We start from the raw sequence: 504,648 nt of genomic DNA on the forward strand, positions 1-504,648 counted from the left end.
ATCACTGCCAGTGCAATGCCCAACACCTTACACATAAAACTCCAAGGTCTCTTATGACCTGGCCACATTCCCCTCCTCAGGCTGTAGCAAATTCTTCAATGTAATCACAAATAGGAGGTCTCAGTTGTTCTCAATATTGCAAGGGTGTCCATGAGCACCTGTGGCATAGGGACGTTTCTGGGCTAGGGGTCAAATTAGAACTGCAGCTGCCATCTTACACCACAGCCACAGCAATGCCAGATCAGAGCCGCTTCTGCGAACTACACTGCAGCTTGTGGCAATGCCAGATCAGATCATTAACCCACTGAGCCAGGCGAAGGATGGAACCCACATCCTCACGGATACTAGTCAGGTTCTTAACCCACTGAGCCACAATGGGGACTCCTGCTTAGACATTTCTCTTCCATCTCATCTCCAATCCTTCATGGCTTAGGTCAAACACTACTTTTGGCAAACAAGAAATTATCTATGCTCCTCCGAGTTTTATTTCTACTTCCTCTGTGCCATTTACCATCTTCGACCTTGTGTTTCAGGACAAATCCATGTGGGTGGTTGACAACCACTTTAAGCTCTGTGTGACCAAAGCTGACATCATCTTCTCTCATATTCCAAACTTTTCAGAAACCTGGGAGTCACCCTAGAGTCCTCCTTCCTCATCCTCCTCCCTTAGTTTGAATCAGGGGCCAAATTTTGTTCTCCCCAAGTATCTCACATTCACTCCCACTCAATCCTCTTGTCCTCATTATCTCTCACAAACTTTAGCATTTAGTCTCTAACTCTTTTCTTTTCCTCTAATCTTACTCCCTCAAATCCATCCTCTGTACCACCACACAAGCCAACTCCTAGAGATTCAAGTCTCCACGTAACGCCTCTGTTCAAATCCATCTAGAGTTCTCCACTGCCTACAGAGTACAGTCCAAGATCCATAGCATAGGATCATGTATTATCTAGTTTTGTGTCCTATCACTTTCCACCTTCATTTTGCAATCCAGTAACATCAAACTGATTCCAGTTCCCCCAACACAATCTGTTACTTGATACTTCTCTGCCTTTGTTCTGCCAGGATTCATCTTCCCCTTGGTTCTCCCTCCTCCATGGCTTCTGTGTTGCATTACCCTTGGGAGCAGGTATCATTCATACTGTGCCAACAGTAGCCCCTGACATCATCAGCTCCAATTCTGTACCTGACAAACTCATACCTGTGATTCTGGTTCAGTTTGAAATTCATCTCTCCAAGGAAGCTTCCCTGGAATTCTTCAGCAGGCTGTGCACAGGGCTTTCATTACAACACATTGCCATCATTTTAAAACCATCTGGTTATGTGTCTGCCTCTCTCATTACTAGACTTGAAGGCGAAGACCATGACTCACTTATATTTGTAGCTCCACTTCTAGCCCAGTGTTTAATACATTCAATACATGCTAGTTAAACTGAAATGTTATGTTCATGCCATCTCATTGTCAGGACGGTAATTTGCTACAGAGGAGAAACTCTGGTTTACAGTTCATACCCTAACATTCTCCATAGTCATTGTATACAAGGCTGACTAAATATCAGAATCTCCTGGAGAGTTTTTTTAAATACAGTTTCTGAGAATTGAGCATATTACAAAGGTGGCATTTCATTTCATTGGGGGGGAAAGATAGCAAGTATTTCTCCAATAGTGCTAATTTTTACAACACTTATGGGATATAACATGATTAATAGTTTAACAATACGACTATGATAGGGAGATAACGCTGAGTAAGTAGAGAAAATGTGTACAAAGCATGGGACACAGAGACACTTTGCTGGGAAGGCTGGCTTCTCTGTTGGCATGTCCAATATTTATTTACCTGGGCATAAATCTTATGTTTACCTCTGGGGTTTGTGAGGTGTGATACAAGAAAAATTACCAGGTCAAGGCCTAATATTAAAGAGGAGAATAAGGATCTGGAGTGAGTGGAATGTAAAGAAAATGAAGAAGTTTGTGCTGTAGATTTTAATATAATTTATTATTTTTTGTATTTAATAAATACATTTCTATTCAAAATCCCGTTATTATTGAAATCCCTGCAGCAAAAATAACTTGGTTATTGCCAATCTAAAACTCTCTAACCCCTTATTTCCTTTTTCTACTGAAATGATTGTTTTGACAACATATTTGCATAGTGAGAAGTATCTCAGGAATGATACTATTGAGTTATAGTGGGATATATTATATTAAAAAATAGTATTGGGAAAACTGGCTGAACAAATGCAGCTTACAGATGAGAGAAGAAAAAAATCATTAAACAACATCAACATGACAAAACCTGAACTCATCTTTTTTCTCAAATCTGGCCTTTTTCTCACTTCTCTAAGAGAAGCACAGTGGCTCACACCTTTCTAAGACAGGCATACAGTGCCATGTTTGACTCTCATGCCCTCTCCTCAATATCCAATGCATTACCTAGTGTCTTATCAGTTCTACCTCTGAAGCATCTTGTGAATCTGTTCACTTTTCTCCAGTGAACTTCCAACATCCCAGGTTAGACCTCTATTATTTCATACCTGGATTTCTGCTATAGCCTCCTAAGGAGTATCCTTCCCTACTTCCTTGTGCTTTTCCAATCCATTCTTACAAATCATAGCCAGAGCAGCCACTCTAAAAATAAACCCAATCAGTTCATTCCCCTGTTTATAACCCTTCAATGGCTCCCCCTTTATAGCAGAATAAAGAGCACACTTCTTAATGTAGCTAAAAGAATGCTGCATTTTCTGGCCCCTTCTCTAGGCTAATATCTTGCCACTTTCTCCCTCAAGTATTCTAATCCAGACATAATGAGTTTATTTCACTCCTCTCTCATTTCCTAGTTTCTGCATATATGTTACATTTGCATTACCACTTTTTCTATCCCTTGGCCATTTCCTACCTATCAAGCAGCTTACCCAATATCCTTCCCCATCAGTTTGTGCTGGATTCTGAGCTCTCTATTCCCTATGTCATCCTGTACTATGCCCATCCTAGGTGCTACCCTAACAAATTATATCTATCAATTTAATTGTCTCTTTTTCCATCGGACTGTAAACCCACTAAAGGTAGAGATTTTGCCTATCATATTCACTCCCAAACCTCTGGGCTTAACACAATGTCATGTACCTGGTAGGCATTCAGTAATTAATTGGTCAAATGGATGGATGGAAGGATAAATGCATTAATGAACAGACTGTATGATAAGTGTTATACATTTATCATAAAATTATCATAGGGTATTAAGACAACCTTCAGGTTCTCTGATTCACTAGAAGGACAGAAACAGAGAAGATTTCATACTCACATTATGATTTATTATAGAAAAATACAGATTAAAATCAACAAGGGAAAAAGGTACATAGAGCAGAGTCCAGGAGATTCTAAATGCAAGCGTCCAAATGTCCTCTCCCAGAGGAGTCTCATGGACAGCACTTAACTCTCCCAGCAATGATGTGTAACAACAACATACAAAGGGTTGCCAACCAAGGAAACCCACCTGAGCCCTGGTTCCAGAGTTTTTATTGGGGATGGGGGGAGCACACTGGCATGATGCACCTGCATGACTGACCTTAGTTACTCAGTCTCCCACTCTCCACCTAAAGGTCAAACTGATATAGGATGACCCAAAGCCCAGTAATGAAAAAACAGGCACTCACCACAAATCACACTGTTAGCATAAACTACTGTTTTCCCCAGCTATTCAAAGGTGGAGCATACCCATGAAAACTTTCATAAGCCAAAATAGTGTAAAATGAAGAAGGAATTACCTTAGGACACATCTTGCTAATAGATGTACAATATAAACCAAGATAAAGCCAGTTCAAAGCTATGGCAGCTGGATGCCAGGATGCCAAAATGCCAAGTGTAGTTCCCTGGGGAAGGAGCTTTGCAGTGCTACTCCTGCTGCTAAGGATGCTGCTGCCTCTGCAACTGCTCACTGCAAACAAATGCTGACCATTATTTCCTCTTTTTGCCTTTTTTCATAAAAGCAAAATTCCTGTTTGGATCGCTTTCAGTTCACAAAAACAGGTACTAATAATACAGTCTTTTGTGAAAGCAATGTGGTGTAACGTGAACTTTAAAAAATCCTGGGATACCTGCATCCGGTGTGACACAAAGTCTCGGTTACACAAAGACACTCTTATCAGAAAGGATATTTCAAGGGCTCAGAAGTTACCTCTCAGGAGGTCATCAAGGGCCACTCCTAAAGACCTTTAGAATGTACAGGGTTTGGGCAACCCAGGCCTGCTGAGTTAATATCCCTCTTCTGATAGAAACTAAGTAGACTAAAGTGAGCCAAGGAAGATATCTCAACAGATATGACACCTGAGCTGCCTCCTGAAAAAACAAGCATCAGCCAAAAGAACTAACAGATGTGAAAACACTCTAAGCAAAGGTAGAAGTAAAAGCACCAACGTGTAAGTGAGCATGGCTCTATAGGGGACTGAAAGTAGCTCCCATGGCTGAATCCTCTCTATTCACAGATCCTCAAGCTTCCATGAAGTTCCTATTGCTACCCCCCACACACCTGTATTTATTTTCTCCCTAGGATATCTTTTCACAAACTGGAAAAATGGTTTTTATATCATCCTGTACTCTTCCTAGTCTACTTTATGTGTTATGCAGAACTTTTTGCCCAAAGGCACACAAATAATTTATTTCAAAGTATTGTCTGCATCTATTTTCCTTTTTTTTAATGATTTTTATTTTTTCCATTATAGCTGATTTACAGTGTTCTGTCAATTTTCTACCATATGGCAAAGTGACCCAGTCACACATCATTCTTTTTCTCACATTATGCTCCATCATGTGCCATCATAAGTGACTAGATATAGTTCCTGGTGCTATATAGCAGGATCTCATTGCCTATCCATCCCAAAGGCAATAGTTTGCATTTATTTCAAATTCAAAAACTAAGTGTCTATTACTTTCTCTCTTATAACCTTTCCCAGGGACAGTTGACAGTACCATACTCAAGTTACTTCCTGAGTGGGGGGAAAATGGTAGGATAGCAAAAAATACTAGAAAAGAGGAATGAGTATCTCAAAATATAATCTCCTCATATTTGTATGTCTCCTTGCAAATTTCTCAAGAGGGGACAATCTTCCGTATCATTTGAATTCTCTGTAGCTCACAGCACATAAATTTATATAAGCCAAGTCTACACGGCCAGGTTCCACTGTTCTCTAAAATTAAGTAAAATAATAAATGTGAAAACAGTATAATGCTATACCCAACAGAACCAATAATAAATTATTGTCAAAACTGAACCCTAATACTTTAAGTACCTTTTCCAAATTTACCTCTTCATCAAAAGTGATAATAATTGGAATGTATAGAGAAATCAAGGCTTGAATAAAATATACCTTCTTAACAGTCAAGGCAAACAAACTTTATGAAAGATAAAACCAAAATTTTCCTTAAGAAAATATTGAGGGAATGAGAGGAGTTAAACTTTGATGGGGAGAGCAAAACAAACCAGCCATGAACAATTAAACTAAACTATGTATCTAAGGCCAAAACCCAATTAAAGGAGGCCTAATGAGAACTAGTCAGGAGCCTGAAAGAAATCTTATTTGCCCTCTTCACCCTAGCATTGCCTTGTTCAGAATCCATGAGAGTCTGTATTCAAGAAACAAAAATTGTGCAGGCATTTGCTACAGAAATATCTCTTTTCTCACGCAATGGTATTGATTCCATACATATTTAATGAAAGTAAGAATGATGCACACTGTAAGAAAAACAATATATGGATTGGCTTTTTGTTGTTGTTTTATGGCCCCACCCATGATATATGGAAGTTCCTGGGCCAGGGATTGAATCCAAGCCGCAGGTGCACCACAGCTACACCAATGCATGATCCTTTAACCCACTGCACTGGGCCGGGGATCGAACCCACACTTCCACAGCAACTGAAGCCTCTGCAGTCAGACTCTTAACCCATTACACCACAGTGGGAACTCCTAGGGAGAATACAAACATTTCAAGGAATAGTGTATTACCTGTTACATTATCTCTTTAAAAGAAAACAAGCTATGAGAAGCTAAAGGCTTGTGATTTTAACCATGGTTAACAATGATAACATAAACCTACTTTGAATACAATAGTCCATTTATTAGCAACAGCTCATGCCTGTCTGCAGATCCACCTGCTTCATATCCAAAACACAGTAAGTATATATATTTTTTTTTTTGGCTTTTTTTTTTTGCTATTTCTTGGGCTGCCCCTGCGGCATATGGAGGTTCCCAGGCTAGGGGTCAAATCGGAGCCATAGCCACCGGCCTACCCCAGAGCCACAGCAACTCAGGATCCGAGCAGCGTCTGCAACCTACACCACAGCTCAAGGCAACGCTGGATCTTCAACCCACTGAGCAAGGGCAGGGACCGAACCCGCAACCTCATGGTTCCTAGTCGGATTCGTTAACCACTGCGCCACGACGGGAACTCCAGTAAGTATATTTTAATACAAAACCTTAAGTATCTCCAAGACATCCCAAATTTGTATCAACATTATCATCTTACCTAATAAGCCAAAACTCAAACGTATCGATTGCTTCTCTTCTGATCAGACTTTTGTGTGAACTCTCGAAGAGAGAAGGAGGGAATTGGGTGAGGGATGGCTTTACATTGTTCCTGACCAAACAAACATTAAAGCCAGCCTATTCCAAAACTGGATCAAAGACAAAATTATTCTGTTCAGAAAACACAGAAAAAAATTTAAAGAGCAAGAGAAAATGTTAACATGGTCTAAAATTTCCACTAGCATAATCAACAACAAAAACACAAAAAAATGTCCTTCAAATTTTAATCCACATTAATTACAAATGACAAACACAGTTAATATAAGCCATAATGGTTGTAATTAATTTGACTGAGCATGCAAGAGTGTTAGCAAGGTCAGGCTTTTGTGCTCAATTACTGTTCCTTCATGCTAACTTTATAGGAACTGTTTTGTGAAAAGGAACAATGATCCCATTATCCAAAGAACAACTAACATAAAAATTTAAATTGCAATCCAATGGGGGTTACATTTAGTTAGAACCCTAAAGACACACAAACATATGCAAAAATTTATTTGTTAGTTGATTTTATTCATCACAATTCTGTAAAACTTTTTCCTAGCCGGTTGGTGACAATGAATGCTTCAGGGGTATGGTCTGTACTGGAAAATTCATCCAGTAGCAAAAAGACAATGACTAATGGTGGCAGAAGTAACAACCATAATGGTGATTGGAGATATCAGGATACAGAGGAATACTCATGGGTTTAGGGTCTAGATACAGAATCTAGCTGTTTTATTAAGGTATGGAAAGATTAGGAGTGATCCCCTTACTGGGGCAGGCCTCTTTCATCACCTCTTCTTTTATTTAAGGGATAGAAGGAAATTTCAACACATCAAGAGAAAGAAAGGCTGAAGGAATTTTTACTATCCCTTTTACTCCTCCCCAAAAGTAGCAGTAAATATTATCCCTCAGTTACCTACCTCGCTCCTACCCTCTGCCTTGAGGAGGGAGTTCTCAGTCATCTAACTGATCCAAAGCCCCAGCTCAGTTCACTTGGTTCCTGCGGAGGACACTGAAAAGCTATCTGCTACCTGTACCAGAAAGGTTCCATGACGAGCCCAAAGGAAGGAAATGTTCTAACCTGCTATTGAGTCCTTCACAGCAGCAAATGTGGGCCAATGGTGATATCCAGTCACAGCTTTGCTAAGTCCATGACAATGAGGAACAGGTGTTTCTTAAACTTTCCCGCTACACTCCTAGGTTAAGTATTTAAGGCCAGTGAATTATACTGACAAAAGATAAACAAAAGAAAAGGTATACAAATTTTACTGGTGTTATCTTTATATGCACAAGGGCTTCATAAAAAACAAGTGAAAACCCAAAGACTCAGGGGCTAGATTTTAATAAAAGGCAATAAATTAAAAAAAAAAAAGCAAGTAGACAGAGGAAAGGGGGGTTGGGGCTTCTAGTAATGATAAATTGAAGGACACTAATGGAAGATGAGAGTTATTTTAGTAAGATTTGATTATGCAGATTCATCTCAGTGCCAGCCCTCCATCTCCAGTGATAAGGGTCATCCTCATCCTGATACAGAAGAAGAGAGGAAGAGGGGAAACTTATGCCACCTTCACAAAGAAAAATTTATGCCCTAGTTTTAGGGCAAACGACTTTTTCATTCTTTCTTTTTTTTTTTTTTTGATGCTTTTTGGGGCTGCACCCAGGGCATATGGAAGTTCCCAGGCTAGAGGTCAAATGGGAACTGTAGCTGCCAGCCTACAACACAGCCACAGCAATGCCAGATCCCTAACCCACTGAGCCACATCTGTGACCTACACCATAGCTCACAGCAACGCCAGATCCTTAACCCACTGAGCGAGGCTGGGGATGGAATCCACATCCTCATAAATACTAATCAGGTTCATTACCACTGAGCCACAATGGGAGCTCTGCTTTTTTTAAATTTTATCAGAGTATAATTGACTCACAATGTTGTGTTAATTTCACGTGTATAGCAAAGTGAATCGGTTACACATATACATATGAGAACTTTTCTTATATTTATTCGTTCTCAATTTCCTTCAGCTCAAAAGAATCCTTATGATAAAGTGGCTTATTTTGCAGCAGCATATTCTAGACCACTTCATTACATATATACACATCCATATAACTTGGGAGACTAAAACAAATTCACTCCAAAAAAAAAAAAAAGCCTATTGAATCATTTACCTGGAAATAGCCTCAATCTATTAACTGATAAAGAGAAATAAATTGTGTATACATACAATGAAATATTATTCAGCCATTAAAAAGAATGACATACTGATATATTCACTCTATATGAGTGAACCTTGAAAACAACCATCTTTAATTCTGACTACTCTAATTCAATATTCAATCCACTGACACCACCATTTCTCACTGTTTATCAGTGTTTTCTTGACTTCATATTTGGAGCTTCTTGTCCAGCCTAGATTTCATAGTCCCAACCTTATAACCATTCCTCCACAAATATCCCCACCTCTTATGCCCCTCTCTCCCTCTGTAATTCATGCATAGTGTCTTAGTCTTGTTATGCTACCATAACAAAATATCATAGACTGACTGACTTAAACAGCAGATGTATATTTTCTCACTGATCTGTAGTCCCAGATCAAGATCCAGCATTATTGGTTCCTCATGAGAGCTCTCTTCCTGGCTTGTAGATGGCCATGCTCTCGCTGTGTGTTTCACATGGCAGAGAGAAAGAGTTCTGGTGTTTCCTCTCATAAGGACACTAATCCTATCAGGGTCCTGCTCTTATGAACTTATTTAACCGTAATTACTTCCTTATTCCAAACACTGGGTTTAGGGCTTCAACATGAGGAAACACACCTCAGTCGCAGCACAGAGAAAACCTTATCTCTAGATAAATCCTACCACTCACTTTCTCCATTCTTGCACCAAGCAGATAAACTTTACCAGAAAAAAAAAAAATCACCAAAATGAATAGGCTGGTTTCCCTTGAAATCCATCTTCACAAACCTCAAAGAGCATATATAGTCATGCACCAAGGTCTGGCAACTGTATGTTTCCTGGGTAGACTGATTTTTCTATGCCCCCAAAATTACATCCTTCCTAAATTTCATATAGCTTATTTCCACCCCATCCCACCTCCCCCCCAACTCTCTGCTACTGGCATTTCCTCAAACTTCATTAAAGATACTGAAGTAAAACACATTTCTTTGATCCTCCCCTAGGCAAGCCTTCAAACTCACCTGCATTTGCACTTATCCCCACTTTGCTTTCCATTTCAGTGAAGGAAACTTTCCTCCCACTATGTGTAAAATGGGATGTTGAATGGAGACCTTTCCTACTGTACCAGGACTTGGGAAGTCTCCAAAAGTGACAATAATGAGCAACGATTACACCCAACATTCTATGAGATAGCAGAAGTTCTCAAGTTCCCGTTGAGCCTCAGTGGGTTAGAAACCTAATGTTGTCTTTACGAGGATGCAAGTTTGATCCCTGGCCCCTCCCAGTGGGTTAAGGATCTGGCATTGCCACAAGCTGCAGCATAGGTCACAAATGCAGCTTGGATCCAGTGTTGCCATGTCTATGGCATAAGCCTCAGCTGCAGCTCTGATTCAACCCCTAGCCTGGGAATTTCCATGTGCCACAGCTGTGGCAGTGAAAAGAAAAAGAAGAGAATCTGACTGTAGTGGCTCAGGTCACCGCAGAGGTTCAGGTTTTTGTTAAAAAGAAATGAAAAAAAAAAAGAGAGAGACAAAACCACGTCATAATTATCAACTCCCATCAACCATTCCAGCCAAAACAGAGGACCTAGCAATCTGGAACTCAAAGAGAATCATGTAGGTAAAGAGTTACCAGCCTAGTTAGGCATGATGTGGCATTTTTCCTACCCTCTCTGTAAAGGAAGACAGACAGAGCCTTCCCTGCCCATTCTACCCTCAGCCAATGGGAGCTCAAGATAAAGAAAACTACTGAAAGAGAATGAGAAAAACATAAATATTTCCTTCCCCAGCTAAACATTTATTAAGCTATAGAATAGTCCTGTGATGCCATGAGATAGGAGCAAATAGTAAGAGTTCTCAGGAAGGTGTGACATGTCTCCTAGAGCTGAAGGACTGGATAAAGAATTTGAATCCTTTTTTTTTTTTTTTGATATTTAGTTGCTGATAAATTTTAACCCTCATTGTCCCTCTTCCCTTGGTGCCTTACAGCTGGGCACACTGACAAGAAAGCTTGAACACTTCCTCCTTTGGCACAAGTAGAAAATTCAAACTGCACAAGCTTCTGACCACCTACACATAGGGACCCACACCCCAGCCAGACCTCATAACAACAATGAAAACTCCAAGCTGGTATCATAGACTGACTGACTTAAACAGCAGATGTATATTTTCTCACGGATCTGTAGTCCCAGATCAAGATCCAGCATTACTGGTTCATGAGAGCTCTCTTCCTGGCTTGTTGATGGCCGTGCTCTCGCTGTGTTCTCACATGGCAGAGAGAAAGAGTTCTGGTGTTTCCTCTCATAAGGACACTAATTTCCTTGCTCACTCAAGCCACTTTCAGATCAGCTTGTAGAGCCTCCCCTGCTCCCTCCACAAAGCCTCATTACATAAGTAATATACATTTTCATATTACTTGTTATGTGGGTGGGGATGGGAGTGGGGGCTTCATATCAGTTTTGGCATCCAAACCAAATTTTGGGTGAGAGTCCATCCTGCCATAGACCAAAGCGGCCATATAGGGATATTTAAAAATGTAGACTCTAGGGTGTAGAGAAAAGGGAACCATTCTACACTGTTTGTGGCAATGTAAATTAGTGCAACCACTATGGAGGACAGAATGGAGGTTTCTTTAAAAATTAACTACAGAACTACCATATGACCCAGCAATTCCACTCTTAGGCATCCATCCAGATAAAACTCTAATTGGAAAACTTGTATGCCCTCTAACGTTCATTGCAGCACTATTTACAATAGCTAAGACATGGAAGCAACCCAAATCTCCACTGACAGAGGAATGGATAAAGAAGATGTGATACATATATACAATGGAATATTATTCAACCATAAAAACAAATGAAACAATGTCATTTGTAGCAACACAGATGGTCCTAGAGATTATCATACTGAGTAAGGTAAGTCAGACAGAAAAAGACAAATATCATATATCACTTATATGTGGATTCTAATAAAAAGTGATACAAAAGAACTTATTTGAAAAACAGCAACAAACAGATTTCAAAACCAGTCTTATGGTTACCATAGGTGAAAACTTTGAGGGTAAAACTGAGCAGGCTCCTGGGCACAAAAGCCTTTCTGTGTCCCCCATTTCTTGTTTTTAGGAAGTGAGCTTCATTCAGCCTCCATGGCCTTCCCTGAGTTCTAAGGGGCAGGTTTTGACAGTTGATCATCAGGAAAGGGAAGGGATGCAAAGCCAAGGGAGGAACAGTCAAGCCACAATAGTATAACCTTGGGGCAGTATCCTAGTTCCCCCCTCAAGAGATACACATAATGATATAGGCATCTTATACACCTAAAAGAAATGTTATATTCCTTATGCTTCTTTTAGAAATTATACTTTATTTTTCTCTTTTTAGGGCTGCACTCACAGAAAGTGGAAGTTCCCAGGCTAGGGGTCAAATCAGAGCTGCAGCTGCCAGCCTAAGCTACAGCCACTGCACCACCAGATCCAAGCTTCATCTGTGACCAACACCACAGCTGGTGGCAATGCCAGAGCCTTAACCCAATGAACAAGGCCAGGGATAGAACCCTCATCCTTGTGGATACTAGTCGGGTTCGTTACTACTGAGTCACAATGGGAACTCCCTAGAAATGAATACTTTGAAAAGGAACAGCTTGGAGCCCTTCCTTGTGCTCCTCCCTCACCTGACTGCATCCTAAACACAATCACCTGTAAACTAAAGATTAGGAACCCTAAGCACAACTGCCTGTGGGTTAAAGATTATTAGCACATGATGTTCTTCAGGAACTTTCCTAGTTTGTTCTAATCTCAGATCAATATGCCCTTTTTGCAGGTACTATTATTTTAGGCAATAACCCAGAAGACCACCACCAGAATCATGTTGAGATCTCCTGATGCCAGCCTCAAACACTATGATTCTGCAAAAGGAAGAATGCATATCTGTCCCAACCCTGATTCTTATCTGAAACCCTGTTTTTCTCCTTTTAGACTATAAAACTCCCTGCAATTCTTTCCCACATTTTATAAGGCCTCCTTTGCATGGCAAAGCAATAAAAGCTGTTTTTTTCTCCTTCACGCAAAACCCTGTCTCCCCATTCCTATTTGTCACCAGTGGACAGAGGCTGAGTTTTGGCAACCTGGAAATTCACAACTCTTTCAGAACCTATTCCCACAATAACATATACACACTACTGTATAAAATAGATAATTAACAAGAACATACTGCATAGCACAGGAAAATCTACTCAATAGTTTGTAATAACCTATATGGAAAAAAGAATGGATATGTGTATATGTATGACTGAGTCACTTTGCTGTACACCTGAAACCAATACAACATTGTTAGTCAACTATACTCCAATAAAATTTAAAAAAAAAAAAAGCAAATCCTGAAGCAAATCACAAAGGGAAAAAAAGGAAGAATATACACGCTAGTGCTTGCTTCCCACATAAGAGAATTTGGAGGCCAGAGGCTGACTAGAGCCACCTGCAGTGGCAGAGCAAGAAAAGCGGTCAGTGTAACTTACTACAATGTTACCCGTTTGGGGGGCAAGGATGTGCGAGTCTGTGGGCCAAGAGAACTCAAGGAAGCTATTTCAATGGTACTTTACTCAAGAGGGCTAAGAACCAGGACAAAAGGATCTCAGCAATAAGAAGCTGTGTAATAGAACACCAGGAGCAGAAGCTGGGAAACTCATAAAGTGTCACCACATTATCTATCCACAGAAGGAAACTGTGCATTTTGTTGGTACCAGCAGAGGTCACCAGACAACCCAAACATACACCCACATCATAGCCAGCTATGGAATTTCACAGTGATAGTGGACATGAAAAGAAGACAGTATCAAATAAGAACTCCATTGACTCCAGCAATTAAATTCTTTTATCTCTCTTCTGCTCCCTCCTCCTGTATCCCAATCCTGGAAGAGCCAAAAAAATTATGGAGGCAGGATGAAGCTAAAAAACAAAATAATTAAAGAACAAATTCTACCTTTTCTTCACTTCTCTGGACTAGTGGAGAGGAAAGGTCTTGAATTACATGTAAGACCTCTGGCTTCTGCTTAAGATGCAGAAATCTGAAAAGAAAATCCCACCCTCATTAACAATAATAGCAACAATGGTAACAACAAAGCCAGACAACCTGGAAATTCACAACTCTTTCAGAACCTATTAGAGAGCTAAAGTGATAGAATAACCAGCTAACCTGAAATCTAAGGAAAGAGCCTCCAAAGAGAGATGGGACGTGAGCTTTTGCTTACCTGTCACAATCACCAATAGATGTTGACCAGAAAAATAAACTAAAATTCTTTTTTTCTTTTTACAGCTGTACCTGAAGCATCTGGAATTTCCTGGGCTAGGGGTTGAATTGGCACTGTAGCTGCTGGCCTACATCACAGCCACTGCAATGCCAGATCCGAGCCACATCTGCAACCTATAACATAGTTTGCAACAATACCAGATCCTTAAGCCACTGAGCAAGGCCAGGGATCAAACCTGTATTCTCATGGACACTGTTGTGTTCTTAACCCACTGAGCCACAACAGAAACTCCCTCAACTAAAATTTTTAACCAATTACTAAAGGCCAGGTGTGGGCTACCAAGAGAATATAGGACCCTTGGAGGCTGCAGACACGAGAGGAATTCATAACCACTCACAGGCCCTTCTCTATGTCCCTCACTGGGCACTTACAAAAAGGCCTAGGATAAGAGCAAGAGTCCTGAGAAAGTGTCCTTCATGGTGCAGGCCTAGGGAAGGAAGACGGCAGCCACTGCGGGAAAGGCAGAAGCCCCACTGGATCTGTCCCCCATACCTCCCCATAGGAATGAAAGCTTTATCCACTCTGTGAAGGTAAATGCGCTCACCCAAAGGCACTGTGGAAACCCACTGCAGGTAAAAGAAGAAACAGAACCGAACACTTTACCCCTGAGGAAGAGGCAGAATACATGCTGGGCCCAGAATTACAGCAGGAAGAAGGGCATGAGCACAGAGAATGCAACCCCCACCCAAGATCCAGGGACATAATACCTTCCTAAGACTAAGGGTTAGTCAGCACAGCATAGCCCCATCTTCCACCTCCAGGATAACACACTTCTAGTGACAAGTAATAGTTCTACCGTTGAAAGCAAAAGAGTGGAGATAGCCCCTCTCTGAGGAGTGGGGTAAAGGGAACCAGGAAACAGAGGGCATCCTTGGATGAGTTCTGAAGAGACTTTAATGAAGGGATCATTTGCAGGGGAAGGCTGGTTCTGGAACTAACAATAAAGAATGCTGAGGCACTGAGAGATAGACAACAGTAGAAAACTATTAAAGCTTGAAGCAGTGAGGAGAGGAGATAGTGTAACTGGAGTGATAGCTAGAGCCAAGCAAGCAAGGCCACTGGAAGGAATTATGACTATTTTAAATCCCTCTCTCCTCTAGCTCTCTGATCTGCTGCAGGTGTCTCCCATAAGCTGATCCAACCAGTCAGAGGGCCAGGGAGTTGGGTACAGAACAGAGCTGAGAAGGGTAGAAAATGGATGCAGCAGGTGCACATGGATAATACCTAGCGTGATACAGCCTAGCTTTCCTCCTGCCATAAGGTAGTCTCCATCTCCAGGGCCTTGGCAGCCTCTCCTCCTCAGGGTACAGACTGAGGCTTTCTTCTCTTTTCTTTCTAACCTCTCTCTAGGTGGTATCATGCATTTCCATGGCTTGTGACATCATTGGTGTGCTGATTAATCTTAAATTTATATTACTCCAGTCCTCTCCTTGAATCAGATCCAACTATCTTGACAGCAACGGCGCTCCAGTGTCTCAGACACTGCATTTCTCACCCATCTAAGCCTATTAATAGTCTTAATTTCCCCCTCCCCAGTATCCAAGTCATCAAATCCTATCAATTCCAACACTAAAATATATTCCCTATCCATCCATCTTTTCTCCCTGTCACCCTTACCACTGTATTACTCCTTATCTTGATACTACTTTCTCCTCCTCCAAGCCACTCTGGACTCAGTAAACAGAGGGATCATCTTAAAATATAGGCTAGATCATACTACTGCCCTATTTAAACTTTCCAATGACTACCTTTTCCTTCCTCATCTCTGCCCACTCCTGCTTACCACTATCTAGGCACAATGGATTTTTCATATGTCCTCACAGAAGCCAAACTCTTTCCTAACTCAGGGATAACACTCCCCCTGCAAGTGGCTGCTCCCACCTGGCCCCAGGTTTCAGAAGCTGTCTCCTCATCCTTCAGACTGACTTAAAGTCTCCTCCTCAGGAAGTCTTTCCCTGGCCATCTTAGTTTATGTAAGTTCTTTCTCCATCCCACTGTTTTCTATTTTCACATCTACTTTATTCCTTTCTTAGCATTAATCACACTCTAATTTTTATTTGCTTTGTTGTGTTTTGTCATTCTCTCATACTAGACTTCAAATTCTATAAAGCAGTGGCTATTACACCCTGTAACCATTTCAACTCCCTTATATCCCCTGAGCTTACTATATTGCCTGGCATAAAGCAGGTATTTGATAAATATTTCACAACACATTATTACACTTTCCATGTGGCAGAGACTATGCTTAGTTCCATAAAAATAAGATTGCAATTAAATCCACATAACAGCCCTAAGAGGTAGATGTTATATTCATTCTCACTTTACAAATGAAGAAACTGAGGTATAGAAAGAGTAAGTGACTTACCAAGAGTCACCTGTTTAAGAAGTGACAGTGGTAAGATTCAAATCTAGACAATCTGATGCCAGAGTCATCAATTTTAACCACTATGCAATATATATTCCCACATTCATTTCCATGGGTGAAATAATGACCATATTAATTAATCAATAAAGTGGAAGGACAGATGTAGATTGTACCCATAAATCAAGCTGGGGATGTCAGAGAGGATAGTGTTGAAGCTGAGACAAGAGACTAAGTTTGCGAGATGGACACATGAGAGGGAATGTGTGAAGTACAGAGAATCACACGAGGAAAGTCATGGAGAAAAAAGAGAGGGTGGTAATGTTACAGAGGAACAAGTTTCAGTTTACTTGGAATATAAAATGAGGAGAGGAAGGGAGTGCCCTTTGTGGCGCAGCAGAAACAAAACCAACTAGTATCTATAAGGATGAAGGTTGGATCCCTGGCCTTGCTCAGTGGGTTAAGCGGCGTTGCCTTGAGCTGTGATTTAAGTTGAAGATGGCAATCAGATTCTCAGTTGCTGTGGCTGTGGTATAGGCCAGAAGCTGCAGCTGCAGCTCCAGTTAGACGGCTAGCCTGGGAACTTCCATATGTCCCTGGTGTGGCCCTAAAAAGCAAAATAAATAAATAAATGAAATGAAATAAAATAAAGTGAGGAGAGGGAGATAAGGAAGTAGGGTAGTAAGTCAAAACTGATGAGGCTAAATACGAAAGGTTCATAGTCCACACAAAGCAGTTGAGATTTTATCGTGTTGATTAAAGATTTAGGAAGCCATCGGTAAAGTTTAATCAGGATGGAGACACATTTAGGTTTGTGATTTAGAAAGATTTCTCTGGCACTGATGTTGGGCAGACTTTCTTAAAGTTGAGTACTAAATTTTGATGGATCCCTTCAGTGTTCGAAGATACTTTTTATTATGTTGCTTACATATGCACAAATATATAGCAAGACATAATCCCCTTATTCTTGTAGCTTAGTCATAAAACTAAAATAAATACATTTATAGCCCCAAATAAACTACAAACCAAATTAAATTTTAATTGATAATCATTTAATGCAGTGGTAGGTTTGATTTTTGGTGGTTTTTTTTGGTTTTGTTTTTGTTTTTTTGGCCGTGTCTGCAGTAAGCAGAAGATCCGAGGGCTAGGGATCAAACCCACACTGGCAACACAAGGTTAAGTCAAAAGCAAAGGAAAAGGCAAAAACTAATACTAAATACCTATAAACAGTTATCAATAATCCCTTCTATCAGCATGGAAATTCCAAATCAGTGATAATAGCTCTTTGAGAGCAAGGTGTAAGAGAGCTGTTTTGCCACTAAATAATTTGTTTGGAATTAACATTTTTTGTTCTTAAAAACCTGTTTAAGTGTTCATTGAGTTTCGTTGTTTGGATTTCTTTGTTTGGATTTCTTTGAGGGGAGGCATTATGACCTTAAAAGAGAAATATGACCCTCATAATAGAAAAATGATCACTGGGTTCATTCCAGGTACCATATAAAGATTTTCCAACAAACTGGATTAGGAGGAATGGAAGAAATTTATCCACCCCCTAAAAATTTATCAAATTCAAATTCCAAAACTTTTTTTCATTTCCCAAAATATTTAAAAAAAAAAGTAGCGGGCATTTTGCATTTAAGGGTTGATTTGTAAAGAAAGAGTTGCTAAATATTAACAATGGAAATGAGGATGAATCCAAAAATGACCATAAAGATATATAAAATGATGATATAGGTCAACAAGAAGTGAAATTAACTTAATAGAAATAAGTTAACGCAAATCTTGGTAGTAACACACTTGTTTGAAATTTATAAAATAAAAGCCGGGGTGGCCCACTACACAAATTCTAATTCTCAGCTAGCAGAAGCCGAAATCATAGTAATGTGTTTTCTGAGTACTTCTATTACCACTATAGTTATGTATTAAACACTTACATTATTCTAGGACTCTCTTTGAAACTGTGATAGCAAAGCAAACAAAACCCAAACACTTTTCTAATTGCTGTTCATTGTCTGTTACGAAGTTAAATCACAATCGCATTCAGATAGGTTTGACCCTTACTAGGCTTCGTAGAAAGGGGCCAGGTATCCACTTCCTCGGCGTTCCCCGCCCCCGGCACCACGGAAACGAAACTGCATCAGACTCCGCCCCACCTTCTGCAGAGTAAGCCAATCAGGGCGCAGCCCGGGCTGAGCGCGTGCAGGGTGTCATGGCGGCCTGCAGGGGCTGCTGCTCATGCCTCCGGCTTCGGCCGCTGGGCGGAGGTCCCTTCCGTCTGCCAGGGAGGGATCGGACACTCACCCAGCTGCAGGTGCGAGCACTATGGAGTGGCGGGAGGTCCCGAACCGTGGCCGTGGACTTAGGCAGCAGGTAAGGAATGTGTGCGTTCTCTCTCCTTTCACAAGGCGCACTGTCAGGCCAGTTCGAGTACATTCATCTCCTGGAGTACGAATCCGGCGACCCAGGTCTTTTTCCCCTCTTTACTCCAGACCTGAATTCCAAATTTCCCTTTCCGGGTTTGGAGTCTTTATCTTGGGATCCTCCTCCTTCTCTCGCTCTCAGCTTCGTGCCCTTTGCTTCTTGCTCCTCCTTCCTGCCCTGTTCCGTGCTTCCTTTCTTCGGGTGAGTCTGTCCACTTGATTATCCTTCTCTGTACTTTCGGGGACTTTTGGGCTATGAAATGAGAAGATAATGCGTTGACAATGGATGTTTACGTCATCCATCCAGTTTACTGCCTAAAAACCATGGCGAGCATGACCCTGGTAGGAAGGGAACGCCAGTTATATGATGCTCTCTGTTTAAGTCTGTGGTAAAGGTACTACAACTTCCACTTTATAGTTAAAACAGGCTCAGGGGAGTTCCCGTCGTGGCTCAGTGGTTAACGAATCCGACTAGCAACCATGAGGTTGCGGGTTCAATCCCTGGCCTCACTCAGTGGGTTGAGGATCCGGCGTTGCTGTGAGCTGTGGTGTAGGCTGCAGACGCGGCTCGGATCCCCAGTTGCTGTGGCTCTGGCGTAGGCCGGCGGCTACAGCTCCGATTGGACCCCTAGCCTGGGAACCTCCATATGCCGCGAAATGGCCCAAGAAATGGCAAAAAAAGACAAAAAAACAAAAAACAGAGGTTCGGAGAAGGTAACTTTCTCAGAGTCAGACAAACTAGTACTATGAGACTAGGTGGATTTTGAAATTGTGTTTCAAACTCATACTTTCTCTAGGGGGTATTTGCCACAATTCATGTCTAAAATCACTTTTAAAAAATTCCTACTGGATTCATTCTTAGAATAAATGAAACTGCTAATGCTTATTTTATATATCTACATTTTCACATATACTTTCTAAAAAAAAGTACATGCTCTGGAGTTCTACTTCCTATGGCAGGTGGCTCCTCTTTTCCTTTTGCTCTTCCTAAACTACCTCCTCCCACTCTTCTGCCCACCTGTAGGATCTCCCTACTCATCTTATCCTTTTTATTATTTATTTTTTCAGAAGTAATTTTTGATTAGGTACTCATTCACTCATGATTCAACATTAAAAAGCTCAGAAATCTCTTTACCATACAGTTTCAGAGCTACCCAGTTCCAATCCCCAGAAGCCACTGATGTATGTGTTAGCAATCTTTTATGTACTTGGCAGTATTTTGTACATTAAAATATTGACAAGTAAATTCATAAGAAGTAAAATCAACCATGAAATATAAAACTAATAACAGGTTTGGACCAAAAACAAAAAGTGCGTTAATAGGAAAAAATTATATAGGTCAGTTAATACCAACTGAGATCATGAGACATATTGGAAAGTAACTTCCTGGATCTTTGCATACTATAAGTTGCACATATCTGGTGGGGGAAAAAAAAGTTTAAATTAGGGTAATCATGAAGATAGGACCAAAGGACTATCTGGTGGGTGGCCTAGGACCCCTAAAGAAGACCCCGGTAGACTCAACAGAGGGAAAAAAGAGGGTAGAAAAACTTGGTATTTGAATACAAATCAAAGCACGTGTTTGAGAACATTTGGGGTACTGCAGAGCTGGATTGTTTGCTCATTTGTTTCTCTCTGAGTGATTCACTCAGCCCTCAGAATTTGCAGGGGATTGGTTCCAGACGCCACCATGAATACCAAAATCCAAGGATGTTCAAGTCCCACAGTCAGGCCCTATCCACAGTTCTGCATCAGAGGGTTCAACCACATAAAGAGCTATATTTACAGTTTTATAAATGGAAAAAAATCCTTTTATTATAAGTGGACCCTTCTAGTTCAAGCTTTTGATAGTGCTTTCCTAGCTCCACTTCTCTCCCTTGTGTTGCTAGAATGGGGGAGGAGGGGCTTGGGGTAAATCTACTCCTTGGCTCATCCTTGTGAGTACCCATCCTCTCTTTGATATACTCGTTCATCATTTGGCAGATATTTGAATTGTTTCCATTTGGGAGTTATAATAATACCACCATGAAGGTTCATGTGTAAATTTTTACATGGACATATGTTTTCATTTCTCATAGGCTTATATAGGAGTAGAATTGCTGAGTCATACGGTCTTCTGTGTTTAACCTCTTGAGGAATTGCCGTTTCCCAGTTGTGCCATTTTACATTTCCATCAGCCATTGTGTGAGGGTTCCAGTTTCTCCATATCCTCATCAACATACAACCATCCTAGTAGATGTGAATAATATCTCATTATGGGTTTTTTTTATATTTTTATTTTTATTATTTTTTATTTTTGTTGTTGTTGTTGCTATTTCTTGGGCCGCTCCCGCGGCATATGGAGGTTCCCAGGCTAGGGGTCCAATCGGAGCTGTAGCCACCGGCCTACGCCAGAGCCACAGCAACGGGGGATCCGAGCCGCGTCTGCAACCTACACCACAGCTCACGGCAACGCGGGATCGTTAACCCACTGAGCGAGGACAGGGACCGAACCGGCAACCTCATGGTTCCTAGTCGGATTCGTTAACCACTGCGCCACGACGGGAACTCCTCATTATGGTTTTGATTCACATTTCCCTAGTGTGTAATGATGTTGAGCATATTTTCATGTATTTATTGGCCTTTTGTTGTCTTCCTTGAAGAGATCTATTCAAATCTTTTGCCAGTTTTTAAAATTGGGTTTCTTTTTGAGCTGTAAGAATTCTTTACACATTCAGGATACAGGTCCCTTCTCAGGTTTATGACTTCCAAATACTTTCACCTATTCTGTAGATTTTCTTTCACTTTCTTGATGAAATCCTTTGAAGCATGAAAGTTCTTAATTTTGACAGTCAAATTAATCTATTTTTTTGTTACTTGTGCTTTTGATGTCATTATAAGATGTTGTCCAACCCAGGTTTATGAAGATTTACTTATGTTTTTTTCTTAGAATTTTATAGTTCTAGCTCCTACATTTAAGTCAAGAATCCATTTTGCAGTAATTTATACTTATAATATAAGGGAAGGATCCAACTTTATTAACTTCTTTGCATATGGATATCCAATTGTCCCAGCATTGTTGTTGAAAAGACTCTTTCCCCCATTGACTTGTCTTGGCACCATTACAAAACACGAAGTTATCTGTAGGCAATTTTGGAATTTATATTTTGTCCTGAAAGTAATGAGGGAAATTTTAAAGAATATAAGAAGAGAAATGATCCAGTTTGGGCGTTAAAAGGCTACTTTAGTCCACAAGGCAATGGACAAGACACTAAACTAAGCTGGTAAATGGGAATTAACATTTAGGAAGATAGCTTCTGCACTCAGAAATACTTTGTCTGTCATTCAGATCACTCCTGTACAATTCCCCTTGTATCTTCAATAATGATAGTGAACTCTGTTCTTTCTTGGGTTGTTTTTTGCTGGGTTGGGGCCATTGAGGTTTGGTAAACTTTAGTTCTTCTATTTGAATCTTTGATTTGCTTTATAATAAGCTGGGAATTATACACAAATAACTTAAGTCCTTTCATACTGAATTTTTATTTTAAACAGAAAATTAGAAATATCATCTGGAAAACTGGCCAGATTTGCAGATGGCTCTGCTGTAGTACAGGTAAAAAGTCCAAGTTATTAAATTCTTATTTTAAAAATGGTTATGGAGACCAGTACTGAATGACTTTACAACATCATGTAACTTAGCATTGTGGTATTGGAAATTAAATTCAGACCATTTCTAGTGTGAGAACCATTCCAGACAACCAGGGAGTCAGAGGGCTAGCTATATTAAGTGACCTTTAAGATTTCTTTCAAACTCAGTTCTGCTTTTTTTTTTTTTTTCTGTTGATAAATTCTGTAATGCTTTTTTGAAGAAAGTAATTTTACTGGCTTCTTCAATAATAATAATTGGGAATTTTCTGTTTGTTTATATCCTAAATTTCCCAATAAGAAAATATGATTGGATGTGACTAAGCTAACAAGTCTTTTCCCCTTTAGTTCTGTTGCTTTTGAAGCTTAGTGACTATTCTAATACAGATCATGACCACGCACAAGAGATTAACACCACTTGTGAATAATTATTTTCATTGTCATTATGTCATGGAATAACTTCTCTTTTCTTGGATTTAACTGAGGGAGGATTTATTCATTCACTACTTATACGTTACTATCTGATTTTAAAGGAATTTACCAGTGTTGTTGTTTGTGTTTAACTAAGTCAGGTGACACTGCAGTGATGGTTACAGCAGTCAGTAAAACAAAACCTTCACCTTCCCAGTTCATGCCTTTGGTGGTAAGTTTTTGCTAACTTTTCTGATTTTTTTTTATATTTCAAAAATATAGAATTTGTAATATCATTTTTGTTTAATGTCTGGTGAGTGTGAAGTATAAATTCTGCACAATAAAGGATTTTCCTTAATTGTTCGATACTAAATCATTAAAAACATTTAGGAAAAAAAAAAAAACTGATTGCTTCATAACCAATTCTCATGTTAGTGGTAAGCATATTTTAGAAGGTCCAGGTTGTGACAAGAACAGTGGAAGTGCATGAGTACTCTAATGTTGAATAAGCAACAAATTCATTACTTTAATAGGTTTCCCTTCATTATGAGTCTGCAAGTATGTTTGGTGAAGATAAAGCATTCATTAGGATTTTATGGTTTCTTTCTATTATGAAAATAGGAATGCAGTTACATCTCAGAAAGTTGGTACAAAAAAGATAGTGTTTAACTTGACCAGGATAAGCTACTGTGGGAAGTAGTGAGGCTACACAGTCATTTCACTGATAAGTGGAAGGCTTTTTTAAAAATCAATTTGCTGTAACATTTCTATCAGCTGTCCTTTCCCTAAGAGATACAGAACACTAAAAGTAAACAAAATGTTCTCCACTCTTAGTCTGGAATATGTTGTTGGCAACTTCAGAAGGATTGTATCTATATAGTAATTCTTGGGAAATAGTTTGTTACTACAGAAAGCATTCAAATGAACTTCATATTTTTTGTTGCTACTTCAGGTTGACTATAGACAAAAGGCTGCTGCAGCAGGTAGAATTCCCACAAACTATCTTAGAAGAGAGATTGGTTCTTCTGATAAAGAAATTCTTACAAGTCGAGTAATAGGTAAGATATTAAGATAGAGGCATTAACCCTGTCCAATAGGCCTATGTTAGCATCTCTGTTCTTCTGTGTTCTACAGTATCTCTTAAGTTTTCTTTCATTATGTAACACCACCTGAGTTTCTTACTTTCTGTATCCTTTCACTCAAATGTGGGCTTCCTAAGAGAAAAAAAAAATTTTTTTTATTTAATACTGAATTCCTTATACCTGGTACAAAAAAAGGCAATCAATAAATATTTGTTGACTAAATGAAGAGTCTCTATAAACATATAAATTCTGTAGCCCACACCTCTACTCTGTTGAACCCATCCTGAGTACTTTTCATTTTTGTTTTACCGTAGTAATTCCTGAAAGCATTATATTCATCAACTACTAAATATATCTATAATCTTTCAAATCTTTGACATCCTTAAATATTGTAGGATCATTTGTAGTTTATAGTTCTTCTTCCAAAATTTCTACTTTGTGTATGTTTATATGCATTCATCAGACACAGAATATCAAGGAAAGGTTTTCTTTTGGTCTGCTGATGGTCTTAAGTCTCTTTCTGCTTATAAAAATAACAAATGGAGTTCTCATTGTGGCTCAGTGGGTTAAGAACCTGACATAGTGTCTGTGAGAACGTGGGTTCAATCCCTAGCCTCACTCAGTGGATTAAGGGTCCAGCATTGCCGAGACTGCAGCATAGTTCGCAGATGTAGCTCAGATCTGGTGTTGCTGTGGGTGTGACGTAGGCCAGCTGCTATACCTCCGATTCGACCCCTAGCCCAGGAACTTACATATGCGACAGGTGGGCTGTTAAAAAAAATAATAATAATTTAATTTTAAAAAGTGATGAATTCTGATGCCTATGGGATGAGAATTAAAAGCTGCTTCCCAATTTTACACTTGGGTGCTCCCGCCCTGCTAGCTTTTTGTCATTAGGACATGGTATATATTAACATTTATCTGTGTCCCTCTCAGTAAATCAGTCCAAGGGTTCGTTGTTGTTGTTTTGTTATATTGAAAGGCTAAGGATATTATTTTTTAATTTAGTGTTTAATAGGGAAAAAGTTTTGAACTTTTTAAGCAACCTCTGTCTGTACTATTTAATGTCTTACTTTATTTGGCAGATCGTTCAATTAGACCTCTCTTTCCAGCTGGCTACTTTTATGATACACAGGTAGGTTCTATTTTAGTTTGTTTCCAGACCAATCAAAAATGACTGAATGAATCTCTGTTTAAAACTTCCTAGACTAAACATTATAAAAAAAAATACAAAATAAAATTTTTGGTGGTGCTGCTGCATTTTACATTAAATTTTTTAAATATAATCATTTTTAGGAGTTCTCCTGTGGCATAGAGGGTTAAGGATCTGGCATTTGACTATAGCAGCTTGGTTACTACTGTGACACAGGTTCAATCCCTGGCGTGGGAACTTCACATGGCATGGACACAGCCAAAAGAAACAAAAAAAACCCAATAATTTTTAAAAGGCTAACATTTATTTGGTATAAATTTGAGCTGATACTTGAATTATGAATAGGAATTAGCCATTGGAGTAAGATGAAATGAGAAGCATGAAAGCCCTGAGGAATGAAAGAAATGGGTTAATTTGAAAAAAGGTAAGAGTGATTGAGTTTGGGGGGGATAGTTTAGGCTGGACCTTGAGGGTCATATAACTAGTAACAGACTAGGACAGTCAACACAACTAATCTTTATTACCTATTTTTATTATTGGGTCCTCTAAACCAGTTACCTATTTTTATTACTGGGTCTTTCAGAATAATAACCCATATACTTTTTTTGTTTTGCTTTTTAGGGCCGCACTTGCAACATATGGAAGTTCCCGGGTAAGGGGTCGAATCAGAGCTGCAGCTGTGACCTGTACCACAGTTCATGGCAACACCAGATGCTTTACCCACTGAACAGGGTCAGGGATGGAACCCATATCCTCATGGATACTAGTTGGATTCACTACACCTCTGAGCCACAAAGGGAACTCCAGTAACTTTAATTAACTTTTATTTATTTGAGAAAAAGAAATATGCTTTGCAAATATCCCTTTGCAAGAAAGTCACTGCTTCAAGAAGTTATTTTCCTAAGTGCATGACATAGGCATATTATTACAGAGTAATTTATTTGTGTGTGTTTAACAAACAGAAGACAATAATATTTTTATGTAACATTTATTAACATTGCTAATGTTTACTGAATGTTTTCAACATACCCAGTATAACAAACGCTTTATATATAATATTTCCTATAGTTTTCCTAAGAACTTTTTAGGAAGATGCTATTATTTTTTCTTTTAAAGATGGGGAAATTTTTGAGGCTTGATTTAAGTAATTTATCTATGATCAGTCATGTTGTTAAATGATAACCAGATTTAAGAGATTTGACTACAAAGCCCCTGTTTTTAACCCTTTAGTGCTCCTGCATTTTAGGCCAAGATGCTAATTGAAAAGATAATTCTTCCGAATCAAGTAGATTTTTTTTAAAGTACTTTGAATTTTTTCCCTTATACCAGATCCTTTGTAATCTGTTAGCAGTAGATGGTGTTAATGAACCTGATGTCCTAGCAATTAATGGTGGTAAGTATAAAAAAGAAAAATTATTACTATTAATTTTTTAAAGCAATGAAATATTTTTATTTCAGCTGTAATTTTTTTCTTTTTTTTAAGCTTCTGTAGCCCTCTCATTATCAGATATACCTTGGAATGGACCTATTGGTAAGTTAGAATTTGAAAATAAGAAACATATTTTTTCGGAAAATACAAGTGAGCATGCTATAGCAAGAGCATAGTTATTGGTTGGCTCTGATTTATTATTTCTTAGGGGGTTGAATTCATTGACATTCCAAGAATCCTTTTAGCTCTTTGAGACAGTTTTATCTTTACCTTGGGTTTTGTTTCTTATAACAGTATGTTATGATGTTAGAGATTATTTTGTGTTCCTAGATACTTTGACTTATTGGTTGCCCCTTCTGATTGAGAACTTTGTTTTTTTGGACTGGAAAATTGTCAGAGTACATACTCTTTCAAGATAATACAATCATGTTTGTAACTTATACCTCTTACAAGTTGTAGTCATGCAATATACGGATGACTCATCAAGTAAATAACTATTTAGTATCCTAAATGCCCAGATACTGAACTAGGCACTGAAGGAACTAAAGCAGACTAGGCATCAGCAGTACAAAGATGAATAAGACAGTTCTTGGTTTCGCCATAAGTGAATCAGACAAATAATTATTTATAAACAGTATTATGAAAGTGTAGGCAGGTTTAGTCTTGTGATATAAAGTTGTCAAAGAGCTTCTCAGAGTTACCAATATTTAAGCTGAACCTAAGCAGGATCATATAGTAAGCACTTGCCTTAGAGGAAGTATGGTCTAGACCAGGAGAAGAGCATGAGCATTATCACAGAGATGTAGAATAAATGGTATATTTGAGCAAATGAGTGGTCAAGTGAGGCCAGAAGGTAGGGTGAGATAGTATGATTTGTGGACTTTAAATACTTTGATAGAAATATGAATTTTATTATGGTCACAATTGAAGGTAGAAATTGAACTCATCACTGGAATGTCATGAAAACTGAGTTTGTATTAAACACTTGACAATATTTTAATATATTTTAGGGGCAGTACGAATAGGAATGATTGATGGAGAATGTGTTGTTAACCCAACACGAAAAGAAATGTCTTCCAGTACTTTAAATTTAGTGGTTACTGGAGCACCTAAAAGTCAGATTGGTAAGTAGTTTAACTGGTAGATTTGTTCTGGATTTTACTTAGAAGTTCTGGCTTCTTAAAAATACATTTAAAGTCTTTTTTGTGTGTGTGTGTTTTGTTTTGTTTTGTTTTGTTTTTGCTTTTTAGGGCCACACCCACAGCATATGGAGGTTCCCAGGCTAGGTTCCCTAGCTAGGGCCTACACCACAGCCACAGCAATGCCAGATCTGAGCCACGTCTGCAACATACACCTCAGCTCACAGCAACCCCAGATCTGTAACCCACTGAGCAAGGCCAGGGATCGAACCTGCAACCTCATGGTTCCCAGTCGGATTCATTTCTGCTGCAACACGATGGGAACTCCAGTATGTGTGTTTTTTAATTAACCATAAAGATTTTTGTTTTGTTTTATTGCTGTCCTATTTTGGTAATGCTCTTGCTTCATCTTAAATAATACCTAAAATTACAGATAAGCTAGTCTAAAACATGCAGTTCTGACTCTTAGAGTAAATTAATTGTTTTATTAGTTTAACTATGTTAACTTAGCTAATGTAATCATTCTAAGCCTGTTCATGGTCCTCTGAGAAAGAGGTATATTTCCAATAGGTGACAGAAAACTAGTAATAAAAGTAGAAGAAATGCAATGACCATGCACTTCATTCCTTGTAACTAAAATGACATAATTACATGAGTGAAAAATCAAGGCCTAGTTCTGTTGAAGAATGGGCTTTAACACTCAGAATGACCTGGGTTTGAAACCCAGCATCTGCTACAGTTAGCCATGTGACCTTCGACAGATTAATTAAAATCTCGTAACAATCTATTCTATTTGACATTGGATGTCTGAAAGTTTTTGACATGGGAATCTTCTGATGTGGGAACATTTTGATGAAACATAAATTATTAAACTTTTAGTGCTTTTTTTGTACAATTAATGTGTGAAACATCTCATTTCCAGCTTCTTTTAGAGTGTTAGTTAGCAATGAGTTAGAATTAGGTACTATATGATAGACAAAACACTTGAAACAGGAGTTGTGTATTATCTACATATTAGTTAGGGACTGTGTTGTTAAACTAAAATAACAAGGCTTAAACAAGATGGGAACTTAGTTTTCTCTTAAGAAAAAATTTCAGAGGTAGTGAGTCTGGGACATTTATAGCAGCTCCATAATGTCTTAAGAAATCTATATTCTTTCTAGCTTTCTATTCTGCTATCTTCAGGGTGTGGCCTACATCTTCATGCTTATGAACTGGCTACCAGAGCTCTGGCCAACTTATTTGACTTACAGGCAGGAGGAAGAAAAAAGAGGGAAAGTAAAAAGATGTGTGCCCACTGACTAAATCACCTCCCTTTTAAGCTTTCTCAGAAGTCTCCAAATAGCAGTTTCCACTCACGTCTTACTAGGCAGAATTGATACATCTGCATCCTTGACTACAAGGGAGGCAAGGAAATGGTTTTTGGATTCTACCTCTAGAAGGTGGGGGACAACTGCAATATAGAAAGAGTATTTCAAAGATTTGGAGAGATTCTGAATAACAGATGACCCCGACATCACGTTTGAGCATCTCAGAAAGGGCCTTGTTTGAAGTTCACTTCATCTACAACTGAATTTTTTTTTTTTTTTTTTTTGGCTAAAAGTTGCAGTGTTCATTTACTTTCATTTAGTAAATTGATTTGGCTACCTTATAGGGCCATTATAAAGATTAGAGTCAAGGTTTGTAAAGTGCCCTACATAATACCTAGTAAGCATACAGTTAATACTTGCTATTACCATTAAGACACAAAATAAACTTGCTTCTAAATGATCACATAGCCTCTATCCCTCTTAGAGTTTGAACCCCTCTAATTTTAAATAGATATTGGAGGAATGAGCTACGGATATTTGCTGTATCTGTGGCATGCCATAAAAGCCCGACAACAAGCCTTCTAGCTGGCTGTTCTCACTTGTTTTCTAGATGGAAAAATGAGACTAGAACTGCTTAAACCATCACAGGGTAGTTTTGAGTAATTATAAGGAGGCTGAAAATGATTCAGAACCAACCCATAAGGAGACTGGTTTCAGAAATCACCAGCATTCATTTTATGACTTTTGCATTACTGTTTTCATGCAGATGTTCAGCCAGCTGTCTGTGCTTTTGTCAAGGTACACCAAATATACATTTGACCCCATGTTTGTGTGTAAAAGTTAATATTGGATCCAAGTCAAATACCATCCTTATGGAACTTCTGGGGTACAACAATATGAAAAAGTGGTTGTTACCACTTCATTATTAAAATATTTAGTAACCTGAAAGTATGATGTTATAGGGCAAGAGTAATTTCTATCCATTGTCAGCTGCTAGATTACTTCAGCAGCCATTCTGCACAATGCCATTTAGATGCTTGTTTTCACCTGGTACAGTCAACATCACTGATCTGTGGAATTAGGATACAATTCAGGAAAAAGTATACCAGTTACAATTTTTACCAAAAAAAATTATCTAGAATTCATAGTTTTAGCTGATCACAAAAATCCTTTATGTTCAACTATCAAAAATCCTTAAGTTCAGAGCAATCATTTTGACAAAGCTTTTTTTTTAATGATTTTTATTTTTTCCATTATAGTTGGTTTACAGTGTTGTCAGTTTCTACTATACAGCAAAGTGACCCAGTCTCTCTCTCTCTCTCACACACACACACACACACACACACACACATACACACACATACACATATGCATTCTTTTTCTCACATTATCTTCCATCATGTTCCTTTAGAAGTAACTAGATATAGTTCCCTGTGGTATACAGCAAGAATCTCATTGCCTATCCACTACAGATGCAATACTTTGCATCTATTAACCCCAGACTCCATGACAAAGCTTTTTTGTTTAAAATATTAGCCTCAGAGTTCCTGTCATGGCTCAGTGGGTTAAGAACCCTACTAGTATCTATAAGGATGTGTGTTTGATCCCTGGCCTCACCCGGTGAAGGATCCGGCATTGCTGTGAGCTGTGGTGTAGATTGCAGACATGGCTCTCCTGCACTGCTGTGGCTGTGGCATAGGCCAGCAGCTGCAGCTCTAATTTGACCCCTTGCCTGGGAACTTCCATATGCCACACATGCAGCCCTTAAAATAAATAAATAAAATGTTAGCCTCTGTGTCAGTGCTGTCCAGTAGAATTCTACAATGAAAATGTTTTATATCTGAACATGTGACTACTAAATACTTGAAATGTGTCTAGTGACTAAAGAACTGAATTTTTAATTTTACATAATTTTAAATTATTTAAATGCAGATAGCCATGTGGAGCTAGTTATCTTATAGACTCAAAGCAGTAAGGAATTTTCTTCTAAAGCACTTTTAAAAATAAATTGCTTTGAAGTTTAATTGGTGAAAACAAAGTTTGAGTCTTGACCAAACTTTATATTGTTTTTACCATATTCTTTTCATATTCTCTTTTAAATCAATTTATTGGGGCTTAATTTACATACATTAAATCTCTAATTTAATTCTGTGAAAGCGGATGTCATGGGAATACAGATAAGAAAAAGGATATAACCATATCAATATCATGGTATCAGAGAAAGCTTCTTCATGCCTCAGGTGAAGAATTGAAACCTTACTTATTATATTTAATATTTCTCCACATTTAGAACTACATTAGGGAAGTGTTAAAGTTTTTGCTTTTTCTTAAGCCATCAATTCAGAAAATTCCAGAGAAAGAAAGTGTATTGCGTTTACCCATATTTCTGCTTAACATGTTCTTAACATGGTTTGCTTAACATGGTTTCTTCCTTTATTCTTTTCTGTTTGGAGAACTTCCTTTAACCATTCTTTTAGGGTGATACACTTTCTTAGTTCTTCTTCATCTAAGTCTTTGATTTCTCCTTCATTCCTAAATATTTTCACTGGGTATAGAATTATCGGTTGAAAGTCTTTTCTTTCAGCATCTGAAAAAATATTATGCCTCTTGCTTCTGGCCTCCATGGTTTCTGATGATAAACCTGCTGTTGTTTGAATTGCTTTTACTATTTGGGTAAGGTGTCAGTTTTCTCTGGCTGGTTTTAGGATTTTTTTCTTTGTCTAAGTTTTCCGAAGTTTCATTATGATATATTTTTCTTTGGGTTATCCTATATAGGATTCACTCGGCTTCTTGAATATGTAGGTTTATGTCTCTGCCAAATTTGGGAAGTTTCCACTTATAATTTTTTCCCAGTACTTTTCAGCCCTGCCCTCTTTTTCCTCTCTTTCCAAGACACCAGTGACATAAATGTTAGATCTTTTGTTATAATTTCACAGGAATGCTTCAGATGACTGATAGAATTCCAACATATAAAGCATATAAGTAGATTTTTTTTTTCATTCTAAATTATGCCTGGAAGCCTTACAAGTGACTTTTTTGACAATGATAAATCTTAGTGACAAACATGATGTGGTTAAACATGTTATATATGATGGTAACTATTGATTTTTACATGATCCGTGACTTTGGACAAGTTGAAAAATGTCAGAAATGGCACACAAGTTGGTAGGAATTATTCAGCTTTATGGAAACTAAAGTTAAAGCTGAATAGTAGATTTTAGCTGTATACCATGTTAGAAGTCTTACTTTGCAGCTTCTCCACTTTACACAGGAGTTTTGCTGTTAAAAAACCGTGAAAACAACCTTTCTATGGTAGTAGCTAGGGTCCTTTAGTACTTAAAACAGTATCACTACAAAGATTTCCCCACCTGTGCAAGAATTAAACAATGTGACAATGACCAAATTAAGTGGGAGGTCACATCAAATAATTGTTAAACAAAAAAACATTTATTGGAAACCTGTTGTGCTGATATTTTAAAATTTCATTTTAAGTACATTTTAAAAATGCAACTGTACACATTAAAAGATGGAGTTTTATGGTATTTGAATTATATCTTATAAAGCTGTTATGAAAAGTAAGTATGCATAGGGAGTTCCCGTTGTGGCTCAGTAGAAACGAGTCTGACTAGCATCCATAAGGACGCAGGTACTATCCCTGGCCCTGCTCAGTGGGTTAAGGATCCAGCATGGCCATGAGCTGTGGTGTAGGTTGCAGACCCGGCTCCGATCTAGCATTGCTTTGGTTGTGGTGTAGGCCATCGGCTACAGCTCTGATTTGACCCCTAGCCTGGGAACCTTCTTATACAGTGGGTACAGCCCTAAAAAGACAAAAAAAAAAAAAAGTTTAAGTATGCATAATTTATTTTCTTTTCCATTTCATTTTTTATGAGAAATATCTTACTAAATTTACAAAGAATACAACTTCACTAAAATTAAATTAAAAAGGGGGGAGGGATGGACTAGGGGTTTGGGAATGTCAAAGGCACACTTTTGTATGTGGAATGGATCATCAGCCGGGACCTGCTATATAGTACAGGGAAAGCTACTCAGTGTTCTGGGATAACCTATATGGGAATGGATATGTGTATATGTGGCTGAATAGACACATGTGGCTGAATCACTTTGCTATACAGCAGAAATTAATACAATATTGTAAATAAACTATGCTTCAATAAAATTAAGTTTTTTTAAAAATTAAAAAGAGTATTAACCTAACTTCAGATATCAAGGTTTCTTTTTTATTTACTCCTGTTTATATTTTGGAATTAATTTTGATTCTGAGGAAAGAAATCAAAAAGGTGAGTTAATAAACAAAATTGATGTGTAGTATTTTTGTCATGTCTTGGTATTTGAAAATGCTACATTGGTAAAAGGTTCAAGTGGCAGTTTTTTCTTTTTTTTTTTTTCTTTTAGTCATGTTGGAAGCCTCTGCAGAGAATATTTTACAACAGGACTTCTGCCATGCTATCAAAGTGGGAGTGAAATATACACAACAAATAATTCAGGGCATCCAGCAGTTGGTAAAAGAAATTGGTGTTAGCAAGAGGACACCTCAGAAGTTATTTGTTCCTTCACCAGAGATTGTGAAACATGCTCATAAGTAAGAATATTTGTATAAAACAAAATGTGAAATTGTCACCATATTTTTCCCTCAGGAACAACTTCTCATGGAAGCACTGTTTAAGAGTCATTGTTGTAAATATCAGTCAAATGCTTTTAAAAGGATAAACCCATATCCCTCTTTAAAGGGCTTGAGTTTGAATCTCAAAGGAAAGGGGGAGTGAGTTTATTGGTCAAGACTCAGATAATCCTCATATCTCTCAGTGTCAAGGAAAAAGAGTATAAAGCATATTTGAATATCTAAAAGGTTCTTTAAAACATAACCACCACCATATGCCCAATCCTTATAATAGTGACAGTACATAAGCTATTCAGTAAATTATGAATGAATGGCCAGAAAATTATTTCATTTTATTTGAAATAAATTGAAAAAGTTAATATTTACTTCAGTGTGAGTCTCACAGCCATCACTCAGAGATTAAAGAGTAATATACACTATCCCCAACAAAAGGATTGCCTGCAATAAAAGCAAAAATGCATAGAACAGAAGAAAGCCACAGGTCAAAAAAGACAGTGGAGAGAGATATCTAAGGTGAAATTACTTGAAAGGACACATGTGAGAGACTCCCTTAAGAGGTGAGGGGAAAGAAATTTCTATATATTATAAATAGTAAACAGATTGGCAGTGTTACAGAATAAATACATATTTTAGATTTTTATGATGTTTAGTTTATTATTGAATATTTCCATTTTGTTTGTGCTAGAGACTGTCTAGTGTTTCTATATATTATTGCTGACATTTATTTTGTGCTTCAAATAGACTCGCCATGGAAAAACTCTACACAGTTTTTACAGATCATGAACATGATAAAGTAGGTATACCTGAATTTTGCCTTATATAATTATTCTGGGAATTCTTTTTAGTCATAGCTTATATAATTTTGTTTATGAATATCAGTCCTATTTTTATGAAAAATTTCTAAACAGAAAGCTAAATAAAAGTCTGGCTGTTTGTGTCTCCATTCTTTTGTTGATTAATACGAGTTTTAGGGAAGTATGTAAATACATTTGAATGAATTAAACAGTTAATATTTCCTACAAATCAATAACCACTTCTGGTTTTTTTAAATATAGATATAGCTGTATAGATATATTTTTTTAGCCTCTCCAGCAGCATGTAGAAGTTCCCAGACCAGGGACTGAACTCATGTCACAGCAGCAACCCAAGCCACTGCAGTGACAACACTGGATCCTTAACTCACTACACCACAGAACTCCATAAAGAATATTATCATTAGAGAAATCTGATCACTATTACAATGTATTAATTGTATAATAATTTAAAAATAGAAATGTTAAATTTTTCCATGTATATATAACTGAACCTCAACTTTCTTTTAGATTTCCAGGGATGAAGCTGTTAACAAGATTAGATTAGATACAGAGGAACAACTAAAAGGTAAATTTTTTTTTTTTTTTTTGGTTTAAAAAAGTATTTAAAGGAAATAATGCATTTTAAAATTTCAGTTATGAGACCTTGAAGAAATCAGTTATTCTCATTACTCCTTAGTTTTATCTTAAGTAAATTTGTGATAATGATACATCCCAAGGTTACTGTTAAACTACTCTGAACACTGCACCTGAAATAGAGGAGGGGGCCAATCAGTTTCGAATGTGAGATATTCCTGATCTTTTCTGGATCAAACTCTAGTACCCCAACATGGGTATCCTTGTATCCTGTCATATGAAAACCTAAAAGATATTCTTTAAAACTTTTGAGTTCTTATTTTGTGAAACTGCAATAACAATTGTATATGGTTTATGAGGATTAGATGAAGAAATCATTTATATCTGTGTTTGGCACATAGCAAGCATACAGTAAATGTTAACTGATACCATTGTTAATATATAGAATTGTAAAATATAGGTTTTAGAGAACCTAGCTCTCTAAAAATTATTAAACAAAGGATTTTATTGTTTAATATCAGTCACACAAACTGAATATGAATGAAGCATGACATAATCGTTCTTGTTAATTTTTCTGCTAATAGATAAATATCTTCTCACCTGAGTATCTTCATTTTAAGACAGAAATTATGCTTCTAGCATTGGGATTAAGGCCATTACCTATAATTGCCACTGAAAAAGTTTGGTCTTTTCTCACTGTATTTCATCCTATTAAGAATGAGAAGTTGTATAATACCTATTGGCTTATTTAAAAAGAAAAATGATTTTGTGTTTCTATCATTTCATAGTAGAATACCTTCTGACTGACTGGGTTCATAGGATAATATTTAAAATTTTTTTGTTATTATTTTCCTCTCCAAGTACAACCCAGTTAAAGCATAAAAGTTCATATTAAAATGTAATATTTAAAATTTTTTTCATGGAATTCCCACTGTGGCACAACGGGATCAGTGGTGTCTTGGAAGCCCTAGGTCGCAGGTTCAATCCCTGACCCAGCACAGTGAGTTAACAATCCGGGGTTGCCACAGCTTAGGTCGTAACTGTGGCTCAGATCTGATCCCTGCCCCATGGAGAACTCCTCCATATGCTGCAGGGTGGCCAAAAATGGGGGGAAAAAAAAAACTATTCTTGCCTGACAAAGACATAATATAACTCTCTTTCTGTGGCCATTTCTTATGTTCTGGTTACTTTAAAGTTATACTTAATAAACCAAATGCTTAAGAGAGCAGTGCTTAAAACTTGGCATGTCAATTGGTAAAGTAGCTTAACATTGAAAAGCATAAGCTTAGGCAGGCAGATCTGTGTATTCAGTCACAGCCATCAGTTACTACATGTGTCATTTCAGGCAGTTTGTTCTACCTCTTTAGACCCATTTTATCTTCTGAAGAATGGAGACAATAGAATTTACCTCATAAATTGCTATAGAGATGAAAGACATTTTAAAAATACATGTAGGAGTTCCCATCGTGGCTCAGTGGTTAACAAATCTGACTAGGAACCATGAGGTTTTGGGTTCAATCCCTGGCCTTGCTCAGTGGGTTAAGGATTCGGCTGTGGTGTAGGCCGGCGGCTATAGCTCCAATTAGACCCCTAGCCTGGGAACCTACATGTGCCATGGGAGTGGCCCTAGCAAAGACAAAAATAAATAAATAAATAAATAATAAAAAATACATGTAAAGTACCTGGGTTATGAATGAACTTGATAAATGCTAACTAAAAACCAGTCAGTAGAGGTATGTAATATATAAAGAAAATTATTCCTCTATTTGTGGACTGAGATAAAAGTTCCTGAGGCAAAACAATGAAGGAGACTACTGTTAAAAATATCAGTTAAACCTTCTCATAATATGGTTGGCTGGTTTTGTTAGGTAACATAATACAATAGAGAGCTGATTTCAAAGCACTGTTGTTCTGGTAGAAAGCAAACTAAGTTCTCAATAACAATGTATTTGAGGTATAATACTTGTGTCTCTCCATCTTTAAAACATTTACTTTATCCACTTTGAGGACTAAATGTTGAATCCACTCCCTTGGCTTACTTCCATAGGTAATTTATTTGATACTGTGAACATAGAGAAATCTTACCTTCCAAAAAGAAAATCTTTGTTTTGGTTTGTCTGTCTTCTATAGAAAAATATCCAGAGGTTGATTCATACGAAATAATAGAATCCTTCAATGTTGCTGCAAAGGAGGTTTTTAGAAGTATTATTTTGAATGAATACAAAAGGTAAACATATCCTTTTTTGTTGGAAGTGAAGCCTGTGCTCTCTACAAGTTGCCTTGAAAGTGGCAACTTGCTCAAATCAAGTTTTTCTTCACGTAACAGGAAAGAATCATATAGTATTTATTTTATAAATGAGTAACTGTTGAAGAGTGTGTGAATTGTGTAGATGTGTTTTTCTCTATGTGGGTCTCATGTATAGAATATTGGCTTCAGAGCCATGACTGCCTGTCAGAATTACCTGCAGAATTTTGGGGGGGGGGGGGGGGTTGTTTTGTTTTGGTTGTTTTGTTTTTTCTTTTTCTTCTCTTTTTGCTTTTTAGGGGCTTCACCTTCAGCATATGGAAGTTCCCAGGCTGGGGTTCTAATCAGAGCTACAGCTGCTGGCCTACGCCACAGACACAGCAACTCGGGATCCAAGCCGAGTCTGCAACCTGTGGTATATGGAAGTTCCTAGGCTAGGGGTCATATTGGAGCTGCAGCCACCAGCCTACACCACAGCCACAGCAATGCAGTATCCAAGCCACATCTGTGACCTGCACTACAGCTTGCAGCAATGCCAGATCCTTAAGTCACTCACTGAGCAAGGCCAGGGATTAAATCTGCATCCTCAGGGATACTGGTCAGGTTCTTATCCTGCCGAGCCACAATGGAAACTCCCCCTGCAAAGCTTTTTAACAGTAACAGTGTATGGGTCACAACCCCTGAGATTGATTCAATGGGATTTACCATGGGGCCCAGGTTTTTATGTTATTTTTTGAAGTTCTGTAGGTGGTTATGGTATGCAGTTTGAGTTGAGATAGGGATCAAGAGAAAATATGTGATTTTTCTGACTTTCAGCGCTGATTTACATACTTATTTCCTTTATTACTGTAGGTGTGATGGTCGTGATTTGACTTCACTTAGGAATATAAAATGTGAGGTAGATATGTTTAAAATTCTTCATGGATCATCATTATTTCAAAGAGGACAAACACAGGTAATATATGTAAAAAGCTACAATTATTTGCCAATACAAGATTGCTTAATTGGTTCTAATAGAAGTACATTATTACCTGGATGCTATAGCTTTTATCATATGGAATATATTATCTATTCAGAGTTATATTTTTTAAAAATGTTTAATGATCAAGATAATGAACATATCGGTTGCCCATATGAGTTCCCTCACACCTCTCTCTAGTCTCTTCTTCCTGCTCCCTTTCCTTTCCTCAGGCAACTACTGATCTGCTTTGGTCACTGTAAGTTAGTTTGCATTTTCTAGAATTATTTGGTATTTTTACTATATTTTTCTTTTAATCTTGATACACAAAATTAGGTCACTCATACTCCTCAGCTTATGACATATTGTCATTGTCTATTTGAAGCCCTCGTGTGCTTTCTCCATTTAGCCTGAACCTCCATGCTATTTTCCTTTACATAGGCACCTGTTCTCTTATTTTTAACAGATATGTGTATGCACTGTTTGGCATATGGATTTATGCTTTAGTTCTTTTAATCACTAATTTTCCCCGGCTAATGGATACAAAGTGGTATGTCATTGTTTTTTGTGTTTTCTGATAAGGATAAACATCTTTATATGATAGTGCAGTCAACATGATAACTGTATAAACCATATGCTGGGGGGCTGCATACCTCCAGGATGCTCTTTTCACATACTGTCCCTAGAGTTGAGAAAAATGGTAGCCCTAGTTTATAGGTTTGCTCTTTTGTGAATTATCTGCTCATCTCCTTTGCTGAGTTTTTTTCTTTTTTGAAATATAGTTTACTGTCTTTTTCTTGCCATTTTTCAGTGGGTTCTTATGTGTTTTAAATATTAATCCTGGAGTTCCCTTTGTTGCTCAGCAGAAACGAATCTTACTAGTATCCATGAGGACGCAGGTTCAATCCCTGGCCTCACTCAGTGGGTTAAGGATCCAGCATTGTCGTAAGCTGTGGTATACATCACAGACGCAGCTCGGTTGTGGCTGTGGCCATGGCCAGCAGCTGTGGCTCCAATTCAGCCCCTAGCCTGAGGACCTCCAAATGCTGTGGGTATGACCCTAAAAGACAAAAAAAAAATTTAATCCTTTTCAGTAGCCATAACATGTATGTTACCATCACCTTCTTTGCCAGATACCTTTTTACTCTGCTTGTTGTAGCTTACTTCAATTCAATTAGAAACCTCTACAATAAAAATAAATAACAATAAGGCAAATCACACAAATTGTTGTTTCCCAGGGCACGTAAAAGTTATGTTTTATACTATACTGTAGTCTGTTAAGTATGTGATATTCTGTGTCTAAAAAAACAAGGTACATACCTTAATTTAAAAATACTTGAGTTTCCGGCATGGCACATCGGAAACGAATCCGACTAGGAACCATGAGGTTGCGGGTTTGATCCCTGGCCTCACTCAGTGGGTTAAGGATCTGGCATTGCCATGAGCTCTGGTGTAGGTCATAGACATGGCTTGGATCTGGCGTTGCTGTGGCTGTGGTGTAGGCCGGCAGCTACAGCTCCGATTTGACCCCTAGCCTGGGAACCTCCATGTGTCATGGGTGTGGCCCTAAAAAGACAAAAATAAATAAATAAATAATAAAAAAATAAAAATACTTGATTGCCAAAAAATGCTAACCATCATCTGAGCTTCAGCAAGTCATAATCTTTTTGCTGGTGGAGGTTTTGAAAATTGTGATAATTACAGTGTAACACAAGGACACAAAGTGAGCAAATGCTATTGAAACATGGTGCTGATAGACCTGCTTGAAGGGTTGCCACAAACCCTCAATCTGTTTAAGGCAAAAAAGCAGTATCTGCAAATAATTAAAGAATTCAACACAATAAAGTACAGTGCAATAAAACAAAGTATACCTGTATATGTTTATGGTGAACCTGAAATCTTTAGTTTTGATGTCTAATTTAGGGATATCCTTTCTTACCCCAAAGTCACAAAACTATGTACCTACTTTTTCTATTAACTTTCTGTTTTTAGCTATTAAATTTAGACTATTAATCTACCTTGGAACTTTTTTTTTGTCTTTTTGCCTTTTCTAGGGCCGCTCCTGAGGCATATGGAGGTTCCCGGGCTAGGGGTCCAATCAGAGCTGTAGCCGCTGGCCTACACCACAGCCACAGCAACATGGGATCCGAGCTGCATCTGCGACCTCTTAACCCACTGAGCAAGGCCAGGGATCGAACCCACAACCTCATGGTTCCAAGTCAGATTTGTTAACCACTGCGCCACGACGGGAACTCCGGAGCTTATACATGATATGAAGTGGAAACCTCCAGAATGAGCCAGTTTTGCAACACTATTTACTAAAAATTCATTTTTCCCCCATTGATTTGTAATGTTACCTTATATGCAAAGTTTGAATTATAATCTCTTCCATTGTTCTCTGAGTTACCTGTCCAGTGTCAAACTGTATTATAGTTTGGGGATATATTTTAATATTTGAGAGGCATATCCTCTCTTTTTATTCTTCTTTCTTCCCCCCTAAAATTGTCTTAGTGGTCCTGGTACATTTGTTTCTTCAATTAATTTTTAGTATTATATCAAGCTCTGAAAAATATCTTTCTAGGATTTAGGTTGGTATTGTACTGAATTTATGGAGAGAGTGGAAAATATTTTCATAATTTCAATCACAGTCTTTACAAAAAATATACTCTATTTCACCTTTGATTTGGGTTTTCTTTTATGCCTTTTAATAAAAGTTTTAAAAATAACCCTAATACAATATTTGCATGCTAACTTTTGTTAGCCATTCTGACAGTCTCTGCCTTTTAACTGGAGTGTTTAGTCCATTAATATTCAATTTAATTATTGATTGAATTTAGTCATTTTTTCATTTGTTTTTGTTTAGCTCCTCTATTTTTTTTCTATTTTTTCTACCTTTTTTTGGATTATGTTTTAATCTCCATTTTAATTTTGTCTGTCCGCTTTTTAGCTATATATTTGTGTTGTTTACTGGTCACTGTAGAGAACACAATGTACATCCTTAATATTTCCACTTCACACAGTCTCCATCTATTTAGGCCCATTTTCCCCTTTCCATCCTTTATGCTGTAGTTGTCTTATGAGTTACATCTACATGTGTGATAATTCCATAAGGCAATTTTTTGACTTTTAAACAATTATATTTAAAAAAGAGGAAAAAAGTAGTCTTTTTATATTGACTCACATATTTACCATTTCTGCTATTTTTTATTTCTTCCTGAAGATATAATTTTCCACTTAAGTATTAGTACTATTTCCCTTCACTCTGAAAAGAGTTCCTTTGGTATTGTCCAGTAGATCTTCTGATAACAAATACTTATTTTTCATTTATCTGAAAATATTTTTATTTTTGCCTTTATCTTTTTCAAAAGCATCTTTTTGCCAGGATGTACATTCTGGATTGATGCTTTTTTCTTTTAGCACTTAAAGCAATGATCTACCCTTTTTTTTTTTTTTCTGATGACAAGGCTCTGCTCATTCAAATCATTGTTCCCTATATGTTATTTATGTTTTCATCTGGGTGCTTTCAAGATTTTGTCTTTGGTTTTCAGCAGTATGACAATGAAAAGTGTGGTTTTCTTTTATTTATCCTACTAAGAGTTTCTTGAGCTTTAAACCTGTAAATTTATATCTTTCATCAAACTTGAGAAATTTTAGTTGTGATTTCTTCAAATACTTTTCTGTCTCATTCTCTCATCTTTCATTCTGTGATTGCAAGTACATATGTTTAGACCTTTTGATATTGCCCCACAGGTCATGATGTTAGAACAGCAGGGATGAAGGAGGCAGGGGCTAGAGCAATGAGATAGCAAGCAGAGTTTACTGACCACAGTGAGCAAGCAAGACTCAGGCTCCCTCCCACAGGGGAGTTCTTGTTTTTCTATAGACTGGGGTCATTTTGTTGAGCCATGTAGTCTGCAGCCTTGGGGCTATCTTTATTCTAGAGAACTCAATCTGTTACATGGGCCTGTTTGATAAGGAGTCTGCACAAGTCTGGATTCAGCTGGGTTATGCTGATTTTTTTGTCTTTTTAGGCCTTGTTTCATTTTCCACCTAAGACATGGAGGCTGTGTTCTTTTTCTTCCCCCTCTTTGTTCTTTAGATTGGACAATTTCTACTAATCCATTTTCATTTTCGCTGAACTCTTGCCATCTCCTTTATATTATTTTTCAGTTCTAGAACTTCTGCTGGTTCTTTTTTATGTCCTGGAATACAATTACAGTAGCTTTTAGAAATCCCTGTCTGTTAATTCAGCAGGTGAATCAGCTCAGGGTCAGTCTTCATTGTCTTGTCTCCTGAGAATGGGCCTCATTTCCAGTTTTTTTGTAGATCATATTCTGGATGTTGTGAATGATACATTGTAGAGTCTGGATTATTTTATGTCCCTACATTCTTCTTAGATTGACTTCTTTTTTTTAAGCAGGCAGTTTTATGGACTGAATCCTTTATTGAGGATTCTTTTATGATCAAGTTTTAAAATACTCTTCCTGTCCTCTTCCCCCACAGTGCTTTACATATGTAGTTTATATATTAGACTACTAGGTTGAGATTTGCACATACTATTTATAATGTGTATTAATTTCTAATATATACAGAATGAATAAATGTTTACTGTACTTTGGCAAGCTTTGAATAGAACGTACTTACCTCCTTTCTTTAAAAGCTAAGAGGGTTTTTCAAATATTTTTAGTTTTCGTCTTTGTTCTTGGCACTTTAAGGCCTGAGAAATTTTTTCCTTCTTTTTTAGGTGCTTTGTACTGTTACATTTGATTCATTAGAATCCAGTATTAAGTCAGACCGGATTATAACAGCTATAGAGTAAGTTATGTTTTTTGGCTATGACATTACATTATATAATTCATGTGGTTGTTTTTTTTTTTTTTGCTTTTTAGAGCCGCACCCGTGGCACATGGAGTTCCCAGGCTAGGAGTTGAATCAGAGATATAGTCACCAGCCTACACCACAGCCACAGCAACGCAGGATCCAAGCTGTGTCTGTGACCTACACCACAACTCATGGCAATGCCGGATCCTTAACCCCCGAGTGGAGGGATCAAACTGGCATCCTCATGGATCCTAGTCGGGTTGGTTAACTGCTGTGCCATGATGAGAACCCCTTATTCATTATTCTTAAAACCTCTCTATATATACTTCATTTTTCTGTTTACATAATATTGATTTCAAGGGTTTTTTTGTGCTATATTATCCCTTAACTCATTTGTTAAAACAAGTTTGGGTAAAGCATTTAATTCTTTAATACAAGTACATTTAGTTTATTCTTTGATTCTAAAACCACTCTGCTGGACAGATTTTCAGGGTAGTCTTGAAATATTGAATATTGTTTATATTTATTTATAAACAGTAAATAATAAGCAAGAGTCCCAGTTCCTAAAAAGAATCTGAAGTTGTTAAATGAAATAAACCTTATCCCAAGCTGCATTTGAATTTGTATTTTTAAAAAAACAAAAACTTGGTTCTCCCCCTCTCTTCCAAAAAAGTCAGTAGTAAAATCATATTCATTCAAAAAATAAATAAATAAATAAATAAAAATAAAATCATGTTCATTTAGTACCCATGATAATTTCTACATCGGAATTCTGGGACTCACAGCCTTTGATCTTCCTCAGTGCCTAACAGGATTGTTTCCCTTTCCTTCATTAAGTGTCTTGGAAGACCATAGGACTCTGCCTCCCTCTTCCTGCTGCCCAGTTGATGAGGATAATCCCCAAGATCTTTAGGATAGCATCCCTTTTTTTTTTTTCATGTTCCTAATGAAAATAACAATGCAGCTATATGTATAAAACATGATGTTCATTGTAATCCTAATTCCTTATGGCAGGGGAGCTCTTAAACTTTGCATTTTAAATTCCCAACTAGGCCAAAACTTGGTTGCCCTACCCTTCTTCATTTTTAACTCCTTTCTTCTAGGAGGTAACACAGCTTCATAAGAATGTACACTGGGCTTGGCCAAGTCCATGTTCTAATCCTAGGTCTCTAACCTCTCTAAGTAAGGGGATGCACATCACTCAATCTTGCTGGCCTTTGGTTTCCTTACATTATAAAGTTCAGGTACTGGGCAATGACCCCATTTCTCCTCTGTGATTCCTTTAGTCTTCTGAAGGGGTCTGAATTTTAGATTTCTTTCCCTAAGACTGCAATTTATGCTTGTGCAGATTCAGCCTAGTCTAGAACTTTCTATAAGTCCTCTGTACAGAGAGGTGCCTTTTGTAATCCCACCCAAAGAGGACACTGTCTGTGCCAGGACCCTGAATATGCCTATATTTTTTCCTCAGTTAAAGATAAATCTGGTTTCCTGTTTCCAGGAAATGCGTTTCTTCTCATCTATATTCTCCTGATGGTTCTAGATTCAGTCATTTAACACTTCTCTTTTCAAACCCTGAAAAAAATTTTCCCCGTAAGATTTCCCGATTGCTCTCAGCCATATCATTTCAGTTACTGATCTTCGTTTCACATGTTTGGGAGAAAGATTGTAACTCTGCTATTTAATATGTTTGTAACATTTAGGATTCACTTCCTAGTTATTAATGCTTAAAAATATGTCTGTTGTCTTAGTATTCAAATCTGGATATTTAAGTGCTTTATTTGAAGCAAAATTGTTTTCTTAAATCTGTGTAGAATTCATTTAGAGACCCCAGTGAAAACTGACATTCATCCTTAAATTTCTTTTGATATTCAATTTCTGACCATCTCTCCTTGATAACCCAGTTGTTTTTAAAATTCCCTTAATCTTCTTTATTATATTTTTTGTTGTTGTCCCTTAAACTTTTTTAGTTGTTTAATAATAAATCTTTATCTGTATGATACCTTTTTAATATTATGCTTTTCGTTTGTAGTGGGATAAAGGATAAAAACTTCATGCTGCACTATGAGGTAAGGTGAATTTTATTACAAAAAAATTTCCAGGATACAGCAAAGAATTTTACATTGGATATCTGTATATGGGCCAAAAATAGTTAATTAATTAATATTTAGTTAAACAGGAATTCAAGAATTTTTATGGAAAATTTCCCAATTTTTTAAATGACCACAACTAATTTGCATTCTTTTAGGACAACATATCAGTCAAATAAAATAGTTTGCCACCTCTGGCTAAAGTAAAACCCTTACTGGAAAAGACCTGTTTTCTCAAGTACATTTCTTTTTAAATATGTTTATTTCTTGTATTGCAAACATATATTTTGTTATTGTTAACAATTTAAACAGTATAGAAATTTGTGGTACAAATCCCCATAAGTGGGAGTTCCCGTCGTGGCGCAGTGGAAACGAATCTGACTAGGAACCATGAGGTTGTGGGTTTGATCCCTGGCCTCGCTCAGTGGGTTGGAGATCCAGCGTTGCTGTGAGCTGTGGTGTAGGTTGCAGCCTCGGCTCGGATCCTGCATTGCTGTGGCTCTAGCATACGCTGGCAGCTGTAACTCTGATTGGACCCCTAGCCTGGGAACCTCCATATGCCGCGGGTATGGCCCTAAAAAGACAAAAAATTTAAAAAATTTAAAAATTAAAAAAAATAAATGCCCATAGGCATCCATTTCCCACCCCAGGTCCCATCACACTAGAAAAGCTGCTTTTAGCAATTTGGTGTATGTTTTAGATGTCCAGGCATTTTCTATGTTTATACGAATGTACTTTAAAAAAAAAGAAAGAAAGAAATAGGATTCTAGGAGTTCTGTGGAAACTCAGTGGAAACAAACCACCTAGTGTCCATGAGGATGCAGGTTCAATCCCCAGCCTCATTCAATAGATTAAGGATCCAGTGTTGCCAAGAGCTGTGTTTAGGTTGCAAAATGAGGCTTGGATCCCACATTGCCGTGGCTGTGGCACTGGCTGGCAGTTGCGCCTCCTATTCAACCCCTAGCCTGGAAACTTCCATGTGCCACATGTGTGGCCCTAACAAGCAAAAAAAAAAAAAAAAGAAAATAAGATTCTACTGTTTTGTGACTTAAATATTATATATGGAATATCTTACCATGTCAGTTTTATATGTATGTGGTTATTTTTTGGTTTTTTTTTTTTTTTTAAGTTTCCTCCTTATGCAACTAATGAAATCGGCAAAGTCACAGGTGTAAATAGAAGAGAACTTGGGCACGGTAAGTACAAATCTGTTTACTTACATGGTATTCTTACAGAGACTTAGCACTTTTTTTTTTTTTTTTTTGCTTACTGTTTTCTCTTTTTGATTTAGGGGCTCTTGCTGAGAAAGCTTTGTATCCTGTTATCCCTAAAGATTTTCCTTTCACCATAAGAGTCACATCTGAAGTACTAGAGTCAAATGGTATGGTTTTGAAATATATTTTTCCTATATATCTTTCAAAAAGAACAGATTTGCTATTATAGTCTTAGCTTTTCATAAGTAACAGTACATCAAATTTTTTACTACAGTAACCAAACCCACTGGAAAAGTATGTGTAATCATGTAGTTGTTTGAATCTCTATTCTTAGCTAATTTTGAAAACAAAATGATATAAAGCAAATATTTCTCTGTATGTATCTTTTACAATAGATCCAGTTTGAGTTTTATGTTTCATTTTCTTTACAAACAAACCAAAGAGCAAGGCCAGCTTGGAGAGAGGAAGGGGAAAAACGTAGTCATTCATTAAGCAAGAGACACCTGTCATGTATCACAGATATAAGCAGATATCACAGAGAGGCTCGGCTAAAAAAGTCAAATTTAAATTAAAAATCAGGGAGTTCCCGTCGTGGCTGAGTGGTTAACGAATCCAACTAGGAGCCATGAGGTTGCGTGTTCGATCCCTGGCCTTGCTCAGTGGGTTAAGGATCCAGCATTGCCGTGAGCTGTGGTATAGGTTGCAGACTCAGATCCCACGTTGCTGTGGCTCTGGTGTAGGCCGGCGGCTACAGCTCTGATTGGACCCCCTAGCCTGGGAACCTCCATGTGCTGCGGGAGCGGCTCTAGAAAAGGCAAAAAGACAAAAAAAAAATTTAAATTAATTAATTAAAAATCAGTCCACAGTCAAGCAAGGTGGTATAATCATTAAGGGCAGAAAGGGCATAGGACTCTTAGACATGTAGCAGACATAGACCTAATGGTCATAGATATTTTTTAAAAAAACACCAAAGCTTAGAATTTAAACTAGAGACTTTCTGTTCTCTACTTAGTATGACTAGGCTATAGCTTATGACCCTGCATCTTTAACTATCTTCCAATTAAGCAACAAAAGAGGCATGCTGTTTTTTTCTGGTAGGCTTCTTAGAATAAGAATCTCTAGCACTGCTGTTCAATAGAGCGTTCTGTGGTGATGGAAAAATCTCTTTGTTCTATCCAGCTGAGAGACTGAATTTATTTCAAATAAATTTAGTGGCCACATGGTGCTAATGGCTATCATATTGGACTGTGCAGCTCTGTAGTTTGTGGTTTAGGAGAGCCTGCCTTAAGTGCTTTTAAAAAGAAAGAGGGAAAGAACATTGAATATTTATCTTCTAAATATTTATATTCTATTTTATAATATATTTATATTCTATACCAAACCAACACTAACAGTTTTTCTGCATTTAAAAAAAATCAGTTTTGGGAGTTCCCATCATAGCTCAGCAGAAGTGAATCTGAGTAGCATCCATGAGGACACAGGTTTGATCCCTGGCCTCGCTCAGTGGGTTAAGGATCCGGCATTGCCGTGAGCTGTGGTGTAGTTTGCAGACATGGCTCGGATCTCAAGTTGCTGTGGCTGTGGTATAGACCAACAGCTGTAGCTCCAATTCAACCCCTAGCCTGGGAACCTCCATATGCCACGGGTGCAGCCCTGAAAAAAAAAAAAAAATCAGTATTAAAGCAACTATTTTTCTTTCTTTTTATAGGGTCATCTTCTATGGCATCTGCATGTGGTGGAAGTTTAGCATTAATGGATGCAGGTAAAAATTATGTCTCAAAACTACCAACGGTTATTTATATATACTGATTAGCATAAAATATGGGATTTCTTTAAAAGTGGATTTCAGTAAAACTTGGAGAAGTCAGATTACAGATTATCAAACCAAGCAAGAAGGGAGATGGTTACAAATCACAGCTTCAAAGCTTCAACTATACAGATATCTGCTGAATTCTTATTCTTGGCTAAAAGCAGTAAATGAAATTATTTATTTGGTGATCCAGTGAGCTTTTTCTGAGAGCTCTGCAATTGATTTCATTTACTAAGGATGTTAGGATTAGCAAGCAGAAGTATTAGGATCCATAAAGGAAAATAATTATGCAGTTTTCTAGTTGATGTGTGCAAGCCATGAGAACAATGCCGCTTGTAAAAGAGTACACAGAACTTCAGGAAGGAAGACTGCAAGTGTGGTTCAGTACAGTCTCTGGATCTGAAATCCCAAAAAGGAAAAGAGACAGCATGTTAAGAAACTGAAAATAGTATCTGTCAGTCACCAATGATACTATTCAAGAAGAAAGAAGAGGAACCTAAAGATACTCAAGAAGCCACACAAGGAGTTTCTTATAAGTTCACACATTTACAGTATAGGAAAACAGAAAGATAGAAAGGATAACATAACCAAGGATGAAGTAAAAGAATGATATAAATGTATCATAACAACATCTCAAAAGATTTTTTTGTTTGTTTGTTTGTTGGCTTTTTAGGGCCACATCCCCGAGGCATATGGAGGTTCCCAGGCTCAGGGTCCCTGCTGCCGGCCTACACCACAGCCACAGCAACACCAGATCTGAGCAGCGTCTGCAACCTACACCACAGCTCGTGGGAACGCCAGATCCTTAACCCATTAAGCGAGGCCAGGGATCCAACCCGCAACCTTATGGTTCCTAGTCGGGTTCATTTCTGGTGCACCCCGACGGGAACTCCTCAAAAGATTAAAATTTAAGCCGAAGCAAAAAAAGCTAAAGACATTTAAGGGCAGTATTCTGGTTATGTTCAGTAGAAGGAAAACATAATTTGATATTTAAGGTAATTGGTAAAATACTATTTCTATTTTCACCTTCATGCAGTCATTCAACAAATCTTTACTGTTTACCACCTCTGTGCAGAGCTCTGGTCTAAGAACAAAACAAATTCCCTGTCCTCATGGAGACTGCATTCATCACAATTCCAATCTCAGATCAGAAAACAGAATAAATCCTGGAAAAGGTGAACTGCAAGATAAGAGATCTTAAAAGAGTCCTTAACTGCTTTAAAAGAATTCTGATTTCTAGGGCTACTCGAAAAGGCATCCTAGTAATGATAAGAACTTCTGGATGATATAACTGAACCAGGTGAACCAATTAGGCAGTACTGGAGAAATCATGAAGATTAGTGTTACCAAAACTACAAAGAGTTCTTCAAAATATAAATGTATTTTCTGTAAAGTATAACCCAGTGTACCTGAGAGTGACCCTTGGCAAGACTCTTAAATAGTAAAAGAATAGTGTGTAAGTACTTTAGAAAGGAAGAGGGCTATGCAGAGAAGAAACCAAAAGGGACTTACTTAAAATAAGTCATGCTATAGTAAACTCATTTTCTGTTTTCTAAAATGTTACTAGGTTTGGAATAGGGAAGGAGGGTGCTGTTTGTGCAGCGTATCTAAAGTTCAGCTTGGCAGTTTATGACCTTAGCAGTAAATGATGCAGAAATTGAGAATGGGTGATAAGTGGTTCATAACTGATTGACAGTCTAATCAAGGAATTCCCATTGTGGCTCAGCAGAAACAAATCCAAGTGGAAACCATGAGGTTGCAGGTTCAATCCCTGGCCTCACTTAGTGGGTTAAGGATCTGGCGTTGCCATGAGCTGTGGTATAAGTCACAAACGCAGCTCAGATCCTGTGTTGCTGTGACTTTGGTATAGGCTGGCAGCTCTAGCTCCAGTTTGACCCCTACCCTGGGGACCTCCATATACTGTAGGTGCGGCCCTAAAAAGCAAACTATTAAAAAATAAAATCAAATTAAAAAAAATAAGCTACCATCTTTACCATTCAGATGGGCAAAGGTTAAAAGATTTGACAGAAATTAACAAAAATGGAGACTTGCAGGCACTCTCATATATATACTGCTGGTTAAAATATAAAATGCTAACTCTTTGGAAGGCAGTTTGACACTATAACAAATGTAAATCACATATCATTTGATTCAGAAACCCCACTTATAAGCACAAATACTGCGAGTACTCTGCAGCCATTCAAAAGAATAAGATCAAGAAAATTGAAGATCACACTCATTTATATTTTCTGGGTATAATTTTCTGATAGGATACCCAAAAAACCTAATAGTAGCTGTCATAGGGAGATGGACTTAGGAGCTTAGGCTGGAAGGATTTACTAAATACATGGTTGCTTTTCAAAAAAAGAAAAAAGGAGAAAGGCGCCAAAAACAAAAGGCAAAGAAATGGTTTATTGCAAGTTAGGTCTACTTTTATCAGAGAGGTTTTTGCTGAGAACAATGACTACCTCTTAGAATTATGTTAAGGGACTTTTGTTGTATGTTTAAGAAGAATTGAGGTAGATAATTTATTAAGACCTTTCATCCAGCTTAATTTTGGTGACTGTCAATTTAGAACACCAACCACTTACATTAAAAATAAATGTCAACAGAATGATAAATAATGTGTGCCAGGTTGATGTACATATTTCACGCAATTTTTTTTTTCTTCATTATAGGAGTTCCAATTTCATCTGCTGTTGCAGGTGTGGCAATAGGATTGGTCACCAAAAACAATCCTGACAAGGGTGAAATAGAAGATTATCGTTTGTTGACAGATATTCTGGCAAGTAGATACACATTTTCAAATATTTTATGATGAACATTATACATACTTTGTAAGCACAGGGTGCTTAGAAGAATGCTAGTGCTCAAGAAATAGAAGTCCTTGTACTTCCTTCCTCTGCATATTTGCCTTGGATTTTATAGGATGTGAGGTAAAAATAAATATTACAGTTTAAGTATCCATAATGGCTCACTTCAGGATGATCATAAATTAATCCTTATGCATTTATGGGTGGGGGGACATGACCTAAAAATAAAGTGATTTTCTGATGAAATCGTCAAAAATTGAGAGCAGTAGTTAATTACAATATATTTTTGTGTGTGTATAACCCTAGAGAACATAGTTTATTTCTAAAGCTACTTTTTTAATATTCCTGCACATCCTATTATGGTGCTGCATCAGGTTAAGGATCTGGTGTTGTCACTGCAGCGGCTGGGGTCACTGCTGTGGCATGGGTTTAATTCCTGGCCTGGGAACTTCCATATATTGCAGTACAGTCAAAAACAAACAAACAAACTCCTCTACAGTGACTTTTTTTTTTAACTGTATCATAATTTCTTAAATTCCTTAAGGGGATTGAAGATTACCATGGTGACATGGATTTCAAAATAGCCGGCACTGCTAAGGGAATAACTGCATTACAGGTATTTTAAAACCTTCTTGTTTCATTTTTTTTTAAATATTTAAATAATGTCATAAATCAATATTTATATATTTTTTTGTCTTTTCCATATTAGGCTGATATTAAACTACCTGGAATACCAATAAAAATTGTAATGGAGGCCATTCAGCAAGCCTCAGGTAAGCCAAGCCAGTTTTCCTGATTCTCCTTTCATCACTGTGTATGTTAACAGAAACTATAATTCCCATTAGGCTGATTATTAAAAACATGCTTACTATAAAATACTGCTTTCAAAAATGAAATTTAATGTAACAACGTAGATCAATCAGTACTAAGTTATTAGGTACATGTGGGAGACCAATGAAAATTTAATTTTTACAAATTAAGTGACTCCCTAAGATAGGACATGGAGTAGTAGTAGAACTGTTAAGGTAATTGGGATGTGGAGGGCTTTGATTAGTAAGCTAAAGAGTTTAGATTTTGCTCCAAAAAACTGCCTGATCACATTTATTTTATACAGTTAGTTTTATTATTTCTTTATTTCTTCTAGTGGCAAAGAAGGAGATATTACAGATTATGAACAAAACAATTCCAAAACCTCGAGCATCTAGAAAAGAAAATGGACCTGTTGTAGGTAATACGTTAAAATTACTGAATAAGGCCATACACAAAACAAAACAAAAATTTAAATGCTTATATAGTGAAAATACTTTAAATTGGGGGGGGATATTCATAGATAATATAACTCTTTTAGTCACACAGCAACTTTTTCAGTTTCTGCTGAAATATTTTTACATGTGTCCAGGCCAAGTCTTAAGTGACCAGTACATGTTTTAGATACATATAGAGAGAGAGAGCAAGAGAGAGTTTGAATTATTTTTATTTTTGTCTGTACATTTCAGAAACTGTTCAGGTTCCATTATCAAAACGAGCAAAATTTGTTGGACCAGGTGGCTATCATTTAAAAAAACTTCAGGCTGAAACAGGTAACGGTTGTATGAAGTTTGGGGGTTTTTTGTTTGTTTGTTTTAGGTGAGTAGGTAATTTTTAATTATTATTTTGTTAATAGTTATTTCCCCAATACAATTTTTTTCTACTGTACAGTATGGTGACCCAGTTACACATACACATACACATTCTATTTTCTCACATTATCATGGATTTTTTAATGCCAGGCCATGTAAGTTTGCCACTTCATCTCAATATATTGTGTTTCTCAAAAAAAATGTTTGAGGAGTTCCCGTCATGGCGCAGTGGTTAACGAATCCGACTGGGAACCATGAGGTTTCGGGTTCAGTCCCTGCCCTTGCTCAGTGGGTTAACGATCCGGCGTTGCCGTGAGCAGATGCGGCTCGGATCCCGTGTTGCTGTGGCTCTGGCATTCGACCCCTAGCCTGGGAACCTCCATATGCCAAGGTAGCGGCCCAAGAAATAGCTAAAAAGACCAAAAAAAAAAAAAGTTTGAGAAATAAGAGACAAACCAAGAGAAAAGGATGTAACATTGACATATCTTTACTGTAAGTTTTCTGTTTATGCCTCTTAATAAATTAACAAATAATCATCTTTAACTATATTCAAGAAGAATGACTTAGAATTCATAATTTTTTTTTTTTTTTTGCTTTTTAGGGCTGCACTTGTGGCACATGGAAGTTCCCAGGCTAGGGTCAAATAGGAGCTGCAGCTGCTGGCCACAGCTACAGCCACACAGGATCAGAGCCACGTCTGCGACCTACATCACAGCTCACAGCAACACCAGATCCTTAAGCCACTGAGCAAGGCCAGCAATCTAACCTACATCCTCATGGATACTAGTTGGGTTTGTTACTGCAGAGCCATGATAGAAACTTCAAATTTATCAGTTTTTCAACATTTTAAACTCAAACATTCAGGAAACTATTCACAGTTTTTCACTTTAGAGAAGTTTATCTTTAGTTTTATTATGACGTGCTATTTTTTCACTCTTATTTAGACTTTTTTTTAAAAAAGATACCTGTAGAAATAGTATGCTTTAATTGGGTTTTTTTTTTTTTTTTGGAAGCAATCTTCAGGTTACCTAGTACTTACCAGCTTTGAGGTTATTGAAGGAGTGAAGAGCAGAGTCACCTTAGCTAGTCCTCAAGATTGAGAAACTGACATGATTTTGTCCCTCATCCATCTGTTCACCACTCTACAGTAAGAAGGAAAAAGAAGAAAAAGTGAGGAAAGGGTTCTAGTATAGTTTCTTTTCATAATTAAGAGCTCAAAACCAGAACCTCCAAAATTAGAACTTAGATGGTTTCTCCCACTAGATTGTGGGCTCCAAGAAAGTAGGGACATTGGCTCACTGTTGTATTCTTCATGGGCCTAGCACAGTGTTGGATACATAGCAGGTGTGCAATGTGTATTTGTTGGTGAATGAATCCCTTCATTCCTAAAGCACTGATTAAATGTAGCACAACCCGGAGCTCCCGTCGTGGCACAGTGGTTAATGAATCCAACTAGGAACCATGAGGTTGCGGGTTCAATCCCTGGCCTTGCTCAGTGGGTTAAGGATCCGGCGTTGCCATGAGCTGTGGTGTAGGTCTCAGATGTGGCTCAGATCCTGCATTGCTGTGGCTATAGTGTAGGCCGGCAGCTACAACTCCAATTAGACCCCTAGCCTGGGAGCCTCCATACGACGCACAAGTGGCCCTAGAAAAGGCAAAAAGACAAAAAAAAAAAAAAAAGAAGAAGAAGAATAAATGTAGCACAACCCTAGCTGCCTACTTCCAGGTCACTACCCTGCTTTCATGTCTGCTTTTTAAGACTAGTCTTCACTGGAATGAGCAGTTTAATATATAAATTTATTTTTTTAAAAGGAGTAACTATTAGTCAGGTGGATGAAGAAACGTTTTCCATATTTGCACCAACACCCAGTGCTATGCATGAAGCAAAAGACTTCATTACTGAAATCTGCAAAGATGATGTAAGTATAGATCTTATGATAGTTAATTTTTTCTACTTTTTGTTGGTGTTTTCTTTATATGACTCTTACAGCTTATTTTGCACTTATAGCAGGAGCAGCAATTAGAATTTGGAGCAGTGTACACCGCTACAATAACTGAAATCAGGTAATATAAACTAAAATGCTGTGCTGGTTTTTGTAAGATTTATATTACAAGCTCATGTCAACTTCACATTTGCATTGTTTACGTTGAAATTATAAGGTTTAGATTATATGTCAATTACTATAAATATGATCGTTTTTAAGATATAATTTATTTTCTATACCAATTTGTAGATTTTCAATAGCATAGTTCTGTGATTATATTAATATATTCTGGGTTCTCTTTAATTTCCTACTATTTTATTTTTATTTTTTTATTTTTAATCTTTTTCGGGCCGCTCCCGTGGTACATGGAGGTTCCCAGGCTAAGGGTTGAATCGGAGGTGTAGCTGCTGGCCTACGCCACAGCAATGCCAGATCTGAGCCTGTCTGCGACCTACTCCATTGTTCAGGGCAACACCAGATCCTCAATCCACTGAGTAAGGCCAGGGATCGAACCCGCAACCTCATGGCTCCTAAACAGATTTGCTTTCGCTGTGCCACAATGGGAACTCCTGATTTCCCACCATTTTAATCTCCCAGTAAACAAGTCCAAAATTACTTGTAATATTTCCTTTTTTTTGTGGTTTCTGGTTTATTTTAAAGGTAGTACTATTTAATGTAATACCATTTTTAAAATGCCCATTTTGGAGTTCCCATCGTGGCTCAGCAGAAATGAATCCAACTAGTATCCTCATGGATAAATAAATTAATTAAAATAAAATGCCCATTTCAACCTTGTCATTTTTTTACCAGCTTTAAAAAAATAAAATTATCAGATGTGCATGAACGTTCAGGGCTATCTGAAATGAATAAAAGACAATGGGATAATTTAATATCACAGGTGAAAACTAAGAAATGGGATGGCTTATTTTATTTGATTAGAGAAAGAAGGAAATGTTATATCATTTCAAAATTTTTTTGAAAATATTATGAAGAGAAATATATTCAAAAAGCTTTTCACTGCATATGTTTCCAGATATATATGTGTATATATATAAACTGAGTCATTTTGCTGTACAGCAGAAACTGGCACAGGGTTGTAATCAACTATACTTTTAAAAAAGTAAACACAAGGTTTATTTTCTATTGAAAAGATAAGTATGCCTCTTAGATAATCATACTTTTCATAATTATAAAAACATGTACTGGAGGAATTTTTTTTTTTTTGGCTGCGCCAGTGGCACACAGAAGTTCCACGGGTTAAACTCATGCCACAGCAGCAACCTGAGCCATAGCAGTGACAGCACCAGATCCTTAACCCACTGAACCATCAGGGAACTCCTTGGAGGGAGAGTTTTATGTGTTTTTTCACTTTGTTCTCCTATGAAAACAATCAATTTAATTATCAGCAAATAAGAGAGTTACTTATCATTCTAACCAGACTTATTTCCTTTTCATAGAGACACTGGAGTAATGGTTAAACTTTATCCAAATATGACTGCAGTACTACTTCATAACACACAACTTGATCAACGAAAGGTAAAAACAAGAAAGGAAGATGCAGACTTGATTACTTTTATTTTTTAATTTTTTTTAAGGCCACACCTGCGCCACAGCCACAGCAACACAGGATCAGAGTCACATCTCTAACCTACACCACAGCTCATGTCAATGCAGGAACCTTAACCCACTGAGCAGGCAGGGATTGAACCTGCATCCTCATGGAGACTGGTCAGGTTCCTTTCCACTGAGCCACAATGGGAACTCCAGATTTGATTTTTTTTTTTTTGTCTTTTTGCTATTTCTTAGGCTGCTCCCACAGCATATGGAGGTTCCCAGGCTAGGGGTCCAGTCGGAGCTATAGCCACCGGCCTACGCCAGAGCCACAGCAACACAGGATCCGAGCCACCTCTGCAACCTACACCACAGCTCACGGCAACGCCTGATCGTTAACCCACTGAGCAAGGGCAGGGACCAAACCCTCAACCTCGTGGTTCCTAGTCAGATTTGTTAACCGACAAAGATACTGCTGACAGAGGTTTCACATTGTTTACCAGATACTTGTTTCTCCTTCCATGATGGAAAAGAAATATTCTTAAGTATTTTGAAGTACCATCTAGAGTTAACACATACCAGTTACTAAAAATACCTGGCTATATAGTACTATTTTTCCAATTTTTCTGACCAATCATAATTCTTAGAATTTTTTTAATCTCTGTTGTAGTTAATACATTTGGAAGACTAAGAATATGAAGCCATTCAAGAATACCATGGTAGCAGAGAAGTAATAGGAATGTCTGTTTATCCATATGTTAAAATATAAAGCTGTACAGGATAGAATAATGTATTATTGGCCAAGAAACAGACACCAAAAAATAAAGCCCAGAAATAAACCTAGCTATAAACATGAGAATGTAATACCTATGAAAATCTGTATTTTTAGTCAGTGAAGAAACAAAGATAATTCAGTAAATCCTATTGGTACAACTGGTCATCATAAAGCAGGATCTTTCTGGGAGTTCCTGTTGTGGCTCAGTGGAAAGTAACCCGACTAGTAACCATGAGGATGCCAGTTGATCCCTGGCCTTGCTCAGTGAGTTAGAGATTTGGAATTGCCATGAGCTGCATAGACTCTGCTCAGATTCCCCCATTGCTGTGGCTGTGGTGTAGGCCAGCAGCTGTAGCTCCAACTCAACCCCTAGCCTGGGAACTTCCATACGCCACAGGTACAGCCCTAAAAAAATAAAGTAAGATAAAGCAGGAAGTTTCCTCTTTTTATACTGAAATTCCATTTGAATCAAGGTTCTAAATGTAAAAAAGAAGAAAAATATTTTAAGGTGATGAAGGAAGAAGAAATTCTAAACATGGGGAGGGGTAGGGGTTGAGGGAGGACATTAGAAGAAAATACGGATATTTAATAAGCTTGGGACTGGGGAAATCTTTCTCAGCATGATATCAAAAGCAAAAATGTAAATACAGAGATGCCTGACCCCATAAAATTTAAAAAATTAGGACAAAATTACAATAAGCTTGAAAGTAGCAACTTAGGGGGAAAAAATAAGCATTTATGACAGAGGCTTCATATACAAAGGGCTTGTACAGATCAGTAAAAAAGAAGACTATCAATAGGAAAATGATCAAAGAACATCAACAAATTGTTGTGTGTGTGTGTGAGTCTTTAAGCCAACCAATAGATATTCGGAATCAACAGCAATTTTCAAAAACGCAAATAAAGCCAAGTTACCATTTTTCCACTTTTCAGATAGTTGAAAATTCCCAATGTAAATAAGAGTGTAAAGACAAAACAGACATTGTCATACACTGTTGATAGGAATGTAAATTGGGGCAAACTTTTTGGAGAGGGTTTGGTAAGCGTATGAGTACCTTTGGACCTACAAGTTCTACCATGTGTAGGACTTCATTCTGAGAGGATAACATTCATGAATGTATAATCGTTGCAACACTGCAGTTCATTTTTCCTCAACTTTTTGGTTTGAAAATTTTTAAATCTACAGAAGAGTTGAAAAATAATACACTGAACCAACCATATAACTTTCACCTAGATTCGCTGATTATTAATATTTGCAACACTGGAACTTAAATAACCATGTTTAGAGGATTGTCTAAACAAGTAATACAGTTTGAATACTCAACTGTAGTGCTTCATTTACTGATATGAAATGATTTCAACATATTATTGAGTTAAAAAGTCAGCGTATTATAAAACAACATGCTCAGCAGTAAGGTCCATTTTTACAAATGCAATACATACACTATAGAGACATTTGAAGGGATACTCACTGGTGTATTAGCATTAGTTATTTACAAGCAAATTGGATGATTTTTTACTATCATCTGAATAATTATTTTAAATCTTTATTAACAGATTTTATAATCAGAAAAAAACAATCAAGCTGTTTCCACTTGGGAAAAAAATGTGTACTACCATACCATGGATATTAGGTAATAATGCCTAACAACTAATGTATTAACATGTTCTCTTTCAGATTAAACATCCCACTGCTTTAGGATTAGAAGTTGGCCAAGAAATTCAGGTACTTGTAATCAACCTTTTAGCCTTAAAGTTGTAAACTGCACTTGAAGTTTCAACTATTTAAAAAAATAAGCTGAAAGAATCAAATCAACATCTGTGATTTATATTATTTATATGCTGGGTTTTTTTTTAAGAGTTGCTTAAAACAGACTTGTTAGGAATTTAGATATAATTCTTCCCCTCAAGGAGATGGCTATGCTGAGTCAGTGATTTGGAGACAGGACAAGAGAAACTTGATATGGTGACTGCTGAAGGCCTTTGAATGTCTTATTTGAGGGGCTGAGATTTTAATTACTTCTGTAATGCTTGAGGCTAAAAGTCTTTTTCTGTTTTTCTGTCTTTTTCTTTTACCCCCACCCTACCCCTGCATATCAAATATCCCAGGCCAGGGATCAAATCCTAGCCACAGCTGCAAACTATACCACCTTGGATCCTTAACCCACTGCCCCACAGCAGGAACCCTCAGGCTAAAGTTTTTGATGAAAGCCACACTGTTCAGTTCTATAGCACACTGACTAACCTTTTTAATAGTCCTTTATGAATGGATGCAAGAAGTGGTTACCAGTCTGGGTTTTGTTTTGGTTTCTTTTTGGGGGTTTTTTGGTTTGGGGTTGTTTTTTTTTTTTTTATTGCACCACATTCTGTTCCAGTTATGCCTAAAGACCATGACTGAATAACCAAGACTTCTAGTTTATTTCCGATCTGTAATCCCACTGTTCAAATAACCTCTAGGGAAAGATGAGAACTAAGTCATAATCTCTCTATACAAGGTTGTTTAAAAACTACTATATTTTCCCCTGACTTTCAAGGTTTAAGATCAAGCCAGTAACCTCCAATATGACAAATAGTTCTTTGAGCATTAGTCTGAGTGACCTAAGCATAAACCTATATAGTTTGTAGCACAGTTAGGCTCAGGAAGCCCTTACCTAGATTCATTCTCCCTGGCTTTCATTGTTCTTCCAGTATAGGGACCAGGCCTGGAAAGAAGGTGGCACAAATGAGTCTAACAGAAGATTATAACTGGGCGACTAAATGTTCCTCTTTTTCTTTTATATTCACTACTTAACCAAATTATATTTATTTTTATTTATCTCCAGTTAGCACTGAGCTATGCTTTCAGTGAACAAGTAAAAACATCAATCTTTGCCTTATTTGGACCATGTCGATTAAAAAATTTGGGTATCAGCCAATGTGCTTTAACTTTAAAAGTATATTTGTTTCTTTAACACAGGTGAAATATTTTGGACGTGATCCAGCTGATGGAAGGATGCGGCTTTCTCGTAAAGTGCTCCAGTCTCCAGCTACAACGATTGTCAAAACTTTAAGTGACAGAAACAGTATTGTAATGGGAGAATCTATTTCACAGTCATCATCTAATTCTTCTCAGTGACTTTTTTTATTTAAGAATTCTAGAATGATATTCTATGGAGCAAAATTTCAGTAGTATCTTCTAATGTATAGATTTATATATAATATAAATATATTCTAATGATTTGTATTACAGTGCTCACTTTACATGTTCCATTTTTTTTACCATTTCCAGTTACCTATATTATTTACATCATAAATCAATAAATATTTATTATTAAAAGTAAACCATTTATACATCTTAGAAAAGATTACCCTTTAATTCTTGTAATTTTGAAATATCTGAAAACTTCAGAAATAATAGATCACATTTGCTGCTATAATGATTTCTCCCTACCATCTTATTTTTCTTCTTTATATACAGTATTGACAGTTTAGTCATCTTATGGCCCACCTCTTTGCACAACAGCTTTACTTATCCACACCTGTTTCACAAACTGGAACTTACCATATTCAAAACCATTCCCTATTTCTTTAGTACAGTTACCAATTACAGTAAGGAGTTGAAGAAGCTAATTTGATGTTTTTATTTTTTTTGTCTTTTTAGTGCTTCACCCACAGCATATGGAAATTCCCAGGCTAGGGGTCTAATTAGAGCTGCAGCTGCCAGCCTACACCACAGCAACGTGGGATCAGAGCTGCATCTACGACCTACACCACAGCTTGTGGTAACACTGGGTCCTTAACCCACTGAGTGAGGCCAGGGATCCCACCCACGTTCTCATGGATACTAGTTAGGTTGGTTACCACTGAGCCACAGTGGGAACTTCCTAATTAGATGTTTTTAATAATAACCTTTAACCTTTCAAATTGGTCACAAACCCAAAAATACAGTGGAGATTTATAATTAATATTATAAATATCTGATGAGAATGAGGTAATCATTTTTCAAATTTAGAAAATTAGAAAAATAATTTACTAATACAGCACTAAGTCATTTAGTATGTATGTTGCTAATGTATGGATGTTCTTGGTAGAAGGGATGGAGGAATCGTGATTTTCAATTAATAAATAAATGTGTGAAAAAGCCATGTATAGAAACTATTGATGAAATTATTAGTAATAGCTATAAGATGATGTTCACTCCCTTTAAGATATCATGTTATAATTCCATAAAGTAAATGGTTCATGGAAGTCATAATTTAGAATATTTAGTCCTTTTATATCTAATAAAATATTTGCAAATTCATGACTTAAGGCTAACTAGTTATAAAACATTAAAAATTTAGCTGGCCATTAAAGACTTAAATATAAGACAAGACACCATCAAATTCCTGGAAGAGAACATAGGCAAAACATTCTCTGACATCAACTTTACAAATGTGTTCTCAGATCAGTCTCCCAAAGCAACAAAAATAAGAGCAAAAATAAACCAATGGGACCTAATCAAACTGACAAGTTTTGCACAGCAAAGGAAACCAAAAACAAAACAAAAAGACACAGAATGGGAGAAAATCGTTTCAAATGATGCAACTGACAAGGGCTTAATCTCTAGAATATACAAGCAACTTATACAACTCAACAGCAAAAAAGCCAGCAACCCAATTGAAAAATGGGCAAAAGACCTGAATAGACATTTTTCCAAGGAAGATGTACAGACGGCCAACAAGCACATGAAAACACGCTCAACATCCCTGATTATTAGAGAAATGCAAATCAAAACTACCACAAGATACCACCTCACACCAGTCAGGATGGCCATCATTAATAAGTCCACAAATGACAAATGCTAGAGGGAGTGTGGAGAAAAGGGAACCCTCCTGCACTGTTGGTGGGAATGTAAGCTGGTACAACCACTATGGAGATCAGTATGGAGGTACCTTAGAAATCTATACATAGAACTACCATATGACCCAGCAATCCCATTCTTGGGCATATATCCGGACAAAACTACTTAAAAAAGATACATGTACCCTCATGTTCATTGCAGCTCTGTTCTCAATAGACAAGACATGGAAACAACCCAAATGTTCAACAACAGACGACTGGATTAGAAAGAAGTGGTATATATACACAATGAAATACTACTCAGCCATAAAAAAGAATGAAATCATGCCATTTGCTACAACATGGATGGAACTAGAGAGTCTCACAGTGAAGTAAATCAGAAAGAGAAAGACAAATACTATATGATATCACTTAAATCTGGAATCTAATATACGGCACAAATGAACCTTTCCACAGAAAAGAAAATCATGGACTTGGAGAATAGTCTTGTGGTTGCCGAGGGGGAGGGGGAGGGAGTGGGGTGCTTGGGGAGCTTGGGCTTAATAGATACAAACTATTGCCTTTGGAATGGATTAGCAATGAGATCCTGCTGTGTAGCACTATGTCTAGTCACTAATAGAGCATGATAATGTTCAAAAATAGAATGTGGGAGTTCCCATTGTGGCGCAGTGGTTAACGAATCCGACTAGGAACCATGAGGTTGCGGGTTCAGTCCCTGCCCTTGCTCAGTCGGTTAACGATCCAGTGTTGCCGTGAGCTGTGGTGTAGGTTGCAGAGGCGGCTCGGATCCCGCGTTGCTGTGGCTCTGGCGTAGGCCGGTGGCTACAGCTCCGATTCAACCCCTAGCCTGGGAACCTCCATATGCCGCGGGAGCGGCCCAAGAAATAGCAACAACATCAACAACAAAGAAGACAAAAGACAAAAAAAAAATAAAAAAAATAAAAATAAAAATAGAATATGTACATGTATGTGTAACTGGGTCACCATGCTATGGAGCAGAAAAAAAAAAACTATATTGGGGAAATAACTATTAAAAAATTAATAACAAATATTCTTAGTTTAAAAAAAAAATTTAGATGGCCAAAGATTTTTTTAAATGTGTGTATATAAGTCAGTAAACATTGTTATACACCTGTAGTGTATAAAACAGCATGACAGGCAATGTTACACTTTCTGAAATACTGAGTACCAATTGTAAATGAAAGATTAAACTATGTGCTTTGTACATTTCATTGTTCTCTTTAATTATAGTGACAAAAAAGTTATTCTCACTTTGTCTTCTGTTTAAGACATAATCCTTAATGATAAAATACTTTTTTTTTTTTTTGGCTTTTTTTAGGGCTACACCCACAGCATATGGAGGTTCTCAGGCTAGAGGTCGAATTGGAGCTGTAGCTGCTGGCCTACGCCACAGCAACATGAGATTCGAGCTGCATCTGCAACCTACACCACAGCTCAAGGCAACGATGGATCCTTAACCCACTGGGCAAGGCCAGGAACCAAACCTGCGCCCTCAAGGATGCTAGTCAGATTCGTTTCTGCTGAGCCACAACAGTAACTCCTTTAATGGTAGAATTTCAAAATTGTAGTTTGTTTTTCTTAAGTATTATATTTTCTTTTTCAGAAAGACTCCCAACTGCTAATAACTGCTAATAACACAGGGAAATAAAGTTAGTTCTTAAATTCTAGAGACCAGTAGTGCCAGAGAGTAACAAGACAGGTCACTAGCCATGAACCACCAAAATAACCCAATTTCCACTTAAACCAAGAGCCTAGAGTTCATATCTGAACTGTTCTTATTTTTGTCTTCATACAAATCTTGTTTTCCCTACTTTCCAATAAAAGGTTTCTATAAAGTAATTATATGCTAAGATCTCTATAATAATTTAAGTCAAGTATCCATCTTTGGTAGTTAGTGCAAAATAGTTACTTAAAACACTTTTTCCTTGATAATCTTTGTTAGTTGATGCTATCACTTACAGTTTTTAATACAATCATTTTTTTTCTTCTCTTATAGATCATCCTGAACTTCTGAATCTAAGTTAGTAGTATGAATATCAGTAGCTTTCTTATTTTGGCCAAGCATAGCATTCATTTATTCAACACAATATATTCTGGGCACTAAAATGTGTACAGGAGATGCATAGTCAACAAAGCAAAGCCTCAATGCTCACATTCTAGTGGATGGAAACAATAAATAAGTATACAACATGTGGTAGGTTCTTTAAAGATAAGCAACAGGGAAAGGAGATAGAATGATTAAAAAAAAAAAAAAAAAGACTCTTTTAGATAAAATGATCCAGAATGGCATCTCTGAAAAGGTAACATTTGAGCAGAGACCTGAATGAAGTGGAGGAAGATGTGCAGCTATTTGGGAAAGAGAACTCCAGATAAAGGGACTAACAGCTTCATTGATATTGTGTTTAGAATATATAGCAGACTTTCCATTCTATAAACCAATTTCATATAGTCTTTTACTCCTTAATCTTGTTCCTATTCTTCACTAGAATTGGAAAGCAAATAGTATGAATGAAATTTTATAGTGCAAAGTGATTATTTTCAGAGCATCTAACCAGGCAAGATTAAATTAAATATGCTTGTTTACTTGTAAGGAGAAGAAAGACACAGAGATCTAGTAAAAGTTTAAAAGGCTTTTACAAAATTCCAGGCTCATGAGAGATCAGGGTGGTATAGGCAGCGAAAATGGAAAAGAGAGTATGTCTTAGAATAAAGGAACAGAAACCAATCTAAGTTAAAGCTAAAGCAAAGGAGGAATTCTACCACAGGGCCATGAATTTATTTCACAGAAACCAAGTCATACTCCCTGTGGTGGAGTGAAACCAAGACTGTCAAGTTATTAGGAACTAAGAAAGTTCCCCCTGTCTGGAGTCTCATGGCCTCTCATTTGTGCTGCGTGGCACAAAATAGCTTTATTCATGGATGCACAGGTCAAAAGATGGCTACCCCATAGGAAGTTACTTGTCTCTGAGTTCAAGTTCTCCTGCAGGAGAAAATGACAGACTCAGCTTGAGAAAGGTGTCAAATCTGATTAGGATTGCCAGATAAAATAACAGAATGCCAAGTGAAATTGGAATTTCGGGTAAACAAATGTTCAGTGTAAATATGGCCCATGCAATATTTAGGATATACTTAACATTTTAAACAATTATTTCTTATTTATTTAAAATTCAGTTTTAACTGGGGGTCCTGTATTTGTGTTTGCTAAATCTGGTAATGCTAAACCTACTACAAACAACTGGTCAGAATTCTCAAGGGCCCACTCCTAGAAAAGGAGAATGTTCAGGAAAAGTGGGCTGAGCTGATACCACAATACTGCAGAACAAATATAAAAAGAAAATGGATAGACTTAACTCAGGTAGAATGGGATTGGGTAGGGGGTAAAGGAAGCAGAGTTGAGGATTTCAGCCTGAGGGTTGTGAAGATAGTAGGTCTGTGACAAAAATAATAAACCTGGAGAGGCGAAACAGTTTTGAAGAGAAAGGTGTCTGACTTAGAATCTGAATGACTTCATTATGGAGAGGTGATGTTTGAGCTGGGCTTATAAAGGACCATTATAAAAGAGAAAAAGAGAAAGGCTACCTATGGGAGAAGAACAGTTTTATCAGTGGATGAAGAAGACAGTAAATAAAGGTCAGACTGTAGAAGGGCTTAGAATATCAGACTTAGGACTCTGAACTTTATTCTGCATGTGTTGGGAAAGTTTCATGAAAACCAAAACTGCAGAGTTGGCTATAGTTTTGATATTGTGGCTATAAATTTTAATGTAATTGCCAAGGACTCAAATTAGAAGAGATAATTACAAAAAAGAAAGCATAAAAATATGTAGACCATTATCATTTATGAAAACATAATTTTTTTTTTCTTTTTAGGGCCTCCCTGTGGCACTTGGCAGTTCCTAGGCTAGTGGTCAAATCAGAGCTGCAGCTGCCGGCCACAGCTACACCAGATCTGAGCTACATCTACGACATATGCTGCAGCTTGGAGCAACACCAAATCCTTAACCCACTAAGCAAGGCCAGGGATCGAACCTGCATCCTCATGGATACTAGCTGGGTTTCTAACTCACTGAGCCACAATGGGAATTCCCAGATAAGTTATCTTAATAAAATATTGGCAATAGTTATGAAAACCAAGTAGTTCTGTAGGAATGCAAGGATAGGTAGGCATCTAATATCAGTAATGAATTATAGAGAAAAACCCTGTGATAACTAGATGCAAAAGAGGCAATTTATAGAATTCAATGTACATTTCCTAAAGAATTTAGACTATTAAAATGTCCTTAACTTGGTAAGGACAAGTTATTATATACTAGAAATTAAGAACATGTAAAAGCAACACTGAAGATACTGACATTAAAGTCAGGAACAAAACAAGAATAACGACTCATTCTCATTAGTGTTCTGAGGTCCTAATAACCATGATAGGCTTAAAAGAAGGAGGAGAAGAACAAAAACATTTGCAGATGACCATTTAAAAAAAAAAACGACTTTAAACTGTTATAAAATAGACTCTAGCAGGAGAGGTAGACAAATGCGAAATAAATATGACACTTACAAGATGGGATTAAGATGGTGGAATAGAAGGAATGGAGCTTAACTTCTCTCCTAAAAACAACAAAATTCACTACTAAAGACTGAGCAATCTTCACCCAAATGGACCGGAAACCTTAAAAAAGATATCCTACTCCAGAAGAAAAAGAGGAGGCCACATCAAGAGATAGATGGGGCGATTTCGAGATATAAACAACCCCATACCTCCCCGGCGGGAAGCCCCACCGACTGGAAACTAACTGGTTCACAGAGACTCACCTACAGGAGTGAGAGTTCTGAGCCCCACATCAAACTCTCACGTGTGGGCATCTGGCACCGGGAGAAAGAGCCCCTGGAGCATCTGGCATTGAAGGCCAGTGGGGCTTGTGCGCAGGAGCTCCACAGGACTGGGGGAAATGGAGACACCATTCTTAAAAGGCGCACACAGACTTTCACATGCACTGGGTCCCAGAGCAAAGCAAAATCTCCATAGGAATCTGGGTCAAACCTGACTACAGTTCTTGGAGGACATCCTGGGACAACAGGGGTGAATGTGGCTTGTTATGAGGGACGGACATTGAAAGCAAAGCTCTTGGGAATATTCAGCAGCATGCCTTTCTCTGGAAGTGACCATTTTGGGAAAATCTGGTCAGTCAGTGCTGAGAAGCCCCAGTGCAAACAACAATCCAGGTGGGATCACAGCCCCGCCCCTCAGTAAACAGGCTATCTAAAGACCCCTCAGGCACACAGCTGCCTCTAATCCCATCCAGAGACTAAGCCCCACCCACCAGAGGGATTAGAATCAGCTTCACCTACCAGTGGGCAGGCATCAGTCCCTCGCATCAGGAAGCCTACAGCAAGCCCCCATACCCACTTCAGCCACAAGGGGGGCAGACACCAGAAGTAAGAGAGCCCACAACTCTATGTTCATTGCAGCACTATTTGCAATAGCCAAGACATGGAAACAACCTAAATGTCCATTGACAGAGGAGTGGATCAAGAAGATGTGGTACAAAAAATAAATAAATAAATAAATAAATAAATAAATAAATAAATAAATAAATAAATAAATAAAAAATAAAAAATAAAAAAGGGAGTTCCCGTCGTGGCGCAGTGGTTAACGAATCCGACTAGGAACCATGAGGTTACGGGTTCAGTCCCTGCCCTTGCTCAGTGGGTTAAGGATCTGGCGTTGCTGTGAGCTGTGGTGTAGGTCGCAAACGCGGCTCAGATCCGCGTTGCTGTGGCTTTGGCGTAGGCTGGCGGCTACAGCTCCAATTAGACCCCTAGCCTGGGAACCTCCCATATGCCGCAAGAGTGGCCCAAGAAAAGACAAAAAGACCAAAAAAAAAAAAAAAAGATGTGGTACATATACACAATGGAATATTACTCAGCCATTAAAATGAATGAAATTCCAGCATTTTTTGCAACATGGATGGACCTAGAAATTATCATGCTAAGTAAAGTCAGCCATACAATGAGACACCAACATCAAATGCTTTCACTGACATGTGGAATCTGAAAAAAGGACAGACTGAACTTTTTTGCAGAACAGATGCTGACTCACAGACACTGAAAAACTTATGGTCTCTGGAGACAGTTTGGGGGGTAGGGGGATGAGCTTGGGTTATGAGATGGAAATCCTGTGAATGATCATTATACAACTACAGATGTGATAAATTCATTTGAGTAATTTTAAAAAAATAATAATAAAATAATTAGACTAATAAGCGAGCAGTGGCCACATAGGCTTACCAAAATAAATAGCAGTCAAATGCTGCTGTGGTATGAGCTCATGTCCACTTCTCTCACTTTTTCCAGGCTTTAAAAAGCTGTGCCAACAGTGAGTTTGCCCCATCTCCTGGGGTCCTGACCAAGATTAAATCTTCTGTCCCAAAGTCAATGAAATCTTATTATCCAGTGCTAACTTCCAGCCCTCTTGATCAAGTACCCTCAAAATCCAATCCCAAGTGTATTCCTCTGTTCCTAGTACATGCTAGCTTATTATTTCAGTTCTCTTGGTGTGTTACACCAGGAGAACTCTTTCCTCCCTTATCAGATCCAGCAGTCTCCAGGCATAGTACGACTAGACTTAACCCTAGTTACTGCGGCCTATCAGCTAGGAGAAGCATGTGAGCAACTCTGGAAGAGTTGCCCTCTTTCTGCAAGGGAGACAAAATTTTACCTCTTTCTAGGAGTTATAAACTACTTATGCAAGCCTTGAGGATCCAGGGGTACCTACAGAGACAAATCCTCAGACAGCCATCAGGTTTCAAAGTTTCAGACTTTCCCAACCAGGGCCCTGGTTGCATTGCAGACCTCCCTAGGCTGAGCACTCAGATATCTTTAGAGCTCTTTAAGTGTCAAATCCCTTGTTTTTCCACTGCAAGAAATAAGGGCCTCCTGAAGCCCAAAGAGGACTCCTGGCTCCCAAACTTAGTTTTTAACTATGTGTTAAGTGCCCTCAACTAATTATCCCTGTGCAAGGCAGTGGTACAACTTAATTGGCCAGCTCTGCTCTGCTTGTTTGATATCTTTCAAATCCTGAATCAGTGAACAGGCAACAGCATTCCTCCCTTCTAGGATATTTTCCTAGGTCATTACTGGTGAAAACAGTAGTCAAATGGCCACCTTCATTCCAGGGACTGAGTAAACAATTCCCCAAACTACATCTTACTGCCTGATTTCTGGCACTACTCCCTGTATCACCTATGTCAGTTCTGGTGCCCAGAGAAGCAGATGCCAAAAAGAGATCAGACATACAAAACAGTGACTCGGGAAAATGTCTGTGAAGGATAATACAGGTGAGCCCAGCAACTGGGAAAGCCTGCAGACAGTACTGCAAGTCCGCTTTCTGTGAAAGGAAAAAGGGAAGGAAATGGTAGTAAGAGCTTCAGAGTAGTATAATTCCAAGAAAGTCTCATTCTGGCTAAGTTCCCCAAGCCAAAAGTGCCCATTAGAGGAGTTCTACTTTGGACAGGAAAGGACAAGTTTGTACTCATCCTGTGTTCAGCCACCGGACAGGAGCAGTTGGAGCCATCTGTAGCTTTAGCACAAACATAATGATGAAGCCAAAGGGGTGGCAGCTGTCTATCAGTCAACTATTTCCCAGAGTAGGTTCTCCTTAAGGAGATCTGAGTGGTGCATTTATATGGCCACCACACCAATAAAAAATCAAAACAAACTATAAAACTATAGCAATTAACTGTCATACTAGAGTTTATCAAATAAAACTTGGGAAAAGAGAGGTGGATTAAGACTCCAATCTAGATATACAAGTATGTGTGTGTCTGTAAATATAATAAAGAATATGACTTAAATAGCATTTCATTTATTTGTTCTAATAATAATCTTCATCATCTGTTAAATGATGTTGACAGGTGGTTCTCCATTTGAAGGGGAAATTTTTAAATTGATATCCTACTGCATATACTCAAAAAATTTCAAGTGGATTTGAGAAAAAAAGTTAAAAAGCCGTAAAAACATGATACAATACCTTGGTTAAGGTTAAACATGGGAAATTAACCACATACATAATTTCTAAATTCTGTCCTGCTGAGGAATGGCCAAGGAGCGACTACATTTAAGAAGTGCAGACGTACACAGGGCTTGGACAGAAGGCTGGGGTATCCTATGTGTGCATGTTAAGGGCTATCAAAGTGCAGGACAGAGGTGAGGTGTGAAAAAAGAAGGCAGGCTAAGGACTTCAGGAGCCAAAGGGAGACTCTGGAACTCTGAGGAGTTCAACAATTCTAGATTTGGAAGTTCCTGTTATGCTTCAGCGGTAACAAACCCAACTAGTATCCATGAGATCCCTGGCCCCGCTCAGTGGGTTAAGGATCCAGTGTTGCCATAAATTGCAGTATAGGTCGCAGATGAGGCTCGGATCTGGCGTTGCTGTAGCTGTGGTGTAGGCCAGCAGCTGCGGCTCCAATTCGACCCCTAGCCCCTGGGAACTTACATATGCCGCGGTTGCGGCCCAAAAAAGGAAAAAAAAAAGGAATTCTAGATTTGAATATGGCTTCCAGGCTATTATGAAAATATATTTCTTCAAGTATACTGAAGGTAGGAAAAAGGTAATAGCTTGATTGAAAACTTAAATTTTTAGGAGTTCCCATCATGGTGCAGCAGAAACAAATCCAACTAGGAACCATGAAGTTGCAGGTTGGACCCCTGGCCTCACTCAGTGGGTTGAGGATCCAGCTTTGCCGTGAGCTGTGGTGCAGGTCACAGACACAGTTCAGGATCTGGCACTGCTGTGGCTGTGGCACAGGCCAGCAGCTGTAGCTCCAATTAGACCCCTAGCCTGGGAACCTCCATATGCCATGGGTGCAGCCCTAAAAATACAAAATAAATAAATAAATAAGTAAATCTTAAATCTTTAGAAGTACAGTATATGGTTTTCCATTTGCAGGCTTGTCCCGGACCTTAGAAATGTTAGAGATGGGCCTGTTACAGTAGAAGAAAGAGGGAATCCCTGTGACCTAGTGGAAGAAAAAACAAGAGCATATGCCCGAGGATCCAGCAAGGGCCAGAGATGAGTCCTAAGGGTTAAACTGTTCCTTCCTTTCAGATATTTAGAGAAAAGAGATATTAAAGGCATGGAGGATGGGAGGGATGCTTTGAAACACTGTTCAGAAAGATCATGTTACTCATTTCAGAACTCTTTAGTGTATGTGTAACTCATTCAAAGTAAAATTCAAGGAGCTTTAAAACAGCCTCTCTCCCACTCCCAACCTTATTTCCCACTATTTTCCCTCTTTCTCGCTCCACTACAATCACAATGGTTTCCCTGCTATCCCTCTCACCCATGCAGCATGCTACAGCCTCAAAGCTTTCATATGTGTCATTCCTGCTTCCTGGCTCTCTCTTCCCTGAGGGAAATCCATGGCTGCATGCCACCCCTCCAAGACCTTCCTCAATAAACACCATTACCTCTCTCAAACCCACTCTCTAACCTTTTGCTACTCTTAGTTTTTGGTCATAATATTTATCAGTCCCTGGCATCTGTTTATTATCTTCCTGCTCTAGAATGTAAGCTCCATGAGAATAGGAACTTCTTCAATTTATTCACTGTCTAGCACATAGTACATGTTCATCAAATACTTGCTAAATGATTCAATACAAGAAATGACTTATTTCAGTTTTTTCCAGTATTAGATCTTATTTGTAGGATATTAAATTCTTAACATGTATAGTCAAAGTGGCTGCTGTATAGTTCTCATTCCTTTAACTTAATACATGACACATACAAGATTTTTTAGGCCAGTAACACATTATGACTTTGTTCACCTAGCCCCCTCAGCTTTGAATACCCTTCAAGCCAAACTCACACTCAGGGAATCCTCTAACATCAGACCCAAAATTTATCTGTGAAGCCTTCTCTGACCCAAGACAGAAATGTTATTTCCTCTGGACTCCAAACACATTTAGTCCACATCGATCAGAGCAATTAACGGGCTCTATTGCTACGTGTATTAATTCAAGTATATTTTCTAGGTCCTCTTTATTTTTTTTTTTTTTTTTTTTTGTCTTTTTGCCATCTCTAGGGTCGCTTCTGCAGCATATGGGAGGTTCCCAGGCTAGGGGTCTAATCGGAGCTGTAGCCACCTGCCTACGCCAGAGCCACAGCAACGCCGGGATCCGAGCCGCGTCTGCAACCTACACCACAGCTCAGGGCAACGCTGGCAACGCCAGATCCTTAACCCACTGAGCAAGGCCAGGGATTGAACCCGCAACCTCACGGTTCCTAGTCGGATTCGTTAACCACTGACCCACGACGGGAACTCCTCTTAGGTCCTCTTTAGACTAAAAAAAAAAAAAAAAATCCCATACGAATCCTATGTATCCAGATTTTGAAATGAGAATTTATTTTTTATCAGGCATCTGCTCTAAGACATTCTCACGTTTCAGTGCAATGCGGAAGGGTGTACACACAAGATCTAGTCAAAACATAAGCACGCTTCGACAAACCATGGATTAGGATGACTACAACTCCCAAGATGCGCTGCAGGAAAACGTGCATTTCGCCTGATTTTCCCCTTTCAGACTAAAGAGCTGTAAAGAGCTAGCGGCAAGAACTGTCCTTAAAAAAACGAATAAAAGGAGTCTATCAAGAAAACAAGGATTGAAATAAATGACTGCCCAGTTCACCTGTATCCACCGTGCAATGTTTGAAAATTAATCTGTTGTTTGACAACTAATGTAAACGCCAAAAGAATTTCTTCCTCAGTGCAGAAGTCTTCCCGAGAGAGAATGCAAGAAATGCCAGGAAGAGAAACTCAAAAATATCAAAAACAATGCTTAGATAAGTTAGGCAGGTAGTTCCCGCCAGTTCCCTAAACTTATCTGAAGACTCATTTTCCGAGATTACAAATTAGGGAAGAACACCATATTTTCACGAAGCGGAAAGTATGCTTTCCAATGGCCAGCCACCAAAAGCATAACGGCAAAACGCCTGGGCAGGAAATAAGAAACTGTCACACCTTTGTACGATGTTACAATCTTCTGGACAAACACGAACAATTCCTGAGGAAATGCTTAACTATAACAGACTCCACTACGAATTGCAGTGGGTTTGGGGTCGCATTAGACGTTTTAAATTCCTAAAGTCTTCACAGACAAGAGGTTTTAACTGTTTTTCTCCTACAGGCTGACAGGGTGAGCTTCCATTAAGGAGTGCGAGCACATTTCCTTCCCTTTGGCTCAGAGTAAGTCCTGTCCAAGGATGCGTACCTCCCAGGTTTGCTCTGTTTTTTCCACAGAGCTTGGCTCTTCCACACGCCTGTCACAGACAGCAACCGCCGGAAGCCGGATCCACAACTCGGTTCTGGCGGTCTGCACAGAGAAGAGTCTCGCGGTACCAGCCGTGACTGGAGGCTCGCGAGAACCGCCCTCCCAGCCGAGATCGCGCCAGTAGGCGGGGTCGAGAGAGGAGAAAGTCGCACTTAGGACCCTCCCACCTCAGCCCAGTACCCTGCATCGCGAGAAAACCGAGTACTGCCAGTCCGGGGAGCGCATGCAGAAACCGAGGCAATGCATGTTGGACTTGTCGGCCGCCGTAGCCCCTGCTAGGACAGCCCGTGCGAGCTTGCTGGAGGAGGAAGAGAAAGGCAGAGAGAATCGGGTTACAAGATGGCGGATCTGTAGCAGTTACCGCGGCGGCGGCGGCGGCGGCGGCGGTGGCTGCGGCGGGAGAGCTAGAGAGCTCTGGGGGTCAAAGGGCGGGGAGGGTGGGTGTGAGCGGGGGTGAAGTGAGAGGTAACCGGGACTCCAGGCGGAAAGGTCTCAGTGGCTCGTGTTGTCCTTTCCCGCGGCTGAACCTTGGGAGCCATGGTGAACTCAGGCCTCTCCGGAGCCGCCGCCGCCGCCGCTGCCGCCACCGCCGCTACCGTTTCTCAAGAGTGAGAGAGGCGGACTAGGTGAACGAGGAGGCGGCGGCTGGAGTAGTGGGGACAGCAGCCACCATGTCGGATACGAGGCGGCGAGTGAAGGTCTATACCCTGAACGAAGACCGGCAATGGGACGACCGAGGCACCGGGCACGTCTCCTCCACTTATGTGGAGGAGCTCAAGGGGATGTCGCTGCTGGTTCGGGCAGAGTCCGACGGTAAGGTTATTGGAACCGTAGGATAGGGGACAATGCCTCCGGTTTGGGCACAGCCCTGGCGTTTAGGCCCTGGGCCGGGTACTGTTACTACAACCACTTAGGACAGCGCATTGGTTTTGTGCGTGCACTTCAGTGCGTTGAAGGAAACAACTTTGTCTGGATTTACCCTCGGTCAGACGCCGATTCTCTGTTCCCCCGCCTACCATCCTTGTTAAACATTTGACCGGTTCTTCTCCAATCTCGCCTCTTGAGCAGGGGAAAGTGTGAGAGAGAAGGGAGGAAGAGATGGAAGACTAGGTAGTGAATCTCCTTCGGGGGAGCTGACCGTCCCCGACTCCCGTTATTTTTTTATCCATTATATGCCTGGTACAAAAGGCTTAGTGAAACTTTACTTTCTGCGTGTTTTTTTTTTTTTTTTAAACTCGTTTTACTAACGAGCTTCAGATGCCACAGTCGACAGGTGCTGGGGAAAAACAAGAGGCACCTTTTCCTGGGGTTATTGCAGGCTGTTGACAAGATACACGCACAAGCACATACATCTTCAGTCTGGGATCCCTCCAGGCTACCTTTGTAGAGAGTGCTGTGAAAAAGTGGATACTTTACACCCTAAAAAGTTAGGACACCAGGCAGATTGTAAACTTGTATTCGTTGATTTATTGTACGAGTCATCTGTAAAATATTCTTAAATTATAAAATGTTGAGCCCTAATTAAAACACCTTTCTCATTGTAATCTGAACGCCTATATTTGAACAACTGATATGTACAGATAAAAGAAAAATAGCAATCTTTGGTTTATTCTTGGCATATTTTGTACTCTCGCACTTTCCTTTTTATTTTAAATAGTCATGGACATTTGTTTTTACATAAGGTGTTCTTCCTTTTGTTCTTAAGGAGAAAAAGAAATGCAGTTTTGTAATTTGTGTACTAAGTACTTAGATCCCTGTTGTGGTCCTTTGTAATTTGTTTAATTTGTTAAACTGGAAATGCAATAAAATAACTTTGTTAAAAAGAATTTGGCTTCAGGTGGTCATTTAGACCTTGAAATTTTTATTTCAATAAAACTCTAATAAGTAATCTAGTCTCCGTATATTCTTCTTCTGAACATTGGTGGTGTTAGATGAATTTTTTTCCTTTAAGGGTATATGGGAATGGGGTGATATATTCAAAATTAAATATGAAGCCCAGATCTTGAGAGAAAAATGTAAAATGGAATACATTTAATTACTTAAGGTGTCTTGCTGGGAGGGAGAAAAAGGTTTTTTAGTATTCTCATGATTTATTCAGGGTTTTATAAATTAAACCTTATAAATACTGTCTTTTTAACTTTCAGGATCACTACTCTTGGAATCAAAGATAAACCCAAACACTGCATATCAGAAACAACAGGCAAGTAGTTGTTTATCTTTAATTTGAAAGACTTCATCCTTGATCAAGGAAATATTAATCTGAGAAAGATGGGAAAGCTTTCCTGACCAGAAAAAAACATGTCTGGTAAACTAAATTATAGGCACATGTTATTTCCCTTGCAGATGAAAAAGTTTCACTGAAAAATGAAAGCTTTTGTTCTGGCAGTAATTTACTATCTTTTAATTGAGCCAAATTCAATTTAGATTATATTAGAATACAGTGTATTTGTTAGTCTTATTTAACTGCAGTTAGGCAGGTATCTTCTATACTCTGTACACTAAGCCTTTTATTCTCAGTCACATTTAAAGGAAATGACATAAAAGAAAATTCAAAGGGTACTCTTTAAAGCAAGGAAAACCTGTTTGTAGTGTGAAATTACATCCTTTGACTTATGCAAAGGTAAAGCTTTTGAAATAGAAACCTTTAAATCCTGTTCTTTAATTGTTGTATATTTTTAATATAATGGATACTTTATGAAAGTGTACATTGCCTATTATGTAATGTATTCTGTTAATATTTATTGTCTTATTTAGGAAAAGAAAACTTGTTTTAATGTGCCTTATCTAATCTGGAAATGGCAGCAGTGATTCAACCGTTCCTTTATTCTGTGAATGTTTTCACTTTTATTATGAAAGATTTCAAAATTAAAGAGTGCAGAGACTGATATAATGAGTGTGTAACACCACCAAATTTAACAGTGTTAACATTATACCATATTTGCTTCAGATCTATTTGTAGTGTTGAATATTGTGGCTAGAGTTAAAAACTCCCTTTGTACATTCTATCCATTCTCCATCCTCCCTATAGGTAACCACTATTCTGAAGTTGATGTATATTATTTCTGTACGTGCTTTTATACCTTTTCTGCATATGTATGTATCCATAAATAATATGTAGTCTTTTATGTGTTTTTAAACTTTATGCAATGATCTCATATTCTTATATGTACTCTGCAACTTTCATTTTTCACTCAACATTATTTTGAAGATTTGTTTGTGTTAACAATGTAGATCTAGTTGGGTTTTTTTAAAAACACTGTATGATATATGATGTATACCTATTGTCAGACATTGGGATTATTGCCAGTTTTTTGGTGTGTGTGCAGTGTGTAAAGTGAATATGCAGAGATTTTTGAAGGAAAAAGGTAAATTATTTAACAATTATATTTACAATCGTCAATGCTTAGTATTTTCAGAGTTAATGAAAATTTGAATGCCCAGAAGCAAATACTTCACAGTTGGAGAAATGAAATTATGTCTATTACAAAGTAAATTATTAGTAAAAGCCTTACTGTTAAACAGTTGTTTTATGTATACAGTACATTCTTTATTAGTCCTTTAAATTATTTTTAAAATTGTGAATATTCAGTTAGTAGTTTTTTCCTCTGCTTAGAAAATGTGTCTTTTTTGTTGGAGGATCAGATTAAACATTTGTTCTGTATTGAACACTTGAAGATGTTTCCTATACCATAGATTTTAAGGTAGACATTTAAGTAAATTTAATTTCGAAGTCAGCCAGGCAGATGGTTACTCTGTCTTTGTACTGACTTTTACCAGATTGCCACATTTGTTTTGTTTTTGTTTGCTGCTTTGTGGGGAAAGAAATACTAATATTTTGTAATCTTTTTTTTTTCTTCTACACGCATGAATATAAAAACCTCAGGAACTGTGTTTTTAAGTGTGAGTCCCTACAAATCAGTTATGTTATGGATTCTTCGCCGATCGTATACAAGATACTTTAGCTGTTGTTATAATTGAAAAATATCACATTATGGTGGAGGTTTGTGTATATAGTGGTCCCCCAGTGTTAGTCCAGAATTACACAGTGGTTCTGTGACTATTTTTAGAAACTTTGGGACATAATTTTATGTATAATATTACTCTGCTAGAAGATGTAAGTACTGGAGGAAGAAAATATTTAAAAAAATTTTTTATGCCATTAAGAAAATGTTTTTTGTAATCATTTAAATAATATAACTTAATATAAACATTTAAATAATCTAAACATTAGGTCTTTTTATTTTTTCATATAATGATTTTTATTATTTCCCATTATAGCTGGTTTACAGTGTTCTGTCAATTTTCTACTGTACCACTTTTTTATTATTTTTCTCCTAATCAAAGTACTTTTACTAAATAACAAAGTAAAAGAACTCTCAAAGGGGTCATTTATTTTCTTTATTTTTGTTTAAATTGAGTGCACTTTTCTTATAGAAATCGAAGAGCTAAATGGGAGTTATGTTAAACTTAGTTTCTTTGTAAAGATAATGGGGTTTTTTTATTTTCACCAAAATCTTGCTAAGTGCACCTTTTTACCAGGTTACACAAATTGGGATTTCCAAACATATTGATATTTTTCTGTCTTCATTAGAATTATTTTTTTTAATATCGTCATTTAAGTATTCAGTAAATTAGTCTAGAGAATTATTTCCAAAATTTATATGAAGTATATTGATCAATATTGAATTTTAATTAAAAAAAACTTTAGGAGTTCCCGTCATGGCGAAGCGGAAACGTATTCAACTAGAAAGCCTTCAGTCCCTGGCATTGCTCAGTGGGTTAAGGATCCTGCATTGCTGTGAGCTGTGGTGTAGGTCGCAGAGGCGGCTTGGATCTGGCTTGGATCTGGCGTTGCAGTGGCTGTGGCTTAGGCCAGCGGCTACAGCTCCAATTAGACCCCTAGCCTGGGAACCTCCATATGCCGCAGGGGTGGCCCTAAAACCAAAAAAAAAAAAAAAAACTTCAGTGAGTTAATGATACATTTATAATTTATAGGATATTTTGCTACATTAACATACATTGAATAAATTCGTAGAGGAATATTTTAACATTCTTTTTTCAACATTACAATTCTAAAATGAGCTAAATAAGTACTGAATTGTTAACTCAAAAAGCCCCTTTTTGTTTTGTTTTCCGAAAGCAAAGTGCGGAGTTGTGGGCTAAATATAAGTTAGCCTGGTAGCTTACTGGGTTAAGGACTTGGCATTGTCACTACTGTGGCTCTGATCACTGCTGTGGTGCAGGTTTGATCCCTTGCCTGGAAACTTTTGCATGCCCTAGTCATGGCCAAAAAAAAAATAAGTTAGAATAAGTTGAGTTGAATGTCAAATAACTCAATATCAATAGGTAATCTTCGGTTCACTTCACTTTCTTACTTGCTGGGGACAATATTGAAATAGTTAATGGGAAGAAGATATACCTAACTTGAAAGAGCAAGTAAACTTGTGAAATGTTTATTTGAATAAACATGTTGGAAAGAGAAGACAATGATGATGCAGTGGAAATAGAATACATGTGTCTAAATTTTAAGTTACTTAGAGTCAATCCCACTTGATCTTGTCTAAATCAAAAACAGAATTATAGGGTGTATACCTTTTATATTTAATAAAATTGTGAGTTAATAGGTTTTGGGAAGTATGTATAAGGAAGGTCTCATCCTGGGTTTTATTGAGAGAAAAGATATAACAGGTGAAATAGAATAATAATAAATTAGCTGATAAAGTTCTTCAACCCAGTCCTCATAGAGAGCCAAGGAAAGCATTTCATAGATAAGGCATTAGGCATAAAATGGTTAAGTTTCTTAAACAGAGATTATACAGCAGTTATATACCAACACAAAATACTATGGAAAAACAATTTTATTCCACAGACTTGGCCAGTAGAAAATTAGAGAAAGGAGAGATTTATTTGAGCCAGAATAATTGAGGAAAAATTTCACTCTCCTTGGTGGTGCCTGCTGAAGGAACTGTGATAAGGAAGGAAACAGTATATCTGATGCAGAAGGTATTAAGCCTATTTGCAGCAGAGGTTTCTTATTCGAGAGATTGGTTTGTTAAATAAAGGGGAGCCATTATAGATTCTTGAGTAGGAGCCTAACATGAAAGGAATATTGTGTTTAGGGAGCAGGTGTGGCAATGTCATGAATAATGAACCGGGGATAGGGAGGGAAACAGCTTTAGGTAGCAAGACCATTTGCAATAATTGAGATACTAGAAAATGAGAGTCTGGGGGTTCCCTTCATGGCTTAGCAGCTAAGGAACCCAACTAGAATCCATGAGGATGCAGATTCGATCCCTGACCTTGCTCAGTGGGTTAAGGATCTAGCGTTGCCATGAGCTGTGGTGTAGGTCGCAGACATGGGTCAGATTCTGCATTGCTGTGGCTGTGGTGTAGGCCAGGGGCTGAAGCTCCAGTTTGACCCCTAGCCTGGGAACCTCTGTATGCCATAGGTGTGCCCCTAAAAAGCCAAAAAGAAAAGAAAATGAAAGTCTGTTCCACTGTAGTAAATGAGATTGGAAAGAAGGAGCAGAAAAAACTCCAATATATTTTCAAGAAAGTCCTGGAAGATTTGGTAAAGGATTAAATAGGAAAGAAAGAATAGAAGGTCACTACTAGTGTTTTTGGGTCTTGAGACCAAGAAAATGATGGTTCCCTCCAGAAACTGGGAAGCTGAGAAGAAAGCAGGTTTACATTTATCATTAGTTCAGAGACTTGCTGTTTTGCTTTGTTTTTTAGTTTGTATAAGGACGCCTGCGGCATACGGAGGTTCCCAGGCTAGGAGTCTAATCAGAGCTGTGCGCCTACTCCAGAGCCACAGCAGCACCAGATCCGAGCCGCATCTGCAAGCCACACCAGAGCTCACGGCAACGCCGGATCCTTAACCCACTGAGCAAGGCCAGGGATCGAACCCGCAACCTCATGGTTCCTAGTTGGATTCATTTCTCCTGTGCCACAGGGGGAACTCCACTTGTTTGTTTTTAAGTTCCTTATTTTGAATAAGTAATACATTCATATTGTCAAAAATCACTCTCCCACCCTGAACTCTGTCCATATAGTTTCCCAACAATGTTTCCAGTTTCTTGAATGTCTTTCTAGAGATTTTATATATATGTAAACAAATATGCATGCAGTTTTATATATGCATATATAATACTCCTTTTATTGGCATGATTGGTAGCGAACTATGTTGTGCCTTTTTTTCACTTAGCCTTTGAGAAAAAGTAAATGTAAAGGTCTTAAAATTGAACACCTGGAACTAGAGATAGAATGAGAATTTGGTCCAGAAATTCTTATTTGAGAATCATTACATGCTCTTTAACTGCAAGAGGGGATCTCCTTAGAGTATATAGAGAAAAGAACAGAGCTTAAGACTAAGTCTTGATTGTTCATATTTATTCATTCATCCAGTAATTCTTGGTTGAGTGTTACTTATGGTTTGGTTACTATCATTAGTTTGGATTTTTAAAGTGCAGTTGAAAGTTTTGTTTTGTTTTGTTTTTTGTCTTTTTGTGGGTTTTTAGGACCACTCCCGCTGCATATGGAGGTTCCCAGGCTAGGGGTCTAATCGGAGCTATAGTCGCCAACCTACGCCAGAGCCATAGCAATGCGGGATCCGAGTCGCATCTTCGACTTACATCACAGCTCACAGCAATGCCAGATCCTTATCCCACTGAGCAAGGCCAGGGATCAAACCTGCAACCTCATGGGTCCTAGTCAGATTCGTTAACCACTGCACCATGACAGGAACTCCGAGAGTTTTTGAATTGTTTTCAGCAGGGGAGTGATAAAGTCTAAAACAGTAACATCAATCTGTAGAATTAAAAAGAAGCTATAACTGCGAGATTGGTTGAGAAATTGTAGCGTGGTCTAAGCTAGAGATAATATTGAATCGGTTAGGGTGATGGCAATGGAGATGGAAAGAGGACAGGTAGGTAGATTCGAGGTATATATTTGAGGTATATAAGATAGAATTGACAGGGCATGCTGCTGTTAGGTGCTTGGTAATCAGGAAGAGGGAAGATCCATTAAGGAGGAAGAAAAAGCAGTTGGGAAGAGTAGAGCGTCAGGAAAATGTGTTATCTTCAAACCAATAATTTGAACAAAATTTTGGTAAGGAGAGAAGGGCCAGTCAGCAAATGTTTTATATTCTGCCAAGAGAAAGATTGAAGATAGTGTTTTGTTTGAAGAATGTCTACTGAGATGAAAGTAGAAATGAAAATGATCTTAATCTTACTGTATCTCCTAGTTGGTGAAATAATCCAATAAAATTGAGGATGTTGGGTTTTGCCTGAGAGCCACTGTGGTGAATGGACTAAGGAATATGTGAGAGGGAAAGAGATATATACAATTTTGTTTATTTCCCTTTGGGTGGGGGCACTCTTGTAGCCTATGGAAGTTCCCAGGCTAGGGATCAAACCCACACCACAGGATCTACCCAAGCTACTGCAGTGACAAAGCTAGATCCTTTACCCACTGTGCCACAGCAAAATACCAAGATGTATACAGTTTTGAATGCTGTGTTAAAATAACAGCATGAACACTTCCCTCGTGGCACAGTGGGTTGGGAATCTGGCATTGTCACTGCTGTGGCCCTGGTTACACCTGTGGCATGGGTTCAGGCCCTGGCCCAGGAACTTCTGTGTGCTACAAACGTGGCCAAAAAAAATAAAATAACAGCATGAATTTGTAATGAGTAGAGTCCAGTTTGCACTTTGAACTGTAGAGACAGTGTGTATAAGTAGGGGGCATGGATGATTAGGTTGGGAAAATAGGGCATATTAATTTGTAGAAATATGTTTTGGGGTGATGGGCTGGAATGGAACCAAGCAGGAATCTTTGGGAATCAGTTGAAGAGGGTTCTTTCTTTTTTAGGTTCCCTTTTATTATCATGCCACAGGGGAGGCACTTGGGAAGCAAGTGGTTAAGAACTTTGCCATCCTTTAGAAATCATTCACAGTTCTTATCGGGCATAATAACAAGAACATGGATTTATTTTAGTTTATTTTATTTTGCTCTTTAGGGCTGCGCCTGCGGTATATGGAGGTTCCTGGGCTAGGGGTTAGATTGGAGCTACAGCTGCCTGACCACACCATAGCCACAGCAACACCAGGTAGATCCAAGCTGCTTCTGTGACCTACACCACAGCTCACGGCAGCAGTAGATCATTAACCCACATCCTCATGGATACTGGTTGGATTTGTTTCTGCTGAGCTACAAGGGAAACTCCCAGAAGATGGGTTTAGAGTTCGGTAGACACTCCTAAGTTTTTTAATTCCATTATTTCTAGCTATATAATTTTTGAGCAAATTTTCTCTGAACTTCATTTTATAAATGGAGATACTACCTACCTCCTAATAGTTGTAAATTAATGTATAAAAAGTGCTTTATAGCGCATGAGCAAAATAAGATAACTATGCAGAGTAATCTTACAACAGTCCTTCTGTAGGTAACAATGAGGAAGGAAAATTAGGCTAAATACTTTGATGAAAGTCACCAAAATAGTACACAGTGAAACTGGATGAGGCTCTGAGGTCTGAAGTCCTAATTCTAGTTCAGGGTTATTCCCATTGTACTCAAATATATCACAGATTTGGGAAAGATAAGATACTACTACTGTTGGTAATTAATGGCATCATGTCTATCTTGGACTATATGTTATGCTATACTATATTTTAAAAATCTATCAGAGTTTAGGTCAACCCCTATTAGGGACTACTAAAGAGTTACATGCTGCATTATTTGTCTGGTTAATCTCACTCACTTTTAGACTTTTAAATTGATTTTGAACCTGTAAGTTGAATTCTGTAAATGAAGTATTTCTAAATTTTTTTGTCTTTTTTTTTTTCTTTTAATGGCCGCACTTGCAGCATATAGAGGTTCCCAGGCTAGGGGTTGAGTGGGAGTTGCAGACACACCACAGCCGCAGCAACTCCAGATCAAGCATCACCTGCAACCTAGACCATAGCTCACGGCAACACCATATCCTTAACCCACTGAGTGAGGCCAGGGATCATACCCGCATCCTCATGGATACTAGTCAGATTTCGTTTCCACTGAGCCACAACGGGAACTCCTCTAATTTTTTTCTTTTAAAATAAGTATTCCTTTTGAAAAATTTCTGCTCTTTCTATAGTTTGTCAGCGGTATTAGAGGCAAAGATAGATTTAGTCTGGCAAGCAGTAGGATTGCAAATATTTCATGATGGGATTTTATTCATGTTAATGAGGTGGGTCATTACCAAAGAGGGAGACTAAAACAGATAATCCATTGGTTGGTGAGACCTTTTAAAAGGAGTCAGATTCCTTTGTAAATATGTAAAAACTGGAGACACTTTCCCTAAAAGAGATGTTATGAACCAAGTTTTAAATAAAAATAAAGGTGTCTATACACCCTGGATTAAGAACCTCTGATTAAAACAGTATTAGCCTCAAGAATGTTTTCAATATATTAGATTGAAAATAACCACTTTTCATAATAAAACTACATTGAGAAAGTCTGATTCAGTAAAGGCTGAATTGTCAGGCTTGTCCAGCTCATGTCTTACTCCCATCCTGGGCTTGGACATAATCTTTTTTTTTTTTCTCTTCTAAGGCCCATAACAAATATAATCACCTGGGAATTTTTACTCTGACCCTTAGAATAAGGAGTTCTTATGGTTTTTGGTTTTGGTTTTGTTTTCCTCTCTGAGATAGTTAGATGTGAGGGATTTGTCATCCATTTGGGATAGATACCTAGGGAGGAAGCTGCCTACTCAGATGGTGCTTCTCTATCCTCTGTTAACCAGCTAGAGATACATTTACATCATGTTTGCAAATGTGACTTATCCAAAGAATTACCTGAGATCCTTGTTAGAAATAAAGATTCTTGGGCTTTACTGCAGACCTATACCCAGGGGAGAAGCATGAAAATCTGTATTTTTAACCATCTTCCAAGGTCAGTCCTCTGCATTGAAAAAGGATTCTGAATATAAATCTGTTTAATTTCTGAGATTTTTAACTAGCTTACAGATAAAAGTTTACCATTAAGAATGGGAAGGAGACTGAGATCTCCTCTGGCCCAGCGGGTTACGGATTGGCGTTGTCACTGCAGCAACCCGGATTGTTACTGTGGCACAGATTCAGTCCCTGGCCCAGAATTTCCACATGGCTGCAGGTGCAGCCCCTCTCCCCCTCCCAAAAAAAAAGAAAGGGGAAGAAAGAACAAAAGAAAATGATGATGAACAGGGGGGCTCAGTTGGTCAGTTATCTTAATTCAGACTTGTTGCTTAGCCTCGGCTATTCTCTCATAAGATAGGTTGGTATCAAAATGGAAAGGGCCTTCGATGAGTGGATAAATGGATTTGGATTTCATTCATTCTATTGTAATCTCCAGAGTGGAATGCACAATATGATCATTGAGATTTGAGAAGAAACTTGTTTATTTTATCAAAAGTTGCATTTTGCTAATATTTAATAAAGTGTAATCAAGAGTCAATAACCATGGCATTCTGAGAGGAGAGTAACATTTCCATGAGAAGTGTTCTTCACCTTTTGTGAACTTAAACTAAGCTGTAATCCTAACAAAATGAGCAAGTGCCTTAAAAAGGGTTGAAAACAATAATATAAGTGCAAGTGAACTAGATAATGGTCAAACTGACATTTACACTCCTAGTGGAATCTGTCCACTGAGTGACAGGGCAGATACAGAGATAAAATAGATGTTACAAAAAGTTGCCGCTACCTCAAAATTCCGAAAGAATGACATTAAATATGGATTTGTTTGTCCTTTCGTTTTGGGGTGTTGCGCCCTCACGATATATTGGGTCTTAAAATTCTAATTGTGATAAGGAGTCATTAACAGTTTAAACATTTTAAAATTATTTAATCTTTATATAAGCCTTTTTGTAGTCTGTTTTAGTGTATGCTTTATAAAGTATGGCATACAGTTTTTAAAAGTTGAGAGATCACCATTGGTGAACCTTTTTGAGGATGGCTCTAAGGATATAACTTAGGAACTTAGGAAAGAATCCGGAACATGAGTGGGCGCTCTAATGCTTTAACCAGAATAGATCTGTTTTTATCTTTTTTTAAAAAAACATGGAGATTCTTAGTAAAATATTGTTCATAAAAAAAGAGTTCTACTGGGTTTTTTGTTTGTTTATTTTGTTTTTTTGTCGTTTTAGGGCCACACCCACGGCACATGGAGAGTCCCAAGCTAGGGGTCGAATTGAAGCTGCAGCTGCCGGCCTACACCACAGCCACAGCAATGCCGGATCCTTAAGCCACTGAGCAAGGCCAGAGATCAAACCCACGTCCTCATGAGTAGTAGTCGGTGTATTAACCACTGAGCCATGACGGGAACTCCAAGAGTTATACTGTTTTTTTTAAAAACAGTTTTCAAAACTTCTTCTGTAGATGATTGGGGCCACTGAAGGTTTTTAAAGGAAAGATTGACCTGAAAAAATTTTAGAGCAGCTGGTAGCAGACATCCCTTCCAAGAAGCATGGCAGCCAGAAGCTAGAACACAGATTTTCCATTTTCCTCTTACCTGATTACATAGCAAATAAGTATTAATCAGAGGCCTAGATTAATTAAAGGTTATTTTTCACTTACTAGCTAAGAGCTACCAAAGTATTGAGATTTAATTTTTGAAAACTTTGTCTTTATTTATCTGGTGCTCACTTCAGTTTTATTTTATTTTATTTTATTTATTTGCTTTTTTTAGGGCCAAACCCATGGCATACGGAGATTCCCAGGCTAGGGGTTGAATTGGAGCTGTAGCTACTAACCTACACCATTGCCACAGCAACGCAAGATCTGAGCTCCATCTGCAACCTACACCACAGCTCACAGCAACACCAGATCCTTAACCCACTGAGCAAGGTATGGAACCTGCATCCTCATGGATGCTAGTCAGATTCGTTAACCACTGAGCCATGATGGGAACTTCTGGTTTTATTTTTTTTTAACGAGGGCATTGACACCTTTTCATCAAAGAAAATCACTTACCTGAACCTAAGGTTCTTAATTTTTCTATAGTCTAAGTTACTAAACTGTATTTTCATTTCACCATTGTTTTGTATTCCTTAATATCCTGAAAGCTTTTCTAGATTTAAAAAAGGGGGGGCAAAGATAGGGTTAAACCTTAAGATATTTCCAGCTATCAGTTAGGCTACTGGTAACGAATTGATAATCAGCTTAAAGGGAAAAATAAACTGATAGGTGGTAGGTACTTAGTGAATAGAATAGCTGACTTTCTGAAAAAAATAGAAAGTGGATGATTAGAATGTCTTATGTGACATTTTGGCCAAGAATGCTAGACTTTGCATTAAACACTGTCACTCTTGGGAACATGAGCTAGAGCTGCTAACATGTTTTAATATTTTTTTGTTTTAGAAAACTTCTCACTGTCGTTTTCAGTGAGAAGTATATTACTACATTACGGAGGATTACAAAATATAGTTATGTAATATTGTCTGAGTATACATTAATTGCACTTATCTGAGAGCATTGCTATGCTATTTCCTGTATTCTTGATTTTTATTTATACTTTTGTTGTTATTTCTTTTCTAGCATGATGATACAGAAATTTTTGTTTTTAAACAGGATACATTAATTGTTTGGTCAGAAGCTGAAAACTATGATCTGGCACTAAGTTTTCAGGAAAAGGCTGGCTGTGATGAGATCTGGGAAAAAATTTGTCAGGTAAGGTAATTTTAATAATATTTAATAATATTTAACTTACATTTGCATGCATCCTTGATTTTTTTTTTTTAACCTAAAAGGTGTATTAGAATGTGGAAAGATAATGTCTTTGTGTGAAAATTTGATAAACTAAACTGGAAATGTGTTCTATGTTTTAAGTTTTGTTTTACCACTTTAGATTTTGATAGCATATATTCATAATTAATACCCTACAAAATGTCAAGGTCTTTTTTTTTTTTTTTGGTCTTTTTGCCATTTCTTGGGCCGCTCTTGCAGTATATGGAGGTTCCCAGGCTAGGGGTCGAATTGGAGCTGTAGCCACCAGCCTACGCCAGAGCCACAGCAACATGGGATCCGAGCCGTGTCTGTGACCTACACCACAGCTCACGGCAACACCGGCTCCTTAACCCACTGAGCAAGGCCAGGGACCGAACCTGCAACCTCATGGTTCCTAGTCGGATTTGTTAACCACTGAGCCATGAATGTCAAGATCTTTTAACAAAAAAAAATAATTCTGAAATTTTTAATCTTTAATTTTTGCTCACTTACTTAATGTTTATGGATAACAATGTGCCAGACATTAATTATCAAAAGTGCCAATAACTTCAACTCAGAAGGAGTATAGAGGGATATAGAATAAGTTGTAATGCCAGGGTAACGAATTTTCTTTTTTAATTGAAGTATATATAGTTGATTTACCTTCAGGTGTACAATGGAATTTCTTTCTTCCTCCTCCCCCACCCCCCCGTTTTTTAGGGTTGCACCTGAGGCATATGGACGTCCCAGGCTAGGGGTTGAATTGGAGTTAGAGCTGCTGGTCTACGCCACAGCAACACGGGATCCAAGCTTCGTTTGAGACCTACACACTGAGCGAGGCCACGAATCAGACTCATGTCCTCATGGATACTGGTCAGGTTCCTTACCACTGAGCCATGATGGGAACTCCCCACATAACATTTAGTAGTTATGTCTCCTTGGGCAAGTATTTCTTTTTTTTTTTTTTTTTAATGCTTTTTTTAGGGCCACACTTGGAGCATGTGGAGTTTCCTGGGCTAGGCGTCTAATCAGAGCTACAGCTGCCGGCCACAGCCACAGCCACTCAGGATTTGAGCTGCATCTGCGACCTACACCACAGCTTATGGCAATGCCGGAACCTTGACCCACTGAGAGAGGCCAGGGATCGAACCCACAACCTCATGGTTCCTAGTCGGATTTGTTTCTGCTGTGCCACTACGGGAACTCCTCCTTGGGCAAATCTGAGCTATGACAATTAGTAATTGAAGTTTTAAATTAATCATAAAATTCATTTTTAATTACCATTTTCTATAAATGGATATCACTGGGTTTCAATAATTGCTAATATAATCTTCTGTTGTAGTGTTTTTTGACTATTGGCATTTTTACTTACATCAGCTTTTCCTGTAGGGATTCTTATCACTGAAGGTTCTTGAGTTAGTTTTATGTATCTGACCACAGTCATTTTTTCCCCTTGGTCTTCCCAGTAAGAGTACCACACAGTGTAATAAAAAGTGCCCACAAAAAGTGTAATATGAACGTTACCATTTCATAGAAAGCTTATTTGGCTCTAGATCACTCAACTTTTTTTTTTTTTTTTTTTTTTGCTGTTTAGGGCCTCACCCACGGCCTATGGAGGTTTCCAGGCTAGGAGTCCAATCAGAGCTATAGCTGCCAGCCTAAACCACAGCCACAGCAACGCAGGATCCGAGCCATGTCTGTGACCTACACTATAGTTCACAGCAACGCCAGATCCTTAACCCTTTGAATGAAGCCAGGGGTTGAACCTGTAACCTCATGGTTCTTAGTTGGATTCGTTTCTGTTGCAACACAACGGGAACTCTTCTGAACTTTTCTTATATGGGTGTAGATGATTTCTTTCCTATCCCATATCTTAACTATTGTAGGCATCATACATTGCTGGAGCATTATTAGTATACATGGTAGTATACATACATACTGATGAGCAGTTAAGAACATTAGTAAATATGATTGTTCTTTAATTTGTACCATATTCATAAAAATATAATCAAAATTGTATTATTAATATTTCACCTCTGTATTTTTAAACCTATGGATGGCAATGGCAAGAAGGTGTTCATTTTTTACCTTTATCTCATGTACTCTCCAAGGATTGAGATTGAATTTTATGTTTGCAAAGTCTTCTATAAAATGAGGTGTAAGATCTAAAAAAAAAAAAAATTCCTCTATTGCAGACTTACACATATGTAATCCATAAATTTTTGCCATTCTGTTCTTGATCCAATAAACTTGAATCGTACATTCATCCATGAATTAGGGAGGGGAGGCAATGGTCCGTGAAAATCATGAAAACATACTGAAGGATACAGTAATTTTCAAAATGAAAGAGAAAAAGATTTTTTATGATAACATTTATAAGGCTGTTCAGAACATTAATAGCAGTATATGAAGACTCATCTTTTTTTTATGATAAATTACTGAAACGTGATATATCATTTGTCCTCTCCTTTCAATACCAACATGGCAGCTAGCACAAATTGTGTATGTACTCAGTATCTATTTGAAGAATGAATGAATAAAATAAGACAAACATCTTATTTATTTTTTTTGTCTTTTTTTTTTTTGTTATTGTTGTTGTTGCTATTTCTTGGGCCGCTCCCGCGGCATATGGAGGTTCCCAGGCTACGGGTTGAATCGGAGCTGTAGCCACCGGCCTATGCCAGAGCCACAGCAACTCGGGATCCGAGCCGCGTCTGCAACCTACACCACAGCTCACGGCAACGCCGGATCGTCAACCCACTGAGCAAGGGCAGGGACCGAACCCGCAACCTCATGGTTCCTAGTCGGATTCGTTAACCACTGCGCCACGACGGGAACTCCACAAACATATTATTTAAAGCTAAAGTGTTGAGTTCCCCTCATGGCACAGTGGAAATGAATCCGACCGGGAACCATGAGGACCCAGGTTCAATCCCTGGCCTTGCTCGGTGGCTTAAGGATCTGGTGTGCTGTGTAGGTGGAAGACATGGCTCGGATCTGGCTGTAGGCCAGCAGCTGTGGCTCCGATTAGACCCCCTAGCCTGGGAACCACAATATGCCACAGGTGCAGCCCTAAAAAGCAAAATAAAAAAAAAAGAAAGAAAAAAAGAAAACACAAGTCTACTTCTTCCTCATGCCAGTCATTTTTCATCAGCATTATATGCTGAGGAGGCTTTAATTCAGTCTCCTGATACATTTGGTCATCAATATCAGTATTTTCATGTGCATAAGGAAGTTGACTCAGTAGTGGCAATATCATACCATGTTGTGGTATATTAGTAGATATAACCTGAAAAGGGTCAATAGGTATTGACATATTACCAAATCCCACTCAGTCATTAACAGTCGATCCAGTTCATCATATTGCATGACAGAATGTCTCCCAGGGTGGTGTCAAGTTGGTTTACAGACTTGCATTCAAACTTGTGTCCCAAGAGCAGTAGTAGACTTGAAGACTTTCACCCTTGGAGGCATCTGATATAATTGAGCTGGGAGAATGTTATCTCTTACTCAGAGCTTTTCTTAAGGTAGCAGTGTTAAAAAAGGATTTCCCTCATTACAGTACCTATTTATTTATTCCTTTGTCTTATGTTACCATTTCTCCTTCCTGTTTGTCATTGATTTTTACCCATACTTTTCCACCTTTGGAAGGGATATTAGGTTTTGGCCACTCTGCAGGTTGTCTAGCAAGGATAATTTTTTACTACACAACTCAACACAGTACTTTTAAGATCTACTATGCATGTTGCTGAGTATACAGTTAGTTTATTGGCCCTAACTACAGTATGGTGTTCCACAGAACCATACATGACTTTTTTTTTTTTGGTCTTTTTGTCTTTTAGGGCCATACCCGTGGCATATGGAGGTTCCCAGGCTAGGGGTCCATTCGGCCTACGTCAGAGCCACAACAAAGTGGAATCTGAGCCATGTCTGCCGCCTCCACCACAGCTCATGGCAACACCAGATCCTTAACCCACGAGCGAGACCAGGGATCGAACCTGCATCCTAATGGATGCTAGTCAGTTTTGTTAACCACTGAGCCACAACGGGAACTCCCGTACATGACATTTTACTTTTCAATTCTGGGAGGTCATTGCTGACCTTTGAAAGAACAATCTCAATAAAACAAAAATTACTCAGTCATTTCTTAACCCTTTATTTGAGAAAATAGAACTCCTTTCTGAAAGAAATGACAGCTCAAAGAGCAAAACATATCTTAAGGGAAACGATAAATGATAGAAAGGTAAAGAATCACTGGGGAGAAAGAAATTATAGAGTTAAGATAATTTGCACTATTATTGAGTATTTATTTATTTATTTTATTCTTGGCTGCACCTGAGGTATATGGAAGTTCCCAGGCCAAGGATCAAGTCCAGGCTGTACCTGCAACCTTTGCCACAGCTGCAGCAACACTGCATCCTTAACCCACTGCACACAGTGGTAGTTCTCATATTGAGCTTTTAGAAAGCAAATTACATAAGGAAGTTTTAACATCAGAATATCGTAGGGACGTTTTGTTTGAAACAGATGAAGGAAATGGGTGAAAATAAGTTTGTGAGATGGAAAAGAAGAATGTTGGAAGGAGTTGAGTACTGCTGGCCTCTTTTTTTCAAAGGGGGGAAGAAAGGTCTCTTGTGAGATTTTAAGGGGAAAATAACAGTGTTTGACACTTGAAAAGGGAAAAAAATAACCAAAGCAATAGCTGTCTGGAACTAGGATAGCAGTGTGGGAAAGAGAAATTTTCATTGAAAATCTTACTAGTGGTGTGGACCTAACTACCATGAACCTTTGCAGCATAAAGTTGAGTGACTTTAAGAATGTTAAGGGCAGATTATGTTGTAATAACAAAATCTTAAAATTTCAGTGACTTTTCGCAATAGAAGTTTCCTTTTTTCCCTTATCTTTTAACCAGTCTTGGAGAGGAAGGGGCAGTGCTCAGCAGAGCCACTCAGGGACCCATATTGATAGCGAATACTTAAAGATTATTGCAAAGTGAGAAAGAAAGGTGGTAAACAAGAGCACTAGTTTTTTAAAAGCTCTTCCCAGAAGTTAAACGTGGCATCTTTGTTCACATTTTATTGGCGAGAACAAGTCACACAGCCACATGTAACTTCATGGAAGCAGTGAACTCATGGGAAAAAGGGAAACAACCAGAAATACCTAGTAGAGAGCACTACCAACATCCAGATAGACACTGGATTTATGTGGGATTGACACATCACATTAGTTAGGGTTATATTGAGGAGAGAATCCAGGAAGCTTGTAAGAGTTAATACTAGATAACAAAGAAAGAAACATGCTATAACCTAGTGAATGGTTCTGCAGTTGTACTTTTATTCTCAAACATGTGCAAACTAATCATTTGAAGTATAAGTTAAATCCTCTTGTTTCCTCTTATTCCTTCTTTATAACCTCTGATTCTTCCTCTTCTTTCCCCTCATACTTTATGTCTCTTTTTTCTGGTTACTGTCAGAATCTTCTGGCTTTAACTGTAACCCTAGTACCAAATCTCTGTCTTCTGTCCTATTCTTGTTCTGGAGTAGTAGGCACATAGATTTAGTTGCCAGCCAAATATTCAAACCCCTCAAACTTAATAAATCTGAACTCTTAATAACATTCATCTCCCACATTGCCAATTTTTATTAAGCCATAATCTTTCGAGTTCCTGTCGTGGCGCAATGGAATCGAATCTGACTAGGAACCATGGGGTTGCCGGTTTGATCCCTGTCCTTGCTGAGTGGGTTGGGGATCTGGCATTGCTGTGGGCTGTTGTGTAGGTCACAGACACGGCTTTTGTGTTGCTGTGGCTGTGGAATAGGCCGGCAGCTATAGCTGCCATTGGACCCATAGCCTGGGAACCTCCATATACCACAGGTGTGGCCCTTAAAAAAAAAAAAGAAGAAGCCATAATCTTCCTATAGACAATTTTAAAAATATAGGGTCAAAAAAAAAAAAACACCACCACACACCAAAACTGCAAGGTCATTGTGATTCCTTCTTTTGTAGCTATCCCTCATCTGTCCGAACATCACTATCCAAACCGAGTTGTTCATGTAGACATTGGAATAACACCCTAATTTATCTATATTCTCGAATTTATCTCATGCAACTGATGCCAGGTTAATTTTCTCAGGAACAGTGCTACACATTCACTTCCCTGAACAGTAATCCTGATGTTAGCTTGACTTTCCGTGATCTGGCTTCAGTCTGCATTTACTTTTTTTTTTTTTTTGTCTTTTTGCTATTTCTTTGGGCCACTCCTGCGGCATATGGAGGTTCCCAGGCTAGGAGTCCAATCGGAGCTGTAGCCACCGGCCTACGCCAGAGCCACAGCAATGCGGGATCCGAGCCTCGTCTGCAACCTACACCACAGCTCACGGCAACGCCGGACCCTTAACCCACTGAGCAAGGGCAGGGATCGAACCCGCAACCTCATGGTTCCTAGTCGGATTCGTTAACCACTGCGCCACGACGGGAACTCCTGCATTTACATTTTTGCTGTTTCCCATATGCACATCACATATTTCTGTCTTTCTGGCTCTGTGCTGTACCTCTTTGAGTACATTTATCTCCTGTCTGAATCTTAGATATCTTTGAAGCCCCACTTAAGATCTCAAATGCCTCTGCTTTTATGATTCCTTCCTTATAGTCTCTGCTCACCCTCACCCCAGAAGCCGAAAACAATTTTCCTTTCTCTGAGTTTCCAAGGCATTTTATCTGAACTGCTGTTATGATCTTGTCATTTATGTTTTCTCTTTATGTGTTGTCTCCCCTAAGCCCAGCTACTTGGTTGAGAACTCAGAAGTACTCTAATCCTTCTGGGGGAAAAAAAAGTATCTTGTATACATCAGTATTCTTGTCTATTTTTTTCTCTTAAGTTCTCAGATCTTTTTTCATGTGTTTCTTTGGTGGATATAGAAACTTGGGGGATTTTTTCTACTCAGGATATTTGGCATGTTGTAAGAGGGAAAAGAAAGGATAATTTTACTCTTGCATTAGGAATTAGAAAAATTTATGAAAAGTAAGGTTCTAAACATTTTTTTAATGTGAGAGTAATTCATTTTAGAAAATTTGTTATAAATTAGCCATGCTTTTCTTGAGCTATCAACCCGAATCATAAAACAGTTCTTTATTCATTATGTTGTGATTTTTATGTAGATAATAGAACTTGGAGGATTTATCATGGATGTTAAATGAATACCAGTTTTTTAAATAGACTTTGTTTATAAACCTGTTCATTGGTTTTAGGCTCATAGCAAAAGAAAATATTTTTACAAAAGTGAATTTCAGAAGTATTATGAGGACATCTTATTTCCCTACTCTTGAATATACAAGGAGTTGGATTTTAATTTGGTTTGAACTCAATAGTGTCCTTGTTAAGCCAGTGTGATGGTGATTTAAGTCATAGGTAGCGATTTTGGAGATCAACAGAAGAGTTACTTTCTGCAAAATTCACTCTGCTGGTTAGAGTGAATTTTTAAAGTAATTGCACATGGTTATTACATATTTTAATATCAAACCAACATAGCAATAGCTGAAATATTCAGATTGTTAGAGATCAGAGTTAACCTCAAGTTTTACTTTGGGAGATTTAGAGGTGAAACCATCGCAGTCATTAACTTAAGACTCAAATAATTGGCTGTAAACTATTTGTATTTTCCCCCTCTAGACTTCACTTTTTTTTTACTTGTATTCAGTGGTCAGTGATTTGATTTCCAAAATTTTGAATTCTTTTGTATTTTAAGGTAACCAGCTGTACTTGGATATTTTTAGGTTCAAGGTAAGGATCCATCAGTGGAAGTCACACAGGACCTCATTGATGAATCAGAAGAAGAACGATTTGAAGAAATGCCTGAAACCAGTCATATGATTGACTTACCCACATGTGAACTCAATAAACTTGAAGAGATTGCTGACTTAGTTACCTCAGTTCTCTCCTCACCTATCCGTAGGGAAAAGCTGGCTCTGGCCTTGGAAAATGAAGGCTATATTAAAAAACTACTGCAGCTCTTCCAAGCTTGTGAGAACCTAGAAAACACTGAAGGCTTACACCATTTGTATGAAATTATTAGAGGAATCTTATTCCTAAATAAGGCAACTCTGTTTGAGGTAATGTTTTCTGATGAGTGTATCATGGATGTCGTGGGATGCCTTGAATATGACCCTGCTTTGGCTCAGCCAAAAAGACACAGAGAATTCTTGACCAAAACTGCAAAGTTTAAGGAAGTTATACCAATAACAGACTCTGAACTAAGGCAAAAAATACATCAGACTTACAGGGTACAGTACATTCAGGACATCATTTTGCCTACGCCATCAGTTTTTGAAGAGAATTTTCTTTCTACTCTTACGTCTTTTATTTTTTTCAACAAAGTTGAGATAGTCAGCATGTTGCAGGTAAGTAAACTAGAGATGTTCTTCATAATTCTGTTTTCAGATATTTAGTTCCCTTAACAGTTAAAGCTGGTGTTCATGATGTTTTTCCACATACCCATCTCTCTGACTAGTATACATATCTGTTGCTTCTTAAATAAGTATTAACCTGCTGTTGCATAAGTTACATAGGGCAAGTGGAAATATTATCTAACTGGACCAAAGTAAAGTAGTACAAAGGTATAACAACATAAGGCATAACACCTAGCCTAGTTAGGTTAATTGAGAAATTATATGAAAGCACTTAGTGTAGTCACTGGCTCCTAGGATATACTCTAATACATATTGAGATTATCTTAAGCATGATAGGGGCATCAGATTTTAGTTAACCTGAATTTTCTACGTAATTGCAGATCAAAATCCCTTGTATTCAGAAATGAGAAATATAGTTTAAAATGTTGTGTAGGAGTTCCCATCATGGCTCAGCAGTTAGTGAACTCAATCCATGAGGATGCCAGCTCGATCCCTGGACTCACTCATTGGGTTAAGGACCTGGAGTTGCCGTGAGCTGTGGTGTAGGATCAGATCCTGCATTGCTGTGGCTCTGTGTAGGCCAGCGGGTACAGTTCCTATTGGACCCCTAGCCTAGGAACCTCAATATGCCGTGGGTGTGGCCCTTAAAGACAAAAAAGACCAAAAAGATTTTAAAAATAAAGAAATAAAATGTTTTATAAATTGGAGTTCCCATTGTGGTTTAATGGAAACAAATTGACTAGTAACCATGAGGTTGTGGGTTTGATCCCTGGCCTTGCTCAGTGGGTTAAGGATCCGGCATTGCCGTGAGCAGTGGTATATGTCGCAGACACGGCTCGGATCCTACATTGCTACGGCTGTGGTGTAGGCCGGCAGCTATAGCTCCTATTCGGCCCCTCGCCTGGGAACCTCCATATGCCACGGGTGCGGGCCTAAAAAGCAAAAAGAAAACAAATGTTTTGTAAATTCCAAAAAGCCAGTAATTTGAGGTTATCTCCACACAAATAGCTTCAGATTAAGATCCTTTTCAGAACAAGAGGTTTTAACTTTTCCCTGCACTAGAAATGTACACTAGAAATGAGACAGGTATCTCAAATATTGACGTTTTAACATTTTCCATAAATTTTCACTATTCCATTTTGGTAAGAGTTAAGTTAAAAAATAAACTCAGGAAGTTCCCACTGTGGTTCAGTGGGTTAAGAACCAGACTAGTATCCATTCATGAGGATGTAGATTCGATACCTGGTCTTGCTCAGTGGGTTAAGGATCCGGCATTGCCACGACCTGTGGTGTAGGTTGCAGACGAGGCTCAAGTCTGGCACTGCAGTGGTTGTGGCATAGCCCAGCAGTTGCAGCTCTTGATTCAACCCCTAGCCCAGATCCTTCCATATCCTGCAGCTATTGCCCTAAAAAGAAAGAAAAAAAGTTTTAAAAATAAAAAAAAACCCAGTAAAATCAGTGGTTAATTACTTTTTTGGATTTTGCAAGATTGCGGCACTGAAAGATAAATTTCTAACCTTTCATCCCAATTGTAATTGTAATTAGTATATAAAACCTTCTAGTACCATTAAGAAAACAACTTTGCAGTAATATGGTTTTGTTTTAGAGGGTTTTGGGGACTCAAAGTGTAGGATTTAAATACATACTAAATTTTATGTCACTGAATTTGGCCCATTCTAATTTGTGTGTGTATTTTGCTTTGGTTTGTTTCATAATTTTCAACTACTTAGGAAGCTGTCCCATAGTTTATTTTATGTTGTGAAAGTGACAAAAACCTTGTTATGCTGGAAAGACCAGGATTCTAAACCCATCTCTGTCACCAGCTAGCTTCAGATAAATCCATTCTTTGGGCCTCAGTCTCATGAAATTTAAAATTGGTCTAGGCAGTCTCTAGGTAATTTCCTAAAGCCCGATCTGATTCTAAATTTCTGTGTATACATGATTCTAAAAATAGTGCATGAGTCTTGGGTTTTGGATTTTGATTTTGTTTGTGTGCTAGTACTTACATTTATTACAAAGAAAAAAGTTTGCTTTCAGACTTTTTAGGATCAGCTTTTCCCCATAAGGTTTTGTTATTCATAATAGCACTCGCACACAATATGATTTATTTAAAGCTCTTAAAATGGAAAAAAAAAAAAACTAAAGTGATCTAAATAAACTGGTTTAATTACTTGAAGAACTAGGGGTCTAGGGGAAATTTTCCAGCTATACTTAATGATAGGCTTTAGGTTTTCAATCAGTTGCTCCCTTAGTACATACATTGGAACAAAATACATGTAGAATATTATCAGAAATGTTAGAAATCAGGGAAAATATACTGAGAATCACAAGGCATTCTCTTAGCAGACTGTAATACTTGAAATTGCCTCTGTAATAGTTTATGCAGTTCTAGCTGTCAGTACACAAATAATCAGTCACATGAGGAGAATTTAAATGGTAAGTTTTATTTATCAAAGAGAATTATTTTCCTAGGAAAGTATTCTGAAAAAGTTAAAAATCTTTAGACAAAAGAGGAAGATTTAATCTGGGCGTGATGCAGAAAGATAAAAATTTTTAAAGGTTTGAGTAGAGTTAAATGTGTACTTAACAAAATCTAAAATACTGAGATAAAAAGTATTTGGAAAAAGTGATTTGAGGGATAAGTAAAGGGTTTATGCAATTGAACTCTTTTAGAAGATGGATGGTTCAGGTCCAAAAGGAATCAAGGAAATAACAAACACTGTTCATTTTTTTTTGTTTTTTGCTTTTGTTTTTATTTTTTTAGGGCCACACCCATCACATATGGAAGTTCCCAGGCTAGGGGTTGAATTGAAACTGCAGCTGCCAGCCTGTGCCACAGCAGCATGGGGTCTAAGCCACATCTGTGACCTACACCACAGCTCAGAGCAATGCCAGATACTTAACCACTGAGTGGGACCAGGGATTGAGGCATGTCCTCATGGATACTGGTTGGGTTCTTCACTGCTGAGCCACAGTGGGAACTCCAGGAACACTATTCTGAGTCAAATAGTGAAAGAGGTTATCTATCAGTGATGTGTCTTTGAACAGTACCTAAGGATGTTAAACAGAGTATATCATATTCTGTGATCATACATAGTGCTTTTCGTTTTTACTTTTTCATATATGCTCAACCTTGTTTCAGAAAGGCTCTTAAGGAATTGGTAACACTTCATGGATGATTCACAGTAAAAAAGGGGGCAGGTATTTGAGCTATATCTTTTATATGACATGGTTTGATTTTATTACCAACCATGCGTGTATCACTATTACAGATATTTTTAGGACGTGCTACTTTAAATTATCAAATTATTTTTCATAAAATTGAATTTTGAAGATTACTGAAACTTAAGAGCATAACTTTCTTTTAGCACGTTTTGATGGAAGTCTTCTCTAGAGTGATTTTCAATGTCAGGCACCCATAATGATAGAAAATTGGAAAATATAGATGAGGAAAAGAAATCACTCATAACCTATCACCAAAAGATAATCAAAATTAACTTTTGTAATCTTATCACTACCAGATAAGTCTTCTTTAATGCCTTCCCTCATTTTTCTAATCTGCTGCTAACAAATAATGAGATCTTCAAACATGTTTGAATTATGTTTAAATTAAACATAAATAAATAGACCTAAAATAAATAGTTCCCTGAAAAAGAGTTTTCAGGCATGACCTCTAGAACATGTTTTGTTTTGTTTTGTTTTGTTTGGCCATGCCCATGGCATGTGAAAATTCCCGGGCCAGGGAACCAACCTGCACCATAGCAATGACAGTGCCGAATCCTTAACCACTAGGCCACCAGAGAGCTCCTATTTTTTGTTTTTCAGAGAGTTCTTTATAGTTGAGGTTTCTGGTTAAATGAGGTATTAATATATATATATAAAACTAATATTGAATGGTGTAGTCAAGTTTTAAAAATTATAACATGAACATACCTGGAATTTTTGGTTTCATATTGAAATTGCTCTTAGGTTTTCAGCTACTTTTATTGTAATTTGTGAAATCATATAAATGAGCATAACTTTGTACTTTTGTTAATATTTATAGTAATTATTTCTTCTCATGTAGGAAGATGAGAAGTTTTTGTCTGAAGTTTTTGCACAATTAACAGATGAGGCCACAGATGATGATAAACGACGTGAACTGGTAGGTTATTTATTATTAAAATTCAGACCCTTAAAGAGCACTTACTCTTTCAACATATGCAGCTTTTAATGTTGAACTTTTGAATATAAGAGAAAAAATTTGTTTTTTTGGCCATGGCATGCGGAAGTTCCCAGGCCAGGATTCAAACCCAAGCCACAGCAGTGATAACACTGGATCCTTAACTGCTAGACCACTGGGAACTCCTGAAAAAAAATTTATGGTTAGTAAGAAGGGTACATACAGATGCCCCTTGGGCAACACAGGTTTGAAATGTGTGGGTCCACTTATACACATATTTTTTTCAGTAGTAATACTGCAGTACTACACAATCCTAGGTCAGATGAGGAACTGCTGATACAAAGGGCCTACTATAATGTTACCCATGGGTTTTTGACTTGGAGAGTGGTACCCCAAACCCTGCATTTTTCAAGGGTAAACTATATTTAAATTATATTATAAAACAGTCATTCTCAAAGTTCCTGAAACTTACTGTTTTTGTGTCTTAGAAATTTTTAGAGATGTTTTTATGTGATTCTCTCGTCTCCAGTGACGAAATTTGTGCCTTATAAATCACAAAATCAGATATGTGGTTTATGTTAGGAGAGAACCACAAACTCATGTATTTTTATTATGGTTGTAGATGTATTATTGAGATGTTTTTCTTTGTAAACAAGAGATAAGGAGAATCCTTCTTGAATAAATGAATGGTAAATACTTTGGTTCTTGGAAATGTTTTTCTTCTTTCAGCTGTGTTAATAATCACTTTTTTAAGGTATAAACCATGCTTTGGGGTAAGAGAATAGTGATTACTATTTACCAGAAGTTTGTAATTTTTTGAAATATTATAATCAGATACTTGGGTTTTAAGAAGTAATGAAGGTTTGCTGACTCAAAATCCACCCAGTCATCTTTGATATAATTATTTATTAATAGTCTACTCAGTCCTCATTTATAAAATTAGTCCTTTATTCAAGGATATCACTAAAGTTCTTTACAATAATTAAAAATTGAATTGTGCTTTATGAGGGCTCCCTGGGAACCTAGCCACTGTTTACTCTAGCATGGTTTCTGTGTTCTTTAGGTTTTGAGGAGCCAGGATAGCTTGAAAAGTCAAAGGTCCTTGACAAGGGTTAATTCCACACTGTGGTAGATCACATTACAATTTGCCCCAAGGTTACTTTAAGTTCCCCAGCTAGGGGTCTAATCATAGCTGCAACTGCCCTCCTATGCCACAAGCACAACAATGCCAGATCTGAGCCAGGAGCCACAACCCCACACCACAGCTCACAGCAATGCCTGATCCTTAACCCACCGAGTGAGGCCAGGGATCAGACCTGCATCCTCATGGATACCAGTTGGTTCGTTATCGCTGAGCCACAACGGGATCTCCAAGGTTACTTTTAATGTGTGTCAACTTCTCACTATGCTTTCTAACATTGCAGGTTAATTTTTTCAAGGAATTTTGTGCATTTTCTCAGACATTACAACCTCAAAACAGGGATGCATTTTTCAAAACTTTGGCAAAGCTGGGAATTCTTCCTGCTCTTGAAATTGTAATGGTAATTATATAGCTTCTTTTAGTGTTTTTGAAATTGTCCATTTCTAATAGATTTATATTATGGATGGGAAATTATTTATCATAGTAATGCATATTGAATTTTGTAATTTAGGTTATGATTCACTTCACAGTGAATCAAAAAATCTCTTCAGATTTGATTAACTTAAATTTATAATATTAATATGTGATTTATATAATATGGCTTCAAGTGAATAAAAATCCCACGTTTTTACAAGATGATTATCTCTTCTGTAACAAAATTAAGTATATTTCATAAAAACTAATAAAGTACTTCCCTTTTATTTCACAAAAACTAATAAAGTGGTGTGAGGGTGGTCTGGACCATGGGGGGCTTGTGTTGCAATATGGGATTAAAGGAGTGAGTCTTATACTTTGTTTATATGAGTTTTATCCATTGGCATTTATTGTATGAAAAATTAAAACTGGGGAAGTTTTAAAGTATTAACTCACTTAAAAATGATAACCTGTTATATGTTACTATAACTTCTATGAAAAATTAATTTTTCCAAAACAAAAAAAAATTTAGCGAGAAGAATGGCATGGTTTCACATTTTTTGCCACTCCCTTTAATGTCTGGCTTAATGGAAGATAGCTAGATTCTCATAGTGGCTTCTGCATTTAATCTGTTATGATACAACATCTTGTAACCTCTGGAAAACCCCACTATACTTGAGATAGACTAACCATGGAAAGGGCCAGTAGTGCCCTAATCTCATGCACTTTTGAAAAGGGTTAGGACCCCCTTTTTCAGGGTATTGGGCCCCTCCCTAGGATTCCCTGAATGACACTTTGAGAACTGCTAAGTTAGGAAATGTTTTCGGAGTCAATTGGAAATTTTTAACTTATGAATCATGTATCCTTTATGTACTAAATGGGAAAAGGCACCTCATAAAACTAAGTTATGGAAAAGAGTTGAAAATACCCAGATTGTTTTCTAATATGTCTTCTATTAGGAGGGTCATAAAAGAGAGAGTCAGTTACTAAGTAGTAACTGGCAAATCCAAGGCCAAAGACAGATACTGAAGAGTTTTGAAGCCTTGACTAAGAGACATCATTTACAGTTCTGCATATATTTAAATCAAGAATCCTCCCCCACTTCATCCCCAAAATATCTGTAAAGTAGTGTTTTGTAATCCTGTGCCACTTCTTATATTTGAATTCTCTGAATATTTACCTTTGTGGTAATAAAAAACTGACAATCATTGAGCTGCCTAAAGTTTTTAATATTTGTAAAGGATAAGGATGGGAAAGGTTATGTATTTTTATTCCGGTACAATGTCTTAATCCAACAATTTGGCATAGATTTGGGAGGAAAAGGGAATGAAAGCATAACATTTGTTAAGTCTCCAAGTAACCTACTTTTCCTTTTCCTTTTAACAGGGCATGGATGATTTGCAAGTCAGATCAGCTGCTACAGATATATTTTCTTATCTAGTAGAGTTTAGTCCATCCATGGTCCGAGAATTTGTAATGCAAGAAGCCCAGCAGAGTGATGATGTAAGTAATAATATTTTGGTTCTAATGTGAATTACTTATAGAGTAGTGTTTGCAGACTATTGAGAGAAAAGGCCTGTGTGACAATTGATTTGTTCATTGTTAAAAAAAGACATTCAGGCAGTTCCCGTCATGGCTCAGTGGTTAACAAATCTGACTAGGAACCACAAGGTTGCAGGTTTGATCCCTAGCCTTGCTCAACAGGTTAAGGATCCGGAGTTGCCATGAGCTGTGGTGTAGGTTGCAGACGCGGCTCGGATCCCTCATTGCTGTGGCTCTGGCGTAGGCTGGTGGCTACAGCTCTAATTCCACCCCTAGCCTGGGAACCTCCATATGCCAAGGGAGCAGCCCAAGAAATGGCAAAAAGACAAAAATAAAAATAAAAAAATAAAGACATCCAAACTGCATAATACGAATCAAATTCTTAGATGTTTTTTGTTTGTTTATTTTTCTTCCATGCCTAATGCATGTCAGAGTTCCCAAACCAGGCATCAAACCTGTACTATACCAGCAGCCTAAGCTGCAGCAATGACTATTCCAGATCCTTAACCTGCTGTACCACAAGGGAACTCTAGACATTGTTTGTTTTGTTTTTTTTTTAAGTTGAAAGTACTAATAAAATGTAATTTTAAGTGCTTAGGTTGGGCACCTCTCTAGTATAATTAAGAAATTTCTTCCACTTATTCAGACATGTCTTTTTTTTAGTGAGGATGAACATATATTAATGAGACCAATTGTTATATTTTCCCACTACAAAAATATTTAAACTTTGCCCTTAAACTATTAAGGACAAAATGAACATATAGTTGTAATTGAAGTATTCTTTCTTGTATTAAATATATTTTAGTGCTAAGTAGAAAATAAGTAAAATACAGTTATGTGCCTTTTTTTTTTTTTTGTCTTTTTGCCTTTTCTAGAGCCGCTTCTGCGGCACATGGAGGTTCCCAGACTAGGGGTCTAATAGGAGCCGTAGCCACTGGCCTACACCACAGCCACAGCAGTGCTGGATCCGAGCTGTGTCTGCAACCTACACCACAGCTCACAGCAACGGTAGATTCTTAACCTGCTGAGCAAGGCCAGGGATCGAACCCACAACCGCATGGTTCCTCGTCAGATTCGTTAACCACTGTGCCATGACGGGAACTCCCAATTATGTCCCTTCTTAAAGAAGGTTTAGCTTCCCAGTGTTAATTTGATTCATGTATGTTTGAGTTACTGTTTTTTGAATTAAACTGTAGTAGTTCTGTATGTTTTATGTTTAATTTATTAATGTCTACTTAGATTTTTATATTCTATCTTTGTTAGGTATTTCCAGTGTTTTTTATTTTATTTTTAAAGAAATTTTATTTCAGTAGTTCCCTAGTGGCACAATGGAATAAGGATCGGGCATTGTCACTACTGTGGTTCTGGTTACTGCTGTGGCATGGATTCAGTTCCTGGCCAAAAAATAATAATAATGAAGCAGTTTTATTTTAGAATCAGTTTGGGCTAATGCTGTGGCTTAGGCAGTAGGAAAGAAATAAAAGAAATATTTTGTGTTAAGTATATTTGTGTTCAAAAAACCCAAATGGTGCTAGATTTGTCCTTAAATATATGCCTAGCTTATTAATCAGTTTATAATCTCACTGTTGAGATTCTTAGTGCTGTGCTTTGCAAAAGATAACTGAAATTAACACTTCTTTTGCTTCATTCTCAGTCATGTATGGGATTAAGAGCATTCATAAAGTCTCTCAGACCATGAGAATAATAATTTACTTAGAATTCTTAACTTTTAAAGCTTTTATTTAGATTTTTGTTACAAATATTTCCTTGTTTACATTTGATTGATACATGAGACATAAAGAAGCAGCTGATGATTTTTTTTTAATGGCCACACCCTCAGCATATGAAAGTTCCCTGGGTAGGGATTGAATCCGGCCACAACTGAGGTTACACCAGATCTTTTAACCCACTGCACCAGGCTGAGATCGAACCCTACATAGCAACCTAGGCCACCACCACAGTTGTATTCTTTAACCCTCTGCTCAATAGCAGGAACTCCACAGTTTCCAGTTTTTAACAATGAAAAGTCCCTTTTTAATTCTTCTTTTTCTCTTGTTTAAAGTCCCTTTTTAATTTCTCTTTATACTCTTCAAGTTCTTTCATTTCCCTGAATTTTCTGAGGTCTGACAATTTTCCAATTTAAAATTTTTGTTGTCTTAAAATAATTAACCTTTTTAAAAATTTAAGGATTCTTCATACTCAATTCTGCTATATTGAGTTGCTGTTATTTGAAAAGAAAGAAGTTACCTGTATATTCAATGGGCAGTTAATATTTTTGATACTCTTAAAATAAATGCACACTGTTCAAACTTATCTTTTCTAATATTATGAAGCAGATTTGATTTTAGGAACATGGATTACAATATTAAAATATGTGTTGAGGAGTTCCCATCGTGGCTCAGTGGAAATGAATCTGACTAGCATGTATGAGGGCGCAGGTTCAACCCCTGCAGGGTCTTGCTCAGTGGGTTAGGATCTGGAGTTGCCCTGAGCTGCGGTGTAGGTCACAGATGCGGCTCAGATGTCGTTGCTGTGGCTATGGTACAGGCCAGTGGCTACAGCTTTGGTTAGACTCTTAGGCTGGGAACCTCCAGGTGCCACGGGTGAGGCCATTAAAAAAAAAAAAATGTGTTGAGAAACAAGGAAATATTAACACTTTTTTTGTTATTGTAGTCATTATTTCTACCCAACCTAGAAGGATAGCAATAATTTCAGTCTTTTTGCTGTGCTACAGATTGCACATATTTTTATGCCGCTGTCCTTTGAAACATTCAGTAAAACTATAGGAATCTGACTGGATAAGTAATACAACTATTACTGAACTGTTTATTTTGGAAGGTATTTTCAGTGTATTTCTCACTTAGAAATAAATTCATTTTTTTTTTTTAGATATATTAGCCTTGAGGTTATTTTACTTTTAAAGCACTTGTGTTTTTTAAAGAGTTATACGAAATTATTTGTAGAATTATATACAGAATTTGCTTCAGAATAATTCTGGGCAGTGAAATTTACCATAATAAGAGGTTAAAAAAATATGTAAGCTCATCTCTCCGGGTTGATCATTCAGTATCAATATTTTGTATTGAACATATCACATTTTATTTCTTAAAGTTGTGTCAATTTTTAACTTTTTATTTTGAAGTAATTTTAAATTTACATAAAAATTACAGTAATATTATAAAGAACTTCCATGTACATTTCACCCAGATATTAACATTTTAAGTCTCATTTGCTTTATCATTGTCTTTCTTTGCTTGTATTTGTATATACACATTTACATGCATGGATGTATAATTAATTTTTTCTGAATCGTTGAAAAATAAGGTACAGAAATGATGACACAATGCTCCTTTAGCCTTTTGTTTCAGTATCTATCTACTAAAAACTCTACATTACCACAGTATAATTATCAAAATCAGGAAATGAAATTAACGTTTTTATAATACTGTTTTCTAACTACAGTCCTAATTCAGATTTTATCATTTGTCTGAGTAATCTCCTTATTACTCAAGACAAAAATGAAAAGTTTCTGGAGTTCCCGTCGTGGCTCAGTGGTTAACGAATCCAACTAGGAACCATGAGGTTGCAGGTTCAATCCCTGGCCTTGCTCAGTGGGTTAAGGATCCGGCGTTGCCATGAGCTGTGGTGTAATTTGCAGACATGGCTCGGATCCCGCACTGCTGTGGCTCTGGTGTAGGCCAGTGGCTACAGGTCCGATTCCACCCCTAGCCTGGGAACCTCCATATGCCACGGGAGCACCCAAGAAATGGCAAAAAGACAAAAAAAAAAAAAGTTTCTGGTCCAATATCTAGAAATTTGGATTTGTCTGATGTTTCCTCATGATTTGATTTAGGTTATTTCTTTGTGTCAGGAATGGCACAAAGTAACATTTTCTTCAGTGCATCATACCAGGAAATTCCCTCACGGCTTTTAAAAATGAGCTTAAGTTTTCTTTGTCCAGGCTGCTTTACCATTTCACAGAATAGAGTTGGAGCATTAAGTTCTTCCATAGGATTTGAAGAACTATTGTTGCTTTCTTCTAACATGTCAGAATGGATTTGAAAGAAGTATTGGCTTTATGATGCTCATAACTTTCATTCAAGTAGCTGCAAGAGCAAATTTTATGTACATGAGCTTTCTTTATAATTCTTATTTACATTTATATATTTTTTAAAAACTTGTGATGTTTCCACAACATCCATCAGTAATTTTTATCCTACTACCTCAGAATATTCTTCCTGCTCTTACCATTTTCTTTCTCCTCTGACTTACTATATGTATGGAATCTATGGTACACAGATTCTGATATTTTCTTGAGCTTACCAGAAAGTGTCTGTGCAGATTTTTCATGTAACTTCCTCATGATTGCCCCTTGGCTAACAGTGACTGTCTGATACCATAGAATAGAAAGTATACCATAGAAGTTAAAATTTTTAAGAAATATATCTTGGAGTTCCCATCGTGGCGCAGTGGTTAACGAATCCGACTGGGTACTATAAGGTTGCAGGTTTGATCCCGCGCTGCTGTGGCTCTGGCGTAGGCCAGTGGCTACAGCTCCCATTCGACCCCTAGCCTGGGAACCTCCATATGCCGCAGAAGTGGCCCTAGAAAAGGCAAAAATACAAAAAAAAAAAACCTATTTACAGTGTAAGCAACCAGAGGGGTTGATGACCCCTGACTTAGACCTCAGAGTATTGCTTGTATATGATAGTGGCACTTAGAAACTTGTTTGAAGGAAGGTTGTAATTGCAGAGCTACCAGTGTGGTGTAAAAAGTAAAACAAAGAGACCATGGGAGTAAGCAGGCATTAATGAGAAGGGAGTCCCTCTTAAGACTGTATATATATAGGAGAGTGTGAATTTTATCTAGAATAGATTTTGGTGACCAGCACTGGAATAATTTCACTAGGGTTAATCTATAATGAATTGTTTTCAGATCAAGTCATAGTTTGACATCCAAAGAAGGAATTTTCCTGTAGTTTGTCTTCATCTGCATTATTTTGCTATAATGGCATGAGCATGAGTTTTCTAGCCTAATTAATGCCATGACTAGAGAAGCAGGTTAAGGAAAAGTGAATTTTTTTTAATACTAGTAAAGAACTAGCAGCCCATTAGAAATGCTGACTTGAGTTTTGAGACTGGTCTGACTTTAAGTTATCTGTTCCATTGGAGAAATGGGCATGGAAAAGTTAATAAGGTCACTTAGAATGTTAGTTATTAGCTGTACTACAATTAGAGATTAAATCTTTTAATTTAGCTATTCATTCTCTTCACCAGCATAGCTAAGACAGTGAAGCATATTCTTTTTTACAGACAGCTTATAATGCTGGTAATATTTTTAGTTCATTGATGAATGTTAAATAATATGTTATATTGCTTATGAACTACTTGTTTATTGTCTCTGAAAGCACATTATTGCTATTGAGTGAATTTAGTCACGCATTGTAGTAGACTAGTTTTAACTGTTTACTGAGGTGAGTACCTGAAATTAGACTGTCTCGATATTATTCCTTGCTGCTCTGTGCAACATAATCTCTAGACAAGTAGTTAATTACAGTGTTTTTTTTTTTTTTAATGGGCCTCGCCTGCAGCATATGGAAGTTCCCAGGCTAGGGTTGAATCAGAGCTGAAGCTGCTGGCCTACACCACAGCCACAGCAACGCCAGATCTGAGCTACAGCTTGCATCCATGCTGGATCCTTAACCCACTGAGCAAGGCCATGGGTTGATACCACATCCTCATGGACACTATGTTGGGTTTGTAACCCACTGAGCCACAATGAGAACTCCTAATTCTAGAATTTTAAAAGTTGATTTTTATTTAGTTTGCAGAATGCAGTCATTATTAATAATAATAATATCTAACATGTGTCATAGAGCTCATCTCATTTGTTTCTCAGTTTCCTTCATTGGCTGATGTGTTTCATATATTTTGTTTTATATAGTTTTATTTTCATATATATTTCATATATTTTGTCTGGGTTTTTGTTGTTTTTCTTTGAGTTAAAAGAGTAAATTTACGAGTTGCCGCTGTAGTGCAACTGGAGCTTCAGCACCCCTGCAGTGCCAGGACACAGATTCAATCCCTAGCCAAGCACAGTGGATTAAATGATCTGGTGTTGTCGCAGCTGCAGAGCAGATCACTCCTGCAGCCCAGATCTGATCCCTGTCCCAGGAACTCCATATGCTATGGAATGAACAAAAAGAAAAGAAAGGAGTAAATCAAGTTCCTGTCATTCATTTTGGCCAAAAGCAGAAGTCAGATTTGCTATTTATTTTCAGAGCATATTTGATTACAAAAGACTGGCCTTTCATTGTCACTGCTGTGGCTCAGGTTGCTGCTGTGGCATAGGTTTGGTGCCTGGCCCGGGAACTTTTGTATGCTTCAGACACAGCCAAAAAAACTCATAAATAAATACTGCGACTCTTTTAAAAAATTAAATGAATGTTTAGTCCCCCACCACCACCCCAAAAAAAAGGACTGGCCTTTATTCAGAATTGAACAGTTTGTGGATTTGTGTCTCTTTTGTGTTACATACTTTAATAACTACTCAGGTTTCATTAAAATGAGACTTTAGAACATTAAAAGATAAACCCATCTAAAACAAGGATTTAGAAACCAACTTGTTTTAAGACTTTCATATCATTGAGTGTAGTAATTGGTATTATTGATTGTGAGGTATTCCATTTTTTACCCCCTTTTCCCTCCCTCTTTTTTTTCTCTTTGTCTAAGTCTCTCTATCCCGTTTTTTCCTTTTCCTTTCCTTCAGCAGAGAAGCTGTAATAAAAGTGTGCTGTTGAAGAGTGCTGTTCAGTTTCTGTGATGATGGAAATGTTTCTTTAGACATACAGTAAGGTAGCCACTAGCTACCTATGGCTATGGAGCACTTAAAATGTAGATGATGTGACTGAGGAATTACTGATTTTAATTTAAACAATCTCATTTGGCAAGTAGATAACGTATTGGACATTATAGGGTTAGAATAGTCACTACCTGTACAACCAGTCTAAGAAGTGATTCTTTAATATTGTAGACATTCTAAGCAAAAGAATGCCTTGATTAGGTCTCTGTTTTAGAAAGATAGTTCTAACGGCTAGAGATAGCTGTAGGAAGAAAGCCTGACCTATGGGAAAAATGAAAAGCATAAGTTTTTGTTTGTTTGTTTTTTGGTTTTTTCTAGGGCCGCACCCACGGCATATGGAGGTTCCCAGGCTAGGAGTCTAATCAGAGCTGTAGCTGCCAGCCTACACCACAGCTCATAACAACGCTGGATCCTTAACCCACTGAGCAAGGCCAGGGGTCAAACCCCAACCTCATGGTTTCTAGTAGAATGAGCCACGATGGGTACTCCGAAAAGCATAAGAAATTAATGTAACACTTAGGAATGAGTTTGGCTTAATATAGCAGCAAAACTGGGAGAGAGGTCAGCAAGATGGCAGATGGGAAGTTTCAGCCCTTATCCCCCCAAAGAAACACCAATTAAACAACCATAACAGATGAGAATACCTCTATGAGACTTCTAGATTCTAGATGGAAAGTTAGAGAACCTTCTGCATGCCTCAGGCACAGCCAAAGTAAAAACAAAAAAAGTTCATCTTTTTTTTTGGGTTCCCGTGTGATGTTGCTTTTGTTCTTTCAGCTGGTATGTTTGTCTTATATCCAAACCAGGTCTCATGGAAACACATTTTCTTTCAGGATATCCTTCTCATTAATGTAGTAATTGAACAAATGATCTGTGATACCGATCCTGAGCTAGGAGGTGCTGTTCAGTTAATGGGACTTCTTCGTACTCTGATAGATCCAGAGAATATGCTGGCTACAACTAATGTAAGAAATTACTCTATGATTAAAAATCTCTTGCTCTAGTCAATTTTAGATGATTTTATATGTAATAAGTTATGTATAAATATATAAATTATATGTAAATACTAAAATTTTGGAAATATGTACAATTTTGAGAAACAAATGCTTATGCATTTGTACACCTGTCATTCAAGTAGCAATGATATTCTTCCAGCAGTTATTTTTGCAGCAAAATATAAAATTGTTATCTATTAAAATGTTGGTAAAGTGTTAGTATATCTATTTATGGCCTTTAGCCTCTGCATATTAACTTCTTATAACATAATGATGTGAATATAATTAACACTACTGAACTGTAAACATAAAAATATTTATGATAGTAAATTTTAGGTTATGTGTTTATCACAATAAAAAAGAGAAAATTAGTAATACCAAATGATTGTAACTGCATAGTGAAAGAAGTCTTTAAAAAAAGGACTTAAGGAAGTATTCCAAGATATTAATAATGGTTAACTCAAAATGCTGGGATATTTCTCCTTTATAAAATTCCTTCAAATTTAGAGAATATATATTATTTTTAAATCATTATAAATTTATAAGACCAGCTATATAAAAAACAGTGGCCAAAAAAATCGAAAAGTATTATTTTCCAAATTTCCAGGTAACAATTTTATTTTATTTTATTTGTCTTTTTAGGGCCATACCCGTGGCATATGGAGTTTCCCAGGTTCAGAGCTATAGCTGCCGGCCTACACCACAGCTCATGGTAACGCCGGATCCTTAACCTGCTGAGCAAGGCCAGGGATCGAACCCTCAACCTCATGGTTCCTCGTTGGATTCATTTCCACTGCACCATGACGGGAACTCCACAAATTTTTACATTTTAAAAAGTAAATCTACAGTCTATACCGTCTATAGTGGCTTGATAAATCAGCTTGGTGTTTTTTCAAATTTTGATCTTTATGAAATCTGGGGATTCAAATTTTAAGTGGTTAAGTTGTCCTCACATTGACTGTTTCTTCATTGCATTTCAAGTCACATGTGTATTTTTTATTAATTTTTTTAAATTTTTCCTGAAAAAAATTAATAATACTATCTGGTCTTTTCATTTTTATGTAATATGTAATATGAAATAGATTTGAGTTTTCAGTTCTGGAAAAATAACATTAAGGTGAATCAAGGGGTTTTGATTGTTTCACAGTATCTTAAAGTATCAACTGTTTGTATATGACTGCACTGCTAATTCTTAAAGTTTTTTTTAAATTATAAAGGTAATAAAGTATTTCTTAAATTTCTCTCTGTTTCAGAAAACTGAAAAAAGTGAATTTCTAAATTTCTTCTACAACCATTGTATGCATGTCCTCACAGCACCACTTTTGACCAATACTTCAGAAGACAGATGTGAAAAGGGTAGGGTCCCTTATTTACTTGCTTATGATTTCTGCTTTAAAGGAGCAGGATAAGTATTATAACTAACAGGCTCTTGGTGCTTTTTATGACAGGAAAATTACTATTAAAAAATTTTAACTGCAGTGTAAAATCATGATTTCCCTTATTTTGGAGTATCTGAGTTACAGAATGATACAGAAAATGTGGCAAAAAGTATTACACTTTGAAGAAAAGAGATGTAAACACTTAGCAAAAAAATATTATTCCCAGCGTTGTTAGTGTTAGAGTATATTGTCTACATTAGAAAATCCAAGGGAACCATCATTTTGGAGACTTATTTGGCAATACAGTAAAAGCTCTCTAATTTTACAGCGTAAGGATAGAAGTCAATGGGTTAATCAGAAAAATTGGTTACAGCAGAGAATAATTTTTCAAAAATAAACTCTTGGAGTTCCCTTTTGCACAGCATGTTAAGGATGTGACATCAGTGCAGTGACTCATGTTGCTGCTCTGGCACAGGTTTGATCCCTGGCCCGAAAACTTCCACATGCATCAAGCATAGCCAAAATAATAATAATAATAATAATAATAACAACAACAACCTCTTCTTAAACATTTACTTTAAATTTTGACTTATTTAGGCAAGGCTTTTTTTTGTATTTTTTTTTTATTGTATTTCTGTATTACATTCTTGCATTAACTGTACCCATGATTTATCAGCTGCAATTTCTGGTTTCAGTTTATTAAAGTGGAGTATTTTTGGAACAATTTTGAGTATAGAATTCTATTCTGGCTTTAAGTACTTTCCCTTAAATACCTAAGTATTTATAGTTTTACATATCTTATCTAATTTACTTTTTTTTTGGCTGCACTCAGTGGCATGTGGAAGTTACCCAGCCAGGGAATCAAACCCATACCACATTTACAACCCGCACCCACAGTTGCGGCAGTGCTGGATCCTTAACCCACTGTGCCGCAAGGGAATTTCCTGGTATCTTTTTTTTTTTTTAATTGAATTCTGCTATATTCAACTTAGCCCTAGATACTATACTTCTATGACATTTCATCCATCTACAATATTTAAATTACGTAGTCATACTACCAAACATAACTAGTATTAAACAAAAGACTGACTCTTTGATAAACATACAATTCAGTTGGTGAAATGAGAAATGTGTGGGGACGTAGTCTCAGAAAATTTGGTTAATCTGATATGTCAGTTAAGAAAATGTTTATTAAACTAATAAAATTGTAGAATGGGCACACCCTATGTAATAATATCAATTCCATTTCTGGGGTTATATCCTAGGAAACATTTGTGCATATGCATGAGAAGTACAAGAATTTGTTGCATTGTAAGAAATGAAGATTATGTGGTATATTTGTATAATAGAATAGTATTTAGCGATTAAAATAATTGCATTTTGTTCTGCCAGCTCATTAGTTCTCAAAAATACAAAGTTGAATAGATAACAAAAAGCATGTCCCAGAACATTTTCTTGCAGAATGGTTTCATTTACATAAATTAAAACAAATGTGTTTTTAACTTTCATTTTAAAATATTTCCAGCATACAGAAATATTTAGATAATAACACCACAGATATGTACTTCCTGTTGGCTTTATAAAAATTGTCATTTTTTTCAGTTTTTTAAAAGAAAATAAATTACAGATACTATTGGAGTTTCTTATGCATTCTCATTCCACTCCATCCCCATCCTTCAAGAAATGCTGAATTTCGAGTTTATCATGCTTATGTATGACATGTATAATGTAATATTTTTCATGGTTTCAAAGTTGATATGAATTGGCTTACATTGTACACATTATTCTGCATTTTTTTCTTTTTACCCAGTGCTTTTTTTTTAGATCTATCCGTATTGATTCCTAGAGCTGTTACTTATTTTTAACTCTTACATGGTATTCTCTTATATGAGTATGCTGTAATTAGAAGCATCCTGCTTTTAATGTTTCTCAGTTTTGCTGTTACACGCAATGTTTTGATACACATTCTTATGTTTCCCTACATAAATGTGCTCTAAAATAGGGCCTAGGAGTCGAAACTTACTTAGAATGCTCTATTCACTTTTTCAAAAATTCAAAGCATAACTAATTGTTAAAAATCTTTGTTATTCTGGAGTTTAAGAAATTCCTATATGCAAAGATATATCTTAACTGTTGGAGGATGACTAAGAGAAGGCAAAGGAAGATATATTGGTCTTATCTCTGGTTTTAATCTCATTTTTTAATATGATACTGTTTGGTTTTTTTGGTTTTGTTTTGTTTTTTCTTTTTAGGGCCACATTCACAGCATATGGGGGTTCCCAGGCTAGGGGTCAAATTCAAGCTACAGCTGCTGGCCTACACCACAGCCACAGCAACACAGGATCTGAGCCACGTCTGTGACCTACACCACAGCTCACATCAACGCCAGATACTTAACCCACTGAGTGAGGCCAGGGATTGAATCTGCAACCTCGTGGTTACTAATCAGATTCATTTCTATTGCACCACAATGGGAACTCCGATACTATTAATTACAATACTATTGCTTTTAATAATTCTTCATCTGTACTCAATTCTCTAATAAAAGAATGCAGATAGAGGTATAATATTTGACTGGAGCTACTAATTCTTAATGGTTATTATGCAGGTAAGGTGAGGTTTTGATCAAAGATGTGCTTTGTATGTTGTAAAGTGCTAGGGAAATGTAAGCTGTTATTACTGAAGTCGCTGATTTTAATTTTTTTTATTAGATAATGTAGTTGGATCTAACAAAAACAGCACGGTTTGTCCTGGTAAGTACAAATTCTTACTTCATGAAACTAATGGGAATTATAACTTTCTTCCTATTCAGAATATAATGCACTTATACAAGGCTAGGAAAGGCATATTTTATCCAGAAATAGATTTTTTTAAAAAAGAAAAATTCCACTTTCTCCAATATAAAAGATGGAAAACCCAGTTGAAATTTTTTGGTTTATATTTCTGTAAATTCAGAGCCTGTTTTTTGACTTTTAGAAGATGTTTGAAATGTGGCGATTAGTTCATTCTTATTTTTTGATATTTTTTGATATTTTTTTGCTGTACCTGTGGCATATGGACATTCCTGGGCCAGAGACCAAACCCAAGCTACAGCTGTGACCCATGGGGCAGTGCCAGATCCTTAACACACTTGCATTGGGTTGGGGAGCAAATCCTAGCCACTGCAGAGACAATGCTGGATCCTTAATACATTGCACCACAGCAGAAACTCCCATTCTTTTTTTTTTGTCTTTTTGCCTTTTCTAGGGCCACTCCCGCGGCATATGGAGGTTCCCAGGCTAGAGGTCCAATCGGAGCTGTAGCCACTGGCCTACGCCAGAGCCACAGCAGCGCGGGATCCGAGCCACATCTGCGACCTACACCACAGCTCACGGCAACGCCAGATCCTTAACCCACTGAGCAAGGCCAGGGATTGAACCCGCAACCTCATGGTTCCTAGTTGGATTCGTTAACCACTGCGCCACAAAGGGAACTCCCCATTCTTATTTTTAAATCTAGTAAGCTATGGCAAATCAGTTAGGAATTAGCCTTCATAGTAGTCTTATGCTTAGGTATTGTTCATGAATCTGAGTGTAAACACTTGCTTCTACATGGAACATGCATATTAGGTATATTAGTATGAAAAATATGTTGTGTGTACATAGCATCCTGTCTTCCCTACCACGCTCATCAAAAATCTAGCTAGGAAAGCCAGGTTCAAATAAGCAAACAGTTAAGAGATTGGGTTAATAAAGATATAATGAGTAATTTCATGTCGTAATATAGGAAAGTGAAAACAAGACTTTTAATTAACACTACAGATCACTATTACAAAGTCTTTCGTAAATAAAATTCGGGAATTAAGAGAATTTGTTTTTAATGGTGAGGAATTAGTTTATTGGCTGTGGTGATGCCTGTTATACAAATTGATCTGAAGCAAGTAAAACTCTTTACTTACCTTTAAAGCAGAAAAGATCTTTAAAATATCAGAATTTTTATATTTTGTATACCTGATGGTCATTATGTTATTTAAAAGAATTCTGACTTGGAGTTCCCGTTGTAGCTCAGCAGTCTAAGAACCCGACTAGTATCCAAGAGGATACAGGTTCTATCCCTGTCCTCCCTCAGTGGGTGAAGGATCCAGCATTGCCATGAGCTGTAGTATAGGTCACAGACATTGCTCAGATCCCATGTTGCTGTGGTGTAGGCCAGCAGCTGCAGCTTTGATTCAACCCTTAGCCTGGGAACTTCCATACGCCGCAAATACAGCCCTGAAAAAATAAAAATAAAAAGAATGCTGATTTATAACTTACATGATATTCCACAAAATTTTTGTGTCTGGTTTTCTTGAAAAATAAAATACCTGGACTAGATGATGTCCATTATTTTTTTCTATTCTGTTAGGCTCTGATTCCATAATTTCTTCACAGCTTGATATTTTCTTACTCAAGATATTTATAATAGATGTGTGTAATTACCCACATAAGCTCTTGACATACACTAAATTTTTTTTTTGGTCTTTTTGTCCTTTTTGGGGCCGCACCCACAGCATATGGAGATTCCCAGGCTAGGGTTCCAGTCGGAGCTGTAGCTGCGTGCCTGTTTCACAGCCACAGCAACGTCGGATCTGAGCTGCATCTGCAACCTACACCACAGCTCACAGCAACGCCAGATCCTTAACCCACTGAGCGAGGCAGGGATCGAACCCACAACCTCTTGGTTCCTAGGCAGATTTGCTAACCACTGAGCCACGACAGGAACTCTCGACATATATTAAATTTTGATGTTCAAGAAGCACTTTTAAATCATTCCATGAATGTATAAACCAAAGCCTCTTGAGGAAGAACAAAGCTGATATATTTCAGTAAGCATTTCATGGAGATGATGATTTGATGTAAGGAAGATTATTGTTTAAAAATCTTGATATAATTTTCAGTTGATTTTCAAACAGCCAAAAACATCCTTGCTTTAAAGATATTTTTATTTTTATTTATTTATTTATTGTCTTTCTGTCTTTTCTAGGATTGCACCTGCGGCATGTGGAGGTTCCCAGACTAGGGGTCTAATCGGAGCTGTTGCCGCCGGCCTACTCCAGATCCGAGCAATGTCTGCGACCTATACCACAGCTCACGGCAACACCAGATCCTTAACCCACTGAGCGAGGCCAGGGATCAAACCTGCAACCTCATGGTTCCTAGTCGGATTCGTTAACCACTGAGCCACAATGGGAACTCCAAAGATATTTTTAAAGAAGGCATTTTAATTTTTCTTGGGAAATTTGTCGTACCCCACTTTAAGCAAAAAGTTTAAGGTATTTCCTCTTTCCTATAGAGTGGATTCTTTTATAGACCCATTAATATTAATAATGACAGCACATGTTCAGAAAACATTACCAAGAATATCTCAATGCAATGAGGGTTTTATTACCATGTTTATAGATTTTTATTGAGTCTTTTTTCCTCTTAACATTATTAAATATTTTATATAGGAGCCTTAGAACATATCTATTTATGGAGTTCCCATCATGGCTCTGTGGTTAATGAACCCGACTAGTATCCATAAGGACACAGGTTTGATCCCTGGCCTTGCTCAGTGCGTTAAGGATCCAGTGTTGTGAGCTGTGATATAGGTTGCAGATGTGACACAGATCCCATGTGGCTGTGACTGTGGCATGGGCTGGCACCTGCAGCTGCAATTTGACCCCTAGCCTGGGAACCTCTATATGCCGCTGGTGTGGCCTTCAAAAAGACAAAAAAAAAAAAAGGAAAGACAATGTCTATTTGGTGGGTAAAACTGCTAATACTTCTAGAGAGTCTACCTAATGAAAAAATTAAAATTTGTAGCTTCTTGATACAAAAATAGAGAGGAAATACAATTTTACTTTTGCTCTGAAAGATAGGATATATGCTTCATTCTCATTGTTTAGATGTATTGCGATGTTTATTTTCATATGATGACTTTCTTTGTAGATAATTATCAAACAGCACAGCTGCTTGCCTTAATTTTAGAGCTACTCACATTTTGTGTGGAACATCACACATATCACATAAAAAACTATATTATGAACAAAGACTTGCTAAGAAGAGTCTTGGTCTTGATGAATTCAAAGCACACCTTCTTGGCCTTGTGTAAGTAACAATTTAAATGTACACTCTTGTAAAATGTTTTGTGGAACAACATTTTTAGTAGAAAGAGAAACCTAAGTTACCCATGTAAGTATTTTTTTATAGCAGTGCATATACTGTTAAAGAGGTGATTGTGAGAAGTACTAATATTTTGTTTTATTTAAAGGACAAGTGGTCATAGTGTTTTACCACTCACATATTGTTAACATTTAGATTCAGTTAGCGTAACTGTTTTGATATAATACCATGTGCAGTGACATCTCTAATAGAACCACTCCTGCTGTCTTTTATAACTGCTTCATCAAATTGCCATTTATATTTTTGAGATATGGGTCTTGAAATGTATATGTGTTAACTCAGGTTATTTATTTGAACTTATGGGTAGCCTTTCAGTAGACCACTTGGACCACTGAAAATCAAACTTAAATGCTGATATTTGCTCACGTGTTGATTTTTTGCAGACTATAAACTTATTCTTCATAATTTCACCTGCTGATTAGAGATAAACCTTCTCTTTCCAAATTAAAAAAAAAAAAAAAGCTTTGTGGGGGTTTTTCTGAGCATAAAAATCATAATTACAAATTTAAACATTTAATGTATAGAAAAAAAATTAATCTCCCTACTACTTCCTATATTTTTAAGGCCTTAAGGTAGCTGTTCTTAACTGCCTGCATATTTCTTTTCATTTTTCCATACCTATACAGATTTACATATGTGTAGATAGAAACAGGATCAGAACACACAAATCTCAGCCCCTGAATAGTACTTGAAGTTGTTGGATACAATGTGAAGTAACATTTTTAATATTTTTCTTAAACATAGCTGAACAACATTTTTTAAGTTAATTTTTATTTTATATTTGAATATAGTTGTCCCCACCCTCTTAATGACAAACCCCATTCTGATTTTGAGCTGCATTCACTGCATTGTCTGTGCATCCACCAGCACTACTCTAAGGAGTACCAGCATTTGCATTGTATGGTTTTGGGGTATTTTTTAATCTCTGTCTTGGAACTGTCAGCCTACCAATTATTGGGAGTTTTGTTAGCTCTCTACATAAGTGTACAAGTTTTGAGTGGTCTTTCTTTAATTCTGTTTTTCTCAAAGCCTAGTACAGTTTTGCTTTTACTTTAGAAGAACATAAACATTGCTTTATGTAAAAATACCTGTGTAATAATTAATATTGGTGGGATTATCAACTAATTCCTTATGATATTTTTAATTAGGTGCTCTTCGTTTTATGAGGCGGATAATTGGCCTTAAAGATGAATTTTATAATCGTTACATCACCAAGGGAAATCTTTTTGAGCCAGTTATAAATGCTCTTCTGGATAATGGAACTCGGTACAATCTCTTGAATTCAGCTGTTATTGAGTTATTTGAATTTATAAGAGTGGTAAGTTTATATTAAAAGATTCTTAGTAAATTAAAATAATTATATGTTTAGTGATATTAATATTTTATTTTTATTTTTTGACTTTTTAGGGCTGCACCCATGGCATATGGAAGTTGCCAGGTTAGGTGTCAAATCAGAGCTATTACTGCTAGCCTACAGCAACACCAGATCCAAGCCACGTCTGCAGCACACACCACAGCTCACAGCAATGCCGGATTCTTAACCCACTGAGTGAGGCCAGGGATTGAACCCATGTCCTGTGGATACTAATTGGATTTGTTACTGCTGAGCCATGAAGGGAATATGTTAATTGTGAAATTCAGCATAATATTTTAAACCATATTTATTTTACTCTATATTCTTTTCAGTTTCATTTGTTTTGGCCAAAAGTTTTAGGGTATTTAGCATATGTGACCATGGCAGTCAAGCATGCCATTCATGTGATCACTGTGTCCTGTTGTAAGGGTAATCTGACTAGGAACCATGAGGTTGCTGGCCTACGCCACAGCCACAGCTCCAATTGGATTCCTAGCCTGGGAACCTCCATATGCCATGCGTGTGGCCCTTAAAAAAGACAAAAAAAAATGAATAGAGGAGTTCACCTTGTGGCTCAGCAGAAATGAACCCAGCTAGTATCTATGAGGATAGATAGATTGACTAGTATCTATGAGGATAGATAGATCGATAGATAGATAGATAGATACTTCGACTCCTGGCCTGGGAACCTCCATATGCAACGTGTGTGGCCCTGAAAAGACAAAAAAAAAAAAAATTGAGTAGAAAGGTTGAACAATAATTCCCTTGGTAGACGTTGATACAAGATGCATAAGAGGGTAGGATGTTATCATGGAATTTGAAGTTAAAGAGACCAGGAAGTTAGGTAGACTATTCCAGCTGCCTTATTTCATACATGAAGGGTTTGAAACACCCAGAGTGGTTTTGGCTGACGTATTCAAGGGCATTCATTTGGTTGGGAGCACAGTTAGGCCTGAATGATAAGGTACAGCTCAGTCTCAGACAACAGAAGATTTATCATAAAAAGATCTGGAGAGAGCTCTATATGAGTAACAGGGATAAGACAAATAACTGAAGAACCAGTACAGTAAATTTACCCTCTCCCACATGCTGAAATGATTCCACTGGGGGACATGGCCACATGGTTAAAAAAGAACTTGAGGAGTCCCCGTCGTGGCGCAGTGGTTAACGAATCCGACTAGGAACCATGAGGTTGCGGGTTCGGTCCCTGCCCTTGCTCAGTGGGTTAACGATCCGGCGTTGCCGTGAGCTGTGGTGTAGGTTGCAGACGCGGCTCGGATCCCACGTTGCTGTGGCTCTGGCGTAGGCCGGTGACTACGGCTCCGATTCAACCCCTAGCCTGGGAACCTCCATGTGCCGTGGGAGCGGCCCAAGAAATAGCAACAACAACAACAACAACAAAAAAGACAAAAAGACAAAAAAAAAAGAACTTGAAAAAAAAAGGTCAAAACTAGAAATTCATTGTCTAGTTTTCTTTCTTAGAAATCAGATTTGTACTGATGAATGACGCTATTCTCTTGCAAAGGTTATTTGGCTGACTGGGTTGTTTTTTGGTTTTTTTTGTTTTTTTTTAGAGTAGTCACTTGCTAAGAGTATGGTTTGCAAAAAGGATGACGAGGATAGAAGTACTAGCCTTAGCCTTAGAAAAAAAAAGCAACACAGTTAACAAGTTCACCAAGTGTTTGAACCCACGTTCACAGTGTATTATTCTATAAGTTAAAGATGAACTTATATTTTTTTTCCCTTTAAAAATCTTGGTGAGATGCTGATAAAATGAATTTTAGGGTTCACAGCCCCATCCTTAATCTTTGATTGAATTTGTTTTTCTGAAAATAACTTTGAGTGATTGATAAATGTACATTGAATCCAAAAACTCAGTTTATCTGTTTGTGTTTCAGTTTACAACACACAACCATCTTACCTAGGTTTCTAATTTTTCTCCTTTGCGTATTTTTTGATTGAGGTGTGCTGAGGAACTAGTTTAAAGACGTGTAAGTCGTCACTGCGGCCAGATTATGGTCTTTCTCTTAAAGAAGTGATGTGTATATTTCTTACTAATATTAAATCCTAAAAATCAGAGCTTAATTATTTTTAATAATGAGCTAGCTTTGTACCCATGCATCTGCAGTGATCACTTAAAATGGTTCATTTAGAATAATTTAGAAGTTATTACTTTTGGTTTATTTCACAAAAATGATACCACTAGAGAACTGTAAAAATATATGAAAGAAGTTCAAATTATTTTATCTCATACGTATGTGTCTACAGTGTGCTACAGTTGGAGGAATCTGTTTTTTAGGCAAGGCATATCCCGTTTTGATAGTGGAACGAAGTCATTTAGTAATACCTTTCAGTGTTCACTGAGAATATGATTTCAACATATCCTTCCTAAATAGCCATGCAGTCTTCATCACGCCATCCATTCTTTCTTATAGCCTCAATTTTCTCATTCTGTAAAATGGGGAGAATAAAACCTATCTCATAGAGTTGTTATGAGGATCAAGTAAAAATGTTTTAAAGTAGGTTTTTGTTTTTGGGGTTTTTTTTTTTTTTTTGTCTTTTAGGGCTGCATATGGAGGTTCCCAGGCTAGGAATCCAGTTGGAACTGTAGCCTCAGGCATACTCCAGAGCCACAGCAATCCAGGATCCAAGCTGCATCTGCGACTTACACCACATCTCATGACAGTGCTAGATCCTTAACCCACTGAGCAAGTCCAGAGATCAAACCCACGTCCTCATGGATGCTAGTCAGGTTCACTAACTGCTGAGCCACTATGGGAACTCCTAAAGTGCTTTTTTTCAATTAATTATTTTTTTGGCCTTTTTAGGGCCACATCCATGGCATATGGAGGTTCCCCGGCTAGGGGTCAAATTGGAGCTGTAGCCGCTGGCCTCCACTGTAGTCACAGCAATGCCAGATCCGAGCTGCATCTGCGACCTTACACCACAGCTCACAGCAACACTAGATCCTTAACCCACTTAGGGAGGCCAGGGATCAAACCTGTGTCCTCATGGATACTAGTCAGATTTGTTTCTGCTAAACCACGATGGGAACTCCTTAGAGTGCTGTTTAAATTGTAAAGTGCTATTATGTAAATGCAAAAAATAGGTGACATAAACTAAATCCATTTACTTTTCAAATATTCTTTATAGTCCCAAAAGGGCTTCAGTCAAATGCTTCTCCTTTTTTCCAAGTTTACTGTGTGGTCCTGGCTCATTGTATACAGAAACTAGGGTATTTATTTTTGGAAGGTGATTCTGAAAAACCTTTTTTGCAAAAGGTTTGAAACTATTAAAGTTTTTTTTTTAAGTTTTTCTTCTAAGAAGCATTGTATTACATGTGAAATATAAATTTTGTGCTTATACAGGAAGATATCAAGTCTCTTACTGCACATATAGTTGAAAACTTTTATAAAGCACTTGAATCGATTGAATATGTTCAGACATTCAAAGGATTGAAGACTAAATATGAGCAAGAAAAAGACAGACAAAATCAGAAACTGAACAGGTAATGTTTAAGTATATTTATAGCCTATAAAATTGTGTCCAAAATCATGTGTAATTTGATCTTACCTATGAAATTTACCCAGGACATTTCTTTGCATCATTAGTTAGAACAGGGTTGTGTAGGAGGGTAGGATATTCTCCCTGCCCTGAATTTTTATGTGAAAAATTACTGCTCCATATCATTACTCAAGATAAATTTTTGAATTAATGTACAAACATCCTTGGACTATTCTCTGGTTACATCTTATATCACAAGTGAGCTGATTATGATATGTTACACTCAGTTAAAATTACTTCAGCCCCTCTTGGTTATACATATTTTTTCTCAAATTTAATCTGGTCAGGAATTTTAAATCATACTCAATATTTGTAATATATTTCTTACAGTGTACCATCTATATTGCGTAGTAACAGATTTCGCAGAGATGCAAAGACCTTGGAAGAGGATGAAGAAATGTGGTTTAATGAAGATGAAGAGGAGGAAGGAAAACCAGTTGTGGCATCAGTGGAAAAATCTAAACCTGAAGATGATTTTCCAGATAGTTACGAAAAATTCATGGAGACTAAAAAAGGTATTAAAATTTTGAATTTTTGATTAGTACATTCTCTTATTTAGTACAGAAATTATGCATTTGTTTATGAAGTTGTGATTATAGTTTATAAAGCATGAAAGACATGAATTTTATGCTAAATTAAACCTATTAAATTGTATACTTTTTTCAAATAGTTTTTTCAAAACATTTTATGTTCAAAATGTTTTTCTTAAGACTTGACATTTTGTGATTTTCTTCATTCGCTATTTCCAAATTGCATTGTCTTTTTATACTTTGCCTTCTGTGAACAGTCTTGGCTTTATTTCTGTACCAAAATCTTCAATACTAATAGAGATCATATTGATTCATAGAAACTCCAGAGCACAGCTTAGGAAAACTAAGCTTCAAAGAAGTACTTTGCTGTTTGAAATGTTTAAATTGTTTCATAAAGATAAAATAATCCTGAGAAAAGTAAAAGTAAAATTTCCTGCATGTCAAATATATGTAACTTGTTTGTAAAACTGGGGTCTTACTAGTGTTTTTCACAAACTTTTTTTTTTCTTCAAGAGAATTAATTACTTTAATTCTGTGGCAAGAGAAATTAGTGTTACTGGAGTACTATCCTGCATATATTTTGATATATAGAGGCATTTCCCAGACTTTATATAAGTTTGTGATTTTTAGTGTGAGATTTTTCTAAAGGCATTTCTCATTACTTATTGTTTCTTTAATTTTGTAGTACATTTTCTATGAAACTGTTCTTCCCAACGTCACTCATTTTCCATTCATTACTGTCTTAAGTCCTTTTTACTTGAGCATGGGGGGAGCAGTTGTCCTAAGGAATAGTTACCTTTTGGTCACCAGATTCTTCTGCCTTTACTCATTACAGGCACTGCCCTAGTCTGACTACTGTTAATAAAGGCAGTGAGGCCATGCTTGAAGTATCGCATCCAGTTAAGAATCATAGACAAAAATAGTAGCAGCCGTATTATAATAGATTGAATGCAGAAGCAGATATGAAAATCTATGAGAATCATATTCTTTTAAACCAGACATTAAAGAGATTTGCAAAAGATATAAAAACAGTGCCACTTTTATTCTGTTTTTTACATTTTGGAAAATTTTTTATCATTAAAAATGTTACTTATGTTAATATTTAATCATTTTAAAATTAAAAAATTCTTTAAAAAAAAAAGATTTAAGTAGCAGCCAGATGTTAAAGGAGAGTAGACACCTATGTCATAAAGGAAACAGATAAAAGGACCTGGAATATTCAGAAAAAAAATAACTGATAAACATGATCATAGTTATTCATTTAGGTATTTGAAATATTGATTTGTGGAAGAGATTATTAGGTTTTCACGGTGAGTATGGAAGTCAGTGAGTGGAACCTACTGGGGGGACAATAAAAGGAAGAGTCAGACAGCTGGTAAGTCTTTGGAAGGGTCTTCCAGTATAGAGTTCTAGCATGGGATGACTGATCTGTTATATGATTCTTACAGTTGTTTCTAATCCTGGTATTTCTAAAACTCTAGCTAATAAAGACCCGTGCACAACATACTCTACCCTTCTAGCTCTTAGAAAAAAGCAGAGGCAGTATTTTATAAGTTTTTTAAGAAACTGTTCTTTTCAGATGCTTTGACTTAGAAATATTTATAGATAAAGATTCAAATTTTTTACATTTGCCTTAGCAAAAGAAAGTGAAGACAAGGAAAACCTTCCCAAAAGGACATCTTCTGGTGGCTTCAAATTTACTTTCTCCCACTCCACCAGTGCTGCTAATGGAACAAACAGTACAAACAGTAAATCTGTAGTGGCTCAGTCACCACCAGCAAGTTCTAATGGATCCTCTTCCAAAACAACAAACTTAGCTACGACAGTAACAGCCACCAAGGTATGTGAAACTGCTCTACTACACACAAACAAACTTTGCTTTTTCTGTCTGTAAAAATATTAATGTTTTCCAAAGAAAATTTGGATAATAAAAATAACTTTCAAAGAAGAAAAGAGTTGTACACCTTGTCAGCAGAGAACACGATTGCTAATATTTGATTGATTTTTCTTAAGATATGTAGGTTTATCTGACATAAAATTGTTATCTATAAGCACATTTTGTATCCTGCTTTTATTTGCTTTTATTTGTCATATTTTTCTATGTTGTTAAAACGTTGTTGATTGTAAAATTTCATTTTATTTAGCTGTATCATAGTATTTGTAAGCATCCTCTCCCCACACCAGTATTTTGGAGCACATAAGTTGATTCTTACAGCTCAGTGACTGCTAATGTTGTTGCATTTAAAATTATATTCTTGGACAGATGAGTAGAAGAATGTTTTCACACATATTGTGAAATTCCTCTCTAGAAAAACTATACCAGTTAATATTACCATAAGCATTGTATGAATATCCTTGGCTCAGTGCAGCTTTGGCAGTGTTATAATTATTTTTATCTTTACCAGTTAGGAAGAGGAGAGAGTATATATCATTCCTATTGTGTCATATATTAGTAGTAAGGTTGAATATTAACCTTTTGAAATTGCTTTTCTGTAAATTGTTCATAGCCTTTATAAAAATTGGTGTATGTTTTTTTAATATGAGTGAGTCTTGGGTTAGGAATATTAACCTTTTTTTCATTCAAATAGCAAGTTTATTTCCCATTGGTTACTTTTTTATGTAAACAAGTTTAAATGTTATGTAAAACTTTTTCTTTCATTTACATTATTATTTTATGTAATATATCCTTTTCCTCAAAAAAGGAGTATCTTAAAATAAAAAGGCATAAATGTAGAACAACTTAGTATAAAGGTGGAAGGACAAGAAAAGGGAAATGCTGTAATAAGAAACCTAACTGAAGTGATGCTTCTTGTTTTGAACATAACATACAAGTCTAGTTTATTTTTTAGTAAATATAAAATACAAGATGGGCTCTTGACTAAAGATCACAGAAGTAGCATTTTCAGAGGGATTCTACTGTATGTGAAATAGTTTATGTTATTGAGCTAGAAATTTTTAAATTTTCACTTTTTGATAGAGTAATATTTTGATACTATATTAAGGATATTCGTGGAGTTGATATTGTTTGGGTTCAAATCTTGGCTCTGCCTCTTTCTAGCTGTGTGACCTTGAGTAAATTAATCTCTCTGAGCCTTAGTTTTCTTATTTTATTTTTTGTCTTTTTAGGAACGCACCCACTGCATTTGGAGGTTCCCAGGCTAGGGGTCAAATTGGAGCTATAGCCACTGGCTTATGCCACAGCCACATCAGATCCTTAACCCAATGAGTGAGGACAGGAATCAAACCTATGTCCTCATATATGCTAGTCAGATTCATTTCCGCTAAGCCATGACAAGAACGCAGTTTTGTCATTTTAAAACAGGGATGAAATAGCACCTACCTTGTAAGTTTCTTGTGAACATTAAATTACTTAATGAAGGTAAAAAGCTAGGGACACTGGCACATTCCCAGTATATATTAGCTTTTCTTTTTTAAAAATCAAAGTAATATGTAACTTTTAAAAGGCAGATATTATTAAAAGTGTCAGAAAAAAATCAGTCCTCTTTTCCATAGAGAAAGCTTGGAACTCTTCTAGCTGTTGATTTCTAAATAATATGCTCATATTGCCATATTTGTTTACCATTCCTTATCATGTCCTCACCGTTGTTACTCTGTATCACAATTTTTGGTTAAAACAATATTCGATAATTTTATAGCTATAATCACAATATAAATGTTCTTCATTAATTTTTTTCCTGCTTCTTTTTTCTCTACTGTATTTTTCTTGGTAATTTTTCTCTTTTTCTAGAGTAAATAATTGCCAGCATTTTTTCCTTTGTTGCAACAATTATTTGCCTCTTGCTAATTCTTTGAGTACCTCTCAGGTTAGTTTCCACATAGTCTGCTCCCTGGATACATCTTTCTTGAGTCTCCTATCTTGTCCCAGCCTAGATTGGTTGCTCTCTAGACTTGCTGCACAGCTATTAAGGCCGCCCCTGCCATCACCCTACTTCCTTTTGCCACTCTTCTTATAAGGGACTGATATCCAGAATATATAAAGAACTCTTACACCACAGCATGACAACTTGGTTTCTGAATGGGTGTTTGAGGAATTTCCTTTGTGGCTCAACAGGTTAAGAACCTGACTAGTATCCGTGAAGATGTGGGTTCAATCTCAGGCTCAGTCGATTAAAGGATCCCACATTGCCGCGATCTGTGGTGTAGGTCGCAGATGTGGCTCGGATCCTGTATTGCTGTGGCCAGCATCTGCAGCTCTGGTTCAACCCTAGCCTAGGAACTTCCATATGCTGCATGTGCGGCCCTAAAAAGGGGGAGAAAAAAAAATACACACATACAAATACATAAATGCATAAATAAAATGGGTGTTTGAATAGATTTTTCTCCAAAGAAGATATACAAATGGGCTGTGTAAGCACTGGACACAATGGCCTGCATCATTTTAGAAAAACGCAAGTCAGGAGTTCCCATCGTGGCGCAGTGGTTAACGAATCCGACTAGGAATCATGAGGTTGCGAGTTCGGTCCCTGCCCTTGCTCAGTGGGTTAACGATCTGGCGTTGCCGTGAGCTGTGGTGTAGGTTGCAGAGGCGGCTCGGATCCTGTGTTGCTGTGGCTCTGGCGTAGGCCGGTGGCTACAGCTCCGATTCGACCCCTAGCCTGGGAACCTCCATATGCCGCAGGAGCGGCCCAAGAAATAGCAAAAAGACAAAAAAAAAAAAAAAGAAAAACGCAAGTCAGAACCACAATGAGATTCTACTTTACACCCACTAGGACAGCTATAATAAAATGCATGGACAGGAGTTCCCGTTGTGGCGCAGTGGTTAACGAATCCGACTAGGAACCATGAGGTTGCGGGTTCGGTCCCTGCCCTTGCTCAGTGGGTTAAGGATCCAGCATTGCCGTGAGCTGTGGTGTAGGTTGCAGATGCAGCTCAGATCCCGCATTGCTGTGGCTCTGGGGTGGGCTGGCAGCTACAGCTCCAATTCGACCCCTAGCCTGGGAACCTCCGTATGCCGCAGGAGCAGCCCAAGACATGGCAAAAAGCTAAAAAAAAATAAAAATAAAAATAATAAAACGCATGGTCAATAAAAAAATGTTGGTGAGAAATTGCAACCCTCATACATTACTGATGGGAATGTAAAATGGTGCGGCAGCATTGGAATACTATCTGGCATTTCCTCCGAAGAGTTAAATTCTACTCCTATGTATATACCCAAGAGAACTGAAAATATGTCTCCACTAAAACTTATACATGAATATTAATAGCATTATTCATAATAGTCAAAAAGTGGGAACAACATAGATGTCCATCACCTAATGAGCAGATAAACAAAATATATCCATTAACATTGAATATTATTTGGTCATAACAAGGGAAAGAAATGAAGTACTGATACATGCTACAGCATAGATGAACCCTGAAAACATTATGGTAACTGAAATAAGCCAAACGCAAAAGGCCACATATTGTGTAAGAATTGTCCAGAATAAGTAAATGTACAGAAGCAAAATAGATTTGTGGTTGCCAAGAGCTGGGAGGAGAGAAGAATGGGAAATGACTTCATGGGTATGGTTTTTTCAGAGGCAGGGGTTATTGATGAAAATATTCTGGAATTGGTGGAGATGATCACACAACTTTGGGAATATACCAAAACCACTGAATAGTAACAAGGATGAACTTTGTGGTTTGTGAATTATGTCTCAATTTTTAAAATAAGGCAGTTAAAAAATAATGAGCAACGCCTATTGGCATTGACTTCGTGTAAAGGACTAAAGCACATGCCCTTCTTTTTTAACGAAGTATTAGCAGTTTGGGTTTTGCTTTTTTTTTTTGGTGTTTTGTTTTGTTTTGTTTTGTTTTACCCCCGGTGGAGCACCTAGCTTTTACAGGCCTGGTCTACTACGCCTGCTGAATATAAGCTTACCTGTTGGTGTTCTGAGAGCTTGGGTAGGAAAGAGACCTTAGAGTGGAGGTGGAAGTGTCTCTGCTCATTATGCAGAATTTATTCTTCCCTTTTCAACCCTGCCCTTTACTGTGCCTGAAATCTTGAAGTAGCGAGCCTTTCTGGTTCTTTTTCTTTATGGCTAGCAGTGGTGGAGGAGCAGGAATCTCCTGGTGGGGTGGACATGGGGTAGGAGGATGAATTGTAGAATTGAGGACTCAGTTGTCTTGTTTCATTGACTTGCCTGTTAATTTCCCTGCTTTCCCCAGAATGTTTGTGCCCTTACTTCCTAGTCCTTTATGGGGATAAGAAATAGCAGTTTGATTTTCAATTCCATTTCCCTTCACTAATACTTCATTCCTGACTTTATTGTCTGATAGAAATGAGTGGTTTTGCCTCTGATTTTTTTTCCAAAAATGGCTTTAAGTTTTAATCTGTTTTCTCCTTTCCTGAAAGTTTTGTTTTATTGACATATTATCAGAAACAAAAAAGAGAATATAATCCCTGGGAAAGCAATCTGAATGTCCAAAAATGAATTTAACTCTGTGGTGGTATATCTGTGCCATGAATACTCAAGTTTAAAACAGTGAAATAAAACTCTGTATACTTACATTGAAAGCTGATTTTGTTTAAAAATAATACATTTAGGAGTTTCCATCATGGCTTAGAGGTAATAAACCCAACTAGTATCCATGAGGACGAGGGTTTGATCCCTGGCCTGTCTCAGTGGGTTAAGGATACGGCGTTGCTGTGAGCTCTGGTGTAGGTTGCAGAAGAGGCTGGGATCCTGCGTTGCTGTGGCTTTGATATAGGCAGGCATCTTCAGTTTTGATTCAACCCTAGCATGGGAATTTTCATATGCCGCAGGTACGGTCTTAAAAAGCAAAAAAAAAGAAAAAATTATTTTAACTGTTAATCATTTAGAACTGAAATGTTAGTACATTATGATAGATAATCCTGAGAAAAATTTAAAGTTTTCTCAATAATTTGCTGTTATCTGTGTGAATATCAGACAGGTGCCTTTTTATACTATGTCTTCCTCTCATCCAAAGTGTTTGGCTTAAAAAACAAACAACAATTAATAATTATACTAGTAATAGCAGCTAATAGAAGTTACTGAGTAGTAACTACATACCAAGCACTGTCCCACATACTTTACATGTTTTCATTTTAGCCATACTGCCTCTTGCTTGTCAGACTTAAAGATTTGTGTGTTATTAAGCTGAGAAAGAAGCAGAAAGATTCTCACCTAAGTAAAAGAGTTGTTTTTGGTTCACAGGCTTTCTGATAACTCTTTCTAGCTGCTCAGAGCCTTTTTTTATGTAATACAATCTTTCATTTATATTCTGGAAACTGTATGCCAGATGCCAGGTTTCTTTAGGTCTGAAGAAATAGGATTTATTTCAGTTATATTTTCTTATCTTCCAGAGGTCTTAAGGGTTTGAACTAGATGCAGTGTTTATAGTAGCTCTCTTAACCTGTAGGTTATGTGTATAAATTTCATGGGATTGGTTCAGTCCCATGAAATGCAAACCTGAGCTTGTGTAATTTTCTGCATAAAGTGTCCAGAGCTTTAATCAAATTTTGAAAGGGGTCCATTACTCATAAAAGGCCAAACACCTGAAATACCTCATCCTTTTCTTTTGGTTATAAAGAGCTAGCCCTAAATATTTTAGTCATTAGGTTTTAGTAACTATTTCATGTGTTTATTAACAGCTGTTTTAAACTATTCAAAAGCAGAACAAAAATAATGATGTGTATTTAGTGATGAAATACATACATGATGAACAGAGACTCAAAGGAGACCTCTTGTCATTGATTGGCTGGCTATCCTCTCTAGTTTAAGGTTAAAGAAATGACCAAGTGCATCTCCAAAGTTTTCCAGCTCCAAATGCCATGATTCTTTGTAAATCCTTCTGTTTGCAGACAGAAATGAAATTTTGGACTATGAAATTTTGCTGAATTGTGAGGTTTCATTAAAAATCCAAAAGCCAAATAAAAAATTTGAGGAGTAACTAAGAATGCCATCACTTGTACTAAATATTCATAATTCCAAGCAGTTTATCAAATTCAAATACATGTTTCAGATGTATGTGGTTTAGAAAAATGATTTCTATTATCTTTAAAAGTGACTGCATTTATACAAATAAGCTTTTTTTCTTTTAAGTTACATGTGTTTTTAAAAAATCTTGTTTTATTCTTCAATAGGGAAGTTTGGTTGGTTTAGTGGATTATCCAGATGATGAAGAGGAAGATGAAGAAGAAGAAACATCTCCCAGGAAAAGACCTCGTCTTGGCTCATAAAATATTTGCTAGGGACCCTCAACATGTGGTCTTACCAAATGCTGCAACTGTTCGATGAGCTAAAAATCTGAATCAGAAAGCTCTCTCACTTGAACTTATAAATATACAAGGTGTAGCAAAAGACACTCAGTATATCAGCTAGGAGAGTTTAGTTCTGTAAAAAAAATAAAAATAAAAACAAACAAAAAAAAAAACCCACAAACAGTTTTCCCAGGAACTTGATCGCTTGCTAGTAATTAAGGGGTTTGTCTTTCAGGCTGTCAAAAAAAAAAAGTTAGTAACCAGAACCTGGGAAGTAGCTTCTCAGCAGGGAATCTCTCAGGTTTTGGGACGGTTTGGGGGAGGGACAAAGTTGATAAAATAATATTAATGCACGGTTGCTCCAGTGGGGTTTCTGATCTAGAAACAATTATAAAACTTCAGTTGCAAACCCAATAACATTACTTGTATAATGGTGCTGGCCATGTTGTTCTTTTAATCAGTTGCCTCTTTTTAAGAAATTTTTATGGAAAACAAATTCAAATATCATAAAAAATGAAGTTAAGCTGTTGGGACCATTTCTTTGAAGATTTAACAGGAAATTCAGCCTTATTGGTAGTTGGAGGAAAATACACCCACTAATAAAGACAGCACATGTTGAGTTTCTACACCAGGAAATTTCATGTGTATTTGATGAAAACAAGGTGGATTCAGAATGGACAGTTTTGTTAGTACAACCTTAAAATCAGCACTTTTAGAGGTAACAGATGCCAAGAATCAGTATAGTGGTATTCCAAAATGATTTTCTCTAGAAATGGGAGTGGATTGAACAGAATGTTTTCAACAGCCTACCAGTACAATCTTTTGTGGAAGATAACTTTGAAGTCACTTTCTGCTTTGTTAGTAAAGTTATCTCCCTCTCCAGAGCTCCAGTCAAGTTTTAAAGTATAATTTATAAAGACTAACATACAAAGAATAGTGCTGAATTAAGTGGCATTTAATTACCTACATGCCATTTTGGTCCAAGAAATTACTTCAGTGTCAGAGTCGTATGCAGCACATCAAGCTTTTCCATAGACAGGGGTGTAATATGAAAGCTGCTTTTTTTTTTTTTTTTTTTTTTTAAAGAATAAAAGCACATTCCATGTACGTAAATGAATTTAAAATAATAAACTGAGGCAAACAGTTAAGTTTTATTTTTAGGACAGCAAGTTAACTGTAAATATTTTAATGTTAGTTTGCTCATCTATGATCTGAGATCATACTGAAGTGAGAAAAAAATCCCCCAAAGTACAATTTAATGCATTGAGAAAAAAAAAAACTAAAAATAGTAATTCCAGCTACAGTCTTCAGATCACCTTTGTAATGTGTTATGGGTCCATTTTTCCTGGAATAGCTTAAACTGAAGCAGTTTCCCCTGTTTTGGAGGTTTTGTAGTTAATTTTAATTTTGGCTTTTGTTTGGAAAAGATGGGCTGTCTGTGTAGATATGAAGTATAGTTTTTCCATAAAACAGATGTTTATTTTGTATTAAAAATACCACTGTACTTGTTTTACACCATTTGTATACATGTGGTGATATTAATGCTCAACTGTAAAATTCAGGAATTAAAATGTGACCCTGTAATTCTGTGGTTGTTGGTTTTTTTGGTTTGTTGTAAATACAAGTTAACTCCATTTTGAGATACGTCCATTTTACATTATCTTTTAAAAGCTATTAATTTTATTACATAAGATATTTATTATACGCCACTGTGTCATACACCAATCTGAATGAAAGAATTCTAAACAAACAATGGTCAACTGCACATTTAATATCACCGACACTACTAGCACCAAAGCATCACAGCATGGGGCTGTTATCACCTCTTTGATTAAAGACACATCTATAATGAAAAAGACAGTCCACCTCATAAAGGCAAGTGACTCGGGATAATTTAAACCAAGATCAGCAAAGTTACCATATGAATATGTTTTCTTTGAAGCCAATTTTATCAAGCCCCTTCACTCTTAGTTCTTACTAAATTTCCTCTTGGAATCTAAGAAGTCCAGTCCTGAAGCATTTCCCTACTTACTCTTGACTCTTCCTGATTAAATAACTTTAAGTACCAGTAGGAAGTATTATCTTTCTTTATAGCTTTAGTTTCTTTAATTTTCATTTCTGAAGAAATGCCACAAGTCTTAAACGTTTAAATCATCATCAAAAAAATCTTTTCTTATAGCAGAGATATGTTTTGTTGAATTACAGGATAATGCGTTTCATGGTACATATGCTCACCCACATATGAGAACACGACTTAAAATATCCCTTGAGAAAATAACTATTAAGATTACCCATGTTAGCTGCTGTCTTAAACGACTACCCTCAGGCATATCAAGCAAATGAAGATTTTTATATCTTTTTCTTCACTCAGTGAAGCAAGCCAGAGCCCATGTTTGTATGCCTGAGGTTCTCTTAAAATTTTATCTGTAAACATGTATCTGATATACTATTTTTAATAAAAAGCTATATGAAACAAATTTCTGTGTTTTAATCACTAATTTTTCATTTTGTCCATCTGAGTGATGAAAATGTGACATGATGAAGGTTGGAAACTAAAGTAATTTAGAAGTAAAATAAACCTCAGGAGTGGATAACTAGAAAAGTGTTTAAAGGATGACACAACACAGGAAGTTTCTGAAAGGAAGTTTTCTCTCCTATTTCCAATTATCTTTTAGCAAATGAACTACAGAACACCATCCAGGATTGCTTCACATACAAAAGACCCGTGGCAAAATTCTCAACAGGCTTAGTCAATTGTTCCTTTTTCTGTTTTAACAGTAGCTTTTCTAAAAAGAAAATATATCCCCGTGTATTTTTGAAGTTCTATTTGCTCCTGCCTAAAACGTAGGATGCTAAAGTCTATTTTAATACTGCTCAAGATTACCACTCTTCATTAGATTGATTATCCTATGCCTGGTCACCCACAACTACTCTTAACTCACTGAAGAGTCTCCACACAGCACCCATGCATGTTTTTTAAATGAATATTTTGATCATGCAACTTCCCTGCTTTAAGACTTCTCTGGTGACCTCCCACCGTCATAAAATTTTTTAAACTCTCACATTCCCTACAGGTCTTGCAAGTCCCATCTATCTCCGGTTCCATGTATTAATAACCCTTTCCCCTCATTCTGTTGAGACCCCAGACATACTTAGAGCTGTAGCACCCTGTTTATTGTATTGCACTTTTTCATTTCAACACTTTGTTCTCCACCAGCAGGAACTCTTACCTACTTGACTACTGTGTCCTTAGAACAATGCTTAGCACAACAATGAGGGAATGAATGCACTATCAATTAGCTTTCTATACCTTCTTGCAGAGAACATCATTCAAAAATTTTTACTGGAGTTCCCATTGTGGCGCAGTGGAAACGAATATGACTAGGAACCATGAGGTTGCGGGTTTGATCCCTGGCCTCGCTCAGAGGCTTAACAATCGGGCATTGCCATGAGCTGTGGTGTAGGTCACAGACGTGGCTCGGATCTGGCCTTGCTGTGGCTGTGGCATAGGCTGGCAGCAACAGCTCCGACTAGACCCCTAGCCTGGGAACCTCCACATGCTGTGGATGCAGCCCTAAAAAGACAAAAGACAAAAATTTTTACTGATCAGCATAAATAACTGCCTTTCCCATCGCCCATTACCTCAAGTGTTTAATAAAGTAATAGTTTATATTTGTATTTACAAGCACAAGGATTTGAAACAGGCTCAGTTTAAGGATTAAATAATTTATTTTTAAGAAATTTTGACCTGCTTTCCTAAAGTGTTCTTAAGATTACTTATTAATAACTTCTTCTTTAAGTTTCTCTGCAAGCAATCTCCTCTTTAGTAATGTTTGCTTCTCCTCTGCTGTCATTTCTGGTTTCTCTGTCATTTCCTTAAAAAAAAATAAAAGAAAAAAGTTGGCTACAGTATATAAGATCGGTGGATTTGTCTAATATTCCTATTCCTGTTAAACTACCTTGAATAAATATTAGAGCATTAAATAATATTTTTCTTTAAAATAGGGAACATGCGCTGAGTTCCCTAAGTCTCTTCTTTGTAAAATTCACGGGGAAACCTGGATGGAGATGTTGGCTAGGGTACCGATGTTGCTCTATGATAAAATATTTCAAAAGACTCAGGTAAAATATTTCTGATCCTTAAGTGCTCAGAGCACGGTGAGTAAAGAATCATGAAACGGCTATCATTTCTACCTCACAAAATCCTCATTTCACAACCATCTCACTGCCTAGAAAAGACTTGGCAGGTGCTACACTAACAGGGAGGTTTATATGGATGGATCTACCAGAACAACACTCATGAATGATCAAAGGCTTTCTCATATTCTAACTGTGAGAATCCCACCTGTAGATGTGCAAATGTTGACAAACTAGAGCTGACCATACCTCTAACTCGCCAACAGGTGTTCCTTTCTCCTCCAAATTTTGTATCTGCTTAGTCCTCATATCCTTTCTCATGGACATCAATTTATCTCTCTTCTGCTTTAGATAATGTTCTCGTTGCCGGAGCTCTTCTGTTCCAAGTGTTGATAAATTCTGAGTCAAATAAGAGAAGGAACTATTTTAAATTCAAGCCTGCATAAGTGGCACAGATACTGATTCAGAAGTTTGCATTCAAGACCATAACAAGAGCCAAGTGTGTATAGCTGTTTACATTCTTTGTTCCTAGAACTTTGTCACAGTTCTTGAAAAGTAATGTTTTTTACTTACTGCTATTGGTCCTTCAATGCTTGCACGTTCGAAGCCAGGAATCTTCAGGCCTTTTTTCGGGAGGGTAGAAGTTTCGGGCAACATTTCCAGCTTTGTTGTCAAAGGTTGTACTGACTGATTAGCAAAATGCACTTTAACTTCTGGTAGTAATTACATAAAAACCAATTAGAAGAATATTATAAGAAATATTAAGTTATTACTTTAGGTTCAAAATCAGCTACTGTTAATAATGCTTGGGTTTCTTCTCACATTCATTCACCCAATATACACTGATTCAATGCCTACATTGTGCCAGACACTGTGTGAGAATAATAAACATGGTCTCTTATCCTCAAGAAGCTTTAACTACACTTTTGTGAATAATGACATTTCAACAAATACCAAGCTCCTGCTGTTAGGTACAATAGCTAGAAAAAGATAAAACTCTTGTCTAAAGAATAGAACTACACTATAATGTAATACAGGGTTGCCATATAAGCCAAATAAACAGTACACTAAAATCCCTTACTAATAGTGTAATTGGCTTTCAAACTTTTGCCTGCTGGAAAAAATTGTTAAGTAACCCTATATTTTCAGAGCAATTAAGTGTAAAGCTACCATTTTTTGTATTGGAGGAATAAGTGCCAATAATATCAATATTTCTATACTACATATTGAAGATAACTATAAACCTACCAATATCTCAACAAAATTTAAATATTTTAAAGTAGAACTTGGAAGCAGATATATAACATGAGCACTTAATACTTTCCAGTTATTTGGTAACTGTGCCAAGAGATAGGATTAACACGCTAATTGCTTTTCTGAGCTATTTTTTATTATAACAACAGGTGGAGTTCTTTTTAAGATAAAACATTTTCACTAAGTACATGGATTATGAAAGACAGCAAGTTGAGACAAGCAAAGACTCACATAAAAATAATCCCAAGAACTAAAAGCATGACAAGAGAATATGATATACTCTTGTCTCTAGATGATTAAAAATCTTGCCAGTACAGGGAGTTCCCATTGTGGGTAAGAATCTGACCAGTCTCAGATCCACCTATCAGAGTATTGACAATAAAAAGAAAAATAAACAAATGGGATCTAATTAAACTACAAAGTTTCTGCATAGCAAAGGAAACCCTAAACAACACAAAAAGACAACCCACAGAATGGGAGAAAATCTTTGCAAGTGAATCGACTGACAAGGGATTAAGCTCCAAAATTTAAACACCTTCTGCAGCTCCATACCAAAAAAACAAACAACCCCATCAAAAAATGGGCAGAAGATCTAAACAGACAATTCTCCAAAGAAGACATACAGATGGCCAAGAAACACATGAAAAGATGTTCAACGTCAGTCAATATTAGAGAGATGCAAATCAAAACCACTCTGAGGTACCACCTTACACCAGTCAGAATGGCCATCATCCAAAAGTCTACAAACAATAAGTGCTGGAGAGGGTGTGGAGAAAAAGGAACACTAGTACACTGTTGGTGGGATTGTAAATTGGTGCAACCACTGTGGAAAACAGTATGGAGATGCCTCAGAAAACTAAACATAGAACTACCATTTGATCCAGCAATCCCACTCCTGGGCATCTATCCAGAGAAAACCACGACTCGCAAAGACACATGTACTCCAATGTTCATTGCAGCACTATTTACAATAGCCAAGACATGGAAACAACCTAAATGTCCATCGACAGAGGAGTGGATCAAGAAGATGTGGTACATATACACAATGGAATATTACTCAGCCATTAAAAAGAACGAAATACCAGCATTTTTTGCAACATGGATGGACCTAGAAACTATCATGCTAAGTGAAGTCAGCCATACAATGAGACACCAACATCAAATGCTTTCACTGACATGTGGAATCTGAAAAAAGGACAGACGGAACTTCTTTGCAGAACAGATGCTGACTCACAGACATTGAAAAACCTATGGTCTCCAGAGGAGACAGTTTGGGGGGTGGGGGGTGGGGGGATGTACCTGGGCTGTGGGATGGAAATTCTGTGAAATCAGATTGTTATGATCATTATGCAACTACAGATGTGATAAATTCATTTGAGTAATTTAAAAAAAAAAAGGGTAAAAAAAATAAAAAGGATCTGACCAGTATCCATGACGATGCAGGATCAATCTCTTGCCTCGCTCAGTGGGTTAAGGATCTGGCATTGCTGCAAGCTAAGGCACAGGTCACAGATATGGCTCAGATCTGGTGTGGCTGTGCCGATTTGACCCTTAGCCTGAGAACTTCTATATGCTGCAGGTATGGCCCTAAAAAAAAAAAAAAAAATCTTGCCAGTGCATTAAAACCCGAATCAATGCATGAGCAAGAACATTGCCCCAGGACCACCACTTTAGCATGGGGTGAGTAGACTGCAGTGTCAAGGACATGAGAAGAAGAAAAGCTTGTTGAACAGTAACAGAAATTCCACGGAAGAGATGAGGCTGCCACTAACACTCCAATCAGCCTAGACAGGGAGCTACAGAATTAGGTTAAACAGAAATGAAGAGGAGCTTCAACGAGTTGGTCAAAATATACTGATAGAGTTAACATGCCATTCTTCCTGATGGTGATTTTAAACAGAGGTGGGCTTAGCCCCAAAATATGGAAACACAGAGCTAGCAAAAAGATAGTTCAATCTGAGGAGGGGGAAACCCAGGCATATGAATTCGTGCACCTGGTCTGGAAGTTCCTGCCTTCAGTTTGTTGATCATGGACATCTTTTACAGTCCAATTCAGACCTAGAGAGTAAAGTACTTGAGGCCAAAATACTGAGCTTCTCTGATTTCTAAGAATGGCAAATCAGAAAGCCCTGTAGCTTAAAGAGCAATCATCTCATCACTGGCAACTCTGAGTTAGCATGAGAACAGGTGCTATCCACTTCTAGCAGGAACCAGGGAAAGATGTGAGCAAACAGATAAGCAGGAAGTCAAACACCTTTATAATTCCTCCCACATTAGGCCTTTATCATGGGCTTCCATCACTTCATATGAAGTGATTTCCTGGAATATCAGATATACTCATTGATTAAAAATAGAATAATTATTAAAAATTTAAATCATTACTTTTAAAATGATCTTGCCATTGTTTCTGTGCCACTAATGTGGTTTGATATTGTCTTCTATAGCTTCACTTAATATGGTTTGATATTGTCTTCTATAGCTTCACTTAATAGCTAAGGAACCAGATTAAGCAAATACATTCAAATTATATCAAAGATCTGAACAGTATACATACTTGAGTCCATAAAAAAAGAAAGTTAAATTTGGGCCAGCAAATTTAAAAAGAGCTCAGACAAATCTAAAGCAGCTGCTTTCACAGATATAATTCAAATGAGGATATTCTACTCATAACCAGCAGAATATGAAAAAATAAATGATTAGATTTGCTAAGAAGAAAAAAAGCAAATAATTTCATAAACCTACTTCCATTTCATATCCCTCACTGTTTTATCAACAAAGAATAGAGTTCCTTAAAATAGTGGGTAAACATCAAACCCTCTATGTCAATTATAAAACATCTTCTAAACTAAAGTGTAGACGAATACAAGCTTTGGAGTCAGAAGACCAAGGTAAGTCACTGTTTCACTGTTACTTAAGAGCTCAATGATTTTGGGCACATCACTCAACTTGCTTGAATTTCTTGTTTTAAAAAAATAATGAAAGATAAGGATCATAATATCTACCTCACAGTTATTTTTTTAATTGAGAAAAAGACATGTATCTAAAAAACATAGAAATCCATGATAAAAAGGAAATAAATTTATGATCATGATTAAAGTTCTGTTTCAAAATTACTTGTTTTCAGATAAAGGAAATCAAAGTATGTATACTGAAAATGATTTGCAGCATACTGAACAAGGTCATCCACTAACACTTCCCACGAGGAATCTCAACAATATTGGTTTCAATGACAGTTTCCAACTAAACTTCCAGATATAATTGGCTACCTCTTACTTTCTAATTGTGTTTTAATTCACTAGAAAAACAAATTAATATTATCTTTCAACATTCAGCTTCTAACTCATAAACACCATGTAATTGTGGTGAAAGGAGAGACCATCAAATGTTATGTGACCGTATCTTGGATGCTGCAGCTGAGACATAAAGGCTGGTGGCTCCCTCAAGGAATTTTACTCGGTGGTCTGGGTTCTAAGCTTCACTTAGAAACTTGGGGACTGCACCCTCTCTGTCAGTTGGGTATCTCCTACAGGCAACCTCTTTAGCTAAATTCACAAAGAACTTTAAATGCCAATGGCCATTCAACACTCCTTCACAGGGTTTTGAGGGTTAAATGTGTATGAGAAAGTAACCTCACCTGAGGGTGGGTGTGCAAAGTGTTCACCATCCCCTTGGGAATTATTCATTTTTACAGTTTCATTGGCATGCATCGAGGGCTCTTCTGTTTTAGCCTCTGATAACTTCAGGAATAAATAATACAATTTAAAAAACATTTAAGATTAATTTTGAATAATTCACTACTTAAGGGATTAAAACACACTCATTTTTTAAAAGTTACTGTATAATAATAAACCAGAAATTCAATTTTTCCAAAGTCATTTCCAGCATTTGTTTTCTGCTTTTTGAGGTAGGTAAAAATATAACAGTTTACATCCCCCAAACCCCCAATATGCCATGCCCTCCATCCCATTCTATCCCCATTCCCCTTTCCTGGGAACCCCAAGTCTGCTCTTCTTGGCCATGATCTGTTTCTGTTTTTTCTTTGCTTATTTTTAGATAGGATCATCTGTTCCATATTTTAGTATTCCACAAATAAGTGATATCAGATGGTATTTGTCTTTCTTTCTGGCTTACTTCATTTAGTATGAGAGTCTCTAGTTCCATCCATGTTGCTGCAAATGGCATTAGTTTGTCTTTTTTGTGGATGAGTAATATTTCATTGTATATATGTACCACATCTTCTTAATCCATTCATCAATGGACATTTAGGTTGTTTCCATGTCTTGGCTATTGAGAATAGTGATGCTATGAACATAGGGGTGTACATGTATCTTTTCCAATGAAAGTTTTATCTGGATATATGCCCAGCAATGGAATTGCTGGATCATATGGAAGCTCTATATTTAGTTTCCTGAGGTACCCCCATACTGTTTTCCATAGTGGTTGTACCAATTCATATTCCCACCAACAGTGGAGAAGAGTTCTTTCTTCTCCACACCCTCTCCAGCATTTATTTGTTGACTTGTTAATGACAGCCATTCTGACTGGTATGAGGTGGTACCTCGTTGTAGTTTTGACTTGCATTTCTCTAAGAATTAGTGATATTGAGCATTTTTCATATGCCTGTTAGCCATCCGTATGTCTTCTTAGGAGAAATGTCTATTTAGGTCTGCTGCCTATTTTTCAACTGGGTTGTTGAGTTGCATGAGTTGTTTGTACATTTTGGAGATTAGGTCCTTGTCTGTTGCATTGTTGGCAAAGATTTTCTCCCATTCTGTGGGTTGTCTTTTTATTTTTTTAATGGTTCCCTTTGCTGTGCAAAAGCTTTTGAGTTTGATTATTTGTGTCTTTATTGTCATTATTCTAGGAGGTGGATCAAACAAGATGTTGCTGTTATTTACCTATGTTTTCCTCTAGTTTTATAGTGTATGGCCACTTTTTAGTGCCACGTCTGCAGTATATGGAAGTTCCCAGGCTAAAGGTCAAATTGGAGCTGCAGCTGCTGGCCTATGCCACAACTACACAGCAATGCCAGATCCACCCAAGCCACATCTGCAAGCTACACCACAGCTCACAGCAACGTCGGATCCTTAACCCACTGAGCAGGGCCAGGGATCAAACCCCCATCCTCATGGATACCAGTCAGGTTCATAACCACTGAGCCACAATGGGAACTCCAACTTTCAAGTCTTATTCTTTAAGAAATACATCTATAAGGCTATAGCTGCCATAGACAGTGATTCCTCTAATGGATCTGAGCAAAGTCTATTGAAAACCTTCTGCAAAGGAATCATGATTCTAGACGCCATTAAGAACATTCACTAAGTTCCCACTGTGGTTCAGTGGGTAAGAATCTGACTGCAGTGGCTTGGGCAGCTGCAGACATGCAGGTTCGATACCCAGCCTGGTGAAATGGGCTAAAGGACCCAGCACTGTTGCAGCTGCAGCAAGGTCACAGCTGTGGCTCAGATTCAATCCTTGGCCCAGGAACTTCCATATGCTGTGAGTGAAGCCATTTAAAAAAAAAAAGGAACATGTATCATTCATGGGAAGAGGTCAAAATATCAACATTATCAACTTTAAAAGAAACTGATTACAACCCTCACGGATAATGACTTTGAGGTGTTCAAGACTTCAGTGGAGGAAGTAATTGTAGGTGTGGAGGAAGTAACTGTAGGTGTGGAGGAAATAGTAAGAAAACCAGAATTAGAAGTAGAGCCTGAAACTGTGCCTGAACTGCTGCAATCTCACGATAAGACTTTGACAGATTAGGAGTTGCTTCTTATGATGAGCAAAGAAAGTAGTTTCTTGAGATGGAATATACTCCTGGAGAAGATACTCTGAAGATGGTTGAAATGACAACAAAGGATTTAGAATATTACAAAAATTTAGTTGATAAAGGAGCAGCCAGGTTTGAGAAGATTGACTCCAATTTTTTTTTTTTTTTTTTGCTGTGTTCGTGGCATCTGGAAGTTCGTAGGTCAGGAATCAAACTAACACAAGCACTGCAGTGACAATGCCAGATCCTTAATCCACTGTGCCACAGGAGAACTCCTGGCTCCAATTTTGAAGGAAATCCTGCCCTGGGTAAAGTCTCATCAAACAGCACTGCCAGTGAGACTGTTCATGAAAGAAAGAGTCAAATGTCATTGTTGTCTTATTTTAAGAAGCTGCTACAGTCATCCCCGTCTTTAGCAACAACGACCTTGATCAGTCAGCAGGCATCAGCATCAAGGCAAGGTCCTCCATCAGTAAAAAAGATCAAAATTCGCTGAAGGATCAAATAATGGTTAGCATTTTTTAGTAATAAATTAATTTTTAATGAAAGAATGTACTTTTTTTGACAAAATGCTATCACACAATTAACAGGCTACAGTATAGTGTAAACACAACTTTTATATGCACTAGGAAACAAAAATATTTTTGTGAATTACTTTATTGCCATATTCACTTTATGGCAATCAAGAACCAAACTCACAACTCTGAGGTATACCTCTATTTCCATTTCTAAAATGGGATACTATCTTTAAACCAAAGAAATCATTTAAATCTTGGAAAGAACTAAGTGATAATTCATTTTTCCTTAAAAACAGAGGAAAATCCAAGTACACATAACTTTTTAGGTAATTCATGGATACCTAAATCCTAAGTCTATATGCTGAGTGATGGGTATATGAAGACTGAAATTATTATCAACTCTACTTTTGTATGTTTGAAAATTTCCATTAAAAAATGTCTAGAAAAACCATACACCCCTATTCTTGTACAGCTATAAATGTAATAAAATTAAGTAATAAAAACATTAAATTTTAAACAAAACCATTTACCCCTATAACATATTGTTATTCATGAAGCCTGATACAGTCTACTTATAAGTCAGAAGATTAATACTACTGTCCCCTGATAGCAGTTTTGAACTGGTTTCTGTTCTATACCCTTATATTAAAAAAAATAATATCTATGAATTTCACCTCTATTTACTAAAAGAAGATTTACTCGAAGATACATAAATTCCCTCTAAATCCTAAAAGATCTCTCTTCTGCTCTTCATTGGGTACCTTGGAGTAAAATAGGATTTTTCAAATATAGTGAATGATACAAGCATGTATATTGAAGGAAAAAAAGGAAAATGATTTTCTGGTGATTGAAAATTAGTTTTTATTAGGTTTCCTTCTTCCTTCAGGGAGATTTGGGAAAACATGGAAAGAGAGGCAGCTAGAAAAGGGGGGAAGCAAAAATAAGTATTAGCTAGCTTCCCTCACCTCAGCCAGATACCTGTTTAAATTTATCCTTAGGAAAGATTAGGCACTTTGTGTAAATAGTTCTTAATGAAAGAACAGTGTGCCAGGAAATGTAAAACAGAATGTTCTGCCTCAAGCTGGCAATGTTAAAATCTACAGGGAACCCTCAGTAGTAAATGCAACTGGAAAGGAATCAAGGATAGTGGGGAAGTAAAACGTTTTTCATAATCTTCTTTTATTCATAACATTAAGTGTAATTTCTATAAGGAATTCCCCAAAACAAGAATGGTATTACAGTTTTTTTGGAGTGAATAATCTCATTCTTTATTGGGAATTTAAAAGATAGGTCGCTGGATGAATTGTAAAGTGAATAAAGTTATAAAGTTAAATTTAAAGGCTCAGAATCACCAAGAAAATATGAATACTCTCTTCCCCCAAGCTTAAACTTTAACAGTAAAACCCAGGTGTAAACTTCAGGGATAACAGCAATTAAATTCTTCTATTACATTAATATGTTTTGTAGGTACCTGATTTTTTCTCTTCCTTTCTTCCTCCTGGTCATATTCCTCCTTTGATTTTCTGAAATATACAAAAATAAAGCAGAAAAGTAAATTTCTCTTTTGGTCAAAGAACAAATATTCAACAAGCAATGTGCTCACCTAAGATTATAATATGTGCAACGAATTTTGGAAACAAAGATGGAAATAATTCAGGCTTTGTTAAAGCAGCTTGCAGTCAACTGAGAAAGACATACATAGGCATAAACAGCATAATACAGTTTAGTTAGTCACATAGAATACAGGAAATAGGTTTCCTCTAGAAATGTGGATGACCTCTAGACAAACGAAGACCAAGAGGTTTCAAATCCTGAACCCAAATCTGAATGGTAAATCCCATTAATAAGGACTTTGATATCTCTCTTTAGACAGATCAGTTATAATCCTTCTGATGAGATCTATTTCTTCCCTCATTCTAGTTTTTCCATGGTGTCTGGCATCTCCTGATGCCATTACACCAAAGCCCTATCAACTTTTGTAAACTGCTCATGGAAACAGCCAAGTCAGCTGTCACACATGCTCATAATTAAGCGCCACTGCTTATACAGTAGCACACCCCTCTCAAAAGCCTGCAAAAAATAAAATCTAAAAGGACAAAGCAAAAAAACAAACAAACAAAAAAAAAAAGTACAAGGCTGATCAGTCTTCAAACCACCAATCAACCAAGAGAAGCAACCAGTACGTGTCAAAATGCTAGAAGTCCTCTAAATCTATTACCAAATATCCTTAAATCTTCAAACCTGTAAACTCAAAGTACTCTGTGTGATCTCAGGCTCCCATGCGCCTCTACTGAGGAAAGAAAGATCTGGCAGGAAAAGGGCTAGGTTCAACTGCAGACCTGCTTCCCTCCCCACAACCATTCAAATCCCCTGAAATTAAGCACTAAATCCTAAAGCTCCTTCCATAGTCCCTCACTAGGCCCATTCTCCTATCCACCATCCTGCCTGTCCTTCCTCCTTTTGTGGAACTGGAGACAAGCTGGGTAGGTGGGAGGACTACAGAAAGCTAGAAGATGGTCATAAATGTGAAGACAGCTGCAGAGGTAGGGCTCCCAAAGGCCCAGGCCCCATTCTGACACAAGACACAGTAGCTGCAGGTGTCCAGTATCCTTTGGCTTAAACCTATGCATTCCCATAGATTTAAATATTAGATGCTGCAATTATCCCTCCCTTCTAAAACTCCCATGTGGGTCAGGGGACAACAGGCCCAAAGGACCAAGGAACAATCCCCTTTAGTGGGCTGCACATTCCGTGTTAGGCATTTGGCTAAGAATCATGTAACTGAGGCAAGAAAGGGACCAGCAAGGAGTTGGCTGTTTGGTCTGGGGAGTCCCACTGTCCAAATTTCTGCTGTGAGACACCAGGCATGAGCCTCCACTAATACTGGGATCTAGAAGCCACAGACTCTCCTGTTCAGCTCAGGACACCACACTTCTTTTCAGCCATCAGGCTGGGTGTACTGCATCTTGTTCCCATTGATGGCTAGTCTCCTATTCTCATGGTGGGGGTGGAGAAAGACCCTCCCATTTGGGCTGATCTAGTATGAGTCATCTGAAAATCATTTTTTCTGTCCATTAAAAAATGTAATACATACATAGTTACAAACAAAATGATAAATCATTTTCATGGTGTTTAGGACAGAATTTAGATATTTTACTGGTTCACAGTATTTTGGGGGTAAAAAGCACATCTATAGAGCATTATATAATATTACTAATGATATATTCAAAAAATAATTTAAAAGGCATACCTAAGAACTTCCCTCAGGATTTTCATCTCTTCCTGTTCAAGGTCACTGACCACATCAGAACCATCTGTTAAGCAGTCAGGTAATACACCTGTTCAAAACCAAAGACCACACAAAAGAATATCAACTCAACTGAAAACATTTATTTCTCACTACTCTACTTCATCAAGAACTACAAATTAGGAGTTCCCATCCTGGCTCAGTGGAAACAAATCTGACTTGCATCCACGAGGACATAGGTTTGATCCCTGGCCTTGCTCAGTGGGTTAAGGATCTGGTGTTGCTGTGGCTGTGGGGTAGGCTGGCAGCTGCAGCTCTGATTCAATCCCTAGCCTGGGAACTTCCATATGCCATACCTGTGGCCCTTAAAAAAATAAATAACAACAATACTATATGACAATAGATATTAATTAATATAAGCTATTATCTTCTTCTTTTTTTTTTTTTTTTGTCTTTTTGAGGTCTGTATCCACGGCATATGGAGGTTCCCAGGCTAGGGGTCAAATAGGAGCTGTAGTTGCCGGCCTATGCCAGAGCCACAGCAACGCGGGATCCGAGCTGCATCTGTGACCTACACCACAGCTCATGGCAAGGCTGGATCCTTAACCCACTGAACAAGGCCAGGAATCGAACCTGCAACTTCATAGTTACTAGTCGGATTCATTAACCACTGAGCCATGACAGGAACTCCCTAAGCTATTATCTTCTATAATCAGATACTATAAAGGACATACCACTGAAATCATTAAGCTCCTAATAATGAAACTATTATTCATTAGTATTATTATTCTCATCACTATCATTCTTATTCTCAAAATTATCCCTTAGATGGGAAAAGAGTTTATGAAACAAAATATAAAATACTTTAACTGAAACAGTATGTTAATAATCATCCATACTACAACAAATGCTTGATACATGCAAAAAAATATGGTGCTAAGCACTTAGGGGACTACAAAGATAAATAATCTCTGTCCTCAGAGCTTCTATTCAGATATTGATTGGGCTAATAACTATAAACCAGGGCAGTACCAACTTTGGCCCAAGGCAAATAGTAGTTCACGACAAGTAATTTTACATATTGGTTTAATTTACTTTATTACCCATAACTTCCTGATAAGCAGGCAGACTAGTAATAAGTGTTCTGTTTTTATCTATAATTATTATATTCCCAAAACATTAACAGCATGTCCCTTAATTTTTACCTTCCATTTCTTTATCCAAATATGACTATGGGATTTCGGATCTGCCCTAAATTAAAGTGGCTTTATTATTCTAATCCCCTTGATGTTTAAATGCATTTTTAATTAAACTTTTTATTTTGAGGTAATTGCAGATTCACATGCAGTTGTATGAAATAGCACAGAGAGATGTTATGCACTCTTTCTCCACTTTCCCCCAATGATTACATCTCACAAAACTACAGTACAGGATCACAACCATAAAATTGACATCTATGCAACTCACTGATCTTAGGTGAATTTTTGCTCAGTCAAAAGCTATACCATTATTCCCCTATTAATCTTTTCAAGGAAACATCAAAAACTAAGGAAAGAGTACCACAACAGTATACAATACTTCAAAACCATCAAAATAATGCTCTGATTTGCATTTTCCCCAAATTGTTTGATAGAAGAATCCAGAGAGCCTCTGAATTTTTCTCACACAAACATTCTGCAATTTTGAGTACAATCAAGATCTCTTTAAGGTACTTTCCCCTGGATTTATGTTAAGCAAAACTCTTAAATACAAGTATTAAAAATTTCATGGCAGAAACTAAGGATTAGTTTATGTTTAAATGTAAGCAAACTGTCTCAGCCTGTGGTTTGACAGCAGCATTATTCCACATCATTCCCCTCATCCTCCCTTGATAATATAAGCCATATGTGTGCAGTTACCAGGCAGCCAAGCAGGGCCCTATCCCATCCCACAAGAGTGACTCATGTTAAACCAATCATAATGGTCTCATTCCCCCTGTCAGAGGGTTTAAAAAAGGCATGTGACCTCAATCCTGACCATAATAGGACTTGAAGGGAAAACTCCTGGGGGGCTTCCATGAAAGTGTTGTCTTGCTAGCAAAAAGAGATATACACGAAGAAACATCCCTTTCCTTTATGAGATATTGTTGAGTGTGCATTCTAAGCAACTATAGTGCAGTCACGAGAGAAGATCCTGAGAATGGCAGAGTATAAAGATGGAGAGTGTCACAGTCCTTGATAACATCACTGAGCCACCAAATTAACCAACCCTGGACTTGGCTTTCTTCTCTCCCTTCCTCCAGACAGCTTGTTCTATGAGAAGATAATTTCTTATTGCTTACGCCATTTTCACCCAGCTGATACAAACTATGTGTACCTGTTCTCTTTTAATTAAAATCTAATTGTTTCCAATTAAATTCCAAACTTAAAACTATAAGTGTCAATATCAAGTTCACTATTTTTTTAATCAAAACTGATCCCCTGGAGTTCCCGTCATGACACAGTGGAAATGAATCTGACTACGAACCATGAGGTTGCGGGTTCAATCCCTGGCCTTGCTCAGTGGGTTAAGGATCCAGCATTACCATGAGCTGTGGCGTAGATCACAGACGTGGCTCGGAGCTGGCATTGCTGTGGCTGTGGTGTAGGCCGGCAGCTACAGCTCTGATTAGACCCCTACCTGGGAACCTCCATACGCCACGGGTGTGGCCCTGAAACAAAAAAAAAGACAAAAAAACAAAACAAAACTGATCCCCCAAAACAATTTTAAATAGCTTAAAATAATTACTCAAAATTGCTATCCCAGAGGTCAGAATAAAGCATAGTTGTAGGAAAACACAAGAGAAAAGGATTTTATGGGAGAAAAACAAAGAGAAAGAGACTGTTTTCCAAACTTATTTACACCAGAGCAACAGCACAATGTCATGCATTGTTCAGGGTTAAGGTAGTGTTACCTCCTACCCACAGACAACGTCTCCCTTACCTGCTGTGAAATACCTTTTATGATTTTAGGGAATAGTTATGATGGTGGTTGGCTCTAAGGGAGAGTCTCTCTACTCACATGAGACAAATGAGAGAAGAATCCACAAGGGCCCTGCAACATTCTAATGTTTGCCCTACAACAGAAGCCCTATTGTTGCATGTTCCAGATCCTTAAAAGCAAATAGTACAACTAAACTATAGCTCTCATATCTTCAAGAAACAATCAAAGAAAAGGCCCTGCTGCCAAACCATTAGAGAGTATAGGCATATTGGTGGCAATCTACTGAGCACGGGAACACACAGGTATAAGGTCAGCAGAGTGAGAAATGGGAAACCGAGATAGGCATCTGGGTTGGAAAGAAGATAGTATAATAACAAGAAGTATGTGTAGAAACTCTGATGTTTTGAGTCAAGATGTCAAATATGGTTCACGTACACAGGAAAGGAACAAAAGCAGGAAGAGCTAGACAGAAACTGAAAAGCCAAAGGGGGTTGGTGGGGTTTGAGTACCTGTTTTCTCTTCCACCTGATGGTGGCACAATCCTAGCTGCCCTTGCCCTAGTTCGCAGTGCAGTCCCAGGACCAGCAGCTTGAGCATGAGCTAGGAACCTACTACAAAAGCAAAGTATTAGGTCCCAACCCAGACCTACTGAATCAGAAACTGGGAGACAGCCATATGCATTTCAACAAGTTCTCCAACTGCCTCTAACGCTTGAGAACCACTGTTTTCTACAAAGGTCCTGATAATAAGCTGGAAGAGCAGTCACAGTCTCTCAACTGTAACTATAACGGTGACCATTCAAAAAGATGGAATTTCATAAAATCAATGGCGGGGCAGAAAAATCAAGCTATCTGAAACCTAAAACAATAATTCAAGTTCTGGCCTGCTTTCTAGGAGATGTCAAACACTCAGTGTTTGTCAAATCAGGAAGTTTGCACTCATATCTCCTAAGTCAGCAACAGACTTTCAAACTTGAAATAAATTTATACAAGGCAGCTTCAATAAGACCGTATTAGTTGAAACTGCTACCAAAAAACTGCATCTGGCACTTGGATTTCTACATTCAACATCTTACCATTTCTTTCTTGAATTATCCGAATGGCTTGCAGCTGCATTTCAATGTTTTTCTGGACCATCATCGCTTTAAAGATAGTAAAATCTTCTGCTGCCAACACAGGTTGCAAAATGGCCTGTGGAAAGAAGTCTGGAAGTTAAATGAAGACAGAAATTTTAAAACTATTTCCCACATACTCAAATCATTTCCACTACAAAAGGTATATTAATTCAAGAATGCTGCATTGTTATTTACGACTAGATGACTCAAAAGGACAATTTTAAGATTTTATTCTAAAAGCCTTTTTTAGGAGTTCCCGTCTTGGTGCAGCAGAAACGAATCCGACTAGGAACCACGAGGTTTCGGGTTCGATCCCGGCTTCTTCACTCAGTGTGTTAAGGATCAAGCATTGCCGTGAGCTGTGGTGTAGGTCGAAGACGCGGCTCAGATCTGGCATTGCTGTAGTTCTGGCATAGGCCAGCAGAAACAGCTCCAATTCGACCCCTAGCCTGAGAACCTCCATATGTGGCAGGTGTGGCCCTAAAAAGACAAAAGACAAAAAATTTTTTAAAAAGCCTTTTTTAAAGTAGGGTCCACAAGAAGCCAATATTCCCAATCCCCAGGCCTCCAGGAAGCTAAGGCAGATAGTGATACCTTTTCAAAATAAGCCAGTGCTGAGCAACTCTGAAAAATAATACAGGAACTGGGCTTACTTTTTCAGTTACCACTTCAGTACCTGGATTCATTTTTCAGCCAATATGATATCTGATGGTTTAGATTCTGTCAACCTGAAATTTACTGTTTAATGATAAATCAGTAACTACAAAACTATCCCTTAATTAATAAAATTTCCAAATTAAATAAGAGTAAATCCCTAAAAATGGAATCTGGAAAGTAAGTGTAATGTGGTAGGAGTAATGTGAGAATATAGCTATAGTAGTCCTATAGGCAGAAAGTTTCATGGAAGAGGTAGAGTTAGAAATTAGGATGTGAAATCTTTTTCAGTATGAAACAAAAGTAAAATAAATTAAGAAAAAACACTACAGGTATCTACCCTAGAGTATCCAAATTAACACTCTCTTAGCTATCAAACACTATTGCTATATCAAAAAGCAAATTCCCAAGCTAATCAGCAAGAAGTAGAATAAGATCTGAAATGCATGAAAACCCAAAAGAAAACACTTAGATCTTAGTCACCTTACTAAAATCTTATTTCAAGCTTTACATGATATTCATGGAAAAGCTGACCACAGGAATCATGCAGAGGCAGCAAAGGGCGCCTTGTTCATAAGGCAGGGAGCAGCAATAACATCAAAGACACATCTCAACAAATGCTCCATCAAAGAACTCTAGGCAAAGAGATGAGTCCTTCTTGCAGCAATCAGCTCACATCCTAGACAATGGCAGTATATCAAAACAAAATAAAGTGCAAAAGCAGCTCTCTGTGACATTTATAAGACGTCATCTGTAGTAAAAAAGATGGAGTTTCTTTACCCTTAGTCACATATACTGTTCAAAAGGCCCAGGACAAGGGATGGAAAATAGGCTTCATTTGTATTTAACTGAAGGTTGCAGCCCAAGGACCAGCACTAAAGACAACTGTAGGCAGCCTCTATAATGGAGTCATTCTCTCTGGTCTGCTGGGGCCCCTTTATGGGATTATACCGCCACAAAAGTTTGTTCTGGGCCTTCTTAGTAACATCAAGTACTCTATCCTTGTCACTAAAAAGCGTTTGAAGGACACTGCTACTGATGGAAATGTGTCCACTGGAGCTGTGAGCAAGGCAGTGTTTGAGCTGATTCTTAGTTTTAATGCAGGGCTTCTCTAAGGGTGTTCCTGACCCACCTAAGAAATTCAGGAAAGAGGGAATGTTAAATGAATATTCCTGAGCCCTGCCTTGGACATAATTAATCTAAATTTCTGAAGGATGGGTGCCCATTATCTCCCCAGATAATTCTTACAACATTAAATTTGAGAACCACTGATACATTACGGGGGGGGGGGGGGGAATAAAGGCCTTGATATCAAAGCTTACTTTCAGCTTAAGCATGCACCTGCTGTGTGACCCTGGACATATCATTTAAAAATGTCTTTGGGCATCAGTTTCTTCATCTGCAAATTTGTATAATAACAATAAAGTATTTTGTTGATTCTAAGACTCCATAGATTACCAACGTACCAATAAAAAAGGAAAAAACCTTGCCTGCCAATTACAACATGCCAACAATTATAAAATCCATTCTCATTTCAGAGATATTATGAAGAAAACTGTCCATTATAGCATGAAGGAAATATAGTAATAACTTTCTGACTGGGTGTTAGAATTAAACAGGGTGAGAAAGCACTTTTTAAACTGAAAAGTCCTATAAACGCAATTCTTCTGGGCCTTTTGAGGCTGGTTAAATATCAAACTGGTATGCTAAACCTAACAACTTTATAGCAGATGGGCTCTTAGGGTCCAAGGAAATGGATCACTGCTCTCCTAAGAGCTTCCAATAAAGGCAATTAGCGGAACTGAATACAAAAATTACTCCAAAAAGCCTAGCAAGAGGGTTAAAAACAACAACAATCTCAAGTACCCTTAAAATTAATTGAAATGTCAAACTACTTTGAAAGAAGACAATGAGGTAAAGCAAATGTGATGTTATATATGTTTGAGAAAAGCACATTGATGAAAAAAAAATGAACAATGTCTTTAAGAATCTGACTTAAGTGAGTTTCTGAAACATATAAACATGTTCACGCTTAGCCTAACATTACCCTATTATTACCTTTGCTTGAAGTTTTGAAAGGTTTAAGTGATTTCATGCATTTATGCTGCTTCATTAATATATTCGCAAGGAGAAATATATAAATTCATTATTATAGTTGAAAACTTCAGTGATGGACAGACGCAGTAGGTGGAAAATCAGTAAGGACATAGTTGAACTGAACAGCACATTCAGTCAACTGAACCAAAGTGACAGTTCTCCAACTACAGAACGATCTTCTCAGGTTCACATGGAACAGTCACCAAAAGAGACTGCATTCTGGGCCATAAAATACACATATCTAAAGAAACTTAAAAGAATAGGAACACACAAAGTATAGTCTCAGATCACAACAGAGTTAAACTAGAAAACAATAACAGGAGTTCCGTCGTGGCGCAGTGGTTAACGAATCCGACTAGGAACCATGAGGTTGCGAGTTCGGTCCCTGCCCTTGCTCAGTGGGTTAACGATTCGGTGTTGCCGTGAGCTGTGGTGTAGGTTGCAGATGCGGCTTGGATCCCGCGTTGCTGTGGCTCTGGGGAGGGCTGGCAGCTACAGCTCTGATTCGACCCCTAGCCTGGGAACCTCCATATGCCGCAGGAGCAGCCCAAGAAATGGCAAAAAGCCAAAAAAAAAAAGAAAAAAAAAACAGTAACAGAACAACGGCTAGAAAAACCTAAAATGCATGGAAATTAAACACATTTTCAAACAGCACACAGGTCAGAGAAGTAGTCTTAAGAGAATGTTTAAAAAATATTTCTAACTAAATGAAAATAAAAATACAACTTATCAAAATTTGTGGGATGTAGCAAAAGTAGTGCTTAGAGGAAAATGTAAAGAGTTGAAGCATATAGGAGTTCCCGTCGTGGCGCAGTGGTTACCGAATCTGACTAGGAACCATGAGGTTGCAGGTTCGATCCCTGGCCTTGCTCAGTGGGTTAAAGGATCCGGCGTTGCCCTGGGCTGTGGTGTAGGTTGCAGACACGGCTCGGATCCTACATTGCTGTGGCTCTAGCGTAGGCTGGTGGCTACAGCTCCTATTTGACCCCTAGCCTGGGAACCTCCACATGCCTTGCGAGCGGCCCTAGGTAAAGCAAAACAAAACAAACAAACAAACAAAAAAAGTCTCTATTAAAAAAAAAAAAAAAAGAGTTGATGCATGTAATAAAAAAGAAGAAATATCGAACATCAATAATCAAAGCTTCCACTGCAGGATCTTCAAAAAGAGCAAATTAATGCCAAAGTAAGCATTAAGAAAAAAAATCAGAGAAGAAGTAATGAAATTGAAAATAGAAAATGAATAGAGAAAAATCAACAAAACTACAAGTTACTTCTTTGAAAACATCAATAAAACTGAGATGCCTCTGGCCAGGTTAGATCAAAAAAGAGAAGGCATAAATTACTAATATCAGAAATGAAAGAGGGACATCACTACAGAGTCTATGGACTTAAAAGGATAATAAAGAAATATTATGAACATCTATTATGGCCACAAATTTGATAACCTAGATAAAATGAACCAACTCCCTGAAAAAAACAATCTGCTAAAACTCATAGAAAAAAAAAAAAAGACAATCTGAATACATCTATATCTATTAAAGAAATGTAATCAGCAATTAGCAACCTTTCAAAACAGAAAGCACCAGGGCAAGCCGGCTTCACTGGAGAATCTAGCAAACATTTAAGGAAGAAATTATACCAATTCAACACCAAAAAAAATATAACATTTTGAAGAAAAGTTACTGATACATGTTATTTCTCAAAAGAACAATGATTAAATATTTATTTGCAGAAGTTCAATAGGTGGGAAGGAAAGTAAAACTGTTTATTCACAGATGACATGACTATCTGTAGAAAGTCTCAAAGCATCAATTTAAAAAATTCCTAGAACTAATAAGTTAATTATAGTAAGGTTGCAGGATACAGAGTTACTATACAAAGGGTAATTGCTTTCCAATATACCAGCAAGAACCATTAGAATCTGAAATAAAAAACCCATACCATTTATATTAGCACCACAAAAAAAGCAGTACTTAGGAATAAATCTTACAAAATATGCACAAGATTTGAGGAAAACTAAAAAATTCTAATGAAAGAAATCAAAGTTGATCTAAATAAATGGAGAAATTGTCTGTGTTCACATATAAGACATCGTTAACATGTCAGTTCTTCCAAATTTGACCTGCAGATTCATGCAGCCCCAATCAGAAACCCAACAAATTACTTGTGGATATCAACAAATGGATTTTGAAATTTCATGGAAAGGCAAAAGACCTAGAATAGCCACACAATATTGAAAAAGAAAAAAGTCAGATGACTGACACTACCTGACTTGAAGACTTACTATAAACTGCAATAATCAAGATAATATGATATTGGTGAAAGAATAGAGAAATAGATTAATGGAAGAGAATAGAACCCAAAATAGACTGACCAACACACAGTCAACAAACCTTTGACAAGGGAACAAAAGTAATCCAGTGAAGAAAGGATCATCTGGAGTTTCTGTTGTGGCTCATCAGAAACAGCCCAACTGGTATCCATGAGGATGCAGGTTCCATCCCTGGCCTCACTCAGTGGGTTAAGGATCCAGCGTTGCCATGAGCTGTGGTATAGGTCACAGATGCGGCTTGGATCCCACATCGCTGTGGCTGTGGCATAGGCCAGCAGCTGCAGCTCTGATTGGACCCCTGGTCTGGGAACCTCCATATGCTACAGGTTTGGCCCCAAAAAGACAAAAAAAAAAAAAGAAAAAAGAAAAGAAAGAAAGAAAACAATGAGATGTCACTACCTATTAGAATGGCTAAAATCCAAAAAGCTGACAATACCAAGTGTTTCTGAAGATATGGAGCAACAGGAATTCCCATTCATTGCTGGTGAAGATGTAAAATGATACAGCTACTTTAGAAGAGAATCTGGCAAATTCTTACCAAGCTAAAGCTAATCTTAACATATGATCCAGCCATCTTGCTCTTAGGTATTTATCCAATTGAGTTGAAAATATTATGTCCACACAAAAACCTGAATATGAATATTTACAGTGGCTTTATTCATTATTGCCTAAGACTGGAGCCACCAAAATATCCTTCAAAAGGTTACTGGATACATCCAATATCCAATGGTGGTAAATCCAATATAATGGAATATTATTCAGCAATAAAAAGAAATGAACTATTAGAGTCCCTTCGATGGCTCAGTGGGTTAAAGATCTGTTATTGTCACTGTTGTGGCTCATGTTGCTGCTTTGGCGTGTGTGATTCCTGATCCAGCAACTTCCACATACCACAGGTGGAGCCAACAAAAAAAGAGAGAAAAGAAACAAACTATCAAACAGTGAAAAAATGTGGAAGAACCTTAAATTCATATTTTTTGGTGAAAGAAGCCAGTCTGAAAAGGCCACATACTGTATGATCCCAATTACATAACATTCTGGACAAGGCAAAACTAGAGAGAAAGTAAAATGAACAGTAGCTGCCAGGGGTTTGGGAAAGGATAAAAAAGACAAATATTTGGAACATGAGATTTTTAAGGCAGTGAAACTTTTTTGTATGATACTGCAAATGGTGGATACATGACATTATGTATTTGGCAAAATCCACAGAACTGTACAACACAGTGAACCCTAATATAAACTATGAACTTTACTTAATAATAATGTATCAACATTGGCTCACCAACAAATATACTACACTACTTCACTTCGGTTATAAAAAGGAAAAATATACTAAACTAATGAAAGATATTAATAAAAAGGGAGGATACATTAACTGCTCAAGTTTCTGAAAACATAAAAATGATCTAAAAGTAGTCTATTAATTTGTTAAATCTTACTAGCACTCACCAAAAAATATTAATTATCTTGTGTGTATTTTCAGAAAATAAAAGTAAAACCTCATATGTAATCTTTTCAAGGATATAAATTATTGGGGGAAAAAAGCATAATTTTCCCACATTACCATTGTTACATAACAAATGTTTCTGAAAGTGTTAATTTCTATCTTACGAAAGTGAAAGCAAATCAAGTAAAAAAATGAAAATAAAAGCAAAAAATACTCCTTGTCTCTTGCCATATAGAAGTCCCTGGCTTTTGAAATACACAGAAATCAATGATGAGCTCTATTTGCACCAAAAAAATAACAGGCAATGAAGGAAGGCACTTTTGTCTATACCAATCAGAAAATATCACAAAATCACAAAATCAACTGAACACAACTGAAATAGTAAATATCTCAATATTTATTATATTATCATATTTTTCTGAACTCTTTAAAAAGATATCCTAATTCACAAGATTTTTTGAGAACCACACAGATAGAACAGAAAAACCTGCTCTTAAAATGTTGTTGTTGGTAGTGGTGTTTTTAAACTAGAGTTCTTCATCTAATGCACTCTTTGCTTTCCTGCTGAATTTAATACACAAAGAATATGCCAGGACCAATGGTCTAGGTCTAATGATGACCAAACCAGGGTGAAAACAATTTTGCAAGTCTGCTTCAGCAGTACAGTTCAATGAGAGGGAAGCTGGAAGCTGTTTTTAAAAATCAAAATCAAACCAAACCAAAACAAAATAAAAAGGACCTTCCCTAAGCTACCCTGGGCGAGCAACTGGTTTCATAAATCCATTCTGAGGTACCCTATATTAGCATAATGGATCAGCATTCTGATCTGTATCTATAAAAATTAGATTATTGCTGCAAAGCAGTAAATAGCATGTTTTGGGCTGCTGTCCTGGTAATGGTGATGGCCTTGTACTGATTTAATCGTGTTGCTATCAGTATCTGGAGCTAAGAGTTTGCTCCAGAAGAGAATAAAGCTAATTAGTCCATATGAGGATTGAATACATGACCCTGGCCTAATTACTACACTGCTAATCAACATCAAAATAGCTACCATTAATTAGGAAGTGCTTCCATTTATAGATCATCTTATATGTGTCAGGTATTGTGCTAAATGCTTTATGAACATTTATGAACGTTACTGCTTAAATTTTGCAAAAATCTTCCAAAGTAGATAGTATCCTTATTTTAGAGATGTAGAAACAGAATCAGAATGGATAAGAAAAGAAAACTGGGAGTTCCCGTCGTGGCTCAGTGGTTAACAAATCCGACTAGGAACCATGAGGTTGCGGGTTCAATCCCTGGCCCTTATCAGTGGGTTAAGGATCTGGCATTGCCGTGAGTTATGGTGTAGGTCACAGAGGCTACAGAGGCTCGGATCACAAGTTGATGTGGCTGTGGTATGGGCCAGCAGCTACAGCTCTGATTAGACCTCTAGCCTGGGAACCTCCATATGCTGAAGGAAGCAGCCCTAGAAAAGACAAAAAAAAAGAAAAAAGACAGAAAGAAAGAAAACTGTAAAATAACTTTGTCCACGGTAAATGAAAGACCTAGGACTCAAATCTAGGTCTATCTGTGTCAAAAGGCTTGCCTCCTTGTACTATTCATCAACCCCAAATCAATAGGTGCTGTATAATAAGAACAAAAGAGAAAGATGTTTTACTCTTGATTTCAAAACAATATTTTAAAATTCTGAACATCTTCATTCACAAAGTTATCCTGATAATGAAAACAAAAGATGGATATATCTACTATTTCTGTGAACATCTTTTTTCACAAAATAACTCAGATTCATTCAGAATGGCTTAATTAAGAGGTTGACAAATATTAACCAAAGCAGGAAATATTCCTGAAAGACAAGGAAAATAAAAACAAATACCAATGTCTTAAAAGAAATTGAAGGGAGTTCCCATCGTGGCTCAGTGGTTAAAGAATCTGACTAGGAACCATGAGGTTGCAGGTTCAATCCCTGGCCTTGCTCAGTGGGTTAAGGATCTGGCGTTGCCTTGAGCTGTGGTGTAGGTCGAAGACGAGGCTCGGATCCTGCGTTGCTGTGGCTCTGGCATAGGCCAGCAGCTACAGCTCTGATTAGACCCCTAGCCTGGGAATCTCCATATGCCGCAGGTGCAGCCCTAGAAAAGACAGAAAGACAAAAAGAAAAAAAAAATTGAAATATGAGTTAATGGTATTTTTCAATAAGTTCTTCAAAGCAGACTTGTAAGAATAGCAGACTATAATACAAAGAAATTGAATTTAATTGAAAGCGCAAAAACGCTCAGTGAGGTAGAAAGAGTGCTAGTCTGACTAGAGGAATCAGGAAAGCTGCATTACAGCAGCCCTTAATGATAAGACAGATTTCTGTAGGTAAGGAAAGGATGAAAGGGTAAGGAAATAGCGGCTGAACAATCCAGGTTAAGGGGATACTATGAGCAAAGCCAGGTGCATGGATGCTTACAAAAGCAAGTGGCCAGAATGACTCTAGTATATAACGTGTTGGAGAACTACAGCAGGAGAAGGCTTAATTTGGGGTCACATCATAGAAATCCTCGCTATCATCTCACTAAGGAATTACAGTTTATTTGGTAGAAGATGAAAAGCTAAAGCAACTTCTTGAGAAGGCTATTTGGGTAGTAGTGACAGATGCCTATACTCAATATCTGAGCAGCAGCTCTGGGTTGGTATCCTGACTCTGTTACTCACTTAGCTATAGACCTTATTCTAGTTCCTTAATACATCTGTGCGTTAGTTTGCTCATTTCTAAATGGAAATAAAATAGCACCAATTTCTCAAGGGTTTTCAAGAAGATTAAATGAGATAATACATGTCAAGTGTTTAAAATAGCAGCTGGAGTTCCCACTGTGGCTCAGAGGTAACGAGCCCGACTAGTATCCATGAGGATATGGGTTCGATCCCTGGCCTGGATCAGTGGGTTGAGGATCTGGCCTTGCCATGAGCTGCGGTGTAGGACATGGACATGGCTCTGATCCTGTGTTGCTGTGGCTATGTCATAGGCTGACAGCTGCAGCTCGGATCTGACCCCTAGCCTGAGAACCTCTGTACACCACAGATGCGGCCCTAAAAAGTAAAAAATAAATAAAACAAACAGCAGCTAACATGAGCCCTCAGTAAATATTCCTTATAAATATACACAAGATCTACTTCAATCCAGTACTGGAGAACTAGTGAGACAATAAAATTAGTTCTAAGAGAAGAAAGCCCCAGGAACTGTGCATTATGTACCTACTAAGATTAAAAAAGGGGCAACTGCAAAATTGTCAGAGATCTACATAAATAAAACAGTAGTCTGCATAAAGTCTTAGTCTATTATAGCTCTGAGTTCAGAAAGTTCCTTTTTAATACCACCAATTCATTAATACCTCAAATCATCATTTCTCTAAGCAGTTATAAAAAAGAATCCGTAAGTGATAAATTGGTTTTTAACTCTTACAATGTCTAGAATATTGTACTCTGACAATCAAACATAGCAAATTTAAGTGAAACCCTGGGCATTTGGTTGAAATTATATATTAATAGGATAACTCAAAAGCAAAAACCTGTGAGGTATGGGTCTTTGCAAGAGGAGAAGTGCATGCTTCTTGAAACTGATCTTCATTAATTCCAATTTCTTTGAGGTAACTTTCTAACAGCTTTTCAACCTAAAAAGAGAAAGTTTAACTTTTGTAATTCACATAGAAAAATTCCAAATGAGTTTTCACACTGAGTTTAGAAAAGTATAATCAAATGTTGGTTTGCAATTATTAATCTACATAAAATCATATGGCAGCAACAATACAAAAAGTACAAATTTTTGCAGAGAGTCAAATGAAATTTTATTTCCTTTACCAAAAATAATTTGTCAGAATAATGAAATTTGATGTGGTATAATTCCTCTGCCACCCAAAGGCATTTTTTAAAATCTCAAGACAACATGGCTAAATTAACAATTAGCTCTTCCCTGGATACATCAGCAGAATAAAAATAAAATTTAAAGATCAATGCTAGATCCCTTAAAATAGTCCTAAATCCATTCCTCATATACTAGTGAAATAATAATGAAATGCACAGAGAACCCTTGGAGTCTGATGCAACTGGTAGATTGGTTTTTTTTAATTAAGGAATTTTAATGAAAAAATCAATTTATTTAATTTAGAAAAGCTAGAATTAATATTAATCGAATTACATTTAAAATCAGATTAAAAATACTCACTAGTTCTTTGTATTCCTGATGAATCTCTGTATAGGTCAATTTGCTCTCTTCTTCATCATCAAAAACTAAATTTAAAAGTGAAATATTTAAATAAAAGTAAAATATTGCATAGTGTAAAAAAACCAAATCATTCAATTAATGCAAATATAAAAATCTACTCCATACATCTTACAAATAGAACTCTCATTCTTATAAACCAGCTCTTCACCTTTAAATTCTTTTCTTTTTTGCCTTTTTTTTTTCTGCTTTTTAGGGCCAAACATGGCATATGGAAGTTCCCAGGCAAGGGGTTAAATCAGAGCTGACTCAGAGGTGCAGCTGCCAGCCTACACCACAGCCATAGCCACATCAGTTTGGGAACTAAGCTGAATCTTCGACCTACACCACAGTTCAAGGCAATGCCGGATCCTTAACCCACTGAGCCAGGCCAAGGATTCGAACATGCATCCTCACAGATACTTGTCAGGTTGGTTACTACTGAGCCACAATGGGAAGTCCCTAAATTCTTGAATTTAAAAGTAAAGAGTGTGTACACGTACACACACACACACACGTGTTAATTATAAACATTTCTTTTCCTACTTAAGATCTACTTCACATGGAAGACAAATACTAATGTGCTACTCTTCAATCAATAATGTAAGGCAATAATTTCTTTATAAACTTTAAATGGAATATTATTATTAATAGTCTTTAAACATTAATTCCTGTTACAAAAGGTGTTCCGGATTATTTTATCACACTGGAACTTTGCTGATACAAATTTTACCGAAAGTTACCAGGTCTTTTTTGTTACATATAAATCAATAATGAAATTAAAATAAATAAAACCAAAACAAATGTACGAAACAATGTAGATTAGAAAGATACACATTCCCTCAAGAAGCTACAATCTGATTAGGGAGACAGGACAAATTCATTGTAATCAACTGTACTCCCCCCGCTTTTTTTAAATTTCCCTCTAAATGATCTTTTTTTTTTTTTCTTTTTTCTAAGGCCGCTCCCACGGCATATGGAGATTCCCAGGCTAGGGGTCTAATGGGTGCTATAGCCGCTGGCCTAGGCCAGAGCCATAGCAACAAGGGATCCGAGCCCCATCTGCAACCTACACCACAGCTCACAGCAACGTCAGATCCTTAACCCACTGAGCAAGGCCAGGGATCGAACTTGCAACCTCATGGTTCCTAGTCGGATTCGTTAACCACTGAGCCATGACAGGGACTCCTAAATGATCTTTCTAAAATGCAGAACTAACTCCTGTAATTTTCTATTTAAAACTCTTCAAAGACGGTTCTCTGCCTAGAGAATAAGTACAAAATGCTTAGCAGGCCAGACAAAACCTTCCAAGATTGGATCCCAAGCCTCATCTCCCACCACTCCAAAACCCAAACTTTACAAACTTAAAATACATAACTACTTGGCATACCACCAGATGTTAACACACAAGCTGCTTCAAAGCCCTATGCCTTTGCTCACACCCTTCTTAGATCTCTTTGCCTTTACCCCAGGCCCCCTTCTCCCAATCATTCTTCAAAACATTGCAAATGGTACATTCTCCATGACCTGCTACCCACTCCCAACTCCTAGGCTAGTTAGATTCCTTCCTCTGAACTCTTACAATACACAGCACTAGGTGCCTACCCTTATTATAATACCTGCTGCTTTACATTTAAATTCTATTTACCTGCCTGTCTTCTCCACCAAATTATAAACTTCTCAGGCACAAGGATTTATTTTATTCATCTTTCTATCCTCAGCTTTTCGCCCAAGGACATGCAATACATACTGAAGCAATTGTTGATATTACAAATTATTACAATAATTTTTAAATTATTTGAGGTGGAGACTAGAACATTGACAACCCAAAGTCAGTGAAATATAAATACTGCTATAAATACTGTTAGAAATACTGAAATATAAATACTGTTATAAATACTGTTATGTTTGTGTCCCTGGGATATTACCTCCATTTATCCTGGCTCTATATAACACTGGGCATACATGCAATACAGCAGCTACTTAAGCTGTTTTCAGTTAATTTTGAAGCCAAATTACTACATTACATGTTTATAAGGATGAGGATTACTGTTTCCCTGTAAAATTACACAATCAGTGTTATAACTAAGATGCAGCCTCTTTTGATGTTTGGGGATAAAAAGGACAATGTTTTGTTTTGTTTTTTTCCATTTCTGCATTTAGTTTCAGTGGGGCACATGGAATCAAAAGGTGACATAATTTCTTTTTTCTCCTAAATGAGGTCAGAATATCACAGGCTTCATCAGTCTCATAATAACATTACCTTCTTTAAAGGAGCATAAGTAAAAGTTACTTTGAACTTCCTTTTAAAATTACCTTTAAGAACAATACTTAATAAATACTATTTGAGGAGTTCCCCGTGAGTGGCTCAGCAGGTTAAGAATCCTACTAGTATCCATGAGAATGTGGGTTCAGTCCCTGGCCTTGCTCTGTGGGCTAAGGATCTGGCATTGCTGTAAGCTTCGGCCTAGGTCGCAGATGCAGCTGGGATCTGGCATTGCAATGATTGTGGCAAGGTCGGCAGCTGCAGCTCTAAAGTGACAGCTAGCCTGGGAACTTCCATATGCCGAGGGTGTGGCCATAAAAGAAAAAATACCATTTGAATTTTGTTCATGGCAATGAGAATGTAATGAAAAGATTCATATGCCAAAGTAAATTTCATCTTTACCAGATTCATAAAAACTTGGGATTAAAAGGGCTCTTAAAAGATCATCCAGGATAAATTGGATTCCCCTCTATAACTCCATTAAGTTGTTGTCATATTCATTCAAACACTGTCGGTGCCTGTGGAACCCATTACCTTCTGAGGCAAATGAATTGATCTGGGATACACTCTGTTAGGAAGCACTTCCTTCACAGAAATTTGTTTCCCTGTAGCTTGTACCCACTGACCCTAGCTCTATCTCACTGAACCTTACCAAAAAAAGTCTAATCTCTCCAATATAAGACAGATGCTCAAACGATTAATGGATATTACTACCCTTAAAGACTTGCCCACCTAAACAAGCATGATAACAGTTGGTAAGTATTCACATGACATCGCTTCTTGTTCCTTTTCCATGAATGGGCTCCAATTTATCTCTAAGAACTGAAGGCAAAATTCCAAGGGTGAACTGATAAGAACCTGGGGGCACCATTTCCTCAGAGGGAATGTTATGTCACGTTTATATACCTCATTTTTTTACAAGATACACCACCACCGCCCCCATTTTTGGTACAGCTGAAAGAGAGTTCAAAAGGGGGGCTGCAGGCCACTAGGATCATCAGCTCTGGGCCTTCTGGAGTAATCACATACCACTCCTACCCCACTCCCACTTTTTAGTCAATTGTTGGAACCAGAAGGAACTCAGGAGATAACTAAGGTCTCTCCTCCCAAGTCAATGGGGAAGTTGAAAAAGCCCACCCAAACATTGCATTTGCCCAAGGCAGAAAGGTGAAGGATAGGGTGGGAGGCCCAACAGAGGCCTCCCACAGGATTAAAGTCTAATGTTTTTCGGATGTGTCCTTGGGCCCAGGGAGTGAGGTATCTCGACCCCCGTTTTCATCCGTGAAGGAAAAGATGGGCGCAGTGATAGCAGTACATCCTAAAAACCAGCTCTAAACCTGGCTGACAAGAGTGGAGATCAGGGAGATGAGAGGTGGTTTGTGGTAACCATCTCTCTGCCAGCTGATTGTGTGAGAGAGGTGAGAAAGGATGGACGACTCGGGCTCTGGATTTTACCTTCACATTTCTGCTCCACAAAGTCCAAGATGGGGATGGACCAGTCCGGGCCTCGCAGGAAACCCGCAATGCTCTCCACCACCCATTCCACCTCGTCCTCTTCTGCAGCCATCCCGCGCCCACCCGGTGCCGCGGAGCACCAGGCCAGATCCCAGGAGCCTGTAAGGCCTTTCGGGTGCAGAGAGCGAAGAAGAAACAGGAGGAGAACCAGCTGCCCCCGCAATCTCCCAGCTGCCTAGAAGAAAGCTGCAAACCAGTTAACGTAATATGGTCGCTATGGCAACACGCGTAGTCTCCCCAGGCAGTAGCCCGGAAGTGAAGCCTCCTTTTTTGGAGCCTGCGCAACTCACAGTGTTGGCATTTGAAGAATGCTTCCGATTGGCTGGAAAGGAAGAGCAAGTCGAAAAGGTAGCCTTCTGCCCATTGGTCCAGAGTTGCTGGGGCCGAGAACAAATGTGTAGCCATTGGCTGGAGGTCCTAGAAGGCATGTTAATGTTCCCTCCCTAGTAGTGGCTTGGGACCAAAGCTTAGAAGTGGCGCTGTAAGGGCGCACCTGGTCCTCCCTGCAGAGGCTTCAGTTCACGGTTGTATCCCCACCCCTCAGTTCCGACCATTTTCAGACACACTAGCCCAGAAACGTTTGTAATTAAAGGGTTGTTTGAAAGTACAAACCCGAGCAAAGTAGCTCTGTAAGATTTGCTGATTGGCTCAGAAGTCAGCTTGCACCGTCTAGCTGCAGGTGGGTCTTTAAATTTTCTTAAGTAGATAGAAATAACTAGAATTAGATTTTCAAGAGCAAAGTCAAAGTGAATGTTACTTTAAACGAATTTCTGAGTAACCTAACCTTGTATTAAATAACAAGCTCTTGTTTTAGATTGGGGTCCTTTGTAGAATGGGTCTTCAAAGGTCATTGAGAGAGTACTTGGCGTCCCAAAATATTTTCAAATAACCTTATATGTATTTGCATAAACGGGGTCATATTATATGCAGCTATGAAACTTTGATCACTTAATATATAATCTTTTCTTGTAAACATATAAAACCATCATTTCTTTACAGCTACATAGTATCCTATAAACTACCGCCGCTTCAAGATATATGTATATGCATATATATTATGCATTATCTTATTTGGATGCATAGACGTGATTAGTGTGCAGGTTTTTTTCTTCCCTCTGTGGTGTTAGTGTACAATGCCATTTTTCACTTTTACAAACTGCTGAAATGAACATCTGTGTGTCTCTAAGAACTGTTGGTTTTATTGACTATTCCAGGAGATAGATTCTAGCAGAATTGCTAAATGAAAGACTATATATGCCTTGACTTACCCGACCAACCCTCGATTGCTAGATTAAATTACTTCAGCTTCTTAAATTCTTAAATAATTCTGTACTGAACATACTTTCACATGTTTTTGAACCCTCGTGTCATTACTTACTTTGAATAAATTCCCAAAGGAAAGGTTAGGCTCGGTAACCTATTTTTAAAGTCATTTTGAAAAAATATCTTTGCCAATCTACTACATTAAAATGGTACATAGTTTTAATTTGCATTTTTTAATTTGAAATTGAGAATTTATTTCATGTTAATTAGCCTTTGTGTTTCTTCCTGTGTTATTTTTTCATCTTTTGACCCTTTTTATTGGTATTTTTTTCTTAAAAAAAATCTTGGAAGAGCTTTTTATACATTATTATAAGGATTTTAACTCTTTGTGACATGTTGCAATGACATCTTTGTCATTTGTCTTTAACTTAGTTAAATGTGTCTTTTGCCATAGAGGAGTTTTATATTGTTTATGTAGACTTTAAATTGCAGACAGTAAGTTATTTTTCTTAATGGATAATCATGCTCCAAACACTATTTGCTAGAAATGGGTATGGTAAAGTGTGGTGGTTTTTTAATTACTGAGAAGAGGCTAAAGGAAAGAAGGACATCATCATTCTTGGGCTAAAATATTGTGACAGCAGTAGTGGATTATTGTGTTTATTGTTCTGTTTTCCTGTCTTCTAAACCAGTTTAAAAGAGAAATCTGCTTTCATTCTTTCAGTTTCCTTCTTTCAGAAAGAAGTTACTTGCTAGGATTCTTATGAGCCTGAAGGCCAAAAAGTGCTATCCAACTGCACTCAGCATTACCCTGCATTAGGGTCTTTATCTTTAGTCTCTTCCAAGTACTTTCTAATTCCACTCAAAGCAGATAATAACTGGGATGCACAAGCTCTCCTTTTGTTTCTTTTCTCAGTGTTGTTCCTGAATGAACCCAGTGTGAATTCCCTTAGACTTGCAAGTTTTCTCATTTATTTCAAAACATTGTATTGTTTCAACTTTCTCCTCAAAACTAAGGCTTTCTTCGAATCTGACTAGTATCCATGAGGATGCAGGTTCGATCCCTGGCCTTGCTCAGTGGGTTAAGGATCATGTGTTGCCATGAGCTGTGGTGTAGGTTGCAGAATAGGCTTGGATCTCACGTTGCTATGGCTGTGGTATAGGCCAGCAGCTGTAGCTCTGATTGGACTCCTAGCCTGGGAACTTCCATATGCCACAGGCACAGCCCTAAAAAAGACAAACACAAAAACAAACAAACAAACAAACAAAAAACTAAGGCTGTCTTGGAGTTCCCATCATGGTACAGCAGAAACGAATCCAACTAGGAACCATGAGGTTGCTGCAGGTTCGATCCCTGGCCTCACTCAGTGGGTTAAGGATCCAGCTCAGAGCCCTGTGCTCTGAGGTAGGTCACAGATGCGGCTCGGATCTGGTGTTGCTGTGGCTGTGGCATAGGCCAGTGGCTACAGCTTCGATTAGACACCCAGCCTGGGAACCTCTATATGCCGTGGGTGAGGCCCTCAAAAAGACAAAAACAAACAAACAAACAAACAAAAAACTAAGGCTTTCTTTGTATTCACTACTTAGAATTTTTATAAGCAGGATTTATATACAGGTTTAATATATTCAGTATGCTCATCATGAAATAAACACAAACTCAAAAGCACAGTGCACACACTCTTAGGGCCATGCGTGTGGGTTCTCAGGAGTAAGAATTAGACAGGGTGGGTGTGTGCTGTAAATTTTACCATACATCACTTTGTTCAGCCAGCTAATGTTTTTCATGTTTTGTAGTGACTCTCTTGAAAGATCACAACTTCTCATTTTGGCAGTTTTACCTTTTATCTACTACATATAACAAATTTTCATATTGAAGTTGTATGTTGTAACAGAAAAGACTGAAATAGGTAACATATACATAAGTGTGTGTGTGTACATATATATATATATATATGCACACACGTATATCTACTGTACTTTTACAATAGTTGATGATAAGTTTAATGAGAGAACACATAAAAAGTAATTGGGCCGTGCTTGGTAGTTAGTAAATGCTCAATACATATATGAGAATATGTACATATAAATTACATAGCTATTATATGTAATTTAGATTCTTTTTTAACAACTTGCATTCTCTTTATTTTGTCTCCCTCTGCAGTCCTATTGAAATCTCTTCTCTTCATCCCTGTGTGGGAACTGAGCCTCTGCCTTACCAAAGGGTTTTAAAGTTCAGTCTTAACAGGACTGCATTCCTCCAGGTTTTTCAGGGACCATGTGAATAACAACTGCTTACATTTGTATAGTACTTTACAGTTTACAAAGGAATTTATGTCTGCTAGACTTGGGGCAACCTTGAGAGCTAAGTAGAGATGATATTAAGATTTCCCTAATCTTATGGATGGTGTGTATTAGTTTGCTGGGATTGTTGTAGCAAAGTACCACAGACTGGGTGGCTTTGTCAAAAGTTAAGAAATAGCTAAAGTAAAACCAGTGTATCACCAAAGTAATAATTAATTGAAGTTTGTTTTCCACACATAAAAAGACAGTTTGCAAACCAGGAGCTCTTAAACCAAAACATGGAATGAGGCTCAGGAGTATATTGTTATGAAGCAGCCTAAATAGTGAGAAAGCAGTGACTGTTGCTTCTTTACAGTGGTTAGTTATAATATTAGAATTATAGGAAATTTGTAAGTAATTACCTCATATCAACCTTGGGTAACAGTTCAGATTTTGCTTATGATTTCCAGAGGCATAAACAAGAAATGACTCAAGTGAAGTTGGTCTCACATAACAAGCTAAATTAAGCCCCGTTTGTATGACTAAACTGGTTTCTATCTGCTGAGGGAATTGTCAAGGCCAGTCTCCCTTTGTTTCTGATTTTTACAGCTTAAACATCAGGATTTTATTTTCTCATAGTTCTGGAGACTAGAAGGCTGACTTCAGGGTGTCAGCAGGTGTTGATTCCTTGGCTTCTAGATGCTGCCTTTTCACAGTGTCTACATGGTCCTTCCTTTTTACCTCTCTATCCAAATTTCCTCTTAAAGGACATCAGTTGAAGGGGATCAGAATATGACCTCCTAAAATATGCCACTTTGCATATTGATTATTTTGAGCTAAAGGTAACTGAGGAACAGCAGATGCAGAAACAGCTTTCTACTCTCCTCCATTTACATAAAAAGGGCATAAATTACCCGTGAGAAACCATCCCTGTACCAGACAGAGGAGAGGAGAGCACTCTTATCACTGAAGATGAGAAGTCAATGCTGAAAAGAGTCTACATAAGCAGACTCTACTAAAATAGCCCTTATCTTCCATTAGAAGTTATTTTAAACACCCCTCCCCATATTTTTCCAAGAACTTCAGCACATTTTTTCAGACGTAGAAGCCCAAATCATGTTTTCTTTTGTCTAGTCACTTCTCCACAATTTATCACCCTTTGTTAAAATGGTATGTAAGCCCCAAGACTGTCTGCTCTTTGACTTTTTCACTTTTTTTGGTAAACCTCCTGTGCATATAAAATTTTAAGTATTACTGAACTTGTATGCCTTCTCTCCTGTCAGTCTGTCATTTGGCAGCTCAATTCACAAGCCCCCAAAACCAAACCTAAGTGAGTAGAAGAAAAGTTTTCTCCTTCCCTACAGTCATTTTGGATTATGGCCCACCCTACTGGCCTCATTTTAACATAATAACCCCTTTAGAGGCCCTCTCTCCAAATGCAGTCAAATTTTTAGGTATTGCAAGATAGAACTTCAACATATACATTTTGAGTGACATGATCCAGCCCCTTAACAAGTGGGAAAACTGAGACTGTATGAGGGCAAGTTTCTTACCCAGGGTCAGCACAGAGTCAGGGCTTGCACTTCTCTGAACTTGATACTAAAGCAACAAGGTAACTTCCATTTTTTTTTTTTTTTTTTTTTTTTTTGCTGCACCCACGGCATGTGGAAGTTCTTGGGCCAGAGATCAAACACGAGCCACAGAAGTGACAGCAGATCCCTAACCACTCCACCAGAGAATTCCCAATTTTCATTTTATAATATATCACAGAAGTTTTTCCATGGTTAAATGATCGCTTTTAATATTACCTAGTGTTTTAGCTTGGGCCAATATGACAGAAAACCATAGACTAGGTGACTTATAAATAAGAGAAATTTGTTTTTCTCAATTCTGGAGGCTAAGAAATCCAAGATCAAAGAGTCAGCAGATTTGGGGAGCGTCTGCTTCCTTCATAGACCATCATCCCCTCACTATATCCTCAGGTTGTAAAGGTAAAGGAGCTTACCAAGGTCTCTTTATAAGGATACTAATCCCATTTATGAAGCCTCAACCCTCATGACCTAAATACCTACCAAAGACACACCCCCCCACCTCCTAATACCATCCCATTAAGGTTGAGGATTGAACATATGAATTTTAGAGGTACACAGATGATTCAGTCTTTGGCACCTACTTTTCCATGTGCATATGTAATACAATTTATTTAAACAATTCTGTACTTATCTAGGCCATTTCTTTCACTGTTTAAAAAATAAGTGAGCATCCTTGTAACTAAATCTTTACATCCAATCTTTATCGTTTTGTGAAGATGTCTTTCTAAAAGTGGAATTGCTAAATCACACAGTGTGCAGTTTTTAAAGACATGCACCTGTGGAATTTGGTTCTGTTTTAAGAGGAAGTATTGTGCATTCTGCAATAATCATGGGAAAATGCTAAGTAATTCTTGTCCCTTTTATTATTGTTTTACATCCATGAGTCTCCATGTCCATACCCATGCACCAGTATATCTCACATACTTGGGAGACTGCTAATTTAATCAAGGGAGAACTGGAGAAGCAATTATAAATTCCAGAGGAAGTAGACTGTTTAATTTCACAAATGTATCTCCAACTCCAACAAAGTACTTCTTACTAAGAGACCCGCAATAAATATTTGATGAACATGTGAATGATGATTGGAGTACAGAGTACCTCATATTTGCCTAACATTAATCTGTTTCTCTTTTCTGCCCCCTGGGGAAGAGAGTAAAGATGTGACTACTGGCGGAGTAGGGGTTTTTTATTTTAACTTTAATAAATCATGCTTGCATTCTAGATCAGATGGCTTAAAGTTATTATTAGCAATAGGCTTAAAAATACCAATGCAATAGAAGTGTCATGTTATATATAATTTATAGAACATATAAAACTTCACTAGTGAACTACCTAATTGCTACTCCAAATGGTAAGAATTCAGCTTTCAAGTAAAGAAAAGAAAAAAAAAAAAAGTCACTGCTTTAACCCTCTAAATTGCTTCTATTCTGGCTATAGAAAGACTTTTTTAGAAGTTTTAAATTATAGGTTCTTTCCAAATATTCTTACTTGATTTTAACAGCAAAGAGATAGAGGAGGTTTCCATGGTTTTGCATATAAATAATTACCTGCCATATCTTTAAATTCCCCACTGAATCCTTAGATTTCTATTGCATTTGCAGATGTAGCATCATAGAATTTCCATTCTCTTTTCACTCTCTTTTGATTTCTGTTCCTCATAAGCTATATAATATTCAGCAGCTTGATGTAAAACAGCACTAAAGAAATGAAAATATAGTGACTTTTCAAATTGTGACTTAACACATAGATATGGTGTGAAATGGCAGAGCTTAGAGCCCTGTCTTTACTTGCTGAGTGTGTGCTATGTGCCAGGTACCATGCTAGACACTAAGAATAAAGAGCTCCAGATATGGTACATACTAAATTCCAATTGTACGATAATTTGCTTATTATCATTTCATCTCTAAATGTTTAGGATCTACATGTGAATTATTTATTCTTTTTATTTCACCTCCCTTTCTTTAGTTATTAGGGGTTTTCTTCATTGTTTTATTTGTGTAAGTGTAGATAATTTTCTTGTTTTACTTTCTTCTCCTCCTGTCTACCTTTTATTACCTACTAAGTTTGACTCTTGTATCTGTCTTCTGTTGTGTTTTCTTACCTACTTTCTTTTTTTCTTTTAACTGCTGTGTTAATGACTTTTGGGAGGATGACTAATTTATAGCACATGTTTATATGCAGTTTAGACCTGCTTTTAGTTCTCTTAAAAGCAGCCGTAGCCTAAATTAATGGCCTCTAAACTATTGACCAAATACTCCATCAGTTAAAAAAAAACTTTTGAATATTCCCCTTAATATTTGAATATATAGTTACTAATGACTTATGGACATGTACATATACATATATGAATATAAGTAATTGTATAATAGATAATAAAAACAAAAGTTGAAAATTGAAATGAACAGGAGTTCCTCTCGTTGCTCCTCAGAAACAAATCCGACTAGGTTCAATCCCTAGCCTTGCTCAGTGGGCTAAGGATCCAGTGTCGCCGTGGTCTGTGGTGTAGATCGCAGACAAGGCTCGGATCTGGTGTTGCTCTGGTGTGGCATAGGCCAGCAGCTGTAGCTCCGATTAGACCTCTAGCCTGGGAACCTCCATATGCCACGAGTGCGGCCCTAAAGAGACGAAAAAAAGAAAATTGAAATGAACAAAGGCATAGTAAGGAAGCCACTGAGTATCCTGTTTGCTTTGGTCCCTTTTAGAATATTCTGGGAAAGATAATAAAGAAAATTTTGAGATTCCTATCTGGAGTCCAGAACATTGAGATCAAAACTCTCAAGAAAGGATGACAGAGGCCTCTTCCACCTTCAGCAGTGGAACCATCCTAATGTGAAAGGCAGTAGGGAATTGAGCTTAATAATGGAACATTTTTTTAAGTATGGCAGGAGACACTATTCATTTTTAAACTTTTTTTAGGTTTTATCGACAAGGTTATGATAATTTCTGCTGTATAACAAAATGATCTAGTCATATACATATACAAATATCCATTCTCTCTCAGATTCTTTTCCCACATAGATTATCACAGAATACAGGGTAGACTTCTTTGTGCTATACAGCAGGTCCCCATTGGCCAGTAATTCCATACACCTCAGTGTGTGTATGCCAATCCCAAACACCCAGTACATCCCTCCCATCCCCCCATTCATTTTAAAATTTTATCTTCATTGCTTTTTCTGTTGGAGACGTTGTACAGTCAGCTCTCCATATCCACAGCTTTTGCATCCTCAGATTCAACCAAACATGGATCAAAATATTTGAAAAAAATTTTCCAGAAAATTCCTAAAAGCAAAGCTTGAATTGCCACACACTGGCAAGTATTTTCAACATTTACATTGTATTAGGTTTTATGAGTTATCTGGAGATGATGTAAAGTAAGCAGGAGGATGTGTATAAGTTATGTACAAAAACTACACCATTTTATATAAGGGACTTGAACATTTTGGAATCTATGGGGGTCCTGGAACCAATGCCCCATGGATACCAAAGGATGACTATAAATGTATGCTGAAAAAAAACTCAAACAGTGTAGAACTACACAATGAAGAAAGTGAAAGTCTTCTATTTTTCCTACCACCTTAAAAAAAAAAACACTATAATTGTGTGGTTATTGGCCTCCAGATTTTTTAACTGTGCCTATTAACATTGCTATTATCTTTGTTTTCCCAAAATGAGGCCATTCTCATTTATACAACTTCATTTTCTAAGGATCTTTCAATATAAATACAAAGAAATTTTTCTTTCAAATGGATGCATCGTATTCCACTACGATGTGCCTTTTTAAATGAGTATCTTTTTCATGCTCCTTTGCAATATTTTGCTCTGATAAACAATACTACATTAAACATCAGTGTACATGTATTTTTGCATCCTTGCCAAGTCATTCCATAAAAGAGAAGTAGAATTCTGAGTGTAAGGATAAGAAACATTTTTGGAACAGTAACATTTTCCATCAGGATTACCAGATTGCCCTCCAAAAGGAAGTATAAACTGATACTCTCACTAAAAGATTGTGTTTATATTTCCACACCTTTTCAGCACCAGAAACTGTTCATGTTTTAATGCTTTTTTTTTAATCGAAAAGGTAAAAAAATTTTACTTGTTTTAATTTACCTATTTTTTTAATGAGATTGAGGATTTTTTTCATATATTGACCATTTATATTTGTAAGAGCAATAATTTTTGTTTCCTTTTAAATTTTTTATCATACAGATTTTCACATAAACATAAAAGAAACACCATGCTTCAACAATTATCAACATTTTTGCCAAATCCATTGTATCATTTTATATAGGAGTTCATTTGCATAAGATTGGAAGATGTCATTTAGTGCCCGTTGACCCAAGAACTCAATTATTCTTTGGCTAACTAGAACAAGTTTAGACTAAATGTTAACAGCCAACCCTAGGCTTCTTGCAGCAGTGAAAACCAAGTTGCTGATTGAGGCCACCAGATGGCAGACCACAGGGGAAAAGAAAAAGAAGAAATCTACACCTGCTATGATCCAGCTTCAAGATGGCCCAGAGGTTTTAGGGAATTTTGTTTCCTATTAGTAATGCAGGAAAAGGGAAATTAGTCAAAGTCATTGTTTTAAACCATAGTATTGTATTTATCTGATAGTAATGTCATTTATTATCTGACGTATTTTATCATCAGATTAAATACCTTTTGTTTTCTTTTTAGTTTTTTTCTATGAGTCGTAGAAGTCCTCCAAAAACAAAGTTTTAATTGGAATTGCATCAAAACTATTAATTTTATTTTATTTATTTATTTAGTCTTTTTGCCTTTTCTAGGGCCGCTCCCACGGCATATGGAGGTTCCCAGGCTAGGGATTGAATTGGAGCTGTAGCTGCTGGTCTACGCCAGAGCCACAGCAACTCGGAATCCGAGCCGAGTCTGCAACCTACACCACAGCTCACGGCAACGCCGGATCCTTAACCAACTGAGCAAGGCCAGGGACCGAACCCTCAACCTCATGGTTCCTAGTCGGATTCGTTAACCACTGCGCCACGACAGGAACTCCAAAACTGTTAGTTAATTTTAAAAAAATTAAGATCCTCATACTATTTACTTCCCCCATGAAAGAACATGATGTTTTCTCCATTTATTTGTCTGTATTTATATCTCTTCAGTAAGGATTGCCGTTTTCCTTGTAAAGATCATGACATCACTCATTAAAAATTTTACTTGAGAATAGGTTTATTTTACATATATTCTGACTATATTTTGATGATTTCACAGAAATATATTAATTTTTGCAGGGCTGATGTTTATGTATTCTTTTTACTAAGAAATACCTATGAGTTAGTTCTTTTTAATTTTCCTGCAGTGGAATTACGTAATCTAAAAAAAAAAAATCACAAAATTCTTGTGCTTGCCTTTCTTGCCTTTATTTCTCTTATTTCTGTTTCATACTTCATTATATTGGCTAAAAATGGTATAAAAATATAATAATGATAATGTATCTTTAGTATGTATAATTGGCCTTCTATTTGGAATAGACCCTCATCATGTTTATTTCAATTTTATATGGTAGTATATTTTTATTAAGAATGTAAATGGGGGGGAGTTCCCGTCGTGGCGCAGTGGTGAGCGAATCCGACTAGGAACCATGAGGTTGAGGGTTCGGTCCCTGCCCTTGCTCAGTGGGTTAACGATCCGGCGTTGCCGTGAGCTGTGGTGTAGGTTGCAGACGCGGCTCGGATCCCGCGTTGCTGTGGCTCTGGCGTAGGCCGGTGGCTGCAGCTCCGATTTGACCCCTAGCCTGGGAACCTCCATATGCCGCGGGAGCGGCCCAAGAAATAGCAACAACAACAACAACAAAAAAAAAAAGAATGTAAATGGGGGTTGAATTTCACATGGTGGACTTTCAGCATCTACTAAATCATATAATTTTTCTTATTTAATCAATTGATGTAGCTGTTTTATTAATGTCTCCTCATATTGTCAGCTTTCCAGTCTGAATTATATTCTCCTTGATTTCAGTGGGTTAAAGTTTTAATGTATTTTGAACTAGATTTGCTAGAATTCTCTTTGTTTTGTATCTAGTATTCATAAGTTAGATTTGTCTGTAAATTTTTTAGTATATCACATCTTTATTGGATTATAATGTCAGAGCTATGTTTAGCTCATAAAAGAGCTGGATAACATCCAATCATTTTCTGTTTTATGTTCCAGAATAAACATGTAATGATTTTTATCTATCTTATTGTTATTATGTTCCTAAGGCAGTTAGGAAAAGAATGCTATTTTAAAAATTTAAATGAAAATAAATGAATGCTTATATTACAGTAGAGATGTTTTATATTTGAAACCTCAAAGAACTGTAATAAAGGTTATTTCCCCCACCCCAACATGTTAAAGAAATGCCTGCCAAACCCATTATAAAAGATTATCTCTGTCTGGGTGTGCTGTGGGTTATACTATTACATAAAGCAGACAAAACCCTTTATTTTTCTCAGCTGTTCTGCTCAGTCACGGAGAGAAAATTATGCCTGGTGATTCAGCATCTGAAATGTTATACCAAGTGAAAAATTGCTGCCTATATATTTTTCACAATAAGCTATTTCATTTCTTAGGTGCTGGTATATAATAATATTCCAAGGAAGTTGTATTTCTTGGGGGAGGGAGTCAGGTACTAAAGGATTTTGCTTTTGGAGTTCCTGTTGTGGCACAGTGGAAACAAATCCAACTAGTATCCATGAGAATGTAAGTTCGATCCCTGGCTTCTCTCAGTGGATTAAGGATCCTGAATTGCTGTGGCTGTGGCATAGACCAGCAGCCATAGCTCTGATTCGACCCCTAGACTGGGAACCTCCACATGCCGTAGGTGTAGCCCTAAAAAGCGGGGGAAAAAAAAAAAAGAATTTTGCTCTTGTTTTATCTAGTTGTACATCTTGCCTTGCCTTTAGAAGTAGCTCATGGCTTGAATAATAATTTTTAAAAAGTAGTAAATGTATGGTAAACTTCCAGATAAATAATATTGATAAACTTCATTATGACCCTTCTCCTAACTGATCACAGCATTGGTCAACATAACTTTCTGCCATGATGGAAATGTCCTGTTTCTGTGTTCAGTGTGTCCCTATATCTATGTGGCTCTGAGGACTTGAAATGTGGCTAGTGCAAATGAGGAACTAAAGTTTTTGTTTTTATTTTTATTTTTAATTAGTTTAAATTTAAATAGCTACACGTGGCCATAGCTACCATTTCGGACAGCTCAACTTCAAAGTGCAAAATTTAATTAGTATGGATACATTAAAAAACCCAGAATGTTTTCATCACTAAATGTTTCCTCATTATGCATAAATAAATTTCACTTGCCAGTATTTTGACAAGTGAGAATCAATATCAGTCTCTGTTCACTTCTCCAAAATTATGTAAACTTGCATTTTAAAAACTTGGTTTAATATTTATCTCCCATCTGAGCCACCTTCTTTTGCCTTTCCGAATGCCTTTCTGTTTTTCCTGTCATTGACATTTTGCTGATGTTGTTGTTCCCTTTTGTTTACATGTTTTTAACTCTCCCCTTAGATATCTTTGCAATTTTGTGTCCAAACCTACTGACTTTCTGTTAGTTCCTTAAAAAAGAGTGATTTGGTTTAAAAAATGAACATGAATATTTGCCCATGAATAATGATGGATAATTATACCAGTAATATGATCATGGGTAAAAAATGGATCAAGAAGAATTTGCAAAAATAATTTTAGTGAGAATTTGTAGGAATAGAATTAACACTTTAGTAAGGAAATTACAACTGTATATTGAACTACTTTTCAATGATGAAGCAATTTTACTTAATTCATTGCTATAACTATACTTTAAACTTTCTAAAAATATGCATTTTGATGTACACCAGTTTTACATGTAGTCTGCACATCCAGCTTCACTACTATTAAAATTTTAAGATCTGGTGGTCATGTTATTGTAGCAAAATTATATACACTGATTCTTGTATTTTTTTTTTCCTGTCTTTTTGTCTTTTCTAGGGCTAAACCCTCAGCATATGGAGGTTCCCAGACTAGGGGTCTGACTGAGCTGTAGCCGCTGGCCTACGCCAGAGCTACAGCAACTCGGAATCCGAGCCGAGTCTGCAACCTACACCACAGCTCATGGCAGCACCGGATCCTTAACTCACTGAGCAAGGCCAGGAATCCAACCTGTAACCTCATGGTTCCTAGTAGAATTTGTTAACCACTGAGCCAAGACGGGAACTCCTGCTTCTTGTATTTCTGTAGCAGCAATTTGAACATACACTTGAAAAGTTTTATGACTTCAAATGACCTAGTAGGATCTATGAATTATTTCAGTTAATTATTTTTTGATTATAAAGTACTATTTTTAGAGAGATTGAAACAACCATTCATTTGAAGCTAAAGTTTCATCATTTAATAAGTTAATTCATCCTTCAATCCTTCAGTAGTTGAGAATAATGGTAAGCTGTCTTTAAAAAAAAAAAAGCTAATTTTAAATGAAATTATCTGTGACTGGAATCCAGATATTGAAAGCGTTGACATATTAGACTGGCCAGATACTTGAAAGAACTCAAGTCTATAACGATGCTGAGTCTGGTGGTTGAGGTCATTCTAATAGGCTTAACAGAGGTGGTTCACAGACTCTTTAGAAAGGATATGCTGCACCTCACTCAGATCAGTAACTGAGAAGATTAGTCTAGCTTCTTTTTTGTTGTTGTTGTTGTTTTTGTTTTTGTCTTTTTAGGGCCTCACCCTTGGCATATGGAAATTCCCAGGCTAGGGGTCGGATCAGAGCTGCAATTGCACAACATCAGATCCTTACCCACTAAGGAGGCCAGGGATTGAACCTGCGTTCTCATGGATACTAGTTGGGTTCCTTAAGGCTGAGCCAAACAGGAACTCCTAGTCTAGCATCTTGATAAAATGTAATCTTATTACCTTTGTCCCCACCATAAACTCACAATTTATGATAAAAAATTTAAGTTTGCATTGTTTCTTAGGAAAACATTTTAGTAACAAAATAATGTGAACACATTATAATATAAAACATGAGACAGTCCTTTTTACTTATTTTAGTATGTTAACCTCATTAAAAATTAGTGTAATGTAAAATCATTTTTTTATGATGACTAAGGATATTAACTATTTTTACCTGTTTATTTTTTCAGGTAAATTTTAGAATTATTTTACTGAGTTCTTTTAAAATATTTTTAATTGGGATTTTGCCAGATTGCTTTAAGTATATTAATTAGTTGATGAGAGAATGTTATTATTAAAATATTAGTCTTAAAATATGGAACTGTTTTCTTGTACTTTATATTTTTTTTATAATTTCTTTTTAATTTTCCCACTGTACAGCAAGGGGGTCAGGTTATCCTTACATGTATACATTACAATTACATTTTTCCCCCACCCTTTCTTCTGTTGCAACATGAGTATCTAGACAAAGTTCTCAATGCTATTCAGCAGGATCTCCTTGTAAATCTATTCTAAATTGTGTCTGATAAGCCCAAGCTCCCGATCCCTCCCACTCCCTTCCCCTCCCATCAGGCAGCCACAAGTCTCTTCTCCAAGTCCATGATTTTCTTTTCTGAGGAGATGTTCATTTGTGCTGGATATTAGATTCCAGTTATAAGTGATATCATATGGTATTTGTCTTTGTCTTTCTGGCTCATTTCACTCAGTATGAGATTCTCTAGCTCCATCCATGTTGCTGCAAATGGCATGATGTCATTCTTTTTGATGGCTGAGTAGTATTCCACTGTGTATATATACCACATCTTCCGAATCCAGTCATCTGTCGATGGACATTTGGGTTGTTTCCATGTCTTGGCTATCGTGAATAGTGCTGCAATGAACATGCGGGTGCACGTGTCTCTTTTAAGTAGAGTTTTGTCCGGATAGATGCCCAAGAGTGGGATTGAGGGGTCATATGAAAGTTCTATGTCTAGATTTCTAAGGTATCTCCAAACTGTTCTCCATAGTGGCTGTACCAGTTTCCATTCCCACCAACAGTGCAGGAGGGTTCCCTTTTCTCCACAGCCCCTCCAGCACTTGTTATTTGTGGATTTATGAATGATGGCCATTCTGACTGGTGTGAGGTGATGTCTCATGGTAGTTTTGATTTGCATTTCTCTTACAACCAGCGATGTTGAGCATTTTTTCATGTGTTTGTTGGCCATCTGTATATCTTCTTTGGAGAAATGTCTATTCAGGTCTTTTGCCCATTTTCCCATTGATTGATTGGCTTTTTTGCTGTTGGGTTGTATAAGTTGTTTATATATTCTAGAGATGAAGCCCTTGTCGGTTGCATCATTTGAAACTATTTTCTCCCATTCTGTAAGTTGTCTTTTTGTTTTCTTTTGGGTTTCCTTTGCTGTGCAAAAGCTTTTCAGTTTGATGAGGTCCCATGGGTTTATTTTTGCTCTAATTTCTATTGCTTTGGGGGACTGACCTGAGAAAATATTCATGATGTTGATGTCAGAGAGTGTTTTTCCTATGTTTTCTTCTAGGAGTTTGATGGTGTCTTGTTATATATTTAAGTCTTTCAGCCATTTTGAGTTTATTTTTGTGCATGGTGTGAGGGTGTGTTCTAGTTTCATTGCTTTGCATGCAGCTGTCCAGGTTTCCCAGCAATGCTTGCTGAAGAGACTTTCTTTTTCCCATTTGATGTTCTTGCCTCCCTTATCAAAGATTAATTGCCCCTAGGTGACAGGGTTTATTTCTGGGTTCTCTATTCTGTTCCATTGGTCTGTCTGTCTGTTTTGATACCAGTACCACACTGTTTTGATGACTGTGGCTTTGTAGTATTTCTTGAAGTCTGGGAGAGTTATGCCTCCTGCTTGGTTTTTGTTTCTCAGGATTGCTTTGGCGATTCTGGGTCTTTTGTTGTTCCATATAAATGTTTGGATTGTTTGTTGTAGTTCTGTGAAAAATGTCATGGATAATTTGATAGGGATTGCATTGAATCTGTAGATTGTTTTGTACTTTATATCTTTTAGGACAATCTTATTTTCTTCATATTGCTGATATATTTTCCATTAAAGGTCATTAATATATATTCATATCTGCTGCTGTTATAAATTAGGATTCCCTTCTAATTACATACTTCACACTGAGTATTGTTAGCACTAAGAATGTTATTTCAATTTTATTATTTTATTTTCAAGCATCTTACTAAACTCTTTAAAAATATTCTATATTCCTCTCCCCAAAATGGAAATTTTTTATTGTCTATTTTTCTAATCAAAAATAATATCATTTCATACATGTTATGTTCATCAAAGTCTGAGACTCACTGGAGTCAAGAGCACTAGTCTATCACATATAGACAAAGAGCTCTTGCCAATAGACTTAGGATAACATGGGCAAATTACACTCCAGAATACCAGCAAATCAATTTAGAAATAACAATTTCTGCTTAGACATTCAAGGATGCATAGGGAAGTTTTTGTCAGAAGAAAAGTCACCTTAAGAGTGTTCGAAAATTGGAGTTCCCGTCGTGGCGCAGTGGTTAACGAATCCGACTAGGAACCATGAGGTTGCGGGTTCGGTCCCTGCCCTTGCTCAGTGGGTTAACGATCCGGCGTTGCCGTGAGCTGTGGTGTAGGTTGCAGATGCGGCTCGGATCCTGCGTTGCTGTGGCTCTGGTGTAGGCCGGTGGCTACAGCTCCGATTGGACCCCTAGCCTGGGAACCTCCATATGCCGCGGGAGCGGCCCAAGAAATAGCAAAAAGACAAAAAAAAAAAAAGTGTTCGAAAATTGTTGCCATAAACTTTTGAAGCTTTTGAAGATGTTATTGTCAGTGTGTTGGCAATTAAAAAGACATTTAATATTGATCGAAGAATATATGTAGTATTTGCCGTGCTCTGAGGGTATCATGGTGAGAAAAACGGACCTCAAGGGGAGATAGACACTAAATAAAGACCCACTCAGATAAATTTGAGGAGGCAGAAACCATGCCAGCCACAGAAACCCTGTCCAATGTGACTTTAACCACCCACAGGAAATCTAACGCTAATTAACACCATTCCCTTTAGAATTTCCCATCTCATATCCCTATTCTGTGAAACAAAGGCTGGAAAGAGACTCTGAGAAGGTCCTACTGGACACATTTGTCAAACAGATGAAAAACTAGGTAGGACAGACTTAAGCCACCACTCCATATTCAGTTAGATGCCTAAACCTTCTATTGCCTGAGCCAACTTCCTTTCCCACTTGCAAATTACTAAATATTCTCAATGAATTTTCAAGGAACTACCAGAGCCTGAGACCTCAAAGCAGTTATTGGTATTACTCATAGCCAAGGGCTTTGACTGATGTCCATAGCCAATGTTCATGGTAACTAGACCACACATTGGGTGTCCCATTTGTTCCCCTAAATAGGACTCGGTCAGACTCCGTGATCCATTGCATTTGGATGGAGCCTCATGTGGTTAAGACTAAGTACTGCATAAAACTTGCCTGATAACAGTTTGTGGGGACCAGTGGTTTCCAGAGTTATGTTCCACTATTTTCACTTATAAACATCACAGTTTCTCAAAACTCTGGTAGTTTAGGAAATAATTTGATCTCTAATCAGTTCAATCAGTCCAGTCAGGAAAACAGAAACCACTGTACACAGTTCAAACAGGAAAGGATTTAATTCTGTGCAATATTTACAAAAGTGTTGGATGGGCTAGAGGAAAAAGGAGAAGAAAAGAAGGAATGTTACCAGAAATGAGATGAGACAAGATGTGATGCAATGAGATGAGGTGAGATAAGATGAGAATGCTGCTACCACCATTCTTAGGCTAGTGCCCTCCAGCTGCACTTGCTGCCAGAGGTTACTGTGTGGCCTGTGCAGGAACTCCATCTCCACAGAAGGAGCACCATGTGACCAGTGCTGAACCTACTGTTGGGATGCCTCTACCACTGGTACCAGACTTAAAGTGTCTTCTCCCACCAGTTACTCCCATTGGCCAAACCTGACCGGAAACCAGTAAGGAATTCCGGGGAATGAGTTTTGGCTTCCAGCCCCTACAATTATGAAGTAGAGAAGGGAGAGTGTGTGGCTTTAGGCCTACGGAAAAATAACTGGTACAGTAATCTTCTCAGGTAGATCCTTAATCACTCTTTGTTTATTTATTTATTTATTGTCTTTTTAGGGCTGCACCTGCGGCATATTGAGTTCCCAGGCTAGGGGGCGAATCGGAGCTGTAGCCACCAGCCTACGCAGAGCCACAGCTGGATCTGTGAACTCTAGATCCTGAGCGAGGCCAGGGATCGAACCTGTGTTCTCATAGGTACTAGTCGGGTTCTTAACAGCTGAGCCACAACAGGAACTCCGATCCTTAATCATTTTCAATGAAACATATTAGATAGAAAATTACTTCTGAATGGATTGGATAAGTGTATAGCAATATTCACTTTCTTGGCCATCATTTCTTTGGAAATCTTGCTTTGAAGCTTATTAAGACAGCAGTGGCACAGGACAGACATAGAGAGCCAAGGATGGATGAGAAGGGGAAAATGGACAGGGCAGAACAGGTCCAAGAGCAGACTCATGGATAATCAACTTGATGAGGAGTTCCCATCATGGCTTAGCAGAAATGAATCTAGTAACCATGAGGGACGCAGTTTCTTCCCTGGCCTCACTCAGTGGGTTGAGGATCCGGAGTTGCTGTGAGCTGTGGTGTAGGTTGCAGATGCAGCTCGGATCTGGTATTGCTGTGGCTGTGATGAAGGCCAGCAGTTGTAGCTCTGATTCGACCCCTATCCTGGGAACCTCCGTATTCCGTGGGTGCGGGACTAAAAAGACAAAAAAAAAAATGAACTTGATGAAAGGCCAGCATAAATTTTGAAAAAGACTCCGTCTGTCTAATTTAAAAACATTTTGTCGCTAAAATTGAGACTGGAATTAGGGCAACAACAAAAACCTTTGTTTTTGTCTGAGTAGCAAGAGCCAATGAGTTTCATAAGAAGGGGAGAAATGTCAAGCTTACTAGTTATATGCAAATCTCCTTTTTAATGGAAGAAAAATGAGTCAACAAAAATACAAAAGTTACATAAATTAGCACCTTCATTGTCTTTAGACAACTGAGTGAAACAGCCTAATAGAGTTGTCTCCAAATTAGCTTCCTTTCATATTCCACCTAGGCATATCCACTAGCATTTGTAAAAGGTTCACATTCCCATCAATTGATACCTGCTGTGGAATTTTTTTTCCTTTATATTTCCTCCACTTATACCTTGATTCACACAATTCTTTGTTACAATTCATTGGGACTTTGTGGTTTATATGGCTCAAAAATGAGTTAATTCCTATTTTGTTTGTTGGCGTAAGAACATTCAATGAGTAATACTGAGCAGGATGATCACTCTTTGGGTAAAATGACCGAACTTGATTGGTTGAACTTCATTTTCTTAATGCTGCCACTTGCTGTCCTCATGAAATGCATATTATATAACTAATGAAAATTAATATAGAAATAATAAGATCATATATATATATTTACAATTTTCATATGATAAGTTTGTGCACAATTTTCTCTAGTTCTCCTGGGTCTGAAGTAGTAAATCCATTTCATAGTTAATCCTCCTAGGAAAATACTGGAAAGGTGAAAGCAGTGGATTAAGTCATACTGCTCTGTGTAACTTAAACTTAACCCTCTCCCCTCTTGGAAGTAGTGGGGAGAACATTCTTGACACAGTCACAGAATACTGCATAGAGACTCCAAAGGGGTCATTTAATTGATCTTGATTTAGTTCTAGTCAGGCAGTCTGCACAGGTGTGGCTGTGTTTTTTCTTCAAATATTGAAACATTCCCGTAGGTGGTAGGCAGAATAATGGTCCCTAAGATGTCCATTTCTTGCACATCTAGAACCTGTGAACATGTTATCTTACATGGCAAAAAAGGATTTTTCAGATGTGATTAAGGATCTTGAAATAAAGAATTATTCTGGATTATCCAGTGGGCTCAGTCTCATCAGCTGGGTCTTCGAAAGTGGACTTTTTCTGAGTTATGATCAGAGGGAGATGCAAGAAGGGCAAAGGGGAAATGTAATATTTGAAGATAGAGGAAGAGGGCCAGAGGTCAAGGAATATGGGCAGCCTCTAGAAGTTGAGAAAGACAAGGAAACATTCTCTCTTAGACCCTCCCGAAAGAAATACAGCTGTGCAACACCTTGATTTCAGGTCAGTGAGATCTGTGCCTAATTTCTTATCTATGAAATTGTAAGATAAGTTTGAAGGAGTCCCTGTTGTGGCTCAGCGGTGATTAAACCCGACTGTTACTAATGAGGATGCAGGTTCAGTCCCTGGCCTCACTCAGTGGGTTAAGCATCCAGTGTTGCTATAAGGGGCAGTGTAGGTTGCAGAGGCAGCTTGGATTTGGCATTGCTGAGGCTGCAGCTCCAATTCAGCCCCTAGCCTGGGTACTTCCATGGGTACAGACCTAAAAAGACAAAAAAAAATTTCTTTGTGTTATTTTAAGTCTCTAGGTTTATGGCAATTTGTTACTGCAAAAATAGAAAACATACATACAAAGTCACTGCCTCAAGCCCCCTGCTGTCTGGGCCATCCTGTCCTCCTTTTGAGACTCTTGTAACAAAAGGGTAGCCCCTGGCATTGCAGAGTTCCCTGAGCAATGGTCCAGCACAGCAGCCAGCTTTAATTCTGACTAGGCTACACCCAATTTAACCAGTTGTGAAATATTTTGAACATTACTTTCAACTTCAGGGACCTAAGTCAGTGACTTTCAAACATTTTTGACTCCAAGCCACCTACAGTAAGATATACATTTTAATTTCAATATAGAACACACACACATTCTCCAGCACACAAATTATGTTACTGAAACTAATGTTTTATGAAATATTATTTAGCTTTACAACGTGTTGCACTCTGATATTTTCAGTTCTATTCTCTTGTATTTTGTTAGTGTAAATTTCAACACACTAAACTGATTTCATGATTCCCTAGCAGGTTGCAACCTTCAACTGAAAAACACCTAAAAACATGGCAACTCTATGGTCAGGATGTAGTTTCTGATGGAGAATATATTCTATTTGTTTTTGGTTTTGTTTTTTGCCCTTTCTAGGGACGCTCCCGCAGTATATGGAGATTCCCAGGCTAGGGGTCTAATCGGGGCTGTAGCCACCCGCCTACACCAGAGCCATAGCAATTCGGTATCCGAGCCACATCTGCGACCTACACCACAGCTCAAGGCAGCACTGGATCTTTAACCCACTGAGCAAGGCCAGGGATCGAACCGCAACCTCATGGTTCCTAGTCAGATTCGTTAACCACTGTGCTGTGACGGGAACTCCTCTATTTGATTTTTAAAGGAAGCAGAATTTGTTCAGAATTTAAGTAGTTTCCATATGTAACCTTAATTCATTGTTATTACATATTATTTATTGATGTACTAAAAATGTGTTTGTTTTCTCAAGGTGAACATCAAACCCATGACAGTTTGTAAATTAAGCCTCACAGTAAAGAGAGGGACCACAACAAGAAGGGGGTACATTTTAGAAACAGTTTTAAAATGAATGGATACAGGCATTAGGTACATGTATTTAGTGTTCTGCTTTTTTTTTTTTTTGTCTTTTTGCTATTTCTTGGGCCGCTTCCGCGGCATATGGAGATTCCCAGGCTAGGGGTCCAATCGGAGCTGTAGCCGCCAGCCTACGCCAGAGCCACAGCAACAAGGGATCCAAGCCGCGTCTGTGACCTACACCACAGCTCACGGCAACACCGGATCGTTAACCCACTGAGCATGGGCAGGGACCGAACCCGCAACCTCATGGTTCCTAGTCGGATTCGTTAACCACTGTGCCACGACGGGAACTCCAGTGTTCTGCTTTTCTGTTGCTCAATTTGTTCCTTTCTGCTTTTATTTTTAATATTCCCCTTTTTTTGTTCCTGCCTTTAAGATAGTACACATTTCCTTTTCTAGATTTTTATGTTAATTTATTGCATTTCTCTTTTTTTCTTATTACTGTTTATAGCTGCAGCATCATTTTAAGCACTTACACTTTTAGTATTCCCTTAATTTGAGGTCCTGGTGGAGTTCAAATGTAAATTTAAAATTACATTTAATATTGACAGAACATTGTAAATCAACTATAATAAAATTTTTTAATAAAATAAAATTACATTTATTATAACTAAGTTAGCTCTTCTAGGTGTTGGCAGCAAAAGTACTTGATGATTATGATACGTATTAGTTAGCTTTCCACTAGGTTATGTTGTGGAATAAACCATCCCACAAATCCTAGTGGCTTACAACATCCATGGTTTAGTACACCTTCACTGCACCTGCTGGCTTCAGCTCTGTTCAGAATCTTTATTCCAGGATGTAGACTGAAGGTCCAGCCTAGCCAGGACAGTAAATAATAGAAGACAATGGTAAAATCTAACCCCATGTTATCCCCTGTAATGCTGCAACCAGAAAGGCTTATCCTTGCATCTCTCAATTCAAAACTCTATTTTATTATTGGATTAGATCTGAGACTTACTATTTTAGCATTTATGTTTCCATTTCTAAATGTATCTTTAATCATGCTGAAATACTGTTTGTCTCCCGTAATGCTTTTTGCTATAAAATCAGCTATACCAATCATGTTTTTACAGGCCACTCCTGGCTGTGCCTACTATGAATTATAATAATATTGAGAACAGTATTTTTCTAGCTTAGCCTCCACCCACTGCAATGCAAGATCTCATCTCAGAATTCTCGAGGTATTGCATGTGCTTTAGCAAAGGAGTCTTATGGCTCCCAAGAGGATCCTTCTTGGTACTTCTCCAGCCTAGGTCCCTTGTCTGCTGAGAGATGAACAATGCTTCCTGCTACCTCCAGACATCTATGGAGCAGTGCTGCATTGCACATTTTACACCTTCACAATCTCAAGGGATTTCACTCTTTTCTAAATTAACAGCTTTGGCTGAAGTTCCTAGTTGCTGAGACACAATTAGCTAGTGAATAATATAATTAATACACTCTGCCATACTCAAAATTATTCTGATAGCCAAACCTTATATTTCAGTAAATTTGTTTTTTTCTCCCTCCCCCCTCCTTCTTCCTTCCCCCTCTCTATCCTCCCTATCTTTGGCACCCCCTCTTCCCTTCCCCTCTACCCAAGGCTCCTCTGCTGTTTATGCTGGTAGATCTTCTAATAACCAGTCCCACCCTGGAATCTCTGGGAAACTGATAATTTCAACACAAGATTTTTATTGTGCTTCTATAGGTATTGTGAATTGTAAGCCATTCTCCTCGCTTTATTAAAGTGTTATTTTAAAACACGTTATTGCAATAATCACACAGAAAAAAAATAGTAATGTAATAGGGCTTGTAATGAAACCATAGTCTACTACTCCAACCCTTCCCAGCCCCAATTCAATCTCCCAGAAGGAATCACTTTTAACTGTTCCTGTTTCAAGGCTTTTTAATGGTTATTCTCCTAATTCTAAACAATGAGCCTTTACTGCTATTTCTTGATTTACTGGTAAATGACTGTATTAGGTGAGAAAATTAGTTCCCCTCTTCTTCCAGCTCTTCTCCTCAGTCTTCCTCCTGATTTCTGTACTTATACCTTTACTTTCAAATTAAAAGGTTGGCATTTATATTTTCTCTAATAACCATAATTAAGTTTTTTCCTGTCTAGTTCATAGGGTGCTTCTAAAAATTGAAAAAACTATTAACAACCATTGACATAACTGTAAATATTGTTGATAGGAAAATTAGATACTAGGATTTCATTTTCCTCTCTACAGGAGCTCTGCAGATCATATAAAAGACTGTTCAATTTTAAGATTACGAAGTCTCAGTTGGCTGGTTTGATTTTATATTTCCATCTCTTTTCATTCATGCTGAAAATCTTGGTTCCAATGACAATAATATAGCAGTCAGTATTTAGAGGTCTGTGTTACTCTTACACCAAAAAGTTTTATTTTTAAAAATGTCAAACCTACAGAACAAGTTGAAAGAAAAGTATAATAAATGCTTGTATACTTTTTATCTAAGATTCACAAATGGTTCAATTTTTGCCACATTTGCTTTCTCTTTTGTTTTTGCTGAGTCATTTGGAAACATGTTACATTCAGCATGACAGTTTACCACTTGCATGTTTCTCCTAGAACAAAAACATTTTTACAAAACCACAATATCATTTTTAGACCCAGGAAATTTAATGTTGATTATTAAATAACTCATATCCAAATTTCCCCAAATATCTCCCGAAATATCCTTTATAGATTTTCTTCCGTCCAGAATTCAGTCAAGGTTCACTCATTACACATAACAGAAATATCTCTTTAGTCTCCTTTATTGTCCTTTGGTTTTTGTTTGTCTTTCATGGCACTGATATTTTTTAAGGGCTCAGGTAATTGCTTTATGGAATGTCCTACATTCTGCATGTATTTCACTGCTTCATCGTGATTAGGTGCAGGTTAAATGTTGTTTCTAAGAACGTCATAGGAGACATGTGCCCTTCGCATCACATCACATCAGAAGACCCATGATGCCAGTCTGTCTCACTGTTAATGATGCTAAGGAACATTTGGCACAGATGGTGTCAGGTAGATTTCTCCAATGTAAAGGTGCCATCCCCATTTGTAATTAATAGTCGGTGTGGTGATATTTATATTGAGACAATATAAATATCCTGTTTCCCAATCACCTTTTACTCAATAGTTTTAGCATCCACTGTTGGCCCATGCTTGAATCAGTTACAAGCTTTAAAATGGTGACTTTCTGGAGTTTCCACTGTAGCACAATGGGATTGGCAGTATCTCTGTAGCACCAGGATGCAGCCTCAACCGCCAGTCCAGTGTTGCCGCAGGGTGGGAGGGCCAAAAAAGAAAAAAGAAAAAAAAAATGGTGACTTTATTTCTTCTTTTAAAAAAGATGACTTCCTCCTTTCCTTCTTTCCTTCAATATGCAGTGGCTTGATGTGGGACCTCAGTTCCTAGACCAGGGATCAAACCCAGGCTACAACAGTCAAAGCACCAAATCCTAACCATTAGATCAACAGGGAACTCTCAAAATGGTGACTTTCTAAACCATTATTTTATAATGGCTGTGTAGTATGCCAGCTTTTACAGTTGTATCATAATTCATTCCTTATCTATATAGATTGTTTTTGGTCTTTTGGCTGTAAAGAACACTCTGGTGCCACTATACAATTGTGCCAGTATAATTGTTACATGAATCCCAGGAAGGAAAATTGCCAGGTCAAAGGTATTTAAAATTTTGATAGATATTTTGATATTTCCACCTAAAAAAAGTGATATGATTCACATTCCCACCATCAGTGCATGAGACTGCCTATTTTCCTAGCTCTCTTATTTTTTAATTACATATATAGTTTATATCTAATGCCACCTCCTATTTTCCCAGCTCTCTCTCACTATACCCTGACTCACAATTCCTCCACTCCTTCTGAAACCTCAAGGTCATTGTCGCCTTTTCACTGCTCATTATTTTGCCTCATTTTCTCTAGTTTCTACTTCCCCAGCTTATATTCCATGCTTCATCATTATAACTATCTTTTACATACACTCTCAAACCCCTCCCTCTGTTCTCCCTCTATTGTACTTTATATCCAAACTCCAGCCCCAGTCAAAACCACCTCTCTTCCTGTGTCACATCCAGCAGTCAAATGTGACTGGAGAAAAACAGCAGAAGCTGCTCACTACAAATTCATGGCTCCACCCTCAAACAAGGCCTTTAATAAAGTCCCAAAACATTCCCTAGCCCATTCGCTCTCTGACTTTCCTAGAGGGGCATTTCATTCCTTTTCTTCTCTCTTCAACTCTCCAACATTTTCTGATCCCTCTGCTGATGGCTTTGCTTCCTGCTTCACTGAGTAGAGAACGTCCACAGTTTCTACCTGGTGCAAGTGCCCACATATTTTGCCTTTTTCCTCTAACTATGGATATACTGTTGGTTCCCCTGTCTAAAGCCACCCCCCTGTAGTTCTGCAACTGGACTGCTCCCCCTCCCACATACTAAGGGCCCTCTCTGCAGCAGTTGTTCCTTCTCTGTCCTGCATCCATGTTTTCTCCCTACTAATCATTACCATTAGTATCAAACATACTTTGGTTATCTCCCATTTGGGAAAAAAAAAAAATCCATTTTGACTTCATATCTCTTCTAGCCAACACCCCATTTGTCAGCTTCCCTTTATGACAAAATTTCCTACAAAATGGTCTATGCTTACTGTTTCCACTTCCTCTCCTCCTGTTCTCTCCTGAACCCATTCCAGTCAGGTTTTCATTTCCATCATTCCACGAAAGCAGCTTGGGTCAAGGTCCCTGATGACATGCATGTTACCATATCCAAAGATCAATTCTCCGTCTGCACCTTACATTTAACCTATTTGCAGCATATGACACTGTTGATCATTTCTTCCTTAACACACTTGATTTTAATCTCTGCTCAAATGTCACTTTATCAGAGAAGCCTTTCCTGCCAACTCTGGATTAGATAGCCAACCAACTAGTTCCTTCTGCTTTGTACTGTTTACCCCCCACTCTGCAATGTTGGTTACCAGCCGACATAGATTTGTTTATTGATTTTCTCCTTTATTTCAATCAGTTTGAGCAAAGCAACTATAAAATGGCATTTTTGTGACAATTATGGATATTTGAATATAGACCAATTATTAAATGATATTAAACAATAACATTAATTTTTGTTAGGCATGATATTTATTTGGAGAAAATAAGTCCTTTTCAGATAGAGATGTATGATGAAGTATCTGTGAGTGAATTGACGTAACATCCAAGGCTTTCTTTAAAATACTCAAGAATGAATCCAATATTTTTGGCTTCAGCAACTGGGAGAGTGGGGCTGTTATTTGCTGAGATATTTGAGGACTTCAGGAGGAGGCAGTTTTTCAGGGGAAGGGAGAGGAGAAAATAAGGGGCATGATTCAACAGTGTTAAGTCTGCAATGTGTGTGGATAACCAAGTAGTGTATTAGAGCGTCAAGTAGAGATGTTGATTGTGTAGATGTACCAGTATCTAGATGTATCAGTCTCTGCTGTCTCTGCAGTCTGGACTAGGCTGGAGATAAATATCTGTGACTCATAAAAGCCATGAGTCTGGATGGGAACACTTAGAAAATGAAGACAAGGTTTTTTTAAAAAAGGAAAAAAAGAGGTCTGAGAACTAAGCCAGAAGTGTTCCAAAATTAAGAGGCCAGGTATGAGAAGTCCTCAGAGGAGACCAAGGAGAGGCCAGTGAGGAGAGTAAGTGTGGAGCCTGAGAGCCAGATGAGCAGAGTGTTCCCTGCTACCCAGGGTTCTCAAACTGGCAGGACAACTAAAGTGTTGAACAAGTAGTTATTTCCCTTCATCAACTGACTGAACTCCAGAACTTTCATAGTAAAGTGATATCCTATTAGAATGTTTAAGTAAAATAACCATTATTATGCAACTATGGGTTCTATAATAACTAAGGGTTACTAATAATGTCAAAACTTAATCCTGTTTTATGCCACATTATATTGTGTTGAATACTATTGTGCTCCAACAAGAGTCCTTCAGGGCCAAGAGCCCCATCCCATAGCTGCTGCTGGGATTATCAGCTGCTGTTCGCTCACAGACACATTTCTTGCTTGGAACACCTTTTGACTGCAGGGATCTGCCTCACCCAAAGTTACACACCCTACTAGGAGGCAGCTAGTATCAAAGGAATACAAAGTCTGGCCCCCTTGCCTCGGTTTGGGACAACTCTGAAGGGTCATCCCCCTCCAGAACTCTCCACAGGGTGACTGAGGTCAGCTTCTCCACTGTTCAGTCCCCCTTCTGCACTTTTCAGAGGTATCTCTCTAATATACTTCTGCATGCAGTTTTCCACCCCAGAATTTTTATGTAGGGAACCCAGCCAAAAACGCTGTTCTGTCAGAGGCACCACTATCCTCCAATGCATTTGTGCCATTTATGATCTATCATAATTATAGAATTTATTATTGTTGAAAAAGCCCAGTCATTTGTTCTGTAGAATTTTCCATATTCTGGATTTGGCTGTTGTATTCCAGTGTGTATGCTTATTCTGGTACTTTCCATACTAGTAATACTAGAGGCATTATTAGATTCCCCTCTGTCCATTTTTTTTTTTTTTTTTTTGCTTTTTAGGACCCCACCCAAAGCATATGGAAGTTCCCAGGCTAGGGGTTGAATCAGAGCTTCAGCTGCCAGCCTACACCACAGCCACAGCTACGCTCGATCTGAGCCACATCTGTGACCTACACAACAGCTCATGCCAACACCAGTATCCTAATCCACTGATGGAGGCCAGGGACCAAACCCTCATCCTTAAGGATACTAGTCGGATTCATACCACTGTGCCACAATGGGACCTTCCCCCTCCATCCATTTAAACGTGGTATTCTGAAACCTTTTTTAACTTTTCTTTTTCTACCCTGTGAAATTTAAATATTTCTTATCTGATGCTAAGAGATGAAAATCAAATGTCCCTAGGAACAGGAGAGATAATTTATAGTTGTATCTCCCTTCCCTACCTCCCATCCCCACAGACTTGGTATACCTAAAGCCCTTCCAGATGCATAATTGAGACTGGGAGCAAATGACTGGAGAATGTGTTTACCTAGATTTACAGCCTTAAACACTAAATACCTTCCTCCCAAAGCAGAATAGGATTATCTTTCTCATCTAGAAAGAGAACCAAGGACAGCAACACCATTTTTGGATTATTTGCATGTAGAATTCCATGTTGTTACTAATTTTAAAAGCCATCCTGGCTTTCTTCTGTCAAATGGTTTGATTGTGGATCACATTCTTTCACCAACAGCTGGTGTATTCTAAGTCAATTAATCAACATGCATTTATCAAGCACCTGCTGTGTGATCAACGTCATTCTTGGAGAATTCATGCTGATTAAATTCTCTGTAAAACAATTAGGAAACTGTATCTTGTTTCTGGTCTGCCCCCATCCCCACCCCCAATTCACATAAATGCATTCCAAAATCAAATAGATGCTCTTTTTCTATCAATTTACTGTTTCCATTTATCTACATCCTGCTCCATTCTGTTGAGAGTTGATAACACCCTGGACAATAATGATTTTTCTAAGGTATTCAAAGCAGTTTTGCATAAATGTGTACACTTCTGTGTAATTATGTTCTCTCACACATCTCCTTTAAAGAAATTTGTTAGGAGTTTTTGTTCATTTTATTTTTTTATTAATGTCATTATGAGTAACAGAAACCAGATTAAGCTGACTCAAGGGAAAATAAAAACTTATTGAAAATATATTAGGATCTCTCATGGAATCCAAAGAAGAACTGAACCACCAACCAGGCCTCTGGAAGGGCAGAAGACGGGGAAGCTCTAGGGACCCTGACAACAGCTGCTCACAAAAGTTCCTTTTGGAATTCTGCCACTAACATGACTCAGAGCCAAATTTCCCCTTCTCTGTGTATCTCAGTTCAAAATTCAAATTCCTGGGAGGGAGATTCTGATTGGCTGAGCTCTGGTCAGAAGGCTGCTGCTGCTCCAATCAGGTATGGCCAGGAGGCAGGGTCACATGCTCTGTATCCACACTATCCAATATGAAGCCACCAGCCATATTGTGGCAGTGGAGCACTTGAAATATGGCTAGTTCATTGAGGAACTGAATTTTTCATTTTAATTATTATTATTATTTTTTGTCTTTGGTCTTTTCAGGGCCGTACCTGCAGCATATGGAGGTTCCCAGACTAGGGGTCCAAGCGGAGCTGTTGCTGCTGGCCTACGCCACAGCCACAGCATTGCCAGATCCGAGCCACGTCTGTGACCTACACCACAGCTAATGGCAACGCCGGATCCTTATCCCACTGAGCAAGGCCAGGGATCGAACCCTCATCCTCATGGTTCCTAGTCAGATCTGTTTCCACTGCACTACAGTGGGAACTCCCTCATTTTAATTATTATTAACTTAAATTTTAAAACTGAAGCAATATAAAATATTTTACCATTACCTGCAACTTTTTTATTTTGGTAGAATTTCACTTCACTTTGTTAAAATTTACCATCTGAATTGAGATGTGCTGCCAGCATAAAATACTCATTGAATTGAAGACACTTTGAAAATTATATATTTTGTCAATAATTGTATTTATTACATGTTGAAATGATAATATTTTGGATATCATGGGTTAAATAAAATTTTAAGAATTTGTTCTGCCTATTATTTTACTTTTACAAAATATGGCTACTAGAAGATTTTAAAGTACATATGTGAGGCATGATGTATTTCTACTGGACAGTGCTCCTCTGCATAGCTACCAGGGATCCATTTCTGAGGATCAAGGGTAGATCCAAGATATTGGATACTGTATAAAAATTCTAATCAGAAAAGACACCCTTGGGAGTTCCCGTCACGGCGCAGTGGTTAACAAATCCGACTAGGAACCATGAGGTTTCGGGTTCGATCCCTGGCCTTGCTCAGTGGGTTAACAATCCGATGTTGCCATGAGCTGTGGTGTAGATTGCAGACGCGGCTCGGATCCCGTGTTGCTGTGGCTCTGGCATAGGCCAGTGGCTACAGCTCCGATTCTACCCCTAGCCTGGGAATCTGCATATGCCACGGGAGAGACCCTAGGGGGGGAAAAAAAAAAAAGACGCCATTAATGGCATCAACTCCACAGTACAAATAACGCAGAGATTTCTGGGGCAACCTAATGCACTCAGTCGATAGTGGAATACATCTCTTCAGCATTAACTACTTCATTGCAATATTCATTACATCATTAAAAAGTATTGAAAACTGGAGTTCCCATCGTGGCGCAGCTGAAACAAATCCAACTAAGAACCATGAGGTTGAAGGTTCGATCCCTGGCCTCAATGAGTGGGTTAAGGATCCGGCGTTGCCCTGAGCTGTGGTGTAGGTCGCAAACGTGGCTTGGATCTGGTGTTGCTGTGGCTGTGGTGTAAGCCAGCAGCTCTAGCTCAGGGTAGACCCATAGCCAGTTTTGTCAGTTCAGGGAGCTGAAAATCAGGTAGACAGGAGAAGGACAATAAGCAGATAAACAAGGACATAGTGCCCAGGTATTGATAGATGCTCTGGGGAAAAAAGAGTAAGGAGTTAGAGAATAACAGAGGATGCTCTTTAGCTGGATAAATAAGAAAGAACTCCCCCGATCCTGTGACACTGAAGTAGAGATTAGAATGAAGGGGAAGGGAAAGTCATGTGACTCTTAGGAATAAAAGGAATTAGTTCAGCATGTTTCAGCATCCACAGGGATGCTTCTGAGAGTAAAGAACAGAAAAGGAGAAAAATAGAAAGTTAATTCGGAGTAAGTAGTCTGGAGCCATATCATTCAGGGCCCTCGAGAAAAGGTAACTGAGTCAAAGCCCTTGGAGTGTTGAGAGCAGAGAATGAGATGATTACACTTACATTTTTTTCTTTGATCCTCAAATCATATAGATGAGACATGAAATTTATGACCAAGACTTTTTTTTGAATTTTGATCTTCATGGTTTTATAAAAAATTGTCAACTCTTACTTTATTCCCTTATTCTGTATCTCTCTTATGATAAAACTAAATGAACTATGAAAAAAATCACTAAAGATTTATGAAAATTAATTGAAAAATTAAATCCAGAGCTACTTATATCTGGAATTAATTCAAATCCTAAAAATTTTTTCTGCCCTTATTTATCTCAGGAAATCAATTATCTCCATGATAGAAGTCTTTGTAATGGATAAGAATCCTTTCAAAATTTCTTTTTCTTTTTTTTGTTTTTTTTTGTTTTTTTGCCTTTTCTAGGGCTGCACCTGCGGCATATGGAGGATCCCAGGCGTAGGGGTCTAATCGGAGCTGTAGCTGTTGGCCTACACCAGAGCCATAGCAACACGGGATCTGAGCCACGTCTGCCACCTACACCACAGCTCACAGCAGTGACGGGTCCTTGTCCCACTGAGTGAGGCCAGGGATCGAACCTGCAACCTCATAGTTCCTAGTTGGATTCGTTAACCACTGAGCCACGACGGGAACTCCTTTTCAAAATTTCTTGCATGCAAAACTTTAAAAAATAATCCACTCAGTTGCCTAACTCCAAGAAATAGATACCCATAGAACCCAAAGACAGCCATAAAGTAGACATGAAAGCAGAGACATAAATTCCTAAAACTTGCTGAACATATGCATAATCTATTTACGAGAGGGTATTGTGTGTGTGTGTGTAATAATGACTGCACATTACACATAATAACTATTTTTTTTTGTCTTTTGTCTTTTTTGTTGTTGTTGTTGCTGCTGTTTCTTGGGCCGCTCCCAGGGCATATGGAGGTTCCCAGGCTAGGGGTCGAATCGGAGCTGAAGCCACCGGCCTACGCCAGAGCCACAGCAACTCGGGATCCAAGCCACGTCTGCAACCTACACCACAGCTCACGGCAACGCCGGATCGTTAACCCACTGAGCAAGGGCAGGGACCGAACCCGCAACCTCATGGTTCCTAGTCGGATTCGTTAACCACTGCGCCACGACGGGAACTCCAGTAACTACTATTTTTAAGCTTACTTACTGTGTATCATTTACCTGTGACATTCTATATTAGTTTGCTAGGGCTGCTGTAACTAAATACCACAGACTTGCTTAAGCAGAAATTAATTTCCTCACAGTTTTGAAGGATAGCAATTCAAGGATCAAAGTGTCAGCAGTTTTGGTTTCTTCTGAGGTCTTTCTGCTTGTCTTGCAGATGGCAGCCTTCCTGCTGTGTCCTCATGTGGTCTTTCCTCTGTGTGTGCTCATCCCTGGTGTCTCATTGTGTGTCCAAATGTCTTCTTATAAGGATACCAGTCAGATTGGATTAGGGCCCACCCCAATGGCCTCATTTAAACTCAGTTCCCTCTTTAAAGACCCGCCCCCACCTCCAAATGCAGTCACATTTTGAGATACAGGGTGTCAGCCTTCACCATGCAAATCTGAGGGGGCACAATGCAGCCCCTAACATTTCCACTTACCAATGAGGATAAAAAGTTGGATAAGATGCTGTTGCTAAAAGAGGTGACAATGCAAGAAGTACTATCATAGAATTATGTACAATTGGTCATGTATCTTGGGTACACAAAGGAAAGGATGCAGATTCTTTTCTGGTGCGGGAGCTGGGAGCAATCAGAAGAGGAGGTTGCATATGAAGTGGCCTCAGGACAATTGAACATTGTATACTTTGTACCAGCACCTACTGCAGCTGTGCCTAAAATATACAATCACCAGTTAACTATTCAATATACCACGGGATGAGCAAGTGATTAGGATGCAAGAAGGCATTTTGTAAATATTCAGTTTTTCTTTTTTTTAACTAATTAGCTAAATTGCTATATTCCTTATTCCTCTGGGAAAGAAATTGCTAAGTGACAATCTAAATATGTAACATTTTCATTGGCCTTCTTTATTTATAGGCTAATGCTTGGCAAATATTTTGTTGTTTCTTGTTGCTTTTCTCATGTGTCTTCACTTAGATTGTCTTGATTTTTTTTTTTTTTAACCCTGGGATGGAGAAAGACTTCTACAAGGAATTTAATATGTTATCCTGTATTTGATGACAGCACCTGAAGATATGTATTAATTGTGGTAGAAACAAGATGGAGTAGTACTTAGCAAAGTTCATTTATTTCTCTTGGATTGGATTAAACCCTTGAACTAACATCAAGTAGAATTTTTTATAGCTCTTTTGTTCTAATACCTACAATATTGTTCTCTTAAAATGAAAGACTTGTAAATTTTTTAAAAAGCAGATCTTACATCAAAGTAGCCTCTGCAGGTCTGAAAACAGCCTTATTTAAAAAATGCAAACCTTTCAGTTTCCCCCAAATTACTTCAGGTATTACTCCTAGAGAGAGCTTTCTTTTCCTAGAGAGATTTGGGTTTTGCTGTCAAGTGTCCTTCCCCTTAGAGAAGTTGATTGGACAAGAATCTGTTACTGTGGTCTTCTGTGGTTTCTGTGGCTTAGACGGTGATGATTGGATCTGACCTATTATGTCTTTATAAATTCTACTCCCGCTACCTTTATAGCATGTCACTGGAATAAAATTCTAACTCTACTAATTACCTTAGGAAGAATGAAACTGTTTTCCACTAAAAATTAGAATGCTTTGAATTTTCTTGTATTTCTCTCAACTCTTATTGCTGTGAAAACTGCATCCTGTAGAGAAAGTATGAAACTATATATAGCTAAAATGTGCCAAATAATAGAGACTCTTTCCCAGAGGAATATGAGATTCACAGAACAAGGGACATCTTGACAACTTGTGTTGTTTTTGCTAATGAATAGTTTATCTTAAATATTAAAATGCCACATTCTTCATAATTGTCATAGCTTAACTGGAAGTGACTTGAAAAATAATTTGTTTTAAAATTTAGCTGATTAAATGCAATGTGCTATTCTGGATTGGATCCTGGAATAGAAAAAGAACATTAATAGCTGGAGTTTAGTTAATAGTAATGTATCAATGTTGATTTCCTACTTTTGACAAATGTACCCTGACTGGGTAAGATGTTAATATTAAGAAACTCTGGATTAAAAAAAAAAAGAAAGAAAGAAAGAAACTCTGGATAGAGGATATCCAGGGCCTCTCTGTTCTTTGAAACTTTTAAGTCTAAAATTACTCTGAAATTTAAAGTTGTTTTTTAACTGAAAAAATTTAGCAGTGTTGAAGTTCTGTTTTCCATCTGTGTCCATGAATCAAGTGGCCAGGTTTACAAATCTGGGGATCTGGATTGGATTTGGGACTACAGGGGAAAACAAGACAGAGAACCAAGATGCAAAACCAAAAAGGCTGGGACAAAGAGAGCTTCTGGGTGAGGATTGTCAAAGCTGGCAGGAGGAGGGGAGATCACGAGAGTGTGAATATAGGTGGTCACTAAATGCAAATGTAAATCTAGAAATAGGATTTTAATAACTGTTATAAAAATGAAATATATATGTGGATGAGAATGATGGATAGAACACTGGTTGATGCACCTTTTCAAAGTACTTTTGAAATTTAGACTCTACCTGTCAAAAATTTGGAAGCTCCCAGTTGACAAAAGCTAAGAAAGCTGCTGAATATTTACAGGATTGGCTCTTCCATTTCTGATGGTGTGAAGATGGGGTGACAAAGTCTTCTGTTGTTTTCTCTGGTTCTGGCTCTTTCTCATTCTGTTTGAGATCACCTTGTAATTTTTAAGCATGAGAGTGTGATCCTAAGAAACTTTTCTCCTCATATATTTTCAGCTTTAGATTTGATGATTTTTATATGAAGTACGAAATTCTTTTAAAGACTTTTAAAGCTACAAGGTTGCTTGTAATCTACCTCAGCATGAGTTCCCACCCCTTTTCCCTTTCTCCAAGAGACCCCACCTAATTGGAAATGGACACATGACCCAGGTGCAATCAAACATGATACCCCATTTCCCTGGACATACTGACACACTAGGAGTGATGCAAACAAGGGGGTGCTGGGAAGAACCCTGCTAAGCGCAGAGGAAAGGACAGGCTTGAATCCAAACCCATTTATCTGAAAGCAGAAAGGCAGCAGCATACTGGGAGGCCCTTTCTGTCTCTAGCCAGTAATCCAGGACTACTGAAAGTCAAGTAATAATTCTTCTTGCTGATTTGAAAAAGCTGAAATCTGTGCTCCAGTCTAAAATTCATGCAAAGGAAGGAAGCAGGAATCACACCAAAGACTCAGTAAAAATTAGGAAACCTTGTTTCCCTTGCCCCTTTCTCTTAAACTACTGTGCTTATCCCTGCCAAATATAATTAGTAATCATGCCTGTAGAAAAACACTACCCACTGGGTTACAGCCAAGGGGCAAATTAACCGTTATAAGAGATGGGAAATTGACAGCCTATAGGATGGGCAAAGCTGAGATCTGTTGCTAAGAGACAGGAAGTACAAAGGCAGAGTAAGATTTCTGGTGATGTTTCTTAGTTTATGGAATCCCCAGGTATAAGATTGGCAAAAAGCCAGCCAAGATCTGAAGGGAGTTGTATTTCCAGAAAAACCCAACTTGGAAACAAGCCGTGAATGTTCAAAGCCTAGGGCAATACCCAAGGTCCATAATAAGGCCAAGAAGAAGTTGATTGCTGACATAGTGCCATCCTGGAACATGTTGGGTGAGAGAATCTCACTTCTCCCATGTGCACACTCAGGGACAGCAAATTGATTTACTAAAGAACTTCACTGCAAGGGAAGCAATTTACATGATACTTACATTGCCTGACCAGGAGGGACCCAATTTCCACCTGACCAAGAAAAAAGCATATGGCCCAGAGATGCTAGACTTTTAGACAGTGTAGGTCAGTCATCTTGTTGAAAAAATGAGCTGTAGATGGAAATTTTGTATTAAATTCACTATGGGACATTTTTGGAATTGCATATTCAGAAAATCAAGAATGTGGATAACAGCAAACTGATTGTGCTGCCAGATGTCTTTCTTAATTTGGCTGGCCGTCATGCCCTTTCTCTCTTCCAGTACCAGATCCTCTCTTCAGGAACAGATAGGGGCACATGGCACCAGCCCACCCAAACTTTGTACCCCATTCCCCAGATATGATGATTAGTATAGGGTGGGCATGTGCCCCAAGACGGACTTATGAGTCCTTCCCTGAAATTGATATGTAGACATTGAGGAAAGAGGTTGCTTTCTGAGATTCTTATACAGATGATGTAAGCCTAGAGCTGTAGGCAACCTAATTCTCTGGCAGCCTGGAAGATGGAAGAAAATGAGGTCACTACCCAGAGGAGGCTGAGCTGAGCTTTTAGGGGGAGGGAGGAAGAGAGAGACCTGATGATATCATTTCCACATGGGCTGAAGCCACATCCTTCCATGAACTTCTTAGCCTCCCTTCAACCCCTCTCCCTTTTTTGCTTAAATTAATTTGTTTTGGTTTGGTTTGAGTGGGATTTTTTAGCCACACCCACGCCATGAGGGAGTTCCCAGGCCAGGGATTGACTTAGCACCACAGCAGTAACCAGAGCCACAGCAGAGACAGCACCAGATCCTTGATCCCCGGAGCCACTAGGGAACTCCTGGCTTAAATTAATTTGTGTTTTGGTCAATTTCAATAGAAATAGTCTTTAATTTTTTTTTCTAAACATAAAAGTAACATATGCTCACTGTAAAAGAAACTTGGAAAATACAGATAAATAGAAAAAAAGAAAATTATTCTCTCATGCATCAAGTATATCTAAGTTGGCATTTTTTTGCAGTATTTTTTCAGAGTCTAAAAAAAATGTATTTATTTATGAGAGCCATGATTTGGAACATTAAGTTCTGCAACTATGACTTGGGAAAACATGGTGGGGGCAAGATACGCCATGGGAGCTGGGCGTGTGGAGGACATACATGCACGCTCCCTGGGTGAGCTCTGCTCTGACTGCCTGAGTTGCCCCAGCTGAGGAGTTGGGAGACCCGGGCTAAAGAAAACTCATTTGGAACCTTTCTTCTTTTGATTCTTCTTTTTCACTAATGTTTCGTCTAGCATACCATCCACTATTACCTCAGGTTGCTTTTGTACCTTTTTCTTTTCTTTCCTTGTTTTGTCCTTCGGGGGAAAGTCCTGGTCATCAAATGCCCCCACACACAATCCTCTTCAGCCTCAGCAGAAAACAACAGAAATCTCGTCCCAACGAGGGACTCCTGGTTGCCACTCAACTCCATCTTTTTTCCTCTTGGCCTTGGTTTGTGTGTAATTTTCCACATTTTTATCTTTTAACTCTTTCTTTTCTTACCTCTTTCCCTTTCCATTTGGGACTCTGAATCATCAGGCCCTGCAGATTTTTTTTGCAATATTTTAAATGCTTATTTTACATAGTTGTGATCATAATAAAAATTCTAGCTTAATCTACTGCTTTTCCCATTTAATTTTGTAACATCTCCCCATGTGTTTAAACCACCTTGTAAGCATAATATAATTTTCTTGTATTTCCTTTACTATTGGATAATTTTGCAGTGTTATAACCATTTGGATGATAGCCCTAGCATTTATTTTCAGAAATAAAATTACTGGACTTAAATATTGGAATATTTTAAAGACTCATTATATGCTTTGGATATGATTCCTTATTTACATGAATACAAATACATGCAAATGAGAAATTCGTCCCTCATGGGCAATCAGGATTAAGTGAATCAAATACATAGAGTTAAGTAAGGGGGGGAAAAAAAGAAGTATCACTAGACCTTCAATGAGTATTTCTTTTTAGGGGCAAAAGTTATCCCGAATTAACCCAATTCGAAACTTAAGCCACATCCAATTACAGGAATTAAAAGAAATAAAAACCCAAATATTCGGCCATGGCACCTGGTTAGACTTCCCTCCTTAATTGACATAATCTTTTAAACATACAACTTTAGTATTTTTCCACATAGAAAATAATATATAAAACAACAAATTACTTGGAGTTCCCGTCGTGGCGCAGTGGTTAACGAATCCGACAAGGAACCATGAGGTTGCGGGTTCGATCCCTGGCCTTCCTCAGTGGGTTAAGGATCCGGCGTTGCCGTGAGCTGTGGTATAAGTTGCAGTGCAGCTCAGATTCCAAGTTTGCTGTGGCTCTGGTGTAGGCCGGCAGCTACAGCTCCAATTCGACCCCTAGCCTGGGAACCTCCATATGCTGCAGGAGCGGCCCAAGAAATGGCAAAAAGACAAAAAACAAAAAACAAAAAAAAAATTACCACTGACAACTTTAAAAATGATATTGTTCATTGTCATTGAAGGTATAGGTGCATTCCTAGGAAGAGTAAGAATTAATATAACCCTTTGGGGACAACTTGGCAACTATTTTATTTTTGTATGAATGAATAAATACCTAGTCATTTAAATTGTTTTATAATATTCCATTAAGTGCATGTATTTTGAGGCCTTTAGATTGCTTCCAGTGTATTACTGTTACAATAATACTATATTATACAGTTAGTCTGAGAAAAAGCTTTCCTTCACCTTGCTGATAGAGTCAAGGGGTGAGCATGTGACCTAAACTAGAACAACTACCCTGGCTGTCCTGGAACATTTCTTTTCTTTTCTTTTCTTTTAATTTTTATTTTATGTTGGAATATAGTTGATTGACAACGTTGTGTTAGTTTCAAGTTAGCAAAGTGTTTATATATAGGGATACATATATATATATCCATTCTTTTGCAGGTTCTTTTACCATATAGGTTATTACAGAATATTGAGTAGAGTTCCTTGTGCTACAAAGCAGGTCCTTGTTGATTATCGATTGTATTTTTTAACTTTTTTTTGTTCACATGCTCAGCATGTGGATGTTCCTGGGCCAGGGATCAGACCCATGCCACAGCAGTGACAATGCTGGATCCTTAAGCCACTGAGCCACCAGGGAACTCTGATTATCTATTTTATATATAGCAATGTGTATATGTTAATCCCAAGCTCCTAATTTAGCCCCCTCTGCCACATTTCCCCTTTGATAACATTAAGTTTGTTTTCAAAGCTGGAACATTTTTTAAAGAATGTAATTAATTTTTTTCAAACATGCAAGTGGAAGGAATAGAATCTCCATGAATCCGAACTCATTCTCAACAATGATTAATTCATGGCCAATCTGACCTATGTATACATTTCTCCATTTCCTCTAGTCTCCAGGATTTTTGGTTTTAGTTTTGGTTTTTTTGGGCATTTTATGGTTGCACCCACAGCATATGGAGGTTCCCAGGCTAGGAGTCAGATCGGAGCTCTAGCTGCTGGCCTACACCACAGCCTTAGCAATTCAGGATCCAAGCTGCATCTGCAGTCTACACCACAGCTCATGGCAACGCCAGATCCTTAACCCACTGAGCAAGGCCAGGGATGGAACATGCATCTTCATGGATACTAGTCAGATTCATTTCCACTGGGCCACAACAGGAACTCCTCCAGGTTTTTGTTTTTTTTTGTTTTTTTTTTTTTTTTTGAAGTAAATCTTAGAGTATACCATCAAGGAATATTTTTTCCAGTATTACTAATATAAATCATTAGAAGACTAATTTAAGTTAGTTTGATGAAAATATTGCTTTGTGCTATAAATGAGGCTTTCTCAAAGTCCCTTCAGTTCCCAGTGCTGAACTGATAAGCCTGTAAAAAAATTTTTCCTCACTGGAGAAAAGAACAAGGAGAAAGAACAAATAGGAAGGTCTGGTCACCTTTGTGTTTCTTTGACTTTTTGTCAACCTCTCTTTGTTATCTCCAAAGTCAAACCCAATTGTATCAGTTTTTTGGGGGGTTTTGTGGGGTTTTTTTGGTCTTTCGTCTGTTTACGGCCACACCCACAGCATATGGGGATTCTCAGACTAGGGGTCGAATCGGAACTGTTGCTGCCGGCCTACACCACAGCCACAGCAACTCCAGATCCAAGCCATGTCTGCGACCTACACCACAGCTCACAGCAATGCCAGATCCTTAACCCACCGAAAAAGGCCAGGGATCAAACCCACAACCTCATGGTTCCTAGTCGGATTCGTTTCCACTATGCCAAGACAGGAACTCCCCAATTGTATCAGTTTTATTTAAGTTGATCCCATTTGTTTAATTCCATATATTATCATGTGTCATTTAATCCCTAGAAAGATTAAAAAGCTATATGTACATTTCACTTCCCAAAAACCACCTTCCTGAAAATTTTCAGTATTTGGCTGCATCAAGATCATTTTTAATTTTTCATTTATCGTGGGAAAATATATATAACATAAAATTTGCCATTTTAACTTTTTTTTTTCTTTTTACAGCTGCACCTGCAGCATATGGAAGTCCTCATGCTAGAGAACAAATCTGAGCTGCAGTTACAGGCCTACACCATAGCCATGGCAACACCAGATCTGGATCTAAGCCCTATCTGCAACCTACACCACAGCTCACGGTAACACCAGATCCTTAACCCACTGAGCGAGGCCAGTGATCAAACTCACATCCTCACAGACACTATGTCAGGTTCTTAACCCACTGAGACACATGGGGAACTCCCATTTTAACCATTATTAAGTGCACAATTCAGTGGCATCAGGTACATTCACAATGTTGTGCCACCAGGGACTTAATATTTTGAGCATTGTAACTTAAGGAGAGGAGCAGACAGAGTCCAGTTTTTATAGCATAAGCACCCAAATGAGACCCACCAAGCATCCCTACTACTAACATTCAGGAACTGCCTGGAGGTTTCCAAGCTGAGTTTTCAGCCTCCCCTTCAATCCTGTAAGTTCCTGAAATCCACTTAAGATGATCAGTGTCAATTATTTCTCCACCAAAGAACAAAGAATTGTGAAAGATTTTAAGCAAAGAAATGACATGATCAACTCAATCAATAGAGGAGAAAATCCTTTCACAAAATCCAACACCCTTTCATAATATAAAACACTCAATAAAATAAAAGCAGACAAGAACTTACTCAACATGCTAAAGAGCATCCAAGGAAAACCCACAGCTAATATACTTCGTGGTGAAAGACTGAAGCCTTTTCCCTTACATCAGAGCAAGACAAGGATGCCCACTCTTGCCTCTTCTATTCAATACTATACCAAAAGTTCGAGCTGGAGAAACCAGGCAAAAAAGGGCTGGGGAGGGGAGTGCGTCCAAACAGGAAAGGAAGAAGCAAAGCTGTTTCTATTTGCAGCTTTATGTTTTGGAAAGATCACTTGGACTGTAGCATAGAGGTTGTTATGGACTGAGTTGTATCCTCTCTAAGTTCACATGTTGAAGTCCCAACCGCTCAGGTGACTGAGTTTGGAGTTAAGGCCTTTACGGAAAGGATTAATGTTAAATGAGTCATAAAGTGGGGTTTTAATCCTTTAGGACTAGTGTTCTTACATGAAGAGGAAGAGAGGAATTCTCTGGTGGCCTAGTGGTTAAGGATTCGACATTGTTATTGCTGTGGCTCAGTTTTGAACCCTGGCCCAGGAACTTACACATGCCATGGAAACAGCTCCCCCCACCTCCCACCCCCCAAAAAAAGAGATGCCAGATGGATCGATCTCTCTGTCTTTCTATCTCCATGTACACAGAGAGGAGGTCATTGATGGACAGTAAGAAAGTGATCATCTACAAGCCAGGAAGAGAGGCCTCACCAGAAATAAACCTGCTCGTTCCTTAATCTGGGGCTTCAAGCTTCCAGAACTGTGGGAAAGCACATAAAAATATGTGCCTGAGCTGAAGTGGTGAAATGGAGAGGATGAATTTGAATCTTATTAAGAGAAATTAGAAGGTTTAGTGATAGATTGGATGGGAAGACAAGTATGCCTGATGATTTGCTAGATGAGTGTGAGTCTATGGTCCTTTCCCATCTTCCCTCTCAATGGAAATCCTCCCTGTCTGTATCAGGAATCTCAAAGCAAAGACCTGCTTTTATTCTGGCTCGGCCCTTCCACCTGATAACAATACTTTTTGACTTCGGGTAACTATTTAAAATTGGTGATTCAGTAGGAAAGATGGAGCTAAAAAAACATTGTTGCCCCTTGTACTATCATATGAGCCAATGCTTCTTAACACAAATAGCACATATAGAAATGATAATACAGTATTTGTTCTGCACACCAGGGCAAGAAGCAGCAGCTGCTTACAACTGAAGACCACCAGCCAGGGGCTCTGACCAGCTGCCCCAAACACTGAGGGTAGTCAGTACCTCAGCTGGGACCAAGTTTGCCACTTAGAAATCTCTGATGGCAAACTTGGTAAACATCTACTTCACATAAGTACAGCCTCCTACATGTGTACAAAGTACACATCTACTTCACATAAGTGCAGCCTCCTACATGTGTAGTATTTAGAGAAAATATCCCCAAGAAGTCATTGTTGGCTTGTATATCTTGCAAATGGCTTAATCTAGATTGGTTGAATTATTCACTTACTCACAATAGATGTGAATTTGCTCCATGATACAGTCTTACAGTAAATGTTGTCACAATCTTGGAGCCCTTTTGGAAATGAGGAAGGCAGAATTAGGAAGTCTAGAACATTTAGGGAAAGCCATGGTGGTTACATTTCGAGTGCTCCATAACCAGAAATGGTCCTTTGAAAGCAGGTGGCTCCATTCCTTCCCATGCCCATGGACTTGGGCAAATTTCCCAGGCCACAGCGCCTAGCATCCAGCTCCCTTCTGGGACCCCATGCAGACATCTCATCTACCCAGCGGGTTTAAGTGAGACACAGGTGTCTGCCAAATTCAGACCCTTCTCCCCACCCCCTTGGGGGCAGCTCCGGTTTAATTACTTATTGGGTCCCTCTGTATTTCATTTCAGGCCAATACAAAGAGATTGAAAATACCCTCTGATAGGTGAGAAGCGCTCAAATGTAGTTTTCTTGATGAGGATGAAATAATCTTTCTGTTCATTTCAATCTCCTTAAGTGAACAGCTAAGAGTCAGGCAGAAGATACTATCACATCAAGAAATTAGCCTGCCTCTAAGGAAAAAGTCTCCACTTCAAGAACACCTACTTATAACCGAAGCTCAAGAAATTACATGGTGAAATAGTATTGATTAAAGTTTTTTTTTTTCTTTTTTGGCTGCCCTGTGGAATATGCAGCTCCCCGGCTAAGGATGGAATCCAAGCTGGAGGTGCGACCCACACCACAGCTGCAGCAGCATCAGATCCTTTATTCAATATGCCAGGCCAAGAATCAAACCCGAGTCCCTGCAGCTGCAGACACCATCAATCCTGTTGTGCCACAACAGGAACACCTAAAGACTGTTTTGTTATATAAATTCTGCCTTTATGTGAAAGTGCAGGATACTTTAATCAGGGACAAATTACTGCTCATAGTAGGTATATTAATAATCTTTCCATATTCAAAATAGTAATGAACATTTTCTTTCAAGCAAAGTGAAGTAGGTCTAGGGGTAGGAGATGAGGGATGGATCTGTGCAGTGTTCAAATGTGTATATGAGTTGGCCTAAGCCTAAAACATAGGCGGACTGTAAGCAAACAGAAAAACCAATACCTAGAAACGAAACTCCGTTAGAGCAAGAAGAAGAGATCATGGAAATGTGAATCCAGAAACAGGAGTCAAGAAACCAAACTGGATAAAAAGCCAGAGATGGTTTGAGAATGTCAGTCACAAGAGGGCATGTCTTAGCTTCCCTCACCGTTGAGATCTGACCTAAATCAATCTGCCGGTTCAGTTAATTGTCAGCTGCTTCTAGCAAAAATAAGAGTAGCTTGGAGTTCCCATCATGGCACAACAGAAATGAATCCGACTAGGAACCATAAGGTTGCGGGTTCAATCCCTGGCTTTGCTCAGTGTGTTAAGGATCTGGCGTAGCCCTGAGCTGTGGTGTAGGTTGCAGATCTGGCATGGCTGTGGCATAGGCCAGTGACTACAGCTCTGATTAGACCCCTAGCCTGGGAACCTCCACATGCCGCGGGTGCAGCCCTCAAAAGACAAAAAAGACAAAAATAAAATAAAATAAAAAAATAACGCTATCTTCCAGAGATTAGAGGTGGGTAGGAGCCATGCTTCCTCTGCTACAACACTGTCACTGTGATTTATCACAGTGAAACCTAGTCTCAAACTTAAATTTTCCATAGATACTAGCATATATTAGCAAACAAGCCAAATAGAATATTCATACAGATGGTTTTTCTGAGCTCAGAGAGGTCCGCACTTCCTTTTCTGGGCACTGTAACAAGCTGCCTTACACGGAGGATTCACTTGCAGCCATTACAACTGTATTCTGATGTAGCATGAGCTACCTTCCCATCGCCTAAGTGAGAGAATTCTATGTTAAGAAGGGCAACATGAAAGTAAACGAGTTAGAACTAGAGACCTTGGGTGCCTACCATCAAAGTCTGGTAGGCTTCTGGGCTGCCAGATTCCTTTTTTTTTGCTTTTTAGGGCTGCATTTGCGGCTTATGGAAATTCCCAGGCTAAGGGTTGAATTGGATCCTTAACTGTATCCTTAACCCACTGAGTGAGGCCAGAGATCAAACCCGAATCCTCATGGAGACTTGTCAGGTTCTTAACCCCCTGAGCTACAATGGAAACTCTCCATTTGCATTTTAAAACGCTCCCAGGTGATGTTGATGCTTCAGGTGTGCATACCACACTCTGAGTGTCAAAGTGTTAACTATATCAATCATGCACATGCAACAGTGTGTATTTTCAATATCTTCAGTGCAATTCTCAGCAACCAACTAGGTCCTAAATAGCAGAACTTAGACTTTATCATTCACCCTTTCACCTTTATTATGGTCTTATTCATCTACGTGAGGACACTATCTTCCACACATAAATAGTCATGTGGTTTTTGCTACAATGGTATTCCTCTCCAGAATATATTCAGTGATAGAATTTCATACCAGAAAATTGATAATCATCACATCAAAGTGATTCTGTTAACACTTAGAGCAGCAACTGATACTTTTTGTCCATTTTTAAATCAACACTGCTATAAATCAACCATACCACAATTTATTGTTGTCTAAACAGTGTTCTTACAATTTGTTCTCTTTGTTCCTCTTTAAGCTTCTTAGTAACTAACTGAGAGAAGTGGAAAAACAATGGTTCCCACATTGCATGTGGTCAGTTTTTGACCTGGCACTTTATGTCTGACAGACAGTATGTGAAGTGAGCTATTACCAGCAATCTGTTCTTCCTACCCTCCAGTAGGCACAGCAAATCGGATGTGTTCCAACTAGGCTGTAGGTCTCCTAGAGAGCTAAACACTGCATATGGCATTTGTTGAATCACTTTATTGTCCACAAGGCAGATATTTATAAAGAGCATCATTCACCTGAAAAGTCCAGGAGCTTCTTAGAGTGATTAAATGTGTAAACAGACTATTTTTCCTAGTCCCAAATTCAATTAATGTCAATGACTAGGGAAATTTATTTTTTGTTTTGAGGGCTTTTTTATTTTTATTTTTTATTTTTATTTTTATCTTATCTTTTTAGGGCCACACTCACAGAATATGGAGTTTCCACTAGGGGTTGAATCAGAGCTGTAGCCGCTGGCCTACGACACCACAGCCACAGCCATGCCAGATCCCAGCTGCATCTTCGACCTACTCCACAGCTCACAACAACGCCGGATCCTTAACCCACTGAGAGAGGCCAGGGATGGAACCTGCATCTTCATGGATACTAGTGAGATTCGTTTCCACTGATCCATGACAGGAACTCCAGGAAATTTATTTGGGTTATGATATTCACTTCTATGGCATATTAGCACTTTTTTTTCTTCAAATCAGGGTTAGCCCATATCAGCTTACAAAAACCTTCAGATTTCCATAGGAATGGTATCACTTGAGGTGGGGGGGGGAAAGGGGGGGCTCCTAGAAACTTCTTATGCCAGCTGTTCTACATGATCTTTTCTACTGAAAAAAGAGGAGATAGATCAGAGTTTATGTGCTACAAAAGCTTGAGACATAGAAAGCTTTCATTTTTCTTGTTTTTCATAATATCCATTTTAACAAACTTAAGCCGGGGAAAAGCAGGTTTAGGACAACAGGGAGGGTGAAGGAGGCATGGTTACTACAGTTTGGATCAATCTGGCCACCCCTTCTTTTGGCAACAGTCCTCTCCTATCCTCAAAGCACAGGCCGAATGCCCCAACCCCCTGCCGGAGGGATTGTCCGGGGATTGTTCTTCAGAGCAGGTGATACCAATTGAGACGAACCAAGTCTTTCTCCACCAGGTACTAAAGGGACCTGTTAGCTGTAGGGTCATGGAGCTAGATGGAAGGGAAACTGGAGGGCTTGCATGCTTCATGAAAAGTCTGATCAGAAAGAGAGGAGAGGAGTTCCCATTGTGGCTCAGTGGATTAAGAACCCAGCTAGTATCCACGGGGATGAGGGTCCGATCCCTAGTCCCGCTCACTGGCATTGCCGTGAGCTGTGGTGTAGATAACAGATGAGGCTTGGATCTGGCATTGCTGTAGCTGTGGTGAAGGCCAGCAGCTGCAGCTCCGATTTTACCCCTAGCCTGGGAACTTCCATATGCCGCAGGTGTGGCCCTAAAAACAAATAAATAAAATAAAATAAAATGCAAATTATCTGGCCCTACCCTAGACCTACTGATTGAGAAATTCTGGGAGCTAGGCCAGCAATCTGTGTTTTACAAGCCTTCCACGTGATTCTGGTACACCCTTAAGTTTGAGAAGGTGGATGGATGTGATGCACAGGTCTGTCTTGTCTGGTGTCACTACTTGGAGCAGGAAACCAACTTAGTAGACCTCCAGTGTTTCAATGACTTTTTTCATTTAAACCTCAGAACTGCACATTTGGTAGGTGCAGTCTCATTTTCCTCATCCGTTTTTTGTTTTTTTTTTAGGTCATCATTAGGAACTTCTCAGGTTACTTTTACTTCTAGAATTGTATATTCTGTTATCTTTAATCAATGCCATATAATAATACAAATGCTGTCTCTAATAGTTAATATAACTAATGCATTTCTTCTCTATAATATATATTCTTTAAACATTTATTTTTCCTTTTATCTATTTTTTTCACAAGACCTAAAGTCTTAAATTTTCTTTTGTTGCTTGACACTAGAATAAACTCCTTTCAGGCATATGTACTAGCCAAAGCTGCATAATTCACTCCTTACTATTCATATATTATTTACAAATTAAATTGTAAAAATGTGTTTTTAAACCAGTGATCAATCAGTATCAACTAATATTAAGTATATGTTACAATCAATAATCTGTTGTTCCAAAAACAGCAGAATATATGTATCTATATACATTCCTATATGTGTATGCATGTGGGGGGGTATATATATGTGTGTATGTATATATATTCTGCTGTGTGTGTGTGTAGTTGACCTAAGATACCATCCTCATTTAACATCTGCTTAAGAAGAAAATATAAACTTGAAAATATTAATGGCAACATCAGATAGCAATATAAGACACATTCCTAGGCATTATATGGTTAATTGTAAAATAAATGGAAAATTCAGTGGAAAGGAAGAAGTCACTGGATTGATATGTCTGAGAAGGCTTCACTCAAATTTCCTTCACTGAGCCCATGGTTAGGAAGTACCTGCTACAGGAAGGGCCTTGTGCAGGTGCTGGAGAGAATATGGAACTTGAGCTAGGCTTCTGGGAAGGTGATTTAAATGGCAGGAACAGCACAAGCAAAGGTATGGTGTAAGGAGTTAATACAGTAGGTCTAATAGCCCTCTCCTTGCATTTCTCCAAGGAAACCTGGACCATGACTGATGATTGCCAACCCCTGGGCATGTAGTCCTTGGAAGTTTATGTTAACTTTGATTATTTTTTGTTGTACACACCTGGAGCAATGGACCATGGTTTACCAGCTTGTCAGAACTGTTTTGCACAAACATCAAGATTGCTGATGTGCACTATTTCATTGTTTAGGTTCTGAGTTTCAGTTACCTTGAATGATCATCTACCAGAATGTGCATATGTGATCAGACTTCCACAAATGCCTTGGACCCTGAGATTTGAATCAGCTCCCCTGAGTGGAGCTGTTCTGTACATGTCTTCTGCTAGAAAGAAGGCACATCTTATGTAGCCCTTGATGGGTAAGGACTGAAAAGCCTGAATCTGATCTCTCTGGATTCGGCCCAATGCATATCTTTTCTTTTGCTGCTTTTGCTCTGAACCTTTTGCTGTAATAAACCTTAGCCATGAATATAACCTGATTTGAGCCTTATAAATCCTTCTAATGAATCACTAATCATGGGGCAATCATGGGATCCCTGAAACACATCACATGCGACAAGATTCAAAATGCACATAAATTTCTTTGGATAGAGACCATATATATTTAGATATGGTGGAAAAATTCAACTCTTGATTCCTGAATGTAGGTAAAGTGTATGTGGGTGTTCATTGTTATTATTCTTCAAAGTTTCCTGTAGGTTTGAAATATTTCAAAATATAAATTTGTAAAAAAAAAAAAAAAGAGTAGTATTAGGCAAATACCAGTACTAAGAAATAGAAGCAGTTAAAAAATCCATTATTGCATGTGTGTACATAGAATCATAGAATTGTATGTCGTCTTGAAGAATAGAATTTTACACTTCACGGTTTAGTCAAATCTATCCATCTTTTCTTGTTTGTTTGCACGTGTATTTTCCATTACTTCTTTCCCAGTTTCCTGTCTTAGACAGATGGGGGCCTGAGAGGCATGGGAGATCCCTGAGTTCCTGGGCTGGAAGTGGGCATGAGGCTGTGGTAAGTGGAGCCAAGAGGATAATTACCAGGTCAGTTTCCTATGGAGTTGCTGGGTTAGTAGTGCCAAGACCAATAGTCTAGGGTCAGATGCCAAATTCAGTCAGGACAATGAGAAGAGGAAGCTCTAATTCAAAGCTGATCCGTCTGACAGAGAAGGCAGTGCAAAGAGAGTTCAAACAGGGAGGAAGACAGACAAGCCAAGAATGATCCCTGAGAAAAAAATACATACAGCTACAAATTCTTTTTTAACCTGGTTCCTGCCACAGCCAAAAAAGTGCATATCCTCCACGTATCCTGAAGTGACTGATACAGCTGGGGAGTAGACACTTGTAAGGTCACAGAATTCTCTGTCATCCCGGGACTGAATATTTACTTATGTTTCCTTCAGTATTTACTGGTTGAGAGTTTACATGTAATTTTTATAATTTTTTTTTTTATTTTTACAGCCACACCTGTGGCATATAGAAGTTTCTAGGCTAGGGGTCAACTCAGAGCTACAGCTGTAAGCCTGTGCCACATAGCTGCAGCAACGCCAAGTTGGAGCCACACTTGTGGCCCACACTGCAGCTTGCAGCAACAGTGGATCCTTAACCCACTGGGTGAGGCCAGGGATCAAACCAGCATCCTTACAGAGACAATGTCAGGTCCTTGACCCACTGAACCACACGGGAGCTCCTATGATTAGACTAATTTTTAAATCTCTATGATTAGACTATTATATCCATATATATGGGTGAGATTGGTTTATACTGTACTAGCTTCCTCAGTTTTTATAAATAGGATATGCATAGTGGTCAAGAACATGAATTCTGGAGTCAGACTTCTTGGAGCCGAGTCTTCATTCTAATACTTAATATATAGTTAGCAATATTGCCTAATTTCTTGATATTGCACTCTTTTCTATAAAATTCAGGTTAAAATATTACCGACCATAGGGTTATCATGAAGATGAAGTGAGATATGTATGCAAAGCATAGAGCACAGTTCTGATAGAGATAGGAGATCAATATGTTTTTATTATTTTACTGATATTTGCAGCATTAAAGAAGGAATTATAAATAATAAAAGGGGAAAATGAGAATAACCTCTCTGATGTTGGATTGGAATTTAAAAATTCATGAGAAAAATGGCAGAAAAGGAGAATTTTCTACCATCATCCCACTATAGAACATCAAATTTTGGCAGTCACTCACAGATGAGAGTACTTTGTGGGGGTCTAGGAGTCCAACTGAGAAGTTCCAGCACATTGTTGGAGCAAAAAAATCTGTGAAGAGACGCAATGAAGAGCATCAGGAGAATAGTTTCATTTTACCTACCTAATTCTAGGGATCTAATGTACAGCATGGTAACTATTATTAATAATACTGTATTGTATACTTGAAATTTGCTGAGTAGATTTTAAGCATTCTTACTGCACATACCAAAAAAAAGTAAGTATATGAGGTAATGTGTTAACAGACGTAATTGTGGTAATCATTTCACAATGTATATGTATATCAATTAATATTCTACACTTTAAATATATGCAATTTTATTTGTTCTTTACACCTCAGTAAAACAGGGAAAAAACTATAAATATGAGCTAATGGTTTTGGATAAATGTAGAAACAGAAGTGTGTTTGTGTGTATACAAAAAGATAGAGAGAGAGAAATAATTATGACTATATGCATATATACATATATTCCCCAGCTTTGTTTGATGAGAGGGCCTAGAAGCAATGACACCCTAGTAGCCACAACCCCACCCAGTGCCCAGATTTGGTTCTGTAAATATGATTTGCCAAAAAATAAAAAGAAACCGAAGTTCCTTAGAGAAATGGCTGACTCCAGGGCTGGAACAGTGAGAGAACGAGAGGAGCCTGGAACATTTTGCAATGCCGAAAAATAAGTGATCAAAAAATGATGGGAGGATGTTCCTGGGTGTCACAACAGGTTAAAGATCCAGCATTGTTTCAGCTCTGGAGCAAGTCACAACTGTGGCATGGGTTTGATCCCTGGTCCCGGAACTTCCACATGCTGCGGGTACAACCAAAAATAATAATAATAATGTGGTGTGTTGAAAGAACATAGAAACCAACATGAAGAGGGTCCCAATGGCCAAATTTAGGAAAATTTAAGCACAAAATAAATAATGATAGTAATATAATCCATGGAATAAAACCAGTGTCCATAAGACCATATGATTAAAAAACCAAATAAATAAATAGAAGTAGGGTAAGGAAAGCTCTTTGTTACAGTAGAATTCCCAAGCAATAAATATTGAAGAAGTAAAAAAATATATATTGAAGAAGAAGAAATAGAAAATCACCTGTTGCCAAACACTGTATTTGTTCCAGAATTGTTTCTGGAAAGAGTCATTAATGGATGCTAAAATTGGTGGACTAAAATATGGAGAAATGAGACTTTTTTACATAATGTCAAAGTATCTCCCCAGAAGACACTTATTAATGGCAAAGAGAAAAAGTATCAAGGTCACAGAAGACAAAGGAAGATTGAGAAACTGTCCCAGATTAAAGAGACTAAGGAGACAGCTAAATACATTGTGTGATACTAGATTGTTGCATCCTAGTCCAGGAGAGGTCTGATATTAGTGATACAGTTGGCAGAATTTGAATATGGCCTATAGATTGTTTGGTGGTATTTGTTGGTGTTATTTTCTTGATTTTGATCTCTTTAATATTGTTATGTAACATTTAATATTTGGGGAAGTTAAGGGTATACAGGCATTCTTTGTACTATTTTTGCAGTTCTTTTGTAAGTCTGAAATCATTTCATAATGAGTTAAAAAATTAGTCTTTCTTTCCTGCTTACTGAAGTCTCTCTAGACTCTTCTAAAACCTATATTAGCAATAAACATATATTTGTATATAGATAGTTTTGTTCTATTTTATAGAAATGGGCTTGTATTATACATGGCTCTTTTTTTATTTCCACTCAGCAATTATATTCAGTTCTTTTTGGGTGTTGGTATATCTCACAATGACCTAGCTTAACTTCTGTCTCCATAAGATGGCCCCTGGAATACCATATCTCTACTTATATGACTTCACTCCTTGGTTACAGATAATGAGACTACAGTAAAGATCTGACTTAAATTGGAACCATCAGATTCTTTACATCAGAAATTTGAAATTGGGACCATAACATTCTTATTCAGACTGAGCTACTGTTTTGAGTGAAGGAAATTTTAAAACTTCAAAGCTGGAGTATAGCAATAACCTGATACGTAAACAGAGTAGAAGAGACAGTTGCTAGGCAGAGTGAAACAGAGAAGCAGGACAGGATATGAGACCTACCAAACTAATGATTTTATTATCCCATGCTCTTTCTGCCCTCATATCCCACAAAATGCAATGAATCCTTCTGATACATTCTCCTTTTAGACAGCTGCCAAGAGGCAGAAACCACACCAGTTATTTTTTTTAAAGAATAACTTGAGGAATTCCCATCATGACGCAGTGGTTAATGAATCTGACTAGGAACCATGAGGTTGCGGGTTCGATCCCTGCCCTTGCTCAGTGGATTAAGGATCCGGCATTGCCGGGAGCTGTGGTGTAGGTCGAAGATGCGGCTCGGATCTCGCATTGCTGTGGCTCTGGTGTAGGCCGACATCTACAGCTCTGATTGGACTCCTAGCCTGGGAACTTCCATATGCCACAGGAGCAGCCCAAGTTAAAAAAGAGTAACTTGATATAAAACTGCTAATTAGTTATTGCTGAACTGAAAAGACAAAAAGAAAACACTGAGTTATCCTGGAGGTAGCAATTGCAGAAAGCAAATACCATCATTATGGCTGGATGGAACAAAGGGACTATTACAATTTAAAACTTTCTGTCACTTCCCCTCCTCCTCCTCTTCCTTCTTCCACAAATAAGCAGATAAAGATATATTTTTCCCTTTTTTCTTACATAAAGGTAAATACTCTCTTGCACTTTGCTTTTTACACTAAAAAAAAAAATGTATCCTAAAATCTATCCATACCTGCTCACAGAGGTATTTGTCATTCTTTTTTGCAACTGTATAATATGCCTTTGTGTTGCTGTACAATAATTTATTCAGTTATTCAAGTAGGAGTTATTTTAATTATTTAAAAAGTATTTTAGGAGTTTCCACCATAGCTCAGTGGTTAGCAAAACTGACCAGCATCCATGAGGACACAGGTTCGATTCCTGGCCTTGATCAGTGGGTTAAGGATCTGGCGTTGCTGTGAGCTGTGGTATAGATCACAGATTCAGCTCAGGTGAATGTGGCTGAGGTGTAGGCTGGCAACTACAGCTCCAATTAGACTCAGACTGGGAAACTCCATATGCCACGGGTATGGCCCTAAAAGACAAAAAGACCAAAAAAAAAAAAAAGTATTTTAAAAACGTTTTCTAGAAATATACACTATCCCACCTCTAAGAGTAAAGATTAATTTCACCTATTTTTGTCCTTAATATCAGTGGAATTTTGTATAACATCCACTCAATTGTATAACATCTGCCTCTGTTCACTCAACGTTATATTATGAAAATCATCTATATTGTTCTGTATAGACTCAACATTATGAGAATCAGCTATATTGTTCTGTATAGTTCATGCTTTATGATGGATAGTTCATTCTATTTATTTATTCATTCATTTCACTGTTGATGGGCATTTGGGTTGTTCCCAGTTTGAGACTATTACAAAATAGTGCTATATGAACATCCTAGCACTTGTCTTTCTTATACATAGACAGACATTGGATATTTACTTAGGAGTTGAATTATTCTATTATAGGATGTACACATTTGGTTTTACTATATGCCATCAGTCTTCCAGAATATCAGTTTACACTTCCACTGGTAATATGAGAGCTTTGTTTATTCCATATCCTCACCAACCCTTAGTAATTTCATTTTAGCCTTTCAGGTGGGTGTGTATTGGTATACCACTGTGATTTCATTTTGCATTTCCTTGACGATTAATGAAATAGATTACCTTTTCATATATTTCTTTCTTTCTTTATTTTTGTCTTTTTGCCATTTCTTGGGCCGCTTCCATGGCATATGGAGGTTCCCAGGCTAGGGGTCGAATCAAAGCTGTAGCCGCCAGCCTACGCCAGAGCCACAGCAACGCAGGATCCGAGCTGTGTCTGCAACCACAGCTCACGGCAACGCTGGATTGTTAACCCGCTGAGCAAGGGCAGGGATCGAACCCGCAACCTCATGGTTCCTAGTCGGATTCCTTAACCACTGTGCCACAATGGGAACTCCTTTTCATATATTTATTGATCATTTGTATATCCTCTTTTATGAAATATCTGCTCAAATCTTTTGTCCTTTTCCTTTTAGATAGCGTGCATGTTCTTTTTTTTTTTTTTTTTCCATTTTTGACTGCCTCATGGCATATGGAGCTCCTGGTATATAGAGTTTCTGGGCCAGGAACCAAATCTGAGCCACAGTCTCGACCTAAGCTGCAGATGCAGCAATACCAGATCCCAACCCACTGTGCTGAGCAGGGGATTGAACCTGCTTCCCAGCACTCCCAGGATGCTCTTGAACCCCTTTGCCACAGCAGGAACTCAACTTATTATTTTTTGAAGGAGGGTTTTTGTTTTGTTTTGTTTTAATATTCTGGATACAAGTTGTTTCTTATTTCCTTTTTTTTTTCTTTTTCTTTTTAGGGCTGCACCTGTAACACATGGAAGTGCCCAGGCTAGGGATGGAATCAGAGCTGCAGCTGCCAGCCTACACCACAGCCCACAGAAATGTGGGATCTGAGCCTCCTCTGTGACCTACGCCACATCTCATGGCAACATTGGATCCTTAGCCCACTGAGCAAGGCCAGGGATCCAGCTTGCATCCTTATGGATACTAGTCAGGTTCATTTCCACTGAGCCATAACAGACACTCCTACAAGTTGTTTCTTGATGTCTTACATTGGGTTCCCCAGAAGGAACCCCTGAGATGAGGATTTAGTGCAAGTGATTTATCAAGAAAGTGCTCCCTAAAGAAAATAATATGGGAGTGTAAGTATAAGGAGAGGAAAAGGAAGAAGTCAAGCTAAGGTGTGACTTCAGGTAAAGTACTGTTGAGAGTAGCTTCAGCCTGATCCTCAAGGGAACTCAGGGATACTCTTTATACATTAGAGTTTGTCTCATTTTGAGAAAAGGGAGCTGGATTTTCATACTCCTGATAACATAATTCTGATATTTGTTACAACATGGATAAACTTTGAAGACATTATGCTAAGTGAAATAGAACAAAAGGACAAATATTGTATGATTCCATTTATATGGCATCCTAAATTAGCCAACTTTATAAAGAGACAGAAAGTAGAATGGTGGTTTCCCGTTTGGGAGGAGTGGGGGGGAATGGAAAGTTATTATGTAATGTCTACAGAGTTTCAGTTTGGGATTATGAAAAATTCTGGAGATGGATGATGATGAGAATTGTACAATTTGAGTATACTTAATGACACTGAACTGTACACTTAAAAAGTGTTAAATGGTAAATTTTATGTTATTTGTATTTTAACATAATAAAAAAAATAATCATATACATCATTATCAACTGGCATTTATCCCTGGGATGCAGTATAATTTAGCCTATGCAAATCAATAAGCATGATACACCACATTAATAGAATAAAAGGTTTTTAAAATCATATGATCATCTCAATAAATGCAGAAAACACATTTCACAAAATTAAACATCCTTTAGTGGTAAACTCTCAAAAAATTAGGTGTAGAATGAACACCCTCAATATAATAAAGGCCATGTATGACAAGACTACAGCTAACACTATACGTAATGGTGAAAAATTGAGGAGTTCCCGTCGTGGCCCAGTGGTTAACGAATCTGACTAGGAACCATGAGGTTGCAGGTTTGATCCCTGGTCTTGCCCAGTGGGTTAAGGATCCGGCGTTGCTGTGAGCTGTGGTGTAGGTCGCAGACACATCTCGAATCCCGCGTTGCTGTGTCTCTGGCATAGGCCTGTGGCTACATCTCCGATTCGACCCCTAGCCTGGGAACTTCCATATGCCATGGGAGCGGCTCAAGAAAAGAAAAAAAAAAAAAAAGACTAAATAAATAAAAGGTTGAAAGCTTTTTCAAGAACAAGACAAGGGTGCCCACTCATTACTTAGATTCATCATAGTACCGAAAAGTCCTAGCTGAGCAAGTAGGCAAGCAAAACAAATAAAAGGCAACCAAATCAGAAATGAAGTAGAATTGTCTCTGAAAACCCTAAAGACTCCATCAAAATTTTATAACAAATAAAAAAATCCAGTAAAGTTTTGTAGGATACAAAATAAATATATAGAACTTAATTGTTTTATGCACTAACAAAGACCATCTGCAACAGAAATTAAGAAAACAATTCCATTTACAATAGCATCAAAGACAGTAAAATATTTAGGAGTAAATTTAACCAAGAAGGTGAAACTGTAAGATATCAACGAAAGAAAATGAAGAGATTGGGAGCTTGGGGTTAATGGATGCAAACTATTGCCTTTGGAACGGATTAGCAATGAGATCCTGCTGTGTAGCACTGGGAACTATGTCTAATCACTTATGATGGAGCATGATAATGTGCGAAAATAGAATGTGTACATGTATGTGTAACTGGGTCACCATGCTGTACGGTAGAAAAAAATTGCATTGGGGAAATAATTTAAAAAAATAAACACACATACACACAAGAAAATACTTGTGAATACTTAAAATATCAAAAAATATCAATTTCTTAAAATATCAAAAAATATCAAAAGAGAATATCAAAAGAGAATACTTATAAATGGAAAAACATCTTGTATTCATGGATTAGAAGAATAAATGTTGTTAAAACATCTATAGTACCCAAAGTGATCTACAGATTCAATGCAGTCCTTTTAAAATATTTTCAGAGTTCCTATCTTGGTGCAGCAGAAATGAATCTGACTAGGAACCAGGAGCTTGCGGATTTGATCCCTTGCCTCACTCAGTGGGTTAAGGATCCCACATTGCTGTGGCTGTGGCGTAGACTGCCGGCTACAGCTCTGATTAGACCCCTAGCCTGGGAACCTCCATATGCCGTGGGTGCAGCCCTAAAAAGAAAAAATAAATAAATAAATAAAATAAAATATCTGATTTTCCTACAATGAAGATATACTCTTGTAAGTCAACCTGTGTAAGTTACAGTTTTTGGTAATGTGATTAATACTGAACATATTAAGATGTATAATAAGTATTCAAAACACAGATATGGATTACCTTTATTTATTGTAGAGCATTTTGCATAGCACATATTAATATATTTATGCACTATCACATTAATGGTATTTAAATTTTACTTTTAATATGTAAATTTTAACAATGTAAAATTTAATATGTAAATTTTAACATTGTGAACTTGAGATTCATTTTTGTATCCTCTACTCTTAGCAGTTCTTGGCACACAGTTGTGATGAAATTTATGAATAACCTGAATTTCAAAGAAAGAAATCTTTGTAGGTGGTTATGTTGAATAATGTGAGAAGGATGATTGAGAACCTCAGTGGTGGTATACACATATATTTGTGATGTAATGCTGGCATTTTTTAAATTAGGGTATGGTTGATTTATATTATTATATACGTTTCAGTTATACAACATAGTGATTCACAATTTTATTTTATTTATGTATTTATGTATTTATTTTTTAGTCTTTTCTAGGGCCGCTCCCATGGCATATGGAGGTTCCCAGGCTAGGGGGTCCAATCGGAGCTGTAGCCGCCGGCCTGCACCAGAGCCACAGCAACATGGGATCTGAGCCGAGTCTGCGACCTACACCACAGCTCACGGCAGCGCTGGATCCTTAACCCACTGAGCGAGGCCAAGGATCAAACCCGCAACCTCATGGTTCCTAGTCGGATTTGTTAACCACTGAGCCATGATGGGAACTCCTGATTCACAATTTTAAAGATTGTACTCCACAGAAAGACAAATACCATATGATATCACTTATAACTGGAATCTAATATCCAGCACAGATGAACATTTCCACAGAAAAGAAAATCATGGACTTGGAGAATAGACTTGTGGCTGCCTGGGGGGAAAGGGAGGGTGTGGGAGGGATCGGGAGTGTAGGGTTATCAGGTGCAAACTATTGCTCTTGGAATGGATTTACAATGCGATCCTGCTGTGTAGCATTGAGAACTATGTCTAGATACTTATATCGCAACAGAACAAAGGGAGGAAAAAAATGTATACATGTAAGGATAACTTGGTCCCCATGCTATACAGTGGGAAAAAAAAGATTGTACTCCATTTATAGTTATTATAAAATATTGACTACATTCCCTGTGCTATACAATATATCCTTGTATCTTATTTATTTTATACATAGTAGTTTGTACCTCTTAATCCCCTAGCCCTATGGAGTTCCTCCCCTCTTTCCTCTCTCCAGTGGTAACTACTAGTTTGTTCATTATATCCGTGAGCCTATTTCTTTTTTTATGCTCACTATTTTGTTTTCTTTTTTAGATTCCACATGTGTAGTATTTGTAGATAATATAATGTGTAGTATTTGTCTTCCTGCCTGACTTATTTCACTTAAAATTATACCCTCCAGGTCCATCCATGTTGTTCCAAATGGAAATTTTTCATTCTTTTTTATGGCTGAGTAATATTCCTCTGTGTGTGTGGCGGGGGGGTGTATCACATCTTCTTTATCCATTCATCTGTTGATGGACACTTAGAATGCTTCCATATCTTGGCTATTGTAAGTAATACTGCAGTGAACATTGGGGTGCATGTATCTTTTACAGTTACTCTTTTGATTTTCTTCTGATAACCCAGGAGAAGCATGTATTTTTATATCACCAATCATAACAAACATTATTTAAGGTAAGTTGAACTATCACTGGCACATGAATATGAAATAACACCCTAGACAATAATTTATTTTCCTTTTACCAATAGAGGGCAACATGAACAAACTGTTGGGTGGGTTGTCATAGTGTTCATAACCTCTTGTCTGTCAATAAGTCCAGAAAGTCAGTTTTACACTTGCAATTAACAAAAGAAGGATTCTCTCTCCCTGTCTCTCCCTGTCTCTCCTTCCCTCCTTCTCTCTCTCTCTCTCTCTCTCTCTCTCTCTATATATATATATAGATATAGATATAGATATATATATCTATATATATATATATATGTTTTTTTTTTTTTTTCTGACTGCACCTGGAGCATGCAGATAGGTTCCCCAGGCCAGGGATCAAACCCATGCCACAGCTGTAACCAGATCCACAACAGAGACAGCACCAAATCCTGTTGAGCCATGGGGGAACTCCAAAATCAGTGCACTTTAATCTATAAACTTTATCAGGAGGAACTCCTATCTGGTTTCTCTGCCTGAAGACTTACCTTTTTCTATTCTCCCCACTACAGTACTGCTAGTATTTTCTTTTTAAAAGAGAAATCTGATACCATTACCTTGTTTTAAAAAAGAAATCTTTTATTGAACCCTGTTGCTTTTAGGATAAAGGCCAGTTCATTAGTACAGTATTTTGGTTTTTTCACAGTATGACCTCAACTTTTATTTCCCACTCTTCTCCACCCCTGGGAAATTATGTTCTTCCTCTATAGAAGGCTGTTCGTGACTCCCAGACATATCATGCTCTTCTGTACTTTGACGTGTTGCTTCTGTTTTTTTTCCACCTGGACTTCCCCTCCCCACTAAATATCTAATTTTCATTTGAGACCTGGCTGAAAAGTCACCTCTCTGTGGAGCCGTTCATGACTCTCCATTAAAAATGAGCCTTGTTTCTTCCTCAAGTAGTACCTATCACACATTGCATTGTTTTTGTTTTTTGTTTGTTTGTTTGTTTGTTTTGCTTTTTAGGGACCCACTTGCAGCATATGGAGGTTCCCAGACTAGGGCTCCAATCTGAGCTACAGTTACCGGCCTACACCACAGCCACCACACCACAGGATCCGAACATGTACTACAACTCATGGCAATGCCAAATCCCCTTCACTATTATAGAATAATCAGTTTGTCTGTATTTCCTCGTTGACTCCAAGGTCCCTGAGGTTTCATGTGTCATAAGGAAACGGCTTATTCATCTTTGTATCCTCAGTGCCTGGCTCACAATAATTACTCAGAATACACATTCACTGAATGGACAAAGGAAAAGAACTGAACAGGAAGTTCTCATATTGGACAAAACCCTTTGACCAAATTTTAGGCTGACAGTACATCTAGGGCATGTGGATGGTGTTTTTCATGAGTTCAGGAAGCATCAGATGTTACTAAAAGATTATTTTTGAAACGTAGGATTTTCTGGGGGAATATTAGTTTCTTCACCACTTCTTAGTGGCCAGTTTGTTTTGTTTTGTTTTGTTTGTAGTACCCATGTAGAATGGGGTCCTTTAGTGCAGAAGTACAAGGATGTTATGTTATTTACAGTTTGGAGAAATCCTGGTAACACCAAGTCACTTGATTTCCAGGTCAGGCGGAATTCCACTCTCCTGCTTCTCTGCAGACAAGAGTGATGTACAATCTGTGTGTCCTTGGCACAACTGGTAACCAATTCCAGTCTCATTTCTGCCTTTATGCTGAGATCAGCATTCAGAAGTGCAGTGAGGGGAGAGGAAACATTCCTTTCATGATTCTACCTCTGACTGGAGCACCACAGTATGTTTAAGAGCACATGATCTATATACCAGTAAGTAGACACAGATGATGTTTTGTAGAGGTGGTCATTGCTATACCATCTGCCAGGTTCTGCAGTTTGTTAAAAGGGGAAAAAAAAGAAATTAGTTTGGCAGGATTTGCTCTTCACAAAATCATGTTGATTTTTGCCAGTTGTATGTAATTTGATATGCTCTTGCAAAATGAGTAAGAGAAAAGTACTTTCATATGGAGCAACAGGAAAAATGTGGCCATTGTTTTTATGACCTTTGTATGAGTAAGATAGGGCCATGGTAAATAAAAGATAAAATAAAGGAGTTGGAGACAGCTGCGTATCTAATTCAGAGCTACCAAAATTCAAAAATTGTTTGTAACTCTACTAGAAGTGATATATTACTGCCATATCTCAAACTAAAACAAGGAAAGGGAATAAAATCTAAAGCCTCTGGGATCAAAATATGCTCAATTCAGGATTTGAGAACTTGTCTTTTTAGACTTATGCTAGTAAGTATTTTCAGAACATGTGTATGAATTTGAGAAAGGTAACAAGTACATACAAATAGTTTCTTCCTAATTTAGAGTCAGAGTCTTCATATGACTAATGTATTGGGAACTACAGGTGATCTAGTCGATACTACCTGCTAACATTATTTCAGTCAGTACCATAGCTGCTTCCCACGCTGATTTCACAATGATTTTGGAAGCGGCTGATTGAATTTTGTCAAATATAAGTGAAGGTCATAACTCGGATTTGTTATCCATTTTACTTTTATTAAGCAGAATGATGGCTAAATAATTTCAAATGAGGGTTCATTCTAAATTTTGAATGAATGGGTTTTAGTGAAAGTTGGTTTGTGTGTAGTGCTTCCAGTTCTGGCTGTGAGTGAGGGGCAGAGATAAGAGAATCACCAGTGCCTCATAGTCATGTTAACCCAATTTTATTGTTTTTTTTTTTAAAATAATGTCTCTTAAATAGTTATACTTCCTGCTACTTAAAAATCAAGTTCTTGGAGTTCCTGCTGTAGTGCAAATGTGGCATCTTGGGAGTCTGGGATACAGGTTCCACTCACATGTTATAGCGTTAAGGATCCTACATTGCCGCAGCTTCGGCTTAGGGTCACAACTGCAGCTCCGATCGGATCCCTGGCCTGGAAACTCCATATGCTGGGGGGGGGGGCAGCCAAAAAGAAAAAAAAAATCAAGTTCTTTAAATTAAAGTTATGAAAAATTATCTTAAATTTATTCATGCATTCAGCGTACATACTATGTACAAGCCAGTGCAGAACACTGATACTATACATTTGTCAGTAAAAAAGAGATTTAGTTTATACCTTACCTTAACAATTCTTATATATCAAATTCTATATCACACAGTTTATGGCATTTTATTCTTAATGTACTTTTTGACTCCTTCTCTTCCATCATGTTATTTCACCAAAGGTTCAAGCTTCTTAAGAATTGCCATCTTGTATGGCTATCAAAGAATCTATAGACATGGTTCTAGGTGTTATCCACACTTTTCACATGCCAAAAAGTTGCATCATCTGGGTTCTCCTGCCCTCTCCTTCTCAAGGGGTTCAGCAGTGGGGAGCACTGGCCAGCGATTTATAATATATAAGAGAAAGAGAGTTTGGGATATTCTTTCCCAATTTTTTCTTCTGCAGCATGAGGATGGCAATAGCTCCATTCTTTATAGACACAGCTCCTGTTCAATGGTTCCTCTTCCAAGTCTATGGGCTTTCAAGTTTCTAGTAACACAGTTTCTTTCTCCTGCCCCCTCAGGCCAAGGGAAGATTGCCCTCCCTGGTATTGCTCCTCCCTGAGTGCTTCACCCTCTGTTGGTTCTCTCAACTCCCCACACCTAAGTCATCCCTTCACTAAGTTTTCTTTCAATAAACACTTCAAGTGTTCCCCCTCTTTTTCTTGCTGGTACTCAAGAGAATGCCCCCAAGCCCTTATAAAGCCAAGGGAAAGGTTTCCAATGGTAACATGATGAGAGACCAGAAGAGGTTTGAACTATATCAATACACTATATGTATAATAGAATATATAAACAATGGAATAATATATAAATAATGGAAAAAAATTTAAATTATATATATAAGCGTATATAATGGAATATATAAATAATGAAATTCCATTTCTAAGCAACTTGACAAATTCTTCAGCACTTTCAGGATATGTATAACATAGTTGTTTATCTGTAAAGTTAATTAATTGACTGGAAAAAATTCAATCCTGCTTTTTGTCTTACTTTCATCCAGTAAGTACAATGACAGCTAATTTATTTTTATTTTATTTATTTATATTTATTTATTTACTTTTGTCTTTTTTTTCTTTTTTCCCTTTTTTTTTTTTTAGGGCCGCACCTGTTACATATGGAGGTTCCCAGTCTAGGGGTCGAATCGGAGCTGTAGCTGCCGGCCTATGCCACAGCCACGGCAACGCTGGATCCTTAACCCACTGAGCAGGTGCAGGGATCAAACACGTATCCTCATGAATACTAGTTGGGTTCATTAACCACTGAGCCACAATGGAACTCCCAATGACTGCTAATTTAGGGTTGATAAACTATGGCCTGACAAAGCAAATGTGGCCCACTGTCTCTTTTAACAAATAAAGTTTAACTGCAACACAGTAACACCTATTCCTCTTTTTATTTTTTTTCCTGGCTGTGCCTGTGGCAAGTGGAAGTTCCAGGCCAGGGATCAAACCCACGCCATAGCAGCCACCCAAGCCATTGCAGTGACAATGCCAGATCCTTCATCCACCTCACCGCAAGAGAACTCTAACATCTATTTCTTTATGCAAAGCCTATGGCTGCCTTATGTTACCATGTCAGTGGTGAGTACTTGTAATAGAAACCCTATGGCCCACAAAGCCTAAAATATTTACTATCTAACCTTCTGAAGAAAAACTTTGCTGACCTTTGAACTAATTGGTTGAATGGTATATTTGTCTTTTTATTTATTTCGTCCTCAGCTGGACACAATCTTCTCTGCATTTGGTGTACTTCATTTGCTATCTCAGATATTTGAACTCAATCAATGTTGATTAATGAAGACACCAAGAATGCTCTGACATTAACCTTACAAATGTTTTCTTAGGTCAGTCTCCCAAGGCAACAGAAATAAAAGTAAAAACAAACCAATGGGACCTAATCAAACTGACAAGATTTTGCACAGCAAAGGAAATCACAAAAGACCCAAAAAGACAACCTATGGAATGGGAGAAAATAGTTTCAAATGAGGCAACTGACAAGAGCTTAATCTCTAAAATATACAACTTATACAACTCAACAGAAAAAAAAAAAACAAGAACCCAATTGAAAAATGGGCAAAAGACCTGAATAGACATTTCTCCAAAGAAGATATGCAGATGTCCAACAAGCACATGAAAAAATGCTCAACATCACTAACAGAGCAATGCAAATCAAAACTACTATGAGGTACCACCTTGACACCTGTCAGAATGACCATCATTAAGAAGTCCACAAATAACAAATGCTGGAGAGGGTGTGGAGAAAAGGGAACCCTCCTGCACTTTTGGTGGGAATGTAAATTGGTACAACCATTGTGGAAAACAGTATGGAGGAACTTCAGAAAACTAAATATAGAATTACCATATGACCTAGCAATCCCACTCTTGGGCATGTATTCGACAAAACTTTCCTTGAAAAAGATACATGTGCCCATATGTTTATTTTAGCACTATTCTCAATAACTAAGACATGGAAACAACCTAAATGTCCATCGATGATGAATGGATTAAGAAGATGTAGTATATATACGCAATGGAATGCTACTCAGCTATAAAAAAGAACAAAATAATGCCATTTTCAGCAACATGGGTAGAACTAGAGACTCTCATACTGAGTGAAGTAAGTCAGAAAGAGAAAGACAAATACCATATGATATGACATTATCTGGAATCTAATATATGGCACAAATGAAACTTTCCACAGAAAAGAAACTCAAGGATTTGGCGAATAGACTTGTGGTTGCCAAGGGGGAGGGGGAGAGAATGGGATGGATTGGGAGTCTGGGGTTAATAGATGCAAACTACTGCATGTGGAGGGGATAAGCAATGAGATCCTGCTGTATAGCACAGGGAACTATATCTAATCACTTGTGATGGAACATGATGAAGGATAATGTGAGAAAAAAAAATATGTATGACCGGGTTGCTTTACTGTACAGTAGAAATTGACAGAACACTGTAAATCAACTATAATGGAAAAAATAAAAATCATATGAAAAAAGGAAGCAAGAGGAGTTCCTGTAGTGGCTCAGCAGTTAGCGAACCCGACTAGCATCCAAGAGAACTCAGATTCGATACCTGGCCCTGCTCAGATTAAGGATCCGGCGTTGCCGTGAGCTGTGGTGTAGGTCACAGGCATGCCTTGGATCCCACGTTGCTGTGGCTGTGGTGTAGGCTGGCAGCTGTAGGTCCGATTTGACCCCTAGCCTGGGAACCTCAATATGCCACCAGTGCGACCCTAAAAAGACAAAAAGACCAAAAAAAAAAAAAAGCAACACACTAACAAATACAACCTCAATTGTACTTTAAACCTAGAAAATAAATCTTTATTTTTTTGAAAGATTTATAAGTCAAGTTTAGAGACAGTTATGGAAATTTGGGGTTTGATGTTTTAAATATTGGTAACCTGGCAGTTCTACACATTTAACATATGGTGAGTATTGTTATTAAAAATTCATTTGATTTCCATTTATTGAATAATTTAAACTGTGACTCATGTTCAAATTTTGATCATTGTTATATTTTCTAGTGGTGTTTTGAGAGTGGTAGAGTTTTTAAAAATAATATGAAATATACATAGCAGTATATTAACTTCTGAGTAGCAGAATTATAGGCTTGACCTTTCTTTGTGGTTTCTTCTTTTTCTGTTGTTGATTTTCCAAATATAACAATGAATAATGAGAAAATAATTTTTAAAATATGAAATATGTTCAGCTTCACAGAACTGAATATTTTATACTGCTATTTTAGTTTAAGAAATGAAAGACAGACCTTTAAAATACAAAGTTCATGGAATAAAATTAAGACTGAACTATTATTTTAGGAAAATATTGGAGTTCCTGTCATGGCTCAGCGATAACAAACCCGACTATTATCCATGAGGATGCAGGTTCGATCCCCGGCCTTATTCAGTGGGTTAAGTATCCAGCATTGCTGTGAGCTGTGGTGTAGGTTGCAGATGCAGCTGTGATTCTGCATTGCTGTGGCTGTGACACAAACTGGCAGCTGCAGCTCCAATTCAACCCCTAGCCTGGGAACTTCCTTATGCCGTGGGTGTGGCCTACAAGACAAAAGAAAAAAAGAAAAGAAAAAGAAAATATTCAACTAGCATATATTGACTGAAAATTAGAAAATAAAAACATTCACATTAGGATTTTTTGAAGTTTCGCATGAATTTTAACTTTAAATGGCAGAACATCAAATATAGTCTCATACATGTGTATCATTTTTGTACATCTTCTTACTATCATTCAACAGGAGGAAATAAAATGTCTTCATATTTCCTCATTTTTAATTTTTATTTTTTGATATTGAACCAGATCTCCATTTTCTATAAATAGATGTATTTGTTTTAGCCCCCCCCTTTTCTGCTTCACTCGTTTTATTTTTTTCATATAAAACTATGAGGTGGCCACAGCTGGAGTATGGGTCCTCTGCACGGAAACTCTGGTATGAGTCTGGTATCAGTGAATTCCTGATAAGGAGACTTGGTGAACACTGTCTCTTTCCAGAGATCAGGAGTGGGATAGCTGTACATCTTGGAAATGGCATCAAAGATGGCCTTGGCAAAGTTGCCCAAGGTGGCAGTGCAGCCCCTGGCAGAGGCGTAGCAGTCGTCAATTCCCTCCATCATCAGTAGCTTCTTGGGCACAGGTAGCCCCTTTTTTTAGTAGCCTAAAAGCCCCTGTGGTACCTTATGTGGAAACTTACTTGCTGATTTACCTAAAAGGAAATGCTATGTGGCAAATTCAAATGATGCCCTAAAAATGGTATTATTATGCCCAAGAATAGCCAGTTTGTGTTTCTTTTATTAGACAATCTTAAGCTTTTGTGTCAGGGTGTATAATTTATCAATTATATTTCTGGTCTTCTTTTCACTGTGAAGATAGTGCCTGCCACATGAAGTTTTTGTCTATTTATTAATGTTCCATCATATGTTCTGACATAGACTATGTTCTAAGTAGGTATTACTAATATATGACTCTAGGGTATAAATGAGTCGATCATAGAGGCTTATAGCCAGAATGGAAGAGTGACTTTTTTTATCTTTAAAAGACACTCTTTTTTTTTTTTTTTTTCTTTTCACCATGCCCACAGAATGTGGAATTTCCTGGGTCAGGGCCTGAACCCATGTCACAGCAGCAGCCCAAGCCACTGCAGTGACAACGCCAGATCCTTAGTCCCCTGAACCACAAGAGAATTCCTCAAATGGGGATTCATCATCTAGGTATTTTCAGCAATAAAAACTGAGAGTGGAGTTCCCGTCGTGGCGCAATGGTTAAGGAATCCGACTAGGAACCATGAGGTTGCGGGTTCGGTCCCTGCCCTTGCTCAGTGGGTTAACCATCCGGCGTTGCCGTGAGCTGTGGTGTAGGTTGCAGACGCGGCTCGGATCCCTTGTTGCTGTGGCTCTGGTGTAGGCCGGTGGCTACAGCTCCGATTCGACCCCTAACCTGGGAACCTCCATATGCCACGGGAGCGGCCCAAGAAATAGCAACAACAACAACAACAACAATAACAACAACAAAAGACAAAAAAAAAAAAAAAACAAAACTGAGAGCCAGGAGAGAAGATAGGAAAACTATTCAAGGAAAACAAAAACTCAAAACATATTTGTCCAGGACCTGGGAATATATGTCAAATACCTTCGCACTTCTCAAGAGCCTCTGAATACGTCATTATAGTAAAAGCACAACATAATCATTTAGGTTAAGTGTGAATGACTTTTTTAAATGAAAGGTAAATTTGTGTTCGGTAAAGCTTAGACAATTGTAGTGGCTTTCTACAAGATTTCCATAAAATGATAACAAATGAAAAACAGTTTAGCTATTGAAGACATACTCAGTCTGAGAAATAAAAGATTACATGATATTTATGTATTCCTCCATGCTTTTTTCTGAGAAAAAGATCAGATAGACTTAGGAAAAATCTGTCTTGAAAGCCGTGTATTTTATGATCCCAGTGTCTTTTTAGTTCTTCAAATTCACTGGCAAGCTGTAATCTCCAGCTAATGCTTTCTCTAGGTCATTAGTTAACTAGAGTAAGTCTTAGAAGTTGCTCATCTCTGAGCTCTTGCCAGTCGTTAGGCATTTAAACTGGTCACCATGGTTAAAAGAAGACCCTGACATACTGACTGACTGATTTCTTGATAGTGTGGCATTTCTTTTAAAGATTCATGAAGCAGTGGTGCTATTCTTTTTTAAAAATAGCTTTTTTGGAGTTCCAGTTTTGGTTCAGTGGTAACGAACCTGACTAGTATCCATGAGGATGTGCGTTTGATCCCTGCCCTCCCTCAGTGGGTTAATGAGCAGATGCTCATTAAGTTGCAGATGCGGCTCTGATTCCACATTGCTATGGCTGTGGTTGGGGCATAGGCTGGCACCTGCAGCTCCAATTCGACCCACCTAGCCTGGGAACTTCCATATGCTTCAGGTGAGGCCCTTAAAAAAAAAAGTTTTTTTAAAAGAAATAATTGACAAATTCAGCCACTTTAGGGGTCAAATTTAATGACTTTTAGTATATTCACAGAATTGTGTATCCATCACTACAAACCTAGCCTTATTTTTTTTTTTAAGGGCCGCACCTACAGCATATGGAGGTTCCCAGGCTAGGGGTTGAATCAGAGCTGTAGCGGCTGGCTTATTCCACAGCCACAGCAACACCAGATTCAAGCTATGTCTTCAACCTACACCACAGCTCAAGGCAACACCGGATCCTTAACCCACTAAGCGAGGCCAGGGATCGAACCTGCAACCTCATGGTTCCTAGTTGGGTTCGTTAACCACTGAACCATGACGGGAACTCGGCATCACCACAAACTTAGAATAGTTTTATTTTCTCAAAAAGAAACCCATACCCCTAAATCCATGAATCCCATTTCCTCTCATCCTCTCCAGACTGAGACAAATACTAACCCACTTTCTGTCTCTATAGATTTATTTCTTCTGCATATTTCATATAAATGCAGTCATATAATATGTGACAGGCTTCTTTAATATAGCATAATGTAGCATCCATGTTGTAGCATGTGCCAGTACTTCATTCTTTTTTACTGCCAAATAATATTCCATTGTACAGCTATACCACCTTTAATTTATTCAATTATCAGTTGATGGACATTGTGGTTGTTTCCATTTGGGGCTATTACTAACAATAGTGCCATTCTGCTGCTGTATTTGCATTGTTTTTATTATACTAACTTATGGATATGATTAGCTTTGCAAATATTTATAAGATTCTGGTTCAGGGTGAGTCTCTCACTTCCTGTAACATAAATCAAAATGGAGGTAAACATTGCTGTTTTGGGCCTACAGGTAGTGTTATGTAAGTGCAATCTGCAGGGAAGTCTCAATTAAAATACACCGGGAAGAATCATTCTCTAGTGATTCCTAAATTGCATCATGGTTCATTCCAACCATTTACTTTCTTATTAGAAGAGACTGGACCTAATAACTGAGATCCTAACCAGGTGGGCATGATTTTTCCAAAGTCCTTTCCTGGGAAATTTAACATTTTAAGAAAGGATAAATTTAGGACAAATGACTATTAAGCACAAAACAAAAGTACCTTGAAGAAATCTTGAGAACTCTCTTCCAAAGTGAAAAGAGGATAGGAGGAAACTTTTGGATTTAATATTACAGGATGTTGCAATCCAAAGACCATTAAACTGTGTATAATGTACAATTCCTCTTTTACCAGACAGAGAAGTTTCCTGATTGTCCTCTTGAGAGATCATAGAGAATTTCTAAGGCTGCTGTTGAACTAGGGAATTGTGAATTCATAGGTTTTCAAATAAGTTACTCCAGACCTCAGTCTGGTCTAAAGCTTCCTGTTTTTACAATTAACTCCTCATGTTTCTTTGTTGAGAGAGAGAGAGAGAGAGAGAGAGAGAGAGAGAGAGAGAGAGAGTGTGTGTGTGTGTGTGTGTGTGTAAAGCCTAAAGATAGACCAGGAAGCATCTGGGGCCATCTGGTTCTAAAGGGGAATCCAGATTTCTGTGAGGGTTAGCTACTAAATGTAAAGAGGGCAAGAAATGACATCTTAACATACAACTCCTGTGCTAACTCTTCAGTCACTGCTACCCCAAATGCACTTAACTTGGACTTGGTGTTAAACCTGATGGGTTATTATTATTTTTTTTTAATGAATGAAGAAGTTCTGGTTTGTCTGCAGATAAACCACACTACAGGCATGAACTCTTCCATGTTGTTTAGTTGAGCTTCTGAGGGATTACAAAGAAAAGTGGACATGTTGGGCATCAGACTCTTCCTGAAATCAATACTTCCTTATTGGTGCCTGCTCACTCTTGGTCTATGTTTCCAAATAAAGGATTGTGATTAAGAAAGAGTCATCAAGAGCAGAAGGAAAAGATTGCTAGCAACCAGGATGACCCAAGTCATGGGTAGGCCAGGGCAATGCAAGATTCTACTCTGAATACCACCTAGCTAAGTGTCACATGAATGTATCCTCATTTTAATTAAGATGATTTGAGAAGGACATTTCCCTGCTTTCTAAAGCAAGATTCTTTCTCCTGCAACTTGAGTAAGAGAGGTTGCATTTCAAGTTTTTTCCTCAAGATTTTTAATTTGAGTGCAAAAATGATAAAAAAAAAAAACCACCAATAACAATTACAAAGCACTTACTGTAAGTTGCCACTTAATTTAACTCTATTAATTTAACCCTGCTTTACACATGAAGGAAATGAATCTCCGAGAGGTTCAGAGACATGCCTATGCTCACACAGCTGTTAAGTATCTGAGCCTGGATTTGAATCCGGCAGGAAGACTCTAGAGCCCAGGCTCTTAACAACCTAATTAAGAAATTGTGCTGTTCTTAATTTAGTGTTATGACAAAAACATTTTTACTGCTAATTTAAAATATAAGTATTCAAAGCAGATATTTATGTAAATGTAAACGGCACACATTGCAAAACTATATTTTTTCTCAAAAAAATTGTTTTACATGACATTTTGTCCCAGGGAAAAGATATTTATTTTCCTTCAAAATGAGGAGTAACACTTGATTTTGCTGGGGAACTGTTAAAATTACTTTGATGGTTCTAGTCGTGCACAGCATTGAGATTTATGACAAATATGTAATCTGTTTATTTGTCACCCAAATTGGATGACTTCCAAATGTTTCCTCCTAGTAGCTCTTGATTTTGTTTGGATTTTTTTCAATCACCAAATAGTCAAACAACAATGTCTGAATCACGTTTGCACCAGTCAGGAAATATCAACACGTTTTAGGACTTTGGTTATTTGAAATCCTACTACATGCACTTGCAACTTTGAAGAGCATGCCTGCTTTCGTGGACTGGTTTTTTGTTTTTGTGTGTGTGTGTTTAGGAGAAGAAAAAAGGAAAAAAAAAAAAAACCCACTAACTTTCCAGCTCAGGTCTGTCGTTTGCGATTTACTGCAGTGAGTTTTCCTATTCCGTTTTGCTGGCGAGATCACGCTTAACAGATCAAATCTAACTGTCCGAAAAAAGCTGTCTGCATCCCTCATGTTTAAAAGGGAGGGATTTCGTTCCCTTTCCTTCACACATCAAAGAAGGCACTCAGGGAGGAAATAAACCATAATTAGGCAGAACGAGCTAGCAGACAGAGACCCCTTCCTCAGCCTTCCCCATCCCCGCCCCCCAGGCCCTGGCAACCGTCCTGGGAGCGCGCGAGGCCCGGGCCGCCGCAGCAGCTGCAGCGAGCGCGCGTCCACGCCGCGCCCGCCGCCAGGATCTGGGCGGCGGCGGGGGCCGGGCCGGGGTGCGTGCGCTCGGGAGCGCGCTCATGCAGCGGTTTTCTTCTCCCACAATCCAGAGGCTGCGGCGCGGGAGGGGCGGGGAGCCGGCGGAAGGATATGGGCGCGGAAGGAGCACTCGCTCTCTTTGACGGCGGGCTGGCGGCGCTGGTTGGTAGGCGAGGAGCGGGGTGTGATGCGGCACTGCGGTTCTGAGGCCGTTACTCCGGCTCCTCCAGAGAGGGCGGAGGAGGAGGCTGGAGCGCGGTGGTGATTTTGTGCCAGGGCTTCCCAGAGGCGCGCTGAAAAGGCTGGCAGGGCTCGGGAAACTGGGGGGTTAGGGACACACATTCAAGCCCCCACCCCCGGGAGGGGAAGGGGGCAGGCGGCAAGGCTCAGGGTCGGCGAAAGGATGGTGTGTGCTCGAGGGGAAGGGGCGAGCCCTGCCTGTCGTTGGTGAGGGGCTGCGGGCTGGGGAGGCTCTGAGGGTCAAAGCGGCTCCATGCCCACTGGTGGGTGGAACGTGTTGAGGAGAACGCGGAGGTCGAGCCTGGCGGCAGCAAAGAACCTTTAACATAGTATCTAACGTGAGATTTCATTTATCCCACACTGGGATTAATTCATTGGGGGCAGCCTCGCAGGTCTGGCTCCTCCAGGAGCTGGGCAACCTTGACGGGCTTTTTGTCTTGCTGCTCCAGCCCCTTCTCCCTTCCTCCTCCTCCAGATGCCTTTTCTCTGCCCCTCCTCGCCCGGTACAGACATTTCCAGCGCAGGCTACCGCTCGTGGTTGCTATCGAATCCGCTTACCAGGATTTCAGCTCGGTTCCCCCTGGGGTGTTTTTTGAGGTGGGAGAGTTTTTCTCCTCTCCACGATGGGATTTTCATCCTATGCCAAAATGGACTTTAATTGATTTCTACTTACTTTAGCGTTTAGTGACCAATTCCTTAGGCTTATTTTTGTGATAGTTCCTTTTTTCAAGTACATTATCTGTAAAATGGAGAACGAGATTTTTACTCCCCTTCTGGAGCAGTTCATGACCAGTCCCTTGGTCACTTGGGTAAGTGGGGTGTTATTTTTTGTGTATTTAGCTGCATTATTTGTGCCTGCAGAGATGGAGGTGGGCGTTCGTGTCGTGATGATCATCATTCTGTTCTAGGTTAAAACGTTTGGACCTCTGGCTGCAGGAAATGTGACCAACCTGGACGAATATGTGGCTTTGGTGGATGGGGTATTCTTGAACCAAGTTATGCTCCAAATGTAAGTGTTCTTCTTTTTTTCTTTCTAGACAATTCTTTTTTTTTTTTTTTAATGTCATACTGTGAACTTAGAGACTTTGTATTTTAAGATCCTAATTTAGTTCTTTGGACGGAAAAATTCAGGTGGTTTTTAGAATTGGACCTTGAAAGGAGTAGTAATCTTACGCCCAGCCCATTTATCACAACCAGTAATTATGCCGGTTAAAATTGTGAAACTTTAATTTTCCCTTCTGCAAATCGTGCATTGTCACTTATTGTCTTCAGTGCTGAAATCCAAACCACGTTGTGTCCTCTTTGATAATTTGGTAAAATGAGGAGGAGAATTAGAATAGTTTCCTAAGGGGGGAAAAACCTTTACTGTGAAGTTATGTGCATTTGGTGCAGAAATGTTTCTTATTAACCTTTGTGTCTAAAAATAAATGGCTCAAATTTTGAAACTGATGAAGTAATAACAGATTTTGGAGGAGAGAATTTCAGACAACAGTTCTGATTGGTGAGGACTGTTGCTGTAGCAAGTAATTTATATGCATATAATAACTAATGTGATTAGGTGATTTATTGTGTGAATTATTAGATTAATATTTGAGAGGTCATCTTAAGGTATTCTTAGAGCTGGTTTTGAAATGCAAATGGTTGAAATCTTGGTGACAACTAGCTAATGATTTAGTAGGCAGATCTTTGTCTTTTATGTTTATGATATCGATTTAAAATAATAAAGTGTTTTTGGGGTGGCAATTGAATATCAAAATGACATTGGTAGCTGGATCAAAGAAACAAAAACTCAGTTTTTATCATAGGTATTGTAGCATACATGTATTCTCAGCATATCAGTGTAGTGAATATTGTAGTTGTGCTCAAATATATATTTAGCCTATTACTCTTGAATACAATCTGATTACAAGAGTAGCTTGGAACTTTCAATTTTAAGACATTCATATGTTTTGTGTATGTGGGAATTTAGTGTATTACTAATGAATAATTGTTGCCAGAGAATAAGTTTACCGTTAATAGATAATAACCTAACATATAAAATTATAAATTCTATGCTTTTTTAGTATTCGTTTTTTTTAGATTTTTTTACTTAGAAGGGTTATGTCAAATCCATAAATAACTCTTCCATTGGTAACTTCTCAGTCTGTGTTCTCAAAGAGACTTGTACTCTATATGCTCAAAGAGATTTGTTTGCTGTTTTTCAGATTTATGTTGATTTTATGGGAAAGAATTATACTACTACATGTTTTCCAAAAGTGTTATATTTGTATAGGCATCCAAAGAAATATGTTATCTAAATGTATATGTGTATGTGCTTTTTTCTTAAGAAAGGGAAAAGGGAATGTAGACATTAATTATTTCCAGGGATAATAAATGTATTTTGGGCAGCTCTTTCATGGAACTATTTTTAATCTTTGAAATATCCACAATTTCCCAAGCAAAATGATAGAATAATTAAACTGACTTCTGTTTTAGGGAACACAAATGACAGGAAGGGTAGCCATTACAGTAGATACTCAGAACTTGTTCTCCTATGTCTCTTTTCTTGTTTGTTTTTAGACAGAAAATTTCATATTTGTGTGCAGAACCCCCCAAAATACAGGTGTGTTCACAAAAGTAGGAAAATGCATTACATTTTACCCTTTAATGGTTTTTATTGGAATGATTCTTTTTCCAAAAATACTTATATTTTTTTGAATCCTGAATAGTTAGCCGAGATGCTAAAAACAGACACTTTAGCTTTTCTACTTTGAGTTTAGTTTTATACTTAAAATATATATGTGTGTGTATTTTGAAAGTGTTGGTGTTCCAAAATAGTGGTTGCCAGGTTGTTTTTTCGGGAGGACTAGCTCCATTCCAAACCTCAAATCTGCTTCTGTTTTCAGTTCCACCTCTCAGTTTCTTTAAAAAAAAAAAAAAAAAGTTTTCTCATTGTCCTAATTCTGATCTGAATGACCTATATAAATTAAAGAGAAAATTAAGAAAAAAAAAAAAAGAAAGACGTATACTTTAGCTTTAAAAAGAAACTTACTAAGATCGGCACAAATTTATTTTATTACCAAATTGTTTACCTAATAGGACAACAAAAGATACATTATTTTAAAAACTGTATTTTGCAAATTTTGAAATCACTAAGATTTCTACTAAGCATTTCGCTCAAATTAATATTTGATTAAATATACTCTATTAAATCGTCGATTGAAACTACCCAGTAAGTTAACCTAGAAGTTAGCTTCAGTCTAAGTAACTTCTAGATTACATTTGGTTATAGAATTTGCAAGTGAGAACCCTTCGTAAATGAAACTTTGTGTTTTTCTTCATCATTTTTCTTCATCTTTATGCTTGGAATTCATTGAGCTTCTTGGATCGGTGGGTTTGTTGTTTTTAATCAAATTTGTAAAAATATTTTCCTATTATTTCTTTAAATACCTATCTATCTATCTGTCTCTCTATCTGTTTTTTCCCCCTTTCCTCCTTTTGGAAGTCCAGTTACATATGCATAAGGCTGCTTATTGCTCACTGATACATTGTTCAATTTTTTTCAGCCTTTTTTTCATTTTGGATAATCTTGCTGAATTCATCTTTTTTCTGTAATGTTTAATCTGATGTTAATTCCATCTAGTGTATCTTTCATTTAAGATATTATAGTTTCATCTCTAGAAATTCAGTCTTTCTTATATCTTCCATGTCTATAGCTTTTATGCTTTGTCTTTTCGCTAGCTTCTTGAACATATAGAATACAATAACAACTGGCTTAATGTTCATGTCTACTAATACTGTCTGTGCCATTTCTTGGCTGGTTTTGATTAGTTTTTCTTCTCATTGTGGATTGTATTTTCTTGCTTTTTGCCTGGTAATTTTTGATTAGATGCCATACATTTGAAATTTTACCTTGTTGTTGGGTATAGGGTATTTTTGCATTCCATTAAAAGTTATTCTTGAGCTTTGTTCTGGAATGCAGTTAAGTTATTTGGAAACAGTGATCTTTTCAGATCTTGCTTTTAAGTTGTGTTAGGCAGTACCACTTTGTCTTTGTTGTACTCTTGAGACAAAAAACCCTTCTGAGTACTCTGCCGGAGTACTCAGCCAGAGCTGGTGGGAACAGGAACTATTCCTGGAACTATGTGAGCTCTGGGTGGTATTCCCTCTAAGCCTTTTTAGTGGTACTTTCATTGTCTGTGGGTAGTTTAAACTATACACATGCATGTACTGATAAGTACTCAGCGGAAGACTTGAGGGATACCCTCTGCAGATCTCTGCGTCTTTCTGTGCAGCTCTCCTAGGTACTCTGCTTTTATGTGATAGTTACCTTGCTGTGTCTCCTCAACCTCAGGGAGACCACCTTTTGCTCTGCCTAGGTTCCCATTCCTGTTCTGTGGCCTAGAAACTCTTTCAAGGCAATAAGCTGGGGCAGTTGTAGGACTTAACTTGTATGTTTCCCATTTATCAAGAATCTACTGCCCTTTGTTGCCTGATGTTCATTGTTGTGGAAAAAAATGCTTTGTGTATTTTTAACTTTTTTTTCCCTTCCCAGTTGTTTCAGGCAGGAGGGTAAATTTGGTTCCTGTTACTCCATCTTGGCCAGAAGTGGAATATCTGTTTTTATATTCAAAATTACATTTTTTGCCCTGCCAGTTATATATTCCTGCTTTCAGATGTGACATCGAATTTTGTTATAGGATCCTTATGGTAGAGGTTCTTTGTTTTTGTTTTTTTGTTTTTTTTCATCTAAAGTGTTTATTAAGAATATTGATTAATGACTCTGGATTTGTCATCTTTGACTTAGAACCTGAAATAGCTGACTTCATGCCAGTTTACTGACTCTGCCTTGTAATTTTGGAGTCTTCTTTGATTTTGGGATTCACTGTATTCAGAGACGAATCTTGGATTTCATTGAGTAGCTTCTTGAATCAAAGAATCTCTGTAAGAGCTTGTGACATGGCATCATTCCTCTTTAACTAATGGGAAGGGGAAGCTTATTTAGAGATCTGGAGTGATGGGCCAGCTCTTCTGCATGCTGCAGGGCATTTTCCTACTTCAAATGAAATCTTTTTTTTCTCAATGCCAGTTTTCAGATATAGGGCTTGGTGACAGTGAAGTGGAAATAATTGTATTCTTGTTTGAGATGACATGCAGTTTGGTAACCAATTTAGAATATTACTTGCTGTGAATTTTTAAGGAACTTGTGATATTTTATTTCATAATCTTATTCATATTACCTAAGCATTTGAAAATATGGATATGTTGGGTTTTGAATACCAAGAAAATTATTAATGGTATCAAAACAATATTGAAATTACTCTCTATGATTCAGCCCCATTAGATGGCTATAGAGATCTGTACTTGAATTATGTAGTAATTGTGATATGCTTTTTATGGCATTTCTTTATCTACTATGAAAATCATTTTTATATGACACAAGGTCATCTAACTTCTGCTTATGTATTTCCTGAGAAGCAGCTTCATAAAGTGTGCCTAAAGAAGCCTTTTAATAGAGGACGTTGACGGAGAAATGTTCCTTAGTTCTATTCGTGCTTAAGATTCAAAAATAGATTGTGCTAAAAAGAAAATAGATTATGCTAACTTCATGACTATAATAACCCTAAAATGGCTTATAAAATATATAAGTTGTCTTACCAAGTATGGTATTGACTCTGAATTTTGGTATGCTCTCTGTCATACCATTTTTGTTTAGTTTTGTTTTTATTTTGCTTCTTTAAAAATACACTCAGGCTTTGTGATTTGCCTCCCTAAACATTGCTCAGATGTGTTCCTGACTCTGGCATTAATGCAGTAGCTCCTGACTGGACTCCTTACCTTTGGCTTGCCTCCCGTCAAGTTGTCTTCTCATCTGTGATCATATGAAACTTGCTAAATCAGATTTAATCATGTCACTCTTAATCTTTAAAATGGTTCAGCAGCTTTCTTCTCCCTTCAGGGTAGACACATTTCTTGAGCATTTAGACTCCTTTGAGGTCTGGCTTCTGCCAGATTCTCTGTTTTCATCTTTGCATAGCACCAATCCTCAGGGCATAGCCTAAGATTGAGCAAACTTAGAGTTCCCAAAGATACACTGTGTTCCCATATGTCTCTGTGCTTTTCTACACACTCTTTCCTTCCTTAGAACATAGTTCCACCTCCTTGCTATTGCTTTCTTTAACTTCTCTGCTATTCCCTGGCCCATCCTAAGTATTCCTCCTTGTGCTTCTATAGGACCCTGTATATACCTCAGTAATAGCAGTTCTTGGTATGCGTGACTCTACTGACTAACCTGTGAATTTCTTGAAGCCAAGCACTATGTCTTTAAGCTTTCTGTTCCTAATACAGTGCTTGACACACAGTAGGTTCTTGATATACTTCTGCTGAATAAGTGAATAATAGGCTAGGTGGTAAAGTGAAATGAATTTGGACTTGGAATCAGGCTTGGTTTACTACACACACACACACACACACACACACACACAGTGCGACTTTAAACAATTTATTTAAAATACATCTCTAAATCTCAGTTCCTACATCTCTAAGATGGGAGATAATGTTTCCTTCTTGGAGTAGGCGTAATGTCGCTAAGGCAGAGATGGTTATCTGTTTTCTCTTTCATTGACCATTGTATGCTCAGTGCTGGTATTTGTCATTATTGTTATCCTGTGCTGTATCATATCTGCCTATTTATATTTCCCCAAACAAGTCATGGTCTTTCACATCTTGTTTTTGTTTGATCTCTTTTGGTATCATTTCACTTCTCAGTTTTCTCACTTATAAGCAGTATAAAAAGAGAACCACAGGGTTATCACAAGAAGCAAATAGGATGATTTGTGCACAGTGCTAAGCATATAGTAAGTGCTCAATAACTGTTAACTGTTGGGGTTTTTTTTTTGTTTGTTTGTTTTTGTTTTTTTGGTCTTTTTAATGCTGCACCCGTGGTAAATGGAAGTTCCTAGGCTCAGGGTTGAATCAGAGATACAGCTGCTGGCCTACACCACAGCTACAGCAGTGCAGGATCTGAGCAGCGTTTGTGACCTACACCACAACTCAAGGCAATGTGGGATCCTTAACCCACTGAGTGAGGCCAGTGGTCGAAACCGTGTCCTCATGGATATTGGTTGGGTTCGTTACTGATGAGCCACATACCTACCAGATTTTAAAAAACAAACAAACAAACGCATTATGGAGGGTAATGTGCTTTACTCAAAATCCACTGATTTAAATGTAAATCCCATCCAGAAAACACCGTCACAGAACATCCAGAATAATATTTCACCGAATATCTGGGCACTGTAGTCCAGCCAAGTTAACACATAAAATTAACCATTATATAATTTTGGTTAGCAGGCTGATTTATTCATAGTGGGAAAGTAGAAATGACCAAATAGGAGTTCCCGTCATGGTTCAGTGGTTAATGAATCCGACTAGGAACCATGAAGTTGCGGGTTCAATCCCTGGCCCTGATTAGTGGGCTAAGGATCTGGCATTGCCATGAGCTGTGATGTATGTCACAAACACTGCTCAGATCCCAGGTTGCTGTGGCTCTGGCGTAGGCTGGTGGCTACAGCTCCAATTCGACCCCTAGCCTGGGAACCTCTGTATACCGCAAGTGAGGCCCTGGAAAAGGCAAAAAGACAAAAAAAAAAAAAAAAAGAAATGACCAAACATGAAAATACCTAGAAGAGCCAGGATCCTTCTTTGCTTAAAGGAAAAATACAACAAGATACCCAGAATTCACAAAGAAAAGATATATATCCTTTCAGATTTTAAACCGAAGGTGAAACAAAGCATGCACTGGCAATCTGATTGCTTCCAAATGTGCCAAAGGCTTAAGAATGTGTATTGTTTTACCACTTAGATAGAAATGATGAGGTTTATACCAGGTGACCTTGAAAAGCATCTTGGATTTTTTTAAAAAAATATTTAAATATATTTTTATTGTGCAACATTCAAGCATCCATAAAAGACTAGAGGGTATAGAATGATAAACATTGTAATCTTAGCATAAAGCTTTATAGCCTTAACTTTTGTCACACTTGTTATTATATGTACAATTAAAGTCCCCTGTGTAACCTTTCCTAGGATTTTATAATTTTCCCTTTGCTAAGGCTTTTTTTTTTTTAAATTTAAATTTTTATGTTTTTGCTTTTTAGGGCCACACCCATGGCATATGGAGGTTCCCAGGATAGAGGTGTAACCAGAGCTACAGCTGCCAGCCTACGCCACAGCCACAGCAACGACAGATCTGAGCTGTGTCTGTGATGTATACCACAGCTCACGGCAACGCTGGATCCTTAACCCACTGAGTGAGGCCAGGGATCACACCTGCAACGTCATGGTTCCTAGTTGAATTCATTTCTGCTGCACCACTAGGGAAACTTCGGTTTGGGTTTTTTTTTTTTTTTTTTTTGGTTTTTAGGGCTGCACTCTTGGGATATGGAAGTTCCCAGGCTAGGGGTCGAATTGGAGCTACAGCTGCTGACTTACACCACAGCCACAGCAACGTCAGATAACAGCAATGTCTGTGACCAACACCACAGCTCACAGCAACACTGAATCCTTAACCTACCGGAGCGAGTCCAGGGATTGAACCCACATTCTCATGAATCTCAGTTGGGATTGTTAACCTTTGCACCATGAAGGGGCCTCCTGGTTTTTTTTTTTTTTTTTAAATGAGTTTTATTTTTTCCATTATAGTTGGTTTACAGTGTTCTGTCAATTTTCTATTGAATAGCAAGCAGAGTGGCCCCGTCAGGCATACATATATACATTCTTTTTCTCACATTATCCTCCATCATGCTCCTTCACAAGTGACTAGATATAGTTCCCAGTGCTATACAGCGGTGGATTGTTGTTTTTTTGTTTTTAATTTAATTTAAATTTTTTCCCGCTGTATGGATTGTTTTAATCAAAGTAATTGTTCATGAATAAAACTGAGAACAATTAAAGTTGGATTATGAAAAGTTGAGGGGAGGGGAAGTGTAGAAAATAATTTTGAGTTTGTTTTGGAATGTCTGGTGAGCAGTGAGATGTATCTTGTGGACAGGTGGGTATGCATAGGTCTGGAGCTCAAGAGAAAGGTTTAAAAGAGAGATAGAGATATGTGAATTAACTTTTAAGTTTGTAATAGAAACTAAGGATTTGGGTGTCAGGAAAAAAATACACAAGAAGGCCAAAGACATATCCTAGGAAACAGTACCATTGAAAGGCTGGAGGTTTGAGGAAAGTGGAAAATTTCACAAGGCTGCTGGGAGGAAATCACAAAGGGAGTCAGTTAAAGATGAATACGAGTATTGTCATGCAGGGTGATGGCTTATTTGAGATTTGGAAACCACACATTTGTAGTGGAGCCTTTCACCATGGTTGAATAATTTAGCCAGTGACGCTTAGCACTCAAAAACTGGCTAAAACATCTGTGGAGTTTATTCAGAATTAGGGATTGATATGTAAATGTTGGGTAGGAGCTTGAGGAACCTTCTCAGGTGAGTAGCTGAAATGAATGGAGTGTGAACGTTGAAGTAAGGAGGAAAGTGAGTGTTGTCAGGGGGAGGCTGATAGACTAGAGTTTGCATAATGATGAAGAAAGAGTAGGGGAGTTCCCGTCTTGGTGCAGTGGTTAACGAATCTGACTAGGAACCATGAAGTTGCGGGTTCTATCCCTGGCCCTGTTGCTCAGTGGGTTAATGATCCGGCGTTGCTGTGAGCTGTTGGTGTAGGTTGCAGACGTGGCTCGGATCCCGAGTTGCTGTGGCTCTGCCGTAGGCTGGTGGCTACGGCTCCGATTAGACCCCTAGCCTGGGAATCTCCATATGCCGCAGAATCGGCCCTAGAAAAGGCAAAAAGGAAAAAAAAAAAGTAGGTTTTAAAGGAGTGAAGTAGTGAGACAGTGGTATGGGATGTTGAGGTCAGAGGGGACTCTAAGAATTTGAGATTTGGGGAGTTCCCGTCGTGGCCCAGTGGTTAACGAATCCGACTAGGAACCATGAGGTTGCAGGTTCGGTCCCTGCCCTTGCTCAGTGGGTTAATGATCCGGCGTTGCCATGAGCTGTGGTGTAGGTTGCAGACGCGGCTCGGATCCTGTGTTGCTGTGTTTCTGGCGTAGGCTGGCAGCTACAGCTCCGATTAGACCCCTAGCCTGGAAACCTCCATTTGCTGCGGGAGCGGCCCAAGAAATGGCAAAAAGACAAAAAAAAAAGAATTTGAGATTTGGAGATTGCAATTCTGAATGGTGATTTAGGGCCAAAGTTAGACCATAGTAATGGGCGGATAAAATGGAATAGAGTTCTTTCTTTCTTCTTTATGAAGCTATAATCTCTTTATTGCCACTAGAGGTAGACATGAATATTTTGAATTAAAATAGGAAGCTGAATAATAAATAGATAATTTTAACAGTGTTATAATTAAAGAAAAATTTAATAATAGGGACAGGAGAAGACCAGTTATTGGAACTTTTATTTTTTTAATTGATTTTTTCATTATAACAAAACCATATATTTTTTAAAAATTTCCCATTGTACAGCAAGGGGATCAAGTTATCCTTACATGTATACATCACATTTTTTCCCCCACCCTTTGTTCTGTTGCAACATGAGTATCTAGATATAGTTCTCAATGCTACCCAGAAGGATCTCCTTGTAAATCTCTTTTAAGTTGTGTCTGATAACCCCAAGCTCCCGATCCCTCCCACTCCCTCCCTCTCCCATCAGGCAGCCACAAGTCTATTTTCCAAGTCCATGATTTTCTTTTCTGTGGAGATGTTCATTTGTGCTGGATATTAGATTCCAGTTATAAGTGATATCATATGGTATTTGTCTTTGTCTTTCTGGCTCATCTCACTCAGTTTGAGATTCTCTAGTTCCATCCATGTTGCTTTATGTCGTTCTTTTTTATGGCTGAGTAGTATTCCATTATGTATATATACCACATCTTCCGAATCCAATCATCTGTCGATGGACATTTGGGTTGTTTCCATGTCCTGGCTATTGTGAATAGTGCTGCAGGAACTTTTATTAAAATAATCCTTGTATTAAAATTGGACTTTGTGGAATATCTCAGTAGTTTTAAGGACATTTTTAAAAATGATGTATCTTTTTTTTTTTTTGTCTTTTTGTCTTTCCTGTGGCACATGGAGATTTCCAGGCTAGGGGTCTAATTGGAGCTGTAGCCACCGGCCTGTGGCAGAGCCACAGCAACGTGGAATCCGAACCGTGTTTGTGACCTACACCATAGCTAAAGCAACGCCTCATCCTTAACCCACTGAGCAAGGCCAGGTATCGAACCCGCAACCTCATTGTTCCTAGTCGGATTTGTTAACCACTGAGCCACAATGGGAACTCTGAAAAATGATGTGTTCTTAACGTGACTGACTTTACTGGTGATGGCTAGAAAAAAATTTTTTGAATTTCACATTACCGTTGACAACATGACTGTCTTCTTTTCCTTGGGTGGCAAAGGACCAAGGATAATTTAGTTTAGGTGTTGGGTCCTAGTCCTTGATTAAGACCCGGGTTATCTCTAAATTGTAGAGGATGAGAAGTTGTGGGAATGATCAGTGGAGCCAATACTCCAATCTATTTTTCCTGAGACTGATTAGGAAACGGTGAACTACAGTAAAATCCAAGTTTATTTGAATGTTCAGTGCTAATGGAGTATTACATTTACTCATAATTGAAGGCTAATTTAATTTTCTTCAACTCTTTAAAATCTTTGCAAATGAATTAAACTATTTCTACATTTATAAATAGAATATACATGTGATGATTCAGAATCTTGTAGTGTCTCATTTTATTGTTTTAAATACAAATTTAAGGATTGGCCGTAATGGAGGATCCAAGTTGGGAAATAGTAGAATATAAAGTCACATAGCCAGAGTAGGCCAGATTATGGGAACCCTGAGAATTAACTAGGATAATTTAGGCTGCATATGGCAGACATTGGAAGGCCATGTAAAATTCCTTGTTAGATGATTAAAAGTATTATTTTAGGAAAATCGCTTTGGCATTAGTTTGTAGAATAGATTGAATACGGAATTCATTTGTTCATTCCGTATTTATTGAGCATATACTACTTACAGTATTGTAAGTATTGAGGATTCCACCAGTGAATCAGTAGAACCTAACATTGTATTAGTGCTTGAGGAACAGGAAAGGGAGGTAGATGAGTAGTGATGAATGTCATTTATGCTTTTGGTGGTGAGGTCTTGGATCAGGGAGAAGAAGGCTCAAATTCAAGAACATTTGCCAAAAAAAAAAAAAAAAAGAAAGAAAGAAAAGGGGGCGGGGAGTTTCCATCGTGGCACAGTGGAAACGAATCCGACTGGGAACTATGAGGTTGCAGGTTTACTCGGCTCAGTGGGTTAAGGATCTGGCGTTGCAATGAGCTGTGGTGTAGGTTGCAGAGGGGGCTTGGATCTGGCTTTTCTGTGGCTGTGGTGTAGTCTGACAGCTGTTAACTCCCGAGCTTCGATTAGACCTCTTGCCTGGAAACCTCCATATGCTGTGGGTGGGGCCCTAAAAAAGCAAAAACAAAAAAGAACATTTGCAAAGGAATTGATGGAATTCTAGATACAGTGTGTGAAAAGAATGAAAAATGATATCAAGGTTAAAGCTGAGTACACACACAGACTACATTTTAAATTATGTATTTCTTGGAAAAATGTGAAGTTCGGGTACTTAATTTTGCATGAAGAAATAAGGATAGTTTCTTTTTATTTCTTTATAACTTGCAGCTAAAGACATTTAAATGTATAAGATAGCTATGTGCTTTGACAGTATGCCTAATTTTGAATGAGAAACATTTCATTTGCTATATATTTGTACTCTTGTTTAAATTCTCCTATTAGTGCGTATTTCATTTTTGAATTTATTTAGTAAAATTTTTTTAGGATGCGTTAGTACAATTCTTTTAGGCTATTGGAATGCTTTAAAGTCTGCATTTACAAAATATAAATTGCCTAGAAGATTTAACAGTTCCCTGAAAATTAAGTTGGGTTTTAACTATTTGACTATTAAAAGTTAGCCATCATTATGGCATACTTTTGTAATTATAAGAATTCAAAGTTTTGGCTTACTAATAGAGGTCAAAATAGTGTTTTCAGAGTTAAAGTATTGCTGTCCTCAAATTTTTCTGTTATCTGAGAATATTCATGTAATTACTCTGTTTTATTCAGTATTCTAAAGACAGGCTGTTACGGAGTTATTTACTCTGATCTTTGCATAGTTCTCCTGAGGGTTTTTTCTTTTTCTGTTTGGTTTCGTTTTTAATTCTATTTAAAAAATAAATTCTTTTTTTTTTTTTGTCTTTTGTCCTTTTTAGGGCTGCACCTGTGGCATATAGAGGTTCCCAGGCCAGGGGTACAATCGCAGCCTATACCAGAGCCACAGCAACTCCAGATCGGAGCCACGTCTTCGACCTACACCACAGTTCACGGCCATGCCGGATCCTTAACCGAGTGAGGCCAAAGATCGAACCTGCAACCTCATGGTCCCTAGTCAGATTCATTTCTGCTGCACCACGACAAGAACTCCTAAAAAATAAATTCTTTTCTTTCCATCTTTTCAAATGTTTATTGATCATTTGCATTTATCTTCTGTAAACTATCCATTTATATTCTTGTAGCAATAAAAAAATTAAATTCTAGGGAGTTCCCGTTGTGGCCCAGCAGTAACAAACCTGGCTAATATCCATGAGGATGATGTTTTGATCCCTGGCCTTGCTTAATGGGTTAAGGGTCCGGCGTTGCTCTGAGGTGTGATGAAGTTTGCAGATGCGTCTTGGTTCTGGCATTGCGTGGCTGTGGCATAGGCCAGCAGTGGAAGGTCCAACTTTTTGGAGAAATTAAATTCAGAATTTGAGTATTGCCCATTTTTTTTATGAACATCCTAGTTTTCATCAACTTTGCTCTTCCCAGCCACTTTTATAATATTCTAAAATCTTAGGTTATTTGTTCCTTTGTCTTTTAAAAACTAGTAATCCATTTTATTAAATTGGAGTTTTCCAACACAGTTAATTCCTCTTGGTCTGTTTGTAGACCATGTTGCAAATTTCTTTAACTTGCTTATTAATAATTCCTTACCTCTCTACTTGTGTGCCTTCCCTCTAACTTTGTTTTCAGTTCATCACTTCTTTTTTGATATTACACTTATTTTCTGTGTGGTTATTTTTTCTCTTCTCTTTTTTACTTCTTTTAACTATATTTCTTTGATTTCTATCTGCCCTTAGTAGTGCTTTTTTAATAGGCATCTATTATTTTGTTTTTAATTGGTGGGGTTATAATGAAGTTAGCTTGTGATCCTTTTGAAGCACTTTTATAGTATACTGAAAAGGGAAAATTAAACCAATATTGTGGTAATCTTATTCTGTTTTTAATAGAATTCATATTCTTTTTTGACTTTTTAATTTTTAATTTTATTTTTTAATAATTTTTATTTTTTCTATTATAGTTGACATACAAAATTCATATTTTTAGAGTTATCCTTAGAGTTATGGGGACTAATCTTTTAAATACTAGAGATGTCGATGATGAAACAGTACTTTTTTAATTAAATTTTAAAACTTCTTATGTGAGGTAAGTTTCTTTGGCTGTATATTTTAGTTTATTAATTAGAAGAGATTGTACTTTGGAAAATACTTTTCTTGTTCGGTCATGCCCACAGCATGAAAAGTTCCTGGGCCAGGGATTGAACCCAAGCCACAAGAGTGACAGTGCTGGATCCTCAACTGGTAGGCCACCAGAGAGCTCCTGGAAAATACTTTTTAAAGTTTTTCTTCGTTTTTAGAGGAACTTATTGCTTCTCAAAAGTGATATCTGTAACTGATAATTATTCAAGGGAACTATATGAGTTATCATAGTAGGGTTTATGGACTTCAGGTTAAGTATCTTTACTCTCATAAGAATTGATAATATGGGAGTGAAAGCTCTGCAACTTAAGTCTGTCACTGATCAAGGGTAATACCTAACTATACATCAGCTCAGTTTGAGATTTCTTGAGTCTCTAGAGCTGACTGGATCTGGAGAAAATACTGCCCTCCAAGACTGATTAAAACATGTGACTCTTTCTTAAGGCTTAAGGACTGTGGGTGAAGGTTCCATCACAGATCAGTAATGCCCAGTGGTGCTATAAACAGTTTTTGTTTCAGTTCCTGGCCATGTGGTTTGACCACTGAGTAAACGAAGATTCTTTTACTTTAAAGGCATTGATTAGCATAATGCTAAATCCTCAGGTTTCCATATCAAGAAAGGAAACTCTGTCTAATACAGTGGTTCTCAGAGTGAGATCAGCAGACACCTAGGAGTCTGTCTGGTTGTCTGTCAAGTCAAAATTATTTTCATAATAATAATTAAGTTGTCATTTGCCTTTTTTGCCTGTGTTGCACAAGCACTGATGATACAAAAGCAAAAGTGAGTAAAACTGCCAACATCTTAGCGTGAATCAAGGAGTAGTACCAAATGGTGCTGGTAGTCATTGTATTCTTCACACTATGTGCTTGGTTGTTGTTGGTGTTTTTTTTTTTTTTTTGCAAACTTATTTTAATTTTATAATGATTTTTATTTTTTCCATTATAGCTAGTTTACAGTGTTCTGTCAGTTTTCTACTGTACAGCAAGGTGATCCAGTTACACATACATATATACATTCTTTTTTCTCACATTATCATGCTCCATCATATGTGACTAGATATAGTTCCCAATGCTATACAACAGGATCTCATTGCTTATCTATTCCAAAGTCAATAGTTTGCATCTATTAACCCCAAATTCCCAATCCATCCTATTCCCTCTCCCTCCCGCTTTGCAATCACAAGTCTGTTCTCCATGTCCATGATATTCTTTCCTGTGGAGAGGTTCATTTGTGCCATATATTAGATTCCAGATATAAGTGATATATGGTATTTGTGTTTCTTTTTCTGACTTCACTTAGTATGAGAGTTTCTAGTTCCATCCATGTTGATGCAAATGGCATAATTTTGTTCTTTTTTATGGCTTAGTAGTATTCCATTGTGTATATATACCACATCTTTGTAATTCATTCATCTGTTGATGGACATTCAGGTTGTTTCCATGTATTGGCTCTTGGGAATAGTGCTGCAATGAACATGCGGGTGCATGCGTCTTTTTCAAGTAAAGTTTTGTCTGGATATATGCCTAAGAGTAGGATTGCTGGGTCATATGGTAGTTCCTATATTTAGTTTTCTGAGGTACCCCCATACTGTTTTCCATAGTGGTTGTACCAATTTATATTCCCACCAACAGTGCAGGAGGGTTCCCTTTTCTCCACACTCTCTCCAGCATTTGTTATTTGTGGACTTCTTAATGATGGCCATTCTGACTGGTGTGAGGTGGTACCTCATAGTAGTTTTGATTTGCATTTCTCTAATAATCAGGGATGTTGAGCACTTTTTCGTCTGTTTATCTACACTATGTACTTGTGGTTAAAAAGAAATCCAGCTTCACTTAAAATGTTCTTGACGAGGAAGTGAAATTTACTTTATTGAGTCTTGACCATTGAGTACATGTCTTTTTAACATTCTGTAGGACAAAATGGGAAGTGTGCATAAAGAGGTATGATGATTCTCTCAAGAAAAAGTACTCATGGAATTCCTGCTATGGGCACAGTGAGTTAAGAATCTGACTGCAGCAGCTCGTTTTGCTATGAAAGTGCAGATCAATCCACAGCCCAGCCTAGTGGGTTAAAGAATTTGGTGTTACTGCAGCTGTAGTGTAGGTCGCAGTTGAAGCTCAGATTCAATCTCTGGCCTGGAAACTTCTATATACCATGGGTGTGGCCATTAAAAAAAAAAAAGCAGAAGTACTCATGATTTTTTGAGTTTGTGAGCTGAGTAAGTCTCTATTTTGTGGAACACTTTTTTTCTGAAGGAATGATTGACACGGAGTTACCTCATGGCTCAGCAGGTTAAGGATCTCATGGTGTCACTCCATGGCTCTGTACAGATGTAGCATGGGTTTGATCACTGGCCTGGGAACTTTTGCATGCCATGGGCTTAGCCAAACAAGAAGGAAAGGAAAGGAAGGGAAAGGAAAGAAGAGAAAAACTATAGTTACTCTGGCTTGAGTATTTGGCAGACACTTTCAAAAATGAACAAAGTGAGCCTATCACTTTGAGGAAAACTAATGATATTCTAGATTGGCAGTGGTAAAACTGAATTATAGAAACCATGGGGTTGGTGGCTTCTTAGTATTTAACGACTTTTCTAATGAGATTGGAGGTGTTTATAATCAATGTGTTTTTTTATATTGAATAATAAAATACGCAGTATTTGGAAGATCCATATAACTCAGTGAACCACTGTTTTCAAAATGGCCAATACATGATGAGAAACAATACATTTGTTAAAGATCCATTCCACATACCAGATAAACCAGTGGATTTAAGTGTGTAACAATAAGAAAAGTTCTTTGGCACAGTTTTAGAGTCCACATTATATCCAACCTCTTAAAAAGTACCATCTTATTTACAGAATTTTGGTAATATCAAAGAAGCATATCAATAATTATCTGGAAAAGGCTGTTAAAATACTCTTCCTTTTTCTGATTGCATGTTGGTGTGAGGTCAATTTTTCATTTACCTAGAGCAAAATAATACATCACAACATGTTGAATGTAGAAGCAGATTTAAAAATTCAGATGTCAGGAGTTCCCTGCTGGCCTAGCATGTTAAGGATCCAGTGTAGTCACTTCTATGGCTCGAGTCACTGCTGTGGTGTGGGTTTGATTCCTGATCTGGGAACTTCTGCATGACAAACTTTAAAGAGATTTGAGATTTACAAATTATGAAAGACTGTCACTTTCCACTAAAATTTTTAATTTTTAAATTTTTTTTTATTTTTTAATTTTTGTCTTTTTAGGGCTGCACCCACGGCATGTGGAGGTTCCCAGGCTAGGGGTCTAATTGGAGCTGCAGCCGCGGCCTTGCCCACAGCTGTGGCCATGCCAGATCCTTTAACCCACTGCATTGGGCCGGGAGTTGAACCTGTGCTTCCCCAGCGCCTAAGCTACTGCAGTCGGATTCCTAACCTGCTGTGCCACAGCAGGAACTCCTAATGTTACATTTTACTGTTGGCCATCATGCACAAGGATGGAGTTTGTGAGAAGAGGAAGATACTAAGTGAAGGGATACTTTTTAAAAATATTATTTCTTGGGAGTTCATATTGTGGCTCAGCGGGTTAAGAATCCCACTATTATCCATGAGGATGCTGGTTCCATCCTTGGCCCTGCTCAGTGGGTTACGGATCCACCATTGCCGTGAGCTGTGGTGTAGGTCACAGATTCAGCTCAGATCCCTTGTTGCTGTGCCTGTAGGGTAGGCTGGCAGCTGTAACTCTGATTCAGCTCCTGGCCTGGGAACTTCTACATGCTGTAGGTATGACCCTAAAAAGCATTAAAAACAAATTACTTCTTTCCCTTCTTACTACTTGGATAACCCTAAATGTGATGATATTCTCCCAGTTAATAATTTCTGGTATATGCACATTTGAAATTAGATATGCATATAACTTAATTATTTCAAAAAGTTTCAAGATTACTTGCAAATACTATGTGGTTATATATTACACATAAGATATCTCAAAAATTAAAAACCCTCTCTTCATTTAGCTTTGAATTAGGGTGGCATAATCAAAAACATGGGCACACGTAATTGCTAAGCAGCAACAGCAAACAGATGGTCCAAGAGGATACATAACAGGTTCGCAGTCTGAGTAGAAGAGCAAAAAGCCATTTAAACTATCCAATTTCTGTTTGTTGTAGATGCTAATCAATGAATAAGTAAAGACATAATCCTTGGATATATAAGAACCATATCTTAGAATATTAGTGTTACAAAATTGCTGATTTTTCCTTCATCTTTTACTCTAATTTAAAAATTACTGTATGCAGTGGTAGGTAATACTATTGTCTGTTTATTGAAATTAATGCATTTTGTCATAAGTAGGTCATTTATAAATGTGAAATTGCTTGAGGCTGTCTTTTACTGCCATGTTGCATTTAACTTCTGGCTGGACAGATTTGAACTATATTGCTAGGCTCTTTGCTCTAAAGCATTTTTCATTTTTCATCTTATAAGAGGAAATGGTTGATTTGAGATTATGTTGGCTTAAAAGTAGCTATGTGTGTGATTAGAAAGGTACTTGCTCACATATCATGTGTATCATTCAATAGCTCATATTTTTATTTTAGAAAAAGCCCATTCCAAAGATGAAGTCTTTTTTTTAAGGTATGTTTTAAAAAAGAGCTTAAACAAAACTTTATTAATTATGATCGTCAATTTTGAATTCATCTTCATTTCACATAAGTATTAAACATGAAGGAAAGAGGATATTTAGAACACTGACTAGACTACAGTTTCTTTTTATTTATTTATTTATTTATTGTCCTTTTAGGGCCGCACCTGCAGCATATGGAGGTTCCCAGGCTAGGGGTCGAATCGGAGCTGAAGCTGCTGGCCTACGCCACAGCCACAGCAACACCAGATCCGAGCTGCATCTGCGACCTTCACCACAGCTCAGGGCAACGCTGGATCCTTAACCCACTGAGTGAGGCCAGGGATTGAACCCGCAACCTCATGGTTCCTAGTCAGATTTGTTTCTGCTGCACTATAACAGGAACTCCCCAGTTTCTTTTTAGAGACTTCTGGACTCATACCAAGTGTGTTTAAAATTGCTGTACTATAACTTTTATTGTAGAAAGAAATAAACCTTAAAATACCTGCATGTCTTTACATAGAGTGTATACTTTTTACAGAACATATGTTTTATGTTCTATTTTTATATGTTTATGCATAGTCTCACATCGTTGACTCTGAATCTCTAGAATTGAATCCCACATATAATCCCTCATATTTTTCCTAGAAGTAAACAAAATAGCCTTCATGAAATGGAGTTTTTGTGTCTTTTCCCTCTTTAAAAAAATATTTTACACGGTTACAGGAATTAGTTAATAGCAAAAGATTCATACTGAAAAACAGCAATCCCTGCCCCCTAATATACGCACATCTCAATTCTGTTTTCCAGAGTAAAAATGTTTACATTTTTTTTAGCAATTTCTTCTGTCACACAGTCCAAAATATAGTGATAATATGCCTACCCTAGCATTTCTTGATTTATCCCTTTTAGGCATTATCTACTGATTTCCTGATAATGGTATGTGAGATTTTTAGCTTTTTTTTATGTCCCATCTCTGTATCTTCTTACCCTGTCTTTTAAATTTATTTATTGCAAGTTTAGTTAAATCAGTAATCAGTATTCACATTTAATATTTCCTTGAGAGTCAGGTACTGTATCATTATTACATTTCTTTTTTAAAAAATACTGTTTTCCTTGAAGTTACTAATTTTCTTGATTTGCGTAATTTTAGTAAGTCCATCCTTAAGTATTCAACAGTTTTTCATGGGAGTGAATATGAAGACTTTTCAGGCAGTTTCACTGGAGGGAAGTCCCTCTCACATAAGGAGATCATGTTCTTGGGGTCATAGGGTCTGTTTTCATGATCCTAACATATGTCAGTATGACCCTAACTCAAATTAACCATGAATCAAATGGGAAACCCAAGCCTTGTAATTGAAAGTTTATTGCTCTCTGGGTCCATGTCTATAGAGTCCTTAGTGGTTATCCTGGTCTCCAATTCCAGAACTTTATGGATGGACTGTGATGTAATATTCAATAACTCTAAAGCATTAGGAACTTTCCAGTTCTGACTGATGACTAAAATAACTCCCAAAAGATACAGTGTAGATTAGAAACTGAAACTGAGGCTTTGAGCACCTAGGTTCTACCTGATCTACCAAAGAACTCTACTATTCTTTTGGATTTGCTAATAAGTCTGCTAGATCTACTAAATCTAGTATCTAGTACAGTCTACTAGTCAACTAGAAATCTCCTCAAATCCCATCTAATCATAGCAAAGATTTATAAACATAAAGCCACTACAGTTTTATAAAAGGATGCAGAAAATTTTTATTTACCTATCTTTAAGATCCCTGTTGAAAGTGAGGTTAATTTTAGGTGTTGAAGTACCTTTCTATAAGTTTTTCAAAATACTTTCTAACTTGCATATTTCCCTTTTTCCCAGATTAGGAAATAATTTCACTTGATATCCTTGTTATGTAAATGCTGAATAGTTCCCTCTTTTTATATTCAGAATTGTTTTAATTGTTACAAGCAATCTTTCTGAGAGGCTAAAGAAACAATATAAAACAAAATTTTTTTTTTTTTACAAAAAAATTCATAAAAGATTTTGGGCAAACCTACATTCTTAAAATTTGCTAATTCTTAGAAGAGCTTTATGCAAAGGAGATTATAGACCTTTCTGGCAGCCTAATACATTTTGAAATAACATATGAGTAATGTTGGGCATGAAATTTAAAAAGAAACCTTAAGACTCAATTTTAAAAATAATTTAAGAAGTTCCCTGGTGGCCTAGTGGCTAAGGATCCAGCATTGTCTCTCCTGTGGCATGGGTTCAGTCCCTGACCTGGGAACTTCTGCATGCTATGGGCACAGCCAAAGAAAAAAAAATTAAAGAGCATAGAGAAGCTTGGTAGCAGCTCTGTCAGGGACAAACTTAATATTTACATCGTAAAATTTGTTAAAGTGGGAATGAAATCACATGTATTTGTTAGAATATTAAATATCCATCCCAAAGTATAATTCTAGTTATATATTGCACTGTAAATTTGTGTAGTTTTTTTTTTTTTTAGTTTACATGAATTTTCAGTAATAGTATTGTAATCTTTCTTAAATATTTGTCATTAAGAAATACCTAACCCTCCTGTACTGTTGGTGGGAATGTAAACTGGTACAGCCACTATGGAGAACAGTTTGGAGATAGCTTAGAAATCTATACATAGAACTTCCATATGACTCCGCAATCCCACTCTTGGGCATCTATCCGGACAAAACTCTACTTAAAAGAGACACATGCACTCACATGTTCATTGCAGCACTGTTCACAATAGCCAGGACATGGAAACAACCCAAATGTCCATCGACAGAGGATTGGATCCGGAAGATGTGGTATATATGTACACAATGGAATACTACTCAGCCATAAAAAAGAATGACATAATGCCATTTGCAGCAACATGGATGGAGCTAGAGAATCTCAAACTGAGTGAAATGAGCCAGAAAGACAAAGACAAATACCATATGATATCACTTATAACTGGAATCTAATATCCAGCACAAATGAACATCTCCTCAGAAAAGAAAATCATGGACTTGGAGAAGAGACTTGTGGCTGCCTGATGGGAGGGGGAGGGAGTGGGAGGGATGGGGAGCTTGGGCTTATCAGACACAACTTAGAATAGATTTACAAGGAGATCCTGCTGAATAGCATTGAGAACTTTGTCTAGATACTCATGTTGCAACAGAACAAAGGGTGGGGAAAAAAATGTAATTGTAATGTATACATGTAAGGATGACTTGACCCCCTTGCTGTACAGTGGGAAAATAAAAAAAAAAATTTTTAAAAAGAAATACCTAGGTTTTTAATAAAATATTACTGTAATGAACTGGAGAAGTGAAGGAAATGCACCTTCTTTAGTCTGATTAATCACTGTGAAAACAGAATTAGGAATATGTCAAACAATACAATAAAAACAATAATTTGCTGTACATGTGGGTTTTATAGATAACTTGCCAAAACCTTTTTCTATTGGTCTTTTCTTTGTTTTTCTGAATGATTAAGAAAGAGGCCTGCAGGAGAGTAAAGGGGAAAAGGTGTAAGAGCCTAAGCAAATTACTACTTTGGACTTTTCTGATTTGTAGTTAAACTAGGTAATCTCTATAAAGTATTTTTTTATATCTAAATATTACTATTTATGAGATGTGTCATGGGTGAGAGGTCTTTAAGGGAATTCAATTATAGAGTAAGGAAAATAGAAATAAAAAGATGGAAGAAGACTACAGAGAAGAGGTATTTAGTTAGTGTCTGTGATTGCAAATGAAATTTGTATAACTGTTGTATATCTAACATTTTTACTAGGGTTTTTCCTACTCCCTTTTTCCAATTACAAGTACACTTTTCTTCACAATGGTAGCTTGACTAAACTAAGCTTCCGTGAGTATTTAACTTACTGACAAAAAGTGTATCAGAGTTGATTACATGAAACAGCATTTTCCCTTTAGCTCTGAATTTTCAACCATGACTTCCTGACCCTGCTGCTCTTTGTCTTTTGTCTGCTATGACACATGATTTGCCTTTTGCAACATAGTCTCCTTGTTTTTGTAAGTAGCTAGTTCTGGTTGGTGCCTTTACCTAAGAGACCCACTTTTCCACTTATAATCCCACTTGCTTTCATTGTTTCCCTTGTTTTAAGTATAAATCAGTCACAAGTTGGTTTTAACTTACTTTACTTCTATCCTCTCTTGTTCTATACATTTCAAATTGTTGTTTAGGACTCTGTTACTCTATTGGTCTTTGGGACACAAACCACTTTAGTAGGGAATATCTAGTCCAGGCTGCTAAATGAGTTTTTAGCTTGGAATTGTCACCTTATAAAACTCTTAACAGCAACAATTTTTAAAACTCTTTGCTTGGTCTCAGATCATTTATTCTTTTTATTTATTCAGACATTTGTATTAAGATATATGCTGATTTTTAGAGAATGGGATAAAGTCTATGCTGTCAGGGAGTTTTCATTATAGTAAGAAAGTGAAAGGCATAAAAGCCATTAATATTGGAAGACCTGTGATAGAATTACCTACCAAAAAATGGGAATAGTTGTTATACTGTGGGGTGGAGCTTATGGAGTGCATAGTCCAGAATTGTGAGGAAGAATCAGTATTAGAAGATGTAACAATGTAGTTCACTATATTAACATAATAAATGAGAAAAGTCAGATGGGAATAGATACAGGAAAAATTGAGTACCCATTCAGATATTGAATGAGAATAGGAGGGAACTTAATTTGAAGGAATCAGACAATTATTGCAAACATTACACATTAATAGCAAAACATTAAAAGCAGTCCTATTAAAACTGAGAACAAGATAAGGATAACTCTTATCTCCGTGATCGTTTTTTAATAAAGAAAGAAATATAAATTAGATGTAAGTTTAGAAAGGAGATAAACTGTCATTTGCTGACAATGTATATATATTTTTTTACCTAGAAAAGTCAAGAAAATGAACTGAGTAAATTTTGAACAAGGCGGTTAATCAGAAGTGCAGTATACAAAAACTACACTTTTCTTATTATATACTAGCAATGACCAAGCAAGCAATGTAATAGAAAACAAATATATTTCACAGACAGAAACCCAAATAGGGGAAAAAAAAATTCTACTTCAATGTAGAGACCTTTGTGGGAAAGTTTTAAAATTTCACTGATGCAAATGTCAGTCTTTATCAAATTAATTAATAAAATCCTAATAAATCTCAATCAGGTTTTTCATAGGATATTATAAATATCCTAAAATTTATGGAAAAGAGTAGCATGGACACTTAAGCAGACAGTTTAGAAAACAAACAACAAAAGAGAGGGACTTGCTCTAATAGAATGAAGATGACAAAAAATTTAGTAATATTTAGAAGGTTTTAATGACACAGGAGTAGACAAATGGGTTAAAGGAACAAAATAGACTCTAAAAGTAGTTCCACACTTAGGAATCTAGTATACTCATAGAGATCAGTGGGAAACAGTAAGTTCTTTAGTAATTGAGCTTGGGATAATTGATTATTTTAAAAAATCTATAAATTACATTCAAGAGAACCTACAAGAGCACCAACAAAAAGAGCCTATTAGAGTTTAGCAAGGTTTCCAAAGATAAAAGCAGTACACAAAAATAGATTGCATTTACATGTCAGTAGTAACCTACTAGCAAATATATTTTTAAAATATTACATTAACAGCAAAAACTAGAAGGTATTTTAGACTATAGCAAATAAAAAGGCTTTCCTAGAGAAAATTGTAAAGTGGTTTTGAAGAACTCAATAATGGATATGATCCCAAAAGCACAGCATCAAAAGCAAAAATAGACAGATAGGAATGCAGTACACTGAAAAACATGCACAATAAAGGCAATAATCAAGAACATGAAAAGGCAGTCTGTAGTACTTGTAAAAGTAATTATTGTAATAGGTTATGATCCACTGAATATTGTGGAGATCCATGAATGCATGCTGATGTAAATAAATAAATTGAAGATAGGTGAATATCAGATTATTGGCATAGTTTCAAAGTATGTCTTCACAGAATACTTAATCACAAAAGGAAAATGGTAACTATCATATAGAAAACTGGCAGATACCAGTTTAAGCAAGTGATAGAAGTGAATGTTATCAGCAGTGGGACAAATTGAAATCATGTACCACCTCTTTGGATACGTTGAGAAGATCACAGCATCTTTTCTGTGTTTTTCCTGTCAAAGATATATAACCTGAACCTAATCATGAGTCATATGCAGTTTAATCAGAGAAACCCAGTTGAAGGACATTCTGTAAAATAAGTGGCCTGTAACCTTTCAAAGTATATAGGTCATGGACTTTATGGAAAGATAAAAACTTTGAGCTGAAAGAGACTAGACTGCAATTCAGACTTCTGGTTCCAAAATTCTGATCCTTTCCCTATAAACATTATTTGGAAAAACAAACTTGAATGGATTCCCAAGATTGGATGATAGTAATCTTATAATTATTAATTTCTGAGTGTTGATAGTTATATGTATTTGTATAATGTAAATACTAAAGTATTTGTGGACTATTAGATACCAGGTCAGCACTTTATTCTCAAGTTGTTTAGGAAAAAGACTGTACTTGTTCACGCAGATTTCCTTTAAATTTGACATTGTCCCATAGATCACTTAGTCTCCTTCATTCCTTCAGTCCCCCCGCTTGTGTGCTTGGGAATTTTTTTTTTTTCTGGCTTCAAGTTCACTAATCTTTTGTGATAGTTTTCTGTCTTCTTTTAAGCACATGTAGTGAATTTTCATTTCAGATACTGTATTTTTTTAGCTTTAGAAGTTCCATTTGGATTTTTAAAAAGTGATTTCCATTTTTCTCCAGGTGATGTTTGATTTTTCTAACAGTCCTTCAGTATATTTATAATAGCTGTTTTAAAAATTCTTTTCTGCTGCTTCCATATCTCTTCATTTTGGGGTCCGTTTCAGTTGACTCTTACCGTTTTCTTTCCTGGTCACAAATCACTTTTTTTTCTTCTTTGCATGTCTCTAATTTTATGTTAGACATTGTGATTATTACATTGTGGTGTCTGGACCTTGTTCTGTAAGGAGTGATGAATTTTGTTTTGGAAGGTTGTCAGGTCACTTAAAATCAGCTTGATCCTTTTCACTGCTTGCTTTTAAGCTCCTTGCTTGGCCAGGGAGCTTCTGGAATAGCTTTTATTCAACTGCTAGTTAAGAGTAAGACCTGACTGTTTTGAGGTCTCTACTAAATGTTCTGGGTGTTTATTTTGGTTGGTTGGAACTTGAATTTCTTTGTGCACTTTATGAGCTTTGGCTGTTATTTAGCCAAAATCTTAAGGTATGTTTTGGGAGCTCTATTTGTATAGCTCCCTTGTTTCTGGTATTCTTTTCTGAAAATTTTAATCACTTTAAATTCCTTGAGCTCCAAGTTTTGTCTCTTCAAGTTCATTGATGCTTGGGCTACCCCTCCTTGTGCCTCATTCTGAAAAGAACTTAAGTGCTTCATTAGAGAGAGCTTTGTTGAGGATTATAGTATTGCATTACTTGCTATCCAAAGTCTGAAAATAATTATTTCATATGTTTTGTCTAGTTTTTTAAGTGTTTATGGCAAGGGCAAGTTTAGTGCTATCTATTCCTTCTTGTTTGATACTTTACCTTAGTTTAGTTGTGTTATTTCTCACCTAGTGTTATGAGCAATCTCAGTGTAGATGGTTGAGCTGATCCAGTGTCAGGGACTCACAGTGTGAATGTGATCAAAGGACAAAAACATCAATGTTGGGAATGCTGGCAAGAGAATAGTTGAAATTAAGCAGTATTCTCAGAGGATCCTTTCAGAGGGTCCATAGGATCTTCCTACTTCTAATGAAATATCTGTGTAAAGCTGAATTTTCTGCAATACACGTGAGCCAAAATAACATAATCAGTATATTGAATGCAGAAGCAAAGGTGATCATCAGCTTGTTTTTTTAAATTAAACTAGATACTAAAAAGATTTCTAAAATAGTAAAACAATGCCATTCTTCTCACAGTTTTTTTTGTTTATTTGTAAGCATGTATTGGGTTTATTTTATTTAATGAGTTAAAACAGAAAATTTCACAATTATTTATTTATTAATTTGTAATACAGTAAATATTGCCCACAAAACAAAACAAAAGAATTGCTGAAATAAATCATCATAGTGTGCTGCGTAGGGAAGGAACTGAAGGCATTAGGAGTGCAAAAGACTTTGTAAAAAAGAGAGAGATTAAGAAATGAACGATTTTGGGGGGAAAAATGTATACATGTAAGGATAACTTGATCCCCTTTCTGTACAGTGGGGGGAAAAAAAAGAAAAAAAGAAATGAACGATTTCTCTTCAGTTCCTATTCTTTGTTAGAGATTTTAGTTTCTTCTTTCTTTTGTGGAAGTGCTTGCATTTAAAGTCTGTAGTCAGGAGTTTCCCGGTGGCCTGGTGGTTAAGAATTCAGTGCTGTCACTGCTGTGGCTTGGATTCAATCCCTGGCCCAGGAATTTATGCATGCTGTGAGCATGCGCCCCCCCCCCCCCAAAAAAAAAGGATAGATTGTATTCTGTGCCAACAACTGCTCAGAGTCCTGCTTTATGATGTTGTGTATTTAGCCTTTCCATGGGGAATCCTGATTACTCTGCCATTTCACCGGGCAATGTCTTTTTTCTAGTCTGGCACCTCCTTGTCCTAATGAGGAACTGGATCATACCTACTTATGTCCAGATATTAACATACCTTCTGTTCTGGTGCCACCACTCCCCTACTTTTACTTTAATTCCCCATTCTTTTTTTTTCTTTTTTCTTTTTTCTTTATAGGGCTGCACCTGTGGCATATGGAGGTTCCCAGGCTAGGGGTCAAATTGGAGCTATGGCTGCTGGCCTACACCACAGCCACAGCAATGCAGGACCTGAGCCATGTCTGCAACCTACACCACAGCTCACGCAACGCCGGGTCCTTAACCCACTGAGCGAGGCCAGGGATCGAACCCACAACCTCATGGTTGCTAGTCAGATTCGTTTCTGCTGTGCCACGATGGAAACTCTAAATTCCCCATTCTTTAAAAAAATTTATAATTAAAAATTTTTATTTTTTTCAGCTTTATCGAGATACAGTTGACAAATCGATAGTTACATATGTAAAGTATACATCATGGTTGTTCGATATATGTATACATTGTGAATGGATTCCCACCATCTAGTTAATTAACAGGTCCATCACTCACATTTTTAAAGTTATGTGTGTGTGTGTGTGTGTGTGTGTGTGGAGAGGGGAGAAGGAGACCACTTAAGTCCATGCTCTTAGCAAATTTCACTAATAATACCAGAGTTACCATGTTTTACATTAGCTCTTTAGGCCTTATTGATCTTAAAGCTGAAAGTTTGTACCCTTTTATGAGCCTCTCCCAATTCCCACTTCAGTCCTTCACCTCTCAGATACTAGCAACCACTTTTCTACTCTCTGTTTCTGAGTTTGACTTTTTTTTTCACTCCACATATAAGTAAGAATATACAGTATTTTTCTGTCTCTTACTGGCTTTCACATACTATAATGCCCTCAAGGTCCATCCATTAATTTCACAAATGGAGGAATTTCCTTCTTTCTTATGTCTGAATAATATTCATATATTTTTTTCAATCCTCTTTATCCATTTATCATTTATCAATATCTTTGCTGTTATAAATAATGCTGCAGTGAACATGGGAGTGCCAGTATCTCTTTGAGATCCTGTTTCTATTTCCTTTGGCTTATATACCCAGAAGTGGGATTGCTGGATCATTTGGCAGTTCTGATTTTTTTTTTTTTTGTCTTTTTGCTATTTCTTGGGCCGCTCCCTCGGCATATGGAGGTTCCCAGGCTAGGGGTCGAATCGGAGCTGTAGCCACCGGCCTACACCAGAGCCACAGCAACGCTGGATCCGAGCCGCGTCTGCGACCTACACCACAGCTCACGGCAACACCGGACCCTTAACCCACTGAGCAAGGGCAGGGACCAAACCTGCAACCTCATGGTTCCTAGTCGGATTCGTTAACCACTGCGCCACGACGGGAACGCCACGACGGGAACTCCTGGTAGTTCTGATTTTTAAATTTTTGAGGAACCTCCACAGTGGTTACACCAATTTACTTTACCACCAGCAGTGCACGAGGGGTCCAATTTCTCCACATCCTGACCAACACTTATTTTTTTGATGATAGCCATTCTAACAGGTGTGAGGCAACAATGTCTCATTGTGGTTCTGCTTTGTTTTCCCTAATAGATTTTTTTTTTTTTTTTTGCTATTGAGTTGTATAGGTATTTTATATATTTTGGATATTAACCCCTATCAGATATATGACTTGAAAATATTTTCTCCCATTCAGTAGTTTGCCTTTTGTTTTGTTGATTGCTTTTTGCTCTCCAGAAGCTTTTTAGTGACATTTATTTATTTTTGCCTTTTGTTTTATTGATTGCTTTTTGCTCTCCAGAAGCTTTTTAGTGACATTTAGTGACGTTTATTTATTTTTGCTTTTGTTTCCTTTGCTTTTGATTTCATTGACTTTCTCATTCTAAACCTATTTTTTTCTTAAGTTTCTGCTACTTCAGAACTACTCGACCTTTTATTGAATCTACAGAATTAACCCAAGATAAAAATGTTATTGTGTCATCATTTCATTGTTTAATTTCTCTAAGACAGTGCTTGCTCAAATATAGTTCCCCACATCCATTGAGAAGATATAATACTTATTGTTTACTAGGCCATATTTTACATTCTTGATTTAAATAAATTTATTTTGAGTGGTAGAAATACATATATTCAAAGAAAATAAAAGGTTGCACTCTGGGAAAGTAGAGAGACAAAATGAGTATGAAGGACAACAACTGACTTATATTTTGCTACTCTCTTCAAAATATCAGGTGCATTTATATTAATTGAAGGCGCAGAGTACATGTCAAAGTAATCATATATCCTTTTGGATCATGTGTTAATGAAGATGAATATTCAGTTTGCTTAAAGAAAAAATACATTATTACTTTTGGTCAATATAATTTTAAAGTGTTTCTTTTAAAATTTCTTACAGTAATCCTAAATCGGAGAGTCAGAGAGTAAATAAAAAAGTCAACAATGATGCCTCACTTAGAATTCATAATCTGTCAATATTGGTGAGACAGATAAAATTTTATTACCAGGTAAGTGGTCCATTTTTCAATCTAGTACTTTATTTTATTATTTATTCATTTTTTCACAATTTAAGATGTATTTAGTACTTGATCTTAAGAGGAAAGAGTTTGTGTGAGTTAAAATAACTTGTTTATAAGTACATTGCTATTAAAGACTCTAAGTGATTAAGGCTATGAAAATATCTATGAATGATAAAGTCACCTCATTTTCTGAAAGGAGTTCCACTAAAAGATAAATTAATCTAATATTTTAATAACTGCTTGCATATTCACTTTTTTTTTGTTGTTTAGTATCAGTCAAATAATATATATTAAATGCTTTGTATATGCCAGGTACTGGTATGTTTGCCACAGGTAGTGGAGAAGTAATTGTTTATTTCTTATGCAATGTTAAAGCATGTGTGCTTGAAAAAGATGTCTTCTCCAATTGGGCTCAGAGTCAGAACAAGCTTGTTTGTTAATTGTAATGTTCAAACTTTTGCAGCCTGATTAATTATGTTTTTTAATCTACCAGTTATAGAGAAATATGAGTTGAAATCTTCATTATCATGATGGGTTTGTCAAGTTTTATATGTTTTATAGCTTTGTTATTAGGTGCAAATAAGTTTTAAATTGTTATATTATTCTGGAAAAGTCGTACCAATTATCATTAATTGTTTCTACATATTTTTCTTTCTACTGATTTCTAAGTTTTTCATCCTGCTTCTTTTTTTTTTTTGAAGGCTACTCTTGAAATTGTACCTTTCATAGTTTTCATAGCAAAGGCCAAAAGTAATCAATAGCTTTACTCTTTTATGGAATAGTAGTATGTTCTTAGAATGCTTTAATTTCATTCATTCCCACTTATGATTTTTAAACTGTTCTTATATTTTAGTTCTTTTTTTTAAACTCTGTAAATTAAATATTAAAAGTACTATCAAGTAAATCAAATCAGTGTTTCTTTAGATCAAGCTGCATATTTTCCTTTTTTTCCTCCTCATGGTTTTCTTTTGTATTTCAGACCTGCTTTAGGTATTATTTTCTTACTGAAGTGTTTGTTTAGAAACAAGATTTCTCAATGTTTGTCTGAAAATGCCTTTTTTCACTCTTGTTCTTGAAAGATAGTTTTTGTTAGGTATGTAATTCTAGGTTAATAATTACTTTTTTCTCAGTGTATTACAGATTTTTTTCCTTCTCTCTGGAGTTCTTTTTGTTCTGGAGAAGCCAGAACAGTCAGTCAAATATTTTCTCTTAGGTTAAACTGTGTTTTTTTTCCTCCTGTGGCTGCTAATATTGTCTATTCTAATATTTCCTCTTTCCTATTAATCTGATATCCCTCAGATATTTTTATTACATTTATATTAGACTTTGTTACTCTATCCTCCATGCTTACTGCCTTTTATTTACATTATCAGTCTTTTCTTGTTCTTTATCTTCTTCCTGTTATTGAAATTGTCTTTGTATTAATCATATTAATTTAATGATGTAGTTACAAGGAGATTTGGGGAGGAGGGAATTATAAAACCCATCAGTCAACAGTTGAAATATGAGATTCTCAATGGAGGATGATTTTATCACCTGGGGGACATTTAGCAATGACCGGAGACATTTTTGGTTGTCATACCTAGGAGTACTACTGGCATTTAGTGGGTGGAAGCCAAGAATGCAGCTAAGCATCTTACAAGGCACAGTTCCTCATGATTAAGAATTATCCAGCCCAAACAAACATGCATCAGTCAAATCCAAAACATTTGTGTTACGTTGAATTATATTTCTGTCAGTAAAGGTTCTTAACCTTTATGCCACAGGGATAGAGTGGTATAAAAATATATCTTAAATCTGGAATCCAAGTATTTTTAATATTTCATATTTGTCTTTAATTATAAAATATTTAGTTAGCAATATAATGATTAATCAAAACCTGTATTGTACAGTGTATTTAAATCCTGGCTATTATGTAGTGCTTGTAGAAATGGTGCAAATTACTTCCTTGAGCTTTAACATCTTCATCTATAAAATAAAGATAATACTTAACTGACAGCTAATTAATCATTACTTAATAAAGTAGTAAATTAATAGAGATTAACATCTTGCAATGTTTCCTGGACCAGACACTATTCTAGGTGTTGAGGATATGGTCATAAGTGGCAAACATAGGAAAAAGATTCCTTTCCTCACAGAGAAGGAGAAGCTGGGTGAGCTGTTTGAGACGGAGATATAGGAGGAAAACGACAAGCCATGGTATAATGAAAGCATATAAAATACAATGTTTCCAAAAAAAGAGGGAATATCAAAAACTATGTGAGGCGATTAATTGCAAATGGGCACAGGGAAACTTCTTTTTTTGATATGACTATACTGGGTGCATATACTAAACAAGGAGTTCCAGCTGTGGCCCACTGGGGTTGATGGCGTCCCTGGAGTGCCAGGACACAGGTTCAATCTCCAGCAGAGCACAGTGGGTCAAAGAATCCAGCAGTGCAGGTGAGGCGTAGGTCACAACTGCAGCTTGGATCTAATCCCTGGTCTAGGAGTTCCATATGCTGTGGGGAAGCAAGGGCCGGGGGTGGAGAGACCTAAAAGAAACAAAGTTAGGCATTCCCGCTGTGGCATGGTGGGTTAATGATCCCACTTGTCTCTGTGGAGACACTAGTTTGATCCTCCAATGTACCCTAGAAATCTTTGAAGCCCATATTTAGTACTATAGAAATATGCAATTTTACTTTTAGCATTTCGTTCAGTGTGTGATTCAGGAAAGGGAAATAAGCCTAGACTTTTGCCAGAAGTGTTTAAATTCTTAGCATGAAGAAAGTGTTATGTGTAACTTGTAGGAAAAAGGAGAAGCTTAGTTTACGTTGTCTTTGAATAGTTTCTATTGTCTATGTCTGACATAGAGTTGAAATAGTCTTTCTCACAGTGCTTTAGCAACATGAACTTTTAATTCACATTAACTTGTGATTTAAAAAGTTTTTAGAGGCGTTCCATTGTGGCTCAGTGGGGTTAGGAACCTGACTAGTATCCATGAGGAATGCTGGTTCAATCCCTAACCTTGCTCAGTGGGTTAAGGATATAGTGTTGCTGCAAGCTGTGGCATAGGTTGCAGAAGTGTCTTGGATCTTGTGTTGCTGTGGCTGTGGTGTAGGCCAGCAGCTGAAGCTTCAATTCAACCCCTAGCCTAGGAATCATATGCTGCAGGTGTGGCCCTAAAAAGACAAAAAAAAGTTTTTAGATGGTCAGCTAAAAATATAGTTAATATACTTTTTATAGAAAAGTTATATAAAGCCAATTAAATATAATAGGAATGAAATTACTTATATTTTTCAGAACACCTATACTATTATTTTTTTATTAAATAATCTCTGCCAGTCCTTTCTTGTTCTCTCTTTTTATTAATTACTAATATTCTGCAAGTCTTTCTGGACTGTCTTTATACCAGAATAGAATTTCTATCTATTCAGCGAAGCTTTGCTTTAATGGTTCTGAAAATTCTCAAATTCTGTATATTTAAGTACTTGCATACCTTTAAAAAATTGCAACCTTCTCCTTATCTCCACCTCCAACAATATTTCTTCTCATTCCCTTTATTTTTATTGTTAACTCCTAACACTAAAAATTTTGCTTACTTTCTTTCTACCTCTACAAAAATGTAAATTCCACAGGAGCAACAATTTTTGTTTATTCATTGCTTTAGTTCCAGTATCTGAAACAACGGCTGGCAGATAATAAACATGCAATAAATATTTGTTGAATGAATGACTGTCTTAATTTTCTCAGAACTTCCTTTCAGTTGCACTGCTAAGATTATTTCCTTATACATTTTTTTTTGTCTTTTGTCTTTTTGTTGTTGTTGTTGTTGTTGCTATTTCTTGGGCCGCTCCCGCGGCATATGGAGGTTCCCAGGCTAGGGGTCTAATCGGAGCTGTAGCCGCCGGCCTACGCCAGAGCCACAGCAACGCGGGATCCGAGCTGCGTCTGCAACCTACAGCACAGCTCACGGCAACACCGGGTCGTTCACCCACTGAGCAAGGGCAGGGACCGAACCCGCCACCTCATGGTTCCTAGTCGGATTCGTTAACCACTGCGCCACGACGGGAACTCCATCCTTATACATTTTTAATAGGTTTCTTATCATTTAAGTAACAAATTGAAGTATTTTCATTTGTTCATTAACATATATGAACTCTTAACCAATCATTTACTTTATTGCTCCTACTTAACAAAGTAATATTTTGGGGAAGCTCATTTATGTATTGTTCTTCCATTTCTTAGCACCTTAGTGATGAACATCTTTAGAGCTAGGTTATGTATGGTAAGTCTCTGGCTGATATAATAGGACTTTAACAATAACAATCAGTTTTTCTAGCCTCTGATTTATTTTATGTTTTGTTTATTTTTTAATGTTTCTTGTAAGATTGAAATAGGGAAACAGGAATTTTTACAAAAATGTAGCTAGAATCCATTGAAGAACTCATAGAACAAAATAGAGGTTTTAGAACAATTTGGATTTTTCAAATTTGTATAATTTTTATCTGTGTCACCTAATATTAGTACTTTCATATCTAATAAAATTAATACTTGGAAATGAAGTAAAAGGTTTGTCCATATTTACTCTAATATTTAATAACATCATCACTTGTTAAAACTTTATATTTTTGTTTCACTTCTAACCCTTCCCAGCAAAAGTCATACTCATAGTAAATCATGAAGCTGAAATTTAGGCCTTGGCTTTCTGACTTTACCAGAGCACATTATACTAGGCATTCAGATTCCACTGTACTCGAGTATGTTTTTAGATACATGGAGGTAAATTTGAATTTAGTATTTTACTATAGCAATTTGTTTCATCCAAATATAATCCAACTTCTTAGCTGGAAGGGTCAAACTGTACTAACACATGAGGTCATTGATGATACGATATGATGAAGGAATTTATGAGATTGCTTTTATCTTTGTGGAATCAGCATTAAAGGATGGGGTAACAGAATAGGCAGACAGTGAGGAGGCACCTGAAGGAGAGGATGTAAGAAAGAGGTAGTGAACCATATTGAACATCAGTATCCACTTGGACAGTTTCTTTATAACAGTGTACCATCATGGAATGTTACACAGTAAGTCAGTAAGTTGCCTTGAAAATATAAGTTGATGTATTCTAGTTGATTCATCAATTTTGTCTTGGTAATTTCTTATCTTGAAGTTGAGATAAAGCTTTTTTTCCCCCTAAAAATTCAGAACCTGTTGAAGTTTAAAGCCTCTCTATAAGAATGAATTTGAATATTCTTTGTTTGGACTTAGATTATCTCCACTGAAAAGGATATAGACAAAAGTGATAGGTTTGTTGTTGTTGTTTTTTTTTTTTTTTGGTTTTTAGGGCTGCACTTTAGGCATAAGGAATTTCCCATGGGATTCAAGCCGTGTCTGTTACATACACCAAAACTCATAGCAATGCCAGATCCCCAATCCACTGAGCAAGGCCAGGGGTCAAACCCGTGTCCTCATGGGTACTATTCAGGTTCATTACCGCTGAGCCACGATGGGAACTCTGTGATTGCTTTTTTTTTTTTTGGTCTTTTCTAGGGTCGCACCCGAGGCATATGGAGGTTCCCAGGCTAGGGGTCTAATCTAAGCTGTAGCCGCCGGCCTATGCCACAGCAACGAGGGATCCAAGCCTGAGTCTGCAACCTACACCACAGCTCACGGCAATGTGAATCCTTAACCAACTGAGCAAGGCCAGGGATCAAACCTGCAACCTCATGGTTCCTAGTCAGATTGTTAACCACTGCACCTCAACGGGAACTCCAGGAAAATTCATTTTTTAAATACCAAAACTCAGTATTAATTCTTGGAATAATGATTTTAGCAATTTTTGACACTTATTTTTAATATTCCTAACTGTACTTACTAACATGATGCACATACTGAATATGTACTTTTCTGTAAATGTATGCATATTTTTTGTGTTGGTTTTTTAGAGAACTAGTGAATATAATGCTGAAGGACATTTTTTCTAAACTTTCTATTATGTATCTAAAATGAATTATAGCTAAAAGGTTAATTCTTTTTTTTTTTTTTGTCTTTTTAGGGGCGTACCTGTGACATATGAAAGTTCCCATGCCAGGGGTTGAATTGGAGTTGCAGCTGCCGGCCTATGCCACAGCAACACCAGATCTGAGCCATACCTGCTGCCTACACCATAGCTCACAGCAATGCCAGATTCAGATTCCTAACCTGCTGAGCAGGGCCAGGGATTGAATCCAAGTCCTCATGGATGCTAGCTGGGTTTGTTACCACTGAGCCACCACAGGAACTCTGATAAAAGATTAATTATAATTAGCCTCTGGTGTCATACTGTGCTCTGGCTTTGGGAAGACACTTTTGTGGATGTAGAATTATACATCTTTAAAAATCAGTGCAAGTTAACTTTTCATGGTTATTTGCTTCCTCATACAGTGTTAAGAATGATTCAGAAAGAATTGAATACTTAAAAAAATTATTCCTCAGCAGCTAGTTATATCTGAATATGTAGTAAAAGTCAAATTAAGACACTCCCAGTTATTTCTGTAATTGTGCAAAGATTCAGTAAATCATATGACACTCAATAATCTTGTAGTGTCATTAATCCTAGACCCTTTGTGTCATGTCATTGTTAGTGGTTGTAATTGCAAATATGATGTGTTCCTTCATTTCCTTGAAGAAAAGATAGTGTAGGAGTTCTCTTGTGATGCAGCACGTAAAGATCTGGCGTTGTCACTGCAGCGGCTTGGGTTGCTTCTGTGGTTCAGGCTCATTCCCTGGCCTGGGAACTTCCACATGTTGCAAGTGCAGCCAAAAAAGAAAAAGTAAGAAAAGGCAGTATAAACAGAAGGTGCATACCCGATATATAACTAAAATGAGTAATTTGGAAGCATTCAATTTTTTCTGAATCATCTTGTGCCATCAGAATTTATATATGTTCTTGTCAAAAAAGTTTGACAGAAGTCAAAGGAAGTACAGCACGTATTAAAGATAGGAGAGAAATAATCACTGAAGAAGAGCTCATGACATGATCATAAGACAGGGTTTTTAGTGAAGTAACCAGCTTTCTTAATTTTATTGTCAGTGATTGTTTTGGTTCTCTCAGGGAGAAATAACAACAAAAAAAGAGTACACATACTTGATCTTCTATTGAGGAAGGTTGTTAACACCTAAAACTCATTTACAAATAATAGTTATTAGACCAGTTCAACTTGGACACTTTTATTTTATGGACATTTGATATGTTATTAAGTCTATCTAATATATAATTTTATTAACTTATAGTTACAAAAGTTTTAAGACTAGATATCTTTTTTTCACATTTATTTTTCAAGCTCTTTACTTGCAGTATAGTATAACTACAGAGATGGTGCATGAATCATAAGTAACAGCTTGTTGAGTAATTACCTATATAGCATTACCCCATAACACCTTTTGGGTATCTTTTTATAGGAGACTTTGCAGCAGTTGATCATGATGTCATTGCCAAATGTCTTGATCATTGGCAAAAATCCCTTTTCTGGTAAGTATTAAAATTAGCATAATTTAACTTTGTGTAATATTATGATGCTTACCAAGATCTTGCTTATTTCCATTAACATACATAGGAGAAGGTGGAAGTGATATTCCATTTTATATACAGAAAGTAAACAGAATATTTACAAGTTGTAGATGGGTTCAGACATACATTTTACGTTAAGTCTGGTGTTTTCTTTACTCTACTAAATTGATACTTTTCTGTGATTTTTTTAGTGTCTAAAAAATAAGTATAAAAGATGAGCTTTTATACTTATTGTAGTTATAAGATTTAAAGAACATAACCTTAGAAAAGAAGTGATTTTAAAACAATTTTTTTGTATATCTACTGTCTACCATTGCCAAAGTTGTTTGAATCTAAGGCTTTACTGCTTGATATGTTGTAATTTATATTAAACTACTTTTGAATGAAAAGAGATGAGAAGCAGCTTCTTAGATGATTTAAATTATTTTTTTCAAAGTTTCTGCATTTTACCAGATTTTAAATAAGACATGTTCAGGGTTTTAATTTAAACAATTGGGGAAATTAGCAGCTACCGAACAGTTTCAACAAAAGACTTATTTTCTTACAGGCTACGTGAACCCCAATGAAGTATATCTTTTCCAGTGCCCATTGTCATACTCAGTCAAAACATACAAAAATAAAAACTAAAACCAAGCATCTGTTTTTGTTGAGGAAACTCCCAGCTAGATGGAGTGAATTAGGAGGTTAGATAGTCTTTCAAGATATTCTAAAATATTTGAATATACAAATAAAAAATTTTTAAAAATTAAATATGTAGAATGGAATTATTTTCAGTTCTTCATTCATTTAGCAAATACTTACCAAGTTATAGAGACAAGGAATATAAAGAAAATGGTTTATGCTCTGGAGGATCTTGTGTTTTGCTGAGAGATAACTGAGGAATCATGTATTATATGTAAAAATGTTCAGGCTTAAAAATACGGAATCATTGATTATTCTTAAAATTGGTACATTAGTGAGGGATGGAGACCATTGGTAATTGGGTCAGGGAAGATACCTAGAGAGGTGCTAGGGGCTTGATTAGATTAATAAGTAGTTCTTTAGAGGGATGAGGGGATAGGGAAGAAAGGCAGAGGGAATAACAGAAGTTAAGGCAGAGGAGTGTGTTATGTATATTTATTTGGGGAAGGATGATTAGTGTGGCTAAGAAAGTGGATTGTTTCATAGAGAGTAGAAGGAAGTGTTTGAAAAGAAAATTTAGACTTAATCATAGATTGGCTTGATGCTGAAATTCTGGCCAAAGAAGTGGCTTTTTTTTTGTCAGCTGAGTGTTTTAAGAAAATTCGAAGTGAATGCTGTTGGACAGTGAATGTACTTTCCAGTTCTGTCACAGACCATTAACTATATCTAGGTTGTTATATACACTTATTTTACCAACCTCACCATAATTGACATTTAAGATTTTGATTCTCATGAATCTACACGGTGGAAAGCTATTTAAATTTTATAGGGAGATGAATCATATAAGATATATTTTAGAAAGAAAACACCAATAGGCGTAAAAGAAGCCAGACCTATTAGGAACCATTTTGGCTGACTGGCATGTCTCTATAGCAGCACTTCTTGATTTAATATATTGGTGTAGTATAATCACTTATGGAAAAGTAGTAGATTTATAGTTAGCATCCTTTATTGCACAGAGCTTTGAAGGCTACTTTACCTATACTTCAGCCCTTCAAAATTGAGATCCTTGCATATTCCTTCTATTCTAACCAAATATTGTTCACACAAGAAGCTGCTTTTTTGAATTCTCCACTGTAGTTACAAACTTAATCCCTTAGTCAGATTGTTCTGAATATTATTACCTCCAGAAGTAATTCTACCATTGTAAGAAAGTTGAACTAAAGTGAAATGTACTTAGTGATTGTTTTTATTTCAGAACAAGGCACAGAAGAAGTTAAAAAGTTGCTTTTACTTTTATTGGGTTGTGCAGTTCAGGTAAGTTAAAATAATTCTTCATATTTTCATCTTAAGTTTCTATACATTTTTTTTCAGGCTGTAGTTTCTCAAAGACTAAAGAATGGACTATTAGTGTTTAAAGTCCATATTATACTTTTTTTTTTTTTTTGTCTTTCTGTCTTTTGTAGGGCCACACGTGCAGCATGTGGAGGATTCCAAGCTAGGGTCGAATTGGAGCTGTAGCCACCGGCCTACACCACAGCCACAGCAACACCAGATCTGAGCTACGTCTAGCCTACACCATAGCTCATGGCAACACCAGATCCTTAACCCACTGAACGAGGCCGGGGATCGAACCTGCAACCTCATGGTTCCTAGTCAGATTCGTTAACCACTGAGCCATAATGGGAACTCCTATACATTTTTTTTTAATGGCCACTCACGTGGCATGTGGAGGTTCCCAAGCTAAGGATCAAATTAGAGCTACAGCTATTGGCCTGCATCACAGCCACAGCAGCACCAGATCTGAGCTATGTCTGTGACCTGTATACCACAGCGCATGGCAACACTGGATCCTTAACCCACTGAGTGAGGCCCAGAATTGAACCTGCATCCTCATGGATGCTCTTCAAATTCATTTCTGCTGAGCCATGACGGGAACTCCTAAGTTTTTGAATAACTATATAATCTCGTAAGGAGATTGTGAAGAAAACTGCTTAGCCTATTATTTTATTTTGGACTTTAGTTATATTATCATATAGTCATATCTTTTAAAATATTTTTTTTAATTCTGATATTTTTAAAAACCCCAAGCTTTTCTATTTCTTTTGTTTGTTTGTTTGTTTGTTTGTTTGTTTTTGCTTTTTAGGGGCCACACCAGCAGCATATGGAGGTTTCCAGGCTAGTGGTCGAATCAGAGCTATAGCTGTTGGCTTATGCCGCAGCCACACCAATGACAGATCCTTAACCCACTGAGAGAGGCCAGGGATAGAATCTGCGTCCTCATGGATGCTAGTTGGGTTCATTAACTGCTGAGCCACGATGGGAACTCTAAAGAGCCAGCTTTTAAAGATAGTATAAAGAAACAAACAGTGGCTCTAGGACTTAGAAAATGGAAGAGTATGTGTTTAATTTAAACTGAAGGCAGACAAAGGTATGGGCAGTTGAATTGAAGGACCCTTTAGTGAGTTATAGTTATTATAAGCCTGCCACTTATATATGCTCCTTGGCTCAAACCATGCATGTCAACACTTCTGGAAACATAAAATTTAAAAATTGTGGTTACCATACCTAAAAAGGTAGTTCTTTTATATATGTTACAGATATAGTATCCAAAAGTCATTCTTAATTATTCTCACTAATCCTGTCAAATATTATTTACTAACTAAAAAAATTCCTGTTTTTATTTTATCTTTTTGTATTTTTAGGGCCGTACCTGTGGGATATGGAGGTTCCCAGGCTAGGGGTCAAATCAGAGCTGTAGCTGCTGGCCTACACCACAGCCACAGTAACGTGGGATCCGAGCTGCATCTATGATTTACACCACAGCTCACGGCAACACCAGAGCCTTAACCCACTGAGCAAGGCCAAGGATTGGACCTGCGTCCTCATGGATGCTAGTCAGATTTGTTTCTGCTGAACCACGATGGGAACTCCCAAAAAATTCATGTTTTTAAACTCAGTAATTTTTATCACTCAAAACTCTAATTTCCTAGTCACAGCTAGGAACTGTACATTTCTGGTGATTTAATTTTTTTTAAGGGCCACACCCACTGCATATGGAAGTTCCCAGGCTAGGGGTTGAATCAGACCTGTAGCCTCTGGCCTACACCACAGCCACAGCAATGCCAGATCCAAGCCGCATCTGTGACCTACACCACAGCTCATGGCAAGGCTGGATCCTTAACCCACTGAGCAAGGCCAGGGATCAGACCTCCGTCCTTATGGATGCTAGTCAGATTCATTTCTGCTGAGCCATGATGGGAACTCCTTCCGGTGATTTAATTTTAAATATTTGCATGCCATCCTAATAATTTCGTTTTTATGGAATGAGGAACTTTCTGCACTGATAGAAATGTATTTAAGTTAATGGTGTTCCCGTCATGGCGCAGTGGTTAACGAATCCGACTAGGAACCATGAGGTTTCAGGTTCGATCCCTGGCCTTGCTCAGTGGATTAAGGATCCGGTGTTGCCGTGAGCTGTGGTGTAGGTTGCAGATGCGGCTCAGATCCCGAATTGCTGTGGCTCTGGTGTAGGCCAGCGGCTACAGCTCCCATTCGACCCCTAGCCTGGGAACCTCCATATGCTGTAGGAGTGGCCCTATAAAAGGCAAAAAAACAAAAAACAAAAATGTTTAAGTTAAATGTATGGCAATAGAAATAGAATGTTATGATATAATAAATGTGTAATATAAACCAGAACCTTGCTAAGTTTCTTAATGACCGAAGAGCCAGTTTTTCTTTTTTGATAATAGTGTCTTCACTAGTGGTTCAGTAACTGGCCTAAGAGATGCAACTAAGCTAGACAAGGCAGTGCTGTCTATTTTGTATGCACTTCTCATTTGGTAGATGTAAGAATACAGCTATACTAGCAGTTGGATTATAGTATAAGAGGTGTAGACCAGAGAGAGAGAGTAAGATGCATGTTAAACTGATATTCAGTACTGAGTGGAAAGAAGGAGATTAGGTTTGCTTTGTAATATTTTCAATTTATATAAAGTTTTTAAAAAGGTGCGCAATAAAGAATTGCTGCCTTTATTCCACATAATACGTGTGTACTTATATATATGGTCTTAAATTTTTTCTCTGGTAACTTTATGTTAGAAACCCATCAAGTATTTATTGTATTACTTTGTATGTGTTGAAATGGGCTGTGAAAGTAGGTTTCTTGAGATTGATAGAATGAAGATGTGAGAATGAATTGTAAGCTTGAAGTAAAAATTGCTCAAATTTTTTTTCCAAGAAGAAAGACTGTGTTGTTTGGTGATAGCCAAACACTGACTGAGCATTTTGGCTGTATTCCGAATTCTGCCACTGACTCACTGTGTTTTTTGGCAAGTAACTTACCCTCCCTGAAACAAGTTCTTGATTCTTTACTTCTCTGTTTGTAAAGTTAGCATAATAATATTGTACTGACCTCAAATGAGTTGTATAATGGTTACCCGCTTTAGAACTTAGAACTTTCCAGCATAAAAATTGTGTGGATTTTCAATACCTTGCTTTTTAAATATATCTAAATTTTTATCTTTTTATTAGGTAAATATATTAGATCATTTACATGCAAAACAAAACAAAACCTCATTGTGCTGTTCAAAATGTAGCCAAGCTTTTCATTAGCCCGAGTTTTTAGTTTTTTATAACATATTTTTATAACATATTTATTATGAATGATTGTTTTATTCTTTTCTCTTAGTGTCAGAAAAAAGAAGAATTTATTGAAAGAATTCAAAGTTTAGATTTTGATACAAAAGCAGCAGTTGCCGCACATATTCAAGAGGTAATAATCTGTACGCAGTTTTTATGTACTTTTTATGAAGCTTGTGGTATGTTTTATTTGTCTGTCTCCTCAAATACTTAGTCATAAATTAAGTAAGAATAAATCAAAGCCAGATATAGATGAACTCTGCTTTTAGACAAATTGTCTTCTCTTTCGACACATTTTCTTAAATGAATCATCTTCTACATGGCACAGTGCTTACTACAGATGTACTGTTGCCTTTATCCATAGGAATAGGCAGAAAGTGCCATTTGAGGAGAGAGTATTTTTTGTTAGCACAGCATGAATAGTGTAGTAAATGGAAGCAGCACAAAGTGGATCACTGCCTGTAGTTCACACCATAGTGAGGTAAGATGATAATCTTATGTATTATGTCATTCCAGTGATTTTTTTTTTATGAATGGACACAGCAGAATTTCTATGGAAGATATACATGAATTATAAACTAATGAATCATAACATCCATATAAAAACCTAAATTTAGAACATTGTGCAGCATCAAATAATTGAAGTTAATATTTATTTGTTAAGATTGTTTTTAAAAGCTTCTTTTTATGCATCTATCTAGTCTTGGGCTTTTAATCTTGTATACTTATTAGAGTTTATAAACTATTGCATGTTCAATTTTACATGTTAATTAGAAAGAGATCAAAAGAAAGGGAGAGAATTTTTAAATACAGTTGGTAGTGTTTAAAATAGTCTATTTAAATGACTTTGTTTCAAATATCATCTTTTCTCTTAGTTAATCATAGAGCCCTACTTTTTTGTCAGTGATATTGTTGTCAACGGTGAGCATATTAGTAATCCACAAGATAGTTTTATTGGTAGTTTCCCTTTATATATTACATATATTTGTTTGCTAGTTTTATGATTTGTATTTTATTTTGAATAAATGTTGAGTATTACAAGTTACTAAATTTGCCATTATTCTTGAAACTGTTATTTTTGCTGTTTATAGTGAAAGTTAAAAAAAAATCAGAATCACAATGAGAAATGGCAAGCAAGAAATAAGTATTCACTTACATAACTTTTCCATTCTTTTAAATACCTTTATATTGGAAGTCCTTTTCTTCTTAAGTTTCTATAGTCGTGTCATCTTCAGAATCTATAAAGAATTAGCTTTTCAGATATAAAAGTGCAATAATATATATCCTCCAGGATTAAAAATCTTTTGCTTTTGAATTCAAATACAATAAATTCAGTCTTATATAAAAAAAGAGCAGTTGATTTTGTTAAATCAGTTAGTTGTCGGTCATATTTGTATTATCGTTGTTGAGGAATGCCTCGAGTTAAATACTGTATTTTTTAGTTGACTGGGAAATAAATATAAGTTCATTTAAAGATTATATTTAGTAAAAATAATTTTAGTAGAAGCTTTTTCATCATAAATTTCAGAAGTTCTTTTCAACATCATATTTACTTTCCATATTTTATTTATGTGGAATATGTAATATTTAAGCTAACATTATACTAAAATTAAATTGATTTTTAGGTATACGCCATTTAAAAATTGTTTACTTTTGTTGCTTTTCTAAAGGTAACTCATAATCAGGAAAATGTGTTTGATTTACAATGGATGGATGTCACTGACATGTCTCAGGAGGAAATAGAACCACTCTTGAAAAATATGGTATTGCATCTAAAAAGACTTATAGATGAGAGAGATGAACATTCAGAGGTTTGTAAATTTCTTTTAATATATTACGATTGTTTGCTTTCCCAAAAAGAAGCTTCAGAGATTTTTCAGAAATGATACCCTGTTTCTTAGGGACAGTAACAAAGTACTACTGTATGTCTTTTGTTGTACAACACAGGCCCTAGAAATGATGCATAGGAGCCCCAAATTGCTAGTAAACAGATTGCAATTAGGTTTTCTTTTCTCCTTCCTTTTAAATTTTCCTAATTTTATTCTTCTGTGTTTTTTAACTCATCACCATAGTTCTGGCAACAATACAAAAGTAAGAAACTAGAAACATCACTGATGTAAGTGGAAAAATCATTACCTTGAAATGTAAGACTCTGTTAAAGGTTAATTTTGTAGTTTTATTGCCACATGTTGAGACTGGGAAAAATAAGTGTTAATAAAAGGAGAATAACAGGTGTTCTGAATAAAATGTCTCACAAAAGGTCTCAAATTTTTGTAGTCATTATAACGAGGTGTGATTTTAAAAAAGAGAATTATTACAAGCCCTTTTAAGAGAGTACTTTGCTTTTTAAAGAGTAAAATTGCACCACATATTTTGCTTGTACTTTCTAAAAGTAGCTTATAATTTTTAGAGAAGTCTAGACGTTAGTGCATGTGGTGGTGAGTAATATTTTCTTAATAGCAGACCAAAGTATTCTGTCATTCAGGAGACTGTAAAGCTTTGATCAGTTGCTCCATTTACATTAGGGAGACAGATTTGAGTTTATTTATGGAGAATTTGATTACTCTTGGGACTAATGAAAGACTACATAGAAGAAATTTTTAAAGATTTCTTTTTGAAACAAAAAACTTCCATGTCACTGTAAAACATACTCATTTCTGATGGGAATTTTGAGAATTTTATTTGTAATTTTAAAAGTCTATTTTATAAGCTTTCTCTGCACTTAAATATTAGCATGATGCTTTTTGTATTTTGTTATGTTCTCTTTTCTTTCGCTTTTCAGGGCCGCACCTGAAGCATTTGGAAGTTACCAAGCTAGGGGCAAAATCGGAGCTCCAGCCACTGGCCTGCACACCACACCACAGCAACATGGGATCCGAGCCACATCTGTGACTTATACCACAGCGCATGGCGACGCCAGATCTTTAACCCACTGAGCGAGACCATGGATCGAACCCTCATCCTCATGAATCCTAGTCGGGTTTGTTAACCACTGAGCCATGAAGGGAACTCCATATCACTTATTTTCAATCTGAATTTTAAATCATACCTCATATCTTCATTTTTTATGTTGATATCTCTTTACTCTTTTATCAATTTCTATAATATTCCTCTTATTTGTGTTTCAAGATATTAAAGGTATTTTGATAAGGTGTCCTCCAGCTTGTGAGGAATTACTTCTGAAAACCTGTACTTTGGTTTCATATGACTGATGGACACGTGTAAATTTTTTGGTTTCACTTACATGAAGTAATTAATGGATCGAAGGAGGATGTTATTTTTGAGAAATAGGAACAAAATACTTGTTATTACATGATCCGTGTCAAAATTAAAAGGAATATGAAACACTGTATGGAGTGATTGTCAGACAGACCTTTTAAAAATGTATTATCCTGCCTGATTAAGCATTTTAGTTGAATTTGTTTTTCTAACAAGGGGAAAAAACATTTTCTCAATACCTGAGATAAGAGAATGTGAATGTGGTCACATTCTCCTGTCATAGGTGTTGAAAAACAAGTTTTTAGATGATTTGAAGGTAGTTCCCTGGGGGAAAATTTTTTCAAATTGGTTCACTAGTGAACTAGTTAGAAAAGATAATTAGGAGTTCCCGTCGTGTCTCAGTTAACGAATCTGACTAGGAACCATGAGGTTTCGGGTTCGATCCCTGGCCTCGCTCAGCGGGTTAAGGATCCGGTGTTGCCGTGAGCTGTGGTGTAGGTCACAGACACTGCTCAGATCCAGCATTGCTGTGGCTCTGGTGTAGACTGGCGGCTACAGCTCCGATTAGACCCTTATCCTGGGAACCTCCATATGCCGTGGGTGTGGCCCTAGGAAAGACAGAAAAAAAAAAGAAAAGATAATTAAAATATTTGCGAAAAATAATAGACACCTATTAATTCAGTATGTAAATATAATAATTCTGTATCATTCAATTGTATTGAAACAAGTTCTTATAAAATTTTCCTTTTAACTTTTGTTTGCTTTTTTCCTCTGAAATATTAGTTTTAATATGAAAAAACAAAATAGGAGAAAGTTATATATCACACTGAATAGCACGTTGAAAATGTTTATGGTTGTGGTTTCTAATTTCTATACAAAATTAACCAGCCACGATGGAGTAAGAGAGTTACAAAGAGTGAAAATCATGTTCATAATTTTTGGAACATAACAAAATACAAAAAGCATCATGTTAATTTTTAAGTGCAGAGAAAGCTTATAAAATAGTCTTTTAAAATTACAAATAAAAATGTGTACATTAAAGATATTTTTAAGACCTTTCCTTTTGTACATAGCACTTTGTAGAAAAGTGTAGAGAGAGAAACTATGCTATCAGGTCTCACAGTTCTGGCCCATTTGAGCTTGGAGGAGCATCACCCCTTTTCCCAAGGGGAAAGTGTCAGTCAGGCTAGAAGTGGCCACAGGCATCACTGGGGAGACATGGCACTTCTTGTCCATGCTGTGGTTGTCTGCTAGCACGATACTGAAGGAATAGAATGGGATTCTGCTTGGATTGTAGGGCTAGTGCTGGAGGCATAATCTTTGCTCCTGTCCTGCCAGTCAGGTTCAGGAACATGCTTTCCAGCTCCACAAGGTGATATGTTGAATATTCAGGCCACACTGTGCTTGCTATAGTATTCCAAACTTCAGCCAGTAGGGGAGATTTTGGGCCATTGGGTGTGGACACATGAGGAGTCTCTTTCTCATAAAACTGATTCAGAAGTTCTAAGACTACTGTTTTGGTACCCACATTAACATTCATAGCTGCACAGGTGGACTCCATGCCACGCCAAGCTGGAATGGATTGGCAAACTCAGGCAGGGCTACCCTGTATCTTGTGACCATCAATGTAGAGGAACTCACAGGTGGCTCCTTAACTATTGCTGCTGGAACGTTTCATTTAACTGTTTTCTGGGGCCTTGAGTTTTGTCACAGAATCTGACTCTAACTCAGAATTTGTAGATTCCCTTGTTCTCAGCTCTGTCAGAGACTGTGTACAGTATCTTGTAATCTCCTTCAGGAAAATTCAAGTCTTGGGGGAGGCCTTTTGGAATAATATCAGGAAAATATTGTCTGCTGTGTCTCTTCCCTCAGGTATCTCCCAGGACACAGAAGACTGTTAGCTTATTAGGTTCAGAAATGTGTTCTTTCAAACTTGAGCATTTGATTCTAGAAAGCTCCATATCATTCCAGGCTGGTTGGTGCTCCAGGCCTTACCCACTCCCCTTTCAGTGTGTATCCTGGCGAGTAGTAGTATTCACACTGGGAGTTAAAGTAGGCATCTCCATTTGCTGGCATGGCTTTTCAGTCAGAATTGGACCGCCATAGGGGATGCTCTCCCTTGTCAGAATAGAGAGCCCTTTTTTTTTTTCTGTTTTGATCGATCTTTTGTCATAATTATTTCACTTAGATCTAGAATAATTTGGTCAATCTGTTTTTAATTACTCTTCATTTTTAATTTTCTTTAAAAATTATTTTTTTTTAGGTCTGCACCCGTAGCATATGGAAGTCCGTAGGCTAGGGGTCGAATCAGAACTGCACCTGCCGGCCTACGCTACAGCCATAGCAAAGCAGGATCCGAGCCGCATCTCTGACCTACACCACAGCTCAAGGCAGTGCTGGATCCTTAACCCATTGAGCGAGGCCATGGATCGAACCCACATCCTCATCTATCCTAATTGGGTTCATTACCACTGAGCCACAACGGAAACTCCCTATTATTATTTTTCCTTTACATCTGCACCTGCAGCATGTGGAAGTTTGGAGCTGTAGCTGCTGTCCTACACCGCAGCCTTAACCCACTGAGCAAGGACAGGGATCAAACCTGCATTTTCATGGATACTCTCTCAGGTTCTTAACCTGCAGAGACACAATGGGAACTCCTAATTTTTTTTGATTTACAATCAATGATTGACTTACAGTGTGGTGCCAATTTCTACTGTAAAACAAAGTGACCCAGTCATGCATATATACATTCTTTTTTTTTTTGCTTTTTAGGCCCGCACTCATGGCATATGGAGGTTCACAGGCTAGGGGTCTGATCAGAGCTACAGCTGCTGGCCTATACCACAGCCACAGCAATGCCAGATCCGAGCTGCATCCGTGACCTATACCATAGCTCATAGCAATGCCGGATCCTTATCCCACTGACCAAGGCCAGGGATCGAACCTGAAACCTCAGGGTTCCTAGTTGGATTCATTTCCACTGTGCCATGACGGGAACTCCTGTACATTGTTTTTATATTCTTTTCCATCATGGTCTATCCCAGGAGATAGGATATAGTTCCCTGTGCTATACAGCAGGACCTTGTTGTTTATCCATTTAAATGTAATAGTTTGCATCTATTAGCCCCAAACTCCCAGTCATTTTTCTTCTTCTTCTTTTTTTTAATGGCTGCACCTGTGGCATATAGAAGTTCCCAGTCTAGGAGTTAAGTTGCAGCTACTGCCACAGCAACACTGGATCTGAGCTGCATCTGCAACCTACACCACAGCTCACGGCAACGCCGGATCCTTAATCCACTGAGCAAAGCCAGGGATCGAACCTGAAACCTTGTGGTTCCTAATCGGATTCGTTAACCACTGAGCCATGATGGGAACTGCAGTAACCCCTTTTTATAGATGAAGATTCTCAAGCACAGAGAAGTTAAGTAACTTGACCAGTCTAACTCCAGTGCTGTGTTCCTAAACATTGTAATACCTTTGCCTAAATCTGTGATTGTGCTCAGTACATCTGATTCTGTTCCTTAAGATGCATTCTATAAGTAGAATTATTGTCAGAATTTTTTTTAGCATTGTGTATCTTTTTATGTTTATTCTTCAATGTATGTTAATAAATAACCTTTTTTGCAAGATCTTGTGCTAGAGTGTGTGGGAGCAACAAACTGACAAACTTTCAAAAAAGAACCAAATATTGTTACAATCTAATAGGAAAGTTATTTTAATAAACTAATTGATAGTTACAAAATTTTGAAAGTAACCAGAGTATCAAAAAAGAGACATGTATCTAAATTGTAGAAATTTAAAGAAGGAAGACATTGCTGTCAACTATTAGTAGAATATCTAGGGTTGGAAAGATCAGAGAAGGCTTTAGAAATTAAAGGTATGCCTTTAACAACATATCCTGTCAGTTTGTTGCTCCCATGCACTCTAGCACAAGATCTTGTAAAAAAGTAGGTTATTTATTAATATACATTGAAGAATAAACATAAAAAGAGATACAATGCTAAAAAAAATTCTGGTGACTTCATAATTCTATATAATAATAATATTTATGTGGAACTCCAGGAAACCATTGATACTTGAATTTCACCACCTGCTCATTTTAAATGTAATAATGTGTCTTTAGTACTTTTCTTGAGTTTTCCATTTCATGAATCATTCAGTTAAATATTTCTGAGCAACTCTTTGTATGCTCATTGCTATGGTGGGTAACATCAGATATACAAAGGAAGTATAAGGAAGATTGTATCTGGTTCATTAAAAAAAAAAAAAACACATTGTAGGAGTTCCTTTCATGGCTCAGCAGTTAATGAACCTACCAGAATCCATGAGAATGCGGGCTTGATCCCTGGCCTCGCTCAGTGGGTTAAGGATCTGGTGTTACCGTGAGCTGTGGTATAGGTTGCAGACGTGACTTAGATCTGGCATTGCTGTGGCTGTGGTATAGGCCAGCGGCTACAGCTCCATTTCAACCCCTAGCCGGGGAACTTCCATATGCCATGGGTGTGGCCCTAAAAAAAAAAAAAAAATTGAAATGGAAAATACAAGGCAGCATATGATTAAATTATAGCTTGTCCATGAAAAAAAATACTTAATAAATACTGTATGCAGGTATTGCTAAAGTCAGGAGATGTTAGAAGACAAGATTAAAGATAATTGAGACAGTAAGAAAATATACAAATGAAGTTGACTCTATGACATTTGAGCTTGGACTACCATGGAAATTAGTAATACTATTACAGAGAAAGGGAAGTTGGGCTGAACATACTGGGTAGATAGACAAGATGACGTAGTGTCAATGAACAAGCTACCCTTCAGAAAGTTTCATTGAAAAGAGAAATAGAAGGATAGCAAGGGGGAAGTGTGATTTTTTTTTCCTCTAGATGTAAGAAACTTGTGTATTTTTGAAGAACAAGGAGAAAAAGCCAGTAGGAAGAGAGAAATTGAAAATGTTATAGAAGTAAAGAATATGTTGGGAACAAGAGATGCCTAAAAATGGAGGAGTTTATTGCAGGTGGTTTTATTTTTTTGACAAGTTGAGGGTCATTTGTTGGAAGTGATGATAGCAGTTTGTAGTTGGTGGCTTAGGTAAAGAGAAGGGATTTAGAGTTCTTTATCACCTTGGAGCAGGAATAGAAAAACTGATGGTAGGTAAGGAGAATGATGTAGTGTTTGAGTCAGGCTTGAATTTGAATTCCCGTTATACTTACCATTAGATGTGTGACTTCAGTTAAGCTATATGTGCCTCAGTTTCTTCATGTTCAAAGCAGATGTAAAGCTTCTATTGGAAATATAGTATTGGATGAGATTTTGTTGGAAAATTCCCTTGCTAGGAGTTCTGTAAATATTTATCCCCTTCTCTTTTTTTTCTTCCCAAAGAGTGAACCCTAGTCAAAGAATGGCATGGTAGTGTTAAATTAGAAAGTAAGGGTGACATTTAACAGCCTAATTGTAGTTCCAGGCTTAGTAGGAACTCTGTAGAGTGGCCAAGAATAATCTGTTTGACTGGGTGAAAAGGATGAGTTGAATGATTAAGTATTCAGCCATAGGAATGGTGACATAGGAGTAATGCTATAGTAAAGGAGTGATGCTACAGGAGCAGAATGGTTCTTTCACAGAGGAAGCCTGTGTATGGATGTGTAATAGGAAATGGATGTCATAGAGAGAAAAGGAACCGGGAAGTTATATTTTGAGGTTTATCAATAGGCATACTGGAATCTGTGAAAGTAGTAGTTGGACAGACCTTTTATTCAAGTGCTGAAATGTATCCCAAGGATAAAGAAATGAATTCTGATGAGTGGTTTAAAAAAAGAATAAGGGAGTTCCTGTCGTGGCTCAGTGGTTAACGAATCCATCTAGGAACCATGAGGTTGAAGGTTCAATCCCTGGCCTTGCTCAGTGGGTCAAGGATCCGGCATTGCCATGAGCTGTGGTGTAGGTCACAGACACGGCTTGGATCTGGTGTTGCTGTGGCTGTGGCGTAGGCTGGTGGCTACATCTCTGATTCAACCCCTAGCCTGGGAACCTCCATATGTGGCCCTAGAAAAGGCAGAAAGATTAAAAAAGAGAGAGAGAGAGAAAAGTGATGATTCAGTGAGAGTGTTATAAGACTTGGTGATGAGAAACAGCATGAGGGGATGATTTCATTGTCCCAAGGTTGTAACCCCATCCATTCTGTCTGGAGCAGGAGGACAGATGAAATCGCTACATAGGGCAATTTCTGTTTGCTTGGGAAGTTTCAAAGAAGAGCTGAGAAATTGGTTTAGAAAAAGAGAATTTTCCAGGAAAAGAAAAATTAGGGGAATGGAGGAACATGATTGAATGAAATATATGTAGGTTAAATAGCCCTTAAAATTCAGATTTAGGATAAATAGAAGATTTGTCTAGAGAAAGGGATAAAGGGGCAGATTAGAAATAATATTGTAAGAGAGAGCATAGGATATGGAGTCAAGAGACTGTTCTGGAGTCTTGTTATTGCTACCATCTAGTTTTGAAATCATGGAAAAATCAATCTCTGTACCTCAGTTATCTTACCTGTAGAATTAAGAGCTTGAGCTAAACCTCTGAGGTTTTTTATAGGTCCCTCTGAGGTTCCTATTTACAGTTCTAGAGCAGTATTTCCCAATTCTGCAGGAATGGCAAGATTGTATTTCTGCACTGCACGATACGGTAACCATTAGATCCTTATGGCTACTGTGCTCTTGAAATGTGTCTAATGTGACTAAGGAACTATATTTTTAACTTTTTAAATTTGTAACTAGCCTATGCTACTGGCTGTCATGTTGGATAGCATAATTATATTCATATCACTCTTAATTCCTTTACTATCTCAACATGTCTTTTATGCTTTTCCAACAGTTGCTATCTGTTTTACTTACTTTACTACAGTTTATTTTTTTTAATAAACTGTAGTAAAGGGAAAAAATTATTAAGTCCTTTTCTTATGTTATCTAGTAAATAGCTAATCCATGTACTGTTTTTTCCAGTGAATTTTATTGTATTTATAGTTTTACAGCCATCATCACAATCATCCATGTGCTGTTGAATCAGACTGTTAAAAATGACAGCTAAATATGATAGTTATTTTTGACTAGTGAATTGTTTTTGATTTTTGTAGTACAGTACTCAGACTTAGTGACTGGTATTGACGTGTTTAGTATTCTGATACATAAAATATTAAAAGGGATCCTGTGCTTTATTTCTGTTTCCTTAGACTATCATAGAGCTCTCTGAAGAACGAGATGGTCTTCATTTTCTACCCCATGCCTCTTCATCTGCACAGTCACCTTGTGGTTCTCCAGGCATGAAGCGAACAGAAAGTCGACAACATCTGTCAGTGGAACTTGCAGACGCTAAGGCCAAGATACGAAGGCTTAGGCAGGAATTGTAAGTTACTGCTTTTCAAGGTTCAGTGAATTTATATGGGTGCAGAGGTGACCTAAAGAATCTTTCTAGGCTTAAGGAATATAGACCTGTGGTTCCCAGTTGCTAGCCTGTGTCAAAGTTTTCACTGGTATTTGTCAAAATGAGAAAAATAAGAAGACTAATGTAAGGTTTTCCTGGTGTTAAATCTTGTCAATTTAAAGGGTGCCCTTTATTCTATATCTACGTACTTCCTATTTTTCTAGTGTTAAGATGTCCTTTATTTTTTAAAAAATAATGTTTTTCCTTGGCAAATTGAGGTTGCCTTAATATTTTTTATTTTTCCATTCCTTGAAATTCAAAGTACTGGCAACCACTAATACAGTTTAATTAGTTTTAACTTTTTAAAATTAATGTTGTAAAAAATTATATTTTTGGCATAGAGTATTACCAAAAATTTTGTATATCTTTTTCATTGAGTAATTGATTTGCCCGAGTCATGTACTTAGAAATGGTAAATATTCAGATTGTCTAGTGCTAATAAAATTAATATTCGTTTAACTCTCAAAGATCATTACAAGGCAAGCCAGTATAAATGGCACATAGGCATTCCTTGGTGAATCACATGTAAAGAAATGACGAATCTACTGGAGATTTTTTATATTGCACTTTAAAAAGAACAAAGGAATTTTGTGTTTGGAGCTTTTTTTTTTCTTCCCCTTTTTTTTTTTTTAGTTTGTTTTCCTGGAATTTGGGCTTCAGAGTGTAGATTTTAAATTTAAAGCCACAATATAGCAATTAAGTTTATTACTGATTATTTAAAGCAGTTAGTTTAAGAAAGTGATTGAATATGCAAGGTAGAAAAAAATATACAGCCTATAGGAAAATTTGAAAACAAAAAAATACAGCTTTCATTGTGGATATCTGCATTATTATGTGTCTGTTGACATGAACACGCCCAGGACATTCTATAAACAGCTGCACCATGAAAATTAGGGAAGAGATTGCTGTTATTAGTTTGACTGGCAGTTAATGGATAGCCTAAACAGTGAACACTATTTCGTCCCATATAATTTAGCACAATCTTCTCCAGTCTTTAGATAAAGCATGCAATTAGAACTGCAGTGATGGCTGTGAATTCATTTAACATTTCACACTATATTAGAATTTGATTTTGAGAAAAATTTCTTAAGCATAGAGTGCTGTTAAAATTCAGAACAACTTAGATTGGTGAAATTTGGTCTCATATGCTGATTGGAAAATGTAAATGAATATTTTTAATGAGTAAATAAATATGTCAGATATAACGTACCAAGTATTTCCAGTAACTAGCATTACATCAGATGCTATCTGATACCTTTGTTGTCTTTTAAAAATGTGTTCTTTCATGGATTTCTTCTATTAACATTTGTTGTAAGTGTTTTGTTAGATAGATCTTTACTAAAGTGATGAAGTATGAAATCATGGTGGATAAAAATAGTTCGGGTTGCCTTAAACCTCATGGAAATAAGTAATTGTAATAAGAACATGCAAATTAACTAATAGTATACTTGTAGGTGCTATATCGTAATATGATTGCTCTCAATTTATTAACATACAACAATAAAAGGATAGTTTGCAATTTGGATGGAAGAAGTCATTCCTTGTAAATTTCACTTTTATGCAGTAGTTAACACTATCAAAGGCTTCCATTAATAAATCTCACTGGGAATTCCTGGTGTGGTGCAAGGGGTTAAGGATACAGCATTGTCTCTGAGGTGGTATGGGTTCGTTTGGCCAGAGGCCAGATGCAGTGGGTTACCCAGAGTTGCTGCAGCTGTGGTGTAGGCACGACTGCAGCTTGGGTTTGATCTCTGGCCCAGGCACTTCTCTATGCTGCAGGCAGGGCTGAAAAAGAAGAAAAAATTTCTGTCTCCATGGAGCTATGTTTCCAAAGAGTTTTGCTTGCACACAAATTATTCTTTAAAAAACAGCTTATTGAGATATAGTTCATGTATCAGAAAATTTATGCTTTCAAAATTTACACTTTCAAAAAAATCACAATTCAGTGATTTTTTAGTATATTCTTAGAGTTGTGCATCCATCACATGCTATGTAATTTCAAGACATTTTCATCATTCCAAAAAGTAACTCTATACCCATTAACAGTCACTCTCTTGTCCTCCTTTGTGCTTAGCTCCTCAATATGCTTTCTATTTCTATAGATTTGCCTATTCTGTACATTTATTTTGTCTTTTGTCTTTTTAGGGCAACACTCACAGAATATGCAGGTTCCCAGGCTAGAAGTCGAATCAGAGCTGTAGCTGCCGGCCTACACTGCAGCTCACGGCAATACCAGATCCATAACCCACTGAACAAGGCCAGGGATGGAACCCACGTCCTCATGGATGCTAGTTGGGTTTGTTAGTCACTGAGCCACGGTGGGAACTCCTGTTCTGTACATATTTTATAAATGGACTTATACATTATGTGGCCTATTGTGACTAGCTTCTGTCACTTAGCATAGTGTTGTCAAGGTTCATCCATGTTGTAGTGTTATCAGTACTTCATTCCTTTTTATGGTTGAATAATACTCTCTTATATGGATGATACCACATTTTGGTTACTCATTTATGAGTTAATGGAGATGTGAATTGTTTCTGTTTTTTTTGGCATTTATGAACAATGCTAATACTAACATTCATGTGCACATCTGTGTGTGGACATACATTTTCATTTCTCTTGTGTATTGACTGAGGAGTGGAAATACTGGGCGATATGGTTTCTCTGTATTTAACCTTTTGAGGAACTGTCAAACTATTTGGCTGCACCCTCTTACATTCCCACCAGCAATGTCTGAGGGCTCCAGTTTCTCTATATCCTCACCAATACCTGTTTTTATACACCTTTTGATTATAGCCATCCTAGTGGGTGTGGAGTGATATCTCATTGTGGTTCTGACTTTCTTTCCCCGATGCCTAGTAATCTTAAGCATCTTTTTAAGTGTTTAAGGCCATTCCTCTATCTTCTATGGAGAAATACTTATTCAGAACCTTTGACCATTTTTTTCAGGTTTTTTTTATTATTATTATAGTTGATTTACAATGTTCTGTCAATTTCTGTTGTAAAGTGACCAAGTCGTACATATAAATATATATATATATATACACACACACACATACACTCTTTTTCTCACATTATCCTCCATCATGTTCTGTCACACGTGACTAGATACAGTTCCCTGTGCCATGCAGCAGGATCTCATTGTTTATCCACTCCAGATGCTATGGTTTTCATCTGCTAACACCAAACTCTCTGTCCATCCCCCTCCCTTGACAACCACAAGTCTGTTCTCTATGGCCATGAGTTTGTTTCTTTTCTGTAGATAGGTTCATTTGCGCCGTATATTAGATTCCAGATATAAGTGATATCAGTTGGTGTTTGTCTTTCTCTTTCTGACTTCACTTAGTATGAGAATCTCTAGTTGCATCCATGTAGCTGCAAATGGCATTATTTTGTTCTTTTTAATGGCTGAGTAGCATTGCATTGTGTACATTTACCACATCTTAATCCATTCATCTATTGATGGACATTTAGGTTGTTTCCATGTCTTGGCTATTGTGGATAGAGCTGCAGTGAACATGTGGGTGCATGTGTCTTTTTGAATTATAGTTTTGTCTAAATATATGCCCAGGGGTGGGATAGCTGGATTGTATGGTAGTTCTGTATTTAGTTTTCTGAAGAACCTCCGTAATGTTTTCCATAGTGGTTGCATCAATTTACATTCCCACTGACAGTGTAGTAGTAGGGTTCCCTTTTTTCCACACCCTCTCTAGCCTTTGTTATTTGTAGGCTTGTTAATGATGGCCATTCTGACTGGTGTGAAGTAGCACCTCACTGTAGTTTTGATTTACATTTCTCTGAGAATTACTGATGTCGAGCAATTTTTTCATGTGCCTGTTGGCCATCCGTACCTATGTCTTCTTTGGAGAAATATCTTTTCAGGTCCTCTGCCCATTTTTCATTTGGGTTTTTTGTTATTTTGCTGTTGAGTTGTATGAGTTGTCTGTATATTTTGGAAATTAAACCCTTGTTGGTTGCATCCTTTGCAACTATTTTCTCCCATTCCATAGGCTGTCTTTTTATTCCTGGTTTCCTTTATTGTGCAAAAGCTTGTCAGTTTGATTAGGCCCCACTGGTTTATTTTTATTGACATTAAACAGTGGGAACCAATTAAAGATTTTTTGCATAGGAGATAGCAAGATCAGATTTATGTTTTAATAAAGAGCTACTAGCCTAGTAACTGATTCTTAGTGAGTATTCAAGTAGGAAAAATAAATTCTGGTGGCAGTGTGAAGGTAGATTGAAGGACAGTCCAGGGAAGAAGACGTGTGTGCCTAATCCAAGGTTTTAGTGATGAGGTTGGAGAGGAGTTAAGGAAGAAAACAGAGTCTTTGATGTAATTTCTAGTTTGCTATGAGCAGTATCTGTTTGGATGGTGATGCTGTTCATTCAGCAGGGAAGAGAGGAATAAAATTAAGGGAAAAGACAAGTTTTAAGTTTTGACAAATTAAGTTTGAGATGCCTTTGAAATATCTCTGTGAAGACGATAAATTGTATAACTTGCTGTCTGGTCCATGATGCAGAATAGAGATTTGGATCATTAGCATACTCACAGAGAATTATACACAGCATGTAATAGTAGTCAAAACCTTTGGCATGGGTAAGATTGCCTAGGAAGAACATGAAGCATGAGAAGGATGTAAGATGAAGAACACAAACATTAAAAAGTAGTTTAAGTGGTTAAGGGTAGATTGCACCATTTATTACCCATGTTACTCACTTTCTTCATATATGAAAGGAAACTTCCAATAATATGTACTCTATACTCTAGAGAGATACAGCAAATGATAAAGTGCGTGACCTTCAGAGGCATTCTACCTAAGTGTGAATCCTGGCTTAACGCCTCCTAACTGAGTGACTCTGCCCAAGTATGGATGTTCAGTTTCATACCTGTTGTTATGTGAGGTAAATATATAAGTAGACAGTGTGTAGTACATAAGTGCTCAATAAATGCAACCTGCTATCACTGGCTGCTGCTTCTTTAGAGAGCTCTTGTGAGGATTAAGTGCTTGGCAAGGTGTAGAGTGCTCAGCAAAAGTGCCTGGTACAGATAATGAGAATTTAATAATTGTTAGCCGCAAGATAGACACAAGCATGAAATCAGCAAAAAGTTCAGAAAACTATGTAGAGAAGTATAAAAACCTAAGAGTGTGGAGTCACAGAAGCCAAAGGAGAGAGTGTTAAGAAGAATTTCATGAAATATATTAAATTCCTTAAAGATCTGAAAATAATCCATTGGATTTGGCAATAGGAAAGTAAGCGACTCTGTGAAAAATAGTCTCTGACTTCCCATTGTGGCCCACTAAGTTAAGAACCCAACATAATGTCTGTGAGGATGCAGTGTTACCACAAGCTGTGGTGTAGGTCACAGATTTGGCATAGATCCAGTGTTGCTGTGGTTGTGGTGTAGGCCAGCCCCTGCAGCTCTGTTTTGACCCCTACCCTGGGAACTTTCATAAACTGCAGGCTCAGCCCTAAAAAAGATAGATAAATAAGCTAACAAACAAACAGCCAGTCTCAGTGGGGTGGTGTGAATGGAAGCCTTATTACTGTATGTAGTGCAGAAAGGAATATTTTTTTTTAGGGCTGCACCAGTGCCATTTGGAAGTTCCCAGGCTAGGGGTTGAAAAGGAGCTGCACAGTTGGCCTACAGCACAACCACAACAGTGCCGGATCTGCCACGTACATTGCAGCTCAGGGCAATGCTAGATCCTTAACCCACTGAGCAGGGGCCGTGGGTTGAACCTATGTCCTCATGGATACTAGTTGGGTTTGTTACCACTGAACCATAATGGGGACTCCAAAAAGGAATTATTTTCTTAGTAAATCTGGAACTCCTAGATAACTCTTTTGAGAATTCCACTATTTAAATTCATATTGATATACTCCAAAGAGAAGTTCATGTGGATTGAAGAGCTAAGTGTAAAAAAACAAAATAATGATGAAAGAACCAGAAATAAGGATGAGTATGTATTTATTCTCTAGGTGGGGGAGACCTTGCACAAAAGTGGCTGCTTTATTTTTTTACAAAAATGTTAAATATGTATACATTCAGAAAAAATAAGTAAAATTAAAAGCATTATAATATTCCTCAAAAAGTTAAACATAGAATTTTACTTGGCTACACCCACAGCAAGTTCCCGGGCAAGAGGTTGAACCCATGCCACAGCAGCAACTGGAGCTGCTGCAGTGACAATGCCAGATCCTTAATCTGCATTCCATAAACATAGAATTTTTGTATGACCCAGCAATTCCTCATGTAGGTAGATCCCACTAAAATTGAAACCAGGGACTCAAACAGATATTGGTATGCCAGTGTTCACTGTAGCATTATTTCCAGTAGCCAGAAGGTGGAAATAATCCAAATGTCCATGAGCAAATGGATAAACTAAGTAGGCACACAGTGGAATATTATTCAGCCATAAAAGAGGAAATTCTGAGACCTGCTGCAACATGGATGAGCTGTGGAAACAATTTGCTAAGTGAGATAAGCCAGATACAAAGGACAGATAGTGTAATTCCACTTAAATGAAATCTCTCTTTCCTTTTTGGTGGCTGGGGGGTGCTGCACCCATGGCATACAGAAGTTCCTGGGCCAGGGATCAAACCTGAGCCGCAGCAGTGACAATGCCAAAACTTTAACCACTAGGCCACCAGGGAACTCCTGAATGAAACATCTTTAATAGGAAAATTCAGAGAGACAGTAGATTGGAGATTTATTGCTTAATGAGTATAGAATTTCTCTGTAGGGTGATGACAGAGTTTTAGGAATAGATATTGGTAATAGTTTAACACTGTAAATGTAAGTCATGCTACCACACACTTAAAATGGTTAAAATTATGGATTAATGGTATATATTGCCACAATAAAAATTTGTTTTTAATTTTTAAAAAAGTGTTTAATAATATATAAAGAAATATTTATAAATTACAAAAAGAGCTTTTCATCAGAAGAAATATTAATGGCACAATCATAAAATAAAATTAAACTTTCTTGGTATTCAAACAGATTCAAGTTAGAAGAGCTTATTGTTAAATTATTTCCCATATGGGCACTTTTATCCTCTGCTGGTTGCAGTGTAAATTAGTTATGACTTTTCTGCAGCGTAGTTTGACATTACTTAGAAATCTGTCCTGAATTATACAGGGTTTAATGTGCCAAAATGTTATTCATTAGTGAAAAATGGAGTCCCCTTAAATGAGTAAATTATGGTTCCTCTACCAATTTTTCCATTAAAAATTAGGGTTTTTTAAAAAAAAAATGTAGGTGGGTGCATGTATTTTTTTGTGTATTTTGTTTGTTTGTTTATTTTTTGGCTTTTTGTTTTAGATATATACCCAGGATATTGCAATTGCTGTTGAATTGCTGGGTCATATGGGAGTTCTGTTTTTAAAGTTTTTTGTGAAACTGTTGTACTATTTCCCTTAGTGGCTGCACCAATTTACATTCCTACCAACCATGTATGAGAATTCCTTTTCCTCCATATCCTTTCCAGCATCTATTGTATTCTTTTTGATGATAGCCATTCTAACAGATGTGAGGTGATATCTCTTAGTGCTTTTGATTTGCATTTCCCTGATGATTAGTGATATTGAGCATCCTTTCATATGCGTATTGGACATCTGCATGTCCTCTTTGGAAAGGTGTCTGTTCAAGTCTTCTGACCATATTTTAAATTAGATTGTTCATGGAGTTCCTGTTGTGGTGCAGTGGTTAATGAATCTGACTAGGAACCATGAGGTTTCAGGTTCGATCCCTGGCCTTGCTCAGTGGGTTAACGATCCGGCATTGCCATGAGCTGTGATGTAGGTTGCAGATGTGGCTCGGATCCCACATTGCTGTGGCTCTGGTGTAGGCTGGTGGCTATACCTCCGATTAGACCCCTAGTCTGAGAACCTCCATATGCCGCAGGAGCAGCCCTAGAAAAGGCAAAAAGACGAAGAAGAAAAAAATAGGTTGTTCAGGGATTTTTTGACATTGAGTTGTATGAACTGTTTATGTATTTTGGATATTAACACCTCATGTGTCATATTTTCTTTCATTCAGTAAGTAGTCTTTTTGGTTGTGCTATGCCTATGCAAAATCTTTTAACTAGGTCCTTTTTTTTTTTTTTTTTTGCTTTTTATTTCCTATTCTTTAGGAGACTGATCCACAAATATATTACTCTGTGTCAGAGTGTTCTCCCTGTGTTTTCTTCTAGGAGTTTTATGGTTTCTATACTTGCATTTAGGTCTTTTTGAGTTTATTTTTGTATATGGTATTGGAGAATGTCCTAATTTCATTCTTTTACATGTAGTGTCCAGCTTTCCCAACACCGCTTATTGAAGAGACTGTCTTTCTCCATTGTGTATTCTTGCCTCCTTTGTTGGATTTATTTCTGAGCTTTGTATTCTGTTCCATTGCTCTATGAGGTTTTTTTTGTGTCAGCACCACACTGTTTTGATGATTGTAGCTTCGTAGTATAGTCTGAAGTCAAGGACTGTGATTCCTCTGGCTCTGTTCTTATTTCTCACAATTGTCTTGGCTTTTCGTGTCCTTTGTGTTTCTATACAAAATTTGAGATTATTCTAGTTCTGTGAAAAATGCCATTGATATTTTGATAGGGTTTGCATTGAATCTGTAGATTGCCTTGGGTAGTGTGACCGTTTTAACATTACTAATGAACACAGTGTATTTTTCCATCTGTTTATGTCATCTTCAGTTTCTTTCATCACATCTTTTTCCTCCTTAGGTAGGTTTATTCCTAGGTATCTTATTCTTTTTGGTACGATGGTAGATGGAATTGTTTCTTTAATTTCTCATTCTAATAGTTCATTGTTAGTGTGTAGAAATGCAACAGATTTCTGTATATTTGGTATCCTTCAGCTTTACCAATTGTTCCTGAGCTCTTATAGTTTTCTGGTTGCAACTTTAGGATTCTTCTTCTGTGTTGCTGAACTCAGGTTCCATTGCTCACTACTTGAAGGCCAATACTTGAGAGACATTTTTTTTTTTTTGAAAAGGAAAAATTGCTTATTCAGGAGGCTTGCAACATGGAGAGAAGGCAGACTTGTCTTCTAAAACCAACTCTGAAGATTCTGCTGGACCATGAAAGTTTTTAAAGGGAGAATCATTTTGGAGGGGGTCAGAGTTTTTATCTTCCAGTGTGTGCAGACTTTCTTTTGATTGGTTGGTAGTGAGGTAACAGGGTTGTGTTTCAGGAATCTTATGCTTAGCCTAAAGTTACCTACCTCCACTAATTGGGGGCCTTAGTTCCTAAAGATTTCAAAGGTATTGTTATGTGTAAGAGGAACCAGGACCCTGCTTTATTGTTGAACTATTGTTTCTTGGCTGCTTCTCCTTTGTTTCTGATCAGCAACTGTTTGAATTTTCCTGGAACTCAGAGAAAGTTAAGGAGGTAGGGTAAAGCCTATTTCCTACAAAGAAGAAACAGGGGACACATAAAGGATTTGTACCTGGAGGGGCCCACAGTGTCCTGCTCAGTTTCATCTCTAGCATCATGTCATCTAAAATAAAATAGTGACATCAAAATGGTGTCATCAAAATAGTGACAGTTTTACTTCTTCCTTTTCAATTTGTTCTTGTTTGATTCCTGTGGCTAGGACTTCCAGTATTATGTTGAATAAAAATGGCAACAGTGGACATCCTTGTCTTGTTCCTGATCTTAATGGAAATGCTTTCAGCTTCTTACCATTGAGTATGATGTTAGCTGTGGGTTTGTCATATATGGCTTTTATTATGTTGAGCTATGGTCCTTCTGTGCCGACTTGCTGAGTTTTTATCATAAATGAATGTAGAGTTTTGTCAAAAGCTTTTTTTTGCATCCCTTGAGATGATCATATGGTTTTTATTCTTCAGTTTTGTTAATGTGTTCAAAAAGATACAAGCACCCCAGTGTTCATAGTAACATTATTTACAGTTGCCAAGATATGGAAGCAACCTAAGTGTCCATCAGCAGATAAATAGATTAAGAAGATATAGTATGTATGTTGTAGAATGGAATACTTCTCAGCCATAAAAAAAAAAGAATGCAATTTTGCCATTTGAAACAACATGGATGGACTTGGAGGGTTTTATGCTAAGTGAAATATGTCAAACAGAGGAAGACAAATACCATATAATGTCATTTGTATGTGGAATCTAAAAAATAAAGCTAATGAATATAACAAGAAAGAAACAGGCTCAGAGATATAGGGAATAAACTAGTGGTTACCAGTGGGGAAGGGCAGTTTAGGGATAGGGGGCTAAGAGGTACAAACATATATAAAATAAGCTACAAGAATATATTTTACAGCACAGGGAATATAGCCAATGCTTTATGGAGTATAACTTTAAAAAATTGTGAATTAATGTAGCATATACCTGTAACTTATATAATACCGTATTTCAACTATATTTCAATAAAAAAAATTTTGGTGAAAAAAGTTAAGCAGGTATGAGATATCAGAAATAGATTGTTTTGCACAATGAGCATTTACTTTTTTATTTAAGAAAAGAAGGTGAAAAAGTAGAGATAGTGAATGGGGGTTTACTTTGAGGAGCTCAGCTCTGATGGGAACATAGAAAATGGTAGTTAGAAATAAAGCAGTGAAATCAACTATACTTCAATAAAACTTTAAAAAATGAAAACAAGGGACTTCCCATTGTGGCTCAGCGATAGGGAACCCAACTAGTATCTATGGGGATGAGGGTTCCATCCCCGGCCTTGCTCAGTGGGTTAAGGATCCGGCATTGCCATGAGCTGCGATGTAGGTTTAAGATGCAGCTCAGATCAGGCGTTGCTGTGGCTGTGGTATAAGCCAGCAGCTGCAGCTCTGATTAGACCCCCTCTGGCTTGGAAACTTGCATGTGTCACAGGTGCAGCCCTATAAAGACAAAACAAAACAAAATAAAAACAAGAAGTAGCACAGTGTATAAAGAGAAAAATGCTTAATAAGAGAAATAAAAAGATGTCTAGACTACAAGGAAGAAACCACTAGTGATATAAAGATTGTAGATATCTGTGTGGCAGTGTATCATTTCCTTTAGGTCAATGTAAATGTCAAAAATAGTTTGGAGACCCTTATAAGTCTCATACCTAGATAGTATTGCCTTGCATAAAAACTCTTATAACTTATTTGTCTTTGTGCAGAGAGGGAGAAAGGGCAAAAGAGAGAAAGGAAAGTGGGATTTGCGGGATGGCAGAAAAGATGAAGAAAGAGCATCTACATTATGAACTATGAGGACATTAGTCATTGATATTTTTAGCCTTTGGAGAACATTAAGGGAGAGTCTGATGCCATCCAATCATATAAATTCCTAATATCAACTTCTTTGTCTTTTTTCCCAGGTTGGGGATATGGCTAATACTATATTAAACTCAATATTTAGTAATGATAATAAGTTTGTATTAGTGCAAATGATGATCATAGTTTTCAAAACACTAAGTTTATTATTTAATTTTTTTTGCATTTAAGGGAGGAAAAGACTGAACAGTTGTTGGACTGTAAGCAAGAACTTGAGCAAATGGAAATAGAACTAAAAAGGCTGCAACAAGAGGTTTGTACCTGGAACTTTCATTATATATGATCACTAAGTAATTGGAAATTGACTTTTCTCCTTATAACATTTGCCTTATTGCTTACTGAGGTTTAATAAGATCAAAAGACTTTTTCAGTGTTTCTCTCTTCAAAAATGCCAGAGCCAAAACTAGAAATCAAGGTCTTTGGAATTTTCTTTTTTTATCTGTCAGTACCATTCAAACACTGCTAATTCCGAGGAGCCTCTTAGGACTGGAGTGGTTCCAAGTTTCTCTCATATCTTGGCTTCTATGGGTTTGGAAGCTGAAACGCATCTTCTGCTAAACTGTACCACTTAGGTATCTCTCCCTTTTCTCTGATGGTGCTCTATGCTAACTTATATATGACAGAATGCTTTTTGCTTTTTAAAAAATATTTTTAAAAAGATTTTGTGGTTTTTCATCTTGAACTAAGATTGTTTAAGAATTTGCTTCTGTTAATTACTCTGTAATGTTTCATTTTCATTTGGAGGTAGTATAAGAAGTCTTCTTTAACCCATAAATGGTAAGAATTGGGGTAAGGCTGGACAATTATTTCTTGTCCTTATCTCCCTAACCTAAATTTAGGGAACACTTTACTTGTGGGATCATAAACTGGGACCTTTATAGGTGAATGAATCTGGAAATCAAAATTTTTAGTTTTAGGCTACTATTCCACTTTGTGGTAGTAGGGTTTTTCGTATATATGTTCCATCTAAAACAGTGATTCTCGCTTTTTGGTTTCAAGACTTTCTTTATTCTTAAAAATTAGTGAAGATTATTTAATGTGGATTCTTTTTACTGAAATTTACTATATTTGAAATTCAAACTAAGAATTTTAAAAAATTTATTAATTCATTTGAAAATAATAGTCAACCTATTCCACCATGGTAACATAAAAATTGTATGGTAACTAAATAACCATTATTTTCCCAAACAAAAAAATTAGAACAGTAGTCTTTTACATTTTTGCACATCCCTTTATTTAAGGCCTAACTTAATTGAAAACTACCAGAGTCTCATAACCATTTATGCATTCAGTCTGTTAAGATATCACATGCCATTTATGCGGCCTCCAGAAAACTGCTGGGCCCTCATGAGAGAATGAGAGTGAAAGCAGCAAGTAGTGTTGTCATATTATTATGCAAATACTTTTGACCTCATGAACTCTCTGGAAGGGTTTCAGGGACCCACAGATATTTCTGAGTCACATTTTATTAGTGCTGTTCAAATGATTCCAACAGGGCTTTTTAAAGATTGAATTTTAATATTTATTTCAAATGGTTTAAGATATATGCTAATCATATGCAACTAATCTTTCACATGGAAATATTAAAAAACTCAGCCAGGATCTTTGTAACATATCTGGATAGAAACATTATTTCTCTAAAGTGACTGGTGATCAACTTTTGAAATAGTCTACCTCTTCTATATTTTTAATATCCCATATTTTAAATTTAACCTTTCACCTTAATTGCAAATGATTATATTAAGGAGAAGTTTGCTTATTTTAAAATATCCCTAATATTCTTTACATTCAACATTATATAAAAATTTTAATATAAGCATGTTTGCGTATTTATATAGAATCATATACTTTAAAATACTTCTTATTCTTGTGAAAAAAAGGCAGCTTTGCATCTCCCCATTTTTAAAAAAAACAATTGAGGTGTAATTTATATACCATTAAATTCACACTTATAGCAGTCCATTGTCTTAACCACTTGGCCACCTCGTCCACAAAAATTCACACTTTTAAAGTACACAAATCATTGATTTTTTTTAAAAAAATTCATCAACTTGTGCAACCCAAGGATTACAAATTTGAAAATAGAAAATAATATTTTAAAATTAATATTTATCTATATTTAGAACATGAATTTGCTTTCGGATGCTCGTTCTGCAAGAATGTACCGAGATGAATTAGATGCACTTCGGGAGAAGGCAATCAGAGTTGATAAGCTTGAAAGTGAAGTCAGCAGATATAAAGAGAGGCTACATGATATTGAATTTTATAAGGCAAGAGTTGAGGTATGTGTATAACTTAAACCATTCATAATTTTTTTCTTTAAAAATGTGATGATTTTTTACTGGTTGGAAGTGGGATTACTATGGGTGCTGAGGTGAGGCTGGAAGTGATGTGTAGGGGATGGCGAGGGCAAGGTGGACTGCCGGTGTGCGGGCAGAGCACAAGGTTTCCTGGTGCTGGGCTAAAGATCAAGGATGCAGTCCAGGAAAGTTCTGAAAATCTATCACCAGCTCCAACTTTATGATTGATCTAGTCATGGAAAACCTCATTGGATCCTCACTAGATGCGACCATAACTAGCATCTTAAAAATCCTTCCCGTCATAAAGTATTAGGAATAAAAATCTGAGATATATTCCTCACTTCAAGAAAGTTCCTGTATCAGTCAGCACTTTAGCAGATCAGCTAGTTTCTTTGATCATCAAGCAGACATAGTCTCACTACCAACACAACGAGGAAAAATGTCTCTATCAGTGTTTTTTTCATATCATGAGTGTGACCCTTTTAGTAGGTCATAAAATCAATTCTGTGAGTCACACCAAACATTTTTTATTTTATATATATGTATTTTGTGTGTGTGTGTGTATGTCTTTTTAGGGCCATACCCACAGCGTTTGGAAGTTCCCAGACTAGGGGTCAAATTGGACTGCAGCTGTGGGCCTACACCACAGCCACAACAATTTGAGATCTGAGCCACATCTGCAACCTACGCCACAGGCTGATGGCAACGCTGAATTCTTAACCCACTTAGTAGGCCAGGGATCAAACCTGCATCCTTAGGGATAGTAGTCAGTTTCACTACTGATGAACCACAATGGGAACTCTCATACTGAACATTTTCTAAAACAAAATAAGATATCAGGAAAAAAAGTGTTGGGATTTTTTACAATGCATCTAAAATGCACATTAATAAATGTAAAGAACTCTTGAAACATTGAGCAAACTGTAAATAAAATCAGGTGTTTATTTTATGATAGATCAGCCTGTTTAGATTTATAAAAAGGGATTTTTTTGACATTCATTTTATTAAATTCTTTGGAGCTCTTCTTTGATTCTTTTGTTTAGCATCATAGGTAGGGAAGAGTTTTGAAGTCTTTCCCTCATAGTCTCTACTAATTTCAAATTTGTTCCTAGAAGTGGACACAAAACATAATTTCTGATTGCTGCTCAACTCAAAATACTAAATTAGGATCAATGAAAGCAAAAAATCAGTATTTCTGGAGTTCCCGTCATGGCGCAGTGGTTAACGAATCCGACTAGGAACCATGAGCTTGCGGGTTCAGTCCCTACCCTTGCTCAGTGGGTCAAGGATCCGGCATTGCCATGAGCTGTGGTGTAGGTCACAGACACGGCTTGGATCTGGTGTTGCCGTGAGCTGTGGTGTAGGTTGCAGATGCGGCTCGGATACTGCGTTGCTGTGGCTCTGGCGTAGGCCGGTGGCTTCAGCTCCGATTCGACCCCTAGCCTGGGAACCTCCATATGCCGCAGGAGCGGCCCAAGAAATGGCAAAAAGAGAAAAAAAAAAATCAGTAATTCTCTCTCTCCCTCTCCCACCTACCTCTCCCTCCCCCTGAGTCTGTCTCTCTTTTTACACACACACAAACATATATGTATATTTATATGAACAAATTAGAAAAAAAAACAATTTTTCTCAATGATTGCAGTTCTGTGTTAAGTCAAGATTTACAGCAAGAATTTGAAAATCCTTGCTTCTTGCATTCTTTTTTCCTTTCTCAGTTAATTTCTTCATTGTAAACAGGAGATTTTGGTCAGTTTAAGTATTGGGGATAAGAAGGAAGGAGTATGCAAAATAAAGAGGTGAAATAAGAGAAATTTAGAACTTAGCCTGAATGTTACCAGAAATTAAAACCAATAGAGTGCAAAGATAAGGATTTGTGAACATGTCTTCAAAACATATGTAGGCATATTAAGGTGTTTATGTAAAATATTTATTGATAAAGCCTTGGTTTATGATTTACTTGAGTCTTGGTTCCAGTCTTGGTATTTGACTTAAAAACCCCAAACTCGTCATTTTTGAGTAGAGAGAAATCTTTAAATTGATTTCAGTAAATAAATTTAGCCCTGATTCTGAGGAGCTTGGTGTCTCTACTATCTGGAAGACTGCTTATACTTAGTTCCTTATCCTTCTAACTAAGGAATTTAAGTATACCCCAGCAATTTCATGTGTTATTTTGGTGGTATTACTTATCCTAATATAAGTAGTAATTATTTTGTTTACATAGTAACTTAAGTTCTGGGAAATAAAATAAAACCAGCTATATTTCTATTACTCAGTAGCTTTATTCTTGCATAACACTGTTGATAAAGACAGCTTAATGTCTTAGTTTACAATAAAGAATTTTTGTTTCAAGCTTTAAAGTTAACCTATTTGAGATAAATAAAGCTGACTTGAAATGTTTATAGGAATTAAAAGAAGACAATCAAGTTTTGTTAGAAACAAAAACCATGTTGGAAGACCAACTAGAAGGAACTCGAGCCCGTTCTGATAAGTTACATGAATTAGAAAAAGAGAATTTACAGCTGAAGGCTAAACTTCATGATATGGAAATGGTAAGTATTGTAAGATAGATCAATTACATGATCTAAGTAAAAATTCTAAGATTCATCTGAATTCCCTTTAGTTGACCCTGAATTCCCTTTAGTTGTCCAATGGAGCTGTAGCTGCTGGCCTATGCCAGAGCCATAGCAAAGCAGGATCCAAGCCACTTCTGCAACCTACACCACAGCTCACGGCAACATCGGATCCTTAACCCACTGAGTGAGGCCAGGGATCGAACCCGCAACCTCATGGTTCCTAGTCGGCTTTGTTAACCACTGAGCCACAATGGGAACTCCCTATCCTTAAGACCTTAATAGAGAAGAGATAGATACATAATTTAGATGCTTCCAATTTTTTTTTTTTTTTTTTTTTTAGGGACCGCTCCTGAGGCATATGAAAGTTCCCAGGCTAGGGGTCCAGTTGGAGCACCAGCTTCCAGCCTCCACCACAGCCACAGCAGCAGGGGATCTGAGCCATGTCTGCAGCCTACACCACAGCTCATGGCAATGCTGAATCCTTAACCCACTGAGCAAGGCCAGGAATTGAGCCCTCATCCTCATAGATGCTAGTCTAGTCGGGTTTGTTACCGTTGAGCCACAGCGGAAACTCCTAGATACCTCCAATTTATATAAATTCAGGAGTAGTAGAAACTTCTGCTTTTGTTACAGAATGGTATTATATTTTAAATTTTGACTTCTACTTTTCAGAAAATCTTCAGCTATTGTTTAAACATCCCTTTAAAATACAAAAGTACAGCTATTTGCTAAAATTTACCATTGGGTTAGAAATTGTTTGTTATGTCACTGAAATAATGACTATGAAGTTTTCAGTGTCCCCAGAGATCACTTTAATAGGATATCAGACACCTGATCAATTTAATGACCAACAGTCATAATTATTGTCTTTCAATTGTGAAAATTTTAAGGCTCTCAAAATTTATATATCATTCAGTTTCTGATAAATGAAAGTTATAAGTAGTAAAATATTAGCTTGAAATTGTACTGTTTCTTAGTTTTCTTTTCTCTTCCTACTCCTTGCAAATATAAAAGGAACGTGATATGGATAGAAAAAAGATTGAAGAATTAATGGAAGAAAATATGACTTTGGAAATGGCACAGAAACAAAGTATGGATGAATCATTACATCTTGGTTGGGAGCTGGAACAAATATCCAGAACTAGTGAACTTTCTGAAGGTATTTCCAATATTGTTTTATTTAACTGGATGAATGAACAAATTGTATTTATGTTTACATTTTGGCTTGAAATGTCTCAGAAGGCCAGCTATCTCCCTAGGTAGGATTTCACAGGATAATATGTTACTCTCCCCTTTACTGTAAGACATCTTTTCATGTCTTACAACTCGACTTTGAGTGGGTAACAGGTTTGATCAGATGTTGAGGCCTTATTTCATGTTAATATCACAAGAAGCTGGGATATCTGTTTATTAGTTTATTTTCAGAGATAAAGCTATCTACAAATAGAACAGAAAAGTCCTATTAGCTGGTCAGCGTGTTTTTTGACTATAGGCAAAACTAAATAGGAGGTCAGAATGTAGTGGGAATATTCTTTGGTGAATATGTAGCCAAAGTAAAGCAAGTTAAGGATTTTTATGGCTACTTTCATCAATATATGTAATCTCCATTTTAGGTTTTTACCTACCAATTGCTCTAGCCTGTTTATACCCTGGATACAATGAAAGACCACAGATAGATTTTTAATTTTCGGCTCTTTAACTTTTGGCTATTTTTCCCTAAGGCTCCACATTAACTTGTCCTCTTTATTAAAGCTGAGCACACACATACAAAGTGGCTTTTTGTGTTAAAGCTTTGAGTTTGCTAATGCTTATATACTTTATTGAAATTATGTACTTTATTGAAACTCTACCTAAGTCACATTTATTTGAATTAGAGTGCTTCCCTAATTTCTCAATTACCTAGTATCTAGTTTATTATGCCTGTTTTTCTTCCAGCAGCACATATTTATTAAGCACCTTTCACGTGTAAAATACTATACTACGCCCTGAGGACATGGTGGTGAAGTAGACATAAAGTCTTAAGTTATAGTCTTGGTGCTTAAAGAATAATTACTTCTACAGACGACTCATCATATTTATTACTATTAGGCTTTTTCTAATTTTACATTTGAAAATCTAATTCCAAATTTTGGGATCCCATGTAAATTGACTTCGTAGAAAGTGGTGATATTCAGCCAGTGAACTTGCTGAGATGTGTTCCTTCAAATTTTTGTGGAACTTTTTTATTGTATTCCATGTGAATTGAGTTAGAAAGAAAACAGTGTAGACATAAATGTTTTCTACTACTAAAGTTGTTAAAATTAGGAGTTTCTGTCGTGGCTTAGCAGAAACGAATCCAACTAGGAAGCATGAGGTTACGTGTTCCATCCCTGGCCTCGCTCAGTGGGTTAAGGATGCAGCATTGCTGTGAGCTGTGGTATAGGTTGTAGTTGCCATTCAGATCCTGTGTTGCTGTGGCAGTGGTGTAGGCTGGCGGCTACAGCTCTGATTCGACCCCTAGCTGGGAACCTCCATGTGCTGTGGGTGTGGCCCTCAAAAGACCAAAAAAAAAGAAAAAAAAAGAAAGAAAGAAAGAAAAAAAATTTTTCTCATCTTTTAAGTTAGGACAGTAATAGTTCTTACTATCTTAAAGGGTTGTTGTGAGGATTTAATTTGTTAATGAAGCCCCTTAGAACAGTGCCTGGTGGATCGTAAGCATTTGAGTGTTTTTATTTTTATTACTATCATCATTATATCACAGTTGTTTTCTGGGGTCATAGGACAGAATATTATTTATTTATTTATTTAGGCCACACATGTGGCATATGGAAGTTCCCAGGCCAGGAATTTTATCTGAGCTGCAGCTGCAACCTACACAGCAGATGTAGTAATGCCAGATTCTTTAATCCACTGTGCTAGGCCAGGAAATGAACCCATGCTTCTGCAGCAACCCAAGCCTCTGTAGTCAGATTCTTAACCCACTGTGCTACAATGGGAACTCCCCAAAATATTCATTTTAGTGTGGTGTAGTTTTGGTTGTTTTTAACTATACAAGGGACTTAGTAGAAAATTTGAAAAATGTAGCAAAATATAAAGAAGAAAAAGTCACTAGTAATTTCTTACCTCACTTTTACATTTCACAAAATTTGCCTCTAGAATTTTTTTGCACATACATAGGTATTTTAGATATCATCACATCAGTGTTTATATACAATTAAAGTTCCTTTTTTTCACCTAAAAATATATAACATAGACATTCTCCCATGCTAAAAATGTGTTATAAGCATTCTTTTAAATTCTTTGTAGTCTAACCTAAATCTTCTTCAAAGCACATACCATTTTAAGTTTTATTAAGGTGCATCTTGTGTTGTAGCCTAATCTTGTTTAATTGAAATTCATGAATTAGAATTTTACTAAAGAAGACTTGGACAACTGGAGTTCCTGTCATGGCTCAGTGGTTAATGAACCCAACTAGGATCCATGAGGATGTGGGTTTGATCCCTGGCCTCACTTAGTGGGTCAAGGATCTGGCGTGGCTGTGGCTGTAGCTGTGGTGTAGGCCGGCAGCTATAGCACTGATTCGACCCTGCCCTGGGAACTTCTGTATGCCCTGGGTGCAGCCCTAAAAAGCAAAAAAAAAAAAAAAAAAAGACTTGGACAACTAATGGGATTTTAAATAACTGCATATTTTAATAAAAGGTGTACTAACTAGAACAAAAGCTTGAAATAGAATTGAGGCTTTCTTAAAATCTAGGAGGTATTTTACTCTACTAATTTGGAAAAGAATGCATGCCTTGTCGGGCTACATGTGTGTGTGTGTTTGCTTGATATGATGGAGAATTTCAAACATACGTAGTAGAGAAACCTAGAACTGCCTTCCTGTACTTTTGTTTATTTCCCTTCCTAAATCCTAGGATTTCAAAATAAATTCTAGGTGTCATATTTCATTTGTAAATCCCAATATATTTATGTCATCAAAATATTTAATGAGTCCGTTACAAGATTATTACAGAATAATCATTTTTGGCTTACTGCAGAATATCATTTATAGAAACTGAAACTGATGGTTTTCTTATTTTAAAAAATGTAATGTAATGCTGAAAGTGGCTTAGAAAGATGATTTCCATTGGCAAGGGACTCCATGTTGCTCTTTTCATTTAAGCTTAGCAGAGATTCTTAGAGAAAGACTTTTTTGGTGTGGCCAGTGTACTTGTCTTGCCTTTCTCAGAATCAGGTTAGGGTTTCTTTTCCCTCAAGATGTCTTCCTTTATCTTAGAAAGTTTGACATAGGATATTCTTTATACTTCTTATTTGAGTCACATAATGACTGTATGAGATACACAGGGTAATTTTTTCCAAGTAACTGAAGATGCATTGAGATTAAAGTGGCTTGGGCTTTGTTAATTAGTAAATTTCTCATGGAGCTAGAATTGAAAGTCCGATTGCTTCAGTCTAAATTTTGTACCTTTTTTTCCACTGGCATGCTTATGAATGCATTAGAACTTCAACATTTACCTCCATTTTATCTGTGTTTATTGTGTCTATCTTGCATAATTATAATTTTTTTATAAAGTTAAGAACCAGATGATTTAGTGTGTTTACACAAAGTATTTTAGATAGTGAAGAGTAAACATAGTTTTACCAGTGACATTTTTTTTCAATATTATATAGCACCACAAAAATCCTTGGGCCATGAGGTAAATGAATTGACATCAAGCAGGTTATTGAAGTTGGAGATGGAAAATCAGAGTTTGACAAAAACTGTAGAAGAGCTTCGGAGTACTATGGATTCTGCGGAGGGGAACACTTCCAAAATCCTGAAAATTGAAAAAGAAAATCAGAGACTAAGTAAAAAGGTAAATAAAAATTAATGTTTAATGTAGTATAAAAATATATGTAAAATATAAATAATAGCACTGAGGTAGAACATTTATTTTCCAGTTTTTAATATGTCCTCAATATTATTTAACTTATTGCATAAAATGTCACACTTATATAAAGAATGAGCCCTTAGACTCATTGAACTTCAATGATTATTAACTTAAAGCCAGTGTTATTTCTGCTCTTGCCTACTCTCCCTACAACCACTTTGATTTTGAAGTAAATCCTAGACATAGTACTATTTCACCAATAAATATGCCAGTATAAATCTCTAAAAAGTAAGGAATTGAAGAAAAGAGAAATGACATTATCACACTTTAAACATGATAGTTTTCGGACAGCATAAATTTTTCCAAATCTCTTATGACTTTTTAAAATATTTTGTTTGAATGTGAATCATTCAGTCATTAAAAAAAAAACAAAACAAAAAAACAGTCATGGGTTACTCCAAGGAACAGCTTATAAGGGTAAAGTAGGATGAATGTTTGATTCTTCACTTTGATTTACCATTTTCCTAGTAATGAATTGGTTCTCTCATATCCTTCTGAGATAACTAATGAATGAGCTTGTTGGTTGTTTTAGTATCATTGTGAATTCATGGATTTAAAAATATTTGAGGTATTTCAATGCACTGTATTTATTTTTTTCTTGCTCTCCCAACTCTTTAAGCTGCTTCCTGATTCCTTACATGACCTTAGCACTTCTGGACAGCTTCCTTGCTTTCTACCATGACAAGGTATTCTAGGTTCCTCTTAAAGAACCTGACAAAGACCTGGAAACAGCCATTTCTCCAAAAAGCCCTTGTTCCCTTTAGTGGGAAATGGATTTTAGAGCCTGCAATTCAGGCATGAAACCTGGATTTTAATTAGACTTTGAACACAAATACAAGTATACCTTATATTATTGTTTTAATCATTTATTTACTTATTTTTCATTCAGAGGCTATTTATTCATCCCTAGTACATATAAGACACTCACTGAGCACATTTGCCAGGCACGCAACAGTGAAGGCCAAGTTCTGGAATTTTTTTTCTCTTTTTAGGGCCATACCTGCAGCATATGGAAGTTCCCAGGCTAGGGGTCAAATCTGAGCTGCAGCTGCCAACCTTCGCCACAGCCTCAGCAATGCCAGATCTGCGCCACATCTGTGATCTAGGCCACAGTTTGTGGCAGTGCCAGATCTTTTATTCCACTGAGCAAGGCCAGGGGTCGAACCCATATCCTTATGAATACTAGTTGGATTCTTAACCCACTGAGTCACAATAGGAACTCCTGGAATTTTGATACTGCATTTTATTTTATTATACTTTGCAAAGTTGTGCTTTTACAACTCGAATGTTTGAGGCAACCCTGCTTCAAACAAGTCTGTCAGCATGTTTTCCAACAGCATTTACATATTACTTCATGTCTCTGTCACATTTTGGTAATTCTCACAGTATTTGAAACTCTTTCATTGTTGTTAAATTTGTTGTGATCTGTGATGTTAATATTATAATTGTCTTGAGATGCCACAAACTGCATCCATAAAAGATAGCAAACTTAATCGATAAATGATGTGTGTGTGTTCTGACTTTGCCAGTCTCTCTCCCTCTCCTTGGACCTCCCTGTTCTCTGAGATATGACAATTTTGACATTAGGCCATTTAATAACCCTGCAGTAGCCTCTGTGTGCTCAAGTGAAAGGAAGAGTCACACGTATCTCACTTTAAATCAAAAGCTAGAAGTGATTAAGCTTAGTGAGGTAGGCATGTTGAAAGCCAAGATAGGCTAAAAGGTAGTCCTCTTATACCAGTTAGCCAAGCTGTGCATGAAAAGGAAGAGTTCTTGAAGGGAATTAAAAGTGCTACTTCAGTGAACACGTGAATGATAAAGTGAAAGAGCATTATTGCTGACATGGAGAACGTTTTAGTGGTCTGGATAGATGGCATACCAGCCACAACATTCCCTTAATCCAAAATCTAATCCTGAGTAAGGCCCTCTCTCTAGTCTGTAAAGTCAGAGAGGTGGAAGCTGCAGAAGAAAAGTTTGACCCTTGCAGAGGTTGGTTAGTGAAGGAAACTGTCTTTGTATCATAAAAGTGCAAGATGAAGCAGCAAGTGCTGATGTAGAAGCTGTATTTAGTTACCCAGACCATCTAGCTAATTAATCAAAGTGATTACACTAAATAGATTTTCAATGTAGCCAAAAAAAAAAAAAAAAAAGCCCACTGTTGGAAGAAGATGCCATCTAGGACTTCCACACCTAAAGTGGTTAAGTCATTGCCTAGGTTCAAAGCTCCAAATAGTAGACTGACTCTTGTTAAGGGCTAATGTAGCCAGTGACTTGAAGTCAGTGCTCAAATATCCTAGAGCCCTTAAGAATTCTGCTGAATCTACTCTCTGTGCTCTCTCAGTGGAACAACAAAGCCTGGATAACAACACAACCATTTCAGTATGGCTTACTGACTCTTCTACACCCACTTTTGAGACCTACTACTCAGAAACAAAAATTCCTTTCAAAATTTTACTGCTTGTTGACAATGCACCTGGTCACCCAAGAGCTCCGGTGGAGACTTCTGATGTGATTCAGGTTGTTGTCATGCCTTCTAACACAACAGTGATTCTACAGTCCAAGGATCAAGGAGTCATTTCAATTTTTAGATCTTTTTATTGAAGAATTACATTTGAAAGGCAGTAGCTGCAATAGAAAGTGATTCCTCTGATGGATCTAGGCAAAGTTGTTTGAAAATCTTTGGGAAAGAATTTACCATTCTAGATGTCATTAACAATATTCACTATTCATGGGAAGAGGTAAAAATATCAATGTTAATAGGAATTTGGAAGAAGTTGGTTGTAACCCTCACAGAAGGGTTTCAAGACTTCACTGGAGTAAGTGATTGCAGATGTGAAAGAAATAGCAGGGGAATCAGAATTAGAAATGAAACATGGGAGTTCCCGTCGTGGCGCAGTGGTTAACGAATCCGACTAGGAACCATGAGGTTGAGGGTTCGGTCCCTGCCCTTGCTCAGTGGGTTAACGATCCGGCGTTGCCGTGAGCTGTGGTGTAGGTTGCAGACGCGGCTCGGATCCTGCGTTGCTGTGGCTCTGGCGTAGGCCGGTGGCTACAGCTCCGATTCAACCCCTAGCCTGGGAACCTCCATATGCCGCGGGAGCGGCCCAAGAAATAGCAACAACAACAACAATAACAACAACAAAAGACAAAAAAAAAAGAAACATGAATATATGACTGAATTGCTGCAATCTCATGATAAAACTTAAGTGGATTAGGAACTGCTTCTTATGTATAAGCAAAGAAAATGGTTTCTTGAGATAGAACCTGTTGGTGAAGATGGTCGAAATAACAACAAAGGACTTAGAATATTATATGAAGTTGATGAAGCAGTGCAGGATTTAAGAGAAGTGACTCCATTTTTGAAAAAAGTTCTGCTGTTGGTAAATGCTGTCAAGTAGCATTGCATGCTACAGAGAAATTGTTCATGAAAGGAGTAGCCAAGCTATGTGGTATACTTTATTGTTTTATTTTAAGAAATTGCCATAACCATCCCAGCTGTCAACAGCCACCACCCTGGTTGGCCAGCAATCATCAATATCAAGGCAAGACCCTCTACCAATAAAAAGATCACAACTTGCTAAAGACTTAGATGATGGTTAGCAATTTTTAGCAATAAAGTATTTTTTAATGAAGGTATGTACATTGGGCTGCAGTATGGCCCTCAAAAGACAAAAGACCAAAAACAAAAAAAAATTTGCCCTCGAAGATCCAGAAGATAAGAAAGTTATGTCTGTACACGTTACATAGCTGCTAAAATTAGCTTGAGATACTACTTGAATTTTTTATGAAATTCTTAAAGTTCATCATTTGAGTATTAAAACTATTTTTTTCTTTTTCTTTTTGTCTTTATAGGGCTGCACCCTTGGCAAATGGAAGTTCCCAGGCCAGGGGTCAAATCAGAGTTGTACCAGCTGGCCTGCACCAGAGCCACAACAACACCAGATCCTACCTGAGTCTGCGACCTACACCACAGCTCACGGCAACCCCGGATCCTCAACCCACTGAGCACGGCCAGGGATCGAACCTGTGTCCTCACAGATACCAGTCAGATTCATTTCCGCTGAGCCACAATGGGAACTCTTATATTTTTTTCTTTATTCAATGATTAGCTTTTATTTTTACGTTTCCACTATTGCAGAATATTTAATGATACATTATTTTGTGATTTCGTTTTCTCCAGGTTGAAATTCTCGAAAATGAGATTATTCAAGAAAAGCAAAGTCTTCAGAATTGTCAGAATTTAAGCAAGGATCTAATGAAGGAGAAAGCTCAGCTTGAAAAAACAATTGAAACACTGAGAGAAAATTCAGAGAGACAGGTTTGTAAATTTCCTATTAAGCAACATATTTTAAATTTTGTTAACAAAAGTTATTTTAGAGTTTGTACAAACAAAATGTTTATAATAATGTTAAATGGAAATATTTTTAGAATTTTTTAGATCTTGGTTATACCTAATTTTCTATCCCATGCATTTTTGTAAAATTGAAGGGAAAACTTAAAAGTTTTTAAATTGCCAGTGTGTTAAATAATTATGTGGTGAAGAAATTTTGCAATACCTATGTTTGAATTGCTTTCAAAGGTCAATCAAATAGGACTGCAGATTTTTAAAGTCCCCAAATGAAGTTGGGACAAAATGAAGCTATATTCTGACCCCACTAGAGAGGGACAAATGGTGGCAGCTACTGTCTTAGATACTTTGACATTTGCTTTCAAGTGTTTATTGGTCGTTCTCATTTTATGCTTGAGGAAACTAAGAACTGAATAGATTAAGTAACTGGCTATTTTAAAGTTTCTAATCTTTAGAAGTATAAAATGGTTTTGTATTATCTAGGTATATTCCTGAGGCCACCTATAAAACTACAGATCTTTCTAGAGTTACAGAACACAAATTCTAGAGCTAATAAGCATGAATCTCCACTTTTTTCAAGGTTCTCAGGGGATTGTTTAACACACTGAACCTTGAGAAGCTTTACTATAAATTGGATGGATTAGTTTTAAAATGTTCCAAGGATTTTGTTCTCTTCATATTTCCAAATTAGAGTTCTTTTGGGGAATGAATACACACAAATACACACCAGTGTATATATGCATATAATATAGCAAATATTTACTGAGGCCTCCTTGTGTATATGCATTGTGAAATTTATTGAGTGAAAGTAAAAACTTAAATCTTCAAGAATATATCTGTGCTCTACACCTGGAAACAGCACAACATTATAAATCAACTATACTCCAATAAAGCTAAAAAATAATAAAAAGATGTGTGTATGTTTCACCTGTACTCATATTTGAATTTGAAGCATGTAGCCGCAAATGATCTGAAAATCATTTTGATTAATATTAAACACATCTCTCTTGTCTATTCCATCATATTATGGAATCCCTAAGGACATGAACTTTAATGACCTGGCTGTACATACATGCAGTGATCTCTCCGTAAATGTTTGTCAGAATTAAAATTAAGACAGACAATTTTAACACCTTTTTATGGTCTGATTTTCCAGTTAGTTTTTGGAGGGGGAAAACTGTGAGTCTTTAAATATTTAGGTGATGTTCAATTAAGTTTTAAAATTTCTCCTTTCTTCTTTTAAATTAGATTAAAATATTAGAACAGGAAAATGAACATCTGAATCAAACTGTGTCCTCCTTAAGGCAGCGCTCTCAGATAAGTGCTGAAGCAAGGGTGAAAGACATTGAAAAGGAAAATAAAATTCTGCACGAATCTATCAAAGAAACAAGTAGCAAGCTAAGCAAGATTGAATTTGAAAAAAGACAAATTAGAAAAGAATTGGAACATTATAAAGAAAAAGGAGAACGAGCAGAAGAACTTGAAAATGAGTTGCATCATCTTGAAAAGGAAAATGAATTGTTACAGAAAAAGATAACCAATTTAAAAATTACTTGTGAAAAAGTTGAGGCCTTAGAACAAGAAAATTCAGAGCTAGAAAGGGAAAATAGGAAATTTAAAAAAACATTGGATAGCTTTAAAAACCTTACTTTTCAGTTAGAATCCCTAGAAAAAGAGAATTCCCAGCTTGATGAGGAAAACTTAGAGTTGCGAAGAAATGTGGAATCTTTGAAGTGTGCAAGCATGAAAATGGCTCAGCTCCAACTAGAAAATAAAGAATTAGAAAGTGAAAAAGAACAACTTAAGAAAGGTTTAGAGCTCATGAAAGCATCTTTCAAGAAAACAGAACGCCTGGAAGTTAGCTACCAGGGTTTAGATACAGAAAATCAAAGGCTACAGAAAGCTCTAGAAAACAGCAATAAAAAAATTCAGCAACTGGAAAGTGAACTACAAGATTTAGAGATGGAAAATCAAACATTGCAAAAAAACCTAGAAGAGTTAAAAATATCTAGCAAAAGACTTGAACAGCTAGAAAAAGAAAACAAATCGTTAGAGCAAGAGACTTCTCAGCTGGAAAAGGATAAGAAACAACTGGAGAAGGAAAATAAGAGACTCCGACAGCAAGCAGAAATAAAAGATACCACATTAGAAGAAAATAATGTGAAAATTGGAAATTTAGAAAAAGAAAACAAAGCCCTTTTCAAAGAGATTGGTATTTATAAAGAATCCTGCATTCGTCTAAAGGAATTAGAGAAAGAAAATAAGGAGCTTGTGAAAAGAGCAACTATTGATATAAAAACTTTGGTTACATTACGAGAGGTAACTATGGTTACTTAAATTTCAAACAATTTTTAAAATATTTTTAAGAAGACTTCTTTAAGTTTCATTGCAATAATTTGCATCATTTATGGTTCAAAGTAGAAATTTGGAATTAAAGCTAGAAACAGTCTCTAAGTGTTAAACTAAGAAGTAAATGTAAATTGTACTTTTTAAGAAATTGTAGTAATAAGGTTCTATGTGTTCCCATGTGGTATCTGACTTATTTATTAAATTATAATTTTGTACTTATATTTCAAAGTAGTATGAAAGTATTGGATCAAAACTCTTACTGACTATAATAGCTACTAGTTATTGAATCATAGCTGTGTGCCAAGTACTGAATGATTTTTACAACCAATCCTTTATAAGTGTTATTTCCATTAGATTAAAAAACTGAGTTTCGGTAACACTAAGTAACTTAGGATCACAATGACAGATTTGGATTCCTGGATTCAAGTCCAGATCTTTCAGACTTCAAAGCTCTATGAATTTTGACCTCTAAGCTAGAGAATGTAAATCAAGTTGAATTTAAAGGTCAATAGTGAACAGCTGGTAACTGTCAATAGTGAACAATTGGTAGTTGGTTGGATCTGTGTGGAGAGAAGAATTCTTAAATTTATAGGAGTAGATTGGCAATAAATGGTTGGTGTAGTTCAGAAGATAGCATGCTTGGCTCTTTTTTGCTATCCCTATGCTATACTATGTATATTTTTAAATTAAATTTCAAAATATTTTTGCTAGTATTCTGGCAGAAGCTCATGTCGGGGAATTTGCCTTTCTGCCAAAGAGGCATTGAGAAATGACCAGTTATTATCCTTTCTTTTTTTTTCCTTCTGTTGTTCTACAGTTTTATAGGTATGCCATGTATTGTAGGGTGTTTTGTTTTGCTGAACCTGCAGCATGTGGAAGTTCTGGGGCCAAGGATGAAACCCCCACAAGAGCAAGAACCCTAACCTACTGAACCACACAGGAACTCTATAGTCTTAGCGATATCAACAGTAGTTTCCTGTTCCCTGAATCTCTGAGAATTCCCCCTAGTTATGCAGATCAATATCTTAGGCCTCTTCCACTGGGATAGGAGTGCCTGTGATGGGAGAAGGGTGTTGTATCCAACATAGATTCATACGAAGAAATATGCACTAAAGTTCTAGTTCATTATTTAAAAGTTAATGGATATGTTGTCTTCCTGCACTCATAAGTATGAGATTCCCATTTTAAACACTAAAAAGTTTAAAAGAAGTATTAGCAACATAAAAAAAGGAAAGCAGTACTCTTTAAACTAAGGTTATAATTTTGCTTAATGATTTTTTTTAACTGATGAAGGAAAAGTTGGGCAACAGCTTTGCTATCTTTCCTGGATTAAATTACATGTATTCCTGGATAGTGGTAGTTTGACTCTTGGCTGAATTTCTTAGATGTTTATGTTCATAACACTTACGTGAATTTTGCATTACTTTTAAAATAAGGATTTGGTCAGTGAAAAATTGAAGACTCAACAAATGAATAATGATCTTGAAAAATTAACTCATGAGCTTGAGAAGATAGGGTTAAATAAAGAGCGACTCTTACATGATGAGCAAAGTACTGATGACAGGTGAGTATTAAGTCCCTTTGAAAAACAATGCAAAAAAAATTTTTTTCCCTCAAACACTGATTCTTCCTTGTACTAGCTACAGGATACATTTTTGTATTCACCCTGTTTCTGGCTTTCTTCACTTAGAGAAAGTTCTAGAAGAAAAAAATTACAAATCAAATAAAGATAAAAAATGCCAAAATGTTATTATATAAATAATGTTGTATACTAGAAAAACAAAATGCCACCCACCCTGGTAACAGAAGATCTGAAGCTATAGTTGCCTGTGAAAGTGGAATGAGACATTAACAGCAAACAAAACAGTCTCAGGATGTATACATTCAGTTTAAGCAAGTTAAATTTTATTTGAATCATGTACTTAAATACCTTAATTTTCAATTATTTTGTGTACCAAAATATGAACTTAAAGAGAAATGGAGGAAATCTAAACAAAGGCAAATATACTGAGAAACAATTAAGGTATAAAAATAATGTGGAAAACTAAGGCTTAACAAATGAAATAAAAACCTACATACACTTGAATTTGAGAATGCTCAGTTTTAGCCTTAAAGAGGATGTTAGCCTTAAAGTTAATTGGATTTTCAAGTTGTCTCCTGTTTGGCATCTAGTTGGCCACATGATTCCAGCTATGATAGAACTGTATACTGTTAAGATTACTGTTTTGTTTGTTTGCCACATCCTGGCATAAGGAGGTTCCCAGGCTAGGAGTCGAATTGGAGCTGTAGCTGTCAGCCACAGCCACATCCACAGCAATGCCAGATCTGAGCCACGTCTGCTACCTACACCACAGCTCATGGCAACATCAGATCCTTGACCCACTGAGTGAGGCCAGGGATCGAACCTGCATCATCATGGATCCTACTTGGGTTTGTTAACCACTGAGCTGTGAAGGGAACTCCAAGAATACTGTTTTTGAGAGTGGTTTCTCAGGGCTGCCTGGGACGCTGTCTCCCAGGCTTAAGTCCTAATTTTGTCCCAAATAAAACTTAACTCTCAACTTTCCGAAAAAAAAAGAAGTACCATTTTTTGTACTCTAAATTTTAATTCATTGGAATTTTATAATTATATAATTTTTATTTCTGTTCTAGTAAGTATATCTTATGTAATACGTGTATATAGTAAAAATTAATGCTGATTATGTGGGATTCATTTATGTTATTTTGAGAACATTCAGAGTTAATATGATAGGTTGGTACTTCTAAAGGTTAGTTCTTTAGGAGTTCCCGTTGTGGCTCAGTGGTTAATGAACTTGGCTAGTATCCATGAGGATGCCGGTTCAATCCTCGGCCTCACTCAGTGGGTTAAGGATCCAGCATTGCTGTGAGCTGCAGATGCGGCTCGGATCCTGCATTGCTCTGGCCATGGTTTGGGCCAGCGGCTACAGCTCCGATTCGACCCCTAGCTTGGGAACCTCCATGTGCTGCAGGTGCGGCCCTAAAAAGACAAAAAAAAAAAAGTTCCGTAATAACAAATAGAAGCAATTTAAGGCTGTTATTCTGGCAATCAGCTCAAGAAATCTTAATACACTATATAGGTATTGCATGAGAAAAATTTTTTGAGTTAAGCATATAGTTAAGGGACAATTTAGTTGACTGCATTTTAGTATAGATACTGAATGTGCATCACTGCTTTATTCCAACAGATTTTTTACGTAGCCATGTGTGAGTCATTTAAAAAGTAGAGCAAGAAAGGTGGTAGGCTGGGGGTGGGGTGGGGTGTTGGGGAGTAAACCACGTAGCTACTGTAACTGAGCATTTTAAATTTATTGAACCCAGCTCTTAAGGGGCTGTCACACTGTGATACCTCTTCCCAAACTTTACTTCATATAATTCAGCTATGTTAAACTTTTTATTAGTTAAAACTTTTATCTGCCGACCATCAGGCATCAAGTAAATGGTAATGTTTTAGCTCAACTTTGAAGGATGACAAATTTGCAAGGTAGAAGTGGGGAATGGGCATTCCAGGCAAATTGTATTGAGGAATTATGAGTGTATTAAAGATAGAGTAGTGGAGTTCCCATTGTGGCTCAGTGGAAACGAATCTGACTAGTATCCATGAGGATGTGGGTTTGATCCCTGCCCTTGATTTGTGGGTCAGGGATCCAGCGTTGTCATGAGCAGTGGTGTAGATTGTAGATGTGACTCGGATCCAGAGTCTCTGTGGCTGTGGCACAGTCTGACCGCTGCAGCTCCGATTTGACCCCTAGCCTGGGAACATCCATATTTGGTGCAGCCGCAAAAAGCAAAAAAAAAAAAAATTAAAATTAATAAATAAAGGTAGATTAGAAAAGGGACAGAAAGGGGCAGGCGCATATTTGTAGGCACAGAGACTGGTTAAGCAACTATTGTAATAGTGTAGGTAAGATGTTAAGTATATTCATTAATCCACATATTTTTATTTGTAATGACAGCATTAGACATGGAGAAGAGTATATTAAACTAAAACTTTTAAGAAAGGGAATTGACAACATTAGTAACTCTAATTGAACCTGGGGGATCAGAAAAAGAAGCCACTAAACTTGCTTCTTTCTCAACCAGTAAATTAGCCTTAACATCACAAAGAAAAGTTCACAGACATAAACATTCTATCTCCTCCCTCTTGGAATTTTTATCTGCATCTATCTTTATCCCTAACCTCAGATGGTATCCCTAATTCTTTTGTTAGTGTAACTTTTGCATCTTTCCAGTTGATGTCATTCCCTCTGATCCCCTTTGAAAATGCAGTTATTATTAAAATACTTATTCTTGCCATCAAGGAATATGTAGTCTAATTGTGGAATTGAATGTATAAATAGATAAATTGAAATGCAACAAAGTAAGTTTAGTGGTGAAGTTGTGAACAGAGTACTATGTGATCACTCTTGTCTTAATCTTTTAAAAGCTCTTTTTCCCATGTCTTCCCTTTCAGTATAGTTTCCTAGGTTTCAAGTTCTGTCTGGACAGTCGAGAACGCAGGCATCACAAATTTAATATATCTAAAATCATACTCATTAAATGTTTTAAATTTTTTGTTAACTCAAGCCAATACTAAAAATGAGTGAGATTTGTTCTATATCCTCAGTGAATTTAAAATCTGGTTGAGCACAGAATATATACATACAAGTTAATTATAGAAAAGATAGAATATGATAAAATTTTTCATATATGTAATTTACGTTGTTTCATTTAGGCATTAACGTTCTCAGGTATAAGAAATATACTAATCCATTATCCAGGTTTATGGTTCACTCTCAAAGTATATTCATGAACTGACCCTTTTGTGGGGGAAAAAAATCTTAAATAAGAACAACATAAATAAGAGTTCCCGTCGAGGCTCAGTGGTTAATGAATCCTACTAGGAACCATGAGGTTGCAGGTTCGAGCCAGCCAGCACTGGCTTTGCTCAGTGGGTTAAGGATCTGGCGTTGCCGTGAGCTGTGGTGTAGGTCACAGATTCAGCTCGGATCTGGCATTGCTGTGGCTCTGGCACAGGCCAGCAGCTACAGCTCTGATTAGAACCCTAGCCTGGGAACCTTCATATGCCACGGGTGTGGCCCTAGAAAAGGCAAAAAAAAAGACCCCCCCCCAAATAACATAAATATTCATGAATCCACCATTCAAAAAGGTATCTAAAATATTGACACTCAAGCCTATCTGCCCTTTCCTGTTCTGTCACCAGTGTCTTGTGTCTTTAGTATATCATTCCCTCTTTTAACTATTCAGCAAGTACTTTAAACCCGGAAGACAAAGTCTGAGTTTGTCTTAATAGTTTATGAATACTTTGTCTTAACTCTTCATATGTATTTGTATCAATATATTACATATTAATATCATAGATAACTGCTTAATAATATAAATCCATCCACTTCCTCCTTCTGTAGATTCTATCCTTGTAAAACTAAAAAGACTATTTTGAGACTCACATCTTCCAGATGCCTTTTTTGAGTATTAATTTTTGCTTTTGACTGTCTAGACTATAATCTGGAGTTCTGTGTACTCAGTGATTACCCAGTAATTTTTTGTGTGTGTTTTCTTTACCAGGAATAGTTTAAAAGGGAGAGTAGGCAGTAAAAAAGAAGGGTAATTTAATTTGTTTCTTTTTTAAAAAGATTGTTTTATAAGGCCTATTTATAATATCAGTATCTGTGGTCATAAATATAATTAAAAATAATTTTCTGATCTCCAGTAATTAACTATATTATTTTTATACTTGGATAATAGGTACAAACTTTTGGAATCAAAATTAGAATCTACTCTAAAGAAGTCCCTTGAAATAAAAGAAGAAAAAATTGCTGCCTTAGAAGCTCGATTAGAAGAATCCACAAATTATAACCAGCAATTGCGCCAAGAACTTAAAACAGTAAGTGACTTCCTTGGAAAGAACTTTAATTGTCAGATATTTGGACAGAAAAGAGTAAAGTAGAAAATAAAGTTGCAACATAATTTTATTGACATTTTGTCCATTTCAGGAGTTCTCATTGTGGCTCAGCAGGTTACGGACCTGACGTTGTCTTTGTGAGGATGCAGGTTCAATCCCTGGCCTTGCTCAGTTGGTTAAGGATCTGGTGTTGCTGCAAGCTATGGCATAGGTCACAGATGTACCTAGGTTCCAGTGTTGCCATGGCTGTGGTGTAGGCTGACAGCTGCACCTCTGTTTGGACCCTTGGCCCAAGAATTTCCATATGTTGTTGGTGCAGACATAAAAAAAATTTCCATATGTTGGAACCAACATATGGTTGGTTGGTGCAGAGAGAGAGGGAGTCCTTTCCTTTTTCCTAAATTTAAGAATATTTTTAAGTATATCTTTTTCGTGTAGTTTATAACAAACTGTATCTATACACTGTAATTTATTTAATCCTATTTCATGTATGAATGTCCCTCATGCAGTTGGGTACATACCAAAATTATGAGAGTGGGATAGGGAAGAGGCAAGCTTATTTCATTGGGAAAAGCTCTCAATGTGATACTGACACTTTACTTTGATAGGCAAAGATATGGGTGTGAGGATAGCAAGTAGATGGAAATAGTTTTTGGTATAAGAAAGCACTTGATCCCATAAATTGGAGGTCTTTTCCAAGTCTTTTGATATGGAATTAATCAGTGAAGTATGTCAAGGAGGGGCTTCTATCCTGTTTTCCCTTGATGAATAAATTGAAATTGAAGGGTTTGCCCATTCCAGAGAGTATTTGGTAGACTGGTAGAATTATGTTCTGGTCTATTCTCCCTTTTATCATCTCTGTAGTCATACCTGAGGTGGTTTTACAGTCAACCAAACATTCAGACTCACAAGTTTACTGTAGGCCACATTTAGAGCCATTTCGGAACATGTAGGAAGTAGAAGTTGACAGTGGGGCACTAGCAAGTGTTCTCTTTCCTATAATGGAGAGTTGTCTTCTCACCAGATGACAGTTCAGATGCAAGAAGACAAGATTCATATTGGATGTCTGCAGGAGCTGCCCTGGCTTTGAGATTTACCATCATTGCTGGTCTTTGTCTCACACATTATTAACATGGAACATACTTGTTGCAGAAGAAATTCTGCAACTTTGCTTAGTTAATGTAAAGGATTGTCTGAAAAAATAAAGTGAAATTTGGTGCCAGATTTCATTAATCTCCTTTATTTTCTGAATTTTCTGTCCTGTTAAGCGCTATTACTGTGTTGCAAATAAAGTCAGTTTCATGAAGCCACCAAGCCAGAAAATAAGTGGGTTTGAATATGGGTTGCCGTAGGATATATTTCAAGTCTCAATGGTAGAGATTTAAAAATCCCATCATTGTCTCCCACTTCCAGCCATTTTGGCATAATCAGGGTGTTATTGGACTAGTTTCTTCCCATAAACATTGTTTAATTGGAATTATACCTTCTAACTTTTAATACTTTACATGAAGAGATGTATCATTTGAGAACAGACTATGAAAGCTGAACATGAGCAAAAGGTGTAAGTAACCACTAAAATAGCATGACAAAGAGGTATAAGTAAAATACCAGCAGAGGACATCAAATAGAATTTAAAAATCCAAAAGAAGACAGAAGAAGAAAAAAAGGAAAACAAGGTATGGAAAGGACAAATGGAAAACGAATAGAAAGATAGGAGTTCCTGTCGTGGCGCAGTGGTTAACGAATCTGACAAGGAACCATGAGGTTGCGGGTTCGGTCCCTGCCCTTGCTCAGTGGGTTAACGATCCGGCGTTGCCGTGAGCTGTGGTGTAGGTTGCAGACGCAGCTTGGATCCCGTGTTGCTGTGGCTCTGGTGTAGGCTAGTGGCTACAGCTCCGATTCGACCCCTAGCCTGGGAACCTCCATATGCCGCGGAAGCATATGGGCATATGGGAACCTCCATATGCCCAAAGAAATAGCAAAAAGACAAACAAACAAAAAACAAATAGAAAGATAGCAGTAATCACATTAAAAGGTCTAAACACCCCCAATTAAAAGGCAATACCCACCTATGTGCTGCTTCTGAGACACCTTGGAAAGTATGTCATTTTCTATGGGAATGTAAATTGGCTATTCTGATTAATGATATATAAGGTAAAGGAACCACTTTTGAAACTTAACTGTAAGAACAGTGGGCTAAAAATAAGAAGTTCTGAGTTTTATTCTCAGGTCCCCTTCTTAATAGTTACGTGTGTTTCTAACCCTTATAAGCCCAGAAAAAAAGATCCTGTGGGAAATTCATATAAAATAGGAGAATGGAAATGATGTCATCCATCTATGTTATTAGAGTGTTAAAAGAAGAAATGGAGAATCAGGATCCGAGAACACCTATTAGATCACTTGCCAATATTTAAATTACATTCTATCTTGGTATCTTTTTTTCTAACTCAATATTAGCAAAGTTTGAGCTGTAAGCTTTCTTGAGGTTGCATTAGACATTGAATTTTCTAAATATTTATATTCTTACCTTAATAGAAAGTTTGGGGTTAATTTAGAAATGTATGGTAATTGTTGTCTAGGGTAAACTAGTAATAATAAAAATAATAATAATTTAAATTGAAGAGACCAATTAAATTAAGCAATAGTTAATACTCACTAAGTTGTTATTTTTTGTCGTTGTTGTTTTTGGCTGCCCACAGCATGTGGAAGTTCCTGGGCCAGGGATCAAACCCATACCAGAGCTGTGACCCAAGCCAAGGCAGTGACAGACAGATCCTTAACCCTCGCTCTGAGCCACTAGGGAAGTCCCTAGGTTGTTAGTTTTGCGTTTGCTTTCTTAAAGTATGATTTGGTTGTAATCACACTGGGAAACCCTAGATAAGGATATATCCTTGTGGAGCTCCTGCTGGGGCGCAGTGGGTTAAATGGATCCAGTATTGCTGCAGATGAGGCTCGGATTCAATCACTGGCCTGGCTCTCCCATATATTGTGGTTGCAGCCATTAAAAATAATGATAATAATAAATATATATATATATATATATATCTGTGGATTGCTCACTCCTTATAAAATGAATTATAGCAATTTTATGTGGATAATGATCTTAATAAAGAAGTTAATAACAGGTCATTCTGGGCAACATATCCTTCTTAAAAGGCCAGACATAGATACTTCTTCAACTTTACTTTAGGTATCTTTTAAGGGGAATTATAATAAATGTATCATGTCTTTATTTGTTCTTTACCTGGGGAACTCTGAAATCTCTAAATAGTCCTAAAAACAGTTGTTAGTACTTAGCAGCATGTCTATGCCCAGTTAATCTATACTTGAGTGATATTTCATCATAATAGGATCTGAAATTACAAAGTATATTGTAAGAACATGGCACATAAGTAAAGTATATTTACTATTTCTAGAGAAAAGGATTTGTATTTTACAAAGCGTAAGTTGTGATAATAATAATGATAGTCGTATATGTTATTTATCACATTTTTAAATAAACTGTCTAATTGACCAGACCATTGTGGAGTCAAATTAATTGCCAAATGTAACCTTAATGATTTCTCCTTATTTAAATATTTTAAATAAATGCAACATTGTAAATCAACTATATTTTAAAATTATAGGTGAAAAAGAATTATGAAGCTCTCAAACAGAGGCAGGATGAGGAAAGAATGGTACAGAGCTCTCCTCCAACTTCTGGTGAAGATAACAAATGGGAGCGAGAAAGTCAAGAAACGACTAGAGAGCTTCTGAAAGTTAAAGACAGATTAATTGAAGTTGAAAGAAATGTAAGTATTTTGGTATAAATTAGGTTTTCTAGAAGTAAGGGATCATTGACTATATAACTCAGAAATTTTCCCTAATTTAGTTTTGTAGCTTTGTTCATTTCATACTTTCTTGACTAGTTTATTTTATAATATTAAAAAGATTGAAAAACCAGTAATATCGTATACATTTCTTTGTTACCCTCATTTAGGTCCATCAGCAAGCTTTGTCATCTCTATCCTGTAAATATAACCCAAACTCATCTACTTCTTTCTATCTCTGCTCTAGCCTAAAATACCATTATCTCCCATTGGGACAATCAGAGGGTCCTCCTACCTGGCCTGCCCCATTTCATTCCTGGCCCAGTCTAACCCATTCTCAATCCAGTAGCCTAGAGTTATTTTTAAAATAAAACCCAGGCCCTATCACTTTCCTACTTAAAATCTTCAATAGCTGTCCATTTCATGTAGGATAAAATCCATAAACATTTACTGTATCAATCAGATCCTTCCTGACATTGCCCTGGCTATATCTCTGAATTTGTTTATACCATATTACTCTTCTACCTACCATTATTAATATGAGGATAATATTATTATTATCTATTAATATCTGAAAAACACAGAACAGTGACTGGCATATAAGTAAATTAATTGTAGTCATATTGGCCTTTTCTGTTTGTTCCTACCTTAGAACCTTTCTGCTCTATCCCCTACCTGGGCATTTCTCGCAGCAATGGGGTCTCGCATCACGTATCTTCTGCAAGAGGTTTTCCCTGACCTTTTCCCCTAGTTGAGCAGCTATCTCCAGCCTAAATCATTCACCATCCAACCATTGCCTTGTTTAGTTTCTTCATAGAACTTTTCATTGGTGAAATATTTTTTTGTCTTTTTTTTAGGGGCATACCCACGGCATATGGAGGTTCCAAGGCCAGGGGTCGAGTCAGAGCTCAGCCACTGACCTACACCACAGCCACAGCAATGCCAGATTCAAGCCCCGTCTGTGACCTACACCATAGCACACGGCAATGCTGGATCCTTAACCCACTGGGCAAGGCCAGGGATCGAACCTGCATCCTCATGGGTACTGGTCAGGTTTGTTTTCCGCTGAGCCATGATGGGAACTCATTGGTTAAATTTTTTTATTCGTTCATTTATTCTTTGACTACTGTAAAAAAGTTCTTGAATGCAGGTAGCTTGTCTTTCTTTTACACCACTGTGCCTTCAGTATGTAGAACAATACTTGGAAGATAGCAGATACTTAATAAATATTTGCTGAATGAGTTTAGTAAATACTTGGCAGTAGATAATAATCAAATGAATTCACCAACCATTTATCCTTCAAAGATGAATGAACTTTACAGAACTTACATGTTAACAAGTAAAATAGTTATGATTGTTGTTAGTGTTTTTCAGTTTAATATTAATTGAAAGCTTTAAACCATGAAGCCAAAAATTAATCTCCTACATTATTGATTTCTACTTTCTCGTCCAGAAGTAATCACTGTTTATCTTCCCAGAAAAGCATTTGTGATTTTTCTGTGTATAGAAGTATATTTCAGAATTCCTTGGTGGCTCAGTGCATTAAGGATCCAGCATTTTCACTGTTTTAGCTCAGGTCACTGCTGTAGCACAGTTTCGATCCCTGGCCCTGGAACTTTCACGTGCCGTGGACGTGGCCAAAAAAAAATATTACATGTATATATTATACATCTTTTACAGATTTACGCTTGTGGGATCTTATTTTCATATTATCTTAGTTATCTATAGCAGGTACAGAGCTATATCATTTTGTTCAATGACCGTATATTCCATTGTGTGCATGTTACCATAATTTATTTAAAGAAATCCCACATCAGTGGACATTTTAAGTTATTTTTAGATTTTGCTGCAGTGAAAATCCATGTATAACATGTTCATAGGGTAGTAAATTCTTGATAGTAAAATTGATAGGCCAAAGAGCATAAATACATACATATTTCTGTGTGTATGTTTAATTTTAATTGATACTATTTTATTATCCTTTCAAAAAAAATCAATTTTTAGTCCTACTAATAGAGTACCTATTTTTCAAGATTAGCATTGATTCATTACCAGCCCTTTAATTTTTATTAAAGTGATAGAAGAATATATTTTAATTTTTTAAAAATTATTAGTGAGCTCTTTTATGTCTTTTTTATGTATTTGTCAGCACATATGAATACTTAGTTTCATTATTCAGTTATATATATATATATATATATACACATATATATATAAAATCAATCACTTGGATTACTAATTATATTTCAGAAAATTTGGCATGCAAAGTTCTATTAAGATAAAATCTCTTTTCCCATTGACTTCCTATATAAATTTCCATTGTGGACAAAAATTACTTGGTTGTTGTATTTCAGCTATTTTAGATAATGTTATAAAGTTGGCTACCCTATGTTAGACTGGTGATTTTTGTGCATTTCCCACCACATATTTTTGTTAAGTTCATACTTTTCCATTGTAAAATTTTTCCTGCTCTGAGATATCTTTTCTACTCTAGTCTATAATGAATAGTATATCTCTTCTATTCATTATGGACTATAGGAATTTTTCTTTTTTTGTTCTTTTTAACCATTTTATTTATTTATTTATTGAAATATAGTTGATTTATAATGTTATGTTAGTTTCAGGCATATAGCAAAGTGATTCAGATTATATATATATATTTTTTTTCTTTTTCGGATTGTTTTCCCTTGTAGGTTATTACCAAATATTGAGTATATTTCCCAAACTATAGGAATTTTTCTTATTCCTAGGTGTACCCAGACTCACCATTAAGCTTGTACATTTTGGTTTCTAAAGAGCTTAACTACACTAGTCCTTAACATATGTAAGTGAAAAATGCTTCACCTCTTTGGTGTGTCAAGATGTATATAAATACATCAGTATTCCGTATTATTTTCCCAGTGTAAGTTTTTTTTAATCCTTTGTATTTGATCAAATGAATTAAAGAAAAGTACAATATCAACAGCTATTTTAAAGCATTTTTCTTCCTCAGCTTTCATTTTATGGTATAATATGTGGATTAAATCATGACTTGCCTTTTATACAGTGATAAATAGTACATATAAATTGAAAGCCTATAAAGCAAATCTTGTCTTTGTTCCATAATATAGATATAATAAATAAGTGATCTGTTGTGATTCAGCTATACATTTTTTTGCATGTTACAATTATATACAAATTTAGGCCTTGTATATTAAAGTTTTATTTTGGTTTTCTAGAGGATTCTTTGTTTATACTTTTTTTTTTTTTGTCTTTTTGCCATTTCTTGGGCCGCTCCCGCGGCATATGGAGGTTCCCAGGCTAGGGGTCAAATCGTAGCTGTAGCTGCCAGCCTACGCCAGAGCCACAGCAACACAGGATCCGAGCCACGTCTGCGACCTACACCACAGCTCACGGCAACGCCTGGTCATTAATCCACTGAGCAAGTCGGATTCGTTAACCACTGCGCCACGACGGGAACTCCATTGATACTAATTTTTTAGTGAATTGTTATTTAGAAATAATCCTGAAAATATAGTATTCTTAAACATTTTAATAGCTATCAAATTAAATATAATGATCTGTGATTTGCCTAGTAATTCAACTATTTAACTTTAAAATTGAAATATGGCCCTATTTACTGGAAAAATTGAAAATAGTACATTTTATTTGGATTTGCTCCATAAGTCCTATAGATGAAATAGAGTTTTAGTGAGTGTTTTATACCGAGAAAAGAATCACTAGAGAAAATATGTAACATCTGTTAGGTCTGTTATGGACTAAATCTTTTAAACAGATGGTCAAGATTGTTCCTGCTTCTCTTCCAAATATTTGTGTTTATGAAATACTTAGTTTTGATGCTGCTCCTCAGACTACCGCATATAATGTTTGTACCTTTCGGTAATTAGAAAAGGTACACTCCTTTGGCTACACCACCCCATGCACTCTGGGTACTTTTGAACAGCATAAAAACCATACAGCTGACAATCCCATTCTAGTTTTTTGTGTTAATATATTTAGAATGGAATGTGTTATTTTTGACATTATAAAGCAGAGAAAAAGAGCACAGGCACAATAGTATATTAAGATTTTAGTATTTCTGCTTTCTTTTCCTTTAAATGTCTTTTTACAATTTGGGATAGAGGGCAGATGTTTTGTTTTTCCCGTCTAAGATTGTTGGGATTTTTTTGGATTATAATGGTGACAAATACTTGTAAAGATTCTAGTATCTGTTAAACTGAAATATGTTTGATGCTTTTTTTTTAAAATATGTGTTTTCTTTATTAAGAATGCAACACTGCAAGCAGAGAAGCAAGCACTGAAAACTCAACTGAAGCAACTTGAGACGCAGAACAATAACTTGCAGGCTCAGATTCTTGCACTTCAGAGACAGACAGTATCATTACAGGAGCAGAATACTACTCTTCAAACACAGAATGCCAAGCTTCAGGTTGTAATGTACTGTCATGGGGATATGCATCCAAACTCTTTTTTTTTTTTTTTTTCCCCCTTGGCTGCACCCACAACATATGGAAGTTCCAGGGGCAGGGATCAAATCTGAGCCACAATTGAGACCTGTGCTACAGCCGTGGCAGCACTGAATCTTTAACCCACTCTGCCTGGCCAGGGATCAAACCTGTGCTGCCACAGAGACAACACAGGATCCTTAACCCACTGGGCCACAGTGGGAACTCCCCAAACTCCTAATAGCATTATGCTATTAAAACAAGGCTGACTAGACATCGTAACATTGTCTCCTACTGAGTGAATTTAACAGTCAACTGAAGATTAGATATTTCTCTACTGCTATGCCAGATTTTCAGATATCAGCATTTTTTAAACGTTAGTGCCTTTAAGTTAATAAATTTACTCATCAAGTATAAATAAAATAATTTTATTAGTATTGTTCTTATGGCATTTCACCCTTTTAAACAAGTTGATTATGATTATTCAGGTAGAAACCCATGTTTTAGTGTATGATTGCAACATATCTATTAGTTAAGTTATTGCAAAACAGCACAGTGTGAGTTTTGTCTTTAGACTTGTCCTTAATTCAAAGGATCCATCTTGTAGTTAACGCTGCCAACATCTTTTCAAATAGAACAGTCAAGTGGGGGAAAGTACAACTCTCTGGAACCTCTTAAAAAGCAGAGAAGTACTCCCTGTGCATCTAAAATTTCTTTCTATAACTCTTCCCAAATATTAAAGCAAATTCTAATTTAATTTAGACTTGAGAAAATTTCCAGTTGAATTTCGCAAGTAGTTTTTCAGTTCCATCATCTCTCAACTTCTAGAAAATGAATTTCAAATTCTGTACTTTTCTATGGACTTGTTGATTAACCTTCATTTAAAATAATTCAACCCAAAACATGTATATGATATGTATCTCACAATGTATTGTAACACCTACCAAAAATCAAAATTAAGTGGTAGCCTTATCCTTCAGGATGCTGAAATTCAAATTTTCTCAATATAATATGAATATATCTGCTGTGATTTATTTTATTTAGTACTTCCTAAAATTAACATTATCATTTATTTTTTAAAAAGATTATAAGGAGTTCCCATTGTGGCTCAGCAGGTTAAGAAACTGACTAGACATTCATAAAGATGCGGGTTTGATCCCTAGTCTTGCTCTGTAGGTTAATGATCTGGCACCACAAACTGTGGTATAAGTCGCAGACACAGCTTGGATCTGGTGTTGCTGAAGCTGTGGTGTAGGCCAGCAGCTGCAGCTCCAATTCTACCCCTACTCTGGGAATTTCTGTGTACCGCAGGTACACCTCTAAAAAAAGAAAAAAAAAGAATATAAACTATTTTTCTTATGTATGTTACAATATGCATTCTTGTAGGTTGAAAATTCCACTCTTAATTCCCAAAGTACCTCACTTATGAACCAGAATGCACAACTCCTAATCCAGCAGTCTTCCTTAGAAAATGAAAATGAATCTGTAATCAAAGAGCGAGAAGATCTGAAATCTCTCTATGATTCTCTGATCAAAGATCATGAAAAGCTGGAACTTTTGCATGAACGGCAGGCTTCAGAGTATGAGTCTCTCATTGCTAAACATGGAACTCTAAAGTCTGCCCACAAAAACCTTGAAGTGGAACATAAAGACCTTGAAGATCGGTAATTTATCATCTTTTCATGTGTTGTTAGTTTAAAACCAGTTTTCACTGGTACTAAAATTCCATGTGTTAAACAGATCTGAGGTAATTTATTTAGGAAATGTATGTAAATTTACATGTTTTATGTGATAATTATTAATGAATTACTCTTGCTTCCTGTATTTCTAAAATATTTTCTTTGTTTCTAAGGAAACATTATAAACCAAATACCTGACTTTTTTTTCTAGTTACAATCAGTTATTAAAACAGAAAGGACAATTGGAAGATTTGGAAAAAACACTCAAAGTAGAACAGGAAAAAATGCTGCTTAAAAGCAAAAACCATGAGACTGTAGCTGCTGAATACAAGAAACTTTGTGGTGAAAATGATAGGTAATAAATATTTATATTTTTAGTTTTGTATTATTCATTACATCTAAAGTGTATATTTCCTCTTTGCAGTATCATCCATAACTTAAAAATTTTTAAAAAGACCCCAGAGTAATAAGTAAATTACCCAACAAAATCATATACAATCATTACAGAATGACTCAAACAAAAACCCAGGGTCTCCTGCTTTCTCTCATTGTTTCTCTATTGACTTATTCAACTAATTAAGATTTAAGCTACATTATACAAAATTTATGTATGCTGATAGTATTTACCTACTTGATTGAGACAGAATGTAGTGAAACCTGATTCATTCTTTATGTCTTTCTTTTTTTTTTTTTTTTTTTGTCTTTTGTTGTTGTTGTTGTTGTTGCTATTTCTTGGGCCGCTCCTGCGGCATATGGATGTTCCCAGGCTAGGGTTTGAATAGGAGCTGTAGCCACCGGCCTACGCCAGAGCCACAGCAACGCGGGATCCGAGCCGCGTCTGCAACCTACACCACAGCTCACGGCAACGCCGGATCATTAACCCACTGAGCAAGGGCAGGGACCGAACCCGCAACCTCATGGTTCCTAGTCGGATTCGTTAACCACTGCGCCACGACGGGAACTCCCTTTATGTCTTTCTTTCTGCTAGTCTGGTATTCCAATTCTTGTCTTTTGAAGTTGCTGCAAATGAGCAATCTTAAAATTTTTTCACTGATTGATGTGTATTTTTATTTTTAGCTGCCTTAAGTGTTAATGGTCTCATATTATCATTGGGCAATTATTTTTCTCATTTAAGCCTTTGGAAAATCAAAACTTGCCGAATGGTAATCCACCCTACTTCATAAGGGTACATTTTCCAAAAAAATTTTAGAAGTCTTTGAAAAATTTAAGCAGCCTAAATACTTGTGCTGCATTTACATTCCTACAGCAGAAGTCCTGAAAGGCAGGACACAAAATTCAAGCAGGGATCATTCATTGAGTATTTTTCCTTCTATGAATTTACTACAATCCCTTTTTAGAATTAATACATATTTCTTTTCCTTTATAAAAATATCCTTCTAGAGCCATTTCATGCTTAGTGATTTTTTAATTTAGAAATTGTTACAACTAGAAATTCTGTAATGGTGGATATGAATTTTAAAAAGCTCAACACCAAGCTAGAATCAAGGAGGATGCATTTGCACAGCATAAACAGTAGAAGACCAAATTGTGACAAGTTATAGGGTACAAAGATAGGGTTGTTTTATTACACATATTATACTAGGGAATGTATTTACTGGAGGAGTCTCATCTTGAATCTAACCCTTTTTTCCTTGTTGGAATTCAAACCAAACTGGGACAGTTTGTGAACTTGAACAGACCTTCTAGAAATATAATTGTATACATCAGTGAGGAATCTACAGAGAAAGATCTTGGCCTAAATGATAAGAGCATGGAACTTGAACCAGAAGATTATGCAGGCTTGGAAGGGAAGAGTGGTCCTGGGTATTCTCTCTGAAAGCTGTTCTTGTCCTGCTTTTATACATTTCATGCCTGTGTTCTAAAGGGAGAAAAGGGTTTTAGTAATACCTGAAAGAACCCTTTTACAAATAAAAGATATTTGTGAAGACTTGTTTTTAATCTTAGATAATGCCAAACCAAGAAAGTTTCTTATGTAGACTAGGTTGTCTTGGCCTCTTTAGAATTACGTTCACTGAAATGCACTTTGTTAATGCTCTCAGCTTTGAGAGACAATGTAAAACACTCTCTTGAGGAATTCCCGTTGTGGCACAGTGGAGTTAGCAGCACATCTGCAGCACTAGGACTCAGGTTCAATCTCCCGCCTGGCACAGTGGGTTAAAGGATCAAGTGGTTCCATAGCGTGAGTTGTGACACAGGGTGGCCAAAAAAAAAAAAAAGAAAAAAGAAAAAAAAATTTTCTTAAAGCGCTGATTTTAGTATTTGCCGTTGGGATGATGTTGAGGACATTATTTATTCTATTTCATTATACTCCCCCCCCCCCTCCATGAAGCATCATGTAGCTGTCTGTATGCCCAGGTGGGGTTTAACCAGCTGTTATACAGATGGCATACATTCATTCATGGAGTCAACCTATTTATGGGATATTTATTCTGTGTTTCAGGTCTTGTCATTTTATTTTATTTTACCAAGTCTTGATTTTTTAATTGTATTATTTTGTTTATAATTCATGTATTATAAAGAATTATTAAATTCTTTGGAAAATGAGTTGAAGTAAATTATTAGATGTTCTGAGAATATACCTTCCTGAACAAAAGTTTGTTTCGTTTTGCTTCCTCCTTCTTTTGTGGGTGTTTGATCTTGATGCCAAAAGGTGAAGGGTAGTAATCTCCAGCTAGCTCAGTAGGCCACATCCAGCCTGGAGCCCGTTTTGGTACAGCTCCCAAACAGAGAACAATTTTTGCGTTTTAAAAGGTTGTAGGAGGGAACAAAAAAGAAGAGCCTGCTATAGATTGCACGCGACTTGCAGAGCCTGAGGTATTTATTACTTTCTGGTCCTTTACAGAAAGAATTTTCTGATTTTGCTCTTAGAGGTCAGTGGACCTTGTTCTAAAAGAGGTATAATAGTGGAAAGGAACAGACATGGCAATAGTTTGATTTTTTTTTTTTTAGTAAAATCCAAATTTATCTTCGATAATTGAGGACTGCATAAATATGAATAATTTATTATAACTGCAGAAATCTCAATAACTAAAATGTTTATTTAAGCATGTGTATCTGTTATCTGGCAACAGACTGATAGATTACCATGTCTCATACTAAATTGATTAATTTGTTTGATGTGACTCTTTAATTTTCATGTTGAGGTTTAGAATCTTTTTTTTTTTTTGCCTTTTGCTTCTTAGGGCCGCACCTGCAGCATGTGGAAGTTCCCAGGCTAGGGGTCGAGTTGGAGCTGTAGTTGTCGGCTTACTCCATGGCTCACGGCAATGCCAGAACCTAAACCCACTGAGTGAGGCCAGGGATCGAACCTGCATCCTCATTGATACCAGTAAGGTTCATTGCTGACCGTGATAGGAACTCTGAGTATTAGAATCTTTGAATTCTCTAGGTTAACCAAAAGTGGATTGGTTATTTTCTCTTTTGTCCTTTAAATATTTTCTAATTAATACTTAAAATTTTTAATCTAGTTTTTACAGACTAGAAGCTGATTTTAGAAGAGTTTAATTACTGGCAAATGATCTTTTGTATTCTCTAAGTATGTCTGAATGTGATTTACAGCATTTTTGTATTGTGTAAATTACAGTAAAAGCTATTGGGAGAATCTGACTCTATTATGATTTCAAATTATAGGTTGAATCATACATATAACCAGCTTTTAAAAGAGACTGAAGTTTTACAAACTGACCATAAAAACTTGAAAAGTCTTCTAAATAATTCCAAACTGGAACAAACAAGATTAGAAGCTGAATTTTCAAAGTTAAAGGAACAGTACCAACAGTTGGACATCACATCCACCAAGCTAAATAACCAGTGTGAGGTGAGTTTAACAAGTCTAATTACCATTTCCTTCCTTTAAGCATCCAGACTTGCCTAAAAAGTAAACAGTCAAATTGTAATGACAATAGCAATATATGTTTAATGGGCTATTTCTGAAAGAATCGGTCATGGATAGTTGAAATTCACGAGAAATTAAGATCTTCCTTCTTCCTTTATCATTAATTTCAATAATTTTTACTGTTGGTTTAAACTTATGTGTCCAGATACTTTGAAAAATTTAACCCTGTTTAATGACAAAATGTTTACTGACTACCTGGCATGAATTAGAAACCGAAAAGGTAAATATCTCTTCCCTTCGGTAGCTTGTATTCTGTTGGAAGGAAATAGACAATAAACATAAGTAAGTGAAATAAATGTTTCATTGTTTCATTACATATGTCTGTGTAACAGTTTACTGTAAAACACAATGGTATAAAACAACCATTTACTGTGCTCACAGATTCTGTAGGTCAGAGTTTGGACAGGACAGTGGGCACAATTTCTCTGCTCCACTTGCATCTTCGCTCTCAGGTGGAAGATGGAAAGGCTGAGTGCATGTTTAGTGGTTGATGCTGGCTATCAGCTGGAAGCATCAGTAGCTCTCCCCATTGACTAGTTTGGGCTTGCTTACAACATGGTGAGAACCAGAGAGAAGCCATCTCTGCCTTAATGATCAAGCCTCAGAAGTCATGCAACATCATTTCCCCTGCATTCTATTCACTGAGGCTGTCAAAATCCCACCCAGAGTCAAGGGAGGCAAAATAGACTCAGCATCTTAATGGAGAATGGCTTGATTCTGGAAGAGCTCACAGACTGGAAGTATGGCTGTAACCATTTTGAAAATTAGTCTGCAACTATGGTATGTTACAAGATGCTAAGTTATATGCAAATGAAAATGGCCTAGGGTAAAGAGGGAAGTAGGACTGCCAATGTGGAAGGATGGAGTGTAGATTGAAATTTTAACTTTACATCATTGAACAAAGATTTGAATGCAATTCATGTATTATTATATGAACATTCCAGGCAAAGAGCCCATGCAGTGACCTTAAGCCAGGGGAATCCTGGGCCAGCTACATTGCTTTGGAAGCCATCCTAAAACATTGTTTGAGTAGAACAAGGGAGCCATTGGAGAGTTTTGAACAGGAGTGACATCTGCCCACGTATACATTCTACTCTTAACATACTTCAGTGCCTCTCCTTATGATGGTTTTATAAAGTGATAAAAGTCTTGAAATATACAAAGGATACTGGAAGCCTTGAATAGTTCTTAAATTTTATGATTGATCCCTAAATGATTGAAGTTTGAATATAGTTTAACATCTGAATTTTTTTGGAACTTTTAAGAAATTAGCACTTAATCAGACCCTTTAATAGCATTAGGAATAGGCTATATCAGAAAAGTAATACTTAACAGCTTTTTGCCTGAAATCACACACCAATAGAAAGAAACATTAATTTGAAATCTTACATATTTAATTACCCAACAAAATTCATAAATTATAGAACATTCATTCTGCCTGTGATTTAAAAAGTCTAAATAAAATATAATTGATGTTGGAGTTCCTACTGTGGCACAGTGGGCTTGGCAGCATCTCTGTAGTGCAAGGTCATAGGTTCCATGCCTGGCATAGTGGGTTAGAGGACCCGGCATTGCCACAACTGCGGCATAGGTTGCAACTGCAGCTCAAACCTGATCCCTGGCCTAGGAGCTCCATGTGCCACAGGGTGGCCAAAAAAGATAGACAGATAGATAAATTAATATATAAATAAATAATTGGGGTAATGAAATTACAGAGTAGTACAGTGAGGAACATGAAAATCAGCTCCCCAGAAACAGTAACGTAGAACAAAGCTATCAAAAACATTTTAGGACTCTGGAAATCAAAGAAAGACATACACTAAATTGAGAAGAATTTATTAAAGAAAAGCTGTTTAGCTTTGGGTAGGAACTATGGTTGTCTGAGATATTTTATCATGTGACTTCTATTCTTAGTCCCCTCTTTCTCCAGTACCCAGTAGTTTAGTAAAGCCATGAAAACCAGCTTTGCTGCTGGAAGGGACTGGCTTGATTTGTGCAGAGAACAGAAGAGGCCCACACCCAGGAGGATTGTCAAAGGGCAGCTCTCAGATGACCTGAACTTGGAATATTGGATCAGACATGTCATAGACAAGCAAATTACTCAGAAATTTAAGTATATGGATGAATTTTAAGTATATGGACATCTTAATCAACTATTACAAAGTGAACACATGTGAGCCAGTACTCACATCAAGAAGCAGTACATTCACTGTATTCCAAAAACACCTGTCATACTCTTTTCCAATTATCTTCCCTTCCCACTAAGCCAAAGGTTAGCATTTGACTCAAGTTGGGACAATCAGTCAGGGATAAGTAGGTAGCAAGGGTCCTTTCTGATCTCTCCTGAGTAGCCTTCTAGACCACCAGGGACCTGCAGGACCTTATCAAGACCCATTATGGCTGCCCATCTCATTTCCTGGATCTCCAAGTTAAATTTCTGAGTAATTTGCTTGTCTATGACATGTCTGATCCAATATTCCAAGTTCAGGTCATCTGAGAGCTGCCCTTTGACAATCCTCCTGGGTGTGGGCCTCTTCTGTTCTCTGCACAAATCAAGCCAGTCCCTTCCAGCAGCAAAGCTGGTTTTCATGGCTTTACTAAACTACTGGGTACTGGAGAAAGAGGGGACTAAGAATAGAAGTCACATGATAAAATATCTCAGACAACCATAGTTCCTACCCAAAGCTAAACAGCTTTTCTTTAATAAATTCTTCTCAATTTAGTGTATGTCTTTCTTTGATTTCCAGAGTCCTAAAATGTTTTTAATAGCTTTGTTCTACTTTACTGTTTAGGCTAGAGCCTAAATCATATAATATTATTCAGAAGGAGGGAGAAGTGAATCCCTAGCATAGGAGGCTGGTATATAGTTAATCTTAGTGGGAAGGGAAGGTAATTAGAAAAGAGTGTAACAGGTGTTTTTGGAATACAGTGAATGTACTGCTTCTTGATATGAGTGCTGGCTCACATGTGTTCACTTTGTGATAGTTAAGATGTCCATATACTTAAAATTCGTTCTTTTTCCTCTATGTATGTTTTATCAGTTGTCTGTTGATGCAATAATGCTGTATAATTACCATAGAACTTCAGGAGTTCCCACTGTGGCACAGTGGGTTAAGAATCTGACTGTGGCAGCTTAGGTGGCCGTGGAGGCATGGGTTTAATCTCCATCCCAGCCCAGTGGGTTAAAGGATCCGGCATCGCCATAGCTGCAGTGTAGGTGGCAGCTGTGGCTCAGATTAATCCCTGGCCCAGGAGCTCCATATACTTTGGGTGCAGCCATTCAAGAACAAACAAACAAAAAAAAAAAACATAGAATTTCAGTGGTCAGGGAGACAGTAAATATTTATTTTTGTTCATGAGTCTGTGGGTTCACTCAGCACATGATGTGCATTAATGTGTGTGTGAACCAAGGTCAGTTGATCTTTATAGGACTCGCTCCTGTACCTGCAGTTAGCTGGCATCCTGAGAGCTGACTGGGTCAAGGTGGCCCTGATATAACTTCTCTGTGCCATGTGGTATCTCATCCTCCAATAGGATTCCAAGAAACTAAGAGGACGCATATAAGTCTCTTGAAGCCTAGGCTTGGAGCTATCACAACATCACTTCCACCTCCTTATCTTTGCCAAAGGCATTTCAAATTCAAGAAAAGGAGAAATAGATTCCACTTCTTGATGGGAAAAGTGAGAAGTCACAGCACAAGAGGGTACATAGAGGAAACCTGCATTCAATTTTGCAATGGATCTGACACACGTGTTATATTTCAATTTAACAACATGTAGCTAAAACAAATATAGAACAATATTGACAGTTGTTAGATCTAGATGGCTGTACATGGATATTCATGGTATTATATTATCTGCTTTTTTCTACCTTCTGAGAATTTTCAAAAAATTTTTTTTCTTTTTCTTTTTTTTCCTTTGGAGAAGGGATGGGTGTTGGTTTTTTGGGGGGGTTTTTTGTTTGTTTGTTTTTTTAAATACAGCTCTCTTGGGAGTTAGTGTTGTGACTCAGCAGGTTACAAACCCAGCTAGTATCCATGAAGATGCAGGTTCAACCCCTGGCCTCAATCATTGGATTAAGGATCCAGCATTGCTGTGAACTGTGGTGTAGGTTGCATACATGGCTCAGATCCCACATTGTTGTGGTTGTGACGTAGGCCTTCAGCTGCAGCTCGGATTCAACCCCTAGCCTGAGAATTTCCAAATGCAACAGGTTTGGCCCTAAAAGGAAAAAAAAATACAGCTTTCTGGGCTCTACCCCAGACCTGCTGAATTCATATGTTAGCTCCAGACCTGCTGAATTTGAATGTTAGAATCCAGAAATTGACATTTTAAAAATATATTCTACAAGTGATGCTAAATTTTGAGAATCATTATCTTGGGCTTTCTGACTTCTCCTGGACCCTCTCACCTAACTAAGGCATATTTCTAATTTCTACTGACTACAGAGAAAAAAGCAGCTCAGTCATACTGGTAGCCCAACTACCAGTCATAATCAGTAGTAATACCACCCATAGACCTGACTCCCTTGGATCAAGCCATAAAAATTATACACAGACTTTTATGATTCCTTGAAAATCGTGGTTGGAGAGAGTTCCCGTTGTGGCACAGTGGAAACGAATCCAACTAGTATGCTTGAGGATGCAGGTTTGAACCCTGACCTTGCTCAGTGGGTCGGTGATCCACCGTTGCTGTGAGCTATGGTGTAGGCCAGCAGATTTAGGTCCAATTTGACCTCTAGCTTGGGAACTTCCATATGCCATAGTTGCGGCCTTAAAAAAAAAAGCAGAAAAATAAAGTAGTGGTTCAAGGAAGAATGAGGTATATTAAGTACCTACTGTGTGCCATTGGCAAGACACCCAGGTATTTTACATGTATTTTTAATCCTTTCATTACTCTTGGGAGGGGTGGGAGTTGTTACTCTCAATTTATAGGTGAGATCCTTGAGGCTCAGAGAATTACTAACTTGTTCAGCATTGTATAGCTACTTAAATAGAAGACCAGATATGTGAATCTAGCTTTGTAATCTAAGTCAAAAGTTGTAAAGAAAGCAGTGTTTTTGAAACCAGATAATTTATAAACCCAGTGTTTGTGAACATAAAGAAAATATATGTGTCCAGCATGTAACCTAGTCCTTTAGCTGTCATTATTACTAAAATAATCATTCAAGTTCTAATCAAAATATGCCACCTGATTGTTCAAATAGCAGATTTATGTCTTTGTGAAGTACTTTATATTTTTTGGATGTTTTGATTTATGTTAAATGTAAATGTTGACATTTTAAAAAGTAAACATTTGTGTTTAAACAGTTACTAAGCCAACTTAAAGGAAATTTAGAAGAAGAAAATCGACATCTACTAGATCAAATTCAGACATTAATGCTACAGAACAGAACACTATTGGAGCAGAATATGGAAAGCAAGGATCTCTTTCATGTTGAACAAAGACAGTACATGTAGGTACCAAATAATTTTTCACTCTGAAATACTACTCATGATTTTATCATCATCTTAGCTGGTGGCAGAGAAAATGTAATGCTAATTTTTCTTAATTTTCAACATTATTACTCCAATGTACACTTTTTGAATGCTTATGTTCTGGGCACTATGCTAATAACCAGAAATACTAACATGAAAACACAAGACTTGCTCTTAATGAACTATTAATATAAAGCAACAAATAAAAATAATTGCTATTATGAGGGTATTATAGGAAGCTATATAAACCTAGCAAATAAAGGGCAAGAGGTATCTTAGTCTGTGAGAGAAGGTAGACTTTCTAAAGATGGTCACTTGAGCTGAGACTTAAGTTCAGTAGGAGTTTACCAGGCATATCAGCCAAGAGAGCAGCAAGCACAAAAACTTGGTATGTGATAAAGTGCTTTGTGATAATAGCATAGAATCTAAAAATTAATTGTTCTTGCTAATGCAAAAATGAATAAGGAGGAGTAGCAGAGAAATGACTGTAATACTCAGGAGCCACTTTACAAAGGTTTTTCTTTTCTATATGAAGAACTTGCTGAAAAACTTGGTGCAGAGTAGTAATGTAGTCAGATTTGTGTTTTTCATTTGTTTGAATAACTAATGACATAAGAGTGTAGATCAGAAGTTCTGAGAATAGAGACAAGGAATAAATTCTAAGAAGGCTCTTGCAGGAGGTCCCTCTGTGGTGCAGTGGGATTGGCAGGCATCTCTGGAGTACTGAGGCACGGGTTCCATCTCTGGCTCAGCACAGTGGGTTAAGGATCCACTGTTGCCGAGGGTCACAGCTGAGGCTTGGATCTGATCCCTGGCCCAGGAACTTCCTTCTGCTGCTGGGAGGCCAAAAAAAGGAAGAAAAAACAAACAAACAAACAAAAAAACACGTTTGCAATAATCTAGTGAAAAATAGTTCACAAGCAGTGGTAGTTGAGATCAAATACAAGAGAGCTGTGAGAGATAATATTGACAGGGCTGAATTATTGATGCATTTTAGCTCCGTTGAGAGTGGAGGAATCTGGTAAAGTCAGAGATTTTGGCCTGGGCGACTCAGTGGGTAGTCTTTGTAGTATACCATGATTTACCTTTACTAAATGCTTCTCTTCTCCTTGTTCCCTATATGAGAAGCACCATAGTATAATAGAAATAGCACAGACATTGCAATCAGACAGCTCCTAATTTAAATCCCAATTCTTCCAGTCACTAGTTATACAACTATAGATGAGTTACTTCATTTCTTTGATGAAACATATACTTCAAGGATTACCTAAGGAGTAAATGAAATATAACTTTCAGATTTGATGTATAGCCCAGGGCATATATGAAACCAGGATACATCATACATTTTTTGAAGCATCAATTTTATTATAAAGTTGGGTCTAGGGAGCATTATTTTTATATTAATACACAGGAATATCAAAGAGCAAAAGATAGAGTTTGCATGAACATTTAGGCAAATATTAAGACTTCAAAGAAATTTCACATTTGTGGCTGGCCTGTTTGTATCTTTAGTCCTTTCAGTGGCACGTATGCCTTTACTCTCTGCTGTAAGAGGTATTTCAGCTTAGGAAGCAGTAGCATAGGAGTCCTTCTCGTGGCTCAGTGGTTAACGAACCCAAGTAGGATCCATGAGGATGCGGGTTTGATCCCTGGCCTTGCTCAGTGGATTAAGGATCCGGCATTGCCATGAGCCGTGATGTAGGTCGAAAACACTGATCGGACCCTGCAATGCTGCGGCTGTGGCGTAGGCCGGCAGCTTGTAGCTCCATTTCGACCCCTAGCCTGGGAACCTCCATATGCCTGGAGTGCGGCCCTAAAAAGCAAAAAAGCAGCAGTAGTATATGTAAAGCTCTTAGCTTTTCGATTTCCTGTCCCTTAAGCAGAGTCATTATCCAACACTTTACCTTATTCTGACCCTCGGTGAATAATCCATTTCCAAACTTTCAGTGATTGTATCTATACCACTGCTGTATAAATATTAGTATCTATTCTGACTTTTTATTACTTTTTTATTTTATTATTTATTTATTTATTTATTGTCTTTTGGCATTTCTTGGGCTGCTCCTGTGGCATATGGAGGTTCCCAGGCTAAGGGTCTAATCAGAGGCGTAGCCAGCAGCCTACGCCAGAGCCACAGCAACGCGGGATCCGAGCCGCGTCTGCAACCTACACCACAGCTCACGGCAACGCCAGATCGTTAACCCACTGAGCAAGGGCAGGGACCGAACCCGCAACCTCATGGTTCCTAGTTGGATTCGTTAACCACTGCGCCACGATGGGAACTCCATATTCTGACTTTTTAAATTTAAATTCTTACATATTACATAGCTGAATGCACCTGTCACATGGTCCTAGCAGGAATGACAGTGAATAGGTAGTACTGAGAATTTGGAGGTTCCTATGGTATTTCAGCAGGTAAAAGAAGAAAAGAACTGGGAGATTTAGGCCATGTGCTATTTGAGCTGTGCCATAACCCATGGCAGCATCTGTTTACAAAGCATCTTCTTCCACAGAAACTCTCACATCATTTTCTTCTATTTCATACTACCCTAATTCTTCCCTTTCACCCAATAGACTACCCCATTAGCATCCTGAATGCTTTCTTTATCTCCATCCTTTCTGATGTATCCTATTCCATCATTGAGTTAAGTATTTAAAGCATAGATTTTATAATGTCAGTTTTTAGTGAAACTTTCAATACTTCTGATTTTCTTCGAGCAATATCTAAACCTGAAACTCCCTCATACTCCTTCCTCTCAGTTAAACTATTTAATTTAGCATTCTTATTTTTTATTTCAGTCTACCTTAATATGGCATTTTTCTTCATGAGGCTTTCTTTGGTCATCCAAGATAGGAATATTTTCCCTTTTATGAGTTCCTGTGGTACTTCCACAATATCATTTATTTGGGCATTTCTACAACCTTGCATCATAATAGTCACTTGTATATGTCTTCTCTCTCCTACTGTATTGTAAGTAGAGCTGAGCTACTTATTATTCATCTTTATATACACTTCACATCTTCCTCATTGTAAATGATCAGTAAATGTTTGTTTAATAAATAGTATTCTTTAGCATTTTTTTAGAGAGGTCATTTTACTTTGGTCAGTGATCTTTGATGTTTCGCTGTGTAATATGTACTGTGAAGAACTTAAAAATGAAACTAGGATGTGATGAAGATAGTGTATGCATGCATTGCTGGAGGCAGGAAATAATTCTCTATAAGTAAATTAAGCCTAAATAATTTTCCATAAAGGAAAAAAATCTACATGAAGATGTGGTTGCAAGATTGTTTACTGTGTATATAATTATAAGCAAACTATTTAATATTTTAATTTTTTGCCTGTATGTATTGTAATGAATCACTTTTCATTCCAAAAATGACTTGAGGAGTTCCCGTCATGGTGCAGCAGAAACGAATCCGACTAGGAACCATGAGGTTGTAGGTTCAATCCCTGGCCTCACTCAGAGGGTTAAGGATACAGTGGTGCTGTGTACGTCGCAGATGCGGCTCAGATCTGGTGTTGCTGTGGCTGTGGTGTAGGCCAGCGGCTTCAGCTGATTGAACCCCTAGCCTGGGAACTTCCAGATGCCGTGGGTGCAGGCCTAAAAAGACAAAAAACAAACAAACAAAAACCAAAAAAACAAAAATGATATGAGATACTAAAGGTCCAAGAATAGGGGAATGGTCAATGTTGGTATATTGTTTTAATAGCTATAAAAAGATGTTAAGAAATTTTCTCCTATCATGGTGAGATTGTAATATGCAAAATTTTCTTGAAACAAATAAATCCTATGGAAGGATAAGTTGTAAATTTTAAAAAAAAGGAGAAACTTGCAAAAATTTCATTGTTACTACCTGTTAAACTCTTAATTGTCAACTGTGGTGTCTGTGTTTCTTTGTATTTCGGGGAGAAATTAGATCATAGTCCCCCACATAATTTAATATCATTCATAACTACAAAATATGATGCATGTATTAAATATAATTTTTATTTTTACAGTGATAAGTTAAATGAATTAAGACGACAAAAGGAGAAATTAGAAGAGAAAATTATGGATCAATACAAATTTTATGACCCATCTCCTCCGAGAAGGTACTGTTAACCAAATTTTTTTCATTTTCATTTTGAAAAGAGAAAGAAAAACTTCTGATTTTGAAAAAGACTTATATGGTGCATTTTAGACTGATAAGAATTTTTTCATTATTTTATTAGGAGAGGCAACTGGATTACTCTAAAAATGAGAAAATTGATAAAGTCTAAGAAAGATGTTAATCGAGAACGACAGAAATCACTGACATTAACACCAACCCGCTCAGATTCCAGTGAAGGATTTCTTCAACTCCCCCATCAAGACAGTCAAGATAGTTCTTCAGTAGGTTCAAATTCTTTAGAAGATGGCCAAACTTTGGGGACCAAGAAAAGCAGCAGTGAGTGCTTAAACTCTTTACATATTTGTGATCTCTAGTATTGTTTTAGAATTATTTGTAAATATTTCTTTCAAATAACTTCAACAGTCCTTTGGGTAACAGTCTGATGAATGCATTTCTTTTCAACTCTGTATGTTTTAAAAGTCATTGCATACTGCAGTATTGCATAACCACACGATTTTCTCTATTATGTAGAGAAATTCCATGCTCAGAGGTACATACCATTGTCTGGCCAGGGAGTTGATATAGAAGGAACAGTGAAATGAGAGCCAGAATACCTCTGCCACTTGCTAGTTCTGTTAACATGGGCAAGCCTTTTACCTTAGCATCATACATTACAGGGTGATTATGGGGAGCAATTGAGAACTATTTATGAGAGGTCATTTTTATAATTGTTTATACCTAAATAGAATAATAAGGCTTTTTCTAATGAGGTTTTACTCGAATGATGTCAAATTGGAGCAAAGTTACATTGTGAGGAAGCAAAGAAAAATAGGAATGAATTTGAAGAGAATGTTATTCAATGATTTAGAAATATTTGAAGGTTATAAAAGGTATTGAGGGATTGCTTGGTAAAGGCTGGATTAAAATAGATACGGAGATAGAAATTTGTGTATTGTGATTTATGTTTTTTAATTACAAATGTATAAGTATCACATTCTAACATGTACTATACAATTCATAATCTTTTGATTTCATTGCTGGTGTGCTTAGCTAAACAGCAAGAGCAAAGTGAAAGCCTGAAGAAGTGTATTTTAAGAGAAAGAAAAGAGTCTAGTGGGGAGACCCTTTGAAGATATCTAAGAAGTTGACTAATAATAATGTTCTTTTGAAATATGTAAACAGGATATTTTGAATCCACTCACACTATCTCCAGAGTCACCATATAAACACTGTATATATATATGTATCTCCTCCCCACCCCCGCCACTATTCTTTTAAAGTACATAGGGAAAAATAACTACTACTTCCCCCAGGGATAGACTCTCCATGTGGGCAGCTCTCAAAACACTTTCAAAAAACTATATAGACATTGTTTTGCCCTCAGGTGAGTTATCTCTGGAAAGACAGTATTTTATAGTATAGGAGATTAGGCATTCATTATAGGCTGTATTTCAGAATGCAGCAACAGCATGCTAAAAACTGGAATCCAAAAGTAAGCAAAAAAAAACATCATGCTCATACATGAGTACATATCCATGCATATATACATCCAAGTGTGTTTGTGTGTGTATTAGTCTCAAGAAAGTGGTTTAATTCCATATATCCACCTAATATTAATTATGTCAGCCATATCTACATTAAACTTCTTGTAGAGCAATCATCAAGTATTCCTTAAGAAGTTGCCAGATGATTCAATTTTTGTCTGCTACCTTTAGATATATAATATCTGACATCTTATTTAATGAGAAATGTTAATGGGTATACTTAATTTTTTAATTAAAGGAAAGTATTTCAGTTTACTATGAGAACATACACAAGGCACAACAGCCTTTTTTGATGTCATTTTGTTTTAAATATAAATCTGTCATTCCTTCATATTTTCTGCTGAAACATCCAGAGTAAGAATCAGAAGGAGGTGATATTCTCCTTTCTAGCAGTTGTTCATTTTTAGAATTTTAAAAATAAATACAAAATCCAACAATTCTCATGTTCCCTTAATTTTAATATGTTTGGGAAGAGAACGTTGTATATCTATAAGCTAATTGCCATAAGGATTACATTCCACCACTGGCAAAGAAGTTTTAATTCTTTTATCCTGTTCATTTTGGAAGAATGTGTGTCTGTCAGTAAAGCAGTCTGTGGAAAAGAGTTGAAAACAGAAAAATTATCTAAATAAGGCAACATGTGCATGCTGCAACCACTCAGCTTTGTTTTAGCTAAGTGTCCATTTTTACATTGCTTTCAGTTCATTTCTTTTTAATCATTGAAAACAGCTGTGTTTACCAACCTAGAAAAAGAAAAGCTTAAATGAATCATGACTATTCTTAATATCAGTCAAATAAATAAGTTAAAAGGCTGTACATCCATTGCATTCTCCTTAATGAATGATACTTGTCAGTTTGTCAAAGAGCTTTTTATTATTTACCAATGACAGCAAACCCTGAGAAAAAGCATATCGGATGTGTCCAATATGCTTTTAAGTCTTGATGCAAGTTTTTCTCTAGCTCCTAAATTGCAGTTCCAAAAAGGTGTAACAGTTTTTTGTATTAAAGTCTTATTAAAATGTAGCTTAAGAATGTTAGTGACTTCAGTGAACATTTTAATTTTTATTAATAACTCCTACAATAGTTATAATCCTAATTTTCACTTTATATAGTTTTCCTGCATAGTATATTGCCTTTGATTTTTTAAAATAAACAGATCCCCAAAGCCCTTCAAAATATCTAAAAATGTTATAAATACATATTTCTCTGTTGTTTTTGCTTGCTTTAGGCTACCTCTTTATCTTTTAGGCTTATTGAAGCTTATTACTACTATCAAAATACTCTTTTTTCTGTTTCTCCCTGCAAACATTTTGCAAAATGAAATTAGTTTAATTGCTCATGTCATTTTTTTGAAAGACTTCTCTCAAAAGAATAATAAAGTGGTGCTGCTAAATGATGCAGTAGAATTCAGTTTAAACAAAGAATTAACTGCCTATTTTCTTTATTAAGGTTTAAGAAAATAATGAAAGTTTTTAATGAAATTTTTTTTAAAGTTTCTTTTGATTGTTTTAAACATTCCCTGGACATCTTAGTTTTTGTGGAGGTATTTTAGTGAAATACTTTCACAGGATGTACATTTTCTAAATTATTTTTTTCTAAAATAAAACCTTGTAACTTAAAAAGTTAGAAAAAATAGAGGATTAAAAAGTCTTCTACATTTTTAACATGCATACTGTGTAGCCCACCAACTTAATAGTAAAGGTTCATCTTTACAAATTAATTAGGAAAATTGTTTTTTCAGTAAGTAATTCTAATCAGTTTCTATAATTGTAGGGCTTTATGCAAGCTTTCAAAGTATATGTTCCTCATCATTGTCTTCACTGCCTTTCCAAGTATTTTAAATTATCAAAGTACATATTTCATATTTCATTATCACTCAGCAGCATGAGAATAATAGCTTTAGTATAGCTTACATAGCTGAAACTCAGACATTCATTTCTGTCCTTAATTTCAACATTTAACTCCCATCTGTTCTTCTCCCTTTTTTCTTTCATTTTTCTGTTTCTGTTTTTCCTCATGCTCTGACATTAAAGTGGTTGCACTGAAAAGACTGCCCTTTTTGAGGAACAGACCGAAGGATAAAGACAAAATGAAGGCCTGCTACCGTCGTTCCATGTGTAAGACTTTATGACAGTTCAGCTTCTTTCAAATGACTACACTGACTTCCATTACTAATTTTTCACTAACCATTCTCTGGACTGTGCCAATTTTCTTACTTTGCAAAGTGCAGTCTTCCTCTAATAGAAGGAGCTGGAAGAATATTTTTTTTCAAAACTGGCACTGAATTTGCATTATATGTATGTTCACTTATACATATACATGCATATGTTTAGTCATATGTATAATATACTTGTAAATTTCTAGTGCTTTCTAAAAGTTGGCAGAAAAAAAAACCTTTAATTTTATATGCCATAGAGATTTTTTTCCCAAAGAAATTTACTTAAAGAAAATATAACAAAACCTTTAGCATTAGGGATTTATTTCCTTAATGAACTAGGATTAAATAAATAAATAAATAAAATGGCCTGTAACCCTTGAAAATGTTTGTCATTCTTTATATAATATAATAATACTCTAGTTTCTCTTTTTTTTAAGTGGAATGGGTAATTATAATCACATTAAATGTCTGTTACTTTGGATATCCTCTCTTTCAGGTTTTTATTGAATGGTATACTTAATTGATTCATAAAATGAATAATTTCTTCAGTAACCTGCTCTGACCAAGGACTCTTTATCATTTTCAGTAGTGATGCTGTAAAGAACTGCTCTCCATCTTACCTTTATTCATTCCATTTTTGTCACCACAAAACCACATTATGAAGGCTTCAAATTATATTGCACATCACTGCTCAAAAGCATGGCAGTTGTACAGAGTAAAATTCCTTTCCCTATTTTTAAAGGGGGTGGAGGGAGGTAAAAATATTTGCTGAAGTTGATCAGCCTTTGGCCTACTCATTTCATTCAGCTGAATGCATGTCATAATTCAAATGACCTTTGTTAGTTTTTCATGTTCACTTGCATTAATCCATAGAAAATAATCAAATCATTTATAATATAAAATAGAAATAAGAACAGATACATTAACCATGCTGATTCATTTGCTTTCATTTGCATCCCAGCCATGAATGACCTGGTGCAGTCCATGGTCCTAGCAGGAGGACAGTGGACAGGTAGTACTGAGAATTTGGAGGTTCCTGATGATATTTCAACGGGTAAAAGGAGAAAAGAATTGGGAGCTATGGCCTTCTCTACTACAGCCATCAACTTTTCAGCTGTCAACTCTTCTACAGGCTTCAGATCCAAGCAGTTGGTTAATAATAAAGGTATAGGCCGTCTGCTATTTGCACTGTGCTGTAACTGTTGGCAACAGGAAATTTAATTTGACTTTCATATGTACACTTTTTTAACAGCAGCAACCTGAAAAAATTATCGAAACAATCTAGGTTTGAGCTAAGGGAATTTTCAAATCATTTCAAAAATTTAAACATCATACAAATAATTAAAAAAAAAATCTTTCCTAGGCCTTTCATAAGAAACAGCTAATGAACCAACAAGAAATGGAAAAGCAAATCAAGTAAAAATGAGAAAAGGAGAGAATGATAGCTTTGAAAACAACCACAAAAAACCTAAAACCATTATGACATCAGAGAGGACCACATAGAACAACCGAGGCTCTTGCTTTGCTTTGCAGGGTCACAGAGACATTGTTTCAGTGCTTCTGGTGTTATCCCTAAACAAATTAACTCTCACATCAGAGCTCTTCTTTTTCTTACTCCTAGTTCCAGTTTCTGGTTTAGGCTATGAAATATGTTAAATCAAGATATATATTATATGTGAATGAAAAAGAATTTCCATATTCTGCATAGATAAAATATTATAGTTTTTGTTAAAAATATTTTTATATCCATTTTGCTATTTTATGTAGATACTACATCCTTTGAAGACGTAAGTCCACAAGGTATTAGTGATGATTCTAGTACGGGATCAAGAGTTCATGGTAAGATATGAACTTTATTTAGAGAGTACATTTTACATACAGAATGAGAATTCTAAGACTCTTGCATTGACCTGGTGAATGTGGCATTGCCAACAAGCATGTTTTCTCTAACCTACATCTCATAGCTACCTCTGCCATTTCTTTAAACCTAATACTCTCTTTTGCTTTTTTCAAGGTTATTGCTTCATCTAAAATAGTCTCTGTTTTAGTCAAGGTCATTTATAAAGTATACCTGCACAATGCTTAAAGGTAATTTTGTTGCCATTTTGGCATAATGTTAAAGTTACGAGAGAGGAGTTCTCGTCATAGCTCAGTGGTTAACAAATCCAACTAGGAACCATGAGGTTGCGGGTTCGATCCCTGGCCTCGCTCAGTGGGTTAAGGATCCGGCGTTGCTGTGAGCTGTAGTGTAGGTTGCAGAGGCTGCTCGGATCCCTCGTTGCTATGGTTGTGGCATAGGCTGGTGGCTATAGCTCCCATTAGGCCCCTAGCCTGGGAACCTCCATATGCCGAGGGAGCAGCCCTAGAAAAGGCAAAAAGACAAAAAAATTTAAAAAAATAAAGTTACAAGAGATGCTTCTTACCATTGGTTCAAAAAATACTTCCTTTGGTAAAGGATAAACTGAAGAAACCACATTTCCTGCATTGTTGAGCATTTCAGATTTTTTACTTTCTATCTGGAAAATCATATCTCATCAAACTAAATTATTTACAAAAAATGGATAACATGTTAAAGGAATTACGTATGTAAGCAGGACTTTAAGAAGTAGAATAGGGCCGTGTTAACTGTGCAGTTGTTTCCCTTATACAGATAGGAATACAGGACATTAATTTTGCAGATGCTCATATTCCTCCTATTCCTGGCATCTCTGTAATGTGCAGGGTTCCTTGTCTGATCTGTTGTAAGTGACCTAATCACTAGCCTTTTGTTTTGTTTTGTTTTGTTTTTTGGCATGTCATTTCGCTCAACTAACATAGTCATGATATCCATCTAGAAATCCATTTCCATATCTAGTTATGCACTTTATCTTCCTTTCTTTGAATCTCAACTATTGTCTCAGAAGTATCCTTTTCTCAAAGGTTTAAACTATCTGGAAATGCCTTTTCCCTCTTAACTCTAAGATCCCACTCTGTGTGGGCATGCTCAGCCTGTGAACGTGTGCATGATTGCTTCCTCAAAGCATTCTGTGATCAGAATGTAAAGTTCACTGTCTTCAGCTGTAAGTTTTGTCACTGTCTCCTGATTTTTTCATTTAGCTTCGAGACCAGCCAGCCTTGATAGTGGCAGAACATCCACTAGCAATAGCAATAATAATGCTTCACTCCATGAAGTCAAAGGTATGCTGTAGGTAAATTTAATATGCTCCATCCATATCCAGATCTTAAAGCGGGAGATTGATGAAGTTTCTGGGGTAAAGTATGAAATCCAAATCATCTATGTTTGGAACATAGTTCCTTGGAATATTTTATACTTTCACATTGTAATACAAATGTATTTCAATGTGTACAAATGTAAAAACAGGAGCAGTTATTTTGGTTTCCATTTTTCATCTTCACAGATAAAATCTTTTTATTGTAACCTTTCTATTTCAAAAGGTATCTGTAAGACTTTATTTTACTTACATTTTGTCTTTGTCATGAAAATGGTTGTCCTTATTTTCTCACTGATATCTATACACTGAACTCACAGAAAGTGTTTTAGCTTAATTTATATGTAAAATAAGGGGAATTGTATTTTTTAATATGTGAAAAAAATTGTGGGCCTGTAAGTGTAGCAAGAGCCAGGTAGATGCATTTTAGCTCATATAAAGAATTAGTTTGGGATTTCCCTGTCATGGCTCAGTGGAAAACGAGTCTGACTAGTATCCCTAAGGACATAGGTTTGATTCCTGGCCTTGCTCACTGGGTTAAGGATCCGTTGTCGCCGCGAGCAGTGGTGTAGGTGCAGCGCAGATCTGGGGTTGCTGTGGCATAGGCCAGAGGCTACAGCTCCGATTTGACCCCTAGCTTGGGAACCACCTTATGACACAGGTGCAGCCCTGAAAAGACAAAAAAAAAAAATTGGTTTGAAATTCCCTAGTGGCTCAGCAGATTAATGATCCAGTGTTGTCTCTGCTATGGCTCAGGTCGTTGCTGTGGCACAAGTTTGATCCCATGCAAGAGCACAGCCAAAAAAAAAAAAAAAAATTCAAGGTATTTTTTGCCTCCAAGGTGAAGTTTTTATGTAAATGTCTGGAAGCATTGCCTAATTAATACCTTTTTCTTTAAAGGTATACTTCCTACTCAGGAATTATTTAATAGATTTAAAAAGTTTGTTAAGGAGTTCCCATCATGGCGCAGTGGTTAACTTCCTACTCAGGAATTATTTAATAGATTTAAAAAGTTTGTTAAGGAGTTCCCATCATGGCGCAGTGGTTAACGAATGCAACTAGGAACCATGAGGTTGCGGGTTCGGTCCCTGCCCTTGCTCAGTGGGTTAACGATCCGGCGTTGCCGTGAGCTGTGGTGTAGGTTGCAGACTTGGCTTGGATCCCGCGTTGCTGTGGCTCTGGTGTAGGCTAGTGGCTACAGCTCCGATTGGATCCCTAGCCTGGGAACCTCCATATGCCGCAGGAGTGGCCCAAGAAATAGCAAAAAGACCAAAAAAAAAAAAGTTTGTTAAAGTGGTTTTTCTCTACAGTCCAGAATTTTTAAATTATAATGAGTGCATTTGTCCTATTGCTTTTTCGTATTTATAACATTTTATTTCAGTTGTAATTTTATTTTATTAATACTCTGTTGCAGTGAACAGGAAAATCCGATTTCAAGGAAGGATTATTTTTTGTCTTTATAGTTATGTTCTTGGGGTTCCCTTTGTGGCACAGTAGAAACGAATCTGACTAGCATCCATGAGGATGCAGGTTCAATCCCTGGCCCCACTCAGTGGGTTAAGGATCCAGCATTGCCATGAGGTGGCAGATGTGGCTTAAATCCCATGTTGCTGTGGTTGTGGTGTAGGCCAGCAGCTGTAGCTCCAATTCGACCCCCAGCCTGGGAACTTCTCTATGCTGCAGGTGCAGCACTAAAAAAAATATATAAAATCATGTTCTTGTATTCTGTTAAAAAATATAGTCTGAAAATGTGAAGAAGTCTTCTCTGATTTGAAAATTTGAGAAAATCTCTTTTCTATAAAATGTCACATAGCTTGAGCCAAAATCTTTCATGACCCACTTTCTTCTCTGTTATTAGGAAACCATGGAAAGTTGCATTTTCTTTTTTTACTTTTTTCTTTTTCTTTTTGTTTTTTTTAATTTATTTTTTTCCCACTGTATAGCAAGGGGATCAAGTTATCCTTACATGTATACATTTTTCCCCCACCCTTTGTTCTGTTGCAATATGAGTATCTAGACATAGCTCTCAATGCTACTCAGCAGGATCTCCTTGTAAAAAGTTGCATTTTCTATCTGATGCTGTATCCGTACAGTTTGCAATTGATCAAAATGAATAAACATTCTTAAGGAATAGCATAAACTTTAGGAAGCTTTTTCCCAGAACTAGTAGTTTGCATTTTGTATAGTTGTTCAACCTCAACTGAATCTTGAGGCTCTATAGACACCATGCCAAGAGTGGAAAGCAAGAAGAATCAGATAGTCCAGATATTCATTTAGGATGAACAGAGAAGCCTTCAAATAAGGAATAAAGACCTCATAGAAAATCAGAGAATGGGAGTTCCCAGGTGGCCTACTGGTTAAGGATCTAGCATTGTCACTGCTGTGGCTTGGGTCACTGCTATGGTGTGGGTTCCATCTTCTGGCCTGGGAAGTTCTGCATACATGGGTATGGCCAATAAAAAGAAGAAAGTCAAAAATTACAATTTTTTAATGGAGTTCCTCTTGTGGCTCAGTGGGTTCAGAACCCTGTATAGTGTCTGTGAGGATGCGGGTTAGATCCTTGGCGTCTCTCAGTGAGTTGAGGATCCACCATTGCTGCAGTATACATTATAGGTCACAGATGCGGCTCAGATCCCATGTTGCCGTGGCTGTGGCATAGGCCCGTAGCTGCAGCTCTGATTCAGCCCCTAGCCCAGGAATTTCCATATGCCAAAGGTGCAGCCACTAAAAAAAATAAATAAAAATTTAAAAAAAGAATTTTTAGCATTTCAAGAGAGTTTTTGATTTTAACATTCTCAAATAATTTAAAATTCATGTAATCATGTTTTGTTCTAAATTGTGAGGCCTTTTACAATTATTTGAACTTGAATTTTTTAAAATGTATTATTCACTTATTCATTCATTCGCTTTCTTATCAGATGAATTGAGTGCCTGCTTTGTATGGTTAGGCTCTGGGTATGGTAGTGAAGGCAAGTCTGCCCTTGAAGCAGGCTCTGGTGAACAGTTGTTAGACTAATGAAAGATTAACATGGTTTACTAAGCATGTCTAAAGAAAGCTGTCAAAGTCAGTTTGACTATTCATAAGAATCCAGTCAACAAATGTCAGTACTTACATAGTTTTAATCTCAGTTCAGTTATTGAACTCTTAACATACCATTTACTCCAAAAGCAGGTGCAGTTAATATCCAAAGCAGGCCACAAAGCCACAGCAGTGGAGAATTTAGCCTGCTTCATGAGCATGAAGCCTGGTCCAGCAGTGGTAGCAGTCCAATCCAGTACTTGAAAAGACAAACCAGATCAAGTCCAGTGCTCCAGCACAAAACACTAGAGAGTCGAGCACATCGCAAGATCAAAACTGGTTCCCCTGGAAGTGAAGTTGTTACTCTACAACAGTTTTTGGAAGAAAGCAACAAGCTTACCTCAATACAGGTGAGTTTTATCTATGGTAACCCTAATTTAGATGGACGCTACAAGTTAAATTTCTGTGGTTGAACTTTAGAGCCTTTTTTTAAGTTAAGGAGTGTTTAGGGACATTAGCAGTTTTTTATTGTACAGGCTCCTCTATCAGGAAAGTAAAAAAGCATGGCTGTATTCTCTAATCTGCTCTGATTTTTTTTTTTAATAGATAAAGCCCTCAAGTCAAGAGAATCTTTTAGATGAAGTAATGAAAAGTTTGTCTGTATCTTCTGACTTTCTGGGAAAAAACAAACCAGTTAGCTGTGGTCTGGCCAGGTCAGTAAGTGGAAAAACTCCTGGAGACTTCTATGACAGACGGACAACTAAGCCTGAACAGTTTGTGAGACCTGGTCCTCAAAAGACTGAAGATACCTATTTCATTAGTTCTTCAGGAAAGTCTACACTAGGCACTCAAGGAAAGATAAAGTTAGTAAAAGAAACTTCTCTGTCACGACAATCAAAAGATAGTAATCCTTATGCCACTTTACCTCGTGCAAGCAGTGTGATCTCTACTGCCGAAGGAACTACTCGAAGGACAAGCATCCATGATTTTTTGACAAAAGATAGTAGACTACCTATGTCAGTTGATTCACCACCAGCTACTGCTGATAGCAGCATCACTGCAGCATCTAGTGAGTACCATTTATACCCGTGGTCCTCTCATACACTTCACGGTCCAGCATATCCTGTAGGTTCTCAAGCACAAAATGATTTAGGTACAGACAAGCCCAAGTCTCCATATGCCCAGACCAGAAACTTAAGAGCAGAAAGGTCATATTTTCTAAACCAAACTTTTGCCACTAGTAATATGTTTAATGATGCACTTGGAATATCAGCTAAAGACAGCTTAGAGTCCTTTACTGTGGCTTATCCATCTCAGCCATTTTTATCTCTAAATACAGAATTAGTCAGTAACATAAGTGGGTTGCCTCCCAGATCAGTCACCAGAGTAATTGACCAGGCTTCTGCTTCTTTGGATAAAGCTGTATGGAAAAATAATGAGCAGTTTTATGATAGTCAGAACTGTAGTAATAGTAACTCACAGTCTTCTGTAGATAGCAGTGATCTTACCACTCCTGCATGTCTCTATCCTAAGGACACAGAAACCGCATTGTTGGTTTCTGAGGATAATCAAACTGTTTGGTATGAGTATGGTTGTGTATGATAAAAATTGCACAAAATGTGTATGATGTCATTTCATATGCCCTATGCTTCTCTAATCTGATTGGAAGAGCTGCTGTTGGAAAGTAACATTTGGCTAGATTTATATTTTTATTTTTAAATTGTGGCATAGTGTTCAGATGTATATTGTGGCATGTATATAAATGAGACTGTGTAACCACAAGAAAGCTTGCATGAAATATTAACTGCATTGTACATTTTCTGCATGATTTTAAAAACCTTAACAATACAAGCTCCTCTTTCACATTTCTTGTCACCTAGTAAGAGATTGTTATTTTGATACCTAGAAGAATGTTAAAATGGTTGCATGCTATAATTACCAATAAGTCATCTCCAAGTCATATTTATTTTGTTGCTTCCAAAAAAGAATGCTCATTTTCTTCCTCCCTCCCTTTTGCTCCCCTTTTCCCTCCCTCCTTCCTTCTCTTTCTGTCTTTTCTTTTTTTTTCCTAGAATGTGCAGTTCATATTGCACTTGTACACTATTAGTAAGGAAATTATGTTTAAAAGATGTCATTTTATTTTGCCACTTAATTATGCCTCTCTCTGCTGTTTATTTTCAAAGAAATAGCTAGGAAGTCAACACTTTATGTAGCAAATATTAACTATGCCCATATTTATAAAATTGTTACAGATTTAAAACTTTTGTTAATACATATAAATTTAGTGTAATTCTTTTAAAAAAGCATCAAATTTAAATGTGACTTATATGGTGGCTAGGAGCATTTGTATTCTATTTTTTTTTTCTTCACTTTCTTTGTCTGATAAATATAAGAGCTGAAACACTTATCTTTTCTTCAAGATGACTTTTTTACTTGGAATCAGTTAACAGTAGTTTTTTCAGGTTTTTTAAAAATAATATAGAATCAAAGAGAAATAAAGCACATCATACTCAGTGTGTTGGAAATTTGCATTTTTACTTCTGTCTGAAAGGTTAACAAGTTAAAAAAGTGGTAAAGATTGTTACAATTTATAATTTATTTATTACTCAATTATATATGTCTGTCCCTAAAACAGAATTTTCTTAAATTAGTACACTATGCTAAATTAAAATGTAAAATTAGTATTTGTAACCATTTAAACAAATGAATATGTTTTTAGTAGAAAAAAAACTTTAGAACTAAAAATAAATGCAAACTCTTAGCTAAAAAATAGTCATAAAAGAGAAAATATTTGTCAATTCTGACTCATAAATTTTAAAATTATCTTGTGGAAGTCATAGAACTTTTAAAGCAAAATCAGTTAAACTTGAATCTCTGACTCCTAGAATAAAACAAAACAAAACAAAAACCATAAGAAACCCATAACCCTGATTCACTTAGTTCTAAAGAAGTATGTCTTAGCTCTGTCTCTGCAATATTTTTACCACCTTGATTCATCCTAAATATTACTGGTAGTAATACAACTTGGCATCGAGAAGAAATTATTGTTGTACAACTATAAATGTAATAAAATTCATTGAGTAATTAAAAAAATAATAAACTTAGATACCCAAAAGAAAGTTATAACTTTATGTATGTTGTTATATTAAATTATTATTATTAATTGAGCCAAATAAAAGAGAGTATGGAGTTCCCATTGTGGCTCAGCATGATAAGAATCCGACTAGTATCCATGAGGATGCAGATTCGATCCCTGGCCTAAAGCTCAGTAGGTTAGGGATCTGGCATTGCTATAAGCTGCAGCATAGGTCACAGATCCAGCATTGCTTTGGCTGTGGAGTGGGCCAGCAGTTGCAGCTCTGATTCAAATTCTGGCCGGGGAACTTCCATATATGCCGCAGGTGCAGCCCTAAAAAGAAAAAAAAAAGAATTTATAGATAATCTTTGCTTAATGAAATTTGTATCCTAGAGTTCTCTTATGGCACAGCAGATTAAGGATCTGGCATTGTCACTGCAGTGGCTTGGGTTGCTGCTCTGGCGCAGGTTTGATCCCTGGCCTGGAAACTTCCACATGTCATGGGTGGAAGCAAAAAAAAAGAAAGAAATTTGTATCCTTTGTAAATTAAGCCATCTTCTTGTACTTATATAAGATTGTTTCAGAGGCTAGGTCCCTTCCATTTATACCTTTGACCATACTTCATTTCTCATAGCCAGCTCGTATTAAAAATGTTTTGAGGGAGTTCCTGTCGTGGCTCAGTGGTTAACGAATCCGACTAGGAACCATGAGGTTGCGGGTTTGATCCCTGGCCTTGCTCAGTGGGTTAAGGATCTGGCATTGCCGTGAGCTGTGGTGTAGGTCGCAGACGCAGCTCGGATCTGGCATTGCTGTGGCTGTGGTGTAGGCTGGCAGCTGTAGCTCCGATTAGACCCCTAGCCTGGGATCCTGAGTTGCTGTGGCTGTGGCTGTGGCATAGGCCAGTGACTACAGCTCTGATTAGACCCCTAGCCTGGGAACCTACATTTGCTGCGAAAGCGGCCCTAGAAAAGGCAAAAAGACAAAAAAAAAATTTTTTTTTGAGAACGGATAATCAAATAAACACAATAAAAAATTTTCATATTTTTAGCACCACCTAATATATTTTCTACATGAACATATCATTCTGTTCTGTTGTCAGTTGTTTCACAATCAGTTCTAATGTTTTTTGATGTCCCTTTTTTCATAAAACTTAATGGTAAATGTAGGTGAGATTACATGGGGCCATATATAATAATGTAATACTTAGTTTAATTTCTTTTCCACATTGAGTCAAGGATTATTTCACAACCATTTCAGCTTTTTAGATAAGTCTGGCCTTACACCTTAAACCTAAAGTATTAAATGTATTTATAAAAATACATTGAGGAAGTTCCTGTTCTGGTGGGCTCAGTAGTAACAAGCCCGATTAGTATCCATGAGGGTATGGGATCAATCCCTGGCCTTGCTCAGTGGGTTAAGGCTCTGGCATTGCCGTGAGCTGTGGTGTAGATCACAAACGTACCTTCAATCTGGCATTGCTGGGGCATAGGCCAGCAGCTATAGCTCAGATTTGACCCCTAGCCTGGGAACTTCCATATGCTGCAGGTGTGGCCCTAAAAAGCAAAAAAACAAAAATACATTGAGAAATCATGCATTGGTATAGTAAAAGCTGTGATTATTTTACAATACTCACAGGAAAGAAGTATTTCTAACCCAAATGGCTATAGTTACACGTACAGCATGTTTTCAAAAAGAACATAAACAATGTGCATGTAAGACAGATATTTAACATAACATGTTATGTGTCTTGAGGACTGTCTTAGAATACAGGTTTGACATCCTCCAGAAACTGACACCAGCTGTGGAGTCATGAAAAACTCCCCAAATACTGTTTTACTTATGTTTCTTGATTGCACTTGGAATGAAATCTTGAGCAGTGGGAAGAACCTCAGAAATAATATAGAGCTAATATTTCCTAAACTTAAATTAACATAATACTTTCTATAAATGAAATCTATTTAGATATTTTTTAAAGATAAAAGTGAAGCAACTCTGACTCCATTGAGCAACTTTTTTCCTCCAAGACATCTCCATAAACCTACGGGTTTGTAGAGGATTACAGGCATATCTTGTTTTATTGCACTTTGTTTTATTGTACTGCACAGATACTGTGGGTTTTTTTTTTTAACACAAATTGAAGATTTGTGGAAACCTTGCATTGAATAAGCATATCAGCTCCATTTTTCCAACAGCATTTATTTAGTTTCTGACTTTGCGTCACATTTTGGTAACTCTCAAAATATTTGAAACTCCTTCATTATTGTTGTATTTGTTGTGATCTGTGATCAGTAGTCTTTGATATAACTATTGCAAAAAGATTATGACTTGCTAAGGGCTCAGATGATGGTTAGCTTTTTTTTAGTAATAAAGTATTTTTTAATTAAAGGATACACATTTTTTATAGATATAATGCTGTTATGCACCTAATAGACTACAGTATAAACACAACTTATATGCACTGCGAAACTAAAAATTCATGTGACTTGCTTTATTGCTATATTCACTTTATTGTAGTGGTCTGGAACCAAACCTTCAATAACTCTGAGGTATGCCTGTATTAGTACCCTAATTTTAGGTGAAATTTAATAGCTTTCATATTCCTGGCTTAGGTTTCTAGAAATTATACTGTTATTATTTGTGACACTGTAAATTTATTAGGTCCCTTTGACCAAAGCAATTTTAGCCTTAACTGTAAGTAGCTATGTTATTTACCTATAAAATATGCCTTGGGCCCTGGCTTATTTTTAGTAAATAATACAAATGTTTCTCATTGTGGATGTTCCTGCAGCTGCATGCAAGATTATTTTTTACTTTAAAACTATGCATAACAATTTAGTAAATATAAGTAAGTAAACCTGTCACTAAAAGGGACATAAGTATATTATTTATAGTTTTTAAAATATAAAAATTAGTCTTCAGTAATGAGATGTCTCTCAGATGAATAACATTTGCAGAGTTAGATTCCTTCTTGCCCTACTCAGTGAGCTTTTTAGTTTATCTTCATGAATTGTGTTATGTTTAGCCTTTTATTAAATAACATGAAATGCTTTTCTCCTGCAGATGTGGACAAAGTACAAGAAAGCAGAAATTCAAAAAGCAGGTCTAGGGAGCAACAAAGCTCCTAATTGTATTACCCATTACATGACATGTGGGCCAAGTGGTGAGTTTCTTGCTTAAAATGTGAATGAGATTAGTCTCATTTATACAAACTAACTGCATTAAGTATAAGAACAAGTGCACATTGCATTAACAGATGTAAATATTGCTTGCTTAATTCATGACTTTCTGTCTTAACAGTAAATCAAGTTTAGTTGATTTCCCAGAATTCCCATTGTGGCTCAGAGGTAGCAAACTTGACTATTATCCATGAGGATGCAGGTTCAGTCCCTGGCCCTGATCAGTGGGTTAAGGGTCTGGGGTGATGAGTTGCAGTGTAGGTCGCAGATGAAGCTTGGATCTGGTGTTGCTGCGGCTGTGGTGAAGGCCACCAGCTGCAGCTCCATTTCGACCCCTAGTCTGGGAACTTCCATATGCTACGGGTGCAGCCCTGAAAAGAAAAAGTTTTAAAAATTAGTTGATTCCCAAAAGATTTGCCCATCAGTGCAGGAAACGTATCTTTAAAAATTGTTTTTCTTGGAGTTCCCTGGTGGTGCAGTGGGTTAAGGATCCAGTGTTTTCACTGCTTCCATACAACATTCTTGATAATTAAGGAGAGTAAATTAAATGTCTTTTCTATGAGGAACCAAAGAAAAATTGTCTCTGACTTTCTGTCACTCTCATCTCTATATAAGTATCTGGTGCATGCTGTTCTTTTAGTGACTACTCTGTATTTTGTATCTCTTATCTTCAAGCTTTTCTTACATTTTCTTTCTTTCTACCTTCCAACTAAATACAGAGAGAAAAGTGTCCTTCAGTTTCTCAGTGTGAAGCCTTTATTTCTGAAGTAACAAGACACCCAACTATAGGAAACATTTTAAAAACTCTTTAAGGAGACTTTAAATAATCCTTCGTGAATAGAGCAGGCAAGAAATACAAACCTTCATTACTTCCTTGAATCAAGGAGCACTACTGGAGTCAACTGCCAAAATTTTTAGAAGGTTTTTTTGTGATTTACTATACATTGTACTGTTAAGATCTGCTGAATAAAGGATATTCTCTCGCTAAGGACCAAGTGTTTTAAAGTTTCAAGAAGTACTCCAAGAACAATCTACTTCTTTCATCATCTGTTCATGAATTTATCCATGTTTGCTTAATGCTTCTGCTAAGTATTAGCCAAAATCTAGCCATTTATATTTAGTTGTGTAAACCTAAATTAAATGCCGTAGTATGTTGTGGAATGTACTGTATATCAAGATACAGAGAACATTGTTTTGGCATGTCAGAGCCTTATTTGGTTAGCAGACTGCATGTGTTGGTATTCTTTTCTTTTTTAAGACAGTTATCTTGATGCACTGCAAAAGAAATTCAGTTTATGAGATAACTCTGAAAAGTCTGAGATAGGAGAATTTACAGTGATATTAATCTTTCCATGTCCCCCACTAAGCAACACTAAGCAGTTCACACATGGATCCAAGGTAATTAAAGTGTGTTTTTCTGAAATTTTTTTTTTCATAAGGTAGTTTTTCTAGCAAATGACATTCCCAAGATAGAGCTGTTGTGTTTGAAATCATTTCTTCTTTAGTATTGAGTTATATACGTGTTTGTTTTTTTAACTTGAGAGCTGACTGTTGCTTAAGAAGTTTTCTTATGGCAAAAATAATGTAAATAATTTACTATGATCTGCATTTTGCCAGGAACTCATTTATTATTAAGGTTACCACTTATTAATAAGAGTTTTTCTGTTTTTGTCCTTTATAATACTACATTAAAGTTGATAACTATTATCGGTACTTTTGAAATATTTGTATGCATTTGTTACCTTAAACATTTGAAAGAAGCACAAAAAGTAAATTTAGTTAACCCAGGGAAACATCCGTTTTTTTGTAGTTCCAATTTTATATCACAGTTTTATTTTCTTATGAAATCAAAATAATGCATTGATACTTACTAATGCAAATTCATTATTTAACATAAATATCAAAATAATCTTAAATGTCTGAAATGAGAAATATGCTGACTTTTAAATTTTAACAGTATACTTCTTAGGCTCTCATTACCAGCTCTAAAACTCTTTTTGGAATAATTCCCTAGTATGTGGTTTATTAACTGTGTGTTTCATCACTAATCTGGTAGCTGTGAGAAATATCTCATCTCTCCCATCTTGCACCCTTTTTTCTTTCTCTCTTTTTGGTAGGCCAGTAACAGTGTTTTTGTTCAGTCTACTTTCAGAAAGACCAGTAATGAAAAAGAAATATACCATGTATAGTTGAAAAGGAATTGAAGTGGAAGTTAGAGAACTTGGACTTTACTAATGCCACCATTAACTTAGGTTTGCCACCAAATAATGCTGTAAGTTAAATCTCTTTTAAACTCTTGGATGAAAGGTGCTATATAAATGTAAATACAAAGGATTCTTACTAAAATACAAGTGTTGCATAACAGACAGACATATTTAGAACCTGTTCTCTAGATTTTGAAACATCTGTCTCCATGATGACTCCCAAGATTCAAGTATCAGATTGATAATGGGTGTCATGGCAGTCGAGAGACACTTGCATGTAAAAAATGTAAATTCATTTTTAGGTGGATAAATTGAAAGTAAATATAGAAATTATGTTTTAGCTAAATACAATAAGTGGGTAACTTAGTATTATATTAACTAGCATCTAATTTGCACAACTAGGACACATCCCAGGACATTAACTGAAAGTTGAAATTTAATGAGTAGGAGGTAGCCCAATGAGGTGAATGATATCACAGCTTGATCTCCCCAGGACACTAATATCCTAAAATAGAGAACCCGCTGACTGAAGGCGCACATTATTACTTCAATTAGAAAATGCTTAAGGGTAGCCTATGAAGTACTGAACCTGAATAGGCTGACACCGAGAAAATGCAGCAAGACAACACTTGAAATTGCATAAGTAGGAAGTCACAATTACATTCATTGTCTTTTTCATACCATTTCAAAAAAGGACTAACCACATGAATATTTTACTGTCTCCAAAAGATACCATCAGAAGCAAACTTAGTATGCAGTCATGCTTCTCCCTTAAGCGGCTTCCGCCAAACAAAATAATATAGCCAATTAAAAAAAAGTCACAGGGGCCAATTTCCTGACTGGAGCCTGACATGCTTTTAATTATCTGTCTCTATTCTAAGTCAATACCTAACTCCCCTAGGAAATTGAAGAATTTATATACAGGGTGATAGCTTCTTCCCAGAGCTCCATTAAAGTGCTTCAGATCTGGCAATGTAGAAATGTTTGGTCCAAGTTTTTCAACTGGTGGTTACCAAAGAGTTCATGAAACAGGTTTGTATGTAGCACCTTTCATGCAAGGCACTTGTAAGAGCCTAAAAATCACTGTGCATAGTACAGAATTGCAGCCACCTCACAAGTGTTACGACCTGCACTGTCTTAACGGTTAATGTCAGGAAGTGAAAAAGATACTGTACCAAATCTGGAGTTACAATGAGGAGTAATAATGTATACTAAATGACTTTTGTATTTTAAGTTACTTTTTATGAGAAAAGTGGTGAATTTTTGCGTTTTCTTTTCCTCTTCACTTAGTCCTGAGATGTACTTTTTTCTTTAAGCCTCGAATGAATAATACAGAAGGAGCCCATTTTATAATATAAACCTTGATGTACATGTTGAGATATTTGGACAACAATGAAAATGCCTTAAAAGGAATGCTTATGGATAAAGTTGCACTTATAACACCCTTTTAAAAAACCTGATTTTAAATTGTCTTTTTCTTTTCTACTAAGAGTTCTCTCTTTCAGTGTTTGCCATTGTACTTATAACTGTTATTAAATACCAAATCAAATAATATAAAAGCTGTTACATTTCCTTTAAAAGTAATGCTACTGAGGGATTTGGAGTTGAATAGCAAAATGTTTATTACTTGGCTATATCTAATATAAGCCACAGTTTATAACAATAACAAAAAATCCAGTTCATAACAAATAGACATGATCATTTGGCTGATTTGTCTTTTTTAAAACAGTATTTTTCATCTTAGTTTTTAAACTTTATTTCTCCTCAAACAGTTAAGTTGGTTTAACATTCACTTGTCAAACTGATATAAAAAGAAATAAAGAGGTGATATGACAAGTGGTTGGAAATCATAACAATATAATTTAGCTGAGTATTAGTCTTTCCTTTCCCTTTGCCCTATTTTCAGACGTAACCCATAACCTTGTTTATTCTGTCCTAATCACTTTGGAATGAATATTGGAGGTTTTGGGAGAAAGAGAGGAGAGTCAGTTTTGTCAGTCGCAAAAGTCTTAAAGATAATAATAGATTGTACAAATCAATCTCTTTCATTTTCACTTTTAGACTTTGGGAGGCAGAATGTTAGAGACGGCAACCAGCCATGTGTCTGTCCTAGGGCAGTTCAGTCCTTCTGGGCCTGTTTTTGCTGTAAGATGGGGAGGGCAGGAAAACCAGTTATCTAAGGTCCTCAGTGTCTTTGATTCTGTTCATTAAATTTTCATTTTGTATACAGAGCAACCAAAAATTTCCTTTCTTAGGGACACAGTACAAAGTAAGTAAAAACTAACGTGGCACCTCAGAATAAGGTTATCATTTGTGGAAACTATTTACTAACTCATCTCTTAAATCCATTCTATATAAAATTCTGTCATAAGTAGACTTATAATTTGTAATCATATATATATATCCAAAAACAACAGGTTTTACTCTTACTTTGCCTTTCAGTAATGCAAATTGCCCCAAATTAAGTACAATATCTCTACCAGATGCAAATTATTTTTTGAGTGTTCAATTTTAGGAAAATATGTTATCGTCAGACCCTCAGTCAGGGTTTTGTTTAAGTGAGGTAAAAAGTGAATCAAATTTTCCTGTTTTTGCACTAGCTTCTATGTGACAACTGACAATATATAACCCTGGGTTCTTATAGTGTTTTGAATGCCATAGTTGAGAGGGGATGAATAAAATTTAATACAGCCTAGAGGACAGAAGAAACTTATTCAGGCATGTTCACATTTCTAACCTCTGCACAAAGACCTTCTTAATGGCATGTGTATATTCTGCTACTGAGTTTTAAAATGTAATTTCAGGAGTTCCCATCTTGGCTCAGCAGCAGTGACAAACCTGACCAGTATCCATGAGGATACGGGTTCAACCCCTGCCTCATGCAGTGGGTTAAGGATCCAAAGTTGCCGTGAGCTGTGGTGTAGGTCACAGATGTGGCTCAGATACTGCGTTGCTGTGGCTGTCATGGGCTGGCAGCTACTGCTCTGATTTGATTCCTAGTCTGGGAACTTCCATGTGCCTCGGGTGCAGCCCTAAAAAGACCAAAAAAAAAAAAGTAATTTCATTAGTATAATGATAACAGAACATCTTCCATCTCTGTGCTGTTTTTCTAAATTAAAATTTTCTAAAGATATAATTTTATAAAAAGTTTATTTTTCACTGAAAAGATCAATGGTTTAGAAACAAACATGCAGTGATAGATTTTGCCCTTGCCTCTGTTTGATTATCTCACTAGGGAACTCTTGATTTAGGGCCATACCTGTGGCGTAGGAAGTTCTTGGGCTAGAAGTCAAATTGGAGCTGGAGCTGCAGCTGCCAGCCTATGCCACAGCTACATAAACATGGAATGCTAGTCACATCTGCAGCCTATGCCACAGATTACACCACATAGTTCTCAACCTGTTGAGCCACAACAGGAACTCTTGAACTCTTATTCTTTAATCCTTATTCCTCAAAGATACAATCTCTATCAACAACATAGTCCCTCTTGTGGCTCAGCAGTAACAAACCCAACTAGCATCTGTGAAGATTTGGGTTCGTTCCCTGGCCTCACTCAGTGGGTTAAGGGTCTGGTGTTGCCATGAGGTGTGGCAGAGGTTGAAGATGTAGCTCGGGTCTTGCATTTCTGTGGCTGTGGCAGACTGGCAGCTGCAGCTCCATTTCGACCCCTAGCCTTCCCCACATTCCTTGTGATTTTTTTCCTTGTATGTACACTATCATATGTATAATTTTATATATGCTGTTTTTGCAACTTCATTTTTTCTTTTTTTCTGGTCTTTTTAGGGCCCCACCTGAGGCATATGGATGTTCCCAGGCTAAGGGTCTAGTCGGAGCTACAGCTGCCAGTCTACACCACAGCCACAGCAACTCCAGATCCAGGCCACATCTGTGACCTACACCACAGCTCAGGGCAATGCTGGATCCTTAACCCACTGAGCGAGGCCAGGGATCGAACCTGTAAACTCATGGTTCCTAGTGTGATTCGTTTCTCCTTCGCCACGACGGTGAACTCCAGCAATTTTTTCAACTCTAATAAATACCTTATAGAAGATGTAAGTTAATCTTAGGCAGTTAACTAATCTTTGTTTTGTTTTGGCCACAGCCATGGCAACATATGGAGGTCCCTGAATCTGGGATCTTGGAAGAATCCCAGCTGTGGGGCAACACTGGATCCTCTGCCCTCTGCGCCACAGCAGAAGCTCGAACTAAGTTTAGTTTAGTTTAGGTTAGTTTTGTTTGTTTTTTGCTCTTTAGGGCTGCACGCGTGGCATATGGAAGTTCCCAGGTTAGGGGTTGAATTAGAGCTACAGCTGCCAGGTCCAAGCCACATCTGTGACCCACACCACAGCTCATGGCAACGACAGATCCTCAACCCACTGAGTGAAGTCAGGATTGAACCACATCCTCATGGATACTAGTCGGGCTCGTAACCTGCTGAGCCACAACAGAAGCTCCTAATTTTAGTTTTGATGTTAGTTAATTTATTCTTAATTGTTGAAGGCATTCCTGTAATGAATAATTATCATGGGGGATGGGAAGGGTAGAGACTCTGGGCTGGATAATACTAGCTTAATACATCTTTTTAAAAGGAAATGTTCGTATTGTTCCCTGATGGCTCAGAAGCTTAAGGATCCAGCGTTGTCACTGCTATGGCTCAGGTTCAGTCCCTGGCCGATGTCCAAGGCGTGGCCAAAAAAAAATCTTAAAAAAAAATACAATGATGGGAGTTCCCATTGAGGCTCAGTGAGTTAAGAACTTTACTAGTATCGGAGTTCCCGTCGTGGCACAGTGGTTAACGAATCCGACTAGGAACCATGAGGTTGCGGGTTCGGTCCCTGCCCTTGCTCAGTGGGTTAAGGATCTGGCGTTGCCGTGATCTGTGGTGTAGGTTGCAGACGCGGCTCGGATCCCACGTTGCTGTGGCTCTGGCATAGGCCGGTGGCTACAGCTCCGATTCAACCCCTAGCCTGGGAACCTCCATATGCCGCGGGAGCGGCCCAAGAAATAGCAACAACAACAACAAAAAAAAAAAGAAAAAAGAACTTTACTAGTATCCATGAGGATGCAAGTTTGATCCCTGCCCTTGCTCAGTGGGTTAAGGATCCAGCATTGCCACAAGCTTCGGTATAGGTCACAGATGCAGTCTGGATCTGGCATTGCTGTGGCCGTGATGTAGGCCAGCAGCTGCAGCTCAGATTCAACTCCTAGCCTGGGAACTTTCATATGCTGCAAGTAAGGCCGTTAGAAAAAAGTAAGTAAAATATTGCCCCTAAAATAGTTTAGGTAGTCCCCAAATCACGGTGCTATATATATTATATGACTTTTAATGCTCTTTATAAATTACAAGAAAATCACCTTTCAGGAATAAATGTATTTTAAGCATTAGCCTAATTAGTTTTTATCAAAATTTAGTATTATGGGATCATGTCCTGTGTTCTTTACAAATGTGAGAAAGTCTTCAGGGCTCAGTCCCATGGTTGCAGTGTTGGTCATTGGATGAAAGTATACCTTTTCATGTCCACCTTCCAGAAAAGCAGAATCCAGAACAAATTTCACATCTCCATCATCACAGAAGAGTGCCAATGGTGTCACACAGCCTTGGACAACTTTCAGTTTTTCTAGCATGGCTGTTTCATCAGCAAACCGCAGATTTCCACTCCCAACACCTAACTGCTTGGCAAGATCATTTAAATTGATTTGTCTATCATGAAGAACTGTCACCAGCCAATAGCCTTTTTTCTTTTTGTCTTTAAGAAATAAGTTCTTACTATGTGCTCCTTTCAAATGTTGGATATGAGGCATCATTTCTTCAACTGTAAACACCTGTAAGATATCACATGAGAAGTTTAAAAACATGCATGTATATACACACTGCACACTACACTTGTATGTATTTTGCTTGATGGGTGAAAACAGCAAGGTTAAAATCCAGGTTACTCAGGTGCCCTGGATTTCACTGATAGAGACCCATTCCCAGTCCATTACCCAATAATATCTCATCTCAGGACTTTAAGCAACTTCTCCTAGGCCAGTTCTCTATTCTCTGTTCTAAGCCAGTTCTCTTAGGCCACGCCTTCACATTCCTAAAATCCTTTGTTTTTCCCTTAAAATTTGGTAAAGTTTATAGCAGCCCAGACTCCGATTTCTTGGCATCCATTACATCCAGACCATGTGACAAACTCCCCTCTACTGATAACTGCAGAGGTGAGAGGGCAGGAACACCTGCCCAATATACAAAGTAAAAAAACAGGAATAGTATGTGTGGACTATAAGGGAAGGGAAGGGAGTTCCCGTTGTGGCTCAGCGGACTAAGAATCCAACCGGTATCCATGAGGATGCCAGTTTGATCCCTGGACGTACTCTGTGGGTTAGGGATCCAGCATTGCTGTGAGCTGCAGCGTAGGTCACAGACATGTTGGATGTGGCTGTGGCTGTGTTGTAATCCAGCAGCTGTAGTTTCAATTGGACCCTAGCCTGAGAAATATATGCCACAAATGTGGCCAGAGAAAGCCAAAAAATGGGAAAGGGAAGGGTCATGGAAAATGACACAGTTTTAATGTATTTCTATACCCTTTAAAAACCATCACCATATTTAGCTAATTATCATTTAGCTGTTACTCAAGCCTCCGGCAAAAACTTTTATGTCCCTACACTACTCAGGTTACATATTGGCTAGGTGAGATATTTGCAGAGTATCTGCCCATCAGTACACTAAATTATGTTTAAAAATACCAAACTCTGGAGTTGCCGTTGTGGCGCAGCTGAAAGGAATCTGACTAGTATCCATGAGGATGCAGGGTCAATCCCTGGCCTCGCTCAGTGGGTTGGAGTTCCCGGATTGGCAGGAGATGTGGTGTAGGTCCCAAACGTGGCTCGGATCCTGCCATTGCTGTGGCGTAGCTGGCAGCTCTAGCTCCCACTGGACTGGGAACTTCCATGTGCCTTGGTGCAGCCCTAAAAACAAATGAATAAATAAAAATATCTTGGTGTCATGTATGCATGATGCCTGATACATCATAGCCACTGGAGAAGCAGTTTACTGCTGGGCAAATTTATCTACCCATAAAGTGGACACACTGACTAACATCCCACACCAGTCTAGGATGCACGAGTTCCTAAAATGTTGCACTAGTTCTCCACAGAAAATCAAGTCACTCCAAGAGGAAAACATAACCTTTTTTACAATACGAGACCCACGTGGACAGGCCTTTGATGTTGCATTCTGGTCCCTTGATGTACTCTGGATCCCAGGAAATGCCTTAAAACGTACGTTTCTAAGGTACACTACCCCTGGGCCCACTAGCCTTAGCGACTTCGCGGGACAGACGCTGCAGCAGAACCCACCCACTCCTGCAGCCGTCCCACCGAGAGCGCCTCACCTCCGGGTGCTCCACGATCTCTGTGCGGATGGCCAGGGCACTGAGCCGCTGCTCCAGCGCCGCGCGCAACTCTGTGCCTGACATGCTACCTTCGTGGCAGTAGCTAGAGACCCGGAAGAGGAACTGGGCGTGGCCTTGCCCCACCCAGCGGGCTGCAGGCCGAGCGGAAGTGCCTGGAAGGACTCGGGTCGGTGCTGCCAGCCGAGAGCAGGCACCTTCCCGTGGCGGGGTTGCGGCGTTTTCGCTCTTTTCTGTGGCTTTGGCTTTTTCCTGGAAATCATCCAGGTCCGCAAGGAGAGCCTTACCAAATCTGAAGGGTTCCTTACCGCGTGTCCCAGCAGAGGGAGGAGCCTGCATTCTCACAGCCCTCGATAATCTCGGTTTCCTACTTCCAGCATATCTTCCATTTAAACTGAATCACAGCCAGCTAACAATTCAGTTCAGTGAGTACTGGGCATGGATTGGACGCCATAGCAGGTTTATCAAGGCAGTTAGAGGCTCCTTACCCCTCCCTCTGTCCTTGTAATGTATTTTCTGTGCCAAGTACTAGTTGAAGGATTCTGCATTGAGAGGATGCAGCCTGTGTTATTGAAACTACCTGCAGTTTTGAGGTAGCTGAAACACACACACCCCCTCCTCAAGGCCTCTTTATAAACCCTTAAGATTCTGCTGGGTGAGCGCCCAAGAAAGACCACCTATATAAATTCCCTTACTTACTAAAACTTCCACCCACCAACTTGTAATGCCCTGCCTCTTCCGTCTTTCTATGCCCTCCTAGGACGAGGGGGGGGGTGGGGGGGACGACTTTCACCAGGGAAACTCCCTGAGGTTGTGAAGCTACAGACAAAAGGAGACAAAATCCCTAGCCTTTTTTTTTTTTTTTTTTTTGCTCTCCCAAAGCATGTGGAATTTCCCAGGCTGGGAGTGAATTGGAGCTTTAGCTGATGGCCTATGCCACAGCCACAGCAACGCATGATCTGAACTGCATCTGTGATCCACACCATAGCTCAAGGCAACGCCCATCCTTAACCCTGAGAGAGGCCAGGGATCGAACCCTCATCCTCATGGATCCTAGTCAGGTTCCTAACAGCTGAGCCACCACAGAAACGCCTCCTCTCCTTTGAAATAATTAATTATGACAGCCACAACTCACCTCTTTCAGAGACACTCTGCCTACCTCTTTGTGGGCTGCTACACTATCCTGCAAAACTGTCACTCCCTGCTTGAATGAGGCCTAAAATTCCACTAGAGTTTAATTTATGGATTTAGATTAAGCCTCATTGTTACCAATGCCCCAGAATCACACACCTGCCTCTTCCTTGAATGGAAACTCTTATCCAAGTTTCAGGAGGAAGTTGCAAAAAGAAAAATAAGTACTTGTTAGAACTAACTAGGCGCAAGATGGCAGAAGATCTAACTTCCAGTATACCTTGGGCTTTGTATGTTCACTGTAATACATCAGCATGCTAAATGAGGGCATCCACCAATTGTCCCTGACAGTTGACAATTGCCATGACAACAACTGGAAAAGCCCACTCAAGGACTGAAAAGGAGTGGTCTGGCTCCAAACCACACCCCTATTCTCAGGTAAGTCATGAATATTCCTCCCACTCTTTCCAGTTTCCTCCCTTTTACATCAACCCTCCAAGATATATGATGTCTGCCTGAATTGCATAGAGAAGTTAATTTGCAAACTAGGTTCCCCCTTCTGCATTGTTTATCCATTGCTATCTCAGCATCAGTTTCGTTATTGGCTGTGGAAGTCTGATCAGAAAAAATCCTCTCTTGGACTTCCTGTTGTGGTGCAGCGGAAAAGAATCTGACTAGGAACCATGAGGTTGTGGGTTCGATCCCTGGCCTCACTCAGTGGGTTAAGGCTCTGGTGTTGCTGTGAGCTGTGGTGTAGGTCGCAGACGTGGCTCGGATCTGGTGTTGCTGTGGCTCTGGTGTAGGCCACAGCAACAGCTCAATTAGACCCCTAGACTGGGAATGTCCATATGCAGCGGGTTGTGGTCCTAAAAACACAAAAGACAAAAAAAAGAAAGGAAGAAAGAAAGAAAAAGAAAGGAAGGAAGGAAGGAAGAAAGAAACCTCTCTAGCTGAGACAAGTTAGATTCCCATTGCAGGTCTAGTCAACCAACTCAGTAATAGAACCCAGCTAAAACGTAGATATTCCTAGGGATGTCATATACTCTAGTAGGAATATACTTAGGTTATCCGGGGTACAAATTGAAGGCCTGGAGAAGAAGCCTCTTAAGAAGACACCACAAAGATTAATACAACAGCAGGTAAAAAATACTTCCCTCCCAAAAAATTCCAGAACGTTCCAGCTGAATTTGCCATATATCAGCAACATTTTTTTTCATTTCTTAAAATTTTATTGAAGTATAGTTGATTTACAATGTTGTGTTAATTTCTGCTATACTGCAAAGTGATTCAGTTCTACACATACACATATCCATTCTTTTTTAGAATTCCTTCCCCATACAGAATATTAGGTAGATTTCCCTATGCTATGCAGCAGGTCCCCTTTGAACATTCCATATACAATAGTGTGCATATGGCAATCCCAAACTTCCAGTCCATCCCTCCCCCTCAACTTTCCTCTTTGGTAATCCTAAATTTGTTTTCAAAGTCTGAATCTGTTTCTGTTTTATAAATAAGTTCATGTATATCATTTTAAAATTAGATTCCACGTATAAGTGATATCAATCATTTGATATCTGTCTTTGACTTCAGGTAGAATGATAATCTCTAGGTCCATTCATGTTGCTGCACATGGCATTATTTTGTTCTTTTTTATGGCTGAGTAATATTTGATGGACATTTAGGTTGGTTCCATGTCTTGGCTATTGTGAATAGTGCTGCTATGAACATAGAGGTGCATGTATCTTTTTTTTTTTTTTTTTTTGCTTTTTAGGGCCACACTGTGACATATAGAGGTTCCCAGGCTAGGGGTCTATTTGGAGTTACAGCTGCCGGCCTGCGCCACAGCCACAGCAGTAGCAGATCCCAGCCATGTCTACACCACAGTTCACAGCAATGCTGGATCCTTAACCCACTCAGCAAAGCCAGGGATTGAACCTGCAACCTCATGGTTCCTAGTCAGATTCATATCCACTACGCCACAATGGAAACTCTGCATGTATCTTTTTGAATTACAGTTTGTCCAGATATATGCCCAGGAAGGGGATAACTAGATCATATGGTAGTTCTATTTTTCGTTTTTTGAGGAACCTCCATATTGTTTTCCATTGTGGTTGTACGAATTTACATTCCCACCAGCCTTCTAGGAGAGGTTCCCTTTTCTCCACACCCTCTCCAGCAGTTATTGTTTGTAGGCTTTTTTTTTTTTTTCTAATACATTCACAGTATGTGGAAATTCCCAGGCCAGGGATCGAACCTTCACCACAGCAGTGACCCAAGCAATTTCAGTAATAACTCCAGACCCTTAACCCCCAGGACCACAAGAGAACTCCTGTTTGCACTCTTTTTGATGATGTCCATTCTGACTGGTGGGAGGTGGTAGCTCATAATAGTTTTGATTTGCATTTTACTAAAAATTATCAATGTTGAACATCTTTTCAAATGCTTTCTGGCCATCTGTATGTCTTTGAAGAAATATCCATTTAGAGCTTCTGCCCATTACAAATTTTTTTTTCTTTTTTGGCTGCAACTACAGCATGCAGAAGTTCCCTGGCGAGGGACTGCACCCATGCCATGGAGTGACCCAACCTGCTGCAGTGACAACACAAAATCCTCAATCTGCTGAGCCACAAGGGAACAACTGCCCATTTGTTTATTGTGTTGTTTGGGTTTTTGTGTGTTTTTTTAATATATATATATATATTGAGCTGCATGAGTTGTTTATATATTTTAGAGATTAATCTCTTGTTAGTTACTTCATTTGCAAATATTTTCAACCATTCTGTGTGTTGTCTTTTTGTTTCCTTTCCTGTGCAAAAACCTTTAAATTAGGTTCCAATTTTCAATTTTTATTTTCATTTTTATTGCTCTAAGAGATGGATCAAAAAAGATATTAAGGGGAGTTCCTGTTGTGGCTCAGCAGTAATGAATCTGACCAGGAACCATGAGGACACAGGTTCAATCCCTGGCTTCACTCAGTGGGTTAAGGATCTGGTGTTGCTGTGAACTGTGCTGTAGGTCACAGATGTGGCTCGGATTTAGCATTACTCTGGCTGTGGTGTAGGCCAGCAGCTGCAGCTCTGATTTGAACCCTAGCCTGGGAACTTCCATATGCCCTGGGTGTTGAACCTGAAACACCTCTGACTCGAATCCAGCCTAAACCAAAAATGGGACTTCAACCCACTTTTTTTTTTTTTAATTAGAATCACTTACCTGGTGTCTGGATTTATTGAGGTTCAGATTCTTTGGGTCTAAGTACAGAAGGAATTCAGGGAGAGACAAAGTGATAGGCAAGAAATAGGTTTATTCAGATAGAAGATACAAGCAGGCAGGTGAGGAGGCTCTGCCCTGAGGATTGGGTGGACTACATTTTATAATCCAAGGAAAGTAGGGAGTGGGAAAAGACCCCCTTCTTCCTCATTCTTTGAGTAGATGGCAGTCTTATATCACTAGTTTTCCTTCATATCAGGTAAGAAAGTATTTGACCCTATGAGGTCAAACTAGGACGGTCATGGTGCTATTCAAATCAGCAGAAGGGTGATAACATATGCTAAGATATGTTGAATCATCAGGTTTCCATATAATGAGGATCTCTTACTTGGGAATGTCATCTTCTCCTTAAATTCCTATCCTTGGTCCTAAGGATCATTATTTAGCTGAACTTGAGTTCAGGCCTCCTTTTTATCTTTTCACTTCATGACCTGAGGCATATCTCATGCTTTTATTTATGGTTTTATAGCTAAGCAAGCCTGCTTCTTTCCACAAGATTCTGAAAACACTGCAAGTGTTCTTCCAGTGTTCCCTAGGTTTCCCTATCTGTGGTCCCCTACTGGGATTTCTACAACTACCTGTGTAACTGTCATACTCTATCCTTATCAGTGTGGCCATTAAAAAAAATGTATCTGACTGCAGTGGCTCAGATCACTGCAGAGCTGTGGGTTTGATCCCCAGCCCGGCACAGTGTGTTAAAGCTTCCAGTGTTGACAGCAGCTGCAGTGTAGATTGCAGCTGCGGCTCAGATTCAGTCCCTGGCCCAGGAACTTCCATATGCCATGTGTGTAGCTATAAAATAAATAAAATAAAATAAGGAGTTCCTGCTGTGGCATATCCAGTTAAGGATCGGGTGTTATTTCTGTGGCAGCTTGGATTCAATTCCTGGCTCAGGAACTTCCATGTGCTGTGGGTGTGGCCAAAAATAATAATAATAAGATAAAATAAAACATTCTCCTGAAAAGATCGAATCATTCGATAGGCCATTTCTGTTAGTTTTCCAGTATACCAAGTGTCTCATCCTGATATCAGCCCTAAATTCCTTTGTGGGTATGGTGTCAGTGGCTAATGACTTGATTCTTGTAGAACTGAATGGTGGGTAACATTCTATTTGACAGTCGCCTCTTTTTCGGTCTTAATTTTGACTAAGGTTTGGGAGGCATTTCATGACTAGTTTAATGGCAATATACTCATTATTGGAATTATAGGAATGCTCACTCCCAGGTCAGGTGAGGATTTAATTGATAAGCCACCCAACATGCTATTATTGGACTAAACCCTGTTTGACAGCAGTAAACAAAAGCCCCTGGACTGCCTATCTTACTAGTCTCTTATGGTCCAGGAAATGGTTCTCTCTTGTTGCTTCTTTCTATATGTAGAATTACACTATTATAATCACTGATCTTGTAGAACTCTAATCAATCCTTTCAATTAGTGTAATAATCATTAATTTTATCTGAGGCTTAGTCACACATCTGATAATGAAAGAAACAATAATCTTGTAAAATAGACAAAATACAATATAGGGAGTTCTTACCATGGCTCATCAGAAATGAATCTGACTAGTATCCATGAAGACGCAGTTTCGATCCCTTGCTTTGCTCAGTGGATTAAGGATATGGTGTTGCCGTGAACTGTTGTCTAGGTCACAGACGTGGCTCGGATCTGGCATTGCTGTGGCTGAAATGTAGGCCAGAGGCTACAGCTCTGATGGGACCCCTAGCCTGGGAACCTCCATATGCGGCTGGTGTGGCCCTAAAAAAGACAAAACAACAAAAACAAAAACACCCCCAAACAAACAAACAAAAAAGAATACAAGTAATATAGCTATTCATGTTACTGGAGTAGGCTCTTGTCTAACTCTGGAATTAGTTGTCAGAGGAGACATGTCTACTGACAAAGCAAAAGACTTCAGTGGAAAGGGGGCATTCGAGCAGGATAAGGAAAGCAAGGAGAACTGCTCTACCATGTGGCTTGCAATCTCAGGTTCTATGGAGGTGGCATTAGTTTCCAGGCTGTTTTGGGTTAGTCATCCTGCTCTTTTGGTCTGCCTCAGGGCCCGCCCTGGTGGTGTGCATCTCTCTGTCAAGACAGATTCCAGCATGAGGGTTTCTGGGAGGCTGGCAGGACATACTATGGGCTGGTATCTCCTCCTTCCTCTTGGCTCTTCCCAAATTCTCCTGGTCAGTTTTCATCATTTCTTATTGGGACCTCCTGTTGAGAGACAACTCATGCAAGTGGTTATTATCATGCCTGGCCAAGGCAGATGGTTTTGGTCAACAGTTCCCTAAGAGTTATATTAATAAGGTCTTCTGATATATGATAGTTTCTTGGTCTTTTCTTATTTTTCATGGTCTTGACAGTTTTGAAGAGTTTTGTCTGATGTTTCCCCCATGGTTAGAGTAGTATTGTTGGTTTTGGGGAGGAATATCAGGGGGTCCATATCAACATGCCATTGCTGATGATATTTTTACCTTGTTTGGTTGGTTTAGGTGGTGTCTGCCAGGTTTCTTCATTATGAAGGTACTGTTTTTCCCTTTCCACATTCTTGGAAACAAATCACTAAATCCAATCCACATTCAAGGGGAAGGAAATTAAGCTTTAAACTCCTAGTAGAAGTTATACGCATATATTATGTGGAATTCTTCTGTAAGGAGGATTTGTTCCTTCTCCCCCATTTGTTTGTTTACGCACAGACACGTGTGTACACTTTTTTCTTCCTTTTGTTTTGGCTTGGACCAGCCCCACAGCATATGGAGTTCCCAGGCTAGAGATCAGATCTGAACCACAATTGTGACCTATGCCACAGCTGCATCAATGCCAGATCATAACCCACTGTGCCAGGCATACTTATTTGATATTTGGGTTAAAATATAATACTATGCTATTTTGTTGTTCACATGTTTCCAGCTTTGGCTCTTTCAGATTGGTGCCTATTCCTTTTTTTTTTTTTCTTTATTTTTTTTTGGCTTTTTAGGGCTGCACCCACGGCATATATGGAAGTTCCTGGGCTAGGGGTAGAATTGGAGCTGAAGCTGCAGGCATACACCACAGCCAGAGCAACACCAGATCCAAGCTCCATCTGTAATCTGTGCCGCAGCTCGCAGCAACTTAGGATCCTTAACCCACTGAGGGAGGCCAGGGATTGAACCCACATCCTCATGGATACTGGTTCGGTTTTCAACCAGCTGAGCCACAGTGGGAATTCCTGGTACCTATTCCTTTAACAGCCCTCATCTATTTTTCTTCCCTTTTTAAAAAGATCCACTTTCTATATTTTGGTGTATTGCTTGAATTTTCCAGCAAAAAGATAGTATATATTATCTTTCTGACTAGAAAAGTACTGGTTATTTTTACTTTAACATTGAGGGGGGAATATATGACCACTACTTCGATGTTCCACCAATCAATTTCTGCTTGTCTACTGCTTGGCAAGGAAAAGAGACCAACAAATAATTTCTTGCAGAAGCTGCACTTCAGTGAGTATTTGTGAAAGGTAAGTAAAATGACAGCAATTGAAATGTACTTCAATAGTTTTTAAATGTGTTAAGTTTATTAAAAAGATTTTTCAGGATAGGGAGTTCCCATCATGGCTCGGTGGTTAACAAACCTGACTAGCATCCATGAGGATGCACGTTCGATCTCTGGCCTTGAAAACCCTTATTATGAACCAGCTGCTTTATAAACTTAACCGCTATTCTATTAAGTAGCACAATGAGGCATAGAAAGTTTACATAACATCCCCAAGACTATAGGGCTGGGAATGAGCTTGAATTGGAACCCACTCTAGCTTCATTATTGCCAATGCCACCCACACGAGGCGACTTTTGAAAAAAGAAAAAGTTCCTCGCCCAGTACTAAATGGCTTTATCGCCTCGTTCCCTTAAAAATTTCCCTTCGTGTTAGTATGTCTTTTAAGGATACAACATTTCCCTGTTTTAGCTTTCCCTTGAGTGCAGACCCCAAGGCCGCTCACAGCCCCAGAGCAGCAGTAATTTACTTTCAAGAAAGCTAAGGGATTTGCGGAAACAATTACCGACGCGCTGCGCAGTCAAATACCAAGGACATCTCCGATTGCCCTAGCGGCAACAGTTACAATTCAGAAATCCGACTTCTGACTTCCGGGTAAAACCGCTTCCGGCGGCACCGGAAGCCTAACGGGGACCCTTTCGGGATCGGACCGGCTGGCAGGTTGTCCTCCCGGGCCCGGAAGGTGATCTCCGCCCTGCTTCAGAATCCGGACGCCCCAGGCCCCATGTAGGAGTTGTGTAAGTGGAGTCTTTTATCCGGGTCGTTCCGGGGCGCGTGTATTGTTTGGCCTAAAGTGTTAGTGGCTCAAATGATAGACACTGTGCATTCAGGAGCATTTGACGATGTACTTAATCCCTGAGTGATCCGACTTAAAGCATAACCTGTGTTACCAACCAGAAGCCGCCGGCTGCTTCCTCTCCACGAGCTCCGTAGCAGGTGTTCCTTACACCTGGCCTTGCCTCTGCCCAAGGCTTTTTGGGATAGGGTTGGAGGCGAAGCCACCCCAGATCCTTAATTCTTCTACAGTGACTTCTTTTTATCTTTCAGATAACTTCCAAGGCTTCCAACTGTTTCAGTCAGACGTTTCCACCAACTCGAATACATTATTTTCAGCATCTTTTTTCAGATTCCATGATAAGAATATCCCAGCGACCAAAGAACACCGAAATCGGAGTCAGAAAGCCTAGATTCTAGACCTTATTGTCATCGATTAGCGGTATGACACTGGAGAAGGCTTTTGATCTCTCTCGCCTCTATTTTCCTTTTCTGGAAAATGAGGGGCTTGGAATAAGTAGCAAATAAGATTCCTTCCAGTTTTGATATTTGGTTTATTGCCCTCCAATATCTTTTTTGAATTCCTGCCTCAATGACATATCTGTGCTTGGTTAAAGTCCATGTAGGACCTTTCCTCTCATTCTATTAATCTGTGTCATTGTTAAATCTGGTTTTAGACTAATTAAAATTTTTTTTTCTTAAGGAATCTTGTGTTTCCTGAGCACTCTTTACTTCTTAGTCCACAGAAATGTACCTAAAAAAGATTTTTTAAATCTACAATTCTTGAGGTGTTTATGAATCATTATATTGGAATATTTTAAAGACAGTGAACTTGGAAGGAAGGGACTTTGACTTATTAAACTTCAAATTAACCACCTCAAATGCAGTGCCTGGAAGATGGTGCTCAGGAAATGTTTGCTGAAGAGGAAATTTGTGCTTCTTATTTATTTATTTATTTTTTTGCTTTTTAGGTCGGCACCCGAGTCATATGGAGGTTTCCAGGCTAGGGGTCAAGTTGGAGCTGTAGCCGCCGGCCTAGGCCGGAGCCACAGCAACACAGGATGCGAGCTGCGTCTGCGACCTACTCCACAGCTCACGGTAAAGCCAGATCCTTGACCCACTGAGCAAGGCCAGGGATCGAACTCGCAACCTCATGGTTCCTAGTCGGATTCATTTCCACTGTGCCACAAGGGGAACTCCTTCTTATTTTAATTACTCCTTAAACACCTAAAAGCAAAGCTGTAAAAGTCTTGTGATCAGAGGAAATAAGACTCCGGGAGAAAAAGACTGTACTGCTGAGTTTTGAGTTCTATTGTGGTTTTCTTTCAAACTCTTCTTTCATCCTGAGAGTAGTATTCAAAACGTGTTATTCAGTAGGTATTTATTAGCATCATTCAGTAGATATTTACTGGCATTATTTAGCAGGTATTTATTGGATGCCTTCTTCCCACTCTGAAGCATCGACTTTGGGAGGGGATTGAGAAGAAGGGAAAATGTCAGGGTTGAAAGACAGCTCCAGGTAGAGGGAGCATATGTAAAGTTTCAAAGATTAGAAGACAACCCATTGGAGATTACAGGTGGGACAGAATAACAACAATTTGGGCGGTAGGAATGAAGGAAACTATAAGAGTGTAAGAGACGAAGTGAGAGATTAATGGAGGGCAGATAATAAGTCCTCACATAGCATGTTGTGAAGCTGTGTATTAAGCTGGGGATAATGCCCCCTTCCCCCAAAGGGTGTTTAGCAAGGAGTTGAGTTCAGATTTGCAATTAAAAAAAAAAAAATCATTCTGGAATTCCCACTGTGGCACAGTGGTTTAAGAATCTTACTGCAGTGATTTGGGTCACTTCAGAGATGTGGGTTTGATCCCCTGCCCACCACAATGGGTTAAAGGATCCAGCATTGCCTGGAATTAACTCCTGGTCTGGGAACTTCCATATGCTGCGAGTGTGGCCATTGAAAAAAAGTTAATCTAGTTGTGATCTAGTGAGTTGATATTTCCAGAGTGAAAAAAGAACCCTTTATAAGTTTGTTATTGTTATTTCAGTGTTATTAAGGTAATAACATTAACAATGGTATTAGCTAATATTTAGAGAGTACTTAATATTGAATCCCATCTCTGAATAGACTGTGAGCTCTTTCAGGGTGGGAAGCCAGTTTACTTATTATTTTAACTCCAGCACAGTGCTTTGCATGTAGTACATATCCAATTAATATGTGCTAACTTGATTTCAATATTAACCAAAATATTTTAAACCTTTTTTTTTCCTAGGAGAAATATGAACCAGAAGATTCTGAAGTTGGAGAACTTGCTACGATTTCACACTGTTTGTAGGCAGCTGCACAGCCTGTGTCAAAGAAGAATGTTAGCACAGTGGAGGCACGTGTTTTCATCTGCTTACCCTGCATGGACGGCTCAACTGTATGCACACCCCGGGCAAACAGATGTACTCATCAGGGCTGCTTTATCTCAACAGAGGCTTCTGGCAACAAAGGAGGTAGTTACAGATTTCTCTTAATTTGCTCTTAAGATGAAAATGCCCAGAATCATGAGTAGAAATCCATTTTGAGTATTTCATCATTTAGGAAATCTCTGTGCCTGAATATTACTCTCCAGGCAGTAAATCTTTGTGATAAATCTCTGTGAGGAAGGGAAGTTCTAGTTAGTTGCCTAGTAATGTTGATGAATTTGATTACTTATATCAGTGTATAACAGTTAATTAAGGATACAGGAATTTAAATTTTAGTCTAAGGTTTAGCAGCTTCATGACTGTGATAGGTATTCTAGAATAAATCTCAGTTGTCATTCAGAGTTTGTTCTTCCCTCTTCTTTATGCATTCTGAATATTTAATAGGAAGAAAGATCACAGAAATCTCAGTTGTCTTCAAGAAAATCTAAAAAGGAGGTGGAGGTATGGATTGGAATGACTGTTGAGGAGTTGGCCAGAGCAATGGAGAAAGACATAGGTGAGCCAGATAATTTTATAAGGAAAAATATGGAAACATGGAAATACATGGTATTTTACTTGGAATAAGATTAAGGCATTCAACGATGAAAATTAGAGTGGTAGATGGTGTTAGATAATTCCATCCCCTGCCCAGGAGCTTCCACATGCTGCAGGAATAGCTAAAACAAACAAAACAAAACAAATAAAAATAATTAATTCCAATATTTTTCACTTTAGGTGACAAATCCTAGTTTCTTGGCTCTTTGCCAAATATAGTTCTCCAAGATTTTGCTCTTAATAAAAGTGGAAAACATTTTTAAATTTGAACTAACCTTTCTTTATCAGAAGTTTTGTGGGCTGAAGTTCCCGTCGTGGTGCAGCGGAAACGAATCTGAATAGGAGCCATGAGGTTTCGGGTTTGATCCCCGGCCTCGATTAGTGGGTTGGGGATCTGGCGTTGCTGTGAGCTGTGGTGTAGGTCGCAGATGCAGCTCAGTTCTGGCATTGCTGCGGCTCTGGTGTAGGCCAGCAGCTGTAGCTCCAATTAGACCCCTACCCTTGGAATCTCCATACACCTCAGGTGCAGCCCTAAAAAGCAAAAAAAAAAAAGAGGAAGTTTTGTGGGCTGTTAGAATAAGTCCAAAGAATGTTTGTGGACTGAGAGACCATGTTTATACTCATTTACTTTTCCTCTGTTTTTCTATAATTCTCTAATTTCCTTTTTTTTACACTCATTTTGTCGATATCTGTAGTGTTGTGCTTACAGAAAAATATTTGTAGTAATAACTACACTACACCTTTTTTTAAAAAATTATTTTTTAGGGCCATACTTTCGACATAAGTAAGTTCTCAGGTTGGGCGTTGAATTGAAGCTGCAGCTATAAGCCTACACCACAGCCACAGCAATGCCAGATCCAGGCCACACCTCTGACCTACAGCACAGCTCACAGCAATGCTGGATCCTTACCCCATTGAGCAAGGCCTGGGATTGAACCAGCAACCTCATAGATACTAGTCAGGTTCTTAACCTACTGAGCCACAACAGGCACTCCCAGCAACTTTTAGTAATAATATTTTAATTAGAAATGTATAGCAACATTATCTTTTTTTATTCCTTCATTGCACCATTGATGTACAGTTGGCCCTTTATATCCATGGGTTCTGCATCTGTGGATTCAACTGACTAGGAATCAGAAATATTAAAAAAAAATTTCTAGGAAGTTCTAAAAAGCAAAACTTGAATTTGCCATGTGTCAGTGACTATTTACTTAGCATTACATTGTTTAGTTACATAAATAGTCTGGAGGTGATTTAAAGTATATGGGAAGATGTGTGTAGGTAATATGCAAATATGCCATCTTTATATAAGGGACTTTTTTTTTTGTCTTTTTGCCTTTTCTAGGGCTGCTTCTGCAGCATATGGAGGTTCCCAGGCTAAGGGTCTAATAGGAGCTGTAGCTGCTGGCCTACACCAGAGCCACAGCAACTTGGGATCCAAGCCACGTCTGCAACCTACACCACAGCTCACAGCAATGCCAGATCCCTAACCCACTGAGCGAGGCCAGGGATCGAACTTGAGACCTCATGGTTCCTAGTTGGATTTGTTAACCACGGAGCCACAACGGGAACTCGCTATAAGGGAGTTATTATGTATGTAAGTCCATGTATTTTGGTATGTTGGAGTGGGGGGCATCCTGGAACCAATCCCTTCATATACTGAGGAGCTACTGAATTTATTAACAATTTAGGATTGTTGGAACAAAGATTTCATTTTATTTTCATTATAAACTGATATTAAAATGCCTTAAACAAGAAATAGCCTAATATTGGGAGGGAGGGATTGGAAGTTTGGGATTAGCAGATGCAAACTAGTATATATAGGATGGATTACAAGATCCTACTGTATAGTACAGAGAACTATATTTAATACCCTATAATAAACCATAATGGAAGAGAATATGAAAAAGAATTACTTTGTTGTACAGGAGAAATTAATACATTATAAATCAACTATATGCCAATAACACTAAAACGAAAAAGAAATAGTCTATTGTAGCAAAATAAAGTAACAAGTGAAGAAATTATTGGAAAAACGAAAGAATTGTAAATAATTCATTTTTATTGAACTGTTACTATATATTAATACTTTATATGTATTAACTCATGTAATTCTCACAGGGCTGTAGAAATAGGTATGATTATTATCCCCGTTTATAGACTAAAACACCAGGGCATAGAGAGGTTAAATAATTGCCCAGGCCTTCACAGCTAGTGTCTGGTAGAGCCAGGATTTGAACTCTGGGAGTATTGCTCTAGAGCCGGTGCTTGTAGTCACAGACCAAATTATCTCTCAGGAAGTGTTATTTTGTAAATTGTAGCAGAGCTAGAGCTTTACTGTTTATCATTCCTGAAAGCGTAACCACTATTTGTGAATATACATTTTTACAAAGAATGGAAAATTAGTACTCTGTCTTGTGCTTTTTTAACTTTGCAATTGGATTATATAGTCATTTTATAGCTAGGTAACTTTAAGAGAACAAACGGATATGGCCATATCATTCAGAATTTCTCCAAGGCAAATGGTATTGATATGACTTTATAAATGATGCTGATAACAGACTTGACTTTTAGAGCTTCGTCTTAGTGGCTTTTTTCAGATATGTATGAAAGCAGAAAGAATGGAATACTCAGCATACTGTGTACATAAGCCAGTGACAACAATTATTAATGTATAATTTAACTTTACATACTTCTATATCACTAAAGATGTTTTTTTTTAAAAACTTGGATACATACACACACACACCCATAACCATATAATTCCTTTGTATCACCAAATAAACAGAACAATTAAATATAAATTTAATCCCATGGATCAGTGCTCTAAACCCAAAACTGATTTGCTATAATTTAAATAAAAGTGTATTTGAAGCTTATTTAATATTATATTCATACCTCTTTTGAATTTAAGATAGTTTTCACATGGTGAGTTTTTTTTTTTTTGTCCTTTGTCTTTGTAGGGCCACACCCACGGCATATGGAGGTTCCCAGGTTAGGGTCTAATCAGAGCTGTTGCTGCTGGCCTATGCCAGAGCCACAGCAATGCCAGATCCAAGCTGCATCTGTGACCTACACCACAGCTCATGGCAACACCGGATCAAACCTGCAATGTCATGGCTCCTAGTTGGATTCGTTTCTACTGCGCCAAGACAGGAACTCCCACATGGTGAATTTTTTTGTTTGTTTTTTGTTTCGGCCATGCCAGCAGCATGTGGAAGTTCCCAGGCTGGGGATCAAACCTGTGCCATAGTGGTAATGCCAGATTCTTAACCTACCACTCCACAAGACAACTCATACATGGTGAATATTTTTAACTACTATATTAGCAAAGTACGTACACTCCCCTCCAGCCCCTCAGGTCAGTTAAAATAACTTGATGTAATATTTCTGGTTGAAATGCTTTGGGCACTCTTCTATATATAAATGTTTATTTACATCTTAGATAATGATAAAATAATATGTTGATACCATACGCATTTAATGTAGAGGGGAAAAAACTATCTTTGTACAAGCTACCTCTCAAAGGTTAGAATAACATATTAGAAAACTATAATTATTGAATTACTAGGGATTTTTAGCATTATTAGAAAGAGAATATACTTATTATAATTTTTATGTTTAGAAAGACTTTTTTTTTTTTGTCTTCTTAGGGCCATACCTGCGACATATGGAGGTTCCCAGGTTAGGGGTTGAATCGGAACTGTAGCTGCTGGCCTACACCACGACCACAGCAGTCAGATCTGAGTTGCATCTGTGACCTACACCACAACTCATGGCAACACTGGATCCTTAACCCACTGAGTGAGGCTAGGGATTGAACCCACGTCCTCTATGGATACTAGTCAGTCTTGTTACTGCTGAGCCACAATGGGGAACTCCTTTTTTTTTTTTCTTTCTTGGCCATCCCTTGGTATATGGAGTTCCCAAGCCAGGGATCAGATCCCAGCCACAGCTGCTACCTAAGCTGTAGCTGTGGCAATGCCGGATCCTTAGCCCACTGTACCAGGCTGGGGATCAAACCTGCATCCTGGTGTTCCCAAGACGCTTCTGATCCTGTTGCACCATAGCAGGAACTCCTAGAAAGACTTTTTTTTTTGTTCTCTGAGAGCATATCCATGTAGAAAATTTGTGTTGTATCTTTTTTTAAAAGGTGTTTTCTTGGGAAAAGATGTGCGGAGATGCACAAGGAAGGGTTTCTTGGCATTATTATGGAGTAGGATCCATGAGGTACTGAGGCTGGCTTACACCATTTTGTGAGCCAATTGGTAAATTATAAGGAATTAGATGAGCTGGTGGTTAAACACAGTCATTTAAAACTTTAAATCATATACGGAGGTAATAAAACTCATTACAGTTTTCACTTGCAGTTCCTGTGTGAGGATGTGGGTTCGATCCCTGACCTGGCTTAGTGGGTTAAGGATCTAGCATTGCCGAAAGCTGTGACATGGGTTGAAGATATGTCTTGGATCCTGTGTTGTTGCTGTGCCTGTGGTGCAGGTCAGCATCTGCAGCTCTGATTCAACCCCTAGCCTGGGAGCTTCCATATGCTGCAAATGCAGCTGTAAAAAAGAAAAAAAAATTTTTTTTCCACGTCTTAATTATTTTACTATGTTTTACTATTAATCTATGTTCTTGAGGTTATTTACATTTATTATACCTCTGTGGTGGAAATACTATTTGATGTTGTGCTGTTGCACATCTCTTTCCTTCTCTTTCTGTTCAGTGAATCCATATTGGATGCTCGAAGTATTTGCACTATGGAAATTGGGAAATGCTTATAAATCAGGGACTTTTTCTTTCTTTTTTTTTAGGGAGCCTTGTGAGTAAATATTTACTAACAACACAGCTGAATAGAAAGTTCTGTAGCTGTAATGTTCTTACTTGAAGATGCTTTTCTTTTTTTATAACTTGTCTCTCAAAATACTTATCTATAGAGTGACTGAAAGTCTGGAATTATAAAACTACTTATTTCATTATCATCACTGTACATTTATTTATTACCTACAGGGAAATATGAGTAAAATTAAAACAGAGCACATTAAATAAAATGAAAATAACAGGGAGTTCCCACCTTGGTTCAGCGGAAACAAATCTGACTAGTATCCATGAGGACTCAGGTTCAATCCCTGGCCTTGCTTAGTGGGTTAAGGATCCAGTGTTGTCATGAGCTGTGGTGTAGGTTGCAGACATGGCTTGGATCCTGCATTGCTAAGCCTGTGGCGTAGGCGGGCAGCTGCAGCTTCGATTCGATCCATAGCCTGGGAACTTCCATGTGCCCTGGGTGCGGCCCTAAAAAGACAAAAAAAAAAGAAAAGAACAAATATTTTTCCTACGTCTCATGAGTTTTGTATATCCTAAATAGATACATAAGTAAATAAGTTGTGTGTGTGTAGTCTGTGATACAGCATATGTATGTGTGCATGTATTTGTGTGTGTGTCTATATGTATATATAGTTATTTGAGGGTTCTGTTTTGTCAAATTCCCTAAACTTATTCTGGTTTGTCAGATTCCCCAAAATTGATACTTGGAAATACTTTTGTCGTCCTTCCTATACATGCACAGGGTGGTGAAAAATTTGCATTGCCTGACCTGGTCATACAGTCTGAGCTGAGGTTCAATAAGACAGCGCTCTGCCTTTGCTACTCTCATACTATCAACGAGTGTCATTTTTGTGATTTATTTAGTGTTATATGTTTTTCAATTTGTGCTTTTTGTTGGTGATTTCTCTGTTTAAAGTGGTCCCTTAGCATGGTACTGAAATGCTGTTTAGTCTTACTAACTACAAAAAGGCTATAATGTGCCTTACAGAGAAAATACATGTGGTAGATAAACTTTATTGAGGTGTTAGTTATAGTGCTGTTGAACATAAGTATATTGTTAGTGAATCAAAAGTATGCATTAAATAAGTTATCTTTAAACAGAAACACATAAAACAAGATATGATTAGCTGATGAAAATATGACCCGAGGCCGAAGGAACGTAACTTCTCTATTTCCCCTTGGATCAATGATTCAGTACTTGCTAATTCAGTGTTCTCAGTGAGTTTATAAAACAGTACCTTGAATAATGAGAATTGACATGCAGTTTAATGTTTTTATTACTTGTTCAGGTGGTTCATAAGATACATAGTAAATATTCAAATATTTATGAAATTGCAGAGATATCAGTTAATATAAATATATCATATTTTATTTTTTTACTTTAATTATTTATTTATTTATTTTTTGCTTTTTAGCGCCACATTCATGGCATATGGAGGTTCCCAGTCTAGGGGTCTAATCGGAGCTGTAGCCTCTGGCCTACGACACAGCTACAGCATGTCAGATCCAAACCGCGTCTGCAACCTACACTACAGCTCACAGCAACGTTGGATCCTTAACCCACTGAGCGAGGCCAGGGATCAAACCTGAGTCCTTGTGGATGGTAGTCAGATTTATTTCTGCTGAGCCACAACTGGAACTCCTATAATATTTTAAAGATTATTTTCTTTTCAGCTTTTTTTGGTTTGTTAACATTAGAGAAACAGCTTATATAGTTATTCTTCTTATTGAGTGTATTTTTATACAGACATTTATTAATAGAAGTCACTTTCTTGAACATTTAATTCATGATCCTAAAAGGTTTTATCTTATTCCACTCAGATTTTATATATGAATCTTTAATGAACACTGCTGTTGACATAGATTCACTAGAAGCAGACTCACATTTAGATGAAGTTTGGATCAAAGAAGTGATAAAGAAGTCAGGGATGAAGTTAAAATGGAGTAAATTAAAACAGGACAAAGTCAGAGAAAATAAAGACGCTGTAAAAAGGTAAAACTTGATTGTATATTTGTTAAAGGAATGAGACTGTATTGTTTTAGACTTTATTTATTTTATTTATATTTTGCTTTTTAGGGCTGGACCCCCAGGATATGGAGGTTCCCAGGCTAGGGGGGGAATCAGAGTTGTAGCTGTTGGCCTATGCCAGAGCTACAGCAACACAGAATCCGAGCTGTGTCTGCAATCTATACCACAACTCATGGCAATGCCAGATCCTTAACCCACTGAGCGAGGCCAAGGATTGAACCTGCAACCTTGTGGTTCCTAGTTAGATTCGTTTCTGCTGCGCCTCAATGGGAACTCCTGTTTTACACTTTTAAATGGAAAGATTTACCTTAAAATTCCTTTAGCAATTAAAATGATATGTGAGCATAGGTTAAACTTTTCTTCAAAGTGCTTGAAACATCAAAAAGTATATTGAGGTTATTATGAAACTGAGTCATTTTTCTTATTTTGCCAAATGTATATGTTGACCCTGAATTTTAAAATTTTATTTATTTATTTATTTATTTATTTATTTATTTATTTATTTATTTATTTTGTCTTTTCTAGGGCTGCACCCGCAACATATGGAGGTTCCCAGGCTAGGGGTCCAATCAGAGCTATCTATAGTCGCTGGCCTACACCATAGCCACAGCAACTTGGGATCCAGGCCACGTCTGCAACTTGAATTTTAAAATTTTATTCAATTCTACTTGTTGCTATGAAGATGCCAGTAATAGCTGGGTAGTCTATATGTTTTATCATAAGTCATCATGTGTACTGAAGAGGACAATAGTTATGTCTAATCAAAGCTGAATATTGAGTTTTATTGTTAATGGTAGTTCACAGAGGTAATTGCAAACAAATTTACTGGCTATAAAGTGTTTCTGATATTTAAGAAATGAAAATCCTTTACTGTTAATTATAGGCCCCAGGGAGATCCAGCTTTATTAATCCCAAGGTCTCCAGTTGTTGCTATAATGGGCCATGTTGATCATGGGAAAACAACATTACTTGACCAACTGAGAAAAACTCAAGTGGCAGCAATGGAAGTTGGAGGCATCACTCAGCACATTGGTGCCTTTCTTGGTATGAACACAAATTACCTTACAGTGTGCTTGGGAATCCCACATGATATTTTCTTAAACTAAGTGTTGTAGTATAAAGTAAACAAAGTAAAATGAAGGGTAAAGCTTAAAGCTGTTGGTTTGATGAAGTGTAGAGCAAGTGGTCAATAAAGTTTATTTTGTACATTCTATAAGAAGAAAATTAAACCTTTTTTATTTGAGCCCATTCTTAGTTTGGTTGAATGAGTCTAAGATTCTTCAGTGCTAGGTTGTGGTAATGCTACTACTCATAATTAAATAACAGCTATCATTTGCTGAACAGCTAATATCATGAGGTAGATAATAATATTCCTACATACATATGAACAGGCTGAGGCTTGTTTAGGTTAAGTTACTTGCTTAAAGTACACAACTAGTAAGTGGCAAAGCCAGGATTTAAACCCAAAGCTGTGAGACTCATATCCTGAGCTTCTCATTGTGTACTAAATTACCTCTGCCTGCTGTACAAGGCAGTTGTGCAGCTGGTGTTTGTTAATGGAATGGTGGCTGCCTATATAACTATTGGTCTGTTGTTTATGTAGAATAGATACCAGTTGGTACATTTATGAAAGTAGTTATATTCTAGAAATAGGAAGAGTTGTTGTTTGAAATTATTACATGAAAAAGAAAACTCTAAAAGTCTCACTGGTGTATTATCACTTTGCATTGTGGAATGATGATCTGTGTTGTTCTAATTAAGATTAATAGAAAAAATAAAATTATTTTGAAGAATTATTTAGTTGATTATGTCGTGTATATTTCTTCGTATTTAGGATGTGCATATTTGAGCCCTTTAATGTTCTTGGATTTCTATTTCCACAGTCTCTCTGCCTTCTGGGGAAAAGATAACCTTTCTTGATACTCCAGGACATGCTGCTTTCTCAGCAATGAGAGCCCGAGGTGCTCAGGTCACTGACATTATCATATTAGTTGTAGCTGCAGATGACGGAGTGATGAAACAAACTGTAGAATCCATTCAGCATGCCAAAGATGCTCAAGGTACTGTGTAGCTGATTTATGTATCAGAAATGAAGTGGCTTTAAAAAAAAAAAAAAAACTGTACTGCATAGATTAGCTATTACTACATTTTGATCATTTAATTTTCCTGGCAATTCCACAGTTATACCTGTTTTACAGATAAGACTCAAAGACAGTTGAATTTTTTTCCCACAGACATTAACTACTAAGAAAGGTGTAGTAGGATTCAACTTGGGACTTGTGACCACAGATACAGTCTTTCTTCTCCTGTTTATGTACTTGGCATGGTGTAACAATTTAGCAGTCTCAAATGCCATTTTATTTTATTTTTTTTAAATTTTGTGTCTTTTTTTTTTTTTTATGGCTGCACCTGTGGCATATGGAAGTTCCCAGGCTAGGAGTCAAATTGGAATTGCAGCTGCTGGCCTACAATATAGCCACAGCAAAGCAGGATCCAAGCCGTGTCTGTAACCTACATCACAGCTCTCAGCAATGCTGGATTCTTAATCCACTGAGCAAGGCTGGGAATTGAAGTGTGTCCTCATAGATATTAGTTGGGTTTGTTACCACTGAGGCACAATGAGAATTCCTCAAATGCCTTTTTAAAAACTTCTCATGGAAATTTAAAACATATAAAAGTAAGCCTAGAATAATAAACTCCTATGTACTCAACACCTAAGTTCATAGTAAGTTGCAAAGTGGTAATATTCTAATTGTTATTCCCAATTCATTTATTATCTGGAATTCTTCTCTGTAAGTAGACTCTCTCATCTGCTTTAAATAAGTTCTTAGAGTTCCTGTCATGACGAAGCGGGAACTAATCTGATTAGAAACCATGAGGTTGTGGGTTCAATCCCTGGCCTAGCTCAGTGGGTTAAGGATCCAATATTGCTGTGAGTTGTGTAGATCGAAGATGCGGCTTGGATCTGGCATTGCTGTGGCTGTGGTGTAGGCTGGCAGCTGTAGCTCCGATTAGACCCCTAGCCTGGGAACCTCCATAGGCCTTGGGTGTGGCCCTAAAAAGAAAAAAAAAAAAAAAAAAAGAAGTTCTTATTTGGTCAAAGGTATAAAATCGAAACTTTTGCAAAATTACTTGGCTATCTTATCCCTTATTTCTCCACTTAAAAAATTATAATAATACCACATTCATAATTTGTACATTATTATTATTCTGATATGACCCTACTTTCACTGAGAAGAAATACTGTTTTCTTGAGAAAATGTGCCTGAAGGAGTGCATCATATTCCCCTAGGTTTGCTGGCAAGAAAAAAAAAAAGGTTGAGAATCATTGATCTAGTCCAGTTTTTCTTTTTTTCTTCTCACAGCATGAAAACTAAGACCCAGAGGGTGGCAGGAACTTCCCCCAGTTATAGTTAATTTGTAATATGTTTGCATTTGGAATACAGTCTTCTATCTTTAGTGTTCCTCTCTTTACTTTTAATTCCTCAAAACTGCCTTTGTGGAATGGGCTATGTTCTTAATGATCTTAAGGACTCTAACAAAAATAAGAGTGATAAATTTGTCAAGGATACTGTAACAGAGCAATTGGCTGAGATAGTATAAATTCCTTACATCATGGAATGCGTGCTTTCTGTACCTATTCTCTGGGTGCCTTTTACATTCCTGCTTATCAATTTGGAATGACTTTTTCATAATAGTGGGTTGTGGATTGCATAGCTTTTTGTGTGTGTGTTTTCAATTTCTTTCCCTTTGATACCTGAGAAAATTGCAGAGTTGGTGAAACCAGCCAGAGAATTATCTCCTAGAATTTTGTGTGAGTTCTCTAATAAGAGGAAATGTTTAGTAAGAACAAGTAAATTATAAGATTATTTGGTTCATTCATTAAGTAAACATTTACTGAGAACCTATTATGTATCAGTCACTGAGCTATGTGTGAAGAAAGAGTTGCTATATATCCTAAAAAACAGTTTACAGTAATGATACTTAGTTCACTCCCAGGGTGAGATGTTGGGTTTTAACAATGAGTCAATAGCTCCTGAAAGGGGAGTTCCCGTCGTGGCGCAGTGGTTAACGAATCCGACTAGGAACCATGAGGTTGTGGGTTCGATCCCTGCCCTTGCTCAGTGGGTCAAGGTTCCGGCGTTGCCGTGAGCTGTGGTGTAGGTCGCAGACGCGGCTCGGATCCTGCGTTGCTGTGGCTCTGGCGTAAACTGGCAGCTACAGCTCCGATTCGACCCCTAGCCCGGGAACCTCCATATGCCGCAGGAGCGGCCCAAGAAATGGCAAAAAGACAAAAAAAAATAAATAAATTAAAAAAAAAAAATAGCTCCTGAAAGGAAGAGGCAAATGATCTAGTGATAATAGAATTGAATTAGAATTTTCTCTTGATTTTTTTTTTCTGGAGATTATTTCTAGTGTAGTTGCTGGTTTTGCTTTCAGGATTAAGGATAGGCCTTTCTTTTCCCTAAATACTGTGGTGTATTCTTTTTTTGTTTTTATTTTTTAATCATCACAAATGTCTATTCTTAATTCAGAATATTCTTATAATTGCAGTTTTGACATCTCTCATCTGGAATCCTTCATTACATGTAGAAAGCAGAGAAGGGTGGGTCTAAAGGGAGTCTTTTTAGGTCTTTTGTTGGAGAAATACATCCACTGAGTCAAGAGAACGCCAGAAAAGGTTGATGTCTTTCACTATAAATACCTGGAATTGAAGTGTCACCATTTGTACTCTTCTTAACTCTGTCTCTTTCAGTACCGATTGTCCTTGCCATAAACAAATGTGACAAAGCTGAGGCTGATCCTGAGAAAGCGAAAAAAGAACTTCTAGCTTATGATGTGGTTTGTGAGGATTATGGAGGTGACGTTCAAGCAGTGCATGTCTCTGCACTCACGGTAAGTGCAGGCATCGCAGGGCCTGTGTGTTCAGATAGGAATGCTACTACGCATAATGCACATAGAATGTTATACTTAGAGGATATTTTGAAAACATAATTTCTGTCGTTGTTTAAAAATTCTCTGAGTACTCCACAACCTGGTACCATTGCCCTAGTTTGGCAGTTTAGAAATTAGGCTCAGGGAGTCCCTGTTGTGGCTCTGTAGTAACAAACCCAGCTAGGATCCATGAGGATGTCAGTTCGATCCCTGGCCTTGCTCAGTGGGTTAGGGATCTGGCATGGTGTTGCTGTGGCTGTGGCATAGACCAGCAGCTGCCTCTCTGATTCGACCCCTGGCCTGGGAACTTCCATATGCCGCAGGTATGGCCCTAAAAAGAAAAAGAAATTAGGCTCAGAAAGGTCAGTCACCAATCCAGGGGAAACTAATGCTTTTCTTATTGCGAGACACTTGGAATGAAGAGAGTAAGTGGTAAATGCTCTGGGGATAGGATAATAGTAGGCTAAAGACCATTTTAAGCAGAAATGAAGTCCAGTTGGTAATAAAAAGTGCTTGTTTTTAATAGTAAAAAAAAAAAACCCTATAGAGTAAGTCTTAGGGTATTTAACAGCGGTTTAAACAACGTTTACTGATACAGTGTTGAAACATTTACGTTCAATTTGTTATTGATTGACTCAATGTTTCTATGAATTAAACTGCTGTAAGTTTTATACTGGTTTTGTTTGTCTGTTTGGTCGTTCTGCTTTTTAGGGCCGCACTGCAGCATATGGAGGTTCCCAGGCCAGGGGTTGAATCGGAGCTATAGCTGTCGGCCTACGCCACAGCCATAGCAGTGCCAGATCCGGCTGCATCTGCGACTTACACCACAGCTCACGGCAACACCAGATCCTTAACCCACTGACCGAGGCCAGGGATCAAACCTGTAACCTCATGGTCCCTAGTTGGATTCATTTCTGCTGTGCCACAATGGGAACTCTGAGTTTTATAATGTTATTTGTTATGAATTTCATTTCTTTTAAATTACAAAAAAAATTTTTTGGGGGTGTAAAAAACACCAAGGAAGCTCAGAACCTACTTTGTGACAGCATTTTCCAATTCTTTTGTCCTATATAGGTTGTTGCTAAGTAACAATTTCATTTTTTGTCCATTCTTATGGTATTCTATAGTTTACTCAAAATGTAGACTTTTTTCCTTCTGATCATTCACTAAAGGGATTGTACTGTATTTGACCACCTTCTTCCAATTAAGTCTCATTTTATCTTTACTTTTCCTAAATTTGTTTTCTCCAGGATGCTTAGACGTTGTGCCTCCTTTAATAGTAAAACTATACCTCTTTTTCTCTAAAACTCATAACATGCTACCTTACTTTGTTATCTTTCTGATAAACCTTGATTGTCATTGTGCTCTGGAAGCAACATGGCAAGATTAGAACATTTGAAGACATGACCATTTTTTTTGCCCAGGTACCATCAGATGAGTAGATAGATAGATAAATGAGTAAAGCTGCTTAGGCAAATTTAGAGGCATGGAAGAGATGATTTCTGGGAATTGAGGGTAAGAGAGTGGCAGGGAAATAAGATAGAGCTTCCTTCAAGGTAAGAATAGAGGACTACTTCATGCAAAGAAACAACCCCAGCTCTGCTTTTTCAGAGTAGCAGTTTGTAAATTGGAGTAAATACTAGGAATAAGTAGATGGGTAAGCAGAGAGTTTAGTCAGTTTTGTTTACAGTTGTGTCTGTCATTTTGTACTCTGTAATAACTGTGAGCAATCTCTTAACAGACATGGAGAATGGAAGAATCCCTTTCCCATCAGTTCCAGTTCCATCACCACTTAATCAGCTGCATGATCTGTGAGCCCTAGAAAGCATAGTAAACACAGATTATTAAAGGTGAAAGAATCATCTAATCTAGCTGCCTCATTTTACAATTGAGGATAGGAAAGCCAGGGAAGTGAAGTGATTTTCCAAGGTTGCACATCCGGGTGGTTAGAATGTAGCATACAGCCTGGGTCTAGTTAGTGCTTTTTCTCCTTATTTGTTTAATAAGAGTGAGAAGTGGGAGTTCACGTTGTGGCTCAGTGCTAACGAACTGGCTAGTATCCATGAGGATGTGGGTTTGATCCCTGGCCTTGCTCAGTGAGCTAAGGATCTGGCGTTGTCATGAACTGTGGCATAGGTTGCAGATGCGGCTCTGATCTGGTGTTGCTGTGGCTGAGGTGTAGACTGCAGCTATAGCTTCAATTAGATCCGTAGCCTGGGAACTTCCTTATTATGCCATGGATGCTGCCCTAAAAAGACAAAAAAGACAAAAAAAAAAAAAGAATAAGAAGTGCTTGATTTATTTATTTTGCGGGATTCTTGAGTGGATCAAATGAAATCAATGAAATTGGATAGAACTTAAGTGTAAAGTAGCATTATAAAGAAAGAGGAAGAAAACAATTGTAGAGATGGAGGAGACAGTTAAAGAAGCATGTATTTATTCAAGAGTATTAATAAGCACCAGTGGCCATCCTTATATATATGTTACAAAAATATATACATATTTTATAAATATGTATATTGTATATATTATTATATGTATGTATAGCCACTATTCCTTGCAAGATCTGCCCCTGAGTCAGATTTTCTTGCTAGTCTTCTTTCCTTCCCTCCTTTCCTTCTTCCGAAGCTTCCTTCCTTGTAATAGGATAATAGGGTAAGTCATATTTCTAATGCTTAAAAGAAAAGTATGACTATTGAGGATTATTGGCTTTCTGACCCTAGTATTTTCATTTACAGGTAATGTTTATTAACGTATATTAACACCTTTTTTTGCGTGTGTGTTAAAGGGTGATAATATGATGGCTTTGACAGAAGCAACAGTTGCTCTTGCAGAGATGTTAGAATTGAAAGCAGACCCTACTGGTCCAGTTGAAGGAACAGTAATAGAATCTTTCACAGACAAAGGAAGAGGGTAGGTCTGTTAAAATGATTGCTTTCTAATGATTTTATTCCATTGTTTTCGTGACTTGATTATATAACAATATATTTTTAAAAATTTTTATTATACTTGATTTACATTGTTCTGTCAATTTCTGTTGTAGAGCGAAGTGACCCAGTCATACTTATATATACACTCTTTTTCTCATATTATCTTTTTTTTTTTGTCTTTTTGCTATTTCTTTGGGCCACTCCTGCGGCATATGGAGGTTCCCAGGCTAGGGGTCCAGTCGGAGCTGTAGCCACCAGCCTGTGCCAGAGCCACAGCAACGCGGGATCCGAGCCACGTCTGCAACCTACACCACAGCTCATGGCAACGCTGGATCATTAACCCACTGAGCAAGGGCAGGGACCGAACCTGCAACCTCATGGTTCCTAGTCGGATTCGTTAACCACTGGGCCACGACGGGAACTCCTCATATTATCTTTTATCATGTTCTATTACAAGTGACTGGATATAGTTCCCTGTCTGTATAGCAGGACCTCGTCTAACCATTCTAAATGTAATAGTTTGCCTTTATTAACCCCAAACTCACAGTCCATACCACTCCTTCCCCCCACCGCTGGCCCCAGCAACCACAGTTCTTCTCTCCATGTCTTTTAAGTCTGTTTCTGCTTTAGAGATAGGTTCATTTGTTCATTTGTGCCATATTTTAGGTTCCACATGTAAGTGATATCATGTGGTATTTGTCTTTCTCTTTCTGACTTATTTCACTTAATATGAGAAGCTCTAGCTACATCCATGTTGCTGCAAATGGCATTAGGTTTGTTCTTTCTTATGACTGAGTAGTATTCCATTATGTATATGTATCACAACTTATTAATGCATTCATCTATTGATGGACTTTTAGGTTGTTTCCATGTGTTGGCTATTGTGAATAGTGCTGCAGTGAACATAGGGGTGCATGCATCTTCTTCAATGAAAGTTTTGTCCAGATATATGCCCAAGAGTGGGATTACTGGATCGTGTGGTAGTTCTATATTTAGTTTTCTGAGGAACCTCCTTCCTGTTTTCCATAGTAGTTGTACCAACTTACACTCTCACCAAAAGTGTAGGAGGGTTGCCTTTTATCTACACCTTTCCAGGATTTGTTATTTGCAGTCCTTTTCTTTCTCTTTCTTTTTCTTTTCTTTTTTTTTTTTTTTTGTCTTTTTAGGGCCTCACCTGTGGCATATGGAGGTTCCCAGGTTAGGAGTCTGATTGGAGCTGTAGCTGATGGCCTGTGCCATAGCAATGCCAGATCTGAGCTGCATCTTTGACCTACACCACAGCTCACAGTAATGCTGGATCCTTAACCCACTGAATGAGGCCAGGGATCGAACCCGCAACCTCATGGTTCCCAGTCGGATTTGTTTCTGCTGCACCACGGCAGGAACTCCATGTTATTTGTAGTCTTATTAATGATAGCCATTCTGATGGGTTTGAGGTTGTACTTCATTGTAGTTTTGATTTGCATTTCTCTATAATTAGTGATGTTGAGCATTTTTTCGTGTTCCTGCTGGCCATCCATATGTCTTTGGAGAAATGTCTATTTAGGTCCTTGGCCCCTTTTTCAACTGTATGAGTTGTTTGCATATTTTGGAGATTAAGCCCTTGTTGGTTGCATCATTTGCAACTATTTTGTCCCATTCTGTAGCTTGTCTTTTCATTTTTTATGGTTTCCTTTGTTGTGCAAAAGCTCGTAAGTTTGATTAGGTTCATTGGTATATTTTTATTTTTATTTCTGTTGCCTTGGGAGACTGACCTAAGAGAACATTTGTACAGTTGATGTCAGAGAATGTTTTACCTATGTTCTCTTCTAGAAGTTTGATGATGTCTTGTAATATGTTTAAGTTTTTAAGCCATTTTGAGTTTATTTTTGTGAATAGTGTGAGGGTGTGTACTAGTTTCATTGATTTACTTGCAGCTGTACAGTTTTCCCAATACCACTTGCTGAAGAAACTGGCTTTTCCCCCATCTTATATTCTTGCCTCCTTAATGATTAATTGACTGTAGGTATCCGGGTTTATCTGGGCTCTTTGTTCTGTTCCATTGATCTGGATGTCTGTTTTTGTATCAGTGCCACACTGTCTTTTTTTTTTTTTTAAAGGGTCGCACCCAGATCATATGGAGGTTCCCAGGCTAGGAGTCGAATTGGAGCTGTAGCTGCTGGCCTGTGCCACAGCCACAGCAACGCCAGATCTGAGCTGCATCTGTAAGCTACAACCTAGCTCAAGGCAACGCTGGATCCTTAACCCGCTGAGTGAGGCCAGGGATCGAACCTGCGTCCTCAGGGATGCTAGTCAGATTCCTTTTCACTGAGCCACAATGGGAACTCCCCACACTGTCTTGATTACTATAGCTTTGTAATATTGTCTGAAGTCTGGGAGAGTTATGCCCTCTGCTTTGTTTGTTCCCCCTCAGGATTGCTTTAGCAATTCTGCGTCTTTTATCGTTCCATATAAATTTTTGGATTGTTTGTTCTAGTTCTATGAGAAATGTTCTGGGTAATTGGATAGGGATTGCATTGAATCTGTAGATCGCTTTGAGTAGTGGGGCCTAAATTTTAATGATATTAATTCTTCCAATAAGGAGCATGGGATATCTTTCTATTTCTTTGAATCCTCTTTAATTTCCTTGATTAATGTTTTATAGTTCTCAGCATGTAAGTCTTTTACCTCCTGGTCAGGTTTATTCCTAGGTATTTAATTTTTTGGGGTGTGATTTTAAAAGGCATTGTATTTTTGTATTCCTTTGCTAGTATCTCATTGTTAGTATACAGAAATGCAACCAATTTCTGAATGTTACTCTTGTATCCTATTCTTTTGCTGAATTTTTTGATCAGTTGGAGTAGTTTTTGTATGGAGTCTGTAGGGTTTTCTATATATAGTATCATGTCATCTGCATACAGTGACAATTTTGTTTTTCTCTTTTTAGGGCCACACCTGCAACATGTAGAAGTTTCCAGGCTAGGGGTCAAATCGGAGTTAAGCTGCCAGCCTGCACCACAGCCACAGCAACACCAGGTCTGAGCCACATCTGTGACCTACACCACAGTTCACAGCAATGCCTTATCCTTAACCCACTGAGCAGGGCCAGGGATGTAACCTTTGTCCTCATGGATACTAGTAGGTTCATTACTGCTGAGCCACATGGGAACTCCTACATATTCAGTTTCATTTCTAGTGATCTGTCTGTTCAGATGATCTGTTTCTTCTTGATTCAGTTTTGGTGGCCTCTATGTCCCTAAAAAGTTGTCTATTTCTTCAAGGTTGTCTAATTCATTGACATATAACAATATATTGTTTTTATTGCATGTTATTGTAAATCCATGAACAATATTTTCAAAGCATTTGTTTTGGAAAGTATTTTATTGCAGTAGCACACAGAACACAAACACACAATTACACAATTATCAGTAGACTATAGCAATTATCTGTGTACATTTAGTAGTCATATTTAGTTGATTTAGTAGTTCATTTTGACTTTTTTTTTAGCTGAATTGGTGAAGCCTTATAGTCTAACATAAATTGGAATAAAATAGTAGTTGGTACATTTTAGTGTTTCTTTTTTTGGTCTTTTTAGGACTGCACTCACAGCATAGGGAAGTTCCTGAGCTAGCGGCTGAATTGGAGCTGCAGCTGCCGGCATACACCGCAGCCATAGCAATGCCAGATCCAAGCTGCATCTGTGACCTATATCACAGTTTGTGGCAAAGCTGGATCCTTAACCCTGAGCGAGGCTAGGGATTGAACCTGCATCCTCATGGATACTAGCAGATTCTTAACCCATGGAGCCACAACATGAACTCCCAGGGTTTCTAAATTCTTTATGTCCTTACCCATTAATATAATATATAGTAAGATAGTTGGAATAGTGTTCTCTTTAATTTCCCACAGTATCAGCAAAAGAGGTCTTTTCACTGCTGAACAAATTATAGAAAGGGGATTAAGATTCTCTCAGAACACTCAGCTGTCTGCACCCTTTACTACAGTAACCTTACAAGAAATGTTTTTTGTGTATTTATTTTTTTATTATGGCAAAAGTTGCATAACACTAAATTTACCATCATAACCATTTTTTAAAATGTGTTTATTTATTTTTTATTATTTTTTTTAGGGCTGTGCCTGCAGCATATGGAAGTTCCCAGGCTAGGGGTCGAATTGGAGCTGCAACTGCCGGCTTAAACCATAGCCACAGCAACACTACATCAGAGCTATGTCTGTGACCTATACCACAGCTCACAGCAATACCAGATCCTTAACCCACTGAGTGAGGCCAGGGATTGGATACTAGTCAAGTACTGCTGAGCCACCATGGACACTCCGATTTTTTAGGATTTTTTTAAATTTTTACTTCATTTTACTTTTTTGGATGTACCCACAGCATATGGAGGGTCCCAGGCCAGGGATTGAACCCTTACCACAGCAATAACCAAAGCTACAGTATAGCACTGGATCCTTAACCCAGTGAGCTACCAGGGAACTCTGATCTTAACCATCTTTAAACATACTGTTCACTAAATATACTCACAATGTTGTACAACAGATCTTTAGAACTTTTTCATCTTACAAACTCTATACCCATGAAGTACTAATTTCCCCTTTACCTCCCCCCAGCCTTTGGCAGCTACATTTCCCTAGTTACTTCAGTAGTTGCTTCTATGATTTTGACTACTTTAGACACTTCACATTAGTGGAATCATGTAATATTGTCTTTTTTTTTTTTTTTTTTGGCTGCACCTGTGGCTTGCGGAAATTCCCAAGCCAGGGATCAAACCTGAGACACAATTGCAATTCAAGCCATAGGAGTGACAATACCAGATCTTTAATCCACTACACCACAAGTGAACTTCAGGATTTTCTTTCCTAAGGTTGTATAATACTACATTCTATGTATATACTGTATTTCCTTTATCCATTCTTCCATTGGTGGACATTTAGGTTGCAATTGTGAAGAAATAGTTTTATAGTATGGAAAACTGCTTGAGAAATTGAGAAGTAGTAGAATTAACCCTGTGTGTACATATTATATATATTTTAATCTCATAAAGGTATCTTTGCTCTACTTAAGAAAGTACTATAACATCCTAATAATGGATTAAGAATATGTACTTTTATTTTCATATTAGTCCTGTTACTACAGCTATAATTCAAAGAGGAACTTTGAAAAAAGGCTCCATTCTGGTTGCTGGAAAGAGTTGGGCAAAAGTACGCTTAATGTTTGATGAAAATGGAAAAACAATCAATGAGGCCTGTCCTAGCATGCCAGTAGGAATTATAGGCTGGAGAGATCTCCCTTCTGCAGGAGATGAAATTCTTGAAGTAGAATCTGAGGTATATCAAGCTTAATTCCTATACAGTAGATATGATATAATGATTTAAAATATTAGTCTATAGTTATGTGTAAGTATATTGATGTTAATAAATAATTCAGTATTATATAAGGGGATGTGGGAGTTCTCTTTGTCTCAGCAGTTAACGAACCCGACTTGGATCCATGAGGATTCGGGTTTGATCCCTGGCCTTGGTCAGTGGGTTAAGGATCTGGTATTGCCGTGAGCTGTGGTGTAGATCGCAGACAAGGCTCAGATCCTGCGTTGCTGTGGCTGTGGTGTAGGCTGGCAGCTGTAGCTCCGATTTCCACCCCTAGCCTGGGAACCTCCATATGCCGTGGGTGTGGCCCTAAAATGGAAAAAAAGTGGGTGGGGGGGAATATGAGGGGGACCAGTGATGTCAGTTTGGATATAGAATTTATAAGAATTTGAGATAAGATTTTTAAGTAATTTCACATTTATGCAATGCCTCCATATTAAAGTTTTATAAGCTCTCAAAACTTTAAAATTAGTGGTTTCACATATGAGTTAAGCTAATTTCATAGTGGAGGGAAAAAAGTAGCAGTTACTGGTTTCTATTTAGTTAAATAAGTCCCACTTTTTTCCTTATAAAGGCAAGGGCACGTGAAGTTGTTGACTGGAGGAAATATGAGCAAGAGCAGGAGAAAAGTAAAGAGGATCTGAAGTTAATAGAAGAAAAGCGAAAGGAACACCAAGAAGCACATCAGAAAGCCCGGGAGAAGTACGGCACTTTGCCCTGGAAGGAGAGATCGTTTATAAAGTACAAAGAAAAAAAACAGCAGCAACCCTTAAAGCTAAAAGAAAAAGTAGAAAGAGATTCAGATGTACTTCCTATAATTATTAAAGGTGACTTTTAAAAGATTTTACTTTACAACTCATTTTGGGATTATATCTATTTCACCATTCCCAAATTAACTTGGGGCATTAAATTTAAGCCAGTATTATTTCAGTATTTGAGGGGGAGATTTTAAAAAATTGAGATATAATTGACATGTAAGCTTATATTAGTTTCATAATGATTTGGTATTTGTATATATGGTGAAATGATCACCACAATAGGTGTAGTTAATATCTGTCACCATGCATAGTTAAAAATTTTTTTCCTGTGATGAGCACTTTTAAAACTTAATCTCTTAGCAACTTTCGGTATATAATACACTGTTTATTATTACCTATAGTTACCATGCTGTTTATTACATCCCCATGACAAATTTATTTTATAACTGGAAGTTTGTACCTTTTGACCTCCTTCACCCTTTTTGCCCGCCCTCCATGAGGGGAGATTTTCATTTTTGAACAAATTTTTTTTTTCAACATCTTTTTTTTGGGGCCACACCAGCGGCATATGAAGGTTCCCAGGCTAGGGAGCTACAGCTGCCAGCCTACACCACAGCCACAGCAATGCCAGATCCGAGCTGCGTCTGCGACCTACACCACAGCTCACCGCAACACCGGATCCTTAACCCACTGAGCGAGGCCAAGGATTGAACCTGCAACCTCATGGTTCCTAGTTGGATTCGTTTCTGCTGTGCCACAGTGGAAACTCCTTTTTAAAATTAAAAAAAAATTTTTTTTTTTTTTTTTGGCTGCACATTGCAGCATATGGAAGTTCCCAGGTCAGGGACTGGATCAGAGCCTCAGCTGTGACCTATACTGCAGCTTCGGCAACCCCAGATCTTTATTTCATTGCACTGGCCAGGGATCAAACCTGTACCCCCACAGCAATCTGAACTGCTGCTATCAGATTCTTAACCCACTGCACCATGGTGGGAACTCTGGGAGATTTTCTTAGTAAACATTTTTCTTTCTTTCTTTCTTTCTTTTTTTTTTTGGCTACTCCTGCCCCATGCATAAGTTCCTGGGCCAGGGATCAAACTTGTTCCATAGCAACCACCCAAGCTGCTGCAGTGGCAATTCAGGATCCCCAGCCCACTGGGTCACAAGAGAACTCCAGTAAACATTTCTCTTGTGGATTTTGTTGTAAATGTACATGTGGTTTATCATATTTTATTCAGTTAAGTAGATACTTATAATGCTAAACCTAAAGAAAAGTGGATTTCATGGTAAATGCCATTCCTATTATTGCTTTAAATAGATTATTGTTATTTTTTTGTCTGTTAATGCTTAACTTATAACACCAGTAATTTTAAACTTTTGCTGTATTTAGGTGATGTTGATGGTTCTCTTGAGGCCATTTTAAACATTATGGATACCTATGATGCTTCACATGAGTGCGAACTAGAATTAGTACATTTCGGTGTGGGTGATATTAGTGAAAATGATGTTAAACTTGCTGAAACATTTAATGGTAAGGATTCCGTTTCCTGTTTGTTCAACTGTGTTCCCTGGAACACATTGTGAACCTTCTGTCTTTTGTTGCTTGGCTGGTCACATCTAACATTTACCCCGATCAGCCTCTCCCTCCCTCTTGACGTCCTGTCTCTGATAGTGATTGAAGGCAAACTGGATGTTCAGTATTGCAGCCATAGCTTCGCTTGTCATTCTTGTACTGAAACCTTGGGGAACTATTGCAAACCCCACTAGCATTTCTTGTTTTGTTTTTTTTTTTTTCAAGGTACCATTACTGCCCCCTCAGCTCTCCCAGTTCCCCACCAAACCCAAGCTTGGTTCACACTTTTGAGTACTCCTATACCTGTAATCAGTCTGTTCAGAACTTTCCTTCATCTTTTACTTTTGTTTTGTTCACTTATAATTTTATTGATTTATTTTTATTTTTAATTTTTTTTTGCTTGTTAGGGCCATACCTGTGGCATATGGAAGTTGCCAGGCTAGAAGTCGAATAGGAGCTGCAGCTGCCTGCACAGCCACAGCCATGCCAGATCCAAGCTTTGTCTGAGACCTATGCTGCAGCTCATGGCAACACCGGATCTTTAACCCACTGAGCAAGGCCAGGGATCGAACCCACATCCTCGTAGATACTAGTCAGGTTTGTTTCTACTGAGCCACAGCAGGAACTCCTGTTCACTTACAGTTTTACAAATCATGTTTTTCTTAGATCAAACCTTTTAGCTTTAAATGTCATGAATGCAGAGGGACTGTTTATTAGTCAAACTTAGCATACACAGAAAGGGTACTCGTATCTGCATGACTGTCACTTAACTAGGTTTAACATCTAGGCAAAGCACCAATGTTATTGTGTAATTAATCATTTAGGAAGGAGGTCCTTCATGACCTAACTTGATTAGAATTAGATGTTACATCTACTACTGAAAAGGTGTTTTCAGTAATGCTGGTTAATTCAAAGTATTTTATGGGCACTGACTATACTATGTAATGTAGGTAATGTGGTATGTTAAATGGTCTCTTTCTTTCTTTTTTAATTTTAATTTGGCTGCGATGTGCAGTGGCTTGATGTGGGATTGCAGTTCCCAGACCAGGGATCAAACCTGGGCTTTAGCAGTTGAAAGTACCAAGTCCTAACCTCTAGACCACCAGGGATCTCCCCTTGAATGATTTCTTAATGATAAGATTTTCAAGGTGATTAAACTGTTTGCATTAATTTTTTCCACTTGTTTAAGGCAAGAGTGGGGGGGGGGGTTTGCTTCCTCCACTCCCACCCCATGGTATTTGCAGTTAAATAAATTATTTGTTCTTTGGTAAAATGGTCAGTTCCATGGATCTTCTTTCATTTCTTAAATAGCTCTTGAACTTTTTCAATTAAGTAACTATAGTTAACCCCTGAACAGCAGGGGTTTGAACAGTGGGTCCACTTAGATGTGAATTTTTTTCCGTAGTAAATACTATAGTACTACACACTCTGAGGTTGGTTGAGTCCTCCGATGTGGAGGAACCACATTTATGTGGAGGGCGAAGTATAAGTTATACTCAGATTTTCAACTACATGGAACATCTGCACCCCTAACACCTGTGCTGCTTAAGGATCAGCTGTACTTTTTAACATCTTTTGGATAGCCGAGTACCTAAGTGTAAACCACAAAAGTTGCAGACTATAAGATTGTAGTTAATAACAGAATTTAATAATAAGTTTACTATTAATAGTAATTAGTTTTCATGAGAACAAACTATAGAATTTAGTGAGATGTGAGATATAGTGAGATGTCTCCCACTTGTTTTTAATTTACGTAGGAGATAATTTAGATTTGAGTTTCTGCTTGCAAGACAAATTAAATGCAGTTTTTGTGCTACTTTATTGATTGTATTTCTGCTTGCCAGGTGTTATATATGGCTTCAATGTGAATGCAAGCAATGTTATCCAGCAGTCAGCTGCAAAAAAAGGAGTAAAAATTAAACTTCACAAAATCATTTACCGTCTTATTGAAGATGTGCAGGAGGAACTGAGCAGCAGATTGCCCTGTGCTGTGGAAGAGCACATAATAGGTAATTGTTCACTGAACTTTCCCTTTAAACATTCATATCTTATCTGCTGTAAAAAAATTTGAAAGCAAAATTTAAGGGAAACATATTTCATTGTTTAAATATGTTCACTGTTCCAACATATATCCTGTGTTCTAGAAAAAATTACTATGGATAAGAGTTCAGTGAAACTTCATATGAATTACAAACACTTGCCCCTCTGCAAGATGTGCTTTGGCAGTGAGGATACAAAGGTAAATAAGGCAGCGAGAAGTTGCCTTCAAGCTAGATATAAAAAAACTATAATTGTAGTACAAAGTAGATTGGCATGGGAGGCATAAAGATTACTAACAGTGTTGTAAAAGGACAGTTGATTTTGTACTGCAGCTAGCAGAGAAATCCACCCTGAGAAGAAAATTCACTTTACATTTAAATATTAAGCATTTAAAAACTTTTTTTCTAACGTATTGGCCAGACTTAAGGCTAAGTTTATTTAAGATGGGCTGAATCATTTTATCCGTTCTTTTTCCTTCCCACATACAGATTTTTTTAGGTTACCGTTTTATTTTGATGATAGTTTTAAATTTCCAGAAGAATTACTGGAAAAGTATAAGGAGCACCCTCCTAGTACAGCAGTTGTTTACATTTTGCTTTAGTCCTCCCCTTCCCTCCATTACACGCACACATTTGATGGACCATTTGATAGTAAATTTAAGATACTGTTTTCATTTGCCCCTAAATGCTTGCATTTCCCAAACACAAGGATGTTGTCTCCACAGAACAAGTCTCAAACTCAGGAGGTTTAACATTAATACTCTTATCTAAGTTACAGTCCATTTCAAATTTTGTTCATTGTTCCTAAAACATACTTTATAAGCATACAGTTTTCCCTCAGTTCAGGATCACAGATCATAGTTCTCCAGTCTTTTTTGACCTTGACATTTTTGAAGTATGTAGGCTAGTGACTTTGCTGGATGTACTTTAATTAGGATTTGTCTCATATTTCCTTATAATGAGACTCAGTATTTGCATTTTTGGTCCACAATACAGATTTTAGACTTTTCTGACCTAAACATGATCACAAAGAGATTTGTATGTTCTTATGCTTAGAGCATTTTGGAAAACTATGAGACATGAGAAGGTTTCTAGGGGTAAGCAAGCATCAAATAACACTAACCATAGAAAGCTGGTACATTATAGTGTGTGATACCCTGTTATTATTGGAATTTAATTTTCAGTCAGTAAAAAAAGTAAGCTCAATAACAGAATTGAGATATAAATTACCAACGGTGAGATTAAAAATAAATCAGATAGGAATTCCTGTTGTGGCTCAGTAGGTTAAGAATCACTTCATATCCATGAGGATGCAGATTTAATCCCCAGCCTTGCTCAGTGAGTTAAGGATCCAGCATTGCCACAAGCTTTGGCATAGGTCGCAGATGTGGCTTGGATCCCACATTACTGTGGCTGTGGTGTAGGCCAGCAGCTGCAGCTCTGATTCGACCCCTAGCCTTGGAACTTCCACATGCAATGGATTCAGCCCTAAAAAGACCCAAAAAAAAAAAGAAAAAAAAAATCATTGAATGAGCCATTCTAGGAAATAATATTGAGGAAAACTAGGTTTTTGTGGAGCAGACAGAAATTATACTAACTTTACCAATTGTTATTATCTTCTACTGCATTTTATTCAGCCGAAGAATAAAATTTTTCTTTGATTCATTCTTTTGGTGAGCACATTTTTGTGATTTTCTTTTCCAAGAATACCCATGGATTTTCATGCTTTTATTTCTTTTTTCTTTTTATTTAAAAGTTTTTTATTTTTTATCATCACAAACATTTTTGAGTTGGAAAGTGTTTGAATGCATTGCACATTCTAAGTTTCCTTTTGAACCAATTAGAAAGCAAAATTAGCTATCCTGATTTGCTCTCACCATAGGACTGATGTTCCATTTACCTTTTGTTATGTAACAAACCACAACTAAAACCTAGTGGCCACAACCACTATTATTTTATTTTGCTCATGAGTTTGTGATTTGAGCAGAACTTGGTGAGGAGGGCTTGTCCCTGCTTCATGCAGTGTCAACTTGACTGAAGGCAGAGGTGTTACTTCCAAGATGACTCATATGCCTGGCAAGTAGGCACTGGTTATTGGCTGGGAGCTTGACTGGGACTAAGGATGAGGGGCTCTTTTTCCTCCCCACATGGCCTTCTCCATATGGTCTGGGCTTCCTCACAGAATGATGGCTGGATTCTAAAAGCAAGTGTCCTAAGAGAGTCTGTTGAAAGTTGTATTGCCTTTTTATTATTATTATTATTATTATTAAAGTATAGTTGATTTTCAGTGTTTAAGTTCTGTTGTGTAACAAAGCAACCTAATCAAACACATCATGCTTTTCTTTCTTTTTTTTTTATGACTTTTATTTTTTTCCATTATAGCTGGTTTACAGTGTTCTGTCAATTTTCTACTGTACAGCAAGGTGACCCAGTCACACATACACATATACATTCTTTTTTCTCATATTATCATGCTTCATCATAAGTGACTAGATATAGTTCTCAGTGCTGTACAGCAGGGTCTCATTGCCTATCCATTCCAAAGGCCATAGTCTGCATCTGTTCACCCCAGAGTCCCAGACCATCCCACTCCCCGGCCCCTTGGCAACCATAAGTCTGTTCTCCAAGTTCCTGATTTTCTTTTCTGTGGAAATGTTCCTTTGTGCTGTATATTAGATTCCAGATATAAGTGATATCATATGACATTTGTCTTTCTCTTTCTGACTTACTTCACTCAGTATGAGAGTCTCTAATTCCCTCCATGTTGCTGCAAATGTCATTATTTTGTTCTTTTTTATGGCAGAGTAGTATTCTATTTTGTATATATACCACATCTTTTTTGTATGATTTTTTTAAAAATTACTTGATGGATTTCATTACATTTGTAGATGTACAACAATCATCACAGCCAAATTTTACAGCATGTCCATCCCAAACCCTCAGTGCATCCCTTCACCCCCCCAGCCTGTCTCATTTGGAAACCATAAGTTTTTCAAAGTCTGTGAGTCAGTGTCTGTTCTGCAAAGAAGTTCATTGTGTCCTTTTTTTGGATTCCACATGTAAGTGATAGCATTTGATGGTGTCTCATTGTCTGACTGACTTCACTTAGCATATTCTTTGTCCATCCTTGTCGCTACAAATGCTGTTATTTCTTTTCTTTTAATGGCTTATGGGGTTCCCATCGTGGCTTGGTGGTTAGTTCCGACTAGCAACTATGAGGTTGCAGGTTCAATCCCTGGCCTTGATCAGTGGGTTAAGGATCCGGCATTGCCTTGAGCTGTGGTGTAGGTTGCAGACATGGCTTGGATCCTGTGTTGCTATGGCTCTGGCATAGGCTGGCAGCTATAGCTCTGATTAGACCCCTAGCCTGAGAACCTCCATATGCTATGGGTGGGGTCCTAGAAATGACAAAAACAAGCAAACTTTTAATGGCTGAGTAATATTCCATTGTGTATATGTACCACATCCTAATCCATTCATCTATTGATAGACATTTAGGTTGTTTCCATGTCTTGGCTATTGTGAATAGTGCTGCAGTGAACATACCATACTGGTGCATGTATCTTTTTCAAGGAAATTTTTGTCTGGATATATACCCAAGAGTGGGATTACTGGGTCATATGGTAGCTCTATATATGGTTTTCTAAGGTACCTCCATACTTATTTCCATAGTGGTTATACCAATGTATATTCCCACCAACAGTGTAGGAGGGTTCCCTTTTCTCCACTCTGTCCAGCATTGGTTATTTTTGGACTTAATGATGGCCATTCTGACTGGTGTGAGATGTTACTTCATAGTAGTTTTGATTTGCATTTCTCTAATTATCAGTGATGTTGAGCATTTTTTCATGTGCTTGTTGGCCTTTTATTTCTGATATTGGTCAGGACAATGAAGTTGGTGGAGCCAGAAAATCAGGACCTCTATGCATATGTTTCTCATTTCTCTCACACCTTTAATTCTTGCCCTGCAGAATGTCAGAAATTATTTCTCAGAATTTTTTGTTTTCTCTATATTAATGTTCTCTTCTTCCTTAAGGTGAGGCTTCTATACTAGCTACCTTCTCCATAACAGAAGGGAAGAAGAAGATTCCTGTTGCTGGCTGCAGAGTCCAAAAGGGACAGTTGGAAAAGCAAAAAAAATTTAAATTAATCCGTAATGGGCATGTCATTTGGAAGGGTAAGCAATGTCGTACCACACCCAGTCACCAAAACCTGATGATCCTAGGTAACCATCTGAAATATTTGTCTTTCGCTCCTGTGATCCTTGTTCAGCCACTTCTTCCTAAGTCCTATCTGGTCTCCAGTCCCAGTGAGTCTTCCAGAATTGTCAGTTCCCCAGTCTTGTAAGGTTTTAAAAATTGGTCCCAAGCTACTTTTCCAGCCATATCTCCTACTCTCGCTCTACATTATTTTAATTATTTCCATCCTTTAAGGACCCTTTGCCTGCCATGTCTTCATCCTGGTTTATCTGTCAAGTCCTGAGTACAGTCCCATCCTCTGCCAAGTGTTACCTTTGAGAAGGAAGATTTATTAGTATTTTTCGACACAAATTGCACCTTGTATTAAGCAAACTTCATTTTCCTTTGGTTTTGCTGGTATTTAGTCCCATTGTTTAACATGATAGAACTGTAAAGTCTGTAACTTCATTGTAATTTTCTAGACACTGTGCTACAATAACTATTTATTTGAATATATGAACTTTGTTTCTTTTAAGGCTCATTGATCTCACTGAAACACCATAAAGATGATATTTCTGTCATCAAAACTGGAATGGATTGTGGTCTCAGTTTGGATGAAGAAAAGATAGAGTTTAAAGTGGGAGATGGTATTGTTTGTTATGAAGAAAAAGAAGTTCCAGCCAAGACTTCTTGGGATCCAGGATTTTAAAATTGTATTTAAAAAGTACAAATGAGTTCCTGTCATGGCTCAGTGGTAACGAATCTAACTAGTATCCATGGGGACATGGTTTTTATCCCTGCTTTTGCTCAGTGGGTTGGGGATCTGGCATTGCCATGAGCTGTGGTGTATGTTGCAGATGTGGCTCAGATCCCATGTTGCTGTGGCATAGCTGCAGCTCCAGTTTGACTCCTAGCCTGGGAAATTCCATGTGTTGTGGGTGTGGCCCTAAAAAAAAATAAAAGAAAAAAAAAGTGTAGTGTTGGAATGTTATTATAGAGCAGCAGCTATTTTTATTTTACTCAGTCATAATTCACCTCTAGTGGTCAAAAACTTCTACCAAATGTTACTATGTGTGTCAAATGCTACACAACCAGAAAACCTTATTTAAGGATACCTCCAACTGGAGTAGGGAAATATGGTTAAAGGGCATTTGTTAATTATTGGTATATCATTGAATCTAAAAACCAGCTAAATAAACTTAAAGCACTTACTTTAACATTGGACAATAGTGAATTCCCCTATTAAGGCAGATAGCAAACACTGAGCATCCCAAACTAAGGCATTTGGAATGAATTTTACGGCATCTTTAAACTTCCTTTGTAGGAAACAAGTACATTGTATAGCTTCTTTTAAGGCCAGGTTATTTAGGCCAATTCACAGAAACCAGTGTCAAGATCTCAAGGGGTTGCGGGTGGGAGTTCTTCCTCACCTTCAGCTGTCACTTGGCAGTGTATGGATACTTCTGGGTTTTTTTTGATCCTGGGGAGGTGTAGTGTACTACTGGCATCAAAGATGCTATTCAGTCTCTGATGCACAGAACCCAACAAAGAATTATCAGTTCCAAATGTCAGTAGTGCTGAGGTCAAAAAACAATGCTGACAAACTGGCTTATAGTTAGACAGCTAATATGAATCTGGCTAAGTATAGGTTACCAAAGAAGTGCAATCAATTTGATGCTTAAAAATCACTCTTTATATCACTGAAATAAAATTCAACAAATTAAATGTTAGTTCATGTCTTTTATTAACCAATATACAATTACTTGTCTTCTGGTTTGTTGAAACAATAGGTCAGGCAACATTTGCCACAATAATGTCTGTCAAAGTGGCTGGCCATAAAAACTCCAGCACCACATTCATCTGAAGGGCACTCCCGACGAAGACGACTGATTTTGCCGTTCTCATCCACCTAAAAAGCATAAACTTGGTGTTAAGATAAATTTTTATTTTTGGGGAGGGTCTTTTTGTCTTTTCTAGGGCCGCTTCTGCAGCATATGGAGGTACCCAGGCTAGGGGTCCAATCGGAGCAGTTGCTGCTGGCCTACGCCAGAGCCACAGCAACTCGGGATTGGAGCCACCAGATCCAAGCCACGTCTGCGACCTATGCCACAGCTCATGGCATTACCGGATCCTTAACCCACTGAGCAAGGCCAGGGATTGAACCCGCAACCTCATGGTTCCTGGTCGGATTCATTTCCGCCGCGCCATGACGAGAATTCCACATAACACGTTCTTAAATCTAGTTTAAATGACTCAAAACAATCAGTCTTTTAATTACACAACAGCAGTAGTTTTTAGTACTTTGTATTTAGGAACTCAGGTATCCCAAATCCTCAATTACTCCAGAAATTTCAGAGGTTTTAAAAGTCCAGCCTTCCAAGTGGTAGATGGATTTAAGACCCGAACCTGGATCTAACTTCAAATTCAGAACCTTAGTTTGCAATAACTAAGCAAATGGTAAATACACCACATTATATAAAGCTCATCTGAATACTAAACAGGAAAAAACCAAACCTTTATATTAAAGAGCTTAAAACCAATTACGCAAGCAAAATTTCTATGTCTATTAAATCCTATTTTAAATTGGCTCACCTTATAGTATTTTAGGACAGCCAGCTTAACCTTCTTTCTCTTATGCTTGTTCTTCTTGGGAGTGGTGTAAGACTTCTTCTTCCTTTTCTTAGCACCACCACGAAGTCTCAATACAAGATGAAGAGTGGACTCCTGTTATTGAACAAAATAGGCTTTAAAAATTATTATATCAATGCTATTGCTCCATTGAAAACAGACAACATCATGCATCTTCTAACTGGATGTGACATAAATATACTCACAGATGGAGTCTCAAGAAAAAAAGATATCTGATTTCTATATAAACTATTAGTTTATAGAAAGATTAAGGAACACGTTAAATTACACTGTGATACAACGTGCAAAACCCACATGTCAGACTGTAGCAGCATTTCTCAATTGTCAGTGTAGGAATCACCTGGGAACCTACTCTAATCTAATGCTATTCTTCTCACTTTTGTTATTGGTCAAAATTTCCAAACTAAGATAGACCTGTTCTTTCTGCCATACAGACCTTTTGAATGTTGTAGTCAGACAAAGTACGTCCATCTTCCAGTTGCTTGCCAGCAAAGATCAGTCTTTGCTGGTCAGGAGGAATCCCTAATTAGATTAAAATAAATAAATAAAATTAAGTGATTGCAAATCAAGCATATCTGCTCAAGATTTACAATCCTGAATCAAATAAATGGTACTAATAATCATCAGTGAGTTTTTGCTACGGACAATGTCTAAAGTAAATGTTTAATTTTATCTTATTTAATCTTAATACGGGTTAACATGATCATTTTATAGCTGATAACAGATGTAAATTAACTAGCTCATCTAAATTCACACTTGTGAAGGTACTGCAGCTTAGCCCCATGCCAAAACATTTGTCTACTGTCTTAGTTCAAAAGCGTTTTTGTCAACCTGACCTCTTCCACCCCACCAAAAGCATATATGTCTAATGGCCTGAGCCTCTACAGATGAGTTTTAAAATGGTTATATTAATCCATATTGAGATTAGTTTAAAAAAATTACCTTCCTTATCCTGGATCTTAGCCTTTACATTTTCTATTGTATCCGAGGGTTCGACCTATAAGTTTTGAAATGCAAGTACATTAGTAACACAAAAGAAAGTAAAATAAACGCTCAATTCAACTTGAAGCTTGCTCATGTACGCAGCCGCTGGGCACGAAGTCACCTAAGCCTCTTGATCTCTCTACACTGGGCGGGCTCCCAGGCTCGCACACTTCCTCCCCCAGCCCCGGCCACGGCGGTGGCGGCCGAGCCACACGTGCTCGCGCGGAGCTGCGGGGGACGCCTCCATCCCGCCACGCCAACCCGGCTTCAGCTACCTGGCCGGGACGAGGTGACAGGCTCGGACCTTTTACCGAAAACCTGCCCTAAGCCCTTGCTCAGCAGTAACAACGCTCACTTCAAAGCCAGGTTTCAGAGGGCAGGCTCGGAAACGTACTGCAAAGCAGAATACAGCGCGAGTGCTGAAATCCGCCTCAAGCCCCCACTCCTTCAGGCCGTGCCTTCTGCCTCTGCCTCGCACGTACCTCGAGAGTGATGGTCTTGCCCGTCAGCGTCTTCACGAATATCTGCATCTTGGCGGCGGTTCCACCTGAGCGTGAGGAAAAGAAGAAAATGAGTGAGATTTGGGTACAAAGAAGGGCTACAGCAGGCCCCGGGGCGGAGAGAGACCTAGAGCACACACTCACCATAGATGGCGGATCCGAAAGGAAGGGCGCTCCGACGGTCCAAGGCTTTCCCGACGTCCCCCAAGGCCCCGCCTCCTAGGCGTCCACGCGATGCCTGAGCGCTGTCGTAGCGGCTGTCCAACCACATGCCAGACCAAGTCGTGACCTAGCTTCTCTTTTCTAGCCTGGCTTACTTTTTATTTTAACCTTCAGAGTGCTCTCTAAGTAGTAGACTTAAACAACTCAAAAATTGTTTTTAAAAAGCTTTCTCCCTCTAGTTGACGTGGCCAAGAGGGTCTTTCAAAGGGGGTGGGGTTGAGGGGGGGCCTCACGAGGGAAAGGGAGGAAGTAGAAGTCACTTCTGGGAACTGTAGTTTTCCAACGCTTTCTTTTTTTTAGGACTTCTTGTCCCGAGATGCAGTTCCACACGCCCGGGTTTCCTAGTTACTATACCTAGTTACAGCCTACCGCTGGAGTTGGGGTTTGCTGAAGGTGGTTAAGGTTAGGTGGGAGCAAGGGTGAAGCGCAGTAATGGTTTCGGGGAAAGTGTAAATGGGTTGGAAATGGTTAGGAGGAAAAGTTAGGAGGCTGGAAAAGGGTGGAGGAACCAAAGTGTTGTTCATCCCCTTACATAAGCGGTGAGGGGCGGAGGATCAGCCATCTACCGCCGAACGCTTCCCGGTTCTTCAAGGGAAGGGCATTCCTGTAGCCAACTCCAGGCAAGCTGAATAGGTGATGCTCCTAAAACCTTGGGTCGGTCTTTTTCTCGGCCTGTAGCCCCTCCCCACCTTCAACCCCCTAGGCTCCCCTAGTCTGAGAAGGTTCTGTCTAGTATGTCACTTCGAAGTGTGCAATGGCTTAATATGTTGAAAAACGTCAGAAGTTTTCAAATTTTCTAATGAAGCCATAGGGGAAAGAAACCTGCGGAATGGTTCTTTATTGTAGTTTCCAAGTTTAGACTTTGGAATTGTGGTGAAAATCCTAAGAGGAAATTTTTGGAGTATGTGTGGGGCGCTCTCCCGGCGAGGCGGGCGGGTTAGCACTTCCCCTGGCCTTTCTCCGCTGTACAAACCACAGAATCCTTATACACACTCCTCCTATTGTCTTCTTACTTTATTTCTCTGTGCCCTCTCCTTTGCATCCCCATCCCCACGTTCAGGTCCTCCTTAATTTTTTTTTTTTAATGATTTTTACCTTTTCCATTATAGCTGGTTTACAGTGTTTTGTCAATTTTCTACTGTACAGCAAGGTGGCCCAGTCACACATACACATATACATTCTTTTTCTCACATTTTCATGTTCCATCATAAGTGACTAGTAGGTCCTCCTTAATTTTCTCTGTTCCCAGTCTTTCTTTTCTAACCTACCTTCACTGTTGCCTCCAAAATATTCTAAAAAATAAAAAAATGATTATGTCATTATTCTAATTCACCTTCAAGATGAAATCCAAATTTCTTTTTCCTTTTTTTTTTTTTTTGCTTTTCAGGGTCACACATGTGACATATGGAAGTTCCCGAGCTAGGGGTTGAATTGGGGAGCTGGAGCTGCCTGCCTACACAACAGCGTCAGGATCTGAGCTGCTTCTGTGACCTCCACCACAGCTCATGGCATCTCCAGATTCCCCAACCCACTGAGCAAGGCCAGGGATTGAACCCACACCCTCATGGATACTAATTGGGTTTGTAACCCAGTGAGCCACAATGGGAACTCCCAAATTTCTTTTCTTTTTTTTTTTTTTAAGCTTTATTGAGGTATTGTTGATTCACAAGGTTGTGATAATTACTGTTGTACAACTGAGTGATTCAGTTATACATGTACAAACAGCCATTCTCTTTCAGATTCCTTTCCCACATAGTGAAATTTCTTAATGTGATATTCAGCCTCTTCCTTACAGCCTAATCTGCTAAACCCATTACCATTACTCACTTTACACCACTTTATTAACATTGAAGTAATCAAAGTTCCTGATATGCTCTTTCATATTTTGGCTCTTTCTTTCTTCCTTTTTTTTTTTTTTTTTTGTCTTTTTAAGGCTGCATCCATGGCTATGGAAGTTCCCAGGCTAGGGGTCGAATCGGAGCTGTAGCCACCAGCCTATGCCACAGCCACAGCAACTCCAGATCCGAGCTGTGGCTATGACCTACACTGCAGCTCCCGGCCACACCTGATCCTTTAACCCACTGAATGAGGCCAGGGATAAAACCGGGATCATCACGGGTTCTAGTTGGGTTTGTTACTGCTGAGCCAAAACAGGAACTCCCTACTTTGGCACTTTCTAAAGACTCCATTTCTTCTCCTTGGAAGACTACAACCCATGTTCTAGCAACTAATCTCCACATTTACAACAACACTTCTTGAAAGAATTGTCTATACTCATTGTCTCTAATTCTTTTCCTTCCATTGACTGGACCCACTCCAATCAGAACGGCTCTTATAGCTACTAATCACCTCCTTGTAGCTAAATTCAATGGTCATTTAATCTTACTTGAACTTTCAACAGCGTTTGACACAGTTGATCACTCCTTTCCTCTTTGAAATGCTTTCTTCACTTAATTCCATCTCTCTTCTCTCTCCCTGCACATTCCTCCCCTCCCCACATCCCACCCCAACCAGCGGCACGGGGAAGTTCCTGGGTGAGGGACTGAACCTGAGCCACAGCAGTGACAACGTTGGATCCCTAACCCTCTGAGCCATGAGGGAACTCCCCTGGACACTCTTTTATAGGCTTTCTTGCTTCTTCCTGGTTATCTACCAGACCTCTAAACTCTGGAGTGCATGGTCTTTGTATTTTTTTCTTTTGCTTTTTAGGGCCGCACCTGTGGCATATGGAGGTTCCCAGGCTAGGGGTCGAATCGGAACTGTAGCCACTAGTCTATACCACAGCCACAGCAATGCAGGATCTGAGTTGTATCTGTGACCTACATCACAGCTCACTTCAATGCCAGATCCTTAACCCACTGAGGTAGGCCAGGGATCGAACCCACAACCTCATAGTTACTAGTTGGATTCGTTTCTGTTGCGCCACAATGGGAACACCTTCTTTTCTTTTTAAATTTTTTTTTTTGAGTGCCCAGTCTTTGGACCTCTGCTTTGAATGTATTTACCAAATGTCTTTCCATTCTCTCTAATTTAAAAATACTTAAAATTTTAAGATTGGAAATAATTTAAAAATATCATTTACATGCAAATGACCTATAAATTTATTTCTCACTCAGACTCACTCACCTGAACTCTGGCTTCACATATCCAGCTTAATTAACATCTCTAATAAGCAGTTCCAAACTCCTGGTCTTATGAACTTGCTCTTTGAATCTCATAAATGGCAATTTCCATCTTTTCAGTTGCCGAGGCCAAAAACTCTATGATCCTTGTTGACAGTTCTCTCATACCCACATTGAATCCCTCTAATGGTTTCCCATGTCACTCAGAGTTAAGCCTAAGTTCCTGTAAGCAAAGCTGTCATTCCCACACTGGAATGACTAGAGGCCGAAATCTAGCTCATTGCTCCTCTTGCCAAATCTGCCCAGAGAAAGGGACGTCTTTTTCTAACCTGTGCAAAGGTGTCCCATGGGCTGATAAAGGTCCTGCCTTTGAAGCCCTATATTCTCCATGATCTGGCAGCTATCTCTCTGACTTGATCTTTCTTCTCATCTTTTCTCATTCTCTTCTGGTCCCACTGGCCTTCTTGCTATTTGTCAGATATGCTGTCCTGCCTTGAGGCCTTTGGGCTTATAGATCTCGCTTCCTTGACCACTATGTTAGGTCTTTTTTTTTCAGATTTCTGAAATGTCACCTTATCAGTGAGCATTCTCCTCTTTCCTTACTTAATGCCTTAATATAAAAATTACCCTCCCATCTTCCTTACTCTCTATCCCCTTTCCCTTTTTTATTTTCCCCCATACATCTTACCCCATCCATTGTGCTATTTTTTTTTTACTTGTATGTTTTGTCTCATTACTTGAAAATGGAATAAAAGTGTTAACCTAACTTCTGTAATTAAATTATAAAAATTAGAAGGAAATGCCATATTAAACAGTCATTTTGGGGTGGTGGGATTCTGGGTTTTTTGGTATTAATTTTCTTTTGTTGGTATTTTCCTTTTTTTTTTTTTGCCTTTGTTGTCTTTTTTGGGCTGCACCTGTGGCATATGGAGATTCCCAGGCTAGAAGTCGAATTGAAGCTGTAGCCACTAGCCTATGCCAGAGCCACAGCAATGTGGAATCCAAGCCACGTCTTAGACCTACAGCTCATGGCAACGCGGGATCCTTAACCCATTGAGCAAGGCCAGGGATTGAACCCACCTCCTCATGGATGTTAGTCGGGTTCGTTAACTGCTGAGCCACGATGGGAACGCCTATATTTTCCAAATTTTATACCATGAATATATACTCCTGTAATGGGAATGAAGGGAGTTAATATTCTGCCTTGGGAATTCCCACTGTGGTGCAGCAGGTTAAGGATCTGGTGTTGTCTCTGCAGTGGCTTGGGTTGCTGCTGAGACGTGAATTTGATCCCCAGCCCAGTTGAAGGATTGAAGGATGGTTGAAGGATTTGGTTGAAGGATTTGGTGTTGCCACAGCTGTGATATAGGTGGCAGCTGAAGCTCAGGTTTGACCCCTGACCTGGAAATTTCCATATGCGGCCAAAAAAAAAAGCTTTGCCTTGCCATACATGTTTAAGCAAATCATGGTTTTGTTTAATGTTAATGTAAATAGATCTCAGGAGCCAACTTATGTATCCAACTCTAGTTGGATAATGATTCTTTGCTAAAAGAGCAGTGGAATATATAGTTTGTTATCTTTTAAATCATTGATGTATAGATTTAGCATATTAAAGATAAGAATTATAATAATGTTCATTGTCAAAATAAGTTCATGAATCATTTATAGCTGTTGTGTGTGGATGACTGACCGGGTCAGCTAGGTACATGGGTAGAGAAATATTTGACCTTGTTTGTGTCATCAGAACGCTTCCAAACTAGTTTTCCCACATGAAACAAATAAACAAAATGCTAATAAACCTTCCGTTAGAAAGTGTTGAGTTAAGCATAAGAAACTGATCATATGTTACATATGACTTTTTAATAAGAAAAGAGCTCTTTATTGACTGGTGTTGGCTATTTCTATCCCAGAGGTATAACAACACATGGTAGAATAGATTAGACCTTTTAATTCATAGGTTGAAATATTTATCTCGGAGATCCACGAGACATTTTTTTTTCTGAAACGAATAGACATTTTTTAGATCAATATTTAATTTATTTTAAGCTTTAGGTTAATTGATGGCTTTTTCTTTTCTTTCAGGCTTATCCAAATTTTAGTTTTGTTGCAAAAGCAGGCCAAGACTTAACTTCTCTTGTGAACAAGTGTGCAGATTGAGACATATGTCTGTCCAAGAAATAAATAAACATGCAGTCCTCCCTCCTATCATTAGTAGAAGTGACAAAGAATTTTTGGAAAGAATGCAAAGATACATAATCACAGAAACTCAAAGAGTGGGCTGTAATGAGGAAGGACCTGCTGATGAATATTATATCATATACCGAAACGTTTTTGATAAGGTATCATAATGCTCTCAGACAGTGGAGGTTTTATGTGGTAGAAATTGTCTGTCGTGACAACTAATGTCCCTGATTGTTTGACTATGTTCTTTTTTTCAGTTTTGAGAAGTTCATCTAATTTGTCAGAAAGAAATGAATGGGAAAAATGCAATGCTGGATTTATATTACTCAGCAGTTAATGCGTGTTTCAATTATTTTAGCTTAAGTGCAGGCTGTTAGTTTTTTGTTTGTTTTTGTTTTTTGTCTTTGTTTTTGTCTTTTTGCCTTTTCTAGGGTCGCTTCCGTGGCATATGGAGGTTCCCAGGCTAGGGGTCAAATCGGAGCTGTAGCCACCAGCCTACACCACAGCCACAGCAATGCAGGATCCGAGCCGTGTCTGCAACCTTCACCACAGCTCACGGCAATGCCGGGTCCCCAACCCACTGGGCAAGGGCAGGGTTTGAACTTGCAACCTCATGGTTCCTAGTCGGATTCGTCAACCACTGCGCCACGACGGGAACTCTCAGGCTGTTAGTTTTTGAGCAACAACCTAGCTGTGTCCTCCTACATTATTTTGACCCTCCATCTTAAAGTATTATCTGATTTGTTAGGAATTGGGCTGTAAGCAGGAACCTGGTAATTCCTTATTGTTTTGGGTTGGTTTGTGGTATCATTAAAATCTTGGTTTAGATTTGATCTAGCATATTAAATTGAGACTTCTTGTAGATTAGAGGTCTCCATAGGCACAGTAAACAAGATGTTAGACTGGACTGAACTTTGGAAATAGGGAGGTCAGAAAATGCTTTGGCTTTACGTAGCATTTGATTTTGCTTTTCAAGCTTTTAGAAATACCTGTTTTTCCTTATAAACAAATGCAATATGGCCACCAATCCTCATTTTTTTACCTCACTTTTTTTTTAACCCCCGTTGGAAGATGACCTGACAGTAAAATAAGTCAAGTTAGCACCCTTTCCTCCTTATCTCAAAGAAATAATTGCTTAGGTTAAGAATTCTGTAAACCACTGGCCTCTGAGTAAAATAGTCATAGGAAAAATAGGAACTCAGTGTTTTCTGTAATTTTTGAGCATTGTACACTGAGTCTTATTTCTCCTCTAATTTAAAATATTGTGCCTCACTCTAAGGAAAAGGGAACACTAAGTAGTGATGTATACATACAGATGGAGTTAAGAAAATTGATGCATATCCATAAAAGTATAAAATAGAAAAAAAGAATCTTCCTTTTTTTTTTTTTTTTTTAAATTTTAAGGCCACACCCTTGGTGTATGGAAGTTCCTGGGCCAGAGATTGAATCCCTGTGCCACATCTGTGCCAGCGTTGGATCCTTTAAACCTTTGTGCCAGGCCCAGGATCAAAACTGCACTTCCATAGAGACCTGAGCTACAGCTGCCAGCATACACCACAGCCACAACAACTCGGGATCCGTGCTGTGTCTACAACCTATACCACAGTTCATGGCAACACCCGATCCTTAATCCACTGAGCAAGGCCAGTGATTGAACCTGCATCCTCATGGAGACTATGCTGGGTTCTTAAGCAGCTAAGCCACAACAGGAACTTATGCAGTCAGATTCTTAACCCACTGCATCACAGAGGGAACTCCTTTTCTTCCTTTTAAGTTATCTAGAAAACCTGTCTTTTAGAACATTGGCAAGTTAGACAGGTGGAAAATTAGCTTCATTTTATAAGTTGTTATGATCGATGATACTGCTTTGGTGTGTTAGTCATTAAGGAACATATTAGGTGACTGTTTAAAGGTAGTATGTTGAATGGGTTTTATAAATATCATGCTGAGATTCTACTTGTGTGAAATAGCAAAGGAAAGTTATCATAGCTGTAACATACTTATCTTTGCAGGTCCAAATGCTAACAATTGTCAGAAGTTTTCTTACATGAAAAGCTATCTGCTTTAAATTAGTATAAATATGCTAAAGTCTTTGGAGGAGGTATTAGTAAATTTAATTCTTAGAGAAAAGGCATGGGATCAAATAAAAGATAATTTCTTTCTTTTCTTTTTGGCCACTCCACAGTATGTGGAGTTCCCCAGCCAGGGCTCAGATCCGAGTCATAGTTGCGATCTAAGCCACAGCTGCGACAACACAGGATCCTTAACCCACTGTACCACACTGGGGGTCGAAACTGCATCACAGTGCTCCCAAGATGCCGGAGGTCCCTTTGTGCCACAGCGGGAACTCCTAAATAAAAGATAATTTCTATGTCTTTAGTCCTTTTCTCCCTATCCCTCAAGATTTCCATTTGGACTCTTTGTATGTTGTACAGTTATAAATTATACATTTATACATTGTGAAGAATCCAATTCTTCGGGACTGAGAGGGGATCTGGAATAGAAATCATTTGGTACTTAGAGAAACTTCCCTTTTACTTTCTCAATAAGATAATCTGCCTTTCCATTTTCATGTTATTCCAACCCATTTGATTGTTAATAAACTCTTAAAGCCTGTCTCCCTTAATCATTGTTCCCTCTGGGAAGGATCTTGTTGGGCAGAAGATGAAGGTATCTGAGTACTGAATTCTGTTTAAAATCAAAGATGAGGATTTGGCCTAGAGAACCATGCCTGAATAAAATCAAGGAGGACCTAAAATTTGTGTAACAAGTGCTGAGGGTAGAAGTTTCCCTATGGCGCAGTGGGTTAAGGCTCCAGCATTGTCACTCCAGTGACTTGGGTTGCTGCTGTGGCTCGGGTTTGATCCCTAGTCTGAGAACTTACACATGCCATGGGCGTGACCAAAAAAAAAGTTGGGGTTAAGTTGCAGAGAGAGTGAAGAACTTAGTAAGCAAGGAATATTTATGTGCAGCTGTGCAGATTTCCCATTTGCTGAAGAGACTGTCTTTTTCCCCATCTTATATTCTTGCCTCCTTTGTCAAAGATTAATTGACCATAGGTCTCTGGGTTTATCTCTCTCTCTATTCTGTTCCATCAGTATGTATGTCTGTTTTGTACCAGTGCCACATCGTCTTGATTACTGTTGCTTTGTAATATTGTCTGAAGTATGGGAGAATTATGCCCCCTGCTCATTTTTTTTCCCTCAGGATTGCTTTGGCAATTCTGGGTCTTTTGTGCTTCCATATAAATTTTTGAATAGTTTGTCCTATTCTATGAAAAATGTCACTAGCGGTATGATAGAGATAAGAACAAGTCTAATCTTAAGCTCTAGCTGATTACTGCCATTAATCAATGGGGGGGTTACAGGGTGGTGGTTTTTTGTTTGTTTGTTTGTTTGTTTTTGTCTTTAGGGCCACACCCACAGATATGGAAGTTCCCCTGCCAGGGGTTGAATTGGAGCTGTAGTTGCCTGCCTACGTCATAGCCACAGCAACACCAGGCCGGAGCTGTGTCTGCAACAGCTCAAGGCAATGCTGGATCCTTAATCCACTGAGGGAAGCCAGCCAGGGATTGAACTTGCATCCTCATGGATAGTAGTTGGGTTCGTTACCACTGAGCCACATTGGGCACTCCCCATCATGGTAGGTTTTTTAGAGTTTACAAGAGAAGCTGAAAATGTGGGTTTAGGGTGAATTTTCCTCAATTTTATAATATTTTGTGGGTCATGCTCTTCTATCTCTGGCATACCAGTTTACCTCCTTTACTTTAATGCATTTTCAGTGCATTCTTAAAGATTTCAGTGTGTGCTTTTCCAAGATATATTTCTTCTAGCAAACCCATGTGGGAGCTAATCATGATGTCAGTATAAGTCTGTTTGCTATCCACTAACATATCTGAGTTGTCTTGGATTGTTCCAGCCCATCACAGAGCCTTGTGGCATGGAGGATGGCTGAAAACAGTGGGTGTGTAATTTGGAAAACTGTAGATTAATGGCCTCTATTTTATTGAAAGTTCCTAGGTAGCAATCTTGATTTGGGTAGATAGGTAGTATGGTCATGTCAAAAAGATGACCTGTATCTTCCACTCAAATCCTTTCCTGGTATTTGGCTTTGATTAGTTATCTCCTTGTATCATTCTTGATAAGCCAGATGTCTTCCTGAATAATATTTTCTAGGTATTTTCTAGCTGACAGAAAACCAGTGGGGAATACCAGAGACTAGAGATGTAGCAGGGGTAGAAAGTGTAATTGTATCTTTCAGACAAAATTGTTGATTGATCACATCTATTCCCTATATTTAAGAGATCTAGAATTGGAATAATTAGACCTGGTATTGGTTTTAACTGATCTCATATAATGTATGTGTTAATAACTAGTAGAGGAAAAACTATGTTTTTTTTTCTCTCTAATATTTAAGCTCACAGAATTATGATTCACAAAGAGCATACCTTAACTGTCTTTAATAGCCAGTCATATTGAATATTAGTGAAGCTCAAATTTGTAAAATTTTAGACTTCTAATTGCACATATTTCATCAAAAAATTTATAATGCTGTTTGCAAGGCTTTTGATCCATAGTGTTCTAGAAAAAAAATTCAGTACCATAGGCAGAAAAATCATGTTTCAGGTAATAGAGTATGTCACCGCATACAAGTCCATTCTAACTTCAATCAAAAAAGAATATGATGCCTTTATTGAAACTATAAAGAAAGACCAAAGAACTGCATTCTCTCTTCATGGAAAACTTAAAGTTTTGGCAGGAGAGCCCACGGCATTGATATATCACAGGAAAAGAATACTCCAACTTCAAGCAAAGTAAGTATATTAGTAAGTACCTCAAAAGGTGATAATTATTACTTGGTTATGTTAACTAGCCATGGTAGCTATAACAAATGGTTCTTAGTCTTTTTGAATTGCAATTTTATTTTATTTTATTTTTTTCTTTTTTTTTTGCCTTTTTGCTATTTCTTTGGGCTGCTCCCGCGGCATATGGAGGTTCCCAGGCTAGGGGTCTAATCGGAGCTGTAGCTGCCAGCCTATGCCACAGCCACAGCAACGCGGGATCCAAGCCGCGTCTGCAACCTACACCACAGCTCACGGCAACGCCGGATCGTTAACCCACTGAGCAAGGGCAGAGACCGAACCCGCAACCTCATGGTTCCTAGTTGGATTTGTTAACCACTGCGCCACCACGGGAACTCCGAAATTTTATTTTAAAGCCATATTTTTATGTTACCTTTCCTATTGAAATTCTGTTTGAGAATTTTATAATATTTTTTAGGATAATTGGAGGCACACCGTAGTATCATAAAATTAGGGATGTAGATAACTGCTCCAGGTAATTTCTTGTATGGAAGTTTTAGTAGTACAATTTCATGATTACCATCTGAATTAGAGCACTTACTCCTGTGATGCACAAAGGTAAGTAACCTAGTGGGACAGGATAAAATGCTCACTCTTGTTGAATATTCTCAGGTTTTCAGTGTTCCATTTAGTAAATGACGGTTAAATTATTCTTATAGATTATTTCAGGTCAACCTGGAAGATGATATAACGTTTGACCTTCAGTGGTAGTGTTGCTGGCTAGACGTTGGAATAGCTTTTCCTCTTGGGGCAGAATGCTACATAAAATAGTTAAGAAAAATTTTTTTTTCCAAAAGGAACAGGAAGCTGACAAGATAGTGACAAATATATTAGGGCAAAATCATAACAAAAGATAAGAAGAGCACTAAAGCTTCTTGGGCCCTGAGAGCATTTATTAAAATTGAAACTATAAGGAGTTCCCATTTAGGCTCAGCAGAAATGAATCCGACTACTAACCATGAGGACGCAGGTTCAATCTCTGGCCTTGCTCAGTGGGTTTAAGGATCTGGCATTGCCATGAGCTGTGGTGTGGGTCGAAAACGTGGCTTGGATCTGGCATTGCTGTGGCTGTGGCATAGACCTCGCTCAGTGGGTTAAGAATTCTGCATTGCTGTGGCTGTGGTGTAGCCTGGCAGCTGTAGCTCCGAATTGACCCCTAGTCTGGGAACTTCCATATGACACATGTGTGACCCTAGAAGGAAAAAAGAAAAAATTGAATATGCTAAAATTCACTGAATTATATATACACTTTACAAGGGTGAATTTTCAAGTATATGAATTATATCTCAATAAAGCTATTATAAAAAAAGGCATGGAGGATAGAGCGAGAAAGTTATTATGTCTAATCACAACTCAGAAGAGAATATGGAACAGAAACAATATTTGAATAGAAAATGGCTGATAAATACATGTAAGGATAACCTGACCCCCTTGCTGTACAGTGGGAAAATAAAAAAAAAATAAAATAAAATGGCTGATAATTTTCTCGAACTGGTGAAAGATAGTAATTCGGAGATGCAGGAAAAGTAAGAATACTGTTGTAAGCAATAAGAACTAGTTAGATTTATTGTAGTGAAATTGTCAAAGATTAAGGTATCATACAAGTAGCTATAGGAGTTTCTTTTGTGGCTCAGTGGCTAACAAACCCAACTGGGATCCATGAGGATGTGGATTTGATCCCTGGCCTCACTAAGTGGGTTAAGGATCCGGTGTTGCCATGCGCTATGGTGTAGGTCTCGGATATGGCTTGGATCCCACATTGCTGTGGCTGTGATGTAGGCTGGCACCTATAGCTCCGATGTGACCCCTAGCCTGGGAACCTCCATGTGCCACAGGTGTGGCCCTAAAATAGCAAAAAAATAAAATAAAGTAAAAATTTTATTTTAAAAAGAAGAAAAAAAGAAAAGAAAAAAAAAGTAGCTATAGAAAGGAGCAACAGCTAGATAAGTTCTCGTCCATGTTGTAGCATGTTTTGGAGCTTAATTCCTTTTTATGTCTGAATATAATATTCCATTGTATGTATGTACCATATTTCATCTACTTATCTGTTAATGAGTCTTTGGGTTTTTTTCCCACCTTAGGTTATTGTGAATAGTGCCACTATAAACATACATGTACAAGTATCTGTTTAAGTCTCTGCTTTCAATTTTTTTTTTGTCTTTTTGCTATTTCTTGGGCTGCTCCCTTGGCATATGGAGGTTCCCAGGCTAGGGGTCCAATCGGAGCTGTAGCCACTGGCCTACGCCAGAGCCTCAGCAATGCAGGATCCGAGCCGCGTCTGCAACCTACACCACAGCTCACGGCAACGCCGGATCGTTAACCCACTGAGCAAGGGCAGGGACCGAACCCGCAACCTCATGGTTCCTAGTCGGATTCGTTAACCACTGCGCCACGATGGGAACTCCTCAATTTTTTTGAAAGTCTCTTTACTTTTAACATATCTTTTTTCCCAAAGCAGAACTATTTGGGTGAAAACCAAGGATATTTTATTTCCACAGTCACTCTTATTTTCATAAATACTGCAAGATTGTACTCTGAGCCACCAGTAGTTACCAAGAGCTCTCTACAATCAGACTCAGGCAGCAGTTATCTACCAACAGGCTTGTTTTTAACTATGCCAAAAACCCCATGACATTTATGTATCTAACCAATATTAAATGTATTATTTCCTCCCTGGGCCAAAATATTGGGGGTAAGCTAGGAAATAAATTTCACGTAAGGCTTAAAAGAAGTTTATCTCTACTTCTTGGTCTTTCAGTTCCCCACTTTCTGGATGAACTCTGTGCTATCATTCCTCAAACTCTAGGATCAAAATTGATAGCATAGATTGAATAATAGTCCCCCCCCCCAAATTAGATCCTAATCCTGGGAACCTGTAAATGTTACTTTATTTGGAAAAGAGGTCATTGCACATATTACATTAAGCATCTTGAGATAGGAAGATTATCTTATATTATTTAGGTGGGCCCTAAATGCCACTACAGGTGTTCTTATAGCTGAGAGGTAGAGGGAACATTGACACAGGCCCAAGGGGAGAAGGTATTGTGGCCTCAGATGCAGCCACAGCAGGCCAGCAGCCCTCAGAAGCTGAAAGAGGCAAGGAACAGATTCTCTCCTAGAACTTCTAGAGGAAGCATAACTCTGAAAACAGAAATTTTGGCCTAATGAAACTAATTTTGGATTTCTGTCTTCCAGAACTGTGAAAAAACGAATCCTGTTGTTTTAAGCCACCAAGTTGGTGGTAATTTGTCGTAGCAGCCACAGGAAACTGATACAATTACTTAACAAAAATAATTTTTAAATTGTGAAGGTCATTTTCAACTAGAGGGAATAAGTACTTTGTGGCTAGATTATTATGTTTAACATTAAAAATTTCGGAGTTCCCGTGGTGGCGCAGTGGTTAACGAATCCGACTAGGAACCATGAGGTTGCGGGTTTGGTCCCTGCCCTTGCTTAGTGAGTGGGTTAACGATCCGGCGTTGCCGTGAGCTGTGGTGTAGGTTGCAGACGCTGCTCGGATCCCGTGTTGCTGTGGCTCTGGCGTAGGCCGGTGGCTACAGCTCTGATTCGACCCCTAGCCTGGTAACCTCCATATGCCGAGGGAGCGGCCCAAGAAATAGCAAAAAGACAAAAAACAAACAAACAAACAAAAATTTCCAGTAAGGTTATAAATCATAGGCAGTATAAGATTTTATTGATGCCTTGAAAGAAAAATTTTCCTCACTTATGAGGTTAGTTGCCTTCCTGGTCATTGTTTTATAAACTTCCACCTAAGTTAATAATGGTACAAAAGGATATTTAGCCAAAATGAAGCAGTAATTTAACCTGTTTTACTTTGAATTGTATGATTATGGAATTAAATTAGTTGAAAGAAACATAAAAAAGCCATTATGTTTTACAGGATGAAGCATATTGAAAATAATTCCTCAAAGATTCAATTGCAAATAGATGAAATTAAACAACTTAGGGCAGAGTATGACGCAAAAGAAGTACAATCTTGTACTTTCTGCAAAGATCCTTCAAAACCTATTCCAGGTACAGTATTTTACTTAAAATATTTGAGAGGAGTTCTCTTGTGGTTCAGAGGGTTACTGCAGTGGCTTGGGTCACTGCTGTGGTGTGAGTTTGATCCCTGGTCTGGGAACTTCCATATGTTGTGGATGAGGCCAAAAAATAAATAAATAAATAAATAAATAAGAGCAGTTTTCTTAGGATTGTTTGAGATGTTGTCTTCTGGGCTTAAGTCCTAATTTTGCCCCAAATAAAACTTAGCTCTATAAATAATAAAATATTTGAGAGAAAGTCCAACTCTTTCCAGTTATTACCTATTACAAAAATTAAAATATATTTTACCATATGTATATTTTCCAAATGTACCAGGACTTTAGCCAGACTTTACAAACAACTTTAGCCTGGTCTCTAGATACGTACAAGAGAATGAGAAAACTTAACCTTAAAAGATTAAAAGAGTTCAAGGGAGTTCCCAGCATGGCTCAGAAGAAACGAATCTGGCTAGTATCCATGCGGACGCAGGTTCAATCCCTGGCCTTGCTCAGTGAGTTAAGGATCTGCTGTTGCCGTGAGCTGTGGTGTAGGTCACAGACATGGCTTGGATCCCGCGTTGCTGTGGCTGTGTTATACGCTACAGATCCAATTCGACCTCTAGCCTGGGAACCTCCATATGCTGCGGTCGTGGCCCTAAGAAGACAAAAAATAAAAAGATTAAAAGAGTTCCAGTCTGCCTGGATTATATAAAGTATAGTATAGTGGTTCTTAAAGTGTGGTTCCTATATCAACATCAGCATTTTCTGGAAACCTGTTGGAGACACAAATTTTTGGTCCCACTGCGGATTTACTGTGACAGAAACTCCGGGGATGGGAGTTGGGGTGTGTGTAGTGGTGGAGCCCAATGTTCAGTGTTTTAACAGGTTCTCCAGGTTATTCTGATGCACTTTATAAAGTTCGAGAACCCATAGTGTATATGAAAAAAACTGTGGTATATTAAGTTCTGGTGATATATATGGTGAATATAAGTATATATGTATGTATTTGTCTTTTTAGGGTGGCACTTGTGACATATGGAAGTTTCCAAGCTAGGAGTCAAATTGGTGTAGCTGCTGGCCTACACCACAACCATAGCAATGTAGGATCCAAACTGTGCCTGTGACCTACACCACAGCTCACGGCAACGCTGGATCCTTAAGCCACTGAGTAAGGCCAGGGATTGAACCTGCATCCTCAGGGATACTAGTCAGATTCATAATGTGCTGAGCCACAACAGGAACTCCGTAGTGAATATTGTTGCTTTGTGTTGATGTCAACATTCTCTGGTTCCTCATTTTCAGCTAAGCCATTTTTTAAGAAATTGGAGTATATCCTGGAATTTATCCTGGAGAAAGGAAAGACTTTGAGAATAGATAAGTGTACTCAGAACTTTTAAAGATTCCAACTAATGTTTATACAGAGGCAGAATCAATAAGTGGAAATTTTAGGAAGTCAGATTTGATTTCAATGGAAGAAGCCATGTCTTGAGATAATGAACTACTCCATACCAAAGGATTTTAACTGAGGTTGAATGATCATCCTATATATGGTGGAAGCAGGGACTAGATTCACTTTCAAATATAAAATTATGACTAGCAGAATACAAATAAGATACATGTGAATAAGTACACCATAACTGACAAATTGATTAAATGCTGAGAATCTTCTTGTGGTACAGAAGAAGATTCTTGTGGTACAGAGGGTTAAGGATCCGGTGTTGTCACTGCAGTGGCTTAGGTCACTGCAGGTAACAGGGTAAGGGAAATCGAGTAGGATTAATCCAGGATGATTTCTGGAAGGGAATTTTGAGGTATGCCTTTGAAGTCAACAATTGGTCTGAATGAGAAGGGAAGTCATTTGAAGCGTGTGTGTGTGTGTGTGTGTGTGTGTGTGTGTTTGTGTGTTTAAATATAATGAATAGAGAGGACTGTGTGAGAGAGGGAAAGAACTGAAAAATTTTTTTTTAAATCCACCATGTTTATTTTATTTTATTTTATTTTATTTTATTTTTTGAATGACTCTCCCGAACTATACATTTAATTATATACTTAAACTATACATTTAAGTGGTGAATTTTGTTTTTTACTCAATGAATTTTATTACATTTATAGTTGTGCAATGATCATCACAATCAAATTTTATAGCATTTCCATCCCAAATCCTCAGTGCATTCCCCCACCTCCTAATGTGTCTCATTTGGAAACCATAAGTTTTTCAAAGTCTGTGAGTCATTATCTGTTCTGCAAAGAAGTTAATTGTGTCCTTTTTTTTAGATTCCACTTGTAAGTGATAGCATTTGATGTTGGTATCTCACTGTCTTACTGACTTGACTTAGCATGGTAATTTCTAGGTCCATCCATGTTCCTGTGAATGCTGTTATTTCTTTTCTTTTAATGGAAGATTAATATTCCATTGTGTATATGTACCACATCTTCTTTATCCATTCCTCTGTTGATGGACATTTAGGTTGTTTCCATGTCTTAGCTATTGCATATAGTGCTGCAGTGAACACTGGAGTACATGTGTCTTTTTGAGTCATGGTTTTCTCTGGATAGACGCCCAGGAGTGGGATTCCTGGATCAAATGGTAATTCTGTTTTTAGTTTTATGAGGAATCTCCTTACTGTTTTCCACAGTGGTTGCACCAGTTAACATTCCCACCAACAGTGTACTAGGGTTCCTTTTTCTCCACACTCTCTCCAGCACTTATTGTTTGTAGACTTTTTGATGATGGCCATTCTGGCTGGTGTAAGGTGGTTCCTCACAGTGGTTTTGATTTGCATTTCTCTAATAATGAGTGCTGTTGAACATCTTTTCATGTATTTTTTGGCCATCCGTATGTCTTCTTTGGAGAATTGTCTGTTTAGATCTTCAACCCATTTTTTGATGGGGTTGTTTGTTTGGTGTTCATAAATTTTGGAGCTTAATCCCTTGTCAGTCGCTTCATTTGCAAACATTTTCTCCCATTCTGTGGGTTGTCTTTTCATTTTGTTTAGGCTCTCCTTTGCTGCGCAGAAACTTTAAAGCTTTATTAAGCCCCATTCATTTATTTTTGTTTTTATTTTCTTTATTCTAGGAGGTGGATCTGAAAAGATGTTGCTGTTGTTTATGTCAAAGAGTGTTTGGCTTATGTTTTCCTCTGAGAGTTTTATAGTATCTGGTCTTATAGCTAGGTCTTTAATCCATTTTGAGTTTATTTTTGTGTATGGTGTTAGGAAGTGTTCTAATTTCATTCTTTTACATATGGCTGTCCAGTTTTCCCAGCACCACTTATAGAAGGGTCTGTCTTTTCTCCATTGTATAGTTTTGCCTCCTTTGTCATAGATTAGTTGACTGTAGGTGTGTGGGTTTAATTCTGGGCTTTCTATCCTGTTCCACTGATAAATAGTTCTGTCTTTGTGCCAGTACCATATGGTTTTGATGACTGTAGCTTTGTAGTATAGTCTGAAGTCAGGGAGCCTGATTCCTCCAGCTCCATTTTTCTTTTTCAGGATGTCTTTGGCTATTCTGGGTCTTTTGTTCTAGTTTTAAACAAACTTTAAAATATTTTGTTCTAGTTCTGCGGAAAATGTCCTTGGTAATTTGATAGGGATTGCACTGAATCTGTAGATTACCTTGTGTAGTATAGTCATTTTGATAATATTGACTCTTCCAGTCCAAGAGCATGGTATGTCTTTCCATCTATTTGTGTCATCTTTGATTTCTTTCATCAGTGTCTCATACTTTTCAGAGTACAGGTCTTTTGTCTCTTTAGGTAGGTTTATTCCTAAGTATTTTATTCTTTTGGATGTGATGGTAAACAGGATTGCTTCCCTAATTTCTCTTTCTGATCTTTCATTGTTAGTATATAGAAATGCTGTTGACTTCTGTGTATTAATTTTGTATCCTGCGACTTTGCCAAATTCATGGATGAGCTCTAACTGTTTTCTGGTAGCATCTTTAGGATTCTTTAGGTATAGTATATGTCATCTGCAGATTGTGATAGTTTTACTTCTTCCTTTTCAATTTGGATTCCTTTTATTTCTTTTACTTCTCTGATTGCTGTGGCTAGGACTTCCAAAACTGTGTTGAAAAGTAGTAGTGAGAGCAGACATCCTTGTCTTGTTCCTGATCTTAGTGGGAATTCTTTGAGCTTTTCACCATGGAGAATGATGTTAGCTGTGGGTTTGTCATATATGGCTTTTATTATGTTGAGGTAGGTTCCCTCTAGGCCCACTTTCTGAAGGGTTTTTATCAGAAATGGGTTTTGGATTTTTGTCAAAGGCTTTTTCTGTGTCTATTGAGAGGATGATAAGGTTTTTAATCTTCAGTTTGTTAATGTGGTGTATCACACTGATTCATTTTCAGATATTGAAGAACGCTTGCATCCCTGGGATAAATCCCACTTGATCATGATGTACAATCCTTTTAATGTGTTGCTGGATTCAGGTTGCTAGTATTTTGTTGAGGATTTTTTTTTGTCTTTTGTCTTTTTGTTGTTGTTGTTGTTGTTGCTGCTATTTCTTGGGCTGCTCCTGCGGCATATGGAGGTTCCCAGGCCAGGGGTTGGATCAGAGCTGTAGCCACCGGCCTACGCCAGAGCCACAGCAACGAGGGATCCGAGCCGCGTCTGCAACCTACACCACAGCTCGCAACAACGCCGGATCGTTAACCCACTGAGCAAGGGCAGGGATCGAACCCACAACCTCATGGTTCCTAGTCGGATTCGTTAACCACTGAGCCACGACGGCAACTCCTTGTTGAGGATTTTTGCATCGATGTTCATCAGTGAAATTGGCCTGTAATTTTCTTTTTTTTGTGTTATCTTTGTCAGGTTTTGGTATCGGGTGATGGTGGCCTCATTGAGTTTGGGAGTGTGGCTTCCTCTGCAATTTTTTGGAATAGTTTCAGAAGGATAGGTTTATCTCCTCTCTAGATGTTTGATAGAATTTGCCTGTGAAGCCATCTGGTCCTGGACTTTTGTTTGTTGGAAGTTTTTTAATCACAGTTTCAATTTCAGTACTTGTGACTGGTCCATTCATCTTTTCTGTTTCACCTTGGTTTAGTCTTTGAAGATTGTACTTTTCTAAGAATTTGTCCATTTCTTCTAGGTTTTCCATTTTATTGGCATATAGTTGCCTATAGTAGTCTCTTATGATCCTTTGTATTTCTGTGATGTCTGTTGAAGGAGTGAAAGTTTGGCAGGCATATGTAAACTCTGCATTGGAGAGAATAAATAAGATTACCTTGGGGTTCGCTGTAGTAGACTAATGGGAGATTTGGTTAGAGAAAAATCATTCAGCAGAAATCCTGAATTGTTAGACAGAAGTTCTTGGTATTATTAAGTATAATTGATATTTAGGGGATTGCAAGATATGGTGATGAAATCATTAAATTTTTTTTTCTTAAAATGCTAAGGTTTGAACAGTTTTTGTTTTGTTTTTTGTTTTGGCCGAACCCTTGGCTTATGGAAATTCCCAGACCAGGGGGATCAAATATGAGCCACAGCTGTGGCATAGGTCACAGCTGCGGCAATGCTGAATCCTCAACCCACTTTGTTGGGCTGGAGATCAAACCTGCGCCTCCAAAGTGACCCAAGCTGCTGCCGTCAGATCCTTAACCCACTGTGCCACAACAGGAAATCCAGGAAAATGTCTTAAGTCTTCATTGATGATTTGTTTAAAACTGCCAGCCATTTAAAATGTATGCTAATTTTGTTGATATTCAGTAATCTTACAAGTTCATGCTACCATTTCTTAATTATTTCTTAACATAGTCAACCACCTGACCTATTTCGCTAAAACTTGCTGTTTGAGCGCAAGAGTCCCACACATGGCTTGGCTTGTTTATTTGTTTCCTTTTCCCTTAGGTATGACTCTCCAAGAATCTGTCAATTTAGATGCTCTCACTAAATACTTGAAACATCTTGAAGATAAATATGCAGAAGTTGAACAGCTTATATCAAAAAAATATGTACCAGCTCAGAGGAAGGCAGATTTAGAAGAGGAGGTGATTGTGGTATTAGAACGTCGAGATTTAGCTGAAAATCTGAACAAAGAATTACAGTGTCGGTATGAAAGTTGAATATATATTTTTCAAGTTTGAAACATTTATTTGTGTTTATTCCAATATTCCACTATTTGATTTTAGGTTCAGTATATTGTTACTATTTTTTATCTTTATAGTCATCAAAGACTGCAGATTATTTCACAGGCACTTACTTCGTGGATAAAATCTGATATGAGCAGATCATTTCAAGACATGGTGGAGCAAATTCGGAAAACTAAAGATTTTCATGGTAGATGACCTATATTTTTTAATTAATGTGCATAATGGAAAACATTTTTTCCCCAAAAAAGCTAAACAGTGGTAATTTCCTTAGGCTGAAGGTAAAGAAAGCAAAAACGTACATTTTTCTGTTAGGTCTGTGTTACCCTATGGGCTTCTTCCTTCAACAGCTGACAAATAATTGGTAGCGTAGACTTAGCCAAGGCGAGAATACCTGAAAATGTACCTGAAGATAAGGAAGAAAGGGACAGGGAGGCCACTCAGTTTAGGAAGCAGTTGGTGCTGTTAGAAACCTTATCATTAAGTTGTTGGTATTAAAATTTATATATTTATTATTTTCTTTTGATTGATAACCTTAAATATCATCTAGTGGTGTTTTCAATATTTATAGATGAACAAGGCATCGTTGAGGAAATCCTTGAAGATGATCCTGGCAAGGCAAAAGAAGCTGAACTTTTGCTTTACTATGTTGAAAGGTAAATATTTAAAAAGATTTGATTTTCTTTGTTAAGATGTTGTAGCATTTATTTAATATTTATTTAAATACTTATTAAATATTTTGCATTTACTTAGCATCTTTAGTTTTCGTATCTTTAAAATTCTGCTCTAGTAGATAAAGTAGAAAATAAGTTAGAATTTAAAATAATAGATTCTTTGTGGGGAAAATACCAGATTGATAATGTAAGAGACTTTTCAGAGGACAGAGGTAAATTGTAGTGTTAATTTAAGTTTTATTTATATTTTCCTGTATTCCGTAACCATCAACTTGATATGCAAAATGTTTTTGAGAGCATTCTTAAGTTAGGTTATCCTTTTTTCCTCATTATTGCCATCCTATGACATATTAAGAAGGCGTCTTTCTCCTTAATGCTTATTATATATACTGTATAGTAGTGTATAGGTATAATAGAGGATCTAAGACTGTATTCTTTAAGAGCTTAATTCATAGGCCATGAGTCCAATATATAATGAACATATGTAATATTCCTAGTCTATGTATTAAATAGTTTTCAACTGTTGATTTGCTTGTTCGTATGGTACAAAGAAACAATAAAAATCATTTTGTGGGACACCAAAGACTGGGTATTTCCTCACACTGTATATACTTCTCTATGTCTACCAGCTTTGGATATGAGAGAAAAACTCTGGTTGAAGATAAAAGTTTTATGTATTTTGCTTAATATTACGGTGATATTTTTCTTCTCTGGGGTCCTGCATTCATTTGCAACACTCCGTAAATCCTGTTTTCCATAGTTTGACTAATTGTGAGTTATGGACTGAATTGGAGACGTTTTGCCCTAGGCAGAGAATTAGAAGGTTAAGTTATCATTTCTTCCTGTGTCAGTTGGGAGTCTGATTGCTGGCAGAGCAATTTAGGCTTGGCAATTTTTGTTTTTGGTTAATATTTCCCCTAGGCTGAGCCTTTAAGCAGATTGCCTTTCTCTCCCCTGGTACTCCTTCTGGACATGATATGAGAGAGAAAAAAAATCTGAGCTCATTATAAATTCACTTGAAGTTCTTTCCATTTTCTATGGCTTGCTCTTAAGTATTACAGGAATAAAGTCCAAGATCAGGTTGAAGTCACCTGGCTGAGACTCCATAAAAAACCAAAAATGAAAGCAAAACCAAACAACCCACCCCCAGAATATTATAGAAGTGAAAGAATATCTTACAGAGTGAACAAATCTAGTTATGGTTTAGTATAATTGCTTTTCTGTATTACTATTCTACTGTTTAGTATTGGACATTTCTAATCCATTTTCTTTACTTTTTTCGTGTATTACTATATAATGAAATGGAATGGCTATAGGTTCAATGAATTAATCTCACTTGGGGAATATGAAAAGGCAGTTTATTTTGCAGTGAACAGTCCTAGAAGAATTCTTCAAAATGTTGGAACAATGAATAAATTTAAGGGTAAGCTTTTCTCTCTGAACCTTGTATATGTATGCTGGTTATACTTTTTTTCCCTGATAGAATGGGAAGAGCATTGAATTGGGAAATAAGATCTAGGCTCCAGCCCTATCTCTGCTTTTACCAGTTTCCTTACCTGTAACATTAAGGGTTTGATTGATTAGGTATTCTAAATTAAATTATGGGAATTCCCATCTTGGCTCAGGAGGTTACCAACCTGACTGGTATCCATGAGGATGTGGGTTCAGGCCCTGGCCTCGTTCAGAGGGTTAAGGATCCAGCGTTGACATGAGCTGTGGTGTAGGTCGCAGACTTGGCTGGGATCTGGCATTGCTGTGGCTCTGGTGTAGGCCACAGCTGCAGCTCCGATTAGACCCCTAGCCTGGGAACCTTCATATGCCGTGGGTGTGGCCCTCAAAAGACGTATTTAAAGTATACAGTTTGTTAAGTTTTCATGTCTGTATCCTTCAAAATTTCCCTCATCTGCTCAGTGACCCCTCTCTCTCTCTGCTTCTCATGCCTCCCATCTGTCTCCCTCCACAGCTTCCCTCCAGTACCCAGGCAACCACTGATCTGTTTTCAGTCATCAAAGATTAGTTTGCATTTTCTAAAATTTTATAAAATAGAGCCGTATAGTAGGTATTCTTTTTTTGACTGACTTCTTGCACTCAGCATAATTATTTTAAAGTCCATTTATATTATTGCATCTATCAAGAATTCATTCTTTTTTTTATTGAGTAGAAATCTTTAATTTTGTTGAAATCTAATTTACAAGTTTTTTTTCTTTTATAGATTGAGATTTTTAGTGTTGACCTAAGAATCTGTGCCTAATCCTCAGAGATTTTTCTATTTTTTTCCCTAAGGATTTTATAGTTTTAGGTTTACATTGAGTTCTATCCTTTAAATTAATTTTTATATACAGTGTGAGGTGTGGGTCAAAGTTAATTTTTTTGCTAACAGCTATCCAGTTGTTCCAGGTTAATTTATTTAAAAATGCTTTCTCCACTGAATTGCTTTTGTATCTCTGTTGAAAATCAGTAGTCCATATATTTGTAGGTTTACTTAAATGATCTATTTTTTTATCTCGATGTCTGTACTACACTGTCTTGATTACTGTAGCTTTATAGTAAGTCTTGAAATCAGATAGTGTTAGTTTTCATACTTTGTTCTTTACCAAATTTGGTTTGGTTCTTTTGAATTTCTGTTTACATTTTTGAAATAGACTCATAACTTTCTACCAAAAGGCCTGCTGGGGTTTGTATTGAATCTGTAGTTCAACTTAGGGAGAATAGACACTGATCAATACTGGATTTTCTGTTTCAGTGAACCCATAAGCATGGTATATCTTTCCAGCTTTTTGGTGTTTTAAAATTTCTGTCAGAAATATTTTGTAGTTTTTAGTGTTCAGTTCTCTTTTTTATTTGACATGGAATGTTTAATATTTTACTCAAAATTTTTTATACATCTTACAAATACCCAGAAACTCTTTCTTTGGATAAGCTCTGAAATCAGTATGTTAAAAGTGATAACTATATACCTGGGTTTATTTATCCTTCTCCCCTTGATTTGGGCTACTCAAAGTATGGATTGCAGTTTCAGTAAAAATCAGTGCTTGCAATAAATGCTTAAGTGAAGTTGGAAAGCAGCCAACTTTGTTCATTTTCAAGGTATGTGGACTTGAAAATGTACCAGACTGATGATACTTACTGAGTGTTGCTTAGAATCACACTCTAAACGTATTTTATTTATTTGTTTATTTATTTATTTTGTCTTTTGTCTTTTTAGGGCTGCCTGGTGGCATATGGACGTTCCCAGGGGTCAAATTGGAGCTGCAGCCACTGGCCCACGCCACAGCCACAGCAACGTGGGATCCGAGTTGCATCTGTTACCTACACCTCAGCTCACGGCAATGCCAAATCCTTAACCCACTTAGTGAGGTCAGGGATTGAACCCATGTCCACATGGATGCTAGTCAGGTTCACTAACGACTGAGCCACAACGGGAACTCTGCAAAATTTTCTTTTATTTTAAAACTGAGCTGCATTTTTATTTTATTTTATTTTTATTTTTTTGGTCTTTTGCCTTTTCTAGGGCTGCTCCCGCAGCATATGGACGTTCCCAGGCTAGGGGTCTAATCGGAGCTGTAGCTGCTGGCCTACACCAGAGCCACAGCAAGGCCAGATCTGAGCTGCATCTGCAACTTACACCACAGCTCACAGCAACACCGGATCCTTAACCCACTGAGCAAGGCCAGGGATCGAACCCGCAACCTCATGGTTCCTAGTCGGATTCGTTAACCACTGTGCCACAACAGGAACACCTGAGCTGCATTTTTAAAAGATGAGAAGCCCAGAAGGAAATGCAGAGGTATAAACACAGGGAAAGTATACTAGGTGTAACTTACAAATATAAGGAATACGTTGTTTTACTATTTTAGTTCTAAGTGAAAATTTTTTGTTTTGTTTCGTTTTTTTTTCTTTTCTTTTTTCCTTTTTTTTTTTTTTTTAAGGCCACATCTGCGGCATATGGAAGTTCCCAAGCTAGGGATCAAATTAGAGCCGCAGCTGCCTGTCTAAGTCATAGCCACAGCAATGCCAGATCTGAGCCTCATCTGCATCCTACAGCACAGGCCATGGCAATGCCAGATCTTTAACCCTCAGAGCTGGGCCAGGGATCAAACCCACATCCGCATGGATGCAAGTTGGATTTGTTACTTCTGAGCCACAATAGGAACTGCTAAGTGGATTTTTTTTTTTTTTTTTTTTTTTGCTTTTTAGGGCCACACCCATGGCATATGGAAGTTCCCAGGCTAGGGGTCAAATTGGAGCTGCAGCTGCTGATCTACGCCACAGCTACAGCAATGCCAGATCCGAGCCACATCTGTGACCTGTGCCATAGCTCACCACAATGCCGGATCCTTAACCCACTGATCTAGGACAGGGATCGAACCTGCAACCTCATGGTTCCTAGTTGGATTCATTTCCAAGGTGCCATGGCGGGATCTCCCTAAGTGGAGATTTTTGATGTCGTATATGTGTAGCTTATTTGAAATAAATTTCTCCAAAATCCTTTAAATTCAACAATTTGAAAAAAGCATATCTTTTTACTTTTATCTGAACACAGAGGAGTTCCCGCCTTGGCTCAGTAATTGATGAGCCTGACTAGTATCCATGAGGACACAGGTTCAATCCCTGGCTTTGCTCAGCGGATTAAGGATTCTGCATTGCCATGAGCTGCTGTGTAGGTTGCAGATGTGGCTCAGATCCCATGTTGCTGTGGCTGTGATATAGGCCAGCAGCTGCAGCTCTGATTGGACCCCTAGCCTGGGAACCTCCACATGCCGAGGGTACAGTTTTCAAAAAAAAAGGCAAAAAAATGAACACAGAAAATCTGTTGTTCTACACATAGTGTATACAAGCATGTATTTATAGAGATGGCGTGTCTATGAATTGGGTACAAATTGGTCTATCTCATATTTTTGCCTACGCGATTTTCAGTATTCAATCCTAGTGCATGGTAAAGCGGAGTATAATTTTATAGTTTTATTCACTGGACTTGAAGTCAGGAACCATTCCAGTTATTTACAATTTAAAAACTGAGCGATTATCAAATCATGTTACACTGCAAAATATTCTTTTTTTTTTCCTTTTGGTCTTTTTTTAGGGCTGTATCCTGGGCGTATGGAAGTTCCCAAGCTAGGGTGGAATTGGAGCTGTAGCTTCTGCCCTAGGCCACAGCCACAGCAACGCCAGATCCAGCCCACACCACAGCTCATGGCAGCGCTGCATTCTCAACCCACTGAGTGGGGCGAGGGATGGAACCTGCGTCCTCATGAATACCAGTCAGATTCATTTCTGATGAGCCACGATGGGAACTCCCAAAAGTGTTCTTATATCATGAATGCTGACACGGTGTGCTTTGGATGTTAAACCAGTAACTTTTGTAAGTCTGAGATTTAAATTGGCATATTCTAAAATAGCCAAAGCCTGAAGAATGTGGTGACAGAGAGGTTTGTACCACAAAGCATTTATTTTTTCATAAGGATCATAGGAGCACAGGTAATTAAGTGGGTTTTTTGTTGTTGTTTACTTAAGTGATTTTCTAAATCACTGTTTAGTTCTTGTACATCCTTTGTCAGGTCTATCCCTAAATATTTTATTGTTTATGCTATTGTAATTTTTATTTCAATTTCTTAAATTGTTTCTTGCTAGTACATGGAAATACAATTGAATTGTATATTGATCTTGTAGAATTTCTGCATAGATGATCATGTCATCTGCCAATAAAGAGTTCTACTTATTCCTTTCTATTATGAGTACCTATTATTTCTTTTTATTTTCTTACTTCACTGGATTGATCTTCCATTACAGTGGAAGTGTGGAAGTGGTGAAGATACCCTTGACTTGTTCTTATCTTAGAGATAAAGCATTTAGTTTTTCATTATCAAGTATGATATTAGCTGTTGAATTTTCATAGATGCTTTTTTTTTTTTGTCTTTTAGGGCTGCACTGGCAGCATATGGAGGTTCCCAGGCTAGGGGTCCAGTTGGAGCTGTAGCTGCCAGCCTATGCCACAGCAACGCCGGATCTGAGCCACATCTGCAATCTACACCACAGCTCACCGAAATGCCAGATCCTTAACCCACTGGGCGAGGCCAGGGATCGGACCGAGTCCTCATGGATGTTAGTCGGATTTGTTAACCACTGAGCCACGATGGGAATTCCCCATAGATGCTCTTTTGAGGGTGATAAAATTCCCTTCTACTTATTTATGGTTGGTAAGAATTTTTGTCAAGAATATATGTTAGATTTGTTGAATACTTTTTCTACATTTATTGAGATGATCATGTTTTTGTTTTTGTTTTTGTTTTGTCCTCTAGCATATTAATATAATGTACTGCTTTCCTGGGGAAAAATGCCACAGAATTTAATAAACTTACTATAATTACAGAGTTGTATAGCCATTACATATAATTTTAGAACATTTTCAATATTCCAAAAATAAACCTTGTATCCATTAATTCCTCATCCTCTACTGCTCCCCCTCCAAACCCTGAGTAACCACTGATCTACTTACTCTCTATATAGATCTGTTTATTTTGGACCTTTCATGTAAATAGGATTGCATAATAGTTTTTGGTAACTAGTTTCACTCACTTAGCATAATGTTTTTATTTTATTTTTTTAATTTTATTTATTTATTATCATTATTATTATTATTTTTTTGGTCTTTTTGCTATTTTTTTGGGCCGCTCCCTCGGCATATGGAGGTTCCCAGGCTAGGGGTCGAATCGGAGCTGTAGCCACTGGCCTACGCCAGAGCCACAGCAACGAGGGATCCGAGCCGCATCTGCAACCTACACCACAGCTCACGGCAACGCCGGATCGTTAACCCACTGAGCAAGGGCAGGGACCGAACCTGCAACCTCATGGTTCCTAGTTGGATTCGTTAACCACTGCGCCACGACGGGAACTCTGCATAATATTTTTAAAATTTATTTGTGCTGTAGCATGTATCAATAGTTCATCCCTTTTTTATGGTCAAATTGCATGTATATATACAAATTCCACTTTATGGATATACTGCATTTTGTTTATCACTTTATGGTCATTTGGGTTTTGATGTTTTGGCTGTTGCAAATAATGCAGCTGTGAGCATTTCTGTACAAGTTTAGGTGTGGATATGTTTTTATTTCTCTTGGTTAGATACATGGGAGTAGAATTTCTGGATTCTATCCTTTGCCCATTTGAAAATTGTATTATTTGTGTTCTTAATTATTGAGTTGCCAAGTGCTCTTTTTTATTCCAGATAAAAATCTCTTATCAAATAGATAATGTGCAAATATTTTCTTCCGCTCTGGATTGTCTTTTCACTTTTTTTTTTTTTGTCTTTTTAGGGCTGTACCCACAGCATGTGGAGGTTCCCAGGCTAGAGGTTGAATAGGAGCTGTAGAGGCTGGCCTATACCACATCCACAGCCACACCAGATCCTTAACCCACTGAGTGAGGCCAGGGATCAAACCTGTGTCCTCACGGATGCTAGTAAGATTTGTTTCCACTGAGCCATGATGGAAACTCCATGTCTTTTCACTTTCTTGTTGGTTTTTTTCTTTTTAAATAAATTTATTGGAGTATAATTGACTAATAATTTTGTATTACTGTTGGTGTTTTTGAGGCACGACAGTTTTTAATTTTGATGAAGTCCCATTTACCAGTCTTCTCTTTTTATGGCTGGGCTTTTGGTGTTATGTCTAAGAACTCTTCGCCTAACCTAAGATCCTATGTTTTCTTCTAGAAGTTTTATGCATTTAGGTCTATAATCTACTTTAAGTTAACTTTTGTTCATGGTGCAAGGTAGAAGTCAAAATTCACTCTTTTGCATGTGGATATCCAGTTTTCTTAGCACCATTTGTTGAAAAAACTTTTTTTTAAAAAAAGTTTTGTATGTGAAATTTAAAATATGCCACAAACAGAAACAAAATATGCTACTAAACAGAAACAGAAATGGACCCACAGATAGAGGACAGGCTTGTGGTTGCCAAGGGAGAGGGGGTAGGAAGTGGGATGAACTGGGAGTTTGTGTTAAGTAGATGCAAACTATTGCATTTGGAATGGATAAGCCATGAAGTCTTACTGTATAGCACAGGGAACCATATTCAGTCTCTTGGGATAGACCATGATGGAAGATAATATAAGAAAAGGAATGTATATATATATGTATGACTGGGTCACTTTGCTGTACGCTAGAAATTGGTACAACATTGTAAATTAACTATAGGGAAAAAATTTAAAAAATTTTTAAAGTGAAAAACAATTATTTTTTGGGGCCATGTCTATGGCATGCAGAAGTTCCCAGGCTAGGGATCAAGCTACAGCAGTGACAATTCCTTAGGCCACTAGAGAATTCAGAAAAACCTTTTCTTTGTCCATTAAATTATTTTGGCTTCTTTGTAAGGTATCAATTGATTGTAAGTGTTTGAGGTTTATTTCTAGACTCTTATTCTATTCTCTTGCTCTAGATGTCTATCCTATGCCATCATACTATATTTTTTAAAAAAAATTTATTTTCTTGGAGTTCCCTTTGTGGTTCAATAGTTAACAAACCCGACTAGGATCCATGAGGTTGCAGGTTCAATCCCTGGCCTTACTCAGTGGGTTAAGGATCCGATGTTGCCGTGAGCTGTGGTGTAGGTCTCAGACATGGCTTGGATCCCATGTTGCTGTGGCTGTGGCATAGGCTGGCAGCTGTAGCTCCAATTGGACCCCTAGCCTGGAAACTTCCATATGCCTTTGGTGAGGCCCTAAAAAGAAAAAAAAAAATTTTCTTTCAATGAATTGTATTATATTTATAGTCCTACAACCATCATCACAACCTAATTTTAGAAGATTCCATCCCAAAGCCCCAGTCCTTCCCTCCCTCTCAATCAATCCTCTTTGGTAATCTTAAGTTTTTCAAAGTCTGTGAGTCTGTTTCTATTATGCAAATAAGTTCATTTGTATCCTTTTTTAAGATTCCATATATAAGTGATAGCATATAATGTTTGTGTCTCACTGTCTGGCTAACTTCACTTAGAATGATAATTTCTAGGTCCATCCATGTTGCTGCAAATGCCATTATTTCATTCTTTTTTATGGCTGAGTAATATTCCATTGTATATGTGTACCACATCTTTGCCCAGTCCTCTGTCAGTGGACATTTAGGTAGTTTCCTCATCTTAGCTATTGCATATAGTGCTGCAATGAACATTGGGGTGCATGTATCTTTTTTGAGTCATGGTTTTCTCTGATAGATGTCCAAGAATGAGACTGCTGGATCATATGGTAATTCTATTTTTAGTTTTTTGAGGAATCTCCATATTGTTTTCCATAGTGGTTGCACCCATTTACATTTCTACCAACAGTGTAAGAAGGTTCTCTTTTCTCCACACCCTCTCCAGCATTTATTGTTTATAGACTTTCTGATGATGGCCATTCTGGATGGTGTAAGATAGTACCTCATAGTAGTTTTGATTTGCATTTCTTTTCTTTTCTTTTTCTTTTTTTGCTTTTTAGGGCCACACTTGCAGCATATGGAAGTTCCCAGGCTAGGGGTAGAATCAGAGCTGCAGCTGCTGGCGTACACCACAGCCATGGCAACTCAGGATCAGAGGTGCATCTGTGACCTATGCTGAAGCTTATAGCAATGCTGAATCCTTAACCCACTGAGCGAGGCCAGGAATTGAACCTGAATCCTTGTGGGTACTAGTTGGCTTTGTTACTGCTGAGTCACAACAGGAACTCCTTGATTTGCATTTCTCTAATAATTAGTGATATTGAACATCTTTTTACGTGCTTTTTGGCCATCTCTCTGTCTTCCTTGGAGAAATGTCTATTTAGGTCTTTGGCCCATTTTTTTATTGGATTTGTTTTTTTTTTGTTTTTTGGTTTTTAATATTGAGCTGTAGGAGGTGTTTATTTATTTTGGAGATTAACTGCTTGTCAGTCACTTCATTTGCATATATTTTCTCCTATTCTATGGATTGTCTTTTTGTTTTATTTAGGATTTCCTTTGCTGTGCAAAAATTTTAAGTTTAATTAGGTACCATTTGTTTATTTTTGGTTTTATTATCACTGCTCTAGGAAGTGGATCTGAGAGAATATATTGCTGCATTTTATGTCAGAGAGTGTTTTCCTCCAAGAGTTTTATAGTATCTAGTCTTATATCTTTTATCCATTTGAGTTTATTTTTTAAGTGCATTGTTAGAATGTTCTAATTTCATTCTTTTACATGTAGTTGTCCACTTTTTCCAACACCACTTATTGAAGAGGCTATCTTTTCTCCATTGTATATTCTTGCCTCCTTTGTCATGGATTAGTTGACCATAGGTGCATGGGTTTATTTCTTTGCTTTCTATCCTGTTCCATTGATCTATATTTCTGTCTTTGTGCCAGTATCATACTGTTTTGATAACTATAGCTTTGTAGTATAGTCTGAAGTCAGGGAGCCTGATTCCTCCAGCTCCATTTTTTCTTTCTCAGGGTTGCTTTGGCTATTGTGGTCTTTTGCATTTCCAAGTAAACTTTAAAATATTTTGTTCTAGTTCTTTGGTAATTTGGTAGGAATTGCATTGAATGTGTAGATTGCCTTGGGTTGTATGGTAATTTTGACAATATTGATTCTTCCAGTCCAAGAGCATGGTATATCTTTCCATCTGTTTGCATCATCTTTGATTTCCTTCATCAGCCTCTTATAGTTTTCAGAGTACAGTTCTTTTTTTCACTTTAGATAGGTTTATTCCTACGTATTTTTTTTTTTTTGAGACAGTGGTACATGAGATTGTTTCTTAGTTTCTCTTTCTGATCTTTCATTGTTAGTATATAGAAATTAATTTGAGGAGTTTCCATTGTGGCTCAGCAGTAATGAACCTGACTAGTAATTTTGTATCCTGCAGCTTTACCAAATTCATTGTTGAGCTCTATCAGTTTTCTGGCAGCGTCCTTAGGATTTTCTAGGTATAGTATCATGTCATCTGCAAATAGTGATAGTTTTACTTCTTCCTTTCCAATTTGGATTCCTTTTTATTTCTTTTTCTTCTCCGATGTTGAATAGAAGTGGTTTGAGCAGAATCCTTGTCTTATTTTTGATCTTAGTGGGAATTCTTTCAGCTTTTCACCATTAAGAATGATGTTACCTGTGAGTTTTTCATATATGGCCTTTATTATGTCGAGGTATGTTTCCTCAATCCCACTTTCTGGAGGGTTTTTATCAGAAATGGGTGTTGTCAAAAGCTTTTTCTGCCTCTATTGAGAGGATCATATAGTTTTTGTTCTTCAGTTCATTAATATGGGGTATCACACTGATTGATTTGCAAGTATTGAAAAATCCTTGCATCCCTGGGGTAAATCCTGCTTGATCACAGTGTATGATCCTTTCAATGTATTGCTGGATTCAATTTGCTAGTATTTTGTTGAGGATTTTTGCATCTATATTCATCAGTGATAGTGGCCTATAGTTTTCTTTTCTTTTTTTGTGGTATCTTTGGTTTTGGTATCAGGGTGGTGGTGGCCTCATAGAGTTTGGGAGTGTTCCTTCCTCTGCAGTTTTTTGGAATAGTTTTGGAAGGATAGGTGTTAGCTCTTTCTTTAAATTTTTGATGGAATTTTCCTGTGAAGCCATCTGGTCACAGACTTTTGTTTGTTGAAAGTTTTTACATCACAGTTTCAATTTCAATTACTTGTGATTGGTCTGTTCATCTTTTCTATTTCTTCTTGGTTTAGTCTTAGAAGATTGTACTTTTCTAACAATTTGTCCATTTCTTCTGGGTCGTCCATTTTATTGGCATGTAGTTGCTCGTAGTAGATCATATCCTTTGTATTTCAGTGATGTCTGTTGTAAAATCTCCTTTTTCGTTTCTAATTTTATTGATTTGAGTCCTCTTTCTTTTTTTCTTTTTTTTTGTCTTTTTTTGCTATTTCTTGGGCCACTCCCGCGGCATATGGAGGTTCCCAGGCTAGGGGTCTAATCGGAGCTGTAGCCACTGGCCTACGCCAGAGCCTCAGCAACGCAGGATCCGAGCCGCATCTGCAACCTACACCACAGCTCACGGCAACGCCGGATCGTTAACTCACTGAGCAAGGGCAGGGACCGAACCCACAACCTCATGGTTCCTAGTCGGATTCGTTAACCACTGCGCCACGACGGGAACTCCTCTTTCTTTTTTTCTTGATGAGTCTGGCTAAGGGTTTATGAATTTTGTTCCTCTTTCCAAAGAAACAGCTTTTAGTTTTCATTGATATTTACTATTGTTTTCTTCATTTCTATTTCATTTATTTCTGCTCTGATCTTTATGATTTCTTTCCTTCTGCTAACTTTGGGTTTTGTCTGTCTTTCTGTAGTTGGTATAAAGTTAGGTTGTTTATTTGAGATTTTTCTAGTTTTCTGAGGTAGGCTTGTATTGCTATAAACTTCCCTCTTAGACCTGCTTTTGCTGCATCCCGTAGGTTTTGGAGTGATGTGTCTTTGTTGTTGTTTGCTTCTAGGTATTTTTGAATTTCCTCTTTGATTTCTTCAGATATCCATTGGTTGTTTAGTACCATGTGTTTAGTCTCCAAGTGTTTGTGGGCTTTTTTGCAATTTTTTTTCTTGTTGTTGATTTCCAGTCTTATAGTGTCATGGTCAGAAAAGATGCTTGATATGATTTCAATTTTCTTAAATTTATGAGGCTTGATTTGTGGCCCAGAATGTGATCTATTCTAGAAAATGTTCCATGTGCACTTGAGAAGAATGTTATTCTGCTTTTGGACGGAATATTCTATAAATATATATCAAGTCCATCTGGTCTAATGCAACATTTAAGGCCTGTGTTTCATTGTTGATTTTCTCTGGGTGATCTGTCCATTTCCATAAGTGGAGTGTTAAAGTCCCCCACTATTATTGTGTTGTTGTCAATTTCTTCTTTGAGCTGTTCCTATATTGGGTGCATACATATTTACAATTGTTATATCTTCTTCTTGGAATTTCCTTTGATCTTTATGCAATATCCTTCTTTGTCTCTTATAACATTCTTTATTTGAAGGTCTGTTTTGTCTGATATGAGTACTGCTACTCTACCTTTCTTTTGATTTCTGTTTGCATGGAATATTTTCTCCCTATCCTCGCACTTTCAGTTTATATGTGTCCATAGAACTGAAGTGGATACCTTGAAGACAGCATATATGTGGATCATGTTTTTGTATCCATTCAGCCAGTCTATGTCTTTTGGTTGGGGCATTTAGTCCATTTACATTTAATGTAGTTATTGATATGTATGTTCTTATTGCCATTTTGTTAATTGTTTTTGGTGGTCTTTTTTTCTTCCCTTCTCTTGTGGTTTGATGACTGTCTTTGGTGTTATATTTGGATTGGTTTTTCTTTTCTTTCTTTTTTTTTAGACTTTGAATTTTTTCTATTTTAATGATTTTTATTTTCTTCCATTATAGCTGATTTACATGCTTCTGTCAAGTTTCTACTGTACAGCAAGGTGACCCAGTCACACATACATATATACATTCTTTTTTCTCACATTATCATTCTCCATCATAAGTAACTAGATATGGTTCCCACTGCTATACAGCAGGATCTCATTGTTTATCCATTCCAAAAGCAATATTTTGCACCTATTACCCCAAATTCCTAGTCCATCCCACTCCCTCCCTCTTGGCAACTACAAGTCTCTTCTCCATGTCCATGATTTTCTTTTCTGTACCATATATTAGATTCCATATATGTGATATCATATGGTATTTGTCTTTCTCTTTCTGACTTACTTCACTTAGTATGAGAGTCTCTAGTTTCACCCATGTTGCTGCAAATGACATTATTTTGTTCTTTTTTATGGCCGAGTAGAATTCCATTATATATACATACATCATATCTTGGTAACCCATTCATCTGCCGATGGACTTTCATATTGTTTCCATGTATTGGCTATTGTGAATAGTGCTGCAATGAACATACGGGTGCATGTGTCTTTTTCAAGGAAAGTTTTGTCTTGATATATGCTCAAGAGTGGGATTACTGGGTCATATGGTAGTTCTCTATATAGTTTTCTAAGGTACCTCCATACTTGTTTCCATAATGGTTGTACCAATTTACACTCCCATCAACAGTGTAGGAGGGCTCCCTTTTCTCCACACCCTCTCCACCTTTCCAGCATTTTTTATTTGTGGACTTATTAATGATGGCCATTCTGACTGGTGTGAGGTGGTACCTCCTAGTAGTTTTGATTTGCATGTCTCTAATCATCAGTGATGTTGAACATTTTTTCATGTGCTTTTTGGCCATCTGTGTATCTTTGGAGAAATGTCTACTCAGGTCTTTTGCCCATTTTTCCATTGGGTTGTTGGCTTTTTTGTTGTTGAGTTGTTTGTATATTTTAGAGATTAAGCCCTTGTCAGTTGCATCATTTGAAACTATTTTCTCCCATTCTGTAACTTTTTTTTTTATGGTCTTCTTTGCTATGCAAAAGCTTGTCAGTTTCAGTCCATTGGTTTATTTTTGCTTTTATTTCTGTTGCCTTGGGAGACTGACCTGAGAAAATATTTGTAAGGTTAATGTCAGAGAATTAACGTTTGATGGTGTCTTGTCTTACATTTAAGTCTTTCAGCCATTTTGAGTTTATTTTTGTGCATGGTATGAGGATGTGTTCCAGTTTCATTGATGTACATATGGCTATCCAGTTTTTCCAGCACCACTTGCTGAAAAGACTGTATTTTTCCCATTTTATATTCTTGTCTCCTTTGTCGAAGGTTAATTGACCATAGGTGTCTGGTTTTATTTCTGGGTTCTCTGTTCTGTTCCATTGTTCTGTATGTCTGTTTTGGTACCAGCACCACACTATCTTGATTACTGTGGCTAAAGTCAGAGAGAGTTATGCCTCCTGCTCGGTTTTTGTTCCTCAGGATTGCTTTGGCAATTCTGGGTCTTTTGTGGTTCCATATAAATTTTTGGTTGTTCTAGTTCTGTGAAAAATGCCATGGGTAATTTGATAGGGATTGCATTGAATCTGTATATTACTTTGGGTAGTATGGCCATTTTTACAATATTAATTTTTCCAATCCAGAAGCATGGAATATCTTTCTATTTCTTTGAATTCTCTTTAACTTCCTTGATGAATGTTTTATAGTTCTCAGCCAGAAGTCTTTTATCTCCTTGGTTGGGTGTATTCCCAGGTATTTGATTTTTTGGAGGGTACAATTTTAAAAGGTATTGTATTTTTGTATTCCTTTCCTAGTATTTCATTTTTAATATACAGAAATGCAACTGATTTCTGAATGTTAATCTTATATCCTGCTACTTTGCTGAATTTGTTGATCAGTTCGAGTAGTTTTTGGATTGAGTCCTTAGGATTTTCTATATATAGTATCATGTCATCTGCATACAGTGACAATTTTACTTCTTCTCTTCCAATTTGGATACCTTTTATTTCTTTTGTTTGTCTGATTGCTGTGGTTAGTACTTCTAATACTATGTTGAATAAAAGTGGTGAGAGTGAGCATCCTTATCTTGTTCCAGATTTTAGTGGGAAGGGTTTCAGCTTTTCTCCATTAAGTATTATATTTGCTGTGGGTTTGCCATAAGTAGCCTTTATTATGTTAAGCTATGTTCCGTCTGTACCCACTTTGGTAAGAATTTTGATCATGAATGGATGTTGGACTTTGTCAAGTGCCTTTTCTGCATCTATTGAGATGATCACGTGGTTTTTGACTTTTCTTTTGTTAATGTGGTGTATGACATTGATTTGTGTATGTTGAACCATCCTTGTGCACCTGGGATGAATCCCACCTGGTTGTGGTGTATGATCTTTTTTATATGTTGTTGGATTCAGTTGGCTAAAATTTTGTTGAGAATTTTTGTGTCTATATTCATCAAAGATATTGGCCTATAGTTTTTTTTGGTAGAATCTTTGTCTGGTTTTGGTATTAGGGTGATGGTGGTGTCCTAGAATGTCTTTGGGAGTCTTCCTTCTTCAACCTTTTGGACAAGTTTAAGGAGGATGGGTATAAGTTTCTCTTTGTATGTTTTGTAGAATTCACCTGTGAAGCCATCGGGTGCTGGACTTTTATTTGTAGGGAGTGATTTTATGACCTCTTCCATTTCATTTCTAGTGATGGGTCTGTTCAGTTGATCTGTTTCTTCTTGATTCAGTTTTGGCAGGCTGTAAGTCTCTAGAAAGTTGTCCATTTCTTCTAGGTTGTCAAATTTGTTGGCATACAATTGTCATAGTATTCTCTCATGGTTTTGTATTTCTGCAGTATCTGTTGTGACTTTTCCTTTTTCATTTCTTATTTTGTTTATTTGGGTTTTTTCTCTCCTCTTCTTGGTGAGTCTACCCAGAGGCTTGTCAATTTTGTTTACCTTTTCAAAGAACCAGCTCTTGGTTTTATTGATTTTTTTCTGTTGTTTTTTTTTTTTTTTGAATCTCTATTTTATTGATTTCCTCTCTGATCATTATGATTTCCTCCCTTCTGCTGACTTTAGGTTTTATTTGTTCTTCTTCTAATTCATTTAGGTGTTGGGTTAAGTTGTCAATTTGAGATTTTTTTTCTTTTTTGAAGAATGCCTGTATTGTGATGAGTTTCCCTCTGAGCACTGAATTTGCAGCATCCCATAGATTTTGAGTGGTTTGTCTTCATTATCATTTGTCTCGAGGTATTTTTTAATTTCCTTCTTGATTTCCTCATTGACCCATTGGTTTTTTAGTAGCATGTTGTTTAGTCTTCATGTACATAGTTTTTTCTCATTTCTTTTCCTGTGGTTGATTTCTACTTTCATGTCAGTGTTGTCAGAGAAGATACTTGAAATAATTTCTATACTTTTAAATTTGTTGAGGTTAGCTTTGTGTCCAAGTATATGATCAATCTTTGAGAATGTTCCGCGTGCTCTTGAGAGGAACATACATTCTGATTTTTTTGGATGTAATGTCCAAAAAATGTCAATTGAGTCTAACTTCTCTATTGTCATTTAGAATCTCTGTTACCTTATTGATTTTTGGTGTAGAGGATCTGTCCATTGATGTGAGGGGGGTATTAAAGTCTCCTACTATTATTGTATTCCCATCAATTTCTCCTTTTATGTCTGTTATGTTGTGGGTATCTGGGTGCTCCTATATTAGGGGCATATATATTGATGATTGTAATATCCTCTTCTTGAATCGATCCTTTTACCATTAAATAGTGTCCTTCTTTATCTTTCTTTATGGCCTTAATTTTATTTATTTATCTTTTATGGCCTTCACTTTAAAGTCTATTTTGTCTGATATATGAGTATTGCAATTCCTGCTTTCCTATCTTGTCCATTCGCATGAAATATCTTTCCCCATCCCCTCACTTTCAATCTATATGTGTCCTTTGCCCTGAGGTGAGTCTCCTGTGTACAGCAGATTGTAGGTTTTTGCTTTTTGATCCAATCTGCCACTCTGTGTATTTTGATTTGAGCATTCAGTCCATTGACATTTAAAGTAATTATTGATAAATATGTATCTATTTCCATCTTAAACCTGTTTTCCAGTTGATTCTATGTTTCCCATTTCTTCCTTCCTTTTTTTGGTTGGATGATTTCCATTTATTTTCTGCTTGTGTACTTTTCTCTTTAGTGTTTGTGAATGTAATTTTCTGTTTTGATTTGGGGTTGCCCTGTTTTTTAAGTATGTTTACCCCTTCCTGTATCTGCTTGCTTTAGCCTGATAGTCATATAGGCTCAAACACATTATTAAAAAAAAAAAAGAATCTACATATATATCACTCTGCTTTTCACATAGTGTATGATATTTAGTCATTATCCAAAATATAAAGTTTAATCTATAAACTTTAACATTATAAAAGTATAATTTTAGATACAAATTTTTAGAAAATGCAATGACATTAAAATAATAATATTAAGAAAAAGCAAACTATTAATTAAAATTGACCAAAAACTTTTTTTCTCTTTTGTAGCTGTTGGAAAAATTAGGGGAAAGCTTTTCCCATTACTCTTATTTTTTGAAGCTATCTTTAGCATAAGTCATGCTTTTAGACATCCTGTTGATGCAGAACTAACTCTGGAAGGAATCAAATGTGGATTATCTGAGAAACGTTTAGATTTAGTTATCAATTGGGTCACCCAAGAAAGGTAAGCAAAACTGAGCTTTTAACTTTATTTTATTATTATTTTTTTTATTCTTTTTTTTTTTGTCTTTTGTCGTTGTTGTTGTTGCTATTTCTTGGGCCGCTCCCGCGGCGTATGGAGGTTCCCAGGCTAGGGGTTGAATCGGAGCTGTAGCCACCGGCCTACGCCAGAGCCACAGCAACGCGGGATCCCAGCCGCGTCTGCAACCTACACCGCAGCTCACGGCAACGCCGGATCATTAACCGACTGAGCAAGGGCAGGGACCGAACCCGCAACCTCATGGTTCCTAGTCGGATTCGTTAACCACTGCGCCACGACGGGAACTCCTTAACTTTATTTTGAAATTTGGTTAATAAAGTTTTTGTTCTCAAAATTTTAATAATTTTCTTTTTTTTTTTCCTTTCTTTTTTCCCCATGGCTTCACCTGCGGCATATGGAAGTTCCCAGGCTAGGTGTCAAATTGGTGCTGCAGCTTCAGGCCTATGCCATAGCCATGGCAACACCAGATACAAGCTGTAACACCCAATTCTTTTTTTTTTTTTTCTGTTTTTTTCTGGCAGATACAAGCTGTAACACCCAATTCTTTTTTTTTTTTTTCTGTTTTTTTCTGGCATATGGAGGTTCCCAGGCTAGGGGTTGAATCAGAGCTGTAGCTGCCAGCCTACACCACAGCCACAGCAATGTGGGATCTGAGCCACGTCTGCAACCTACACCACAGCTCATGGCAATGCCAGATCCTTAACTCACTGAGTGAGGCCAGGGATGGAACCCTCATCTACATGGATACTAGTCAGTTTCGTTAACCGCTGAGCCTCGACAGGAGCTCCTGCAATGCCAGATTCTTAATCCACTGAGTGAGGCCAGAGATGGAACCAGCATCCTCATGGACACTATGTCAGGTCCTTAACTTGCTGAACCACAATGGGAACTCCTAAAATTTTAGTAATTTTCTTATCAATAAATTACTTAAGCATTTATTTCAGACCTCTATTGCAGTTAATAATTCAGAAGCTAGTTACTAAGCATTCAAGAATGGAGTAATGAGGCTAGTCACAATGAGCCTGGATTGGGAATTGACAAGATGATTCATGACCACTTAATGGTGCATAGAAGTTTATGGTGTACATGATTGATAGAAGGAGGGCTTCTCAAGAAAATCCTAAAAGGGACTGAATGAAGCAGGATAGGGAAGGGGAAAGAGCCAAGGAAGGATGTGACATCAGGCAAATTCTAACCTTGGCCGTATTGTAGAAGAATGGCTCTGAAGCATGAAACATATCACAGAGCCGTTCCCCCCTGAGGCCAGGGGCCAGCCTTCCATTCTTCTCAGTCAGTCAGTCAAGAAGACTGCCTGGATGGGGTGGGAGAATGTAACTTTCTGAGCATGGTGGCTCCCACTAGTCAAGGGCAGTTCCCTATGGAAGGAAAGGACCTGTGAGCCTAGAGCCATTAGGGAAGGCTACGCTGGGCCAGTAAGAAGGATTTGAGCAGGACACCAAAACATTATCTGCCTTAATTATCCATTTGCATAATACAGATATATTTGCTTCTCACATTAAGTTCACTCCATCCAGGCACAGCTTCTCCAGAATTCTATGGCCCTAATTCTTGGGGAAACATATAAGAGGAGGGTTAGTGGGATGAAAGATAGCCCTTGTTGCTAGGTCCTAGGGTTGTAATTTTTTTTACAACGTTATTGAGATGATAATTTACATACAATAGCCTATACATATTTAAAGCGTAAAATTTGATGAGTTTTCTAAAAACAGCATTATGGAGGGAGTCCCTGTTCTAGCTCAATGGATTAAGAACCGGACTGATATCCATGAGGATGCGGGTTCAATCCCTGGCCTCACTCAGTGGGTTATGGATCCGGCGTTGCTCCATAGGCTGGTGGCTGTGGCTCTGATTCGACCCCAGCTGGGGAACATCTATGTGCCATGAGTGTGGCCCTAAAAAGACAAAACAAACAAAAAAACCCACAGCATTATGGAGATATAATTACATATAATTACCTATATATTTAAAGTGTACACTTTGATGAATTTTGACATATGTACCATGAAATCATCACCATAATCAAGATGATAAACATATCCATGACCCTCAGATATTTCCTTTGTAATGCCGTTTTCCTTCTACCACCTCATTCCATCCCCCTCCCTATTTCGAGATAACCACTGATCTACTTTCTGTTACTCTAGATTAGTTTTCATTTTCTAGAATTTTATATGTATGGAATCACACATTGTATATTTTTTCTGCTTGGTCTGCTTTCACTTATAATTATTTTGAGATTCACACATACTAGTACTCATTATCTTTTTCCTTCATTACCCATTTTAGATTCTGCTTATACTTCTTTTGGTCTTGATGGTTTATCTGGTAGGATGACTGTGGTTACTATGCTTTTATCAAACCATGGTTATTGATTTACCCACTAACAGTGTTTAGTTGACATGGGACTACCCAGAGATATTTTCGTAGATCATCTGCACCTGTAACAGACAGTAATGTACCATTTGAAAAACAGCTGTTGGGTCCTGCTAAAGTGGGAATATTTATCCATGGAACATCACTGACTGTACAACACAAAATGCTCATCATTAACTATATTCTGATGGATTCACCAAGTCATAAGGTCATGTGGGCTCAAAAGAGTCAATCCAAAATCAGGTACAACCAAGATGCATCCTCAAGCAGATCCAGAGCACACCTGTAAGCTTTATGAAGAGGTGGCCCAGGGAATTTCTTTTGTGGCTCAGTAGGCTAAGAATCCAACCAGTAACCATGAGGATGTGGGTTCTCCATCCCTGGCCTTGCTCAGTGGGTTAAGGATCTGGCATTTCCATGAGCTGTGGTATAGGTTGCAGATGTGACTCAGATCTGGTGTTGCTGTGGCTGTGGTGTAGGCTGGCAGCTGAAGCTCTGATTTGACCCCTAGCCTGGAAACTTCCACATATGCTGCAAGGGTGGCCCTAGAAAGGCCAAAAAAAATTAAAAAAAGGTGGCCCAGACCCCATGTTAACTACTGCTGCCTGATGGATACTACTTCCACAGCTCACACCTTTGGGCTCTTGCAAGGGTGGGTTACCCAAGACCAGCAGTCAGAGAAAGAAAAACAATTCCAAACTTGGTTCATGGGAAGTTTAGATGGTGTCCAGGCGATGCCAGCTTGTTATTCCCTCTTAGGATGATGGAGGAACTTTCTCAGGATGAAGTGTAATTGTAGGTGCTGTATTCCCAACATATAGAATACTTGAGTCTGGGAAATAAAGAGTGGCCCTGCTCAATATCACTCCCAGGAGCATGCTTGGAGAGTGTATTAGTCAGGATTCTCCAGAGAAACAGAAAAATTGTATATCAACTAAGAAATTGGCTCTTATGCCTATTGAAGCTGAGAAGTCCCAAGATCTACAGTCAGCATTCTGGGAACTCAAGAGAGTTAATGGTGTTAAGTTCAAATCCAAAAGCTGGCAGCTTTGAGACCCAAAGGCAGGAAAAGACTGAAGTCCTGGCTAAGTAGTCAGGCAGGATGAACCCCCCTTACTTGAGGGAGTCATCCTTTTTGTACAGTGGCCTTCAACTGATTGAGTGAGAGCCACCCACATTCAGGAGAGCAATCTGCTTTATTCATTCTGCCATTAAAATGTTCCTCTCTTCAAGTGCACTCTCACAGACACATCCAAAATAACATTTGACCAAATATCTGGGCATTCCACAGCCCAGTCATGTTGACACACAAAGTTAATCGTCAGCAAGTTTGTGCTTCCCATCCCTGCAATTTTAGGCTCTTTGAGTCTGGAGGTCCTGACTAATTATCATGAGAAGGTAGGATTGTTGCTAGACAATGGAGCAAAGGGGAATATGCTTGGCACTTGGGTTCCCTATTCCTTTTAAGAGAGCGTGATATCTGGGTTTGGGTGTGTGTCATTTACTCCTCCTTGGGAAGTTTGGTGAGGGAAGGAGTGAGAGATGAGGGGCAGGGAAAGAGCCAAGCAAGGATGTAAACTCAGGTAAAGTCTAGTACTAGCCAGTATTATAGGGAGAGAACTATGGAGCATAAACCATACTTCAGAGTTGTTTCTCCTTCGCTATGGGACTGGCTTCTTGTATCCTTTATTAGTCAGTCGTTAGCTCTAGATTACTAGGGGTTTGAAAAATAGGAATAATTTCCTGGGTGAGGTGGCTCCAGTCAGCTGAGAGCAATTCTTTGGAGAAAGGGGCAGCTATGAGCTGTCAATAGTTAGCTGGAGAAGGGGCACTGGTCTAGTAGAGGGGAGCCGGGTGAGGCATCAAAACTGTCTATCAGCATATTGAAGATTAGTTGGAATAGATACCAGATGCCTTTGCTGCGTCTGTGTGGGCATGGGTTAGGCTGTGAGTACTGGAAGTACAGAGTGAGGAAAGGCCTCCCTATCATCGCTCTAGTTGCCATGGCCTGCTTGTTTTTCAGCATAAGGTCTGTGCTTACTTGGATCTAAATTCATAGGAACATAGAATACATATTAGAGGGTAGTTATAGTTCTCATCTTTAAGATGTATATCACATCATAAGGGAGTAGATGGACAAATGTAAGCACTCCCTAAATAACAAGTCCATGACTTAGAAATGTTCTAGACATAAAGACGGCAAGTTTGCATACTGCTACCTGCTGTCACCCATTTCAAATTGACATTTCCTTGAACGATTCTGGATAGTCAGGGGAAGTACTTGTCAGGTACTACTGGAAATGGTTCAGGCATGAGAACATCATCAGAAAGTGCTTGTTCATTAATTACTAATGCCTGTTATTTAGTGCAAAGACACTTCAGACAAGATAAATTTTCTTACATACACTTGGCCCATTCTTTCTCTTAGTTGTAAGAACTTAAACTCTTATGCATTCCCTGAGCATATAAATTATTAAAATACCACTACTTTTAAGGATCCAGGTATAACAGAATACTCACAGCAAATTACATTCTTTATTCTTAGCCTCTGTCTCCTGATCTCTGACTCTGATGACCTGGGCCTCTACTGCATAGCTACCTTAAAAAGTTCTTCAGGGGAGTTCCCGTCGTGGCGCAGTGGTTAACGAATCCGACTAGGAACCATGAGGTTGCGGGTTCGGTCCCTGCCCTTGCTCAGTGGGTTAATGATCCGGCGTTGCCGTGAGCTGTGGTGTAGGTTGCAGACGCGGCTGGGATCCCGCGTTGCTGTGGCTCTGGCGTAGGCCGGTGGCTACAGCTCCGATTCAACCCCTAGCCTGGGAACCTCCATATGCCACGGGAGCAGCCCAAGAAATAGCAACAACAACAACAACAAAAAAAAAAGACAAAAAAAAAAGTTCTTCAGTCCTTTTCCTAAAGTTCAGCACAGAACCAGCCTAAAGCAGCCTGGATTATAGTCTAAAGTTGGCTCTCTTAGTTATTCTTACCTGGGAAAAGTCTAATTACTTGAACCACAAAGCTTAAACTTAAGAAATGATGCTTGACAGGTATTAATGTCTCTAAATTTCAGACATTGCTTCTATTTTAAATTTTATTTTATTTTATTTTTGGCTATACCTGTGGCATGTGGAAATTTTCAGTCCAGAGACTGAACCTGCAGCACAGCAGTTACCTGGGCTGCTGCAATGACAATGCTGGATCCTTAACCTTCTGCACCACAGGGGAACTCCTAACATTGCTTCTAAAAGGAAAAAATATCCTCTAAAATATTAACTTTGCAACCTAATCCTATAAAATAACAGTAAATGAATATTTTGCATAGATTTAGTAGTTATATATTACTTTTATTTTGAATTTTAAAAGTCTGCAGTCTGGTTTATAATCAAATATGCCTTAATTTACTAGTAGAGTTAAACATGACATGACATATTTTCTTTTATTTATATGTCTTGTGTATTCTCCAGAGCCAGTCTGGTCTCAGATTCACTTTCAGAAGTCTCTGAAAATGCCTTCTTAGAGTTGGAAGCCAGGGAGGGGAGAGACAAGAAGGGGACGTTAGGGGACCATAAAGAGGGTATGATGAGGTCATTAGGGGGAAAAGGGGAGGGAAGTTCCTAGGCTCATTTCCCAGCCTGATCTAGGGTACCTGACTACCTTTTACCTCCAGGGCTAGAATCCTTGTTTTTCTTTCCTCCTTTTTCCGTCAGGGCCAATTCCATTCTTTTGGGGCTTGATCCTCCCCCTCCCTTTGGATAATTTTCTTTTTAATCTTACCCTTGGAGTTCCGTAGTGGTGCAGCGGAAACGAATCTGACTAGGAACCATGAGGTTGCGGGTTTGATCCTTGGCCTTGCTCAGTGGATTAAGGATCCGGCATTGCCGTGAGCTGTGGTGTAGGTCGCAGACACGGCTCAGATCTGGCGTTGCTGTGGCTGTGTTGTAGTCTGGCAGCTATAGCTCCGACTAGACCCCTAGCCTGGGAACCTCCATATGCCACAGGTGTGGCCCTAAAAAAATAAATAAAAATCTTACTCTTTCTTTTCATCATCCTTTTGGAAAGTGACAAGTCAAGATAGAGCAACCTGTCTCAACTCTGGCCCTCTCTGAGGTGGCACAGCATGTGAGAATGACCGCTAAAAATAATAAAATAATGGTATTAACAAGAGAAATAAATACTAAATTACTGGTATTTTCATGCTGCTCCAGTAATGCAGTCATTACAACAACTGAAATAATGACTACCCAAACCAATAATTTGGTATTGAAATGTGGAAGCCAGGGAGTTGCTGACTAAATTAATGATTTGTACACAGAAGCTGCCTCTTGATTTTAGAACTGTCTGCTGTCTACCCAACAGAAGACTTTATCTACTTCAGTATTTTCAGTAAAGAGACATTTTGTTGGTGTTTTAGGGTTTCATTTTAATGTTATTGGCATTTTATTATATGTATACAGATACTAATATTATGTGATTGTTGTTATTCTGCAGCTGTTAATTAAAAATGTAGCTAAAGCACCATGTCAATATAGCCAGTAATTAGAAGTGATATCTTTAATCATACTCAAATGTTTTTTGGCTTGTACTGATAGGTAGAATCACTGTGTAGTACAGATGGTTCCTTTCAATTGTGTATGAAGATGGTGCACTAAAATTGATGAAAAGTGAGATCTATTCAATTGAACCATCTCAAACTGCTTCTTAAGTCTCTCCTAATAGACACAGTTATATCCATATACTCCCCCTGTCATTTGTTACAGATTTGTAACAATTTAAAAAACCCCACAAAACATTATGGTCACACTTTCTCTGTTTTCCTTTTAGTACAAATGCCTGCAAGATTTGTCACTAATTTTGAGCTAAAGTTTTTGTCACCATCTTTAACCAACACTTCGTTAGTTCTTGCATTCTATAGGGTTTTGGAGTCTAGATAACAAATAAGAACCTCAATTATGAGAGAACTTTTGTTTATCTTAAAGTTTAAATCCCACCACTCTCTTTAGGAAAGTTTGTTTTGGCCATGCCTATGGCATCCAGAAGTTTTCAGACCAGGGACTGAACCTGTGCCACAGCAGTGACAATGCCGGATCCATAACCACTAGGCTACCAGGGAACTCCAAGAGAGTTAATTTTGTTTGTAGATTTTTTAAAAGTTAAGCTCATTTTCACCAAAATGATTTCCCTCAAAGGAAGGCATGCTGATTGTTTTTGTTCCTGTTCTAAATCTTAGATATATTTAATTTCATGAATTGTCTACTAACTTGGAATTTTTATAAACCATAGGAAATCCACTTCTACTGCGCTAAATTTTCAAACATTTCATCCTCATCCACTCATCAAGAACTCACTGATGTTTGTTCTATTGATCTTCTTGCTCTAGGCTGACATTTTCTGAGGAGGCTGGAGATGTGATTTTTGATTATGGGGAGCAGGATACTTATAACAAGTCCAAATGCCTGGCTTTAGCTCAGATTATCTATAGTGAATGTGGCCTGCATAAGAAAGTACTTCTTTGCCTGTGTAAACAGGGTCAAATTCATGGGGCTATGGAATATATACAACAATTCAAGGACTTTACTTCCGGTAAGTAAAAAAGCTGACTTATTTGTATACATTGGAATTTTGGACTTGAATTGTAATTTCACCCATGGTAATAAGTAATAGTTTGGATTTACATTATAAAGCTTGTTTTATATATACCAGTAAGTAGATTTCTTTTGTAATTTTTAGTGAACACAGATAAGCTGAAGCAGATTAATTTTGATGCTAGACCTTCAAATACATTATATATATATCCTCAATACATAAACATTTAGTAAACTTGCAGATATTTAGACCATGCTTTTTAAAGGATTAAAAAAAAACCTGAACTTCTTTCTCATACACATTGTTCTGAACTATTATATAAACATCAGAAATGAAGAATTAGTGAAGTAATGTTGATTTTAAAAGTCTGGAACATCTAGGTTGCAGCTAGGCAATGATCTGAGAGAATCGTTGGCCTTAGGGTAACCCTAGTTGAATGAGCTGATCTCTTACTACAGTCTGGTTCAGCAGTAACATTAATGTAGGGCAGTCCTGGCATATCCCCAGACCCCTGGCCTTTGTCAATCCTGATTTTTCAAGCTGTGCACTTGGGTTCTAAGCAACTGCAAGATGGAACAAAACACAGCACTTTTCGGTTATATTTTTCCAGGAAAAAGAATCTTTTATGGCTGTGAATCTGATCATTTTCAAAGAGTAAATTGACTTGTACTTAGAATCTATTTTCTAAAGTTATTAATTTTTTCATTTATTATATAACAGCATACCTGGTACTATTAATGTAATAATAGCGAATAGTTCAGCTTCTTATATGCCTTCTCATTTAATCCATATGTTAACTCTATTAAGTACTTTTTTTTTTTATTTTAATGTCACACTGGGCACACCTGCGGCATATGAAAGTTCCTGGGCCAGGGATTGAATCCAAGCTACAGCTACAGCAATGCTGGATCTTTTAACCCACTGCGCTGGGCCAAGGATTGAACTTGCTCCTTCTCAGCAACCCGAGCCCCTGCAGGATTCTTAACTCATTGTGCCACAGTGGGAACTCCTGAAGTACATTTTGTTATTATCCCTATTTTATAGATGAAAAATAACTACAGAGAGGCTGTAGGCACAGAGAGGTAAGTAATTTGCTTATATACTCATAGCAATGGAACAGAATCTGGCAGAGTAGTTACTACACAACATTTGTTGAATAAATTATATATTTTATTATTATTATCTAAGTTATACAGATTCAGCATCTTTCCATCAGTTTATTTTAGTCAGGGTTTAGACTAAACACATTAGATGGAATGTGTTTTAATTACTTTTGGAATTTTTATTGAATAAAATGTGAGCTTTCTTTTTTTGCTTGTAAAATTTGCCTCACATGAGTACATAGCAACATGAATGACTTATATTATTCTCTTCCTCCAGTAGAGCAGTACACTATAAAATAATTAAATATACAGTCAGCCCTCCATATCCATGGATTTCATATCCATAGATTCAACAAACTTCAGGCTGAAAATATATGAGGAAGAAAAATTGTAGAATGCTGAAAAAACCAAAACATTTGCTCTGCATCAGCAATTATTTGCATAACATTTGCATTGCATTTACAACTATTTACATAGTATTTACATTGTGTTAGGTAATCTAGAGATGATTTAAAGTACATGGGAGGATGTGTATAGGCTATATGCAAATACTATGCCATTTTGTAAAAAAGATTGTTTATATAAGAGACAAGAAGCCTCAGATTTTATATCTGCAGGGGGTTCTAAAACCAAAACCCAGTGGACACCAAAGGACAAGTGTATATTGTAAAAATTTAAGAAATAATAACACTCCAATATAATTAGAACCTTGGAGTTCAAATTGCGGCTCAGTGCTTAACAAATCTGACTAGGAACCATGAGGTTATGGGTTTGATCCCTGGCCTTGCTCTGTGGGTTAAGGATCCGGTGTTGCCGGTGTTGCCGTGAGCTGTGGTGTAGGTCGCAGATGCGGCTCAGATCCCACATAACTGTGGCTGTGGTGTAGGCTGGCAGCAACAGCTCCGATTAGACCCCTAGCCTGGGAACATCCATATGCTGCGGGTGCAGCCCTAAAAAGACAAAAAGACAAAAAATATATATATTAATTAGAACCTTGATATTTATCATCAGAATTTATTTAGCACAATATCATAAGATGAAAATAATAACCTGAGAAAAATTAAGCTTAAGGGGTAGAATATTTGAAAAATTACTTTGTTTATTTTACTTTTTAATAAGAAACAACCTTGTCTTTCCAAAGTATCATCCTTGGCCTCGGGGAACAGGTTCAGTTTGCTAATACTTTCTGGTTTCAGAAGAAAATGTTTTAGATTTAGACTATCATCTTTACATTTAAAGTCAAAGAAGCGAAACAAATAGTAAAGTCCTAAAAAAGTGTTTTTTTCTAAAAGCATAAATCTGACTACTAGAAAATCTGTTTTAAGAGGAAATATTCTTTTCTTTTTTAACCCCTCTAATGATTTCTAGAATAAAGCCTGAAATTATTCATTAACCTTCTCCATTATCATTAAACAAGTGAATGTACCTATCTGGTAACATTCTAGACCTGGAATTCTAGAATCTGAGCCTAGAAACTGGGTTATTCTAGATCTGAGGCTCTCAGATCTTCTGGTCTCAGATCTCCTTTGTACTTTTAAAAAGCGCTGATGATCCCAAAGAGCTTTTATCTATGTGGGTTATATCACTTGATATTTATCCTATTAAAAATTAAATGAGAAAAAATTTTATCGGAGTATAACTGATGTACAGTATTCTAAATTATAGATGTATAATATAGTGGTTCACAATTTTTAAAGATTATACTCCATTTACAGAAATTATAAAATATTGGCTATATTCCCTATATTGCCCTTCCCCCCTCCCTCTCCCTATTGGTAACAACTAGTTTGTTCTCTATATCTGTGAGTGTGCTTCTGTTTTGCTATATTTACTAATTTGTCATATTTTTTAGACTCCACACATAAGCGATATCATGAAATATTTGTCTTTCTCTGTCTGACTTACTTCATTTAGCAAAATGCTCTCCAAGTCCATCTATGTTGTTGCAAATGGCACAAATTCATTAGTTATTTTTCCTTTAAAATAACAACAATAAACTCACTATGTTGTCATAAATAAAATATTTTTGTGAAAAATAACTTTTTCAAACTAAACAATTTCAGGAAAAGAGTTACATTGTTTTATATTTTTGCAAATCCCTAGTTTAATAGAAGATAGCTGGCTTCCCTTATCTGATCCCATATTCAGTCTGCTGTGATATGTCAGCTTCTGGGAAAATACCACTGTATATTTGTGAGAGAATGAGAATGACAAAGGCAAATTTTAGTATTTTTATGAAAATAGTTCTGAGTTTATTGACCCTAGATCGTATTTTGAGAACCACTGTTCTGGGTATTTGTGAGTTAAACAATACTCTAGTTGTATATAGATCATTATAACCTTATTCAAACAGAACATATATGAGATAAATAATGACTATAATATGTCAAACCAAGGAAAGGAAATGGATTCTGAAGTATTGTAAGCAAAGAGGTAAGATCATAGGATCTGAACTTTATTCTTTCTAATTAGTCAGAGACCATCTCTTGCACTTAATTGAATAAAAATGTGCTAATCATTTAATGGAGAAGGGTATTTGAACACTTGATTGAATGAAATAGAGAGAAATGGCTAAGTTATGAAATGTTGGAGGCTGGGCGTTACTATATAATTCATAGCTTCACCTTAGTGGAGGCCAGATTGAATGACCCAAATCATAAGCTTCTACTTCTTCTCCAGGGAAAGTTTAAAAAAACTATTTGGGCATTCCTGTTGTGGCTCAATGGGTTAAGAACCCAACGTTGTCTCTGTGAGGATATGGTTTCAACCCCTGGCCTTGCTCAGTGCGTTAAGGATCCTGTGTTTTGGCAAGCTGCGGCCTTGGTCACAGATGCGGCTCAGATGGGTGTTGCCATGGCTGTGTTATAGGCTAGCAGCTGCAGCTCTCTTTCAACCCCTAGCCCAGGAACTTCCAAATGCTGTAGGTATGTCATAGAAAGAAAAAAAATTATATGACTTTATTGATATAGAATTATATTCTGCTATTCCTTCATCTTTTACCATTTCTCTCTCTCTGTTTCTCTTTCTCTCGGTATGTCTATGCATATATATATATATACATACACACATACAATGCACACACACATACATATTTATTATTTTGGAGGAGCAGCACACCATAGATTGTAAAGTCATGGTCCGGGGGGGCAGATGAACTGTTCTAATTTAGACTATGTATATAATTCCGGGAATTTATCTAAGCCTGTTTTCTCACTTGTAATGTGAGAGTAATAGTATCTGACTTATGTTGAATATTAAATGTAATAATATAATATATGTAAGTTCCCAGTGCAATAAGTATTGTTTAATAAACACTAGATTACCTTGTATTAACTTTTAGAGTTTATGGTAGTTGTTGAAAGACTCTCAGAAATTATTCTGAAAATTACTTCTGTTGTGGCCCAAGAAGAATATTTTTGCTTAAAAAATTTAGGAAGTTAACACAGAGTTTTTAAATTTAAGAATATAAATCATGATTGTAGCTTTGGACTACCTAGTGATAAAACTATAGATTCCATATAGATTAAACTATATGGAATTCCTTTTTTTTGAAGTAAAAAATTGTCAAAGGTAGGCCACTTCATATGGCTTAACCTCTAGCTACTTGAAATAGATATAGCTTCTTAAAATTTTCATTTTTGAGTTACTAAATACTTGATACTTTTAGGAAAAAATTACTGAGTTTCTTTTCTGTGCAAGGCACAGAAAGAAAGATGTACTCACTGGAAGTTGACTTCAAAATGAGCAACAAGATATAGACAAACGTAATGTAGTATTAGGTGGAAGCTTAGAAATTGGAGATACCAATTCTAGCTCTTTAAGATGTAAAAACTGAGATCCAGAACACTAAGTTGTGGAGCTATGATTAGAATTCACATTTCCTGGTTGTCAACCTGATTCTTTTTATTATACCACATTTCCGATTTTTTTTTTTTTTTTTTTTTGTCTTTAAGGGCTGCTCCTGCGACATATGGAAGTTTCCAGGCTAGGGGTCTGTAGCTGCTGGCCTACTCCAGAGCCAAAGCAACGTGGGATCCAAGCCTTGTCTGCAACATACACCACAGCTTACAGCAATGCCAGATCCTTAACCCACTGAGCCAGGCCAGGGATCGAACCCGAGTCCTCATGGATGCCAGTTGGGTTTACTAACCACTGAGCCATGACGGGAACTCCTATACCCCATTTCTTTTCATAACAGTTCTTTGATAAATTTTTTTCCTGGTACTCTTTGTTTGGGTAGTTTTCCCTTGTTTTTTGCTATGCTGAGCATGATTTTTTTTTTTTTTAATTGGCGATAGTAAGGTTGAATTCAATGAGGGCTTTGGAAGGATTGGAAAAAAAAGAGTGATTGGCTAGTCTGAATTTTTAGTTGATAATATCATATTAGGATGTTGAGACATAGTTTTTCCTTTTTGCTTTCAGATGACCTGATGCAGCTAATAAAGTTATGTCCCAACATTGAATTAATCCAGTGTCTCACTAAAGAATGGAATGGGAAACCACCATCTTTATCTTTTGGTCTTGCTCTACTTTACCTGTTTTCTGTAGATATGAAAAAAGTTGGCATTAAGCTACTTCAAGAAATAAATAAAGGTGGGAAAGGTAAGCAAAGTAAAATTTTGTTGTGGAAAAAATACTAGTGGGTTATTTAGGGAAAGGTTCAAGATTATTATGCTGAGTTAACTTCCTAAGAGTTTCTTCTTATCAAGAGTTAACTTTAGGAGTTTATAAATATAAAGATTACCAAGTCAAAATATTATGTTGGCAAGAGTATATATTTCTTTCTTTTTTTTTTTTTTTGGCTTTTTAGGGCCGCATATGGAGGTTCCCAGGCTAGGGGTCCAACTGGAGCTGTAACTGCCCACCTGCACCACAGCCACAACAACTTGGGATCTGAGCCATGTCTGCAACCTACACCACAGTCATGACAATGCTGGATCCTTAACCTACTGAGTGAGGCAGGGATGGAACCTGCATCCTCATGGATCCTAGTTGGGTTCATTTCTACTGCTCCATAGTGGGAACTCCCAAGAGTATGTATTTCTTGAGAGGATTGGGATAAAGAGACACTCTTTATAAAGCTTGAGGGGCCATCATAATAATTATAATAGCTAAGTACTCTAAAAACTTTATATATATTAATGTGTATATTTAGTAACCCTAACCCTAACCCTAACCCTAAGACATATATATATGTCTTTTCTCTTTTTAGGGCCGCACCCGCGGCATATGGAGGTTCCCAGGCTAGGAGTCTAATCGGAGCTGTTGCTGCTGGCCTACAACCACAGCCATAGCAATGCCAGATCTGAGCTGTGTCTGCAACCTATACCACAGCTCACCTCAACCTCATGGTTCCTAGTCAGATTCATTTCCACTGTGCCAAGACAGGAACTCCCTATATATATATATATATATATATATATATATATATATATATATATATATTTAAACGTTTAGGTCAATTTTATGTTTTTAGTCCTAAACCAAAAAATGTATTTACACATATTTACTCTGAACTTAACTCTGCAGTGGGATCAAGAATAACTAATTAGTCTCACTTTTTTCTTTCCTTTCTCTAATTCAATATAGAAATTCGAGCAGACAACTTGATTTTAAATTCTCACATGGGGCCAAAAAATGAATAGTAAACTACATGAAAACATACTTGGGAAAAAAATTTAGAAATTATCATTGCAGATATCAACTAAAATATTTTATTTGATAGAATAATAATGATAGAAATAAAATAATAGTGATTACAATATCCTGAAGAGAGACCCTCTTTCATCAGAAGTATTATAAATAATTCAGGTAATAGATAAATGAGTACCATAAATAGTCCCAAAGAGGGTCACTATAATTGACTTTCAAAAGTAAATAATATCATTAGTTTTCTTTAATAGATAAAATCTTTTATTTCCTTTAGAAAAATATCTGTTATAGAAGCTCTATCATTAAGAGGTCCTTATCTAGAGATACAATGGAGGTTTTGGCAGAGACTTTTTTTAAACACTTAGAATGGCACTATTGGGACATTTATAAAAGTGTTCAAAGGATCATGAAAATAACCTGTTAGGCCCTTGTTTATTTGATAGTTTCTTGTGGTGCCTTATAGACTCTGTGAATAAGGCTGAGCCTACATCCTTCAATTTCTGAGCTGCCTTTCTTCTAACCTTCAACATCTGTTGACCTTACCAAGAAGGAGATGAGTAGGGGAGTAGGGAGTGTGAGAAATGGTGGAGAGTTGAATTGAGACATGAAAAGTTTGATGAAGAGGAGGAGAAGAAAGAGCTAATACTTGAGTACTCACCATGAGTTCAACTAGGCACTCCACATTGCACATTACACTTATCAGTTCTAATAATAACTGAGTTGAAATGATATCTCTATATTTGAAGAATTGCTAAGTATAGATTATCAAATAAGTGCTATACGAAAATATTGTATTTTATTTCCTCAGATGCAATCGAACATCTTATGATAAATGATCCATTTTGCTCCCTAGAAAAGTGGCAAGAAGTGGCAAATATATGTTTACAGAATGGCTTTGACAAATTGTCTAATGACATCATGTCCGTTCTTCGATCTCAGGCTGGAGTTACAGAAATTTCTGAAGAGGATGATACAGTCAACTTAATGCAGCATGTTTTTTGGTAGTTCTACATTTTAACCAGCTGAGGGAGCCTGTGCAACATTTTATGTATATTGGTTGTGCAAACTGACCTTGGTATAACTAACTTAAAAATAAACTAGCATGTAAAAGTTCAGAAATAAGTCATGCTGCTTTTGTTATGATAACATTTAGATTTATCCTTGAAATATTTATACCATTGCTTCCTTTTTTCCTATATGGTAATTTTGTATATTGAATCTTGATAAAATCCAAGAATGAAAGTTTTGTAAATCGCAGTTTAGGCAGTTCTACCTAAGGGCATCTATCTAGATATAGTCCTTTCTGGTGATCGAATTTAATAGCAAGAACTGAAGAAGGCGTGGGTAGTATCCTATCAAAATTATTTCCCAAACATCAAATGCTATAAGCCTGACTTAACAAGGGCAGGATATCATTTCACAGTTGAACTCACTGATGGAAACCCAGAGTATAGTAATTTTGTACTAGTTACTCAAATCTGTGCTTCATGCATGAATGTTAAGCTTCTTCTATAAAACTTGGGAATTTCAGCATGTTCTTATCCAGAGAGAGTTCCAGTCAAATTTTGCAAAGAAGTAGACCCGGATACTTGTAGACAGGGAAAATGTCATAAGAAGTTGTTTTGAATAATTTCAAATGTCTCAAGTAAGTATTTGATTAAAAACTCAGAGTTCTGTGTCATAGACAGGTGTGCTATTCAGAATATTTGAGGATCAGCATGGCATGGGCACCAGTCAAACAGAATAGCTACCTAACTAATCAGAACACCTTTTAGCCCTTATGCCACACCAGAATGTACCAGCTGAATATCAGCCTTGATCAGGGAACATGGTAAAAATGAGCTGCTATTAGAAAGAATAAAAGAGCATGTTTTACTCTCCTAAATTTAAATCGAATGTATATATTTTATTTTAAAAGGGAAGAATGTGAACTTGGTATCAGACTGCTTCATATTCACATTCAAATTCTTCCTTTTCTTCTTTGTAAAATATGTGCAGTAATACCTCCCCTAAAGGTTTAGTGATATATATGTGTGGTGTATTACACAATAGAGGAACTTAGTAGAGGATAACTCTTATTTCGATGTAACAGATCCCATAAACACATATTCCTCTACCTATGAAGTCCAACGTATCTATCCATTTGTACTTGGATAATTATCCCTCTTTGAAGTATTTGATACAACACACCTCATTGCCTATATAAAGCTATCTGTTTATACTAATATTAGGTTGCTGGTCTTATAAATCCAGAAGAGTACTGGCCGAGTTCTCAAGTTTTGCATATATCACAAAACACAGTATTAGATAATTATAATTCAATTTTCTAAAATGTAGTATTTTGATAACTTTCTTTTGGCTGCGCCCATGGCATGCAGAGAAGTTCCTGGGTCAGAGATTGAACCCATGCCATAGCAATTACAACACCAGATCCTTAACTGCTAGGCCACCAGGAAACTCCTAAAATGTAATATTTTGAAAAGTAATACACGTGCACAATTTAAAAGCAATATAAGTAAAAGGATTATAACAACTCACAGTATTTTTATTTCTGGCCTTCACATTAGCTGTGGTTTTTGAAAGGATGAAGGATGGAAAAAAGGAAGGGAAGGAGAGAGGGTATTTCTGTAGCATGTCTTTTTTTCTTGGCCATACCTGCAACATGTGGAACTTCCCTGACCAGGGATTGGACCTGCACCTCAGTTGTGACCTATATACCATGGCTGCATCAATGCTGAATCCTTAACCTGCTGTGCCACATGGGGACTTCCAGCATTGATTCTTTATGTGCAGTGGCTTACCATTTTTTTCTTTGAGTCTTGTATGTTTGATAGAAAGCTACTGTGTATCCACAGACAGAACTTGGAAAAAATATTCCAGAAAGCCAGGGGGATAAAGTACATACATAAATCTGGAAAAAGTTTGAAACAGAGCAGCTGTTGTTGATATTACTGATAATTATACTTTGATTTTAAAATGTTTTTCCTCTGCTCATTCTTCTTTGTTAGCATTGCCTTTGGTAGTGTTCAAGGAAAGTGAAACTTAAGTGAATATAAATTAAAATGCCTGGAGATGGAGTTGAGAGGAAGAGCAGGAATATAAAGTCAAGTGGGGGAAGGAAGGAGAGTTGACTGGTGAGCTATGTAGTGTTTGAAAGTGGTGAGAACCTTCCTCTAAGCTGTGCTGAAAGATACAGGAACCTCCCGGCATAGGAGCCTTTGTTCTAGATCATCTACCACAATCTGGCTTTGGGTCCTTTTCCTCATAAATTAATTTTGACTGGATAATACCTCTTGTCATTTACAACTCAAAAATTCAGTAATTCTACAAAGGTACAAATGATTTCCCAGTGCTTTTTGACCTTCTGCCTCAGTTTTAAATACCAAGAGACAACTTAAGCATCAATGACATATTCTGTGTACTTGTTTTGTATATGGTCTCTGCTATCAAGATTACGACTTCATTGAGAAGACACAGCATCTTTTTAAAATTAACTAATAATAATTCCTTAGTATCATCTAATATCCAGTCTACATTCAATTTTACCAATTGCTTAAAAATGCCCTTTTACAGTTGAGTTGTTCCTGTTAGGATCTAAACAAGGTTCATGTATCCTGTTTGGTTGTTGTATCTCTGCTTCTAGTATATTCTTCCTCCCGTTTCTTTTTTTCTCTCTTACCGTTGAATGATTGGACTGGCTTGGTTGTTGCTGCGGTTTCACATTGTAGATTTGTCTAATTGCTTCCTTATGGCACTATGTAACTTGTTTTTCTATTTCCTATATTTCCTGTAAATGAAAGTTAGCTAAAAAGACTTGACTAGATTTAGGTTCAGCTATCTTGGCAAGGATGCTTCATAGGTGATGCTGAGTATGTCACATTTCATCATGTTATCATGCACTAAATATCATTGCTTTTTGAGGCAAAGTCTGAAATCCTTAACATGGCCTAATAAATTCTGCATAATCTACATTTCAGCTGCCTCTCCACCTTCATCTCCTACCATATTACTTATTAATTTCAGCCCAACACTTGCCTTTTTTCTGTTCTTTTTGTAAGAGGCTTGAAAATAGGCTGTTTTTCTCTACCTAGCAGGCTCATCCCTTTCTTTTTACCTAGTTAATAATTTCTTTTATTTCAGGTCTTAGCTTGGTTAAAAATTCCTCAGGGAAGCCTTTTATGACTTCCTTAATTACGCTGCTTTTCTCTTTTCTAGGCTGTCCTTTATTGCCATTATTATGGTTTTGGTTAGGGATAACACTTTTTATTGATGGCAAGGATAGCACATTTTGAGGTGTGGAAAATGGGGGAGGGTTACAAGTGTTAATTTGCTAGGACTGCTGGAACAAAGGACCACAAACTGAATGGCTTAACCACAAAAACATATTGTCTCACATTCTGGAGGCTAGGAGCCTGAAATCATGGTGTTGGTAGGGTGAAATCCTTTCGAGGACGATAAGGGAGTAATCTGTTCCAGACCTCTGCCTCTCTCCTTGGCTTATAGGTGGCAATCTTCTCAATATTCCTTGTGTCATCCCTCCCTATGCATGACTGTGTCCAAATGTCCTCTTCCTGTATGTACACTATTCATCTCAGCGAGGGCCCTCCCTAATGACCTCATTTTAACTCTGTAAAGACCCTATCTCCAAATAAGGTCACACCTTGAGGTACTTAGGGCTGCAAGGTATGATATTTGGGAGGACACATATGATTCAACCCATAACAGTTACCATTGTATCACCAAAATTAAACAGTGTTGGGTGCAAAAGTAATTTCAGTTGAATGAATATATCAGGCTGGACTTTTAATGTCTATCTTGTGAATTAGCTTTACTCTTTTTTTTTTTTGTAAATTTTATTGGTAAATATATACGTACACGGTAATACATTCTGAAAAGTGCACAAATTATAACCGTAAAGTTCAATAATTTTTCACAAAGTCAACCTATTTTTGTAACCAACTCCCAGGTGAAGGAACAGAACACCTCTGCAATTTTAGAAGCTCCCTTTCAGTCACTATTCTCCCCTCTCAGAGATAGCCACTATCCTGACTGCTTATAATTAATGTATGTGTGTGTGTGTGTGTGTGTTTGGTTCTTTAATTCTTTATTATTTTTATGATGTTCATTCATGTCCTGTGTTGTCTATTCTCATCATCATTTACTATTCCCTTGAATAAGTATACCACAGTTCTCTCACTGATGGCCATTTATGTTGTTTCCAGTGTGGGACATACACACAGTACCTTCATCAACACTTTTGTACATGTCTTATACACAAACATATGTGTGCATTTCTCTTGGATTCCTGCTTTGTGTTTGAGGCTGTATGTTGATGGATGTGTGTTAGGTCATACTAAAGCTATAATTTTCAGTATTAATGTTTGATTTATGACATTGTTCTCATGAGGGCTATAATAGATATTCTCCATTGGGTTAGAAATAGCCAAAACTCGTCATATTTTTCTAAACTCATGGCTTTAAAAAGTAGATTTTATTTTTTGGAGCAGTTTTAGGTTCACAGCCATATTGAGAAGGTACAGAGTTTTCCCATATACCTTCTGCCCCCACCTATGCACAGCCTCCCCTGTTGTCAACATCCCCCACCAGAGAGGTACATTTGTTACAATTGGTGAACCTACAGTGACCTTATTATCACCCAAATTCCATAGTTTACATTAGGGTTCACTTTTGGTGTTGTACATTCTGTGGGTTTGGACAAATTTTAAATTAATTAATTAATTAAGGGTCCCCTCTCATTTTTGGCCACATCTGTGGCATATAGAAGTTCCTGGGCCAGGGATCAAATCCAAGCCACATCTGCTGAGAACTGGGGCGGGGGGGGGGGGAATGGAACTGGACAAGCTGGATCATTAACCCACTGGGCAATTTTATAATGACATGTATCCACCATTATAGTATCAGACAGATTAGTTTCACGGCCCTAAAAGTCCTCTGTGTTCTACCTATTCATATCCCATGGCCTTTTTCATTTTTATACAAGGCACCTCTTTGCCTGCCATGTAAGAGGAGAACAAATATTTTGAAAGTGTTTTATGTGTGCCAGACACTGTTAACTATTTTAATATACTTATTAATTCCCCATAACAATTTTGTGAAATAGTTATTACCCCCATTTTCACTGGTAAAGAAAAGGGAATTTAGAAGGCGAAGCAACATGCTGAAGATCACAAAGCAAGGACCACATTTACTCAGTTTCTCTGACTCAAATTAGGTGTTCTTTCCACCATACCAGTGGAAGGGAGGAAAATATTTCTTCCACAGTTTTTAAGAGTTAACTTCACTAGTTACATTTTTGTTTAATTATTTTGGTCAAGCATTTATCAAAATGAATTTCCATTAATTTCACTCACTTGGAAAGGTTGAGAGATTTTCCAAAATATATTTAATGAAAGAATGTTCTTAACATTTGGAACTTTTAAAAATATCCTGAGTAATTAAGAAATAACCATTATGTTCCATCACTTTTTTAACCTTAACAGATTAAAACACCTTTTTTCAATTGCTTTTAATTCTGTTAGATTTCTAAAGCATAAGTTAAAATCAATGTATAGCCCTCATGATTATTTTTTAAACTTTCTCCATTTTACAGAAAGCTCATAATTTTTTTTTCATTCCTTCTCTGAAAAAACAGCATTTTAACTAAATTAAACCATAGTACTGCTGAACCATAGAAAGTTGTCAATTTGCTCGTAGTTGCAATTTGTCGTGTTCTTGAATTTAAAAAAATTTGGTGCATTATAAAAATGCTATTATTGATGTAGCAATTTCCTTTTGCTTATTTTTTATTGTCAGTTATCTACAGGTACCCTCCACACCTTGGGAATCCATGTCAATTTCTCCTTGATGATCTTTTCTTAGACTCCAAACAAAGGGTCACTTTCAAATATCTGCAGAGGCCTGGTCCTACTATAAATGAGTGAGATGTTTCGGAGTCAGACATAGGGAGATCTAGGGACTTCTATTTATTCGTTTGTTTGTTTAGAGCCCCAAGTGTGGCATATGGAAGTTCCCAGGCTAGGGATCGAAACAGAGCTGCAGCTGCCAGCCTACACCACAGCCACAGCAACATCAGATCCGAGCCGCTTCTGCAACCTACACCATAGCTCACGTCAATGCTGGATCCTTAAACCACTGAGTGAGGCCAGGGATCAAACCCACATCCTCATGGATACTGGTTGGGTTTATTTCCACTGAGCCACAGTGGGAACTCCTGTAGGGACTTTTTAGAAGGAAAAATTGTGGTAGGTTCCAGAGAATTTAATCATGCAGTATTATGGATTCAGAATTAACTTATCAGAAGCTGGAATTGTAGGTTTGGTGAGAGTAATCCTGGTTTTTGGAGTACTGTGTAGGCTAATTGAATAAAAACAAGGAACCATTTAGGAAAATGTTCAAAATTTATCTTAGCAATTTCTTTTGAAAAACTGTCTAATACTGCCTTTTTACTGGTGTTAGAGTTGAAGAATAGCGATAGATGAATTCTTTAGTGCCAGAGAAAAAGGTATCAAATTTACTTAAGGAGCATGTATCTTTTCCTCTTTCTACACACAAATTACGCCTTTTTTACTTTCCAAATTCCTCTCCATTAGAAATCAAATTGGCCTCCATTCTGGACAAGCAATACATATAGTAGCTGTACCTTGTACGCTAAAGAATCCTGCCTTCCAGTGCCAGGGCATCAGGAAATCAGGCATTCTGTGGTAGCTTTTTCTGAATGAGAAGCTGTGGTAGGGCTTTACTTTCTTTAACCATTCAAAAAGGTTCATTTAAAGTTAATGGAGAAGCTCCTGTCCTGGTGCAGTGGAAACGAATCTGACCAGGAACCATGAGGTTTCGGGTTTGATCTCTGGCCTCGCTCAGTGGGTTACGGATCCGGCGTTGCCATGAGCTGGGGTGTAGGTCGCAGATGTGGCTCGGATCTGATGTTGCTGTGGCTGTGGCATAGGCCAGCAGCTGTTGCTCCGATTGAATCCCTAGCCTGAGAACCTCTATACGCCGTGGGTGTGCCCCCCCTCCCCCAAAAGCAATAAAGTTAATGGAAACAAGAAATTAAATTTGGCCTCCTGAATTTAGGAAAAAGTTTTTAAATTGGTGGCCTGTAAGTCAGATTTAGTCTGTAGATGTGTTCTGTTTATCCTACACAGTACACTGAAAATCAGGATTGCTCTCACTATTATACTAAGTTAAATAAACCAGTTATACTATACTTTTAAAATGATACTAAATTAAAAAAGACCTTGCTCATTGAACAGCTCTGTCCACATCCCTTTTGGTTGTTGATGTCAACTTTAAACACATTGTGCCCCAGACCATAAACTAATAATTCTTTTAAATGCATCAGTCTCTTAAATGACATAGAAAACAAAATTTAGAGTTACAAACCAAAGTCGCAAAAATACTAGTGTTTAGACTAATAATTTTAAAAAATATTGTCTCAAATCATGTAGATGACAAAAGGAGTTACGAATCATTGTTAAAATAATACGAACTTTTATAATTGCCTATATGTTTACCTTTATTGAAATCTTTATTTCTTCACATGGCTTTGAGTTACTGTCTAGTATCTTATTTCACCCTGCAGGACTCCTTGAGTTATTTATTTCACGGAAGGTCTAGTGGTAACAAACTCTTTCAGCTTTTCTTTGCCTTACAATGTTTTAATTTCTCCCTTGCTCTTGATGAACAGTTTTGATGGATCTAGGATGATGATGATTTTGCTTTTTAGGGCAGTACCTGCGGCATATGGAGGTTTCCAGGCTAGGGGTCAAATCGGAGCTGCAGCTGTCGGCTTATACCACAGCTAATGGAAACATCGGCTCCTTAACCCACTGAGTGAGGCCGGGGATCGAACCAGCAACTTCACGGTCACTAGTCGGATTCATTTCTGCTGTGCTGCAACGGGAACTCCTAGGATTGTTATTTTTTTTTTTAATAGCCACACCCATAGCATATGGCATTCCTGGACCAGGGATTGAATTTGAGTCACAGCTGCAGCAACACCAGATCCTTTAAACCACTTCACTGGGTTGGAGATTGAACCCTCACCTCTGGAGTGACCTGTGCTGCTTCAGTCAGATTCTTAACCCATTGCTCCAGAGAGGGAATTCCCGGATCTAAGATTTTTGGTTGACAGTTATTTTTCCCTTTACCATTTTGACTAGCACTACCTCTGGCCTCCAACGTTTGTTTCTGGTGCAAAATCTTCTGACAATCTTATTGAAGATCCCTTGTATATGATGAATGACTTCTCCCTTGATGCTTTCAAGATTTTCTCTGGTTTTGTCTTTCAAAATTTCGATTATAGTATGTCTCACTGTGGATCTCTTTGAGTTCATCTGGTTTGGAATTCCCTGAGTTCTTAGATGTTTATTTCATGTCTCTCATCACATTTGGGAGGTTTTCAGCCATTATTTCATCAAGTATTCTGTGTATCCTTTTCTTCTCTCTTCTTTTGGGACCCTCACAGTGTGTATGTTGGTCCCCTTATTAATGGTGTTCCACGGGTCCCTCCCGCTGTGTTTTTCCTTCAGTTATTTATCTTTGTGTTCCTCAGACTTGATATTTTCATTGTTCTATTTGCTACTAAATCCTTTGAATCCTTTGAATCCCTCTAGTGAATTTTTCATTTCAGTTATTGTACTTTTCAACTCCAGAATTTCTTTTTGTTTTATCTTTAGGTTTTCTCTCTTTATTGATATTTCCATTTTGTTCAGCCATCATTTGCTTATCTTTCTTTGCCTAGTAGATCTGGTATCAGTTTTTGTTTGTTTGTTTGTTTGTTTGTCTTTTTGCCTTTTCTAGGGCTGCTCCTGTGGCATGTGGAGGTTCCGAGGCTAGGGGTCTAATTGGAGCTGTAGCCACCAGCCTACACCAGAGCCACAGCAATGCGGGATCCGAGCCACGTCTGCTACCTACACCACAGGTCACGGCAACGCCAGATCCTTAACGCACTGAACAAGGCCAGGGATCGAACCCTCAACCTCATGGCTCCTAGTCGGATTTGTTAACCACTGAGCCACGATGGGAACTCCTGTTTTATTCCTTTGAATAAGCCATCCTTTCCTATTTCTTTATATGCCTTGTGATTTTTTTTTTTGTTGAAAACTGGACATTTGAATGTAATAACTTGGTAACTCAAGAAATCAGCTTCTTTCCCTTCCCCAGGATTTCCTGTTTTTTTAAAATTAATTAATTAATTAATTTTAATAGCCACATCTGCATCATATGGAAGTTCCCAGGCTAGGGATTAAACTGAAGCTGTAGCTGCAGGTCTATGCCACAGCCATGGCAATGTGGGATCCAAGCCACATCTGTGATACACCTTAGCCTGCAGCAACACCGGATCCTTAACCCACTGAGGGAGGCCAGGGATCGAACCTGCATTGTCACAGATGCTCTGTCATCCTTAACCTGCTGAGCCATGATAGGAACTCTGGATATTCTGGGTTCCCCCTCCACCCCTGCTTCTCACCTTCCCCCCTCTTCCTCTTCTTCTTCCTCTTCCTCTTCCCCTCCCCCTGCCCCTCCCTCTTCTATTTTTGTAGGCTGTGTCTATGGTAGGGATCTGTTTCAAGGGTAAACTTAAGTACTTATCAGATATTTTTTGGGCCTACACTTTTCTCTGAGTGTGCATGACTTTCTAATTTCACCTGTATATAGAGTTGTTTTTGAATGTCCTATTTTTTCATGTCTGAAAAGGAAAAGAAGAAAAATGGAAGGAGGAAAAGAACAAGTGCTGGTCCTTTAAATCCCCTGAAAGTCATTTCAGCAAGAGGCAGGAGGGACTTGCAACAACATCTCTTTGTTGGCATCTTTTTTTTTTCTTTTTTTTTTTTTTTGGTCAAATCCACTGCATTTGTAAGTTCCTAGGCCAGGGGTGAACCTGCATCACAGCAGGAACCATTGTCACTGCAGTGACAATACTAGATCTTTAACTTGCTGCACCACAGGAGAGCTCCTGTTGGCATCTCTCTCTCTCTCTTTTTTTTTTGGTCTTTTTGCCATTTCTTGGGCCACTCCCATGGCATGTGGAGGTTCCCAGGCTAGGGGTCTAATTGGAGCTGTAGCCACCAGCCTGCACCAGAGCCACAGCAATGCGGGATCCGAGCCGCGTCTGCAACCTACACCACGGCTCACGGCAACGCTGGATCCTTAACCCACTGAGCAAGGCCAGGGATCGAACCCACAACCTCATGGTTCCTAGTTGGATTCATTAACCACTGTGCCACGACTGGAACTCCCAGCATCTCTTTTTTGAGATCAGGAGCAGCAATCAGTGTTTAGAGCCCAGGTCCCTTGTATTTGGAGCATAGGGTTCTTCTTGTCCACCCTGGCTCTTATAAGCTATGTGCAGGCTTCTCCAGGAACAGGTGCACAGCCGCCCGCCATGGGGCCAGTGGTGTGGGATGGGTAGCTGCTACTGTACTAAGAGCTAAAATTGACCAAAATGAACTGTTCTTTACTGTCCAAACCTTCCCTGGGAAGTTGTGATCCCTTAGTAGACTCCAGAGTCCTAAAATGGTTATATCTGGCAGGTTCTGCCGGTGCAAGAGTCCTCAAGGTGGGGAGGCAGATTCCTGGTGCTCCCTACTCTGCCGTCTTCCCAGACGCCTACTTGAGGACTACTCTTGGAGGATTTGTATTCTTAAAGAACACAAAAGAAAAAAAAGTTACTCTACATTGAAATGTTTTAAATTTTTCTTTTTAAGCTTTTCAGTTTAAGTAGGGATGAGGGTGGGGTGCGTTTGGGCCTAGGGTAGAGGGCTTTGTTTTCTAGACATAAGATTGTTTTTCAAAACATTTCAAAGGCCATATTGTAGTGGGATCCTCCCCATTATCCAGTGACCAGGCCCTTGTGGCCTGGCCAACTTCACTGTTTCTGCTATTCCAGGTTGAAGCACAGGCTGCCTACAATGTTGTTGCTTATACTAAAAGTTAAGCTTTGAAAAATTTTGAGTCTATTTTTCAGAAAAGTAAGAAGTGTATACATAAAAATATCCCAGGCTGGTCAATTTAGTGCCAGATTGCAGAGAGTCTGTCTTCTGTTTTCTCAAAATCATTGAGATGGTTTCAAAACCAATTAAAGAGGGTACCTGGTTATTCTGCTTACACAGTGTTCAATCCTTTTTTTTTTTTTCTTTTATCTTTTTAAGGCCACATCTGTGGCATATGGAAGTTCCCAGGCTAGGGGTTGCCAGCCTATGCCACAGCCACAGCAGTGCCAGATTTGAGCCTTGTCTGTGACCTACACTACACCTCGACACAACGCTGGATCCTTTAACCCACTGACTGAGGCCAGGTATTAAACCCACATCCTCATGGATATTAGTCAGATTCTTAACCTGCTGAGCCACAACAGACACTCCCCATAATGTTCAATCCTTGATTCAAAGTAGGGAGATGACATTATGACAGTTGAAAGCAAGAGGCATCTCTTGGTGCCTCTGAACAGGAACCTGACCTAGGAAGTAATTGACAACTCCTTGTTATTTTCTGACTCAACCTATCTGCTCACAGATCCACATAGGCTTTTGGGCTCACAAAGCCCATGAGCCAAGGTCAAACTTGCTTTTACCTCACATTTGGGGTTTCACTTGTCTTTGTTCCTCAGCTCTAGCTCCATCAAAAATAAGACAGTGAAGGAGTTCCCATTGTGGCTCAGTGGGTTAAGAACCCAACTAGTATCCATTAGGATGTGGGTTCCATCCCTGGCCTCACTAAGTGGTTAAGGATTCAGTGTTGCTGTAAGCTGTGGTGTAGGTTGCAGATGTGGCTCAGATATGACCCCTAGCCTTGGAACTTCCATATGCTGCAGATGCAGCCCTAAAATGGGAAAAAAAAAAAAGTGAACTTGTCGGTCAGCAGCTTATAGTTTCTCCAGGCCATTTGGGTGTGGAGAGGAGGAGATACAACAATGCCTGAAGCTTTCTGAAGAAATAAATACATTTAGGAGGACAAGGCATTATTTGTAAGTCAGACTTTTTCAATCCCAGTACTATGAGTTTGGACGCTACTGTCCTTGCCTTGCAGGATGTTTAGCGGCATTCTGGCTTCTATCCACTAGAGGGCGGTAGCCCTCCCTGCTCCCAAACAATCAGTCAGGATCAGCAGAAATGTCTCCAGGCCTTGCCAAATGGTTGAAAAGACCTGGTGTGTTTTCCTAAAGAGTATAAAAACTCTATTAATGCACAGTAATGCATAATAGTTATTTGGTGGATCAAAGATAGCCAAATAAGCGAATGTACCTCCTTTATTTCTCTCTTCTACATAAATTGTTTTCTACCATACAGATCCAGAAAGCCTCCTGGGATAAGTGCAGGGAAACAAGCAAATAAAATAGGGCTTATTTCACTTCCGTTTCATTACTCAGAAATCTAAATATCTCAAGGGTTTTTGGCAAGAAATAATTAACTAATGTGCTCAGATTCCTCTCATAGGCAGAAGTGCACAAGCCCCAAACGTGAGTTGCCTGCCTCTGTTTAAGCTCTGCAGAATTTCCCCCTCCCCATTATTGGGGAGCACAGTGGCCTCTTTATTCCCATGAACCATATGGCCTCGGGTTTACCTTTTTTTCTTTGCACCTCCTTTTTTCCCCTATTTTAAAATTTTTATTGAAATATAGTTGATTTATAATGTTGTGATAATTTTTGCTTTACAACAAAGTGATTCAGTTTTTTGCTTTGTTTTGCTTTTTTTGTTGTTGTTGTTGTTTGTTTTTATTTGACCACAAGGTGCAGCAGCTTGATATGGAATCTCAGGTCCCAGATTAGGGATTGACCCCAGGCCACAGCTGTGAAAGTGCCAATTCCCAACCACTAGACCACCAGGGAACTCCCTCTTTCTATCTCTTGATCCTTTTTTACCTCTCTGTTAGAGGCTCTGTTGGGTTCTTGAGGCTATGGGAATTCTAGCTTTGAAGAGTAGAAATCAAGGACAGTGTCCTTGCTGGCTCATAGAGGTTGCCTTGTTATTTTGCTATTTGCCATGCAGGATGACAAAACACACTCCAATAGATGATAAATTGACATAGCCATTAAATTGACCAAGATTTGAAAGAGATTCCTTTGTGGCCTTTACAGAAAGCCACAGACATGATGATAGAATCAAAAATATAACCTTTTGGGAAAAAAAAAAAACTGATGGAAATAGGATCGTTCACCTTGAAGATTGAAGATGAATCATGAAGTGTCATTAAACAAAGAAGCTTATGCTTTCTCCTTCTACCTAAGATAGCAGAAAACCTTAATATGTACAAGGTATGAAGAATTTAAATCTATTGCAGGGCAACATTTCTGATAATTAAGTTTTATAAACTTTACCATCAAGGATGGTTTTTGAATCTTCTCTAAAGGTCTTTAAAAATTGCCTGAACTTGATTCTGGCTGGTTGCCTCAGGTAGGCTGTGGTCCTGCAAGGGAAAGAATGGCTTCTTGAGTCTCACTGCTTTTGCTCTTGAATGGCGATGAGGTGACAGAGCTTTAACTTTATTCTCTAAATCAGGGCTTGGGCCACGTGCTTTCCCAGTTGTGAGTTACTTGGCCACATTCAACAGATGGAGTTTCTCTCTGTGCCTTCAGTGGAGCTCTGTGTTTTTCCTTAGATAAGCGGTGTTGCTACTTGGGTTCCCCCAAGCTGATTCTGAGATTGGAGATTTGTGTACAGGATGTTCGCTAGGGGGCACTCTTGGTATCAACCAAGATGGGCTGGGGAGAAAGTAGGATTGGACAGAGGGAGAAGGTAAGTTCTGAAGAAATCCCAGCAAAGAACTCAGTAGACCACATAGAAAACTCCGAGGCTGGGATGGCCCTTCTCAAGTGTCCCCAGTTGGGGTAAGAGGGCCCGGCCGTTTATACGCCTATGGATGACTCACTGGATGGGGGCTGCCACCTGAAGAATGCATGACCTTGGGCAGAGCAGCTTCCTTTAGCCCAGGTACTCCCCAAAGAGGGCTGGCAGCTGGGGGTCTTCTTCCAGCAGCATTCCCACCAAGTGGGGAAATAAACCCTCCATTCAGGAAAGGGGTTCTGGGGGTGCATCTTTGTGTTCACCACAGGCAGTCTTCCTTATCTTCTACTTGCGTTTGAGACTTGCCTTTACCCTTTATTATTTATAGAAGAGGCATTGTCCCTCCTCCAGGAACTTATGTCTCTTACTCTTGTTCCCTGTCCTACCCTTGCCACCCCTGTACACAGAGTAAATTCATAGTCAGATTCTGTTGTTTCTGAAATGTCTTTCCCCCCTCCCTCACTTCCCTCCTTTGGCACTCATCAGGCATTCACCTGCTTCCAATTTGAGCCTCGTGACAGCCAGCCTAGATGGCAAGCTAAATGTCAGTTGATTTCTTCTTCTTTGGAGTTTTTCCATTATTCCCTTAGTGGCCATGTACTCCCCTCTGCCAATACCTTGTGCATGAATTCCCAGGACAGTGATGTGGCTGGCCTGGAGCCTGGGTTAGCTCAGCCCCGAGCTTGTGAGACTTTGATCACAGCCTATTTTCTCAATTAGCTGTCTAAAGGAGTTCTCTTGCAGCGCAGCAGGTTAAGGACCTGGCATCGTCACTGCGGCAGCTTGGGTTGCTGCTGTGGCGCAGGTTCCATCCCTGGCACAGGAACTTCCACATGCCATGGACACGGCCAAAAAGGAAGAAAAATATATAGTGAATTAGTTGTCTAAAGTGAGGAGAGCTTACTGGACTAAGTGATCCCCTACATCTCTTTTAACTCCAGTATTCAGTGACTTTTTGATTTGAAGGATTTTCACAAAGGAAAATGGGACCGAAAAGAGAGCCAGATTTCCTACTTTGTCTTCACTTCCTATCGTACCCACAAGGAAGATTGGAGCCTCTTTTCCCAAATAAATGCAAGGTGGGGAATTAGTTATGGCCTTGTCTAGAGAGTGTGGGGGAGTGGAGGTTTAGCCTCCCCAGACCATTTTGGAAACCTGAACTGAAATCAGAAAATTCTTCACAGTCCCTCTTGCAGCTGCTCCTAGCTTCTGCCTGTGAGGCTCTCCTGTAATGTGAGTGAAGGTGAATCAGGAGCTGGGTGGAGCTGCATTTGAAATGCTCTGGGAGTCCACTGCAGCCAGAGTGGGTTCCTGCTGGTTTCATTCTACTGGCCTCCCTCCCCTTTTCTCAGTCTCAATGGATTTAATTATCACTGTCGGTATTTTCTATAGACTTTGTCTTTTGTTTGTTTTTTGCACCAGAGGGAGCCCTTGAAAGGAACTCGGGCTCAGGGGGGGCCAGGTAAAGACCCTTCAAACTGTCCTTTCTTTTCCAGGATGGCACTCTTTCAGTAATGACAGACTGTGATAAATGGGTTGCACAGAATAAATATAGCACAGAGCAGAGAAGCTGGAGCGGAAAGGCTAGTGGAAAAGTGAACCTGGCTGTTTAAGAGCTGAGCTGAGCTTATTTGCATAGTAACTCAGGTGTGGTTACTTATTTATGAAGCACATTTCCTCTGAGGTGTGGAAAATAGGCTAGCTGTGAACCTGATCTGGGCCTTAGAATGCTCAGAGTCAGGGGGCAGAGCCCCCTCTCCTTGAGCCCCTCTCCTCTTCCCCCTCCTGGTGCTCCTGTTGATTCCCTGAACTTTTTCTTCCCTTCTTGCTATGCTGTCGGGTCCTGGAAGGCAGGGACAGTGTTTGGTCACCATTGTTTCCCTGGTGTCCAGTGTTTCACCTGGCACCTGGCCAGCCTTCAATAAATGGGCATGTCATGAATGGCATTTGGCAGTGAAGCATACAACTACCTGGAAGTTGGAGGGAGGTAAATAGAAAAGAAGAGGAGAGGACTTTGAGCTCCCTAACGAGAAACCCACCTTGAAGCCAGAAGAGGAAGTAAGGTTAGAAAGGACAGAAGCAGCACCATTTGAAGAAGGGGGTCAGCTGTGGACCTACTGCAGAAGATCCCAAACAAACGTGCCCTTCTCCCAAGTGCATGGTTTTCCTTCTCCAGAAAAAGGAAAAAACCAAAACAAGCCACACAATTCCCTCCCTCCAATAAAAGACGCCTACCCCAAACAGCAATTGCTTCAGACTCATAGTGATGCCCTAGTTACACAGCAGAAAGAACAAAGAAGTGATTTAAGCATCTTGAAATTGAAATTGCTGTTGCCAAACACCAGAGGGTCAGCAGAATCATTAGATTCCAGAAAATGCAGAACCTCTGAGGCCTCTGTATTCTTCCATCCTGATGTCAGATTGCTGGCAGCCCACGCTGAGCTGCTTCATAAGAATGTGCAGCTAGGCCACTGCCTCTAGAAGAGAAGAGGCAGCGAGGGCCAGCTGGCTCTACTGGGGGGCTTGGAAGCTCTGCATTGAAGATACATTAACCAGCCGAGGACACTGTCATTTCTCTGCTCCCAGTGATGAATGAGGCCAAGGCTGCCCTTTCAGCTGATTAGACACAGATGTGGATGTTTCTGAGTTTATCCATTGGGGGCCTGGCAGGGAAACAGAATTTATCTCAGGTGCTTCAAATAGAAAGACTAATACAGGGATTAACCGAGCAGCGGGCAGTTACGGGAACATAACAGAATGTTGAGAGACCCAGAGACTTGTATCAGTGGGAGCCATTACCCCCTCAGGCCAGAGTGCAGAGGGAACAAGGAAGTCTGGGTGCCTGACCCTGTGGGACTGGAGCTGTGGAGAGAGGGCCTCCAGACCCAGGGCAGCTGGCAGGGAGGAGTGGCGAGGAAATCCCTGCCCCTTATTCCTGCTGGTGCCTCCCGCTGACCAAACCAAAAGCTGGCCCACAAGGGTGCCCGGGATGGTGACTTCTTCAAGGGAGGTGAGTCAATGGAGAAAAACCCTGCACTGACAACTAACCTGATTCCCCTCTAGCTACATTCATATCGTTTCTTACATGTTATCTCATTTAATCCTCCAAGTTACACTACAGCAGGCTGAGCCTGCGGGGCTCCTCAGAATACTAGAACTCGTGTGCAGGGCACACACGTGCCTGATGGCGTGTTCGGGCTGGTAAACTGAGAAGAGGGAAGTGTGTTGAAACCCATCACTGGGAGCCTAAGGCTGAAGGGGCTCTAGACATTAGTCTGACAGGAAGTCCCTGCGACAGTGACTGTGGGCAATTTGTCCGCTCTCTTCAGCCTGTGCAGTTTGTGCTTTTTATCCTGAATGTTTTCCCAAAGTAAGAAGGTTGTCTTTGGTTCAACAGCAGTCCTACAGGGAGAGAATCTGGTGGGTTGCTGTGGGCAGTGGCAGTGGTTTGCAGGAAGATCAGGTTGGTTCCCAGGAGCTGTCATTGAGGGAGAAAAGGGAAGCAGAAAACCCAGAAACCAATGTGTCCTAAGGAGGGGCTGTGGCTGGGGACAAAGGGCTCCTCCTGGTGGTTCTGCTTCCCTGCCAGAGGCTAGGGGTGGGGAGCTGGTCTTCATGGCTCAGGTGCAACCTGGAACGGCCCTTCAGCAACTGGGGGAAGCAGGCAGCAAACACTGACAACGGGTCTACTTTATTGTAAGGAAATCCAGACCAGAGTGGCCATCTGATCTGAAGGGCAAGGTCTTACACCAAATAAATATTTCATCATCGACGTCAAGTGAGTGGAGGCGTGGACAGAACTTCAGTGCACACCCGAGTCTCCTGCCGGGGGAGGGGGAGGGCCTGTGGCTGAGCCGTCAGAGGAGGTGGGAGAGAGCTTCCCCTCCCAGGAGTGACTTCCCCCAAAGGTCTGGGTCACTCAGCTCGGTCACCTCTCTGTGCCTTAGTTTTCTCAACAGCATGATAGAAATGACTTCCCAGCCCAGCAGCCCTAGTGCCCTTTCTTGCTGCAGAGATCAAGTGTGATAGCACGAGAATGCATTTTGGAAGGCAGAAAATGACACATCATGTGTACCAATTATTAATACCAACTGTGTCTTTTCAGTAAATGGCCCTCATGAGGCCTAAACATACTCATGCTGCCTTTATTCATTCATTTACACATTGAACAGATATTTATTGCACACCTGCCATGAGCCAGGGACTTATTTTCCTCCTTATGGGTTGGCAGGGTGCTCTGAGTGCTCTTCTCCATTCACCAGTCCTGCCTGTTAGAGGTTTTATTTTAACCTCTGCTCTCCAGGGTTGACAGGGAGCACACAAGGAAGCTGGGTGCTTGTCGAGGTCGATGAGGAATATATTGGTTGAAGGGAGATTTCAACGCTCCTGCTCATTATTTCCAGTCTTAATGATGTTCTGCCTTTTTTTGCCTAAAAAGCTGCAGGCTGGGTGTGCACAGGAAGCTGAGTGGCCTTGCAGGGTGCCATGGCAACCATGCAGTGTTCAATGTCATGTAACACCTTGAAGCTCATCAGCTGTGGGCTCAGCAGAAAAGAAACCCTTCCCCATTCTGTGAGGTGGGGAAAGGGGAAGAGAGGCAGGTGTGATGCATACACTCAGTAGGGCTGTATCAGCAGGGCTGATAGGATGCTATTCATCAGAGGAGACTTTGCACTTTCTGTAACTTCTGCTTGCTAGGGACGTAGGAGGCTAGGCTCCAGAGTGGAGAAAGGCACACATGGCTTGGTTATTAAACTCTGGGATCGGAGTTTCTGTTGTGGTGCAGTGGAAACAAACCCGACTAGTATCCATGAGGACATGGGTTTGATCCCTGGCCCTGCTCAGTGGGTTAAGGATCTGGTGTTGCCAAGAGCTGTGGTGTAGGTTGCAGATGTGGCTCAGGTCCCAAGTTGCTGTGGCTGTAGGGTAGGCTGGCAGCTGCAGCTCCAATTCAACCCCTAGCCTGGGAACTTCCATATGCTGCAGGTGAGGCCCTAAAAAGCAAAACAAAAAAACGAAACAAAAAAATAACCATGGGGCTGTCCTCTCAGGACATTAGCCTCAGGGTAAGAAGAAGAGGTCCTCCTGCATGGTGGGGAAGTTCAGAGTTCTGGCAGCCTGTCCTGAAGGGGAAACTTCCTCAGTTAGTCCTGCCTCCCTGTCCCGGACCCATTTCCTCCGAGCGTGTGACATTTTGTTGTTCCTTTGTCAGTTAATAACCAACCCTCCTACACCATTCATTTCCTAGTAGGACACCTTCGTGGGCACCCAGGAGATGCCTGGATTATCTATTGGATTATCTAACTAAACCAGCCGTGGTCCACAAGAAAGTTGTCTGCCAAGTGTCACTGAACAAGCATAAAATAGTATCCTTGTTGAAACAGAAAAGAAAATAAATGTGGGACGGGGTCTTGGGAACTTGTGGTCCCTTGGTACTTTCAACATATGCTCAGCTCAGAGATCCCAGGGAGGCGGGTGTCGGTGGTGGAGCAGACAGAAGCCAGGCTCTTGTCTTGGTCCAGGTACCTCTTCACCTGTCTGGTGGAATTAGCCGAGTGTCAAATACTTGGTAGTAGGTCCTGTCTGTTTCTGCCTCTCTCTCCTTTTATCCTTCTTTCTTGTTGTCCCCAAATCAACCTCTTTAAACAAATGTAGCCTCCCTTTTTTTTTGCCTCATCAAACCTGCTGAGGAGGAGCTGTGTCCAGTGGCGAAGGTGGGCCATGGTGGGACGATGTGGGTGACGATGATGACGCAGCAGCCTCCTCCTCCTCCTCGTCACCATCGTTAGCTAACAGGCATCTCGATGATGAGGATTGACAGCCCTTCAGGGGATTTGTCTTATTTTAGCTTCTCTTTGCAGAGGTGCGTTAGGACTTGCAAGTAATGCTTCCCTGAGCTCTGGCAATTTATCTTTCGTTATTTCTCAGACCCAGGACACTATTTTGGTTTAGAAAGTTTGCTGGTTTGTGCTGCCGCAGGTAGTGGCTGCCAGATCCTGGGAGGAGAGGACCTGATGGTTGTCTGTTTTCAGAGGTGCTGCACTGGCTGCTGGTTCATGATCGATTATTAGATTGTTCCCTGTAATCACCCTGCGTTGTGCTGCCCTGGCCGAGGGCCTGGGCAGAAATTTTGACTTGAAATGTCTAGCTTCATTCTCTGGAAGCTGCTGACACTCCCTCCGGCTGCGGCCCCCAGCCTGTCACTCCTCCTCCTACACGGAGCTAAGAGGTCTGAGAGCAGAGGGCGTCCACCCTCCTCAGTTGCTGGATCAGCAGTTTGGCTTCTGCTCCGGGGGTTGTTTAGTCCTAGAATGTATGGTGGGAAGGGGTGAGCCAGGGGACGTTCTCAAAGAAAGCTAACACATTAACCTCAGAAATCTGCAGACTTTGAAAACACCTGAGAGAAGACGTATACTCTATCTGTATAGAAAGAAGGGTTGGAGTTCCCATCGTGGCACAGTGGTTAATGGATCTGACTAGGAACCATGAAGTTGTGGGTTCGATCCCTGGCCTTGCTCAGTGGGTTAAGGATCTGGCATTGCTGTGAGCTGTGGTGTAGGTCGCAGACGCGGCTTGGATCCCACGTTGCTGTGGCTCTGGCGTAGGCTGGTGGCTACAGCTCTAATTCCACCCCTAGCCTGGGAACCTCCATATGCCATGGGAGCGGCCCTAGAAAAAGCAAAAAAATAAAGAAGGGTTAGCTGTCATTTCTTCCTTTGCAGAATCAGCACCTCTCTTGTGCTGTTGGGAGTCTAAGGTGGAAGGTATGCTGGTGACATGAAAAGGGTTGCACCCAGGGGGGCTCCCTCCTACCTCACCACCCCAGTGCCATTTGCGCTGGCATCTTGAGAAACAGATTTCTTAGGATCTTGGCAGTGTGCTGGGTATGTAGTAAACATGATATAAGTGCTCAGGAGATAAAATATCCAGGAGAACTGAAGGCCAGAGGTGGGACTGCAGGAGCTAAAATTCAGGGATACGCAACTGTGGCAGACAGAACTGTGTTTGGGGTTTAGGGAAAATTGTATTGGATGATGTGGAATAAGATCTTTGAAGGGCAGAGGCTACGGGATTCAGAATATCTGCTGGGAGGAGGGGACAAGGGCTTCCAGCTGAGCGCCCCTGCTTGCTGTATGTTTCACTTACATCTCACATTTGGTAGCCATGGTATTCTATGAAGTAGGCATTGCTGTCACTTGTTTCCAGATGAGGAAATTGCTCAGGGTCATACAGCTGAGGCTTCCTTCCTGGGGTAGAGGACAGATATGGGCTTGTTTGCCTCTGGACAGTTTGCTAAAGGGAGCACCTCACCCCCCCTTCCCCAGTGGGCACAGGGCCAGGCTGAAGGAAGCAGCATCTCTGCCCATGGAGGTAGAAGGGGAGCCAGGCCACATATATGTACACACAATTGTTTTTGTTTTTTGCTTTTTTATGGCCTTGCCGTAGTGTGAGCTCAGAGGTGCTGAGATCACCCCCTCCCTGGAGCCTCTGTGGTCGGGACTCATGCTCTTTACAGCTGCCCCCAACTCCTCATTCTTCCTCCCTCCAGGGACTTGTTGGCTGGAGGCCCAGGCTCTGCTGATAGAGAACTGACAGATTTCCTAAAATAGGAAGCCCTGTCACCCACCATTCTCTCCCTTTGGCTGTGCTGGGTGGGGCCTCAGTGGAAATCTCTCTTTACAGATTTGTTTGACCAGAAGCAGCATTGGCATAAAACAGTGCAGTTGAGCTCATGCTTTGGTTGAAGGCCAGTTCATAGCCATCGAAAGTCTGCTGAGCCTGGGGGTTAACTGGAATAATAGGGCAGGTTGAGGGTTGGACAGAGTCTGCGTTCTCACTTCCTGTTTAGAAGTGGTGAGAAAAGCCCAAGGGACCTCGCTCACTGAGTTCCTTCCCTTCCTGCAGAGGCCCAAGGGCCCCTGAGCCTGTGCAGGGAGCTCTAAGCTTGGCATTGGAACAGCCAAATTCAAGTTCTGGTTGTCTTATTTTTCTTTAAAAATTTTTTTAAAATTATTGTTGCCTTACAATAATTTTTGTTTTTGCTTTTTATGGCCGCACCAGAGGCATATGGAAGTTCCCAGACTAGGGGATGAATCAGAGCTACAGCTGCCAGTCTACAATCACAGCCACACAATGAGGGATCCAAATGGCATCTGTGACCTATACCACAGTTCATGGCAATGCCAGATCCTTAACCCACTGAGAGAGGCCAGGGATCAAACCTACATCCTCCATGTTTACTAGTTAGATTCATTTCCACTGCACCACAATGGGAACTCCCACATTCTTTTTTTCTCATATTATCTTCTATCATGTTCTGTCACAAGTGATGGATATAGTTCCCTGTGCTGTACAGAAGGACTTCATTGCTTATCCATTCTAAATGTTCAAATCTACTAACCCCAAACTCCTAGTCCCATCCCACTCCCTCCCCCTTCCCCGCTGGCAACTATAAGTCTGTTCTCTATGTCTATGAGTTTGTTTCTATTTTATAGATAGGTTCATTTGTGCCATATTTTAGATTGTACATATAAGTGATATCATATGGTATTTGTCTTTCTCTTTCTGACTTCACTTAGTATGAGAAGCTCTAGTTGCATCCATGTTGCTGCAAATGGCATTATTTTGTTCTTTTTAATGGCTGAGTAGCATTGCATTGTGTACATGTACCACGTCTTATTCATTCATCTGTCGATGGGCATTTAGGTTGTTTCCATGTCTCGGCTATTGTGAATAGTGTTGCAAAGAATATGCCGGTGCATGTATCTTTTTGAATTATAGGTTTGTCTGGATATATGCCCAGGGGTGGGATAGCTGGATCATATGGTAGTTCTATAGTTAGTTTTCAGAGGAAACTCCATACTGTTTTCCTTAGTAGTTGTACCAATTTACATGCCCACCAACAGTGTAGAAGCGTTCCCTCTTCTCCACACCCTCTCCAGCATTTGTTATTTGTGGTCTTATTAATGATGGTCATTTTGACAGGTGTGAGGTGGTACCTCATAGTAGTTTTGATTTGCATTTCTCTAAGAATTAGTGATGCTGAGCATTTTTTCATGTGCCTGTCGGCCATCTGTATGTCTCCTTTGGAGAAATGTCTATTTAGGTCTTCTGCCCATTTTTCAATTGGGTTGTTTGTTTTTTTTGTATCAGTTGTCTGTATATTTTAGAGAGTAAGCCCTTGTCAATTGCATCGTTTGCAACTATTTTGTCCCATTCTGTAAGATGTCTTTTTGGATTTTTTTATGGTTTCCTTTGCTGTGCAAAAGCTTGTAAGTTTGATTAGTTCCCATTAGTTTATTTTTGTTTTATTTCTGTTGCCTTGGGAGACTGACCTAAGAAAACATTTGTACAGTTGATGTCAGAAAATGGTAGTCTTCTCTCTCTCTTCCTTCCTTCCTTCCTTCCTTCCTTCCTTCCTTTCTTTCTTTCTTTTTCTTTCTTTCTTTCTTTCTTTCTTTCTTTCTTTCTTTCTTTCTTTCTTTCTTTCTTTCTTTCTTTCTTTCTTTCTTTCTTTCTTTCTTTTTTTTGCTTTTTAGGGCCACAGGTGTGGCATATGGAAGTTTCTAGGCTAGGGATTGCATTGGAGCTAAAGCTACCAGGCTACACCACAGCTCACATTACCTCTGAGCCACAACAGGAACTCTGGTTGTCTTATTTTTCTATATGAAAGCCTGGAGCAAATCTTTCTGGGACTTGGTTTTCTCATCCATAGGATGGATTTAGCAGTCCTTGTGCTACCTACCCACAAGTTGTGGTCCAGGTTCAGAGAGGAAGGCTCTGTGTGCCTCAAGTGCTGGGTCAACACTGTCAACTGATAAGAGACAAGCTTCTGTTTGCTCAGAGATAATACACAGGGCCTAGAACAGGAAAGGTGAGCCTACCTGTTACTCAGGCAGCTTCTTCTCTGTGGCTGTGACCTGGTCAGCCTCTCTCTCCTGTGGACCTGCCTTTTTCACATTAATTATGAAAATAACCATACACCTCCCATTCTGCCATTTGGATTTTGCTTGGCTGTTTTATTTCACTATTCTGTAACACAGGATTTTTTTCTCCTATACTCAACTGATCTGAAATTGGATTCCACCGAATGGAGCAGAAAATGGTGTTTGTTTTTTAATCTTGGTTTGTTTACTGCTCAGAATTCCCCTGATATACTTAGTTTTCCAACTTTTCTTGTGAGTAGAGGGCAAGGCCATCATGATACTAATATTCCCCTCCCCTAGGTGTGATTCCGCTTTGAAAACTAGTAAGGAGGGAAACAGGGCAAACCCAGTCTCAAGTCCAAGTCATGCTCACAACATGCCCAGGTGCACTTGGCAGCGGTGAGTTTGGCAGGATTTGAATGGGGCTGGAAACATGGACCTGGGTTGCAGCCCCAGCCCACTGCTAATGGCTACAGGCAGAATCATGAGGACACACATAGGCAGAGGCCTGGGGGATGCCTTGTTGGAGGGGGACTCTGCTCCCCTCCTGTCATGCTTTTCCTTGTGTGTTTTGGGGGGGATGGAGAAAGAGATAACTGGGAAACTACGCAAAGGCAGAATGCCTGAACCCACAGGGGTGTCCCAGCCACTCTTGCTTAACTGAAAGCAGAATCTTGCCAGAGCCTCTTGTCAGCAGTTCAATGAGACCCTCTGTGCCTACCCTGGAGGCTGGAACCGGCACCTGTCCTTCAGTGGTAGATACTAAAAAGAGCAGACAAAATCTCCATGTTTGAGGAATTCAAGACCTCCAAGGATAGTAAAGCAACCCTAAATCATGAAAGATGTGGCAGTCACTACAGACAACTGGGTGTGTGGGTGGGTGTGAGCAGGTGGATGTGAGGATGGCTGACATCTGGGCTTGTGGTGGCCTTCTGAACTGGCTGAGGGAGGTCTGCTCCCCTCCATTCTGTCCTCTTTGCTTCCTTTCCTGCTGTTTGTATGACACTGGACTAGGTCCCTTGTTGTGTTATAACAAGGGATTCAGCAGTTCCTACAGGGGAGTGTCCGTGCCAGCATTGGGGTGTCCTTTTTTAAGGACCAAGTCATCCTTCCTGAAAAAAATAGGACCTGGACTTGGAATATCAGTGTCAGGGCAAACAAGCCTTGTCCTAGGGCACCTTCTAGACGGGCCGCATCTTAACCTCAGCTTCTGCACCTGTTGTGTTATTTTACCGTTAAGTCCAAATCATTTGCATAGATTCTGCCGCCGCATAGGCATCTCTCATTTCCTATCCCAGTGTCTGATTTGGGGAAGACCCCTGACATCACCCCGGAGGCAAAGCATTGGCAGTGGACCCCCTTTTTCACCTGGTTTTGGTTCTGGCAGGTTGCTTCAGTCCAGATGGAGCTTATAGGATTTCAGTTTAAGTGATGAGACAAGACATGCATACAAACTATTTTTTTAAAATAATATGTTGATTTCCCAGATCATTTCTGGAAGATTTCAGAGGGCTTGATTTTGATCCTGAATCCCTCAGGATTTGCATAAATGGGAAGGAGTAAAGAGTGCCTTCTTGGCAGGAGGCAGGGCTTCATCAGGATCTGGGAGATGGGGATGAGCCTCATGAGTTCAGGGAGAATTGAATGACTGGTTTGCTAAAAATATTTATCTAGAGCCTCCTGTGTATGAGGCACATAGAAGATACAAAGGAAGGCTAACAGTGATCTTTGTCCTCAAAGATTCTGCAGGGGTCTGGTTCTGAAATGCCCCCATCTGAATGTGCAGACCCGGGGAGATGATGAGGAGTAAACCTGGAGGCCAGAACCAAGAGTGCAGGAAGGCATCAGTCCTCTTACCACAGATACGGACAGCGAAAAAAAAATGTGTGCTCAAGGACGTAATCTTAGTAAAGCTGCAGATTACGTTTAAAGCAAACATTTACAAAGAGGATTGGCATGAGGGACGTTCGGGGAGAGCAGTTCTGTGTTGCAGAGCTTGTGAACTGTGGCAGTAGATTTAGAAAAAAAGTGAAAAGAAAAGCTACCAGGGGCCAAGCCCAGATGTATTTTAACAGCAATCTCTCCAGCCAGCTGATGCTCCTGATTTTTGTTATGTTGCTATTGTCTCGGTGACCGTGGCAGCAAAGTCATACAGGCCCAGAGAGAGCTTTCTGTGTTGCTGGACTTTTTGACTTTTTGAACTTCGTGCAAGAAGTTGCTTTGATTTCCTCCCCCTGACTCCAGAGGAATGCCTGTGGTCCCTGAAATAGAATAACAGTTGACAGAGCTCTGTGTCATGTAAGTAGGGAAAATTACGAATGAAATAGGTGATTTGGGTGCTTGCATTTGCTGTCCTGAACATAGCTAAATTCTAATGGTTTCCCTCAAGGAATTCAATTTGAATTTGCATTTATAAAAGCTGATAGATCATCACTGAAGTTATAATTAAAAAGTAGGGAGACATGAAATAAGAGCAGAGGAGTACCAATAAAATGAACATTCATTTATCCAGCAGACATTTTTGTCCCTATTATGTTCAACTCATTCTGCTAGGCACAAAACCAGGTGCCTATTTATTTATTTATTTCAGGGCCGCACCCACGGCATATGGAAGTTCCCAAGCTAGGGGTCAAATCAGAGCTATAGCTGCTGGCCTATGCCACAGCCACAGCAATGTGGGATCCGAGTCACATCTATGACCTACGCCGCAGCTCATGGCAATGCAGGATCCTTAATCCACTGAGTGAGGCCAGGGATCGAACCCACATCTTCATGGATGCTAATCAGGTTCCTTTCCACGGAGCCACCATGGGAACTCCCCAGGTGCCAAGTTATAATGGTCTCAATTGCACTATGCTCTTACATGCACAAGATCAGGACACTTCCCAGCTAAAAGCTTAAGGAGTTCCAGGCTCAAGTTCTTCCTAGTGAAAGCATGAACTGTCCGTAAAATAGAAGAATGTGAGAGAAGAGTGTTCTTCAGTGGTCTCTGATAGCCTTTGGTTTCATGCCCCTCTGGATTTTGTGAGGCTACCAAGTTTCACAAGGAAAGGCCCCTGTCCAGGGCTGTGTGTGCAGAAGGCAAGTAGACCAAGAAAAGTGGGAGAAAATGTAACAAAGCAGGAAACAAAACCCAATGTGAAATCCTGCAAAGCGGTGGAAGCAGGCTTGTCTCAGATGAAGCTCGTTCCTTTTGCAACAGCAAGCAGGGCGCTCTGCCTGTTCTCAACTGAGACTTGGTAAACCTAGTCTGAATTAGCCTTCTGAGTAGAAAGGTGTGTTCCTGGGAATTGGCAAGTGGGGTCCAAGAGCCTAGGTCTGAGGGTTAGACGGATGCCTGATGTGGACACAGCCTGTTGTGGTTGAGTCCAGAGGCCCTAGGAAGGAAGATGTGCTGCAGATTCCTTCCGTATTCACTCCTGCTCAACTCCTCTCAGAGCCAGAGACAGCCCAGAGAGGAGAGAGGTTGGCACAGGATGGTGTTGGAACATGCACTGTGGGAAGCCTGGCCGGGGGCTTCTGCATGTTAACTTCCTGATTGCCTGAAACATAGGGCTCTCCACTGTAGGACTAATTTTTTTTTTTTTCCCATTGGTTTTTCTACCATTATGAATCATTTGTTAAAACAGTTTGGGTCCAGGAGTGGAGACTGTTCTGCCCCTTGGTTTATGTTTGGGTGGTGCCTCTGACTCACTCACAGAATCAGGTGCTCTTTGTACCTCAGTTTCTCCTTGCTCTAAAAACAGGATGAAACTTGCCTGCTGAAGATCACAAGGCTGTGGGAAACTTGCTTAGGGAAAATAAAGAATGTTTTACATACTCTTAGTGCCTTTAAGGGAGGTAGGATTTGGGCCTGGTAAACATTTTCTGTGGGAAAGGTACATGGTGGTTTGAAAAATTTTTATTTAGAAGTGAAGCAAGCCTATATCTCTTTTCTTCCCATTTCCCTTCTAATCTTCCTCCCGTAGTCATATATCCCATACAATAGTTTACTAGTAATAATAATAGCTACTATTTATTGACCAAGTCCTCTATGCCAATCACTCTGCCAAATATTATCTTGAACTCTTAAAACAGATATGGAAGATAAGTATTATTAATTTCCTCTTGGTACTTGTGGAAGCTGAGGCCTAGAGAGGTTAGTGGAAAGGGTAGAGGCGACCCAGCCAGTAAGTGGTAGAGCTGGGTTTGTAATTCAGGTCCACCAGGCTGCAAAGCCATGCCCTTTCCACCACACCCCCATTGGCCCCTGGGCACTCTTTTCAGATTTCTGAGGGCGAATGCGTGGACTCTGCCCAGAGAAGGCAGCTCCTAGCAGAAAAAGTGACTGCAGAGTGTGTGGTGCCGAGCACAGCATTGGTGGTGCCCACACTCAACTTGAGGATGTGGCTGAGGCTGGTTGTGATGGACATAATGCAATGTCTTTTCCTTGGCCTTTGGCTGAAATGCCATCTGAGACTGACCCCACCCTTTTTTGTGTTTGTGCAGAACCCTGCATATTCCTGGTTCCCAGCCATGTGGAGGACAACAAACTCAGAAAAGGAGTGAGTTCATTTTGTGGGACAGACTCATCGCACACCCAGATCCCTCTCCCCTCTTGTATTTCGGGCATGTGGCAAGCTCCCATGGCCCACCTGACCACTTGTCCAGGGGGTCTCATAGGGCGCGGCGGATTGGGCCTCTGTTGTGCTGCTTCTAGAAGGTCCGGTTTTCTGGCCACATGGCTTACCTGGAAGCTGTTAACTTTGCCCTAGTTCACTTTACTGCATGCACATTTATCCTTTTTGTGGTGCTTTCAGTCAATAGGTGTGGTGACTGATGAGTTGAAACCTGTCTTAATTATGCACTGAAGCGGGCTTAAGGAGTGTTATTACTTGCTTAATGATAGCAGCTTGCAAAACAGTTTCCATGGCTCTCAGCACAGCCAGGCCTGCATGGTCATACATCTGCTCTTAAAAAGGATTTGTCATTTGGAAATACAAGCCTTTGGCCCTGGCAAATGGTGCCCTGACACAATCATTCTAGTGTTCGATGCCCTCTAAATGTCATTGTCTAGTGATTGGTTGCTGATTTGAGTAGCTCTTTAAGAGGCTGGGCTGTCAGTATCCCTTTGGGGGGGGGATCATAGCCTTTGATATGGGGAAAGTAGACGCTGATTTTATTGTTGCATTACTAGAACCAGAATTCCCTAAGGCCTATTATTAGCTCTTCAGAGGAATTTTTATATACAATATCCAGAATACTTGTGAAATTTCTGTATTATGTAATCACCATCAATATTATATTGCATAGGTCTTTTTTTTTCCTATTTGTAGTAATCACCACCTTGATATTTTGTTACTTAGGTAAGGATGCACAATAAGGCAGACATTTAGAGTCAGTTCCTATGTATAACATTCTTTTCTCAAACTTTCTAACCTTCTCTGGCAATTACGTATTCCAAATAGTGTGGATTTTCTAGTATCTAAAAGATAGCTCTTGAAGTAAAACACACAGACACACAATTTTTAAATTTTTAAAAATTAGATTTTAAACTTTTGTAGTATAGTCTTGGTTCCTTAAATACTATATTTTAATGTACTATAATATTTATTTTAATGACTTGGGACAATTGATACCAGAGATTGTATAATACTGCTGTCAGTCAATGATACTCTCAAGGCAGCCGAGACACATGGAGTTGGCCCTTTGTCTCACGATAGCTAGAGTGTCCTCTGCTTTTATTTCTCTAGACCTTAAGCATTCTCTACTTTCATTTCTCCCTGCTGTCACATGTCCTGTTGCTTCTGATCCACATTCTTATTTTTCACAGAGAGGTAAGGACTTGACCATGGCTCTTCTTTCCTGGAGAATTTTAGCACATGAGTTTTATGACAGCAACCCACTGCTCACAGGTCTTCTTCCTTCACTCCAGCATTCACAGCTTTCTGTAGATGGTAGAGGGTGGAGGCAGGCTGAGCCTCCACCTCTCCAGGGTGGCCTGGACCTTGAGCAGAGCTGCTGCTTGGGAAAATGCCTCTCAGCCTGTATTGAGTTATAGGTTCATCGTATATATGGTAAGTGCCCTTTGGCAGAAGCCACTGCTCTGATTTCTGTTTTACAGGTCGCTGATGGTAAGTGGTGCAACCTAAGCTTTCTCCCTCCAGTCTCCGTTTGGGCCCTTATGTACCACCCTTGGATAGGCAGGAGATGCCAGTACCACAGCAAAGAATTGGGTGCCCAACATCTGAGCACTGAGGATCCTTTGGGAACCCTCGTCACTCATGTGATTTCTTCTTTAATGCCCATCTTCCCCTCTAAACTGTGAGTGCCAAGAAATAGGGAACTGGGGCTTCCACTGTGGCTCCGTGGTAATGAACCTGACTAGTATGCATGAGGACTTGGGTTTGATCCATGGCCTTGCTTAATGGGTTCAGGATCTGGTGTTGCTGTGAGCTGTGGTGTGGATTGCAGATGCGGCTTGAATCCTATGTCACTGTGGCTGTGTGTAGGCCAGCAGCTGCAGCTATGATTCAGGCTCTAGCCTGGGAACTTCCATATGCTGCAAGTGCAGCCCTAAAAAAAAAAAAAAAAAAAGAAAGAAAGAAATAGGGAACGGTGTCATTATCCCCTGTAGCCCTGGCCCTCACAAAGTGCCTGACACTTGGGGAATAGTTGATGATTTAAGTTTGAGTAAGTCCTTCATTTGAACAGTCCTGCAAGAATATTTCATGGACAGGGCTATTGTCCAGATGAGGTGTTTGTGCTTGAAGGAAGGTTTCCAGGGTGGCAAAAGTTGTGGTCTCCCCTGCAAGGCTGATGGGAAGGTCTGTGCCATCTTTCTGGTTTTCGGTCTGTGACTGCAGTCCAGTCAGTAAGTGGCCACCCTGTGCTCAGCCCTCTCCTAGGGGCTGTGATGGCTGGAGACCCAGGTGAGACTTTGCACTTGCAGAACAGGTTTATACCCTAGGTAGGGAGGCAACAGAAACCCCACAGGGGAAGTATGTTTAGTACTCAGAAGTCTTGGATTCAGAAAGGACCGAAAGATGGGTGGAAACCAGAGCTAAGACTAGGACCCCCCTCCCCCTGCCACCAATGGCGTCTTCAATATTCTGTGACTCTGCCTCTGACCTCCTACCTGTCTTCAGAGGACGGACTTGTCTTCATATTACTCACGTCATTTTCTTTCTTTGTTTTTTTTAAGAGCCTCACCTGTGGCATATGGCAGTTCCCAGGCTAGTGGTCAAATCAGAGCCATGGCTGCTGGCCTACATCACAGCCTCAGCAACTTGGGATCTGAGATGCATCTGAAACCTAAACCACAGCTCACAGCAATGTCAGATCCCTGACCCACTGAGCGAGGCCAGGGATTGAACCCACATCCTCATGAATACTAGTCAGGTTCGTTACCATTGAGCCACACTGGGAACTCCCTCTCGTCATTTTCTTGCTTGTTTCTGCTGCTATTTCTCTACCCCTGTCTTCTCTGGTGAGTAGCTGTGGTCTGGGCCAAATAGGTATTTGGTATCTTCCCACCTCAATTTCCTCTTTTCCTGCCTGGTTTTCTCACGTCATTGTTTCCCTCTTCCGGCCGCAGTATTTCAGTTTTCTTCACATGTGCTCT

General features: G+C 37.9%; 8 protein-coding genes, 2 long non-coding RNA genes and 1 pseudogene across 32 annotated transcripts; 6 read left to right on the forward strand and 5 right to left on the reverse strand.

Moving 5' to 3' along the window:
* The first annotated feature begins 18,558 nt into the window (after positions 1-18,558).
* Positions 18,559-60,186, forward strand: PNPT1 (polyribonucleotide nucleotidyltransferase 1). 3 transcript variants are annotated; one of them, XM_047782046.1, is made up of 28 exons: positions 18,560-18,762; positions 22,344-22,404; positions 23,005-23,079; positions 23,800-23,905; positions 25,015-25,064; positions 26,412-26,475; positions 26,566-26,613; positions 27,522-27,635; positions 33,374-33,560; positions 34,341-34,392; positions 34,922-34,979; positions 37,118-37,214; positions 38,085-38,187; positions 42,935-43,005; positions 45,041-45,077; positions 46,228-46,294; positions 46,390-46,479; positions 48,021-48,074; positions 50,801-50,907; positions 51,480-51,551; positions 51,645-51,708; positions 52,080-52,163; positions 52,432-52,515; positions 54,367-54,473; positions 54,563-54,618; positions 55,997-56,075; positions 58,544-58,591; positions 59,822-60,186. In XM_047782046.1, the coding sequence occupies exons 1-28, from the start codon at positions 18,602-18,604 to the stop codon at positions 59,978-59,980; spliced, it is 2,355 nt and encodes a 784-aa protein (XP_047638002.1). In that variant the 5' UTR covers positions 18,560-18,601; the 3' UTR covers positions 59,981-60,186. The 3 variants fall into 3 exon arrangements, with proteins under 3 accessions (XP_047638004.1, XP_047638002.1, XP_047638003.1); XM_047782047.1 differs by having other exon boundaries at positions 18,582-18,762; positions 23,009-23,079; XM_047782048.1 differs by lacking the exon at positions 55,997-56,075 and having other exon boundaries at positions 18,559-18,762; positions 59,822-59,956.
* LOC125128055 (uncharacterized) lies at positions 18,682-73,154 on the reverse strand. Of its 5 annotated transcripts, none has more exons than XR_007135127.1 (5): positions 72,972-73,154; positions 59,517-59,567; positions 53,594-53,696; positions 37,073-37,168; positions 18,682-19,065 (listed from the first exon to the last, which is right to left on the reverse strand). It is a non-coding gene; the product is annotated as an uncharacterized LOC125128055 (long non-coding RNA). The 5 variants fall into 5 exon arrangements; XR_007135129.1 differs by lacking the exon at positions 18,682-19,065 and adding an exon at positions 23,888-24,061; XR_007135128.1 differs by lacking the exon at positions 18,682-19,065 and adding an exon at positions 32,743-32,778.
* Positions 73,155-73,195: 41 nt separating this feature from the next.
* Positions 73,196-131,718, forward strand: PPP4R3B (protein phosphatase 4 regulatory subunit 3B). 2 transcript variants are annotated; one of them, XM_047782045.1, is made up of 17 exons: positions 73,196-73,391; positions 73,606-73,844; positions 75,176-75,231; positions 86,615-86,713; positions 94,523-95,146; positions 99,222-99,299; positions 100,742-100,858; positions 102,259-102,375; positions 110,109-110,240; positions 111,524-111,626; positions 114,361-114,402; positions 117,598-117,756; positions 118,980-119,149; positions 122,554-122,693; positions 123,080-123,264; positions 124,917-125,119; positions 131,390-131,718. In XM_047782045.1, exons 2-17 carry the CDS (start codon positions 73,703-73,705, stop codon positions 131,483-131,485), a joined length of 2,463 nt encoding a protein of 820 aa, XP_047638001.1. In that variant the 5' UTR covers positions 73,196-73,391; positions 73,606-73,702; the 3' UTR covers positions 131,486-131,718. The 2 variants fall into 2 exon arrangements, with proteins under 2 accessions (XP_047638001.1, XP_047638000.1); XM_047782044.1 differs by lacking the exon at positions 73,196-73,391 and having other exon boundaries at positions 73,473-73,844.
* A 3,498-nt stretch (positions 131,719-135,216) lies between these two features.
* Positions 135,217-165,328, reverse strand: CFAP36 (cilia and flagella associated protein 36). Its single transcript, XM_047782049.1, has 10 exons — positions 165,005-165,328; positions 161,248-161,312; positions 160,595-160,696; positions 150,475-150,589; positions 146,442-146,529; positions 144,663-144,714; positions 140,532-140,634; positions 136,217-136,356; positions 135,893-136,042; positions 135,217-135,381 (listed from the first exon to the last, which is right to left on the reverse strand). The coding sequence occupies exons 1-10, from the start codon at positions 165,114-165,116 to the stop codon at positions 135,280-135,282; spliced, it is 1,029 nt and encodes a 342-aa protein (XP_047638005.1). The 5' UTR covers positions 165,117-165,328; the 3' UTR covers positions 135,217-135,279.
* Positions 165,329-231,557: 66,229 nt separating this feature from the next.
* On the reverse strand, positions 231,558-231,790 carry LOC125126839 (40S ribosomal protein S2-like; annotated as a pseudogene).
* Positions 231,791-237,039: 5,249 nt separating this feature from the next.
* On the forward strand, positions 237,040-365,225 carry CCDC88A (coiled-coil domain containing 88A). 6 transcript variants are annotated; one of them, XM_047782054.1, is made up of 33 exons: positions 237,043-237,950; positions 238,050-238,150; positions 267,353-267,461; positions 274,896-274,965; positions 276,884-276,942; positions 280,316-280,399; positions 281,937-282,077; positions 290,699-290,871; positions 302,407-302,488; positions 304,359-304,517; positions 306,938-307,084; positions 308,123-308,267; positions 311,759-311,943; positions 316,199-316,336; positions 317,615-318,685; positions 320,152-320,279; positions 324,479-324,617; positions 328,262-328,426; positions 332,712-332,873; positions 334,276-334,553; positions 334,780-334,923; positions 338,220-338,406; positions 343,793-343,938; positions 347,964-348,056; positions 348,177-348,391; positions 351,633-351,716; positions 352,719-352,922; positions 353,525-353,596; positions 354,854-354,934; positions 358,136-358,395; positions 358,592-359,054; positions 364,122-364,221; positions 364,957-365,225. In XM_047782054.1, the coding sequence occupies exons 1-32, from the start codon at positions 237,888-237,890 to the stop codon at positions 364,184-364,186; spliced, it is 5,613 nt and encodes a 1,870-aa protein (XP_047638010.1). In that variant the 5' UTR covers positions 237,043-237,887; the 3' UTR covers positions 364,187-364,221; positions 364,957-365,225. The 6 variants fall into 6 exon arrangements, with proteins under 6 accessions (XP_047638009.1, XP_047638007.1, XP_047638008.1 ...); XM_047782055.1 differs by lacking the exon at positions 351,633-351,716 and having other exon boundaries at positions 237,044-237,950; XM_047782051.1 differs by lacking the exons at positions 364,122-364,221; positions 364,957-365,225 and having other exon boundaries at positions 237,041-237,950; positions 358,592-359,833.
* A 6,511-nt stretch (positions 365,226-371,736) lies between these two features.
* LOC125128058 (prolyl-tRNA synthetase associated domain-containing protein 1) lies at positions 371,737-374,177 on the reverse strand. Its single transcript, XM_047782057.1, has 2 exons — positions 373,821-374,177; positions 371,737-372,264 (listed from the first exon to the last, which is right to left on the reverse strand). Exons 1-2 carry the CDS (start codon positions 374,175-374,177, stop codon positions 371,833-371,835), a joined length of 789 nt encoding a protein of 262 aa, XP_047638013.1. The 3' UTR covers positions 371,737-371,832.
* LOC125128059 (uncharacterized) lies at positions 374,130-377,599 on the forward strand. The gene is made up of 3 exons (XR_007135130.1): positions 374,130-374,263; positions 375,321-375,407; positions 377,503-377,599. It is a non-coding gene; the product is annotated as an uncharacterized LOC125128059 (long non-coding RNA).
* A 3,805-nt stretch (positions 377,600-381,404) lies between these two features.
* MTIF2 (mitochondrial translational initiation factor 2) lies at positions 381,405-414,952 on the forward strand. Of its 8 annotated transcripts, none has more exons than XM_047782060.1 (16): positions 381,405-381,732; positions 382,179-382,504; positions 382,815-382,983; positions 384,815-385,040; positions 385,398-385,509; positions 392,193-392,364; positions 393,284-393,444; positions 394,284-394,460; positions 397,157-397,296; positions 400,124-400,248; positions 405,386-405,590; positions 406,204-406,456; positions 407,778-407,918; positions 409,805-409,969; positions 414,036-414,176; positions 414,714-414,952. In XM_047782060.1, exons 4-16 carry the CDS (start codon positions 384,822-384,824, stop codon positions 414,884-414,886), a joined length of 2,184 nt encoding a protein of 727 aa, XP_047638016.1. In that variant the 5' UTR covers positions 381,405-381,732; positions 382,179-382,504; positions 382,815-382,983; positions 384,815-384,821; the 3' UTR covers positions 414,887-414,952. The 8 variants fall into 8 exon arrangements, 7 of the variants coding, with proteins under 7 accessions (XP_047638016.1, XP_047638020.1, XP_047638019.1 ...); XR_007135131.1 differs by lacking the exon at positions 381,405-381,732 and adding an exon at positions 410,105-410,199 and having other exon boundaries at positions 381,845-382,504; positions 414,714-414,851; XM_047782064.1 differs by lacking the exons at positions 381,405-381,732; positions 414,714-414,952 and adding an exon at positions 410,105-410,199 and having other exon boundaries at positions 381,845-382,504; positions 414,036-414,179.
* A 945-nt stretch (positions 414,953-415,897) lies between these two features.
* On the reverse strand, positions 415,898-418,536 carry RPS27A (ribosomal protein S27a). The gene is made up of 6 exons (XM_047782066.1): positions 418,455-418,536; positions 418,293-418,357; positions 417,769-417,823; positions 417,263-417,348; positions 416,770-416,901; positions 415,898-416,086 (listed from the first exon to the last, which is right to left on the reverse strand). Exons 2-6 carry the CDS (start codon positions 418,338-418,340, stop codon positions 415,937-415,939), a joined length of 471 nt encoding a protein of 156 aa, XP_047638022.1. The 5' UTR covers positions 418,341-418,357; positions 418,455-418,536; the 3' UTR covers positions 415,898-415,936.
* Positions 418,537-423,712: 5,176 nt separating this feature from the next.
* Positions 423,713-473,458, forward strand: CLHC1 (clathrin heavy chain linker domain containing 1). 4 transcript variants are annotated; one of them, XM_047782070.1, is made up of 11 exons: positions 423,713-423,993; positions 428,461-428,648; positions 432,598-432,731; positions 438,588-438,789; positions 438,904-439,016; positions 439,398-439,482; positions 440,817-440,923; positions 457,372-457,546; positions 465,354-465,556; positions 471,085-471,264; positions 473,123-473,458. In XM_047782070.1, exons 1-11 carry the CDS (start codon positions 423,817-423,819, stop codon positions 473,317-473,319), a joined length of 1,761 nt encoding a protein of 586 aa, XP_047638026.1. In that variant the 5' UTR covers positions 423,713-423,816; the 3' UTR covers positions 473,320-473,458. The 4 variants fall into 4 exon arrangements, with proteins under 4 accessions (XP_047638026.1, XP_047638023.1, XP_047638024.1 ...); XM_047782067.1 differs by lacking the exon at positions 423,713-423,993 and having other exon boundaries at positions 427,337-428,648; XM_047782068.1 differs by lacking the exon at positions 423,713-423,993 and having other exon boundaries at positions 427,337-428,648; positions 473,168-473,458.
* The last annotated feature ends 31,190 nt before the right edge of the window (positions 473,459-504,648 follow it).

The sequence above is a fragment of the Phacochoerus africanus genome, chromosome 5 (genome assembly GCF_016906955.1).
Source record: "Phacochoerus africanus isolate WHEZ1 chromosome 5, ROS_Pafr_v1, whole genome shotgun sequence".
Taxonomy (NCBI): domain Eukaryota; kingdom Metazoa; phylum Chordata; class Mammalia; order Artiodactyla; family Suidae; genus Phacochoerus; species Phacochoerus africanus.

Bases quoted from the DNA above. Each gene is read 5' to 3' on its own strand.
- CFAP36 (XM_047782049.1), bottom strand. From the start codon at position 165,116: ATGGCTGCAGAAGAGGACGAGGTGGAATGGGTGGTGGAGAGCATTGCG. The intron at 150,590-160,594 runs GTTTTTGCTTTT...TTCTTTCCACAG, and splicing joins CAAAGACCCATACCTCACAG to GCCATTTTGCAACCTGTGTT. The intron at 136,043-136,216 runs GTAAGTAAAAAA...TATTTGACTCAG, and splicing joins GCATTGAAGGACCAATAGCA to AATTTATCAACACTTGGAAC.
- PNPT1 (XM_047782046.1), top strand. From the start codon at position 18,602: ATGGCGGCCTGCAGGGGCTGCTGCTCATGCCTCCGGCTTCGGCCGCTG. The intron at 34,393-34,921 runs GTAGGTATACCT...ACTTTCTTTTAG, and splicing joins CAGATCATGAACATGATAAA to ATTTCCAGGGATGAAGCTGT. The intron at 46,295-46,389 runs GTAAGTACAAAT...TTTTTGATTTAG, and splicing joins TAGAAGAGAACTTGGGCACG to GGGCTCTTGCTGAGAAAGCT.
- PPP4R3B (XM_047782045.1), top strand. From the start codon at position 73,703: ATGTCGGATACGAGGCGGCGAGTGAAGGTCTATACCCTGAACGAAGAC. The intron at 99,300-100,741 runs GTAGGTTATTTA...CTAACATTGCAG, and splicing joins ATGATAAACGACGTGAACTG to GTTAATTTTTTCAAGGAATT. The intron at 117,757-118,979 runs GTAAGTAACAAT...ATTTTTAATTAG, and splicing joins GCACACCTTCTTGGCCTTGT to GTGCTCTTCGTTTTATGAGG.
- CLHC1 (XM_047782070.1), top strand. From the start codon at position 423,817: ATGTCTGTCCAAGAAATAAATAAACATGCAGTCCTCCCTCCTATCATT. The intron at 423,994-428,460 runs GTATCATAATGC...ATCATGTTTCAG, and splicing joins ACCGAAACGTTTTTGATAAG to GTAATAGAGTATGTCACCGC. The intron at 471,265-473,122 runs GTAAGCAAAGTA...TTATTTCCTCAG, and splicing joins AATAAATAAAGGTGGGAAAG to ATGCAATCGAACATCTTATG.
- RPS27A (XM_047782066.1), bottom strand. From the start codon at position 418,340: ATGCAGATATTCGTGAAGACGCTGACGGGCAAGACCATCACTCTCGAG. The intron at 417,349-417,768 runs GTAATTTTTTTA...TAATCTAATTAG, and splicing joins TAAGATCCAGGATAAGGAAG to GGATTCCTCCTGACCAGCAA. The intron at 416,902-417,262 runs GTCTGTATGGCA...GTTCAATAACAG, and splicing joins CTGACTACAACATTCAAAAG to GAGTCCACTCTTCATCTTGT.
- CCDC88A (XM_047782051.1), top strand. From the start codon at position 237,888: ATGGAGAACGAGATTTTTACTCCCCTTCTGGAGCAGTTCATGACCAGT. The intron at 280,400-281,936 runs GTAATAATCTGT...GCTTTTCTAAAG, and splicing joins TTGCCGCACATATTCAAGAG to GTAACTCATAATCAGGAAAA. The intron at 348,057-348,176 runs GTACTGTTAACC...TTATTTTATTAG, and splicing joins GACCCATCTCCTCCGAGAAG to GAGAGGCAACTGGATTACTC.
- LOC125128058 (XM_047782057.1), bottom strand. From the start codon at position 374,177: ATGCAGGCTCCTCCCTCTGCTGGGACACGCGGTAAGGAACCCTTCAGA. The intron at 372,265-373,820 runs GTGAGGCGCTCT...GATATCTTACAG, and splicing joins AGATCGTGGAGCACCCGGAG to GTGTTTACAGTTGAAGAAAT.
- MTIF2 (XM_047782060.1), top strand. From the start codon at position 384,822: ATGAACCAGAAGATTCTGAAGTTGGAGAACTTGCTACGATTTCACACT. The intron at 400,249-405,385 runs GTAGGTCTGTTA...TTTTCATATTAG, and splicing joins TTCACAGACAAAGGAAGAGG to TCCTGTTACTACAGCTATAA. The intron at 405,591-406,203 runs GTATATCAAGCT...TTCCTTATAAAG, and splicing joins TTCTTGAAGTAGAATCTGAG to GCAAGGGCACGTGAAGTTGT.